Source organism: Pan paniscus, chromosome 9 (genome assembly GCF_029289425.2).
Source record: "Pan paniscus chromosome 9, NHGRI_mPanPan1-v2.0_pri, whole genome shotgun sequence".
Lineage (NCBI taxonomy): Eukaryota > Metazoa > Chordata > Mammalia > Primates > Hominidae > Pan > Pan paniscus.
In genome coordinates this window covers 108,863,921-109,407,886 of record NC_073258.2, presented here as the reverse complement: position 1 = coordinate 109,407,886, position 543,966 = coordinate 108,863,921, and the positions used below count along the sequence as shown (strand labels likewise).

Below are 543,966 nucleotides of genomic sequence, written 5' to 3'. Positions count from 1 at the left end.
TGTGTGTAAACACATACAATCTGTGAATGAAAATTGTGACCCTCGTTTTGCACTTTTCGGGCCAACGAGCCAAAAGATTTGCCCAGAAGTAAACAGCTAGTTAATGACTTCTGATTTCCATCCATGGTGGTTGTACTTCCTCAGGAATAAAAATGAATATTCTGTATTCTTCTTATGCCCCTCTGGGTTTTCCTTTTCCTCTGGGCCCCTCAGACTCTAGCTGCAACAGCAAGGAAACTGGAACGGAATCAAATTGAATTTGCCTTAAAATGCTTTTATGGAGACAAAACGATAACTAAACGTAAGGAGGTAGGTAATAGAGGCCGGGCACGGTGGCTCACGCCTGTAATTCCAGCAATTTGGGAGGTCGAGGTGGGTGGATCACCTGAGGTCAGGAGGTCGAGACCAGCCTGGCCAATATGGTGAAGCCCTGTCTCTGCTAAAAATACAAAAATTATCCAGGCGTGGTGGTGCACACCTATAATCCTAGCTACTTGGGAGGCTGAGGCAGGAGAATCGCCTGAACCCCGGGGGCGGAGGTTACAGTAAGCCAAGATCGCCCCACTTCACCACAGCCTGGGTGAAAGAGTGAAACTCCGTCAAAAAAAAAAAAAAAAAAAAGGAGGTAATAGAAAAGTTATTGCAAGTTGGACATTTAAGTGAACTGGCTTTCAATGAATTGAATTTTTTGACACATTTACCTACAGCCTCCAGGAAAACACCGGATGTGGGTGGCAGAGCTTAGCTGTAGCAAAGGAGATTGGAAAATTGAGTTCAAAGTTCACAGGCAGAATTTTGGGCCCTCAAATTTCCTTTCCAACCCCACATATCCAGATCACTACTCTCAACTCTATGCCCATCCTCCAAACAAGACATGGCTTATTGGAAGGGAGTGAGGACAGGAGGTGAACAAGAGAATTTCCACACTCAGGGACACTGGATGTGGTAGACAGTAAAGCTCAATAAGGAGTGATTACATAAAAGTGTATATACATCCTCAAAAAATTAAAAATAGAACTCCACGTGAGCCAGTAATTTCACTTCTGGGTATGTATAGCCAAAATAATCGAAAGCAGGGTCTCAGATATTTGCATACCGTGTTCACCACAGCACTATAGCTAAAATGTGGAAGCAACCCAGGTGTCTATCAACTGATGAATGAGTAAACAAAACATAATATGTACCTAAAATGGAATATTATTCAGCCTTCATAAAGAAGGAATTTCTGACACATGCCACAACGTGGATAAACTTTAAGAATATTAAGCTAAGTGAAATAAGCCAGTCACAAAAGGACAAATACTATATATGGTTCTATTTATATGAGAAACTTAGAGTTGTCAAAATGATAGAGAAAGTAGACTTGTGGTTGCCAGGGACTCAGGCAACCAGGGGGTTACTGTTTAATCAGTGCAGAGTTCCAGTTTGGCAAGATGAAAAGAGTTCTGCAGATTGGTTGCACAACAATGAGAATGTATTTAATGCAACTGAATTGTATACTTACAAATGGCTAAAATGGTAAATTTTATGTGATGTGTATTTTACTACATATGTATACCACATATGCATACCTACAGAACGATAAGGCCCTCAGCTATAACTCACTTTTTTCCTAAAACTGTAGGAGTCAGGCATGTATGCACCGCAGGCAAGAAACTGGAAGGTTCAACTCTAGGAAAACTGAATGTCCAAGAGAAAGACCTCAATAACATCTAGGGGCCAGGCACGGTGGCTCACAGCTATAATCCCAGCACTTTCCGAGGCCAAGGTGGGAGGATTGCTTGAACCCGGAAGTTCGAGACCAGCCTGGGCAACATAGTGAGACCTTGTCTGTACCAAAATTCAAAAAAATTAGCCGAGCTTGGTTGCACACACCTGTAGTCCCAGAAACTAGGGGGCCAAGGCAGGGAGTTCACTTGAGCCTACAGAAGTCAAGGCTGCAGTAAGCCCTGATACTGCCACTGCACTCCAGGCTGGGTGACAGAGCCAGACTCTGTCTCAAAAAAAAAAAAAAAAAAAAAAAAAAAAACAAAAAGAGAGAGAAAGAAAAAAGACATTTTGGCAGCAGCCAAATAAATGACAACTCACTAACCACCCCCTTGCTCTTTAGTGAAACTTATCAGTTAATAAGCCCTCCATTCACTCATTTCTAATCAGCCTTATTCTTAAATATGGGCAAATAACCAAAGACCAACAAATGTTTTAGGAAATCCTTTAACTTAAAAGTTTTAAGCCAAAATTAGTAAACTAATGCAGAGAGCAAAATAGGCCTTCAAAAAAAAATCACTATCAATATTCTTAGGAAAATAAGGCCTCATATCCAAGAAATAAAAACAGGGACTACTCAGAGTACAAAACAAAACTCTTCATAGAAGTCATTTTGTTTGTTAAATAAACCAAATTGTTAACATACAATAGTGGAAAATTCAAATTTTAGTCACAAGAACTCAATATCACATTCCAAAGTCATTAGGATTTAATAATTTGTGATGAAAATAGTTCATATATTGATCACTTAAAGTGACAGCTTTATGATGGTTTCTATGCTTAGTTGCTCCAATACCTTCTTTTCTGTAGAAATGACCCCTAGATAGGCTTCCAATTGTGATATTGAGGACATTAAATATGTTTTAACACATTTTAAGACTATATTCTCCACTGCCAACCAATATTCACAAAGATCCTAAAGAACTAAAAAAAAAAAAAAAATTTGGAAATGCGCCTGGTAACTACGGCTATTGATACAAATAGAGGCAATACTCCACAGGGGAGGGAGCGTCCATACTAAAATTTAAGGAGAAAATGTAATATTTGGCCGGGCATGGTGGGTCATACCTGTAATCCCAGCACTTTGGGAGGCAGAGGCAAGTGGATCACCTGAGGTTAGGAGTTCGAGACCAGCCTGGCCAACATGGTGAAACCCTGTCTCTACTAAAAATACAAAAATTAGCCAGGCGTGCTGGCGTGTGCCTGTAATCCCAACTACTCAGGAGGCTGAGCCAGGAGAATCACTTGAACCCGGGAGGCGGAGGTTGCAGTGAGCCAAGATCGCACCATTGCACTCCAGCCTGGGTGACAAGAGAGAGACTCTGTCTCAAAAAAAAAAAAAAAAAAGTAATACTTGTAGTTCATCATACATTGATACCCCATCTAATATTATCCATCGCTTAGTTTCTATTTGTAAGTTTTCAACAGTTTATCATCATAATTATTCAAACTGCATGTCTCAAAAACTCTGAAAAGATCATTATGTTCTTTCAATGCTTTAAAGCTTTTTTAAAAGATTATCTGGTTGAGCAAGATAATAATGGTAGTGATGAGCACAACCATTGCCCGGATGTCAGTTTGTAAAACCATTTTTTCCAATCAAATGATCCAGAGCTCTTTGAAGAAATAGCTAATTCCAGGGCTGACACAAAGAAAGTACAAGAAAGCTGGAATATCTCGAAGTGCCAGAAAATAGGAAGTGCTCAAAGAATTATGGGAATGAAAAGCACAGTTCTATTTCTTGACCTAGGTGATAGGTATGAGGATATTTGCCTAATAATAGTTCAATAGACTCTACACTTGTTCTACATAGCTTTCTATAGTGGAAAAAAAAACAGAATATGTAACCCCAAAATATGCCTCTTTGATAAAAAATTATTTTTTAGCTAAAGACAATTAAGAAGCAGCAAACACAGGAAGAGCTCTTCCTATCCTCCCACTTTTTTGCTTAAACAGAGGATATAAATTGCCCTTTACTGGAAACAATTCTAGTTGTCATAGCAGCCCAGAGACAGCACCAGAGGAATCTGCAAACTAATCTTACTCCATTAGTTTCTTCACATACATTTACCTTCCACGGTTTCCCATATTTGGAAGCCCAAAACTGTTTTCCTTTTTCCTGTCATTTCTCTACAAGTGTATTGTCCTTTGTTGAAGATGCTATACAAGCCAGAATTCTCAGCCACTGCTTTGAGTTACTTTCCACTGAAGTTACTCTCATGTGACGTACACTGCACACATTACTAAACTCCTTCATTTTACTCTTGTTAATCTGTCTTTTGTAACTGGGCTCTGTTCTAACTACAATTTTATGAGGTTAGAGGAAAAATTATATTCCCCCCCCCCAACAATAGGAAAATAAGGCCTCATATCCAAGAAATAAGAATAGGGAATACTCAGAGAACAAAACAAAATTCTTCATAGAAGTCATTTTTGTTTGTGATATAAATCAAATCCTTAACATAAAATAGTGGAAAATTCAAATTTTAGTCATAAGAACTCAATATCACATTCCAAAGTCATTAGGTGTATTATGTTTTTTAATAAAAATGATTTAAAATATAAAATGTTCACAACAAAAAGTCATGCCAAATTGGTACTGAGCAAATACATTTAAATATAGATATTTTCAAAAATATAACTTTGACTAGCATTTTACACGTTATCTAGACAATTTATCTGTTAAAATATCAATAATTTATGAAAGAACATTGTTTACTGCCTCTAATTGAGTATTAGTAGCAGGATAGCCTCAACTGGACTTCTACGTCATGTATTTTACAAGGGTTTCAAAATTAACCTCAGTAAATGTTAGTTTCAGTGTTTCAACAATGTTCCAACAGCTAAAAGGTAATTGTATAATTCTTGGATTATACAAAATTTTCAATAGTTTAAAAACTGTCAGGTGATGGCTCACACCTGTAATCCCAACACTTCGGGAGGCTAAGGCAGAAAGCTTGCTTCAGGCCAGGAGTTCAAGAGCTCCCTGAGCAACATAGCAAGACCCCATCTCTACAAAAAAATTAAAAAATTAGGCCAGGCATGGTGGCTAACGCCTGTAATCCCAGCACTTTGGGAGGTTGAGGCGGGTGGCTCACCTGAGGTCGGGAGTTCGAGACCAGCCTGACCAACATGGAGAAACACCATCTCTACTAAAAATACAAAATTAGCTGGGCATGGTGGCGCATGTCTGTAATCCCAGCTACTTGTGAGGCTGAGGCAGGAGAATAGCTTGAACTCAGGAGATGGAGGTTGCGGTGAACCAAGATTGCGCCATTGTACTCCAGGTTGGGCAACAGGAGCGAAACTCCATCTCAAAAAAAAAAAAAAAAAATTGCCAAGTGTGGTGATGCGCACCTGTAGTCTTAGCTACTCAGGAGGCTAAGGTGGAAGGATCACTTGAGCTGAGAAGTTCAAGGTTATGGTGAGCTATGACAGCAGTACTGCACTCCAGCCTGGGTGACAGAGGGAGACGCTGTTTCAAAAAAAAAGTTTAAAAAAAGAGTTTAACCTTTTTTTTTTTTTTTTTTTTTTACCATCAAGTTTAAAGAATGCACAACGACTATGGAGTGCTCTGTAATACTTGTTGGAAATCTTCCTGTCGAAATCAATTATGTTCTTTATGTACATAAATTGTGTTACTGTCATATCTCTGACCTTCACATTTTTAATAGTAATTATATTATCATTATTACCAGAACCAGATTTCAGTTTCCCAGATAACGATGAACAAGAAGGGACTTTATTTTTTTAAGGGAAGATTATTTTCAGTTTGCCATAACATCCTTTACCTCAAAACTGTAGCATTTCAAACTTCAGTCAGGTTATTTCTTTTCACTGTCACAATTTTTACACTGCTGTAAGAAACTTTTTTGGCATTTACTCTGAATTCAGACTTCAGTTAATCTCTTACTGCTCTTACTTTTGTGGAGAAGTAACTGAACCAAGATGGTGGTGACATGCTTTCAAGATGTTACAAGAACAGAACTACATGGTCCCAGATCAAAAGATCTCCTTCCCCTCACATTATTTTGGTTTCTAGTCTGTGTTTATAAGTAGTCTATTAAATATGTAGATCAGATGATTCCACAGTTATGTCATCTGCTAGCAAAATCTATATTCACATATAGAAATACAGGATTTTAGAAATCTATAAATCTAACAAAATTGTTATTTGTTCTATCTGGGATCTATACATGTTGTAACTAAAGCAATTGGACAATATTTTGAATTCTTGCCTTATTCGAATAATCAAATGATTTTATTCAATATGATAGTGTTAACTATTTGGTTTTATATTTTATCCTCTAAATATAAACTATTTCATAGCACCAATAACTACACATATTATACTTTTCAAATCAGGTTTTATCTTTGAATACTTAACACTTTGCTGATGTGCTTTTTCATTTTCTTTATGGTTTCTAAGAAGAGGTAATATATGCCAGCCTTTTCATCCATTTGCATAATGTCGTTGATTTTTTTCATCTCCAGACAGTTTTTAATAAAGGCAGACTCCTTCAAGGTACAATCAAGTAACCAGAATCTAGTAACTTTTTACTGTTTGAAAAACTTTGTGTTTAAAAAAAAAAAACAAGCTTACAAAAACTTCCACCTGTGCCCTTTTTTTAAAAGATTTTCTTTTTTCTTTTCTTTTCTTTTTGGCTTGTGATAGTTTCCAACAAGAATGACCCATGTTTTAATATTCAAGTTACCTGGCCATGTACCTGAACTGAGAAAATGTTGTACAAACGTATATCCAATTTATTTCCCTTCTAATTTTTATTTAAATTCATCTCTTATGACTGACATGAAGGTAAAAAGTAAATTCCCATCCTGCTCTCAATTCTATGTTCTAATGAAACTAGTATCTTTCTCTTTTTTTCTCAGTATTTTCTACATTTGTGTTAAAAAATATATTCAATTATCTCAAGAATATTATTTTGTTCCTCTATAATGGCTTTCTTTTTCTGTTTTCTGATTCTGTTAATTTTTAAATTTTTTACATGACCAGGTAATTGTTATGGGTGATACATTTGGTCTCAGTTCTGTCATAGTAATTTATATAAAATTTTGTATAATATATATGATGTGTTATTTTCCTATATTATCTGTTTTCTTTGGTCATCTTCATATTTTTTATTTTTGTTTTTAGAACACTGTGTGTAGTAGTCGCCTATATAATAAGTCCTTTATATGATGCTCTTACACTCCTTTTTCCTTGAGTCAGTGATACCCCTTGATTTCCATTTATTATCACTATGGAAATCCATGAGTTTATTTTCTCTTTCATTTGCATTGTCAGAGCATATTGCATTTATGCTTTATTCTTCCATGCTTACTCCACTTTGTTTAGACTTAGATCTAAAATTACATTTAATGCTCATTCTTCAACTGCCAAAGTTTTCCACATCACCTCTTGGTTCCAAGGAACTTACGGGTGCAATATTCGCTGAGGTCGTGCATGCTTTAAATTGTTTTTCAATAGCCTCAAGTTGTAAAGTTTTTAGTTTTTACTTTTTTCCCTTGAGTTTCTTTTAAAGGGTTGTTCCACTGTTGTCTTGTTTAGTGTGTTGATGCCAAGCTGTCTGATGCCAATCTAATTTTCTTTCTTTCATAATGACCTTAATTGTTTTGAATGGAAAATCAGATTATTTTTTCTCCCTTTTTTAGTAAATCAAATCATTTTACTAAATTATGTTTTAGAGTTAATTGTTTATGGGTCAATTCTCCCAGGCACACAGTGGACCTCTTCAGTAATAGTTTTTTGCTTTTGTTTTTTTGTTTTTGAGATTGACTCTTGCTCTGTCGCCCAGGCTGGAGTGAAGTGGTGCGATCTCAGCTCACTGCAACCTCCGCCTCCCAGGTGCAAGCGATTCTCCTGTCTCAGCCTCCCAAGTAGCTGGGACTACAGGCGCCCAACACCAGGCCCAGCTAATTTTTCTATTTTTAGTAGAGAAAGATTTCACCATGTTGGCCAAGCTGGCCTCGATCTACTGACCTCACATGATCTGCCCACCTCAGCCTCCCAAAGTGTTGGGATTACAGGTGTGAGCCACCGCACCCAGCCAGTTCTTTGTTTAAGTCTTTCTGCTCTCTGCATTGTAACTGCCTTTCTACATTGCCAATAAAGTTAAATACTGTTTAATTTTAAGAGAGTCCCACAAGATCAGAATAACTTGGCCTAAAGATGCTAAAAGGTGAACCCATCCATGTCCTCTTGTTACGTAAAAATGGCAAATAACTATTTGTAAATCAATTCAACTGTATATTTGACTTTTTTTAAGTTGGAAAAGAAATTAATACAACAAGATATATGTTTATTCAAATAGTGAAATTACCTTTGTTTCCTTATACCTTATTAATATAATCAGTCTGAAGTCATTGTTAGGATACAACACCTCTATACAGTTTTTGAAGTTACAGCTTTGGTTGGTTCCATCTCCTTTCACTCATATCCTCTAAAACTTGGCGGGGCCAGCATGCAGCCACCTTGATTCCAGAGTGCATCCTGTCAAACCTTTAAACAACAAAAATATATTTACCTAATTGGCTAGTACACATCAACTAAAAGGCCAGGAGGTTTAAGCTTGCCACAACTGTTGTGTTGCTAACTACCCAGGAGTCATGAATCAATTAGTTTGTCTATGCGTGTGTTTGTTCATTCATTTATGTATAACTTTTTTCCTTTATTTATCTAATTGTCTTGTACTAGACATTCTTAAGCCTCAAGAATACAAAAATGAAGAAAAAAACTGTCCTTGCCTCAAGAAATTTATAATCAAGCATGATGGCCTCCAAAGTTAGCTGCACGAGAATCACATAGAAAGCTTTTAAAAAATAGTACTTCCTGAGCTTTAGCCAAAAATATTCCGATTCTATAAGTATGAAACAGAAACCAGGCAATTCTGTTTCATAGGGACCTCTGGTCTAGTAAATTACAATTAATCATAATAATTGAAGCTGATTATAATTAATTATATAATTTGAATCAGTTCAAGTTGAATACCACCAAAATTAAACCATAATAAAACTATGAAAATTAACATACAAAGGGAAAATAGTAATAAATAAAGTTTCCATATGCTGTTGATTTTTTGTTGTTGTTGTTGTTGTAGTTTGAGATAGGGCCTCGCCCAGGCTGGAGTGCAGTGACACAATCAGGGCTCACTGCAGCCTTGAACTCCTGGGCTCAAGCCATCCTCCTGCCTCAGTCCCCTGAGTAACTGGGACCACAGGCACATGCCACCACGCCTGGCTACTTTTTTTATATTTTTAGTTGAGACAGAGTTTTGCCATGTTGCCCAGGCTGGTCTCGAACTCCTGGACTCAGGCGATCTGCCTGCCTCAGCCTCCCAAAGTTCTGGGATTACAGGTGTGAGCCACTGCACCCTGCCTGCCCTTGATTCATATTTGAACCACAGATATTAATAAGACACTTAATAAAATCAGCTCTACTCATCAATGTTATCAATACAACTTACAGTGGCACTCACACATAAGGATTACTGAGATGCTTAACAAAACCATCTCTACTCATCAATGTTATCAATAAAAATTACTGTGGCTATCACACATAAGGATTCTCATACTGTGGTTCACTAGTAAAAATACTTGAAGACTCATGCCCTAATCACTTGTCTGAGATAAACTTAATTTCTACCACTATTTTCACTTAGTGAGAAATTGGAACTTCCAGATAGTTATTTTTGGTCTATCACGGGCCAGCAGGTGGCAGGGTAGGATTAAGTGCTAGTTTTCCCTTGGGAGTGGACTGAATTTGGCCTGGGTTTTTATAGTCACGCAGCAATTTGGTGTACTGGTAAGTTTGTCTGTCTTACTAAAACATTGAGTTTTTAGGACATGCTTTATTTACAATTAGTACTCCCAAAATTCTATTTTTAATTCATTCTTCCAACGCTTCTTTTTAATTAACAGGAAGTAATTGCTAACATTTATTGAGCACCTAATAAGTGCTATTTCTAACTTCATTACATACTTTCTTTCTAAACCTCACACAACTCATTTTCCGGATGAGAAAACTGAAGGCAAGAAAGATTAAATGATACGCCCAGGGTCATATGTGACCTAATACTTGATATCATTGGTATTCTCTCCCAGTTTGTGGCACCACAAAACATAATTTTGATTTATTTCATCATGGAAAGACTTCCAACTCTCTTGTTCTAAAAAGAATTAGGATCTTCATAAATAGCAGTTTGTCATGTACTGGGGCCAACCTTAATGAGTTCAGTTATTCGAGTTAAACTTGAATCTAATTGTTCACTACCTATGTACAATTTCCATATATTTCTATGTTTTACATAGTGTTAAAGCAAACTAACTATGGCCTGAGAAGGACTCTGTATTTCTATATTTGAGTCCTTATGGACAAACTGTAACCTAGTTTAATAGGCAGACAAGATCGAAAATCTAATTTAGGAGTATGCACCTGTAACAATAGCTGAGTCTTGGCCAATCCCAGTGGCCATACTTCAACCACTCATAGACTCCTAAGTGTTCAAACTGTGTTCAAATAAGGCAAACGCCAACCTATAACCAATTCAGCTGTTTCTGTGCCTCACTTCTGATTTCTGTATGTCACTTCCCTTTTTTTAATCTATAAATTTTTTCTGACCACGAGGCATCCCTGGAGTCTCTCTGAATCTGCTGTGATTCTAGGGGCTGCCCAACTTGCGTATATATACCACATTTTCTTTATCTGTTCATCTATTGATGGACACTTAAGTTGATTCCATATCTTGGTTATTTTGAATAGTGTTGCAAATAAACACAGAAGTGTAGATATCTCTTTGATATACTGATTTCCTTTCTTTTAGATACACACACAGCAGTGAGATTGCTGGATCATATGGTAGCTCCATTTTTGTTTTTTGAGGAACCTCCTGCTGTTCTCCACAGTGCCTGTACTACATTCCCACCAATAGTGTTTAAGTGTTCCCCTTTCTCCACATCTTTGCCAGCATTCATTATTGCCTGTCTTTTGGATAAAAGCCATCTTAACTGGGTGAGGTGATATCACATTGTGGTTTTAAATTTGCATTTCTCTGATGATCGATGACGTTGAGCGTTTTTCATACACCCATATATCTGTTGGCCATTCATATGTCTTCTTTAGAGAAATGTCTGTTCAGATCTTTTGCCCATTTTCCAATCAGATTATTTGATTATTTACTGTCGAGTTATTTGAGCTCCTTAGATATTCTGATTATTAATCTCTTGTCAAATGGGTAATTTGCAAATATTTTTTCAATTCCATGGGTTGTCTCTTCATTTTGTTGATTGTTTTCTTTGCTGTACAGAAGCTTTTTAGCTTGATGTGATCTCATCTGTCCATTTTTGCTTTGGTTGCCTGTGGTCTTTGAGGTATTTTGGTCTTTGAGGTCTTACTCAAAAAATCTTTGCCCAGACCAATATCCTGAAGTGTTTACCCAATATTTTCTTCTAGTAGCTTCATAGTTTCAGGTCTTACAATTAAGTTTTGAATCCACTTTGATTTGCTTTTGTATATGGCAAGAGATCAGGGTCTAGTTTCATTTTTCTGCTTGTGGATATCCAGTTTTCCCAGAACCATTTATTAAAGAGACTGTCCCTTCTCCGATGCATGTTCTTGGCATCTTTGTCAGAAATGAGTTCACGAATTTATTTCAGGGTTCTCTATTCTGTCCCATTGATCTATGTGTCTGTTTTGATGCCAGTACTATGCTGTTTTGGTTACTATAGCTTTGTAGTATAATCTGAAGTCAGGTAATGTGATGTCTCCAGTTTTGTTCATTTTGCTCAGGATTGCTTTGACCATTCTGAGTCTTTTATGGTTCCATATGAGTTTTAGGATTATTTTTTCTATTTCTGTGAAGAATGTCATTAATATTTTTATAGGGATTGCATTGAATGTCTAGATTTCTTTGGGTAGTATGGATATTTTAACAATATTAATTCTTCCGATCCATGAACATGGATATCTTTTCATTTTTTTGAGTCCTCTGTATTTCATCATTTTGTTTTCTTTTGTTTTTGTGGGGTTTTTTTGTTTTGTTTTGAGACAGAGTCTCGCTCTGTTACCCAGGCTGGAGTGCAATGGCATGATCTCAGCTCACTGCAACCTCCACCTCCCAGGTGCAAGCAATTCTCCTGCCTCAGACTCCCAAGTAGCTGGGAATACATGCACCCGCCACCACTAATTTTTTGTATTTTTAGTAGAGATGGGGCTTCAACGTGTTGACCAGGCTGGTCTCGAACTCCTGACCTTAGGTGATCCACCTGCCTCAGCCTTCCAAAGTGCTGGGATTACAAGCATGAGCCACCACACCGGGCCTCATCAATGTTTTATAGTTTCATTGTAGACAGCTTTCATTTCCTTGGTTAAGTTATTTCCTAGGTATTGTATATTCTTTGTAGGTGTTGTAAATGGGATTACTTTCTTGGTTTCTTTTTCATATTGTTCACTGTTGACATACAGAAATACTACTGATTTTTCCATGTTGATCTTTTATCCTGCAACCTTACTGAATTTATCAGTTCTAATAGTTTTTTGGTAGAGTCTTTAGATTTTTCTAAATATAAGATAATATAACTTGCAAACAAGTATAATTTGGCTTCTTCCTTTCCAATTTCGATGCCCTTTATTCCTTTCAGCCTAATTGCTCCAGCTAGGACTTCCAGTGCTAGGCTGAATAACAGTGGTCAACATGGGCATCCTTGTTTCGTTCCAGATCTTAGAGGAAAGTCTTGCTGTTTTTTCCCCATTCAGTATGATACTAACTATGGTTATGTCATACATGGTTTTCATCATGTTGAGATATGTTCCTTCTAGGCCTGGTTTTTTGAGTTTTTATCACAAAAGAATGTTGAATTTTATTGAATGCTTTTTCAGCACCAATTGAAATGACCATATGTTTTTGTCCTTCATTCTATTGCTATAATGTATCAAGTTTATGGATTTGCCTAGATTGACCCATTTTTGCATTCCTACAATGATTCCCACTTGATTATGATTAATTATCTTTTTATTTTTTATTTTTTTGAGACAGAGTCTCACTCTGTCACCCAGGCTGGAGTGCAGTGGCATGATCTCAGCATACTGCAGCTTCAACTTGTCAGGCTCAAGCTATCCTCACACCTCAGCCTCCCGAGTAGCTGGAACTACAAGTGCATACCATCACGCCTGGCTAATTTTTGTAGTTTTAGTAGAGAATGGGTCTCATTAAGTTGCCCAGGCTAGTCTTGAAATCCTGGGCTTGAGCAGTATGCCCACCTTGGCCCCCCAGAGTGCTGGGATTACAGGCGTGACCCACTGCGCCCAGCCCGAATTATCTTTTTAATGTGTTGTTGAATTTGGTTTGCCAGTTTCTTTGTTGAGGGCTTTTGCATCTATGTTTATCAGAGATGTTGGCCTGTAGTTTTATTTAATTTTTTTTTTAGAGTTGGGGTCTCACTCTGTTACAAGCTAGAGTGCAGTAATGCAATCATAGCTCACTGCATCCTTGAACTCCTGGGCTCAAGTGATCGATCTGATTTTTATTGTTTATTTTCTTCCACTAATGTTGGGTTTGGTTTGCTCTTACTCTTCTAGTTTTTTAAGATGCATCATTGGTTGTTTATTTGAAGTTTTTCTACTTTTCTGATATAGAAATGTATTGCTATAAACTTCCCTCTTAGTACTACAATACTTTTGCATATCCCATAGGTTTTGGTATATTATGTTTCTGTTTTTATTTGTTTCAAGAATTTTTTAAACTTCTTTCTTAATTTCTTCATTGATTCAATGGTCACTCAGGAGCATATTGTTTAATTCCCATGTGTTTGGATAGTTTCCAAAGTTCCTCTTGTTATTAATTCCTAGTTCTATTCCATTGTGATCAGAAAAGATACTCGATATGATTTCAATGTTTTTGAATTTTTATATTATTTAATGTTTTTAAATTTTGTGGCCTAATATATGTTCTATACCTGAGAATGTTCCACGTGTTGAAGAGAATGTGTATTCTTTAGCTGTTGGACGAAATGTCCTGTAAATATCTATCAGCTCCATTTGGTCTGTACTGCAGACTAAGTTCAATGTTTCTTTGTGGATTTTCTGTCTAAAAGACCTGTCCAATGCTGAAAGTGTGATGTGGAGGCCTCCAACTACTATTGTATTGGGTTCTGTCTCTCTCTTTAGCTCTAATAATATTTGCATTATATATCTAGGTGCTTCAGTGTCGGATGTAGGTATATTTACCACTGTTATAGTCTCTTGCAGAATCGACCCCTTTATCATAATATAATGAACTTCTTTGTCGCTTTTTACAGTTTTTATCTTGAAATCCATTTTATCTGATATAAGCATAGCTACTCCTGCCTCCTGCTCCTTTTTTTTTTTTTTTTTTAATTGGAAACAGGGTCTCACTCTGTTACCCAGGCTGGAGTGCAATGGTGTGATCATAGCTCACTGTAATCTCAAACTCCTGAACTCAAGTGATCATCTTACCTCAGCCTCCCAAGTAGGTAGGACTACAGGTGCATGCCACCACACTCAGCTAATTTTTAAATTTTGTGTAGAGATGAGGGTCTTGCTATGTTGCCCAACTGGTCTTGAACTCCTGGCCTCCAGCAATTCTCCCACCTCAGCTCCCAAAGTGCTAGGATTACAGGTGTGAGTCACCATGCCTGGCTCTTGCTCTTTTTTTGTTTTCATTTGCATTGAATATCTTTTTCCATTTCTTTATTTTCAGCCTATGTGTGTCTTTATAGGTGACATATGTTTCTTGTAGGCAACATAAACTTAGGTCTTTTTTTTTTTTAATCCATTTAGCTACTATGTCTTTCAACTGGAGAATTTGGTCCAATTACATTAAATGTTATTACTCACAGATAAGATTTACTACTGCCATTTTCTTATTTGTTTGCTGGTTATTTTGTTGGTCCTCTCTTTCTTTCTTCCTTCCTTCCCATTTTCCTATGTGTAAAAGTGATTTTCTCTGTAGTATATTTTAATTTCTTTTGGAAAAATTTTTGGGTATCTGTTGTAGATTTTTGATCTGTGGTTACCATAAAGCTTGCAAATAACATCTTATAATCAATTATTTTAAACTGATGACAACTCTAATTACAAAAAAACAAAAATCTAAAAATCTCTACCTTTTAACTCCATTCTTTTCATCCTTTTTGACTTTTTGTTTTTTCTATTTGTATATTTTAATACTATGTATCTATCAAAAAGTTGTTGTAGTCATTATTTTTGATAGGTCTTTTAGTCTTCCTACTCACGATATGAGTGGTTTACACACCACAATTACAGTGTTAGAGCACTCTGTATCTGTCTGTGTACTTACTACTACTAGTGAGTTTTACACCTTTAGCTGGTTTCTTATTATTCATTAATGTCCTTTTCTTTCAGATTAAGAAACTCTCTTTAGCATTTCTTGTAGGACAGGTCTGGTGTTGACCAAATTCCCCAGCTTTTGTTTGTCTGGAAAAGTCTTTATTTCTTCTTCATGTTTGAAGGACATTTTTCCTGGATATAATAGTCTAGAATGGAAATATTTTTCCTTCAGTATTTTGAATATGTCATTTCACTTTCTCCTGGCCTAAAAACTTTCCACTGAGAAATATGCTGTCAGACATATTGGAGTTCCTATATAAGTTATTTGTTCTTTTTCTCGTGCTGCTTTTTAGAATCCTTTTTTTATCCTTTACCTTTGAGAGTTTACAAAGTGCCTTGAGATAGTCTTATTTGGATTGAATCTTCTTTGTGTTCTATGACCTTCTTGTACCTGGATATTGATACTTCTCTAGGTTTAAAAAGTTTTCTGTTATTATTTGTTTGAATAAACTTTCTACCTCAGTATCTCTCTTTACTTCCACTTTAAGGCCAATAACTCTTAGATTTGCCTTTTTGAGGCTATGTTCTAGATCTTGAAGGTGTGCTTCATTCTTTTTATTTTTTTCTCCTCTATGTATTTTCATATAACCTGTTTCAAGCTCACCAATTCTTCTTGATCAATTCTGCTGTTGAGAGACTCATGCATTTTTCAGTTTGTCAATTGAATTTTTCAGCTCCTGAATTTCTGCTTGATTTTTTAAATTATTTCATTCTCTTTGTTAAATTTGTTCAATGGAATTCTGAATTCCTTATGTGTATAAATTATCTTGAAGTTCACCGAGCTTCGTCAAGACAGCTATTTTGAATTCTGTTTGAAAGATCCCATACCTCCATCATTCCAATATTGGTGACTGGTGTCTTATTTAGTTCATTTGGTGAAGTCATGTTTTCCTGGATGTTCTTAATGCTTGTAAATGTTCATTAATGTCTGGCCATTGAAGAGTTAGGTATTTATTCCAATCTTAGCAGCCTGGGCTTGTCTGTGCCTGTTCTTGGGAAGGCTGTACTGAAAAGGAATTTAGTATTGTGATCTAAGCCTGTGGTCACTGCAGCCATATCAGCACTAGGAGGCGCCTTAAGCCCAGTAACGCTGCAACTGCTGCAGACTCCTAGAAGCACTGCCTTGATGGGCTTGGGTAAAATAAAGTATAATCCCTAGTTTACCAGGCAAAGACTCTTGCTTTCTTTCCTCTTTTTCCCCCATCAGGAGTCTCTCTTTGCGCTGCGCCACCTGGATTTGGGGAAAGGTGACACACGCATTCCCATGGCCACCACAGTTGGCACTGTATTGGGTCACATCTGAAGCCAGTACAGTGCTGGGTCTCACCCAGGGCCCTTAGGACTACTGCCTGGCAACTGCTGATGTTTGTTTATTCAAGGTCCTAGGGCTCTTTAGTCAGCAGGTGGTGGATTCTGCCAGGTTCTTCCTTTTCTGGCCCAGGCTGGGTCTGGAAATGCCATCATGTGATGGTAGCTAAGGCTTCAAACTAGGGGCCTCAGGAATCTGCATGACGCTTCATTTTACTGTGGCTGAGCTGGCACCCAAGTTGCAAGACAAAGTCCTCTATGTTCTTTCCTCTCCTTTCTCCAAGTAGAGGAATCTCTCCCCAAGCTGCACTATCTGGATTAAGGGGAGGGATAAGGCAGGCACTACCTTGGCCACCACAACTGGTGTCTCACTGGGTCACATGCATCCCAAGTCTACTGGCTCTGAGCCTAGCCCAGCACTGTGGTTTGCCCAAGGGCTACAGTCCTTGTGACCTGACTGCCTCCCAAATTTATTCTGGGCCTCAGCCACCGGTGGTGGAGCTGGACGGGAACTCAGGATACTACCGCTGGGGCAGAGGATTCCCCTTTGGTCTAGATAATCTCTCTGTGGGTGCCAGCAGAATTCTTCTCTGTGTTGTTTTCCACTGTGACAGGCAGCAAAGTCCCACACTCACTTTGCTCTCCCTCCCACAAGAGCACAGGTTCTCTCTCCACGCTCAGTGTAGTACTGCTAAGGGATTGAGGAGGGTGGTATAGGCAATGCGAGGCTGTCTTTCCTATCCTCTTCAATTCCTCTTTCCTTAATATAATGTTAAACAGGTACTGCCTTATGAATGTGCTTTCTTACATGAATAATTGTTCATTTGCTGGAGGGTCCTATCTGACCACCTTGCTCTGCCTCCTCCCCCCATATTCACCTTTATAAATAATTGACTTTTAAACAAACTTTTGGAACAAGTATTTTGGTAAGGAAAGCATCTTTAATAAATTGATAGTGTAATACATTCAGTGTCACCATGGAACTTCCTGGAGTATGTTACTGATTAAAAACACAGCTGAATTATAACCAGGTATAGTGATTGAATGAAATCAAAATGATAATGGTTTTATATTTCCATATATCAAGTGAAAAAGATGAATGTCCAGTCATACCTTCATTAATTGTTAAAATATTTGGAGTAATGTATATTTAGAAAAACAAATGAAGAGAAAGCTAGGTAATTCCCACTAGGTTATTTAGGCAGATACATTATTCTTCAAAAATATAGCAAGTAAATTGAAAGCATTTCTTGCTTGGTTATCTATATATATGCGTAGTGCTTCTGCCAGACCATTTAGCTGGCAAAGCCTTGTTCAGCACAAACACAAATCATTCATGCTAAAAACAAGCCAATTTGTTTGTGTGCAGAAACCACTATCTCCCATGCTGATCTGGAAACAGAAAATGGCTTCAAAAATCTATCAGCAAGAACAATCTAGTGTGTAATAACAAATATTCAGTACATAGCAGAAGATACAGTTAATTGCTATCACATTTTTGTTTGTGTTGGTTGGTTGGTTGGCTGGTTGGTTGGTTGGTTTTAGAGACAGGGTCTCACTCTGTCATCCAGGCTAGAGAACAATGGCATGATCATAGCTTACTGTAGCCTTGAACTCCTGGGCTCAAGCAATCCTCCCATCTCAGCCTCCCAAGTAGCTGGGACTATAGGCGCATGCCACTACAGCCAGCTCATTTTTAAATTTATTTTTGTAGAGTCAGGGTCTTGCTATGTTGCTCAGGCTGGTCTCAAACTCCTGGCTTCAAGCAGTCTTCCCACCTCGGCCTCCCAAAGTACTGGGATTATAGGCATGAGCTACCGTGCCCAGCTGTTAATGCTATATTTGAAATTCTACCTGTACTTCTTATTATGTTCAAATTATATCTTGAATTTAATAATTTAAAGTAACTAGAAGCCTTGTAGTCATCAAGGAAAGCAAGGCAGTAACAGAGGAGAAAATGATTTCTGAAAGCAGGTGGTTTTCTAAATATGCAGATATTTATCACTGCAGGCCATAACACAGCTATGCATATTTTATTATTAACGAAGTATGCAGTGTATGCCTATAAATATTCGCCTGGGATTTTCCAAGCATCTTGTTCATGATACCATTTGGGTGATTATGGTCGTCTTTAACATGTAGACACAAGCATCAACATATCCCTTAGGTATTTATATGACAGGTTATAATTTAACAGATTTTTCCATTTTCTGCCTACTTGATTCTGTACTAGGTTCTGCCCTCATATTCTTCTATCTAAATCTGAGCCATCACCTAAAACACACTGCAAGTGTTTCCTCCATCGAGCTCATAGCAATTCTTTCTGCATAGAGTTCTCATGCTGTTTGACATTGTTATGGAATTCTTCCCGTGCTTTTTCTTTCTAGAGAGATCATCCCTCCCCTCTGTGGAACATAAGGAGTTGAGGGAAAGCCAAGTCCCCTGGCACTCTTCAGTTTAATAATTACAGCTTTGGCCATCCATGAGTGTAACTACCTCCCTCCAAGAAATAAGTCAGACTCTATCGGGACAGCCTTGGGTCCAACTGCAAGAAGTCACTGTTGAAGACATTATGCTATGTGAAAAAAAAGCCAGTCATAAAAGACCACAAAGTGTATGATTCCATTCATATGAAATAACCAGAATATTCAAATGTATAGAAACAGAAGGTGGATGAGTGGTTGCCTAGGGCAGTGGGAGAGGGTAGGGAGGCAGTGGGGAAAATGGAGAATGACTACTAATGGGCATGACGTTTCTTTTGAGGATGAAAATGTCCTAAAACCATGGTGATGGTTCCATAGCTTTCTTTCTTTTTTAATATTTTATTATTATTATTTTGCATAGCTTTTAAAATATACTAAAAACCATTGAATTGTACTGGTTTTTGTTTGTTTGTTTTTGTTTTTTTTTTTTTTTTTTTGAGATAGGTTTCACTTTGTTGCCCAGGCTGGAGTGCAGTGGCATGAACTTGGCTCACTGCAGCCTCGACCGCCTGGGCTCAAGTGATCCTCCTGCCTCAGCCTCCCAAGTTCCTAGGACTATAAGTGTGTGCCACCATGCCTAGATAATTTATAAATTTTCTCTAGAGGCTGGGTTTTGCCATATTGCCCAGGCTGGTCTCGAACTCTTGAGCTCAAGACACCTGCCCACCTCAGCCTCGCAAAGTGTTGTGATTACAGGTGTGAGCCACAGTGCCTGGCCAAACTGTACATTTTAAATGTGTAAATTGTTTGGTGTGTGAATTATATCTCAATAAAGCTGTTAAAAAAGAAACCATTGTCCCTACATCAGCCACTACCCTCAGAGTCACCCTATGTGTATGTGTACTACAAATCTCCATAATTATCAAGCTGTCCTCACAGGGTTAACAAGAATTCTGGACAGAAATATAGTTATAATTAAGCAGCTATAGTTAATCAGGCTGTGCTTTGCCCTCTTCCTTGTAACTGAAAGTAACATTAGATACTGACCATTTGCATTCCCACTGTTCCTACACTTAGGATCTATGATGTTAGAATCATACAGCTTTTGCTTATGAATTGCTTAAGGTGTTTTTTAGATCCCAAATCCCAGGGAAACAGCTGATGCCAACCAGTTTAAAGACCCCCACAAAGGAACCAAATCAGCATGAGAAAAGTTTCCTTATCTCCCTGTCCCGTGACTTCACTCTGCACTTTTCAACTGATCAACAACCTCCATGCTTTGGCCCACTCCAAAACCCTTAAAAACTCTATCCCCAAACTCCTCAGGGAGACAGATTTGAGGTTTCTCCCATCTCCTCTTCAAAGGCCCTATGATTATACCTCTTTCTCTGCTGCAACCTGGTATCTTGGTGCCAGTAGGTAAAGGACCCTGTAGGTAAAGGACCTACAGTTATAATCAGATACAATGACATCTTGTCCTTTGAATTTTCTCGTGGGACCTCTGGTGGGCTATTCATCTTATGCTTTGAAAAAACCTCTGAAATGGGTCATGGCCATACTATGTCTTAGGCAAAATATTGCTCCCTGACCTTTTTCCTACCACCTCAGCTAGAGTTTGGACTTTGGCATTTATAAAACAAACTGGCACACTTTTGAGAGTGGAAGGGAGAGCTATCAATAATTACTCTGACACATAAACCATAAACTAGGACTGTCCTGAGAAAAATATTAGCACATATAGTCCTTAACTAGAGCTCAACAACAATAGGTATACAATGAGCCTAGTAGCATGATTCCAAATAAGAAAAAGTCAACAATATTTAAAAACCTAAAATTGCAACAATACAAATTCCCTTTCATTATCAAATTCCCAGTGTGACATTTAAATACAAATAATGGCTGGGGGTACAGTGGCTCACACCGTAATCCCAGCACTTTGGGAGGCTAAGGCAGGCAAATCACTTGAGGACATGGGTTCAGGACAAGCCTGGCCAATGTGGCAAAACCCCATCTCTACTAAAAATAGAAAAATTAGCTGGTCATGGTGGTGCATGCCTGTAATCCCAGCTACTCGAGAGGCTGAGGCACAAGAATTACTTGAAACCAGGAGGCAGAGGTTGCAGTGATCTGAGATCGTGCCACTACACTCCCACTTGGGTGACAGAGCAAGACTCTGTCTCCAGAAAATACAAACAATGAATCTCCTTCATCCTTTTAGCTAATGTACAAGATAGTAAAGCCCCACATTCTTAAAATTAAATCAAAATCCCAAAGACCACTCTTTTCCAATTTTGTTTTACACAGGTTCCTTTGGATGAATTGAACACAATTCTATCCTAGGACAGCCCTAAAATGAATGCATCAGATGCCATCCCCTCTAGGCTACTCAAGGATCTCAATGCAGCCCAGCAATTGTGCACTTTCTCTCCTCGTCTCAATTTTATTTTATTATTTTCTTTTATTTTTTGAGACAAGGTCTTGCTCTATCATCCAGGCTGGAGTACAGTGGCACCATCTCGACTCACCGCAATCTCCACCTCTTAGGCTCAAGCAATCCACCCACCTCAGCCTCCCAAGTAGCTAGGACCACAGGCGTGCATCACTACACCTGTCAAATTTTTGTATTTTCAGAAGAGGCGAGGTTTGCCGTGTTATCCTGGCTGGTCTCAAACTCCTGGGCTCAAGTAATCCACCCACCTGGGCCTCCCAAAGTGCTAGGATTACAGGTGTAAGCCGGCATGCCCAGCACTTTTTTTTAATAGAAAAAAAAAAACCAGAAACAAAAACTTCTCTTGATGAGCTATTATGCCATCTCTCTCCTCTCTGTCAACATGAAGAGTCAAACTCTGAAATATTTGATAGGATTTATTCTGAGCCAAATATGAGTGACCAATGGCCTGTGACACAGCTCCAGGAGATCCTGAGAACATGTGCCCAGGGGTAGTATGGCTACAGCTTGATTTTATATATTTTAGGGAGAGATAAGACATCAATCAATACATGTAAGATGTACATTGGTTTAGTCCAGAAAGGCAGGACAACTTGAAGGGGGTAGGGGTTCCTGGTCATTCATAGGTGGATTTAAAGATTTTCTGATTGCCAATTGGTTAAAGGAGTTATTATCTAAAGACCTGGAATCAATAGAAAAGAACTTCTGGGTTAAGATAAAGGATTTTGGAGACCAAGGTTTTATCATGCAGATGAGGCCTCTAGGTAGCAGGCTTCAGAGCTCTTATCAGATCTAAAAAGGTGCCAGACCCTTAGTTCTCTCCTGGATCAGGGAAAAGACCTGGAAAGGAATGGAGTTTCTCTATAGAGTGTAGAGTTTTTCATTTTGGGGTAAAGTGCTTCAATTTTTTTTAAATATTTTTATTTATTTAAATTTTTTTTCTTTTTTCTTTCTTTCTTTCTGTTTTTTTTTTTTTTTATATATATATACAGAGTCTCACTCTGTCACCCAGGCTGGAGTGCAGTGGCACCATCTCTGCTCATTGCAACCTCTGCCTCTGGGGTTCAAGCGATTCTCATGCCTCAGCCTCCCAAGTAGCTGGGATTACAGGCATGCACCACTGCACCTGGCTAATTTTTGTATTTTTGGGTAGAGGCAGGGTTTCACCATCTTGCCCAGGCTGGTCTTGAACTCCTGACCTCAAATGGTCTGCCTGCCTCAGCCTCCCAAAGTGCTGGGATTACAGGCATGAGCCACCGTGCCAGGCCAATGATTCTATTTCTTCAGGGCCTGCTGTCTGTCACATGATGCTATACTAGAGTCAGGCTGGAATTTGGTGCCTTATTTCTACAAAAAGTCTATTTTGTCATTCTTAAGAGCTCTGTTATAATGTTAATGCTGGTCACCTGTGCCTGAATTTCAAAGGGAGGAGGGTATAATGAGGCATGTCCGACCCCCACTTCCCATCGTGGCCTGAACTAGCTTTTTAGGTTAACTTTGGAATGCCCTTGACTGAGAGGAGGGGTCCATTTGTTTGGTTGGGGAGGCTTAGAATTTTATTTTTGGTTTACATCTCTACAGAAAACATCCTTGAAAGTTCAGTCTGTACTTGGTGTCTTTAATATCTCTTCCTGTTAGCTTTGAATCCACTCTAATCAGGTTTTTGCTTCACCAATCCACCTACGTTGTTCTAACAAGGTTGCTTTAATGCCAAATCCAGGTGTCAATCCCAGCAGCACTATTTGACACAGTTGCTTTCTCTCTTCTCCTCCACTCTTTTCATTTGGCTCCAGGACACCACAGTTGTTGGATTTCTTTTCTTTTTTTTTTTTTTAATCTGTCTTGCCACTCCTGAGTTTCCTTTTCTGGTTCCCTCTCAGGTCTGACCCCTAAATTTTGGAGTGATCCAAGTTTTTAGATCTTTCTTTCTTTTGTAGGGGCCAAGGAACACTTTCATTTTGCCCTCCAAAGTTTCACTGAAAATTCCTGACATAAGGCAGAATAATAGAAAAAGAAGCATACAAATTTATTTAATGTGTATGCATAAGAGCTTTCAGAATGAAGACCCAACCTCCCTGTCAGGTGCAGAAGCTTATACACTGAGGAAAGAAAAGAACTTTCATAAGAATGAATGTGAGCTCTTTCAAATTATTAGGCCCAGAGAAGCATTAAATGAGACAGAAATCACACCCTACTCCCCCATATGAGCTCTCTGTATTCATCTCTTGAAACTGCTTGCTATTGCCACAAATAGCTATAAATTAACCTAACAATGCCACACCAGGCGCTATAATATAACCCACAACCTACAGCTTAACCATGTATAGCCAATCACTAATCAATATTATTTCTGAAAACCAGTGAGAATTCCTGACAAACAACTTTGCACCAGCTCACTCCCTGTCCCCATTTTTTGCCTTTAAAAATCGCCTTGTAACTGTTATATAAATTATATACTGCTAGAGTGTATATTCAGGGCAACTGGAATCTATGATCCTGGTTGCAATCTTCAACCTTGGCCCAAATAAACTCTCTACTTATATTAATTTTGCTTCGGCTTCTTCCTTTTACATCGACAATACCATCTTGAGGTTGCAGAAAGAATCAGGGCTTGGATCCTGGTAAAACAGGTTATGGGGTGGGGGAAGAAGAGAAATTCTGTTGAGGAGCAATAAATTATTACTAGGGAGAATGAATGGATGTGAAACAGAGATTAGCTGGTAAATAATGTCTCTTTGGAATTTGAATGAGTCTGAGAAACAGACATTATCTTGTGAAAGGGTCTGTTTAGGTGTGGTTACATTCTTGGTCTTCTTTTCTGTGATAGATAATGAGAGATATGAGGGAGGGGAAGAAAAAATAATCATTCTTCTTGTTGATTCTGGATGTTAGGCAGATAAAGGAATTTCAACTTCTTTGAGAGAGGCCTTGAGTCTTCTTCAGTTCTGTATGTCAGAATGCCATATTTGGGGTATCAGTTTTTGAGCCCCAACTCACTTCCTAGATGAAGTCTCTTGGTTGCATGGCTTTAAATACCATCTCGAAAGTGAGGAAACCCAAATTTATATCTCTAGCACAAACCTCTTTTCTAGCTTCTAGCCCTGTGTATCCAACTACCTGTTTGACAACTCCACTTGGATGGCTAAAACTTCAAGCTTAACATGTCCAGCTTAGACTTAAGCCCTGATAAGTTCACTCCTTCAAACCATTCCTCTCAATCTGCTCCAGCTCAGCTTATTACAATTCAATCCTTTGAGTTTCTCAGGTTAAAACTTAGTGTCACTCTTAAATGGACATCCTCACTCCGTTTATAAATTGTGTTAGCTCAACCTTCAAAATATCTTCAGAATTCAGTTTTTTTTAAACAACCGGGCCATTGTTGAGATATCTTCAGAGTTCAGTAACTTTTTATTACTGCCACTACCACTACCCTGGTCCCACCCACCTTTCTCTTCCTTCTCTCACATCATTGCATTAGCCTCTTACTGTTCTCCTAATTTCTATCATTGTTACCTCCTGTCTCTTCACACAGCAGGTAGAGTGATCCTGTTAAAATCTGAGTCTAATCATGTCACTCCCCTGCTCAAAACTCTCCATGGCTTACAGTCCCATTCAGAGTAAAAAGTGAGGTCCTTATTATGACCTGTAAGAACCCCATGATCTGACTTCCTGTGTTCTCTTTGACCTCATTTTTTACTACTCTCCCCCTACTCTCTGAGCTCTGGTTATACCAGCCTCCTTGCTCTTCCTTGAACACACCAGGCATGTTTTCAACATTAGGGTCTTTACATCTACTATTCCTTCTGAAGCTGGCTTCCTTACTTCCTTTAAGTCTTTTATCAAAAATCCCCTTTTCTTAGCCAGAGCAACATAGTGAGACCCCATCTCCACAAAAAATAAAAAATTAGCTAGGTGTGGTGGTGCATGCCTGTAGTCCCAGCTCCTCAGGAGGCTGAGTCAGAAGGATTGCTTGAGCCCAGGAAGTTGAGGCTGCAGTGAGCTATGACTGCATTGTTGCACTCCAGCCGGGCAACAGAGCAAGACCCCATCTCAAAAAAAGACAAAATTATCTTTCCACAAAGGCCTTTTACCATGTATATTTCCTCTTATTTTTGTCCATTGCACTAGAATATTGGACATATGAGGGCAGGGAATTTTTTTCTGTTTTGCTCCCTGCTGTATACCCGTACCTAGAACAGCACCTGGCACACAGCAAGTGCTCCATAAATATTTGTTGAGTAAAAACTACACAAGTATCATTCCTAAGTAGAGTTGGGAGTTCCCACAGCAACTCTGATTTTCAATTAATGCAATCCAAAGTTTCTCACATGCCTCACTTTGGTTCTGAGTGCCCAGCTGTCAGTGCAGCCTAGACCCAGAGTTCTGCTGCCAGGCAAAGACCAGAGCAGAGACTCAGAAGTATCTGAGAGAAGAAGCATTCACAAAGTCTGTGTTTCAAGTTTTACTAGGATGCCAAAGCCCTATGGGGTTAAATTCAGTTGGAAATCTCTTTCGACCTTTCATTCTGCTCCTATATTGGCACGTTTGTGATTTCCATCTCTGCCCTCAGAGCACAGCAATTGAGATACTCCTGTCTTTTTGATAAGTTTAGACATTTGTGGTGTTATTCCAGGTTTTCCTTGACTGTATCTTCCTTTTCCATTTCCAAAAAGTGCTCTGTCTTCCTGTCACCTTAATGCTGAGATGAGGGAGAACTTTGTCCAATGATTTAGCCTCAAATTCTTTTGAGCAGACACTTTTATTCTGAGCCTCGGAAGCTGCAGAATTACTCAGAACTTTTTAGTAGGCTGATAAAGTTCATTGTGAATCTCCAAGAAAGAAATATGACTATTTCTCAAATTTATGTGACCATTAATAGCATCTTTATTGTAGAACAAAAATAATGTCCCTTGGAAAATAGATTGGAAAATTACTTGACAATTAATCATGCATTTTACAAATGCAAGATTTTTCTCCCCTAATTTTCTCACATACTTTACTGTGAACTCAAATGATGACTTCTCTATTAAACTTCTCTTGGTCAACCCAGGAAGAAAGTTTCAGGATTTCTATAGGGTTTATCACAATCCTTTTTTGGGCCACAGCTTTATTGAGATTCAACCATTTAAAAGTGTGAAATTTAATAGCTTTTAGTATATTCACAGAGTTGTGCACCCAACACCACAATCAATTTTAGAACATTTTCATCGCATCAAAAAGAAGCATTATACCCTTTAGCTACCACCCTCTCCAATCTCTCTATTCCCACCAGCTCTAAGCAAATTTTAGTCTGCTTTCTGTTTATATATATATTTGCCTATTCTGCACATTTCACGTAAATGGAATTATACAATATGTAGCCTTTTGTGACTGGCTTCTTTCTCTTAATGTTCTCAGGTCCATCTACGTTGTAGCATGTATCAGTACTTTATTTCTTTTTATGGACAACCAATATGCCATTGTATGGATAAACCATGTTTTGTTTATGCATTCATCATAAACATTCTGGTATAATGCTGTTTTGTTTATGCATTCATCATAAACATGCTGGTATAATGCTGGTATAAACATTCATGTGCAAGTTTTTATGGGGGCATATGTTTTCATTTCTCTTGCATACACTCTTAGCATCACAGTTTTTCGGAAACAAATGGAATAAGGACATTCTCCTGCTTGAAATCTCCAGCTGGCTTCCTATTGCACTTATAAGAGTCCAAACTCTTTACCAAACCTTTCCAGATCTTCGTATTCTGGTCCTAGCTACATCTCCCATCTGATCTCCTAAGTCTCCCTGCTCACAATACTTCACCACACTCTGATTTCTCCAAACACGCCAAGCTTGTTCTTGCCAGTGCAGTTTTGAACTTGCCTTCTCCCCCGATCTTCACGTGGCTGACTTGTTCTGATCAGACAGACCTCAGCCCAAAGATCACCACCTCCTTACTGTGGCCTTCTCTGACCTATGCATCTAACATTGTCTGGTTACTCTTTGCAGTTAGAACACCTATAATTATCTCAAAGTAACTTTAGTACAGATTTTCTGCTTGTTTATTTTATACCTTCTTGACTAAAATGTAGGATCTATAAGATGAGAATTCTAGTTTTTCACCACTCTGTTCCCAATACCTGTCTCAGTGTCTACCAAATCACTATGTATAAGTGGATAAATTACCTTGGCATTCATTTGATATTCTGTCAAGGTTATATAATGTCCATTATCTTCTTTTATATTCTTCTTTGTTTCAAATCATTATTCTAAACTTCTTGAGCCAGTCCTTCTTTTGTACTTCTTAATAATCCTCATTACCAAGCAGAAGAGGCACTCAATAAATTTGCTCACTGAAGATTTCTTATGATTTCAGCACATAGAATTTGTTTATTCAATGTAACGAAGGAGTTATTAGAAGCTTGTGGAGTTTAAGTGAAATTGTATTGGTTTCATGCCTGTATTTGTATAACCAATGCTAATATTCAAAATTAGGGAAACTATTCTGGTTTCCTTGAAGCAATGTAAAGATTGATAGATGAAGTGGAGAATCTTTTGACTTAACCTAGTTTTTATCATTATACTTACAAATACACATTGACTTATTTGAGGCTCATTTACTCAGTGAATGGTCCCACCATTTACTGAGCAAATGAGAAAGTCCTACCTCACTTTCTGTGATATTGTTCAAATATCTAAGCAGTCATACTTGGAATGCTCATGAAATGCAGTACTCTGGCTGACAATTGGAGGTAGGTGTAATGTACAAGCATTTCCAATAGCATCAAGATATCTGCTTTCATCTTAATCATCGTTAATTTATTATTTTTTTTCTTTTTATTTCTCATAGAGACAGAGTCTTTCTCTGTCACCCAGACTGGAATGCAGTGTGCAATCATAGCTCACTGTAACCTTGAGCTCCTGGGCTCAAGCAGTCCTCCCACCTTAGCCTCTCGAATAGCTAGCATTACAGATGCATGCTAGCCACGACAACCAGCTAATTTGTTTTTCTTGTTCTAAAGATGAGCGTTTCCCTACCTTGCCCAGGCTGTTCTCAAATTCCCAGCCTCAAGTCATCCTCCACCTTGGTCTCCCAAAGTGTTGGGGTTACAGGCATGAGAGATTGCTCCCAGCCCATCATTAGTTTCATTATGATAAAAACATTCACTAAAAATAACATTGTCCCAAGTAATTTTGTTATAGTTCTTCCTTTATTGTCAATATTAAATTAAATATATCTTGGATATTACTATTAATATACAAAATACCACAAAGTGTTTTCCTTTCAGTGAGTGAAAAATGAAAGGGAACATTGAAATAGGCTAGTCTTTGCCCAATCTTAGGGGTATCGTATTTGGTTATTAGAGTTGCCTCAGTGACATTGGGAGGATTGCTGGGAGCAGAGATGGCCCTACTCAAAGGCATATTGATTAGACTACAATAAATGCCATTTCGGCCTAATATAAGCATATGGAACACTTGATTGTTGTGGATAATACAGCTCCTTTCATGTACAACTTCTACAGTGTGTATTTTCAGTCATATTTTTGGAGAAAGCATTGCGTTTTTGTCACTTTCAGCTTCAGATTCTATTAAATTGGACATTGTCAGGTATTTATTTAGGACAATAAAAACTCTCATTTACTACGTACAGTATAATATATATACACCTTAATTGAATGCCATAAACCTTTGTTGCCATTTGCATTCTTGTTAACATTTATCCCTGACCAGAGTAAGTGAATGTAATGAACCAAATGCAGCAATACTCGTTTCTGTTTCTGAGACATAAACAACGCGATTTATTTACACTGGCTATCCTGACTAGCAACTAAATTCTGGTAGGTGAATATGGCCTTTTCATAAAAGATCAATTGAAAAAAAATGAGATACCAGTGGTTAGATCTCCCAGGGCCACTGTGGTCAAGAATCCTCATTTCCAACTCTGTTCTCCAGGTGGACAAGGAAGTAGGAGGGAGTGGAAACCAGTCTATCCATCAAGGCAAGTTGAATTAAGCACACTCATCCCTATGTTTGGCAAAACTCTGAGCAACACCAATAGAATGTGCTTGAGAACTATGAGATGGTTTAATTTAGGAGAGGTATCCAAGAAACAAACTATTGACTGGTTTCTTCAAGAAATATCAGTGGATCTTGAAATGCTGCTTGTCAGCATTCCATTCACATGCCTTCTTCTGGCATGAAAGTGTAGAAACAGAATTAGAGCTGCTAATCATTTCTGACTGGAGATGGAGGAAAGGAGTACAGGAGAAATCACTTATAATAAAAAGTCCATGATGCGCTAGAACTTGACAACTTACGTAGTTCAGAATAGGCATGAACCAAGTTCCCATGGACATATGAGCATTAAAAAAAAAAAAACACAGATAATGAGCAATGGTGGTTTTTTGAAGTATATTGTTTCTTCCATGTGCAATTTCAATACTGGATTTGAATTACTGAAGCTTAACTTTGATAGGGTGTTATGAGTAAGGCTAGGAAAAAGGAAGCTTGTTAAAATATCTGCAAAAAAGATGGAACAAGCTTCTTGGACAAAACAATAGAAATGAGAGGCTCTAAAACAGGTCTAATGGGTGAAAGGAAGACAGAACAGAAAGCAATACCAGAGAGGAGAATAGCTAAAGTAAAGCCTGGGTCAACTCACCAATAAGATCAAGTCAACGGGAAAATGTCAGCACTTTGATTGGCTGGGATGTAAGTTTGGAGGGAGACTTACAATAGCATCCATTTTTGTGAGCTGTGTTGTGAAGAAAGTTGAAGTATCAATAACCTAGTTAAATGACTAACAAGTTAATGATAAAATATGTGGATTTAAACCAAGATTCCTAAAATATGGATTAGCCACATGGCATCACCCTCTCCAGGCAATCCTGTGAGGCTTTCCTGGGGGCTGGAACACATTGGCAGAAAACTATAACAGGAGAAGAGAGAGCTATTAGTACAGGGACAACAGCCTATCCAAAGATCTGGTGGCTCTGGAAGGTGTGGCTCTGGGAGAGTGGACTTCCTAGTTTTCAATGGAAAGGACCATTCAAGCCATATGAAAAAGATTTGTCCTCTTTATCATGCATACAATTGGGTCTATTCTTAGAACTAGAAGCATAAAGCATACTTCTTGATTATTTACTCTCATTAAATCCTTCCCAAGTCCAACAGCCATACAGAAAATTATTGCATTTTGAATTTCACTTTTTTTTTTTTTGAAACAGGTTCTCACTCTGTCACCCAGGCTGGAGTGCAGTGGCATGATCATAGCTCACTGCAGCCTTGGCCTCCCGGGCTCAAGCAATCCTCCCACCTCAGCCTCCTGAGTAGCCCAGTCCCTGAGTAGCTGGGACTACAGGTGCATGCCACCACACCTGGCTAATTTTTGTGTTTTTTGTGGAGATGGGGTTTTGCCATGTTGCCCAGGCTGATCTTAAACTCCTGAGCTCAAGCAATCCACCCTCCTCAGCCTCCCAAAGTGCTGGGATTACAGGCCTGGGCCACCACACCTGGCCTGAATTTCAATTTTTTTTTTTTTTGAGGCGGAGTCTCGCGCTGTCACCCAGGTTGGAGTGCAGTGACGCGATCTCAGCTTACTGCAAGCTCCGCCTCCTGGGTTCATGTGATTCTCCTGCCTCAGCCTCCCAAGTAGCTGGGACTACAGGCGCCTGCCACCACGCCTGGCTAATTTTTTTTTTGTATTTTCAGTAGAGACGGGGTTTCACCATGTTAGCCAGGATGGTCTCGATCTCCTGACCTCGTGATCCGCCTGCCTTGGCTTCCCAAAGTGCTGGGATTGCAGGCTTGAGCCACCGCTGAATTTCAATTTTAACTTTGTATTTATTGAGCAACTACTACATGCCAGATTTGTCCTACACACTGGGAATATAAAACTATAAAACAAAATCTCTGTCCACAAGGAGTTTGGTCTATAGGTTGAAAACTGCATTAAATAATTTTAAAACTATGTATTAAGGAATAAGCACAAGGGAAAATAGAGGAGGCAAATCTAAATTAGACTTGGAGGTTGATTATCAGAGTAGGTCATGATAGAGCAGAATCTTAAAGTAGTAGTTATCCTCCAAAATAAGTAACGAAAAGAAGAAAAGACTAAGGAAACAGCATGTTCAAAACCATGGTAACAAGAAAGAAGGTGGTGGAGGAATTCTACTTCTTGCTATAATGAAGTAGCCTGAACATACCAACCACTTCAACTTGAAAACAACCAGGAAAGTTGGGAGAGGGAGGATGAATATAGATAGATATAAATATAGGACAGCCTCCAAAATAGTGAGATCTATTTGAGGGGCTAAGATACAAGCGAGAAGAGCAGCTCATTGATGTGAGCTCATTATTATAGGTGCCATTATTTCCCTTGGGGCATCTGCTGATTTCAGCTTTTCAGGAGAGAGACTGAGAAGCTGGGCGGAAGGCTGCTACTAAGAGACAGAGAAACTAGCAGAGCTTCAGCAATTTCATAAGGCTGAAGAGATAAAAACTGGAGTTCAGGCTTGCCAAAGCAGTCAGGACTTTAAGGGACCAACATCTCAGAGAAAAGGAAGAAGTGTGAAGAAGTGATCTTGACACTCAGCAGGAGGATCCCTTAAGGATACTGGTGACTACCTTGCAATACACCAAGAAACTAAGCAAAAAAAACAAAAACAAAAACAAAAAACAACAACAACAACAACAACAACAACAAACAGCTAAAAAGCTTCCAGCTGCCTGGGGGTAACTCTGAAGATTTCTGAAAGGGCCAGCATGCTGAGTTTGAATGCTAAACAGCCAGTAACCATACAGATGGGGACAAAAGTAGCAAAGGAAAATGGCCAACCGTAACACAGAACTATTCTAATGGAAAAATACTGCCACCAATGCCTGGCATTTTGACACTCATGATACAAAGACCACATGCCAGAAAATACCCCACAGCTGTTACCAGAAGAACCAGATGTTTTTGACATTGTTTCAATAAGAACCAAACTCCTTGCCCACAGTCACCTACCTCCTATTTCGTGGGGGTGCATCTGAGAAAGGGAATGCACCCACATGTGGGTATGTGGGTGGATATGATATCATATGTGGATGTCTTGCTTCAGGGAAATCTGAGAAATATTATATTAGCTTTCTAACCCTGTAATATCCAAATGCAAACCAGAAGGGGATTGGCATGGATGCTGAGTAAGCTAAATTCCAGTACATTTCCAAAGCTCCAAACCATTAGAGGGCATAAAAGGAGTTCAAGAAAAATCCAATCGAAAAAATAGAATGCAGGAAATAAGGGAGGAAAGGCTTATAATAAGAAAGGTAGTTTTCATTTTTCAGCATCATGGTCAAATACATGCCTAGAATAACCCTCCCACTGAAAACCAATAAAAAATAAGATATACAAAATTTTTTTTTCAAAATGTATCTCGAAACAAAATGAGGGAAATCTCCAAAAGCCAAAAATAGATCGAAAGCAGGTATCCAGAAAGATAAGTTAGTACTGATTTTTTTTAAAAAAAAGAACACACTGAGAGCATCTATACATACCTGATAACCATCAACTTGCATTTTTATGACAATTTCAGTGGCTAACTCATTTTAAAAAGTGATAATTACAAACTTTTAGTACTTAGCTCCATAGTCTCAAAATATATGAAGCAAAAAATGGTAAGGAAAATTTAATGAATCCATGAGCAAAATGGGAAATTTTTTTAACACAACACTCTTTCTAATTTATGTATCAAATAGGAAAAAGAATAACAAGTAAGTACAAGATTTGAACAACACAATCACGTACCTAAGACATAAATATATAGCATATTCCATATAACAATTGGACAATACTCATTATTTTCAAGCATAGAGTGAACACATATAGATACTAAATATATATCAAGCAAAAAAGTGAATTACAATAAATTCCAAATGATTTAGCATCATATATAACCTCTCCACAATGCAACTGAATGAGAAATCAATGACAAACTAGAAAAGCTCCACAAGATTGAAAATTTTTCATGCACACTTTTAAAATAATCATGTGCCAAAAAGAAACCAAAATGGAAACTTAAAAATTACTTAAAAGATGATAATAAAGAAAACACTTGTATGACTCAAGTATAGAAATATTTAGAGAGACATTTATAGCCTTAAAATTCCTGTATTTTAAACAGATAAAGGTAGGAAAATTCATGACCAAAACATCCAACTTAAGTTAAAAAAAAAGACAAGCTAGAAAATGAACAAAATAATAAATCCAAAGAAGGTGAAAAGAAGCAAGTAAGATGAAATTCAATTAAACATAAATCAATGTATATTATATAGAAGGTCGAAATAAAAGCCAAAAGTTGGTTAAGCCTTGTATCACAATGTAATATTCCGTATTTCTGAGAATGATTTTTGCTTTTGTTGTTGTTGTTGTTGTTGTTATTTGTTTAGGGTTTATTTTCCATCCTATAACTTCTAAACTTTCTGTGCCCTTATATTTTTGGTGTGTTTATTAGAAACTACATATAGCTAGAATTTGTTTATCAGTGTGACAATCTCTGTCTTATAACTGGAGAGTTTGGTTCATTTATGTTTACTTAATTATTAATTCACTTATTCCTTGTCTTCTTTTGGATTTTTATTTTCTTTTGGCCATGTTATTTTTCCCTTTAATAGTTTATGGGCTATACTTTCTATAATTATTCTCTTTCTAGTTAATGCCATCCTTACCCTCCTTTTTAAAAATATAAGGATCTTAAAATACCCTAGCCCTAATCATTCCCCCTGAACTTATATGCTATTATTGCCCAGGATGTTCATTTATATATAAGGTTATACATACATGATTATATATATAACATTTTATATATAATTATATATGTAAAGTTATATATATATAACTAATTCGACGTTAAGTTTTTGGGTGATTAATGTTGGTTTACATTTCTTCATATATTTATCATTATCTCTATTCGCCATTTCTTCTTACTTCTCAGGCTTCTTTCTGGCATCATTTTCTTTGATTTAAAAACATCTTTTAGAATTTCTTCTGATTTCTAAACTCTGAGTGGTAAGCTCTCTATTTTGTTTGCCTGAAATATTTTAACTTGTTCTTGAAAAATACTTTGGTGGATATAGAATTCTAGGTTGAAGGTAATTTTCTCTTATGACATTAAGGATATTGTGCCATTGTTTTCTAGCTTTTATTGTTGCTGACATTTTAACAGTCTTCTTTTGTTAAGTCATCTAGCTTTTTTCCAGCTGCTTTTAGGATTTTCTAATTTTTTTTCTGTTATTTCACTATTGGGCGTATAGTTGTGGGGATTTTTGGTATGCCCTGCTTTGGGTTAGCCAGGTTTCCTGGATCTGAGGTTTAGTATCTTTAAATAATTCTGGAAAATTGGCTGGGCACAGTGGCTCATAACTGTAGTCCCACCACTTTGGGAAGCAGAATGATTGCACAAGCCCAGGAGTTCGAGACCAGTCTGGGCAATGTGGAGAGACCCCACTTCTACAAAAAACATTTTAAAATAGCTGGGTGTGGTTGTGATGGTAGGATCGGCCTATCTGGAGCGTATGCTGTGAAGATGCCAGCTGCAGCGTGGGGTTGGGAGGCCTGGCTGAGGCTGCAGTCTCCATGGAGCCAGTGGGAACCCTGCCCCCTTCCAGTTGGTTGGGTGGGAACCCCACCCTTCCAGTGCAGTTGCAGCCTCCCAGCCACAGCTGCCCACCTGGGCATCCCTGCTCTCTCAGGGGCCCAGGAAGCCTCCCCTGTCCCCACAGGCTTGAAAGTGCCTGCTCCAGCTGCCTGGCCTCTCCCTGCTGCCACCACCCAGTCCAATTTCAGAGCAAAGTTGAGGCCAAGCCCAGGTGCTGTCAAGACCCAGCTGGGCATGCACATGCTCTGGGAGTGCTGACATGCCAGCCCCCTGCTGCCTCAGCCCTCTCCAGACTTTGGGCACTGAGGAGCATGGGAGGGAGCCCTAGGCAGTGCTGAGGGAGGCTTGGCGTGACCCTGCAGGCACCCCTCCACAAAAACAGCCTGGGTGCCATGGAAGACATGATTGATGGTGGCAGGAGGCAGGCAGGCTCCTGGGCAGAAAGGGGTGGGTCCTAGTGAAGCCCCACCTTCAAGCCAGGGACAGCCTGAGGCATGGGGGCCTGGCTGTCAGTTCCTCCCTTCTGAAGCCCATTAAAAACCCTACTCAGCCAGACTCACAGAGATGTTGGGCGGACCAGCTGTGGGAAGGAGCTACCCAATTTGGGTCTCCTTGACTGGTCTGGGACAACCTGCCTGCAGAAAGAAGCTACCCATTCTGGGTCTCCTTCCCACTGAGAGCTGGACACTGGTCAGGACAGCTTTCCAGAGCTGTTGTGTTGCTCAGTGAAGCTCCTCTCTGCCTTGCTCACCCTCTAGTTGTCCACCCACCTCATTCTTCTTGGACACAGGACAAGAACTTGGGATGTGCCAAATGGCAGGATGGAAAGAACTGTATGTAACACAAACAGGACTGAAATATGCCCCTGCAACTCACCACTTTGTGGGTGATGAGAAGGAGAGAAGAGCTGTGGTCCTTCAGGGAGGCCAGACCTAGGGGCTACCCAAGCCAGGGCTGTGACACCCTCTTTGGGGCTCTGTGCTTCCTGGTGTCTCCAAGCTTCCATGTACCACCACGTTCCCCTCATCCGAATGCAGGTTGCCGTAGTGGAAGCTATGTGCGGTACATCTGGTCCAACCGCAGCCTTGCACGGAGCCAGCATCTGTGCCAGCTCCTGAATGTGCCTGCCCCACCGCAGCAGCCTGTGTGCCTGGTGGTGCACAGTAGCTGGACCCAATGCTTGCTAGCCCTGGGCAGGTGTGAGACCTGGACCAGTAGCATGAGCCAAACACAACCGGCCAGACCAAGTGGGCACTACGAGCCCAGAAGGCGTGAGCAATACTCAGGCAGAAGGTGCCACCTACCACAGAGGTTTCTGGCTGGCTAAGTGAAACCCCAAGGGTTCCATGGCAGTGGTGTGCACCTATGGTCCCAGTTACTCAGGAGATTGAGGCAGGAGGATCACTTGAGCCTGGGAGATCAAGGCTGCAGTGAGCTGTGTTTGTATCACCGCACTCCAGCCTGGGCCACAGAGTAAGACTCTGTCTCAAAAAACATAATGATAACAATTCTAGAAAAGTATCAGCCATTATCTTGGAATATGCCTGTTTTTTATTTATTATTATATCTTTCAAGAACTCTGGTTACATGTATGCTAGACCTGGCTATTCTAAAATGTCTTCATCACAATCTCACACTTCTTTGGTTATCTGGCTACGCACAGAATTCTACGCTGAAAATCACTTTCCTCAGAGATTTGAACGTATTGCTCAAATACATTCAACTCCATAGTATTTTACCTTCCAGTGTTGCTCTTAAGAAATATGATGTCATTCCATTCCCAATCCATTGTATATGATGTATTTCTCTTTATCTCTACTTATTTACTTACTTATTTTCTCCTAATCACCAAATTGGAAACATTCACATTAATGTGCCTTAATATGGATCTTCTTCATCACTTGTGGTCACCCCCTTTAGTCAAGAAACTGTTGTCTTTCACTTGCAGAAAATTTTCTTATATTGTTTCTTTGATAATTTCTTCACCTTCATTTTATCTGTTCTCTTGATCTAGAATTTTATTGTTGAGTTTTGGATTGCAACATATCCTATGTATTTTTTTAATCTCTCCAGTTTTCCATCTGTTTGCCCTTTTGTTCTAGTTTATGAACAATTACTTCAACTTGATCTTTCAACCCCCGCCCCCCGACCAACCCTTTTTATGAGTCTGGGTTTCACTCAGTCACCCAGGCTGGAGTGCAGTGGTGTGATCACAGCTTGCTTCCACCTCAAACTCCTGGGCTCAAGCAGATCCTCCTGCTTCAGTCTTTCAAGTAGCTAGGACTACAGACATGTACCACCAAACTCAGCTAATATACTTTTTTAAATTTTTGTAGAGATGGGGGTCTTGCATATTGCCCGGGCTGTTCTCCAACTCCTAGTCTCAAGCAATCCTTCTGTCTCAGCCTCTCTAGTCTCGGGGATTATAGGAATGAGTCACCACACCTGGCTTCAACACTTTATTGAATTTATTTTACATATCATTTTCCTAGGATTCTGTTTCTTCTGTTCTATACATATTCCTTTTTATAGCCTCTTATTCCTGCTTCTTGAATGTACTTTAAAGATTTTTAAAGAGGATTTAATGTATATATATGCATATGTATATTTACATATATAAAACACAACATGTATATTTTATCCTTCTTCATTACATTTCCCTTTTTTGTCTAAGATTGTTAAGATTTCTGTCTTTCTGGGCTGGACGTGGTGGCTCATGCCTGTAATCCCAGCACTTTGGGAGGCTGAGGTGGGCAGATCACTTGAGGTCAGGAGTTTGAGACCAGCCTGGTCCCAACATGGTGAAACCCCATCTCTACTAAAAATACAGAAATTAGCACCTGTAACCCAAGCTACTGGAAAGGCTGAGGCAGGAGAAATTGCTTGAACCCGGGAGACAGAGGTTGCAGTGAGCTGAGATCACGCCACTGCACTCCAGTCTGAGTGACAGAGCAAGACTCTGTCTCAAAAAAAAAAAAAAAAAAGATTTGGCTGGGCACGGTAGCTCACGCCTGTAATTCAGCACTTCGGGAGGCCAAGGCGGGTGGATCACGAGGTCAGGAGATCGAGACCATTCTGGCTAACACGGTGAAACCCCTTCTCTACTAAAAATACAAAAAATTAGCCGGGCGTGGTGGCAGGCGCCTGTAGTACCAGCCACTCAGGAGGCTGAGGCAGGAGAATGGGGAGAACCCGGGAGGCGGAGCTTGCAGTGAGCCGAGATGGCGCCACTGCCCTCCAGCCTGGGCGACAGAGCGACAGTCTGTCTCAAAAAAAAAAAAAGATTTGGTTACAAGATTTTCTCAGATTCAGAGTGTTTAGTGTTCTTTGGCTGTTTCTTCATTTTTAAGAATAAGGCATCGAAAAGTTGATTTGATCCTGTGAGTCGTGGCTGTGCTTTTCAACTGGTGGACTTTGCTGTAGAGCAGAGTTGCTCAATAGCGGCGCTATTGATAGTATGAACTAGATAATTCTTTGTTGTGGGAGGCTGTCCAGTGCACTATAAGATGATTAGCAGCATCCCTGACCACCGCCCCTTAGATGATAATAGCATCTCTCCTTCATTGTAACTAAAAAATGTCACTAGGCATTGTCAGATGCCTAGTGGGAGGGAAGACCAAGTCGTCCCAATTGAGAACCACCACTCTAGTGTGAGCTGGCTAAGATTTTGTTGGGGCTCCAAACAAGCATTTCAAATTCATCTTTTTTTCTCATGGGGTAGTCAATTTTCACTGCGAAAAATTATCCACTCTCCTGCCTGGAGGTTATCATCTGACTACCAGTATTCCCAGAGCAAGCTGGGAGTCTCACCATTAGGTGTGCGGCTTTACACTTAGTTCTTCCATCACCTTGCTCATTTTCTTTTTGTTCTTCTTTTTTGTTTTGAGAGACAGGGTCTTGCTCTGTCACCCATGCTGGAGTGGAATGGCATGATCATAACTCACTGCAGCCTGGAACTCCTGGACTCAAGCAATCCTCCTGCCTTGGTCTCCCAAAGTGCTGGGATTACTGGGATGAGCCACTGCATGCGGTCTCCTTGCTCATTTTCATTGCAGGTCCTAACCCCACCCTCAGTCGTGCCCAGTGCCATTCAGCCCAAAGCCTAGTTCTACTCCTGGAGAGCAACACAATTCCAGTCTTACGTCAGGATGAAAAAACCATCTGATTCTATCTCTGAAGAGTCAGAGAGTTGACCCAGTGATTTAATTGCTTCTTACATAGGCTTTCAACTAACCTTGTATTAACCTTATCTACATCATGATCTTACTGATGCCCAGCACCTCCAATTCCAGGCTTTCTGAGCTCTGTAGTGTGAAGCAACTTGCTTCTTGCCTTCCACTACTTCCTAGGTTTTACTTTTTTCTGGGTTCTGCTAAGTTCATCTACGCTAGCCCATTTGCTTTCCGGCTTCCAAAGGTTTTTTCCCCTATATTTTTTTCTGTTTAATTTGTCCTTGTGGATTTTTGCCATGTTAAAGTCCTTACTGTAATCTTAGTGGTGCTTTAGAAGACAGTAAAGGTAAAAGCATGTATTCAACCCACTCTTCAATAAGAACTCCGTTGCTGCATGTTTTAATAAGTCCACTGTTTTAATAATACCCTTTGTAAGTTACTTTCTCTTGACTTTACCCCATTTACCACCTAAGCAGGGCCATTGGAGAAGAAACTGTGGGTCTGGGGTCTTTCTGATTACCTATAATACAGATGATGACTTATCCTCTCAATGCTATTGCTGCCCCTAATTTCTCCGTACCTACTTGTCTTCCTTTTTGTAAGAGAGAAACCATGACATTTATCTCACCGAATGTGTTTTATCAGATCAAGCCAGGAAGTCTATGCTACGTCATGAAAAGTGGCTTTTTAGGAAAAAAGCCCCTATAGAAACACTAAAGTATGCTCAATTGGGTAACCTACCTTTGAAAGCTTATCTAGATTCGCAGTGTTTCCATTACTCACTGTGAGTTAAGGTGAATTGCCAATTCCCCACCCAGTGTATCAAAACAAAAGTGACTTAAGAGAAGACAAGGAAAGGACAGAGAATAGACTAAAACCACAGAATCTTACATGTAATTTAAATCTAAGTCTGTGTCCTTTCCTGTTTAATGGAGGCAGAGATATGGAAGTTGAGGTCCTTCCTTCCCAAACTGTTCAAATGAATCTAAAAGAATCAATTATTGAAGAGTGAGAGTTTCTGTTTAGCCAGGCAATAACTTCACTACTGCTTAAGCACTGGTGTTTACAACATGATTGAACAGGGAGGACCTGGCAAATGAGCTCTCTGTGGGTGTGCATGCCAATATCAATGCTGCACCCAGAGAGCATGCTAGACGGAGTTATGTTGATCCTTGGAGAAGTTTGCCTTTAACAATAATGCCAATTGCACCACAGACACATCTTCAACACACAAGCCCCACCTCAAATGAAAAACTTTTTTACAAAACAATGAACACATGTTGGCCTGTTTGATTGGGAAAAGCCTTTAACCATGATAAAAAATGAGCCTGGTGCTAAGAAAAAATTAAAACAACCGTGAGAGAAGAGGCCAAATGTTATTGAGCAGGTCTTTCAAATTGGTGGCCTTGAACCATTGGACATAGGACTTTAAAATTTCATATTTTCATTCCAGTGATAATCTAATGATATTAATATAATCATTACATCAAAAATATTTTGAAAATATTCTTTGGGCTATTTCTTATTCCCCTCATTTATTATGTTTCACAGTACCCTACTATAATTCATACTGAGCCCGATGGTGCCCAGGGAAGAAGATACTAACCAGAAGGAAGTTCCACAGAATGAAGAAGAGATGATAGAGGGCAAGTAACCATAAGAATAGAAAGGGACAGGCCAGGTGCAGTGGCTCGTGCCTGTCATCTCAGCACTTTGGGAGGTGGGAGGATTGCTTGAGCCCAGGAGTTTGAGACCAGCCTGGGCAACATCGTAAGATCCTGTTTCTACAAAAAAAAATTAAAAATAGAAAAAAATAAGAATAGAAAGGAACATAGAAGCCCTTCTGGAATGGGGAAGAAATGAGGCAAGAAGTCAAAACCAGTATCTTCCTTCTCCTTGATCACTCAACCCCTCTTTGCCTTCATCCTTCCCTTTTTGTTCAAATTGTTTCTGCCTAAAGTAAATCCTGCTTTAGCTCTTTTAGCAAGGAATGTGAGTGGTAAATCTTCTCTGTTTTGTCTTAAAATATTTTTATTTTGCCTTATTTTATTTTGACAATTGAATGATAGTTTAGTTGGAGATAGAATTCTAAGTTGACAGTTTTGCAACTTTTATTCCATTGACTCTGAATTTGATAATTTCTGTTGAAAAGTCTATTGTCATTTTAACTAATGTTCTCTTTTAGTTTAAGTTTTAAAAATCTTTGGGTGTCTTAATATTTTCTTTTCATTTGAGGTGTTCCATCATTAGTTATCCTGAAGATTCATGTCTTTCATTAATTTAAGAAAATTCTCAGACATTATCATTTGAAATACTGCCTCTCCCACTCCTCATTCTCTCCTTTGGAAATTCCTATTAGATAGGCACTGGACATTTTTCTTCTTTCTTCCATATCTCTTAAACTATCTTTCATATTTTCCATTTCTCAAGCTTTTGAGAGTCACATTTGTATATATTTCCTTAGATCTAAATTTCAGGTCATGAATTGTCTATTTAAGAATTAGTGTAGCTATATTTTTTTATTTTAATTTTTAGAAATTTTATTTTTTAAATGTAGGACTTTGATCTTCTTTTCCTGTAATTCCTATTCTTTCTTATCTCTTGTTTTAAACATACTTATTTTATAGTGCTATAAGCTGAAGTGCTTGGGAGGGAGTATATAACTGCTGTTTGTTGAATCTGATAACTTTCACACATGGTGGATTATTTCCTCCTGTATTTTGTCATTTCACTGGGGATCATTTTTTCTTTGTAGCCTTGGGTTTGGAAGTACCCTGTAAAGTAGCTTATTTGTTTGTTTATTTATTTATTTATATGGTTTGTCTGTGTCCCCACCGCAATCTCATCTTGAATTGCAATCCCCATTATCCCCACATGTCGTGGGAGGGACCCAGTGGGAAGTGATTGGATCATGGAGGCAGTTTCCCCCTTGCTGTTCTCATGATAGTGAGTTCTCACAAGATCTGATGGTTTTGTAAGTGCCTGGCATTTCCCCTGCTAGCACTTCTCCCTCTTGCTGCCCTGCGAAGAAGATTCTTTCCTTCCCCTTTGCCTTCAGTCATGATTGTAAGTTTCCTGAGGCCTCCCAGGCAATGCAGAACTGGAAGTCAATTAAACCTCTTTCCTTTATAAATTACCTGGTCTTGGGCAGTTCTTTATAGCAGCGTGAAAACAGAGTAATACATTTATTTTTTAATTTTTTACTTATTTATTGAGACAGAGTCTTACTCTGTCACTCAGGCTGGAGTGCAGTGGTGCAATCTCGGCTCACTGCAACCTCCACCTCCCAGGTTCAAGCGATTCTCATGCCTCAGCCTCCTGAGTATCTGGGACTACAGACACGCACCACCATGCCTGGCTAATTTTTTTTTATTTTAGTGCAGACAGGGTTTTGCCATGTTGGCCAGGTTGGTCTCTAACTCTTGGCTTCAAGCAATACATCCGCCTTAGCCTCCCAAAGTGCTGGGATTACAGGCATGAGCCACCATGCCCAGCTTATTTGTTTATTTAATTTTTGCTTCTGGCAGACTGTCAAGTTGAGGTTTACATTAACTTTGTGACTTGGGGAGTTTCTGGACAATACAGGAAATTCCACATCTGTCCATGGAGTACCTGGGGTTTTAATTTCTTGAAAGAGCTTATGTTGTTTTCTGCCCAAAAACCTAGGCATTGACATATTTCCTTTGAGTCTCCCTGAGACTATGGGGAGAGTTCTTCTAGTCATTCTTTCACGCAGGCACATCTCTCTCAGTGTTCCTGCACAGGCTTAAGACCTATGGTCTTAAATAGCATTGTTAATTTCTAAGTCTAAAATTGCAGAGTCAGTCTGTGTGCTTACCACAAGGCTTTCACATCTTTTTTCCATTTCTGGTATGGGGAGTTTCCTTTCTCTATGTAGTTACATATAATTATATTGTACCTCTAAATAGCTACATTGCATCCAGCATTTTGAGGTTTACAAGAGAAGATTCTGTGTTATCTTAGTCCTCTTTGTTGTTAGAACTACATGTTTAGCATTGAATTTTTAATTTCTTGGCAAGCATCTGTGGTTGCTTTTATGTCTTGATTTTAAAATGACAGTTAACTGTGTTCAAAGTAGTACTGATGTTTCATTCTTTTACCAAAGTCAAACTTATTTCATTGAAGTGAAAATTCAAAATTAAAGGCAATTTCATAGAAAAAAACTTTAGTTTTATAGAAAAGTTAATCCATTGAGACTTCCATTTGCTTGTATGAAAATGATATGATACAGTGGAGTCATGAACTACTTTGATTGTTATAAACCAATGAGAAAAAAACACAAGAAGCAAATATAATTAATATATGAATGATGGGTTCAATCCAAGTGGAGGCATGAAGTGAGTGAAAGTTTTACAAGTAGTCAAATAGAGATAACTGGTAGAAGAATTGAGTCATCACACAGCAAATACTATAAAAGGCATATTGTCATAAATGAGTAGATAGGTTACATAAATTTCACTTCTGTACACAGAAGTTCAACAGTTCATGACTACCATGTATAGTAGTAAGTATGCAGTTAAAAAAATTCTGAAAACAGTGTGTTTTATTCATTAGCGTTGCATCGGGAGGATACAGTATTAAACTGAATATTTCATTAAAGTAACCGATGGCTGATTTTTTTAAAAACCTAGTTCATGGTTTTCTTTCAGCAACACTATACCCTCTATTTCATGACATACATATTGGTAAATAGATTTTTCAGTTATTTAGTTTTCTTTTTTTAATTTTTAAGTTTTAAAAAATTATTGCCCATATAGTTTAATAAAGCTACATGAATCAGAAGTTTGTACCTAATTTTTTGTTTGTACATATTAAGTAACATTTAAATTAAAACAATTCAAGTCATCATTAAAGATCCAAGTAAGAAACAGTGGTATGTAAGTGTTAAAAGGAAACTTGAGACAAGTCAAATTTGATGGAGTTTAATTGAGCAAAAAAAAAAAAAAAAAAGGAAACAATTTGTGAATAGGGTAGCCTTCAGAATTACAGCAGAGTCAGAGAGACTCCAGAGGTATATCATGGTCAGAACAAATTTATAGATTAAAAAAAGTAAAGTGACATACAGGGATCGGAAGTGAGGTACGGAAACAGCGAGATTGGTTACAGCTCAGTGTTTGCCATATTTGAACACAGTTTGAACACTCAGCAGTCTATGAGTGGTTGAAGTATGGCTGCTGGGATTGACCAACACTCAGCTATTGTTACAGGTGCATACTCCTAAGTTTAGTTTTCAGTTTTGTCTGCCTATTAAGCTAGGTTATGGTTCTCCACAAGGACTCAAATATAGAAGTACAGAGTCCTTCTCAGGCCATATTTAGTTCACTTCAACATAAGATAAGACTCTAAGGTGGGAGATAGAATCCATGCACTGCAGCCCTGGATTTTCTATTAGGTTGAATGATATGAGCTTGTCATATAACCTTTTTCAATTTTACCTACAAAAATTGCAATAATACATAATAGCTATGTACACTTGAGTAAGAAATTTAACTTCTTTGAGTCTACCCTTTCTCATCTGTAAAATAGAGAAAAATAGTTCTGACCTATTAGAATATGGCTGTTTATATATTAGAACAGGATTTATTTTACTTATCTAATAGATAGAGTTATTTTTTTCTCCACAAGGATATGTTCCAAGGAATCTGGTCTTTTATAATAAAAATAAATTGCTCCATTACCCCTTGGGGAGAAGAGGTGTCCTGCTTCCCCCAACCACTGGCAAGAGGGGAGAGGAGAACTAGCTGAAAGAATTTTCCCAAGAAGAGTAGAAACTCCACCTCCTTATCCTACCAGAAATCTCAAAGATGGCCTTGCCATGTCTGGGAGTTTCCATGCCTATTCTTGACCCAATGTTAGACTAAGAGCTTCCACCACGGCCAAAAACGACACTCTAGTAAAAGCCAGATGGTATCATGTTACAAGGTACATGAAGAGCAAAACATATTTCTACACAGAAAGGCTATAAAGATCCAGGACACTTTTGTCAAAATCCACATACAGTTTCCCCTTCAACAACCGGGGTTTGAACTGCGCTGACCCATTTATATGAGATTCTTTTCAACCAAGAACAGACTGAAAACACAGTATTCCTGGGATGGGAAATCCTGATATACGCAGGGTAAACTTTTCATCTATGGGGGTTCTACAGGGTGGATTGCTGAACTTGAGTATGTGGGGATTGGGGATTTGCAGGGGTCCTGGGGCCAGTCCTCTGAGTATACAGACAGATGGCAGTACTATTTTGGGTTGGAGAGAGTGACGCTTATGATTGCAGTCACTGTCAACAAGATACTGAAAATTAATTTTCAATAACAATGACTGTTAAACAACTCATCTATTTGTAGGATATTAATTTGGTGGACAAAAGGAAGACAACCAGTCTATACTCAATAAAAAACAAATATGTATAGATAAACAATAAGCCATCAGATTTGATTCCTAAAGAATGGATATAAAATTCAAGAATTTGAGGCAAAAAAATCATAGATCTACATAGATATGTAGACACAAAAGATCTATACATAAATACATGGACATATATATAAAATGTATATAGCCTTTGACTTAGCAGACAGGGACAGAGAAAACGTTCGCAGACACACAATGATAGGAACAGTAAGGATTATCTTACAGATCATGAAAGCCATGTGAGGTTGACCAGCCATTTTTGGACAGCATCAGTACACATTTATATTAGTGGCCAGAGTGGTATCGGATTTAATCTAACATTCCATGTATAAGGATAATCATGTCTCAACCACCAGCCTCAGGCAGCCATGAGAATTAGATAGTATGAAATGACATTTCACAAGGGGCTGCTATAGACATGAATCATATTTACCAAAAGAATAACTACTGTTTGTGATGTTACCAATTTTATTTACATGGAGGGAGGGGGAAGGGAATAGAGGAAATAACACAATATAGTTAATTTTTTAAATTCATATTTCTTTATAAGGTTTGTGTATTGGATTCTGGGTAAAACTTGAGTTGTAGAAGTGAGATTTTCGGCTTTCCCAGAAACCCCAGTGAAAACTGGATATGATTATTTTTCAGGCAGGGGACTACGCAATGTGAATCTTTTCTGTTCAGGATTTGTGTATTTCAAGTGCTAAGTGGAAGCAGACTGAAATATTCTCAGAATACTGTCCTAAGAACGCTCTAGGAAAACAAATGTGTCTGGCAGAAATATTTCTTAATGGTTACCAGGACTGTTCCTCCTTAAAAATGCATCACAAATTCCACAAATGAGTATGTGGGGGCATACACACCCCCATCCACCTACCTCTAATCCCTAAACAAATGCCTTTCTTTTGTCTATTCAAATGTATCTGAATTTTTAAAAAATGTTCTCTTTTAATTTCTTATTTTATTAGTAACTCCAACAAATATATACACTAAAATAAACATGAAGTCTCATTATGCCACAAAAACTTACAAGAGGTAAGGAAAGGGATAGAGTGGTATATAGCTTGTAATGATTCTCTAACAGGTTAGACTGTCCTTAAGCATCCTGCGTAAGTGGCTTAGGAAGCTTATGCTGCAGCTGACTTTCTTTTTTAATTCACTCAGAATTTTGCCATAAATTCATTAACTCTTTACTAATCAGATATAATCCCAAGCCCCTTTTAACCTGCCTAGAACATCTCTGGTGTGCATCTGGTGTTAACAGAAAATACAGTAAGGACATAGGGAAAAAAAAGTCTTGCCTCATGTGTACCTTTGCAAGACGACAAGCTTTTCCTGCCCACAAACAGCATCTGCATCTAGTAGGCTAGCAAGGCAGTAGCCAACAGGTAAATCTTCTACCTCTTTCTGAACCACTGAAGTACCTTTAGTCATCCTCCTTGCCTTCTCCTTCCTTCCCTCTTCCCTTCGCCTCCCCTTGTACCCAAACATGATGTTCCATTAACAAATAATGCTCTTAGAGCGTTGAGGGGAACACACTGGAGAAGGAGAACAAGACTTTGCCTTCTTTCTCATTCACAGTTTTAGTGGAATCTATTTGGAATCTAAGCCTTGCTTACAAAGGAAAACATTGGGCATCATGAAAAATTTGAGGGATGTAGACTGGATCTTGGGTCTCAACTCTGTCGCCCAGGCTGGAGTGCAGGGGCCCCCAATCATAGCTCACTGCAGCCTCGAACTCCCTGGCTCAAACAATTCCATCCTCCCTCCTTATCCTCTCACTCCCCACAACACACACCATTAGCTGAGACTACAGGCCCTGGCAGCCACCACGCCTGGCTAATTACGCCAGATCTTATAATTCAGAAACTCTTAAGTAGCTCTTAGTGATAGCCTCAAGCCCTGGGAACTGTCTTAGGATTTCCTATCCCAAAAAGGGAGAATAATTGTGTTTAGGTCAGTCCTCATCTCAATTTAAGAGGGGCTTGATTAACACTGAAAGTTTGAAGATTAAACCTTTTATCCTGGCCCATTTTTTCAGCTGTTACCTTACATTTTCTACTCCTCTGCCAGGTTGCAAAGTTTTAAAAGACCATGGAGTACTATACTGAGCATTACACTGAGTAGCTGCTCACCTAATATTTAAGGAATAGGATGGAATTATGCTATCCCTAATTCAGGCTCCTGGCTTAGTACACCATCCACTGCTCTGGAATGTGATCACCCTATTGCAGTGTCATGGTGATGTTGACCACAACAAAAAGAAAGCAATCTCTCAGGAGAAACCAGGAGGTTCTTTCTAGTTAGTCAACGCACGGAAGACAAGGTGATTCACACAATTCCAATGAGGTAATCATAAGACAATAGGATTTGAAATCCAGCAGGAATTATGAGTCATAACAGTCACATTTTCAGTTGGAATATCCAGTTTGTTTTGCTTCTCAGGTTAAATAATAGGCAGCATACCTACACATAGACAAAAGCAAAGGGCCTGAATTATTTGCTTTTTGTTTGTTTGTTTTGAGACAGAGTCTCACTCTGTCGCTCGGCCTGGAGTGCAATGGCTAGATCTCAGCTCACTGCAACCTCTGCCACCCTGGTTCAAGGGATTCTCCTGCCTCAGCCTCCCGAGTAGCTGGGATTACAGGCTCCTGCCACCGTGCTCGGCTAATTTTTGTACTTTTAGTAGAGACGGGGTTTCTCCATCTCGGCCAGGCTAGTCTCGAACTCCTGACCTCGGGTTATCTACCCACCTCGGCCTCCCAAAGTGTTGGGATTACAGGCGTGAGCCACTGCGCCCGGCCTGTTTGTTTGTTTTTTGGGTTTTGTTTGGTTTTTTGAGACAGGGTCTCTCTCTGTCACCCAGGCTGGAGTGCAGCAGCGTGATCGTGGCTCAGTCTGCCTCCCAGGTTCCAGCTATTCTCCCACCTTATCCTCCCAAGTAGCTGGGACCACAGGTGTGCACCACCACGCCCTGTTAATTTTTGCATTTTTAGTAGAGACGGGGTTTCGCCATGTTGCCCAGACTGGTCTTCAACTCCTGGGCTCAAGCGAACCGCCTGTCTTGGCCTCCAAAAGTGCTGGGATTACCGGTGTGAGCCGCCGTGCCCAGCTATTTGCTTTTTAAAATTTATATAATCTTGGGCCGGGCACCGGCGGCTCACGCCTGTAATCCCAGCACTTTGGGAGGCCAAAGCAGGCGGATCACAAGGTCAGGAAATCGAGACCATCCTGGCTAACACGGTGAAACCCCATCCCCACTAAAAATACAAAAAATTAGCCAGGTGTGGTGGCGGGCGCCTGTAGTCCCAGCTACTCCGGAGGCTGAGGCAGGAGAATAGCGTGAACCCGGGAGGCGGAGCTTGCAGTGAGCGGAGATCGCGCCACTGCACTCCAGCCTGGGCGAAAGAGTGAGACTCCGTCTCAAAAAAAAAAAAAAAAATTAATAAATACTCTTTATGTACAAATATATTTTAGTTTTATGACCATGGAAGAAATGTCATAAGTATTTTCTCTCACTTCATAAATCTTTTGTATGCATTATTAGGAGTTATATTTATTCCCAAATTAAATATTCACTCAAATAACATGCCCTAAATTATTGTGAATAGCTATTGGAAGTGAGGATGACAGAAAAAAGTTTTCCCTTGGAAAAGCCTCTCCTAACACAATCAGCATGACAGTTGCTCTTGAGATAGCATGAATTCTGTTATCTCGTAAGCAATATAATTGACTAGATAGTAGCAACAAGGAAAAAACCGTTTAAATTTAAAAAAAAAGATAAAAAGAAAAAAAGAGCTTCAAATCACAGAAAAAAACAAAAACTTTAGTTTTGTTTTGTTTCGTTTTGTTTTGGAGACAAAGTCTCACTCTGTCACCCAGGCTGGAGTGCAGTGGCGTGATCTTGGCTCACTGCAACCTCCGCCTCCTGGGTTCAAGCAATTCTCTGCGTCAGCCTCCCAAGTAGCAGGCATTACAGATGCCCGCCACCACGCCTGGCTGATTTTTTGTATTTTTAGTAGAGACGGGGTTTCACCATCTTGGCCAGGCTGGTCTTCGACTCCTGACCTCGTGATCCACCCACCTCAGCCTCCCAAAGTGCTGGGATTACAGGTGTGAGCCACCACACCCAGCCTTAGTTTTTTTTTTTTTTTTTTTAAAGCTTAAAACCTTATTAATATGGCACTGTGTTGATAAGCAAAGCATTTTGCCTGGACTTTGGTAAGAAAGAAATAGGCCACTTGTCTTTTTCAGTCCTTTTCAACATTTTTGTGTAGACAGCAGCACAACTAAGTTTTCTCAACTAGCTAATAATCTTCAGCAATTTTGGCTTCCCACAAGGTGTCTTCCACACAGTGGATGTCCAGGATATAGTTGATGCATGAATAAGTGAATGAATTAATGCACTTCTCAACTTTGACACGCTGGGCTAATGGTAGGCCCTTCACATAAGCTTCTTGAACTGACTTGACACTATCCTTAATACTTCTTTCAGAAGCAGCTTCTTCTCATGCCACCTGTTGACCTGGAGAGTTACTAAATAACCAATACTTGTATATATATCCCTATAAGTGTGGCCCAGACTAGACTATTGGGTAATGATCTGGGTAGAGTAAGAATAGAGCATAAAACATAATTTCTTCCCCCATTATCAATGGCTATAAGGTCTTTTACCAATTTTAATTTAGTCATCACATAGTGACTGATTGATACGCATTATAAGCGGAAACTTAAAAATCATGACTCATCAGCACAAGTAGGCTATACATGTTCTGCCTGTTCAGTACAATAATAATTCATTTGGCATGTCTTACTGAGCATTAACACAATAATGAAATCTGAGTGTATAACAGCTTCTTAAATTTTACTAGTTATATAAGTAAACTGTGTATGATCATCTTAATCTTGTTATTTGTGCACTTTTTTTTAAAGTTTCTTGTGTTTTGTTTTGAGACAGGGTCTCGCTGTGTCACCTACCCTTGACCTCCCAGACTTAAGGGATCCTCCTGCCACAGCCTCATGAGTAGCTGGGAGTAGCTGGGACTACAGGCACACACCATCACATCCAGCTAATTTTTAAAAATTTCTTGTAGAGACAGGGTCTCCCTGTGTTGCCCAGGCTGTTCTTAAACTCTCAGGCTCAACAAATCCTCCTGCCTCAGACTTCCAAAGGGTTGGGATTACAGGCGTGAGCCACCATGCCCAACCTAAAAGTACTTTTCATTCTAGAAGTATAAAGGTTTTTGAAGTTTAATCTGATAATAACTTATATAAGAATGAATAGCTTGACTTCTCTGAAATAGAAACTCAGAAACACTTCTGACTTCAATAAAATATGAACTCACCTGCTGCTGTGTGGCCCCCAGGTTGGGAACCCCTGCTTTAAAGGCTCATTGGACATCTCCAGTGCTTCTAATCAGAGCACAGCGTGAAATTGCTCCTTTGTCAATGGAAGCAGGGATGTTGAGAAACCTAATGCAGCATTAATATCCACATAAGGCCAGGCACAGTGGCTCATGCCTGTAATCCTAGCACTCTGGGAGGCTGAAGTGGGCAGATTGCCTGAGCCCAGTAGTTCGACACCAGCCTGGGCAACATGGCAAAACCCCGTCTCTACTAAAAATACAAAAAATTAGCCAAGCGTCGTGGCATGCACCTGTAATCCCAGCTACTCGGGAGGCTGAGGCACTAGAATCGACTGCACCTGGGAGGCGGAGGTTGCAGTGAGCCGAGATCACTCTACTGCACTCCAGCCTGGGTGACAGAGTGAGACTGTCTTCAAAAAATAAAAATTAAAAAAAAAAAAAAAACTCACATGAGTATCACCGAGGAGTTAGAACAGGATAGTTTTATGTCTGGCTGTGGTTGCCTAAGAACCAGCCATGCTATTTAACACCAAACACTACAATATAAAAGAAGTATATGTAAAGGAAAAAAGTTTGCATTAAATTCTTCCTTGCCAGACACATGTAACTTTGGTTCAGCAGCATTTAATAATGATAAGTTAATACATTTTATTGATTTTGCATATTGGGGAGGTAAATCCACACTCACAGTCAAAAGAACTGTGTCCCAGCTTTGCCACTTACTGGCAGTTGTCCTTAGATGAATTATCTAAATACTGTGACTCTGTTTCCTCCTCATCTGTAAAGTGGGGCTAATAATACCTATCTTGAAAACACAGTGCCCTGTGTAGCTGAAACTTTTTTTTTTTTTTTTTTTTGAGACAGAGTCTTGCTCTGTCACCCAGGCTGGAGTGCAATGGTACCATCTCAGCTCACTGTGACCTCCGCCTCCCGGGTTCAAGAGATTCTCCTGCCTCAGCCTCCCTAGTAGCTGGGATTACAGGCACACACCACCATGCCCAGCTAATTTTTGCATTTTTAATAGAGATGGGGTTTCGCCATGTTGGCCAGGCTGGTCTCGAACTCCTGACCTCAAGTGATCCATCAGCCTCAGCCTCCCAAAGTGCTGAGATCCCAGGCATGAGCCACCATGCCTGGCCTAACTGAAGCTTAGTAAATGTTGATTCCTTCTTTTAAATTACAAAATGCTTGGACAAGCTCCAGTAAAATAGAAACAAAGGGTTAAATTTTGCTTCCACAAAGTCAAAAGTCTTATTAATAAATTTATTGAGTTCATGTATCACATTGTAAAAGAACTTAGGAAGATTTTAAAAAACATTAGCTAGTTCTCATTTTAGATCCACAAAATGTTAGTGAAAATAAACAGAGTAGTCTGTGATTTTTTAATAAAAATTCAGTAGCGGCTCAATACAATGCAATGGAAAATAAGCACAGGTTGTGGAGTTCGGGAGACCTAGGGTCACCTCCTAGTTCTGCCACTTAATAGTTTTGTGACCTTGCAAAAGATAATATCGTTGAGGCTCACTTTCTTTATGGACAGGAAGGGGATAATACCATATTTCAATGAATCTAATAATCCATATATTGTAAGACTCATTGTTCTTTCATGTACAAGTAAAAATAAAACACTGCCATTAAGACACAATGCTTTCTTGTAATGTAGAATTTTTATTTCATACTTACTGAAAGAGCTCTTTCAATACATTTAGACAGGTTTTAATCATATGTCGCCGTAATGCACAGATAAAAATAAAAGTCTTAGCAAAATAAATTACTTAATGTATTCCTCAAATACAACATAGTAAGACTCTTCTTTTATTTCATTTTAAGACGGAATCTCACTCTGTTGCCCAAGCTGGAGTGCAATGGCGCCGTCTCAGTTCACTGCAACCTCTGCCTCCCAGAGTCAAGCGATTCTCCTGCCTCAGCCTTCCCAAGTAGCTGGGACTACAGGCACACGCCACCACACACGGCTAATTTTTGTATTTTTCATAGAGATGGGGTTTCACCATGTTGGCCAGGCTGGTCTCGAACTCCTGACCTCAGGTGATCTGCCCAGTAAGACTTTTCTGAATTGCTTTTGACTCACAGTCACTGATGTCCCTACTTTTCTATATAATATTGGCGTGTATGCCATCAAGAGCATTGATGATGCTTAGCTCTTACAAGACAACCCTACAATTGCCTCCAAGATTTTCCTCCAAGCCATACTTCGATGCTGCTACTTTCATGCCACAAAAAGTGACAACCAAATTTGCTGATGAGCAGGCAGTGACAATCAGTGTGTAGCTGCTGTCTTGCGGACAGTGACTATGGGACACTATATGATCCGTCCTGGTTTCAGAGACATTTGGTGGTGGGAAAATGTGCTTCTTAGAACTGTGAAATTTGGGTAATAATCTTCATAGAATTACTGCAAAGATTAATAAGAAAATATATTAAAAGGATTAATAATATAACCTGTAGTCCCAGCTACTCGGGAGGCTGAGGCAGGAGAATGGCGTGAACCCGGGAGGCGGAGCTTGCAGTGAGCTGAGATCGTGCCACTGCACTCCAGTCTGGGTGACAGAGCGAGACTCCGTCTCAAAAAAAAAAAAAAGGATTAATAATATAATAACAAATAAATTGTAGCTATTATATTACAGGAAAGTGGGAGAATGCAGCACTTTTGATCTGTGACTCCTCACCATGTTCCTGGGATGGACATAAATACTGAATTAAATTATTCAAAATCCTGGGTAGTCTACTGTCCTATTTGAGGCTTGACATTTTGCACATGATGGATTTTTCAAGTCTGAAGCAAACATTGTCAAATAGAATATTCATTTTAGTTTCTTATCCCCTCCCTCCAAAGAAAAAAAAATGAAACAAAATTTTGTGGCTATTGTGGTAATCCATGTCTTATAAAAGCATGGCATGATCACCAGAGTATGACACTCTTTTCCTTTCTTGCCCTCCAATTCTGCACTCTCCTGGGTACTTCCTGTCTACCACCACCATAGGGTCTGCAGATCCATTCCAAATAGCTTCATTTAGAAAGCCAAGTCAGGCAAATGTTTGGCAGAGAAGTATATCGATAAAAATATCAAAATCACTTTCAAAGGTAAATAAAAAATAGCTCTAAGAATTACTTGGAATTTTGTTATTTTACTCAGTTCTTCAATAAGAGGTCTGAAAATCAGCTTATCTAAAAAAGGGGCCATGGTGGCTCATCTCTCTAATCCTAGCACTTTGTGAGGCCAAGGACGGATTGCTTGAGTCCACGAGTTCAAGACCAGCCTAGACAACATGGCATAGCACTCTCTCTACAAAAAAAAAAAAAAAAAAAAAAATACAAAAATACAAAAATTAGCTGGGCATGGTGGCGCATGCCTGCCTGTAGTTCCAGGGGGGCCGAGGTGGGAGAATTGCTTGAGCCCAGGAGATTGAGGCTGCAGCGAGCCTTGATTGTGCCACTGCACTCCAGCCTGGGTGACAGAGCAAGACCCTGTCTCAAAAATCAATTAATTAATTAATTTAAAAAATTAAAAAGGAAGAAAATGGAGAGAAATAACATCCGAGCTTTTCTGCAGGGGAGCAACAGTGCAAGGCTGAGCCTCTTTTATAGCCTAGCTGCTCATGAGCCCACATACAATAGGCCCCCTTTATCTAAGACTGCACTTTTTGCAATTGCGGTCCGAAAATATTAAATGGAAACTTCGAGAAATAAACAATTCATAAGTGTTAAATTGCACACTTTTCTGAGTAGTGTGATGAAATCTCACACCATCCTGCTCCATCCCACACAGGATATGGATCCTCCCTTTGTCCAGTGTATCCATGCTGTCTACATTCCCTGCACCTTAGTCACTTAGCAGCTGTCTTGATTATCAGATTGACGGTTGAGGTCTCACAGTGCTCGTGTTCAAGTCACCCTTGTTTTATTTCATAAGGGCCCCAAAGCACAACAGTAGTGATGCTGGAAATTCAGACATGCCAAAGAGAAGTGGTAAAGTGCTTCCTTTAAGTGAAAGGGTGAGAGTTCTCAACTTAATAAGGAAAGAAAAAAATTCATACAATGAGGGGGTTTGCTAAGATCAACTATATAAACAAATCTTCTATCAGTGAAATTTTGAAGGAGAAAAAAGAAATGTGTGCTAGTCTTGCTTTTACACCTCAGACTGCAAAAGTTATGGCCACGGCGCATAATAAATGCTGAATTAAGATGGAAAAGGCATTACATTTGTGGGTGGAAGACATAAACAGAAACATGTTCCAGTTGATAGCAAAGGGAGTGGGATGGGAGGTAGGGAATGACCAGGGTCACACATCAGGCTGATCAGGCAGAACAATATCAAATAGAAGAAAGCTGCTCAACCTTGCAGTATTGACCTTTTGGACTGAATGATTCCTTATCTTCAGGGGCCATCCTGAGCATTGAAGGAGGTTTAGTAGGATCTCTGTTTTCTAAGAACTAGATGCCAGTAGCTACCCACCCCCTCTACCGCCAATCCCTCCCCAACCCATCCCTGGAGCTGTGACAATCAAAAATGTCTAGGGAATGGCCAATTGTCCCCACTGGGGTGGGTGTGAAGAGAAATTGCCCCTGCTTAAGAATCACATACATAGGATAATATCAGCAAAGATCGTGTATCACCGTGAGACACCAAGATCCCAAAAGGAGTTTGAGTATAGAGGACTAATTCAGGCAGGAATAATTCTCAAGGACAGTGGTTGCTGGAATCAGCCTTCAGCCCTGGACTTGCTCCCTCTCCTTTCTTTCTCTTCTCTTTCCTCTCCTCTTTCCTCTCTTCCTCCTCCCTCTACTTTTCCTCCTTTTCTCCTCCCCCTTCTCTGTTCCCCTCCCCCTCTCTCTCACACAGAGAATTTGACTTTGTCTTTTGTTTTGTTTTGTTTTGTTGAGACAGGATCTTTCTCTGTCACCCAGGCATGATCATGGCTCACTGTAACCTCCAGTTCCTGGCCTCATGCGATCCTCCTGCCTCAGCCTCCCAGGTAGCTGGGTTTACAGGTGTGAGCCACTGCACCAGGCCAGAGGATGTGACTTTGGCTTGCAGAGAGCAGCTCTCTAAGACAGAAGTCTTTGCAATCTCTGCTTGAGCAATTTTCTATACCACCAAATAGGTATTAGCCCAATTCTCTTAGCTTCTGGGAAGGAGCTGCAGAGAAGCATGGAAAACTTCCTTTCTCCTATACTCAGCAAATACACATTCAACAACACATAAGAGGAACATTTAGGGAAAGCTAAGTTTAATAGCTGTGGGCTGGGCGTGGTGGCTCATGCCCGTAATCCCAGCACTTTGGAAGGCCGAGGCAGGCAGATTGCTTGAGCCCGGGAGTTCAAGACCAGCCTGGGTAACGTGGTGAAATCCCATCTCTACTAAAAATACAAAAATTAGCCCGGTGTGGTGGCACATGCCTGTAATCCCAGCTACTGGGGAGGCTGAGGCAGGAGAATTGCTTGAACCGGGGAGGCAGAGGTTGCAGTGAGCTGAGATCACACCACTGCACTCCAGCCTGGGTGACAGAGCGAGGCTCCATCTAAAAAAATTTTTTTTAAAAATCAGTTGTGTATTTAAAGCGTCTTCTATTTCCAGAATATTAGCTTGTCCTGAATGTTCATTTTGAGAATTTGGTAATCATAAAAACACCTTTATTTTGTACTATACTGTTGTGAGGTAATGGGCCTCAAATCTTTAGGAAAGTAAAATTTGAAAACCAAAAAACTTGTGGCTGCAAACCTTCTCATGCATATGCATTGTCAGACAGTACTTGTTGAAAACGCAGATTCCTGATACGACTAGTGAGTCTGATTCAGTAGGTCTGGGTGGACCCAGGAATTTACATTTTTAACAAGCAACCCAGGTGATTCTGATCCTCAGATAATCTTTTGAGAAATACTAGTGTTTAAAGGAGATAAAATGTAAGGATATACTGAGACTAGTTAGAAATGTATAATTTAGTCTAAAAGAAGGCATTTGGCAGGTACTTGGGCCCTTGTTTGATGCAACTCTGGGTGGAGGTTTGAAAGATTAGTGAAGGGGAGGGATTCCTGCATGTATAAATCAGTGTGTGAGGAAAGTGGGTAATTGCTTGGCATTAGGCAATTATACACGCAAATTAGAAGAGCACATATATATAAGCCAAACAAAACAAAGACAATGGTTAGTACATCGTAGAGCCACCATGCCAGTCACATCATCATTTCCAATTGCCCAGATGTAAGTACCAGCAATGACATGGTTTCCAATTGTTTGATGCTCTGATAGTTATGTATTGATGCAAGAATATTTTGTTTGGAGGATATTTTTACATTGAATGAGTAAAAATTATGATGAATTCTTTTCTAGTTGACTCCATATTCACCCCACACTAAAAATAATAAGACATTTAATAAACATAGGCCTAAGTCAGTTTGAAAAATAATTCTTATTCTTGATGTTAATATTGTGTACTCCCAGTATTGTACTCTAGAATTCTTTTTGTCTTTCGGTTATTTCAGCTTTTCAAGGCATGTGAGTGAAAAGCTGAAAGAGAAACAAAGCTCTTGTCTCTTTTTCTAACATATGTTAGCTAGTGATATTTTCATTAGTGATTTTTATGTTTATGTTGTATCAGTCTATTGCCTGGAACAGCTGATGTACTTCTGTTTGTTCTCGGATTCCTATTTCAAAGAACTTCCTGAGACAGAGATTTTTAGACCTCCTATTTGTCTTGAGTCTTGGTTTGATGACTCTTAGCGGTCACAATGAAAAGTCCATCATTTAAGATCTTTGTAGTCTGAAAAGGTAAATAGAAATGTTCTCAATGGTTTACAAATTTTAAAAAATCTCTAAGTGGTATGACAAAATTGAACCTGGACCAGAGTGTAATTAAGATATGGTTCCTGCTTTAGAGTTTTTGCTTAGCTAGTGGGAAAAGGTATATAAACAAAAAGTGATATAAAGAGTTCTAGGTGCTCTGAAAAAAACCTGTATGAGGAGAGGAGGCTTGAGGGAGGGTGTCATCAGGCAGGGGTGAATCATAAGGGGAAGGGTTGGGAAAAGCTTCTTGCACAAAGTGAGCCTTGAGCCGAGTCCTTGGTATGAACCTGTCTTTAAAGGGCTTATTATAAAACCAAGGAGTTTGCAAGCTCATTAGAGAGCCCAAATTTAAAATCCATTTTTTTAAAAAAAGGTGAGTAAGTTGATATTAAATTGTGTGGGGCTGGTTACTAGGTGGAAAACTTTTGGAAAAGTAAGGCAGGTGGGTTGGAGCAGGTACAGAGGGCTTTGTAAGGGAAGTAAAGCTGAGCCAAGACTTAGGATGGGTAAGAAAGAGATAAGTGGAGTGGAGATTGGGGAGCAGAAGGTGGGGAAAGAGTCTGAGCAAAGACAGGGCCCACGAGGAGGAAACCAGCTGTCTGGGCAGGCATGCCTGACAGGGACTGGTGTGGGGGATTTAACAGGGTCACACCATGACTGGCTTTAGAGCTAGGCAGTTTGGGGATTTGGTGTAGAAGGTGATGGTGAGGCTGGGTGCAGTGGCTCACACCTGCAGTTCCAGTGCTTTGGGAGGCCGAGGAGGGAGGATCGCTTGAAACCAGGAGTTCGAGGTAACAGTGAGCTATGATCGTGCCACTGCACTCCAGCCTGAGCAACAGAGTGAGAACCTGTCTCTATTTTTTAAAAAAGAAGAAGGTGATGGTGAGATCTCACAAATTCCTGATTAGGGAAGTCATATAGCTGAACATATGCTGAAAGAAATATTTCTGAAAAACAAGTCTGCTTTCCATTTCAAACAATGGACTAAAAAGGGCTGAGGATGGAGGCTGGAGGCCAGCGCAGAGGCTGCTGCAATCCTGCCTCACAATTGGTGGGGAGGTTCTGCAGTCCTGCCTCTGCTGCTGAATTATTACATTTGTATTTCTCGTCATCCTTTTCAGAATGATTCATCATACATGTCCACTATACAGTAGGCATGGCAAGCACGTGAAGCATCAGAGAAACTGAGTAGCTTTTCAAAGGACGCAGAGTTAGCAATTAGCAGAGTGTATCCCACAACCTAGGTTCTCTGAATCCAAATTGCTCTAACGCAAAGTTTCTTGGCCTCAGCACTTTGACATTTTGGACCACATAATTCTTTGCTGGGCGTAGGAGGGGGGCTGTCCTGTATAATGTAGGATATTTAGCCGCATCTCTGCCCTCTACCCTGTAGATGCTGGTACCACTTCTCCTCCCACAGGTGACAGTGAAAAATGTCTCCAGACATTGGCAAATGACCCCAAGGGACAAAATCAGCTTCAGTTGAGAACAACTGTTCTAATATGTCACACAGTATAATTTTTATAAGAATCACATCTCCTATGTTGGACCTAGGCAGCTATTTTCCATGACTTTCACTTGTGACCCCAAGCCAGCACTGCTCAGACACTAAGTCTTTGGAGGATGAGAAGAGCCCCAGCAGAAGGGTCACTGCTTTTGTGATCAACTCTTTATGGAAATGATGGCTAAAACCCATTAGCAGGGAAAGGGTCTCCACCTTGAGGCACCCTTTCAAGGTGCTGCACCATCACAAACCGTTTCCACCTGGAACTTTGGGGATCATTGGTTTGATACTCTTGTCCCAGAATTTTTTTTCTGTTGGCTAAGAACCCATCCCAATCCCAGTGATCTTGTTCTTAGGGAATCTCCCTCCTGTCCACTCACCTCTTACTTCTGTTACTCTCAATCCCTTCTAAGTCAGTCCCATCCAATTCATCTCCACCCAACCAAGCCTATTTCTCTAATTTACCTATTTTATGGCCACTGAAACCCTTATTAATTTTACTAAAATTTCCTGTACACTTACAGACCTTTATGTGAGTGTTCCTTTCCCCTTTAACCTAAAACTGATTTCATCCTAATAACCTGAATTTCCTTCTTGACCACAGGTAGTAGCCACTTCTTGTGTTGTCTTCTTCCCTTTGACCCTGGGGTCTCAGGACCCTCAGGCATTGGCATTCTCCTTGGCCTTAACACCTACTTCCAGACCACTTTTCTGACTGTCTTAGAGTCATATTCTTTAAAAGTCATCTCCACATTCCCATTGACTTCCCATCCTGTCATCTATAAACCAGGACACTTACTTATAGAAAAGGGGTAAGGCTCACACCTCCTAACTACGAAAATCTTCTGAGTTCTAATTTGCAATAATAATACACACAAAACAAATACAGAAATTACCAAGAGGCTGAGTAGGGTAATGAGGGTAGGATGAAATAAAAGGAAATAAAGTTTTCTTTAATTGGCAAAAATATCCAGCCCTCTCCCACCCCCGCACCTTTCTTTTGAGACAGGATCTTGCTCTGTTACCCAGGCTGGAATGCAGTGGCACAATCTTGGCTCACTGCAGCCTTAACTGCCTGGGTTCCAATGATCCTCCCACCTCAGCCACCTAAGTAGCTGGGACTACAGGCACACACCACCATGCCCAGCTAATTTTTTTTTTTTTTTTTTTTTTTGGTAGAGATGGGGTTTCACCATGTTGGCCAGGCTAGTCTCAAACTCCTGGGCTCAAGCAATCCTCCCACCTGAGCCTCTCAAAGATTATAGGCATGAGCCTCTGCACCTGGCCTATTCAGCCCTTTCTTCAACTAAATGTAGAAAAACCAACTGCCTACCCTTAAAAAAATTGAAACAGGTCTACTACCATCAGATCTTCTTTTCTGACCTGACCACTAGATCCATTTCTAACAAATATCAACTCGTGAATAACAGCCTGTTATATTTCCTTATCATTCCAGAATCCCAGCCATCTTTTCCTAAAGATCTCTGAAGTCTGTGTTCGCTTCTCCTGGAAACAGCCTTTCTCTCCTCCAGGTCAATCCATAAGGAAGCCTTGCACCTTATCATTGTTAGGTAGTTATTAGGAACTGCTCTCTGCCCACAGGTGGAGGTCATATTTGTTCCAGCATTCAGTCATGTGGAGCAAATGGCCTATCCATCAGAACAGAGTGGTTGTATCTTGCCAGTGTTTACAGCCTCTTTGGCTTAATGCTGTCCTACTAAACTTAAACTTCACATTTTGAGAAGCTTGAGTTAATAATGGCATTATGCTTAATGTACTGAGCTTGTATGTGGACTATTCCCAGCTTACTGCAGTGAGGATGGGGAGGTTCACAATGTTATCAACATGGACAAAAATAGTGAAATATGATTTTTCTTAAAACAATTTTTTAAGAAACAGATTCTCACTATGTTGCCCAGGCTGGTCTCCAACTCCTGGCCTCAAGCAATCCTCCTCCTGAGTAGCTAGGATTACAGATACAAGCCACCATGACTGGTGTGAAATATGATTTAAAAATTATTTGTATTAAGGTGAAGTTTACATAACATAAAATTAATCATTTTAAAATGAACAATCCAATGGCATTTAGTACATTTACAGTGTTGTACAACTAGCACCTCTATCTAGTTCCAAAATATGTTCAGCAATCCAAAAGGCAACCCTATTGTATTAGTCTGTTCTCACACCGCTATAAAGAACTACCTGAGACTGGGTAATTTATAAAGGAAAGAGGTTTAATTGACTCACAGTTCCACATGGCTGGGAAGGCCTCAGGAAACTCACAATCGTGGCGGAAGACAAAGGGAAAAGAGAGGTCTTTTTCACATGGTGGCAGCAGAGAGAAGTGCAAGCAGGGGAAATGTCAGATGCTTATAAAACCATCAGATCTCACGAGAATTCACTCACTATCACGAGAACAGAATGGAGGGAATCGCTCCCATGATCCAATCACCTCCCACCAGGTCCTGCCCTCAACACATGGGGATTATGGGGATTACGATTTGAGACGAGATTTGGGTTGGGACACAGAGCCACACTGTATCACCTGTATCTATTTAAATATGATTTTTAAACCAACCTGAGAAATTATATGTGATTTGCATAGTATTTGCAGTAAGTATTGGGTTTCTATTTTCCTTTCTTATCCTACTAACCCCTTATAATCTGCTTTATGTTAAAGACAGTTTTAGATGGGTGAGATGATGGCTCACGCCAGTAGTCCCAGCTACTTGGGGGACTAACATGGTAGACTCGCTTGAGCCCCTGGAGTCAAGGCTGCAGTGAGCTGTGATCTGGCCACTGTACTCCAGCCTGGAAAACAGAATGAGGCCTCATCTCCAAAAAAAAAAAAAAGGCAGTTTTAGTGGAAGTCCCAGGTGGACAGTGAGTTACATGGGAGAAACCCCTCTGGCCCAGGTTATTTGCCTTTCTGGAAAATCGGTGGATAACATAAATCTACATTGGATACACCCCTCAAAAAGAGAGGTGTAGGAGATGGGGGCAAATAACCATTGAAAACTAACAAGGAAGGAATTTGGAGGAAATTAAACTGAAAAGAGAAATTCAAATAGAGAGGTAAAGAACAGCTGTAAAACAGTGCCTGGCACACAGCAGGTGCCTAATAAATATCTGTTGAATGATGGAATGAACAAAAATAACCCTAAATGAATTAGTGAAAATAACCCAGAATAAATGAATGGATGGCTGCATTAGAAATGGATGCAGGATACAGTAGTGTTTCAAGGGAGCAATTGATAAGCCATGAGGGGAAGCACATTAAATGGTTCCCATGTCATCACAGTTGGACCAGCCTTAAAAGCAAATAGGAAAGGGATGTAGAGTCTATCATTTCAGGGCAGGCACAGTGGCTCTTGCCTGTTATCACAGTATTTTGGGAGGCTGAGGTGGGCGGATTGCTTCATTCCAGGAGTTCGAGACCAGCCTGGCCAACATGGTGAAACCCATTCTCTACAAAAAATATGAAAATTATCCAAGCCTGGTGGCTCACACCTGTAGACCCAGCTACGCGGGAGGCTGCGGTGGGAGGATGGCTTGAGCCCAAGAAGTGGAGGTTGCAGTGAGCTGAAATTGCACCACTGCACTACAGCCTAGATGACAGAGTCAGACCCTGTAGAAAAATAAAAATAAAAAAGAAAGAAAAGAAAAGAAAGAAAGAAAGAAAAGAAAGGAAAGAGAGGGAGGGAGGGAGAGAAAAGAAAGAAAGAGAGTTTCCATCATTTCATATTCAAATATTTACAATATAGGGGAAATGATCAAAGTTTTCATAGATTTTACTATTTGTTATATTTAAATACTCAACTTTGAAATTACACCTTGAAGGGAAAAACATTGATTGGATTCCAGTACTTAAGGTTTTAACAAATAGGCCAGAAGTAGAAGGGCATCTGTTATTATATAAATTGTTGTTTACAAGCTTGGATTGTACCTAGTATGGTTGTAAATTTATGTGACCATTTCTTAGTCAGTCTTGGAAATACTATTTTTATTTGTATTTCTTTATATGTTAAGTGCATTTTCTCTCCTATGACTATTAACTGAAGTATGCTATTAATTTGAAAGTTTGTCTATCTAGTCAGCAACTTAACCAGAAGAATGTCTAATATGGTACGTACCATCATGTGACTACGGGTATTAAAACATACAGTTAATTAAAGCACTGGCATATTTTGATCTGCACAATAATTAGTTTAATAGGTTTTAGCAAGACCCAGATGTTACTCTATTCCAAGAGGGTTGACATTTTCTGCTCAATTAGTACTCAAGTTAGACATTCTAACTCAGGACCACAAGCATATATGACAAATTTCACTCCGGTAGGAATATTCTATTACCTGCAGGAAGCCCCTGTATGGTGAACAGTTCTTGCCGATCCATGGGCTCTGCTGCAGGACTTAGCATGCTTCTTAAGGCATGGCAACAACTTCTTTGTGTTCTTTCAACAGCTTGTATTTAGAAACTTATGTGTCATTATCCTGTTTGAAGGCACTGAATAACATTGTACTTGTCATTGAACTTGTCACTAGACAATAAACACCTGACCATGTGAAACAACAAAGATAACCAGGAAAACAATTGTGTGTGGTGGAAAAAGGGATGGCTAGAATCCTAAAATGTGTATGGTTAATGTATTATTTGAAGTGCGCCCCATATATGAGAACAAATGACTAGTACAGGAAGTGAAGAACCAAAAACTACTTAAAATACACCAAAATTAATTTATGGAGGTTAAGTTCTGAAGGCCTTCATTGGTGAGTTAACTCAGTAGCTCTGCTTAAAGTCTTCCACCCAGACACTAGTAGGTCCTGATAATGAATTTAAAAACAAGAAATGAAATTATCAAATTCTATTTAGTGGAAATTTGCCTTCTTAAGTCACAAGTTTTGAAGAACTATCATCTGCATACTGTGCCAGTCACATTAAACAGTTAACAATTTTTTTTCTAGTTTAAAACCCAAGTACTCGAATCAAAATGAGAAAAAAAATCCAAATACATTAATAAACTCTTTAAAATGCACAGAGATAAAAAGAAACTTCAGGTTTAGTTGGAGCCACCATTTGATTAGATGTGAGTGGTATATTAATTAATTGCAATGATCCATCTAATAAAAGGTTGCAAAGAGACTGCAGCATACCAGTATTTAGGCTGTTGATGGAGAAAGGACAACTTAACTTTCAATCTCACTCCTTTCATTCTGAGTGGACATTTCTTTGAAGTTTAGAAGATGCTGAGTTCAGTCTCCCATATTTGAATTTTCTTCCACTCTCTGTACGCTTTTCCCCCATCTCCATACAATATAGAAGGGAAAGCATAGGAAAGGGCCCTCTCTTCTCACCTTCCTTGTAGATTCCAAGTTACCCAGATTGCAATCTCCTGGACTCAAAGAGTAAAATCAAGTTCAAGGGATTAGTATTATGGAAGCAAACAAATGTAGGTCTTTGCTTATGAAGAAGTGAGTTACTGAAAACTTTCCAAAATCTATTGAGAGCAGGCATGGCATTCCTTCTCTCAGGTCGACAGTAGTTATTAAAGTCTGCATCCCATCAGCATTGTCAGTGCTCTCACTTACCCTGCTTTCTTTACTGATGAGAAGGCTGCCCAGCAACAAACAAAAAGGTTTCTTTTCCAGGTGTTACTTGATGTCTGCACAAGGATTGTTATTGAAAGGGCACTTCTTCTAAACAGAAAGGCAACCACATGGAAGTAGGTAGAATTGCTATAAGGAAGAATGTTCAAAGAGTGAATACTATAAAATGCCAGAACTGGTTATTGAAGTAACATAAAAACTACCAACAATCTTATTTCTGTAAAGCAGTTTAAAGTTCTCAAAGAACTTTCAGAACTGAAGTTTCTTTTTTTAAATCCAGTTAGGTTGTGACATCTACAGAGGTCTTTCATGGTAATATTAAAAGCCTTTATCAAAATATGCACACTGTGATTACAACTGTGTTATGAGTATGCATTTGTATATATGTATATACACAATTGTGATTAGAACTATAGCTTTATACACACGCATACATGAGAAAGAACTTTAGAATGATATTAAAATATGGAAACAGTCCTTGAATTAGGATGGTAGGATTACAAATATCTTTTTTTTTTCTTTTACCACTTTGGTGTCATTATGCTACATTTTCAATTTAAAACAATTTAATCCTTATGTCATATACGATGTGAGGTGAGTTCTGCCCAGAGGAAAGAGTTCCTCTAGCTTGGAGGCAGGGAGAGAAGAGGTAACATCTGGAAATTCATTTTATTATCCCAGAAGCCAGCCAGGTGTGAGGAGGAAACTGGGCAGAATCCCATTGACCACCTAGCTGGGAAGATCTCTCTCTCTCTCTCTCTCTCTCCATCTCTCTTTTTCCGGAGGGCTTACCATATGCTACACACTTCCCAGACATTAGCACATTTAATTGCACAATCTTATGAGGTGGAAGGAGGTGAGATGGCTACCCAAGGTCACACAGCTAATAAATAGTGTAGCCAGAGCTTAAACCAAAGATACTGACTCCAAGCCCACGTCCTTAGGATGGAATCTAAACTCCCTTGCTTGGCCTAGCTCCCTTATGTTATCAGACCCACACTTACTTCTCCAACCTCCTTTTTTATGTCCCTCTTCTGGATATTTACCACGGTCCAGAGACATCAGCCCAGAGCCTGCCAATCTCTCTCCTGCCTCAGCATCTTGGCACTTGCCTCTGCTTGGAAAGCGCTTCTCCTGTGTCTTAGCAAAGCTGGATCCTTGACACCCCTCAGGTCACCACTTATGTGTCACCTCAGAGTACCCTTCCCAACTACCCCATGTAAGATTATCCCCTCCTCTTCAGACTTACTCCCCACCATATCACTCTGTTAATTTTCTTCATAGCGTTTATCATACGTGGTAAATCTTTTTATTTATTTACTAATGTATTATCTGTCTCTTTCCAAGGAAGTGCAAACTCCCTGAAGACAGAGACCTGTTTACCTTGGTGCCTCTGCGTTTCCAGCACCTGGCACAGAGCCTGACATACAGCAGGTTAAACAAATACTACATGCCCATAACAACTAAGCCCATTATCTGGGCAAGGAATTCTGTGGAGTATTTCTTAGATGAAGATGAAGGTTCAAAAAGAACTTATAAATAGCACATACATCTACTTTCCACCCACATTTTATTCAACCAATTTGAGGACATTTGTACACGTAAGTTCTTCACATGTCTGGCTTCTTATCCTTCAGGTTTTAGCTCATATGACATCTCATCATGCGGGTCAGTCTCCAGCCTGACCACTCTGGCTGGAGCCCTCCCTGCATCCCTCCCATCCTCCACCCTGTTTACTCGGTTCACAACACTTATCACACTCTAAATTGATGTTGATTTGTTTATTTCTTTATTTTTTAACCTCTCTGCATTAGAAGCTAACGTTTTGAGCACAGGAACATCTTGTCTACACAGTTCCTAGAACATTTCCCAACAGATATTAGACATTCCATAAATATTTTTTGAATGAAGCCACACATGGCCACTAATTCATACTCCTTCTTTAGTTCTAATAGTTTTTTTTTTTTTTAACAAATTTCTTTGGTCTTTTTCCTAAGTAGATAATTATCATCTATGATCAATTTTCTCTTTTCTAAGAGTTACACCACATTGTTTTTTTCCTTCCCTATTGTATCAACTAGAACTACCAGAACAATGTTAGACAAGACAGGGAATAGCAGGTGCCTTTGATTTGTTGTTACTTCACAGACTCACCATTAATTATAATACTGGTGTTGTCTGGGACAGACATTCCTCGCCACATCAAGGAAAAATCCTTTCTAAAGGATTACCAAGTATTTTTAAATTTAACTCAATTTAGTTTAGTCCTAACAAAAAGCAATCTTGAATTTTATCAGAGAACTTTTGATAATAATGTGTTATTACTTTGATCTAATGATAAAGCAAACTATGTTAATATGTAAATCACCTGAGGTCAGGAATTCAAGATCAGCCATCCAACATAGTGAAACTCCTTCTTTAATAAAAATACAAAAATTAGCTGGGTGTGGTGGCGTGCGCCTGTAATCCCAGCTAATTGGGAGGCTAAGGAAGGAGAATCATTTGAACCCCGGAGGCGGAGGTTGCAGTGAGCTGAGATTGAGCCACTGCACTCCAGCCTGGCCAACAGAGTGAGACTCCATCTCAAGAAAAATAAAAATAAAAATAAAAAAATCAGATATTCAAGCAAGTGATGTGATCAGCATGTCTCTTGGCTTGGTGATTGTCAAGGATGGAAAAAACTAAGCCCTCTGGTGGGGATTGGGCCAACAGACTAGGGAGTGTAGGGGACTATGGGAGATTTCTAAAGATTATTGCTTTCTATCCAGCTGTGACTATTAAATACTAAAGCTGATGAGTATCTCTTTAGCTGAGAGCCTGGGCAAAAGGTTGCCAGGATTACCAGATACTAAGATTGAAAATGGCTGCTTGCCTCTGGCTAAATAAGCCCATAAAACAAACCTTTGGAGAATTATTTTAATTTTAAGAGCATTGTGTTTAAAACTCCACAAAAGCAGTTCTGTATGGGTTCCAGGGCAGTCCCCAATGCCTTGTAAATTTCTCAATATAAAAATTTCTCAATAGTATGCCCCATTGTGCCACAACCCAGGGCTGAAGCATGCCTCGGTGCTGAAGTCTGATGAGGCTGGACATTCAAAGTTCTCAACTCAGCTTCTGCTCCTCATCCTCCCTTTGCTATCTTAGGGTTTTGGCAACCATTTTTAAGCAGACAACTTCCCAGTCTACCTCTCCATCCCTGTTTCAAGAACTTGAGTCCCACATTTCTCATTTTAAATTGCCATGTGGATGAATTGCAGGTACCTCAAACTGCTTGTGCCAAAAACTGAACACCTGATTTCTTGACGAACCTTGTTTCTCATACTATCAAATAGACTGGTCTCCTTTTAGACATCTCTCTTGAGATCTTGCATCATCTTTGCGTCTCTGTCTTTCTTAATCCTCCTTTTTAATGAGTTATCAAATCCAGCCAATATCTTTGGAATTCCACCCTCTTTTTCTACTCTCACTTACATTGCCTTTGGTTGGGTCCTCTTTCCCTTTCTCCTGCATCAGCATTCCAACACAATGGTTTCCTTGATGCCACCTTCACTCTACTCCTCTTGTCTACTGGTATCAGAGTAATCTACCCAAAGTTCAATTTTTTTTTTTTTTTGACAGAGTCTCGCTCTGTTGCCCAGGCTGGAGTGCAGTGGCGCGATCTCGGCTCACTGCAACCTCCGCCCCCTGGGTTCAAGCGATTCTCCTGCCTCAGCCTCCCGAGTAGCTGGGACTACAGGTGCACATGCTGGGCTAATTTTTTGTATTTTTAGTAGAGGCGGGGTTTCACTGTGTTAGCCAGGATGGTCTCAATCTCCTGACCTCGTGATCTGCCCGCCTCCACCTCCCAAAGTGCTGGGACTACAGGCGTGAGCCACTGTGCCCGGCCTTAAGTTCAACTTTAACTGTATCATTATCACCCTCAAAACCTGTATTAGCTCCTCAGTGCTTACACAATGAAGTCTAGATTTCATCACATGGCATTCATAGTCAGAGCTCAGCCTACCTTTCAGCTCACTGTGCTCTGAGCACTAGCCCAGTGTTTCTAAACCTCTTTCTCACTACTGTCCCCACAATGCACCTTTTTAGAACTTTTTTCACAATCACCTCCCTTGTGCAATGTTAATACTTCAGATATACTGTGTATCTGTGTATCATGTGTAGATTTGTGCTTTCTACATAAAAAGAGGAAGATTTTACCCCTGTGGAGACTACATGCTCTGCCAAAACAGATCACTTAACAATCCCTGAACATGCTCCAGTATTTTCTAGCTTCCAGGCTTTTGTTCAGTCTGGCCATTAAAGAGGTTGAGGGAATATGAGAAGATTCCTAGACTGTACTTCTGCTATTCAGCACGCTGATCCCCTTGCCTAGAATAGACTCACACATCTCCTCCCACCACCCCCTATTTCTTCCTCTTGAAATCTGACTCTTCATGCAGCAACCTAAATACCGTATCCTCTCTCCATCCACTCAGTTGGCACTAACTTTTCTGTGTGCTCATGGAATTTTCTTTATTCCTCTATTATGTTCTTTGTTACATAGTCATCTTTCTATTTGTGTATCTCTCCCACTGGATTACAAACTTTCTAAAGACAAGGACTGTGTTGTTCACAGTGTATGATGCCTTCATGTAATAGGCACCAGGATATGTTGGTTGAAATCTGTTCACTGATATACTGGAAACAGTGTAAAATCCCATCAGTGACCATATTGAAAAGTCCCATGTGTATGCTGAATAAATGAACACACTAGAAAAACTGGACACCATATACAAGACATACTCCCAAAACAGGATCATGAATACAGACACTATTTATAAAGGAGTTCTGTATTGTGTACACCATGGGTGAACAAAATTGGTTCCTGGTTCACACAAATAACAGACACCCACAGAAAGTTATCTGAATGGCTAGCTGCCTAGGCATGTTTTAAATAATGATGATCAAGTGGGGTAGCCCAGAGACCAAAACACAAGTGGCAATTTTTGATATCATGTTCTGGTACAGATACAAAATTTTAATTGGGTTTATGTGCCATGAAAAGAAATGATATATGTAGAAGTACATTTTATATGTTAGTAATCATCACCACCATCTTCAAAATGACTAAATTAAGGCTATGGGGCAGGAAAGTCAATCTGACAGAGTTATTTTTGTGTAGGAAGTGAAGCCAAGATAAAAACATGTTTTCTGTAAAAGCCTTGATAATTAAAAAAAAATGTATATATGTGAATATCTTTATAAGTTTCTATTATTCTTCATTGCATTGTGGAACAATTGACTTTCTAGGAAAGCTATTTCTGTGGCTTCATAGGATTACCATTTGCTTTCACCAGAGGATTAGGTATTTTTAAATGGCATGTGTATTACTTCTCTGAGTTTATTAAGATGATAATAAAATCTTACAGAAAACTTCTAACAGGTGTTTTCTACAGTCCTTTGCTTCTGGGCTGTCTTCTCCTAAAATACCATAAACGGTTTTGTTTGTTTGTTTGTTTCTAAAGTCTAAGAATGACTTTTGTGGGACAGTGGAGGTGGGGGTGTCTGTGGGATGAGAGGCTTGGCAAATAATTCGTTTCCAAGGATACACTAATTTCCGCCCTTCAGCCAGGTTCATCCACAGTCAGTAGTGTAATTGAGTTTAGTTCTTCCTGGTCTTTCAGATAAGTAACCCTTTTGCCAGTTACAAACCCTACTTGCAATTCTATTTTCTATGGGCTCTTAATTATTGAAAGGGAGAATTAGTCATGAATCTCCTTTTTCACTCCTTTACTAATCAAGCTCAAGTTCTGCGAGCAAACAGCAACAGCAAAAGCAAATACTTTGGCGCCAACACTTAGCCTTGCCTCACTTAAGAGGCAGAATTATGTAGGCTTGTTTGCTTAACAACTCAGATAGGGGGCGGGGAGGGTGACCGGAGGGGACGAGGGAGGGGACGAGGGACGGGACGAGACGAGGGAGGGGACGAGGGAGGGGACAAGGGAGGGCCCGCCCCCTTGGAACGGGATTGGTTCCCTCTCTCCCTTTAGCCGTTCACTTTGCATCTCGGTTGGACAGGTTGAGAGAAACATGTCATTAAGGTGTTGTCAATATGAGCCCTTCAGGTGTGGGCGTTCCCTAGGTTTGTGGTTTTAGACTTTCAAAAGGGCGGACTTATTATTGGCTGTGGGATCAAGTTCGTGAAACTGGTCTTGTATAGGTTGAAAAATGCCTTCCTAACAGGAGGCGCCAAGGAGCTTAAGTGTAACTCACACACAGTAAAGAAAATGACGAAAGTTCCTCCGGCGTTTGATTTCAGTTTCTTAAATGACGAAGAGGCCAGGAAGATCCTTCAGGTGCTGGAAAGGAATGAGGAGTTACAGAGGGCCGAGAAGGACAGGATCAGGTACAGAGCAAATTCATTTCTTTTGTCCTGGGCCTGGGTCCCGCAGGGGCCGGGGATCCGCGGGGAAGGCGCTGAGCTCGCGCGGGGCACCTGCCCGGGGGTGCTCCGAGCGGCTGCTGCGGAGGCTGCGGGTCGGGAAGAGAAAACTGCGCGGAGTTGCTCTCTAAAGGACTTTGGGATGCTTAGTTGGTACCCTCTCCATCCACCACATACCAGACGGGCTCGGCTGCGGGTCTGGGGTCGGGCAGGGTGGGGGGTCCGTGCGCTGCGGGGGCCGCGCAGTGACGCTGTGCTGTGCCGGGTGTCTGCTGGGCCATCGCGGGGCGTGGGCCGTTTCAGGCAATGAAATGCGGCGGGGGCGCGATCTGGAGAGGAATCCTGGCTGCTGCTCACTCCGCGGCCCGCGCGCACCCACGTGCTCGCACGGGTCCGACAGAGCTTCCACCCTCGCCTAACGCAGTTTTCCCTCGGCACCAGAGGCGAATCTCCCCACCCAATGCGGGCAGTCAGCGAAGCACGGGAGAGCCGGCACCTCACGGGAGGCGAAAGGTCCTCACCCCAAGGGTAGGAGCTCGAGGAATTTGTCAAATAGAGGCTTATGTGGGCGAATGGGATTTGGACACACGGGGTTGGCTGGAATGGGTGGGTCTTCTTGTGCGTGGTGCTGTGGGGAGCGAGTTTCTGAGAAATTTCATCCTTGACCTTACTATACACTGTTGTAGGTGAGGGATTAGTTACTAAAGAATGAAATCCAGAGACACAGATAATTACCCAGGATGTACATTAACCAGTTTTTCTGCTGGGAAAGTGTGGGATAAGTGCTGGAATGAATTAAAGGGACTCTCTCGCCAATATTGGAACATACCCATCTAAGTCCTTCTCTAGATAACTGTGGAAGGGAATTCAGGACATCACTCTCAGACCACACTGTGTGCCATTGATTGGAATTTAGCAAGTCATTTTGTTTGATGATCAACTGCTTGCTAATGCGAGTTCCAGGTTCCCAATTCTTTCTAGAATTGCCTGTCCCCCACCGCCGACAAAAGAAACCCTCCAGGGACCCTCTTCAAATTGGAAAATCTAGTTGGTCTTTGTAGAAAGAATTAGAATACACTAAGCCCAATGCCCTGACTTCACCCTTCTCCCCTAAACATGACTCTTTGAGGGATGAAGGAATATTTGAGGTTGGGGAATGTGGATTTCATACCATCTGCCTTGAGAAAAAGTGGCTTTATCATTCCCCTCCCCTGAACAGTGTAGAAAGTGTGCCTTCAGGAGAACAGTATGCCACACCCACACACACCCACGTGCATAATGTACCTACACATATGCACATGCACCGCACACAGGCACACCCAACTTTCAGAAGAATTTCAGAACTGCACGGAATTTCAGTGCATATTCCAAAGGCACTAAGAAACTGCGGTTATTCTCAGTGTGTGTTAGTGGAAGTGTTTCTTGTCTCTGAAGAGGATGGGGCTTCTTAAGTGATCCATTGTATATTTGGGGAAATTGAGGGGAGAGTTAGAAAATAACAAGGAGAGAAGCTTTCATTTAAGGTGTTATCTTGACTTTTTATTTTTGACCTGATGCTTGCTTGCCTTGTTGTGTTTTCTCTATTGCAACTCATGATGCCCACTGCAGTTGACTTTAGAGGGAACTGGATCTCCACATAGATCTACACAAAGCACATGTATCTACACAAAGCCATTGGGCTGGGCATTAGAAGGAAGGTCAAAACACATTTTCTAATTTCATGGCACTCACATTCTAATGGAAGCATCAACAGAAAAAACCATAATGCTAAGACAAAATCGATACTGTATTATACTAATTATTAAAAATATTTAATTGCCCAAACAATTTGAAAAATATCACCATTAAAATACAAAAATCATTTAAGGAAAGTAGATGTGTGGACCAAATACCCAAGGCAATGATTTCTAGTACTGTCTTTTCCTTTGATTAATTCCCCACTTCCACTATCAAATGCCCACGTCTGGCTTGCAGGCTCCATGGGATTGTTCTGCTTACCCACTTCAGGCTCACATGTATTAATTTCAGTATCAGATATTGGCATGCAGAAAGGGCCTGAGACAACATGTCAACTTGGCTGCCTCTTCTGCTCATTTTCTTGATATGTGTGATCATATTTTCCAAATCAAAAATCAGGACACATGACTTATAACTCAAGAGTATAATTTCATTCTGTTCTGGCTTGGCATATGTGAACAACAACAAAAAAGAGATGCTTCAACAGGCCTGTCTGAGAGACTCAGGGAAGCCTTTTTACTGCATTGAGAAAGAGCTTCAAGACCTCTTGACTAGAACAATAAGGGTCCAAATGGGGAAGTTTAGAAATTTAGCAGGTTGGGGAATGGCTAATGAGTTCATTTATATCTATGATAGGCTTGAGGTATCTGCAAGACAACTAAGAAGAAATACAGGCACCCTATAGTTGGGGCTGGGCCCGGCGGCTCACGCCTGTAATCCCAGTGCTTTGGGAGACTGAGGCAAAAGGATCGCTTGAGGCCAAGAGTTTGAGACCAGCCTGACCAACACAGAGAGACCCTGTCTCTACAATAAAAATTAAAAATAAATTTAGCCTGATATTGTGGCACATACTTGCAGTACTAGCTACTCAGGAGGCTCAGGAGGATCCCTTGAGCTCAAGAGTTCAAGACTGCAGTGAACTATGATTGTTCCACTCCAACCAGAGTGACACAGTAGAGACCCTGTCTTTAAAAATAAAATAAATAAAATCTTTTTTTTTTTTAAAAAAAGAACTGCAGCGTCATGCAGGGCCAGAGATGTTCTGAGACAGATGTGAGGGTAGTTGAGTTCATCATGCAGAAGGCAGCAGCCCCACCCACAGAAAAGTTCCTGAACACATAGAACTTTCTCCTGATCTCCCCTCATCTGTACAAGACCTCTCTGGCTCCAACTTACCAGGAAAGTATTTGCATTAAATATAATAGTTAATGTTTCTAATATATAGTTTATTCAGATTTTTAAGAAAAACACCAAGATTCAAACTGATAAATAGGCAAAAGATAGAAATAAATCATTCACACCAGAAGATATCCAAACAGTAAACATAACAGATGGGAAAATGTCTACCCTCACAGTAATAAATGAAAATTGAAGTAACCTTGAGATACCATGCTGCCCCTTTAAAAATGACAGAAAAAAAAATGTTGGTGAGGGTTGGAATGAAATGGATAGATTTTGCACATTGTTAGTGACATTGTAAGTTGATTACAAGCTTTTTGGTGAGCATTATGGCAATATCTATCAAGATACGCCTTACGCTTGACCCAATTGTCCAATTCTTGGATATTTCTCAGTAGGAGATTAAGGTGGAGGAGATGGCCACACCAACATATATTAAGTGCTGCCTTTTTATGTAATAATAGTAATTATTGTGGTAATAACGACAGCTAACATTTATTAGGCCCTTACTATATACTAGGCACTGTACTAAACATGTTATACAGATTTAATTAATCCTCCCAATAACCTCATTAGGTATACACTTTAATTCTCATTTCACAGAGAAGGAAACAATTTTAAAAGGTCGAGTATTTTGTCCAATTTAAGCAGCAGAGCCAGAATTTATAATCCAGATCTATTTCAAAACTACTTTACCCATCAAGATTGAATAATCCTCACAACCATTTCTTGGGGTATTATTAATGGCTTTTTACAGAAGGAAAACTGAAATTTAGCAACGTTAAGGAACTTGCCTAAGGTCACACAGCTCATAAACGTCAGAGATAGAATTTGAACCTAAATCTATCTGGCATCAGAACCAGATGTTATGGTGCCTGGAGTAATCACGTTTTTAAATGGCATGTCTAGATTTAGACCATTTTTTGCTCCATGGCAAGATTGCAGCCCAGGAGGGTTTTCCAGAATTTAGTTTTTTCTGATTGATTTACACTAATATCCTTGAGGTGTGGCACAGGTCTGAACAGGACTGTATATGTCAAAGTCATAAAGTGGTCTATAGCTGGTGGCAGCTGCCACATCCGGCAGAGGTTAAAAGCCAGATACACAAGCCTCCTGCCTCCCCTACACATTCTGCCTGCCCTCTCCTCTCCCAGCCTGTGAAATCTGCCTCTGGCTAAGGGGCAGAGTTTCTAGAGACATTGGATGTCTACTGATTGGGCTTTTTACTGTGTGCCAGACACTGGATTGGCCCTGAGAATACAGTGGAAAATAAAACACAGATTCTGTCCCAAATGGCTTCAGTCTATGAAAGGTTTTCATTGGTGATAGAATGTGTAAGATGAACTGTAACTCGCCCTTATGCAGTCCTGTGTGGCCTGGAAAAGGGACAACAAGAACAATGCCTGGAAGTCTTGAGCACAAGTGTGCTCAAGAGGCTTGAGCAAGTTCTGAAACATAACAAGGTATCAAATTAACACACCACGGATCTCTGAGCTGTCTGCACTTTCCAATGGCATCCAATTTAGTTAATTCCTTTAAACTGAGGGAGAACTTCCTCTCAGATACATTTTCCTGTCTAGCTACTCCTGTGGATTTGTCCCCACAGGCAATACACACAGAACTACTATAATAATATCGTTCCATATCCCAATGCCAAGCAGCAGTGTTCTTTTTAAGCTTAGTGATTTTATAACTCTTTTAGCTTATAAAGTCTTTCTTTTTTTAATCCTCATCCTCAACCTGATAAAGCATATACTATTATCTTCTTTTCCAAAAGCTAATAAAACAACTGTAATAATAGCTAACATTTGTTGAGTATTGACCCATGCTAAGCTCTTTGTGTGCACTATCTCATTTAATTCTTACAACAACCTGATGAGTTAAGGGATATCTTTATCTCCATTCAACAAAGGAAGCTTAGAAAGGGTAAGTGACATGCTTGAGATAATACTGCTAGGGAGTGTCCGATTCGGGAACTCCATCTGTACATAATCACTGTGCTGTGCTGCCTCCTACAGTACCAAAAAGTTGAAGTGACTTTCCTCACCTGGCCCATCTAGCTCATAACAGAACCAGGACTGGGATCTATCCACTTTAAAACTCTTGCTATTTTATCTCCATTCACCATAAAAATAAAAAACACACAATTCTATGTAGTCAAATGCTCAGCTAAAAGTTGGAGATGTTATTACTAAGGAAAATGGCATAATGGGTATGGGAAGATAACTGATACCATCTGCCTATATAGAAAAAATTGCTGGCAACCATTTATGTTAAAAATGCATATATGCATTCTGTAAGGACAGACTTTATACTGTTAAAATGATTATCTTTGGGGAATCACATTTAAAGGGACTTTAACCCTTTTACTACTGTTTTATTTTTTAGTTATCATATGTTATTAAAAATAGGCCAGGTGCTGTGGCTCACACCTGTAATCCCAGCACTTTGGGAGGCTGAAGTGGGTGGATTGCCTGAGGTCAGGAGTTTGAGACCAGCCTGGCCAACACGGTGAAACCCCATCTCTACTAAAAATACAAAAATTAGCCAGGCTTGGTGGCTGGCACCTATAAGCCCAGCTACCTGGGAAGCTGAGACAGAAGAATCGCTTGAACCCAGGAGGTGGAGGTTGCAGTGAGCCGAGACCGTGCCATTGCACTCCAGCTTGGGTAACAAGAGCAAAACTCTGTCTCAAAATAAATACATAAATAAATAAATAAAACTGTTTCTTTGGATAATAAATATGGAATGTTTGACTATTTTTTACTTTCATAAATGTCCGTTATGAAGGTAAAATACTTTTTAAAAAGTCTTTTAAAAAATAAATAACTTGTAAAGGTAAATTTCTTTTTAAAAATGTCTAAATGTTTTTCTGCCCTTGTCCTTTTCTTTACAATGTTAATGTGTGCACAGGTAAGTTGGTACATGGTAAGTTGTACATCAACCTTGATTCCTTGTGGTCAAGGATTATTTCAGGGATGGAGAGCCTCACACACTTCGGTACTCAATACCTAGTCAAATGGAACTTAACTTACTGCTATAGGGAATACAAACTAAGGGAAAGAAAGATCTGAGGAAACCAGGTGAAGGGCGAAAGAAGGTCAGGTGAAGGTTAGTCAGAAAATACTTTCGTTCCTCATTAGCACAGATGGTCTTAAACCTGAGAACCACATGAAGGTCAAAAGGAGGTCAGGTTAAGTTTAGTAAGGAGATATACCTAATGCTAAATGACGAGTTAATGGGTGCAGCACACCAGCATGGCACATGTATACATATGTAACTAACCTGCACATTGTGCACATGTACCCTAAAACTTAAAGTATAGTAATAATAAAAGAAAAGAAAAGAAAAGAAAATGCTTTCCTTCCCGGTTAGCACAGCAGGGTCTTAAAATTGAGAAGAAGGTGGCTAAGAACTAAGAAGTGCTAGCTAAGGCATGGTCTTTCGTAAACGTGGGTGGATTCTCTCCTTCACCTTCATTCAGGTCGGTTTTTCTGTAGTGAGTTATTCCCCAAGCTGTGAGATTTGAGAGCTATAGGCTCATCGCCCTCTCCTTCTCAGGATGTTTCCTTATTGACGTTGCCAATGGCCCTATTAAAAGGCCATAATTCAAATATTAACAGATCACAGGAGCCAGCTTCCTCATTCCATGGTGTGTTAGGCTTTCTAGATGAAAGAGGAAATGGGAGATGACAGTGACCAAATTCCCTGCACCCCAACAAAAAGTTGTGGTTTTTTATATTGATAAAGCTTACTTTGGTTTTCACTTTGAAACGATGCATTTAACAGCAGTTAAGGGAGGAAAGGGGATCGGGGAGGGAGGAAAAAGGATGGGGGAGGGAGGAAAGGGGATGGGGGAGGGAGGAAAGAGGATGGGGGAGGGAGGAAAGGGGATGGGGGAGGGAGGAAAGAGGATGGGGGAGGGAGGAAAGAGGATGGGGGAGGGAGGAAAGGGGATCAGGAAGGGAGTAACTTATCCTGGCAACCACTATTTTGTTCTTCAACACTACCGTTTTATTTGTTAAAGAATGTTATATAAATGGAAGCACAGAATACATAACCTTTTGAGAATGACTCAGTAAAATGAGGGTCACACAGGTTGTCGTATGTATAAATAATTCATTCTGGCCAGGCAAGGTGGCTCACACCTGTAATCCCAACACTTCGGGAGGCCGAGGTAGGAGAATCACTTGAGGTTTCGCCATGTTGGCCAGGTCGAGAGCAGCCTGGCCAACATGGCAAAACTCTGTCTCTACTAAAAATACAAAAATTAGCCTGGCGTGGTGGCACGCGTCTGTGGTCCCAGCTACTCAGGAAGCTGAAGCAGGAGAATCACTTCAACCTGGGAGGTGGAGGTTGCAGTAAACTGAGATGGTGCCACTGCACTCCAGTCTGGGCGACAGAGCAAGACTTCATCTCAAAATAAATAAATGAACAAATAAATAAACAATTCATTCCTTTATATTGCTGAGTAGTATTTAGTATTTCATTATATGGATTACTACAGTTCGTTTATCCTTTCACCCACTGAAGAACACTTGTTTTGTTTACACATTTTGATGATATTAAATAATGCTGCTATCAACATCCATGAGCAGGCTTTTGTGTGAACATGATTTTTATTAGTAGTGGAATTGCTGGATCATATTCTTGAATTTGCAAGAAACTGCCAAACTGTTTTTCCCACAGCTGTACCATTCTGCATTCCTACCGACAGTATATAAGAGTTCCAATCTCTGTCTTTGTCATTCAGGCTACTACAACAAAATACCTTAGACTGGGTAATTTATAAACAGCAGAAATCTATTGCTTATAGTTCTAGACCCTGGGAAGTCCAAGATCAAGGCACTGGTAGATTCTGTGTTTGGTGAAGTCCCCCTCCTCATAGAGGGTGCCTTTTCTGTGTCCTCACATGGTAGAAGGGGCAAAAAGGCTTCCTCTCAGGCCTCATGTAAAAGGGCACTGATCCATTCATGAGGGAGAAGCCCTCTCGACCTAATCACCTGCCAAAGGCCCCATCCCTTACCATCACCTTGAGGGGTAGGGCTCAACATATGAATTCTGGAGGGACACATACTTTCAGACAAGAGCATAGTAGTTCTTTAGTCTTGCCAGCATTTGGTATTTTGAATATTTTTTTATTTTAACCATTCTAATAGGTTTGTAGAGGTATCTCCTCATGTTTCAATTTGCATTTCCCTAGTGACTAATGATGGTAAACATCTTTTTATGTGCTTACTTGCCTTCCATATATTCTCTTTGGGGAAGTATCTGCTAAAATCTTTTGAACAGTTTTTAGTTGGGTTATTTGTTTTCTGATTGATGAATTTTGAGAATTCTTTATATATTCCAGATACAAGTCTCCTGTTGAACACCAGGTTTGCAAACATTTTCTTCCCATCTGTAGCTTGTCTTAACTTTCCTACTGTGTCTTTGTGGAGTAAAAGTTACCCAGTTTGATGAAATCCAACATATCAAACTTTTTTCTTTTATGAATCATGCTTTTAGTAGCGTTCTAAGAATACTCTGCCTCAGCCCAGATTACAAACATTTTCTCCTATGATTTCTTTTTAAAGTTTTATAGTTTTATGTCTTACACTGATGCATTTTGAAATAAGATTTACGTACAGTGTGAGGTTTAGACTGAGGTTCATTTTATTTTTGCATATTAATGCCCAATTATCCCAACACCATTGTTGAAAGACTGTCCTTCATTAAATTGCCTTTGCCCCTTTGTAAAAAATTTGCTATATTTTTGGAGTCCATTTTTGGACTCTGCTCTTTTCCATAGACCTCTATGTCTTTTCCTTCACAAATACTATGGTATCCTGATTACTGTGGCTTTATAGTAGGTCTTAACATCAAGTAGTATGCTTCCTCCCTTTTTTTTTTTTTTTGAGACAGGGTCTCTCTTTGTCGCCTAAGCTGGAGTGCGGTGGCACAATCTTGGCTCAATGCAACCTCCACCTCCTGGGTTCAAACTATTCTCAAGCCTCAACCTCCTGAGTAGTTGGGATTACAGCTGTGTGACGCCACACCTAGCTAATTATTTTTATTTTTAGTAGAGACAAGTTTTCGCCATGTTGGCCAAGCTGGTGTCAAACTCCTGACCTCAGGTGATCTGCCCATCTTGGCCTCCCAAAGTGCTGGGATTATAAGTGTGAGCCACTGTGCCCAGCCAGAATGAATTATTTATACATACAACAACCTGTGTGACTCTCAAAGGTGTTTTACTGAGTTAAATAAGCCATCTGATTTTATTCTTTGTTTTTAAAACTATTTTGTCTATATCATTCCTTTGCTTTTCCATATAAATTTTTACATTTAAGTTTAAAATTGTTCATTGCTATTATAGAGAAATACAATTGATTTTTGATATTGATCTTGTACCCTACCACTTAGCTAAACTTACTTATTGGCTCTAGGATGTTCTTTTTTGGGGGGGGCAGATTTTTCTGGGTGATTTTCTACATGGCCAATCATGTCTCCTGTAAGTGGTGATGGTTTTATTTCTTCCTTTCCAATATGTATGCCTTTTATTTCTTTTTCTTGCCTAATATTGACTAGGACTTCAAGCATGATGTTGAATAGGAGTATTGACATTGTACTTCCTTGCTTTGTTGCTGAGCACTGTCTTTCACTATGAACTACGATGTTAGCTATGATTTTTTTGTAGATGACTTTTTTATTATTTTTTTGTTGTTAATTTTTTTTTAATAGAGATGGGGTTTTGCTATGTTGGCCAGACTGGTCTCCAACTCCTGGGCTCAAGTGATCCGCCCACCTCGGCCTCCCAAAGTGTTGGGATTACAGGCATAAGCCACCATGCCCGGCCTGTAGATGACTTTTATCTGGTTCTGTTTCTTGCTTGCTGAGAGCTTTTATTTGAACATATCTTGAATTTTATTAAATGCTTTTTCTGCATCAACTTCTATGACCATGTGGCTTTTTCTTCTATAGACTATTGATATACTTATTTATTTTTATTTTATTTTTATTTATTTATTTATTTTTTTTTTTTTGAGACAGAATCTCACTCTGTCACCCAGGCTGGAGTGCAGTTGTGCGATCTCAGCTCACTGCACTCGGGTTCACGCCATTCTCCTGCCTCAGCCTCCCGAATACTTGGGACTACAGGCGCCCGCCACCACTCCTGGCTAATTTTTTGTATTTTTAGTAGAGACAGGGTTTCACCTTGTAGCTAGGATGGTCTCAATCTCCTGACCTCGTGATCTGCTCACCTTGGCCTCCCAAAGTGCTGGGATTACAGGCATGAGCCACTGCGCCTGGCGATATACTTATTAACAGTAATTGATTTTAGAATATCAAACCAGCCTTACTGTTGTGGGTTGAACTGTCCTCCAAAAAATAAAAAAGCTATGTTAGAGTCCTAATTGCCAATACCTCAGAATGTGACCTTACTTAGAAATAGGGTCTTTACAGAGAAAATCAAGTTAAAATGAGGTGATTAGGATGGGCCCTATTCTAATATTAATGATGTCCTTATACAAAGTGGAAAATTTGGACACAAAGACAAACAAGCAGGCAGGGAGAATGCTTTGTGCAGACAGGAGTAACGCTGCCACAAGGCAAGGAACTACTTCAGAAGCTAGGAGAGAGGCCTGGAACAGACTCTTCCTTAGTGCCCCCAGAGGGAGCATGGCCCTGCCAGCACCTTGACCTCTAGCCTCCAAAACTGTGAAACGTGTCTGTTGTTCAAGTCGCTCAATGTGCAGTACTTTATTGGGGTAGCCTGAGAAAACTAATCTACTTATATTCTCAAGAAAATCCCACTTGATCATCATGTACTATTCTTTTTATATGATTTCACTACATTTGCTAATATTGAGGGTTTTTTTAAAAATCTGGGTTCATGAGAGGTACTGATATATAGTTTTCTGGTTTTCTATCCTTTTTTTTTTCTTTGAGACAGGGTCTCATTCTGTCACCCAGGCTGGAGTGCAGTGGCGTGATCTCAGCCCACTGCAACCTCCGCCTTCCAGGCCTGAGTAATCCTCCCACCCCAGCCTCCCTAAGTAGCTGGGACTACAGGCGTGTGCCACCATGCCCAGCTAACTTTTTTGTATTTTTAGTGGAGACAGGGTTTCACCATATTGCCCAGGCTGATCTTGAACTCTTGGGTTCAAGTGATACCCTGCCTCAGCCTCCCAAAGTGCTGGGATTACAGCCATGAGCCACCACGCCCAGCCTGTATACTATTTTTGTGTGGTTTTGGTGTCAGTAATTCTAGCCTTGTAAAATGACTTAGGAAGTGTTTTCTTCTATTTTCTAGAAGAGATTATATAGCCTTGGCATTGCTTCTTCCTTAAACGATTGGTAAAATGAAACAATGAAACCATCTGGAATGGGAAGTTTCTTTTTTGAAAGGTTTTAAACTATGAGTTCAATTTCTTTGATAGATATAGAACTTTTTCGGCTATTTCATCATGAGTGAGTTTGACAGTGCGTGTTTTTTGAGAAATGGATCTATTCTAAGTTGTCAGGTTTATATGCATAAAGTTATTTATAATATTCATTTATTATCCTTTTAATGTCTGAATATTATGTAGGAATAGCCCCTCTTTCATTCCTGGTATTGATCATTTGTATCCTTTCCCTATTTTTCCTTTTTAGTCGTGATAAAGGTTTATTAAATTTATTGATGTTTTCAAAGGACCTGCTTTTTGTCTTACTTTGATTTTTCTTTATTGCTTTTGTTTCAATTTAATTGATTTCTGCTCTGATATTTACCATTGCCTGCTTTATGTTTATTTTGCTATTTTTTCTCATTTCTTAAGGTGAAAACTTAGATTATTGATTGAAGACCTTTCTTCTTTTCCAGTATAAGCATTTTTTGGTTTTTACATTATTTTAATTTTAATTAACAAATAATAATTGTACATATTCATGAAGTATATGGTGATCTTTTGATATGTATAATACATGGTGATTTGATCTGGATAATTAGCATATTCATAATCTCAAACATTTATCATTTCCTTGTGTTGGGGGCATTCAATATCCTCTCTTCTAGCTATTTGAAACTATATATATGCATACATATATATATATTTTTTTCTTTTCTCTGAAATAGTGTCTTGCTCTGTTGCCCAGGCTGGAGTGCAATGGTGCAATCTGGGCTCACTGCAACCTCCACCTCCTGGCCTCAAGCAGTCCTTCCACCTCAGCCTCCCTAGTAGCTGGGACTACAGGTACTCACCACCACGCCTGGCTAATTTTTCTATTTTTTGTAAAGACAGGGTTTCGCCATGTTGCCTGGGCTTTCAAACTCCTGAGCTCAAGTGATCTACCTGCCTCAGCCTCCCAAAGTGCTGGGATGAGAGGCATGAGCCACCATGCCCAGCCATATTAATGTTATTAAATACCTGTAGTCATCCCACAGTGCTGTAGAACAGTAAAACTTATTCCTCCTCTCTAGCTGGAATTTTATATCCTTTAACAAGTCTCTCCTTCTCCTTCTTTTCCCCATTCCCAGCCTCTAATATCTTCTATTCTACTTTTTACTTCTATGACGTCAGCTTTTTTAAGCCTCCACTTATGAGTGAGAACGTGTGGTGTTTAGCTTTGTGTTCTTGGTTTATTTCACTTAACATAATGTCATCCAGTTTCATCCATGTTGCCACAAATGACAAGATCTCATTCTTTTTATGGCTGAATAGTATTCTACAGTATATATATGCCACATTTTCTTTATCCATTCATCTGTTGGATACCTAGGTTGATTCTATATCTAGGCTATTGTGAATAGTGCTGCAATAAATATAGAAGTATAGCTATCTCTTTAATATACTGATATCCTTTCTTTTGGGTATACCCAGCAGTGGAATTGCTGGATCATATGGTATTCTATATGTAGTGTCTTGAAGGACCTTCCATACTGTTCTCCATAGTGGCTATACTAGTTTGCATTCCCCACCAACAGTGCATAAGAGTTCCCTTTTCTCCACATCCTCACCAGCATTTGTTATTTTTTTTTTCCTTTTTGATAATAGCTATTCTAACCATGCTGAGATGATGCCTCATTATAGTTTTGATTTGCATTTCCCTGATGATTAGTGATGTTGAGCATTTTTTTCATGTATTTCTCACCCATTTGTATGTCTTCTTTTGAGAAGTGTCTATTCAGATCATTTGCCCATTTTTAAATTGGATTGTCAGCTTTTTTGCTGTTGAGGTGTTTCAATTTATTGTGTATTCTGGATATTAATTCCCTTTTGGATGAGTAGTTTGCAAATATTTTCTCCCACTCTGCAGGTTATCTTTTCACTCTGTTGATTGTTTCTTTTGATGTGAAGAAGCTTTTGAGTTTTATATAATCCCATTTGTTTATTTTTACTTTTGTTGCCTATGTTTTTGAGGTCTTATTCATAAAATATTTCCCCAGACCAATGTCCTGAAGTATTTCCTCTATATTTTCTCCTAGCTCCTCTAATTCGAAGGGAAGATTCCGTTCCCTGAGAGTTTTAGTGTGTATGCGCCCCAGCTACCACTGCTGTTGCTGCCAGAAAACCCTTTTCCTACTCCTCAAACCTGAACTAGGGGGCTTTTCCTGGAACTCTCTCCATTTTCACCAATGCTCACTTCTGGGTTTTGCACTACTCTGAGTCCAAATCAGGGTATAGTGGAGGAGAGGGAAAAAAGTAAATTCACAGCAGGTTCAGTGGTATTTTACATTCTTTCACAATTTGCCTACTACAATTTACTTATCAGATATCTGTTCTGTGCCTTGTGACCAGGCTCTATGGCTACATTTCCTAGGAGAGACAGGGTGAAAGCACTTACTCTATCTTATCTGGAAGCAGAACTCCCCATATTTACTTTTTTTTTTTTTTACTTCCAAACTAATTGTATAAGGCCAACATTACCCTCATACCAAAACCAGACAAAGACACAGTGAGGAAAGAAAACTATAAGCCAATAACTAATAAACATCAATGCAAAAATAACAAAATACTAGCAAACTGAATTCAACAACACTTTAAAATGGTCATTCATTATAATCAGGCGGGATGCATCCCTGGGATGCAAAGATGGTTCAACATATGCAAGTTAATAAACATGATGTATCACATTGGTAGAATCAAGGGCATAAACCATATGATCATTTTAATAGATGTCAAAAAAGCATTCATTAAAATTCAACATCCCTTCATGATAAAAAAAAAAAAAACTCTCAACAAACTGCATATAGAAGGAGCATACCTCAAAACAATCAAAGCAATATAGGACAAACCCACAGCTAGCATCATACTGAGTGGGGGGAAACTGAAAGCCTTTCCTCTAAGATCTGGAACAAGACAAGGATACCCCTTTCACTACTTTTAGTTCAACAGAATACTGGAAGTCCTAGCTAGAGCAATTAGGCAAGAGAAAGAAATAAAGAGCATCCAAATTGGAAAGAAAGAAATCATTGTTCTTGTTTTCAGACAATATGATCTTACATTTAAAACAAAAATCCCAAAGACTCTGCAAAAAAGCTGTTAGAACTGATAAAAGAATTCAGTCAAGTTACAGGATACAAAATCACCATACAAAAATCATTTCTATATGCCAACATTGAACAATCTAAAAAACAATCTCATTTACAATAACTACAAATAAAGAATAAACTTAACCAAAGAACTGAAAGATCTCTACAATGAAAACTATAAAACGCTGATGATAGAAAGTGAAGAGGACATAAACAAATGGAAAGGTTGCCCATGCTCATGGATTGGAAGAATTAGTGTTGTTTAAATACCCATACTACACAAAGTGATCTATAGAATCAATGCAATCCCTATTATAATATCAATGAAATTCTTCACAGAAATAGAAAAACAACCTAAAATGAAGGTGGAACCACAAAAGACCCAGAATAGCCAAATGAATCCTGAGCAAAAAAGAGCAAAGCTGAAGTCATCACATCACCTGACTTCAAAATATACTACAAAGCAGCAGTAACTAAAATAACATGGTACTGGCATGAAAACAGACACATAGACCAATGGAACAGGATAGAAAACTCAGAAATAAATCCACATTTACAGCTAGCTCATTTTCAACAAATGTACCAAGAATATACAATGGGGAAAGGATCCCTCTTCAATGGATGGTGCTGGGGAAACTGAATATCCATATGCAGAAGAATGAAAGTAGACCCCTATCTCTTACCATATACAAAAATCAAATCAAAGTGGATTAAAGACTTAAATCTAAGACTTCAAACTATGAAACTACTAGAAGAAAATGTAGGAGAAATGCTCCAGGACATTGGTCTGGGCAAATATTTGAGTAAGACGTCAAAAGGACAGGCAACCAAAGCAAAAATTGACAAATGTGATTGTATCAAGCTAAAAAGCTTCTCCACAGCAAAGAAACAATCAACATCATGAAGAGACAACCTACAGAATGAGAGAAAATATTTGCAAGCTATTCATCCAACAGGGATTAATAACCAGAATATGTAAGGAACTCAAGCAACTCAATAGCAAAAGAAAAATCAAATTTTAAAATGGACGAAAGATCTGAATAGACACTTCTCAAAAAAATACATGCAAGTGGCCAATAGGCATATGAAAAAATGCTAAACATCACTAATTATCAGGGAAATACAAATCAAAACTACAATGAAATATCATTTCACCCCAGTTAAAATGGCTATTATCTGGCCGGGCGCAGTGGCTCACGCCTGTAATCCCAGCACTTTGGGAGGCCGAGGCGGGCAGATTACCTGAGGTCAGGAGTTCGAGATCAGCCTGGGCAACACGGCGAAACCCTGTCTCTACTAAAAATACAATATTAGCCGGGCGTGGTGACACATGCCTGTAATTCCAGCTACTCGGGAGGCTGAGGCAGGAGAATCACTTGAACCTGGGAGGCAGAGGATGCAGTGAGCCGAGATCACGCCATTGCACTCCAGCCTGGGCAACAAGAGTAAATCTCTGTCTCACCAAAAAAAAACAAAAAATAAATAAATAAAATAAAATAAAATGGCTATTATCAAAAAGACAGAAAATAACAGATGGTGATGAGAATGTAAATTAGTACAGCCACTATGGATAACAGTTTGGAGGTTCCTCAAAAAACTACAAATAGAACTACCATATGATCCAGCAATCCCATTGCTAGGTACATATTCAAAAGACAGGAAATCAGTGTATCAAAAAGATCTCTGCACTTCCATGTTTATTGCAGCACTATTCACAATAGCCAAGATACAGATCAACCTACATGTTCATGAATGGATGAATGAATAAGGAAAATGTAGTGTATATACATTAGTGTACATAATGGGATATTATTCAGCCATAGAAAAGGAACTAAATCCTATGATTTGCAACAATATAGATGGAACTGGAAGATATTATATTAAGTGAAATAAGCCTAGTACAGAAATACAAATATCACATATTCTCACTCATATATGGGAGCTAAAAGAGTTAGTCATATGGAGGTATTGAATAGAAGGATGATTACAAGAGGCTGGGAAAGGTAGTGGGGAAGGGAGAATGAAGAGGACTTGGCTAGAAGTCACAAAAATACAGTTAGATAGAAGGAATAATATCTAGTGTTTGATAGCACAATAAGGAAACGAGTTTATAATTTATTGTACACTTCAAAATAGCTAGAAGTAAAGATCTGGAATGTTTCCAACACAAAGAAATGATAAATGCTTGAGGCAATGGATATCTTACTTACTCATATTTGATCATTACACATTGTATTCTTATATTAAATATCACATGTATCCCATAAATATGTGCAACTACTATATATCCATAAAAATTAGAAGCAAATTCAAAAAAGAATGAAAAATAAAATTTTATTGAAGTTAAATTAATATAACATAAAACTATCCACTTTAAAGCTAACAATTCATTGGCATTTTGTACATTAACAATGTTGTACAATCACCCCCTCTATCTAGTACCAAAACATTTTCATCAACCCAAAATAGAACCCATTAAACAGTTACTCTTCATTCCCACCTCCCCTCAACTACTAGCAACCATGGATTTACCTATACTGGATATTTCATGTAAATGGAATTATATAATTTTTGTCTGTCTTCTTTTACTTGGTGTAATGTTTTTGAGGTTCATCCACCTTATAACATGTATTAATACTTTATTCCTTTTCTTGACTGAATAATAATCTATTGTATGCATATGCCACAATTTATTTATCTATTCATCCATTGATAGACATTTGAGTTGTTTCCATATTTTGGCTATTGTGAATAATGCTGCTATGAACAGTTGTCTCACAAGTATTTGTTTCAGTACCTGTTCTCAGTTCTCCAGAGTATATAGGTAGGAATGGAATTACTGGAACATATGGTAATTCTATGTTTAACTTTTTGAGGAATTGTCAAACTGTTACCCCCACGTCATTTTATTTTATTTTATTTTATTTTATTTATTTATTTTGATACGGAGTCTCATTCTGTCGCCCAGGCTGGAGTGCAGTGGTGTGATCTCGGCTCACTGCAACCTCTGCCTCCCATGTTCAAACAATATTCCTGTCTCAACCACCCGAGTAGCTGGAACTACAGGCATGTGCCACCACACCCGGCTAATTTTTGTATTTTTAGTAGAGATGGGTTTTTGCCATGTTGGTCAGGCTGTTCTTGAACTCCTGACCTCAACTGATCTGCCCGCCTCGGCCTCCCAAAGTGCTGGGATTACAGGCATGAGCCACCGCACCCAGCCTTCCCCCACATTACTTTTAACACAGTTGTGGTCTTAGGTATTTTTGTTATTTATGAACATCATAACATAAAAATAACCCCTTCATATTGAAGACTCAGAGTCAACATAACTTTTGTGGTTGTATACTATTCTACTGCATATATTCTATAATTTAGTTAACCATTCCAATATTTTAGTCACTTTAGTGTTTTCTTATTCTATTTGTTTCTTATTGCTACATTAAGTAACACTGGCAAGCCTTTATGCTTACATTCTTAATTCAGTTTAAATTATCTCAAGGGTAAATTCCAAAAAGTAGAATCACTCATGTAAATAATATAGATGTTTTCTAAGTTCTCATTACATGTTACCAAACTGCTTTCCAAGTGTTCTACCAAATTGCACCTTCACTGGCAGTGCGGGAAGGCCTTTGTTTTAACGAATCCTTTCTATCCCTGGATGGTGGTATTACTTTTTAAAAATCTTTGCCAATTTTGTGGAAAAAAAATTATGCTTCATTTAATTTCTAATGCTGTGATTATAATGAACTTAAACTATTTTCATATGTTTACTATTCACATTTCTTGATTTGTGAATTGTCTATTCACATAGCTACCCATTTATATATGAGGATCTGTATCCAGAAAGCTTCTGGTCACAAATAACAGAAAATCTAACCATGACTTTAACAAATCGGGGGTACATTTTTCTGACATAAGAATACATCTGGAAGTAGGTAGCTGCCAGCTGGTTTAGTGGTTTAAGTATGTTAGAATGGTGTCTTTGTAACGCAAAATGGCTGCAGCTGCTCCAGACATCACATTCACATTCAAGGCAGAAAGAAAAAGGAAATAGTGGTGACAACTGCTCCTTTTGGGTATATATCCAAGAAGAGTCCTTTTTATCATGGAAGTAAAGGCCTTCTGTGATGCCTTCGAGCAGATTTCTACTTTATATTTCCTTGACCAGAACCATGTCATATGGTCATCCTTAGCTGCAAGGGAATTAGAAAAGCAAGAAATGGGATTGAAATATCAGACTTTGACCAAACACGATCCATCCCCTGAGATTGAACACTCTGATGTTGACAACAAAATCAGAAAGGAGGGGAGTTGAGGGAAATGCATTCTAGAAGGCAGTCAACACTGTTTAATATGGCTTGGTGTGGTTTGTGTCTTATTGATTTATATATTTCACTACACATTAAAGAAATTGACTTTTGTCCTCTGTATTTCCCAGGTTTCAGTTTGCACACTTCTCTTTATCTGAAAATAGATTTTTTCTCAGTTTTATGTAGCCAAATGTACCTCTTTTTAAATTTCCTTTTTTTTTTTTTTTTTTTTTTGAGATGTTCTTGTTCTGTTACCCAGGCTGCAGTGCAGTGGTGCAATGACAGTTCATTGTAACCTCTAACTCCTAGACTCAAGTGATCTCCCGCCTCAGCCTCCTGAGTAGCTAGGACTATGAACACGCACCACCACACCCAGCTAATTTTTTAAAAATCTTTTTGTAGGCTGGGCGCGGTGGCTCACGCCTGTAATCTCTGCACTTTGGGAGGCTAAGGCGAGTGAATCACGAGGTCAGGAGATCGAGACCATCCTGGCTAACATGGTGAAACCCCGTCTCTACTAAAAAAAAAACACACACACACACACAAAATTAGCCGGGCGTGGTGGCGAACGCCTGTAGTCTCAGCTACTCCGGAGGCTGAGGCAGGAGAATGGTGTGAACCCGGGAGGCGGAGCTTGCAGTGAGCTGAGATCGTGCCACTACACTCCAGCCTGGGCAACAGAGTGAGACTCCGTCTCAAAAATAAATAAATAAATAAATAAAATAAAATCTTTTTGTAAAGACAAGGTCTCACTATGTTGCCTACATTGGTCTCAAACCCCTGGCCTCAAGTGATCCTCCTGCCTCACCTTTTGTTTTTGAGATGAGAATACTCTTCTCATCTAGAGATTAGAGTAATATTCACTTCTAGTCTTAATTTTAATGTAACTTTTTAATTCATCTGACATATATTTTGTCTATAAGTTAGGATTATATAAATTTATTTTTTTCAAATAGTTGGCAAATTGTCATAGTACCATTGATTTCCATCTCCTTCTGAGGCCCTTGATAATTCCCTTTAGGGAAAAGACTGTAGCAACCAAATAACCACAAAGAGTTGATGAGGTGAAATGCTATAGCACCAGTTTGTATAAAATCTCAGAAGGAAATCACAGGGGAAAACACAGCTTTCGTACAGAGAAGTGTGATTGTTGTTATACCTATACCACATACATAGTTCATTAATTGTATTTCAGTTTTTTTCCTCTTCCCATTTTCTACGTCAGGTGGCAAACCCAACCAAGGGTAGACCATTCATCATGAGGTCTCCATCAAGTGGACTGATTGTCATTTAGATCTGGTTGTTTTGCCTGTCAAATCAGTACCCTGGTAGGGTGGTAGACTCCTTTTCTTTCTCCCTCACTTGCTTGCTTGCTTGCTTTTTCTTTCTTTCCTTTTCTTTCTTTCTTTCCTTCTTTCCTTCCTTCTTTTCTTTTTCTTTCTCTCCTTCCTTCCTTTCTCTCTCTCTCTTTCTATTTTTTTCAAAATTTTTTTGAGATAAGTTCTCTCTATATTGTTCAGACTGGTCTCAAACTCCTGGGCTCAAGCAATCCTCCTGCCTCATCCTCCCAGACTACTAGGGTTACAGACACGAGCAGCCCGTTTTTTAACTTATATCAAAATTAATTTACTTCAAAAATTACTTAATCGCAGAGGTAAATGACTAACAATTACTAGACATGGGCCTGGGTGCAGTGGCTCATGCCTGTCATCCCAGCACTTTGGGAGGCCGAGACGAGTGGATCACCTAAGGTCAGGAGTTCAAGACCAGCCTGGCCAACATGGTGAAACGCCATCTCTACTAAAAATACAAAAATTAGCTGGGCATGGTGGCAGGTGCCTGTAACCCCAGCTATTCGGGAGGCTGAGGCAGGAGAATCGCTTGAACCTGGGAGGTAAATGTTGCAGTGAGCTGAGATCACGCCATTGCACTGCAGCCTGGGCAACAAGAGCAAAACTCTGTCTCAAAATAAGTAAATCAATAACTAAAACTAAAAATAAAAATTGCTAGACAAGAAAGCAAACAAAATAAGAACCTCACATTGTGTGAATTTAATGTTTCCACTCACGGGTGGGCTGGTAAGGATCCTTAGGAGATCATTGTCTGCACATCAGTCAGGGTCCAACTAGGAAAACAGAAAGTAATGCAGTAAATTGGTTCCACAGAGATAAAAAGCAGCAGAGAAACCAATCAGGGGACAGTGAGTAAAGGTGTGGAGTACTTTGCTGCTTTAAAACTGCTTGGCAGGATCAAAGGGTTCTTCTGCCCCTGGAGCTATTTAGTCAGGCAACTGTAAAGAATCACTTTTTACTTTTGGTTGTTTTGGTTTTGTTTCACTGCGCACTTGGTGTAGGTTATGCATAAACACAAATGCTGTCGTGCCCACAAGCTGGTTAGATCCTGGCCTTGTGAACTGGCTTCTTTGAACTCCACTGTAGTTGCTCACATTGGCTCAAACTGAGCAGTTATGTTCAATGCCTTTTTTTTTTTTGGAGACAGAGTCTCGCTCTGTCACCCAGGCTACAGTGCAGTGGTGCTATCTCGGCTAACTGCAAGCTCCGCCTCCCGGGTTCACGCCTTTTTTCCTGCCTCAGCCTCTCCGAGTAGCTGGGACTACAGGCGCCCGCCACCACGCCTGGCTAATTTTTTGTATTTTTAGTAGAAACAGGGTTTCACTGTGGTCTCAATCTCCTGACCTCATGATCCGCCCGCCTTGGCCTCCCAAAGTGCTGGGATTACAAGCGTGAGCCACCGCCCCAGCCTGTTCAATGACTATTTTAAACATTGCTGTCATGTATTTTATGTGTGGTTCCCTTCTTCAGATGTCAAAAAGGTGTCTGAAAATGACTTTTGGGATTGTACATATTTGAGGGGAGGTCTCAGTTGCTGGCTGAATTACTACATTTGCACTCGAGCTTGCCCTTGGGAGCTCCCCTTCAGCATTACCAGGGGCCAAGTGAGAGCTCTGTTTGCCCAAAGTCGTCCTCTAAGTGGTGGTATTAAGGGCTTCACGCCTCAGAGTAAAAAAAGCTCTTCACTCCTCAGAGTAGAAAAAGCAGGCGGAATTCTGACAATGGCCTTCTCCATGGGGAGTGCATCAAGGAGAGTCTGTCCACCTCTCTGCACTCTGGTCTGTTTCCCAGTGCCTCTTCCTACTTAAGGACATCAGTTTCTCCCCTATTCTCAGCAACACCCCTCCTCACTCCACCAAAATTCATTCTTAGTTGTGGGTTATGGTATAGCACTGGCTCCACAGTAGGTAACTGGAAAGGCCAATAAATTAGGTCATGTCTATCCACGGTTGTGTAATTGCTTTGCCTTTACCATCCAGGCAAGTCTTTAAAAGGTTTATGAGTAACACACTCCCTCCAGGGTAGCTGTCTCCACCTTCAAAGCCACACCAGGCCTCACCCTCAGACAGCTCTACCCAGCTCTTTGTATTCCCAGTTCCACCGAGCTGAGGCTCCAGCTTCTTCCTTAGACTTCCTTTCATTTCCCCCATGTGTCAGCTTATAACACCTTGTCCTGGGCCTTCCAGAGCCTTAAGGAGAGTTCACAGTCACAAAACAATACATAAATGTAAATCTTTTCTTAAAAACAACTTGCACGTGTCTAAAACCCACCTCACAAATATTGTAAATGCCACAATTTCCAAACAGTTCTCCAAAACAATGACAGTTTTATTATTAAAGTGATAATACTTTTTAGTGGCTCATGCCAGTAATCCCAACACTTTGGGAGGTCAAGGTAGGAGGATCACTTGAAGCCAGGAGTTCAAGACCAGCCCGAACAACGTAGCGAGACCCCCATCTCTGCAGAATAATTTAAAAATTAGCCGGACATGGTGGCACATGCCTGTAGTTCCAGCTGTTTGAGAGGCTGAGGTGGCAGAATCGCTCGAGCACAGGAGTTTGAAATTGCAGTGAGATGACCACGCCACTGCACTGCAGCCCGAGCAACAGAGTGAGATCTTATCTCTTAAAAATAAGCTAGGCGCAGTGGCTCACACCTGTAATCCCAGCACTTTAGGAGGCTGAGGCAGGAAAATCACTTAAGGTCAGGAGTTTGAGACCAGCCTGGCCAACATAATGAAACCCCATCTCTACTAAAAATACAAAACTTAGCTGGGCATGGTGGCATGTGCCTGTGATCCCAGCTACTCAGGAGGCTAAGGCAGGAGAATTGCTTGAACCCAGGAGGCGGAGGTTGCAGTGAGCCAAGATTGTACCACTGCACTCCAGCCTGGGAGACAGAATGAGAATCCATCTCAAAAAAATAAAAAATAATTTTTTTTTATTTTTTTAAATAATAGAAAAATAATAAAAATTAAAAATGCTATTCTGTTCTCAGCTTACCTGAACTTCATCTCTGAGGTGCTGCAGACACTCACAGGTGGCAGTCTCCTAAAGCTGGAAGATTCCATACCTCCAGGGGCCTGGGCCATTTCAGGAGGCAGGCCAGGCCCTGGTTACTCTCTTGGCTCAGATCTGCTTTCCTTTCTGGAAGGTAGACAGTCATTTGGAGTTTTTGATTGCAGGTCAACCATCAACATTAAGCATTGGGAGTAGCACTGCAATTTTACCTTTTTCTTGGAGCTGCCGGGTATGATAAGCTCCTCCATTTGCAGCATTGAGGCAGTTGTCTTTGGAAACTGTCACTGTCCCAAGACCCTCCTACCAGTGCCTCACAGCATCAGGAGTCAGAGGTCTAGGCACCTCCGTGTTCCTCTGTAAAGTGAGAGCCCCATAGATTTTTTTTTTCCATATCATGATTCAATAACATTTCTGTTCAACAGCACTCACTTATTTAGCAGACATATTTGAGATCCTACTGTGAACCTGGTACCGGAGATATACAAATGTTCTTTGTAAGCTTTCAATGCCGTGAAGGAGGTGGGTTTAAAAACAGTACATTCAGGCCAGGAGCAGTGGCTCACGCCTATAATCCCAGCATTTTTGGAGGCTGAAGAGGGCGGATCACGAGGTGAGGAGTTCGAGACCAGCCTGGCCAACATGGTGAAACCCCTGTCTCTACTCAAAATACAAAAATTAGCCAGGCATGGTGGCGTGTGCCTGCAATCTCAGCTACTCGGGAGGCTGAAGCAGAAGAATCGCTTGAACCCAGGAGGCGGAGGTTGCAGTGAGCTGAGATCACACCATTGCACTCCAGCTTGCGTGACAGAGAGAGGCTCTGTCTCCAAAAAATAAGAAAATAATAATAAATAAATAGAAATAGTACATTCACTATAACGTGACGAATGATAAGATAGTCACACAGAGGGCCGCAGAGGTAATTTAACTTCATGGGAAGTCTCAAAGAAGACTTGCTGGAGGTGGTGGTGCCTGAACTGAGTCTTGAAGGAGGTAACAGGTGAATAAAGGTGAAGTGAACAGCAAGTGGAGTGAACAACATTAGGCAAGCCATAAAGATGTGAAAGACTACAGGGAGATGCAGACACCATCGTAGTGAATGTCACCAGAGTGCAACGTGAGAGGAAGCCACAAGCAAAAGAGTGAGCTGGGGTGGCAGGGTGGGACGTGGACCTGTGTGCCGAGCCGAGGCCCCTGAGCTTGACAAAACTGGAGGGGAGGAGGAGCCACTGAAATGTTTAGAGTCACTGAATGACCAGGTCAAATTAGGTGGATGGCTATGGGTGGTGAGTGAAGCCTGGATTAGGGAAGAATTGTGTTTAGGGGCCTCGATTAGGGACGAAGAGAAGGCAAGTGATTTAATAAATATTTGGAAAGTCGAATTAGCAGGGCTTGGTGGCTGACTGGCTGCAGGAGGAAGGAGAAAGGAGAGTTCATATGAACTCAGGTTTCTGGCTTTGATGAGTTTATGGCATTTGACCTACTGCTGAAACGAGTGGGTCCAAGTGGACTCTATACTTTGTGATTCCAGGGTAAGGTAATATATCTGAATACTAAAGGACATCAATTCTTCCATCAACTTTGAAATATTTAAAGGCAGATCTCTTGTTGTACATTATTTCTCAGCGATTGAGGTCAAATTTTAGGCCTGTGACCAAGACTGGGGGTTGGGGGGAGGTGTGGACAGATTTCAAAGCAGAATTCTGGCCAAGAGAACTTGGAACTTGTTCCTCGGCTCCAGATGGCCTGGTGAAGGACTTCTGGGAGAGAAGCTGAGAGCAGCCACCTGACAGTAGAGGGGGGAACCGATTGGTTCTCAGGAACCACCACGCCGGCCAGCCATGGTGAGCAGCCTGCCAGGCAGCAGGTGCCCAGTGAGCCAGAGGAACCCGCGTGCCTGGTCATTTCCTCCCCTGCAGCTTTGGACTTCAGTCAGGAGCTTTATCTCTCCTATTCTAAGCAAAAATAATTAAGGCCAACTGATTATTGAGACACCCTCCCCCCCTCCCAAAAAAAGTAAGACACTTTATTTCAGTAACTGCTTCTCCTCCCTGAAGCAGTAACAAGCTGGCTTTCACCGGCACCCTCCCCTTTGGTACGGGGTCAGCAGAAGGGTGTTTTGTCTTCAGCGAGTCGGAAACCCCCTGTCTTCAGTGTATTCTGCCCACCAGGATAGGGCACTGTGGATTTTGGTTTTGAAGCTTGTCCAGAGTCACTCAAGAGAGACAAAGCGGCCATTCTACTGTGTGCTACCCAACACCCACCAGGTAAGCTGCTGTGTGCCAGGATGAAGCCCCTGGAAGACTGCTTGGCTTTGGTATTCCAGAATTTGCTTAAATATGTTGAACACACACCCCTGAGTTTAAAACAGCGAGGCTGAGAATAAGATCTTCAGCAGGCACAAGGGTAAAGGAAAGAGATACCTGTTTCCAGTATATCATGATGTTAGTTTGCTTAACTAAGTCCCATTTAACATTTAGGGGATCAAGATTTGGAATGTTTTCATTTTTATTGAAGAAATACTTGACAAATATTTTGAAGGCCTAATGTTTGTATGGGCTATGAAATCTGCTATGGTAAATGCAAAGTATGGGACCCAAGAAATGTATAATCTGTTTGGGAGGACAGGACATGAGAATTCAAACAAGAATATAAGGCTGCACATGACTAAGTACTTAAGGGGTGGCATGGACAGCAGTGAGGTAGGATTTTGGAGAAGAGAAAGATGGATTGGAGCTAAAATTATTAGGCAAAACTTCATAGAGGCTGGCATTGAAGTGGCAGGTGGATAAGTGGGAGGTAGGTAAAGGAGAATGACTCCCGATTATGGCTTAATGCTTCCATTAAACCAAATCTACATAACACATTTATTGTGCTATAATCAGGAGTTGGAATACGTAAATCTTCAATTCAGAAAGACTGTTCATATCAAGATTGGAAACTAAAGTCCTGAAGAAGGCTGGTGTTTGTTTATTGTGGGTAACCTCTGGCTTGTCAGATTTCATCCCACTTGACTTCCTTGTCTTCCCCTCCTTAGCAGTCTGTTCACCATCAGTAACTTCTACTAAATGTTCACTAATTTTTAACAACCTTGCACATAGAGAGTGAGATTTAAGTTAACTGTTTTTGTTTTAGAATTCTGTAAATGTTAAATAGAAGAGAGGCATGAAATCATTTCTGATAAAAATAGAAGTTAAATCTGTGTTAAAGGGTTTTGTGGCCCCTTTCTCCCTAGCTCTGGCTCTCAGCTGAATAGGTTGCGTCAGGGAGTGACAACGCAGTGGTGTATTGGTGCTATCTGTGTTGAGTGACCGGCAAAAGACCACAAAAGGAAATCTTTAGATTCCCCTCCAAGTCTTGTTCTTTACATGAGAGCATAGGAAGCCTCCAGAAGACTTGCATGATCCTAGTATTGAATCCTCTTCTATGCATCTATCAAGGAAAATGACAGAATTTCGGAGGGGCTGGGATTATTTATTTATTTATTTATTTTAGAGATAGGGTTTTGCCATGTTGCCCAGGCCATTCTTGAACTCCTGGACTCAGGCAATCCTCCCACCTCGGCCTACCAAAGTGCTAGAATTATAGGCATGAGCCACCATGCTCGGCCTGGAATTCTTATTTATAACCCAGTGACACGAGACTGTAATAAAACTATTAATAGATAATAATCAACCTCATCATTTGGTCAGTTTCTCTTGATGCAAGGCCAGCAAATAAAAACTTTGTAACCAATTAAAACAAACAAAACAAAAACAAAGCTTCCTTCACTCAGAAGGAAAGTCTGCCGATGAAAGCCTTCACCCATTTATTCCCCCCCCCACCCCCCTCCATGCACACCTTACCTACTTTCCATATTATCCACTCATACACTGGGGAATGAGTATCACTCATGATGAACAATAATGGATTCAGACCCAGCCTTAGTGGAGTTTATTCCCCAGCAAGTCTATTTCCGATTGTCTTTTAAGGCCTGTCTTCATGAATTCTTTCCTAGCCTTTAGCTAGAATTAATCTTACCCTTTTTCATAATGCTAAAGCAAGAATCTTGATTTTCTATTAATATTATATTATCAACCATGTCCTGTGTTATATCACAGCTACTTTGTACATATCTTTTTCCACCAATAGATCCTGAATTTCCTAGTGTCTTCATATCATCCTTACACATTTATGTGCTCATTATGGTTGAAATGGATTTTTTTTCCTCACTTGAAAAGGCGTTTTTCAACCCTTTAGCTAAGTGCCAGTACAAGTTAGATCGTGTGACAAAGAATATGTAGAAAGGGCATTGTAAACAAAAGAGAAACTTGGAAAATTGCCTAGAGAGCATGGCAAAGTGCTTGGAATGGTTGGCACCCTGGGTTTAAATGACGGAGTCATGGGAAACAAGTCCAGATAGGTAAGCATGGGGCTGGTGATAAAGAACTGAGCTTTACAGATGAGGAAGATGAGACACATAGATGTTATTTGATCAGCCAAAATAATAAAGGAATTAGAACCCCTCACCTGATTATCCACACCATCCAGGCCCAGCACCCTCACATAAGCTCGGACAGTGATTTTATGCTACCATGCCAGCCCAGGGCAATTGGCTGGGAAAAGATGAAGAGAGTGACAGAGAGTGTCTGTGACACTAATGTCTGTGTGGTTCGGCCACATTATTCCTCTCTTTGTAGTGATCATGCAACTTGAAGAAAAGCAAGAGCAATAGGAAGCAAACAACCAAGAAGCTTAGGTGTATTGAAGACAACATTCTGCACTGATCTGTGGCATTCTGTGGCATGCTGTAGTGGCCAATCTGAGTCCCCAGTTAGTGTGAAATAGACTGGCCTGTGAATTACACTGTGAAGCAAATGCCAAGAGTTGCCAATTTTGCCATTTGCTTGGCTCTTTACCTTGAATTTCATAGAACCAATATTTTAAATGGTACCTGGGCTAAAATAATCAGCAAAGGTGTTGAGCAGATAAGTTATCAAAAACTACAGGCCAGGCATGGTGGCTCATACTTGTAATCCCGGCACTTTGGGAGGTGGAGGCAGGCGGATCACCTGAGGTCAGGAGTTTGACACCAGCCTGGCCAACATGGTGAAACCCCATCTCTACTAAAAATACAAAAATTAGCCAGGCATGGTGGTGGGTGCCTGTGATCCCAGCTACTCGGGAGGCCGAGGCAGGAGAATAGCTTCAACCCGGGAGGCGGAGGTTGCAGTGAGCCGAGATCTCACCACTGCACTCCAGCCTGGGTGAGACAGAGTGAGACTCCATCTAAAAAAAAAAAAAAAAAAAAAGCTACACATATCCAATAAACATAATAAATAATGTTCAACCTCTCTAGTAATCAAAGAAATACAAAGAAAGGAAAAAAAAGAAAACTTTTTTTGGCTTATCAGATTAGCAAAGATCAAAAAGAATAGACATAACTAACATTGGCAAGCACATGGGGAAATGGACCGTCATACAAGGGAAAATTTGATACAACCTTTTTCCAGGGTAATTTGGTGTGATATAGTTCATAAGTCATTAAAACATGTTCATCCTTTGGCCTGGCAATTCCACATCAAGGAAATTGATTCTAAGGAATTAATCAGAGATGGGCACAATGCTAGTTTTGAACTGGGTTTATTTCAACTTTATGACTCTAAAAAATTAGAAATAACTCCAATGAGAGGGGAGTAGGATCATATGTTACAGTACAGAGATGCAGTGGTGGAATACTGACATAGCATAGCATTCTTAATGTAATGCTAAGTGGGAAACATAGACTACACAACAGCATGCATAGGGTAAGAGCATTTTTTGAAAATGCAGGCATACATAACTGACATGTGGAGCAAGTAGGAATCATGGAATATAACAAGAAAACATCCTTAGGTTTGTCTCTTACTATCCCTTTATTTCTTTTTCATTTTTTTAGACCGTCTTGTTCTGTCACCCAGGCTGGAGTGTAGTGGTGCGATCTCAGCTCACTGCAACCTCTGCCTCCTGGGTTCAAGCGATTCTCCTGCCTCAGCCTCCTGAATAACTGGGGTTACAGATGCCCACCACCATGCCCAGCTAATTTTTTTTTTTTTTTTGTATTTTTAGTAGAGACAGGGTTTCACCATGTTGGCCAGGCTGACCTCGAACTCCTGACCTCAAGTGATCCGTCGGCCTCAGCCTCCCAAAGTTCTAGGATTACAGGCATGAGCCACCGTGTGCAGCCGTCTCCTACTATCCCTTTAAATGCCACTGGATACAAACAAAGGCAGTCCCTTGACTTTTCTGGTCACTTTAAGACACAAACACAGTCTCAATTCAGTGATAATTAGAACATATGGTCCTAGATTAATCCCAGCTTTATTCAGAGGAGCAGCCCCTCACACAGCCACCGCTTGCTGCAGAGCAACGCCTAGGACAGTGAAGAGGATTTGATCCTTTTCCCTTTCCCCATCAACCTCTGCCTCTCCACCCCTTCAATGGTGGTTTTTTACTGTTCCAGGGTTGAACCAGACGGTGGCTGGGAGGCAGGTTTAAGTTTGGATGGAAGGCACATGCAGAAAAGCTGTTGCTTGACTAGAATGGTTGTGAGGTGGCATCACTCTCTCTGGGTAGGGCAGATGTTTAAATCTGCCTCTTCTCTTGTGTGCTCGTCTGGGGTTTGCTGACATGGCCCGTGGCCCGGCACTGTTCCCCAGCAGCTCTTTCCATGCAGATAATGTGCTCTCCCCTGCTCTGTGCTAGGAATCCAGGGGTTCACCCACAACCTCTTTCTACTCAGGTTTCTTCACCCCTGGAGCTGACTCTAGCAGGCATGAACTAAGAGAACCCCATGCCTCCTCAGCCTCTCCTGGGGCCCACATCTTCTCCATGGGACACAGTCATACTGTGGTTGCCTGAGAAACCCTGGAAATGAGGACTGATTGACAGCTGAGCTATGCACTTCATTCTGCAGTCAAAGCAACTGGCAGGCCCCAGTTTCTCCAGCTCAGACTTCTCAGGCAGGAGGCAGATACCAGTCTACCTTTCCTCCAAACCACAAGGGACAAAATTAAGCTCTTCCAGTCGTACCAGTTAAGCTCCCTGGCTCTAGAGAAAGCCTCCTCACAGATCCTCCCTCTGTCTTCACTCTTCCAAGTCAATACATGTAAGGGGACTTAAGACCCTAACTAGAGAGACTTGGCTTTTGTTTGTTTTTAAAAATCCCACAAAGCAAGTTCTCCTGATTGGTCTTCTCACAACTCCCTTAGATGTCTTGAATCTCTTGCTTTCATGCTTTAGCTAAAACTGAGACAGAGTCCTAGTCCTGTTACTACTGCTTTAAAACACATGAATGAACATATGTACACACACAGCAGTATCTCTGACAGTGGGAGTTATGAGTGATTTCTTTTATTCAAGTTTTTGTTTGTTTGTTCGTTTTAAATGGAGACAGGATCTCACCATGTTGCCCAGGCTGGCCTTGAACTCCTGGGCTCACTTGATCCTCCTGCCTCGGCCTCCCAAAGTGTTGGGATTACAGGTGTGAGCCACCATGCCCGGCCCCTTCAAGTTTTTTCTTTAATTTCCAAGTCTTTTGCATTGAATGTAATTTTACTTTCTTTCTTTCTTTTTTTGAAACAGCATCTTGCTCTGCTGCCAAGTCTGGAGTGCAGTGGTGCGATCTCAGCTCACTGCAACCTCTCCCTCCCAGATTCAAGCAATTCTTCCACCTCAGCCTCTCTAGTAGCTGGGACTACAGGTATGCACCAGCATACCCAGCTAATTTTTGTTTTTTTTGTTTTTTTTTTAGTAGAGAACGGGTTTCTCCATGTTGGCTAGGCTGGTCTCAAACTCCTGACCTCAAGTGATCCACCACCTCGACCTCCCAAAGTGCTGCGATTATAGGCGTGAGCCACCCAGTCTGGCCTGATGTAATTTTACTTTCACAATTACAAAAAAAAAAAAAAAAAAATCAACACAGAAAAAATTGTATAATGGCAAAGCAAAGTCAGTTTTATTGACATTTGAAATTTCCTGTCCCAATCAATGCTGGAGAATTCCTCTGTGAACAAATTCCTACATGCTGCTTATGGCTGGATGTTTTCATTATGTTCTTTCAGGTGACAAGGAACATAGAGCAGTTTCCTCAAGGGATGGCTGGCACTTTATTGTCAGGATCTAATGGAGAAGTAAGGAAACACAGGAAACGGCCCCAGCCTTGCACGGCCAGTCCTCAGGAACCGGAATGTTGATCAGAATACTGCAGCATTCTGGTGCCAATCAATCAACCAGGCTAGTAACCACAGGCTTGTGGTCCAGCTTCTCTGTTCTGCTTCTCCCTACTCACTTCCATTGCCAGGGCTGATTTTCTTCTTGCAAGTTTCCTCTCTGCCCCATAGCTTCCTCCTGTTCAAGACTCTAGTGCCTGATGGCTTCTCTTCATGGTACTACTCAATACCTTCTCACTATGTGTCTCTCAGCCATGTCACTTTAGTTTGTCTTACTTGTCATTATGATTTTAAGACATGCCAAGAGGAAAGACGTTATTAAGTTGTTAATCACTCTCCAAAACAGAACAAATAGAATTCGCTGGGCAGCATTCTTGCTCATGTTTAGCTTTTGGGTGATTAGGGCAGGAATGCAAAAAATGTTGGATCCCATGAAGCAAAGCACAGGAACTACCCATGACCACTTTACTATGAGTAGGACAGACTCCCAACACTTCATGGGATAACTGTTTGCTAGAAAAGTGGTCCGCATCTTTCAGACAGATCTACCACCATGCTTAATTCATTACTTCTGTGGCTTGATAGAGTGCTATTTTTGGGTGTTGGCAAAGAGAATAGAGATGCCAGAATGATTTAAAACAAAACAAAACAAAACAAGATGGAGGGAATCAGATATCCAGATTTCTTTTTCTATGCCAATAATGTCAAAGGGATTCAAAGCTAAATAGTTGATGTCTTTTAAAATCTAAGATCATTATTAATAAATAATAGGCTACAACCATAAACATATACCAAATAAACAGTTCTTTCCTTCTATAAAGCACACCTGGCACTACTGCTTCTTTGCATTGACATGTCTTTTCATTTTTGGGAAATAGGCTGATTGTTTACAGACTGAGTTCAATTATTTTGTACCTATCCTTGATGCACTGAGACACATTTATTTAAAGTGCATAATATCCTGCAATGTTAGTTATATTATCATTTATATCATGTAACAAAGCTTCTTTTAGGCCTTTTCTCCAAAAACTCATTGAGATTTCATGATAAATTATTTAATACATGATAGGGAATGATCACAAACTTTATTATTGAGATTGAGAAAGAGGAATTTAGATACTAGAATCTGAAAGTTAAAATGATAGTGAATAATAAGAACATATAACAATGACATTACCAGAAAAATATCTTTTACACAAAATCAAACTTCCATAAATAAGTTACATAATTTGGAGTAGACACTTGCGTTTGTACTGCTGGCAGTATTTCATTTTACCCCCAAGTACAGATTTTGTTCTATAATTATTCCAGGAGTGGTTCTCAGGAGTATGTTTTGGTAAATAAATGTGACTACATCTGCAGACAAAACTTAACAAGGTCTTCTGGATGAGATAATACCATATGAAAACAATATGTGTGTTTTGAATCACCGAGGCAGAATAATCATTCCAATGATAACCTTTAGTGCAAGGATTCAAGAGGAATGCTCAAAGTTAAAGCCCTTTGGCTGTGATTCTGCAATAATTTCTGATGAGGTGGAGTGGTTTGTCAGGTCAGCTGGTTTATCAGTAGATGGATAAAAAGGGTTTCAGTGCCACACTCATCTTTGTAAGGCGGGTTTGTTTGCCAGAGGGGAATTGGAAAAGGCAGCAATCATGTGGAAAAGGGTTATTTCAAAAGTTAACTCTTTGAAAATAAGTAAACTGTAATCCAAACCAATGAGCTTTAACTGATGTCAACAACAAGCTTCCTTTGACCCAGTGAGTGAATCCTGAAGCAGATGTGGTTTGAGAGTCATGGACTCTCTGAACCTCCACTATCCCTGATGGGAACCAAGAGCAGTAGATTCATGGTGCTGACATTTAGAAAACCTTCAGGCATTTCCTCAGCTTTCTGCATCCTAACACAAAGATTGAATAGCTATTTGAGATCTATCGTTCTTTCGTCTGGCTTGCATATTTGACCAGTGTGTGTGGGTAGGGTGGGAAGGAGGATGGTGAGAGTCTCATATTGCAACATTAAATTCCTTAAAGTTAAAGCAAAGTCCAGAATGTTGGATTTGAGTTGGTTTCCCAACACCCTTAAAACTGCATGATACAAAGGGTGAATTAAGTTGAATGCAATAATAGTGGATTTTAATTACAGTATGAGAAGTGAAAGTAATGTCATCTTGTCACCTTTTTGCTTAGACACAGAAGGAATCTATAGGAGCATCACTTTCCTTTAACTTTATGAAATAGCGTAGGCTGCTCTTTCTGTCTTCTTTTCCTTACAAGACAGATTCCAAGAATAAGAATTAAATTGCCTGAATATGAGGGGAAAAAAAAGATGTTCTGCATTCTTATTAATGAAAATGAAGGGAGATGCATATTCATGTATACCATTCTATCTTGTTACCTAACTCTACATAACTAGCAGTGCAGAGGATGTGGTCAGAATTAAGGATGTAGTTGTCTTTGGAAAGAAGCCATGAACAATATAATGAACAAATTCAAGACGTTGAGATCATACACTCTGTCTATGGATGAAAACCTTCATGGTTCTAACCTGCCTTGCAGCTGTGCTAGTATACCAGACTTGCAAGAGGCATTTATGTCCCCATTCTGCAGCTCCGAGCAGCTTTCTTGCACTTTTAGAATCCTGACACTCAACTTGCCATTAACCCTTGTCCTACAAGTTTCAGTGGAAGATGTCTGAGCATCTGTATAAAGGGGAATAAGAGGGACGCAAAAGCTAAAATCTAGTTTTTCATTCTCTCATATTCATTTTTTCGGTTATTCAACAAATATTTCTTCCCTGCTTGCTGTGTGTTCAGGAAATCGACACTTGACTTGGGGAGCTGATAATCCAGTGATGAGACAACCAGCATGCAAAAAAAGTACAGAGACTCAAGAGAGGAGGTTTATTCTAGACATGGGTTGAATAAATCAGGCTCCTGGAAATAATCTGGAAACAACTGTTCTTACTCAACGATTATCATCATGCTGGTGGGGTGAGGGGGGTCTGAGCTAGGTACAAGCTTAATTCTTTCACTCACCACTTTACAACCTCTGGCAAGTGTTTTCACCTTTCGTGATTTCAGCTCCTTTTACTGTAAAATGAGTACAATACCTACTTCACTGGATTCCTGTAGTGATTAAATGAAATAATCTAGGTGGAAGCGCCCAGCATCATAGCTGTCACATGAAGTGTGTTTACCAGTGTAAATTTTCCGCCTCCGGAAACAATATATGTTTACAGTGTGCAGGTTCCCATCACCTTCAGCAGCAGCATGAAGGTACTAGAAATGATACCAAATATTGCCTTCATTTTCTATAAAGTTATTGTCAGTTGGAATCTGGAATCATGTGTCCTTTTCTGTTCGTTTCATTTTAATCGTGTAATGGATCCAGACAGGAGCAACAGAAAGTTCAAAGAAAGTGAAAGAAAGGACAGCAGACACAAGAGGACAATATACCAGACTGGGACTTCCCAGGCTGAAATACAGAGGCCCAAGGGAGACAGAGTTAGAAACCATGAGATCTGAGCTAAACATGGACTTGTTGACCACATTCTTAAATAGTGGGGCATACCCTTTGCAACCTTAGCAAAAGTGTACTTAGAATCACAAAAAGTGGGAAGTCTGATGCGATGGCATGTGCCTGTAGTCCCAGCTACTTGGGAGGCAAAGGCAGGAGGATAGCTTGAGCTTGGAGGTTCAAGGCTAGCCAGGGCAACATAGTGAGACCCTGTCTGTAATAAAATAAAATAAAGTTTAAAAAGTGGGAGCTGGGCGCAGTGGCTGACACCTGTAATCCAAGCACTCTGAGAGTCTGAGGCAAGGGGATCACTTGAGGTCAGGAGTTCAAGACCAGCCTGGACAACATGGTGAAACCCCATCTCTATTAAAAATACAAAAATTAGCTGGATATGGTGGTGGGCACCTGTATTCCCAGCTACTCAGAAGGCCGAAGCAGGAGAATTGCTTGAGCCTGGGAGGCAGAGGTTGCAGTGAGCTGAGATTATGCCACTGCACCCCAGCCTGGGTGACAGAGTGAGACTCCATCTCAAAAAAAATAAAAAATAAAAAGTGGGAAAGCATCCTTGATAGCCTCTAGTTCAACCCCCTAATTTTGTGGGTGAAGAAATGCAGGTCCAGAGAAAAGAGAATTTCCCAAACTCATATTCATTAACTTGTTCACCAAGAGCTAACTGAGTCCATACCCTAAGTCAGACATCTTTCCAGAAAACAACACAGGCAACGTCCTCATGCTTGTAGTTTATGTTTTAATGGGCTACAAGAGATATAATCAATAAGAAAGTAAATAAGTGAAGAGGATAATTTCAAAAGAAGATTAACAGGATTAAGAAAAGTAAACGAGGGCCAGGCGCAGTGGCTCGTGCCTGTAATCCCAGCACTTCGGGAGGCTGAGGAGAACGAATCACTTGAGGTCAGGAGTTCAAGACCAGCCTGGCCAACATGCCAAAACCCCGTCTCCACTAAAATTACAAAATAATTAGCCAGATGTGGTGGCAGGCGCCTGGAATCCCAGCTATGCTAGGGAGGCTGAGACACGAGAATTCCCTGAACCCAGGAGGCGGAGGTTGCAATCAGCCGAGATCATGGTTTACTTTTCTTTTCTTAATCTTGTTAATCTTCTTTTGAAATTTCTTCACTTATTTACTTTCTTATTGATTATATCTCTTGTACCCCATTAAAATATAATCTACAAACATGAGGACATTGTCTGTCTTGTTTTCTGGAAACACTCCAGCCTGGGTGACAGAACAAGACTCCATCTCAAAACAAGCAAACAAACAAACAAAAAAAGAAAAGTAAACCAAGTAACTTGATAGAAAGCAACTGAATATGGGAGAAGGAGTAATCTATTTTGGAGGGCCGGAGGGCCTCTCTAAAGATGTGACATTTTAGCTAAGGCCTAAATGGCACAAAGGCATAGCCATGTGACAAAATAGGGAAGAGCATTTCAGATGGAGGGAACAAGTCTGAAGCCCAGTGGGAGCCAGCTTGGCCTGTTAAGAGGGAAAAAAGAAGCCAAATGCTGAGTGGAGAGGAAAGAGGAGTGATTAAAAGTGGTAGAAAAGGCAGAAGGTCAGACACTATGCAGCCTTGAAGACCACAGAGTTTAACATTGTATTCTAAGCATGACGAGAAGCTGCTGGAGGGATTTAAGCAGGGGATGGCATGATATATCTTACATTTACAAAAAATCACGTTCAATAAAATTGATGGGGCCCAGGCCTGATGACTCAGCCTGTAACCCCAGCACTTTGGGAGGCCAAGGCAGGCAGATCACTTGAGGCCAGGAGTTCGAGACCAGCCTGGCCGACATGGCAAAACCCCATCTCTACTAAAAATACAAAATTAGCTGGGCGTGGTTGTGCATGCCTACTGTAATCCCAGCTACTCGGGAGGCTGAGGCAGGAGAATCGCTTGAACCTAGGAGGCAGAGGTTGCGGTGAGCCAAGATTGTGCCACTGCACTCCAGTCTAGGTGACAGAGCAAGACTCCATCTCAAAACAAACAAAAACAAAACAAAAGAAAACAAAAAATAAAATTGATGGGATGCCACTGTTTTGTACTGACCTTCTCCTGTAGTAGGTCCCAATAGATCACACCAAAATGGAAACACTCTTAAGTGCCACATGATCAAACTGAAACTTAAAAGACAAAAACAGGCAAATCCCCAAACAGTCCAGCTTTTCCAAAAAAAAAAGACAGCAGATTCACAACTAATCGCAAAGGGCCCAGCCAACACCCGCGTGATAAGGAAGGTTCCCCTGCTTTAACCCTTACAAGGAAAGTATCCTGAGGTAGCCTGATGTTAATCAGTCCACTTTTTTGTATTATGCTGCTTTATTGTTCCTGCTCAAGCTATCTTGTAAAAACCCATTGTTCTGCCAGGCAAGATGCTACTCAATTCATGAATCACTAATAAATGCCAATTAGATCTTTAAAACTCATTTTGTTGGAATTTTGTTCTTTGGCCATCGCTCTTGCTCCTGTATGGAGCCTGGATGGAAGGGGAGCCAGAGTGAAGCAGGGAGACAGATAGGGGCTTGTATACGTCCGTTCTCACGCTGCTATGAAAGCATACCTGAGACTGGGTAATTTATAAAGGAAAGCGATTTGATTGACTCACAGTTACGCATGGCTGGGGAGGCCTCAGGAAACTTACAAATATAATGGGAAGGGAAAGCAAACACATCCTTTTTCACATGGCGGCAGGAGAGAGAAGTGCCGAGTGAAGTGAGGTAAACCCCTTATAAAACCATAAGATCTCCTGAGAACTCATTCACTATCATGAGAACAGCATAGGGAAACCGCCCCCATGATCTTATCACCTCCCACGAGGTCCCATCCCCAACACGTGGGGATTACAATTCAGAATACAATTCAAGATGAGATTTTGGGTGGGGACACAACCAAACCATGTCAGGGCTCCTGCAGACATCCAGGTGAAAGATGGTGGTGACTTGGGCCAGGGAGGTGGCTATGGAGATACTTGCTAGACTGCAATCTCCAGAAAGGTGAGAATCTTTGTCTCTTTTGTACACTAATGTATTCCAAGCTGCTAGAACAGTGTATGATATATAGTAAATGCTCAATAAATGTTAGTTGAATCAATAAATGGTTATTTTCTGAAATTAGACTAGAATCCAGGTTTAAGATAAATAAAAGTATAAGCTATTCATGTATGCTGGAATAGTATGCCTTATTCAGATTTGGAATAGTATGTGTTTTTAGACATTTTAATAAAGTACATGCAATATTCTTGCAATTATGTGGCCTAAACCATGGCATCAGCCAGTGCATTCAGTGCATTGTGAGAGCTAGCCGGGTGATGACAGGGGGAGCCTTGCCCAGTGCACTCCTCTTGTCTTGAGCTTGCCATCTAAGCTGTGTTTGTGAACATCTGCCCTGCAGTTTGTTTTCTCATGATCATGCTGTGATTTAAGTACAACATAGAAATCTGGGAGTGGATCTGTTGGGCGTTTGCCAAATAGCTGATGCTTTTGAGTTTCTTAAGGAAATCTGAGGATGATTCCCTCTCTTTTTTGGAGGCCGGGGGGAGACAGGGTCTCACTCTGTCACCCAAGGCTGGAGTGCAGTGGCACGATCTTGGCTCACTGCAACCTCTGCCTGTTAGCTTCAAGTGATTCTCCTGCCTCAGCCAGCCAAGTACCTGGGACTACAGGAGCGCGCCACCACGCCCGGCTAATTTTTTTGTATCTTTAGTAGATAGGGGGTTTCACCATGTTGGCCAAGCTGGTCTCAAACTCCTGACATCAAGTGATTCACCTACCTTGGCCTCCCTAAGTGCTGGGATTACAGGCCCGAGCCACTGTGCCTGGCCATGATTCTCTTTACTACCATAGATCTCTTTTGTGTTGGGAGTGGTTATACATAATTCCCACCCCCCAACCCCATTATCCCTCCACCACCTTTACCACCCATCCTGCACATTTCACAGGTCACAATGACAGTGTTTCATTTGTTCCAGGAACATGCATTACATGCATTAACTCCAGTAGTCCTCACAAAAGCTCCAGGAGATATTATTACTCTTATCCCCACTTTACAAATGTGCAAACTAAGGCACAGAGAGGTTAAAATCACACCCAGTTAATAAAGTTCAGGGCGGCTGGGCATGGTGGCTCACATCTGTAATCCCAGCACTTTGGGAGGCTGAGGCAGGAGGATCACTTGAGGCCAGGAGTTCAAGACCAGCCTGGCCAACATGGCGAAACACCATCTCTACAAAAATTAGCCAGGCGTGGTGGCACATGCCTGTAATCAATCCCAGCTACTCAGGAGGCTGAGGCAGGAGAATCACTTGAACCCAGGAGGCAGAGGTTGCAGTGAGCTGAGATCACACCACTGCACTCCAGCCTGTGCAACAGAGCAAGAACCTGTCACCAAAAAAAAAAAAAAAAAAAAAAAAAAGGTCAGGGGCCACATTCATCCCAGGAAGTCTGATTTCAATTTAGCCTCTCAGTATTTTAATTTCTTCATTGGTAAAATAGGGATAATATTATCTACCTTCATAAGGGTTCTTGTGAAGATTAAATTAGTTAATACGTGTAACGTGCCTGGCCCAGGGCAAGCACTCTGTAACTGTTAGCTATGATTAGCTTTCCAGTATTATTCCTATGGAAAAATTACTTTTTACACACATGATTTTAATTTGTGTACAGGATCACATCTTGCACTTATGTCAAATAGCAACTGAACTGCTTCACAATGATGGCAGAATAAGTTGGTAGAACTCATTTATTATCCCCTAGATTGAGCAAATATATGTTGATCGACCATGAGTCTGGGACCGTGCTAGGCCGTGGGGATACCAAAACAAATGAGACACAGCACCTGTCCTCAAGGAGCTGACAGCCTGGTGACACAACCAAATAGGCACATGACAAGTTATTCAGTGTAATTTGGTAAATACAGAAGTTACAGTGGGTGATTTCCAAGCTGGCTCAGGTAAAAGGTATACATTCAAAAAGGGATCATGTAAACCTATGAAAACAGAAGAGCTCTGATGAGCTACAAGAGGGACTGACACTTAAACCCTAAGTCTGACCTCAGGGTGGACAGCAAGTCTTTTCTACAGCACCTTCTTGAGAGTGACTATTGGTAAAGGGTGACTATTGGTGAGAGACCAAGGGCACTGTGATCTGAACCAGATGGGAATTACACATCCTTATTGTTACTTAGATAACTTACCTTTTCCTTCTGTTGTGAGTTTGTGTTTTGTAAAAGAAACATCCAGAAGGGTTGCAATGGTCAATTTATTTTATTTTATTTTTTTTAGATAGAGTCTCACTCTGTCGCCCAAGCTGGAGTGCAGTGGCACGACCTCGGCTCACTGCAACCTCTGCCTCCCCAGTTCAAGTGATTCTCCTGCCTCAGCCTCCCCAGGTAGCTGGGATTACAGGCACCTGCCATTACACATGGCTAATTTTTTTGTATTTTTTGTAGAGACAGGCTTTCACTATGTTGGCCAGGCTGGTTTCAAACTCCTGTCCTCAAGTAATCCACCCACCTCGGTCTCCCAAAGTGCTGGGATTACAGGCATGAGCCACAGCACCCGGCCTTTTTTCTTCTTTTCTTTCACCCAGGCTGGAGTGCAGTGGCAGGATCTCAGCTCACTGCAGCCTTGACCTCCTGAGCTCAGATTCTCCCACCTCAGCCTCTTGAATAGTTGGGATTACAGGCACACACTAGCACGCCCAGCTAGTTTTGTTTGTTTGGGGTTTTTTGTAGAGACGGAGTCTCAGTACGTTGCTGGTCTCAAAATCCTGGGCTCAAGTAATCCTTCCGCCTTGGCCTCCCAAAGGCTCTGGGATTACAGACATGAGCTACCATACAATGGTCAATTTTTTAAATACAGAAAATATTGCTTTTTATCGTAGAGTAGGCAGTCTCTATCACAGCCATTCACGGAGTTGAAGTGGGCTTTATTATCCAACTTGGCTTAAAAACTGGTGCCATTATTTTGTTGCCTCTCTTTGAGTCCTAAAGGGCTGTTGCTGTTACTGTTGTTGTTGCTTGCTTACTTTATAAAGTTTACCACTTTTCCTTATCTGAGCTTCCCTTCCTTCAGACTTCCGTGTATGATTTAACTTTACCCTTATGAAAAGAACACATTTTTCAATATACTTGCTTGCTTTTTCTAATCCTTGCCCCTCCCTGAGTCTTGGCCGTGGGCTGAACCAAAGAGCAGACTCTGATGTCAGGGACAAAGGCTCTCAAATAACAATCTTTTCAGAAGATCAACAGGGAGAGAGACCAGGCCCCGGATGATAAAGCTACTGGTGCAGCCACTGAACCACAGGGCTTTCTCTTCCTTCACTCTGCCTCTTTCTGATTGGGAACACACAACAGTTGTTTTAAAGCTTTCCCTGGAGGGTGAGTGATAAGAAACCTATTACCTGGAAGTATCGCCTTTCTAAAGTAGGAGAACAAAAGGCCACACTTTCCCCAGATGGTGAGTCTCTTGGGGCTTCAGGGTTTGGAAAAGGCTCTTGCTTGGACATCCTGATCCGTCTTGCATTATGACACTGGCCCGACGTTTAAGCTCTGACTCGGGATACAGTTCCTGCCCCATCCTCTCCATTTGTGCTTTTCCTTGTGTTGTGGTTGCTGGGCAATATGACAAAATTATGTTTGGATTCCTGCGTGGGAGGAAAACTTTAATACTGCTTTGATCTGCAAATCAAGGGACAAAGTCACTTTCACAGGATTCGATGTAATTGGAAACTTCATTCTGGGGTTGGCTGATGGCTGAACTTGTAGGAGATCAAGGGACTATTTGGCAAGATGTCCTTAAAGGCTGGAGTGGAGGGTTGATAGAGATTGGGGTGCTTAGCTGCCTGGAAGGAGAACGAGGTGTAAGAAGACGGTCAGGTCCGCGAAGATCAGCTGTAAAAGAAAAAAAACAATGTGTATACAGAAGCAAGGGAGTCAGAAAAGTGAAGGAGAAATGTCAGAGATGTCGGAGAGGAGATAAACAGAGAAGTGAGAACATCAAAAAGAGGAATGGATGCCTTTGGCAAGAGGAGCTGATAAAGGGAACTATTCTGAGAAACGTTTGAGATTTTTCTGACAAGAAAATGGAAGCTATTCCTGGCTTAGGGAATTGTTTGTTTTCAAACTTGCATAACTGCTCTCTCTTCAATCACATTTGAATCCTCATTACTGCCTGTTTAATTGGCAAAAGTCACTGTAAGTTTGTATCAATTGCATTGTTTCTTAGTGGGGTTAATAATACCCACAGACAATGAGATATACGGTTAGGAGAACATTAGACTCAGAGGCGTGTGGGTTCGCGTCTCAGTTCGGCAGCTCCAGCAGAACTTCCATGTCCTCTCTGTAAATGAGGACGATGCTGGAGCAGTGTTAGGGTGAGGATTGGCAATAAGAACTGCGAAATCCGGCAGATGGCAAGAGCTCAATTCATATCATCGGTTATTATTTTTTATTGGTATGATTTCACCCGAAGACAGGGTATTTGGCCAGATTATATCTGGAGACCTCTTTCGGCTTTATAAGATCTCCCAATGATTTGGATGTGATGTAGGAATGTTGAGGCTTTTCTGACCATAGATTTTAGACTGGAAGATGTCTTCAAGATAACCTCATCTGTATCCATGTTTTTTTCAATTTGTACATAACGAACCACCCCAAATTTTATTTTTATTATTTATTTATTTATTTATTTTTTTTTTTTTTTTTTGAGACGAAGTCTCACTCTGTTGCCCAGGCTGGAGTGCAGTGGCATAATCTTGGCTCACTGCAACCTCTGCCTCCCAGGTTCAAGCAATTCTCCTGCCTCAGCCTCCCGAGTAGCTGGGATTACAAGCGTGCACCACCATGCCCAGCTAATTTTTATATTTTTAGTAGAGACAGCATTTCTCCATGTTAGCTAGGCTGGTCTCAAACTCCTGGCCTCAAATGATCCGCCTGCCTCGGTCTCCCAAAGTGATGGGATTTTAGGTGTGAGCCACTGCTCCCAGTCTCACCCCAAAATTTAAAGGCTTAAAACTACTTCTGTTTATTAGCTTACCATTCCGTGGGCTAGCCATTTGGTCTGGGCTCAGCTGGGTGGGTTGCCGGGGATCACTCATTGGGCACCACTATGACAGCTTGGCTGGGTCTGGATGGTCTAAGATGCCTTCACCCACATGTTGGGTAGTTGGCAATGGCTCTCTGCCAGGCCTCTTTCTGTGTATGGTCTCATCCTCAAGGAGACTAACCCAAGCTTCCTTATACAGAAGTCTCAAGATCCCAAGAGGAAGAGAGCAGAAGCTATAAGATCCATTGAGGCCTGGACTCAGAAGTCTCAGTTTCACTTCCACCATATTCTATTGGTCTTAGCAAGTGCAAGTCTGGCCCAGATTCCAGGAGGTGAAAGGAGGTGCCTCTTAACAGTAGTTGTCCTGGCTCAGTCTTACTTCAAAGGCCAGAACTATTTCTGTTTTGCTTCCTTGGTAATAGTAAACACAATGCCATCACTGACTACCCGAACCTTGAATTTTCCAGCTGTTGACTGTACCTGTTCATCCACTTTCCTGACAACCACTAGGAAAGAGGTAAAAGAGACCCCACCTCCTAAGAGTGGCAAAAAGTCACATTGCCAAGGAGTGTACCTCCAGGAATGATAGGAATTGTGGAGGAATTCTTTGCAAACAATCTACACATCATTTATTCCTCTTTGACAAGTGGGGAAAGAAAAACCAAGAAAGTTAAATATTTGGCCAAGATCACCCAGCTAGAACCTGACACTACTCCTGGGCTCTGTCTCCTACCTGATAGTAACTCAAGAATGGGCCAGGGAGGGTATCATTAACAAGGAGCAGATAAGTGGGGCCAAAGAATTACTTACACACAATGACCAGGAGATAAATGGACAGCTATCATTTACTGAGCACGTTCTAAATGGTTAGTACATAATTAATTTGTCCTGGAGAAAAGATGGGCACAAAGCCTTGCTCAGAATAAAGTCAAACAAAAGTGACAAGCAAAGATCAGCAAGGACTAAGTTGGGAAAGACAAAGAAGAGGAGGGGGAGGTGGGTGTCATAACTCAAGGCTGGAAATAAAGGAAAAATAAGTTTAACTCAGGAATAGCAACATAAGAGGAGTGGTGTGTTCCAGAGGTGCTAGGATGAAATCCAAGGCAGCATTTCGCAGACGGATTCACGTGAATGAAAAAAGGACATTTTGACTTGGAGCAGAGGGCTGGGCCTCTGGCCTAGCAAGAAAAGACCTGATTTAGTTTAATCAAGTTGATCAGCCTCAGGGTAAAACAAATTAGAAGTGTAGACAACAGTCCCTTGTGATATGTTGAGTCAAGCTGGACTAATTAAGCAAGCAAGCTGTGTATTAGTAATTTCCCTGTATGTATGTCATTCTCAACCCTGAGGTTCTCATTGGCATAAAGTGGATGGTACATCCCAGTTGGTGCTGAACATATAACAAGCCCACATGGAAGAGGAAGAGCGTTGTGCAGGCTGGTTATGAAGTTGGTTGAATTCTGCTTACAAACAAATGTTATCTTTGTCAAACTGAGGCTAGTGGAAATAGAAAGTACTGTCCTCAAGTTTTGTCACCACACTTCCACTTTATGTTTAGAATTTTTTTTTACTTGCTAATGTTGAGTGTATTTGATAGTTTTTTTAAGTAAATGAATGAATCTAGACCACTGATTTTATAATTGTTTTGCTCCTTTTAGTACCAGAAGCTCAGTTAACCATTGTCAATGTACAAACTATACTTCATAGGGCTCTTGGGTGTGTAGGGTTAAGAAGATGAATTACAGGTACCCAGAGAGTTTGAATTTAGACTTTTATGTCATCGTTTCCCTTCCTGGGTCACCCTTACATCAAAGGTCAAAACTATTTCTGTGTTGCTTCTTTGGTAATAGTAAACATAATGCCATTATCGACTACCTGAACCTTGAATATTCTGGCTGATGACTGTACCTGTTCATCACTTTCCTGACAGCCATCTCCAGAGTTATCCTTAAAATATTTCTGCTTAAAAAGTATTTGAATTTCTTCAAAATCTTGCCCCCTTCATGTATCTGCGTGACACTACTGTCTGAATTTCATTTCTCACTATCTTCAGGAAACAAATACTAACATAAACATATCCACGGATTATTTATGTTTTACTACCAACAGCCTTAGCCAGAGTCAGGTTTGTACAGCTCAGCATTCAAAATTTAATCAAAATGAAAGTCAATCTCATCACAATAAGATGACAAAAAAAAAGAAAAAAAAAGTCAAAAACTTTCTTATTTAAAACACATAAGAAAAATGAGCTGGTTTTTAAATTAAACATTTCTTATTCCAGTAAAGAACTCTGAGACACTGATTTTTTTTTTTTTTTTTTTTTAAAGATGAAGTGTCACTCTGTCGCCCAGGCTGGAGTGCAGTGGTGCAATCTCGGCTCACTGCAACCTCCGCCTCCTAGGTTTAAGTGATTCTTCTGCCTCAACCTCCTCAGTAGCTGGGATTACAGGCACCCGCCACCAAGCCCGGCTAATTTTGTATTTTTAGTAGAGATGGTGTTTCGCCATGTTGGCCAGGCTGGTCTTGAACTACTGACCTCAGGTGATCCACCTGCCTTGGCCTCCCAAAGTGCTGGGATTACAGGCATGAGCTACTGTGCCCAGCCAAGACACTGATTTAAAAATTGACGAAACGCTCAATTGCCAAGTCACAAAGTATAATTACTAAACAAACATAAGGGAAGGGTTCAAACCTTCCTCTTATCAAAGAAATGTAACATATTTTATTAAACAAAGAAAATAAAGATTCTTAAAAATAATTACTAACAATTATAAATAGTACCACCAAAATATTAGAAAAATAAAAATACTTGAAATAATAATACCTTGTCTTCCAAGGATGCCTAGTGGCAGACTTGTACATTGCTGGCATAAGTGATATTGGTACAGTTATTTTGGTAGTATGTATAAAGAACGACAAAAAGGGCTGTGCTCCGTGGTTCATGCCTGTAATCCCAGCACTTTGGGAGGCCAAGGTGGGAGGATCACTTGAGGCCAAGAGTGAGAGACCAGCCTGGGCAACAGAGTGAGACCTCTCTACTTTTGTAGAGACCTCCATCTCTACAAAAAATAAAAATATTAGCTGGGCATAGTAGCGTGCAACTGTAGTCCTAGCTACTCAGGAGGCTGAGGCAGGAGGATCATTTGAACCCAGGAGTTTGAGGCTACAGTGAGCTATGATAGCACCACTGCACTCCAGCCCAGAAAACAGAGTGAGACCCTGTCTCTAGAAAAAATAAAATTTAACTTTAAAAAAAATCACAAAAATGTTTTGACTCTTTGACCCAATCATTCTACTTTAGTGTCTGGCAGAGGCACTGTAAAAATAGAAAATGCATGGCCAGGTGCAGTGGCTCACACCTATAATCCCAGCATTTTGGGAGGCCGAGGCAGGTGGATCACGAGGTCAGGAGTTCAAGACCAGCCTGGCCAATATGGTGAAACCCCGTCTCTACTAAAAATACAAAAATTAGCTGGGCGTGGTGGCACGTGCCTGTAGTCCCAGCTACTCAGGAGGCTGAGGCAGGAGAATCACTTGAACCCGGGAGACGGAGGTTGCAGTGAGCCGAGATTGTGCCACTGTACTCCAGCCTGGGTGACAGAGTGAGACGCCGTCTCAAAAAAAAAAAAAAAAGAAAATGCACAATGATATTTATTACAGCAGTATTTATAAAGAAAAATCTCAATGTCCTGGATTAGGAGAGTAATAAATAAAGGAAGAAAAACATACTAGCTTGAATATTATGCAAATACTTAATGATTGCTCTGAAGATGAGTGATGTTAAAGGTGTTATTAAAGTTTTGGTAATGTTAAGTTTTTGCAGTGCTAACTTTTGGGTTTTTGAAGATTATGTATGCATGATATCTGTGAGTGGCATCTTCTAGGCACTTATGTAAATCAGAAGTCTTGGAATCTTCTTTGATGTGTCTCTACCCCTACTCCCCAAAACACATCACCTGGGGGTCACTTTTCACCTTAAGTCACCCTGAACACTTTCCACTTTTCTCCAGCTTCCCCACTACCATCCTGGTCCAGCAAACACCTCTTTCTTTAGACCCTACAAGTGTCCTGACTGGTCTCCTGCCCCGCACTGGAATCTACTCTCCACCTGCAGCTAGGATGATCTTCTAAAATGCAAATCCAACGGGTCTTATCCCTGCTGAGCCATCAATCATTGCTCCATGACCAAACACCAAATTGCAGAACCTTACCCCTAATGCTACATTATCTAACAGTGGCCTCTCTGCTTGTCTTGGGCTTTCTCTCCATCTCCACACTCCAGCTACACAGGCCTTATTTCAGTTCCTTGCTTCTTCCCTTGGGGCACTTGTTGCTCTACAGAGGCTACCCCTCTGCCTGGAAAGCTCTCTCTCAGACCCTTCTGCCACGACCCTTTGGCCTCATCCTTCATCCTTCATTCTTCCAGCCCTATGTCATCTCAGAGAAATCTTCACTGGTGGTGCCTCAGCCCAGGTCCCCTTGTTATATGCTCTCTTAGCAGCTATTTACTGTTTTTTTTAAGACAAAATCTCACTCTGTTGCCCAGGCTGGAGTGCAGTGGTATGATCCTAGGTCACTGTAGCCTCCAACTCCTGGGCTCAAGGGATCCTCCTGCCTCAGCCTCCTGAACAGTTGGGACTAAAGGAGCACACCACTACACCTGGCTAATTTTAAAATTTTTTGTAGAAGTGGGTTTTCGCTATGTTGGCCAGGCTGGTCTCTCACTCCTGGCCTCAATTGATCCTCCCACCTTGCTTCCCAAAGCACTGGGATTACAGACAAGAGCAACCACACTCAGCCTTATTTACTTTTTTATTGTTTCCCCCCACACACACTCCCACCCCAGCAGAATTTAAATCCCATGAAGGCAGGGACTTGTTCACTGCTCTTTGCCCAGGGTTCAAATGTGTGCTGAGTGAATAAGTCATGTTTATCACTATTTGTTACCTTATATCAATATTGTTATTGGATTCATATCTGTCTCTCCCACTAAACTGTAATCTCTCTAGGGTGGGAGCCCTATCTGCTTTGCTTACCATTGTATGCCAGCATTTGCACCATAGGCGGCCTTCCACAAACGTATATTGAATACTACATATATACCTCAGCATCCCACGTAGCTGGGACCACAGGTGCAAGCAACCACGCCTGGCTAACTTTTAAATTTTTTGTAGAGACAGGGTCTCACCATGTTGCCCAGGTTGGTCTCAAATTCCTGGACTCAAGCAATCATCCTGCCTCGGCCTCCCAAAGTGCTGGGATTACTGGTGTGAGCCACCATGCCCAGCCTGGATATATTTTATCACAATTGTGTGAGAAATGCAGCAGAAAAATCACACTGAAAGAGTAATATTGACTGTGTTCAGATTATGATAATATTACTGATTTCTGTCTCCAAAAAAAAAATAATGGAAAAGTGACAACACAAATAAAAATTCACAAACAAAAAGAAGAGATAGCTCCATATATTGTGCATAATAAAAAAGCTAAAATGAAGTGAAAAATAATAAAATAAGCTAAAAATAGAAATGATACCTATAATTATTCTACTCTAAAACATCAGGTGTTTTCCATTTTTTGTGTGTGTGTGCCCAAAAGGGGGATCATTTTTACATAGCTATAATCATAGATAAATGTTGTATTTTCATTTTCCTGCTTCATGTTTTGTCATATGCATTTTCCCAGGATTCTATGTTGTCTACATAATTATTGTTAGCAACTACATGATGCTCAGTTAAATTAATGTTCTTGGGGTGGGGTTATTGCTGTAAGATAAATTTCCTGGAGTGGAATTCAAAGTGTTTGAGTGCTTTCAGGGAAATACAGATTTCTGGCTTCATTGGCCAGAAGACAGAAAAGAAGCAGGCAGTGGTGGATATGTACACAACCGTGGAAGGAAAGCTTGAGGTACGATTAAGTGAACTGTGATTATTTTTAAAGGAGAGTCAGGGCTCGGCATTGTGGCTCACGCTTGTAATCTCAACAATTTGAGGGGCTGAAGCGGGAGGACCGCTTGAGGCCAGGAGTTTAAGGCAAGCCTGGGCAACAGAGTGAGATTCTGTCTTTACAAAAATTAGTCAGGGATGGTGGTCCCAGCTACTGGGGAGGCTGAGGCCAGAGGATCACTTGAGCCTAGGAGGTCAAGGCTTCAGTGAGCTATAATTGAACCACTGCACTCCAGTCTGGGCAACAGAGTGAGACGTTGTCTCTAGAAATAAATGCAGAAATAAATAAAAATTGTAAAAAGAGAGTTAATATTACATCAAGCCTGTACGGGGGAAAATGTTGTTTATATAGAACACTTCTAAGTCAAGTAGCTTGACTGTCTCCTGAAATGAGACCGATATTTTCAGAAACAGAAAAGGGTGGTGCCTGCTTTTGGGGAACTGACAATTAGCGAGGGCTCCAAGGAAGTGGAGGTCGTGTACAAATGTGGGGCATTAGTAAGTGAGGCATTCATAAGTTAGAGGCAGCCAATATTGGTTAGAAGCAGATACTTAGGATCTCTTAGTCTGCTCTGTTAATAAATGAAGTAGCAACAAAGACAGGAGTACCACGCATCGGAGGGTGGAAATGGCAAAAAAGGAGGCACCAATGCAAATTCTGTAAGTTGAACATGTTGATTGCTGTCTAGTGCTTTGCAAAATGCAAGTCTGGGCAGGGTGACCTCTGGCTTCTTTCTCGAATATTTTATAAAATAGCAGTATCATAGCCCCAAGCAAGAGCCTGAGTTGCAGCCATCTCAGTTCATTGCCTTTTAACTCCAAATCTGCCATTTCACAGATATCTTGCTCATCACCTCCTTAGCAATACAAAGACCCTAACACTTGTGCTTTACGGCAGACCCTGAATAAAGGATAACAGCTGCTGAGCCACACGGAATACTTTTCCAAGCTGCAGAATCTCCCAAGGTTGGAACCCAACAACATGCCTAACTTTTTCATCAGTATCTAAAAACAACCACTCTGTAAGCCTTGTCATCATTCTTCAAACTCCACTTTCTGTTCATTTTGCCTCCATCCAGGAACATCTCCCTCTGGATTAGGCACCTCTCATTTCCAAACAGTTCTAGGGTCTTCCTTAAATAGAGCAAAATGATCTACTTTGAAAAAAGTATTAATAAATCACAACAACCAGTGATTTAATTAAGAACTTAAAGCAGCATTTTCATTTGAAAGAGAATTGGGCAGGAAAGGGGAGGAGAGAAGAAAAAAAAAGTAATAGGATTTCAGGCCACATGTTCTGACATTATGGGGCAGACACATTTGTGCGCTGCATGGCTTTTCTGTCCGTCTCAAATTACCCCATCCGTTACTACCTTTGCATTAGACCTGGGCTCACTCATGGGCTTTTGTGTTTTTGTGTGTAAAGAAGTTCATTATCTAAGGCCATTATATTCTGCAGGGTGCGGTGGCTCATGCCTGTAATCTCAGCACTTTGGGAGGTCAAGGCAGGGGGATCACTAGAGGTCAGGAGTTCAAGACCAGCCTGGTCAATATGGCAAAACCCCGTCTCTACTAAAAATACAGAAACTAGCCAGGTGTGGTGGCGGGCTCCTGTAATCCCAGCTACTCAGGAGGCTGAGGCAGGAGAATCACTTGAACTCGGGAGGCGGAGGTTGCAGTGAGCCAAGATTACACCACTGCGCTCCAGCCTGGGTGACAGAGAGAGACTCTGTCTCAAAAAAATATTAATAAGATTGTTACATTCAATAATTTCTTTTCTGCATGTTAGCTTTTATCTTTGACCACTGGATGGACAAGCAAGTATCCTATTTGTTACATTCACTGTTGAATCCATTGCCTACCTGGGCCCTCATAAACACTAAATTGATTAACATTGTTCAACAAACATTTAATGAATTAACAAGTGAATGAATGAGTAATCAGAACGAGAATATTCTAGTTTCTGCGTGTCATTAGAACATCTATCATTCAATTGCATTATTAGGTCAGGTTTTAGCACATTGCTTAATCCAGGTTGTCCTCATCAGCCTGATGATTATTTTAACTACTGGCAAAAACTTTTAGTTTGCCATCATATTTACAAGAATACTAAAAAAGAAAAAAAAAAAGAATACACCTAAAATACATGCATTGTTGAAAGGGAAATTCTGATTAGAGCCATTTTTTTTCTAGACTTACAGATTATGCTGCTCCTCCATTAAGTCAAGTTTAGCCCATCACATGGATTGGCCTTAGATGTGAATGAATTTAAAGAGTGCATTGAGGCTGGGCCAGGTGGCTCACTCCTGTAATCCCAGCACTTTGGGAGGCTGAGGCATGCAGATCGCTTGAGCTCAGGAGTTCGAGACCAGCCTGGGCAACATGGTGAAACCCCATCTCTACTAAAAATAGAAGAAAATTTGCTGGGTGTGGTGGTATGCGTCTGTGGTCTCAGCTACTTGGGAAGCTGAGGTGGGAGGATCGCTTGAGCCCAGGAGGTGAAGGTTGCAGTGAGACGAGGTTGTGCCACTGCACTCCAGCCTGGTGACAGAATGAGACCCCCATCTCAAAAAAAAAGTACATTGATTTAAGGATGAGCTTGATATTAAGAAAATAAATAAAGACCACATTGATGTTTTATTTTATTTCAGCAAACTTCAGAAGACAAAGAGGGATATCAGATGGCTTCAGGGAGTGACTGGTGAATGGTTTGAAGAAATTCAAAGAAAAAAGTTTTGCAATGAAACAGATGTTAGCCAAATGTTAAAACAACCACTTACATACAGGCTAAGGAAGGAGACGGCAAAAAATGGTAAGAAAAAGATTTTAGATTTAAAGTTGATTTCTTTGTTTCTGTGGCATAGTATTGTAGATAATGGCCCAGTGGATCTCCAATGTAACCAATCCATGTTTAGAACTATTTTAAAGTTATAAGCCACAAAAGTTTATAATACAATATACACTAAAAAAAAAAGTGAACTGAAATTTTACTGTAATAATGTCTTGGGTTTTTTTTTGTTTTTTGGGTTTTTTTGAATCAGGCAAGATAGCATAGTGGGTAGGAATATAGACACTGATGTCAACAGAGGCCTGGATTCAAATCTCTACTCTGTCTCTATTCATGCGAGTCTGTCCAAGTCATTTATTCTCTGTAAACCTCAGTTGCTTCATCTTTAAATGAATGCAATGATACCTACACCTCATAAGGTGGTTACGAGAATTAAGTAAAATTATGTTTATAATGTATTAAGCTGGGCAGGGGGTCGGGGGTGGCTCACACTTGCAATCCCAGCACTTTGGGAGGCAGAGGCAGGAGGATCACTTGAGCTCAGGAGTTTGAGATGAGCCTGGGCAACATGGCGAAACCTCATCTCTGCAGAAAAATACAAAGATTAGCTGGACATAGTGGTGCCCACCTGTAGCCCCAGCTACTCTGGAGGCTGAGGCAGGAGGATCATTTGAGCCTGGGAGGCAGAGGTTGCAGTGAGCTGAGATCATGCCACTGCACTCCAGCCTGGGCGACAGCGTAAGACTGCACCTCAAATAAAAAAAAAATAATAGAATATTAAGCTGGAACAGGGTAAGCACTTAAATAAATGGGATGACTATGATGCAGGGGGAGGAAGAAAAAGGGGAGGGGTGGAGGAAGGGAGAATCAGAGATCAGAGGAGAAGGGAGGGAAGGTGGTGGAGGAGCTGCCACACTTCTGGAACTTTGGTAAACTCCATGAATGACTTCTAATAAATGCCTTCTATATAGATTAAAAGGATACTAAAACTTGCTTTCACAGGACTATTGCAAAGATAACCAAAGTGCACTAGAAACTATAAAATACTAAAATAAAATATCTTTTTACTGACGCAGAGTCACATTGACTGCATTTTTGCATGTTACTAACATTAGTAACATCATGAAACATGTAAAAATACTTCTAAACTTTTATGTTGATAATATTTGCAACTCTCATAATAAACATATCTATGTAAAAAGACTCACAGTTCAGATTTTTTAGATCACCCCCATACATACCCTGATGACTTTTCCCTTGTCCTAAATTCCCCTAATATTTATAAAGTCAGCATGTCCAAAATCATTATAATATTATGGATTTTGTTTAATTTTATTTATTTATTTATTTTGAGATGGAGTCTCACTCTGTCACACAGGCTGGAGTGTAGTGGCATGATCTCAGGTCATTGCAACCTCTACCTCCTGGGTTCAAGCGATTCTCCTGCCTCAGCCTCCTGAGTAGCTGGGATTACAGGCATGCGCCACCACACCTGGCTAATTTTTTTGTATTTTTAGTAGAGACGGGGTTTCTCCATGTTGGCCAGGCTGGTCTCGAACTCTTGATCTCAGGTGATGCACCGCCCACCTCAGCCTCCCAAAGTACTGGGATTACAGGCGTGAGCCACCGTGCCTGGCCAATATTATGGATTTTGTATATGTTGATGTTGCCTTTGAATTTTTAATACCCATATATTATCTATACATATATATTATACATAAACAGGTTGAATATCCGTTATCTGACATGTTTGGGACTAGAAGCATTTCCAATTTCAGATCTTTTTAGATCCTGAAATATTTGCATTATATAAGCTGAAAAGTTGAGCATCCCAAATCCAAAAATCCCAAATCTGAAAGGCTTCAATGAGCATTTTCTTTAAGCACCATGTTGGTGCTCAAATTTTTTTGGATTTTGGGGAAATTTTGGATTTCAAGTTTTTCGGGTTTAGGATGCTCACCCTGTATATGTTACATGCAAACACATATATAAACCATGTATGTAGCAAATACATATCCACAGAGATAGATTTTGGAAAGGAATGAAGAAAAATCTAAATGGCTTAATTTCCTTTTCCTTTACTTTCTTCAGTATAAGAAGTTATGTAGTATGTATCTATCACCATGGTTTTAAGGTACTGAAATAAAAACTTCTGAAGGACAGCATGGTTAAGCAACATGAGAATTGAATGGGGTCCCTGATTTCCTAGCTTGGGTGAGAGGAGGAACACTCTACGGAGCTCTGATTCACAGTACACATGGAAAGATTCCCTACTAATTTGAGTTTTCTCTATGCAGCAGAACCATCAGAGGCGCAGGAGAGAGGTTGCTCTGACTGCCTTAATCCCTGAGGTCTTCATGTGAGGTTGCCTGCCCTGTTTCTAGTCTGCATAAGAGGGAGAAAGTGACACAAGAGCAAAGGCTTCATTCTTTCAAGTATATTTACTTGGAAGTAATTGATGCAAAATTTTTACAATTTTTTTTTTCTAGATCCGATAGAATTACCTACATCAAGATCTAAAAATGTAACTAATCAAAAAAAGCCGACACCTTTTTCTTCCCGGATGAGCTTCAGATCGTCATTTGCTTCCCTGTTCTCATTCAGGAAATCTGGAAAGGAGACTTCAAAGCTTCCATCACTGGGACAGAAAGGGTGAGTTAAACTCAGGTCATGTTACGGCCCATTTGTTATCCGATATCAGAGACCAGCAGCCTGTTTTGTGTTCAAAATGTTTAATGTTTGTTCTTAGAATTTCAATTCAATTGGTATTAAGAACAAAGGAAATGGGACTTAACTTGCATAGTGACAAAGTTCTTAGGAAATCATGAAATGTGGCTCACCTGAAATCCAACTTCTAACGAGCTGCAGAGTGCATTGGTGGTGCATTTGGTGAGTGATGGGTTAAATATTGGGAAATAATGATTGCCAGTTTTTCCACTGCTCCAAGAGTCTGGCCTATGCCCTGTCCAGGAAGATATATTTAAATAAAAACTACTCCTTCTTTGCAGAGTATGTGTCCTGGTCACGTCCTGGTCATTAGGAGAGTTGGGGTATAACGACTAGATGAGAGAAAATGTGAGATGAACAAAGAGACTAGAGAAAAATAGAATTCTAAAACAGAGGGAGGAAATGTAATTACTGTTACTAGAAATACTGAAGGCTGTTCCCATGTGTTTGCTCAGAATGTATAAGGTGAGGGAGGAGAAGCTTTAGGAGCAGTGGAAACTTAGTTCCAGATGGTTCCCAGTTTAGAACTGTGCAAATCAGTTCACTTGACTCATTACGTTGTTGGATTACTTTGTGAAAAACAAGCAAGGCTATGCTTAAGTGCAATTGAGCTGACTGCTAAATATTTTCGGCATGTCTTCCTGGTTTCAAAGCTTCCCACCCTCTTAAGGTGTTGGCTTGGCACGTGATATGTTCCGCGTGCCGTCAAACCACACGGTGTATTGCAGCACTAAATAAAAGCTGTTGGAGGTCACTGTCGCTGAGAAACAAGAGGCAGCAAGCAGCTGGTGGGTTGTGTGATGAGGCTGCTGGATTTAGCAGACCACTGTCCTCCCCTCTTGGGTGAATGGAGGGTTTTTCACTTCCAGCTTTCACCCGAGGCTGTTTTTGTCTGATGAAAGAAAGAGCAGACCACAATGTAGATTTATGTGACTGTAGCTACCAGAGTCACTAGCAAGGAAATACTCTTCAAATAGGTGAGTCGTTTTTCTTTGTAAAATTTTTTGAGACACTAGTGATTCTCACATTTGGGGGATTTAAAATTGAGAAGTGTTTCTTGCCCAGTAAATATTTATTTGAGGGAGAAAAAAATATTTCCACTGCATGGTATAGCTAGGATTTGTGATATCATTTGTAACTTAGGTGATTTTCTTTAAGGCAGAATGTTGTATAGCTGAACCATCTAATATCAGTAAACTGGGAAAAGTTGAGGAACCTGTTAATTCTATGGGCAAGTTATTTCCAAGCTCATATTGCAAATTATTGCAAAGGTGGATCAAAGAAGATATAGATCTATAATCTTCATTCTGGGTATCATGTTTTTCGGTTATAGACCAAACTGGAAAAAATTAAAACTCTTGCAACATTCTGTTTAGCAAATGTCCTTCTTAGATATCAAAATACTTGCAGCTCTCTTTTAACAGGAAGAATTGAAACATAGACACAACATGCAGAAATAAAATAAATTTCATCATTTAAATATATTTATGTGTGTTTAGCAGTTTTCAGAACTTGTCATTTTCAAATATGTTTTACTTTCAAAACATAAATGGGAATATTTAACATTTATCTTGTTATTATTGATATTGACAAGTATTTATTAATTCTGCTGGTGCAGAATATAATTAAAGGCACTGGGTTTTGCTCCTAAGAGGTTTCAGAAGATGAAATATAAAAGCATGTCATTTTTATTTTTAAATTTGAATGTGACCTAAATATTTGGATATGAATCCTATATGTGGGAAAAGAAGTGTTTATTAAAGGGGGCATTGTATTATGACAGGTGATATAAATCAGGTCATACATTCTGAAGGGCTCTATAATCTCAGGTAGAACCTAACTTTCTTTGGCAGTGTTGATCTGAAATAGAAAATCAATCTGCAAAATGGACTGTGATTCAGGACCTCCTCCTTACCTACGAGCACCCTGGGAGGGACTGACTAATGGCCCAGGGACACATAGTCATCCTCTGCAGGCAACAGTCAGGTTTCTACTTGCTGAAGCCATCAAGGGCTTGACTGTCACACTCAGTGTCCTGGAAAACAAATCAGTAAAGCAATTTAGAGGATCTTTTGCAAATCAGAGAAAAAGAATCAATACAAGGCGAAAGAATTCTGATCAGCACTTTAAAACGTGCTTATCAGAAACTTTTTTTCTCTCTTTTAAGCTTTGGTTCTAACTGAGAAATGCACTGGATAATAGGTAACCCTCCCCAGAAGAACATGGACTTCATCATTTCACCAGATTCACTTGTTCCCTTTAAGGCCCAGCCAATAAAAGTATATGGTATCTTCAAGCTCTGATTTCCTAATATCAGAGATAAAAAGCCATGGGAACGCAGCGACTTGATGAATTTGTAAAAATCCAAAAAGAAAGGCCAGTCATGACGGCTCACGCCTGTAATCCCGGCACTTTGGGAGGGCAAGGCAGAAGGATCACTTGAGCCCAGGAATTTTGAGGCCAGCTTGAGCAACATGGTGAAACCCCATCTCTACCAAAAAGATAAATTATCTGGGCATGGTGGTGCGAGCCTGTAGTCCCAGCAACTTGGGAGGGTGAGGTAGGAGGATCACTTGAGCCTGGGAGGTGGAGGGTACAGTGAGCCGCTGCACTCCAGCCTGGGTGACAGAGTGAAACCCTGTTTCAAAAAAAAAAAAAAAGCAAAAAGATTTACCACTTCTGCCTCAAATATGATTTGCTCCTCTTCTCAAACATATACACTTCCCAAACTGTCCCGTTATGATTTTAATCCTATTTGTAAATGATTGACTCCATCCCAACCCCAGGAAAAAAGAAAAATATTTTCCATTCATGTTTTAATGTATACATTCCTAGCCAATAAATCCAAGAAAAGTATACATATATACATGTAGCTTTCCCTCAACATCTTCCTGCAAGTCATGTTTGCACGGATCTTGTTCTAGGGTATCTAGTGCATGTAACATGTGCTCAGCCCCTAACATAGAATTTCAGTAACTTCGTCATCTCACAAATGCCTTCCACAGGGCATCCAATGGTGTACGTCATCAGCTTATACATGCAGTCTTCTCAGCTGCCAAGCAGAATCTATAGTTGTTCCTTTCTTGTTCCAGACCCCCAGTTATTCCAGTGATGCCCTCCCTACCATGAATAAGTGATGTGCATTGCCCTTCAGATGCAAAGAGCCTTGGTGGATCCACCTAGCTCCTCTCAGGCATGTCCAAATTTGCCTGACCCATAGGTCGTACACAGCTCAGACAGTCCAGCTGCAACCTCTAGATTACATAAGTAAAAAGGTCAAATTCTATTTTGGAAAATTAAAAGGGCAGATCATTTTTTTTTTCCTGTTCTCTCTGTCTCTTGATCTCTCTCTGTTACCCGCCTTCTCTCCACCTGCCTCCCTCCTCCTTCCAAATGCCCCACTGTGTACTCTCGCTCGTTGCTAGTTGAGTGCCTATGTCTGAGTTGGAAGACACGGGAATCTAAGACACCTAGACTTCAGGAGAAGTCAGAGAAAGCAAGCTCCTTCTTTGGAAATGCTCCTTCTGTGATTCCAGGTATGGTGTCCACAGATAAAAGGCAGCATTGTGGTGGCAAGAGGGAGAAACAAGACAAGGGGAGTGGTTTTAAGTTTTATCCTGGGTGGCTTATGGTTCCCAGCCGGTCTGATCGATCATTATTAGAATCTCATCAGCAATTGTTAAATGAAGACACATAATCAGGCTCCAACCTGGTGCTTTTGAAGTAAGGCACAGGGAGCTTTACTTATTTATTTTTAATTCTCCAGAATATTTGGGTGCTCATTCAAATTTGGGAACTGCTGCAGCTTAGCTTCCTCCCACTCTGGTAAGGGCTGTCAGAATTTTTGGCATGGGGGATAAAAGCCAGGTGATAGCTTTCCTTTCATTTATTTATCAAGCTTCTGTCCCACTCTGGATCAGACCCTATGTTAAGTGCTGGAAACAAAACAGTGAAATGAAAGCAAAGTCCCTGCCTGGAGGATTTTATATTCTGGTAGGGAACACCATATTGCTGCATAGGTCAGGCAGGCAGCATGCCACAGAACTTTAGGATGTGCCACTTGCATCATGACCATCATGGATTTGTACAAATCTTATGGCAATTTCCAGCAAATGACAGGAAGTGGTCTTGAGAAAGGAGTGCCCTTTAGAATTCACACAGGGATGCCATGTGGCCTAGCTGCATAGGTAACAGCTGGGTACAGTGACAATTACAGTAGAAGGTGGTGAGTACTATGGTGACACATGATGTTCCTGCCAGGAAAACATGTAGAACCACTTAACTCAGACTAGAGGATCAAGATCCCTTCCTGGAAGAGGAGAGCTAATTTTTGAAAAACAAATAAGACTAAGCCAGGCAATTAAGAATCCAGACGCTGCACTCAGCAAAAGAAATGACATAAACCAAGGTGCAGAGAGTGGAGAAGGCAGGAATTCATCTAGATCACTGAGGTTCAATGACCCGGTACAAGGTGAGGGCTGTTAAGGGATGGGGCAGGAGAGGTTGGCAGAGGCCACAACACAGGGGCCTTATATGAGCAATGCCATACTAAGGAGCTTGGACTCATTCCTGTAGACAGGGGGGAGCCATTAATACTTTTAAAATAATACCACTCTTCTCCTTGTTTTATACACATGACAGATAAAATCACCCAAAGCCAGTTCATCTGGACAAACACTACCTTTTGGCATATTTCCATGTGTGTACATGCATCCACTGATGATTTTTAAACAGAGAAGTGACATAATTGGGTCTTCATTTTAGAGAGATTACTGTACCTCAATGGTTTTCAACCAAGGGTGATTTTGTTACCCAAAGGACATTTGGCAACGTTTGAAAACATTTTTGGGTCAGATGTGGTGGCCGCCTGTAATCTCAACACTTTGGGAGGCTGAGGCGGGAGGCTCACTTGAGGCCAGGAGTTTGAAATTAGCCTGGTCAACATAGTCAGGCTGCACCTCTACAAAACATTAAAAAATTAGCCAGGCATGGTGGTACACACTTGTAGTACTAGCTACTTAGGAGGCTGAGGCAGGAGGATTGCTTGAGCCCAGAAGGTCAAGCTTCAGTGAGCTGTGATTGTGCCACTGCACTCCAGCCTGGGCAACAGAGCAAGACCCTATCTCAATAAAAAGAAAACATTTTTGGTTTCCACAACTGAAGAGGGGAGGGTGCAATTGGGACCCAGTGGGTAGAGGCCAGGGGTGCTGCTAAACATCCTACAATGCTCACAACAGATCACCACAACAAAGAAACGTCAACAGTGTAGAGACTGAGAAACTTTCCTCTAGCTGTACTGCAAAGAATAGATTTGAGGGGGCAAAATTAGGGTCAGGGAGACCAAGTAGAGATTGCTGAGATAATGGTGGCCTAAACTAAGGTAGAGGCAAGAAGGAAAACAAAAAAATGGGCAGATTTGTGCAAGATTTAGAATGTAGGCCGGGCGAGGTGGCTCACGCCTGTAATCCCAGCACTTTGGGAAGCCGAGGCAGGTGGATCACGAGGTCAGGAGTTCGAGACTAGTCTGGCCAACATGGTGAAACCCTGTCTCTACTAAAAATTAGAAAAATTAGCCAGGTGTGGTGGCAGGTGCCTGTAATCCCTGATACTTGGGAGGCTGAGGCAGGAGAATCACTCGAACCCGGGAGGCAGAGGTTGCAGTGAGCTGAGATCGCACCACTGCACTCCAGCCTGAACGACAGAGCAAGACTCCATCTCAAAAAAAAAAATAGAATGTAGACTCATGAGAACCTAACGAATGTGGTGGGTAAGGAAGAGAAAGAAGTAGAGATGAAATTTCCACTCTGACTGGGGAAACTAGGTAGATAGATGATCATGAAGAATCTGAGGAAGAGCAGATGTGGTACGGGTAAGAATGAATGCATTCATTAATTTATTCAGCAAAACTGCCTGAAGAATACCATGTGCAGCACTGCGGGACAAAACAGGCCTTGCATTCCCAGGCTGTACTCTTGTGAGGACAACAAGAAGGAAGTAGAGAAACACACAAGAACAATGCTAAGATGGGGAAACTCCATACGCTGCGGGAGCACATACAGGGGGTATGTCTCCTAGACAAAGTCCAGGTAGGGCTCCTGGAGAAAGTGACATTTCTAGTGATTCTTCAAGTATGAGATAGTCATCCAGGCAAAGAGATGGTAGAAAAGTGTTCTAGGCAAAACAACAAAATGTGCATAGGCTCAGAGGCCTATCTGATTTTCTATGGCAGGCTGGGCTTTCATCGGCAGAGAGGATGGTCTGAGTGAAGGAAGCTTTGCTTGTTTTTGTTTTTTGTTTCGTTTTGTTTAAATGGTCATACAAAGTTTTTATTGGCTAGCCTTGCTTCAAGAGAAACTGGCCAAATGATGAGGTTGATCATTATCTATTAATAGTTTCATTACAGTCCTGTGTCATTGGGTTACAAGTAAAAATCCCAGATCAAGCATGATGGCTCACGCCTGTAATCCCAACACTTTAGGAGGTCAAGGCAGGCAGATCACTTGAGCGCAGGAGTTCAAGACCAGCCTGGCCAACGTGGTGAAACCCCATCTCTACAAAAAAAAAAAAAAAACACACACACATATATATATATATATATCCATCCAGTGTGGTGGTGCACACCAGTAGTCCTAGCTACTCAGGAGGCTTAGGTAGGAGGATTGCTAGATCCCAGGAAGTAGAGGCTGCAGTGAGCCATGATCATGCCACTCTACTCCAGCCTGGGCAACTAGGCAAGACCCTGTCTCAAAAAAAAAAAAATTCTCTATGGCAGAAGGGATCTAGGAGTTATGAGGCTGGAAAGTATGTAGGAACTAGATCATACAGGGCTTTATGAATGCAGAAAAAAGTTTCAACTTTCACCCGAGAACAAATGGAAGACTGCAGGGAAGTGGCGTGATTCAGTTTATATTGATCACTCTGAATAAAGTATAAAGGATTGATTGGATTGGGACAAAAACTTGGACACAGAAGATAGTTAAGAGGCTATTACAGCAAAAAAGCCAAAAGATGATAAATGTCTTAACTAGGGTAAAGGCAGGGAGATGTAGAGATGTGGATGGGTTTGAGAGGGATTTCTGAGTTTGAATCAACAGGAGTTGTTGATTAGGTGGATAGGAAGGACTGCGAGGGAAGGAGGACATAGATTCCGTTTTGGACAAGTAGGATCTCAATGGCCTGTGGCCATCCAGGTGGAGATCCTCCTCAGTGGGTAAATTGTGCCCCACCAACACTTGGGGGGAAATCACCCAGGGTTCCAGTTAGAAAAGGATATTCTTGAGCCCCATCCTACTCTATTGAGTGAGAATTTCTGAATGGTATCTATAAAGGTATGGAAATGAGAGAATATTTAATGGAGGTGGAATTAATTTGACAAGTCTAGAGTACCTGTGGAAGAGTGGAATGTGAACAGATGAGACTTAAAGGGTTCTGGATTATCCAGGGAAGTTTGCCAGATTAAAGAAAAGCCTTATGTCATGTTAAGATTTTGATTTTTAAAAATTTTCTTAATTTTTTGTATTTTTAGTAGAGACAGAGTTTCACCATATTGGCCAGGCTGGTCTCAAACACCTGACCTCAAATGATCTGCCCACCTCAGCTGGGATTACAGGCGTGAGCCACTGTGCCTGGCCTCATGTTAAGATTTTGGATAATACCTTATTGTAAGATTTTTAGGCAGGAAGTTGATAAGATCAAATTTGCATTTTAGACATATCTTTCTATTGGTGATGTGAAGGATGGAGAGGAGTCCAGAAGCGAAATTGTGAAAGTTGACTGTCAGGCAGAATGACTGGAGATGGAGAAGTGGGGATATATGTGAAATCTCTCAGATACAGCATCAATAGAACTTGTGGGTAAATGCAAAAGATGAGGTAACTTAGTATCCCTTGAAATGACCAAGTCCAGGGGCCTTTTACCAGCATAGTTTTCATGATACCACTGTTGCTTTTATTCACTCTCTAAGTGGAAACTCTTCACATGAGAAACATAAATTAACTTGTGGGAAGGCCTGGGAGTGGGTGCAGAGACTCTGGGCCCCCAAAACTGCTGAGTCCTATACTCTTCTACCCAAGTCCACAGGAGCACACATAACCATGGCACCCTTAGGCAAGTATGTGTCCTTCCACTAGCGGCACGCCCTCACGCTTGGTGGTAGCATCCCAGCTGTGCTCCAGGCACCCTCTGGCCCTTTAGCTGCATCTCCCACACACCTGCCATTCTCAGAAACCTGCTCCTGCTGCCATCACTCCAAATCAGAAGGGGTGCCTGGTGAGCTGGTGAGTGTCGGACTGTGGGGATGCACCATGAGGGCTGTAGCCCAGCAGGATTCCGGAAAGAACCTTCACAGTCTGGCATGTAGTCCTGGCTCCAGGCATATTGGATTACTTGCCAGTCCCCAGCCTCCCTTGCTGTGCCCTCATCTCCAAGCTTTTGCTCAGGCTATTCTTTAGCCTCTTGTACCACTTCCACTGCCATCTTCCTATTGCCTTCCCTGTTTGTCCCAGGAAGTGCTTGCTGGCCCCTATGCATTTCCTATGCATTTTACTTATACCTCTTCATTGTCCTTATCAAGTCTTGACTTAGGTTTTGGCTCTCTACATATCTGCTGTTTCCTAAAAGCTGTCAGAGAACAGGGTCCCTATCAGAGTCATATTTGTTTCCTCCAAAGAGCTCAACATAGTATGTAGAGTGTAGGAGGAAAACAGGCTCAATAAATGTGTATGGAAAAGAAGAATAAAAATAAAAGCAATATTTAACTCCTAGATATTATTAGTAGATCCAGTATTTCAGAGTTATATGGAAAAATCCATAGTTTTCATTTCAATTTCTGCTAAAATCTGAGCTAAGCTATAAAATACATGTGGTTATCTTAAGGGTATAAAATTATTTGGTCTCCCAGGTTTTATGTTCAACTTTTATGAACCATGAAGCAGCTAGAAGTTTGAATGGACAACTGTGCCTTGCCACTTTTAATTGATCTGATCTAGAGACCCAGTTTCTTTAGCTCTTGATCCCCATTACTGTTCTGTCAGTGGAGGAAAGGGCCTGATTTCATACAGAGCGCTCAGTCATTATGGTCTATTAAATCTTTTTTTTTTTTTTGAGACAGAGTTTTGCCCTTTTCACCCAGGCTGGAGTGCAATGGTGTGATCTCAGCTCACTGCAACCTCCGCCTCCCAGGTTCAAGCAATTCTCCTGCCTCAGCCTCCTTTGTAGCTAGGATTACAGGCACCTGCCACTGCACCTGGCTAATTTTGTATTTTTAGTAGAGACAGGGTTTCACCATGTTGGTCAGGCTGGTCTGGAACTCCTGGCCTCAAGTGATCCACCCACCTTGGCCTCCCAAAGTGCTGGGATTATAGGCAGGAGCCACCACACCTGGACAGTCTATTAAATCATGAATTCAGACAGAGAACCCCTTGGCATGAGACTATAGATTTAAAAGATTATGCCAGACGCAGTGGCTCATGCCTGTAATCACAGCACTTTGAGAGGCTGAGGTAGGAGGATGACCTGAGCCCAGGAGGTCGAGGCCACAGTGTACTGAGATCACACCACTACACTCCAGCCTGGGTGTCAGAGTGAGATCCTGTCTCAAATAAATAAATAAAAGATTAAAATTTATCTCAATTCTGGGCCTAGGTCTTAAATTTGTCACCTTCTCATTGAATTTGAGAAAGCAACACAAATAGTAAAAGAATACTTGTTCACTTCCAAAATGGTTTCCTAGTAAGTCAGGCATCTTTATAGAAGTCAACATCCTAAAGCAATCTTTGTTGTTGTAGTGGTTTTTTTCTCTCTTTTTTTTTTTCTTTAAATTATGTACTGTTAAATCTGGTCGTTACTTAATTGCTCTTTAAAATAAAAATGCAAAGAAACAGAAAATTTGTTTCCTATTAGGAAAAAAAGTCAGCATGCTCTACTGGTTAAGAAAGAGGGCTCTGGCCAGGCACCATGGCTCACACCTGTAATCCCAGCACTTTAGGAGGCCGAGGCAGGCGGATCACCTGAGGTCAGGAGTTCGAGACCAGCCTGGCCAACATGATGAAAACACATCTCTACTAAAAATACAAAAATTAGCCAGGCGTGGTGGCAGGCGCCTGTAATCCCAGCCACTCGGGAGGCTGAGGCAGGAGAATTGCTTGAACCCAGGAGGCGGAGTTTGCAGTGAGCCGAGATTATGCCACTGCACTCCAGCCTGGGCGAGAAAGAGCAAAACTCCATCTCAAAAAAAGAAGAAAAAAAAAGAAAAGAAAGAGGGCTCTAGATCCAGACAGACTTTGCCCAACTCCTAGCTCAGCAACTACCTATGTATTCTGACTTCTCTGTACCTCCATCTTCTCATCTGTAAAATGGGAATAGCCATAATATCCATCTCAGGAGAATGATGTATCTAAATGAATTAACACGCACAAAGATCGGGCCTGACACAGAATAAACAGTGCAACAAACATAGCTATTATATTTTATGTGTCATGTTGTGCTCAAATGCAAATCCACTAATATGTAATTTTTTTCTTGGCTACCTGAGGGACAAAGATGTAAAGTATTGATTCTGAGTAATCATAGGAAACAGTTTCTAATTTTTTTCAATAATGCACTAACGAAGAAACATCTTTCTACAGTGAATTAGAAATAGATCTTCTCAAGGTGTCAAAATCTAATGGCAAATGTGCTGTTCATTTTTCCGCCTGGTAAAAGTTAGGCTCTTCTTCAAAGAAATCATTTCAAATTATTTCCACAGATGTGACGGCCACGCAGGACCTCCTATGCCTGTGAGGGGAGCTGCTGTGGTAAGTAACCAGATAACTACAAGTTACTCTAAGAAATTCAGAATTTATGTAATCCCAGGGTGGCTACCTATTTCAGTAGTCCCCTTGGCTCAGTTTTAAATTTATTTTAGAAGCTTGGATTTCTCCCTAAGAGTTCAAATTTTCCCAATTATATTTGGCTTCCAGTTGACTTTGGTACTGGAATTCTGTGCCAGGAAGGAGTGAGGCCATCATGTTTCCACTTATGCCATCAGTGGCATCTCTGATATTTTGCCACGTGTTGCTCCTGTACAGCCCTGAGGGGTTGGGCAGAGGAGGCGGCCAGAGGCAGCCACAGCCACGTTTGCCAGCCAGGATGGGTTTGCACCAGATCCTTTCTGAGTGTGGTTATCATTTGTACTCAAAGAGGAAGCCTCTCATAGGTGAGATGCAGGAAAAAGTTCGCATGAGGGTTGACCCAGCGAGATGCTTCCTCAGAGGCTAAAATTTAAATTTGTCACCATGTTCGGATGCTGACAAGATAAAGAAGCTTAAGTGTTCTGTTTCTGCTTTTTCATGGTCATAACTTTGATCTACACATTCCTGTGTCTTCCTGTGTAACTCGTATGGTTTGGAGATAAAAGAAACGGAGAGTTTTGGAAGGGACCTTTAGGAAGGTTTTGAAAGTGGGCAGGAGGAGAGCAAGTATATTTATCAGTGGATCGAAGCCTTAGTACCGGGTCCTCCCTCTTTCTTTCTCTCTCTCTCTCTCTCTCCCTCCCTCTCTCTTTGCAAAAAGCATGAGGTAAAATTCTGGTGAGGAGTGCATGTAAACAGAGGTTCTTTTTTTTTGAGACAGTTTCTCACTCTTGTCACCCAGGCTGGAGTACAGTGGTATGATCTTGGCTCACTGCAACCTCTGCCTCCAGAGTTCCAGCGATTCCCCTGCTTTAACCTCCCAATTAGCTGGGATTACGGGCCCGCACCACCACACCCAGCTAATTTTTATATTTTTAGTAGAGACAGGGTTTCACCATATTGGCCAGGCTGGTTTTGAACTCCTGGCCTCAAGAGATCCTCCCGCCTCAGCTTCCCAAAGTGCTGGGATTACAGGCGTGAGTCACCATGCCCGACTGGAAACAGAGGTTCTTTACACTACTTCTTTCTGGATGATAACACTGAGCCCTATTTTTCTCCTATATATGCCTCAGCCCCAACCATGACACCAGCACTAAAAATTGCTACACTCTAATGGAGAACTTACTGTCCTCCAGGCACTTGACACAGATCATTTCGTTTAATCCCCAGAGAAACTCTATAAAAGAGGTACTATTATTCTCCCCAACTTAAAGATGAAGAAAGTGAGGTTTAAAGAGTTAAAGATCATGCTCAAGGTCACCCTGGTAAATAGCAGACTCAGGATTAGAAAGCCTGGGTTTCTGGAACTCCACAGCATGAAGTCAGTAATGCCAGCAGCTCCTCAGCTCTGATGTGCTGTTTGCACATGGACCCCAGTTGCTCGCCACCTGCGGAGACTCTGCTTTAACTAAGCAGTGGACTGAAGTGGCATGACCTCCCCATCCAGCTTTGCCCTCTGAGAGGACAGAGCCCTGCTCCAGGATGCTTCTGTACTCTCAGTTTTCCTAGGGGAAGTATTCAGACTGACCATCCTCTGCCGTTTGAGAGCCACGGGGTCTGAGGCAGAAAAGGAATGTAAAAAGAAAGGCAAATGCCTGAAAGAAGTGGAGCTAATTTGAAGTTTTGGGGATTTGAAAATCCAGTCTAGGGATTAATAGACATCTTACTTTGACAGTCCTGATTCCCACTTGCACGAAACCATTTCACTGCTTGGAGCATGTCAGTCTAAAAGGCAAGAGCTGGGCAAATAAGGGAAATGGAACCCAGTGACTGTTGCTCCCCATGAATAGCTATTATGAAAAGTAAGAGAGAGGCTGGGAAGAGTGGTTCATGCCTATAATCTCAACACTTTGGGAGGCCAAGGTGGGAGGATTGATTGAGGCCAGGAGTTTGAGACCAGCTTGGGCAACATAGTGAGACCCTGTCTCTACAAAAAAAAAATCTTTTTTTTAATTAGACAGGTGTGGTGGCACACACTTGTAGTACCAGCTAATCAGGAAGCTGAGGTGGAAGGATCACTTGAGCCCAGGAGTTGGAGGCTGCAGTGAGCTACGATTGCATCACTGTACTACAGCCTGGGCAACAGAGAGATAGCCTGTCTCAAAAAAAAAAAAAAGAAAAGAAAAAGAAAAATTTAAAAAAGGAGAGAGAGAAAGAAAAAAATAATGAAAGCACTATCTCTAAATTTTTAAGTAATATCTAAAATAAGACTTCTGCATGACGTGTAGATTTCTCTTACTTATTCAAGGAAGTTCTATCCCCTCAACCCCACAGAGAGCTGGAAATTGACCATGGATGCCATAGCGATTCTCCCCAAAATTTGAGGTGATGAACTTCTCATCACTTGGTTGGCAGCCAGGCAGGAATGGTACAAGCAGATTCCACTATTTCATGGGAAGTTGTACTATATTATTAGATGATCTTCCACTTAAAAAAGAAGGAAGCTGCTACTTAAACATTTGCATAAGCTTAAAAGAAGCAAAAGAAACATAGAAATTTCAGAAAACATAGAAATTTTAGAGCTAGAGAAACACTTAGAGATCATCTAGCCCAGGGTTTCTCTCAATCTCAGCACCATTGACATTTTGGACTCCTGCGTATTGCAGGATGTTTAGGAGCATGCCTGGGCCACTTGACTACTCCTTATCTCTGAACAAACTCTGGCTACTATCCAGTGATACTGCCAGCTCTGTACCCTTAGGAACACACCTCCAATGTGGCACTTCTTACACTGGGCTTTTTGTCCAGATTGGTGTGGGCTCCTCAGGCAGGGCCTGTGTATTAGTTTGTTTTCATGCTGCTGATAAAGAGATACCCAAGACTGGGAAATTTAAAGAAAAAGGGGCTTAATGGACTCACAGTCCCATGTGGCTGGGGAGGCCTCACAATCATGGCGGAAGGTGAAATTCACATCTTACATGGTGGCAAGCAAGAGAGAATGAGAGCCAAGCTAAAGGGAAAACCTCTTATAAAACCATCAGATCTCATGAGACTTATTCACTACCACGAGAACAGTATGGGGGAAACTGCCCCCGTGATTCAGTCATCGCCCACTGGGTCCCTCCCACAACACGTGGGAATTATAGGAGCTACAGTTCAAGATGAGATTTGGTTGGGGACACAGCCAAACCATATCAGCCTGTGTATCCCCACTGCCTGGCACAAACTGAACACTCAGTAATTGAAAGAAGAAATGAATGAGTGGTTTTAAGTTGCAGCTACATTGGTGGATATGACCTGTGCAGGAGAACAGACACGAAACAAATTCAGGAACACCTTGAAAAATTAATTTGTTGATTTTACCAAGGCATTTGATAACATCAGTGAGTTTAGGCTTCAGCTCTGACAGCTGTTCTACAGGTTTGGCTGCCCTAGGAAGTTCTCAAGTACTCTAAGGCTACTCTATGACAGAGGTTTGTTTGTCTAGTCAGGTCAGAATCACAGACAGTATCAGTGGAGTGAATTGGAGTTGTGTAAAAGGCCTCATTTTCTTCAGCCTATTTTATGTACCATGTAACTGAGATCCTGAAAGCCAGCATTTTGCAACTGGCCTCTCATCCTGTGGGATACTTTTCTACCTCATTTGGCTGCCAGCATCAACAGGAGTCTTCCAGGAAATTCTCTATAACCACAAAAGAATAGTAGCAGCAACAATAAGGATTACTAAGTGCTAGACATCATTCTAAATGCATCACAACTATTAATATTAATTCACCTAATTCTTACAGCAACCCTAGGCAATGGGTATTGTTATTGTTGCTGTTATTTTCCTTTTACCAAGAAAGAAACTAAGGTACAAAGAGATTAGATAACTTGCCCAAAGTCATATAAATATTAATGGGCAGAGCCAGGATTGGAACCTATGTAGAGCTCATGTGCTTAACCACTACACTGTCCTGCCTCCAACATGCTTTTCTGAATCCTAATATTACAAATCTTCAGTGTCTCAATTTCTGTAATAATATATACTAGTAATCCCAAAGTCCTGTAAATATTAATGGGCAGAGCCAGGATTGGAACCTATGTAGAGCTCATGTGCTTAACCACTATACTGTCCTGCCTCCAAAGTGCTTTTCTGAATCCTAATATTACAAATCTTCAGTGTCTCAATGTCTGTAATAATATATACTAGTAATCTTATAAATTAGTTTTCTTTATTTTTTGAGATGGAGTCTCACTCTGTCACCCAGGCTGGAGTGCAGTGGCACAATCTTTGCTTGCTGCAACATCTGCCCCCAGGGCTTAAGCGATCCTCCCACCTCAGCCTCCCAAGTAGCTGAGACCACAGACATGTGCCATCAAGCCTGCTAAGTTTTTGTATTTTTGGTAGAGACAGGGCTTCACCATGTTGCCCAGGCTGGTCTTGAACTCTGGAGCTCAAGCAATCTGCCCGCCTTGGCCTCCCAAAATGCTGAGATTACAGACATGAGCCACCACACACAGCCTTATATAGTTAGTTTTCCACCTTGGTATATCATAAATCAATTCATAACTATGTGCAAAGTATCATGCCATATACAATGAAAGGCATGGAATGTCTAAGACAAGTTTCCTTTCTTCAGAGACTTTACCATCTAACTGAAGATATGTACATTAGTGAAATAACGGTAAAAAAAAATAATGGAAAGAAGAGGGTTTGGGATCAGATCATATGAGTATGAGTAGCCAGTGCCACCATATAGATTATTCATGTGACTTCAGTAAGGCACTTGCACGAGATACAGTTTCCTCATCTGAAAAAATGGGAATGATAATTCCTACTTAATTCACAAATTTGTTATAAGGATTCAGTAAGAGAGGATATTTTTAAGTATATTAAAAATAAATGAGTAATTTTGTTCAAATACAAGAAAGTTGGAGGCTGGGCGTGGTGGTTCATGCCTGTAATCCCAGCACTTTAGGATGCCAAGGTGAAAGGGTTGCTTGCACCCAGGAGTTTGAGACCAGCCTGGGCAACATAGCAACCCCATTTCTACAAAAAATTAAAAAATTAGGCATGGTGGCACACATCTATATCCCCAGTTACTCAAGAGGCTGAGGTGGGAGGATTGCTTGAGCCAGGAGTTCGGGGTTACAGTGAGCTGTGATTGCACCACTGCACTCCAGCCTGGGTGATGGAGCAAGTCCCTGTCTCTTAAAAAAAAAAAAAAATTGGAAAGGATTTTGACACAATTGTGCTGCAAAAAAGGTGTTTGAACCTCCTTATCCTCTAGGCCAGGGCTGGGAAATAGGCTTCACCTTTTATGGCAACTCCAAAGCACGGAGCATTATTCTGAGGGGCTTCTGAGTCCAAAACTGAGCCCTAATGAGGATCAGTCAGTGTCTGCTCTGGGTCCTGGAGAGATTTACTTCTCTTCTAGGTCACAAGAAACTTCAGGTGCTTCCCAGAAGCTCTATGACCTGTGTTTGGCTTCAGAGAATGCCTGCTACAAGGATTTAATGCACTAATAAGCCAAGAGCTGCAAAACTTGATCATGAGTAGAATGAGGTATTTCAGCATTGGCTCTGGAATCTGACAAACTGGAAATGAAACTCCTCCCTCCACCAGTGTGACCAAACGCAAATGACCTGACCTCTTGAAACCTCAGTTTTCTCAAAGTAGGGATAATAAGAGTACCAACTCCACAGGGTAGTTAAAACTAAATGAACTAAAGTAACCCACATAAAGCCCTTAACACATTGCCTAGAATAATCAATGTTTAGTTGCTGCTGCTAACAACAATAATAATAATATCTCACACATAGCTTAAATAAAAATTAGAAGTCTATAGGGTAGTGATAATTTTCAATCTTTAGGTCTGATACCTACTATTGACTAACAGTTCCTTTTTTTTTTTTTTTTAAATCACTAACATCACCCTTGCAGAGTTACAGTTGAGTGTAAATGAAACCTCGGTATTTTCTCTTGCGAGGTATATAATTTACATCTCTGTGTGTTGAAAGCATCCTGAACACGTTGAGTAGGATAGGTCTTGAAGTAGAGGGTCTGGGCAGAAATAAAACCAGAGGAAATTATACTCAGGGTCTCTAGAGGGTAGTGATTCTTCCCAATCTAGAGAGGGTCATCTCTTCACGTGACCCCTCTGTTCATGTACTTTTCATTTCACTGTATATTATCATTACAAAGGAATGTGATCCTGGGGGCCACAAGAAATGTACTGGTCTACATACATAGAGAAAAGATTGTTTGGTGTTAAATGGTCGAGAGAGAATTATGCCTACTGTTCTCTTAAGCAGATATATCTACTTTGCACCAACTACCAAAATTGCAGATTTGAGAAGAAAGGACTTATAAGATCTGTAACTAATTGTTATTATCACTAATACTAACAATTATTGATGTAGGGTAACCTCTGAGTTGGACAGACAAAAGGGAACACTTTGATGTAGGGTAAAAAGAATTAACTTTAACTGATCTGATTTCTCAAATGATTAGTTTGAGGTTTTATTACCTCTAATCAGTATCCCATTATAGTTGTGTTTTGCTTTTAACATTTGTTTACTTCCGAATTTTATATTAGTATGCTAAATCATATTCAGTCACCAATAAGTTATCATGGGAGCACTCCTTCCGTATTAATAAATCTCCTTTGTGAGTAGTCAATTGTGGCTTGCTCATAGAACTGAAAACCATAGGTCAATGAAATTTGGGCAGGTTTCTGTAGGAAATAACTGACCTAGACCTTGAGAAAGAAAACAAGCAGGAGTGAAAACACAAGGTCGTAAGGAATGTAGGGGTTAAGAGAACCAGCGCCGTGGAATCAGACAGACCTGTTATGGAGAAATTAAGAAGTTGGAGCTTTGGAAAGGATTGACATGTGGTCTTAGGCATGAAAGATGAGACGAAACGTAGTGGTGAAGGTCAAATAGAAAGGGAAATTTTGAGGTAGGGGAGAGGGATTCAAGAGGCAAGGACTGGGTAGCAGAGTGAGCTGAAAATAAAGACTGGAAAGGGAAGTGGATGAGTGCAGGATGAGCTAAAGTGGAGTCATGAGTGACAGAGCCAGTTTGACAGAGGAAACGCAAATGGAGTTTTGGCACAAGAAAGTGAAGGCGTGGGGTGGATAATGTTCGCAAGGTTATGAAGACAAAAGCTTGAAAGTAGGGCAGTGATTAGATTTTATGAAATCAAGATAAACATTTGTTAGTAAACAAAGATAATAATAATAGCTGGGCGAGGTGGCTCATGCCTGTAATCCCAGCACTTTGGGGGGCTGAGGCAGGAGGATTGCCTGAGGTCAGGAGTTCAAGACCTGTCTGGCCAATAGGGTGGAACCCCATCTCTACTAAAAATACAAAAAAATTAGCCAGGCATGGTGGCGTGCGCCTGTAATCCCAGCTACTCAGGAGGCTGAGGCAGGGGAATTGCTTGAGCCAGGGAGGTGGACGGTGCAGAGCCCAGATCGCGCCACTGCACTCCAGCCTGGGCCACAGAGGGAGACTCCGCCTCAAAATAAATAAATAAATAAATAAATAAATCAAACAATAATAAAGGAAAACAAATTTAGTTCTATATCATTCTCCTAAATCCTTTCATTGAAAAACTAGCAATAGGTTTTTTTTAAGCCATTTATTATTTATACAATCAAACTTTTGAGTGCCTTTTTTGCAGAACTACCAGATCAGCTCATTATGGGCATCTGAGGGGTTCTACCATTCTAGATCAGCAGTCCCCAACCTTTTTGGCACCAGGGACCCACTTCGTGGAAAAGAACTTTTCCACAGAAAGTGGTGGTGGATGGTTTGGGAATGAAACTGTTCCACCTCTGATCATCAGGCATTAGTTGGATTCTCATAAGGAGAGCACAACCTAGATCCCTCGCATGTGCAGTTCACAATAGGGTTCGCGCTCCTGTGAGAATCTAACGCCTAATCCCAGGGCTGGTCTGACTGGAGGCGGAGCTCAGGCGGTAATGCTCGCCCCTTACCCCACACTGTGCAGCCTGATTTCTAACATACCACAGGCCAGTACCGGTCTGTGGCCCAGGGGTCAGGGACCCCTATTCTAGATGACCTCTAATAGAAACACATTTTTCCCCCTAAATCCTCAGGTTCGCAATTTTTTTTTTTTTTTTTTTTTTTTTTTTTGAGACGGAGTCTCCCTCTGTCTCCCAGCCTGGAGTGCAGTGGCACGATCTTAGCTCACTACAACCTCCGCCTCCCGGGTTCAAGCGATTCTCCTGCCTCAGTCCTCCCAGGTAGCTGGGATTACAGACATCTGCCACCATGTCCAGCTAATTTTTGTATTTTTGGTTTTTTGTGGGTTTTTTTTCTTTTTTTCTTTTTTTCCGAGACGGAGTCTCACTCTGTCGCCCAGGCTGGTGTGCAGTGGCGTGATTTTAGCTCACTACAACTTCCGCCTTCCGAGTTCAAGCTATTCTCCTGGCCCAGCCTCCGGAGTAGCTGGGATTACAGGCACTCGCCACCACACCCAGCTAATTTTTGTATTTTTAGTAGAGACAGTGGTTTCACCATTTTGGCCAGGCTGGTTTCGAACTCCTGGCCTCAAGTGATCTGCCCACCTCAGCCTCTCAAAGTGCGGGGATTACAGGTGTGCGCCACTGCACGCGGCCAAGTTCACAAATCTTAAGGTCCACTACGAGTTCTAGCTAACAGGGTCTTGAAAAAATAGGTACAACGTTAGGAGATCCAAAATCCAAGCCATTGGAGCCATGGAGACAGCACTCCAAACTCAAGAGGGGTCGATTTCTTTCCTCTCTGCAAGGAACCCCCACTAAGATCTGTGTAATGCTGTTACCACACCCCACCACTTACCCAAAGTTAGCCTTTGGTTGGAAGGTTTCCTTAGTACTGGCCCTTCTGTGGTCGCCAGGAAGATATTACCGGAAAAGGGTCCGGATCCAGACCCCAAGAGAGGGTTCTTGGATCTCGCACAAGAAAGAATTCAGGGTGAGTCCGTAAAGTGAAAGCAAGTTTATTAAGAAAGTAAAGGAATAAAAGAATGGCTACTTCATAGAGCAGCCCCAAGGGTTGCTGGTTGCCCATTTTTATGATTATTTTTTGATGGTATTATGCTAAACAAGGGGTGGGTTATTCACGCCTCCCCTTTTTAGCCCATATAGAGTAACTTCCTGATGTTGCCATGCCATTTGAAACTGTCATGGCGCTGGCAGGAGTGTAGCAGTTAGGACGACCAGAGAGGTCAGTCTTGTTGCCATCTTGGTATTGGTGGGTTTTAGCCGGCTTCGGTAGTGCAACGTGTTTTATCAGCAAGATCTTTATGACCTGTACCTCGTGCCGACCTCCAGTCTCATCCTGTGACTTAGAATGCCTTAACCGGCTGGGAATGCAGCCCAGTAGGTCTCAGCCTTATTTTACCCAGCCCCTATTCGAGATGGAGTTGCCCTGATTCAAACGCCTCTGACAGTGCTGTGTAAGTTCGTAGGAAACTTGGCAGAGAGAGGCTCAGTACCTTGCCTGAAGGCTTATCACTGAAATAATTAATGTAGGTATAGAGAAGTTGCAGGTCAGTTACAAATGGCAAAAACAACACATTATAAATTGAGAAATAAATATTAGAAAAATGGATTTGCAGTCCTTAGACTAATACTTTTAAGCTTGGGACAGTTTGGTGGGAGCGTGTGAGTATTTTGACTGGTGAAGCCTCAGAAATAATATTGTGTTCTCTGCTTTAAAATTAGCAGGCAAAAATATACAATTCACCTCTGGAAAATCATCTAGTTGACAGTACATTTGTCCCAAAGCGAGCAGTCATGAGGGAGGAGAGTGGCATGCCTCCACCGTGGGATGCTTCACTGCTGGAGAATGAGTTTTTCCAAGGTAAGTTCATGCATTAAATTGCCTTTGCAACTACTGATAACTAAAGGAAGTAAACAATAACTAGTTTGTATCAAACTACTCAAAACATATGAAACACTGTACTTTATTTTTTACGTCCTCATGTTTAGCTTATTTGAAGAGGATGCTGATATGTTATTAACACAAGTATTAAGAATCTTATGATTAAATATAATCTAAGCAAATATTCTTGAATCAAGGACTGATAAATATATGGAGTAGTAATAATGTTTAATATTTAACCTTAGGGGTCAGGAGTTCGAGACCCCATCTCTACTGAAAATACAAAAATTAGCTAGGCATGGTGGCACGCACCTGTAATCTCAGCTACTTGGGAGGCTGAGGCAGGAGAAGTGCTTGAACCTGGGAGGCGGAGGTTGCAATGAGCCGAGATCATGCCACTGCACTCCAGCCTGGGTGACAGAGCAAGCAGAAAAAAAAAAATTAACCTCAGGTAAAAAGGAAATACATCTTTAGGAAATACATCTACAAAGTTTGCTGTTTAATAGACTTTTATTGTTCCAGATTAGGACCCAAATGCACTGTGATAAAATCTAATTGACATTAGACAATTAACCTTGTATGATGATAAAAACTGAGACAGGTTCCAAAAGCAGTGGCGTTCCAAATGCACATGTATCTTATCATTATATGATCATAGTTTACTTTTACAAAGGTTATTCTATATAAGCTCGGCCATTTGAAAAGTTAACTCTGAAGTCGCCACCAGCTTCACTTTGAGGAACTTCATTTAGTTTGCAAAGGCAATACCATCGCCTGGCCCCTATTGTGTGGGACAGCAGTCGGGTAGAGACAGTCAGCTGGACAGTCAACGTAGGGGCCTTCTTCAGTAAGATGCTTCCTGGCAGAGAACAGAGGAAAATCTTTGTTCCAAAATGAAGGTTTTGTTGAAAGAGGAGAGCTACTGTTTATGGAATGAAAAAATAATGAAAAAATAATAATAATGTGGCCTTTCTGAAACTAATGTAGAGAAGCAGAACAGGACTTTTTCTGATGTCAGGAGTGATGAGTAAACAGCATTGTTAATCTGGGATTCTAAGTGGCTTTAATTTAAAATCTTGTCATGGGGATGTTAAGAATGGTTACCTCTAGGTAGAATTCCTGGCGATTTTACTTATATTGTTATACTTTTCTGTATTTTCTGTTCTAAATACATTCTGCTCTTGCAGTCAACCAAGACTTTAAGGGGAAAGAAAAACATAAACAGCTTGAAAGGGAGAATGGGTATCAAAGAGATTTTCATTATAATTTGTTTTAAAGATAGATTTTTATTCATTATGCAGTTTTGTTTTGTTTTTTGCCCCACCTTATACTTCAGCATTGCTTGATTATTTTATTGTGGCTATAGGGAACAAATTACTTCAGGTCCTAGGGGTAAATAAATATTTTTCACTAAAACATTAACAGATAATTCCCTAAAGAATTCCTCAATTACATATCCTTAATGTTCAAGATCAGTTTTTCTTTTGGTTGTACAAACTTAATAACACCAACTTGCAAATAAAATAGGATAGGGAAAAATCCAGAACAGATTTTTTTAAATCCCTTTAGCATCTGCCCTAACTTAATTGGCATGTTGCATGTACATTTCACTTATGTGTGCTCAGACACTTACATTTCCTGTCATTATACAGTTGAAATAAAATTTGTAATTTATTCGTATTTATTGAACATGAATATAGTAAACTATATCTATTATAGAATGGGTCTTAGAGAGTCTACACACCTCAAAAGATTATGATTCTATTCAAAATCTAATGGGTTTTTATTGAGGAAAACATGTCAAGTACAATTAAATTGATACAATTCAAAGAAAAGCCAACTGTGTCACCAAAAGGATGCTGTGGCTTGTCTAAGATCACAGAGGCTGTGGTCCTAGAGAGCATGAGCCCTGGGTCTGGGCTTGGTCTAGGTCTTCAGTTATCATAAGGGGGCCCCTGGGCACTGACTTTGACACCACTCCCTGACTTTGCTACTGAGAGAAAAGTAATCATTATTTGACAACAGCAACTTCACATCTTTGTAAAACTATGAGCTCGTCTCACAGTAAAATCATCTGTATGGTTCATAAACAGCAAAATATGAAAAGTGAGGTTTTTTTTCTGGTTTTTTTTTTTTTTTTGAGACGGAGTCTCGCTCTTTCGCCCAGGCTGGAGTACAGTGGCGCCATCTCGGCTCACTGCAAGCTCTGCCTCCCGGGTTCACGCCATTCTCCTGCCTCAGCCTCCCGAGTAGCTGAGACTACAGGCGCCTGCCACCACGCCCGGCTAATTTTTTGTATTTTTAGTGGAGACGGGGTTTCACCGTGTTAGCCAGGATGGTCTCAATCTCCTGACCTCGTGATCCGCCCGCCTCGGCCACCCAAAGTGCTGGGATTACAGGCATGAGCCACCGTGCCCGGCCCAAAAGTGAGCTTTTATGGCACAGAGGTTGCATTGTACAGTGGTTGTATGCATGGATTCAGGAAACAGACTGTCTGGGTTCAAATCCCAGTGCTGTGTGATCTTAGGAATTTGCTTAATCTCTTCTTGCATCAGTTTCCTCATTATAGAATGAGAATAGTAATAGGACCAACCTTCTAAGGTTGTGTGACGACTTAGTGAATTAATATATTAAGCGTTTAGGACTCTGCCTGACACATAGAAAGTGCTGTTTTATAGGAGTGTTAATGGGTATTAATTTTTCCAGAAAAAAAAATCTACCATTGGCATATCATTTAATAATATTATATAGCACTTTTAATTACATATATTGCTCCAATCCATCCAACTAAGTATGTTCATAAATTAGGTGCTAAGCTTTTAGTGGTAATACTGTTTTCTTAACAGTACAACCTAGAAATCATATGCTACTTACAGAGGTTCATTTCTATTATGATCCCAGGAGGTATACACAGCTGGAAATATTGTAGCAACCTAGTGACATGAAAGAAACAGAAAGACAAGGCTTAATAATACTAACAATTGTCTAGTTATTCAATGTCTGCATTATTAATTCCGTTTTATTACTGGTCCATATCTTAGAAAAACTCAGTACACTTTAGATGCACTAAAAAAAAAACATGATTAAAATTCATTGTTAGAAGAATATAGTTCTATTTCCTTATGGCGTTAATGGAAGGTTTACTTTGAAAAAAAGTGATTTGAAAAAGTAGGAAAGAAATTTTCACTATAGTCTTATAAAAGTCAGGCTATCTTAAAAATATAATCAAAATTAATGTTATAACATGATAATATGATAAAAAAATAAAATTATAAATGATTATGTTTCTTGAAAAGGAGCCTTCAATAACTCAAATTATTATTAAACTGTAAAAACATACACAAAAAGGTTGATTCACATTCTCTTTTCAGTTTTAGATGACTTGGATAGCAAATTGGCTCAGGAACAGTCTGCAAGCTCAGTGAATACCAGAACACCCCTCAACTATGGATCAAGAACACAGTTCGGTCACTTTTATTCCAGTGGTAACAGACATGGTAATATCACAGAAAGGCACAAAAAACACTATAATGAAACTTCCAATAAGTCTATCTATGACATCCTAAGACCAGGAACTCCTAGGGAAGGTTTTAAAACCTTTTCTCCTAGGACAAGCACAATTTATGATATGTATAGGACAAGGGAGCCCAGAGTCTTTAAAGAAGATTATGTGCAAAAGAATACTTTTGGCAGTACTTCGCTGTGTTTTGACAGCAGGCAACGGTCGGCCTTACCAGCCACAGGGCATTTCACAGCAAGAAGCTTACATTTTCCAGCCACAACTCAGAGCAAGAGTGGGTTTATACCACCAAGGCACCAGCAGAGTCCAAAGAGAACTCCTTTATCATCCATCATATGGAACAGATCAGATTCCTCTAGAGACAGGGAGAACCAGGAAGAGTTCCTGAGGGCACCATCACCAATGGAAATTGATCCCGCTGACAAGTATGTGTATCCCAGGGGTTTTCAGGAGAATAAGAGATATGAATCGTACCATTCACAGAATGTTTACCAACGTGTTAGTTTAAATGCTCCCATGGAGAATGCAATGAGTCCCGACACTTTTGAGAACTCAGAGAACGTGCCATTCTACCATCAAAGCAACACATTTGCCAGATCTTTCTTCAGCAATACCTTTGGACGAAGCGGAGAACAGAGGAGATTTGGACAAGGTCCTTTTTGGGGCCAAGAGAAAGGACATTCTTTCTGGTCTGACTTTCATCGAAGCAGGAAATCATTCAGTTCTTCTGACAGAGACTTTGAAATGATTTCCATGGAAGCAAATAGTGTATCAGCCATTCATGGCCATAATGTTTCTTCTGAACACTGGGAATCATTTTCTTCTGGTTATGGAACAGATGTTTCCAGAGGCCAAGAAGAGCCACATCCCTGGCAGTTTGATTTTCAGAGATCCACACTGGATAGCATGGTGGTATCACATGGTAATGAGACCCAGTTGACTCCTCATTTTGGCACACCAAATGTTTGCTCCATGACTGGTTCAAGCTATCACGTCAAATCTAGTGAGTTGGTAAGTCAACAGGACAGTTCTCCTGTAGAAGTACATATAAACAAAGAAGCTTCCTCATTTGGAATTGCTCAGACTCTAGCATCCTCATTCAAAACTTCCTTTTCCCAGATTTCTGATGACAGAAGGAATCCTCAGAGTCCCAACTTGCAGAATCCCACAGTCACTTTGCAGAAAATTTTTCCAAATAAGCCTGCCTCTCATCCAATGAGAAGCCATACAGAAGTCACTGTGACCAACAGCAATTCAGTTGACTCTCTGCCTCTTTCCAAAAGCCAGCCTAATATCTTGGTCACAGAAGTGAATAATGAGAAAGACTTAAATGAATCTATTTCAGAAGAAGACAAACAGCTAAGCAAGATGGACCAGACAAACAAGGCAGGTGAAATACCCCAACCTGTTTCACAGACAGGGATCTCAAACTCTTTACCTGATTTTCAAAATCCCTTATCCCAGGACTCAGCCAAGAGCAACGGGTTTGGTTTTAATGCATCTACCATAATAAGTTCAAAAAAGTCACCCAGAGTCTTTTCCAGGAAAGATACCTCCAAAATGTATATACTGCACACAGATAAATCCAATGACATTAAACAAGATAAGAGGTTTACTGAAAACAGAAAACTTGGCTCAACAGCTTCCCTTCCTTTCATTCAGGAACACAGAACACCACCATCTTTCCCCAGGACAGACCAAGGTTGTCACCAGGAATTAACTGTAAATAATGAAGATATTTCAAGAATTATTACAAATAACCACTGGAGCTCTGCACCGACTGATACTCAAAATGCACAATACTCAAAATGCAAGTTGACTCCTGGCCACAAGACCTCCTGTGATTCTTTAGATCTGTCATCAGCTGCACTACCAGATTCCTCACCATCAAAGAATTCTTCCCTTGATGCTCCTGTGGTTCCATCTACTACAGTGTTCTCCAGGAGAAGTCCTTCAGACAAAGATCCATCGCTAGGAGAAAGAGAAGAAAAAGACAATGCTGGGAAGAACCAAAAGAATCAGTTTATTGTAAGCCACTCAGAAAACCAAGAGAGAAATGATAGTCCTGTGCCTACACATGATGAAGTGGTTGATGTCAAATGCCATTCACACTCTCCTTTTAGGAATGAAAGAGGAAAAGGAAAAATAAGGCATCATATATCCTGTATTGAAAAGTTAAGCAAAACAGAAAGTATATCAGTACCCACCAGTAATCACAGGAGCCTCATTGAAGCAAATCAAAGCAATTCCAAAGTTTCTGAACTTGACACAATTTATTGTACCTTGCCAAGAAAATCAAGCAGTTTTCTCATACATGGCAGGCAGTCAGGAAGTAAAATAATGGCTGCTTCATTGAGGAATGGGCCACCTCCCTTCCAAATCAAAAATAATGTGGAAGATGCAATGGGGAACTATACGTTAAACAAATTTAGTCCCAGTTCTCCTGAGTCAGCGAATGAATGTTCCAAAGTCCTTTCAGACTCAGCCCTGGAAGCACCTGAAGCCACAGAGAGAATGACAAATGTAAAAAGCAGTGGATCTACTTCTGTTAGAAAAGGACCACTTCCATTCCTCATCAACAGGGCTATGTCATGTCCCTCAGGGGAGCCACATGCCTCAACTGGAAGAGAAGGAAGAAAAAAGCCATTGACCTCAGGCACGGATGCTTCTGAGCTAACACCAAGGGCTTGGGAGAGAATCATTAGCCCTGTGGAAAGTGACTCATCTGTTAGAGATTGTTCTTTAACCAAAAGACAACACCAAAAGGAAAACTTCCAAGAATACACTGAGAAAGAGGGTAAAATGGCTGCCTCCAGGAGAAGTGTATTTGCTCTTTCAAATGAAGACCCTTTACCTTTTTGCTCAGACTTGTCAGGAAAAGAACGTGGGAAAACATTACATAAAGTTAAGACAACTAGTACGTTTTCTGTTTCTGGTGATGAAGATAATGTAAAATGTCTGGAGGTGGTCTCAATATATTACACTCTACCGAGGAAACCCAGCAAAAAATTCTGTAACCTCCTTCAACAGTATACACAAAATACTAATTTACTTATAGAATCACCTCAAGTGGAGACTGAAACATTTCCTAACGCTTTAGAAAAAGACAAACAGAATTATTCTACACGAGAGCAGTCAGGAACACCTTCATGTGAAAATCTAAAGATGTCCGTCAACTCTGATCAGATGCTCACCACTGAAAATATGACTGCCTTCCGATTATCAAATAGGGGGCCCCTAGCTCCTACATTACAGGAAATGGCTTCTGTTGAGGCAGCTGTTTCTCTTCCTGAAGAGGAATCTAAAGCTAGAGAGATTTTTTCAGATAATTTAGCTAAAACACCTCTAGGTGATTCAGAAAACAAGAAGGAAAGAGGCAAAAAGTTGCAAAGTGAAACCCTGCATACTTTATTGATGCTTCAGAGAAAAAATGTATCCGAAGAAAAATCTGAAAATTGTCAACAATCCATTAATTCAAGTAACAGTGGTCCCTCTAGTCTTCCAGCTCTTTCAGAAGTTAATATTGGAAATTCCCAAACTAGAAGAAGTTCTTGGGAGTGTACAGGGAGTGGTAGAGCCATTCCATTTACTGGAAGTGGCAAGTGTCCTCAGAAAGATCACACATCCACAGCTGTAGGTGATGGCTCCAGTGGATCACAGCCTAGGGAAGGCAGAGGGGACATTGGAACCAACTGCCAAAAAATGACTAATAAAACACTTTCTCACTCAGAGAGTCAAGTCTTTGCCCTTACTCCAGCATTGCATAAACTACAGCTTGGTGAGGAGTCTCAGTCAGATGAACCAAACTTAGAGAGTCTGCAGTCTGAACCAAGAGAATTACCTCAAAGAAGTCAGGAGGCAAATATGACAGAGAGCAGGAAGGCTGAAGATGAAATGCAGAAGTCAGCTTGGGATCAACCTTCACTTCCTGAAGGAAACAAAAATAAAACCAACTTGGATGACCTAGTAAAGGGGGAAAATAGATCTTCAGTTAAACACAGATTGGCAGCCATGTCTAAAGCCAGCAGAAAATTCCCAGCTAAAGATGTAAGCCCCAGAAGACATGTAGCTACTATCTTCCCCCAAAGTGGAAGCAGATCTGGCTTTGACCATTTATCTCTTGGCACAGTGGAGTGCAAACCACTGTTCCCTGAGCCTACTCCAAAATCTGCAGAGTCCATTGGCGAAAGCAGGTTGAGTGAGGATGGAAAGAATGTGAAGAAATCCGAGAACCTTCTCCCCATTACTGTACTACCCAACAGAGAACCTTCTACACACGTCAGCAACCAGAAGTCTAACAGCATTTCACAACGACATCAGAATGCGTTTAAAAACGTCTCAGAATCACCATCAAAGCATGAGAATTCTAAAGACGTCACAGCAGCTCAGAATTTAGTAAGAGAATCAGGAGCCCCATCACCCATCACATTCACCAGCCTCAGGGAAGCAGAATTCTCTGACAATCAGAGGAGGCTGAGCCCTCCTTTTCCACTGGAGCCTGCACAGAAATCTAGAGTAAGCATTCCACTGGCCAGTTTTCTGCAGCAACAAAGGAGTGCTTCATCTCTGGAGTGGGAACCTGAGCCACACCTCTATCGTTCAAAGAGTTTAAAAAGCATTAATGTTCATGGTGATCTACTACGAAAAAGCCATCCTCCAAAAATCAGGGAGCGCCATTTTTCTGAAAGCACTTCTATCGACAATGCCCTGAGTCGACTGACCCTTGGGAATGAATTCTCTGTCAACAATGGGTACAGTCGAAGATTCAGATCTTTTTCTGAACTCCCCTCCTGCGATGGAAATGAAAGTTGGGCTTATCGCAGCGGGACAAAAACAGGTCCCAGGTCTGCAATATCTATATACAGACCTATCGACTATGGGATCTTTGGGAAAGAACAACAGTTAGCTTTCTTAGAAAATGTAAAGAGGTCACTTACACAAGGAAGATTATGGAAACCAAGTTTTCTTAAGAACCCTGGCTTCCTAAAAGATGATTTGAGGAACCCTCCCAACCCCTCAGAGTCATTAAGCTCAAATTCTCCCAGTAGTCAGGTGCCAGAAGATGGCTTATCTCCAAGTGAACCGCTTAATATCTATGAGGATGACCCAGTGGACTCAGATTGTGACACAGACACAACCACAGATGATGAATACTACCTGGATGAAAATGACAAAGAGTCAGAACTGTGAGGCTTTTTCAATAAAATGCTTTACTTTTTTCACCAAAAGCTTATAATGGAACTAAAGTGTACGTGTGCATGTGCATGGAAGGATAAAAGATCTAGTCTGGGCAGTGTCTGCTCTGAAATGTCCCACATCTCCTTTTTTTTTCCTCCACACCCTATATAGACACTTCCTGAATGCTAGAACAATGAATTCTTGTTTTGAGAGAGTCTCTGCTATTTTCTATCTCTGTAAATGTTCTTAGCCTGCCTTTCCACCACTCCCACTTAATCCCTGATTCACTGTCTGATTTGGGCTTTCTGCTTTACTTCCCTCCTAACACTTTTCATCTTTAATTGTGATTTACAACCCTAATATCCCAGGCACATACAAAACTTATGAATTACCCAGCACAACTGTGAAACTCTGTATTGCTTCTTCCGGTCCACACCCTATACTCATGACATTAAATAAAAGGTAGGGATGATAACAGTGGGGTAAATATTATCATCCTGTTTGACTCATGAACATTTAGGAAGTTTAAGGTGGTGATCTCTTTCAAACAAAGATAAAGGAATTTATTTTTTAACCTGAGAAACTGATTGCAAAAAGGAAAAAAAAAAGATAAAGGAATTTTCTAAGTACTTCCTGTTATATCCGTAGTGGAGCCTGGGAGGCACATGGTCAAAGCACATGTTGAGGTTATAGATTAGGACCTGAATCCCTAGTAAGCCAATAGAAGGTTAGCAGTCCTAGAAATTCCTGTGAAACCGTGGGGGACTGGCTGGATTATTAAAGGCTTTTAGTCAAGCCAAGGGCTTAGGCCAGGCAACCTGACCATACAGAAAGTTGCCTGGTCACAGAATTTCTGCTTATGAAGAGAACATAGCTGAGGAGCAGAGGTAGGAAGTAGGTATCCCTTCATGGGACCGACTTACCTTTACTGCAGTTCTCTCAGCAACTGGCTTTTCCCATTTCCTCAGATCTATCCATTTTCACATTTTCTTTTTTTTGTTTTTGTTTTTTGTTTGGTTTTGTTTTGTTTTTGTTTTTTGGAGACGGAGTTTTGCTCTGTCACCCAGGCTAGAGTGCAGTGGCATGATCTGGGCTCACTGCAACGTCCGCCTCCCGGGTTCAAGCGATTCTCCTGCCTCAGCCTCCAGAGTAGCTGGGATCACAGGCGCACCCAGGCGCACGCTGCCACGCCCAGCTAATATTTTTGTATTTTAGTAGAGACGGGGTTTCACCGTGTTGCCCAGGCTGGTCTCGAACTCCTGAGCTCAGGCAATCTGCCCACTTCAGCCTCCCAGAGTGCTAGGATTACAGGCATGAGCCACCATGCCCGGTCTTTTTTTGTTTTGTTTTGTTTTGTTTTTGTTTTTGTTTTGAGGTGGAGTCTTGTTCTTGTTGCTCAGGCTAGAGTGCAATGGCATGATCTCAGCTTACTGCAACCTCCTCCTCCCAAGTTCAAGCAATTCTCCTGCCTCAGCCTCCCAAGTAGCTGGGACTACAGGCACCCACCACCACACCTGGCTAATTTTTTTTTTTTTTTTTTTTTGGTATTTTTAGTAGAGTTGGAGTTTCACCAGGTTGGCCAGGCTGGTCTCAAACTTCTGACCTCAGGTGATCTGCCCACCTCAGCCTCCCAAACTGCTGGGATTACAGGCATGAGCCACCGTGCCTGGCCCACATTTTCTTTAATTGCAAGGTAGAACACTTCTTTTCAGGTGGGGCATTTTAGTCCCAAATATCAAGTGGGAACCTTGGCCAAGTCCCTAAAATGCCATCAAGTCAGATCTGACACCCTGGAATTCATTCTTTGCTGCAGGATCATCTACGAAACCCTTGGGAAATTCTAAGGCAGAGCTCCTAGGGGCTTGTCACTATGATTCAGTGATTTATCTAGAGTAAATCACTTATGATACCCACTGATATTTTGGCTTTCCTAACTCTTTATTTGCCATGCAGAACCTCGGGGGATTTCTCTCCTAATTCAGGATAAAGACCAATAGATGGCAGTGAAGATAATCTGCTTTAACTACAGACAGCATGGATTCCTGGATCTCAATACTATGATAGTCAACATGAGTGGATTTTATCTTGCTTGGTTTATATTTGCTTCGTGACCTAACCTAATTTTCCATTTTTTATACCTAGTCTGTTTCATCATTATAAACTAAGAATAATGATAGATGTTGGTGAAGTGTATAGAGATCTGGAACTGATAGAGTTAAGAAAGAACTATGTTGTTATTATCCTTCTAATCATTCCCTTACATAGACGCAAAATGCGTGAGTTACTTTACATGGTTCCCATGCAACTCAAAGCTAATGAACATGCGGTAACTAACATGAAAGCTATTCCCTAAATCTGTCAACTATTTTAAACTTCAAGCTCTGACCAATCCTGAGCTCAGAAAGCTCAAAAATCAAATATTGTGAACTTTTCAATGCAAATTTGTATGGTAAAGAATAAATAACACTATTTCTTGGTTAATATATGTTTGTAAATTCTGCCTTTCCTCTTTTTCTATTTATCTGATTATTATTATTATTATTATTATTATTTTCTTTGAGACAGAGTCTCACTCTGTCGCCCAGGCTGGAGTGCAATGGCGCGATCTCGGCTCACTGCAACCTCCGCCTCCCAGGTTCAAGTGATTCTCCTGCCTCAGCTTCCCGAGTAGCTGGGATTACAGGTGCCCACCACCACGTCCAGCTAATTTTTGTATTTTTAGCAGAGACGGGGTTTCGCCATGTTGGCCAGGCTGGTTTCGAACTCCTGACCTCAGGTGATCCGCCTGCCTCAGCCTCCCAAACTGCTTGGATTATAGGCATGAGCCACCTCGCCAGCCCTATTTATCTGATTATTTAAGTAAAACTTTAATAAACCATGACCTACATTTTCTATGCAATTTTAAGATACTCAGAGTTAATATTTTAAATATTGAGGTTCTTGATTTTTTTAATGATCAGCTTTCAAATTATATTTCAGTATATACTCTGAGTCTACGTGTATGCTACAAAAGGTGAAATGAAGTTAGCTTATTTTTCAGTGAGTTTAGGCTATATTAAGAGTTAGGTAAGTTAGGTAAGGGTGAAACTGCTTTGGGGCCCAGACTGCGCTGGAATGAACTGTTTAAATTCAAAGGTAATTGATGGCCAGTGTTCAGTTGCTCTATTTGTAACGTTTGCATGTTGGTCTGGCTGAAGTATCAGGAAAACACAAAATTCATGAAAATAGCACCTTTTATAATTTTATACTTTTATAAAGCACTTGTTAAAGAAGTATAGCAAATTTCTATGTATTTTAACATATAAGTCGCTGCATTTTAATGTTCATTTTTGGTATAGCTATGGTAACTTATAATAGTCATTTTTATATTCATAACTTGTTTTCTGAAAGATATAGTCATTATTAAAATAAACATTCATGTAAATGGAGTAAATCATAGGGGAATCAATCGTAATAAATACCTTATAAATTATAAACTTGTTTAGATACTAGATTTCTATAACCATAAATTTTATACTGTAAAGTCTGTTTAAAATAGGGTTTAATGAAGTTATTTTAATTTTTAGAGACTCCCCTCTAAATAATTTACTCCTACATTGTAAATACATTGATGCCAACAAAATTCCAACTGCTACTAACAAAGGTTTGGTTGGTGATAAGCTAATAACAGCTACTTTGTGTAGGAGGTAAATATGTGTACTGGAGGGGGTAAAAATCCATTTAGGTTATGGCAAAGATGGGAATCAAACTGGAAAACTCATAGCCCCATAAAATTAATATTCTTTGTTAAGTGCCAGAGGGTTTAAGAGAACTTCTTGCTTAGAGTTTATTGATAATAATAATGCTTCAGAATATCCCATTTAAATGTACAGTGTAAATATGTAAAATATGTTACTTCCCAGGCAAGTTTGTGGCTGTATTGCCACTTAGTGGCTCTTTGTGACTGGCAGTTCTGTATATCTGAAACAAATAAGCTGTAAGCACTTTTGTTAAAACTTTGTCAAATAATCCTTTTATGTACTTGTTCTCAGACCTGTTCTCTGGTTATGAAATGTGTTAAAGACAAGGTGCAAATTTAAAACAATGCCTGTATTAAAATAAATGACTTAAACAGATGCACTATTTGATTTGGTTTTTATTCACATCCTCAAATGATTCCTCCCTCCCTCCCTTCCTTCCTTCCTTCCTTCCTTCCTTCCTTCCTTCCTTCCTTCCTTCCTTCCTTCCTTCCTTCCTTCCTTCCTTCCTTCCTTCCTTCCTTCCTTCCTTCCTTCCTTCCTTCCTTCCTTCCTTTCTTTCTTTCTTTCTTTCTTTCTTTCTTTCTTTCTTTCTTTCTTTCTTTCTTCTTTCTTTCTTTCTTTCTTTCTTTCTTTCTTTCTTTCTTTGAGATGGAGTCTTGCTCTGTCGCCCAGGCTGGAGTGTAGTGGCATGATCTCGGCTCACTGCAACCTCTGCCTCCCAGGTTCAAGCAATTCTCCTGCCTCAACATCCTGAGTAGCAGGGATTACAGGCATGCACCACCACTCACAGCTAATCTTTGTATTTTTAGTAGAGATGGGGTTTCACCATGTTGGTCAGTCTGGTCTCGAACTCCTGACCTCGTGATCCACCCACCTTGGCCCCCCAAAGTGCTGGGATTACAGGCGTGAGCCACCGTGCCCAGCCCAAATGATTATTTTTAAGTGTGAAAGTTTCAGGAAAAATATAAAATGTAGGGGGCTCAGGGGAGGCATAAGTTTTCAAACCAGTCTCTCTTATGGCTGTTGAATGAGATCTGCCATATAGGTGGTTTTTAAAAAAACAGTGGCTTGCTTCTTTCTTATTTGCACCCAAAAAGCAACGAACCAACATCAGGAAATCAATGTGCTTTGTTGCATAATAGGAGAGGAATGAAGAAGGTCTGACATTTCTTTCTGGAGATTCACACATTTATAAAGGAAGAGGGGCCAGGTGTTATGGCTGACACCTGTAATCCCAGCACTTTGGGAGGCCAAGGCGGGTAAATCACCTGAGCTCAGGAGTTCGAGACCAGCCTAGCCTGGCCAATATGGTGAAACCCCGCCTCTACTAAAATACAAAAATTAGCCGGGCATGGTGGCGTACACCTGTAATCCCAGTTACTTGGAGGCTGAAGCAGGAGAATCACTCGAACTCGGAAGGCAGAGGTTGCAGTGAGCCAAGATCGCACAGCTGCACTCCAGCCTAGGCAACAGAGTGAGACTCTGTCTCAGGAAGAGGGAGCTACGTGGAGCTGGGGCATCTACTGTCCAGTAGCACTGATGAAAGATAAGCAGGTCTCTCTAGTTGAATATGTCATGCAATGTTAATTTCCCCCAAGCAAATTAATTAATAGATTTGTACTAATCTTTTACCTTTTCTGGAAAAGAAACCCAAAGCCCTTTTTCTATCAAGGACAGGAGAATGTCAACAGCATTTTATTCAAAATATTTTTACTGTCCTTTATTAAAATTTAAAATACAGTGGATCAGCTAGGATTTTTAGTGATAGACAATAGAATCCTCTCTAGCTGGTTCAAATAGAAAAAGATCTGTTGGAGGCTGGGTGCAGTGGCTCATGCCTGTAATCCCAGCACTTTGGGAGGCCAAGGCAGGCAGATCACTTGAGGTCAGGAGTTCAAGACCAGACTGGCCAACATGGCAAAACCCCATCTCTACTAAAAATACAAAAATTAACCAGCTGTGGTAGTGGGTACCTGTAATCCCAGCTACTGGGGAAATTGAGGCAGGAGAATCGCTTGAAACCAGGAGGCAGAGGCTGCAGTGAGTGGAGATCATGCGACCGCACTTCAGCCTGGATGACAAAGTGAGACTCCATCTCAAAAAGAAAAAAAGAAAGAAGAAGGAGGAAAAAGAAAGAGAGAGAGAGAGAGAAAGGAAGGAAAGAAAGAAGGAAAAGATCCATTAAATTGTAAATTTTGCTCACAAACTCATTAATAGGGATAAGGAGATAGATTTTGAGCTGAAATTCCAGGACCAATTCTAAAAACCATGCCACAGAATTGGACCTGCCAAGGGGGCTGCTGTCTCTGTTATGACCAGGAAGATGCTGAATCAAGACATCAAGTGGGCCGATATCCTGAATCACTACCTTCATTTGGTCCAGAAATTGCTCCTATAGAAATAAAAACACTAGTATGTATAGACTTGCATGTAGGATTTTTATTGCTACAATGTTTGTTGTGGCAAAACCTGGAAACAAAGTTAATACCTGATTAAGAAATGACTGAATATATTATAGAACATTTACATATGTAATATTGAAAAGCCATTGAAAATTCCTCTTTTGCTTTAGAAATTGTCTAATTTTCAATGTCACTAAGTTGACTTAGAAGAATTTCCATGAGGTACTGTTGAGGGAGAAATGTAAAATTCCATTTTTGTAAAGCATTCACCAAGAAACCTGCATATGCATGTGTACACATGGAGGGACACATTGGTTATTAATGTTGGTTGTTTTGTAGACAGGTGTTGGGGGAGAGGATGTTCAAGAACAGGAGAAAAGAGAGAGAAGTTTCTTTCCTCCAAAGAAGAAACTGTAAATATACACACATATACATATATATAGAAAAATATAAATAAATGAGAATAGTTATTATTATTCATGTACTTAAGTGCAACTATTTATCGGGGGTGTACAGATTAAAAACTAAATATACGTTTTTAAAGGATTTCTGTACAGGAGAATATTTAATAAATTACTTTTCTTTCTTAAAAAATTGATGATTTGGCTGGGCGCAGTGGCTCACACCTGTAATCCCAGCACTTTGGGAGCCCAAGGCAGGTGGATCACTTGAGGTCAGGAGTTCAAGACCAGCCTAGCCAACATGGTGAAAACCTGTCTCTACTAAAAATAAAAAATTACCCGGCATCAGGGTGCACGCCTATAGTTCCAGCTACTTGGGAGGCTGAGGCAGGAGAATCTCTTGAACCCAGGAGGCAGAGGTTGCAGTGAGCTGAGATTATGCCACTGCACTCTAGTCTGGGTGACAGAGTGAGACTCTGTTTCAAAAAAAAAAAATTGATGATCATACTTGATTCTACAAAACTTTGTGTTTTAATAATATAAATGCCAGCACTAAGTTTCCCTCTAGGCCCATGTTCTTTTCCCCAATCATCCTTTCTAGATTATGTCATCTTTCCAGTCTGGAAACTACAATTCCATTCTAGAAATGTTTTGAAGAGATGTAGTAGGTACTGACATGATTGCACAGTAGACCCTTTTTCTTTGCTCTGGAAACTGACATCCCCTCCCTTCAGGTCATATGTTGACTGTGGAAGAATCAATGTTCTTACACAACCCTAAGAATCTGGGCACAATTGATTGTTTCAAGGTGGAATGTTTTGGAGGAAATTGGTTCTGGATGGAAGTTAATATTTAAACCAATAGTCTCACAATCTAAAATGTACCCTATAGACTGTAATACATGGAAGGGCAGGGACTGAGTTTATATACCCAATACCTTGCATAATGCATGCCATAAAGTCATGATATAAAGTGTGGGTTGAATAAATATTATTGAAATTATTAAAATAAAGTTTTGTGCATTTTATAGGATCTAACCTTGTCTAACCCTATGTACGTTTTTTTATTCATTGGTGACATGGAAAATTAGACAATTTCTGCAAAAATTAGCCAGGCGTGGTGGGGTGCACCTGCAGGCCCGGCAGGAGGCTGAGGCAGGAGAATCGCTTGAACCTGGGAGACAGAGGTTCAATGAGCCAAGATCTCGCCATTGTAGATATGGGTGACAGATCGAGAGTGGCTGGGTGCCACTCCAGCCTGGCTGACAGAGCGAGAGTCCATCAAAATAAAATAAAATAAATGAATAAATAAAAATTAAAGAAAGAAAATTACACAATTTCTAAAGTTAAAGAGGAATTTATTATAAGGATGCAAGGATGTCTCAGAAACCAGAGATAGAGACGCTGCTCAAGAACTGTACCAGACTCTAGTGCACTATACATAACCCAGGAAGTTTTCTGTATTTCTCTTCTATTTTCAGAATACAAGGGAAAAAAATAGCAAAGGTTATAATGCTGCTGTTGGAGAGCAGTCGGTACGTTAAAAATCTCCTAACCTTGATTTTAAACTCCCAGGGAAAGGGGATTAGTTCAGCATGAGTCAGTTTCCAAAATAGGAGCCAATGAACTGTAGCCATAGTTAAAGTTATGCTGTTACAAAGCCTCACTGTTAACCAGGCGGACTGTGGAGTAAAAAAAGAAGAGTTACCGAAAAGGTAGAAATGTTATGAACTGAGTCGACAATAATTAGCTGTGAATTTTATGTGACATTAATGTAAAGATTCCAGAGGCCACTGCAATTCACAGAAGTGTATTGAATCTAGACCTTCCAGAGTCATACACTGACTTTAATTATAGGTGTTTGAGATTGGAGTTCAATATGGAGATGAATGTGAAAGGGAATGAAAAACTTCTCAGTGTATCATTTACTTCAAAGTTTTATACATGATGTTCCTGCTATCCAGAATGCTCTCCTCCTTCTCTTTATGTGGCTGATTCCCGTTTGACCTTCAAGGTTCGGCATAGATGTCATCTCTTTCAGAAGCCTCTCTTGGTTCTCCCAAGACTAGATTAGCTGGCCTTCATATGTAGTGTATAAGTACACTGTACTATGTTGGAAAAGGCTCTCTGCCATGGCCCTTGAACTTCTCTGATCATTCTTGCTGTTCTGCCACTCCAATGTCCAGCTCTTTATCAGTCCATTTCTCTGGGCGGTGTTTGTAGCAAGCAACGTTTGAGGGATGAGATAACATCTCCCCACCTTCAAAGAGCAGGCTTAATTCTGTGTAGCCTAAAAGAGGCAAATTCCTTTAGCTCAGTGCTCCTCTCTTATAATGCAACCCACTTCAGGCATCCATCATAGTCTGTGTGCACTGTCCCCACAGGGCTTGGGAGGCTTAGGAACAAAAAGCAAACCAACATAAAGCTCTGGCTACTGCTTTTGCAGTGAATAATAAACTTCTTTGATACAGGAGTGTTGTATCTTTTGACAGCATCCATGAAACAGTAACAGGCCAACTTGTTAGTTTGTAAGTGGGATAAAATCCTAGACCATGCAGTTCTTGAGGCCCATATTTTAACACCTATACGCTATTTATATTGCCTCTTAGTCTTTCTTCTCCACTAAACTACAGGCACTTTGAAGTCAAAATACAATATCTAAAATATGGTGAGCATTTAATAAATATGTGTTGAATGAATGAAATTTGATTAATGATAAAGAGTCTGGTCAAAGCACTGGTTGCTCTGAAGAGATATACTCTTTGGAGACAGGTTAAGATGAGAAAGAAAACAGGTTGGTGCAGGCTTAGTATTGCTAAACGCTAGTGTGTTCAGGTACAATTATATGGCTTCCCTGACGTGTTCTCAAAAAAAAAAAAATACTGGGTGTTAACCCAAATGTTATGTAATTTATTAGGCCATGTTTTACTATAATCCAGTACCAACTAAACCTCAGATTATTTCTCTGGAAATTGTTTTAAGTCAGATTTTGAAAGAGTGTGAGCAAAATGTGTTCCATACAATTTTTTTAAGCGATAGTTGGAACAGAGCAAAGCTTTCTATTTAAAGCAAGGAGACATCCCCACAAAATAAAATTTATCAGTGAAAGTAATACCAAGTAATGTTACACTTTAGCCCTAAAATTTACCGGCAACTGACTACCAGTTCCTGAAAACCTTTCCAAAGTACAAAGAATACTGTCCATAACCACTGCTTAGCATTACTAAAATAGGTCAAGAGAAGTGTGAAAATGTGGGAAAGATTTTGCCCTGGTAAAACTTGGTCACAGCAAGAATGCTGAGTAGCACGGTTAAAGCCGTGAGGCGGACAAAGGCTTGTCCAGTGCCTGGCTCTGATGTTTTGGGCATTAAGTTCCCCCAAGAGGGTGCAGAAATCCTGTGTCCATTCTGGGGCGTGAGTTCCTTCTGGATCATTCAGCCAGAGGAGAATCTTTATTGGCTTTAAATAAATTCAGATCTATTAACAATCCATTAACAAATTTGTATCCATTAACAAATTGGATAAAATGATCAAAAAAGAGAGGCAGATAGTAGCCTTGACAATCTCTTCCTGGAGCCAGCGTTCATCTTCTGAGGCGTGGTGGAGGTGGCTGAGACCAACCACGCACCACCACCCCTTCTCCCACTTCGATTACAGAGGAACAGGAGGTTTCTGGCTTTGAGGTAAAGCTCGCACAAGGGCTCAAGGCAAGGCCTGGTCTTCTGCCACCCCAGTGCCCAGCTCCTCACTCTGGGCTTGGCCCAAACTCCGTGGATGTTCTGTAAACACCTGCTGGAAGAAGAGGAGTGCGGGAGGAAGGGGGGAAAGGGAGGTGTGGGGTAGGGGGATCACGGTTCTGTGAGGGAGGCTGCTAAGCAGAAAAGCAACAAAACAGGCCACAAGAGAACGGTGCTGCTGTGAACAGAGGGCTGTGAGGGAGGGCGGGGGGCGTGACCTTGGCTCTCATCTTGTAAACTCGGAGACATTCCTTGGGAAAAGGTATTTCCCTAAACTACATCGATCTTGGGGCGGGACCCTTTCATCGTCCCACAACAATCACCACCGGGTCTACGTCCTTTAAAAACACCTGAGCGGCGGACCCGGTGGCTCATGCCTGTAATCCCGGCACTTTGGGAAGCCGAGGCGGGCGGATTGCTTGAAACCAGGAGTTCAAGACCACCTTGGGCAACACAGGGAGACCCCGTCTCTACAAATAGTAATAGTAATAATAATAATAATAATAATAATAATAATAAAAAATTAAATTAGCCAGCGTGGTGTCGTGTGCCTATAGTCAGTCCCAGCTACTCGGGAGGCTGAGGCGGGAGGATCTCCTGAGCCCACGAGTTCCAGGCTGCAGAGAGCTGTGGTCGCGCCACTGCACTCCAGCCTAGGCGACAGAGCCAGCCCCCTTGTCTGTATAAAAACAGAGAAAGAAAAGAGAAGAAAGAAGGAAAGGAAGGAAGAAAAAGAAAGGGAAAGACCACTGGAAGTGGAGGCCAGGCGTGCCTGAGGCCTTGGCAATCAACAGCCAGCGCACACTCGCAGCCTCGGTCTCTGGGCGGGCCTCTCCACCCCTTTCCTCCACGGGGCCTATGGGGCTGCGGGGAGGAAGGGGCGCACCCATCGTCGACCCCTACAGGGCGCGCAGTGGGTGATTGCGGCACTGGCTCGCGTTCCCGCCCGAGGGAGACGAGGCGGGACAGCGGGCGGGAAAGGGAGCCTGCGCCGCAATCTTTCCCGCCCGAAAGACCCGCCCCGCGGTGGGCCCCAGTCCCCGCCCGGCCCGCCGCGCTGCCGGCCCCTCCTCGCCGCCGCGGAGCTGGACCGCAGTTGTGCCCCGCCGACCATGCGCCGCCTCCCGCGGGCCCTGCTGCTGCAGCTGCGCCTCGCCCTGCTGGTGGCCGCGGGGGCCCCGGAGGTGCTGGTCAGCGCGCCGCGGAGCCTGGTGTGGGGGCCCGGGCTGCAGGCGGCCGCCGTCCTTCCGGTCCGCTATTTCTACCTGCAGGCGGTCAACTCGGAGGGCCAGAACCTCACTCGCTCTCCCCCAGGTAGTGTCCAGCCGCCGGCCTCCCTCGTCCCGCGGCCGGGTCCCCGCGCGTCTCCGCCTCCCGGGAGTCCGCCCGCGGCCTGCGTGGCGTCCCTCCCCGGCGTGTGTCGCCCCTTTTTGGGTCTGGTCAGCTCCTCTTCCCTCCTCCCGCCCGTACTCAAAGCGGGCAAAAATCACCACGAAAGTTTGTGGAATGAATGAATGAATGAATGAAGGGCCCTTCCGCATTTAATGTGCAGGGACTGATGTTGCGAATGGACGGCGCCCGGGCGTTACAAGGAGTGTGCCGTGAGTCACACGTTGGCTTCCATCTCGGACTTACTTGTCTTAACTGTGAGGGATTGCAGGGAGCGCTTTCCAGTGGTGAGTCATCAAGCCGACGGATCGCGTCGGATTACATGGCTTAGGCCTGGTGGGTTTGGAGCAACGAACTCCTACGCAGAGGAAATGTCAGAGCCGTAGGAAGGAGGAGGGGTTTACGTGTTAGTTTTTTGTTTCCTTTTTAGTTCTGAGTTCTTGAAAGCAGATTACAGGAACTAGGGAAACTCAGTAGAAATCATTCGGTTTTCCCTCCACGGAGGGTGAGATGGATCTCGTCCTGAATCCCTTTCTGCCCGGTCCTCCTCCCACGTTGTCCTTCACGTCTTAACCTTTGCAACTTCTTAAAACTTGTCCTGCTGGTTTCACGCTGTTGTCAGTCAGGATTTGCTAATGTATAAGTTTAGGGCTCTGGCCAACTAGCACCTTGTTGTATCAGCGAAGAGACAATTAGAATAACCCAGTGCCTCTGCCCCTGCTAGTCCAGCTGGGAACATAGCTGCCAGAAGTGTGTCCCAACTTGGGAAAGGGGTAAGGGGGTCTTGACAGCTGGGCAAAGCAGAGAATTTAGGAACCAAACATAATTCACTTTTAGATTTAATGATTTTTAAAATTTCATTCATTCAAGAAATACTTCTTTGATGTCTACTTCTGTGTTTGGTAATTCTGCTGGGAATCTAAGGATGAAAAGACAATGCCTGACCATCAGGAACTTACAGTCTGTTGGTCAAAGACATGCAAATAACTGATCACTGTACAAGATAATTGAAGGTATGTACAGAGTGCAGTGGCAACATTGAAGCACTGCCAGAGACTGGAGAAATCCAGGAAGATTTCAGGAGCAGAGACTTGAAGGATGAGAAGGTTTGCTGGGCAGGCATATAGAAGGACGCCATGGCATGTGCAGAAGCACAGAGGCGTAGGAGACCGTGGTGTTCGGGAAAATAAGTACTGTAATTTAATGATACTGAGCGGAAAAGCCTGGTTGATTGTAGCCTCTGGTCTTCAAGCGCCTTGAATGCCAAGCAAATGACTTTATAACTAGATAAAAGAGAGCCACTGGAGAAATTTGAGCTGAGGCAAGAATCTGCCTCTCCCTTAACTACCTCAGTGGCTTGTGTTCTACATTTGATTCAGAACACCACTCCTGAAGTTGTCTTTGGGCATTGCTTTGATAACGTGTCTACCAGTTAGACCCTAAATACTCAGACAACTGGTTTCATATGCATGATATGCATTTAGGTAAAATAATTCCGACTCTATTGACAGAAACGCATGTGTGTATATCAGGGTTTCACAAACTTTTTCTTTAAAGGGCCAGATAGTAAATAATTTAGGCTTTGTAGGTGATATCATCGCTCACATTTATTCAGCTCTGCTTTGTAGCCATGGACATATAACAAACCTGTTTATGTTACAATAAAACTTTTTATGGCCACTGAAATTTCAATTTCATATAGTTTTCCTTAAGTTACAGAATATTATTATTTTGATTTTTCTCCAACCCCCCTCCTCCTTTTTTTTTTTTTTTAAGAGACAAGGTCTTTGTCACCCAGGATGCAGTGCAGTGGTACAGTCATAGCTACTGCAGCCTCAAATTCCTGGGCTCAAGGGATCCTCTTGCCTCAGTCTCCCCAAATGCTGGGATTACAGGCATAATCCACCATGCCCATCCCCATTTTAAAAATATAAGAATCATTGTTAGCTTACAGGATTTACAAAAACAGGCACTGAGCTGGATTAGCTAGTTTGTCAATCTCTAATGTATGTTAAAGACTCTCAGTTAAAATCCAAATGATACATGACTTAAAGTTGTGTATATGTTTTATATGTACATATATTATATATACATAAATATATTTAAACAAACGAAAAAGTTTACAGACAGTTTCTATTAAATATCTTAACAGAAGGAAAGTTACATTTATGATTCTGCATGGTTTACCCCTGTGATCTGTGACTTTTCTTTTTTTACCTTTTTTAGTCTTAGAAAGACTTCTCAGCCTGGGCAACATAGCAAGATTCCATCTCTACTTAAAATAAAAATTTTAAAAATTACCTACTTGGGAGGCTGAGGCAGAAGGATCAGTTGAGCCCAGGAGCTCAAGGTTGCAGTGCATTATGATTGTGCCACTGCACTCCAGCCCGGGCAACATAGCAAGACCCTTTCTCTAAATAAATAAATAAAATGGAACTTTTTGGACAACCTTACTTTCATTCCTTTGGATTCCCTTTGTTTCCTTTCAGGCCTCTTGATTTCTGGCTTCCAGTTAAAAAGGTGCCGTATAGTTCTGAAAACTCACCCAACTAGTTTCTTACATTTCTGCCACCAACATTCACTTCCAAGTCCTGAAGTCTTTCCCTCTTCAAGAACCAACTGAATAGCTGGTTATTCATGCCTTGTAATCTCAGCACTTTGGGAGGCCAAGGCTGGTAGACTGCCTGAACTCAGAAGTTTGAGACCAGTCTGGGCAACATGGCAAAACCCATCTACCAAAAAAATCCAAAATATCAGCCAGGCGTGGTAGTGCACAGCCGTGGTCCCAGCTACTGGGGAGGCTGAGGTGGGAGGATCTCTTGAGCCTGGGAAGCTGCGGTTGCATTGAGCTGAGATTGTGCCACTGCACACACACAAAAGAACTAATTGGAAAAGAGGAAAAATCTTCTCAAGCTGTAGCCTGTTGTACACAACTTAGAAAGTTTCCCTTATTATCACTCCCATTCGACAGTGTAGAATTTACCTGAATGCCACTATTATGCTACATATATCCAAGTACCCAGATAACAAAAATATTGTGAACTTCAGTGATCTAAAAAGTAGGACATCTCAAACTGGGGTTCACAGACAGAAATTATAGGGTCTTTGTCCTTGGGTAGGGGGAAGAACTGTATCTTTATTTTCAGTAAACTCTTGCTTGAATTGAACATTTCCTTCAATTATGAATGTAGGCAGTACCTGTTGATACTATTATATTCCCAGTCTCTAGCACAATGCTTGCTAGAGATGCTGAGTAACTATTGTAGATGAAAAGAAATAAGGGGTGGAGGGAGGGATGATTGAAATATGTCAAGATGGAAGGATATAAATACTTATTTTCTACTCAGTCTTCTACCTTCATCAGTAATAATATCTTCATAAAATAATCTTACCTCCTGGTTGTGTAGTACTTTAGTGTTTTATACTATGCCTTGCTTAATTTGTCCTCCAAAATAGTCTTGTAAGGTAGGAAGGATAGATATTACTGTCTTTACACATAAGAAACTGGGCTCAGTGAAGCTAAAATGCCTTGCCCAGTGGGCTCCACAGTGAATGTGTCAGAGCCAAGGCAGGAACAGCCCTTTGAACTTCTACTTCATTGCTCTTTCTGTTTTATCAAATCATCCTTAATATGATTGTCGTACGTCAGTTTACAATAAGATCTTGGAGGGTGTTCGTCGTTGGCAGCTAGCCAGATATTTTTGGAGGATTTCCATTTAGCCTCATGGTACAACACCTTGGCCTTCTGGGATTTTGTTTCCCTTGACCATGTGGGGTCAACACTTTTGCTGCAGCTGTAGAGGGCCTTAATGAGCTTCCTAAACAACAGAGGAGGAGATGACTCCATTGTATCCGAAGTGCCAGAAGTATTCCTCCAACTGTGACTGCTGCAAAGCTACATTCAAATATTGGCTCTGCTGCTCATTATGTATGTGACCTTGGGCAAGTTACTTTACTTCTTGGAGCATTGGTTTCTTGATCTATAAAATGGGAGTGACAGATACCTACCTCAAATTTCTTGTAGGAAATAAATGACATAGAAAATACATATGAAAGTCTCAAGCCCATAAAAAGTGCTAAGTGAATTTCTAAATATGCTTTTGATTTCTTACCAAATCAAACGTGTTCAAGATTTCTGATTCTAATGATGTAACACTTTGATGCTGCCAACCTCCTTTTGTCTACATAGTCACTGCATTCTCATCCAGTTAGCTATTTTTCTTAAGTTTGAATTTATTGAGTAGAAAACTCAAGCTGAGCCTCAATTCTTTTTTTTTTTTTTTTTTTTTTTTGAGACAGAGTCTAGCTTTGTTGCCCAGGCTTGAGTGCAGTGGCGCGATCTCGGCTCACTGCAACCTCCACCTCCTGGGTTCAAGTGAGTCTCCTGCCTCAGCCTCCTGAGTAGCTGGGATTACAGGTGCGCACCATCATGCCCGGCTAATTTTTGTATTTTTAGTAGAGAAGGGGTTTCACCATGTTGGTCAGGCTGGTCTCAAAATCCTGACCTTGTGATCCACCTGCCTTGGCCTACCAAAGTGCTCGGATTACAGGCGTGAGCCACCACGCCTGCCGTTGAGCCTCAATTCTATCCCACTATATTAGTACCCAGAGCTAATGAGAATTTTCATGCCTTCCATTTGAAGCAATTTGAAATTTCACTCTTCTCATTTTCTCTTTTATGAGGTTAGAATTCTTATTTCTATTTCAGTCCTGATCCATATTATCTTGCATTGATTCTAACATTAATTTCATGTCAACAATGACACAGGCATGACAGATTACTGTAAAAAATAACTGAACATTTAAAACATATATTTCCAATGGCTATATTATAGTTGTATACATACATTTTGAAATGTAACTTTTAAATGATATTTCAGCGACAAAAAATATTACAACTGGAAGCGACCATAATTCTTTAGTCTGATACTTAAAATTTACAAATAATTGACGCATTTTGAAGCTAGTTGTTTTTTTCTGTCTTTCCCAAAAGTCACATAGTCAATAATATTCTTGTCTTATATCTGTTTTGTTTATTTAAAATAATAATATATGGAGAATAAGACTATTTGATCAGGAAATAAGAAAACCTTTTTGTACATTTCCAGTTTGGGGAGGGAGCAATGAAAGTGGCTTTCCAATTCCCAGACTTTCCTCTTCAGATTTCGATCTGCTGTGCCATGTTGCCTTTCTGAAACCATGTGGGAAATAATGCAAAGCAATAATTTATGTGTTTCATTTGTGCAGTTCAGGTAACTGGCCAACATTTCTAATAATTTCCTATTAAATTATTACCACTTTATAGCATCTTCCATGTTTATTATACTTCATTTAGGTTAGCAGATTTATTTCGTAATTTTATCGTACTTGTTTCAAGGATCCTAAAATGTATATGTTTGGTACTCGATTATTAATATTTAATAGCGAGATGTCAGATACCACATTGTTATTACTAAATTGAAGAGACTGAGAAACATTTCTGCAGACTCACAAGAAAAAAAACCCTTAAAGATCAAAAGAAAGTAGATATTACACTCACTCGATTTAGAAACTAAGAATTTCACAAACGTGTTTAGTAATTTCAAAAGATATATTTTAAATATTCTAAATTTTATAATATGTGAAGTGAAAAACAACTTTGGTCACAATTTTCCGTTTGCTAGGACTGTGGATTTCAAAGGATTCATTACTTTTTTAGCATTTTCCTTTGATATGGTGATCTAAATGGTATATCCTCTGCACTCTCTGAAGGAAGAAGTTTCAAAGTTTATTCCTGGCCACAGTAACACTAATCACAACAGTATCATTTCAAAGCCTAAATGTCAGCTAATAGGAAAGGGAAAGTTTGTTGAATAGTTATTATTTACGTAGAACAGAAACCCCACAAAACTTTGAAGGTGGAATGGATTATTACAGTATAACTGTTTCATTTCAAGCTGAGGAAACAGACTCAGAAGTAATCTCTAGTATTTACAAAGATGTGTATGTGTGTGTTTGTGTGTGTGTGTGTGTGAGCTTGTACAAGAGTCTGGTAACTAGCTGTACTCTCTCTCTACGTAAGGAAATGGCCTTAGAAGTACCACTTGAAATTTGGGCTTAATAAACGGGGAAATTTTCACAGAAATGAAGGTTATTAGATACTGAAATGGTATACAAAGAAAGCTTGTGTGTATTTTATAAGGAGGAAGTTCGATTACTAGAGAGATCTGTCATGTTTAGAGTCCATGGATTTTTAACTATTTGGGCTTTAATCCTACCCAAAGGAGGAAAGACCAAATAAGCAAAAAGTTTATTTTTTATTTGCTTTTAAAAAATGATTTGCTTTTGTTCATGCAGTAAATCTTTATTGAATGACTAATGATTCAAATGTTGAGTCTGATCCGTGGTTTGAATACATGAACCAGACCAAGCTCTGTGGCTCAAGCCTGTAATCCCAACACTTTGGGAGGCTGAGGCAGTGGGGATCGCTTGAAGTCAGGAGTTTGAGATCAGCCTGGGCAACACAGCAAGACCCCCTCCAACCCATCCCGCCCCCCACCATCTCTACAAAAAATTTTAAAAATTAGCTGGGCATGGTGGCACACACCTATAGTCCCAGCTACTCATGGGGCTGATGCAGGTTGAGGCAGGAGGTTCATGAGCCCAGGAGGTTGGAGCTGTAATGAGCTAGGATTGTGCCTCTGCACTCCTAGCTGGATGACAGAGCAAGACCCTGTCTCAAAAAAGAAAAAAAAAAAAAAAGAATGCATGAACCAGACATGACAGTTCCTGGCCTCAAAGATCTTCCAAAGGAAATGATTTTTTTTAACCACCAATGCTGCAGGAAAAAGCAACATATTTAAGTTATCCAATAACACCTATCCAATAATTGTAAATCATTATCATGACATGGTAGAGTTGTTTATATTTCTTTTCCTTTTAGGTGAAACACCATTCAAAGTAGTAGTCAAATCTCTTTCACCTAAAGAGTTGGTCCGGATACATGTCCCTAAACCTTTGGACAGGAATGATGGAACATTTTTGATGAGATATAGGATGTATGAAACTGTCGATGAAGGCCTGAAGATAGAGGTCCTTTATGGTGATGAACATGTGGCTCAGTCTCCCTATATTTTGAAAGGTAAGTGATTATTATATACTCCAGAGTCAGCCTTGTGTGTAGGTCCCATGCCTTTTAGAATGGCCTAAACCTGATGACCTCAAAGTCATGTGCAGTAGAGTAAACATTGTATACATACTTCCTAGAGCTCAATTTAAATTTTAAGGGAAAGAAAATTAAGTAAAGAGATTTAAATGATAAGAAAAAAATCTTGTGTATTTACATCCATGTAGTTACTATTTGCGAAACTCTTCATTCCTTTGTGTAGATCCATATTTCCATCTAGTAACATCTGCCTTCTGCTTAAAGGATTTTTATTAATATTTATTTTACTGTGAGAATGCTGGTGATGAATTCTTCCAGCTTTTGAATGTCTGAAAAAACTTTGTTTTGCCTTTTGTTTTGCCTTTTGTTTGTTTGATTTGTTTTTTGTTTACTTTGAGACAGGGTCTTGCTCTATGGCCGAGGCTGGAGTACAGTGGCACAGTCAAAGCTCACTGCAGGCTGGGCGTGGTGGCTCACATCTGTAATCCCAACAATTTGGGAGGCTGAGGCAAGTGGATGGCTTGAGCTTAGGCGTTCAAGACCAGCCTGGGCAACATGGTGAAACCCCGTCTCTACTAAAAATACAAAAATTAGCCAGGCATGGTGGCGGCGCATGCCTGAAGTCCCAGCTACTTGGGAGGCTGAGGCTGGAGAATCGCTTGAACCTGGGAGGTGGAGGTTGCAGTGAGCCAAGATCACCTCACTGCACTCCAGCCTGGGTGACAGAGCGAGATTCCATCTCAAAAAAAAGCTCACGGCAACCTTAAACTGCTGGGCTAGGCCATGTGCAGTGGCTCACACCTATAATCCCAGCACTTTGGGAGGCCAAGGCCAGAGGATCACTTGAGCCCAGGAATTCAAGACCACGCTGAGCAACATGGCAAAAACCCATCTCTACAAAAAATTAGCTGGGTGTGGCGGCACATACCTGTAGTCCCAGCTACTCAGGGGGCTGAGGTAAGAGGATCACCTGAGCTCAGGGAGATCGAGGCTGCGGTAAGCTGTGATCGTGCCACTGCACTCTGGCCTGGGGGACAGAGTGAGACCCCCTGTCTCAAAACGAAATAAAACAGAAACAAAAACTGCTGGTTTAAAGCAAACCTCCCGCCTCAGCCTCTCAAGTAGCTAGGACTGCAGGCACATACCACCATGCCCAGCTAATTAAAAAAATATTTTTTTGTTTCTACAAAACATTTTTTTGTTTCTACAGGGTCTTGTTATGTTACCTAGGCTGATCTCAAACTCCTGCGCTCAAGTGATCTCCCTGCCTCGGCTCCCCAAAGTGCTGGGATTACAGGCATGAGCCACCATGCCCGGCCTAGTTTGCCTTTGTTTTTAAAAGACATTGTCTCTAGTTATAGTTATAGGTTGATGGGTTTTTTTTCTTTTGATACTTTAAAGATGTGGTTCCACTGTCTTCTCATTTGCATTGCTTCTAACAATAAATCTAGCATTTTCCTTATCTTTGTTCATCTGTGTTGCTTTTAAGGTTTTCTCTTTATCAGTTCTTTTGAGAAGTTTGATTATTATGTGCCTTGGTGCAGTTTCCTTAATGTTTCCTGTGTTTTGGATTTGTGGAACTTCTTGGAATTTAAATCATCCAAGTGATTTAAATTTCATCAAATTTAGAAAAATTATGGCCATTATTGCTTCAAATATGTTTTCTGTTCCATTCCACCTTACCTTCAAGGATACTAATTACCCATATATTGGGCTTGAAACTATCCTATGGTTCATCGATACCCTTTTCATTTTTTAAATTCTTTTTTCTCTTTGTTTCATTTTGTATAGTTTCTATTACTGTCTCTAAATTCTCTTTTCTTCTGCAATGTACAATCTGTTGTCAGTCCTATACAGTGTAGTTTTCACCTCTTGATGCTTTTTCATCTTCTTGAGCTCTTTTCTGGGGTGCAGTTAAATTACTAGGAAATAGTTTAATCCTTCCAAGTTTTGCTTTTACAGTTTGTTAGGTGGGACTAGAGCCATGTTTAGTCTAGGGCTAATTATTCCCCGCTACTGAGGTAATACCCTTCTGCATACTTTACCCAAGCCCTGTGAATTAGGAGGCTTTCCAATCTGGCTGGTACCCACCGATAAGTACTGTTCTCTCTGGTCATTTTGGATGGGTTCTTCCCCTGTCTTCCCCAAGAACATATGAACATTCAGGTGGCAAATATCTTAGATGTCCATTTCTCAGCCTGAAATCTGTTTTCATCCTTTGTCATTATCATTCTAAATATTTAAATGTTATACCTAAATAATTAAACTGTATTATTTTTAGAATCAATACAGGGGAAGAACTCATCCAAAATGCACTGATCATATGCTCTGCTCAATATGTGAAGAGGACCTTCTATAGATCTCTAACGTTCTCTCTGTGCAGTGCTTCCTTTTTAGATACTCTGTCCTACAAAGTCTAGAGCTGCCTTGGTCTCCCTGGACTGCCAGCTCTGTCTCCTCAACTCAGTGAGACTGCCTGGCTTTGCCTACAGTCCCCCTCCCTGTACTACAACCTCAAAGCTCCCTTAAGCAGTAGGCTGTAGGAATTGTAGGGCTTACCTTATTTGTTCCCCATCTCTCAGACTCACTGTCCTTCATTGCCTAATACCTAGTGCCTTAAAAACTATTGTTTAAGGCCAGGTGCGGTGACTCACGCCTGTAATCCCAGCACTTTGGGAGGCCGAAGCAGGTGGATCACTTGAGGTCAGGAGTTCGAGACCAACCTGGCCAATATGGCAAAACTCCGTCTCTACTAAAAATACAAAAAATTAGTTGGGCGTGGTGGTGAGTGCCTGTAATCCTAGCTATTCAGGAGGCTGAGGCAGGAGAATCACTTGAACCCAGGAGGCGGAGGTTGCAGTGAGCTGAGATCACACCACTGCACTCCAGCCTAGGCAACACAGTGAGACTCCATCTCAAAAAAACAACAACAAAAACAACAAAAAACTATTGTTTCATATGTTTTGTGGGAGTGTTTTCTGGTTGTTTCAGGTGGGGTGGTACATCAGTCCCTGTTACTTGTTGTCAATGAAAAGAGTCAAACTTATGGCCAGGCATGGTGGCTCACGCCTGTAATCCCAGCACTTTGGGAGGCCGAGGCAGGTGGATCACCTGAGGTCAGAAGTTTGAGACCAGCCTGGCCAACATGGTGAAACCCCGTCTCTACTAAAAATACAAAAATTAGCCGAACATGGTGGTGCGCACCTGTAATCCCAGTTACTCGGGAGGCTGAGGCAGGAGAATCACTTGAGCCTGGGAGGAGGAGGTTGCAGTGAGCCGAGATCACACCACTACACTCCAGCCTGGGTGACTCTGCCAGAGTCTCAGCCAGTGTGAGACTCTGTCCCCCTGCCACCAAAAAACAAAAAAAAAAGAAAGAAAGAAAAAAGAAGAGAGTCCAACTCTAAAATATTTGAAGAGCTTTATTCTGAGCCAAATATTCAATTCAGTGAGACTACCTGTTTTTGCCTACAGTCCCCCTCCCTGCACTACAGCCTCGAAGCTCCCTTAAGCAGTAAGCTGTAGGAATTGTAGGGCTTACCTTATTGTTCCCCCATCTCTCAGACTCAATGACCAATGGCCCATGACACAACCCTCAGGACATCCTGAGAACCTGTGCTCAAGGTGATCAGGCTACAACTTGGTTTTATACATTTTAGGAAGACATAAGACATTAATCAATACATGTAAGATGTACATTGGTTTGGTTTGGAAAGAAGGGACAACTGGAAGGGGTGGGGGTGGTTGGGAGGGGTTGGGGGTAGCTTCCAGGTCATAGGTAGATTCAGAGGTTTTCTGATTGGCAGTTGGTTGAAAGAATTAAGTTATTGTGTAAAGACTTAGAATCAATAGAAAGGAATGTCTGGGCTTATGATAAGGGTTTGTGGAAACCAAGATTTTATCATGCAGATGAGGCTTCCAGGTAGCAGGCGACAGAGAAGAGATTGCAAATGTTTCTTATCAGACTTAAAGAGTCAGTTCAACAAAGTTTGTGTTGATGTTAATGCTGGTCAGCTAGGCCTGAATTCCAAAAGGGAGGAGGGTATAATGAGGCATGCCTGGTTCCCCTTTCCCTTCATGGACGAACTAGTTTTTCAGATTAACTTTGGAATGCCCTTGGCCAAAAGGAGGGATCCATTTGGACGGTCTAGGAGGCTTAGAATTTTATTTTTGGTTTACATAATGTCTAAAAATTAATATGTTCTTTTTCTCCTTGCTAAAAGGTAAGTTGTTTTATGTTTGCCAGCCATTTATACCTTATTAGAGATGAATTTATCAGCTAAGTGACCGAGAGTAGGTTAGATTGGGAGAGGGCATATACTAAACTGTTTATCCAAGGTTGTGTGAAAAGGGAAGTAAAAGTGTAGGACTCTAACATAATCACTTACACCACTGATTTGACTAGGGCAGATTATCTCTGGATAATCTTAGAATTCACCAAGAAGCAGAGACAGAAGTGACTCCCTGTGTTGTGGTGCTTGCTAATGGAGTGCGGCCTTTTTCATGTTTTCCTTCCCTAGGACCAGTGTACCATGAGTACTGTGAGTGTCCGGAAGATCCTCAGGCCTGGCAGAAAACTCTTTCTTGTCCAACCAAGGAACCACAGATTGCAAAAGATTTTGCTTCCTTTCCCAGCATCAATCTCCAGCAAATGCTAAAAGAAGTCCCCAAAAGGTTTGGGGATGAGAGAGGTGCCATTGTTCATTACACGATTCTCAATAACCATGTTTACCGGAGATCTTTAGGGAAATACACAGACTTCAAGATGTTCTCTGATGAGATTTTGTTATCATTGACAAGAAAGGTAGGAGAATGAATGAATTGATAATACAGTTTAATTATTTAGGTATAACATTTAAATGTTTAGAATTATAATGACAAAGGATGAAACAGATTTCAGGCTGAGAAATGGGCATCTAAGATATTTGCAACCTGAGTGTTCATCATGTTCTCCATCTTTGTGGATCTTACTTTCCTGTAAGATTTAAAATTAAGTGGCTTGAGGCCGGGCATGGTGGCTCATACCTGCAATCACAGCACTTTGGGAGGCTGAGGCGGGTGGATCATCTGAGGTCAGCAGTTCAAGGCCAGCCTGGCCAACATGGCAAAACCCCATCTCTACTAAAAATACAAAAATTAGCTGGGTGTGGTGGTGGGCGCCTGTAATCACAGCTACTCAGGAGGCTGAGGTAGGAGAATCCCTTGAACCCAGGAGGTGGAGGCTGCAGTGGGCCAAGATTGCGCCACTGCACTCCAACCTGGGTGACAGAGTGAGACTCCATCTCAAATAAATAAATAAATAAATAAATAAATAAATAAAATAGAATAAAGTGGCTGAGCCCCCATCCCAGGTAGGTATGCCATACAGGACACTCCCAAGCTTTCTTTGAGCTTCCAGAGATTTATAACAAGGTTACTTCTTATTCTTTTTTTTTAAATAGTCTATATTTACAGTATCCAAACAGAACAGTCTCATTTATTTATTTATTTTTAAATAGGGATGGGGGCTTGCTGTGTTGAGCAGGCTGGTCTCAAATTCTTGGGCTCAAGCCATCCTCCTGCCTCAGCCTTGATCCTAGCTGGGACTATAGGCATGCACAACCATGTCAAGAGGCCGCTTTAAGTTCTCTGTTCCGCTGAATACTACTCCTGCTTAGATTTCACCTTCTGCAGCTGTTTTCTTCTCTTCACTTCAAAATGACTTGAACTTAGAACACATTTTCCTTGTTTTACCCTAAGCATACCTAGAAGATAGCGTGCATGGGACATTTTGTCAAAGCTTGGGCTACCAGAAACAGGTTGGTTTTTTTTCACCAATGCATACTAAAAAACAAACAAACAAAAACCCTGATATTTAAAAATAGACATCTCTGCACTAATCAGACTCTCAGTCATACTTGCCTCTGGGAATTTCTCAGGGCTGTCCTTGACCTTAAGTTCTTAGCCTCTCACTAATGTGGTTAGGCCCCCTGTTTTTCAGGCTCCCCACATCCCCCAATAGCGCCCCCTTATCTCACTATTCAGCCTCTCTTTCCACATTTGCAGAACTCTAAATTCCTCTTAAGCAGAGCAACTTAAACCACCTTTTGTTCTTGTTTCTGATCATACAGGGTGAAGGATGGAGGTGGGCAATATTTATCTTTCTTACTCAGAGAGACCATAAAGGGAGTTTGTTTGTTTGTTTGTTTGTTTGTTTGCTTTGAGATGGAGTCTCACTCTGCCACCCTGGCTGGAGTGCAGTGGCACGATCTTGGCTCACTGCAACCTCTGTCTCCTGGGTTCAAGCGATTCTCCTGCCTCAGCCTTCTGAGTAGCTGGGATTACAGGTGCACGCCACGCCTGGCTAATTTTTGTTTTTTTAGTAGAGAAGGGGTTTCACCATGTTGGTCAGGGTGGTCTCGAACTCCTGACCTCGTAATCTGCCCGCCTTGGCCTCCCAAAGTGCTGAGCATGAGCCACTGCGCCTGGCCAAGGGAGTTTTATAAACCAAAAAAAACACAGTTTTCCTGATATGTTATACAATTCCCCAAGTATGCTGACTGTGTGGCTGCAGTCAGTTCTTACTTTAAATAGCAGTCCCCAACCCCTCCACCACCAGCCCACAATGTGAGGATACAAGCATATGATGGGCATCTGCTCCTAAAGGTAGTGCTCTCTTCCCGGGCTACAACTAGTCAACTGTGCCCTGTATTCTTGCCTCTTTAATCCATGTTGCTGGCTTCATAGCAGTAGATTTCAACCAGGGATGATTTTGCCCCTCAGAGGACATTTGCCAATGTCTAGAGACATTTTTGGTTGTCACAAGTCAGGGGTTGCTATTATCATCTAGTGGGTAAGCATCCTACAGTGCAAAGGATAGCACCCCCCAACCCCATCGCAAAGAATCATCCAGCCCCAAATGTCAATAATATGAGCTTGAGAAACCCTACTCCACAGTGAGCACTTCCAATGTAGAGTTTATTAAAGAGTTTATAAATAATAGCAGGGAGGCTGGGCATGGTGGCTCACACCTGTCATCCTAGCACTCTGGGAGGCCGAGGCAGATGAATCATTTGAGGTCAGGAGTTTGAGACCAGCCTGGCCAACAAGGTGAAATCCCATCTCTACTAAAAATACAAAAATTAGCCAGGTGTGGTGGTGCGCGCCTGTAGTCTCAGCTACTTGGGAGGCTGAGGCACAAGAATCACTTGAACCTGAGAGGCAGAGGTTGTGGTGAGCCAAGATCACGTCACTGCACTCCAGCCTGGGTGGCAGAGTGAAACACTGTCTCAAAATAATAATAATAATAATAATGACAGGGAAGCAAGAGGGTGAATATTCACATCTCTTGCCCTTTCCTTTTGTTCTTTGCCCAGTGGCTGGGGAAGAAATAAATCTAAGATAAGTGAGACTCAGTCCTAGTCTCTGAGTAGCCCACTGTAGTGGGATTTGTTTTTGTTGTTTGGAAGTGCGGGTGGGATGTGAATACAAACAAATAATTATATCCCAATATGATGATAGGCCTCAAGAGAAGTAAGTACCTAGGGTTTAAGTGCCTGAGGAGGGTGAGTCATAGAAGAGGTGGTGTTAGATCTGGGCTTGAAGGATGAGAAAGGAGACTGCCAAGTTAAATAAGTAAAACATTCCAAGTGAATGGAATTACATGTTGAGGTGGATGGCATTTTCAGAGAGTAGCCTAAGGTTTCCTGGTAGGTGGGCAGATGAAAGATGAGGCTTATAGCCAAGCTGGGACAAGATCGTGAGGCCTTGAATGCCAGCCAGAGAGTTGAGATCTTGTGCCATAGGCTTAAGGTTCTGTTAAGCTTGGTAGTGACATTAACAAAGTTATTTTAGAAATGTTAGTTTTAGAATTAATTTTAGTTTTGGAAATCTGAGCAGCCTTGTGGAGAGCAGATTACAGTATGGAGAGCCCAGAATCAGAACACCTAGTAAGGAAGTTATTGCAACAATCTAGGCAAGAAATGATGAGAGTCTAAACTGAGACATTGACCGTGGAGATGGAAATGGACTGGCAGGTTCCAGAGGCAAGGGCACATGAGGTAAAGATGGGGACAGTGAAGGAAAACAAGGGTTTGGTTCTAACTTTGTAGATTCTCTTGCTTAGGCAGCTGGCAGAGGGTTATCGAAGCTACTCATTCTTACCTCTCTACACAATTTTCATTTCTCTAACACTACATTTTATTTTATTTTATTTCTTTTTCTATTTTTTTGGAGACAGAGTCTTGCTCTGTCGCCCAGGCTGGAGTGCAGTGGCGCGATCTTGGCTCACTGCAACCTCTGCCTCCCAGGTTCAAGCGATTCTCCTGCCTCAGCCTCCTGAGTATCTGGGATTACAGGTGCCTGCCACCAGCCCAGCTAATTTTTGTAAGTTTAGTAGAGACAGGGTTTCACCATGTTGGCCAGACTGGTCTTGAACTCCCGACGATCCACTCGCCTCGACCTCCCAAAGTGCTGGGATTACAGGTGTGAGCCACCACACCCAGCCTCAAACATTGAATTTTACATGCATCTCTGGACAGAGGTAGCTGACTCCTGGTTAAGTGAATTTGTCATGCAAGATCCTCACAGGTGACAAATTCACAGCCATCCTGTCAATGACAGGCATTCTTCTCTCTTCTCTGTTTTTGAATGGTTAGCCCTGTCAAAAATATGTAAGAAAACCAAAGAACTGTTGTACTTAGTACCAAAGACTGAGATCTTCCCAGCACTGATGTTTGTTTGTATGTTTATTTAGGTCCTTCTCCCAGATTTGGAATTTTATGTTAATCTTGGAGATTGGCCCTTGGAGCATCGAAAAGTCAATGGAACCCCCAGCCCCATACCTATCATTTCATGGTGTGGCTCTCTGGATTCAAGAGATGTTGTCCTTCCAACGTATGACATAACCCACTCCATGCTTGAAGCCATGCGGGGTGTTACAAATGATCTCCTCTCTATTCAGGGAAATACAGGTATTCAGGGAAATGCAAGGCTAATTAATGAAGAAAAAGCTTAGAGACAGAGTGGGTTATACATGTATGTTTGCATTCAGTAGCATATTAGAAAAAGTCTTGTACTGAAAATTCTGACCAACCTAGGGATTAAAGATTTGTGGATGTTCCTCAGTTATATAGTTTTTTCTGGTCACCCTTTGTAAGAACAAAGGGCTAGCTCACGTTTTACTGTGAAACACAGAAAATGGAAGAAGCTAATGCCTTGGTGAGTGGACTCAGTCACTGAATCTCCTTTTGCTTTGAACATGGTCCGACATTATTTCAGGTATTTCCTAGTATTATACAACAGAATACACCAATACTTGCGTGAGCTTTCACTAGCAGACAAATGGATGAAATTAGAGCATTCTTTTATATAATACAGCAAATAAAAAGACTTTTTTTTAAACTCTAAACTTGAAAGTACTTCTGGCAAATTGAGACTCAATCCCATATTTTCGTTGAAATAGCATCTACTTTAGAAGATGAGTTGATGATAAAAGAGCTTTAGCATCTTAAATGACAATGGTAGATTAAAGAGGATTATGCTTACCATATTAAAATGTCAAATTCATAATCCTAATTTTTTTATGGCTTCAAACTTGTAGGGCCTTCCTGGATCAATAAAACAGAGAGAGCTTTCTTCAGAGGTAGAGACAGCCGAGAGGAGAGGCTCCAGTTGGTACAGCTGTCCAAAGAAAATCCTCAGCTACTAGATGCAGGAATTACAGGATATTTCTTTTTCCAAGAGAAAGAAAAGGAGCTTGGAAAAGCCAAGTTGATGGGTTTCTTTGATTTCTTTAAGGTATGCATTTGAGTCTTCTTCTATGGATATGAAGTGATAAAATTGTATTAAAAGTCTACCAAAATAGGTGGGCTTCAGCAAATTTCTCCTGGCTTGTGAACTGACACACATGTTCACACTTTCTTATTAGATATCAGGAATTACAAAACCCATTGTGGTTTCCTTCTTTCATTGTTAAGTTTACCAAATAGCTCAGAACTATACTTAATTCTCAAAATATAGTACAAGGATTAACCTGGGATTTTGGTATATTTATGTCTCATTTTTCTTTCTTTTTTTTTTTGTATTTGCTTTCATAAACTGGGACTATAAATACCTTTTACATAAAGTGATCTCAAATGTCTTTTATAAATAGAAAAAGCATAAATTCCATATATGTAAAGTGGGAGTTGGGATTAGGGTTCAAGGCCTGCTTCTAATCCTGCCTCTGCCACCAACTATGGGACCTTCCTGTCTTGGTGCCTTGGTCTTTAAACCCGTGTGATGCCTGCCTACTCCTTCAGAGCATTATCACGAGGCCCAGAGGAGAGATGTGAACAATGTGACAAAACCTGATGGGCTCAAAAACTCCCTTGTACCAATTATTTAAGAAAAATTTATTTACCAAATCTGGGAGTGTGTCCTCTTCATCCCAGAGTGATACAATGAGTAGAACAGGGGATTTGGACTCAGAGAATGAGGTTTATACATTTCTCTGAATACCAGTTTTCTCATTTGTAAAAACAAAAAGAAGGGGTTAATAATACCTGCTTCAGATTATTCTAATTGAATGAGGTTTAATGCCTATGAAAACTACATTTGAAATGGAAAACAAAGTATATTAACCCAACAAATATGCAGACAGCTTACCTACTATGTTGCCAGCATTGCCCAAGTCCTTAAATGTCTCCAGGTTTCTATCTCCTCAGCTCTAAAACTGTAAAATAGAGACAATGCCTGCCTGTTTCATAGACTGTGTATAAGGAACAAATGAAATAATGAATAAATGAAAGTGTTCATTGTTATCAGTATTGAGCTTTAAGAATTTTGAAAATAGTTTTCCTGGCTGGGCATAGTGGTTCACGCCTGTAATCCCAGCACTTTGGGAGGCTGAGGCGGGCGGATCACCTGAGGTCAGGAGTTTGAGGCCAGCCTGGCCAACATGGGGAAACCCTGTCTCTACTAAAAATAGGAAAAAGTTAGCTGGCTGCAGTGGTGGGTGCCTGTAATCCCAGCTACTCAGGAGGCTGAGGCACCAGAATTGTATGAACCCAGGAGGTGGAGGTTGCAGTGAGCCAAGATCACGCCGCTACACTCCAGCCTGGGTGACAGAGCAATACACTGTCTCAAAAAAATAATAATAATAATTAATTAAAACTTAAAAAGAAAATAGTTTTCCTACCTGGTTACAGAAATCTGGATTCCATTATTACAGAGACATGATTGAAATAGGTCTTCACTCCTATTTCCAAAAATTTAGCACCTTACCTTTAAACAATGTATTTCTTAAAATTAATCTGAGAAAGGCTGCTTGTGATTTTTATACAAAGAGAAGATGTAAGTTATAAAATAAAACTTTTAAACACAAAAAAGTTGGAAAATGGAAAATAATTCCTCTGTAGTTGGTATTATAGTGTTGATGAGGAGCAGAAGTGAAGCAAATGACTACTGAAAGTTTGTTTATGTTTGTTTTTCATCTTCCAGTACAAGTATCAAGTAAATGTGGATGGGACCGTGGCTGCTTACAGATATCCATATCTCATGCTGGGCGACAGTCTGGTTTTAAAGCAGGACTCGCCATATTATGAACATTTCTACATGGCACTAGAACCTTGGAAGCATTATGTTCCAATTAAAAGAAATCTGAGTGATTTATTAGAGAAAGTTAAATGGGCTAAGGTATGCGTCCAGCAATTTTTATTTCTTTAAACAATAACAAATTCATCAGTGTTAGATGAGTTCCATCACAATACAATTTGATTTGACATAATGGAATGAAAAGAAATATTATTTTCTGAAATTGCTGTTCCCTTGAAATATCTAAAGAATCAGCATCAGAATCATTTTGCATATCCTCTATCAACATTTTTGAAGATTTTCAGAAGATTTGAAGTCCAGCCTTATATAAAATACAGATTTTCTAAATGCTATGTTTACACATACAAACAAGAACATACAAAATGCAAATTACTGACTGAAAGACCAGAGTTAAGGTGCTTTATGAACAAGAAAATATTTCAGGCAATTACAGTACTCTTTTCTTATCCCCAGTTAGAAAAAAGGCACAAATTCTTAATGAATGCGTGTTATACAACGCAAGAATCATGTTTCCTATAAAATAGGAATTCCTTTTTTAAAAGGAAAAGTATTAAAAAGCTGTTGCGTTTTATTATAAAGCTATAAAAATGTACCTTTCCATTATGAGACTTTATACTAAGATTCTAAGAAACAATATATGGTTATAGAAATAATTGGGCGCCTGAGGCAGAATCACTTTTGTGACCCTTCATAAGAGCCTCAGTTGCTTGCAAATGGCTTACCTGTGGGCAGCGTTGTAGAAGATTAACTGTTTTCCAAAAGTATAATTAGGAACGCTGACTATTTCTGGTACTGAATGAACAGCCTGTGGGTACTAATGACTGAATTTTTCGGTTACAAAAGCAATACAGTCTTTTATAGCTACCATTTTATAACACAACTTTTTGACTCTGACTGCATATTTGCATGGAGCTTTTAAAAGATGTTATAACGTGAAAACGGATTCATTCTCCTGTCATGCAGAGAGGAAATAGGCTGGTGGGACAGATGAGGCAGCTGAAGAGTACTTCCTGGGTGGCCAGGAAGGTACCAAGATGGTCACAATAGGGGCTGCATGTGGGTTGTTGCACTGTGGGGAGAAGGAGTGGTTTCCTAGTACTGTGGAAGAGGGGCCAAACATGTGATCGTTTCTCTTTAACGGAGATGTCTAGGAAAATACTCTGTCTCTTCCTGTAGCCTCATTCTTTCATTTATTTATTTATTAGTTTATTTATTTATTTATTTATTTATTTTTGAGACAGAGTTTCACTCTGTCGCCCAGGCTGGAATGCAGTGGCACGATCTCCACTCACTGCAACCTCTGCCTCCCGGGTTCAAGGAATTTCGTGCCTCAGCCTCCTGAGTAGCTGGGATTACAGGTACCCGCCACCACACCCAGCTAATTTTTGTATTTTTAGTAGACATGGGGTTTCACCATGTTGGCCAGACTGATCTCGAACTCTTGACCTTAAGTGATCTTCTAGCTTTGGGCCCCCAAAGTACTGGGATTACAGGTGTGAGCCACCATGTCCGGCCCCTGTAGCCTCATTCTTAAGTTATAATTCCATTATGTTCTGTCTTTCCCATGCTGTTCACTTTCAACCCCACATCTGTCCCACCTCACACTTAACCCTCTCTTTGTGGGTCGCAGTAGTAATTTTCATTCATTTTTATTTTTTTTAACCTTTCAGGAAAATGATGAAGAAGCCAAGAAGATTGCAAAAGAAGGACAGTTGATGGCTAGGGACCTACTACAGCCACACAGGCTTTACTGCTACTATTACCAAGTACTGCAGGTCAGTTCAGAGTGTCTGTCCACACTGCTGGGTCGGGTGTCCTCAGACTACCTGCTTGGCCTGTACACTTCCTGCCTGGCTTCCTGAAGGGCTCACAGTCAGCCTATGGACCACTGGCTAAGCCAAGGCACTTGCCTAGGGAAAGATAGTGCTAAGTCTTCATTTGGTGGCCCCCTTTTTTTTGTTTTTTGTTTGTTTATTTGTTTTGAGATGAAGTCTCTGTCGTGCAGGCTGGAGTGCAGTGTCTCAATCTCAGCTCACTGCAGCCTCTGCCTTCCAGGTTCAAGCAATTCTGCCTCAGACTCCCAAGTAGCTGGGATTACAGGTACACGCCACCATGCCCAGCTAATTTTTGTATTTTTAGTAGAAACGGAGTTTCGCCATGTTGGCCAGGCTGGTCTTGAACTCCTGGCCTCAGGTGATCTGCCTTGCCTTGGCCTCCTGAAGTGCTGGGATACAGGTGTGAGCCACCACGCCCAGCCGTGGCCTCCATATTTTCATCTTTATTCCATATTATGTAAAACGACGCTGGGAGCCCTCACAAATATAGATTAGCAACTCCTCCCATCTTCTCAGTGCTCTCTTTTATTAAATGCTTTATTGAATTCCTAGTGTAGGTGTTCTGGAACCTCAGAGAAAAACATTTTTCCTTATCTGGAAAACAAGATGGTTGGACTGGAGATCATTAACATCCCTTTTTACTCAAAATGTCGCCTCCTTATTCTCCTTGATACTTAAGATTCATGCCTTTTATAGTACAAGGCAGAATGCAAATATTTAGCTTGCTGTAGCAAACAAACTAATGAGAAATATGTATAACAGTTCTAACACCTTAGGGCTGAATCCTGAAGTATAGTGTTTATTGGGAATCCGAGGATTGGTCTTTTGAGTAACTACCTTGAGTTTTACTCAGAAAAATCTAGACAGGAAGAATAAAAAAAGGAAATTATGTTCTTGTTTTTAACCTAAATTTATTTTTCTGTAGGCATAGTAAAAGTAAATTTCCCTAGAAGCTTGTGGATACTACCCTCTCATATTTTCATTTTCATAGAAAAATAAAAATGATAAGTTACACTATTTACTAGAAGCAGCCCTTCCTTCCCTTAAATTGGTCTGTCCCCTCTGTTGGTCTAGCTTTAATTGTTAAACAGTTTTTTAAACAATTTCTTGGCCGGGTGCAGTGGCTCACACCTGTAATCCCAGCACTTTGGGAGGTCGAGGAGGGTGGATCACCTGAGGTCAGGAGTTCAAGACCAGCCTGGCCATCATGGTGAAACCCCGTCTCTACTAAAAATACAGAATTAGCCAGGTGTGGTGGCACATGCCTGTAATCTCAACTACTCAGGAGGCTGAGGCAGGAGAATCGCTTGAACCTGGGAGGCGGAGGTTGCAGTGAGCCTAGATTGCACCACTGCACTCCAGCCTGGGCAACAAGAGCAAAATGCATCTAAAAAATATATATATATGTATATATATATATATTTCTTACTCGGTCACCTAGGCTGGAGTGCAGTGGCATGATCACAGCTTACTGCAGCCTCAACCTCCTAGGATCAAGCGATTCTTCCCCCCTCTCACCTCAGCCTCCCACTAGTAGCTGGGACTACACCACCACACTCAGCTAATTTATTTATTTTTTTTAGAAACAAGCTCTTGCCGTGTTTCCCTGGTTCCTCAAGTGATTCTCCAGCCTCAGCCTCCCAAATAGTTTCAATTTTAATGTTAGGAATTTCTCTCTCTAAAATATTAATTAGGCTTATCTACTGTGTCAACATTTTGTTGCATTTGGTCCAGTACCAGGAATATACAGCAAAAGGGACATGGAATCATTGAATTGAAATATCCAATTTATGTCTGGGCAGGGTGGCTCATGCCTGTAGTCCCAGCACTTTGGGAGGCTGAGGTAGGCAGATTGCTTGAGTCCAGGAGTTGAATACCAGGCTGTGCAACATGGTGAAACGCCATCTCTACAAAAAATGAAAAAAATTAGCTGGGCATGGTGGTACGCGCCTGTAGTCCCAGCTACTTAGGAGACTGAGGTGTAAGGATCACTTGAGCCTAGGATGTTGGAGGCTGCAGTGAGCCAAGATCACGCCACTGCACTCCAGCCTCGGTGACAGAGTAAGACCGTGTCTCAAAAAAAAAAAAAAAAACTCCATTTATAGAAATATTTCACTCAGGGCCACAGTGGAGGAACATTACACAGACCTGTTGCCATTCAAAAATGCGTGTGACTATAGGCCTAAAGGAAAGAATGTGTGAGACTGCCAACTTTTCAGATGGTTATCTTGTTTGTTTGCTGGCTTGAGTATTCAACAAAGTTAATTATTCAATAACAAGTGGAAAATAAATGCTGAGAGCTGCTGTTTGTTTCAGGTAGGGACGTCTGGCTTGGCATCCCTTTTGTAGAGGCTTCCAACCAACACATAAAATTGTGGATTGGGGTTTCTTGCTAGATTATGAATTATAACTAGTGCCTGTGATAGCTAAAGTTAAAATGTAACTTTAGGACTGGAATAAATCAGACCTTTGGTTTTAGTCTGCAGACACACAGCAACTAGAAAAGATGGCGTGACTGCGGATGGGAGTGGGTGGGGGAGTCAACAGAATGCAGTGTGAACTAACCTTTCAGTTCCCTTTAAACCCACATTTCAGAAATATGCCGAGCGCCAGTCCAGCAAACCCGAAGTACGTGATGGAATGGAACTTGTTCCTCAGCCAGAAGATAGCACAGCCATCTGCCAGTGCCACAGGAAAAAGCCTTCAAGAGAAGAACTTTGAGTCAGCCCAGAATCACACTCCTGTGTATCCCGGCTACATCTTTAAGGAAAGATTGAATCTAAGCTGTGAAGGACAGTATAGAAGACTGCACCAAGTGGACTAGTTCTCCCGGTGGCTTTATATATGTAGATGGATATAGCAGTACTGGTTGAGTATCCCTTATCTGAAATGCTTAGGACCAGGAGTGTTTCAGGCTTCAGATTTTTTAAGATTTGGGAATATTTGCATGTACATAATGAGATATCTTGGGGATGAGATCCAAGTCTAAACACAAAATTCATTTATATTTTATATATACCTTGTTCACATACCCTGAAGGTAATTTTATATAATATTTTTAATAATTTGTGCATGAAACAAAGTTTGTATACATTGAACTGTCAGAAAGCAAAGGTGTCACTATCTTAGCGACCCAAGTGGTGGTGTCAGCACTCAAAAAGTTTTGGATTTTGGGGTATTTCAGATTTTAGATTTTTGTATGAGGAATGTTCAACCTGTATTTGAACAAGCATTACCAAATATCATTGAATATTGATATCTTTTGCGTAAAAACTGCTATTATCAGCATCATAGTTTCTCTAAAAAGAAAACTTGGGGATCATAGCCGATAGAGAGACTTGCTAAAATATAAATCAGCCTCTGCAAAACTGTTTACATATTTATTGGTTTACATATGTTATTGGTTTATTTCTATCCCCTGTTCACTTTTTCTCTTCCACTTCCAATTATGAAGAGAAAATATTTGTTCAGGGTTTTCCCCCCGCCCCCCGTCACTGCATAATTTCTCCTCTTACAAGCTGCTTTTGGCTTTCATTAACAACAGCTTCCTTTTAGAAGGTCTGATAAGGATATTTAAGGAAGAAGAGAATGACTCTGTTATTAAAGGTGGCATGGAGACTGTGGAGGGAATATTTTTTAAAGCACTACTCATATCCTTTAAACTAAATTTTGCTAAAGCCCGAGACAACATTAAGGAGAAATTGTACCTTAAGTTAGTAATTCCAAATCTATCTGAGTTGTATACCCATCAAAGACAATACAGTTATTAACATAGATGAAGGTATGCTATAGGCATCATTCATTATCTCTATATTGAATAGGTGAAAGATAACTGTAGTCAGGTGAAAGGCGTTCATTATTTTTAAGCTGAAAAGGGGATCCTTGAAAACACTGAAAACCTCTACAACAATCTTCAGGAAGCCTGCTATCTTGGGATTCACTAATAATAGGCCAAGAACAAAGGCAAGCATGCATTCTTCACTCCACCACTTTTCTATTTCAGTGGGTGTCGTTGCTAAGATGAAGACTTTGGAAATTTCCTCTCTCTTTTAGGACAGGGTCAGGATTTAGGACTCATAGCCTGAAAGCTCATTACATACTCCTTGTAACCATCAGTCCAAGGTTCAGTTCACTAAAGTGCATGTTCTAAAACAAGAGCTATCCTCATTCCAAATTTTAAAATATGTACTCTGGCCGGTTGCAGTGGCTCACGCCTGTAATCCCAGCAATTTGGCAGGCCGAGGTGGGCGGATCTTTTGAGGTCAGGAGTTTGAGACCAGCCTGGCCAACATGGTGAAACCCCGTCTCTACTAAAAATACAAAAATTAGCCGGGCATGGTGGCATTTGCCTGTAATCCCAGCTACTCGGGAGGCTGAGGCAGGAGAATCACTTGAACCTGGGAGGCAGAGGTTGCAGTGAGCTGAGATTACACCACTGCACTCCAGCCTGGGCGACAGAGTGAGACTCCAGCTCAAAAACTGAAAATAAAAATAAAAATATGTATTCTCCTAACTGAAATATTTACTTAATCTGGAAAACAATGTAACTATTTTTAAAGTGGTTACATCTATTCTTGCTGAAGAACAATAAACAGAATTTTTTGACTAAGCATAACCAAATTTCAGAACAGTCTAATCAATGCCAAGTATCCAAGGCAAACTCTAATACCCATCCATTGTGCAAAACCACAAGCACACAAGTATTAAATAAGAGCAAGCTGTCCTGAGCCCATACCTAATGAATTTGTGTCTTAAATATTGTACATAGTGTTTGAGGCTTCTCAAAACTGGGATTATGGCAAGAAAGGTTGCCTGCCTCATACCTTTCTGCCTCAAATTCCAGGTGCTAAAGGCTAATGGCATTTTAAACGTCTTACATTTTTAAAAATTTATATTGCCTCTGCCAAACAGGCCTAATAGTTAAAAGCAAGTTGAGACAAACCAGGCAGATTCAGTGTGTGGAACAGGAAGGATGTGCTTTAAAAAAAGGTGGAATCCCTCAAAAAATTCTATAGGGAGACAGCAGCCTTAATCTACATAATTCTTCATCTCGCCAATTCAGCCGCAGCCTTTAAAGAGTTAGTGTTAATGGCTTTCTGATTTGAAAACAAAAATGCATCTATGTGGTTGAAAGTTTGGGAGGAGATTCACCAATATCTGAGGAGAAGATGGAGTGAAGGGAATTTTTACTTTTTGCTTTATACCTTTCTATAATATTTAGATTTTTTTTTACTGTAAGTATGGATCAAATTGCAAAATAAAGAAAAATGCCAACCTTAGAAAAGACAATAAATGCACAAAAGATATAAATAGGAACAGGAAATATTTATATTTTTTCCATTTTGCTCTTTTTAAATCTATGTTTAGAACTTTATATCTTGGGACTTATGTATATACATACTTTTTAAATAAAATAAATTTTCTAAATAAAAAGTTGAAAAAGATACCTTTTGTTTTTTAAGAAAGAGGTTGTAACCACTTATAGCCCTGGTATTTCTGTAACTGCATTGGTCTAATTTTGATTCTATTATGTCTTCATGAATAAATGAACCAAAATCACCACTCAGTCCCTAAAGGGCAGAAATCTATAATAACACTAGAAGAAAGAAAAGGCCAGTCACGGTGGCTCACACCTCAGCACTTTGGGAGGCCGAGGCAGGAGGATCACTTGAGCCCAGGAGTTTAAGACTAGCCCTGGCAACATAGTGAGACCCTCAACTTTACAAAAGAAAAAATTTAAAAATTAGCTGGCCATGGTGGTGAACACCTGTAGTCCCAACTACTTGGGAGACTGGGGTGGGATGACTGCTTGACCCCAGGAGTTTGAGATTACAGTGAGCTATGATCATGCCACTGCACTCCAGCCTGGACAACAGAGCAAGATCCTGTCTTGAAACCACCTCTGCAAAAATTATAAATGAGAAAATCATTACAGTGAAAGAGATCTGACCTAACCAACTCCATCTTGATTCTAACCTCCAAGCTCTCCTTGTTTATTCCTGGGCATAGGCCAAACTAACCTTGGGAGGAACTTAGTTTATAGTTTAACTTTGAAACAAAGATGGTAACAGCTCTTTCCCAAAAGAAGCCCCCTTCATGCCTGAGGATTAGACTGCCTTTGCAGGACTAACAAATTAGCTACAACATAGAAATTATGATTTAGGAGTCATGCATCTGAAGGCTGCCAGATTTTGAACCTCCTCAAATTGCTCCTGGGGATAACATCACTATTGTAAACCTAAAATCAGTGCTTGAGATATTTTGCAGACCCTGCACTTGATGATTCCACTAGCATCACTCAGATCAATAAACTGGCTCATCTGGTCTTGTGGCCCCGACCCAGGAACTGACTTAGCATAGGAGGACAGCTTCGACTCCCTTTGATTTCATCTCTGACCCAACTAATCAGCAACTCCCCACTTTCTGATCCCCCTACCCACCAAATTGTCCTTAAAAACCACAATCCCTGACATTTCAGGGAGACTGATTCAAGAAATAAAACTGCAGTCTCCCATACTGCCAACTCTGCAAGAATTAAACTCTATTGCAATTCCCCTGTCTTGATAAATTGGCTCTGTCTAGGCAGCAGGCAAGGAGAACTCATTGTGTGGTTACAGTCTCAAAAAAAAAAAAAAAGAAAAGAAAAGAAAAAATATTTAAGCTTGGCACCATTATTTTTGTTGATGGTGAAAATACAACAAGGGGCCAGGCATGGTAGCTCATGCCTGTAATCCCAGCACTTTGGGAGGCCGAGGCGGGTGGATCACAAGGTCAGGAGATCGAGACCATCCTGGCTAACACAGTAAAACCCCATCTCTACTAAAAATACAAAAAATTAGCCAGGTATCATGGAGGGCGCCTGTAGTCCCAGCTACTTGGGAGGCTGAGGCAGGAGAATGGCGTGAACCCGGGAGGCAGAGCTTGCAGTGAGCTGAGATCCTGCCACTGCACTTCAGCCCGGGCAACAGAGCGAGACTCCATCTCAAAAAAAAAAAAAAGAAAAAAGAAAAAGAAAATACAACAAGGGTACACAGAAGACAAACAGTCCCCTGGCATAACAAGAGTCACTGTAGTGAAGAGGACAGATTTCTCAGCCAAGAATTAGCTAAAGGTGCCAACTCCCTTCCTCTAGCCTCTTCAAACTGCTAAGCCTCAACAAGAGGATTGATGCCTGGTTGGAGGTCCCTCTGGCCTCCTTTAGGACCACTGCAGGACCTGTGCCTTTGACCCACACCCACTCCTCATGTGTGACATTGTGGTTTTCTACTACATGACATATTTTCCACAATTATAAAAGATTCCATGCTCACATCCGGGGGACAGCCTTGGAGTCCCCTATTGTTGGAGTTTGCTCCAGTGCCAAAGCAGAGAGGAAAGAAATGGCATATAATCGTGACTCTTCTCCCTAGGCAAAATGGCATGTAATTGTGACTCTTCTCCCTCGGCACTACAGATATTTCCCCTTTCCTCATGCCAATTCATTTTTGTTTCCTTATCTCTTGTCTTCACATGGTTTATAAAGAAAAATATTTGCCTCGTAAGTGGAAAGCAAGAATAGTAATTTCATAAATATAATATGATATATTGTATAATAGTAGTAAGACAAAGAAGAGAGAAAAAGAAGAGGAAGAGAATAAGTGGAGAGGGGAAGAGAGAAGGAAGGAAGGAACGATTTCTGTGAAACCACCCAGAAGTTCTTCTGAGTTCTGCGTCTTAGTAAACTGTTCCTAGATTTAAGCAGGTACATATAAATGAATAAACCTAACACTTGACAGTTTCTAGTCTTAATGATCCCTTGTGGCTACTTTAAAGAAAGATACTTTTAAAGAACTGAACAATTTTTACATGTATTAGAGCAATAAGAAAATGTTCTAGCCTGTTATGTAGAAATTGCTGAATTCTTGTGGATCAGGTTAGAGGTAACATAAGTACTCAACAGTAACTATTGTAAATACTTTTTAAAATAATTCAGATAAGCACTACATTAAAAATATGCAGAGTTTATTAGGTTGATGCAAAAGTAATCGCGGTTTTTGCCATTATGTTTAATTATGTGTGTTTAATGGCAAAAACCGCAATTACTTTTGCACCAACCTAATAAAAATAATATCTAAACAGCAGTATACCTTAAATTTATTTTTATATTTCATCCAGTACATTTAGGAATTTTTGTTCTGAATTATTTACTGGCTTAGTTTTGCAGTTTTTTAATTTAAAAATTTTAAATTGTGGTAAAATATACATAAATTTATCCTTCTAACTAGTTTCAATTGTACAATTCAGTGGACTTAAGTACATTCACATTGTTGTGTAACTTTGAATTTAATTTTTTTTTTTTTTAGAGGGAATCTTGCTGTGTTGCCAGGCTGAAGTGCAATGGCGCTATCTCGGCTCACTGCAACCAACCTCTGCCTCCCGGGTTCTATCAATTCTCCTGCCTCAGCTTCCTGAGTAGCTGGGACTACAGGCAGCACGCCACCAGGAGATCGAGACCATCCTGGCTAACACAGTAAAACCCCGTCTCTACTAAAAATACAAAAAATTAGCTGGGTATCATGGAGGGCGCCTGTAGTCCCAGCTACTTGGGAGGCTGGGCTAATTTTTGTATTTTTAGTAGAGAGGGGGTTTCACCATGTTGTCCAGGCTGGTCTTGAACTCCTGACCTCAAGTGATCCGCCCACCTCAGCCTCCCAAAGTGCTGGGATTACAGGTGTGAGCCACCACACCTGGCCTGAATTTAAATTTTTTAACCCAGTTTCTATTACACTGAAAATTAAGATATACATAATGTTTCCATGACTATATTTTTACAGTTTATTGTTCATAACTACTGTGTATTAATGCATCAAGGCAACTGCATAAAGAGGAACTGAAGCTCACCCCTTGCTTATGATTGTGATGATTTTAAAGAACTCTGGAAGTTCAGTGAGTCACTGAATTAACCTACCAAGAATTTTTTCTGTACAAATGTTTTCATTATACAGGGAAATTTCTCTTCAGGTGTTTCTTTTCCCTCCTTAAAAGTTTATCTTCCTTACAAACAAATTATATTCCATGCATGAACATAGGACGAACATAGCAAAACTGGGCAGTTCTGAACAAGATTTTTTCACATTGCAATAATCTGTGACCAACTAAAGCACTGCCAAAGTGTCAGACTCAGAATTCAAGCAAGTCAGACTCGCTTTAGATAAGCAGTGCTTGCATTATTTAAGGTCATTTGAAAACTCATTCAAGAGGTCGTCTGTTTTCACTTAAAAGCAGTTTAGCTTAACCAGCTGAAGAGCTTACATTTAGAAATAACATTGGACTGCAAGTCACGTATTCTTTGACCTTGAGCAAGACCTGTCAAATTGCTAGAAGGATCAGTTGTCTCATTTTCAAATGAATAAATTAAACTAATTAAATAGGCCGGGCGCGGTGGTTCACGCCTGTAATCCTAGCACTTTGGGAGGCCAAGGCGGAAGGTGGGGTAGGGGCGGATCGCTGGAGCCCAGGAGTTCAAGACCAGCCTGGACAACATGGAGAAACCCTGTCGCCACTATTAATAAAAATAGAAAAATGAGCCTGACGTGGTGGTGCACTCCTATGGTCCCAGCTACTCGGGAGGCTGACGTGGGAGAATCACCTGAGCCAGGGGAGTTCCAGGCTGCAGTGAGCCGAGATCGCGCCACTGCACTCCAGCCTCGGCCACAGATTGAGACCCTATCTCAAGAAAAATTTTACAAAAATTAACTAAATAGAAAATATTTCATTATATTTCTCAACATCTTTAAGGTTCTTGGTTGAAATGACTGGGCTTTATTATATACTAAGCCCAACTTCGTAGACAATCACTTTGCTTTCCCTTCCAAAATCCTTCGCCTCAAAGCCACTGACAATCGAAAGCGGGCTTCTAACAGAACCAGCAGTCTTCACAAGCGGTTGGTCTATATCCCCAGCACTTTGTCAGAGCGCGAATAGAGGAAAGGCGGGGCCTAGAAGGCGGGGCTAGGAGGGCAATGGGGCGGGACAGAACGGATTGAGTTACGTCATTTCCGCCTGCGACGTTACCTAGGAGTCCAGCGGCGCCCGGGCCAGCAGCGATTGGTAGGTGAAGGGAATAGTGTCCCTTCTCTCAGCGCGTACTACTGTTCCGGTAGCCTTCGTGCCCACTGGTTTGAGCCTTCGTTGTTTCAAGGCCCTAAAGAACCCATACCCTTGATACCATTCCCCATCCGCCCCTCTTAAGGACGTTTCATTCCTCTAAAGCCCTCCCAGCGAGGCCTCCAGCTGGTTTACCGTCCTGCCCGGGAGTAACCCCTGCCTCAGAGCTCCTTTCCTCGCCCTCGGTGAAGTTGCGTCGGGCTGGTTGACAAGTCCTTACTGCTCATACTGCGCCTTCACAGATCCCCACACCCCAATCCTCCGCAAAGATATTACTCCGTCCACCTTCCCGCTGACCGGGAAGTACACATTAATCTTCCTTAGATTTTTCCTCATTTCTTTCCTTTGCCCCCTCCCATTTGTTTTACGTCTTTTCAGTTTTTTTAGAGATGGAAAAGGGAAACGCGTTTTTAAAGAATAGGTTAGTTGTTTTTCTTCTCCTGCCCCTAGCATCAAGGACCACAGGTAAAAAGGAAAAGCGAAGTTACGAAACTTATAAAGGCCACGAGAATCATTTGTTTATTCAATAAATTTAGTAGAGGAAACAAAATAGGACGTATACAGGTTCCAATTCAAGCAAAGTAACGATTGTTTGCTGCTTTAAAAGTGAAACCAAGAATCCAAACACGTCTTGTGGGCTTTTTTCCACGAAGCATAAAAATAAATAAGTGAAAACATCATCTATTATGATAAAAAATTTTATTGATTAGGGATATAATAAGCTTGGAAAATACTTATCTGTGAATCTACAAGTGGCACATGGGTGTAGTAAAATACTTCATTGCCTGAGCAGTTGTTTGATAGTACATTTTATTTGGTTAGTTTTTTGTTGTTGTTTTTGAGAAGGCATCTCGCTGTGTTGCCCAGGCTGAGTGCAGTGGCGTGATCTCAGTTCACTGCAACCTCTGCCTCCCGGGTTCAAGCTATTCTCCTGCCTCAGCCTTCCGAGTAGCTGTGACTGCAAGTGCGCGCCACCACACCCAGTTTATTTTTGTATTTTTAGTAGAGACAGGGTTTCACCATATTGGCCAGGCTGGTCTCAAACCCCTGACTTAAGGTGATCTGCCCACCTTGGCCTCCCAAAATGTTAGGATTACAGGCGTGAGCCACCAGACCCGGCCTGGTAGTACATTTTAGTATCTTAAAACTTACGAAGGGTTTTCACAATGGTTAATTTATCTGGAGCATCATAATAACCATATAAAGTCGATCTTATTTCTTATCTAAAGCCAGCAACGGTCCCACCCTCCTTTCTGCTCCAGATGGTGTCCTCTTACACCTACTCAAAGGTTTTACCCTTTAACTTATCCCTTTTTTTTTTGCCCCTTTAAGTTCTCCGTCACTTTAATTTCTCCCTCACTACTGGATGGTACATTTTAACATGCTTTAGAATCTGTCGGTTTTTGTTGTTGTTGTTGTTTTTTTAGACCGAGTTTCACTCTTGTTGCCCAGGCTGGAGTAGTGGCATGATCTCGACTCACCGCAACCTCCGCCTGCCGGGTTCAAGCAGTTCTCCTGCCTCAGCCTTCCTGAGTAGCTGGGATTACAGGCATGCGCCACCACACCCAGCTAATTTTGTATTTTTAGTACAGACGGGATTTCTCCATTTTGGTCAGGCTGGTCTCAAACTCCTGACCTCAGATGATCCGCCCACCTTGGCCTCCCAAAGTGCTGGGATTACAGGCGTGAGCCACCGCGCCCGGCCTTTTTTTTTAAAAAAAACTTTTAATCCATTCTCACTCTCTAGCTACACCCCATTTTTCTGCTCCCTTACAGCACTCCAAAGAATTACTACTGTACTTACTGTCTCAACTTTCCCACTTCCTCAACCCAACCCAAACTTCCTTCCCTGCTTACTCCACTGAAGCAGTGCCTGTACGGTCACTAGTGACTTTATCTGGCCAAATCTCCCTTTTTTTCCTCTGTATTTACTTGCCCTTGCAACAATATTTGACACAATTGAATATGTTCTTTCTTGAAATTGTGGAACTTCATTGTTTATTTCTGAATCAGATAATTTTGAATGCTGGAATATATTTCCTCTATATTTTGTGTATTCATAAACATATAATGGTGGCATTTATGACATACTTTTTTGGCAGCTTCTAAACACCCTTTAGCCTATGTCACTAGAGAAGCAGGAAGCAGGTGTATGCAGAAAGCCCGTGTAAAATTATTTAGATCAAAGTATTCAATAAACTGGTTCAGGATTTTCAAGGGATTTTTAAGATCCAGTGTTAAATTTCCACCTACAAAATTGGGAATGTATTTGGGAAAATGATGAAATTGTGATGAATTAATGCTAATGCTGTCATGTTAAATAACACACACACTACATTGATAACAGGTAAAAAATCACACAGTTTAGTTCTTGGAAAGAATATTAAAAGACCCATTTTAATCCTAATATCTAATTTACGTTTAGTTTTTTACTTTTCTAAAATTTAGAGTCAAGCATTCCCATAGAATGTTTATGGGCATAAATTAGACACCATTTTTGAGGACAGTTTGGCAGTGTTAGGTTTTAATATGCACGCTGTATTTTTAATGAAGTTATATTGTATATATCTGAACTAAATGCACATTGTGGAAAAAAACCAACAGCATAAAAGAGTATACTGGAACAAAAACATCTCTTCCCTTTCCGAACCCAGGCTCCTCAGTCCACAGGTCCCTTCCTAGAGACAATCATTCTTAGTAATTTCTCATATCCCTTTCCAGAGAGAGTCAATTCAAATATATATGTGCGCCAGGCGCAGTGGCTCATGCCTGTAATCCCAGCGCTTTGGGAGGCTGAGGTGGGTGGATCACGAGGTCAAGAGATGGAGACCATTCTGGCCAACATGGTGAAACCCCATCTCTACTTAAAATACAAAAATTAACTGGGCACGGTGGCGCACACCTGTAGTGCCAGCTACTTGAGGCTGAGGCAGGAGAATCGCTTGAACCCGGGAGGCATAGGTTGCAGTGAGTGGAAATCGCGGGGAGGCTAAGGCAGGAGAATCGCTTGAACCCAGGAGGCGGAGGTTGCAGTGCACCGAAATCGCTCCACTGCATTCCAGCCTGGCGACAGAGCGAGACTCTGTCTCAGAAAACAAACAAAAAACAGAAATATATATGTGCATACCTTTTGTCATAGCAATTCCACTTGTAAGAACTATCCTACAAAAATTGTTGCTGCTGAGCGCAATGGCTTATGCCTGTAATGCTAGCACTTTGTGAGGCCAAGGCGGGTGGATTTCTTGAGGCCAGCAGTTCGAGCCCACCCTGGCCAACAGGGTGAAACTCTGTCTCTACTAAAAATACAAAGATTAGCCGGGCATGGTGGCACACACCTGTAATCCCAGCTACTCAGGAGGCTGAGACATGAGAATCACTTGAACCCGGGAGGTGGAGGTTGCAGTGAGCTGAGATGATGTCTCTGCCCTCCAGCCTGGGTGACAGAGCAAAATTCTGTCTCAAAAAAAAAAAAAATTAACAAATCTTTTAGGCCTGAAATATCATTCCTTAATCTCATTTGTGCTAACAGTTATTTGTAAATTAAGAGAATAATTGTACTTAAAATGTTATCTCAGTTTCCTAACTGGAATAATGCACATGAATAGTTTTTATTTTGGAAAATAGTTTGTATTATAATAATATGATTTATTGAGTGGCTATGGTGGGTCAGAAACTATACTAAATGCTTTACCTGTGTTATCTGACTTAATCCTAACAATTCTATGAGTTAGGTACAATGAGTCCCCATATTTTACAGATGAGTAACTTGAAGTTTGAGTGAGTTAAGTAACTTCGGCAAAATCACGCAGCTAAGAATGAGGTAGAATTTGTTGAGATTTAAACCCTGGTCTATCTTGCCTCAGAGTCCAAAGACTTAACCTGTCTTCCCATGCCTCCTATATTAATAAGGCTATTTGTAGGGAAAGCAAAAAAGACATAAGTTTTTTTCAGAGCGAACCTTCTCCCAACTCTTAAAAATGTGAATTTAAAAAACAACAATTTACCAAATTAGGAAGAAAACACCTTTAGTTTTAAGCATCTGAATAACTTTCAACGTCAAAAGGGAAAAATGGCAAGTTGAGAAATATATAAATACATTTTTCTTATGAATGGCGTATCCTTTTTGAAAGTTTTCTGTTTAGCCTCTGTCTTTCTAAACATATTAGTAGATGTATGTTATATGTTTAAATAGGTCAGGGCTTTGGGATTTGTAAATCCTTACACGTTTTGCATTTTACATGCACCAATTCAGAGTTTAAATTTTTATTATTTTTAGAGACATGGTCTCATTTTGTGGCCCGGGCTGGAGTGCAGTGGTGCAATCATAGCTCACTGCAGTTTTGAACTCCTGGGCTCAAGCCATCCTCCTGTTTCAGCCTCCCAAGTAGCTAGGACTACAGTATGTGCCAACCTGCCCAGCTTTTTGTTGTTGTTGCTGTTGTTGTAGAGATGGGGGTCTCGCTATATTGCCCAGGCTGGTGTTGAACTCCTGGCCTCAAGCAATCCTCCTGCCTTGGCCTCCCAAAACCATGGGATTACAGGCATGAGTCACTATATTCAGCCCAGAATTTTAAGCTTTTAAGCAACATTTATTCACTTTGGATTATGATAAAGCATGTCAGAACCATATTGCTACTGTAAATGTAATGAGTGACATTATTCTGTGAAGTATTAATAACTCTTAAGACTAAGTAAAAATCCATGTTTCTCCCTGTATTCAGTGCATGACCTTTTTTTCCTTTTATATTTGACCACATAAGGTCTAATTTTAGGTTAGGGACCTGCGCAATTTTGTGGATGCAACTCTGTCTCTATGCACGTTAAGAAAGGTTTATTTGAAGTCATACAACAGGGTATGTAAAAGTCATGGACTTTCAAGATAAACTTGAATTCAATAACTGGTTTAGTTACTCACTATTTGACCTTAGGCCTTAAAGCCTAGGCTCCTCATCTCTAACACAAGCATATTAGCAAAATCTGTTATGCAGGGTTGTTGCTGGAACTAGAAAAAAATATACAAATTAGAACATATTAAATCACCAATAATTGCTGACTACTTTTGGCGCAGTGGCTCATGCCTGTAATCCAAGCACTTTCAGAGGCAGAGGTGGGAGGATCGCTTGAGTACAAGAATTCAAGACCAGCCTGGGAAACATAGCAAGAACCTGTCTCTACAAAAAATTTTAAAAATTAGCTAGGCATCGTAGCATGTGCCTGTAGTCCCAGCTACTCAGGAGGGTGAGGCAGGAGGAGCAATCGAGCCTAAGAGTTCAAGGCTGCAGTGACCTATGATCCTGCCATGGCATTCTAGCCAAGGCAACAGAGAAAGACTCTGTCTCTTAAAAAATAAGAAGGTGACTATTTTTATTTTTATTATTTTGATACAACATCTTATTTTAATTGTTTTATTTATACAACTCTATTTAATTTTCACTGAGTTCTAGTGGTAGTTTTATAATAGAGCATATAAAATAATTTTAGGCTGGGCGCAGTGGCTCACGCTTACAATCCCAGCACTTTGGGAGGCCAAGCCAGAAGGTGTTTGACACCAGCCTGGGCAACATAGCAAGACCCTATCTCTACAAAAAAATAATAATGAAAAAAAGAAAGCCAGGTGTGGTGGTGCACGCCTACAATCCCAGCTACTTAGGAGGTTAAGGCAAGAGGATCACTTGAGCCCAGCAGTTTGAGGCTACAGTGAGCTATCATCGCACCACTGCACTCCAGCTTGGGTGACAGAGCAAGAATGTGTCTCTAAAAAAAAAAATAAATAAAAATGAAAGTAAATTAAAATTATTTTAAATGTACCCTTTTTGCTCATTTTCTTTTAGGAATTTCAAATGCCTTGGAAAGAGGAATCAGAATTTACAAAGCAGGATAAGGCTGCCAGAGTCATTCAGCAGGCCTGGAAAAGTTTCCTTGTGAGTTTATTTAGAAGTTTTATTGAAATATAATTTTTATGTCATAAAATTTAAAGTGTACAGTTCAATTTTTTTTTTTTTAAGACAGAATCTCTCTCTGTTGCCTAGGCTGGAGTGCAGTGGCATGATATTGGCTCACTGCAGCCTCTGCCTCCCAGATTCAAGCAATTCTCCCACCTCAGCCTCCCCAGTAGCTGGGATTACAGGTGCACCACCATGCTTGGCTAATTTTTGTATTTTTAGTAGAGACGGGGTTTCACCATGTTGGCCAGGCTGGTCCCGAACTCCTGACTTCAGGTGATCCACCCTCCTTGGCCTCCCAAAGTTCTGGGATTACAGGCGTGAAAATTGCCTGGGGTTTTCCCACTCCTGAGTGAGAACACTGGGTAGACAGAATACTAACAAAAGATACTCGTACTAGCGCCTAGAAAAACTGACACAGACTTTCATTCTTAAGTATTAATGGACAACCAAGGTTCACTTTTTTTTTTTCCCACATAATTGTGAGATTTATTGAGTGAGATACCACTTTCCATTTACCAGAAAGGCTGAGATCAAAGTTTGTGGTTCTGGGGACAGGACTGGGATGGCTGCGACGGGAATGTGGAGACCTCTCACTGCATGCCCTTCCCTACTTTTTTAAATTTTGTGCCATCTGCAAACATTACCTAGTCAAAAAATTAATAAAATACTTAAAAATATGAGTTGGTTAGGACATGGGGAAATAGGCATTCTTGTTCTGACAGGAGGTGGTGTGACAGAAACTTCTGTGTGTTGGACAATAGTGATATTTATCCAAATGTTAAACAGGCACACCTTTTACCCAATGATATCTGGTCTAGTCTAGGAACTTCACCCACACCTGGGGGAAACGACACCCAAGTCTGTTCACCACTGCATGATTTGTACTGATCCTGAGAGGCTGGCCTGAGCATCTAACCCTCTTTGAAGACCATGCTGACTCTGAACAAAGACCAGAAGCTAGACTTCCTGTCTGGCGATCTTCTCCAACCACCTCTTTTTTTTTTTTTTTTTTTTTTTTTTGAGACAGAGTCTTGCTCTGTCTCCCAGGCTGGAATGCAGTGGTGTAATTTTGGCTCACTGCAACCTGCGCCTCCCAGTTCAAGTGATTCTCGTGCCTCAGCCTCCTGAGTAGGTGGGATACCAGCACGTGCCACCACACCCAAGGTTCACTTTTAGGAAAAACCAATAATGTCAAAACAAAAAGAAAAAGAAAGAAAAAAACGGTAGAACCTGAAGAAAACAAAAATAGTAATAAATTTAAATTAGATCAGGATATTGAGTGTCTCTAAGAGGGTTATATATGGGAGGAAAATGGTACCCCATGCAATAGAAAGTATGACAGAGGCTGGATTTAGAAAAAAGAGGTTAGAAACTCTGAAAAAGAGCTAACTGTGAAAGTCATGGTTCAGATATGACAGATTAAAATTGTTCTAAGATGTGAAGAGAATACATTTGCTCTTGATTCCAGACACAGCATCTTGATTCTAGATACAGTCAAGTGGGTGACTTCTAAAAAAAGGATGCATAGTTTTAGCACATTGCTTGGCTGTAGAAGTGAATTATTTGCATAGTTATAGTAATGTAAATGTAGGGATTTTAAAAAGTTAAATATTTTAATCAAAGTGACATGCGTACTTCTTTAATAAGTAATCTAGAATAATTTATTATGAAAAATAAATATTTTACCCCATCCTACTTTCTTTCACCCTCATACACTAAAAGCAACCATTTTTAACTTTCTTTTTTTGAGATGGAGTCTTGCTCTGTTGCCCAGGCTGGAATGCAGTGGTGTAATCTCGGCTCACTGCAACCTTCGCCTCCCAGGTTCAATCAGTTCTCTGCCTCAGCCTCCCGAGTACCTGGGATTACAGGCATCCACTACCACACCCAGCTGATTTTTTTGTATTTTTAGTAGAGATGAGGTTTCACCATCTTGGCCAGGCTGATCTTGAACTCCTGACCTAGTGATCCACCCACCTCTGCCTCCCTAAGTGCTGGGATTACAGGCGTGAGCCACCGCGCCTGGCCCATTTTTAACTATTTTTATTGTAGATCTTCTAGTAGTTACTTCCATGCTTCTAAATAATGTGCGTGTACAATTATCTTTTATTAACTTTAGAAGTAATCTGTTGGCTTTCTGCAAAGATAATTGAGAACGTAGGTTACTTACCCTCCACAGCCCTGCTTATCTCCCCTCCCAGTATCATCATGTTATTTTTTTAGTTCCTCTATTTTATTACCTTATTGGTTTAAAGAATATTTAAGTCTTAGTTTCTTGTTCCATCAGGCTGACATAGAATCACTTGACTTCCCATTATATATGATGAGAACATAAGTATCCCTACCCTTTTCTTTACCTCTCCTCTCCATCTTCAAACCGCCAAGATCTATTACCTGTACTATTACGTTATAAATATTCTCTGGAGGAGTTCATACATCCTGAATGCAAGTCCTTTGTTAAATACTATATGTGTTGAATATCTTCTCCCAGGCTTGCCTCATTCCTCTAAGATGTTCTTAATGAAAAGAAGTCTTTAATTTTAATAAAGTCCAATTTGTGACTTTTTCTCTTTCTTTCCTTCTTTCCTTTCTTTCTTTTTTTTTTCTTTCTTTGACAGGGTTTCACTCTTTTGCCCATGCTAGAGTGCAGTCGCATGATCACAGTTCACTGTAACCTTGAACTCCTGGGCTCAAGCAATCCTCCCGCCTCATCCTCCTGTTTGGACAACAGGTGTGCACTACCATGCCTGGCTAATTTTTTAATTTTTTGTAGAGACAGGGTCTTGGTATGTTGCCAAGGCTGGTGTTGAACTCCTGGCCTCAAGCAGTCCTCCCACCTTGGCCTCTGAAAGTGCTGAGATTACAGATGTGAGCCACCATGCCCAGCCACCACTTTTTCTTCATGGTTAGTGCTTTCTGGGTCCTGTTTAAGAAATTTTGTCTAACCTAGTCAGAAGATATTTTCCTTATGTTTGTTCTAGAGGCTTAATTGCTTTAGTTTCAGATTGATATCTAGTATCCATCTCAAATTAATTGTTGTGTATACTTAGAGGTACAAAGTTCATTTTTTTCTTATGGATATCCAACTGATCAAATACCTTTGAAAATACCATCCTTTTCACAATGAATTGCTGTGGTGCCATTGTTTAAATCATGTAATCATATATGTAAAGTGTTTCTGTAGTGTCTATTCTGTTGCATTGGTCTATTTGTGTATATTTATTTGTTTATTTAAGACAGAGTCTCACCCTGTTGCCTAGGCTGGAGTGCAGTGGCACAATCTCAGCTCACTGAAATCTCCACCTCCCAGGTTCAAGTAATTCTCCTGCCTCAGCCTCCCAAATAGCTGGGACTACAGGCATGGGTCACCACGCCTGGATACTTTCTGTACTTTTTGTAGATGGGGTGTCTTGCCATGTTGCCCGTGCTAGTCTCTAACTCCTGAGCTCAAGTGATCTACCCGCCTTGGCCTCCCAAAGTTCTGGGATTACAGGCATGAACCACCACAGCTGGCCCATGTCTTTGGATCTTAAATTTCTCTCCATGTTTTTTTTTTTTTTTTTTTTGAGGTGGAGTCTTGCACTGTCACCCAGGCTGGAGTGCAGTGATGTGATCTCAGCTCACTGCAACCACCGCTTCCCGGGTTCAAGTGATTCTCCTGCCTCAGCCTCCCGAGTAGCTAGGATTACAGGCATGTGCCACCACACCTGACTAATTTTTGTATTTTTGGTAGAGATGGGGTTTCACTATGTTGGTCAGTCTGGTCTCGAACTCCTGACCTCGTGATCTGCCCGCCTCGACCTCCCAAAGTGCTGGGATTACAGGCATGAGCCACTGTGCCTGGCCTCTAATTGCTTTTTTATAAATTCCTTTGGATTTTCTTAGTCATGTTATCTTTGAATGATGACAGTTTTACTTTTCCTTTGTGAACGTTGTATCTTTGGTTTATAGAAACACCATTGATTTTTGTATGTTGAGTTTGTAACTTTACTAAATTTGCTTATTATTTTTAACAGTTTTTTGATAAGAGTATTTAAGGTCTTCTGTATATAAGATCATGTCATCTGGAAACAGAGACAATTTAACATCTTCCTTTTCAATTTGTATGTCTTATTTCTTTCTCTTGCCTAATTTCTCTGGCTGAGACTTCCAGTGCCATGTTGAATACAAGTAGTAAGCAGGGGCATCCATGTTCCTGATCTTAGAGAAGAAACTTTTAACTTTTCACCATTGAGTATGATGTTAGCTGTGGGCTTGTCATATGTGACCTTTAAAGGTAAATTAAGGAATATATTGAGACAAACAAAATGGAGACACAACATACCAAAACGTATGGGATGCAGCAAAGGCAATTCTAAAGGGGAATTTCATAGCAATAAATGCCTACATCACAAAATAAGAAAGATCTGAAACAACCTAATGTTACACTTCAAGGAACTAGAAACAGAAGAACAAACTAAGACCAAAGTTATCAGAAGGAAGGAAATAAAGGTTAGAGCAGAAATGATTGAAATAAAAACTGGAAAAACAATAGAAAAGATCAACAAAACCAAGAGTTGGGTTTTTGAAAAGATAAACAAAATTGGCAAATCTTTAACTAGACTAACTAATAAAAACAAGAAAATCAGGTGTGGTGGCACACGTCTGTAGTCTCAGCTACTTGGGAGACTGAGGCAGAAAGATCACTTTAGCCCAAGAGTTTGAGTCCAGCCTTGGCAGCATAGTGAGACTACATCTCTAAAAGTAAATAAATAAATAAATAAATAAATAAATAAAAATGTAAAAGTAGGCCTGGTGCAGTGGCTCACGCCTGTAATCCCAGCACTTTGGGAGGCCAAGGTGGGCGGATCACCTGAGGTCGGGAGTTCAAGACCAGACTGACCAACATGGAGAAACCTCGTCTCTACTAAAAATACAAAATTAGCCAGGTGTGGTGGCACATGCCTGTAATCCCAACTACTCGGAAGGCTGAGGCAGGAGAATCACTTGAACCCAGGGGGCAGAGGTTGCGGTGAGCTGAGATCATGCCATTGCACCCCAGCCTGGGCAACAAGAGTGAAACTGTCTCAAAAAAAAAAAAGAAGACTCAAATAAATAAAATCAGAAATGAAAGATGAGACATTACAACTGATACTACAGAAATACAAAGGATAATAAGAAACTACTATGAACAATTATAAGCCAATAAATAGGATAACTTAGAAGAGATGGGCAAATTCTTAGATACATATAACCTTCCAAGACTGCATCATGAAGACATAGAAAATATGAATAGACCAATAATGAGTAAGAAGATTGGATCAGTAATAAAAAACCTCCCGTCAAAGAAAAGCCCAGGATGGCTTCACTGTTGAATTCACTGATGACCTTGCTGTTGAATTCTACTAAATATTTAAAGAAGAAATAATAATCTGCCCTTTTCAAACTCTTTCAAAAAATTAAAGAGGAGAGCATACTTCTAACCTCATTTACAAAGCCAACATGAGTTGGATACCAAAGCCAGACGAGGATGCTATAATAAAATTACAAGCTAATGCCCCTGATGAACATAGATGAATAGGATCTTCAACCAAATACTAGCAAACTGAATTTAACAGCACATTAAAATAATGATCAAGTGAGATTTATCCTTTGTGTGCAAGGTGGTTCAACATATACAAATCAATAAATGCGATGACCACATTAACAGAATAAAGGACAAAAAGCATGTGATCACTTCAATAGATATTTCGTATATTTTACAGTACTTCTTGTCTGAAAGAACATTTTATTTTATATTGATATAGCTACCCTAGTGTTCCTTTGGTGAGTACCTACATGACATCTTTTCCTATTCTTTTACTTTTCATCTTTTTGTGCCCTTATATTTAAATTGTGTCTCTTGTAAACAAAATACAGTTGGATTTAATTTTGCATAATTCTAAATAATCTTTGTCTTTTAATTAGCATGTTTAGACCATTTATATTTATTGTAATTACTGTATTCATTGGGCTTAAGGCTACCATCTTGCTGTTTGTTTTCTACTTATCTGATCTGTTCTTCCTGTATTTTCCCCTCCCTTTTCCCTTTCTTGGTGGTAATTAAATATTGTTAGTTTGTCATTATTTTCTTCTCTATTAACTTTTTAGTTATTTTGATTGATTAAAGATGCCATAAGTTGTTTTCTATTTCTCCTGTTGACAGGAGGTGGCAATATTTTCCCTTCCTTTTTTTTTTCTTTTTTCTTTTTATTTTTTAATTATACTTTAAGTTCTAGGGTACATGTGCACAACGTGCAGGTTTGTTACAAATGTATACATGTGCCATGTTGGTGTGCTGCACGCATTAACTCATCATTTACATTAGGTATATCTCCTAATGCTATCCCTCCCCCCTCCCCCCACCCCATGACAGGCCCTGGTGTGTGATGTTCCCCACCCTGTGTCCAAGTGTTCTCATTGTTCAATTCCCACCTATGAGGGAGCACATGCGGTGTTTGGTTTTCTGTCCTTGCGATAGTTTGCTCAGAATGATGGTTTCCAGTTTCATCCATGTCCCTACAAAGGACATGAACTCATCCTTTTTTATGGCTGCATAGTATTCCATGGTGTGTATGTACCACATTTTCTTAATCCAGTCTATCATTGATGGACATTTGGGTTGGTTCCACGTCTTTGTTATTGTGAATAGTGCTGTAGTAAACATACCTGTGCATGTGTCTTTATAGCAGCATGATTTATAATCCTTTGGATATACACCCAGTAATGGGATGGCTGGCTCAAATGGTATTTCTGGTTCTAGATCCTTGAGGAATTGCCACACTGTCTTCTACAATGGTTGAACTAGTTTACAGTCCCACCAACAGTGTAAAAGTGTTCCTATTTCTCCACATCCTCTCCAGCACCTGTTGTTTCCTGACTTTTTAGTGATTCCCATTCTTACTGGTGTGAGATGGTATCTCACTGTGATTTTGATTTGCATTTCTCTGATGGCCAGTGATGATGAGCATTTTTTCATGTGTCTGTTGGCTGCATAAATGTCTTCTTTTGAGAAGTGTCTGTTCATATCCTTCGCCCACTTTTTGATGGGGTGGTTTGATTTTTTTCTTGTAAATTTGTTTAAGTTCTTTGTAGATTCTGGATATTAGCCCTTTGTCATATGGGTAGATTGGAAAAATTTTCTCCCATTCTGTAGGTTGCCTGTTCACTCTGATGGTAGTTTCTTTTCCTGTGCAGAAGCTCTTTAGTTTAATTAGATCCCATTTGTCAATTTTGGCTTTTGTTGCCATTGCTTTTGGTGTTTTAGTCATGAAGTCCTTGCCCATGCCTATGTCCTGAATGGTATTGCCTAGGTTTTCTTCTACGGTTTTTATGGTTTTAGATCTAACATTGAAGTCTTTAATCCATCTTGAATTAATTTTTTATAAGGTGTAAGGAAGGGATCCAGTTTCAGCTTTCTACCTATGGCTAACCGGTTTTCCCAGCACCATTTATTAAATAGGGAATCCTTTCCCCATTGCTTGTTTTTCTCATGTTTGTCAAAGATCAGATGGTTGTAGATGTGTGGTATTATTTCTGAGGACTTGTTCTGTTCCGTTGATCTATATCTCTGTTTTGGTACCAGTACCATGCTATTTTGGTTACTGTAGCCTTGTAGTAGAGTTTGAAGTCAGGTAGCGTGATGCCTCCAGCTTTGTTCTTTTGGCTTAGGATTGTCTTGGCAATGCAGGCTCTTTTTTGGTTCCATGTGAACTTTAAAGTAGTCTTTTCCAATTCTGTGAAGAAAGTCATTGGTAGCTTGATGGGGATGGCATTGAATCTATAAATTACCTTGGGCAGTATGGCCATTTTCACAATATTGATTCTTCCTACCCATGAGCATGGAATGTTCTTCCATTTGTTTGTGTCCTCTTTTATTTTGTTGAGCAGTGGTTTGTAGTTCTCCTTGAAGAGGTCCTTCACATCCCTTGTAAGTTGGATTCCTAGATATTTTATTCTCTGTAGCAATTGTGAATGGGAGTTCACTCATGATTTGGCTCTCTGTTTGTCTGTTATTGGTGTATAGGAATGCTTGTGATTTTTGCACATTGATTTTGTATCCTGAGACTTTACTGAAGTTGCTTATCAGCTTAAGGAGATTTTGGGCTGAGATGATGGGGTTTTCTAAATATACAATCATGTCGCCTGCAAACAGAGACAATTTGACTTCCTCTCTTCCTAATTGAATACCCTTTATTTCTTTCTCCTGCCTAATTGCCCTGCCAGAACTTCCAACACTATGTTGAATAGGAGTGGTGAGAGAGGGCATCCCTGTCTTGCGCCAGTTTTCAAAGGGAATGCTTCCAGTTTTTGCCCATTCAGTATGATATTGGCTGTGGGTTTGTCATAAATAGCTGCTATTATTTTGAAATACGTCCCATCAGTACCTAGTTTATTGAGAGTTTTTAGCATGAAGAGCTGTTGAATTTTATTGAAGGCCGTTTCTGCATCTATTGAGATAATCATGTGGTTTTTGTAATTGGTTCTGTTTATATGCTGGATTACATTTATTGATTTGTGTATGTTGAACCAGCCTTGCATCCCAGGGATGAAGCCAACTTGATCATGGTGGATAAGCCTTTTTTTAAAAATTTTATTATTATTATACTTTAAGTTTTAGGGTACATGTGCACAATGTGCAGGTTTCTTACATATGTATACATGTGCCATGTTGGTGTACTGCACCCATTAACTCATCATTTAGCATTAGGTATATCTCCTAATGCTATCCCTCCCCCCTCCCCCCACCCCACAACAGTCCCTGGAGTGTGATGTTCCCCCTCCTGTGCCTATGTGTTCTCATTGTTCAATTCCCACCTATGAGTGACAACATGTGGTGTTTGGTTTTTTGTCCTTGCGATAGTGTGCTAAGAATGACGGTTTCCAGTTTTATCCATGTTCCTACAAAGGTCATGAACTCATCATTTTTTATGGCTGCATAGTATTCCATGGTGTATATGTGCCACATTTTCTTAATCCAGTCTATCGTTGTTAGGCATTTGGGTTAGTTCCAAGTCTTTGCTATTGTGAATAGTGCTGCAGTAAACATACGTGTGCATGTGTCTTTATATTTATAATCCTTTGGGTATATACCCAGTAATGGGATGGCTGGGTCAAATGGTATTTCTAGTTCTAGATCCCTGAGGAATTGCCACACTGACTTCCACAATGGTTGAACTAGTTTACAGTCCCACCAACAGTGTAAAAGTGTTCCTGTTTCTCCACATCCTCTCCAGCACCTGTTGTTTCCTGACTTTTTAATGATCACCATTCTAACTGGTATGAGATGGTATCTCATTGTGGTTTTGATTTGCATTTCTCTGACAGCCAGTGATGATGAGCATTTTTTCATGTGTTTTTTGGCTGCATAAATGTCTTCTTTTGAGAAGTGTCTGTTCATATCCTTGGCCCACTTTTTGATGGGTTTTTTTTTCCTTGTAAATTGGTTTGAGTTCATTGTAGATTCTTGGTATTAGCCCTTTGTCAGATGAGTAGGTTGCAAAAATATTCTCCCATTTTGTAGTTCGCCTGTTCACTCTGATGGTAGTTTCTTTTGATGTGCAGAAGCTCTTTAGTTTAATTAGATCCCATTTGTCAATTTTGGCTTTTGTTGCCATTGCTTTTGGTGTTTCAGACATGAAGTCCTTGCCTATGCCTATGTCCTGAATGGTATTGCCTAGGTTTTCTTCCAGGGTTTTTATAGTTTTAGGTCTAACATGTAAGTCTTTAATCCATCTTGAGTTAATTTTTGTATAAGGTGTAAGGAAGGGATCCAGTTTCAGCTTTCTACCTATGGCTAGCCAGTTTTCCCAGCACCGTTTATTAAATAGGGAATCCTTTCCCCATTGCTTGTTTTTCTCAGGTTTGTCAAAGATCAGATGGTTGTAGATATGCGGCATTATTTCTGAGGACTCTGTTCTGTTCCATTGATCTATATCTCTGTTTTGGTACCAGTACCATGCTGTTTTGGTTACTGTAGCCTTGTAGTATAGTTTGAAGTCAGGTAGCGTGATGCCTCCAGCTTTGTTCTTTTGGCTTAGGATTGACTTGGCTATGTGGGCTCTTTTTTTGGTTCCATATGAACTTTAAAGTAGTTTTTTCCAATTCTGTGAAGAAAGTCATTGGTAGCTTGATGGGGATGGCATTGAATCTATAAATTACCTTGGGCAGTATGGCCATTTTCACGATATAGATTCTTCCTACCCATGAGCATGGAATATTCTTCCATTTGTTTGTATCCTCTTTTATATCATTGAGTAGTGGTTTGTAGTTCTCCTTGAAGAGGTCCTTCACATCCCTTGTAAGTTGGATTCCTAGGTATTTTATTCTCTTTGAAGCAATTGTGAATGGGAGTTCACTCATGATTTGTCTCTCTGTTTGTCTGTTATTGGTGTATAAGAATGCTTGTGATTTTGGTACATTGATTTTGTATCCTGAGACTTTACTGAAGTTGCTTATCAGCTTAAGGAGATTTTGGGCTGAGATGATGGGGTTTTCTAGATATACAATCATGTCGTCTGCAAACAGGGACAATTTGACTTCCTCTTTTCCTAATTGAATACCCTTTATTTCCTTCTGCCTAATTGCCCTGGCCAGAACTTCCAACACTATGTTGAATAGGAGTGGTGAGAGAGGGCATCCTGTCTTGTGCCCGTTTTCAAAGGGAATGCTTCCAGTTTTTGCCCATTCAGTATGATATTCGCTGTGGGATTGTCATAGATAGCTCTTATTATTTTGAGATACATCCCATCAATACCTAATTTATTGAGAGTTTTTAGCATGAAGGGTTGTTGAATTTTGTCAAAGGCCTTTTCTGCATCTATTGAGATAATCATGTGGTTTTTGTCTTTGGTTCTGTTTGTATGTTGGATTACATTTATTGATTTGCGTATGTTGAAGCAGCCTTGCATCCCAGGGATGAAGCCCACTTGCTCATGGTGGGTAAGCTTTTTGATGTGCTGCTGGATTTGGTTTGCCATTATTTTATTGAGGACTTTTGCATCAATGTTCATCAAGGATATTGGCCTAAAATTCTCTTTTTTTGTTGTGTCTCTGCCTGGCTTTGGTATCAGGATGATGCTGGCCTCATAAAATATGTTAGGGAGGATTCCCTCTTTTTCTATTGATTGGAATGGTTTCAGAAGGAATGGTAGCAGCTCCTCCTTGTACCTCTGGTAGAATTCGGCTGTGAATCCATCTGGTCCTGGACTTTTTTTGGTTGGTAAGCTATTGATTATTGCCACAGTTTCAGATCCTGTTATTGGTCTTTTCAGAGATTGAACTTCTTCCTGGTTTAGTCTTGGGAGGGTGTATGTGTCAAGGAATTTGTCCATTTCTTCTAGATTTTCTAGTTTATTTGCATAGAGGTGTTTGTAGTATTCTCTGATGGTAGTTTGTATTTCTGTGGGATTGGTGGTGATATCCCCTTTATCATTTTTTATTGCATCTATTTGATTCTTCTCTCTTTTCTTCTTTATCAGTCTTGCTAGCAGTCTATCAATTTTGTTGAACTTTTCAAAAAACCAGCTCCTGGATTCATTAATTTTTTGAAGTGTTTTTTTGTGTCTCTATTTCCTTCTGTTCTGCTCTGATTTTAGTTATTTCTTGCCTTCTGCTAGGTTTTGAATGTGTTTGCTCTTGCTTTTCTAGTTCTTTTAATTGTGATGTTAGGGTGTCAATTGTAGATCTTTCCTGCTTTCTCTTGTGGGCATTTAGTGCTATAAATTTCCCTCTACACACTGCTTTGAATGTGTCCCAGAGATTCTGGTATGTTGTGCCTTTGTTCTCGTTGGTTTCAAAGAACATCTTTATTTCTGCCTTCATTTTGTTATGTACCCAGTAGTCATTCAGGAGCAGGTTGTTCAGTTTCCATGTAGTTGAGCGGTTTTGAGTGAGCTTCTTAATCCTGAGTTCTAGTTTGATGGCACTGTGGTCTGAGAGACAGTTTGTTATAATTTCTGTTCTTTTACATTTGCTGAGGAGTGCTTTACTTCCAACTATGTGGTCAATTTTGGAATAGGTGTGGTGTGGTGCTAAAAAAATGTATATTCTGTTGATTTGGGGTGGAGAGTTCTGTAGATGTCTATTAGGTCTGTTTGGTGCAGAGCGGAGTTCAATTTCTGGATATCCTTGTTAACTTTCTGTCTCGTTGATCTGTCTAATGTTGACAGTGGGGTGTTAAAGTCTCCCATTATTGTTGTGTGGGAGTCTAAGTCTCTTTGTAGGTCACTCAGGACTTGCTTTATGAATCTGGGTGCTCCTGTATTGGGTGCATATATATTTAGGATTGTTAGCTCTTCTTGTTGAATTGATCCCTTTATCATTACGTAAGGGCCTTCTTTGTCTCTTTTGATCTTTGTTGGTTTAAAGTCTGTTTTATCTGAGACTAGGATTGCAACCCCTGCCTTTTTTTGTTTTCCATTTGCTTGTTAGATCTTCCTCCATCCCTTTATTTTGAGCCTGTGTGTGTCTCTGCACGTGAGATGGGTGTCCTGAATACAGCACACTGATGGGTCTTGACTCTTTATCCAATTTGCCAGTCTGTGTCTTTTAATTGGAGCATTTAGCCCATTTACATTTAAAGTTAATACTGTTATGTGCAAATTTGGTCCTGTCATTATGATGTTAGCTGGTTATTTTGCTCGTTAATTGATGCAGTTTCTTCCTAGCCTTGATGGTCTTTACATTTTGGCATGATTTTGCAGTGGCTGGTACCGGTTGTTCCTTTCCATGTTTAGTGCTTCCTTCAGGAGCTCTTTTAGGGCAGGCCTGGTGGTGACAAAATCTCTCAGCATTTGCTTGTCTGTAAAGTATTTTATTTCTCCTTCACTGATGAAGCTTAGTTTGGCTGGATATGAAATTCTGGGTTGAAAATTCTTTTCTTTAAGAATGTTGAATATTGGCCCCCACTCTCTTCTGGCTTGTAGAGTTTCTGCCGAGAGATCCGCTGTTAGTCTGATGGGCTTCCCTTTGTGGGTAACCCGACCTTTCTCTCTGGCTGCACTTAACATTTTTTCCTTCATTTCAACTTTGGTGAATCTGACAATTATGTGTCTTGGAGTTGCTCTTCTCGAGGAGTATCTTTGTGGCGTTCTCTGTATTTCCTGAATCTGAATGTTGGCCTGCCTTGCTAGATTGGGGAAGTTCTCCTGGATAATATCCTGCAGAGTGTTTTCCATCTTGGTTCCATTCTCCCCGTCACTTTCAGGTACACCAATCAGACGTAGATTTGGTCTTTTCACATAGTCCCATATTTCTTGGAGGCTTTGTTCGTTTCTTTTTATTCTTTTTTCTCTAAACTTCCCTTCTCGCTTCATTTCATTCATTTCATCTTCCATCACTGATACCCTTTCTTCCAGTTGATCGCATCGACTCCTGAGGCTTCTGCATTCTTTACGTAGTTCTCGAGCCTCGGCTTTCAGCTCCATCAGCTCCTTTAAGGACTTCTCTGCATTGGTTATTCTAGTTATCCATTTGTCTAATTTTTTTTTCAAAGTTTTGAACTTCTTTGCCTTTGGTTTGAATGTCCTCCTGTAGCTCGGAGTCGTTTGATCATCTGAAGCCTTATTATCTCAACTTGTTAAAGTCATTCTCCATCCAGCTTTGTTCCGTTGCTGGTGAGGAGCTGCGTTCCTTTGGAGGAGGAGAGGTGCTCTGCTTTTTAGAGTTTCCAGTTTTTCTGCTCTGTTTTTTCCCCATCTTTGTGGTTTTATCTACTTTTGGTCTTTGATTATGGTGACATACAGATGGGGTTTTGGTGTGGATGTCCTTTCTGTTTGTTAGTTTTCCTTCTGACAGACAGGACCCTCAGCTACAGGTCCGTTGGAGTTTGCTAGAGGTCCACTCCAGACCCTGTTTGCCTGGGTATCAGCAGTGGTGGCTGCAGAACAGCGGTGGCTATAGAACAGTGGATATTGGTGACCCGCAAATGCTGCTGCCTGATCGTTCCTCTGGAAGTTTTGTCTCAGAGGAGTACCCTGCTGCATGAGTTGTCAGTCTGCCCTTACTGGGGGGTGCCTCCCAGTTAGGCTGCTTGGGGGTCAGGGACCCACTTGAGGAGGCAGTCTGCCCATTCTCAGATCTCCAGCTGCGTGTTGGGAGAACCACTACTCTCTTCAAAGCTGTCAGACAGGGACATGTAAGTCTGCAGAGGTTACTGCTGTCTTTTTGTTTGTCTGTGCCCTTCCCCCAGAGGTGGAGCCTACAGAGGCAGGCAGGCCTCCTTGAGCTGTGGTGGGCTCCATCCAGTTGGAGCTTCCTGGCTGCTTTGTTTACCTAATCAAGCCTGGTCAATGGCAGGCACCCCTCCTCCAGCCTTGCTGCTGCCTTGCAGTTTGATCTCAGACTGCTGTGCTGGCAATCAGCGAGACTCCGTGGGCGTAGGACCCTCCAAGCCATGTGTGGGATATAATCTCCTGGTGTGCCGTTTTTTAAGCCCGTTGCAAAAGTGCAGTATTAGGATGGGAAGTGACCGGATTTTCCAGGTGCCGTCTGTCACCCCTTTCTTTGACTAGGAAAGGGAACTCCCTGACCCCTTGCGCTGCCGGAGTGAGGCAATGCCTTGCCCTGCTTCAGCTCGCGCACGGTGCGCTGTACCCAGTGTCCTGCACCCACTGCCTGGCACTCCCTAGTGAGATGAACCTGGTACCTCAGATGGAAATGTAGAAATCACCTGTCTTCTGCGTCGCTCATGCTGGGAGCTGTAGACCGGAGCTGTTCCTATTCGGCCATCTTGGCTCCACCCTGTGGATAAGCTTTTTGATGTGCTGCTGGATGTGGTTTGCCAGTATTTTATGGAGGGTTTTTGCTTCGATGTTCATCAGGGATATTGGTCTAAAATTCTCTTTTTTTGTTGTGTCTCTGCCAGGCTTTGGTATCAGGATGATATTGGCCTCATAAAATGAGTTAGGGAGGATTCCTTCTTTTTCTATTGACTGGAATAGTTTCAGAAGGAATGGTACCAGCTCCTCTTTGTACCTCTGGTAGAATTCGGCTGTGAATCTGTCTGGTCCTGGACTTTTTTTTGGTTGGTAGGCTATTAATTATTGCCTCAATTTCAGGGCCTGTTATTGGTCTATTCAGGGATTCATCTTCATGGTTGAGTCTTGGGAGGGTGTATGTATCCAGGAATTTATCCATTTCTTCTAGATTTTCTAGTTTATTTGCGTAGAGGTGTTTATAGTATTCTCTGATGGTAGTTTCTATTTCTGTGGGATTGGTGGTGATATCCCCTTTATCATTTTTTATTGCGTCTATTTGATTCTTTTCTCTTTTCTTCTTAATTAGTCTTGCTAGTGGTCTATCAATTTTGTTGATCTTTTTAAAAACCCAGCTCCTGGATTCATTAATTTTTTGAAGGTTTTTTTGTGTCTCTATTTCCTTCAGTTCCACTCTGATCTTAGTTATTTCTTGCCTTCTGCTAGCTTTTGAATGTTTTTGCTCTTGCTTCTCTAGTACTTTTAATTGTGATGTTAGGGTGTCAATTGTAGATCTTTCCTGCTTTCTCGTGTGGTAATTTAGTGCTATAAATTTCTGTCTACACACTGCTTTAAATGTGTCCCAGAGATTCTGGTATGTTGTGTCTTTGTTCTCATTGGTTTCAAAGAACATCTTTATTTCTGCCTTCATTTTGTTATGTACCCAGTAGTCATTCAGGAGCAGGTTGTTCAGTTTCCATGTAGTTGAGTGGTTTTGAGTGAGTTTCTTAATCCTGAGTTCTAGTTTGATTGCACTATGGTCTGAGAGACAGTTTGTTATAATTTCTGTTCTTTTACATTTGCTGAGGAGTGCTTCCAACTATGTGGTCAATTTTGGAATAAGTGTGATATGGTGCTGAGAAAAATGTATATTCTGTTGATTTGGGGTGGAGAGTTCTGTAGATGTCTGTTAGGTCTGCTTGGTGCAGAGCTGAGTTCAATTCCTGGATATCCTTTTTAACCTTCTGTTTCATTGATCTGTCTCATGTTGACAGTGGGGTGTTAAAGTCTCCCATTATTGTTGTGTGGGAGTCTAAGTCTCTTTGTAGGTCACTCAGGACTTGCTTTATGAATCTGGGTGCTCCTGTATTGGGTGCATATATATTTAGGATTGTTAGCTCTTCTTGTTGAATTGATCCCTTTATCATTACGTAATGGCCTTCTTTGTCTCTTTTGATCTTTGTTGGTTTAAAGTCTGTTTTATCTGAGACTAGGATTGCAACCCCTGCCTTTTTTTGTTTTCCATTTGCTTGTTAGATCTTCCTCCATCCCTTTATTTTGAGCCTGTGTGTGTCTCTGCACATGAGATGGGTGTCCTGAATACAGCACACTGATGGGTCTTGACTCTTTATCCAATTTGCCAGTCTGTGTCTTTTAATTGGAGCATTTAGCCCATTTACATTTAAAGTTAATACTGTTATGTGCAAATTTGGTCCTGTCATTATGATGTTAGCTGGTTATTTTGCTCGTTAATTGATGCAGTTTCTTCCTAGCCTTGATGGTCTTTACATTTTGGCATGATTTTGCAGTGGCTGGTACCGGTTGTTCCTTTCCATGTTTAGTGCTTCCTTCAGGAGCTCTTTTAGGGCAGGCCTGGTGGTGACAAAATCTCTCAGCATTTGCTTGTCTGTAAAGGATTTTATTTCTCCTTCACTGATGAAGCTTAGTTTGGCTGGATATGAAATTCTGGGTTGAAAATTCTTTTCTTTAAGAATGTTGAATATTGGCCCCCACTCTCTTCTGGCTTGTAGAGTTTCTGCCGAGAGATCCGCTGTTAGTCTGATGGGCTTCCCTTTGTGGGTAACCCGACCTTTCTCTCTGGCTGCACTTAACATTTTTTCCTTCATTTCAACTTTGGTGAATCTGACAATTAGGTGTCTTGGAGTTGCTCTTCTCGAGGAGTATCTTTGTGGCGTTCTCTGTATTTCCTGAATCTGAATGTTGGCCTGCCTTGCTAGACTGGGGAAGTTCTCCTGGATAATATCCTGCAGAGTGTTTTCCATCTTGGTTCCATTCTCCCCGTCACTTTCAGGTACACCAATCAGACGTAGATTTGGTCTTTTCACATAGTCCCATATTTCTTGGAGGCTTTGTTCGTTTCTTTTTATTCTTTTTTCTCTAAACTTCCCTTCTCGCTTCATTTCATTCATTTCATCTTCCATCACTGATACCCTTTCTTCCAGTTGATCGCATCGGCTCCTGAGGCTTCTGCATTCTTCACGTAGTTCTCGAGCCTCGGCTTTCAGCTCCATCAGCTCCTTTAAGGACTTCTCTGCATTGGTTATTCTAGTTATCCATTCGTCTAATTTTTTTTCAAGGTTTTTAGCTTCTTTGTGATAGGTTTGAACATCCTCCTTTAGCTTGGAGAAGTTTGTTATTACTGATCATCTGAAGCCTTCTTCTCTCAACCCATCAAAGTCACTTTCTATCCAGCTTTGTTCTGTTGCTGGCGAGGAGCTGCATTCCTTTGGAGGAGAAGAGGCATTCTGATATTTAGAATTTTCAGCTTTTCTGCTCTGGTTTCTCCCCGTCTTTGTGGTTTTCTCTACCTTTGGTCTTTGATGATGGTGACGTACAGATGGGATTTTGGTGTGGGTGTCCTTTCTGTTTGTTAGTTTTCCTTCTAATAGGACCCACAGCTACAGGTCTGTTGGACTTTGCTGGAAGTCCACTCCAGACCTTGTTTGCCTGGGTATCACCAGCGGAGACTGCAGAACAGCAAATATTGCAGAATGGCAAATGTTGCTGCCTAATCCTTCCTCCGGAAGCTTTGTCTCAGAGGGGCACCTGGCCGTATGAGGTGTCAGTCTGCCGCTACTGGGGGGTGCGTCCCAGGTAGGCTACTTGGGGGTCAGGGACCCACTTGAGGAGGCAGTCTGCCCATTCTCTCATCTCAAACTCCATGCTGGGATAACAACTACTCTTTTCAATGCTGTCAGACAGGGATGTTTAAGTCTGCAGAACTTTCTGCTGCCTTTTGTTCAGCTATGCGCTGCCCCCAGAGGTGGAGTCTACAGAGGCAGGCAGGCCTCCTTGAGCTGTTGGTGGGCTCCACCCAATTCAAGCTTCCCAGCTGCTTTGTTTACCTACTCAAGCCTCAGCAATGGCAGACGCCCCTCCTCCAGCCTCGCTGCCGCCTTGCAGTTCAATCTCAGACTGCTGTGTTAGTAGTGAGCAAGGTTCCATGGGTGTGGGACCCTCTGAGCCAGGCGCAGGATATAATCTCCTGGTGTGCTGTTTGCTAAGACTGTTGGAAAAGCGCAGTATTAGGGTGGGAGTGTCCTAATTTTCCAGGTACCATCTGTCACGGCTTCCCTTGGCTAGGAAAGGGAATTCCCCAACCCCTTGCACTTCCTGGGTGAGGAAGTGCGTTGCCCTGCTTTGGGTCATGCTCCTTGGGCTGCACCCACTGTCTGACAAGCCCCAGTGAGATGAACCCGGTACCTCACTTGGAAATGCCGAAATCACCTGTCTTCTGCATTGCTCACGCTGGGAGCTGTAGACTGGAGCTGTTCCTATTCAGCCGTCTTGGAACCTCCTCTTCCTATCGGTCAATATTTTCCCTTTCATCTAGGCTATTTTAGTAACTTGCTTTACCATTAAAACCACTAAAATAGGACATGACATTCTGGAACCTCTTAGTCTAGGTCATAAAAAGCATTGCAGTGTCCAAGTCTGTGTCCTGAAATGTTCATTCTGAGTGAGAACAGCCACCATGTAGGAAGGATAACTGCCCTGAAACTGCCATGCTGAAGTGAATCCCAGGCTAGCCTCATGGAGAGGTTGCCTCCAGAGATTGATGATTGACTATCCTGTTTTAACAGATATTACAGCCCACTTAAGCAGATACGTAAGTGAAAAGGCCATTTTTTATATTCCATGCCCAATAAATGTAATAAGGAAAAGAACCAAGGGACCTAGCTGACAGCTAGAATTGAGGTCCCTGACATTGGGCCCCACTTGAGCCATCCCAGCCATTTCTACTGTTCAAGTCATCCCCGCTGAAGCCTCAGTCATTGTGGAGATGAGACAAGACTTCCCTACTATTCCCTACCAGAATTCATAACCCATAATTATGAGCATAATAAAATGGTGGTTGTTTTTACACTACTAAGTTTTGAGGTACTTTACTACACAGTAATAGATGATTAGAACAGCTATATATTCTTTTAGAGGGTTAAGCTAGAAAGGGCAAAGTTACAATATTTGCCCTTGATTAGTTAGTCTCTACCTTAAATTAGTACTTTTACCCTTTTCAGAACAATGTAAGAATCTCATAACATGTTAACTCACTTTAGCCTCTTCACCTTTGTCCTGTTATTTCCAGATATTTCACTTACACTTTTGTTTTAAGTACCAGGAGACATTATTATTCTTGTTTTAAACAGCCAGTGTTCACTTTTTTATTGTAGTAAAATGTTCATAACATAAAATTTACCAGTTTAACCGTTTTTAGGTGTATAACTCAATTACATTAAGTGTATTCATAATGTTGTGCACCCATCACCAATATCCATTTCCACAGCTTTTTCATCATCCCAAACAAAACCTCATGTACCCATTAAACAAAAACCTCCTAACCACCAGACCCCAGTTATCTCTATTCTACTTTGTGTCTCTGTGAATTCTCCTATTTTAGGTACCTCATTTAAGTGGATTTGTCTTTTTGTATCTGGCTTATTTTACTCAACATAACATTTTCAATGTTCATCCAATTTATAGCATGTATCAGAATTTCATTCCTTTCTAAGGATGGATAATATTCCATTATATATCTATATGCTACATTGTATTTATCCATTCATCTGTTAATGGACATTTGGGCTATTTCCACTTTTTGGTTACTATGAATAATGCTGCTAAGAAATTGATGTAAAAGTATCTGTTTGAGCCATTGGTTTCTTTTTGGTATATGTCTAGAAGTGGAATTGCTGGATTATGTAATTCTATGTTTGACTTTGTGAGGAACTGCCAAACTTTACCACAGTGGCTGTACCATTTTACATTCCCACCAGCAATGCACAAGGTTTCCAGTTGCTCTATATCCTTGCCAATACTTGCTATTTTCAAGTTTTTTGGTAATAGCCATTCTAATGGATGTTAAGTGGTATCTCATTGCAGTTTTGATTTACATTTCCCTTATGACTAGTGATATTGATCATCTTTTCTGTCCTTATTGACCACTTGTAAGTCTTCTTTGGAGAAATATATATTCAAGATCTTTGCCCATTTTTACATTGAGTTGTTTTGCATTTGTTGTTGAGATGTAGCAGTTCTTTATCTTTCGAAGATCTGCTTTGCAAATATTTTCTCCCATTTTGTGGATTGCCCTTTTACTCTCTTGATAGTGTCCTTTGATGCACAAAACGTTTTAATTTTTTTTTTTTTAGATGGAGTCTCGCTCTGTCACCCAGGCTGGAGTGCAGTGGCACAGTCTCGGTTCACTGCAACCTCTGCCTCCTGGGTTCAAATGATTCTTCTGCCTCAGCCTCCTGAGTAGCTGGGACTACAGGCAACCACCACCATGCCTGGCTAATTTTTGTATTTTTAGTAGAAATGGGGTTTCACTGTGTTGGCCAGACTGGTCTCAAACTCCTGACCTCAAGTGATCTGCCCGCCTTGGCCTCCCAAAGTGCTAGGATTACAAGCGTGAGCCACTGCACCCAGTCTGATTTTTATGTAGTCCAGTTTATCTTTTTGTTCATTTTGTTTCTTGTGCTTTTGGTGTTATATCCAAGAAATCATTACCAAATCCAATGTCATGAAGCTTTTCCCCCATATTTTCTTCTAGGAGTTTTATGGCTTTAACTCTTATATTTGGATCTTTGATTTTTTTTTTTTTTCCCAGACGAAGTCTTGCTTTGTTGCCCAAGCTGGAGTGCAATGGCTCAATCTCAGCTCAGTGCCAACTCCGCCTCCCAGGTTTGAGGGATTCTTTTGCCTCAGCCTACCGAGTAGCTGGGACTACAGGAGTGCGCCACATGCCCAGCTAATTTTTGTATTTTTAGTGGAGACAGGGTTTCACCACGTTGGCCAGGCTGGTCTCAAACTCCTGACCTCAAGTGATCTGCCCGTCTCGGCCTCCCAAATTGCTGAAATTATAGGCGTGAGCCACTGCATGCCACCTAAATCTTTGATCCATTTTGAGTTAATGTTGCATATGGTGTAAATTAAGGACCCAATTTCATTATTTTTCATGTGGGTATATAATTGTCACAGATACATTTGTTGAAAATACTGTCCTCTTCATTGAATGGTTTTGAAACCCTTGTCAAAAATGAGTTGACGACATATATATGAGTCTATTTGGAGGCTCTCTATGCTATTCCATTGGCCTATATATCTGTCCTTAGGCCAGTACCAAACTGTTTTGATTATTGTAGCTTTAGTAAGTTTTGAAATCCGGAAGTATGGCTCTTCCAACTCACACTTTTTCACTTATTTTATTCTTTTTCAAGACTGTTTGGCTATTCAGGGTCCCTTGTGTTCCACATAGATTTTAGGATGGGCTTTTCTATTTTTTCAAAAAGTGCCATTGGGATTTTGGATAGTGATTACATTGAATCTGTACATTGCTTTGGGTAATACTGTCATCTTAACAATACTAAGGCTTCCAATCCGTGAATGTGGGGTGTTTTTCCATTTATTTATGTTTTGTTTAATTTCCTTATCCTTTTTTTTTTTTTTTTTTTTTTTTTAAGACTGAGTCTCACCTGTCACCAGGCTGGAGTGCAGTGGCGCTATCTCAGCTCACTGCAAGCTCTGCCTCTGCCTCCCGGATTCAAGCGATTCTCCTGCCTCAGCCTCCCGAGTAGCTGGGACTACAGACATGCGCCACCATGCCCAGCTAATTTTTGTATGTTTAGTAGAGACGGGGTTTCACCATGTTGGCCAGGATGGTTTCGATCTCTTGACCTCATGATCTGCCCGCCTCAGCCTCCCAAAGTGCTGGGATTATAGGCGTGAGCCACTGCGCCCAGCCTTCAGTATCTATTTTTATCTATCCAGATACAAACCATTTCCAGAGCCCTTCATTTCTTCCTGCAGCCTTATTTGCTTCCTTATGGTATTAATTTTCTGCCAACTCAAGAATTCTCTGTAGTTTGATTTTGTTTTTGAGAGGCAGGTTCTTGCTCTGTCACCCAGGCTGGAGTGCAGTGGTGCAATCATAGCTCACTGTAGCCTCGAATTCCTGAGCTTGAGCTCAAGTGATCCTCCTACCTCAAGCTACTGAGTAGCTAGGACTTCAGGTGTGCATCACCACACCTAGATAATTTTAAAAATTTTGTCCACACCCCCCCTTTTTTTTTTTTTTTTTTTGTCGTAACGGGTTCTTACTATGTTGACCTGGTGGGTCTCAAACTCCTAGCCTCAAGTGATCTTCCCATGTCAGCCTCCCAAAGTTCTGGAACTATAGATGTGTCTGTAGTATTTCTTATAAGATTTCTTAGATGCCAGACCTCCTGTGAAAAATCCCTTCAGCTTTTGTTTGTCTAAAAGCTTATTTATTTCCTTTTTATTTTCAAAGAATATTATCACATTTCATAGAAATCTAGACTGGCATGTTATTGGGATTTTCCCCCCCTCAGCACTCAGATGGCATTCCATTGTATTCTGTCTCCCATAGTTTCTATTAAAAAGTCAATAAATAGTGTTACCGTTTCTACTCTGAAAGTATTGTGGTATTTATTTTCTGGCTGCTTTTAAATTGCGTCTTTGTCTTTGATTTTTAGCAGTTTGATTATGATGTGTCTATATGTCATTTTCTTTATATTTGTCCTTGTTTGGTCAAGTTGACAATAGAATAACCCAGCAGAGTCTACCCCTTGTCACCTTGGCATCCATACAAATCCCTTTTAACCATATTTAACTTCCAAATAGAATCAAAACCATGCTTCCACCTAACATTCCTCATACAGGCCAAAGCATATTCACAACCTTCCCAAAAGTACCTTTATCCCTTTTTGGATCATTTTTATTCCTCTTTTTGCTGAACCATACTCTACCTGTGATATCTTATACTTTAAATACCAGGTGGAAGGTTAAGTACTTGTATTAATTTCCTAATGCTACTGTAAAAATTGCCACAAAGTTAGTGCTTTAAACCACAAAAATGTATTATCTTACAGTTCTGGAGGTCAGAAGTCTGAAATGGGCTTCACTGGGCTAAAATCAAGCATCAGCAGAGCTTGTGTTCTCTCTGGAGGCTCTAGGGAAGAATTTCCTGCCTTTTCCTCCTTCTAGAAGTTGCCCGCATCTTTGGCTCATTACGCCCTTCTATTTTCTTTCTTTCTTTTTTTTTTTCCTCCTAAAATCCTTTCCTGGAGCAACCCCTGTCTATTTTCAAAACCAGCAATGACCTGTCAAGTCTTTCCCTCATCACACCACTCTTGCTGACTCTTCTATGTCCTTTATATGGACCCTTGCAATTACCTTGGGCCAATGAGGATAATTTCCCTGTGTCAAAGTCAGCTGATTAGCAACCTTAGTTCCAAATGCAATCCTAATTCACCCTCTCCATGTAACAGCATATTTACACATTACAGATTACAGGGATTAGGTGTGAACATCTTTTGTTAGGGAGCGTTATGCTGCCTACCACACTATGATTAACACACTTTACATTTGTTTTAGGGGAATGGGAGCAGGAGAAAACAAAAGAAAAAAATGGCTAATATTTATATGCAGATATATAGAAGAAATACTCATAGATACTACCTGTTTCTGCAGCTAATTATGGGAATCATAGCTGGTATTTTTAACTTTTTTCTTCCACTAGCTATTTCATATTCTCTCTTCTTTTCAGCAAGCACTTCAGCTGGTTGTGGTTCCTTGCTCAGGGGTGGAGGAAGGGAATGACCCAAAACTTCATTCCTAAAGGGGCTAGACCTTTAACAATTCTGCCTGTTTGGGGTTGTTATAATTTTCCATTAACTTTTCTTACAGAATATGGTATTACTAAAAAACACCCCAAAAGTTCTCCTGAATTCTAGACATCTTCCTTAATTTCTACTGGTAGTAATAGCTCATTTTCTCCTAAGAATCAGGATTAATTACCCCAGCCAGTATGGTAATTGTCTTTTTTTTTTTCATGTTGGTTTATTGGTATGAGGAGAACAAGATGGTCAGGTGGCAGTATCAGTTTCCATTTTAATATTGGTATGTACTTCGGTGGAAAAGTTCTTCCTGTGGAAACTAAGACCATTATATCTGCAGAGCACAAAGGTACAAAGGACAGGAAGCAAAATTTTCACTAGTGGATCATTAAAGATAATATTGAGAGGGAGCCACTTCCATTTCTACCGCTTAATTCCCAAATTCATGAATGCTGGCTGTGTGAGAAATAGCACCATATTCATTCAGAGCATCTACTACAACATAGAGGATGTCGTCCTAGTCTGAAAAGTGTTATCACTGAACTCTAAATTGCAACTGAGTCTTTAACATGCCATTCCACTATTCTATCAGGCCAGTTGCTTCAGAGTGATTGGGAACAAGGTAAGATTTATGAATTTCATAAGCATGGGCCCATTGGTGTGCTACACTTGTTGTGAACCAAGTTCTCTAATCAGGAGCAATGCTATGTGGAATACCATGACAGAGAATAAAGCATTTTCAAAGTACACAGAAGGTTTTTGTGGAAGCACTGTGCACATGGAAGGATCAGATGTCAATTCCAGTGAGAAAAGAAGTGTTGCCCTTTCCATAATGGAAGTGTTCCAAATAATCAATTTTTGTCTCAAGGAAGCTAGGTAGTTCCCCCAAGGAATTATGCCATATCAGGGGCTCAGTGTTAGTCTCTGTGTTGGCAAGTTGGACTCTCTCAGTGGTGGCAGTAGCCAGATCTAGTGGGTAGAAATTCATGTTGCTGAGCCTATGAATAACCTCCATTCCTGTTTTTTTTTTTTGAGACAGAGTCTCCCTCTGTCGCCCAGGCTGGAGTGCAGTGGCACCATTTCGGCTCACTGCAACCTCCGCTTGCCAGATTCAGGCGATTCTCCTGCCTCAGCTTCCTGAGTAGCTGGGATTACAGGCACACACCACCATGCCCAGCTAATTTTTGTATTTTTAGTAGAGATGTGGTTTCACCATGTTGGCCAGGCTGATCTCGAACCCCTGACCTCAAGTGATCCACCTGCCTTAGCCTCCCAAAGTGCTGGGATTACAGCTATGAGCCACCACACCCGGACATAACCTCCATTCCTACTGCTATGACCACTTTGTTCATGAGCACATAGTGCAAGGATAGCAGTGGCTAGGGGGAAAGGCTGACTGATTCCAAGGAATAAGTCATCTTGCTCACCTGATTATTAAGATTCTTCTCTGTTGAGATTGTTCTTTGGTGAGCATTCACATAAGACACAAGCATCTTCTCACTTGGTGCCCATCTGGAGAAGTCTGCACATACCTCTTCCCCAGACCACTTGTCACCAATTTTCTAACCATGTTCTTTCCAAATCCCTGACCATCCAGTCAAACCATCCATCAATCACCATCCATCTATAGATCTATACTTCTGGCCATCTTTTCTTCCAGGCACAATATACAACCAGGTATGCCACTTGAGGTTCTGTCCCAGTAGAAGGATTTCCCTTCCCCTCTGTACTGCAAGTGAAGCTGTAATGTATATGGAACTTCCTGTGAGTCCCACCTTTTACTTGACCCCCTTAGGGGCCAAGCCTAACAAGCCCTGTTAGGACTTGAGTTTGACCAATGGAATGCAGAATAAATGTTGCTGTGACTTACAAGATAAGGCCCTAAAAAACCTTGTAACTTCCACTTGCTGTCTTTGGTACTTTTTTTGTTTTGTTTTGTTTTGTTTTGAGACGGAGTCTTACTCTGTCACCCAGGCTGGAGTGCAGTGGCGTGATCTCTGCTCACTGCAAGTTCCGCCTCCTGGGTTCACACCATCCTCCTGCCTCAGCCTCCCGAGTAGCTGGGACTGCAGGCGCCTGCCACCACACCTAACTAATTTTTTTTGTATTTTTAGTAGAGACAGGGTTTCACCGTGTTAGCCAGGATGGTCTCGATCTCCTGACCTCGTGATCCCACCCACCTTGGCCTCCCAAAGTGCTGGGATTATAGGCATGAGCCACTGAGCCCGGCATATATATATATATATATATATATATATGTATATATGTATATATATATTTTTTTTAATGCCTCGACACTCCAAAGTGCTGGGATTACAGGCGTGAGCCACTGCACCCAATCTCTCTTTGGTACTTTAAAACCTCCATACTATGAAGAAGCTCAAACTGAAGGTCTGTTTGGAAAGAGAGGCCCAGCTATCCTAGATATTCCAAAAATTTCAGCTGAAGACCCTGATATGTGGGAGAGGCCATATTAAATCACTTAACTCCAGCTGATCTGGCAGCTGACTAAGGCCACATGTATGAGTCCAACCAAGACCAGCAGAACTCCCCTGTCAACCCACAGGAAGAGAGAAATAATAAATGGTTGTTGCTCTAAGCCACTAAGTTTTAGGGTGGTTTGTTATGTATTAGTAGACAACTGATATAGTAACCACCTATTTAGAAGATACTATTCGGATTTTAAACCATAATAAGTATTTCTTGATACTCAATTTGGAGTTTTATTTGGGGAAAATTATATCTTCCTTTCAGAAAGAATACTATTAGTATAGACATGGGCTGTACCATCTTCCATAGGCAATTGTAGTGGGGCTTTAGATTGTTATATTGGTACTATGGGTTACTTAAATTTGAATTTATTTTATTTGCTTTAACATAAGCAAACGGGGAGTGGGGTGTTTACCAAGAGTTATTAAAGCATTTTTAGGGAGATGGGGCTTGAGGGGAGAGTTACCAAAGAAATAATTTTCCAAGATGGACTAATTGGTAGGGATTGTTTAGCTAAATTTGCACTAATGTGAAAAATAGATGAACACTCAATAAATATTAGTTGTTGTTACCATTACAGAATCCTGTAATACATCAGTGGAATTACTATAGGAATAAGGAGGATTCTGCAATGGTAACAATGGCTAATATTTATTGAATGTTTTCTTGTGTCAGAAAGCTTTACATGCTCTACAAATATTAATTCATGTATTTCTCACCAAAGCTGTATGAGATGGCTACTATCATTCCCACTTTATAGTTGAAGAAACTGAGTGCAAAGAGGTTAAGCAACTTGTCGACAGTCACAGCTGCTAAATACTAACAGCTGAACCCAGACAAGAGTATCCCATACTCAGTGGTTCTTAATCAGTAGTCTGTATTTTGGTTTTTTTCTAGATTACTCTGGAGAGTACACTGAGATGACTTTACCAAAGTTTGGGATATTACATTTATACTTGGTAGTGATGCAATTACAAATTTAAGAATAAATCTCTTTGTGAGAATTATACTAATACTACTAGGGTTATCAAAGCAAACCCTGAGTGCATAATATTTCTAAAATCTAGTGTGGATACATAAAATCTATTTTATGGTACTTTATTCGTTTTTGCCCTGATTAGACAAAAAGCTAAGTAGAAATAGAAAATCCAGTTTTGATCATGAAATCTTGTGTTTGAACCTTTAGAATGTCGCTATATTTCAACACTTTAAAAGTCTGATTGATTTAAGAAGACAGGGAGAACCACGTCAGATAGTGAAATATATTAATCCCAAAGAGGTAAGGACATTACTTATTGATATAGCATCCTATATTTTTCCTTAAAATGTAATTACTTTATCAATTCATTGTGCTCATCATATTTGTTTCTTTTTAAAACTGTTTTTATTAAAGTATTACACATATGTTGAAAGTTCATAAAACATATATAGCTCAATGAATCATCACAAAGCAAACACCTATGTAACCGTCACCCAGATCAATGTTTTCATACTCCAAATCACTCCCTTCGGGTACCCTGCAAATCATTGCCAACTCCCTTCTTCCAAAAGGTAACCACTATTTTATATTCTAACATAATACTTTAATTTCCTGTTTTTGAACTGTATATAAATAGAATCCTATAGTATGCTTTGGGTTATATATTTGTTCATCCAACAATACATTTATGTAGCTGAAATTCATTCATTTTTAATTAATAGCCATTATTCTCTTTTATGAATATATTGCTATTTATTCATTCTACAGTTGATTGACCTTTGTATTTTTTCTAGTTTGGGGCTATTTTAATAACTGTTTCTGGGAATTTTCATGTCTCCTCATGGATAAGTGTACACATTTTTTTTTTGTTTATACTACACCTAGAAATGGAATTGCTGAGCAACAAATTATCCTTATCACAACTCTGGGAGATAATGCCAGATTATTTCCCAAAGCTATTGTACTAATTTATATTTGCACTAGCAATCTTTGGTATTCTTAGTGCTTTACATTTTCACCAATACATAATATTGTCAGTTTGTAATTTGTATTTCCCTGATACTTTTGTGATGTGGAAAGTGCTTATTCAAGTCTCCTCTGTGTGTGTGTGTGTGTGTGTGTGTGTGTGTGTGTGTGTGTGTGTTCCCTATCCTTATGGGTTTTGGGGGTTTTTTTTGTTTTATTTATTTATTTTTTTAAGACAGGGTCTCACTCTGTCACCCAGGTTAGAGTGCAGTGGCACGATCAGGGCTCACTGCAGCGTCAACCTCCTGGACTCAAGCAATCCTCCTGCTTCAGCCCCATGAATAACTGGGACTATAGGCGCATGCCACCGCGTCCAGCTAATTTTTTGTATTTTCAGTAGAGACAGGGTTTTGCCATGTTGCTCAAGCTGGTCTTGAACTCCTGGACTCAAGTGATCTGCCCACCTTGGCCTCCCAAAGTGCTGGGATTACAGGTGTAAACCACCGTACCCCTTATTGGTCTTTTAAAAATCAGTTCTTTGTATTTTTTTAAAACTACTTTTTTCTCAATTTACTTTTTGTGGTAAAGTACACATAATATAAAATTTACCATCTTAACGATTTTTAAGAATACAGTTCAGGCTGGGCACAGTGGCTCACGCCTGTAATTCCAGCACTTTGGGAGGCAGAGGCAGGCGGATCATGAGGTTAGGAGATTGAGACCACCCTGGCTAACATGGCGAAACCCCATCTCTACTAAAAATACAAAAAAAAAAAAAAAAAATTAGCCAGGCGTGGTGGCAGGCACCTGTAGTCCCAGCTACTTGGGAGGCTGAGGCAGGAGAATGGCATGAACATGGGAGGCAGAGCTTTCAGTGAGCAGAGATCACGCCACTGCACTCCAGCCTGGGCAACAGAGCAAGACTCTGTCTCAAAAAAAAAAAAAAAGAATACAGTTTAGTAGTACTAAACACATTTATAATGTGTGTAACCATCACCATCACCACCACCCATCTCCATAAATCTTTTCATCTTACAAAACCAAAACTCTATCCTCATTAAACAGTAACTCCTTATTTTCCCTTCCACCTATCTCCCAGCAACTATCATTCTACCTCCTGTCCCTATGAATTTGACTAATTACCTCATAGGAGTGGAATTATACAGTACTTGTCTTTTTGTGATTGGCTTATGTCACTTAGCACAGTGTCCTCAAGATTCACCCATGTAATAGTTTATTGCAGGATTTCTTTCCTTTCTTAAGGCTGAATAATATTCCATTGTGTGTATATACTACATTGTACTTGTTCACTCATCCACCAATGGACACTTGGGTTGCTTCCATGTTTTAGCTATTATGAATAATGCTTCTATAAATGGTTATACAAATATCTCTTTGAGACCCTTCTTTTAATTCTTTTGGGTATATATCCAGAAGTGGAATTGTTGGATCATATGGTAATTCCATTTTTAAGTTTTTTAGGAACAACCATACTGTTTTCCACAGTGGCTGTACCATTTTGTACTCTCACCAATAATGCACAAGGGTTATATATTCTTCATAGAAGCCCTTTGTCAGTTATCTGTTACATGCATCTTTTTTTCACTCTATGGCTTGTCACTCTCTTAATGGAGTCTTTCCTTTGATTTTTTATTACAAAACATGTCAAATATATGCAAAAGGAGAAAGAGTAAAGTCATAAGCCACCATGTACCCATCATCTAGCTTCAACAGTTAGCAATTCATAACCAATCTTATTTCATCTATACCTCTACCCACTTTCTACAACCTCTAGGTTATTTTGAAGCAGTGGTGTCTTTTGATGAACAAAGTTCTTAATTTTAATGTAGTTCAATTTATCAATATTTTCCTATGTGGTTGGTGCCTTTTTAATTTGTTTTTTTCTTTTTTCTTTTTCTTTTTTTGAGACAGGGTCTCGTTCTGTCTCCCAGGCTGGAGCATAGTGGTGTGATCACAGTTCACTGCAGCCTCAACCTCCTGGGCCCAAGCGATCCTCCCACCTCAGCCTCACAAGTAGCTGGAGCAACAGGCACATGCCGCCATGCCCAGCTATTTTTTTTCATTTTTTGTAGAGATGGGATCTCCCTAGGTTACGCAGGCTCATCTCAAACTCCTGGGCTCAAGCAATCCTTATGCCTTGGCCTCCCAATGTGCTGGGATAACAGGCATGAGCCACTACACCAAGCTGGTGTTTTTTGTTTTGTTTTGTTTTTTGGTATTTTTGTTTGTTTGTTTGTTTTTTAATACTTTAAGTTCTGGGATACATGTGCAGAACATGCAGGTTTGTTACATAGGTATACATGTACCATGGTGATTTGCTGCACCCATCAACCCGTCATCTACATTAGGTATTTCTCCTAACGCTATCCCTCCTCTAGCCCCCCCACCCCTCTACAGACCCCAGTATGTGATGTTCCCCTCCCTGTGTCCATGTGTTCTCATTGTTCCACTCCCACTTATGAGTGAGAATGTGCGGTGTCTGGTTTTCTGTTCCTGTGTTAGTTTGCTGAGAATGATGGTTTCCAGCTTCATCCATGTCCCTGCAAAGGACATGAACACATCCTTTTTTATGGCTGCATGGTATTCCATGGTGTATATGTGGCACATTTTCTTTATCCAGTCTGTTATTAATGGGCATTTGGATTGGTTCCAAGTCTTTGCTATTGTGAACACTGCTCCAATAAACATACGTGTGCATGTGTCTTTATAGTAGAATGATTTATAATCCTTTTGGTATATACCCAGTAATGGGGTTGCTGGGTCAAATGGTACTTCTGGTTCTAGATCCTTGAGGAATTGTCACACTGTCTTCCACAATTGGTAGAACTAATTTATACTCCCACCAACAGTGTAAAAGCATTCCTGTTTCTCCACATCCTCTCCAGCATCTATTCTTTCCTGACTGTTTAATGATTGCCATTCTAACTGGCATGAGATGGTATCTCATTTTGGTTTTGATTTGCATTTCTCTAATGACCAGTGATGATGAGCTTTTTAAAATATGTTTGTTGACCACATAATTGTCTTCTTTTGAGAAGCATCTGTTCATATCCTTCACCCCCTTTTTGGTGGGGTTTTTTTTTTCTTGTAAATTTGTTTAAGTTCCTTATAGATTCTGGATATTAGCCCTTTGTCAGATGGATAGATTGCAAAAATTTTCTCCCATTCTATAGGTTGCCTGTTCATTCTGATGATAGTTTCTTTTGCTGTGCAGAAGCTCTTTAGTTTAATTAGATCCCATTTGTCACTTTTGGCTTTTATTGCCATTGCTTTTGGTGTTTTAATCATGAAGTCTTTGCCCATGCCTAGGTCCTGAATGGTATTGCCTAGGTTTTCTTCTAGGATTTTTATGATTTTAGGTCTTACGTTTAAGTCTTTAATCTATCTAGAGTTAATTTTTGTATAAGGTGTAAGGAAGGGGGGTCCAGTTTTAGTTTTCTGCATATGGCTAGCCATTTTTCCCAGCACTATTTATTAAATAGGAAATATTTTCCCCATTGCTTGTTTTTGTCAGGTTTGTGAAAAATGAGATAGTGTCAAAGATGTGTTTGTTTTTGTCAGGTTTGTCAAGGATGAGATGTGTGGTGGTATTTCTGGGGCCTCTGTTCTGTTCCATTGGTTTATATATCTGTTTTGGTATCAGTACCATGCTGTTTTGGTTACTGTGGCCTTGTAGTATAGTTTGAAGTCAGGTAGCATGATGCCTCCAACTTTGTTCTTTTTGCTTAGGATTGTCTTGGCTATACGGGTTTTTTTTTGGTTCCATATGAAATTTAAAGTAGTTTTTTCTAATTCAATGAGGAAAGTCAATGGTAGCTTGATGGGGATAGCATAGAATCTATAAATTACTTTGGGCAGTATGGCCATTTTCACAGTATTGATTCTTCCTATTCATGAGCATGGAATGTTTTTCCATTTGTTTGTGTCCTCTCTTATTTCCTTGAGCAGTGGTGTGTAGTTCTCCTTGAAGAGGTCCTTCATATCCCTTGTGAGTTGTATTCCTAGGTATTTTATTCTCTTTGTAGCAATTGTGAGTGAGAGCTCACTCATTGTTTGGGTCTCTGATTTTCTATTATTGGTGTATAGGAATGCTTGTGATTTTTGCAGATTGATTGTGTGTCCTGAGACTTTGTGGAAGTTGCTTATCAGCTTAAGAAGATTTGGGGCTGAGACAATGGGGCTTTCTAAATATACAATCATGTCATCTGCAAATAGAGACAATTTGACTTCCTCTCTTTCTATTTGAATACTCTTTATTTTTTTCTCTTGCCTGATTGCCCTGGCCAGAACTTCCAATACTATGTTGAAAAGGAGCGGTAAGAGAGGGCATCCTTGTCTTATACCGGTTTTCAAAGGGAATACATCCAGCTTTTGCCCGTTCAGTATGGTATTGGCTGTGGGTTTGTCATAAATAGCTCTTATTATTTTGAGATACGTTCCATGAATACCTAGTTTATTGAAAGTTTTTAGCACGAAGCGGTGTTGAATTTTATCAAAGGCCTTTTCTGCATCGATTGAGATAATCACATGGTTTTTGTAATTGGTTCTGTTTATGTGATGGATTACATTTATTGATTTGTGTATGTTGAACTAGCCTTTCATCCCAGGGATGAAGCCGACTTGATCGTGGTGGATACGCTTTTTGATGTGCTGCTAGATTCGGTTTGCCGGTATTTTATGGAGGATTTTCACATTGATGTTCATCAGGTATATTGGCCTGAAATTTTCTTCTTTTGTTGTGTCTCTGCCAGGGTTTGGTATCAGGATGATGCTGGCCTCATAAAATGAGTTAGGGAGTAGCCCCTCTTTTTCTATTGTTTGGAATAGTTTCAGAAGGAATGGTACCAGCTCCTCTTTGTATCTCTGGTAGAATTCAGCTGTGAATCCATCTGGTCCTGGGATTTTTTTGGTTGGTAGCCTATTAATTACTGCCTCAATTTCAGAACTTGTTATTGGTCTATCAGGGATTTGACTTCTTCCTGGTTTAGTCTTGGGAGGGTGTATGTGTCCAGGAATTTATCCATTTCTTGTAGATTTTCTAGTTTATTTGCATAGAGGTGTGTATAGTATTCTCTGATGATAGTTTTTATTTCTCTGGGATCAGTGGTGATATCATCTTTATCATTTTTTATTGTATCTATTTGATTCTTCTCTCTTCTTTGTTAGTCTGGCTAGTGGTCTATTTTGTTAATCTTTTCAAAAAAACAGCTCCTGGATTCACTGATTTTTTGCAGGTTTTTTTGTGTCTCTTATCTCCTTCAGTTCTGCTCTGATCGTAGATATTTCTTGTCTTCTGCTAGATTTTGAATGTGTTTGCTCTTGCTTCTCTAGTTCTTTTAATTGTGATATTAGGGTGTCAATTTTAGATCTTTCCCGCTTTCTCCTATGGCCATTTAGTGCTATAAATTTCCCTCTAAACACTGCTTTAGCTGTTTCCCGGGAATTCTGGTACATTGTGTCTTTGTTCTCATTGGTTTCAAATAACTTATTTATTTCTGCCTTCGTTTCATTATTTATCCAGTAGTCATTCAGGAGCAGGTGTTAAGGTTCCATGTAGTTGTGCAGTTTTGAGTGAGTTTTAAAATCCTGAGTTCTAATTTGATTGCACTGTGGTCTGAGAGACTGGTAGGATTTCCATTCTTTTGCATTTGCTGAGGAGTGTTTACTTCCAGTTATGTGGTCAATTTAGAATAAGTGCGATGTGATGTTGAGAAGAATGTATCTTTTGTTGCTTTGGGGTGGAGAGTTCTGTAGATGTCTATTAGGTCTGCTTGGTCTAGAGCTGAGTTCAAGTCCTGAATATCCTTGTTAATTTTCTGTCTCGTTGATCTGTCTAATGTTGACAGGGGGTGTTAAAGTCTCCCATAATTATTGTGTGGGAGTCTAAGTCTCCTTGCAGGTCTCTAAGAACTTGCTTTATGACTCTGAGTGTTCCTGTATTGGGAGAGTGTTTTCCAACTTGGTTCCATTCTCCCCATCACTTTCAGGTATATCAATCAAATGTAGGTTTGGTCTTTTCACATAGTCCCATATTTCTTGGAGGCTTTGTTCACTCCTTTTCATTCTTTTTTCTCTAATCTTGTCTTCATGCTTTATTTCATTAAGTTGATCTTCAATCTCTGATGTCCTTTCTTCCGCTTGATCGATTCGGCTATTGATACTTGTGTATGCTTCACAAAGTTCTTGTGCTGTGTTTTTCAGCTCCATCAGGTCATTTATTTCTTCTCTAAACTGGTTATTCTAGATAGCAATTCCTCTAACCTCTTTTTCAGGTTCTTAGCTTCCTTGCATGGGCTAGAACATGCTCCTTTAGCTCGGAGGAGTTTGTTATCCACCTTCTAAAGCCTACTTCTGTCAATTCATCTAACTCATTCTCTGTCCAGTTTAGTTCCCTTGCTGGCAAGGAGTTGTGATACTTTGAAGGAGAAGAGGTATTCTGGTTTTTGGAATTTTCTGCCTTTTAGTGCCTGTTTTTCCTCATCTTTGTGGTTTTCTCTACCTTTGGTCTTTGATGTTGGTGACCATCGAATGGGGTTTCTGTGTGGATGTTCTTTTTGTTGATGTTGATGCTATTCCTTTCTGTTTGTTAGTTTTCCTTCTAACAGGCCCCTCTGCTGCAGGTCTGCTGGAGTCTGCTGGAGTTCCACTCCAGACCCTATTTGCCTGGGTATCACCAGTGGAGGCTGCAGAACAGCAAAGATTGCTGCCTGTTCCTTCCTCTGGAAGCTTTGTCCCAGAGGGGCACCCGCCAGATGCCAGCCAGAGCTCTCCTGTATGAGGTGTCTGTCAACCCCTGCTGGGAGATGTCTCCCAGTCAGGAGGCATGGGGGTCAGGGATCCACTTGAGGAGGCAGTCTGTCCCTTAGCAGAGCTCGAGCGCTGTGCTGGGAGATCTGCTGCTCTCTTCAGAGCTGGCAGGCAGGAACGTTTAAGTCTGCTGAAGCTACACCCACAGCCACCCCTTCCCCCAGGTGCTCTGTGAGGGGAAAACAGCCTACTCTAGCCTCAGTAATTGCAGATGTCCCTCCCCCCACCAAACTCCAGCGTCCCAGGTCAATTTCAGACTGTTGTGCTGGCAGCAAAAATTTCAAGCCAGTGGATCTTAGCTTGCTGGGCTCCATGGTGGTGGGATCCGCTGAGCTAGACCACTTGGCTCCCTGGCTTCAGCCCCCTTTCTAGGGGAGTGAATGGGTCTGTCTCGCTGGCATTCCAGGTGCCACTGGGGTATGAAAAAAAACTGCAGCTAGCTTGGTGTCTGCCCAAAGGGCTGCTCAATTTTGTGCTTGAAACCCAGGGCCCTGTTGGCATAGGCAACCTAGGGAATCTCCTGGTGTGCAGGTTGGGAAGATGGTGCGAAAAGCATAGTATCTGGCCAGAATGCACAGCTGGTGCTTTTTATAACCTTTTCCAACTCCAAGGTTATAAAAATATTCTCTTATATTATACAAGATTTATTGATTTGCATTTTATACTTAGATCTGCAGTCCACCTGGGACTGACCTCTGTGTATGGTGTGAGGTACAGGCCAGCTTTTTTTTTGTTTTTGAGACAGAGTCTTGCTCTGTCGCCCAGGCTGGAGTCCCGTGGTGCAATCTTGGCTCACTGCAACCTCTGCCTCCCAGGTTCAAGTGATGCTCCTGCCTCAGCCTCTTGAGTAGCTGGGACTACAGGTGCCTGCCACCATGCCCTGCTAATTTTTGTATTTTTAGTAGAAACGGGGTTTCACCATGTTAGCCAGGATGGTCTCCATCTCCTGACCTCGTGATCCGCCCACCTTGGCCTCCCAAAGTGCTGGGATTACAGGTGTGAGCCACCATGCCCAGCCCAGGTCAACATTCTCATTCTTCCATACAGATATCCAAGTGATTAAATGCTATTTATTGAAAATACTATCCTGTCCCTGATGCTCTGCGGTGCCACCTTTAAAATAATTAAATCAGGTGGCCATTTATGTATTGGTCTGTTCCATTGGTCTGTTTTTCTACTGTTATCGTAACTATTACAGCTTTATAACAATCCTATTAAATGGTAGAGAAGACCTCCAATCTTACAATTCTTTTTCAAGAAAACACTCCAGGCTATTCTTGAATGCTTTTTATTTCCACATAAATGTTTGAATTAGCTTTTCAATTTCCACAGCAAAATAAATCTGTTGGGGAAGTGAAAATTGTAGAGTAAGGAGTTCTAAGAATAAGTGTCGGCCGGGCGCGGTGGCTCACGCCTGTAATCCCAGCACTTTGGGAGGCTGAGTCGGGCAGATCATGAGGTCAGGAGTTCGAGACCAGCCTGGCCAACATAGTGAAACCCCATCTCTACTAAAAATACAAAAATTAGCCAGGCGTGGTGGCATGCGCCTGTAGTCCCAGCTACTCGGGAGGTTGACAGGAGAATCGCTTGGACCAGGGAGGCAGAGGTTGCAGCAAGCCAAGATTGCGCCACTGCACACCAACCCGGGTGACAGTATGAGACTTCGTCTCAAAAAAAAAGAATAACCATCAGAATCAACTTTATTGGAACTCTGGAATCTAATTAAAAACTTAGAGCAACCAGGGGAATGCTTTTAATGGAGAAAAAGGCTACTAAACTTTAAGAAAGCAGGGTGGTGTTTTTGCCTACCTATCAAACATGCCTTGTTCTCCAGCTTGGCAGCAGCTGTGGAAACAAAGGCCCCTATTCCTGGTGTGGCTTTTTGGGGCCAGAGTGTAAAATATAGAACTTGTTCTCAAAAATTGTGGTTATGTTTGTGTTTGTGTGTTTGTTTTTGTTTTTGAGATGGAGTCTTGCTCTGTCACCCAGACTGGAGTGCAGTGGCACGATCTCGGCTCACTGCAACCTTCGCCTCCCAGATTCAAGTGATTCTCCTGCTTCAGCCTCCCAAGTAGTTGGGATTACAGGTGCCACCACCAAGCCCAGCTAATTTTTTTTGTATTTTTAGTAGAGACAGGGTTTCACCATGTTGGTCAGGCTGGTCTCGAACTCCTGACCTCAAGTGATCTGCTCGCCTCGGCCTCCCAAAGTTCTGGGATTATAGGCGTGAGCTATCGCACCTGGCCTGGTTGTGTATTTTGATCTGTCTGGCAGTTCCCCGAGGAACCTGCACAGAGTTTCCCTTTATTTCACACCTCTCCATGCCATCACAGGGATGGGCCAGCTTATAGGATTTAAAATCATATACAACCTGCAGCCACCTCAGGCAATAGACGGCAGACAAGGCAGGAACAGGCAAACCTAAAAATCTAGGTAGAATGAAGCTGAGGAGAAAGATACATGGACATGTCTGAACAAATAGAGATTATCAAAAAAGAGAAAGACGACTAGTGCTTGCCAGGTGTTGGGGGCTAGGGTGAAGGAAGTGACTGCTTGATAGATATGGGGTTTCCTTTTGGAGTGATGAAAATATTGTGGAAGTAGTGGCTGTACAATATGAAAATACTAAATGTCACTAATGGTTAATTTATGTTGTGTGGATTTTTACCAAAATAAAACATATTTTTAAAGTCTATTGGAATTTTGGCCGGGTGCGGTAGCTCACACCTGTAATCCCAGCACTTTGGGAGGCTGAGGCAGGAGGATCACTTGAGCTCAGGAGCTTGACACCAGCCAGGGAAACATAGTGAGACCCCATCTCTACAAAATAAAAATAAAAAATTAAATTAAAAGTCTATTGGAATGTTGATCGAGATTGTATTGAATATTTGGCTCAATTTGAGGAAAACTGGTATCATGACAATACTGAGAGCTCTAAATCATGAACATTTGTGGGAAATAAGGGATATGCTGTTTAGATCCCTCTTTAAGAAGGATTTACTACCCAATCTCAGGGACTGCAGTCCACAGACAGCCTCCAGCTGTGAGGATCTTCAGTTTCTACCCTAATTGCAAAGAACTGCCTGATGCTAGGTCAACCCTTTCCAGTGATGCTAGGTCAACCCATGTCCAGTGACTGAGCAGAATGTGGTGGGTGAGGAGATGGATCTAGAAGCCATTGTGATGTGCATCAACTCTTTTGGCAGTATTCACTTTAGAGGTCCCAGCAGAATTGGCCCAGGCTTTGTGTGGCTTACATTGCAGTTCCAACTCTTCTTCTGCCCAGTTCTTCTTCCCTCCCCTTTCTTCCATAGGTATTGAGCCCTAATAAACCTGTGGCCCTCAAACTTCATATAAGCATCTTCTTTTGGAAAACCTAATTTGAAATGTTATTTAGTTCTTCTAAATTTTCTCTCAACAAATGCTTTATAGTTTTCTATAGAGAGGTCTTGCATATCTTTTGCTAGATTTATAACTTGCTTTTTAATGCTCCTATAAATGGTAATTACAAAATTTTTATTTTCTTATTTTTGATGCTATTATGTAGAAAGACAATCAATTTTTGCACATTAGCTTTGTTCCCAACAACTTTGCAATCCTCATTTATTAATTCTAATAATGTGTACATTGATTATTTTGGATTTTCAATATAAACAATCATGTCATCCTCAATGAGTTTTGTTTTTGCCTTTTCAAACATGATACATTTTATTTCTTTTTCTTGCCATTATACACTGGCTAGAGCCTTCAGTAATGGTGAATAGAAGTGATAACCACTGTCTTATTCTGGATTTCAGAGGGAAAGGATCAATATTTCATCATTAAGTATGAGGTATGCTATTTTTGTTTGTTTGTTTGTTTGTTATAGAGTCCTTTTATCTGATTAAGGAAGTTTCCTTCTATTCCTGTTGAACTAAAAGAGTTTTTTTATTTTATTTTTAGCAGCCAGGTCTCACTCTGTTACCCAGGCTGGAGTGCATTGGTGCCATCATAGCTCACTACAGCCTCAACCTCCTGGGCTCAAGTGATCCTTCCACCTCAGCCTCCCAAGTAGCTGGGACCACAGGTGTGGGCCACCATGCCCAGCTAATTTTTTAAAACTTTTTTTGTAGAGACAGAGTCTTCCTATGTTGCCCAGACTGGTCTCAAACTCTTGTCCTCAAGCAATCCTCCTGCCTTGGCCTTTGAAAGTGCCAGGATTACAGACATGAGCCACTGTGCCCAGACAAGAGTTTTTTAGAAATCCAAGAACAGATGCTAAATTTTATGAGACCTTTTTTGCTTTAATTGAGATACTATTTTTCTTTTGTTCTTATTTTTTGTTTGAATGTTAAATCGTCTTAGCATTCCTAGAATAGGTACATTTTGGTTATGATTATCTTATCCCTTTAAAATATCACTGAATTTAGTTTGCTAATATTTGGTATAAATATTTGCACCTGTGTTCCTGCAGAACGTCTAATTTACTGTCTCTGTCAGATTTTGGTATCACATTTAGCTGGCCTCCTAAAACAAATTGGGAAATGTTTCTACTCTGTTTATTTTCTGAATTTCTTTTTCACATTGAGTGTTATTTCATCCTTAAATGTACTTTGTAAGGATTTACTAATGAAACCATCTGTGCCAGAAGTTTTTTCCATGAAAAGATTTTAAATTACATTCAATTTAGAATTATAGTTCTATTTCTATTTTGTATTTCTTCTTGTGCTAGCTTTGATAAGTTGTATTTTTCTAGGAAGTTTTCATCTAAATTTTCAAATTTATTAGCTTAAAATTATTCATAATACTTTTTATGATCTTTCTAATGCCTTAGAATCTATAATAGTTATCTTTATTTTATTCCTGGTATTGGTTATTTGCGTCTCCTCTTTTTTTTCTTGAGCAGTCTCTTTGGAGTTTATTACTTTTATTGGTCTTTTCCAAAAACAATTTTTAGCTTTGTTGTTTCTTTGTGTTGTTCATTTGTGTCCTACCTCATCATTTTCTGCTGTTTATTATTTCCTTCTTTATATTTTCTTTGAATCCTGTTTGCTGTTATTTTTCTAACTTTTTGAAATGGATGCTGAATTTATTGAATTTTAGCCTTTTCTGGTATATGTATTTAAGGACATAAATTTTTATCTAAGAATGGTCTTAGCTGCAGCTTGCAAGTTTTGATATGTCATATTTTCATATCAAATTCAGTTCAAAATATTTTAAAATTTCTACTTTATTTCAATTATTTAGAATTGTACTTTTAAATTCCTGGACATTTGGAAATTAGCCAGTTATCTTTTTGTTCTCAGCCCTTATCTTGATTGTGCTGTACTTTCAATCCTCTGTTGTCTGTTTTTTATAAATTTTTATCTGTACTTGAAAAGAATATATATTTTTTAGTTATTGAGCATAGTATTGCATAGATGTCAATTAGGTCAAATTTTTCAGTTATGTTGATCAAATCTTCTATAGCCTTACTGAATATTTTTGTCTAGTTATACTATCAGTTACTGAGAGATATGTATTAAAAGCTTCCACTATGACTGAAGATTTGTCTATTTTTCTGGTGGTTTGTATATATTTGAGACCATGTTATTAAGTGAATACTTAAGGTTATTGTATCTTTCTTGAATTGAACCTTTTATCATTATAAAATGTGTCCCTTAAGATCTCAAATTTCTGGTATTAATACAACCACACCAACTGTCTCTTTTTTTTTTTTTAACAAATCAGAAAGTTTTACTGTCAGTAATATTGTGTTTCCTTTTTTTATTATCATACTTTAAGTTTTGAGATACTTGTGCAGAATGTGCAGGTTTGTTACATAGGTATACACTTGCCATGGTGGTTTGCTGCACTCATCAACCCATCATCTACATTAGGTATTTCTCCTAATGCTGTCCCTCCCCTAGCCCCCCACCTGCTGACAGGCCCCGGAGTGTGATGTTCCCCTCCCTGTGTCCATGTGTTCCTTCTCATTGTTCAACTCCCATTATGAGTGAGAACATGCGCACACCAACTGTCTCTTATTTGCATGGTACATCTTTCCTGTTATTTTACTTCCAACATTCTGAATCTTTACATTTTTGCTGTGTCTTTTTGTAGGCAGCAGGGTTTTTTTGTTTTGTTTTGTTTTGTTTTTGAGACAGAGTCTCGTTCTGTTGCCCAGGCTGGAGTGAAGTGGCACTATCTATCTCAGCTCACTGCAACCTCCACCTCCCGGGGTCAAGCATTCTTGTGCCCCAGCCTCCCCAGTAGTTGGAATTACAGGCATGTGCCACCACGCCCGGCTAATTTTTTGTATTTTTAGTAGAGATGGTATTTTGCCATGTTGCCCAGGCTGGTTTCAAACTCCTGAACTCAGGCAATCCTCCTGCCTCGGCCTCCCAAAGTGCTGGGATTACAGGTGTGAGCTGCCGCACCTGACCTGGCAGCAGGTTGTTAGCTAACATTTTTTATCCAGTAGGATACTCTTTGTCTTTTGTCAGAACATTTACTTCATTCACATGTAATGTAATTACTGATGTTTGGGGATTTAAATCTACCCTGTTACTATTTACTCTCTGTATGTCTCAGACGTTCTACGTTCTTTTTCAACATGTTATGGCCTTCTATGGGAATGAGTTTTTTATATTTTTCTCTATATATTATCATTCTTTTAAACTTATTCAAGAGATTGCAACATGCATATTTGACTTATGAAATCATATATAGATTTGCATTTTTATCTTCTTCCAGACAATGCACTTATTTCTCATTATCCCCTTTGACTTATACTCTTGCTGTTGTTCTTTTAAATTCTCTATTGATGGATCTTATGGTAAGAGTACATTTAGTTCAATAAGAAACTGCCAAACTTTTTCCAAAGTGGCTGTGCCATTTTGCATTCCCATGAGCAAAGAATTACCACTCCACATCCTTGCTAGCATCTAGTGTTGTCAGTATTTGAATTTGGTCATTCTAATAGGTGTATAGAGGTATCTCATTGTTTTTGTTTTGTTGTTGTTGTTGTTTTGACACGGAGTCTCTGTCGCCCAGGCTGGAGTGCAGTGTCACAATCTCAGCTCATTGCAACCTCTGCCTCCCAGGTTCAAGTGATTCGCCTGCCTCAGTGTCCCGAGTAGCTGGAATTCACACCCCATCATGCCCGTCTAATTTTTGTATTTTTAGTAGAGACGGCGTTTCACCATGTTAGCCATGGCTGGTCTCGAACTCCTGACCTCAAGTGATCCACCTGCCTCAGCCTCCCAAAGTGTTGTGATTGCAGGCTTGAGCCACCATGCCCGGGCCCTCATTGTTGTTTTAATTTGTAATTCCTTAATGACATACAACGTTGACCATCTTTTCATATGCTTATGTATCGTCTGTATATCTTCTTTAGTGAAGATAGCTTTACAGGTCCTTTGCCCATTTTTAATTCAGGTTGTTTGTTTTCTTATAGTGAAGGTTAAAGAGTTCTTTGTATATTTTAAATACCAGCCCTTTATCAGATATGTGTTTTGCAAGTATTTTCTTCCCAGTTTATGACCTGTCTTTTCATTATCTTAATGTCTTTCATTGAGTACAACTTTTTAATGAAGTCCGTCGTATCTATTATGCTTTTGGTGTTATATCTAAAAAGTCATCACCAAACCCAAGCTCACCTAGATTTCCTCCTGTGTTATCTTCTAAGAGTTATATAGTTTTGCATTTTACATTTAAGTTATGATCCATTTTTAGTTACTGTTGTGTGAAAGGTGTAAGATCTTTGTCTAGATTTTTTTTTCTTGAACGTGGATTCCCGCAATGTCCAAATGGTGTTCCAGCACCATTTGTTGAAGACTATTCTTTTGTCACTAAATTGCCTTTGCTCCTTTGTCAGAGAATAGTTAACTGTGTTTGTGTGGGTCTATTTCTGGGCTCTGTCTTCTGTTCCATTGATTTATTTGTGTATTCTTTCACCAGTACCACAGTGTCTTGATTATTGTAGTTTCATGGTAAGTCTTGAAGTTGGGTGGTGTCAATTCTCCAACTTTGTTGTTCACCTTAAATATTATAGTGGCTATTCTGGGTCTTTTGCCTTTCCACTTAAAATTTATAGTCAGTTTGTCCTTATACACAAAATAAGTTCCTGGGATTTTGATTGAGATTGCATTGAATCTATAGATCAAGAAAGATGGGAAGAACAGACATCTTGACAATATTGAGTCTTCCTATTCAGGTGTATGGAATATCTCTCCATTCATTTAAATCTTCTTTGATTTCCTTCATCACGGTCTTGTAGTTTCCCTCATATCGATTTTTATATATTTTGTTAGATTTATACCTAAGTATTTTACTTTTTTGCGTGCTGATATAAATGACATTGTGTTTTAAAATTTCAAATTCTGGTTGCTTATTGCTGGTATATAATAAAGCAGTTGATCAGTATATTAACCTTGTGATTCATTGGGATTTTTTAACATAGACGATCATGTCATCTGTGAACAAAGACAGTTCTTTTTCCCCCTTCTCAATCTGTATACTTTTCATTTCCTTTTCTTGTCTTATTGCATTAGCTAGGACTTCCAGTGTGATGTTGAATAGAAAAGGTGAGGGGACATCTTTGTAGGAAAACATTTAGTTTCTCACCATTAAGTATGATATTAGGTGTATGTTTCTTGTAGATATTATTAATTAGAGGAAGTTCCCCTCTAGTCCTAGTTTGCTAAAGTTGTTATCATGAATGGGTGTTGGATTTTGTCAAATGCTTTTTCTACATCTGCTAATATGATCATATGACTTTTCTTCTTTAGCCTGTTGATACAATATAATAGTGGCCTTGCATAATAAATCCCACTCGATCATGGTGTATAATTATTTTTATACATTGTTGGATTTGACTTGCTAAATTTTTGAGGATTTTTAAGTCTATGCTCATGAGAGATATTGGTCTATAATTTTCCTTTCATGTAATGTCTCTGTGTGGTTTTTGTATTAGGGTTATGCTGGCCTCATCAAATGTGTTAGGAAGTATTCCCTTTGATTTTATTTTCTGGAAGAGACTGTAAATAGTAAAATAAATTTCTTTTTTAAATGTCTGGTAGAATTTACCAGTGAATCCATCTGGGCCTTGTGCTTTTTTTCTGTTTTGAAAAGTTTTAATTATTGATTCTATTTCTTTAATAGAGATAGGCCTATTAAAATTATCTACTACTTCTATGATTTTTGGTAGATTATGTCTTTAGGGAATTGGTCTCTTTCATCTAGGTTATAAAATTTGAGGGCATAGAGTTATTTGTGCTCATAAAATTTGTTTATTATCCTTTTTAGTGTCCATGCAATCAGTAATGATGACCTCTATTTTGTTTCTTTTTTTTTCCTTCGCCATTTTCATTCTTTACAAATTTTATTCCAAAAAAAGGGGATGTGTGTGGAAGATTAAGATGTCCATGAAGAGTAACCATCATCATGACAATAAAGTATTCAATTAGACAGAAATGACAAGGACCATTTCTGATATTAGTAATGTGTAATATCTGTCTTTTTTTCTTAGTTACCCTAGCCAGAAGCTTATCAATTTTATTGATCTTTTCAAACCAGCTTTTTGTTTCTTTTATTTTCTCTGTAGATTTCTTGTTATCAATTTCATTGATTTCTGCTCTAATCTTTATTATTTATTTTCGTCTGCTTGCTTTGAATTTAATTTGCTTTGTTTTTCTAGTTCCTCAAGGCAGAACATTAGATTATTTCTTTCAGATATTTTTTGTTTTCTAATACACACATTCAGTACTATAAATTTTCCTGTAAGCTCTGTTTTTGCTGAATCCCTCAAATTTTAGTAAGTTGTATTTTCGTTTTCATTTATTTCAAAGTATTTTTAACTTCTCTTGAGACTCTTTATTTGACCTACTTGTTATTTCGAAGTGTGTTATTTAATTTTCAAGTTTTGGGGTTTTCCAGTTATCTCTCTGTTACTGATTTCTAGTTTAATACTATTGAGGTGTGAGAGTATACTTTGTATGATTTCTATTCCTTTTAAATTTGTTAAGATAGGCCCATATATGACAAATCCACAGCTAATATTGTATGGAATGGGGAAAAGTTGAAAGCGCTTCCTCTAAGAATTGGAAAAAGACAAGGATGCTCATTATTACCACTCAAGTTCAGGACAGTACTGAAGTCCTAGCCAGCACAATCAGGCAAGAGAAAGAAATAAAAGGCATTCAAATGGGAAAATAAGAAGTCAGATTATCTTTTTTTTACTGGTGACATGATCTTATATATATATATCAAATGTTCTCACATAGAAGTGGATGCTAAAAATGTATACACATGAACGTAGAGAGTGGAGTGATAGACAGTGGAGAGTTGGAAGGATGAGCTGGTTGGAGGGAAGTGGACGATGGGAAATTAGTTAATGGATACAATGTACATTAATTGGGTGATGGATACTCTAAAAGCCCTGACTTGACCACTCTGCATTCTATGCATGTAACAAAATTGCACATATACTGCACAAATTTGTACAAATAAAAAAGTGTATTAAGGTGTGTTTTATGGCCCAGAACGTGGTCTGTCTTGCCAAATATTTTGTCTGTGCTGGAGAAGAATATATATTCTGTTGTTCGAAGAAGTGTTTTATAAATGTCAATTGGATCCAGTTAATTAATGCTGCTTTTCAGTTCAATTATGGCCTTACTGGTTTTCTGACTTGCTGAATCTGTCAATTACTGATAGAGGGGTACTGAAATCTCCAATTATGATAGTAAATTACTATATTTTTTCTTGCAGTTTTATCAGTTTTTGCTTCATGTATTTTGTTGCTTTGTTGTTAAGTACATACATTATCATCATGTAATGCTCCATTTAGTCCTGACAGTTTTCCTTGATCTTAATTTGGCCTTGTCTGAAATTAATATAGCAGCTCAGCTTTCATTCTATTAGTGTTAGTATCATATATCTTTCTTCTTCTTCTTCTTTCTTCTTTCTTCTTTCTTCTTTCTTACTCTTCAATAAAGCCTCACTCTGTTGTCCAGATTGGAGTGCAGTGGTGTCATAATGGGTCACTGCCGCCCTTGACCTGCCAGGCTCGAGTGATCCTCCCGCCCCAGCCTCTGAAGTAGCTGGGACTACTGGTGCATGCCACCACACCCAGCTAATTTTAAAATTTTTTGCGTGGAGTCAGAGTCTAACTATATTGCCCAGGTTCGTCTTTGTTCTTTTCTTTGTTATTAATCTGTGTCTTTATATTTAAAGTGGGTTGCTTGTGGATAACATATAGTTGGGTCTTGATTTTTTACCCGCTCTGACAGTCTCTGATCTGCCCTTTGTAATTGGTATATGTAGATCATTGACATTTAAAGTTATTGATATAGTTCAATCGATATTTATTGTATTTGTAATTGTTTCCTGTTTGTTGCCATTGTTTTTTTTTCTCTGTATTCCTTTACTTTACTGCCTTCTCTGGTTTTAATTGAGCATTTTGTATGATTTCATGTGTATGTTTTACATGTAAATAGACTAAAGAACCCAAATGAAAGCAAAGGTTGTCAGACTGACAAAAACCCCATCTATTTATTATTTTTGAGGCATACTTTAAACAATAAGAATATAAAACAATAAGACAATGGAAAAATATACATCATGCAAACTTTAATTAAAAGAAAGTCAGACCAGGCATGGTGCTCACACCTGTAATCCCAACACTTTGGGAGGCCGAGGTGGGTGGATAACTTGAGGTCAGGCATTCGAGACCAGCTTGGCCAACGTGGTGAAACCCCGTCTCTACTAAAAATACAAAATTTAGTCAGGCAAAAGTTAATCCCAGTTACTTGGGAAGCTGAGGCAGGAGAACCACTTGAACCTGGAAGGTGGAGGTTGCGTGAGCTGAGATCACACCACTGCACTCCAGCCTGGATGACAGAGCGAGACTCCATCTCAAAAAAAAAAAAAGAAAAAAGAAAAAGAAAATCAGTGTCATTATGTTAGTATTGGACAAATTAAGCTTTAAGGGATAAAGTTTTGTGAGATATAAAGAGAGCAGTTTCATAATGATAGAGTCAGTTCAATAGAAAAATATAAAAATTCTGTACATATAAGACAAAAACTTACATAATTACCAGAAGAAATATAGTAATCATCAAGCATAGTCGAAGATTTTAACACAACTCTCTTGGTAACTGATAGAAGCAAGCACACAAAAAAATTTAGTACAGATATTGTAGATTTTAAATTCTTTACCTAATTGATATATAGAGAGAACACTGTCACTACTTTTGCAACACTGCAAAATGTCTACAGTTCTGCAAAAGTAATGTTATTTTTAAGTGCACAGAAAATGTTTCCCGCAATAGATCACATGCTTGGATTTAATGAAAGTCTCAACAAATTTCCAAGTTTTGAAATCACAGAGAATGTTTTCTAGTCCCAGTGGAATTAAACTAAAAATTAATGAGAATACAGAAGTAGAAAACCACCAAATTTTTGCAAATTAAGCACATGAAATTAAATAATCTATGGATTAAAAGAGAAAATTAGAATATATTTTATACTAAGTCATAATGAAAATATGACATCAAAACATGTGGAATGTATTTAAAGTAGAGCTCAGACAGAAATTTATACCTCTAAATGCAAATATTAGAAAAGAAGAAAAATTAAAAATCAATTTACAAAGTTTACACTTCAAGCTAGAAAAAGATAACCAAATTAATGCCAAAGAAAGTAAAAGGAAGGGGGCCGGGCATGGTGGCTCATGCCTGTAATCCCAGCAGTTTGGGAGGCCAAGGCAGGGGGATCATGAGGTCAGGAGTTCGAGACCAGCCTGACCAACATGGTGAAACCCCATCTCTACTAAAAATATGAAAAAATTAGCCAGTCGTGGTTGCGTGTGCCTGTAATCCCACCTACTCAGGAGGCTGAGGCAGGAGAATCGCTTGAACTCAGGAGGCAGAGGTTTCAGTGAGCCAAGATCAGGCCACTGCACCCCAGACTGAGCGACAGAGCAAGACTCTTGTCTCAAAAAAAAAAAAAAAAAAAAAGTAAAAGGAAGGAAATAGTGAAGATAAAATCAGAAATCAATGAATAGAAAGTAGAAGTGGCTGGCAGGGTGGTTCGCATCTGTAATCCCAGCACTTTGGGAAGCCAAGGTGCACAGATCACTTGAGCCCGGGAGTTTGAGACCAGCCTGGGCAACATGGAGAAATCCCTTACCTACAAAAAATTTAAAAAATTAGCCTGTCACGATGGTGCGTACCTTTAGTCCCAGCTACTTGGAATGGTTAGGTAGAAGGATCAGTTGAGTCAGGGAGGTTGAGGCTGCATTGAACCATGATGGTGCCACTATGCAAATAAAAGCCAGTTGGTTCATTGAATATGTTAATAAAATTGATAAACTACTAGCATGACTGATAGATCCATATGGCCAATAAGCATATGCAAGGTGCTCAGCATGGTTAGTCATAAGAAAATACAATTAAAAACAACAATGAGCTACCATTATAACCCCACCAGAATGGCTAAAATTAGAAGGATTGACAGTACCAAATGTTGATAAGGAGATGGAGCAACCAGAACTCATATATTGCTGGTGGGGGGATTGTTACAAAAATTTGGAAAACTCTTTGGTAGTCACTAGTACAGCAAATTACAGATGCTCCTTGGCTTATGGCAGGGTTATGTTAAGATAAACTCATTGTAAGGTGAAAATATCATAAGTAAAAACTGCACTTAATATACCTAACCTGCCAAACATAACTTACCAATTTAACTTAGTCTATACTGTAGAGCAGCAGTCCTAACTTTTTGGTGCCAGGGACCGGTTTAGTGGAAGATAATTTTACCACAGACTTGGGATGTGGAGGATGGTTTTGGGATGAAACTGTTCCACCGCAGATCATCAAGGCATTAGATTCTCATAAGGCGTATGCAACCTAGATCCTGTGCGTGTGCAGTTCACAAGAGGGTTTGTGCACCTATGAGAATCTAATGCTGCTGCTGATCTGACAGGATGGGGAGCTCAGGCAGTAATGCTCCTGCCGCTCTCCTCCTGCTGTGTGGCCCAGTCTTAACAGGCCATGGACTGGTACCAGTTCATGGGGGTTGGGGACCCCTGCTGTAGAGTATCAGTTGTTTACCCTCATGATCATGTGGCTGACTGGAAGCTGTGGCTTGCTGCCACTGCCCAGCATCATGACAAGAGCATCATACCACATATTGCTAGCCTGGGAAAAGATCAAAATTCAAAATATGAAGTATGATTTCTACTGAATGCATATCACTTTCACCCCATTGTAGTCAAAATTGTAAGTTGAACCACTTTAAGTTGGGGCCATCTGTATACTTACATACCATATATACCTCATGACCTCTCATATTTCATTCCTGGGTATGTAACAAAGAGAAATGATTGTTATAACCCACAGAAGACATGAAAATGAATGTTCACAGAATGAGTAGTTTTATTCATTTTAACCCAAAACTAGAGACATATCAAATGTCCCACAATAATATAAATTGTCATATATTCTATTATATGATGGAATGGTAGGTAGCAGTGAAAAAGAACTAACTGCTGCTATCTACAACTACATACACGAATCTTAGAGATTTATCACAGATTCATGTTGAGCAAAATAAGCCAAGTACAAGAGAGTACAATACATATGTAAAAATTCATGGAGCTGTACACTTAAGATCTGTCCACCTTAGTGAAAAAAATGTGTATATATTATTATGGCTCAAATATAGAAAATATGTTTTATAACAGGATCTCACACTTCATATTTGAATTCATAAAAGTTTTAGTCAAGAGAAGATTATTCTGCAAAATTAATGTTGTCTTTAAGACTCTATAGGTTGAATAACATCTATTTTCTGATCTAACCTAATATGATCAGGAGACAAGATTGAACTGTCTTCCGATAAAGGACCAAGAATTTTTTTCTCTACTTTCCATTTGGTGCTGCATACCAAACTAAAATCTAGAAAACCTATTATATACAATTCTTACATTATTTTATTTTATTTTATTTTATTTTATTTTATTTTATTTTATTTATTTATTGAGACAGAGTCTCTGTTGCCCAGACTGGAGTGCAGTGGTGCAATCTCTGCTCACTGCAGCCTCCACCTCCCCGGTTCAAGCGATTCTCCTGCCTCAGCCTCCAGAGTAGCTGGAATTACAGGCATCCGACACCACACCCAGCTAATTTTTGTATTTTTAGTAGAGACAGCGTTTCACCATGTTGGCCAGGCTGGCTTCGGAACTCCTGACCTCAAACAATCCACCCTCCTCGGCTTCCCAAAGTGTTGGGATTACAGGTGTGAGCCACCACGCCCGGCCCAGAATTTTAAACATGGATTTTTAAATTTAACAATAGCTAATTAGGAAAGGTCATCTACTGTTGAATTTAGGTTGATCAGTCATAATTTTTTCTTTGAATTTACCTGCAAGATAATATTTTATATGTAATATTTGAGGAGTTATTTAAAAGTTAGGTTTTATGACTAAAAAATTACTTGGCTTTTATGTTTATATATTGCATAAAGAGGAAACAGTTTGGTATCATTTTTTCATTTACCATAGATGTCCATAAGAAATTAAGTCCTTTTAGTGGGTGCAGCGCACCAGCATGGCACATGTATACATATGCAACTAACCTGCACATTGTGCACATGTACCCTAAAACTTAAAGTATAATAATAATAATAATAATAATAAAAAGAAATTAAGTCCTTAGCTCATAAAATATTTTCTTTTCTTTTCTTTTTTTTTTTTTTTTTTTGAGACAGAGTCTTGCTCTGTCGCCCAGGCTGGAGTGCAGTGGGGCGATCTTGGCTCACTACAAACTCTGCCTCCTGGGTTCGTGCCATTCTTCTGCCTCAGCCTCCTGAGTAGCTGAGACTACAGGTGCCTGCCACCATGCCTAGCTAATTTTTTGTATTTTTAGTAGAGACGGGGTTTCACCGTGGTCTCGATCTCCTGACCTCATGATCTGCCCACCTCGGCCTCCCAAAGTTCTGGGATTACAGGCGTGAGCCACCATGCCCGGCCTCATAAGATATTTTCTAATTACAAAAAAAATATTTTTTTTAATGGCTGAGCACAGTGGCTCATGCCTGTAATCTTAGCACTTTGGGAGGCCAAGACAGGAGTATCACTTGAGGCCAAGAATTCGAGACCAGCTTGGCAACATAGGAAGACTCTTGTCTCTACAAAAAAAAAAATACAAAATTAGCCAGGCATGGTGGTGCACACCTGTAGTCTCAGCTATCTGGGAGGCTGAGATGGGAGCATTGCTTGAGCCCAGGAGGTTAAGGCTGCAGTGAGCTGAGATCGTGCCACCGCACTCCAGCCTGGGCAACAGAGTGAAATCACATCTCAAAAAAAATTTTTAAACAATTTTTCTAATTTAAAATTGATTATTTGAGGTTGGTTCACCTGACCGATTTCCTAAATAGTCAATATTTAGCAATTATTTAAAATAATAGAGTGAGAAATAGTGAATTGATACATACAGAATCCTGAAGAATAATATATAAGAATAATATATTTTCTTATAGGCAGAGCTTCTAGATGCTGCTGCTGGCATTCATGTGCGATTCAGATTAGGTGGAGTAAGTATGGATGAATGCTTATTTAGTAGTTATAAAGCACATTTTTATGAAATTGAAACAATGTAATTTTTCAAAATGTAAAACATTTTTGTAGTTACATTACAATGGCTCTTTGAACTTTTCCTTCTACAGGTTAAATTTCCACCTGATATATACTATAAGATTTTTACTCACAGACCTATTGAAGATCTGTGTGCTAACAGCCCTAGAAATTATGCAAAACTTCCAGCAAAGCATACATCTCATAATAAAAATGATCATCTTCAGGAAGAGGATCATAGTGGCTGGTATCATCGTATAGAAAACAATGGCTGGAGGCCAGTTTCTGATACAGTAAGAAAAGAGAAATGTTAATTTTTAACCTTACGTATTTAGAAACCCATTTGTCTTTTCAAAAATTAATTTTAAAATTATTTTTTAAAATAATAAATCCTAGTAATTTAATTGATAAATTTTGCTTAAGTTAGCTACTCAGGGGTTGCTAATAATACTTCAAGGCACAGCAATTTATCTTTTTCTTACTACATTTATTTCTACTTTTAATTATCAGCTTTGAATCTAGACCATCTTTAGATACTCTCTGGTACTCAGCAGATTATATACCCAGTATACAGGTTGTAGAATTTGGTATGTTGAATATATTAACACTAAGTATGACCAGGCTCTGTGGCTCATGCCTGTAATCCCAGCACTTTGAGCTGAGATGGCACCACTGCACTTCAGCCTGGGCGACAGAGTGAGACTCTGTCTCAAAAAACAAACTAACAACAACAACAAAAACAAACACAAAAGAATATACCAAGTATGAAAAGTGAAAATGATCAAGGTATGAATTCATTCATTTGTTTAATAATAAACTGTTGCATATCAACCATATACCAGACATTGTTCTGGATGCAGGGGATAGACTTAAGTAGTTTGCCTTTCAATTAGGGAGACAGTCAAGTAAACAGGATATTTCAGTACAGTTTGGTAAACATGTTAAGTGGTTTAATAAGGGCAAATATATAGTGTTTGGAAGGATTAACAAACTTTCCTTATTATCTAGGGTATGTGTGATAGAGCAGGGGGAATGATTTGGAAGGGGGAAAACAGACAACCAGTTAGGAGAAAATGTCATAACGGGGAAACCACAAAGTCTTAGGACATGGTACAGGGACTTCTGCATTCCTGAAGGGTGGCTGTACTCCTTAAGGATTAGAGTCATCAAAAGCCATCAGCACTAAGAGTAGGTCAGGTCTATTCATGTGAGAAGATGAGACACTCTTAGAATATATCTGTTTATTTATCCGTTCAACACTTATTAAGCACCTCAGTACACTAGTACTTTGTTGATCTATCTGTAGCATGTGCTTCTGAAGCCTGAGTGTACTACTCACCCATCACTTAATTAGAAATACCTTGAAAGTATCTATCCTCTCCTCTATTTCTATCTTGGCATATTCCTACTGAACACATAGAAGTTCTTGTCTATTGCCAGATAACCTCACAATCGATATTTCAACATTTTGTATGTTCATTTTTGTTTCTCAATAGTTTTGGCTATCTACTGATGGTATGGTGGTGGAAGACAAAAAGGAAAGTGAATTCCATTTCTCTAAACTGAAGAGAAGGCAAGATTTGGAAAAGAAAAGAAAACTTAGAAAAATAGAGTGGATGAGGCAAATGTAAGTTGATGAAACACTTACTAAGGAAATACGTAGTATTTTGGGAAAAAAACAAATTTGAAATGAGGTATTGCTCCTCACAAGAGGGCATTAGCTGCAGGGGGTCTGCCCGCAGACCCTGACCCAAACGACGGATGAATAAAACGCACACTGACACACAGATATTCTGTTTTGCCAGTCCTGCTGAGTGTCCAACCGCCTACACACCAAGAGAGGCTTGTCACTGCAGCTGGCCCCAATCAGCTAGGGAGACTCATATTTATTCATTAAGATTAGTTAACAAAAGCTTGAGTGAACGCCATTAGAGGCTAACTGACATTGTGGACTTCCCGAGTAAAAAGCACACATCAAAGCCTTGTCTTAAGACCGCATGAGTAAACAAGCTAACTAGGTAAAACTTCGCCACATCCCGTTGTTTACTACTTTAATCTTTTTAACTAAAGGTAATGGGACCAGGCCGCCTTTGGCCCGGTCTGTTACCGAGGTCATGTGAAAACCCTCAGGCCTTCCAAAAAGGTTTTGTGGCCATCATAACTAATATTTTTCCCAGCAGCCTGACCGAATCCCAACATTGGAGAACTATACTACCTGATTTCAAGACTTATAAAGCTACTGTAATCGTGACATTGTGGTATTGGCATATAGACAGAAATATAGGTCAATGGAACAGAATATGGAATTGTGAAATAAACCCCCATGTGGCCAGTCGCGGTGGCTCATGCCTGTAATCCCAGCACTTTGGGAGGCTGAGGCAGGCAGATCACGAGATCAGGAGATCGAGACCATCCTGGCTAACATGGTGAAACCCCGTCTCTAGTTAAAAATCCAAAAAAAAAAAAAAAAAAAAGAAAAGAAAAAATTAGCCGGGCGTGGTGGCAGGCGCCTGTAGTCCCAGCTACTCGGGAGGCTGAGGCAGGAGAATGGCGTGAACCCAGGAGGCGGAGCTTGCAGTGAGCAGAGATCGCACCACTGCACTCCAGCCTGGGCAACAGAGTGAGACTCCGTCTCGAAACAAACACACAAAAAAGTATCAAAGACAGAAAGTGGAAGTTACAAGGCTTTTTAAGGCCTGATCTTGGAAGTCACAGCAACATTTATTTTGCATTCCATTGGTCAAACTCAAGTCCTAACAGGCCTAAGGGGGTCAAGTAAAAGGTGGGACTCACAGGAAGTTCCATATACATTACAGCTTCACTTGCAGTACAGAGGGGAAGGGAAATCCTTCTACTGGGACAGAACCTCAAGTAGCATACCTGGTTGTATATTGTGCCTGGAAGAAAAGATGGCCAGAAGTATAGATCTATAGATGGATGGTGATTGATGGATGGTTTGACTGGATGGTCAGGGATTTGGAAAGAACATGGTTAGAAAATTGGTGACAAGTGGTCTGGGGAAGAGGTATGTGCAGACTTCTCCAGATGGGCACCAAGTGAGAAGATGCTTGTGTCCTATGTGAATGCTCACCAAAGAACAATCTCAACAGAGAAGAATCTTAATAATCAGGTGAGCAAGATGACTCATTCCTTGGAATCAGTCAGCCTTTCCCCCCAGCCACTGCTATCCTCGCACTATCCAGCCTGGGTGACAGAGCGAGACTCCGTCTCAAAAAAATAAATAAATAAACCCCCATGTATATTGTTAATTAATTTTCAACAGAGGTGCCAAGGGAACTTAATTGGGAAAAAATAGTCTTTTCAACAAATTGGATTTTCAAATGCAGAAAAATGAAACTTGAGTGTTATCTTACAGCATGTGTAAAATTAACTGAAAAGAGATTATAGATCTAAATATAAGAGCAAAAACCATAAAGCATCTAAAAGTAATTGAAGGAGAAAATCTTAGTGCCTTTTGTTCTGGCCAAGATTTTTTAAAGAGGACGTAGAAGTCAGGAACTATAAAAGAAACAATTTTAAATTTTACTTTATCAAAATTAAAAGCCATAGACCGGGATAAAACATTTGCAAAGTATATATCTGACAAAGTTCTTGAATCAAGAATATGTAAAAAGAAAAAAAAAACCTCTCAAACAATCACATTTTAAAGTGGGCAAAAAATTTGAATAAACACTCCATCAGTGAAGATACATACATAGCAAATTAGCATAACTCAACCAGTGACTATGATTAATCATTAGAGAAGTGCTAACTAAAATGATAATGAGATACCCCTACACACCCACTAGAATGACTGAAATAGTCTGTCATGCCAATTGTTGGCAAGGATATGGAGCAAATGCAAATTAGAATGTGTACTTCAGAAAACGGTTTGACAAGTTTTTTTTTTAAACAAGTAAACACACCAAATATTCTACCTAGTCATTCCACCCCTACATGCTTACCCAAGAGAAATAAAAACATGTCCACAGAAAGATTGTATGTGAATGTTCATAGCTGGTTTATTTGTCATTGTAATAGCGAAAAACCAGAAACAGCACAAATGTGCATCAGCAGGTGAATGGATAAGCAAGTGGTAGGATATCTACACAAAGGAATACTACGCAGCAGTACAACAGAATGAACTACTGATACACAGAATGACATGGACGAACCTCAAAATAATGCCGAGTGAAATAAATCTGTCAAAAAAGAATACATACTGTATGATTCCATTCACATACAATTCTAGAAGACACAAATCTGAAGTGACACAAAGCAGATCTGTAGTTGTCTGGAGATAGGAAAGAGGAAAAAGAGAGGGATTCCAAAGGAGTACAAGGAAACGTCAGAGAGTGATGGATAGATTTATTTTTTATTGTAGTGATGGATTTACAAGTATATAGACATGTCAAAACTGTACATTGTACAATTTAAATGTGTGTAGTTTATTGTACATCAACCATACCTCAATAAAATAGTAAAAAAAAAAAAAAATTAAAAACCTGTGCAGAAAATCAGAAGACCTCCCTGGCAGCTCTGAAGTGGTCCTTTATCTCATAGTCACAGCATGGGTTGAGGGCAACCCTGGGTTCCATTGCAAGGGTCACAGGGTTACAATGCCTACAGTACTACCAAATGCTTAACTCTGCCAGGTCTTTTGCACTAAGATAAGGGCACTAGTGGGGAAGAAGTAGAACTCTGAGGCCTGGGATTAGGACATTTGGGCAAACATACACAAGGCTAAGAATCTTGAACTTCCAAAGTGCCTTGTTGGTGTAGGGAACCCTTGCTCTCCCTTTTGAGGGAAGCAGCCCTTTTCTGCATAAAAGCCTTTCAGTGACTGCACTGGCATAGTTGCCACACACACTTAAGCTGATTCTCCTCAGGATTCCCCCTCTACTATTTCTCATTGCCTTTAGCTCACAATGAGATTTGTATTTCAGGACAGCCCAGACAGAGGTACAAGGTCCACTCCAAGAGGAGATAGTTTATAAACCAGAAGAGTTACCAGAAGATTGCCAGGAATCTCAGAAGCATTGTGTGAGGGTGGATTCTAAGGTTGTTAGATCGAGAGTTGGCTGGGCCGAACTTACTGATATGGCCATACTCACCTGGGATTGTGGATTTAATGCTTTGGCCAGAAATTATGTTAATGGTCTGTTAAGTTAGCTAATCAAAGCCTGATTTAGGTAGAGCCAACCAAAGTTCTACCTTTGCAAAATGCTGGAACTTCTCTGGTATACTGTAGTGTAGCAGGATTGATAAGGAATCAGAGAGACCGATGGGGTTGAGGAGGATATTTGTTATTTTAGGTGTACTGGCCCAGTCGGATTAACATCCAAAGGACTGAGCCCTGAACAAAGAGTTAAGTTACCTTTTAAGCATTTCATGGGGTTGGGGGAGATCTGTGCAGGGGGAAGCATATTACAGAAGCAAGAAGCAAAGATAGTTATTCAATTAATTGAGACGTGCATTACATCGTTTCTTACTTTTCAAGGAAAACATGTTTTATGACTTGAGTTTATCTGTCTAGTGACCTTGCAGCTGCACAGCTAGAGAAACAGGGTCTTCACAATGCCTGGGAAAGAAGCAGAGATAAGGCTCACTAGCCACAGAAAAACAGGCAGTTAATTTTTAAAGGACTCCAGCTCTTTCTCCTTCTTAGGGGGAGTTGGGGTTTCTTACGTACAGCTGAGTTTCTGTTTACACATTCTTTTTTTTTTTTTTTTAATTCCTATTCCATTAGAAAAAGGATTTCTAAAAGTTCAGGGAATTGTGTGTTTGTTTCTGTTATGTGCAATCTACTAAACCACCGTCTAGCCATCACCCCAGGAAGTCCCAGGAGATACCTTTTTCATCAAGCTATGAAGTAATAGCTTGGTGAGGGGAACGAGGGGAGCAGCATATTTCTTTCTCTTTTTTTTTTTTCTTTGAGACGGAGTCTCACTCTGTCACCCAGGCTGGAGTGCAGTGGCGCAATCTCGGCTCACTGCAACCTCTGCCTCCCAGGTTCAAGCAATTCTCCTGTCTCAGCCTGCCGAGTAGCTGGGATAACAGGCATGTGCCACCATGCCTGGCTAATTTTTTTTTGTATTTTTAGTAGAGGCAGGGTTTCAACATATTGGCCAGGCTGGTCTTGAACTCCTGACCTTGTGATCTGCCTGCCTCGGCCTCCCAAAGTGCTGGGATTACAGGCGTGAGCCGCCACGTCTGGCCCAGGAGCAGCATATTTCTTGATGAACTCTGTGGTGGCTGTCCTTTACAAGGCTGGAGATGACAGTGGGGAAAGCTGTGATGGAAATGGTTCCTTTAGTTCACTGGGACTAATGGAACTTTGAAGTGGTAGAGGTCAGCTGATGGCACAATTGCAGCGAGGCTTCCAGATGTGGCTTCTTCAACAGAGCAAATCAACACAGCCCCTGGCACCTGGTATGCTGCAACTGACCTGGCAAATGTGTTCTTTCCCATCCCAATCACTAAGCAACAGGAGAAGCAGTCTGTATTTTCATGGAAAGAACAGTGTGTTTTTACATGTTGTTCCCGAAGATACATCACCCTTCTTGCTCTTGTCCCCAGGGGCTTGTGCATCTGTTTCCATAGAACATTATGCCTGTCCATTACATTGATGACCTTACCTTGATTGGATGTGGTGAGCAGAAAATAACAGCTCCTTGGTGGCTTAGTAGGACAAATGCACACTAAAAGGAGGCAGATAAACTTCGCAAAAAGTTAAGGATCTGGCATATAATTGAAGCTTAAAGACATTTGAGATATCCTTTCAAAAATGAGAGACAAGTTACTGTACCTTGTACCATCCATCCTGAAGAAGCACAACACTTAGAGGCCCTCTCTCGATTTGAGAGCTAATGTATGACATATTTTGGGCATGCTGCTCCAACCCCTTTACTAGGTGATCTAATAAACAAGCTGGCTTCAATGGGACATGGAGCAAGAAAGAGTTGTGTAGCAGATCCACAATGTGGTCAAGCTGCCTTACAACTTGGGCTTTATGGCCCAGCAGTCCCAACAGCATTAGAAATGTCCATGGTAGTGAAAAACTGTAGAGTCTCTAAAGAGACCTAATGGGAGAATCGCAGCACAGACCTCTAGGGTTTAGGAAGAAGGCAGTGAATTCCTTCCTCTGCCAGAAGCTATATTCCATTTGAAAATCTGTTCCAGATTTGCAATTGGTCCTGGTAGAGACTGGTTGCTTGACAATAAGATACCAAGTGCTATGATCATGGACTGACCTGGGATTTATCTAATCAATTAAACCATAAAATTGAGAGTACGTAGCACTGTTTTAGTGTAAAATAAATGTGGTCTGTATGGGAATGAATCTGAGAAGGTCCAGAAGGCCCAAGTAAGCTGCATGAGCAGGTGGCTCATACTCCTGCAACCACTACTTACGCTGCATTGCCTCCACATCATCTCCATACCTTTGGCTTCATAGGGAGTCCCCATGACAAGTTAACAGGGGGGAATATGTTGGAGGAATAAGTTGGATCTATACAGGATGCTGCATCATCTAAAAATGGACAGTTAATGATTTCAATTCCTCGGTTGGCCCAGAAAATGATCAAAAGATATCCTTCCAGTGGGCACAACTTGTGGTATGTTTGGTTTTCCACTTCATTTGAAGGGGAAAAAGCCTGAGGTAGGGATCTCATTGACTGTGCTGACCAACATTTATAGTTTCCCAGCTGATCAACATTTGCAAAGAATAAAATTGGAAAATTGGTGAGTATAGGTCAGGGTAGAGGTATACTCAGAATGGATACAAAATATATTTTTGTCCCATGTGAATGCCCTCCAAAGGGCTTATATGAGGCAGACAGCTCTTGGTAATCAGATGGACAAGATGATCCATCCTGTGAATGTCATTTTTTCCCCCGGCACCTCAGTGGTTGCACCATGGAGTCTTGTCCAAAGTGGCTAGGATTACAGGGATGGAGGCCCTATATAGACTCAACAACTTGGTCTTCCCCTCACCAAAGTTGTTCTGGCTACAGTCACAGCTGACTGTATAGCAAAGGCCATTGCTTTGCCCCCGGTAATGAGATATGCTGGCTAGTTGGTGACAGGCTGATTAAAATAGACCATTCCCATAATAGAGGAGGCATCCATTTGTCCTCACAGTGATAGACAAATATTCTGGATATTAATTTTATTTCTCTGCCTGCATTACTTCTGGCAACAACACCTCTCATAACAGAATGCGTTATCCATCGTCATCATTTTATTTCATACAACATTGCCTCTAATAGGGGACCTATTAACAGCAAAGGAAGTGTGGTTACAGGCTGAGAACAACAAAATTCACCTACCATATGTGCCATCACCTAGAAACAGCTGGCTTTGACAGAATGGTGGCGTGACTTGCTGAAGCACCGTCACATTACTAGCTGGGAAACAGCATCTGGTGATAAGCCAATGCACATGAAGAATAATATGCATTTTACTTCTTCTTTCCTGTGTTTATTTACCCTCAACACAATCGTCATCCATAACTGAGCTCTGTATTTCTAATTATGTGGGCATTTCTATATCAAACTCAACAGTTCCAAAACTGAATTTCTAATCTTCCGCATCACAAAAGTTGTTTCTTCTCAGTATTTCTTCTGGTCTGAGCTTATGACACTGCATTTAGCCAGTCATCCAAGCCAGAAACAGAGGGCTTATCCTAGATTTATCACTCTTTTATTGCCTACATGTAATCTGTCATCAAGTCCTATTAATTCCACTTCCAAAATATCTCCCAAATCTGATCTTTTCTTTCATTCTCCACTGTAATGTCTCATCATTTTTCATCTACCTTCTAATTAGTTTCCTGGTCTCTAGTCCCTTCGTCTTCTCTGTATAAACACTAAACTGATGTTTCTAAGACAGAAATAATTTCTTTACTTAAAATATGTTAAGGGCTCCCCGTTACCTACACCTCCCATGATATTTCCTCTCCCTAGGGTGCTCAGCTGCATGGCAACAACATCTTCATCTTTTGATACTTGGCCCAAATAGCTCCTTCTGAAACCTTCCCTTACATACCTAGACACAATTAGGTACTTCCTTTTGATGTGCCCCATGGATCTTTTATATACTCAGTGGTCACATTTTTGCAATTGACTGTGTATTTGTCTGCCACCTCCACTAAACTTTGAGTCCCTACAGAGCAGAGACTCTGTTCTATTTATTAGCACAGGATCTCAGACTTAGTTCATGTTTAATGAATATATGTTGCTTATAGAATAAATAAATGAATGAATGCTTTCTTATGACTGGGTGTTACATTTCCTTTTCATAGAGTTGCAGGGGGTGAATGAGAAATTTTACTTCATGTGCTTTGTTCATTTATGGCATTTAAACACTCTTCATTCTGACTGTTGCTGAGAATCAATAATGAACAAAATCAACAAAATTTTTATTTTTTACCCCTATCTTACTAAAAGAATTCTGGCTTTTAAATCTAGTCCCTTCCTGTGTCCTATAGATCTTAGCTTTCCTCAACCTCCTTTGCAACTTAAGCTTTGATTCTTCCTAGGTCTTTGTTGTTTTAACTTCTCTCTCTGTTGTGACATTTAGACAAACATTTCTTATAATATTCTTTCCCTCTAAATTTCCTAGTTTAGAAAGAATATAAGATCATGTTAAGGTGAATACAACTAAAAATATATTGCAAAATTACCTACGAAGACAAATTTTATGTCTTTTTTTTTTTTTTTTTTTTGAGAAAGAGTCTTGCTTTGCTGCCCAGGCTGGAGTACACTGGCACCATGTCAGCTCACTGCAACCTCTGCCTCCGGGTTCAAGCATTCTCCTGCCTTAGCCTCCTGAGTGCCTGGAACTATAGCTACACGCCACCATGCCCAGCTAATTTTTGTATTTTTAGTAGGGCCTGGGTTTCACCATGTTGGCCAGGCCAGCCTCAAACTCCTGACCTCACGTGACCTGCCCACCTTTGCCTCTCAAAGTTCTGGGATTACAGGCGTGAGCCACCACCCTAGCCAATTTTAGGTCTTTTTAAAAGATCATTAGTTTGTTTATAAAACAAATTATGTTTATAAAGTGATCTTTTATTTCTGATCACTATATTTGAAACACTTTCTACTTGCAAACCTGTTATTTTATCAATATTTATACCATTTAATTATAATAGTAACTAATTTATTTTATTTCATTTATTTTATTTATTTATTTATTTATTTATTTATTTATTTATTTTGAGACGGAGTCTTGCTCTGTTGCCCAGGCTGGAGTGCAGTGGCGCCATCTCAGCTCACTGCAAGCTCCGCCTCCCAGGTTCACGCCATTCTCCCGCCTCAGCCTCCCTAGTAGCTGGGACTACAGGCACCCGCCACCATGCCCAGCTAATTTTTTTTGTATTTTTAGTAGAGACGGAATTTCACTGTGTTAGCCAGGATGGTCTCAATCTCCTGACCTCGTGATCCGCCCGCCTTGGCCTCCCAAAGTGCTGGGATTACAGGCATAAGCCACTGCAACCGGCCAATAGTAACATTTTAAAAGAGTTCAAAACCTGAGAATTAAATTATGTGAACAATTACTATGACTCTCTTGAAAACAAAGTGCATTTTATACTTCCTTAATAAGAGAAAAAAGATATCTGAATTATATATCACTGTTGAAAAATAAGAGGTCAGGCACAGTGGCTCATACCTGTAATCCCAGCACTTTGGGAGGTGCAGGTGGGCAGATCACTTGAGGTCAGGAGTTTGAGACCAGCCTGGCCAACATGGTGAAACCCCATCTCTACTAAAAATACAAAAATTAGCTAAGCCTGGTGGTGTGCTCCTGTGATCCCAGCTAGTTGAAAGGCTGAGGCAGGAGAACTGCTTGAACCCAGGAGGCAGAGGTTACAGTGAGCCAAGATCGTGCCACTGCACTCCAGCCTGGGCAACAGAGCATTTGCTCTCATGGATCATTATCCGTTTAAAATCTGATGAAGTCAGAATTTCATGAGGGCAAGGATGTATCTTCTCACTGTTATAGCCCTGCCACCCGATAACAGTGTCAGCCTATGAATGCTTACTGTGTACCAGTCATTGTTCTAAATGCTTTACATAGATTTACACTTCTTTTTTTATTATTATTATTTTAAAAAATTTCGGCTGGGCGCGGTGGCTCACGCCTGTAATCCCAGCACTTTGTGAGGCCGAGGCAGGCAGATCACGAGGTCTGGAGATCGAGACCATCCTGGCTCGCACAGTGAAATCCCGTCTCTACTAAAAAATACAAAAAATTAGCCGGGCGTGGTGGCAGGCGCCTGTAGTCCCAGCTACTCGGGAGGCTGAGACAGGAGACTGGCGTGAACCCGGGAGGCGGAGCTTGCAGTGAGCCGAGATGGCGCCACTGCACTCCAGCTTGGGCAATAGAGCGAGATTCCATCTCAAAAAAAAAAAAAAAAATTTGGGCTGGGCGCAGTGGCTCACGCCTGTAATCACACCACTTTGGGAGGCTGAGGCGGGCAGATCACGAGGTCAGGAGTTCAAGACCAGCCTGGCCAATATGGTGAAACCTCATCTCTACTAAAAATACAAAAATTAGCTGGGCGTGGTGGGCTGTAGTCCCAGCTACTTGGGAGGCTGAGGCAGGAGAATTGCTTGAACCCGGGAGGCGGAGGTTGCAGTGAGCCGAGATCACATCACTGCACTCCAGCCTGGGAGACAGAGCAACTCTGTCTCAAAAAAAAAAAAAATTGTAGAGACAGGTTGTCCCTATTTTACCCAGGCTGGTCTTGAACTCCTGGATTCAAGGGAGTCTCCCGCCTCAGTCTCCCGAAGTGCTGGGATTGCAGGCATGAGCCACCATCCATGCCCATCCCACATGGATTTATGCTTCTAAACCTCTCAAGAATGCTAGGAGGAAGTAGTGTTATGATCTTTTTTTTTTTTTTTTTTTAAGAGATAAGGTCTCACTCTGTTACCCAGGCTGGAGTGCAGTAGTGCTATCATAGCTGACCACAGCCTTGAACTTCTGGGCTCAAACAATTCTCCCACCTCCGCCTCCCCAGTAGCTGGGACTACAGGCATGTGCCACTGTGCTTGGCTATGTTTTTTATTGTTTGTAGAGATGGGGTCTCACTGTGTTGTCCAGTATGTTCTTAAACTTCTGGCTTCAAGTGATCCTCCTGCCTTACCCTCCCAAAGTGCTGGGATTATAGGCATGAGCTACCACACCTGGCCCTGATTACCATTTTAAGGAAGAGGTCAGTGAGGCCCAGAAAGGCTAGGTTATTTAGCAGATTATGTAACACAGAACCAAGATTCACATCCAGATAATTCGATACCAAAGTCTTGCTCCATATCACCACTATGCTGTTTCCTAATCAATGAGTGTTGAACTAATAAATGAATACAACTTCATAATAGGTGACCCTTTAAAATGGCTACCAATGTAGATCTTAAAATAAATACCAAAAAAAGGTTTGATGATCTTGGTAAGGACTACTAACTTCTCTCTAGTTACTCAGCTCATTATCAGTGAATGTATTATTTTATGTGCTCAGATTAAGACAGGCAGTGCTGCAGAAGGAGGCAGAATTTAAGACTAAGGGTCTGAATACTGGCTCTCGTAAGTATTTACTGCTACATGATCTTGAACAATTTCTTTAAACATTTTTAAAATTATTAATTGAGATGAGGATCTCTCTGTTGCCCAGGCTGGTCTCAAACTCCTGGCCTCAAATGATCCTCCTGCCTCAGTCTCCAAAAGTGTTGGGATTACAGGCTTGAGCCACTGTGCCCAGCTTTGAATGACATTTTAACTTCTCCAGGTCTCAGTTTCTTTATCTCTAAAAGGGGAATAAAAATAGCTGCCACAAATGGCTGTGTCTTTTTTTTTTTTTTTTTTTGAGATGGAGTCTTGCTCTGTCGCCCAGGCTGGAGTGCAGTTTCATGATCTCGGCTCGCTGCAACCTCCACCTCCCAGGTTCTAGCGATTCTCCTGCCTCAGCCTCCCAAGTAGCTGGGATTACAGGGGCCCGCCACCATGCCCAGCTAATTTTTGTATTTTTAGTAGAGACGGGGTTTCACCATGTTGGCCAGACTGGTCTCGAACTCCTGACTTCGTGATCCACCCATGTTGGCCTCCCAAGTTCTGTGATTATAGGCATGAGCCTCTGTGCTGGGCCTGACTGTGTCTTTTTAAAAAGAATTAAATAAGACTGTATGAAAAGTACCTGGCACAAAGAAAAGGTATCTGTTTTCCCTTTACCTCTTCCTCTCTTTCCTTTTTTCACTTTCCTTCCCTCTTTATCTGCTATTAGCCTCTTGATTTTGTAAAATTTACTTAACTCCTCAAAGATTTATTTCCTCACCTATAAAAATGAGTAGGTTAGTTATTTGGTTTCTAAGACCCTTTCCACTCTATAATTCTAAGATTCAACAATTTAATAACTTAGTTTTTCTTCGTATCATAAAAATGCAACTTATTGAGGGGTGATTTTAAGTTAGTGTGGTTAAGTTGCTTTTTCCCCCAGAAGATTCCATCACATAGATCTTGGTTTAGATGCATCTGAGTTATATAGGAATGAAAACTTTATTCAATATGCAGATAGTTTTAATATGTAAATAGCAACAATATATATTGCCTGTATCTACTTGTAATCTCCTATTTCAAAAGATTTACTTCTCTTTCCCTTTCGCCTATTTAGGTACTACTCAGGAAGTCTGGAGGCTAAGTCAACACATCATGAAACTCTAGGACTAATTCACACTGCAACAAAGGGGCTGATTAGAGCTTTTGAAGATGGGGGGATAGATTCTGTGATGGAATGGGAAGTGGATGAAGTGCTGAACTGGACAAATACACTGAACTTTGATGAGTAAGTACATGTTGCTATTCTTGGGGAACAAGGGCAGTCATCATAGTTTTTTTCTAACATTTCCTATTTCCTTGTTGAATCTTGGGGCCACAAACAATCTTCAAAGAAAAAAAAACCCCGAGTATCTATTATTTGTCTAGAAAGAACAGAAGAAGACATGAGGGGTAAGAAAATGAATGATCCAAAAATAGTAAACAGAAAATTAGACTTAGGGCTCTTTATTCTTAGACTTTATTCTTATGCTTTAGTCTGCTTTGCTTCTTACTTTGGGATTTAGAAAAAAGGCTAAGAGCATGAAATTAATAATACAAAGGTTTTCTTTCATCTATATTCCCTAACCTTTCTGTATGAGACACTAAAACGTTATAAGTTTTCAGTGATGTACTATGGCCCTTAGAAAACATTTTTAAGATTTCTTGTGTGGGGGAAATTTTAGAATATTTAATGTAGCCCCATTAAGGAAATGCAATCAAAACCATAATGAGATACCACTTCACACCTACTAGGATAGCTATAATTAAGAAGACAGATAATAACAAGTGTTTGCAAGAATGTGGAGAAATTGGAACTCATACACTGCTAGCGGGAATGTGCAATGGTGCAGCCACTTTGGAAAAGAATCTGGCAGTTCCTCAAGTGGTTAAACATAGAGCTGACATGTGATCCAGCAGCTCCACTCCTAGATATATACCCAAGAGAAGGGGAAATACATGTCCACACAAAAACCTGTTCATGAATGTTCATAGCAGCATTATCATAATAGCAAAAAAGCAGAAACACCCCAAATGTCCATGAGCTGACGAATGGCTAAATGAAATATGGTAGATCTATCCAATAGAATATTATTCCACAATAAAAATTAGTGGGCTGGGCATGGTGGCTCATGCCTGTAATCCCAGCACTTTGGGAGACCAAGCAGATTGCTTGAGCCCAGGATTTTGAGACTAGTCTGGGCAACATAGCGAGACCCCATCTCTACAAAAAATCAATAATTATCCCAGGCCTGCTGGTGCATAACTGTAGTCCCAGCTACTCAGGAGGCTGAGGTAAGAGGTTCTCTTGAGCCAGGACGTAGATGCTGTAGTGAGCCATGATCACACCACTGTACTCCAGTCTGGGTGACAGAGCGAGACACACACACACACACACACACACACACAAAGCCAAGTGTAGTGGCTCACGTCTGTAATCCCAGCATTTTTGGAGGCCGAGATGGGAGGATTGCTTGAGCCCAGGAATTTGAGACCAGCCTGGGAAACATAGTGAGACAGCGCCTCTATTTAAAAAAAAAGAAAGAAATTAAGTTCTGATTTATGCCATAATATTGATGAATCTGCTAAGTGAAAGAAGCCAATCACAAAGGATCATGTGTTATTTTATTTATAGGAAATACCCAGAATAGGCAAACCTATAGAGACAGAAAATAGATTAGTGGTTTCCTGGGGGTGGAGAATTAACTGGGGGGAGGGGGTGGTGGTGGCTATGGGGTGCAGGGTCTCTTTTTGAGGCAATGAAAATGATTGAAAATTCATTGTGGGCCAGGCACGGTGGCTCATGCCTGTAATCCCAGCTCTTTGGGAGGTCAAGGCGGGTGGACTGTTTGAGGTCAGGAGTTCAAGACCAGCCTGATCAACATGGTGAAACCCTGTCTCTACTAAAAATACAAAAATTAGTCAGGCATGGTGGCGGGCACCTGTAATCCCAGGTATCAGGAGGCTGAGGCAGGAGAATCACTTGAATCTGGGAAGTGGAGGTTGCAGTGAGCTGAGATCGTGCCATTGCACTCCAGCCTGGGCAACGAGTGAAACTCTGTCTCAAAAAAAAAGAAAAGAAAATTCATTGTGGTGGTGGATCCACAACTCTGCTAATATTATACTAAAAGCCACTGGATACTATACTTTAAATGGGGGAATTGTATGGCATATGAATTATATACCTCAATAAAGCTGCTTAAAATGTTCAATATTTACTCAACTACAATAAAGAATGTGGATACCGTATGAAGAGGCAGAAAAATTTAAATGAAGATAGTGTAAGTAAAGAAATGTAAGAAAACAGAAGAAATCAGTAAAAGTGAGATAAGAAAATGGGGTAGGAAAAATCAAGTTAATGGTCATTGAACAATAGAACATGAAAAAAAGAAGCCAGAGGAAGCAGGGGAGAGAATAATGATGCAAGGAAAGATAAATGAAGAAAAAGGGAGAAGAATGATCAAGACAAATGAAAATCAAAACAAGAATAAAAGAAAGAAGATACTGATGAGAAGGATAGATCAGAAAATAATAAGGAAAAGATAAAAAATAAAGGACTAAGTGTCCGTAGTAGATGCTTTAAAATATTTTTAAATAAGAAGAAATTGCTATGATTCAATAACCCCAATATTTTGTGCAGACCTGAGTCCTGAGATTCCCTATAGACAGCATGTCTGTAGTTTCTGGGACACTGAACAAATGCAGATGGTAATAATGATGCAAGAAATGACAGCCAAACAAAGGAGCTGCAATGCCTTGCTTTTACTTTTCTTCCTAAGAGTAAAAATTGCTGAGTGGAAAAGAGAGGAAAGAAAGGGAAAGAGAGGTAGGAGAGGTCCATTTTTAATGAGTTTCCCAGGACTGGATAGAGAATTTTCTCAGGTGAGCTTTTGAAATCCTGCTCTGCCTTTCCCTTGTACCATTGGCTGATTCAAGCTAAGGGCTGGCAAACAAGTACAAAAAATTGATACCAGATATTCTATATTCTGTCATTACTGGAATATAAAAAGAATAAAACTATTGAGTTCAAAGGGAAGAAAAAAATAGGCATCTCGGTCCACATAAGACTTTCCCCGCCATCATCCGCTAAGTGATAGTAGGTGAAGTCTTAATGGCTTCCCTTTAAAAAACAAAAAACAGGCTGGGTGCGGTGGCTCACGCCTGTAATCCCAGCACTTTGGGAGGCTGAGGCGGGTGGATCATGAGGTCGGGAGATCGAGACTATCCTGGCTAACACGGTGAAACCCCGTCTCCACTAAAAATACAAAAATTAACCCACCAAAAATTGGCAGGCACCTGTAGTCCCAGCTACTAGGGAGGCTGAGACAGGAGAATGGCGTGAACCCAGGAGGTGGAGGTTGCAGTGAGCCGAGATCGCGCCACTGCACTCCAGCCTGGGCAACAGAGCGAGACTCCATCTCAAAAAAAAATAAAAATAAATAAAAAATAAAATAAATAAAAAAAAAAACAGCCAGGCGAGGTGGCTCATGCCTGTAATCCCAGCGCTTTGGGAGGCCGAGGAGGGCGGATCTTGAGGTCAGGAGATCGAGACCATCCTGCTTAACACAGTGAAACCCTGTCTCTACTAAAAATATAAAAAATTAGCCAGGCATGGTGGTGGGCGCCTGTAGTCCTAGCTACTTGGGAGGCCGAGGCAGGAGAATGGTGTGAACCCACGATTCACGCCATTGGGAGGCAAAGCTTGCAGTGAGCTGAGATCGCGCCACTGCACTCAAGCCTGGGTGACAGAGCGAGGCTCTGTCTCAGAACAAAACAGAGCAAAACAAAAAAACCCAGGATAAACCAGTAAGACTTGAAGCAATTTCTTCATAGCATATAGGAGTGGGATGGATATACCTAGCTTTCAGATGATAAGAGCAACTGAAAATTTCCATTAAAAAATGCAAATACCTTGCTTCCAAGTTATGTATAATTTCTATCAGTTTATCTTCTGAGTTGAGGATACTCATAATTTTGTACCAACATGGACTCTTAGCAAGGTTTTACATTGAGCCTTGAACAACAAAAATTTCAGATGAAATTTCAAGTGTGATTATCTGGGTATATTTCAGTAGCACTACTTGGCCACAAGCGCTGATTATCTCAGTAAGACCAAACTTTGCAAAGGCCTTCCCCTAGCTAACTGCAGACATTAGGCATAAGCCCCTTCTTTCCAGCACATTTATGGTCTCCACAGTCTACTTCCCCGTTTGACCTTTGTAGACCTCTAGATATTTGTAACTGGCTTGGTGCCACCTTGTTTGATGAAAATTTAAAAGTCTGACATTTGTCCCCTCTAGAGAATTGGTCACCCCTAATTCCTTGGAAAGTATCCTTCAACGTCTATGGACATTTTTCTACAGTTGGACAGTTAGAATGGCATAAATGCCTTGTATCCTTCAACGTCTATGGACATTTTTCTACAGTTGGACAGTTAGAATGGCATAAATGCCTTGAACACTGATATTTAGTGATAACAACCAGTTTCTCCCCAAAGGCTTTTGTGCTAGTCCGTTATGACAGACCGATGCTCTCCTGAGATGAAACCATGTCCATCTTCAGATGCGTACTGCAACTATTAACTGAACATTGTTATTATCATTTGGAAGAATGGATAGAGCCAGTTTCACTAGTGGACTCAAACACACTAATGAGTACTGTTGCAAATTCCTGTATCCAGAGCTATGTTGCTGCAGATGTTTAGAACCCAGAACAATCCCCACATCACCATCACGGAGTTATGCACAATGCCACAGGACAGCTACCGTGGCTTTTGCTGGCATTCATCCTAATGGATATTCAGATGTTCCTCTTCCAGGATCATCATGTTTTTCAAACAGCAAGTGAATTTTGACATACCTATTAAGCAATCACCAGCTAGAAAATATTAAATAATTTCCTGATATTCTGTTGGGGAGAGCTCTGTGCTTATGTCTGTTACGGATAGTTTCTATATCTGAAGCTGCTCCTTTGATTTCTAAGATATGTAGTTTTGTGACCTCTCTGGCTAGGGACTTTTTCTGAGCTCTTAAAGTGTTAAATTTGTAATTTAACAAATGGATTCATTGTAGACTGCACACAGACTTGATAACTATTATCTAAAAATTTCTACAAATTTCTTCGTGAGAAAGATGAGCTCTGTGATATAAACAGCATGGTAATGCTTTCATCAGACTTGCTTCTATGTCTGTAAAACTTAGATTTTTGTAAAACTTAGATTTCTTATCAATTACTGCTGGTATGTTCTTTATGAGAAGTTCTTTTTAAAATAATGGAATAAAAGTCATGTGCTAATCTTGGATAAAGCAGGGACAGTGATGGGGCCTAGCTATGGTAAGTGTTTGTGCCCCAGATTGTCAGGGCTCAGCACACTATCGATCAAGGTCTTTTATCTTGGTTTCTTGAAGGTGGAATGAAAGTCTTTTCTGTGTATAAATCCAAGCAAGCAGGATGAGTCTTTATAGTGCTCCTGAGCAACCACTGAAAGCACAAAGTCTGCTAAAATTTAAGGTCAAACCAAACTGAATTGCCTACTGAGAGATTGTGGAAGGAGTTTACACCACCTGCTCTTGTCCTGCATCCTTTCATTTAAGTCACCCAGCAGTATCCTATTGAAGGCCATTGAAGAAAGTTCGCAGAGCACCAAGGGGTAGCAGTAGTGAGAAGGAGCCAAATTCAGACACAACGTCTGATTGTAATTAAATACTGTTGGATAGGCCAAGTGCAGTGGCTCACGCCTATAATCCCAGCACTTTGGGAAGCCAAGGTAGGTGGATCACTTGAGCCCAAGAGTTCAAGACCAGCCTGGGCAAAATACCGAGACCCCATCTCTACAAAAAATTAAAAAGTTAGCCAGGTGTGGTGGCATGCACCTGTGGTCCCATCTATTCAGGAGGCTGAGGCAGGAGGATCACTTGAGCCCATTAGTTTGAGGCTGCAGTGACCCGTGATGGCACCAGTGCACTGCAGCCTGGGAGACAGAGCGAGACCTTGTCTCTATAAAAATAAGTATTAAATACTGTTGGAAGTATATACCCTCCTACTGCAAAAAACTTCAGGAGCACAGGGTTGACAGAAGTAAAAATAATTCAAATGGAACAAATAATTAGAAAATCACAATGTCACTTTGGGAGGCCGAGGTGGGTGGATCACCTGAGGTCAGGAGTTCGAGACCAGCCTGGCCAACATGGTGAAACCCTGTCTGTACTAAAAATACAAAAATTATCCGGGCGTGGTGGCAGGCACCTGTAATCCCAGCTACTTGGGAGGCTGAGGCAGGAGAATCTCTTGAACCCAGGAGGCCAAGGTTGCAGTGAGCCGAGATCGCGCCATCACACTCCAGCCTAGGGGACAAGAGCGAGATTTTGTCTCAAAAAAAAAAAAAAAGAAAGAAAGAAAAGAAAAGAAAATCACAGTGTTTTCTGAATTACATGATAATTCTTTTTTTTTTCTTTTTTGAGATCTCGCTCTGTCGCCCAAGCTGGAGTTCAGTGGCACCATCTCAGTTCACTGCAAGCTCCACCTCCCAGGTTTTAGGCCATTCTCCTGCCTCAGCCTCCCGAGTAGCTGAAACTACAGGCGTGCATCACCACACCTGGCTAATTTTTTGTATTTTTAGTAGAGATGGGGTTTCACCGTGTTAGCCAGGGTCGTCTCGATCTCCTGACCTTGTGATCCGCCCACCTCGGCCTTCCAGAGTGCTGGTATTACATGTGTGAGCCACTGCGCCCAGCCAATTACATGACAGTTCTAATTCTCCACCTCTCTGTGCTAGCTCCCTTTCAGCACCTACTGTAACCAAATCCTGACCTGATTTTTTGATTAAAGTGGGTGCAGTTGTAAAGGCACCTTAGGAAAGTGGGATATGGAGCCTAAGGTGAAATAAATCTTAGGAAACCTGCCTCTTGGTGCTTTTCCATCATCCTCACAGAAGGTTGTACCTTGTCCTTCCCTATTCTACCTCTTCTCAGGCAACCCTCGTCTCTCTATTTCAGTCTCTGTTCAGGAGCTGAGGTGACAGCTGCATTTGCCCTACCTAAATGTATCTCTTAACGTGTTCTGGACACTGCAAAGACAGCGCTGCTGCTCTAATGAGCTCAGAAACTGGATGCTTTAAATTTCCCTTCACGTATCAGAGACAGTGAATCTGGTAATCCAGAACAAAAGAGAAAGTTTTTGTTGTCTCCAGGAGAGTTTTCTGCCCATGCTTTAAATTTAGATGTTATTAACTAACTTCTTAGTAAACACTCAGCTGAGGACATGATCTTTCTGGAATTAACAGGATAAAATGAGGGGGCATGCTAGAGGGAGGTGAAAGGACACTAAGTATGGCAGATGGTGGGCACCATTTTTATACCTCCTTCAACTCCTTGTCCTGAAGGTTCTTAGCTGGATGTGAGATACTAGAAGGTGAGAAAGTCATGAGAGTTACACATGGAGGCTAGTGAACATGCCATCATTAATCTAAGATTTCTGAAAAGTGGAATTTTAGAAGTAGTCTAAGTATGTACTAATGAATCGATTAAATTTAATGAATCCTCATATAATGTGCTTAGGTACATTGCCAGCTGGAAGGAAATTGCTACAAGCAACTCTTCGGCTAACTTCAAAGGTAGGTGATTTTTAGCAGTACTTTATAGGAAATTCTCATGAACAAAAAATACATTCCACACACGTATTTCTAGGCATTTAACATTTCAGTAATCTGCATAGTATATAAATTTAGATTCATTTGTCAAGTCATTTTTACCTTTGTATGTAAGATTGTTATTTGGGAATAGAAGGAAATGTCCTATATTATTTAAGTTTGAATAAAATGATTTTAAAAATATGAATCTCTTTTTTTTTTGAGACGGAGTCTCGCTCTGTCGCCCAGGCTGGAGTGCAGTGGCGCGATGTTGGCTCACTGCAAGCTCCGCCTCCCAGGTTCACACCGTTTTCCTGCCTGAGCCTCCCAAGTAGCTGGAACTACAGGCGCCCGCCACCACACCCTGCTAATTTTTTGTATTTTTAGTAGAGATGGGGTTTCACTGTGTTAGCCGGGATGGTCTTGATCTGCTGACCTTGTGATCCAACTACCTCGGCCTCCCAAAGTGCTGGGATTACAGGCGAGAGCCACCACGCCTAGCCAAAATATGAATCCTTTTTTAAAAGTTACTGGTCAGGCACAGTGGCACACACCTGTAATCCCAGCACGTTGGGAGGCTGAGGCAGATGGATCACCTGAGGTCAGGAGTTCGAGACCAGCCTGGCCAACATGGTGAAACCCTGACTCTACTAAAATACAAAAATTAGCTGTGCATGGTGGCAGATGTCTGTAATCTCAGATACTTGGAGGCTGTGGCAAGAAAATCGTTTGAACAGGGAGGCGGAGGTTGCAGTGAGCCAAGATTGCACCACTAAACTCCAGCCTGGGTGACAGAGTGAAAAAAAAAAAGTTACTTATAGTTTTAGTAACGATTTTTCATGAGCAGACTTCACTTGGCAAAATAAATGCCTCAAAATGTTGAAAATAGTTTTTAGGTTCTAGGCCACTATTGTTCTGCCAGTAGTTAGCAGTACTGAAATGCTGAAAGTAAAAGCCAGCATGTTGAAGAAGAGTGTCATCAGACACCAGAAACGCCAATAATTTTAACATAGCCAAAGCCTAATGATGGTATATGAGTTCTGTCCTACTAGCAGATAGGAGAAGCAGTAAAGCAAAGAGGTTAGGATTGTGGAGTTTTTTGTTTGTTTGTTTTTGTTTTTGTTTTGAGACAGGGTCTCACTCTGTTGCCCAGGCTGGAGTGCAGTGGCCTGGATCTCAGTTCCCTGCAGCCTCTGCCTCCCAGGCTCAAGCAATTCTCCCACTTCAGCCTCCTGGGTAGCTGGGACCATAGGCACACACCACCATGCCCAGCTAATTTTTGTATTTTTGTCAAGATGGGATTTCGCCATGTTGCCCAGGCTGGACTCATGTGATCTGCCCATCTTGGCTTCCCAAAGGATTGTGGACTCTTGATTCAGAGTGCCTGGGTTTGATTTTTGGCTCCACTCTTTACTGGCTATATGATCTTGGGCAAGTTACTAGCTCAGTTTCTTCACTAGTAAAAGAAGAATAACGGTAGTACCTAGCACATAGGTTGTGAGATAATGAGATAATCATGCACAGAGCTTAGAATAGTGCCTATCTCATAATGCATACTCCATTAATATGAGCCATCCTTAGCATTAACCAATCCACCTATTTCCAGCTCACTGCCACCCACTCAGCCCAAGTTGCCGTCACCCCTCTACAGGCTTCTGCAATAGCCTCCAAACCAATGCTTCTCCATTCCCTTCTCTGCTCAATAGATAGTCATCTTTTACAAATTTAAATCAGCACAGAGACCCAGCACAGTGGCTCATGCCTGTAATCCCAGCACTTTGGGAGGCCAAGTTTGGAGGATCACTTGAGGCAAAGAGTTCAAGACTAGCCTGGGCAACATAAAAAGACTCTCACTCTACAAAAAATAAAATGTCAGCGGGGCATGGTGGCATGCACCTGTAGTCCTTGCTACTTGGGAAGCTGAGGCGGGAGAATTGTTTGAGCCCAGGAGGTGGAGGCTGTGCGGTTGCGCCACTGCACTCTAGCCTGGGCAACAGAGTAAGACCCTGTCTCAAAAAAAAAAAAAAAAAGGAAACAATATAAATTACTGAGTTAAAAGAGATTACTGTGAAAAGAAGAAAGATATAGGATGGTAGTTGGAAGGAGCATAAAAGCAAGTGAAAATTAAGTAGTGGAGATTTGCATAACTGAAGCCAGTGAAGGTGATATATTGAAGATGTTGGCATTGGAGAAGAGGAGAATGTGTGTCACTTCTTCAAGAAGCAAGAAAAGATAAATCCAGAGCAGATTTAGAAACATGAGCTCTTGAGAGGAAAAGGGCATTTCTCCCTTTGTGAATGAAGAAGTTAGCTAATAGTTACAGAGCACCAACTAAATACCAGATGCTCTAAGTTCTTTACATGCACTGTCACATTTAATTCTTGCAGGAATATGATGAGGTAGGTACGGTTATTATCCCCATTTTACAGATGAGAACACTAAGACTTAGGTTAAATAATTTGTCCCAAATTACACAGCTAGTTATTAGTAGATCAGACCTAAAACCCAGGTCCTGCAGAGCCTTTTGTAGGGATGGACAGTGATATGTGGGAGTGAAAGTGGGATGAACTCAGAAATTTGGGGTGTTTCTGGTTTCAGATGAAGATATTTGCTTTAAGAATGGTGAAAAGGAATGTGGAACAGACAGCAACACAGTAGCATTTTGAGTGAGCGTCTTATTATATCTGGTATCTTTCTAATCATTTGTCACTTCTCTTTAGGATTCAGGTTTAATCAAGCACAGAAAAACATATATAACTATGGAGGAGACATATCAAAGATGCAAATGGGAATACCAGATGATACTTACTATGAAAATGTTTATCAAGAACCAAATGTAACTAGATTAACCCCTGATTCTACTTACGGACTATAAAGTACTTTATTTCTATTCTGAGTTATAGCCCCTTTGAGCCTTCCATCCATCAGTTATAGCCAAGAGATAGTGTATTCTGACTGGAATAACTTGTGTATATATTTTGGGCACAGAATCTAGCTCAGTTAAGTAAGGAAGATTGAGCAGAAATAGAACACTGGACTGAATACAATGATCATGGCAAATATAGAAATTATTCCTAGTATTCTGAGAAACTGTAGTATTCTAACAGTCACACTTAAGTAAAGAGACTACATTTAGGTGCAAGAAGCTTCAGACTGATTATTTTGCATGTTTACTTGAGGCATTTAGTGCATTCAGGGAAGGCAGAGCTCTCGGTCCCTTTATCCCATATCCTAGTGTGCCTTGCTTCTTTAAATCCCCTCTCCCACGTTTATCCTCTCATTACTCCATTTTTTTCTTCACTGAACCTTTTTTCTTTCTTCCTCTTGATTCTCTGTCTGCTTACTCATTCTAGTTTGTCTTTGCAATTCTCAGTTTCTCTCACACTTAGTTACTGCCTATTTTATGTCATAGTTCTTTCCTTTCTTTTATAATGTTATCTTTCCTTGTTTACATTTTTCTCTTTACTTGCTTTCATCAATGTTGCCCTTTCCTTTTTTCATTTTCCTTCCTAGATCATTCCCCTAATCTCAGTTTTTTTGGGGCCTACGATTTGCCTTCACTACTCTGCATGCAATACAACTCTTTGGATTCCCATTCCCTTTCTTCCAGGTTAGAGCAGTGAATTAGTTTTCTATCACTGCATAATAAATTACCCCAAGACATAGCAGCTTAAAGCAACAAACAGTTATTATCTCATTCAGTTTCTGAGGGTTAGGAAACTGGGAGTGGTTTAATTGGGTGGCTCTGGCTTGAAGTCTCGCAGGAGGTTGCAGTAAAGATTTTGGCCAGGGCTGCAGTCATCTGAAAGCTTGACTGGGTTGGAGAATCTGCCTCCAAGATGGCACACTTGAACAGTTGTTGGCAGGAGGCCTCAATTCTTTGATACTTAGACCTCCCCATAGGATAGCTTGAGTGGCCTCATAACATGGCTGAGCAAGCAACCTGAGAGAGAGAGAGAGAGAGCAAGGAGGAAGCCGCAATGCCTTTTAAGAACTAGTCTGAGAGGCCACACACCATCACTTCTGCCCTATTCTATTAATTAGAAATGCATCAAGTCCAGCCTATACTTATGGAGAGGGGAATTAAGCTCTATCTCTTAAAAGGAAGATTGTCAAAGAATTTGTGAATACATTTAAAATCAACACAAAGAGAAAAGGAACAATCTTAGTGATTCCTTTCAAAGGAAACCATAAGACATTGGTACAGATAGTTTATTTAGGAGATGATCCCAGAAAGCACAAATTAGAAATTAGAGAATTAGAAATTAGAGAAATGAGAAATTAGAGAAAGTGACACAGGGAAAGGAGAAAAGCAAAAAAACTTTTGTGTTAAGAATGGGTTATTGCTGTGGGTATCCAGGCCTCAGTTTGCTAGGAATGCTCTGAGGAACCATACAGAATGTACTTCAGAATTTTCCTACTAGTGGACAGAGAAACCAGATATTTATCTACCAGCATGAGGAGCCAAACATGACCAGGTAGCAATCATAGTTCTAGGTTCAGTGGAATCCTTATTGTGACCTCCAGGGGAACCATTCCCTCACTGGATACAGGGAGGATACATGCATCCAGTGGCTACATGGACTCAGTTCTGCTGAGTCTCAACTTGTAGGAACAAGAAGCACAAATTCCCAAGGGATCACTGAGAGTAGTGGTGAGAGGGGCCAACCTAATTTCCATCCCTTGGTTCTTGGACCCATATGTCATAACACTATTTAAGTTATTTAGACAGAGCACCATATAATGGCCCTTGGTTCAATGTATATATCACATCCTGGAGGAAAATGCTCCAACCTAGCTGCATGTCATACTTAAGCTAGAACCTTAGGTTACTCCTTAACAGGCCAATTTAACATTCTAATAGTTTCTGGATTGTGTGGCATATGATAGGACTAGTGTTTTCCATTGTCATATACTCTACTCATTTTTAAAATTCATTTACTGTAAAATTGGTCCCTTGGTCAGAAAGCCCATAATAGTAAATCATGCATTTTATAGTTCCTTAGATAGTGGTTCTGATAAGAGTCACCATGGTCAAGAAAGGCAAATCCATACCTGGACCAAGTAGTAATCCCTGTTAAGAATGAATTGCTGCAATGTCCAAACAAGAATGGGTCTGATATAATCATGTTGCCATCAAAGAACTGCTTGGTCTTTTCAAATGATGGTGTCATATCAAGGCCAAGTGTCATTCAGCAGTGGAAGCAGCTAGATTAGTTTTTCTGAGAAAAGGCCCATGATTCTGGGCCCTTGGCTTCCATCCATGCCATCAGGACTCTTCTGTAGATGAGCTAATTGCACAAGCAATAGGGTGGCCAAGAGCATGTTGGCTGGCCCTCAGTGCCAAAGTCACCTTATACATCTGGTTGTTTAATGTCTCTTCTGTAGTGGATGCTCTCTGGTAAGCATAAAAGTGATATGTGAAGATCCACACCTTATAAGTCAATTGTTATGACATTTCCCAGATTTCCTTGTCTCTGATCTAATTTTGCCCTTTCCAAGTTAAGTACCTGACCAATGAGTCAATTTGCCACTGCCCGAGAATCCATGTATATCTCTACTTAAGGCTACTTCTCTCTCAATAAGAAGTGAATGACCAAGTATAGTGCTCAAAGCTTTGCCCACTAGGATTTTCCCTTACCACTGTTCTTTAGGGCTATACCTAAGTGGAGCTGTAGTAAGGCATCAATGCAGTTTTAGCTTGAGCCGACTCATTCATGAGCAAGGCCCAAGTTCGTAGGGAACATCTCTACCTTGAGCGATGTACCATAGGTATACCATAGTCAGTATCATCAGTGTGGCCTGAGAGAGAAGCATTTGGGCAACTGAATTAGGTGACGTGGAGATGAGGGCTCTTGCTGTGTAACTTACTTGTGCTTTTCAAATCTGCTGGAGATAATTCCCAAATGTCTCATGTAATGGGTATCTACTGTGCCTGCTAGATCTGACAATTCACAGCAAATAACCTTCCCCCATGAAATCTGTCAAATATTACCCCTTTTTGAGAAATTATATCCATGACTATTTACTCTCCAAGACATTCCATATAACATTTATCACCAAGTCCTGCTTGAGGAGTAAGAAAGTAAAGCAGCTGGCCTGTGCTCCCTTCACCTTGTCAAGGGAACTTCTAGGTACAGTCTAATGTTATTTGTCCTTGTGTAGAAGTCCCTTAGTAGGCTAACCCTGAGTAAGGGTTACTTAAATAAACCCAGGAGCTATGGATTTTTCTTTTTTTTTTTAATTTTATTTTATTATTATTATACTTTAAGTTTTAGGGTACATGTGCACAATGTGCCAGTTAGTTACATATGTATACATGTGCCATGCTGGTGTGCTGCACCCATTAACTCGTCATGTAGCATTAGGTATATCTCCTAATGCTATCCCTCCCCTCTCCCCCCACCCCACAACAGTCCCCAGAGTGTGATGTTCCCCTTCCTGTGTCCATGTGTTCTCATTGTTCAATTCCCACCTATGAGTGAGAACATGCGGTGTTTGGTTTTTTGTCCTTGCAATAGTTTACTGAGAATGATGATTTCCAGTTTCATCCATGTCCCTGCAAAGGACATGAACTCATCATTTTTTATGGCTGCATAGTATTCCATGGTATATATGTGCCACATTTTCTTAATCCAGTCTATCATTATTGGACATTTGGGTTGGTTCCAAGTCTTTGCTATTGTGAATAGTGCCGCAATAAACATACGTGTGCATGTGTCTTTATAGCAGCATGATTTATAGTCCTTTGGGTATATACCCAGTAATGGGATGGCTGGGTCAAACGGTATTTCTAGTTCTAGATCCCCAAGGAATCGCCACACTGACTTCCACAATGGTTGAACTAGTTTACAGTCCCACCAACAGTGTAAAAGTGTTCCTATTTCTCCACATCCTCTCCAGCACCTGTTGTTTCCTGACTTTTTAATGGTCGCCATTCTAACTGGTGTGAGATGGTATCTCATTGTGGTTTTGATTTGCATTTCTCTGATGGCCAGTGATGATGAGCATTTTTTCCTGTGTTTTTTGGCTGCATAAATGTCTTCTTTTGAGAAGTGTCTGTTCATGTCCTTCGCCCACTTTTTGATGGGGTTGTTTTTTTCTTGTAAATTTGTTTGAGTTCATTGTAGATTCTGGATATTAGCCCTTTGTCAGATGAGTAGGTTGCGAAAATTTTCTCCCATGTCGTAGGTTGCCTGTTCACTCTGATGGTAGTTTCTTTTGCTGTGCAGAAGCTCTTTAGTTTAATTAGATCCCATTTGTCAATTTTGGCTTTTGTTGCCATTGCTTTTGGTGTTTTAGTCATGAAGTCCTTGCCCATGCCTATGTCCTGAATGGTAATGCCTAGGTTTTCTTCTAGGGTTTTTATGGTTTTAGGTCTAATGTTTAAGTCTTTAATCCATCTTGAATTGATTTTTGTATAAGGTGTAAGGAAGGGATCCAGTTTCAGCTTTCTACATATGGCTAGCCAGTTTTCCCAGCACCATTTATTAAATAGGGAATCCTTTCCCAATTGCTTGTTTTTCTCAGGTTTGTCAAAGATCAGATAGTTGTAGATACGCAGCATTATTTCTGAGGGCTCTGTTCTGTACCATTGATCTATATCTCTGTTTTGGTACCAGTACCATGCTGTTTTGGTTACTGTAGCCTTGTAGTATAGTTTGAAGTCAGGTAGCATGATGCCTCCAGCTTTGTTCTTTTGGCTTAGGATTGACTTGCCGATGCGGGCCCTTTTTGGTTCCATATGAACTTTAAAGTAGTTTTTTCCAATTCTGTGAAGAAAGTCATTGGTAGCTTGATGAGGATGGCATTGAATCTATAAATTACCTTGGGCAGTATGGCCATTTTCATGATATTGATTCTTCCTACCCATGAGCATGGAGTGTTCTTCCATTTCTTTGTATCCTCTTTTATTTCATTGAGCAGTGGTTTGTAGTTCTCCTTGAAGAGGTCCTTCACATCCCTTGTAAGTTGGATTCCTAGGTATTTTATTCTCTTTGAAGCAATTGTGAATGGGAGTTCACTCATGATTTGGCTCTCTGTTTGTCTGTTATTGGTGTATAAGAATGCTTGTGATTTTGGTACATTGATTTTGTATCCTGAGACTTTGCTGAAGTTGCTTATCAGCTTAAGGAGATTTTGGGCTGAGACAATGGGGTTTTCTAGATATACAATCATGTCATCTGCAAACAGGGACAATTTGACTTCCTCTTTTCCTAATTGAATACCCTTTATTTCCTTCTCCTGCCTGATTGCCCTGGCCAGAACTTCCAACACTATGTTGAATAGGAGTGGTGAGAGAGGGCATCCCTGTCTTGTGCCAGTTTTCAAAGGGAATGCTTCCAGTTTTTGCCCATTCAGTATGATATTGGCTGTGGGACTGTCATAGACAGCTCTTATTATTTTGAGATACGTCCCATCAATACCTAATTTATTGAGAGTTTTTAGCATGAAGGGTTGTTGAATTTTGTCCAAGGCCTTTTCTGCATCTATTGAGATAATCATGTGGTTTTTGTCTTTGGCTGTGTTTATATGCTGGATTACATTTATTGATTTGCGTATATTGAACCAGCCTTGCATCCCAGGGATGAAGCCCGCTTGATCATGGTGGATAGGCTTTTTGATGTGCTGCTGGATTCAGTTTGCCAGTATTTTATTGAGGATTTTTGCATCAATGTTCATCAAGGATATTGGTCTAACATTCTCTTTTTTGGTTGTGTCTCTGCCTGGCTTTGGTATCAGGATGATGCTGGCCTCATAAAATGAGTTAGGGAGGATTCCCTCTTTTTCTATTGATTGGAATAGTTTCAGAAGGAATGGTACCAGTTCCTCCTTGTACCTCTGGTAGAATTCGGCTGTGAATCCATCTGGTCCTGGACTCTTTTTTGTTGGTAAGCTATTGATTATTGCCACAATTTCAGCTCCTGTTATTGGTCTATTCAGAGATTCAACTTCTTCCTGGTTTAGTCTTGGGAGAGTGTATGTGTCGAGGAATTTATCCATTTCTTCTAGATTTTCTAGTTTATTTGCATAGAGGTGTTTGTAGTATTCTCTGATGGTAGTTTGTATTTCTGTGGGATTGGTGGTGATATCCCCTTTATCATTTTTGATTGTGTCTATTTGATTCTTCTCTCTTTTTTTCTTTATTAGTCTTGCTAGTGGTCTATCAATTTTGTTGAACCTTTCAAAAAACCAGCTCCTGGATTCATTAATTTTTTGAAGGGTTTTTTGTGTCTCTATTTCCTTCAGTTCTGCTCTGATTTTAGTTATTTCTTGCCTTCTGCTAGCTTTTGAATGTGTTTGCTCTTGCTTTTCTAGTTCTTTTAATTGTGGTGTTAGGGTGTCAGTTTTGGATCTTTCCTGCTGCTTTCTCTTGTGGGCATTTAGTGCTATAAATTTCCCTCTACACACTGCTTTGAATGTGTCCCAGACATTCTGGTATGTTGTGTCTTTGTTCTCGTTGGTTTCAAAGAACATCTTTATTTCTGCCTTCATTTTGTTATGTACCCAGTAGTCATTCAGGAGCAGGTTGTTCGGTTTCCATGTAGTTGAGCGGTTTTGAGTGAGTTTCTTAATCCTGAGTTCTAGTTTGATTGCACTGTGGTCTGAGAGACAGTTTGTTATAATTTCTGTTCTTTTACATTTGCTGAGGAGTGCTTTACTTCCAACTATGGGGTCAATTTTGGAATAGGTGTGGTGTGGTGCTGAAAAAAATGTATATTCTGTTGATTTGGGGTGGAGAGTTCTGTAGATGTCTATTAGGTCCGCTTGATGCAGAGCTGAGTTCAATTCCTGGGTATCCTTGTTGACTTTCTGTCTCGTTGATCTGTCTAATGTTGACAGTGGGGTGTTAAAGTCTCCCATTATTATTGTGTGGGAGTCTAAGTCTCTTTGTAGGTCACTCAGGACTTGCTTTATGAATCTTGGTGCTCCTGTATTGGGTGCATATATATTTAGGATAGTTAGCTCTTCTTGTTGAATTGATCCCTTTACCATTATGTAATGGCCTTCTTTGTCTCTTTTGATCTTTGTTGGTTTAAAGTCTGTTTTATCAGAGACTAGGATTGCAACCCCTGCCTTTTTTTGTTTTCCATTTGCTTGGTAGATCTTCCTCCATCCTTTTATTTTGAGCCTATGTGTGTCTCTGCACGTGAGATGGGTTTCCTGAATACAGCACACTGATAGGTCTTGACTCTTTATCCAATTTGCCAGTCTGTGTCTTTTAATTGGAGCATTTAGTCCATTTACATTTAAATTTAATATTGTTATGTGTGAATTTGATCCTGTCATTATGATGTTAGCTGGTTATTTTGCTCGTTAGTTGATGCAGTTTCTTCCTAGTCTCGATGGTCTTTACATTTTGGCACGATTTTGCAGAGGCTGGTACCGGTTGTTCCTTTCCATGTTTAGTGCTTCCTTCAGGAGCTCTTTTAGGGCAGGCCTGGTGGTGACAAAATCTCTCAGCATTTGCTTGTCTGTAAAGTATTTTATTTCTCCTTCACTGATGAAGCTTAGTGTGGCTGGATATGAAATTCTGAGTTGAAAATTCTTTTCTTTAAGAATGTTGAATATTGGCCCCCACTCTCTTCTGGCTTGTAGGGTTTCTGCCGAGAGATCCGCTGTTAGTCTGATGGGCTTCCCTTTGTGGGTAACCCGACCTTTCTCTCTGGCTGCCCTTAACATTTTTTCCTTCATTTCAACTTTGGTGAATCTGACAATTAGGTGTCTTGGAGTTGCTCTTCTCGAGGAGTATCTTTGTGGCGTTCTCTGTATTTCCTGAATCTGAATGTTGGCCTGCCTTGCTAGATTGGGGAAGTTCTCCTGGATAATATCCTGCAGAGTGTTTTCCATCTTGGTTCCATTCTCCCCGTCACTTTCAGGTACACCAATCAGACGTAGATTTGGTCTTTTCACATAGTCCCATATTTCTTGGAGGCTTTGTTCGTTTCTTTTTATTCTTTTTTCTCTAAACTTCACTTCTCGCTTCATTTCATTCATTTCATCTTCCATCACTGATATCCTTTCTTCCAGTTGATCGCATCGACTCCTGAGGCTTCTGCATTCTTCACGTAGTTTTCGAGCCTTGGCTTTCAGCTCCATCAGCTCCTTTAAGCACTTCTCTGTATTGGTTATTCTAGTTATACATTTGTCTAAATTTTTTTCAAAGTTTTGAACTTCTTTGCCTTTGGTTTGAATTTCCTCCTGTAGCTCGGAGTAGTTTGATCGTCTGAAGCCTTCTTCTCTCAGCTCGTCAAAGTCATTCTCCATCCAGCTTTGTTCCGTTGCTGGTGAGGAACTGCGTTCCTTTGGAGGAGGAGAGGTGCTCTGCTTTTTAGAGTTTCCAGTTTTTCTGCTCTGTTTTTTCCCCATCTTTGTGGTTTTATCTACTTTTGGTCTTTGATGATGGTGATGTACAGATGGGTTTTTGGTGTGGATGTCCTTTCTGTTTGTTAGTTTTCCTTCTAACAGACAGGACCCTCAGCTGCAGGTCTGTTGGAGTTTGCTAGAGGTCCACTCCAGATCCTGTTTGCCTGGGTATCAGCAGCGGTGTCTGCAGAACCACGGATTTTCATGAACTGCGAATGCTGCTATCTGATCGTTCCTCTGGAAGTTTTGTCTCAGAGGAGTACCCGGCCATGTGAGGTATCAGTCTGCCTCACTGGGGGGTGCCTCCCGGTTAGGCTGCTCAGGGGTCAGGGGTCAGGGACCTACTTGAGGAGGCAGTCTGCCTGTTCTCAGATCTCAAACTGCGTGCTGGGAGAACCACTGCTCTCCTCAAAGCTGTCAGACAGGGACATTTAAGTCTGCAGAGGTTTCTGAGCCTACAGAGGCAGGCAGGCCTCCTTGAGCTGTGGTGGGCTCCACCCAGTTGGAGCTTCCTGGCTGCTTTGTTTACCTAAGCGAGCCTGGGCAATGGCGGGTGCCCCTCCGCCAGCCTCGCTGCCGCCTTGCAGTTTGATCTCAGACTGCTGTGCTAGCAATCAGCAAGACTCCGTGGGCGTAGGACCCTCCGAGCCAGGTGTGGGATATAATCTCCTGGTGCACCATTTCCTAAGCCCGTCGGAAAAGCGCAGTATTCGGGTGGGTGTGGCCTGATTTTCCAGGTGCTGTCTGTCACCCCTTTCCTTGACCAGGAAAGGGAACTCCCGGACCACTTGCACTTCCCGAGTGATGCAATGCCACGCTCTGCTTCGGCTGGCGCACAGTGCGCTGCACCCACTGTCCTGCGCCTACTGTCTGGCACTCCCTAGTGAGATGATCCCAGTATCTCAGATGGAAATGCAGAAATCACCTGTCTTCTGCATCGCTCACACTGGGAGCTGTAGACTGGAGCTGTTCCTATTTGGCCATCTTGGCTCCTCCCACTTCTTCCTTTTCAAACGGTATGTCTTTTATTGCTTTCTATTTACATTACTGCATGGCTAGGAACTCCAGTGCAATGTGGGATAGAAGTGGTAAGAGTGGCATCCTTGCCTTGTTCCTGATCTTTGGAGATAACCAAGGTTTTCATCATTAAATATGACGTGAGCTGTAAGTTTTTCACAGATGTCCTTTGTCAGATATCTTTTATTCCTAGTTTGATGAGTTTTATCATGAATGAGTACTGAATTTTCTCACAAGCTTTTTCTGCACTATTGGCATGATCATATGGTTTATTTAGTTACATTGATTGAGTCAATCTGGAATAATGCCATTTGGTCATGATTTACCTCTTTCTTATATTGATAGAATTGATTTGCTAATATTTTGTGAGGATTTTTACATCAATGTTCATGGAGGATATTGGTCTTTAGTTTTCTTTCTTTTAATTTTTTTTTTTTTGAGACAGTCTCACTCTGTCACCGAGGCTGGAGTGCAGTGGTACGTCTCGGCCCACTGCAACCTCTGCCTCTTGGGTTCAAGTGTTTCTTGTGCCTCAGCCACCTGAGTAGCTGGGATTACAAGCATGTGCCACCACACCCAGCTAATTTTTTTTTTTTAATCTTTGGTAGAGATGGGGTTTCACCATATTGGCCAGGGTCTCAAACTCCTGACTTAAAAGTGATTTGCCACCTTGGCCTCCCAAAGTGCTGGGATTACAGATGTGTGCCTGGCATCTTTCTTGTAATTCTGTGTCTGGTTTTGAGTATGCTGGCTTCATAAAATGGGTTATTCTAATATTATGAAGAGTTTTTGTAGAATTGGTATTATTTCATAGATGGCACAGACTTACCACAATTATTTTCTGTGTTTTTGTCCTTTTCATCTTTGAAATGCCTGTGAAGTCCACTTGTCCATGATGCTTTACACTGCAATGATTTAAAATAAATCTGGCAAACAGCTAATTTCCTTTTTCTCTCTTAAAACCTTTGCAACTCTCATCATCATGGAAATCTAAAAACACTGTTTAAGAAATAAGAATTATTGGCCAGGCACAGTGCCTCACGCCTGTAATCCCAGCACTTTGGGGTGCTGAGGCGGGCAGATCACTGAGGTCAGGAGTTTGAGACCAGCCTGGCCAACATGGTGAAACCCTGTCTCTATGAAAAATACAAAAATTAGCTGGACATGGTGGTGGGCACCTGTAGTCCCAGCTACTTGGGAGGCTGAGGCAGGGGAATCGCTTGAACCTGGGAGGCAGAGGTTGCAGTGAGCCGAGATTGTGCTGCTGCACTCCAGCTGGGTGACAGAGCAGGACTCCATCTCAGAATGAATGAATGAATGAATGAATGAATAAAATTTAGTGTTACAAAGAGTTAGAAGTTTATATTAAATATTCAAACACTACAGTAGGGAACATTTTGGGTAGTTTTCAAGTAACCTAACGTTACGATCTCCTAACAAGGTTAACAACAATACACAGAATCAGGTTTTGAAACCGTCAATTGAAGGACATTTTTTGTTTCTAAAACTTAGAATACCATTTATAGGATTTGTGTAAAATATACAATGCTTCTACTTGTAAGAGTCACCCACACCCATTATGTCTGCTACTCAAACATAAAAACAGAAAATAAGTGTTGATAAGGATGTTGAGAAATTGCAACCCTTGTGCACTGATGGTGGAGTTGTAAAATGTTTCAGCCACTGTGGAAAAGCAGTATGGTGGTTCCTTAAAAAGTTAAAAATAGAATGACTATATGATCCAACAATTCCATTTCTGGGTATAAAGAAAAAAGAGTTCTGAAGACATATTTGTATACCCATGTAAATAGTGACAATATTCACAATAGTCAAAGGGTAGAGACAACTCTAGTATCCACTGATGGATGAATGGATAAATAAAATATATACAGTATATACACATACACAATGGAATATTATTCAGCCTTAAAAAGGAAGGAAATTCTGCAATATATTACAACATAGACGAACCTTGAGGACATTATGCTAAGTGAAATAAGCTAGTCACAAAGAGACAAATATTGCATGATTCTACTTATAAAAGGTACAGTACCTTGAATGTCAAATGCAGAGAGACAAAAGGTAGAACAGTAGTTCCCAGGGGCTGGTTGAATAGAGGAGTGGGGAGTTGTTTAATGGGTATAGAATTTTAGTTTTGTAAGGTTAAAGAAGTGCTGGAGGTTGGTTGCACACCACTGGAAATGTATTTTATCGCTGCTGAACTGTATACTTAAAAACGAGATGGCAAATTTTGTTGTGTGTGTGTGGGTGTTTTTAAGTGACTCACCATTAGTAGTATACCAGCTATGAACACACACTTATATCATGGCAAGAACTAATAAGCAAGATCATGACCACTTCTCTCCTATGTTTCTGTCCCAGTATGGTAATACTGACCTTAACCTTTAATACTATGTCTCAGTGTTCAGTGCTGTTTGTGTTGCTGGATTCCTTCAAATCAGCAATGTGTCTATGTTGATTGCTAAGCTTTAATTCTCACCGGAGAATTATAATATCTTTCCTATTTTCCTGATTTTGTTACTGATTTTTCTTGGGATTCAAAATTTGGGAAAACAAAAAGTTTCTCAAGAAATGCTGGAAAGGAAATCCCACTTGGAAACACTAACCAAAATGTTTGCAAGCAAAATAAAGCAATAGATAAAATGGATCAGTTGAGGTTATACTAGGAGTATAAGATGATTTAACCTTAGAAAATCAAACAGTGTAGTTCACTACATTAACAGATTCAAGGAAAATAATAATCATCAATAAATGCAGATAAACTGCTAAAATTCACCATCTGTAATAAAACCTCACAGCAGCCTAGGGACAGAAAGGAACTTCTTTAATCTGATAAGGGAAATACACACATTAAAAAAAAAAAAAAAACCCTGCAGCAAACAGTAAATTTAAAGGTAAACACTAACACTTTTATCTTTGAGATGAGGCACAGGACTGGAATGTCCCAATATTCTACTGATGATTGTGCTAAAGAGAGGTCCTAGCCAGTAAAATGAGGCAAGGAAAAAAAAAAAAAGCAAACAGTATAGATTGGAATATGATCTAACAATTCCATTTCTGACATTATTCATAGATGATATGATTATATACATAGAAAATCCAAACATTACTCATAGATGATATGACTATATACATAGAAAATCCAAAAGAATCCAGGTATATTTCTAGAAAGAATTAAAAGAGCTTACTGTGGTTACTGGATAGAAAAATCAATATGTAAAAACTAATTTTAATTCTAACAGTAATAATTAGGAAAAACTTATGAAAAAAATGTCCTTTATAAGAACATTTAAAAAAATAAAGTGCTTAGGAATAAACATAGTAAAACTATACAAGATCTCTGCAAGGAAAACTAAAACTTAACTGAGTGACATTAGGAACAAGGGAAAATCCCTACCTGAAAGATTTAACCTTAATGAAAACACTAATAAAATGTCTGTCAACCAAAAAAACTCCATTAAGAGAATGAAGAGACAAGCTACAGAATTGGAAAAGATATTAGCTAAGATGTTACGTAACCAACAAAGGATCAGTAGAAATATCAGCAAAGAATACGTACAGGCAGTTCATCAGAGAAAATCATACTGACTAACAAGTGTATACTAAAACGTTTAATCTCCCTAGTAATTAGTGAGGTACAAATTAAAATGAGACATACCATTTTGTTCCCATCAAAATAACAATAACTTTATTTTGAAAATATCAAGTGAGGCAGCAAAATCACCCCTGGTTAAGAACCACTGCTTTTGGATCATACACAATGAAAGTATATATTTCTACATACTGTTGTACATAAAACTGTGTATGCTGTACTTTTAATGGCAAAGGGATTTTTCAGAGGATAATGTCTATTATGAGATCTCCTTACTTACCAAATTCTGAGTCATTATAATCTTTGTGGAAACTTTGACTCCACTATATTTATGCAAAATGCATTTTGTTAAAATCTAGGCAAAAGAGCCTAAAACTCCAGAGGACTGAATTTATTTTAAAAATATGATAAACAGGTAAAAAACTTTGCATTTAGGATACCAGGATCTTTGCACTTGTCATATTCTAGTACAGATCTTTTAGGCTAGAAATGTCAACTAGATCACTTTCTAGGCCCAAAGAAAGAACATTCATATTTGCCTTTTTGTCAGGAGGCGACTAAGAAACACTACTAGGATATTTAGACTGAGATGCAGCATTATCAGACTGGTTGTGCAATAGGCTCCCCGGTTCACACTGCGTGGTCAGTTGCCTATCCTCCTCAGATTGGGAGCTTTATATAGGCAGACTATGCCTGCCTTGCTCACTGCTTTCTCCTTAGAATGAGTCCCATGCCTGGCACACAGAACACACAAATATTTGAATAAAGTGAATGAGTCTTAGTATATGCTTTTAGAATTATTTATTCAAAAACACTTTATAATAAATTCAGGTAACAGTAAAGTAATACATTCAATAGTACCAAAATCTATAGAAAATAGATAATTTCATTAAGGTGCAATTAAAATACTTGAAATTGGGACACATCTCTATATTTCAAACCAATATACTGGCTTTCTTTTTAAAAGACTATTCTAGTCTTTAAGATGTCCAAAGTTTTTCCTCTTTGCTTTTATTTGCTTTAGACCATATTTAAATTTTTAGCATTCCTAAGTGCATACATTTTAGGCATATACTATAATGACCAAGAGTTTGTGAACCTACTGATTAGGTAAACACTTTGGGGAGGTATGACCTGCACAAAGTAGGGTGGGAGAGCTATTATCTCCCTTAATCTGGACACAACTGTTCAAGCAGTCTATAATTTATTAGCTTCTCTGATAGCTTCACTATTTGGTTTTCATTGACATTTTGAGCAACTGACTGGCAAACCCCAGATTCTTTTCGCCTGAAATCTTTTCAAGTTAGATATTGTCCACATTACACTTGTACTTATAATTTACTATCTTCTTGCCTTGGACAACGTATTTCTCCAAATTCTGATTTCTCCAGCAGTGTATTGGGATAGTATCACTAATCTTGCAAAGTAAAGATCAGAAATGCTGTACATAATATGGGTCAGTGACTTAGCATACAACAAATATTCTATGATTAATATTTTCAAAATCTAACTACTCCTCATTTGTCCTTGGCAGTTTTCTATCTTAGTCATTTGCAGAAAGAGTTCCAGCTTGCCAAAACCTTTTTTTTTGAGGCAGAGTCTTGCTCTGTCGCCAAGGCTGGAATACAATGGCAACCCTGTCTCTACTAAAATTACCAAAAAAAATCTTTTATAATCTTAATTCTGTCATCTGTGAATTAGTTATTTCTCCTAGGCTTGTGATCTGTACGTAAATTTGATAAACTTTTCAAAGCCATTGATTAGAATACTTGAACAGAACAGGAGCCTCATAGCATACCATGCAAGGCTAAAGAGTGGATTAATGATGTTATTCAAAGCTCTCTGGATGCAACAACTAGCAAGAATTAGCTACAAATTCATTTATCTATACTATTATCTAGTTGATAATTTCTAATTTCACCCATGAAGATTTCAGGGCTTTCTTAAAGACATTTTAAGTTTACTGCATTTCCTTGATTTACTATAGTAATAAAACTACCAATATATACCAAATATTCATTTAGGCAGCTTGTAAGAAAAAGATACACCAAGGTAAGTTTGTAATTTGAAATGCAAAGTAATATTCTGAACAGTTCTCCAGAAGTCAAACCAAGAAATTTATAGTCCAAAAAGTTCTGGAGATTGGTTTTAGGGGAGGGGAAGGTGAGGAGATCAAATATGAATGAGTGCCTGCCATTGGCAATAAAAAGAAATGCCAACTCTTCATAAGAAAAAAATTTATATAACCTTCAAGGTCCAAATACGAGGAGAAAGCTCAATCACCCATTTGTTAATCTCCGCAGCTGGGATGAACATTTTCCTAAGGATGGAGAAGAGATTATACTCACTAATACACGAGTCAGTAGTTTTACTTTCAGGTGGCTTTTTATCTGATGTTTATCTTATATGATGACAGTTGGGGGACAGAGAAATGTTCCACTTCTAGCTATGTATCAAACTAGATACCTAAGCCCTTCCCTTCCAACAGAACACAGAGAAATGCTGGATAAAATGTAGAAAACATTCTTTTAAATACATAGCAGAACTTACAAGAAAGGGGAAATCCTTACGGTCAAAAATGAGGGGAATGAGGCCGGGCGCGGTGGCTCACACCTGTAATCCCAGCACTTTGGGAGGCTGAGGAGGATGGATCATGAGGTCAAGCGATCAAGACCATCCTGGCTAACACGGTGAAACTCTGTCTCTACTAAAAATACAAAAAATTAGCCGGGCGTGTTGGCACACGCCTGTAGTCCCAGCTACTCGGGAGGCTGAGGCAGGAGAATTGCTTGAACCCGGGAGGCAGAGGTTGCGGTGAGCTGAGATCATGCCACTGCACTCCAGCCTGGGTGACAGAGCAAGACTCTGTCTCAGAAAAAAATGAAGGGAATGAAAAACCAGAAAGGTAAATATGTGAGCTGATGCTGTAGCTGTCCTGGAACAATTTGCCAGTCTCATTAACCCATGGCTTTTAGCTTAGACATCTATATGGGGACCAAAGAACCCAGGGCTTGCCAAAGGCAGGCAGTGGGAATTAAATGTACCTCCTTCCACCCCTGCCATAAAGGTGGGACACATGGAAGCTTATACTCTCAGTGAAAAAGGCATCAATCAAATATTCTGCCCACTAGCACAGGGAGATGAGGAGGAAATGTGTTTGCATTGGCCTGGGAAATCTCCTATCAGTAATTTATGCTACACTTCAGGTATGAAAACCCTAAAGCCAAGAAATTAAAATAAGAATGGGCTTGTGTCAGCAACAGCCCTGGGAATATGACATAAACAGACACTCAAGATTCCCATAGATAAAGCCTTGCTGAAAATAAACTCACTTTTCAAAAAGACAAAACTGGATGAACAGCCTATCAAATACAAAAATCAACAGATATAAACAGCAGGAACTAAATTTAATAGAACTATTACAGTGTCTATCAAGTACAGACATTTAAAATAATTAGTGACATAAAAAACATTAAAAATGACATCAAGAAACAGAGATCTGAAAAATGATGCATAATTAGAAATGAAAAACAATTTCTGAAAGAAGAAGCCCAATGGATAGGGTAAAAGAGATTATATACAGCTGACAAGAGAATTCATGAACTAGAAGGCAATCTATGAAGGTATCACAGAAAGATAACATACATGGACAGTACAGAAGGGCTTAAAAGATAAAGAGAATAGAATGAGAAGTTTTAATACACACTTAAAAAAATAGTAACTACACTAACTGTGTCTTTGATATTTGTTCTCCATAACAACTTCATTATTTAGTAACACTGAGTGATCTTACTAGGAAAAATCCAAATACATTTCTGTTTTTTTTTTTTTTTTTTGAGATGGAGTTTCGCTCTTGTCACCCAGGCTGGAGTGCAATGGCATGATTTTGGCCCACAGCAACCTTCACCTCCCAGGTTCAAGAGATTCTCCTGCCTCAGCCTCTCGAGTAGCTGGGATTACAGGTGCCCGCCACCATGCTCGGCTAATTTTTGTATTTTTAGTAGAGACGGGGTTTCACCATACTGGCCAGGCTGGTCTCGAACTCCTGACCTTGTGATCCGCCCACCTCGGCCTCCCAAAGTGCTGGGATTACAGGCGTGAGCCGCTGCGCCCAGCCCGAATGACCATTATTTATAAAGAGTGAGAGCAGAGATGTTCCTTAAGACCATCAAAACATTTTTGAGTGGTGATTAAATCAAGTATTAAAACCAACATTCAAAAAAACCCACAATAGTTCACTTAAATATTAATCCCTACTTAAAGTATGTTGGCAGGTTAAAACTAAAGGCTAAAATATAATTTCTAAAGGCTGAATGCAAGGGTAATTCATATACTGAAGATCACACCCAAGCTTTCCATCCTGGGAAAAGTCGGCTGAGATTTTTGGGGTCTATGGCCTGCTGTATGAGCAAATTCACTTGTCCACCAACACTGAGCACAGTGCCTTCTTCCACTCCTTTCAGTTTCTCTTGTAGTCTCATTAAGACGCGTTCAGCTACTTTGTTGAAACTCTGGTCAATATCACTAAGGACAAAAACACAAAGGTTTCAGTGAGGTGAACAGTTTAAAGGCCTTGGGAATAAGAAAATCTGAACAACTGACAACAGGACCTTCTTAAAATACTGCTCACCTGAGATTTCGTTTGCATTCTTGGTCATCTGCATTCAGAGTAGGGTGAAGCTCAGTTTCATCTTCCGGCCTCTGCTGTAAATACAAAGCTTTCAAAGGATTCATGGTCCAGTCAAAGAGTGGATCATATAGAAGGACCTAAACAGAGAGAACATATGTATTAAAAGAACAATGTACATTTTAATCACATACTTAGAAACAGTAGAACCAGTATCATACAAATAACAAGCCGGTCACGTGGTAGTTGATGGGGGAGGGGAACAAACATCATGCACACTTCATGTTTCCTTGAGGAAACTATCCTAGCATAATGCTCCAAGCTTCTCATTTCATTCTGAATTCATTCTTCCTCCATGGTTAGGGGTGACATCCCTTGACCCGTGTTTCCTGACTGGATGAAACTAATCTATTAAAAGGAGATAAGCATTAGTCACTTTCTTTCCTTCTCTCTCTACTCTTAACCCTGGGTTAGTGTATTTGCTTTGTAGGGCCCAATTCTTCCTCAGCCAGGCTGTCTCAAGGTATAGATTGGGATGTGGGAACTGGAGAGCACGAGCAAGCCTATTTGGACCTCACTCCTAAGCCGTCTTCTCCAATAGTTTTATCAGTAACAAATCTGAAATTCTGATCTCCACCCTATTCCTATGGCTCTTTTTCTCTCAGTTCTAAATCTGGGTGGATCCAGAAAGGTATAATTTGTTGAAACCTCCTCAAAACCCAAGGTTTGGTGCTGCGTTTGGAATCTTGAGATATATATTAGGTGTAGAATTAGGATACCAAAACAACTGACATGGCTAGAGCAAGTGGCTTTAGGTCTTAAATTTTAGAAAATGAGGTCATGAGGAATTTCTGATATTGGCAGTTCAGAACAGCTAACTGCTCTGGTATTTATAAACACAGAACTTTTAAAAAAAAATAGGCTTTAGCAAATGCTTACAAATCTTAGTAATAAGTGGAGACAATACAAAGAATGATTCTACAGGGCATTCCAGTATTACAAGGTTGGAACACTTTTTTGCTGCTATCTGTATACAGTTTCTCAGTAAATCTGCAGGTTGGGACTATAAAATGCCTTTAGCAGATTTAGTTTCAGGACATGTACTAGATTAGCAGAACCAAAATCTCTCTATTTTTTAATGCTGTTTTGAGTGTCCTCCAGGACCATTAAATACTGTGGAGAAACTGAGCTTGATTACATGTAGCTTGTCCGTTAAGTTCAAGGTTTCCTATGTGACTTCAAGTTGGGCACTGACATGGCTTTAGATTTCAGAGATCCAAGCCAGTTTCACCCACAAAAGGAAAATATTAATATATTTTATTAATGAACTAATGAAAAGGAATGAAGGCCTCTAATACAGACTAGATGGTTTTCTTGGGTTGAAGTAGAAGAAAAATCCAAATTACTTCAAAACCAAGGGCTTGTGTCAGGAATCATACTTGCAAATATTAGAATTAAGGAGGAACTGGAATAAGTAAAAAATTATGTTTCAGTCTGACAAGACAGAAGTGGTTGGAAACAGTAAAGGAATGCAGACTGATTAAGCTAGAGCAGGGTTCCTCAGTCTCAGCACTATTGTCATTCTGGATGGGGTATTTCTTTGCTGTGGGGGCTAATTTGTACATTCTGGGGTGTTCAGCAGCATCCCTGGCCTCTACCCAGTAGATGCCAATACCATCCTCATCTCCCATCCCCAATTGTGACAACCAAAAATGCCTCCAGACATTGCCAACTGTCCTCTAGGGGACAAAACTGCTCTTGGCTAAGCATCACTGAGCTAGAGGGAGAGATATATTTCCTTAGCAGAACACGTAAAATCTTAGAGGAGAGAATGGTCCATTAGGAAGAAAATAAAATCTTGAAGGCCAGGAGAGACAAATACACTGAAAAGAAAAGGGAAATATACCCAGGTTAAAGTGCTCTGAAGGAGGGGCTTAGGAAGCGGGGAGATCAGTTCAGAAATAGTGACTGTGCCTCAATGAAATCTAAGAGAAGAAAAGAAATGAATCCAAGAGAGGAAAGAAATGATGTCCCAGAGGACTGGGAACCAGGATGCTATTGAGAAGCACCCTCCTAAAGCTGAAGGCAGAAAGGGTCTTACTGTGGTAAGATCACTGGGGAAATTATTCTTGAAGATTGGGACAATCACACCAAATGATTTTGGGAAATTCGGACAGATTTACGGAGGGAAGATTAGGTAGATGAGTGTAAAATACACAAAGCATTGGAGGGTGTGTTTTTTGTTTTTGTGTTTTTTGTTGTTGGCTTTTTTTTTTAAATTATACTTTATGTTTTAGGGTACATGTGCACATTGTGCAGGTTAGTTACATATGTATACATGTGCCATGCTGTGCCATGCTGGTGCGCTGCACCAACTAACTCGTCATCTAGCATTAGGTATATCTCCCAATGCTATCCCTCCCCGCTCCCCCCACCCCACCACAGTCCCTAGAGTGTGATATTCCCCTTCCTGTGTCCATGTGATCTCATTGTTCAATTCCCACCTATGAGTGAGAATATGCGGTGTTTGGTTTTTTATTCTTGCGACAGTTTACTGAGAATGATGATTTCCAATTTCATCCATGTCCCTACAAAGGACATGAACTCATCATTTTTTATGGCTGCATAGTATTCCATGGTGTATATGTGCCACTTTTTCTTAATCCAGTCTATCATTGTTGGACATTTGGGGTGGTTCCAAGTCTTTGCTATTGTGAATAATGCTGCAATAAACATACGTGTGCATGTGTCTTTATAGCAGCATGATTTATAGTCCTTTGCGTATATACCCAGTAATGGGATGGCTGGGTCAAATGGTATTTCCAGTTCTAGATCCCTGAGGAATCGCCACACTGACTTCCACAATGGTTGAACTAGTTTACAGTCCCACCAACAGTGTAAAAGTGTTCCTGTTTCTCCACATCCTCTCCAGCACCTGTTGTTTCCCGACTTTTTAATGATTGCCATTCTAACTGGTGTGAGATGGTATCTCATTGTGGTTTTGATTTGCATTTCTCTGATGGCCAGTGATGATGAGCATTTTTTCCTGTGTTTTTTGGCTGCATAAATGTCTTCTTTTGAGAAGTGTCTGTTCATGTCCTTCGCCCACTTTTTGATGGGGTTGTTTGTTTTTTTCTTGTAAATTTGTTTGAGTTCATTGTAGATTCTGGATATTAGCCCTTTGTCAGATGAGTAGGTTGTGAAAATTTTCTCCCATTTTGTAGGTTGCCTGTTCACTCTGATGGTAGTTTCTTTTGCTGTGCAGAAGCTCTTTAGTTTAATTAGATCCCATTTGTCAATTTTGGCTTTTGTTGCCATTGCTTTTGGTGTTTTAGACATGAAGTCCTTGCCCATGCCTATGTCCTGAATGGTAATGCCTAGGTTTTCTTCTAGGGTTTTTATGGTTTTAGGTCTAACGTTTAAGTCTTTAATCCATCTTGAATTGATTTTTGTATAAGGTGTAAGGAAGGGATCCAGTTTCAGCTTTCTACATATGGCTAGCCAGTTTTCCCAGCACCATTTATTAAATAGGGAATCCTTTCCCCATTGCTTGTTTTTCTCAGGTTTGTCAAAGATCAGATAGTTGTAGATATGCGGAGTTATTTCTAAGAGCTCTGTTCTGTTCCATTGATCTATATCTCTGTTTTGGTACCAGTACCATGCTGTTTTGGTTACTGTAGCCTTGTAGTATAGTTTGAAGTCAGGTAGCGTGATGCCTCCAGCTTTGTTCTTTTGGCTTAGGATTGACTTGCCGATGCGGGCTCTTTTTTGGTTCCATATGAACTTTAAAGTAGTTTTTTCCAATTCTGTGAAGAAAGTCATTGGTAGCTTGATGGGGATGGCATTGAATCTGTAAATTACCTTGGGCAGTATGGCCATTTTCACGATATTGATTCTTCCTACCCATGAGCATGGAATGTTCTTCCATTTGTTTGTATCCTCTTTTATTTCATTGAGCAGTGGTTTGTAGTTCTCCTTGAAGAGGTCCTTCACATCCCTTGTAAGTTGGATTCCTAGGTATTTTATTCTCTTTGAAGCAATTGTGAATGGGAGTTCACTCATGATTTGGCTCTCTGTTTGTCTGTTGTTGGTGTATAAGAATGCTTGTGATTTTGGTACATTGATTTTGTATCCTGAGACTTTGCTGAAGTTGCTTATCAGCTTAAGGAGATTTTGGGCTGAGACAATGGGGTTTTCTAGATATACAATCATGTCATCTGCAAACAGGGACAATTTGACTTCCTCTTTTCCTAATTGAATACCCTTTATTTCCTTCTCCTGCCTAATTGCCCTGGCCAGAACTCCCAACACTATGTTGAATAGGAGTGGTGAGAGAGGGCATCCCTGTCTTGTGCCAGTTTTCAAAGGGAATGCTTCCAGTTTTTGCCAATTCAGTATGATATTGGCTGTGGGTTTGTCATAGATAGCTCTTATTATTTTGAAATACGTCCCATCAATACCTAATTTATTGAGAGTTTTCAGCATGAAGGGTTGTTGAATTTTGTCAAAGGCTTTTTCTGCATCTATTGAGATAATCATGTGGTTTTTGTCTTTGGCTGTGTTTATATGCTGGATTACATTTATTGATTTGCATATATTGAACCAGCCTTGCATCCCAGGGATGAAGCCCACTTGATCATGGTGGATAAGCTTTTTGATGTGCTGCTGGATTCGGTTTGCCAGTATTTTATTGAGGATTTTTGCATCAATGTTCATCAAGGATATTGGTCTAAAATTCTCTTTTTTGGTTGTGTCTCTGCCTGGCTTTGGTATCAGAATGATGCTGGCCTCATAAAATGAGTTAGGGAGGATTCCCTCTTTTTCTATTGATTGGAATAGTTTCAGAAGGAATGGTACCAGTTCCTCCTTGTACCTCTGGTAGAATTCGGCTGTGAATCCATCTGGTCCTGGACTCTTTTTTGTTGGTAAGCTATTGATTATTGCCACAATTTCAGCTCCTGTTATTGGTCTATTCAGAGATTCAACTTCTTCCTGGTTTAGTCTTGGGAGAGTGTATGTGTCGAGGAATTTATCCATTTCTTCTAGATTTTCTAGTTTATTTGCATAGAGGTATTTGTAGTATTCTCTGATGGTAGTTTGTATTTCTGTGGGATCGGTGGTGATATCCCCTTTATCATTTTTTATTGTGTCTATTTGATTCTTCTCTCTTTTTTTATTAGTCTTGCTAGCGGTCTATCAATTTTGTTGATCCTTTCAAAAAACCAGCTCCTGGATTCATTAATTTTTTGAACGGTTTTTTGTGTCTCTATTTCCTTCAGTTCTGCTCTGATTTTAGTTATTTCTTGCCTTCTGCTAGCTTTTGAATGTGTTTGCTCTTGCTTTTCTAGTTCTTTTAATTGTGGTGTTAGGGTGTCAATTTTGGATCTTTCCTGCTGCTTTCTCTTGTGGGCATTTAGTGCTATAAATTTCCCTCTACACACTGCTTTGAATGCGTCCCAGAGATTCTGGTATGTTGTGTCTTTGTTCTCGTTGGTTTCAAAGAACATCTTTATTTCTGCCTTCATTTTGTTATGTATCCAGTAGTCATTCAGGAGCAGGTTGTTCGGTTTCCATGTAGTTGAGTGGTTTTGAGTGAGATTCTTAATCCTGAGTTCTAGTTTGATTGCACTGTGGTCTGAGAGACAGTTTGTTATAATTTCTGTTCTTTTACATTTGCTGAGGAGTGCTTTACTTCCAACTATGGGGTCAATTTTGGAATAGGTGTGGTGTGGTGCTGAAAAAAATGTATATTCTGTTGATTTGGGGTGGAGAGTTCTGTAGATGTCTATTAGGTCCGCTTGGTGCAGAGCTGAGTTCAATTCCTGGGTATCCTTGTTGACTTTCTGTCTCGTTGATCTGTCTAATGTTGACAGTGGGGTGTTAAAGTCTCCCATTATTAATGTGTGGGAGTCTAAGTCTCTTTGTAGGTCACTCAGGACTTGCTTTATGAATCTGGGTGCTCCTGTATTGGGTGCATATATATTTAGGATAGTTAGCTCTTCTTGTTGAATTGATCCCTTTACCATTATGTAATGGCCTTCTTTGTCTCTTTTGATCTTTGTTGGTTTAAAGTCTGTTTTATCAGAGACTAGGATTGCAACCCCTGCCTTTTTTTGTTTTCCATTTGCTTGGTAGATCTTCCTCCATCCTTTTATTTTGAGCCTATGTGTGTCTCTGCACATGAGATGGGTTTCCTGAATACAGCACACTAATGGCTCTTGACTCTTTATCCAATTTGCCAGTCTGTGTCTTTTAATTGGAGCATTTAGTCCATTTACATTTAAAGTTAATATTGTTATGTGTGAATTTGATCCTGTCATTATGATGTTAGCTGGTGATTTCGCTCGTTAGTTGATGCAGTTTCTTCCTAGTCTCGATGGTCTATACATTTCAGCATGATTTTGCAGCGGCTGGTACCGGTTGTTCCTTTCCATGTTTAGCGCTTCCTTCAGGAGCTCTTGTAGGGCAGGCCTGGTGTGACAAAATCTCTCAGCATTTGCTTGTCTGTAAAGTATTTTATTTCTCCTTCACTGATGAAGCTTAGTTTGGCTGGATATGAAATTCCGGGTTGAAAATTCTTTTCTTTAAGAATGTTGAATATTGGCCCCCACTCTCTTCTGGCTTGTAGGGTTTCTGCCGAGAGATCCGCTGTTAGTCTGATGGGCTTCCCTTTGAGGGTAACCCGACCTTTCTCTCTGGCTGCCCTTAACATTTTTTCCTTCATTTCAACTTTGGTGAATCTGACAATTAGGTGTCTTGGAGTTGCTCTTCTCGAGGAGTATCTTTGTGGCGTTCTCTGTATTTCCTGAATCTGAACGTTGGCCTGCCTCGCTAGATTGGGGAAGTTCTCCTGGATAATATCCTGCAGAGTGTTTTCCAACTTGGTTCCATTCTCCCCATCACTTTCAGGTACACCAATCAGACGTAGATTTGGTCTTTTCACATAGTCCCATATTTCTTGGAGGCTTTGCTCATTTCTTTTTATTCTTTTTTCTCTAAACTTCCCTTCTCGCTTCATTTCATTCAGTTCATCTTCCATTGCTGATACCCTTTCTTCCAGTTGATCGCATCGACTCCTGAGGCTTCTGCATTCTTCACGTAGTTCTCGAGCCTTGGTTTTCAGCTCCATCAGCTCCTTTAAGCACTTCTCTGTATTGGTTATTCTAGTTATTCATTCTTCTACATTTTTTTCAAAGTTTTGAACTTCTTTGCCTTTGGTTTGAATGTCCTCCCTTAGCTCAGACTAATTTGATCGTCTGAAGCCTTCTTCTCTCAGCTCGTCAAAGTCATTCTCCATCCAGCTTTGTTCCGTTGCTGGTGAGGAACTGCGTTCCTTTGGAGGAGGAGAGGCGCTCTGCATTTCAGAGTTTCCAGTTTTTCTGCTCTGTTTTTTCCCCATCTTTGTGGTTTTATCTACTTTTGGTCTTTGATGATGGTGATGTACAGATGGATTTTTGGTGTGGATGTCCTTTCTGATTGTTAGTTTTCCTTCTAACAGACAGGACCCTCGGCTGCAGGTCTGTTGGAATACCCTGCTGTGTGAGGTGTCAGTGTGCCCCTGCTGGGGGTTGCCTCCCAGTTAGGCTGCTCGGGGGTCAGGGGTCAGGGACCCACTTGAGGAGGCAGTCTGCCTGTTCTCAGATCTCCAGCTGCATGCTGGGAGAACCACTGCTCTCTTCAAAGCTGTCAGACAGGGACATTTAAGTCTGCAGAGGTTACTGCTGTCTTTTTGTTTGTCTGTGCCCTGCCCCCAGAGGTGGAGCCTACAGAGGCAGGCAGGCCTCCTTGAGCTGTGGTGGGTTCCACCCAGTTCGAGCTTCCCAGCTGCTTTGTTTACCTAATCAAGCCTGGGCCATGGTGGACGCCCCTCCCGCAGCCTCGCTGCTGCCTTGCAGTTTGATCTCAGACTGCTGTGCTAGCAATCAGCGAGACTCCGTGGGCGTAGGACCCTCCGAGCCAGGTGCGGGATATAATCTCCTGGTGCGCCGTTTTTTAAGCTGGTCCGAAAAGCGCAATATTCGGATGGGAGTGACCTGATTTTCCAGGTGCCGTCTGTCACCCCTTTCTTTGACTCCGAAAGGGAACTCCCTGACCCTTGCGTTTCCCAAGTGAGGCAATGCCTCGCCCTGCTTCAGCTCACGCACGGTGCGCGCACCCACTGACCTGCGCCCACTGTCTGGCACTCCCTAGTGAGATGAACCTGGTACCTCAGATGGAAATGCAGAAATCACCCGTCTTCTGCATCGCTCACGCTGGGAGCTGTATACCAGAGCTGTTCCTATTCGGCCATCTTGGCTCCTCCTCCCGGAGGGTGTGTTTAAAGGTGACAGTTATTGTAGGTGGAGATGCAAATCACTTTTCAGACTCAAAACCCTCACTCAAAGGAAATCCAAAGTCCTTACAATGGCAAAGGATCTGGCCACTGTCACTTCTCTAATTTGATCTCCTACCACTCTAAAAAGTGAAGTCCATAAGCAGTTTGGCATTAAACTAGTAAGATTTCTGAGGCCCTAAAAGAACTGCCTTCTTCTGGTGAGTGTTGGGTAGGATACAAGTACTGGAAGAAACTCCCAAATCCACCTTAGCATAAAAATCCCTTCTGACTGAAACTAGGTAGAGTAAAATACTAAAGAATATGTTAAGCTGCTTTGACTCTTTAATTTGAAAAGTTTGGGTTTGTTTTTTTTTTTTTTTTTTTAAAGACAGAGTCTTGCTCTTGTCGCCCAGGCTGGGGGGCAATGGTGCAATTTCAGCTCACTACAACCTCCGCCTCCTGGGTTCAAGCGATTTTCCTGCCTCAGCCTCCTGAGTAGCTGGGATTACAGGTGCCCGCCATCACGCCCAGCTAATTTTTGTATTTTTATTAGAGATGGGGTTTCACCATGTTGGCCAAACTGGTCTTGAACTCCTGACCTCAGGTGATCCACCTGTCTCAGCCTCTCAAAGTGCTGGGATTACAGGCATGAGCCACCGCGCCTGGCCCTCTTTTTCTTACATGAAAAAGTGCAAGATAGTATAACTTTAGAGTTTAATTTCGACATTATTGAGGCATCCATGTTACCATGTATTATTTTTTTAAAATGTTACACATCATGCTTATTTTCTTATCATTTATTCTTACTGCAGAACCAATGGCAAACTGTAACAAATGACAACATGTATGAAAAGAATTTGAAATGGGTAAAAGAAAAAAGAATGTATTTTTAACCTTGGGAATGGCACAGCCTTGGATTTAATTTTACCAACGTATTATTGAGACCTATTTCAGCAAACTCCTTGTAGCAAAATCTGTATTACCATCTGCAGTCCAAAGGAGATCTATAAAGATGCCTCGGTTCATAAAGGTGCACACAGGACCACCCTGATGGACTGTTACTCATCTTCCAAGGGATAAAGCCCCACCCTTATTGACCACAGGCTTAATGGTTAATGCCAATGAATTAAGACAGTTCTCATATCCTAGCTGAACAGTAGGAGAGATTTTTAAAAATGCACATATTCCTGCCCCATCTCTAGAAACCTGGTTTGAATTTGATCAGCATCAATGTTTTTTAAATGCAGTACAAGTAATACTAACATGCAGCCTGTCCAACATAAATCAGGTTAAAGGAAGAAAAGCTGAGTAGTGGAAAAGTGGCAAGCCCATACTGCACTCTACCTGCCATGCTTCCCTGGGGAGGCCACACTCCTGATTTCTTGTCTCACATACCCTTACCAGATTGGTGAATGACTGGCATAGGTACTAACAGCACAGACACTGAAATTTGTTTGACTTCCTTTTTTCTGCCCTGGATCAAGACAAGGCAGTGATCCTGATTACATGTGTTTGCTCTGCAGGCCCAAACCCTATTCAGGTGAGCTGTCCCAAAGTTAAGACAGCAGAGAGGTACTGAGGTAGCACCAGCAGTAAACTAGTCTGGCCCTCATTCCTAAGCCACGTTCCTCTAGTAATGATGCTGACAATTTGATCTCCATTTGTCTGACTAATTAGTTCTGAACCTGAGCAGGGAAAAAGGAGATATAAATTTCTGATTTTTCTTAAACCCTAATGGAAACCATTCTGAAAATAATAATACCATATGGAATATCTAAATGTCAAAGAATTGATTTATGAATTGAAAACTAGAGACTACTTACAATGCTCTAACATTACAAGAAACTCGAGGGGGCTGAAGGCATTTCTAAACCAGTATTGTTGGATGTGTGAAAAGGCTAAGTGCGCAATCTCCTCCTTTCTGCTGCCCAGCCACATCCCCCTATGTTAAAATGAAGCAGTGCTCTTCACATCAGTGACTTCCTGACGAGATACACAGTCTACCTGGTAAGAAAAAAAAGTCTTCCTTATAAAATACTTTACCTCTACAATGGTTAACAGAGTTTCCTGAGAGTTTCTCATCACTTCCATGGTTTTCTCACAGCATCTAGAGTCAAACACATTATAAATACGGATTTTGTTACACACCAATGTTTTCAACATATCTTTATCTGTATACTCTCATATGTAGTATGCTGAGCCTATGCTTAATAATCTACACATCTGTATCTCAAAATAGCATAATACTTGGCAGAGTGGGCTTTCATTAGACGTTTGAAATGAATACAAATATGTATTTGACTATTTCACAAGCTTGGCATTTACAAGAATAACACAACACTATTACAAAAGATTTATTTCAGTCTTTGATTTTCTTTTCTTTTCTTTTTTTTTTTTTGGCAATGGGGTCTTGCTGCATTGCCCAGGCTGGTCTCAAACTCCTGGGGCCAAGTCATCCTCCTGCCTCAGCCTCCCAAGTAGCTGGGATTACAGACATGTACCACTGGGCTCAGCTCTCAGTCTTTGATTATTGTGGCAATTATTAGTTTACACTGACTGCAATCTGCCCCAATCCAAGTTGAGTACACAGACCTATGCTGGGAAAACTACAAGGAACTGCAAAGCTTTTTTAGTAGCACAATGTTATACTAGAACACAAACTCCTATAAATAAAAATGTAGTCTCTTCTATATGCACAGTGATGAGCACCCAATAGTAGTTTGGATCATTAAGAAGGAGTCAGCCAGGACAGAGGTGTTAAAAGTAAAGGTGTGATGCTTCCAGAGGAGGTTTGGAGTAACAGTATGTATGTTACATGGGCTTAGGTCCCAGGTGGGTGGAAGGAAGAGGAACTATTATTGCTTTTACCCAGGGTCTTTTCCTTAGTATTGATAAGGCACTGGAATACGTTTCTAGCACTAAATTCTATAATCTATACAAATCTCTAACCCGTGTGTGTGTGTGTGTGTGTGTGTGTGTGTGTGTGTGTGTGTGTGTATTTTTTTAGATACAGGGTCTTGCTGTATTGCCTAGGCTGGACTCAAACTCCTGGGCTCAAACAATCCTCCCACTTCAGCCTCCTGAGTAGCTGGGATTACAGGTGCAAAGAACCATGCCCAGCCCATGTAATTTTGACATCAAAAATTATTTCCCTCCTTTACTTCGTATCACTTACCTTCTGAAGACACCTTCAACACCCGTAATGCCCATGCCATCCACAATATCTCTGGTGAGTCTAAAAGGAACTGTCTCAGGAGTAGGAAGGATTTTGCCCTGTTCAAAAGCAACACCTAAAGTAAAGAATACAGTGAAGTTAGGAGGTTTGACAGCTAATTTACTTTCTTTCCAGTTAGAATGTGAACTTTACAAAGGCAAGAAACCACATGTTACCTACGTTCTGTGAACACTAGTATGTACAGTAGTTTACTTCTGCTCTGGCTGCCTTCCTCATCTTTGTCACTGTCTGTGAGATCCACCTCAAATCCAAATAACCTAACTACTTCTTAACCCAACTAGAGAAATCTAGGTTAAAGGGTGATTTTTAAAAATGAAGTAACTACTGGTATAATTTAAAATGGAGATGATATATTTATATTTAAAAAATTTTTAGGTTGGGTGTGGTGGCTCCCGCCTGTAATCCCAGCACCTTGAGGCTGAGGAGGCCTGACACCTGAGGTCAGGAGTTAAGAGACCAGCCTGGCCAACATGGTGAAACCTTGTCTCCACTAAAAATACAAAAATTAGCTGGGTGTGGTAGCAGGTGCCTATAATCCCAGTTACTCGGGAGGCTGAGACAGGAGAATCACTTGAACCTGGGAGGTGAAGGATACATGGAGCTGAGATCGTGCCATTGCACTCCAGCCTGGGCGACAAGAGTGAAACTCCATCTCAAAAAAAAAAAAAATTAATGACACTTTATGAGATAATTATATGTTCACTTCGAGTTGTAAGAAATCATACAGAAAAGATCATCCCTTATGCCTTTTCCCCATTTCACCCCAACTGTAATGTCCTGCAAAACTATACTACTACTGACATCGATGCAGTCAAGATATATAATATTCCTATCATAAGGATTCTTCATACTGCCCTTTACGGCCGCACCTATTTCCCTCCCATAGCCTATCACCCAGCCCTCTGACCCCCTATTTTTCTAGCAGCCACTAATCTGTTCTCCATTTTTATAATTTTGTCATTTCAAGTATGTTATATAAATGGAAGTGGAATAATCATACAGTACGTAACCTTTTGGGAATAGCTTTTTACACTCAGCCTAATTCTCTGGAGATTGATCCAAATTGTTATGTATATCAATAGTTCTGTTTCTTTTCATTGCTGAGTAGCATTTCAGGGCATGGATGTAACACAGTTTGTTTAAGCATTTGCCCACTGTAGGACATCTGGATTTTTCCGGTTCTTGGCTATTATGAATAAAGCTGCTATACACATTTGTAGTACATGGCCATTTTATAAGTAGATTTTGTTGTTAAGTTTTGAGAGTTCTTAAAGATTGTTCTTTTGGTATCAAGTCTAAGAACTCTGTTTAGCCCTAGATGCTGAAGGTTTCCTCTTAATTTTCTTCCTCTGTTGCTCAGCTTGGGTAATTTCTACGGCTCTGTCTTCTATTCACTGATAATTTCTTCTGTCTCCTCATTCTGCAGTTGAAATTTTTTATTTTATTTACTATATTTTTCTGTTCTAAAATTTCCATCTGGTTCTCCTTTATATCTACTTCCATACTGAGACTACTTATTTCTGTGCTGAGACTTACTATATTTTCATTTGTTTCAAGCATGTTTGTAATTGTTCCTTCAGTGTTTTTATGATGGCTGCTTTAAAATCTTAGATAATTCCAACATCATTGTCATCTCAGTGTTGGCACCTACAGGTGGCCATTTTTCATTAAAGTTGAGATTTTCCTGGTTCCAGGTATGCCTAATGATTTTCAGTTGACACCTACACCTTTTAGTTATTACGAGACTCAGGATCTTCCTTAAACTTCTGCGTTTGATGCCTTTGGGAGTCACCACCTTGTTACTGCTAGGTAAGGGCAGAAGACTAGATTCCCCAATTGGCCTCCACTGACACTCAATAGGGAAAGGGCTTGCTATAGCTGAGTAGGGCTGAAAGTCCAGGTTCCCCGGATATGTCCACTGACACCAAGGAGTCAGAAAAAAGGAAAAAAAGGTTAGAAAATATAGACTAGCAGGTAACAGTATAAATGATACATTGCAAAGGCCTAACATAGGGTTACTGGAGTCCCAGAAACAGGGAAGAACCAGGATGGACCCTATGACATGACTATGTGATGACAGAATGTGATGGAAGTGATAGTGTGCAAGTTGCAGGCCTAGCCCTTAACTTCCACTTCCTTCCCCTTGGAGCCCCGAGATGCTGACTAGGTCCAGGACACTATTGTGGACAGAGAGGCCACATGGGAGTGCTGAAGCATCAGACATGTAAGCGAAGAAGCAATCATGAACTCTGGCCCAGCTGAGTCTTAAGATAACTCCAGCCCCAGATGCTAACTGCAGCTGCATGAGAGATCCTAAGTGAAAACTGCCCAGCTGAGCCCAGTCAACAGACTATGAGAGATAATAATAAATAAATTGTGATTTTAAGCTACTAAATTTTGGGGTGGTTTGTTATGCAGCAACAGGTAACCAAACAGACATACACAGAATAGTATACAAATCACCCAAGTGTGACTCACTGAGATTTCTGCAAAGTGAACAAATCCACGTTAACAGAACTCTACCAGCATTCCAGAGGCCCCCTTTCAGTCCCTCCTACCAGTCACTAATCACCTCTTTCAAAGGGTCACCACTATCCTGATTTCTAACACTATACATTAATTTTATCAGCTTTTGAATTTTATGTAAATGGAATTGTACATATGTACTCTTTTATGTTGGAATCTTTCACTTAACATTATATTTGTGAGAGTCTTCTATATTGTGTGTTATTATTCATTCAATCTCATTATATACAAAGAGAATATAAATATACGACAATTTGTTCATCCATTCTACCTATGATGGATATCTGGATTGTTTCCAGTTAGGGGCTATTATGAATAATGCTACTATAAACATTTTTATACATATGTATGCATTTCTGTTGGAGTGGAATTGATGGGTCACAGGATATACATAAAGTCAGCTTTAGTGGATAATGCCAAACAATATTCCAAAGGGGTTGTACCAATTTACCCTTCTCATTTATAGATGCTTTTAGCACGACCTGAATGGACACAGGTTGGCATACTCCTACCTCTAATTTGCGTCTTCCAGACCACTGCCCTTTCATTCTCAGATAAAGTCTGGCTCCTCTGTTGAGATCCCCACCTTGTAGCTCTAACAAATCCCTTCCATCTTCACGTTTACTATGTAAACCTGTAAGGTTTTCTCTCACATTCACTGAATGTTGGCATGGACCTAGCTCACAATCTTCCCCTCTGTCCCAACTCTAGAATTCATTCTGGGGAAAACCATATAATATCCGTGACTGTCTCTGTTCTAATGGAATTCAATTTCATTCTATCTTAATGAACCACTCATATGGGTTGTACTCCAGAAATGAGTCTGCTAAAACTGCTTCTTAGACATTGTAAATTATACATTCTAATCAAAACCTCTTCTCCTTCTACCCCTTATTCTTACTAAACAGTCTTCAAATTTGACTGAGATTTCTAGTTTATTAGCCCTCTTCTTTCCCTAACTCAGCCCAGGGGTAGAGACAGTAAGTTTGATTACTCTCATCAGTGCTTCAAATCTCCTTGTCCCCTTTTCCCTCCACCACATCTCCCATTTTAAACTACAACTTAAGCTCCAAGGATGTTGAGGACTGCTGGAAAATCATACAACAACCCTATTGGCTCCACTACAAATTTAGGATTGAAAGTGCCCCTTAAACTGCTTGGCATGTCTTATTTATTTATCCCTTTCTAGTCAGGTCTTGGTCTCATTTCCATGGTAAATTTTAGAATTTTATTTGTTCTTTTAAGGCCAGTTACCATCCCTCCAATTCTTAGCAAATGAGCATGCTTTCTATTTCTCAGCAAAAACAGAATAGCAAATATAATTCCCTCATACTCCTTCCTCTCCAGCTTAAGACCTTCCTATTGGCATCACTTTTCCTTCTCTCTCAGCAGAAAAGCTAACATGCCTCCAGTCTAAAGCCAATGCTATCAGACTCACGTACTTTATGATTTCCCTTGCTATTTCAATTATCTTTTGTTTTTCTCCTGTATCTTCAATATCTAACAGGTTTAAACCTCTCCTATCTTAAAAAAGCAAAGACCAAATGTGTGTCTCATTCCTGCAGCAAATTTCTCTGCCATCCTTGCTATTTCAATTATCTTTTGTTTTTCTCCTGTATCTTCAATATCTAACAGGTTTAAACCTCTCCTATCTTAAAAAAGCAAGGACCAAATGTGTCTCTCATTCCTGCAGCAAATTTCTCTGCCATCCTTCCCTTCCCTTCTAAACTTCTTGTAGGAAGATTCCACATTCTTTTTTTTTTGAGACAGTCTTGCTCTGTCACCCAGGCTGAAGTGCAGTGGCACGATCTTAGCTCACTGCAACCTCTGCTTCCTGGGTTCAAGTGATTCTCCTGCCTCAGCCTCCCAAGTAGCTGGGACTACAGGTGCCCACCACCTCGCCCAGCTAATTTTTTGTATTTTAGTAGAGATGGGGTTTCACCATGTTGGCCAGGATGGTCTCGATCTCCTGACCTCGTGATCCACCTGCCTTGGCCTCCCAAAGTGTTGGGATTACAGGTGTGATCCACCGCGCCTGGCAGATTCCACATTCTTAATCTACACATCCTTAACTTCCATTCAGTCCTTGCCTTTTTACAGTATGGTTTCCTCCATTCTATCCAAAGGGGACTTCCAAGGCCTCTAAGATTGATTATTTGTTAAATTCAAAGGTCTATTTTCAGCATTCATCCTCTCTGACCTTTCTGTATCAGATACTATTGAGCACTACTTCTTTCATAAAAGATTTTCCCCTCTTGCCTTCCAAGATCCTGACTTCCTTTGAGTACTCCTCAGTTTTTTTCTGGCTCAGCCTTTCCAAGGCTCACTTCCCTTATGATTTCATCTTTAGGTCTATTTATCAAGGATGATGTGTGAGATCAGAACCTCCTCCAGCCCAGTGACTTCAACTGAAATCTATTTGCTGAAGATTCTGGATCTCCATCATTACATTCACACTTCTTTTTCTACATTCTGAGTTGCAGGGGGATGATAGTGATGATGTGGTTAGTAACCAAACCAGCTTCATTATTAAATCATATGTTTCATATTCATCCTGATTCTTAGCGTCTACCTTTTTATAACTTATGCAGAAGAGAATTCTCCTACTTCAATAAATAATAAAAAGACAGGGTTTTCTTCTTTGTTTTATAGTGAATATGGCATATTTTCTCTCCTCTCAATATATTATTTTCTGAGAATTTCTTTGGAAAATAATGAAACCTGTGATAACTTATTTCCTTTAATTATTTTTGTTCTTTTGCATATAACCTCTAAAAATTATCACCTAGTGATTAATACTGTTTAATAGAATTTTGTCATTACATTCACACTTCTTTACATTACATTCACACTTCTTTCTTTCCATCATTACATTCACACTTCTTTCTTATATATTAAACTGTCTATTCCACCTAGAAATCCCATTAATACTTCAAAATAATGAGCAAAACTAAATTCATTACTTTCTTATTATTTACAAAACTTGATATATTCCTTAGCTATATATATTCTCTTTCTTATATATTAAACTGTCTATATATATACATAGAAGCTATATATTCTTTCTTTCTTATATATTAAACTGTCTATTCCACCTAGAAATTCCATTAATACTTCAAAATAATGAGCAAAACTAAATTAATCACTTTCTTATTATTTACAAAACTTGATATATTCCTTAGTTAGAAGCTTCAGTTATCTGGGGGCCCCACTCCCCCACTATTTCCTCATCTAATATCACTGGTACAGTTTACTACAAAAATGTCCCTCAAAGCCAATATTCTGGTTTCTACAACTTTAGTATAAATCTTCATCATTTCTCATCTAAACTATTACAATATCCCTTAGTTTTTCTTCCTGCTGCCCATACCACTCCCGAAAGTGCTCCTGAAATTATATTTCTGAAAATAAAATATTATCATGTCCTTCATTTATTTCCTATAGTTTAATGCAATGAAGTTGAAACTCCTTAGCCTGGCTTTTTACAGTCTAGTACCAATCTCTCTCTCAAGCGACTCAACTACAGGCTTACTTCACTCCAGAGACATTTAATGTCTCACCACTCCCACAACATGCTACATCTTAAAATTACTCCTTGTTTTGGTGGAATAGCCCTGATTCCTTCTTTTTAATCTGCTCTATCTTCTGTCTGAATTATGCTTTCTTTCTTTCTTGAAGACCAGGCTCAAAAGACACCTCATCTATTAAGTTTCACTCAGTACCCCAGGCAGAGTTAACTGTTTCTTCTAGGACAACTGTTTATGCTGAAAACAAAAAAACCCAATATTTACTGCTTCGATTTATCTGTCTCTCTTATATTTGTAATATCTTGGTAGGCAAACAACATTCCATGATGACCAAATATTTACTAAAAAGAATAGATACATAGATTTTATTACTTACCTAGATCTATATGTACAAGTTCTGCTGACTGCTCATTTATCAAGATATTCTGTACATGTCTATCACCAAGTCCAAGTATGTAACCAACTGGAGAAAAAAGAAACGAACAATCTGAAATCACTGGTTCCATCTCTTTCTAATATATAGCCATAATTTCAATTAAGACCACTGACTTGGTATAATCTTTAAGTAGTTTAGGATTTTTAGCCTACTTAAATGATGTGCATAACTGGCCATATTGAGTTTAACTCAAATCTTGCCAGCTATTTTAATGCATATTGCATTTTACAAATCCTAGATGATTTGCTAAAAAAATTTTCTCTTTACTAATAGGCACACATTTTAAAATATTAGTACTTAAAAAATTATTGTGGCTAAAGTTGAGACCCATTATTTACATGGGCCAAAGCTGTGCATTATATGTACTCAAATTTTTATTGAACATACTTATAAAAGGAGAAGTCTATGGATAAACTCTTCACTCTTCAGTGAAACTTTCTTCTCCTTGATGAATTATATTTAACACAAATTAATCATTAATTCATTTCACCAGGTATGTATCCCCCCAAAAAACTGCATTTCTGTATTTAAGACAGATGATGACATGCACTAATGGGAGAAATCACATGGCATTACAAAAAAACACACTGGGTAGGGAATCAGAATGACTGGGTGTCTGGCTTGCTCTGTCATTAACTAGGCCTACTTTCTTGTTTATAAACTAGTTGTATCAGATTAGTGATTCTCTATGTAGAAGAGAGTTTCACAATTACCTGGGAACTCTTTCAAAACATACATGCCCTGCCTTCCTGGGGTATAGTATGTAAGTGATGGAGGGAGTTGTCTTTAGTTAAAAAAAAAACAACAACAAATAGATTAGATGATCTCTATTGTTTACATTAGTTCTCATACTCTAGGATTTTGTTAACCATACTATCTACCTATTCTAATTTCTTAGGAAAAAAAGTCAAAATATATATTGTACACAAAATATTTAAATATATCTCATGGTTTCTATTCTGAAAACAAAATTCTATTAAACAGTATTAATCAATAGGTGATGATATTTAGAGGTTATATGCAAAAGAACAAAAATAATTAAAGGAAATAAGTTATCACAGGTTTCATTATTTTCCAAAGAAAGTCTCAGAAAATAATATATTGAGAGGAGAGAAAATATGCCATATTCACTATAAAACAAAGAAGAAAACCCTGTCTTTTTATTATTTATTGAAGTAGGAGAATTCTCTTCTGCATAAGTTATAAAAAGGTAGACACTAAGAATCAGGATGAACAAGAAACATATGATTTAATAATGGAAGATGGTTTGGTTACTAACCACATCATCACTATCATCCCCCTGCAACTCAGAATGTAGAAAAAGTGCTGAATCAAACAAAAATAAAACCTGCCAAACAACAAAGTGCTCAATCTACTATATGTACAAGAAGATTACCAATAGAAGAAGTAGCTACACTGCGCGTATAAGCCAATCGCTTCTCAAACCAAATAGCTGGATCCAAGAATTTTTCCATGCAGAAGTAACGGAAAACTGGTTGAAAATTTTGGCAAACATCCATGAAGACTTCATATTTCTCTTCAAAAGACTTTTTTTGCACCTCCTTTAAATAAAGCATATATATAATTATTTTTCAATATTGTGTTCAATTAAACTAATATACACATTTTTATATAAAAATATGACAGATATAGGGGCAATAAAGATGAACAGGATACATTACCTACAAGAAGCTAACAGTCTGGACAGGGAAGCAATTAATTACAATTGATAATCCCTTTAGGATTTCCATATTAATTGTTGGGGGAGGAAGCACACCTACAGTGACTGTTACTTGTTTTGATTAAATTCTAATTTGAATAATCCTGTAATCTTAAGCAGAAATAAACACAGAAATGCCTAAGTAGTTCCAGATAACTTCAGGTGGCATCACAGCATTGGGTTGCAATAGAAAACAGGAAAAGAGAAAGAACAGAAGAATCCCTCATAGATGGCAGCTGATATGACTCAGATCTCTATCCTCCAACATCTTCTTGCCATAAAATACTACCTGAAGCAAAGCTTACCGACTTCAACTCTCTCCCATCTATGTGCTGATGATTTCTAAATCTGTTTGGCCCAGATATCTTTATTAAGCTTTAGCTTAATGTGCTTCTCAAGCTGCCCATTCAGCATCTTCACTTGGATCACTTCCAAATTCAAATACTTCTTCATCTCTGGCAAACTTTAGTCACCTCTTCTATTCTTCAATGCAGTAAAGAGCTTCACCATCTACCCAGCTGCCCCAAACAGAAAACTGGGAGGCACTGGCTACTCCTTTTCTCCAACATTTTTTTTTTTGGAGACGGGGTGACAGGGTCTCTGTCACCTGGACTGGAGTGCAGGGGTGTGATCACAGCTCACTGCAATTTTGGCCCCTGGGCTCAAGCAATCCTCTCACCTCAGCCTCTTGAGTAGCTGGGATTACAGGCATGTGCCACCATTACCTGGCTGACTTTTTATTTTTTGTAGAGATGTGGTCTCACTATGTTTCCCAGGCTGGTCTTAAACTCCTGGGCTCAAGCAATCCTCCCGCCTTGGTATCCTTAAGTGCTGGGATTATAGGCATGTGCTACCACACCCGCCCCCCAACCTTATTTTTAATCAGCAATCAAATCCTATGAATTCTGCCTCCTTCATATTTCTCATCTCTACCCACGATTCTCCCTTCCTACTGCTGTTCATCTCAGTTCAGACCATCTCATGCCTCCAGTTTGCATTCTCAAAAATAGAACCCACAGTGCCGTCGGAATTTCTTTCTAAAATGCAAGTCTGATATTACTATCCTTTAGGGTCTTATGAGGCCTATAGCATAAAGTGCAAACTCCTTTGCATTTCATAAAGCAACACTCCATCTTTTGACCAACAATTACTGCTCCAATCTCATCTTTTCTTCCTCAAACACTAAGCCTATGCTTATGTTGTCTTTTCCTGCTCATGCCTCCTCTCCTTTGCTTATATGCTCCTTCTGCCTGGAAAAACAACTCATTTACAAAACTCGGCTCACACACCTTTTCCTCTGTGAAGCATTTCTTGGATCCACTTCTCTCTATTCTCCCCACCCCAGGTAGAACTAAGCACTTCCTCCTCCATACCTACACTGTACCGTGTGTGCCCTGTACAGACTTCCATCACAACACCTATAGCACTTATCACACATTTTAAAAAACATGTCACAGAAAGCACAATAAAATGAACAATAAATGGATTTTGGATTTAGACAAGGCTCAAATCCTTGCTCTGTTTATTAGCTCACTGGCCTTGGGCAAGTTCTCTGAACTTCTCATTTTAAAATGAGGATAAGGATCATGATGATTAGTCGTAATATTTGTGAAGTCTTAAGTCAGCACAGTACCTGGTAGACAGAAAGCATACAATAAATGTTGCTGATTCAGTGAATGAATATCAGACTAGATGGCCAATGTGACATTGTAAATGTCTCAGAAGGTTTTCTGTATCAGTTTCATAAAAAATTACTTCATAATCTTGTTGTTGTTGTTGTTTAGTGTGTTTGTTTTTTAGAGATGGGGTCTTGCTCTGTTGCCCAGGCTGGCCTCAAAATCCTGGGTTCAAGTGATCCCCCAGACTCAGCCTCTCAAGTAGCTGGGATTACAGGTGCATGCCATCGTGCCTAGCATTTTAGTGTTTTGTTTGCTAAGAATTAGTTTATCCCAAATTGAAAACAAATCAGCACACATTGAATAACCTTTACATTTCTTATCTGACAAGGGTTGACATATTATGTAGTTTAAAATCCTTCCTTTTTCACTCACACACTTTCATTCTGATGAGTTTTTCTTTTACTTAGTATCTTTGACAATTACCTGATGAAATTAAAGTTTTTTTGTATTCTACAATATCTGACAGCTGTCAGCTTTAATAAGCCATTAAATAATCTTACAATAACCTTTAATTTTGGGTGTCACTCACCATCATTTTCTTTTGGCACTGAAAGGCACTGAAATCATTTGGCCTGTATCTTTTATGAGCACCATCTTCATTGTTAACAAGAAATTCACCAATGGGGACAGTTCCTGTGCACCATTCAAGAACACCACTTCGCTGAGAGAGGGGAACCACCTGGAGTTACAGATTAAATACCTTTTAATTTTAAAAGGCCATTAAAGAGCATTTGATGATCATTCAGCTATCAGAGTCAGTGCAAAGCATTTTTTTTTCAAGTTGTATTAATATTTCTCTGTCCATAGAAGACAAAGCTCCTTGGAGGAAACCAATCGGAAATAAACTTAAGCTCAAAGAATATAATTTTCCAGCCTGCTGCCTAGATGTTTGAGAGCCTGCCCATCACTCAATCCCCACGATTCTCTGAGAGGTCACTCCTGTTAATTATACTCACCGTCATCTGTCATTAATCCATACTTAGTTTGTCCAGTTAGGAGAGGAATTAACTGCTTTCCTTAAAATTTTAGTATCAATTAAATTTGGGGAGTTTCACTTGGAAATTATTACCCATGAATGTGGTCTCAATTTTAGTGTAACTTCATTATTGAAATTACATGTACTCTTGCTTTAGTCTTATTATCTTCACAGAGAGAAAATGTACTCCTAAATATAAAATAAGCAACTTTACTAGGAAAGTTTTTTAAAATTACATTATAAACATACATAAAGTATAGAAAATGATATTAACAGATACCCTTTTATCCATTAAACAGCTTTATCAAATATAGGATTTTCTCACATTTGCTGGGGAAGAGATGAAGCTCCCCCTTGTGTGCTTCACTGACCCCAAGTCCCTCCCACCATCAAGATGACTGTTAGCTGGTTTATCATGTTCTTGTATTTTTTGGTATATTTTTATTTCAAAGCTATATGTACACAAATAGTTGTAAGTATTAAGTAAAAAAATTAGGATACTATATGTATATTTCTGTAATTTGTTTTTTTATTCAATACTATTTTATCCTAACTATGTGAGCATATTTAACTCTACATCATTCATTTTAACAGCTATATACTACATAAATACAACAGTTATCCAATCTGCATATTAACATTTACATTGTTTCCACATTTCCATGAAATACTGCTGCAATGAAATAAACTACTCGTGAACATATTTCAGTTTCTCTAGGCAGGGGTGTCCAATCTTTTGGATTCCCTGGGCCACACTGGAAGAATTGCCCTGGGCCACACATAAAATACACTAACACTAATGATTGCTGATGAGCTAAAAAAGAAAAAAAAAAACTGCAAAAAAAATCTCATAATGTTAAGAAAGTTTACAAATTTGTGTTGGGCTGCACTCAAAGCCATCCTGTAGGCTGCATGTGGCCTGCAGGCTGTGGGTTGGACAAGTCTGCTCTAGGGTATATACCCAGGAATTTAACAGCTGAGCCAGAGATACATCTTCACCTTGGTTAACCAGATATTGCCAAATAACTATTCAAAGTGATTGTACCAATTTATATACCCACCAGTAGAGTTATTCCATAACTTTCGCAATACTTAATATTGTCAGGCTTTTTGTATTTTGCTAATCTGAGGGTAATAGTATTTCACTGTGGTTTTAATTTGTATTTTCCAGATTACTAGAAAAGTTGAATATCATTGTATTCTTCATATAAATCCCTTGTTCTTTATATTAAAATGATCCTTTTTGTTCTAATTAACATTATTATATTCGTTTTCTCAGCTGGTCACTCGTCTTTATGGTGTCTTTAGTTCTATACATTTTTAAATTTTAATTTTCTCACATATGTTGAACTGTTTTGTGTCTTAAGGAAGCATTTGATTAATTTATTAACATTTATTTGTTGGGGGCGTATTACATGTTACACACAGGGCTAGGGCACTGAGAACAGAGTGGGAAAAAGGCAGATGAAGACTATGCCCTCATAAAGTTTCATTCTGGTGAGGAACATATATCCTAATAAACATTTCATAATATTAGATAATAAGTATAAGAGAACAAAACGTAAGTTTAAAAAAGAGAGAAAGTGGGTAATGGCAACATGGTCGGAGGCCTTTCTGAGGGTAACACTGCAGCAGAAGCCTGAATGAAGTAAGGGAGTGACTGGTGTGAAGATCTGAGGGAAAAGCATTGCAGGCAGAAGCAGAAAAGCCCTGAGGCAGAAACAAATTGGTGTGTCTAAGCAATTGCAAAAGACCAGGTAAGTCAGGTGGAGATGACTCATCTATGCAAGCAGAAAGTGAGAGGAGTGTGAAGAGAGTGGTAGATAAGGCTGGAGGGAGAACAGCAGAGGCAGATCACTTAACTTAGTGAGTTGTCATTCAGGGATAATGTGAACTCATGTGGGGTTCTGAACAGGAAAATGGAATACAGCTGGCCCTCTGCATCTGCAGATTCAACCAACTGTGGATCAAAAATATTCACCAAAAAAACCTCAATAAAAACAATACAATAAAAAATAAAAATTTTAAACCAATACAGTACAACTATTTACATAGCATTTACACTATATAAGGTATTTTAAGTAACCCAGAGATGATTTACAGTACATGGGAGGAGGTTCATAGGTTACAGGCAAATGCTACATACACCACTGTATATAAGGGACTTGATTTTAGTATCCACAGGGGGCTCTGGAAACAATCCCCCACAGATACCGAATAAGAGTACTCTGTCTTAGACACTTTCAAAAGGATCACTCTAACAGTTATTAATAAAACTAGCTTTTGAAAACCAAGAGCAGAAGTAAACTGTTGGTTTAAACTCTAGTATCTACAGAGATGTGACTGCAGAAGTAGGGTGGTAATAGCAGGGGTGGTAAAGTGACCTGCCTGGAAGTTGACCAATAGGACTTGCTGATGGAATAGACAAGACTTGAGAAGAGAGAAACAAGAGTTTAAAATGACTCCCATTACTTGGTGACATTTAGGAATTTTTGTGAATTGTTTTAGGAGTGATGACAGTATTGTGAGAATGGTTTTTTAAAACAGACATTATCTTACAGATCTACACACTGAAATGTTTACAGATGAAATGATATGACATCTTGCTTTAAAATAATATTGGAAGGAAGTTGGTGGAAAGAGAAATGGAACAAAATTGTCCATGAGTTGGTAACTGCTGAAACTGAGTGACAAGTACAAGGGGGTTCATGATGTTATTGTCTCCTTTTGTATGTTTGAAATTTTCCATAATAATAAAAGTAAAAAGAAAATAAAGCCTCTAGGTTTCAGTCTGAGCAACCAAGTGAAGGTGGTGCCATCTCTAACAATACACTTTGCATTATAATTATGTTTATTATGTTTATTTTCCCTATTAGAATGTGAACACCTTAAGGACCAGGGCAATGTTTTACTACTTCTATAGACCTAGCACTCAGTAGAGTATCTAACCCAACATAGGTATATAAATTCACATTTATTGAATAAACAAATGAATGATCTCATGGCCTTTCTGATTTCCCTTCCTGCCTAATAAGTATTCTACATGCCCTCTCCCCTGCTGTGTTTGAGTTAGCTGTGACCCCTGATGCTTGATCACATTAACATTCTTGCAGTGTAGTGTACTCTGTCTAAAGTCTCTTTTACATTGATTACTCTCTATCAATATCTAGCTCTGGGGCGGGGAGGGGGAATCAAACCCTTATTTTTTGTTGAGAGATTGATACAGAAAGGAATGGGTTAGCTTTTTTCTACCTCAGCTTAGAGTCTCAACTGTGATGTTGGTTGTTGGAGAAAGAGCTGAATTTGAATTTCAAAAAGCAAATGACAGTGTTTTCTCTGGTACTAAAGACTCTCTGGAAGATTTCAACTGGGTATCTGGGTATTTTGTGTGAATACCACAAAAAAGGACTGATGACTATTTTCTCAGTTCTCTGAAAGTACAAAGCTGATATCATCCTAGATACACAGAAATGAAGTTAATTCATTATATTCAGTGAATGTCTTAAGATATTATGGCTTCTCTCCCCAGAACCATGACTGAGATAGATGCTCTGAAATATGCATGACAAGGAATAAAAATTATTTATTGGCACAAGGCAGGATGATCAGGTTAAGTGCAAAGCTCCTTTCAGCACTTAAATATTATTAGAGACTTGCCTTTTAGAAAACAAATCCTCTGACACCTAAGATTTTAGACTTGTTCAGTATACTTTGTAACAATGCATAGTTTTGGTGGAGAAAAATGGGGCCAGCCACCCTAATTCTGGTTCATGTTAAGGGCTATGTCTGAGTTATCAACATACACAATAAGAACTGTCTTCATTTCCATCTGATTCTCTCTGACAAGAGATATCTGGCATGCCTCAATATACAAGTCTCTCCTTTTGAGGTTGCACAATGACACAAGGTTTGTATACCAAGATCTAGTTCCAGGTAGTCAATGTATGCTCTTGTTGACACAATGACCACAGAAGACCTGAATCTCAGGATTGGGAATGACTCTACAGATGACTGGACTGGGTAGACTACTTCGCTGTAGTCTAGGGAACCTTAACTAAAGGCAAGAACAGTTAGTTTAACATAATGATGACACAACTTTCACATTCTTGGAGTAATCTCAAAATAACATTACTGGCTTATTGTAATTCTAAGAAATAGTCAAACCTAAACTGTTGTGTTTAGAGGTTTTACTTTAATATTGAGATGTATAACATTAAATACTCAATTAATTATCTGGGTTACCCCCCAACCCCGCCTTTTTTTTTTTTAAGACAAGGTCTTGCTCTGTTGCCCAGACTGGACTGCAGTGGCATGATCACAGCTCATGCACAGCCCCAAACTCCTGATTTCAAGCAATCCTCACGCTTTAGCTTCTTGAGTAGCTGGGACTATAGGTGCATGCCATCATGCCTGGCTAAATTTTTAATTTTTTGTAGAGATGACGTCTTGCTATGTTGCCCAGGTTGGTTTCAAACTCCTGGCCTCAAGTGATCCTCCTGCCTTGGCCTCTCAAAGTGCTGAGATTACAGGCATGAGCCACTGCATCTGGCCTCTAGACATTTTTCCTTTTTTGAGACGAAGTCTCGGTCTGTCACCCAGGCTGGAGCGCAGTGGTGTGATCTCGGCTCACTGCAACCTCTGCCATCCGGGTTTAAGTGATTCTCTCACCTCAGCCTCCCAAGTAGCTGAGACTAGAGGCATGTGCCACCATGCCTGGCTAATTTTTTTGTATTTTTAGTAGAGATGGGGTTTAGCCATGTTGGCCAGGCTGGTCTCAAACTCCTGGCCTCAAGTGATCCGCCCACCTCGGCCTCCTGAAGTACTGGGATTACAGGCGTGGGCCACCATGCCCGGCTAGAAATCTTAATGGAATAACTTATATGGTAAAATAGTTTTGTGTGAAAACTAGCTGTTGAAAAAGTCATAAGGTAGAGATGAAAGTTTAGTAATTTCTGCTTTCAAGATATTCTAGGTCAGGCATTTGCTTTTTTGTGCTTTACAGCAATGAACTTTGGAGGTTCAATTGTGTATCTGCTTGGAAATCTTAGCTACTTTCTGAGAGTTCAGGAGGTGCTCCTATAGCCCATACTTTTGTAACCCAATTCTTCAGCTATTATCTTTGTCATCTAAAAGTCTGGTATTTAGAGCATAAACAATTTCCTTTCATTCACATTACAGAATATCTAGTCTCTAAAAACTTCTTAGCAATCTCTACATTATCTGTCAGATAGGAGATAGCTAATAGATCATCAACTTTGTTCTAAAATGAAGTCAGGTCAATAGATGGTAGAACAAGTAGACTGGTGGGTCTCAAAGTGTTGTCCCTGGACCAGTGCAGCATCAACATAACTGGTATCTTGCTAGAAACGCATATTCACAGGTTCTACCCTAATCTTGCTGAATTAGAAATTCTAAGAATGGGGCTCAGAAATCTGTGTTTTAACAAACTCTCTAAGTGACTATGATGTCTGCTAAAGCTTCAGTACCAATGATCTTAACCACATCAAAGAAATCCCTCTACAGAGTAGCCTTTATGGAGCAACTTTTGCTTTTTGCATTCATCGAGGATTAATTAGCTTTTTAAACTGCTAATGGAAAGCATCTATTATGTTAGTTATTATTGCAGAAGGTTCCATGTCACAAATTTCTCACAAACTTGAAGGCTAAGGAAAAAATTGTGCTTTCCTTAATGAACAGTATGCCCCTCTCCCAACCAATAAGTTTTATATTTAGTCTCTGAAAGCAGTTAAGAAGCTCAAAACCAAGTTCTGCTTTTTATTACAATAGCCTAACTCAAGCAGCATTTTGGAGGGTAGATCTAATTTATTCTTCTTCACTCCCCTATTTAGGGCTTTTAATTTAGCCATTATTTTAAAAATAAAACACGTTCATAGTGGAAAACTAGAAATATACAAAAAAGCACATGTCGCCCATAGTCCCTGTTACAACATTTATAGAAGGAGAAAGTTTATAAATGAGGTACAGGAATGAAATCACAAAAGACAAACCTATGGAAAATAGGCCCTTCAAAATAAGGATTTATTGTTATTTCTAAACTGGTTAAATGAATAATTAATATAAGAGTCAAAGATGATCAGCTCATAGAATGTGACTGAGGATTGTCTTCTCAGGCAAATAGCTAGAGGAAATGTAAGTGGGTACACTCCCATTGAGAGTAATTTGGCAATATGTACCAGATTACAGATGCATGTATCCTCTAACCCAGCAATCCAACTTTTGGAAATCCATGCTACAGATTTGCCTGCGCATGTATGAAATTTGTATGTTCAAGGTTATTCACTACAATACAGCATTGTTTGTAGCAGCAAAAGACTGAAAACAACCCAAATGCCCATCGGTAAGGACTTGTATAAAAAACTACATACATACACACAATGCAGCTGTTAAAAAATGAGAAAGATTTCTGTGACATATTGTTGAGTAGAAAAAAAAGGAAAAAGTACTTCAGTTGACTATAAGAAACACCTAACTATAATTAACATTAATAAATACTTTTTACAAAGAAAATAAATCTTTATTATTTGGTCCTTCACAGAAAACATTTGTAGACTCCTGGTCCAAATAATGGCATCTTCTTCTTCTTCTTCTTTTTTAAACGGGATCTTGCTGTGTTGCTCAGGCTGGACTGGGGCTCACTGCAGAGTTTGAGCTCACTGCAGCCTCAAACTCCTGGACTCAAGTGATCCTCCCACCTCAGCCTCCCATGTAGCTAAGGGACTACAAGCACATGCCATCATCCCTGGCTTTTTTTTTTTTTTTAACTTTTTGTCAAGATGGGGTCTCACTATGTTGCTGAGGCTGGTCTCGAACTCCTGGCCTCAAGCAATCCTCCCACCTTGGCCTCCCAAAGCATTACGAATATGGGCATGAGCCACTTCACCCAACCAAATGGCATCTTTTATATGTTTTTGGTGAACTAACAGAAGTACAAATAGTTACCTTATAAGTACAGATAGTTAATTTCCTCTTCCTAGTTTCCGTGTTTCTCTGCAGTAATGTATTACACATCTGGAAGACCTGTTGCATGACAGCATCTTGTCTCAGGTCATCACGGCCCTTCAGAATAATTAAGCATGAATAAACAAGTACAGTTTATTTTATTATAAAAACACAGAGTCATCTGAGAATAGCAAAGGGCACTCAAACCAATCTGAGCATCTGTGCACCTCTTGACAGTCTCCCAAATAATTGAATACCTACTGCCATTCTTTCATTTAGAATAAGCTACAACATTTACACTGATTTACAAAGTTTCCCCTCGCTACTTCTGTAATTAGATTAACTGGAAGTCCCCTCTAGGAAGGCATACTGCAAACACCTGAGTAAAACAGCACTGTGTCTTTCCACCACTCCCCAGTAGGACCCAAAGAGCTCGTCAGCAAATGGTAAGGGAAGAATGCTCTCCCTTTTTGGTACATTAAATAGCACTTGGCACACTATGAGACCCGGTATACTGATGCAAAGGACGTCAACTTGCACTATTCAAGGAAATAAGAGACAGACACCAAAGTATTTTTTTTCACAAGAAGCAAGCTCACTGTACATGTCTGTACATGTTAATGGTATTCTTTTACTTGAATCAACCATATAATAATGATTGTCTTTCAGAGACACAAAAAAAATGGAGAAAAGCCTGGTTCTAGAAAATAATGCATTTCTACTCTACAAATCTTCCTCATTTGTAAGTATTCAAAATAAAGACAAAATCCCAAATAAAGCAGAAAGAAAATATGAACTAAAAATTTTCATCACTAAAACTCTAAGGGCTAAGCCAGAGAAGGGAAGGCTCACCTTAACAAGCTGTCTCCTCTCCTTGCCATCGGAACCTACACAATCTATTATTTTTGGTAAATTTACACCTCCTGCTAAGCGAAATTCTGCTTTAAATGACTGTATAGTCACCAGATTTCCATATTCTCCTGTGTGGTCCACCTAATAAAAGTATAAACATGATTGATAATAGGTCAGATATACTATTTTCACTTAAAGAAAAATACATTATAAATGGCAATTTTAATATTAAACAGAAACAAATGACGATGTGATAGTGGTTAAGAACTACAACTTTAGGCCGGGTGTGGTGGCTCACGCTCGTAACTTTAACTACTGTTTCATCAAAGATTCACTAATATACGTAAAGTCATCTGAGAAATAACTCCTCACAAAAACATAAAGTAAATTTTGGAAAACAGTAGAAGGAGTTTTCTGGGTTGTAACTGCTAAATCTGGTATTTTAAGGAAATATTCAGCGAAATCACTTAGCTGATATAGCTAGAAAAATAGCAGTTAATCCACATGATACAGCTACATTTCAAATCAAGTAACTAGATACTAAGCACTAAACTGCAAAATGAAAAGAAAGACAATGTATTTAAGATGATCATTTTCTAAACTTATAACCCTTATTAGATATATCCCTGCCCACATGAAATTACTTCCATTATTTCTTGCAATAAAAGAATATTAGAACAGAGCTAAGTGTATCATGCATATGAAGTCAGCTTAATATTTTAATAATATATACTATATTACTTAATACTGTGATATATCACAGCCAATACATTTTACTGCACATAGAATTTTTAAAAACAATATATGACAATTGGAACCTTCCTTGCCAAGTCAAAAATTAATCTTGGCATAAGCACACGGAAACTCTCCTTCTGGCCAATGAAAGTAACAGTCTATAGACCTTCATAAGAAAGATGGGAGGTGTAGAACAGAAGGCAATGGAAAAGAAAGCAGGAGAAGCTTTTGAGTATTTTAGGGCTTGGGCAAAGGAAATATAATACTGAGAAATTATAGGTTGAAACATATGAAATTTGCCAATATTTAACCAATTTTGACCTACATAAAAATACTATTTCAAATGGTTCAATCTAATAAAAAAAATTTAGTTAAAAAAAAATCAAGAGTTAATTGCAAATTACCTTAATTTCCATAGTAGGGACAACAACATCTTCTAAATTCTTAAGTTTAGTAATTGGCTGGTCTGCTGGAATATTTATGCCTTCTGTATTTAAAAATGAAGAGATTTTAGTGACAAACTGAGGAACAGCATTGAAGGTCAAGCAGGAATAGTCAGCAGATACCACTGGCCCCAACTTGTTGCTAATCTGTGGTTCAGGCTCTGATTGAGAAATGAAGACTCTGGGCTTTGGCCACTATGCAGCTCAGAGTCAAAGCTCAACAGTGGTTAATGTAGCTTCAAGTAAATTTGCAGGTTACCTGACAAGGGTAACTAGACCAGATTCCACCTGAGGAACCAGACTAAACATCTTAAAATAATTACGTAATAGTTTGCATAGTACGTAGATAACATACTCCTGTCACATTACCATTAAATGCAACTAAAAGACATGTCAATGCTTTTTGTTTGCTTAGAGAAACAATATGTGAAGTCCCATTCGTTTTCAAGTAATAAGAATTTAAACTTGAAGATATGATTCTGAATAGAAAAAAATACAATTATTAAAGTATGGGGAGATACTTAGAAGCATACTTAGAGACTAGTCACAAAACCAAAGATTATATAGCAGCTTGTAATTATTTGAACTGACACAGCAAGAATAATAATTAAATAATGGCATTTTAGCACCTATGGAAGAAATGGTAAAGCCTTTTTTTGTTTTTAAGTCCCAGGGCAGTTTTAGTAACCACATCGTTTAAAAAAACTTTTGAGGCTAGAAATGTTCAGTTATTCAATTATTTTAATAGACTTGCCTCTATGCAATTCTCTGTAATAAGTATGTATGCCAGAAGATTATCAGAAGAAATCAAATAATTAATTTAGTGTAGTCACCTATTATCAGTTCTATTAAGAGATATTAAGTGAAAAAGTAACCAGGGAATGTTGAAGCTATCAGATATAAATTAAGCTTTTGGATTACGTTTGTGATTTTAAGCAGATTTACTTATTAGGCTCTATAACTAATATATCTCTACAGAGAGTAACACAGCAAGAAAGTAACGTTTCTTCTTTGAAACACATACTTCTCTGAGTCTTCCACTGAGTGGCATCTAAGTTTGCTAATATAATATAAGCATCACAAAGTGCCTCAACACTTCTGACCATCTGAGGTCTCCTACTTCTGATAGTACATATTATTCTATTTGCAGCCTCTGTTCGATCCTATTAATAAAAAACAAATAAAAAACATTACATAAGGAACTACCCAACATTTAAACTTCTCAGAGTTAGAAAAACAAAGAGAAAAACAGAATTTATGCACAAATCTAGACAATGGAATGATTATAATTCCTCAGATACAAACAAAACAGTCATAAATGAAATACATCAAAGATACATACTCTCGTCAATGACTTAGGTGCCTTTCAAAATCTATTGTTTCACTTTGCCAACTGCTTTGAGGAAAAAAGTAAACTACTACTGGTATCTCCTATGCTTTGACAAATATTAAGGAATTTTGAACCAATTTTAATTAATTAATTAATTAATTAATTTGAGACAGAGTTTCGCTCTTGTTGCCCAGGCTGGAGTGCAATGGTGCAACCTTGGCTCACTGCAACCTCCGCCTCCCGAGTTCAAGTGATTCTCCTGCCTCAGCCTCCCGAGTAGCTGGGACTACAGATGCCCACCACCATGCCCAGCTATTTTTTGTATTTTTAGTAGAGACAGGGTTTCGCTGTGTCGGTCAGCCAGGATGGTCTCGAACTTCTGACCTCTGACCTCAAGTAATCCACCCACCTCAGCCTCCCAAAGTGCTGGGATTACAGGCGTGAGCCACCGTGCCAGCCTTGAACCGATTTTAGATGGCATCTTAATAACACAAGATTTTAAAAAGAAATATTCTAGGAAAGACTGAATATCACACTTCTAAAAGGTACGTATGTTTAATCCAAATACCTCATCAAGCTGAGAGCTTTGTTTAGGCACATTTTTAGTTATTCTGCTTCTTCTGGCTACCTCTGGTTTAGTCAGAAATTCATCTCTGTTTGCATTTGCTAAGGCCAGTATAATAAACAAAGTATGATGGGGGTGATCCATTGAAATTCTAGAGATTAGCTGTAAGAAAATTAAGAACTATTAGATTTATGCAAATAAACAAAAAAATATAATCCATATTTTTCATTTTGCTTAACATTAAAATGTGTATTACTGTCTAGATACTGCAGTGGGTAGAGCATGTATGCCTGCATGTGTGAGAAAAAGGCAGAGGCCTATGAGGAATTAGAGAGAGAAAATGAGTAACTTATGTGATGTGAGAAGACAAAAAATACAAAATTTTGTATTTCCATTTCTTAGAGGGAATGGTATATATACTTTATATAATATATAGTAAAAATAGAATAAAAATAATTATTGTGGTTTGATTTTCAGGTTTACTTACATTATTGAGGACTTCATGAAATCCTAGGCCTCCCATCATCTTGGTCCCCATTCTAGCAGCCAATTGGTACATAAGAGGCAAAAATTTATATGTTGGAATCTTCATTCCGTCTCTCTACCATTAAAAAAAAGACACAAAATTAAGAAACAAGGTATTTCAAATATTCTCACATCTAAGCAAGTAAGTTATTTTAAGACAGTGCTCCTCTATTAGCACAAGTGGTTAACAAAACTTCACTAACTATATTGTTTTCCTTCATTTCTTTTCTTATCTGAAGGTCTTTCTAATGGGTACTCTAGATTAATGCATTGGTAAATCAAAATATTTGGTCCTAAATTAAACTGGATTCAGAACTAGAATACTTGGTACTGTTTATATTCCAAAAAATCTAAGGAAGACAAATGTGATCTGAGTGTGACTGTGATCTTGATTCCTGAGAAGTCAGTGTACAATAAAATGAAGTAATTGCTTTTCCCCATAGGCCAAAAGTAATATTTAGTGTATACTACAGCAGAGATTGACTGTATCTATTATGAGTCTTATTATTTTCCTGCAGGAGAAACATTTTATCTCTAACCTTCAAATTGACTAACAATATATAGCTTGTCAACTTAAATTTAATATTAGGTGTCATCACTATAATCTAAGGTTTTCAAAGAAAAACTTATACAATACTGCTGTCTTGACATTTTCTGAAAAATATATTTTCTCTACTTACAAAAGTAATTTATTGTAAAAATCCCAGATTTCTGCAGCAGGGGGAAAACCCACCTGTGATCACATCATCTTTAACTGCTTTCTAAATCCTCCAATCTAATGCCCCATTCTAGACACTCTCCTATGGTAACTGCAAAGACATAGGACCAAGCTAAATTCTCTCACCTCCACACAAACTTGCATCATTTACAGCTTGTCAGCTTATATAATACAAAGGAACTTTTGTAGAAACAAGACTAGAACTTGTAAATAATCCTAAATATGGATCAAAGTTTAGAAAACTACAAAATGCTACTCATGTGTAGAGCACTGGACCAAGTGCTACGAATACAAAGAGGTATACACGATTCCTGACATCAAGGGGCTTATGTCTAAGTTTTTCAAGCACAGGGTAGAATATTGGGCTGAGTAACACTTGCCTTCATCATGCCATTGACTTCAGAAACTCCAGAATTTTCAAGCCACAGGGAACAAAGTCGGAATACCCACATATCATGTTCTTCTCCACTTAATAAGCAGTTGATATAATTTTCAACTGCTTTACATAAGAAGCGTTTACGATCCTCTTTCAGTGCACGCAGGGCTAATTCATCCAACTCCAGCTCTCGCTGAACCTTTACTGTGTATCTTGCATAGAATAATTAAGGTAAAACACAAAAGCCATGAACTTTAACAGAACTACAAAATCACACATGATATACAACATAAATGAAAAAAGTTGGGTTTTTATCCCAGGGAAAAAAGCAAACTTCTAAGGATTATAAAGGGAATAAACTTACTTTTGTCTTAACTGTGCAATTCACACACCTTCCTAAGCATCGAAGGACAAAGGGGACTCTCCCCAAGCTATTTAGCTAACTTACACCTCTGCTTACACTAAAATATACAGATTCAAGACAGGCTTAAATAAAGGGATTTAATTACATCAAAATAGGTAACTTTTGTAATTAATTTCAATATCTATCTCCTTTTCCACTACGATACCAACAAACAAACCAAAAAAGCAAAACAGAAAGCTAATATCTATATTCTCCACAATGAACTTAGAAGCAGAGCATGAATTATTCACAAAAGAACACATGTCAATATCTTACATACTAATTTGTGATTAACTACAGTAGGACCAAGACAGACAGGGCACAGTGCCTCACACCTGTAATCCCAGCACTTTGGGCGGCCAAGGTGGGCAGATCGTTTGAGCCCATGAGTTTGAGACCAACCTGGGCAACATGGCAAAACCCCATCTCTACAAAAAATACAAAAATTAGCCAGGTATGGCGTGCACCTGTAGCCCCAGCTATTTCGGGGGCTGAGGGGGAGAATCAATTGAGTCCAGGAGGTCGAGGTTGCAGTGAGCTGGAGTACAGTGATCACGCCACTGTACTCCAGCCTGGGTGACAGAGTGAGACCTTGTCTCAAAAAACAAAAAACAAAAAACAAAAACCGAAAAGAACCCAAAAGACCAAGATAATCTATATATAGTTAAGCCGACCTTTAGAGCTCAAAACTATATCAGATAAAAAGACCAAGTCACTCTTTCTATGCAAAAACACTCACTCAGTTAACTGGTGAACATAAAATTGTCACTTGTAGAAACCTAGTTACCTGTTTGTCTGAATTTTATGTTCCCTAAGGAGACCTACTTCCTCTTTGGCTCTTTTCAGGAGAGCTTGCTTGTTTTCAAATTCCGATGATTTCATGTAGTTTTCAATTCTTTGGTATTGAGTATCTGAAAACCGGGCTAATGAGAGAAATGCCTTCATTTTTCCATTTCTTAGCTCATCACTACTTTCTCCATCATAATTTCCAGCAACTTCTACTGCCTTCAAGAAAACACAACCAATTTAAATTATATTTACAAATACTAAATACATCTAAAGAATCACTCAAATTAAGGTAATACACTAAAGTTTAACTTATATACATATAAAAGCTAGCTAAATTATATGAACTATTGCAATGGCCCATGGGCCGCATGTGGCCCAGGACGGCTTTGAATGTGGCCCAACACAAATTCGTACATTTTCTTAAAACATTATGAGATTTCTTTTGTGATTTTTTTTTAAGCTCATTAGCTATCATTAATGTTAGTATATTTTATGTGTGGCCCAAGGCAATTCTTCTTGCAGTGTGGCCCAGGGAAGCCAAAAGATTGGACAGCCCTGAACTATGGTATTTTCTTGACTTTTCAAAACAACTTTGACAGTTTAGAAATAACCCAGACAGCTAATACTTGTAAAGAACTCTGCAAAAACAGAGAACTTTATAAAATTTAAAGACAATCAGGCTGAGTGTGGTGGCTCACGCCTGTAATGCCAGCACTTTGGGAGGCCGAGGCAGGTGGATCACTTGAGGTCAGGAGTTCGAGACCAGACTGGCCAATGTGGCGAAACCCTGTCTCTACTAAAAATAAAAAATATTAGCCGGGTGTGGTGGCACACTCCTGTAGTCCCAGCTACTTGGGAAGCTGAGGCAGGAGAATCGCTTGAACCCAGGAGGCAGAGGTTGCAGTGAGCCGAGATTGCGCCACTGCACTCCAGCCTGGGCGACAGAGTGAAACTTCATCTCAAAGAAAAAAGAAAAGAAAAGAAAGACAATTGCATCATGTGTTTCATGCTACACTTATTTAGTGAGGTAACTATTTCCAAAATTAGTGAATCTAAAGGAATAAGAGGGAGAAACAGGAAAGTCAAAGGGGCTAGTATATTGAAGCCTTTACTTGTGGGTGGCTGGGCTAATGAAGAGCAAGGGCTGACTTGCCTATTCTTAATCAGTTGTTTTTGTAGATGCATAAATGAAGAAATGATCAGAAACAACCTGCTGAAAGGGTAGCTGGTAGTGGAGGTAGGAAGGAGGAAGAAGAGATACTATACTTGGGCTTACTTTCAAAATTGGCTGCTTCGTTTTGTAACAATGTTTCACTCCACCCTAGAGACTATACAGAGCTACAACAGTAATAATATATAGAAAAATAAAACCATACTTTTATTTGCTTTTGAAATATATTCATCTTGATGAAAAGATGAAGCATATTCATGCTAAGTAACTATCTTAAGGGTTGCTCCAAAAATCTTACCTTTTCTAGATAGGTCTGCATGATGACCGCAGGATTTTCTAAGCACGTTTCTGCTAACCAGTTGCCACAAACCCTCAGACATTCTGTGTATGTAAGTTTTAGGCTGGGATTGTTCTGTATAAGAAAGGCAAAATCTTAAAATACAATGCATTACCATGACTGTACCCAACTGCCCTTCATGTACGGGGAAAAAAGCAGGTTAAAAATGTTTTTCCTTGGTGGGTGGGGAAAAAAAAGTTTTTCCTCATCTGCTTTTGCCATACAACTATTTTAATAATCCCATGTAGGAAACGATCATCCTCTGTTTATTATTATTATTGCCATTATTGGAACAAGTCACATTTACTGAGTACTTATATATGTCAGACACTTTGTAAAGGCTTTATATATATTAACTCATTTAATTCTCACAAGAATCCTATTAAATAAGTACTATTATTACCCCAATTTGCAGATTAGAAAACTGAGGTACAAGGAAGTTGGGTAACTCCAGACAGCACATACTTCAGGGCTAATACTATTAAGCAATATTTACACATATCATATTGGCACTCAGTGCTTTGGTATAATGATTTCTCTAATAACAGAAGATGCTATACAATGAGTGCCCAACATCAAAAAGTACAGTAAAGGCCGGGCGTGGTGGCTCACGCCTGTAATCCCAGCACTTTCAGAGGACAGGGCGGGTAGATTGCCTGAGCTCAGGAGTTCGAGACCAGTCTTGCCAACATGGTGAAACCCCATCTCTACTAAAAATACAAAAAAATTAGCTGGGCATGGTGGCATGTGCCTGTAATCCCAGCTACAAGGGAGGCTGAGGCAGGGGAATTGCTTGAACCAGGGAGGTGGAGGTTGCGGTGAGCCGATGTCGTACCACTGCACTCCAGCCTGGGTGACAGAGCAAGACTCCGTCTCAAAAAATAAATAAATAAATAAATAATAAAGCACAGTGAGCTGATATTCACTAAGCAGGTACATGTCTGTGGGACACCACTGTAGACAAACCTTGGGGACACCAATGCCTCTACTTTATCCAGTGTGTATGCTGGGTTTATAGCTGAAGTAGCAACATAAGTTTGCAAAAACCAACAGGTAATGTTAGATAAAATATTAGATGTGATATTTTCAAAGCATTTGGATTGACAACCTAATTGTCCCAACTTGCTTTTATTTTCTAATTTAGTTCTCTCATTCACTTCCTCTTCCCTTTTTTCACTTGTCACTTCAAATTTAGAGTAGCTATTTCATTCATTTCCCACATACCTTTCTTGAATTCTATAGGAAGTTAAAGGCTTAATACTGGGATATATTAAATGAATCGACCACATGACAGACTGATAGAATTGTTATATATAGGAAAAAGTTTCTAAACTTCATTTACAAATTAATTTTCAAGACTAGTTTTACAATATCTTGTTAATAAATTAGTAATTTCAAGGCTCTAATAAAATTGTTATTAAAAATATTTTAAAGTACATTTGTGTTTTTTTAAATAACAGTAAAACACTAATCCAGCCAATAAAAAAAACAAACCGCTGCACAGCTGGCATCCAACTTCTTGATCATTTGCTTGAGAATACTCAGGGCAAGACTCTGCTCCTTTTTTGCCCAGAATACTTGTGCTTCTTCCAGCTGCCACTCAGAGACTCCACAGCTAACTGAATTGTACTGTTTAATTTGAAATATTGCCCTTTCAGGGAGCTGAAATGAAAATGACATATGGGAATAAATACTTTTACTGCTGATACTACTACCATGAATAATAATAATAATGAAAGCAGCAACTACCATTCATTGAGGACTTAACTACTTGTCAGGGACTATCTTAAGGACCTCTCTGTCTGCATGACATCTCCCCACCCCACGTCTGCCTATCTGTCTGTCTGTCTGTCTCTCTCTATATGTATGTATGTGTATCTGTGTGTACATACACACAGTATATAAAATCACTGAATTGTTATCAATATAGTAAGTTAGGTGTCTTCTCATTTTATAACCAGGAAATTGAGGTTGAGAAAAGATTAAGTACCTTGCCCAAGGCTTAAAGTCAGATCTAATTCCAAAATGGGAACTCTTAAACAACTATTTTTACTATATATTAATAGAGATCTCTATCTCTTAATGACATTTCTTTTTCCCTCAGGCTTTCTGTTTTTTAAATAATAAAAGGAAGGTCAAGAGGTAAGATGACATAGTTTTAAAATGTATTTACCTGAGTGTTCTTGAAAGTTCTGGCCAGTATAGAGAGTTCTACAAGGTGTTTGGTGAGAATGTCCTTAATACATTCTCTTTGTGAGTTGTCCATTTCCTTTTCCATCAGGATCTCCAAAATGACTGTGCGTAGAGCCATGATAGGCTCCTGAAAACTAAAATCACTGTCCTTGAGAAGCTGGGAGTGTTTCTGCCACTTAATATATACTTCAGAGAGTTGTCTATGTGTGACTGATCTGAATGCCATGACATAGAGTTCATGTAAGCAAGAGAAATGAAAAAAAAAAAAAACTATGTAAGTTCTGGAACTTACGATATAATTTAATAATAATACAAAGGAACTTTTGTAGTGACAAGACTAGAACTTGTAAATAATCCTATATATGGATCAAAATTTAGAAAACTACAAAATGCTATGCGGTCAGAGCTCTTAAGAGTTATTAGCAGAGAGGTCACAGATGACAAACATCAAAAAAATTTTTTAATACTCTGACATTACAAAAAGCAGCCCTTCTAAATACTCTTCTGAAACAAGAACATATTCATCAGACCTATCATAAAGAATGCCTCCATCTTTAGTCCTGCTTCAATACTGCCTGTAGTAATGAGGACATGTCAGCAAGGAAATGAGGGACCCCCTACTGGGGATGACTTGATGCATAATTACAGCTGTCAAAAAAATCACAATCCAGTGAAGGAAAAGCTGGCATCTGGCAAAGGTTTCATTTACCAACTTTATTAAAGGAACAGAAAAGGCATATTGCACAATTAGGTTATATGAATAGTATCCTTCCCAAATAACTGAACTATGAAATACTACCCAATCCTTCAGGGACATTTATTGAAAGAAATAAGAAAGAGGAAGCAGGGAGAGTAAGACGACAAAGTGATGACTAAGAAATGAAAGCTCTTTTAGTTGCTTGATAGGGAAGGAACAGTAACAAAAATGCTAGGAACCAAAACTTCAATTCCTCTCTAAATGGCCCTACCACAGCAGGTCTCAAACTTTTTGCAGAACTCCTTTACAATCAAACAAATTATTGAAGACCCCAAAGAACTTTCGATTGTTGGGCCATATCTACTGATATTAGATATGATATCATATTAGAAAGACTGAGAAAAATCTAAAATGTATTAATTTATTCAAAAATAATAAATCTACTATATATCATAAATAACAATTTTTAGGAAAAATAACTACAGTAGTTTCTCTGTATCTGCAGAAAATTGGTTCCAAGACACCTTGATAATGCTGATGTTCAAAGTCCCTTATTTAAAATGGCAGGGCATTTTCCTATTACACGTAACCTCTAGATTGTGCTTTTATTAAACATTTCCAAAAAGTATTACACATAACCTCTAGATTACGTGTAATAGGAGAATGTGCATAGGTTATACATAAATCTCTAATTACATATTATACCTACTATAATGTAAATGCTATGTAAATAAGTGTTATACCCTATTCTTTAAATTTTTTTTTCAAATATTTTTGATCTGCGGTTGGTTGAATCTATAGATGGAAACCTGTAGATAAAGAATTTCAACTGTATACTTCCCAAAACAAAACAAAACTTAGTGAGCATGGCACTGTTTTGCATTTTTGCAAATCTCTTTAATGTCTGGATTAACAGAACGAGATGAATTCTTATCTCTGCTTCTGCATTTAGTTTGTTATTATTTAATGTTTTGGTTGACGTATATGAATGAAATGTAATCTGAGAGCATAAGCATTTGTTCACCAGTTCATCCAACCTTCCCTCTGCTTCTCTTCTTCCTATCTCTCTACCAAAGAAATAGCCAGATTATTCTTTAGGTGTTTCTTCTTTTTAAAATTTATTTTTAATTTTTATGGATACATAATAGTTGTACATATTTATGAGGTACATGTGATATTTTGATACAAGCATACAATGTGTAGTGATCAAATTTGGGTAATTGAGATATCCATGATCTCAAACATTTATCATTTGTGTTGGAAACATTCCAAATCTTCTTTTGTAGCTATTTAAAAATATACAGTAAATTGCTGTTAACTACAGTTGCCCTATTGTGCTATCAAACACTAGATCTTATTTCTTCTATTTACCTGTGTTTTTTCACCCATTAACCAGCCCCTCTTCATCCTCTCCCTCCACAACACCCTTCCCTGCCTCTGGTTACTACCATTCTATTCACTGTTTCTTAAAGAATTTTATACTCTTTTTAGCAGGATAATCTTTCATTCAGAGGAAAAATTTCTTGATTTCTGGCAGTAAGTACTGCCAATGTACTTATGAATGAAAGCAGAAAAGACTTTTGTTCCTTTATTTTCCTCCTAAGCCACATTAATATGTATGTCTTCTGCTATGTCATTTTGAAAAAACTATTATTATTTTCTTCTGACTCTAAAATTTCCTTCTCTTTTCTACTTCCAAAACATATTCCAAATTTTATTTTTGCATAAAGGTAGAGTGACCTTAGTCATTTATATCCTCTTTCTTCCCTCGTATAATAATAATAGTAATTCAAAATAGCAGGGCTAAAAGGGGCTTTAGAGACCATCGAATACAAATCCCTGACTTTAGAAATGAGGAAACTGAGGACCCAAAACACTTTACTTTGTCATCCTGCCAGACTCAAGGCTGCCCTTACACAACTCTTCCACTTCTTTTATCTAGTAGCAAGGCAGAGATAAAATGACAGTAATGCAATGTAGTGCTAAAACCGAATGGAGTGTAACATGCTGTGCAAAAACATGAGGAAACAATTTTATCTGGGTGGGCCAGGGAAAAAGTTATAAAGAGAAAAGCACATTTAAGCTGAATTTTTTTAACTTGAATTTTTACAGTGACTATTTTGGAAAATGTTTAATAAAAGCACAATTCTCTAGGGCTAATCAACTTATATCTTGATAAAAGGAAAGAATTTAGATCTACAGCATCCTGAGTAACTATACTATTTCATCTTCCAAAATCCCTGGATCATTTCCCTCTCACCATTATAAGAAGCAATTCCTTCTGAACACCTTTTACAAATTAACTGACATCCACTATCCACTGAATGTTTACTAAACATAATATCAGTCACCAGAAGAGAAAACATTGGGGGCCGGGCATGGTGGCTCACGCCTGCAATCCCAGCACTTTGGGAGGCTGAAGCGGGTGGATCACCTGAGGTCAGGAGTTCGAGGCCAGGCTGACCAACAAGGCGAAACCCCGTCTCTATTAAAAGTAGAAAAATTAGCCAGGCATTGTCGGGGCACCTATAATCCCAGCTACTCAGGAGGCTGAGGCAGGAGAATCGCTTGAACCTGGGAGGTGGAGACTGCAGTGAGCTGAGATTATACCATGACACTCCAGCCTGGGCAACAGAGCGAGACTTGGTCTCAAAAAAACATAAAAAAAAGAAAAAAAAATAAAACAAAACAAAAACACTAGGTATACAACAATAAACAAGAGAATGGTTCCCACTTTTAAGGGAGCTTCTAGTTTAGCAAGGCAGAGATAAAATGACAGTAATACAATGTAGTGCTAAAACTGAATGGAGTGTTATCATGCTATGCAAAAACATGAGGAAACAATTTTATCTTGGTAGGCCAGGGAAAAAGTTATAAAGAGAAAAGCACACTTAAGCTGAATTTTTAAAACTTAAATTTTTACAATGACTATTTTGGAAAATGTTAATAAAAGCACAATTCACTAGGGCTAATCAACTTATATCTTGATAAAAGGAAAGAAACACACACATTTGGTCTCTACATAGTTTTTTTTTTTTGAGACAGAGTCTCGCTCTGTTGCCCAGGCTGGAATCCATGGCGCAATCTCAGCTCACCACAACCTCTGCCTGTTGTGCTGGGTTCAAGCAATTTTCCTGCCTCAGCCTCCTGAATAGCTGAGATTACAGGCGCCCACCACCATACCTGGCTAATTTTTGTATTTTTAGTAGAGATAGGGTTTCACCATGTTGGCCAGGCTGGTCTTGAACTCCTGACCTCAAGTGATCCACCCACTTCAGCCTTCTAAAGTGCTAGGATTACAGGCATGAGCCACCGTGCCCGGCCTATAGTTTTTATTTTTTAAAGTCACTATTGGTAACAGAAAAGCTGCACTTTAGGATAACAAAGTCATATGAATTACATACCTTGAGAAAAGCTCCCCAATGCTTTCCAGCTCTCCAATGGCCTGCAACCTGCTAAGTGTGGGATAGAGCGAATACACAGACTCAAGGCTGCGCTTACACAACTCTTCCACTTCTTTTACTCTAGTAGCAAAAAAGAAAAGACACTCTGAAAATAAAGAAAAGGTTTTCAGGGAAATAAATGTTCAAATTTGTTGTTAAAGAGTTCTCATCATAGGCTTTGCTACTGATCTAATAATACTAACAAGCAACAGTGAATACAAAATAGCAGTGGAAACAAAATACAACTGACCCTTGAACAACACAAATTTAAATGCATGGTCCACTTACACTCAGAGTTTCTCCCACCTTGCCACCCCTGAGATAGCAAGACCAACCCTTCCTCCTTATCCTACTCAACATGAAGGTGGCAAGGATGAAGACCTTTATGACGACCCACTTCCACTTAATAGTAAATATATGTTCTCTTCCTTATAATTTTCAATAACATTTTCTTTTCTCTAGCTTACTTTATTGTAAGAATATGGTATTATAATACTTATACAAAATATGTGTTAATCTACTGCTTATGTTATTGGTAAGGCTTCTGGTTAACAGTAAGCTATTAGTAGTTAAGCTTTTGAGGAGTCAAAGTAATACTCACATTTTCAAATGTGTGAGGAGGAGGGGCTCAGCACTCCTAACCTCCAAGTGGTTCAAGGATCAACTGTAAACCTTGGAATCACACAGACCTAGATCTAAATTGCAGTTCTGTCACTTATAGCTGTGTAACTTTGGGCACGTTACTGGACTTCTCTAAGCCTTTTTTCACATCCATAGTTATTGTCATGATTAGAGAATACATATGAAAAGAGTCTAACAGTGGCTAGCATATCATAGGCACTTAAATGATAGTAAATTTTATTTCTGTGATAAACATAGGATTTATTAAGTCACTACGGCTTTAAAAATGCTGCATTTGTTTACCCCATTATAATTATTTCCTCATGCCTCATCACATTTGTGCCTCAAAACAAGTTTGTAAGTATTAACCATGAGTTACAATTTTATAAATTAGAACACTAAATGCCATACAATTACCAAAAGAGACAAGATATAATTCTCAGGATACTTGTATAGGAAGAGAACAAAGAGGGAATCACCAAAACTTTCTTGAAGGGTCAGGGTAAAGAATGAACCTGGAATCCCAGAAACAATTTGTTTTGAAGGAGGGCAGAGAATTACAAGGAAACATCTGATCACAGCCACCAAGTCTTTATCTCTTCATCAATGCAAATCCTTGCATTAAAATTGTTTCTCAAGTTTTCAGAAAAGAAGCCATGACATTAAATGTTAAAATACAGTAACTTTGTCTTTTCATAATACCTGGCATATTTGAGACTTTCATAAAATGTAGAGAATTCTCTGTCTCTTAGAGATTGTAGAGCATTGTACAATGATTCATGGTAACTGGTTCCTTCTACTTCTTTGCTGTGAGATAAGTCAAAGAAAAAAATATACTTAAAAACAGAACCCTAAGATATACATGTATAAATAGCTTCACCAAAGGACAAAATTTTTAAATTAACATTTCTCCATTATAAAAAATGCATTTCTAGAATTTTTGGTAAGAAATACAAATTTTATGAGTCATTTAAATTCTTTAAGCAGAAAAAAAGGAAATTACTCAGATACTCTGCCTGGTTCTAAATATGCTCTACTTTCATTTATTTATTCAATAAATACCTATTATGTGCCAGGCACTAGGCACAAGGGGAATTTACAAGTGGACAAGTCAGATCAGGTCTCTACTCTCATGGAATTTATGTGCTGGTTTGGAGGAACAGACAATAAATAAGTATTGGAAAGTAACAAGGGACATGCAGAGAATTAAAACAGGGTAACAAAACAAAATGGCTAGATGGCTATTATAGAATGGGTAATCAAGAAAGGCCTCTCTGAAGAAACAATATTATTTAACTAGGGTCCGAATGAAAAGAAGCCACCCGCATGGTAACTGGGGGAAAAGGAGAAGATACATCTAAGGCCCTTGGATAGAAACAGCTTGGCCTGACAAGAAAACACAGAGAGGTCTGTGTAGCTGAAATACAAGAGGAAGGAAAGAATAGTATATATTGATTTACAGAGGCAAGCAAGAATCAACTCACACAGGAAAAGGTTTTTAAAATATGAGGGTATATCTCTAATTTTATAGCAGTCTTACAGTCTGAAATATTTGAAAGGCATTCCAATAATTATTATTTTTTGAGACAGAGTCTCACTCTGTTGCCTAGGATGGAGTGCAGTGGCATGATCTTGGCTCACTGCAACCTCCACCTCCTGGGCTCAAGGGATCCCCTCACCTCAGCCTCCCAAGCAGCTGGGACTACAGATGCATGCTACCTTGCCCAGCTAACTTTTGTATTTTTTTGTAGAGATGGGGTTTTACCATGTCGCCCAAGCTTGTCTTGAATTCCTAACCTCAAGTGATCCACCCTCCTCAGCCTTCCAAAGTGCTGGGATTATAGGCATGAGCCACCGCGCTCGGCCAATAATTTTTTTTTTCTACAAAGGCAACAAAACATACTTAAACATAATTAATTTTTTAGGGTTTATATTATCAAAAAACTTTACATAAATATGAAATCCTTTATTAGATTAGGTGCTTGGCTTTTCATTCAGAAAACATGGTGACCTTATATACAGATTATAAATGTTATCTTCCTGGGTAACTGAGTGTTTTTTTTGTTTTTTTGTTTTTTTTTTGAGACAGAGTCTCACTCTGTCGCCCAGGCTGGGGTGCAGTGGTGCAATCTTGGCTCACTGCAACCTCTGCTTCCCAAGTTCAAGCATTCTCCTGCCTCAGCCTCCCGAGTAGCTTGGATTACAGGCATGCACCAGCACACCCAGCTAATTTTTGCATTTTTAGTAGAGATGGAGTTTCACCATGTTGGCCCGGCTGGTCTCAAACTCCTGATCTCAAGTGATCCATCTGCCTCAGCTCTCCAAGTGCTGGGATTACAGGTGTGAGCCACCACACTGTGCCCAGCCCTGAGTAGGCATATTATTATTATTATTTTTTTTTATTTTTTTAGAGACAGAGTCTCACTCTGTCGTCCAGGCTGGAGTGCAGTGGTGCTATCTCAGCTCACTGCAACCTCCGCCTCCCGTGTTCTAGCAATTCTCCTGCCTCAGGCTCCCAAGTAGCTGGGACTACAGGCGCATGCTGCCACGCCTGGCTAATTTTTTGTATTTTAGTAGAGACAGGGTTTCACCGTGTTTCCCAGGCTGGTCTCAAACTCCTGAGCTCAGGCGATCCACCCGCCTTGGCCTCCCAAAGTGCTAGGATTATAGGCATGAGCCACCGTGCCTGGCCGTATTATTTTTTAATAAAAGAAAATATTTCATAAATAAAGATAAGCAGTCCTTTGTGGATCCTCCAGCCAATATAAGTGCTATCTTACTGATTAAAATGTTTGTAGCAGGAAGTAGAAAGAGGAATGCCTATACTTTTCTTGGCATGCCTCAGTCCAACAAACTATGCGAGATGATACTCATTTCGAAAACCCTTTTCATATTTCTGTTTTTAGAAATATTTAGGGGTGGGGTGAAGTTGTCCTAATGGAATAAGAGAGTAAAATTCAAGCCTAGGTGCATTAACTGCTTATTGCTATCTTACTGAAGGATTTAGGGCTATCTATAGCTTGCAACATCTACTATATATTTTTTTATATATATATACACATATATATACACATACACACTATATATATGCTATGTATATATATATATATAGTGTGTGTGTGTATATATATATATATATAAAACAAGTCTTGTTATATTCATAGAAGAGAAAAACAGTTGTTGTTTAGAATGAGGAGAGAGGCAAAAAAAAAAAAAAAATCAAGTCAAATTTCTTACCTGACGGAAGTGCAATGGTCCCACTGCATATTCCTCCATGCTGCTTGGTAATGAAGTTCTTCTAGTTCAGGACACCAGTCTTTATTTTCATAATCCAATCCTTTTAAATAGACGGCAAGAATATGGCAGAGTCCCAAATTCTGCAAGGCCTAAACAGGAGTTATTTTGTTTTTAAGTTAAGTAATCAAAGATATCAACAGAAAACCAGAGAAAAAAACAGCAAACATACAAATTAACTTAGACAAATTTTAGTTTACAATATCATTTAAAATCCCAAAATATCAGCTGGGTGTGGTGGCTCATGCCTGTAATCTCAGCACTTTGGGAGGCTGAGGCAGGAGGATCACTTGAGCCCAGGAGTTTGAGACCAGCCTGGACAACAAACCAAGACCTGTCTCTACAATTTTTTTTTTTTTTAAATAGCTGGGTATGGTAGTGTGTACCTGTAGCCCCAGCTACTTGGGTGGCTGAAGTGAGAGGTGCCCTTGAGCCAGGGAGGTCAAGGCTGCAGTGAACTATGATCACGCTAATGCACTCCAGCATCAGTAACAGGGTGACACCTTATCTCTAAAATTTATTTATTTATTTATTTATTTTTGAGATGGAGTCTCGCTCTATTGCCCAGGCTGGAGTGCAGTGGCGCGATCTCAGCTCACTGCAACCTCTGCCTCCCAGGTTCACGCCATTCTCCTGCCTCAGCCTCCCAAGTAGCTGGGCCTACAGGCACCCGCCACCACACCCGGCTAATTTTTTTTTTTTTTTTTTTTTTGTATTTTTAGTAGAGACGGGGTTTCACCGTGTTAGCCAGGATGGTCTGGACCTCCTGACCTCGTGATCTGCTCGCCTCGGCCTCCCAAAGTGCTGGGATTATAGGCGCAAGCCACCACGCCTGGCCAAAAAAATTTTTTTAATCCCAAAATATCGTTTAATGTTTCCCAAAAAACACAAAAATAGAGCTCAAAGGGCTCTAATATTTCATGGAAGAATGGCTAAGGAGTATTAGCCAGTAATAGAAACAACAGGTTCTGGGACCAACTCTGTTGCAAACTATGAGAAATAGTTTACATGAGATTTTCCATGTGAAGCAGTAAGTACACTACCTGGCACATTGTATATGCTCAAGCAATGTCTTCTATTGTTATCCAACAACACTATGATCAAGAAATCTACACTATCTTTTAGGTCAATGACCTGTCTGACTTTCCTGTGTCTCCCTGAATTTTTTCTCTTTTTTTTGCATCCCTCAGCTTCAGGAGTATCCCTGAATGTTTAGCCTAATCCTCTGAAAAACAGATAACTTCTAGTCTTATCTCTAGAGTTTATCTGGCTGTGTAAATATCCACCAACATACTGAAATAACCTCAGCACTACACTAGTGATGGCTTTACCAAATCTGGGAAACAATGTACCTGAATGATTCCTGCCTGGCGTGTTGATGAGGGGATTGCTGTTTCGAGGTCATATGTTACTAGGGCTTTGCCCCACATTGCTTCGTGTTCATATGTTCGTAGTCTATAAGAAAAGATTGTAAAAATAGCTTTGGGTTTTACACACACATAACTCCTTCATAAACAGAATTACTATACCGTTGTTTAGAAAAATGCAATTTACCTAGTAATGGGTTGTAACATCTTCCCTCCACCACAGCCATACAAACTATCTGGCTCCCCTATACTTCTGTAGATTTCTAAGAGAAGATCCTGAAAACATGGAAACAACAAAAATTGAAGAAGGAAAAAAAATCAGTCTATAAATTTAGCAAATTTTAAATTGTATCATTACCAATACGTAACTCCCAACTCTAAATGTTATGTTATAGAAATAAAATGTAATGATTCTGAAATACAGCTCTGAAATACAGTTCAAACAACACGAGTTTGAACTGTGCAGGACAACTTATATGTGGATTTTTTTTCAATAAATATATTGAAAACTCTTTGGAGGTTTGCCACAATTTGAAAAAATTCACAAACCACACAGTTTAGAACTATTGAAAAAATTTTTAAAAGTTATGTCATGAATGCATAAAATAAATGTACAACTAGTCTATACATTCTATCATTTGTATACATTTGATATGATACATTTCATCATTTACTACCATAAAACATACACAAATCTATTACAAAAAGTTAAAATTTATCAAAACTTACACACACACACTGTACACAGCATTATTTGTGGTTAAGACAAATATAAACAAATGTAAAGATGCAGTATTAAATCATAATTGCATAAGATTAACTATCGTACATATTGTACTATTGTAATAATTTTGCAGCTACCTCAGTTGCTACTGCGGTAACATTATTGTGTTGTGAGTATCCGCTTAAAATGCCGTGTGACACTAATAATTTCCACATGAGCAGTTCATTTCTCTAGTAAATTGTATCTAGCAATGAAAAGTAATCTCTCCAGGTTCTCATGTATTTTTTCACTGTGTTTACTGCAATACTATAAGCCTTGATTAACACCACAGTGGCTGGAGGTGCTTCCAAGATGCAGAGAAAAGTCATGCCATTACAAGAAAAAGGTGAATTGTTTGATACATTCTGTAGATTGAGGCCTAAAGTACATATCAACCAGCAGTGGTTGCCTACAATTTCAGACAGATGATTCTTTGTAAACAGATGATATAAACTTACGGTATTGACAAACACAGTACAGTTCTGTAAATGCATTTTCTCTTCCTTATCATTTTCTCAATAACATTTTCTTTTCTCAAGCTACTTTATTTAAGAATACAGTATATAATACATATACAAAATTGTGTTGTTTGTATCATCGGTAGGGCTTCTGGTCAACAGTAGACTATTAGTAGTTAACTTTTGACTACTAATTTAGTTTTACCCTGATTTTTAATAGCACAGGGGGTTAGCACCTCTAACCCTTACACTGTTCAAGGGTCACTGTATATACTAATGATTTGGATCAGCAACACAGTAGACTGGTCCTAGACAACAGGAGGACTGTAGTCTACCTGAGAAGAATTGCCTACAATTTCATGAATTAGATAAGAAATAAGTACCGACCTACCAGGCTTATATCACATAAAAAAAAAATCACACAAACAAAACCAATCTTGTCAACACCTAAAACTGTACATGGGCTGGGTGCAGTGGCTCACATCTTTAATCCCAGTACTTTGGGTAGCCAAGGCAGGCAGACTGCTTGAGCTCAGGAATTCAAGATCGGCCTGGGCAACATGGCTAAACCCATCTCTACAAAAATTAGCTGGAGATGGTGGGGCATGCCTGTAGTCCCAGCTACTTGTGAGGCTGAGGTTGGAGGACGGCTTGAGCCTGGGAGGCAGAGCTTGCAGTGTGTTATGACTGCACCACTGCACTCCAGCCTGGGCAACAGAGCCAGACCCTGTCTGGAAAAAAAAAACAAAAAAACTGTACATTAGAAAATACAGTCATACAAAGTCTGACTCTTGAAAACTCAATTTGGTAAGAATAAAGGTCATGGATTTTTCTTTGAAAAATAGCACAAAACTGTATTGGAATTGGTAAAATTTGATATGGATAAAGTAGTTTGGTTACTGAAATCTTTGTTGTAAAATTTACACAGAAAAGATATATTCTGTTTAAAACAATCTCAGTTAAATAAAAATGAAAACATAAAAAAACATAAAATAGAAAAAATTAGGAACTATACTGCATAGAAAATTGATCAAGCAATTGAACTGCCTATATGGTGCTTGCTCTGTGAAATATTTTCTACACACAAATTCATTTATATTGGCATAATTCTATAGTTCCAACTCAAATGTTTCTATTCATAACGTGAAATCAAGTCCTCAGAGTAGAAAAGTTCAGTACCCATGCTTAGCAGTGCTTAGTACACACACGATATTCCAAAAACTCAGTAGAGAGGAGGAGCCTATGAAGAAGGCAAAAGTTAAAGGAGAAAAATCAGGAGAGTGGATCAAAAAGGTAAACAGAACACGGTTCAAGCAAGGCATGGTTGATGATGTGAAGTATTAATAAAACATTAAGGAAAAGGAAGAATGAAAGGTGACCACCAGACTTAGCAACATGAAGTTTATGAGAGACATTAGCAAGTGCTATTTTACTGGAATAAATGGAAGGGGGGGAAATGCAGACAGCAAATATGGACAACTCTTTCAGAAAGTTTGTCTGTGAGAGGAAGGAAGAGAGAGGGTGATACCTAAAAGAGAACATAGGGAAGAGGGAAATTATTTTGTCTTTGTGAGAAAGGGAATTTTTAAACAGGAGAGGTTTTAAAATGTTCAGAACATAGTTCAGAGGGAGAACAGCATATTAAAAAATAAAGCACCTGAGAAAGAGCAGATAAAAAAACAAAGCACAGGAAGAATTAGTCTCAAATAGAAGGATAAACTGTTTCTGTAACATGACGGAAGATTATTAAAGGAGGAGATGCCAGGAGATTTCAATGTTTGAGAGTGGGATGTGGCGAGATTTCCTCTCTATGCCTTCTATTTTCTCCAAGTAGGAGGCAGGCTGAAAGCAGCAGCATAGAAGAGAAGATGAGAGGTTTAAGCAGAATGGAGAAGCTGAAATTGTCATTGTGGAGGAATGAGTTGACCAAAGAAATTCGGCAAGCATCCCAGACAGTAACATGAGCCAATTTAAGAATGGATATCAAGAAATTTATAGAAGAGGCAATCTGCTTCTTCTGTGACATACAATAAACAAGCAAACAAATAAATATGTAATTATAAACCCTAAGTGCTATAAAGGAAATGAACAGGGTGCTATGGCAGAAAATGCATGATATAAACTCTGAGACAGGTGGTTTTACTTTCGTCTTTCAGATAAGGAACTCAAGAAGTGGCAGAGTCAGTATTAGAACTCAAGTCTGTCTACTCTAAGGCTTAAGCTTCAGACCATAATTTTATATATATGATGCTTAGTCCAGTAAGTAAATTCAGTTTAAAAATCACATGGCATCTGTACAGTGTCTATAACAAAATAACCCAAAGTATGAGATAAATACTGTCATAAATAATAGAGCCTCTAATATTTACCTGTAAACTTATTCCAGTTTCTTCTCTACTTTTTTCACTCAAGCTAGAAATAGTTGTACTCTGGCTTCCTTCTTCAAATGCAAGACTTCTGTTTGTCACAAGAACACCTCTTTTAATGAGAACATACATTTGGAAGCTCCTGAATACATATACTATAGACTTTGACAGAAAAAAACTAATGAAGGTGGCAAACAAAACAGAATAAATCACTTATATTTTAAAACATAATACCATTTATACCTAGGATGGAAAGGAATTTGTGAATGAAAATTATATTTTAAGAATAATCTTCTACATATGGGAAGCCTATATGCAAAAATATGATTATTTATAAAGAGATAGGATTGTTTAAAAATAGAGCAGATGCTATCCAATTCAGGTACTATATACTGTCAGTGGTTTCACCTGAAATTCAACCCAATCAGTAATTACAGACACACAAATAAAGACCACAAGACAGAATTTAATACTTAATAGATATAAATTTAAGACATCTGATATTAACTATTGAAAAGGAAGTAGATCAGTAGGATCCACTTAAACCAAGACTATAAAACTAGAAAGTGACAGGATTAGAACTCAGATTTGCCTACTTCAAGGCCTTAACTTTATGCATTTTATACATATAACATTCAGTTCTGTAAGTAACTTCAATTCTAAAACCATGACAGCTGTGGTGTCTATAACAGTAATAATCTAATACATAAAATAAATACTATCATAAGTGATACTGCCTCTAATATTTACCTATATACATATTCCAGTTTCTTCTTTAATTTTTTTTTTTTTTTTTTTTGAGATAGGGTCTCGCTCTGTCGCCTAGGCTGGAGTGCAGTGGCACAATCATGGCTCACTGCAGCCTCTCCCTCCTGGGCTCAAGCGATCCTCCTCCCTCAGCCTCCTGAGTTGCTGGGACTACATGTGCAAGCCACTATGCCCAGCTGATTTATTTTTATTTTTAGTAGAGCTGAGGTCTTACTATGTTGCCCAAGCTGGTCTCAGTCTCCTGGTCACAAGTAATCCTCTCACTTTGGCCTCCCAAAGTGCTGGGATTACATGCGTGAGCCACTGTGCCCAATCTTCTTTACTTTTTTAACTAAACTAGGAACAGTTATACTTTGGCTCCCTTCTTCAAATATAAGGCTTCCTACTGATCCACTTCCTTATCAACTAAATTTCTGTACACAAATGGGTATAACCGCTTTAAAAAACAATTTGGGACCAGGTGCAGCGGCTCATGCTTGTAATCCCAGCACTTTGAAAGGCTGAGGTGGGAGGACTGCTTGAACGCAGAAGCTTGGGACCAGCCTGAGCAACATAGCAAGATCTTGTCTCTATTAAAAATAAAAATTAAAAAAAATGAGTTGGATGCAGTGGTGTGTGCCTATAGTCCCAGCTACTTGGAGGCTGAGGCAGGAGGATCACTTGAGCCTGGAAGATCAAGGCTACAGTGAGCTATGATCGCACCACTGCACCACAGCCTGGGCGAAATAATGAGACCCAGGCCATTTCAAACGAACAAACATGTGAAAAGAGCAGTTGGGATAATAAAGTGTTTTACTTTATTTTTTACTCTTACTTTCTTATTTTTTGTTCTTCCCCATGATCTAGGAGTATATTTATTAGATTCTTACGACAGTTCTAACTCAGTCAGAGGAAAGCGAATTAAATTCACTAGAAATATAGGTAGATAAAGAAATGAAAATTAGTCACAGAAATAAATCAGTCACATTATAGCCATTTTGGATTATAATTTTGGATATTTTATATCCAAAATGAATCTTGAATAGTTTAGAAATTAGTGGTAAATCTAATCTGACTGAAGTTAGGAAATAATTTAATCATTTGAAAAATATTTATCACCCTTAAATTAAGTTCTCAATGCTAGGGCTATTATGGGGAATATACAGAAAATTAAGTATGGACTCTTTCCTATAGGAATTTGCTATCTGTTAAACTTTTATAATACCTAAGTAATAAACATTCCTATTATTTCAGAGCAGGAATTACATATTCCTTTTTAAAAATTTATTATAATTTCACTTTAAAACAAAATTTCTATCTAAAATATCTTTTAAATGGGGAACAGGAGGCAAAATAAATCTTTACTATATACCCTTATTGAGACAATGCCAACATTAATTTTAAAAACCAAAAATTCTAAATTCCATCACCTTTTCTCTTGATCATCCATGCTTTTCTTATCTGCATAGATTTCTGCATAGAGTAAAGCTGTAAAGTGAGCAGCACAAGACTGAGCTACCTTGGCAACTTCTAGATAATTTAAATCCAGCCAGAAAGCATCATTAAAAATTGTTCCTGAAGAAGGTCTAAAGAAAAATGAGATATAATGTCATTCACTTTTTTAAACTTCAATATCAAAATAAAAGCATGTTGATATAGAATACAATGGTAGTAACTGCTTAACAGAAAATTACAAATTCCCAAAAACCACATTTCCCCAATATATACCTATAAACATTATAAGATAACATGGCTGAAGAGTCCTATTTAATTAATCTTTTTGGTTTTTCTTTTTTCCCTCAAACCTATCAGAGAATCTGATAAAACCTGTAGACTATCACCTGATACAAAATTGGGGTTCATATCTGCTCTCTACCAAGAAATCCATGTACCACAGACTAAGAATAGGATACACAGAATAGCTAATACAAATGCACACAAGCACCCCCCAACACACACTTTAAAACAGTCAATTTAATAAAAATATTGTTTCATCTAAGACACAAATACATGTCTTTCCTATTGTGACTTATTTTCTCCTTAATGTATTGCCTAGGTTGAGTTACTTAATAAAAATCTTCCACTGTGTTAATAGGTAGGTCAAGATTGAAAGGGACCATAGATAGTATCTTTTTCAAAACTAGCATTGTAGAGATGGGACATGGTAGTGCTTAAGAGCACTGGTGTTGAAGTACAATACAGGTAGGTTCAAATCTAGCTATATTGCCTACTACCAGCTGTGTGATCTTCAGCAACTTAACTTCTTAAACCTCAGTTTCCTAGTTTCCTTACTTGCAAATGCTGGAACAACATGGACCCTGGAGAATGGGTGCAACAATTAAATAATGCCTGCAAAGCTGATGAATAAGGCACACCCTACTACACAGCAAGCACTCAACTAAAGTTAATTTTCTGATGAATGTTAAGTTTAGAGAAGTGAAATAATTTCCCCATGGAAAGGAAGACACTGCAAACATTATTCTGATTTTGAAAGATGATAAGACTGAGGTTCAAAGACAGCAAGCAATTTTTTTGTTGTTGTTGTTTTATTGTTGTTCTTTGTTTTTGCCCAACATACCGTACAGGATAACAAGTAATTTTTACACAGCACAAGCTTGGACTTGAATGCATGTCTTTACCCATTTTTCTATATCCCATTCATACTTTCTCCAGGAATATTCTTCAGGATCTTATTCAGCATTAAAATGGAATATGAAGAATTTTTATCTTCTCCAACTCCTGCTAATGTCAACACCATTCTACCCCAATGGTAAGTCTGAAATGAATGACTCAAAGGTAAAACTGCCTCCCAACACCAAGAAAACAAATGCTCTCCACTACATTAAAGCTTCTGATAGGCCTCCTCAGAAGATAATCTGGTATAAAACTCTAAGGTAAAATAACCAGAAGCAAAGACACTGAAAAGCATAAAACTTCTTTTTCTACTAGAGAAGAAGAATGGTTTAAGACTACATAGGAATTAATTTTTTAAGATATTAATGCATTTAGGCTTAAAAACATTTCATTTTTCACTCACCTCTCCCTCTCATTCTTTACCAACCACCCCTACCACCACCATACACACTTATGAGACATCGATTCCTACCTATTCAAATTATAGGCTTACTCTACACTATTTCTTCAGAGTTCTGGTCAACTCTCAAGCAGTATTGATCAGTCAGACCATCCATTCTAGCAATTTCTATATGCACTGTTAAAAATCTCATGAGAAATAACAGGAACAAAAATACTATACTATAAAACAATTTACCAGAAACAAGAAAATAAACATTGTCACAGCACAGTATTGCCACAGATTTTGAGACCACTGCACACAGTAAAGAAACTTACATCTTAAAATAAAGATACATAAAGAAGACATTTACACAACTCTATTTACTTCTTAGAACTAAAGCAAAGAGAAAAGTAAAAAGAGGGGTAATACAGCTAAATGTAACTTGGAAAAACACTTGCTCCTATCCCTAACATAGATGAAATAAATTGGAGCCAAGAAGGCTGCATAATTTAACAAAGGTAACATGGTTACTGGTACAGCTGGTACTAGAATTGAGAGTTATTGACACTGATTTAACCAAACTGCTATCCTGAATATGGATTACTGCAAGGAGATATAAATATCACACAAATTAAATATAACACTTTGCAACAGCTTCACCTAAAATAATCATGTTAAAATTCAGCCGATAGTTAACAAGTTACACTCTAGATCCTAAACATAAGAAGCAACACTCATTACATTACCTCTTTTGTCTTCTCATGTAGTCCACAACAGCAAGCATTGTTCTTTGTGATTTTTTATCCAAACAGCATCGGAAAAAGTGCTCTGACTCTGACAAACAAAAATATCTCCCCTCAGTCCCAGGCATTCTTGCTTACACACCTTCTTCCTTCTTGTTTATGTGTCTGTCTCCCACTATGCTATAAGGTTCTGGTGGGCAGTACCTAACACAAAATTGGTTCTGAAGGAATTTAATAGGATTTCTTTTGCTTTTAAAAGAAACTGTTATCTTAATAAAAGTGAGAACTTACATTGTAATTTATATTTTATTTCAAAGGAGGACTAATTAATTGATTCAATAAGATCTTTAATGTGCTAGGTCCTCAGTATATAAGCATGAACAAGACAGATCATGTCAGACCACACAGAACTCACTGACTAGCCTGGGACATTAAAACACAATATGATAAGTGTTATAATAGGAAAGTTTAAAATGCTACAGAAGCTTAGCAGAGGGAACCTCACCTAGACAAGAAAAGTTTCATAGAAAAAGTGATACTGACTCAAGTGCAATGGCTCATGCCTGTAATCCCAGCACTTTGGGAGGCCGATGCGGACGGATCACTTGAGGCCAAGTTTGAGACCAGCCTGGCCAACATGGTGAAACCCTATCTCTATTAAAAATACAAAAATTAGCAGGGCATGCTGGCACACATCTGTAATCCCAGCTATTCAGGAGGCTGAGGCATGGGAATTGCTTGAACCTGAGGGGCAGAGGTTGCAGTGAGCCGAGATTGCACCACTGCACTCCAGCCTAGGTGACACAGCGAGACTCTGTCTCAAGAGAGAAAAAGAAAAAAAAAAAGAAAAAAGAAAAAGTGATATCTGAAAGAAGAGTAATAGTCATCAGAGCAGGAAAGGATAGTGCTACAGGCAATAATAATAATATCTGAGATGGCTGGAAGCAAGAAATAACTTGGAAAATTTAATGAAAGAATTTCAACTGTGCTAAATCATGGAGCTAGAAAGCAGTAAGGATGCTAAGGGCAGAGAGAAACAAATGGACTAAGTTATTCATAATATGGAATTGGCAAGATTTGGTAATCAGATGAAATACGTGAGAGAGGTTTCTAGAGTAAGCAACTGAGTGCCATTTGTCAAAGAGGTACACATTTAAAAAAGTAGGCTGGGGGAAGAGATGAAGAAGATGACACGTTTGCTTTTGGACAGCTGAGTTTGAGATGCACATGGGACGTTTAGTGAAGGCAATGAGGCTTATAGCCATCAGAAAAGATACACCATTTAAATTTTACAAAAATATGTATTTCCTTTTCAATAACAGAATTTTATATGTGAAGTTTAAATTTTCACTTAAGGTAATAAAAATATTGGCACTGTATACAGATAAAATAAAACAATTACTTTACCTTCCAATGGTTGTGACATAAATACATAAGTGATAAACATGAAAAAAGTCTTGGCCATGTTCATGATAACAAATTACCAGATTATCATAAACAATGATTACCTTAAACTATGTAATAAAAATTGTTTTTAATAGTACTGTAAATTACATATTAAAGTTTTAAATGCTTAAATCACTTATACCTGTATTTTCCCAATTAAAGATAAGAGATACATTTTAGATAGTTTACAAAGCCTCTATGAGAATTTTTATTTTAGGATTTTCATTTCAGTGGCCTAAGGAAAATTCATATAAGCACATTCTAGATCATTTAGAGAACAGCCTATAATCTAGTAGGATCACAGGATGGGCATCTATGTCTATGTTTATAATTTATATTTTTCCAAATAGTAGATTTGTAATTGCTGTTAGCCAACAGAAAATAAAATACATAAAATATAAAGCATAGCAAACTGAAGTCTAAATGACATTAGAGTCATGTCAGATGAAGGTTGTAGCAGTAAAACTAAAAGAAACAATTGGAAGAACTGAGTAATCACAACCTTTGCTGAAGTGACTGGAAGGATTGGGAGGAGATTAGTTGTGGCAAAATACCACATTAAATCAACATTTGTATTAGAATTGATTGGTCTTTAAGTACAACAAGTGAATTTGTACCTAGCTTTATGTTTGCATATAAAACACATTAATAATATATAATAAAGACAGTTAACAATAAAGATCTGTGAATTTTGTATCCTTTTATAAAATTTAGGTTTAAAAAACTGACCCATAATGAGCCTTCAAGCATGCATATATGTATTATACATACCCAACCCTTGGTGGAATTTCCTTTGCTATTATGCTCTTGGCATGAGAAATACCCATTATATGTCATAGAAGGAAAGTAGGTTACAAGAGTAAATAAAGTACAGTTCAATTTTTGTTTTAAACAATTAGAAGGATATACACTAAATGTTAATTATAGTTATACAAAGGGTTTTTTTTTCTTTTTTTAGACAGTCTCGCTGTGTCGTTCAGTCTGGAATGCAGTGGTGTAATCTTGGCTAGTGAGCCTCAGGACCCTCTACCTCCCGAGTTCAAGTGATTCTCCTGCCTCAGCCTCCCAAGTAGCTGCAATTATAGGCGCCTGCCACCATGCCCGGCTAATTTTTGTATTTTTAGTAGGGACGGGGTTTCACCACGTTGGCCAGGCTGGTCTTGAACTCCTGACCTGAAGTGATCCACCAACCTTGGCATCCCAAAGTGCTGGCATTACAGGCGTGAGCCACTGTGCCCGGCCAAACGCTGCTTTTTAAATTGAGTTGGCCAGAGCTCTGAAAATATGAAAATTCTATCGTATCTGCACCACAGTACCTAAAATATCTGATTGTGTTTGTTTTTTCCATTGCTAGAATGTGGGTGTTTCTTTTTCACATTAATATTGCCAGTGCAAGCACAGTGCCTGACACATATTGAAAGCTCAATTAGTTGACCCATTATCAATAGCCAAAACGTACTGAGGGAATACTATACATCAAGTATTATCCTAGGCACTTTACACACATTATTTCATTGAAAACTTGTTGCAACTGTTGGCAACTTTTATCTCCATTCCATAGATGAAGAAACAAATTTAGAGGTTATAGATTTAATCCTGTAAAGTGCTTTTAGTGGGATTCCATCTTAAATCCATCTTTCTCTAGAACTGAGAAGTTTACAGTATTAATGTTAAAAATTTAATAGAATACCTGAATCCAAGTTTGCAGGGGTTGTGGATCGGCTCGTTTGCGAGAAGTGTCGAAGACAGCTGGTGAAAAATCCCTGAACATGTGTAGAAAGCAGATTTCTCCATGATTCATTTGTATCTTGGAGTAAAATATCATGAATCAAGTATGGAAGTACAGTCTGACAAAAGTCAGTTTTCACCTAGAATATACAAACAAATCCACCCAATAGTTTGAGTAAAAATGAGTAAAATTAATACATTTTACTTAAAATTTTCATGCCCCGTTGACATATTAAATTTCTAAAAGATGATAGATTAATCTGCCATAAACTCAACATACTGCTAAAAAAACAAACAAAAAACATGTATTAGGTGGTGTTTAAAAAACCACACTAGGCTAGTATATCAATATCAAATATATATGTTAGTGACACTGTAACTGTTTATTTCCAGTCTAGGCCATTACCATAATGAAACAGAATATTGCTTACAAATGAAATTATATCACCACTTTAAATACAATTTCAGAGTTGAAAAGCGTTAGTAACAGAAGGAGTTTTCTGATTTGATAGAAGAGGGAAAAAGGTATCAAAAGTTTAAGACAGGCCGGGCGCGGTGGCTCACGCCTGTAATCCCAGCACTTTGGGAGGCCGAGGCGGGCGGATCACGAGGTCAGGAGATCGAGACCATCCTGGCTAACACAATGAAACCCCGTCTCTAATAAAAATACAAAAAATTAGCCGGGCGTGGTAGCGGGCGCCTGTAGTCCCAGCTACTCGGGAGGCTGAGGCAGGAGAATGGCGTGAACCCGGGAGGCGGAGCTTGCAGTGAGCCGAGATCGCGCCACTGTACTCCAGCCTGGGCGACAGAGCGAGACTCCGTCTCAAAAAAAAAAAAAAAAAAAAAAAGTTTAAGACAAAAGTTGGAAATCTTATTTTTATGCATTTTCTAACCTCAGTGAAGAATTACAACAGTCATGTTAAAAATGTTTATTTTTTAATAAGCCCAACTTCTGGGCATAAAATTTGGGTAATTATTTGTGGTATATTCCAAAGAGCAGAAAAGTGCTCCAATACATCTGGCACATTAAAACAGTATTCAGCTTTACTTTTGCTATTCACCGCACTCCATATTTAACATATGAATGAATCATTACACTCCATATCCATCATATTCATCATACTTCACACACATAAGACAGGTTATAGATTACTAATTGCACCCTTTTTCTTTTTCAAACCAAAGACAAGGCAAAACACCAGTTTTAGAGCTAGAGAATTTAAAGTACCAGAAATGGGGTGTGTACATATGTATATTTGGAACATTTTGTTTTCTGGCTCAAAGGTAAAACTTTATAAAAATCTTAGCTTTGTTCACTAATGAGAAATAAGCTGTATGTGTGTTCAGGGTACCACTCTGCTGAATTGGTATGAGTGTGGTGTAGTATTGCAGAGAAGGTGATGTTTTATTCACTGTCACTACTTTTTCTGTAGAAAATAAGAACTGCTTCTTACATTGCTTTCAATGTGAGTACATTAGGAAAATACTTCTCTATCAGTTATCTGTAATCAGCAGATGTTTGACCTCATCAGATGTTGTATTTTCACATTTCTGTTGAATCACATTTGACAGTGCTATAAATTAACTCTGTAAATCTTAGAGCATCATAGTATGCTGTTTTAGATTACACATTTGATGAAGAGTACAAACTTTGTTTCATTTGGTATGTACCTTTACTCTTTGTTGAGATAAATTGTACTATATCCTCAAAAATAAAAAAGCTATGCTGATTGCTGCCCCACTCCTTTTTCTTATTCAAGAAAGCATATCAGGGAAAATAAAGGTACTCTTATCAGAAGACGTAAACAAAGTTAGAACAGGCTCTTGGTTAATGCAAATAATTTATAATCAGCAGTATTTTAACTATCATTAGTAACAAATTATTCAAGGCACCCCTTAGAACTCCTCTAGTATGTTGCTATCCCGAAGCTGAAACCTAATGCGTAAAGTTATGACTAAATATGGACGCTCATTTTAATAAATTTACAACAGTTTGAGTGGGGGTGATATTATGTGAAGATGATGTGCAGTATCACAGCACTCTTTAGATAAACAGGTCATAAACAAGGAATTACATCAGGCTAATTAATCTTCTTACTTCACACATTGGCTTTAATAATTGAAGAATTTCACATTTTGTGCCTCCACTGTCCAAAAAAGCACAAGTCAGTGTCTTTATCCAAATGTCATGATTTTCACTTAGAGGAATCCACAGATTTATATCATCCAGGCCTTCAAAAGGGTTTTCTTTGTCAAATCTGGGTACTTCTAAAAACTAGAAAGAAAGGGATTAGAAAATGTAAATAAGAGAAGTGGAAATCATTGTACCTTTCCTACACAAAATGAGTATAACAAATCTGTTTCTGAATAAAGCTAAATACAGTTAAAACTAAATCTGGAGGCAATGTTTACCTTTTAAGATGAAAACATTTATGTTTATACAAGAGGCAGAGTGGTATGGCAAAAACTGCTGCTTTAGGCAGCAGAAAAATTAGGTTCTACTCTCAGCTCTGTCACTCATTAGTAGCATATTACACAAATCACAAACTCTGACTCATCTGTCTCTTGAACAAAACTAGACCACATCTACCACAGAGACTTGATTTCAAAATGAAATGAGATTTTAAAATGTTAGAATTATAATGCCTTCCAGGTTATATTATTAGTTTCATTAACAGTTTATATTACCAGTAATTTTACTAACACCAAAATTATATTTATGATGCACTGAAAGTACTGCTTCAATGTTGGGTTTCTGCCCTGAAATTAAAGTGGTGAAAACTAAACTGTGTATTTCTCAGTCACTTTATGAAAAGAAGATAGTAAAGAGGAATGCTTAGACTAAGGAAGGAACAAGTGTTCTTAAACTTGCTTCACAGAATACTTACAGTGGAACCTTATTACAATATCAACATGGAAAAAGGGAGAAATCTATGGGTCATCCTATATTTCACCAGGGGATTGTGATACGTTAACTTGACATGGAAATAAACACTTGTGGATCACAATAACTATAAACCATACCCAGAGCTAACAGCTTTCATGGGAGCAAAGTAGGGCTTTCTATTTCTAAAAAAATAAGGTCTGTCTTTAAGAATTTCCCCTCCCCCAAAAATCAACTACTATTTCCTCAGGTTACCTATCTCAGCTTTTCCACACTGCCATAATAAATTAAAAATAACACATTCCCAGGATTTATGAAATATGGCTTAAATTACTTATAGGAAAGGTTAATAGTTAGTACAATACTATTTCAAGCAATTTAACAGTCATGACCCACAGCAAAGAGAACTGTTTTAGATATGCTGGGTATTCAATAAACATTTATTACTTAAGAGACCTTTTTTCTTGATGTTCTAAAAGGCTGTAGATAGGCCAGCATTGGATCTGTTGTCATCTTATAAATCTCCCAGAAACTATGTCCAGTCTTTGTGGCTAAAATGTTTTTCAAACAGGTAACAGCTGCTGATCGAACTTTGACACTGAAAAAAACAATTCAAATGCCTATCAAGTACACCAGTTATTAATCTTGATGAATGTTAACCTCCACTGAAAAAATTTCAAAACTAAAATTTAAAATTTGTATTAGGAAACTTTATATTTACAAAATTCTCCAATATCAAACAAAAGTATCAAAGGACTTTCACTAGTCATTCAGTAAACTTGAATTACTAATCACTGCAACTGCAATTCCCTTCATTCAATACAGTTTAATTGTGACTACTATAAATTAAAAAGACTCAAGAAATACTTGAAAATAATATGTTCTAATACATATAAGTAATAAAAATTCTGGGAATCCTTTTGTCCACATCTTCATATGCTAAAGTCCCTTGAAGATCTAAAGTTTTTCCCTGTTAAAGAAAAATACAAAAAACTTGTACCTGCTTCCTAGTATTCTTAAGTTTAAGTCACACTAATATTTCTGTGCATCTGTTTCAGAAAAACCAATTTCGAATTACTATGAAATGAATGAAACATTCAATGCTCGCAAATTTTCTGTGGCACTCTCTTCAAAAACTGTGCTTGATATACCTTGATATACATTTAAAAAATGAGATGAACTGGCTGAGTGTGGTGTGGCTCAAGCACATAAACTTTGCACATTAGGAGGCTGAGGCAGGAGGATTGCTTGAGCCCAAGAATTTGGGGTTACAGTCAGCTATGATCTATGATGTATTATCATGCCACTGCGCTCCAGCCTGGGTGATAGAGCGAGACCCTGTCTCAAAAAAAAAAAAAAAAAAAGAGAGAGATGAATTAATACATGTTAACACAAGGATAGACGGATGGCTAGAAGTGATTAAGCAAGGACAGCATAAAATATAGATACTATATGATAAGCATATGGGTGTTTACTATAAAATTATTTCCATTGTGCTGTATGTTTAAAACTTTTTATAATAAAATGTTTGGAAAGAAACCATACAAATTTGTTTAATGAAACAAAAACAACAACAAAAGAAAGAAATATACAGGTACGTTAAATCAATAACGGAAACATGGCAGTTAGACATTATTGCCAATCATTTATTCCTCAAGAGAAGGAGGAAGGGAAGTACAGAAAAAAATCAAAACACGTATTTATCTTAGAAAGGTGCCTGGTTGTGAGGAAAACCCTTTGAGCCTACCATCAAATATGGTGGTGATGGAGTACTCAAAGATACCAATCAATCAATCAACAAATAAATAAGAGAGAGAAAGAGCATGCACGCAAAAGTAATCTCAACCAACCAGTTGAAATTTTGATATGTGGTGCAATTCTGCTTTGCACAGAGAATAAATAAGCAGTAGAAGACCCTGTCTGATTAGCTTAAGACTTTTAGGATTATAAAACAACCTCTCTGCTTTACGACTTATTTTAAAAGGATCAAAATAAGGCCTCGCTTAGAGGAGAGTGGCACCTCTGATACTGACAAGAGCCTAAAACATCTCCCTTTATATTCCCCTATCTTAATTTTCTGTGTAGAACCATGTGGCATTTTTCTTATTTATCGTTTATTTGTCTAGTCCCACTAAAATTTTAACAGGGACCTTGTCTGGAATGTTCACCATTATATCAAGTGTCTGGCACATAGTAGGGTAAATAATTAGGTGAATTAATAAAAATACAAGAATTTTCATAAAGACACTGAGATTTAAAAAAGGACAAAGCTTTAGTTACTGAGAATATCTATTTGTGTGAAGTATCATTCTCCATGAATATCATATTGAGATTACATATAAGGTATCAATAAATACTCACCAATCTTCTACCAGTGTGTTATTCAGGTAGGTCAGCATTATGAAGGTCCACTGAAGTTCTTTATCTTCAAATAACTTAAGGGCCTTGGTATAAGATGCATCTTTACTATGTTGTATAGCTATGGTAGAGAAATCTATAGGACCCACTTCTCCCAAGCAGCTTCCAACAGCCTCTACATACAGAAATTCTATTTCAGTAGAGTCATAGGTAAGAGATCATACATAAAACTGAAATTTTCTAATTTCAAAACTATAATGCTGTTTTTCTGTACTTCAAGAATTGACCTTAAGGCCGAGTGCAGTGGCTCACGACTGTAATCCCAGCACTTTGGGAGACAGAGGCGGGCGGATCACCTGAGGTCAGGAGTTCGAGACCAGCCTGGCCAACATGGTAAAGCCCTATCTTTACTAAAAATACAAAATTAGCCAGGCGTGGTGGCGCAGGCCCGTAATCCCAGCTACTCAGGAGGCTGAGGCAAGAGAATCACTTGAACCCAGGAGGCGGAGGCTGCAGTGAGTCAAGATGGCACCACTGCACTCTAGCCTGGGTGACAAAAGAAAAAAAAAAAAAAAGAGAGAGAATCAACCTTAAAACTGTTAAAATTTTTGTTGAGGTATCACACAAATTCCATAATCTTAAACACACAGTTCAATGAAAATTTATACATACAAATACACATTTTTTCTGCCTGTGTTCTCCCTAACCAGATGAAGATAGGACATTTTCAGCAACCCAGAGGGCTCTTCGTGCTCTTTCCATCATGATGGTATTTACTAAAATATGTTCACAAATTTTTTGAGAGCCCTTCTTTCAAAGGGTAGAGCCTAACCCTCCCGTTGAGTGTGGGCTGTACTTAGTGACTCACGTCTAACAAACAGAATGTATATAAGTTTTTCACCTCTTTGATTAAATTTATTCCTGGGTATTTATTTCTTTTAGATGCTATCGTAAATGGAATTGCTTTTCTAATTCTTTTTGGATTGTGCACTGCTAGTATATACAAACACCACTACTTATGTGTTGATCTTGTACCCTGCAACTTTGCTAAATTCATTTATTAGCACTACAGTAGCTTTCTTGTGGATTCTCTGGGATTTTCTATACATAAGATCATGTCGTCTGTAAATACAGATAGTTTTACTTCCTTTCTAATTGGCATGCTTTTAATTTCTTTTTCTTGTTTAATTGCTCTGGCTAGAACTTCTAGTACACTGTTGAACAGCAGTAGTGAAAGTGGACAGCCTTGTCTCATTCCTGATCTTAGGGGTAAAGCTGTGAGAACAAACCACATTAATTTTATACTACACAGGAAAGCCACTTAGGGCTTCTGTTGTAAATCAGGTCTGTGCCTAAAAGCAGTGCCACTATGGACAAGGAGGTAAATATGTTGGTTAAAGAAAACTTCTACAGTTCTGGTAAGATTCTGTTTTTTAGTCTGGGTGCTACATGTACAAGCGTACTCTGCAAACATTCTTCAAGTTAGATATTTTTGATCTGTATACTTTTCTATATGTAGGATATATCTCAATTTTTTAAAATCTACAAAAAAGGAAGTACTGTAGATATTAGGCTCCTACTGAGAAGTTAAGGCTGTTGAAGAAAGATAGTAGAATCTGTGAAACACTACTTATTCCTATTTTTCTAATTAGAAACAAAAACCATCACGAGAGCTTCAAGCTGACTTTAACCAGGTGATTTCTCCATCCCGTGGTCACTAAATCTAAACACCTAAACTAGAGATGATGTTGGCTTCTTATTTTACATTAGGTTTCCCCTCAAATGGCTGTAGGAAAGGACTTGAATGGTTTTTAATTATTTAAGTTTAATCTAGCCCTCCAAGTCTTCATTCTTATGTCTGCTACATAACAAAAGACACTGAGTACCTGTCAGTTATAATGTATTTATAAAATATATCGGCAGTCAATTTATTTGCAACTTAACTCTAAAAACAAGTATTTCTGACTTTCCTAAATATTTACAAGGCATTTTCAAATTAAGTTATACACATATGTAAATCTCTAACTTTTCATTTTATATGAATATTTAAGGAAGAAAAGTACAAAAGGGGCCTTTTTAGGGACATTTTAATTAAATAGGCATGTAACTTAGCTAGCATCTCATATTTCCCCAATATCCCAAATGACAAACCCTCACTTATTTTGAAGATATAATAAAGATAACCACTCATATAATAAAGATGACCACCACATAACTCACATTCATTCCGCCAATACAATCATGCTTTGCTTAATGACACAGATATGTTCTGAGAAATGTGTCATTGGGCAATTCTGTCATTGCGTGAACATCACAGAATATACTTACACAAACCTAGATGGTATAGCCTACTACACACCTAGGCTACAAACCTGTATAGCATGTTACTATACTGAATACTACAGGCAACAGAAAACATACAGTAAAAATACAGTATTATAATCTGTCCTATATGTGATCCGCAGTTGACTGAAATGTCACGCAGCGCATGACTGTAGTTTACCTAGAACTTCTTTTTCACCAGTGTGGTTTATTGCCATCTTGGATAACTGCAACAAATTAACAACTAGTTTCACCATAATCCCATCTTGTGGATTATCTAGAAATAATTTTTAAAAAATTAGTTTAAACTAGCATGAAGACAACACTTTTGTTTATAATTACATATATATTAAATTATCTGACTAGAAAACTTCTATAAAGTTTAAAAAAGGTTTTAAGTCATGAGTAGCTCAAAAAATATGTAGGGAGTGAATCTGAACTTCCTTAATACAACAGATTCTTTTGAAAGTGATTAGCAATATGTGACAACAGAGAAAATAAAATGTCTTAAACAAATTGTGCAGATAAGTCAACAGCTTAGCAAAATCACAAACAGAAGCACAAGAATCATTCAACACTAAAGCTAGAAGGGACTTTGGGAGCCTGCTTGGCTTTTTAACATCTAACATTTAGAGTTTAGACCAGCACTGTCCCACAGAACTTTCTGCAATGATGGAAATGTCTATAATCTACACTGTCCAATGATCACTACTGACCAAATGTACTACTGAGAACTTGATATGTGTTCAGTACCAATGAAAAAAGTGAACTTCAAATTTCATTTAATTTTACTTCATTTAAATAGCCAAATGGCTAGTGGCTGTAATGCACAAGGCAGATCTCTAGCCCATAAAATACTCAAGAACACAAGTACAAGAAATAATGGTGTTTCTATTTACATACATTTTATATATCTCAAATGTATTAGAAACTCTATGCTCAGATAGTCAAAACTAAAATTCATTTTAAAAAGTACTGAGAGTAAAAACAACACAAGAGAAATATGAAATTAGGCCAGGCGTGGTGGCTCACGCCTGTAATCCCAGCACTTTGGGAGGCCGAGGCAGATGGATCACTTGAGGTCAGGAGTTCAAGACCAGCCTGGACAACATGGTGAAACCCCATCTCTACTAAAGATACAAAAAATTAGCTGGGCATGGTGGCACACACCTGTAATCCCTGCTACTTGGGAGGCTGGGGCAGGAGAATCACTTGAACCCAGGAGGTGGAGGTTGCAGTGAGCTGAGATTGTGCCACTGCACTCCAACCTGGGTGACAGAGTGAGACTTCGTTTAAAACAAAAAAAAGAAATATGAAATTAATTGGTATAGGAAGATGAAAATCAAAACACAAAGTAGAAAGTTTCCCAAATACTGTAATAATGTACATTTCAAATCAAATTAACAAGCAAGCTAGAAAAACTTACAAATACATACTTACATATATATACACACACATAACACATATGACTAAAGTATTAAAATGAGACATATTTCTTTCATTCAGGTAAACTGGACTAGAAGACAAGACTAACTTGTATGTCTGGCTCTAAGGAATTAAAATTTTCTTTTACATGGTTGGAAGGTGTTAAAAATGTTTAAGCATGGGCCAGGCGTGGTGGCTCATGCCTGTAATCCCAGCACTTTGGGAGGCTGAGGTGGGCGGATCGCCTGAGCTCAGGAGTTTGAGACCACCCTGGCCAACATGGTGAAACCCCGTCTCTACTAAAAAAAATACAAAAAATTAGCCAGACATGGTGGCAGGTGCCTGTAATCCTAGCTACTAGGAAGGCTGAGGCACGAGAATCTGAGCTCGGGAGGTGGAGGTTGCCGTGAGCTAAGATATCACCACTGCATTCCAGCCTGGGCAACAAGAGCGAAACTCCATCTTAAAAAAAAAAAAAAAGAAATGAAAAATGTTTAAGCATGGCTAGACGCCGTGGCTCACGCCTATAATCCCAATGCTTTGTGAGGCTAAGGCAGGAGGATCGCTTGAGGCCAAGAATTCGAGACCAACCTAGGCAACATAGTGGGACCCCTGTCCCTACAAAAAATAAAAAAAATAAATAAAGTAGCTAGGTGTAGTGGTGTGTGCCTGTTGTTCCAGCTATTCAGAAGGCTGAGACAGGAGAATTCCTTGTACCCAGGAATTCAAGGTCATAGTAAGTTATGATGGCGCCACTATACTCCAGCCTGGGTGACAGAGTGAGACTCTTAAAAAAAAAAAACTCTGTCTCTTAAAAAAAAAATTTAGGCAGTAGAAAAACATGATCATATTTGGGTTTAGAGAAATCATCTGGCAGAGGATGAATAAAATAGGAAGAGTTCAGGGTGAGAAGACCAGTTAGGAGCAGTTTTACAGTTAGATGAGAAATGAGGGTCTGAACTAAATGATGAGAGTCTGAACTAAGTCTGTGACAATGAAACCAAGAGCAAGACTTTGCAAAATATTCTTTCAAAAAGAAACAGGTAGAAATAACCCATGTCATTAAAATTAGCACCCTGAGAAGCTCTCATAATGTCCACCATCTGATCTTTATGTAGTTCCAGTTGTCTTCGAAGATCCTTTAGTCCTTCAAGTCTTGTCAATGGAAGTGCATCATAAACACTTACTGAGAGAAAATGGTTAATTTCCTAAAAGAGAAAATGTAACTTGTTTTTAACATGTATTGGTTAAGCCTGTGAAATAAAACTTAATAAAAGAAAAAAATTAGTTAAGTGCCATTTATAGACACTGACTCATGTCTCTATTACTACCAAACAAGGAAGAAATAAATGATTTCTTCCACTGCAAACCCTACAATGTTTTAATACTCTTTTTTAGACAGAGTCTCGCTCTGTCACCAAGGCTAGAGTGCAGTGGTGCTATCAAGGCTCACTGCTACCTCCGCCTCCCAGGTTCAAGTGATTCTAATGTCTCAGCCTCCCGAAAAGGTGGCATTTACAGGAATGTGCCACCACGCCCAGCTAATTTTGTATTTTTAATAGAGATGGGGTTTTGCCATGTTGGCCAGGCTGGTCTCGAACTCCTGACCTCAGATGATCTGCCCGCCTTAGCCTTCCAAAGCGCTGGGATTACAGGCATGAGCCACTGCACCCAGCCTAATCCTTTAAATTCTAATAGACTCTCTCATGGTAACACAGATTTCAAGATTGTTATAGCATACTCAGCTGGAAGGAAATGCTTAAATTTCTCTTTAGTAGTATAACTTTACATCTTAACATATTTAAATATGTTTTTATATTTACATAGAGTCAAATACAGACTATCATTTAAAAATTATAATTAAGATATGTATGGAAGAATATACCTAAACATAATTTCAAGGTTTATAAAGATTAAAACTTAAAATATGCTTTCAAAAGTTAAACGTTATCTCTAACACAAACATTAAATTGACATTGAAAAGATCCATTGGTAGTTTTGAGCTATCAGTGGACCTTAGGATCTTATGTGTTAAAATCAAAACTATTTTATGTCACATTCCTTGAAAACTTAAATTTGGATCTTTACCAGGAAGTTTTGTTATTTATACTTTGGCTTCAATGCAAAGAGATACATTAAGATTCATTTTTTTATTTCTTAAGTAGGTAGATCTCACATTACACACAAACAAGTATGTGTGTATATACACACACACACACAGACATACATATATATATATATATATATTTTTTTTTTTTTTTTTTTTTTGAGACAGGGTCTCACTCTGTCATCCAGGCTGGAATGCAGTGGAGCAATCTTGGCTTATTGCAGCCTTGACCTCCAGGGCTCAGGTGATCCCTCCATCTCAGCTACCTGAGTAGCTGATTCTACAAGCACATATCACCATGCCCGACTAATTTTTTGTAGAGACGGGGTTTTGCCATGTTGCCCAGGCTGGTCTTGGAACTCCTGGGCTCAGGCAATCCTCCTGCCTCAGCCTCCCAAAGTGCTGAGATTATAGGCATGAACCAATGTGCCTGGCCTACGTATATATTTTTAATCACAATTAAAGAAAAGATTCCATTTTTTACTGCTAGAGCATTACAGATTTTTGAAAAGTACTACTATGTTCTCTAATAAAAAATAGTAGATGATGAAATTTTTATTACCTCCAAGAGTGAAAAGGGTCCTCTACTGTATTTGATTTTTTGCTGAGTAATACGCAAATCCTTAAAAACAACATGGTCAGGAAAAGGATCTAAAAGCTTAATCGTGAGATAGAGGTTTTCATTATCCTTGTTATCTATCACTAAGTATTTCAACAAGTCCAATACCTAAATATAATTTAAAAAGAAAAAATTATAAGGAGAGAAATAATTTTAAAGTAAGCCAACAAAACTTACTGTAATAAATGATAAAATCTATTAACCTAGATCAGATTAAATGTTCTAATTACGTCTAAGATACCCAGCTTTTAGTTTCTGTGTTTTCAAATAATTCAATAACTATATAAGGTACTACTACAAGATGGGTACTGAGGTTAAAAAAAATGCCAATATTAATGAAACAGTTTATGTAAGTAGTAACTCAAATACCACCATAATGTTGCGAACTGCTATCCCTAGTTTTGACTACCTCTCTACTTCAGCATAGTAGATAAAACTATTAAAAGTACCAAGTGCTCTGTAATTGATTACAAAGGTTAATTCATTAAGAATATTTTTCCAATCATTTTACAAAAAATATTCTCAATAAAATCACCAATTATACCAAGTAAACATAAAACACTCAAATCCTTCTAACAATACTTTATATATTTTAAATACCATTTTGAAGATGAGTCAGAAAATTACCTGTTTCTGAACCTCCACCTGCTCATACACAAGGGGTATAAGTGTACCAACAATAACATGAAGATGGTTTTCTAGAGCATCCTTACAGTAAGTCACGGCTGTCTGGCAAACCTGACTTAATAAGTCACAACAAAGGGAGAAGCTACGTAATGACACATCCATGATACAAGAAGGTCTAATATAGGGAGAAAAAAAAAAAAAAACAACCAGTAAGTTCTGGAAAATTACTCTGAAATAAATTCATTCAGAAGTCCTTTTGTTCAGCATCTCTAATTCTTATATGCCTTGACATAAATATTTTAATGGCTTATAAGCCAAAAAGAGAAGTCACATCAGCAAAATGCAGAATAGGCAGCTCTAAGCTTCCATCCTTTAACGGAAACATTGAAAAACAGGCAAAATTGTCAGAACTAATTTCGTTAGAATTCTGTAAAATAGTCAAAGGTTTACAGTAATCAGGAAAATATTGAATCAAGAAAAATGCAACTGAAAAACAGCAGGAAAGCTTTGTGGTAACTTTACTTGTCCTTGCCCACCCCCACCCCAGCGTGGCAACAATCACAAAAGCAGTGGCCTATATCCTCGGTGTGAGACACTGGCTCATGGTAGTTCATGGAGCTAAGTAGATTAGTTGCAAACTATTGTATATGTCTATTCTAACCTGTCTGGAACCAAGGACTGATGTAAAGCGCGTAGCTCTGTTTTGTTTAACTTCATACCAGCTACAAAAGATATGGGTGTTGCCTGAAACTTTGTAAGGCGGACCAACAACCTGCAGGTGCATACGGCAAAAGATTACTGTTGAGACATACAAGAGGCTGCCTAAAGCCTAGGATTAGGTGGGGAGAGTATTTTTTTGGGAAATTAGTATATTCAAAAGCACCCACAAATTAGGGGGAATTCAGAAAGCCACACACATGCTCAAGATAAGACTCTTGCTCAGAAAAGACCAGAGAAGACCCTAAGCTTGTATTTGGGGCTGATCCCAAGCAATGCAAGCATGGCTAAGTGTTGAAGAAGAATCCTAGCATAAAGCCAATCTGCAAACACTAGGAAAAGTTTTCTCCTCTCATGCTTCCTCATCCCAACACTCTTGGTATCCAAGGAAATCTCTATCAAACACTATCTAAACACAAGCTAAGGTACAAAGTTTTCAGTGACCACACAAGGCAAGACACAAAAGGACACATATTGTACAACTCTAGATTAAAATATCTACAATAGGCAAATTCATTGAGACAGAAAATAGATTAGTTTCTCAATGGCCAGTGGGGAGGGGGAATGTGGAGTTATTGTGGAATGAGTAGAGAGGTTCAGTTTGAGATAATGAAAGTTTGGACATAGACAGTGGTGATGGTTGCACAACAATGGAAATGTAACTGATGCCACTGAACTGGCCATTTAATGGTGAAAATAAAAAATTTTATGTTACATAGTTTACCACAATAAAAAAAGACCTTAAAAAATAGAAATCTCATTAAAATCAATGGAAAAGATCAGAGATGCTAAATTGAACAACCCCAATTATTGTTTTTTGTTTTTTCTTTATTTTCTTGAGACGGAGTCTTGCTCTGTCGCCCAGTGGTGCGAATTAGACTCACTGCAAGCTCTGCCTACCTGGTTCTGGCCATTTTCCTGCCTCAGCCTCCTGAGTAGCTGGGACTACAGGCACCTGCCACCACACCCGGCTAATTTTTTTGTATTTTTAGTAGACACGGGGTTTCACTGTGTTAGCCAGGATGGTCTCGATCTCCTGACCTTGTGATCCACCCGCCTCAGCCTCCCAAAGTGCTGGGATTACAGGCGTGAGCCACTACGCCCGGCCGAACAACCCCAATTCTATAGTAACATTTATTTGAGGCCATCAATAGCTAGAATATTAGTATTAAAATGTTGAAGATCCTTCTTAAGATTTCTAGAATTGGAGAAGTAGTGTTTTTTTTTTTTTTTAATTGAGTGAAAGTCTCACTCTGTTGCCCACGCATGAATGCAGTGGTGCAATCAAGGCTCACTGGCAGCCTCAAACTCTTGAGCTCAAGCCATCCTCCTACCTCAGCCTCCTAAGTAGCTTGAACTACAGGCGCATATCATCATACCTGGATAATTTTCTTTTTTTTTTTTTTTTTTTGAGACAAGAGTCTCGCTCTGTCTCCCCGGCTGGAGTGTAGTGGCACAATCTTTGCTCACTGTAACCTGCAACCTCTGCCTCCTGAGCGCAAGCGATCCTCCCACCTCAGCCTCCGGAGTAGGTGAGACTACAGGTGCATGCCACAATCCCTGGCTAATTTTTTAAAAAATTTTTGTAGAGATGGGGTTTCACATCATGTTGCCCAGGCTGGTCTCCAACTCCTGGGCTCAAGCAGTCTACCTACCTCAACCTCCCAAAGTGCTGGGATTATAGGTGTGAGCTACCACACCTTGCCCTAATTTTCTTTTTTAAAAAATTTTTAGTAGAAACAAGGTCTGCTATGTTTCCCAGGCAAGTAGTGCAATTTTTAAAAACTAATAGGTAAATATAATAGACATCTTAAAAAGCAAAATTCAGAAAGCAACATTCTGGTATCTACCTCTTAGAAGCATATAAACTTTCAATTAAAAGAACAGGATAGGTTGGGCATAGTAGCTCATGCCTGTAATCCCAGCACACTGGGAGGCTAAGGCTGACAGTTCGCTTGAGCCCAGGAGTTTGAGACCACCCTGGGCAATATGGTGAAACCCCACCTCTACAAAAAACACAAAAAATTAGTCAGGCGTGGTGGTATGCTCCTGTAGTCCCAGCTACCCAGCAGGGTGAGGAGGAAGGATAATCTGAACCCAGGAGGTTGAGGATGCAGTGAGCCGTGACTGCACCCAGCCTGGGCAGACAGAGTGAGTCTTTGTCTCAAAACAAAACAAAACAAAACAAAGCAAACAAACAGGAAGAACAGGATAGAAAGACTGCTTATATATTGGTCTAAATATGTTATTTACCTTTGGTTGATATAGTGAATCAAAGTATAAATAACGTCTCGAAGAACAAAGGCCCAAGCTCCTCCTAAGCCACTTTTTATATCTTTCAGTAATAAACTAACAAACAGGTGATATATTTTAAGAATTCTGTGCTTCTTATAAACATTATTTGTTTCAGCTGCTTGCTCACATATGGCAAGAAGAATTTTCTGATAGGAATCCTAGAAAATAAACAGATTTAGTAAAAACTTGTTTAATTAGATACTCGGCTACAATAAATACACTTTATATTTTTTCTTCAAATATTTGAATACCTACACATTTTATATTTAAAATAATTAAATAACATAATTTAGATTTGGGTTTGATATCAAGTACAAAATGTTACATTAAGAAAATTACTATCTTGAACTATTGCCAATTTATTTAATTTTCAGAAAGTAAACTACAATTAAATAGTATATTCCTATGAAAAAGTAGATATATTCCCTGAGCTAATATATCACTAAAGTGTCACAAGATTCTGTTCTCATATGTAACATATTTCAATTAATGCTGACAAGCAAAATACCATTTAAACTTGTAAATGAATGTTTTCCTTTTTAATTATGAGATAAATTTTTCATTTGTTTACTTTTCCTCTTTAAGATGTATTTACAAAGTTTTTTTAGCTAAAAAAGAAGGAATGTTCTATTATTAAACTCAACATGTATACTTACAGGGCTTTTGGAAAGAATTTCTAAAATGCTTTTTAACTTGGTTTTATGACAATTGCTGATATAGGCAAATGTTGCTTTAATCACATGCGATGGAAAATGAGGTGGATTAGGAGCAGGATCCAAATCCCTAACAGAGTTAAGGGAAAAAATACAGTCATCGTTTTAAAAAGTTTTGTTCATAGACCAGTGAACTTCCAAAATGAAAATTTAGATCTTAATAACCCCCAAATTCAAAAACCATTTTTCTACTGAAAAACTATACTTTCAATAAAATCACAAATGACATATCACAGTCCAGATATATAAATCAGATTATCTAAATACCTTTCACCCTCAGTAACTTAAATAATCTTAAATGATCTTATAATGATTTTCTTAAAAAATCTTATAAAGTTAAAAGGCAGTTCCATAAATGAGCCTCAGTATTACTTCAGATCAGAATCAAAGCTCTATGCCAGTACTGTAAAAGCAGTATTTTAAGACATGGCAATCAACACTTATTTAGACAGCATGAAATTACATATGTGAAAGTACTTTCTCAGATATTATTACTATTTTATATGCCCAGCCCAGTAGGGCACATTAAAAAAAAAAAAAAAAAAAAAAAGTAAAGCATATTTTCAAGTAGCTTACAATCAAGCCAGGGAAACAACTCTAATGTTCATATACAACTCAGAGACATTCACATCCAAATTAAATTGTACAGATAATAAGCACAATAAAGAAAAGGTGAGGCTGGGTATGGCGGCTCATGCCTGTAGACCCAGCACTTTGGTTGGCCAACACGGGGGAATCACTTGAGGCCAGAAGTTCAAGACCAGCCTGGGCAACACAGTGAAACCCCGTCTCTACCAAAAATATAAAAAATTAGCCAGGCGCAGTGATGTGCGTCTGTCGTCCCAGCTACTCGAGAGGCTGAGGTGGAAGGAAGGATAGCTTGAGCCTGGAAGACGGAGGTTGCAGTGAGCCGAGATTATGCCACTGCACTCCAGCCAGGGTAACAGAGTGAGACTCCATCTCAAAAAAAAAAAAGAAAAGGTGATCTAGAAAGGCAAGACCTAGATAAAGAGAAGAGAACTAGGAATAATGTGTATGAAGAAAAAAATTTCAAGGGCCAACAGATGGCACAATGTTCAAATATTACAGAAAGACTAAGAAAAGGTTATTGGGTTGGCCAACCAAGTGGTCAATTTAGAAAGAGTAATTACTGTGGGGAGACTATGGTAAAAGAGGATAGGTAATTACCTCAATTCAAAGGTGGCTATTTTTAAAGAAAATTTTTTAAAAAGAGTGATGTCTATAAATTGAAATAGACATTGAAGGTGTCAACCAATAAACTTCTTTAAGAACTTGTGAAGTTACAGCTAGTTCTCTAAGTTTAAAATGTACATACCCTGAAAAGTCATAGAGGTAAGTGCTCTGACTGGCACTAGAATTTGCTGGCTCATGTAACGTCATCAATAACTCCACCACAATCTCTGGTAAATTACTAATGAATAAGTGATCAATCTGCAAGGGCACAAAATTAAAATATATTTAATATTTTATATCTTTGAACGTCAAGACAGCTCAAAAGGCATATATTAACTTATTTCCAAAAGTATTCGATGACTGTAAAAGAAAATAGATGACTCAAAGTCCAAGATTTACAAGATTATAAATAACTCTACCTTTTTCTTCTATGCAGCCAACCTGTAGACTAAGAGGAAAAAGTATGAAAATCAGCCAAACAAGGCCCCCTTAATCCAATTCTTCAATTTTAGAGAATCATTTTAAATAAGACTTCACGTCTATCATTAAGTTATATGACCTGGTAATTTTTCTGCCAACCAAATTTCCCACTGATGTATAACTGCTCCTCTATCTGAATTTTACTCTTGACTTTATTTGGGAATTCTGTCTCAATTACAGAACTTTACTGTTAAGAATTCCCAGGGACTGCGAACAATGTCATCTTTGTTCCCTGCGTAACTTCTTCCCAGACTTCTACTTGAGTGCCATCCCAAATTCTAAGGCTAGCTGCTGCGATCCACATCCCCTTTCATCAATAGTAGAATAAAACCCTCCCCAACAGATTTGGACTTTTCATTAATCTACTTCCCACTATAGACAGGTAGCTTCACAAAAGACACAAATTCTCTAAATATAAAGAATAAGTCTGCTATGTTGCACTTTAGTTAAATGAATGAGAATTGTGAAGTCTTAAGGGTGAATATAACAACTTTCCAAATAAGGAATTACAGTGATAAATGGCTAATTTACTTAATGCATAAGGAAGTTCAAAAACATACTTCCTAATAACAAAAAATATTTTAGAAGGTGACAAGAAAGAAACCTAACGTAAATGAGGCAGGGCAATAAGGTCTGGAGGCAGGGAACCTAAGGCCAATCCGTGCTGACCTCCTAGAATGAAATCAAAAGGAAAACCCCAACTTTCCATGCTCAAGCAACAAAAGGACAAGAGGCTACTCCCTTTGAAACCCCCTCCCTTTTACTGTGGCAGATAAGAAATTGAAAGTACCTCTGATTGGTCCCCTCCTATAACCAATCAGACTGATTACAGACCACTACTTCATTTACATAGGGTGTATACCAAGTAACCAATGGAAAACCTCTGAAGGGTATTTAAACCCCAGAAAATTCTGTAACCAGGCCCTTGAGCCACTTGCTCAGGGCCCACTCCCACTCTGTGGAGTATAATTTCATTTTCAATAAATCTCTGGCTTTGTTGCTTCATTCTTTCCTTGCTTTGTGTGTTTTATACAATTCTTCTTTTTTTTTTTTTTTTTTTTTTTTTTTGAGACGAAGTCTTGCTCTGTTGCCCAGGCTGGAGTGCAGTGGTACAATCTTGGCTCACTGCAACCTCCACCTCCCGGGTTCAAGTGATTCTCCTGACTCAGCTTCCCAAACAGCTGGGATTACAGGCACACACCACCACACCCAGTAGAGACAGGGTTTCACCATGTTGGCCAGGTTGGTCTCGAACTCCTGATCTCAGGTGATCCACCCGCCTTGGCCTCCCAAAGTGCTGGGATTACAGGCGTTAGCCACCGCACCCAGCCAAGAATTTAACTTACATCTTTAACCAAAAAGCTAAGAAACTGTGATTTAATTTTTGCTGTTCTTCATTCTTGAGGCAAGAGTTTCAATCGAGGTTGAACGTAATTACTTTTCCCTCCAAAACCTATTCAGGCTCTAAAAATTGCTGTCTTTTGGTTTGAATACATTAAGAAAAGAATAGTAAGATTAAGAATGCTCAGAAGACTAAGCTGGGAGATTGAATGGGAGTGGCTAGAGGCTGAGTATCTCTCTCAAATTCCATAACCTCTGGAGTGCCTATTTCTGTTCCAGCTGTCTTTGGGAAAGGAGTCCTCTGCTCACCATTTCCCTTCAGACTGCAGACTTACAACCAGTTCTGAATAGGTCCACCTAAGCAACTAAGGAACTTGCTGTTCCATTTCTTGGTTCAATATAGATAACTAGGAAACTAAAAAAAAAGGTCTCTTGAAGTTTATCTAATATTGACCAAGTTTGGTTACTTATCCCTTACTTATATCCAAAATAAATAAATACATACATAAATGTGGGGTGACCACAGCTTTTTTATCTTAAAAAATTTGTATGTATGTTTTAATATAAGTTGCTTCAAAAAATTTTGGAAATGTATATAAATGATTATAAAACAAACGAAGCTTGTTAAATCCTTCCTTACTTGACTCCTTCTTTTGACAAACATTTAATGACTACTCAAAATATATTAGAGATACATCAGCCAAAAAAAAAAAAAGAGAGAAAAATGTATACTGGAGAAGACTGGTAAATAATTAACATAATTCAAAAGTAAATTATGGTCTGGCAAGGTGGCTTACATCTGTAATCCCAGCACTTTGGGAGGCTGAGGTGAGAAGATCACCTGAGGTCAAGAGTTAAAGACCAGCCTGGCCAACATGGTGAAACCCCGTCTCTACTAAAAATATGAAAATTAGCTGGGTGTGGTGGTGCGCAGCTGTAGTCCCAGCTACTTGGGTGGCTGAGGCAGGAGAATTGCTTGAACCCAGGAGACAGAGGCTTCAGTGAACTGAGATCATGCCACTGCACTCCAGTCTGGGCAAAAGAGTAAGACTCTGTCTCAAAAACAAAAGCAAAGACAGAAAAAAAAAGGTAAATTGTATCATACGTTAGAAGGTAATAAGTGTCATAAAAAAACAAACAGCAGGGTATGAGAACTATAGGAATGAGGGACGGTTGTTTTTCTTGAAAAGTGGAAAGCTTGGTGAGATTGAAGAGGGAGTGAAGGTTTTCTGTACACTGTTTAGTATTCCTTGACTTTAACAACCAGTTTACATTCGTGTATTACAACAGTTAAAATAAATTTTTAAATGGCAGAAGAAAATTATTCAAATGGTTTTTTGGGTCATTTCTAATTTAAAACATTTCTACTTAGTTAAAAGCCAATCAGGGGGAGACAACACGACATAACCAAAAAAATTCATGGGTTGGCTATGCTAGATAATGATTACCACAAGCTAAGTTTCAATATATAAATACGAATAAATCAAATAAATAGCCTTAAAACTTAAAGGTTATATCTCATATCATTCAGGGAATGAAAAGTACATAAAAATTGAAGCCATACCTGTTTTCCCAGTAAGTTTTCACTTTTAAGCATATCATAGACCTTGGTAGCAGTCTCTCTTTGCTGTGCCATCCCACTGTCTCCTGTACCCTCATAGGCAAAATAAGGAAGAATATTTACAAGAATCTTTGGAAAGCAGTCTGTTAGAAGACTTTTCCAGTCCTCTTGAATCTGATTAGCAATGGACTTCACCTCATCAAAATGATTTCTAATCACCAGATGTGGAATCAAAACCTTATAACAAGATCTAAAAATAGAAAAATTTAAAATACAGGTTATATATAACTTTTCCAAGTAAAATTTTATAAAATAGTTCTTAAAAACTGTTTTAATACCATCAGCATTAAAGTATCATACTTTATCCAGATTATTAAACATTCTTTAATTTTATAAATGGAAAAATTAAGTAAATTCTAAATAGTCACATTAAAAAAATTAGAAAGCTTAGAACATACCACCACCATAATTATGGGATTTAAAAATGGGACCTTGTTCAGTAGCACCCTTAGCAAAAAGAAAAGACAAAACAATAAACAAATAAAAATGGAGACTTGAATTTATATTTATCTCTTCTGCATAATCAACTAACGTAAATGCAGTTGACCCTTGAAAAGCATGGGTTTGAACTTATACTTGCATATTTTTCAACCAAATGCAGACAGAAAAACAGTATTCACGGGATGTGAAAGTCTGTATATACAGAGGACTGACTTTTCATATATGTGGGTTCTGCAGGGCCGACTTGGTGACTTGAGTACGCGTAAATTTAGGCATACCTGGGGGATCCTGGAATGAATCCCTCGCATACACAGAGATATAACTATATTGTTCTTGCCAAAATGAATGAACTATAAGGACCCTAAATTTACTTTTGTAGGAATATCCTTCTTAAAGGAAACTACCTACATACAACTCATAATCTATTAGAAAACTCTATTAGGATGAGTCTGAAACTCAGATCTGTGATATACTACATGTAAAATGCATAGCAAAGTCCATAACACAGAGCATGTTCAACAAATATGAGATGCCTTCCCATCATCCTGATACCTAAACATTACTTTTTAGTTGTTTCAAACCTCTCCATTTTCAAATTTTTCTTCTACAGAGTTAAAGTTAGCAAAATAAAGTTTTACATTAAGTTTCTAAATCTAATAGAAGTAATGACTAAAAGGCCTATAGTCAAGCAACAGAAAAGAAAAACAAGGCAGAAATAACCAGCTACCAGTAATTTATCTTCAATTTTTTCCAAAGGAAAGATGATCAAATATTAAAGCTGAAAAGGACCTGAAAGATCTCCTTGTGTAACTTCCTTACTTTACATATTAAAAAACCAAGGCATAGAGGGTCTTTATGTGGTTTGACCAAAGTCAGATAGCTGGTTGTTGGCACAGCTAGGACCAGATCTGAAGTCCAGTGACTCCCTTCAATACATTCTTATTAAAAGAAGCTGTCCTGCTTCTCATACGATGTAGGCTCCCACACACACGTGTATGGGTATGGTATGTGTGGTGCTGGTGAGGGGACTTGCTAAGTATTGTTAACTAATTTTAAATTAAACAAATTTCACATATGTCATGTATAAACTTACCTATAGAAATCCTCAATATTTGTGTAGTTTAATAAAATAAAAGGAAAAGAAGATAAGTTGTATTCAGTATCTTGAAGATTTAGCCATTCCAAAACCAGATAATCTAAATGAGATGCCATAAAGTCTTCTAAACGTCTATATCCAAAAGTTTCAGAAACTTTCTCTAAAACCTGCACGAACCAAAAAGTCAATGTGTTAAGAAAAATGAAAAAAATAAATCATTTAAATGCTTGTTAATATTATTTAGAGTAGGACCTAGAAACAACATTCATTCAACTTTTCTTGATTTCCTCATCTATGAGATGGGAATAATAATTAAGAAAATGTACTCAACTGGCACAGTATCTGACACATAGCAAACCCTTAATAAATGTTAAGTAAATAAAAATATAAAAATATGCTAAGAGTTTCCAACATTTGGTTATATTTAAAGGAAGATTTAATGTAAAATTACTGGCCAGTGGTCGTTCACACCTGTAATCCCAACGCTTTGGGAGTCTGAGGAGGGAGGGTTGCTTAAGCCCAAGAGTTCAAGACCAGCTTGGGCAACAGAGCAAGAGCCCGTCTGTATAAAAAATTAGCCAGGTGTGTGGATGTGACGGCGGGCGCCTGTAGTCCCAGCTACTCGGGAGGCTGAGGCAGGAGAATGGCATGAACCCAGGAGGCGGAGCTTGCAGTGAGCCGAGATCGTGCCACTGCACTCCAGTCTGGGCGACAGAGCAAGATTCCGTCTCAAAAAAAAAAAAAAAAAAAAAAATTAGCCAGGTGTGGTGGCACATGCCTGTAGTCCCAGCTACTCAGGAGGCTTGGGAGGATCGCTTGAGCCCAGGAGGTCAAGACTGCAGTGAGCCATGATCACATCACCGCACTCCAGCTTGGGTGACAGAGTGAGACCCTGTCTTTCAAAATAAATAAATAAATATAAAGTAAAATTATTTCTCTTAGGCTTAAATCCAAATAAGAAAAATCCAAACAATACATAACACTTATGATTATTAGGTAATGTATTTGTATACTTTTAAGAAACACCGAACAAGTCTTATACTGAGAGGTAAAAGGCTAACTGATTATAGGCTGGCTTACTCCAAAGCACCATGGAAACTATGCTGGTAGAATGTTAACTGGCATAATATCAGTCCACTGACCTACCACTGATTTATCACATAAAAATTTGCAATGGAAAGGCCTGGAACTTCCTAAACCATAAATGCTGAGGTGATGGAAAAGAGATAGGGCCAACATTCTTTAATACTGTGCTGATGTAGTAATTATAAGGCTTGGACCCTAGTCCTTCTCCCCTGATAATTGAACTTAAAAGCCTGATAGCTCTAAAATTTGACTTCTGGCCCTGCTGGATCCCAATGTGCTGCCCCAGAATCTACCGGGCAAAACACCTATACTGCTCTTGTCTCCATGTGTTTCCCTCAATAAATACTATTTCCAAAAGCCTGGTCAGTCTGGTGGACAAGTCATTCACTCTTGTTAGTACAATGAAAGCCTTGTGAAATGCTCTTAAATGGAATGTAAGAAACAGTGCATACCATAAATATACCATTTGAATAGTTTTTATATAACTGCTTTCCAATATTCCCAACCTAAAAAATAAAATTGTTTCCTAGTCTTAAATAAGTGCCACTCAGAAAATCTAGCTTTAACTTTTTAAATTATTTCACAGTGACCTAAGGAAGCTTCTAATAAAATACTCATCCATATATACCTTTTTCACAAGGTGAGGTTCTAATCCATTCTCTTTCACAGATTTACACAGGGCAAACAAAGCCTGTTTTTCGCAGATAGGGCTACAGGATAAAACCACAGCTATCAACGTCAGTAAAACAGATTTTCTATTATAAATTTCATCCAAAGGTTCAGGGTTCTCAGCACTATGGGACTTAAAAAGAAATTTAAAAAAAAAATGTAATGTAAAATGTAAATGTTTAACAATCAATTATAAAATCCCAACTGAACTCCAGATTTTTTGACTAGCTATACACATTTCAGAAACCTCCTACTCACTAATCCTAGTTCTGTCTTTTGGTACAAGAAAGAGTAAGGACCAATACCTTTGCTAAATCACAAGTACTGACATGTTTAAAAACAAATGTGAGCTTTCCACTAAGTCAATTCCTTCATCCATTTTTTATAAGACACAGATCTATAACACTCTGGCTAAAAATCTTTTACTTTACTCAGAACCAAACCAAACATTATAGTTATCCTCTAAAAAATACAGAAACATTTAATAACTAAAACAGTGTAATTGGATTGCTTGTAACACAAAGGATATTTGTTTGGGGGATGGATACCCCATTCTCCATGATGTGATTATTTCACATTGTATACCTGTATCAAACATCTCATGTACCCCCCAAATATATATATATATACACACACACACACACACACACACACCCCTACTATGTACCCATAAAAATTAAAAAATCTAAAAATAAAGCAAAAAGTATAAAAGATCCAAGTTCTTGTATTAACTTTGTTCACGACAATATGCTTCTATTAATGCAGTGTAAGACAGAGTTAGCCTTTTTGGTAACTATAATACAATGTTGATTCATACTATAATCACAAGATACAAAACTTCCTACGTCTTTTTCTAAATGAATTGCTGTCAGATCAGTATTTTCCCTTTTTGCAGATGACAGGCTGATTTAAAATGTATAATATACATTATCTCATTAGATTTTATGTTATTTACACTTATCTTTCTAATCTATTGAAATTCTTTTCTAAACTCATATTCTTTCAATTGTTCCTTTCAATTTCCTGCTATCACAGACTTGACAGTTATTTAACTACCTTAAATACTTGTAAGAAACAAACCAGGGCATAAATAAATGAAAAAATTTGAACTCTAAGATAATCATTACCATAAAAAATATATTATTCTACAGAAATGTGAAATATCACAAGTTTCACTGTAAACACCATAATGATTTGATTTTGTGTGAGATTCTTCTCCTTAATCCATTTCTTCCCATTGTCACCTGTTCCCTTAATTAGCTTTTAATCAGATCACATACAAAAGGATTTTTAAAATAAAAAAGGGAGCCATTTATACTCCATAAAAACTCAGTTAAATTTTGGGTTTCTCCATAAAAATGCTAAACCAAAAGAAATTGCTATGATTTGACCCATTGTGACCCAGAAAGAATGCAGTTTCATTCAATTCATACAGTTGTTTTAGAGCAGCTTTATACTGTAAACTACTGGATTATAAACTCTCTTATGCCAAACTTGGTGAAGTAATTTATGGGATATTCATAGCAAGCATATGATAACAGCAAATACATGTTACTTAAAATTACCATTTCTCTCATTCCTTCCTGAGCTTTCAAGTATGCATTTTCAAAAGCTGTTTGCTGAAGCTTCAAAGGAAGTGCTTTCAGTAACCTGGAAGAATCTCCCTTCGTGTCCTGGAACAATCTTAAAACAAGCAAGCAAACAAACAAACAAAAAGTGAAATAATTTTTAAATTTCAAACCCTACTTTCCAAAGCATATTCCAGAACAAAAATAAATCACTCTGTGAGACATAATAACATACTAGCTCTTTCTTAAAGACTAACAAAACCGAGTTTATTTAAAGAGGTTCAGACCAGCAGCTTAGTATTAAGGTCTTGAATACAAAATCTATTTTCTCCTAGAACTGAAGAGGGTCTCAAAATATATTTTAACTATTGCCCAAATTTGAACAGCACTGAACTCAAACTAGCCAGAAAAGATAAACTGTTCTCTGGCCGAACACCAATTAGTTGAGTCCACAGATTCCAATGTCAACCTGCTCTAACATTTAATCACTCTGAAAGCGGGTAAGTTAATGTTTTTATGTACCATTTAAATTTTGTTTTATGTGATGGAAAAAAGTTGATCAGTACACCTTTTGCGTAACACCCACATATTTAAGGATAACTCTTTAATCAACTTTGTCTTTTATCCTTTTTTAGTAATCGAAGCTTTTATAATTATGTTCCTCTGATTCTTCTAGTTTCACTCACTGCTCTTAAAATAGCTGAACATTAGATATCTGCTATTGTCTGAATGTTTAACCCCTCCAAATGTCATGTTGAAATCTGAACCCCATTAGGTTATGCCTAATGGGAGGTGTCGGAGTCATGGGGGCAGATCCCTCACGAATAGATTAAGGCCTGAGGGTAAGGAATGAGTGAGTTCTCGCTATTCAGTTCCCTCCCACAAGGGCTGGTTATTTAAAAAAAGAGCCTGGCAGGGCCTTCCCCGCCTCCACCCTTGCTTCCTCTCTCACCATGTGATCTCTGCACACACTGATTCCTCTTTGCCTTCTGCCATGAGTCTGAGGCCCTTACCAGATGTAGACGCCATATGCCAAATAAACCTCTTTTCTTTGTAAATATCCAGCCTCAGGTATTCCTTTATAGCAACACAAAGGGACTAAGACAAAATCTAACAAGTGTAAAATAAAAAAAAAGAATGCTACTTGCATGTTATTCTTGAATTTATACTTTTTGAATCTTCAGTTTTTTTAATGCCACTACTACACTGCCGCCTTATTACATTCAATTCAGTCTTATATTACCTCAGTCCTTAAAGTTCAGCATACATTTGCTTTTATCTGTGAAATTTAATAAGGACTTGAACTACTAAACATATTCATTAGAAATCCTTGCAATGCATTATGGTCTTACTAAAAACAGTTCCAAACCTGAGGAGTTAGACACAAAATCTAGTTTATGAAAACATTACTGTCGGCATATTCAAATACTGAAATATTAGTTTTAATACTTTATGTGACTGCTGAACAATATAGTGATCTTTTATTATTGATCGCTTACATTTTAAAGTTACTCAAATGATTTTCAGCTTTGATGTTTTTGAAGCATCATGTAATTTTTTTCCAAGCACATTCATTTATTTTAAAACAGTTATTGGATACCTATCACATGCCAAGTATTGTTTTAGGTGCTAAAAATACAACAATGAACAGAACAGACAAAAACCAGTGCCTTTAGGAACATATATACTAGTGGAATAGGGAGAAGTAAATATATTAAAATATGTTTCACGTTATCATAAATGCTAGAGAAAAATAAAACAAGGGAATAGCAAGATGGCAACATAGGAACAGTTCTGGTCTGCAGCTCCCAGTGAGATCAACGCAGAAGGTGGTGATTTCTGCATTTCCAACTGAGGTAGATGGCTCATCTCATTGGGACTGGTTAGACAGTGGGTGCAGCCCACGGAGGGAGAGTCGAAGCAGGGTGGGGTGTAGCCTCACCCGGGAAGCGCAAGGGGTTGGGGAACTCCCTCTCCTAGCCAAGGGAAGCCGTGAGGGGCTATGCTGTGAGGGGCTATGCTGTGAGGAATGGTGGATTCCTGCCCAGATACTACGCTTTTCCCGCGGTCTTTGCAACCCGCAGACCAAGAGATTCCCTTGGGTGCCTACACCACCAGGGCCCTGGGTTTAAAGCACAAAGCTGGGCGGCCATTTGGGCAGACACTGAGCTGGCTGCAAGAGTTTTTTTTCATACCCCAGTGGCACCTGGAACGCCAGCGAGACGGACCCATTCACTCCCCTAGAAAGGGGGCTGAAGCCAGGGAGCCAAGTGGTCTAGCTCAGCGGATGCCACCCCCATGGAGACCAGCAAGTTAAGATCCACTGGCTTGAAATTCTCGCTGCCAGCAGAACAGTCTGAAGTCGACCTGGGACACTGAAGCTTGGTGGGGGGAGGGGCGTCTGCAATTACTGAGGCTTCAGTAGGATGTTTTCCCTTCACAGTATAAACACAGCCAGTAGGAAGTTCGAACTGGGCGGAGCCCACCATAGTGCCACAAAGCCACTGTAGCCAGACTGCCTCTCTAGATTCCTCCTCTCTGGGCAGGGTATCTCTGAAAGACAGGCAGCAGCCCCTGTCAGGAGCTTATAGATAAAATTCCCATCTCCCTGACACAGAGCACCTGGGGAAAGGGGTGGTTGTGGGCACAGCTTCAGCAGACTTAAACGTTCCTGCCTGCCAGCTCTGAAGAGAATAGCGGATCTCCCAGCACAGTGCTCGAGCTCTGCTAAGGGACAGACTGCCTCCTCAAGTGGGTCCCTGACCCCCGTGCCTCCTGACTGGAAGACACCTCCCAGCAGGGGTCGACAGACACCTCATACAGAAGAGCTCCCGCTGCCATCTGGCGGGTGCCGCTCTGGGACGAACCTTCCCAGAGGAAGGAACAGGCAGCAATCTTTGCTGTTCTGCAGCCTCCACGGATGATACCCAGGCAAACAGGGTCTGGAGTGGACCTCCAGCAAACTCCAGCAGATCTGCAGCAGAGGGGCCTGACTGTAAAAAGGAAAACTAACAAACAGAAAGGAATAGCGTCAACATCAACAAAAAGGATGTCCACACAGAAACCCCATACAAAGGTCACCAACATCAAAGACCAAAGGTAGATAAATCCACGAAGATGAGGAAAAACCAGCGCAAAAGGGCTGAAAATTCCAAAAACCAGAATGCCTCTTCTGCTGCAAAGGATCACAATTCTTCACCAGCAAGGGAACAAAACTGGACAGAGAATGAGTTTGACGAATTGACAGAAGTAGGCTTCGGAAGATGGGTAATAACAAACTCCTCTGAGCTAAAGGAGCATGTTCTAACCCAATGCAAGGAAGCTAAGAACCTTGAAAAAAGGTTAGAGGAACTGCTAACTAGAATAATCAGTGTAGAGAAGAACATAAATGACCTGATGGAGCTGAAAAATGCAGGACGAGAACGTCGTGAAGCATATGCAAGTATCAACAGCCGAATTGATTACGCAGAAGAAAGGATATCAGAGATTGAAGATCAACTTAATGAAATAAACCATGAAGACACGATTAGAGAAAAAAGAATGAAAAGGAACAAACAAAGCCTCCAAGAAATATGGGACTATATGAAAAGACCAAATCTACGTTTGTCTGGTGTACCTGAAAGTGATGGGGAGAATGGAACCAAGTTGGAAACACTCTTCAGGATATTATCAGAACTTCCCCAATCTAGCGAGACAGGCCAACATTCAAATTCAGGAAATACAGAGACCACCACAAAGATACTCCTCGAGAAGAGCAACCCCAAGACACATAATCATCAGATTCACCAAGGTTGAAATGAATGAAAAAATGTTAAGGGCAGCCAGAGAGAAAGGTCGCGTTACCCACAAAGGGAAGCCCATCAGACTTAACAGCAGATCTCTCGGCAGAAACCTTACAAGCCAGAAGAGAGTGGGGGCCAATATTCATCACTCTTAAAGAAAAGAATTTTCAACCCAGAATTTCATATCCAGCCAAACTAAGCTTCATAACCGAAGGAGAAATAAAATCCTTTATAGACAAGCAAATGCTGAGAGATTTTGTCACCACCAGGCCTGCCTTACAAGAGCTCCTGAAGGTAGCACTAAATATGGAAAGGCAAAGCTGGTACCAGCCACTGCAAAAACATACCAAATTGTAAAGACCATTGACACTATGAAGAAACTGCATCAACCAATGGGCAAAATAACCAGTTAGCATCATAATGACAGGATCAAATTCACACATAACAATATTAACCTTAAATGTAAATGGGCTAAAATGTCCCAGTTAAAAGACAGAGACTGGCAAATTGGATAAAGAGTCAAGACCCATCAGTGTGCTGTATTCAGGGGACCCATCTCACATGCAAAGACACACATAGGCTCAAAATAAAGGGATGGAGGAATATTTACCAAGCAAATAGAAAGAAAAAAAGCAAGGGTTGCAATCCTAGTCTCTGATAAAACAAACATCCAACAAAGATCAAGAACAACAAAGAAGGGCATTACATGATGGTATAGGGATCAATGCAACAAGAAGTGCTAACTATCCTAAATATATATGCACCCAATACAGGAGCACCCAGATTCATAAAGCAAGTTCTTATAAAGACCTACGAAGAGACTTAGACTTCCACACAATAATAGCGGGAGACTTTAACACCCCACTGTCAATATTAGACAGATCAATGAGACAGAAAATTAACAAGGATATTCAGGACTTGAACCGAACTCTGGACCAAGCAGACCTAACAGACATCTACAGAACTCTCCACCCCAAATCAACAGAGTAATATACATTCTTCTCAGCACCACATCACACTTATTCTAAAACTGACCACATAATTGAAAGTAAAACACTCCTCAGCAAATGCAAAAGAATGGAAATCATAACAGTCTCTCAGATCACAGCGCAATCAAATTAGAACTGAGGATTAAGAAACTCACTCAAAACCGCACAACTACATGGAAACTGAACAACCTGCTCCTGAATGACTACTAGGTAAATAACGAAATGAAGGCAGAAATAAGTAAGTTCTTTGAAACCAATAAGAACAAAGACACAATGTACCAGAATCTCTGGGACACAGCTAAAGCAGTGTTTAGAGGGAAATTTATAGCACTAAATGCCCACAGGACAAAGTGGGAAAGATCTAAAATCGACACCCTAACATCACAATTAAAAGAACTAGAGAAGCAAGAGCAAACAAGTTCAAAAGCTAGCAGAAGACAAGAAATAACTAAGATCAGAGCTGAGTGAAGGAGATAGAGACACACACAAAAAAAACCTTTCAAAAAAATCAATTAATCCAGGAGCTGATTTTTTGAAAAGATTAACAAAATAGACCACTAGCAAGACTAATAGAGAGAAGAATCAAATAGACTCAATAAAAAATGTTAAAGAAGATAATACCACTGATCCCACAGAAATACAAACTACCATCAGAGAATACTATAAATACCTCTATGCAAATAAACTAGAAAATCTAGACGAAAGTGATAAATTCCTAGACACATACAACCTCCCAACTAAAGCAGGAAGAAGTCGAATCCCTGAATAGACCAATAACAAGTTCTGAAATTGAGGCAGTAATTAATAGCCTACCAACCAAAAAAAGCCCAGGACCAGAGGGATTCACAGCCGAATTCTAACAGGGGTACAAAGAGGAGCTGGTACCATTCCTTCTGAAACTATTCCAAACAATAGAAAAAGAGGGACTCTTCCCTAACTCATTTTATGATGCCAGCATCATCCTGATACCAAAACCTGGCAGAGACACAAGAAAAAAAGAAAATTTCAGGCCATTATCTGTGATGAACATCGATGTGAAAATCCTCGATAAAATACTGGCAAACTGAATCCAGCACATCAAAACGCTTATCCACCACTATCAAGTCAGCTTCATCCCTGGGACACAAGGCTGATTCAGCATACACAAATCAATAAACATAATCCATCACATAAACAGAACGAATGACAAAAACTACATGATTAAAGGCTCACGCCTGTAATCTCAGCACTTTGGGGGGACAAGGCGGGTGGATCACCTGAGGTCAGGCGTTCAAGACCAGCCTGGCCAACATGGTGAAACTCCATCTCTACAAAAAATAAAAAAATTAGCTGGGCATGGTGGCAGGCGCCTGTAATCCCAGCTACTCAGGAGGATGAGGCAGGAGAATTGCTTGAACCGAGGAGGTGGAGGCTGCAGTGAACCGAGATCACACCATTGCACTCCAGCCTGGGAGACATGAGTGAAACTCCATCTCAAAAAAAAAAAAAAAAAAAAAAAATGAAATTAATATATGTTTATTCCAGTACTCAAATATAAAAGATCCTCATGATAGAATCCTTCCAGTGCTTCACTGGATGTTCACTCAAGTAAATATAATGGTAATTAGCACAATGTAAAATGTGCTAATTATCATTTTATAAACTCACATAAAATCACAGTAATTTCCAAACAGTCCATATCTCCTGTACATGATAGTAGACACACCTCACTCAAGTCAACCACTTGTTAGCTCTGTGGCATAAGCAAGTTACTTTACCTCACTAAGTCACAGTTTTCATTTATAAATTGAAGGAAATAATAGAATCTAAGTGACAGAAGTATAAGAATTAAGAATAAACATAAATGCCAGGCACACCGTATATACTCAACAAGTGTTAGCTATTTTTAATATTGCAACTGTGAGCTGTTACTATGTAAGACATTCTACTGCCGTCTGCAGCATTCCAAATACTTCATGAATATTTGACCCATTACCTATTGATTGACTCTGCAGCCAACATGCGAACTTGGTGATGATTGTCAGCAAGAAATTGTGTAAATACTTCATTTACAGGAAAGTCTTTTCCCATTACATTAAGAATGGCCCATTTTGAATAAGGATCAGCCTATGGGAAAAGAACTGTGGTTAAATATGAAATAGAGAAAAATTACTCATTAACAAACAAAGACTGCTTTAAAATTTTCAGTGGAGATCTTACTAAAAAAATGCAAAAACTCACCTCAAGCAAAGTTTTAAGGCAATTTACTAGGGCCATTCTTACAGAGAATATATATTTCCTCTCCTTTGTTAGATGCCTGAAATCAAGTAAGTTTTCCAAAGTTAAATAATCATTCTGATAAAAGCACTCAGAAAACTCACTGAATATTAAGGTTATTATAAGTTACTTCCAATATGTCTTTCTGTGCTAAACTTATTTGTCATTATGTGGAATATGCCAACATACTCACCTTGCCAAAAATTCAAGCTAAAAGAAATTAGTGTGAAAGAATTCATTTTAGCGTATATTATTTGTTTTATACCATTATGTCCTTTTTTGGGGGCTACCATAGAATGGCTAACTACATTATAGTAAACTTACTTTAGAAAGAAATTTCTTTGTTAAAGTTTTTTTTGGTATATTGAAGATTTCAAAACCACATTCAGGCCGGGTGCACTGGCTCACACCTGTAATCCCAACACTTTGGGAGGCCAAGGTGGGCAGATCACTTGAGGTCAGGAGTTTGGGACCAGCCTGGCCAACGTGTTGAAACCCCATCTCTACTAAAAATACAAAAAAATTAGCCAGGCGTTGTGGCGGGAGCCTGTAATCATAGCTGCTCGGGAGGCTGAGGCAGGACAATTGCTTGAACCTACTAGGCGGAGGTTGCAGTGAGCAGATATAGCACCACTGCACTCCAGCCTGCAGCCTGGGTGATGGAGTGAGACTCCATCTCAAAAAAACACAAAAACAAAAAACAGTCTATTGATTTAGAATTACTTAGCAATCAAATAGTACAAGGGTTCTAAATTATATGTATGTGCTCCTCTGTTAAGTATCAGGGTGTTATCTTGGAATGTGACAATATGCATAAAATAACCAGATAAGGACAAGGCCAATTTGTTCACTTTGGGAACATGAACAATTCAACTGATTTTGGCTTGTTGTCCTTTCTTTATTCACTATACATGTCAAATTATTAAGCGATTCAAAATTTGCAGAGAAATGAGTTAAACAGTTTAGAAAGCCAAGCCTTAAACAAAAAGCAATGCAGTTCTTCAAGCAACTGAGGGAAACACAAATTACATTCTGCTATTCTTAAAAGATGTATTAGCTATGTAGGAAGATCAGAAGAAATCACTGATGTGGATACAAAACTTGCATTCGTATCCACAGATAGCAAAAGAAAAATAGGACCACAAAATAGACTGTACCTACCAAAATGCTCCAATTACTGTAAGAAACTGTCCTTGAGCATCCCTTGTGTTCTCAGAGTCCATATTGCTTTGACCTAGGTTTTTCACTACATGAAGGACATGGTTTAAAATAGTTTTACAAACATCTTGGTCACGACGATACAAAGAACACACATTGCTGTGGTAAAAAAAAAAAAAAAAGTTTAACTTTATAAGCTTAACAGAACACATCAGTTATTTTATAAATTTAAAGTGAACATAACATAAGGTTTTAATTTCTTACGATAGTGGTTTCAGAAGTTCAAGAACATCTTCCATTGGCAAGGGGTACTCTTCTCCAGGAAGCTCCTTTAAAAGCATTAGATACTAAGATGGTAGGAGGGAAAAAAATCAGGTTTATCCACAAATCATTTACTTTAAAAAGTATATAAACATAGGCTAGATGCAGTGGCTCACACCTGTAATCCCAGCACTTTGGGAGGCTGAAGCAGGCAGATCACAAGGTCAGGAGTTTGAGAACAGCCTGGCCAATATGGTGAAACTCCATCTCTACTAAAAACACAAAAATTAGCCAGGGGTGGTGGCAGGCGCCTGTTATCCCAGCTACTCAGGAGGCTGAGGCAGGAGAATCGCTTGAACCTGGGAGGCGGAGGTTGCAGTGAGCCGAGATCGCGCCACTGCACTCCAGCCCGGGCAACAGAGCGAGATTCCGTCTCAAAAAAAAATTTTTTTAAAGTATATAAACATAAATTCATACATGCACACACGTACACACACACACAGCTGTAAATATTTAAGAGGTGTATAGTAAAAACAAAAGGCTTTGAAGTCAAACAGAAAATTCAAATCCCAGTACCACAGCCTTAACTTTTCTGGTAAAAAACTTGCCTTATGTCATCTAGGGCCTTCGTACCCTCATCTGTAGAGTGAAGATATATCACTTACCTGGGCAGATAACTGTGAGGATTAGAGAAAATAAATGTAAAAGTCTAGCTTCTATGGTGGAATTCAATAAATGATCATTATTACCACTGTTGCAGTTAAGAGCTTGAGCAAGATTCTGAAACTGTAAGTCTCCACTCTCCCAAAATAATGCTTGGGGATAATAGACCAGTGGTTGAAAACTATTAATGAATTTTGGAAAGCAGAGATAATCATGGGCAGGGAAGACGTCAAAAACCCTGACCTATCTTCCCATAAGGCAATCTTGTAAGGCTCTTTATGGTACTATGCACAGAAACGGCTGCTGCAACGACCAGTTATAATGGTAGTTATTATCTGGGCAGCCAGTTTCCGAGAACTACCAAATAATTTTCTGGCTATACTGAAATAATAAGGGATTTTTTTTCCTATTTACATACAGAATAATATATTTCTTAATCCTTTTCAGATATTAACAAAGGAAATTAAATGATCCTTTTCATTATTTGACATGACAGTCATGTACATGAGGTTACTGAATGTTCTGAAGTGACTTGAAACATCAATACTTCAAGAAAAGCATGTAACTTCCTCTTGGTCAGGGATAGAGACTTGAGTATCTGCCAGGACCTAAACCAGGGGCCCAAACAGGGCACAACCAAACTTGTCTTCTCACTCTAAGGGATTGACGTGCATTTTCACCAAGGGTGGGAAACATGACCAGGGATTCCACCAATGACTCAGCCTACAATTTACTGTGATCAGAGGTTCTAATTAGGGACTCACCAGGCATGTGTGACAATTTGCTGGAACTGGGGACATGACCTAGGACCCAACTTGCTACTCGCTAGACCAGGGGCTCTACCTCCACATACACTGGGGCTAGGGCTAAGAAAATGGCCCACATGGTTAGATTAGTTATATATAAGGTTGTTGAGCAAATAAGTAAATGTATTCAGGTTGAGTGGATAGTCAGGTTTTGGGGTGTTTTTTTTAACTGCTAGTAAAGCAATTTATAAATTTGGACAGAAAAAAAGATAAACTGTGTGATGTTGGCTTGGATTTGAAGATATCTATCAACAGACAGATAAATGGACAGGGTGAAGGCAGAAGAGGAATTACTTTTGCAACATTCTCGTCAAAGTATACATTTAATCATAAGGAAACATCAGACAAACTCAGAGCAATGGACCTGTACTATTCAAATATATGAAGGTCATGATAAACAAAAAAAAGAACTGTTCCAGATTGAAGGAGACTAAACAGACTACACACCTAAATGCAATGACAAAATGTTAACTTCCTGATTTTGATGATTATACTGTGGCTAAACAGAAGTGTATCCTTGTTTTTAGGAAATATACACTGAAGTATAAGGAGCATCATGTGTGCGATTTCATCTCAAAATGGTTCAGAGAAAATGATGTGTGTATCTGCGTATGAGTGTGTGTGTGGAGAGAGGGAATGATTAAGCAAATATGGTAAAATGTTAACTGTAGTATTCTTGTAACTTCACTATCATTTTGAAATCAAATGCAAAAAACTGAAAACATATAAACTAAGGTCAAAGGCAAGGTTCCAACTTCAAACACAATGTTATGTAATATTTTTACATTCAGGGTCTATGTTTCTTAGCCTAATTAAAATAATTTATAACAATTAAACCTAAAGAGAATAAATCTATCCAAAACCTAAGTTTTAATATTTCAGCATCCACTTAAATTTGCTCACAGCACATTCAAAGTGTTATTTTCCAACTAGTCTCAGGTTCATTTCTCAAGAAAACAACTTCAATTCTTCAAAGACACCATGTGATTCTTACATGTCAACTCATTACATTTAGTCAGCAACATCAGATAAAATCCAAGAGCTTCTTCATTTAACGTAACTCACCATATGCAGGTGGAGGGATTTGGTAGGGTCTAGCGTGCTAGAATCAATTAACATTAACAATTTCCTCCGAATATCAGCTGCCCTAAAGGACACAGTATTGGTCTGAGCAGTAGTTACACATAAACACAAGAACTTGAGCATGTCTAAGAAAAGTAGATCTTGCTTTGACAGATATTCTTCAGCTAAAGGATTAATGGCACCTAAAAATAAAAAGCACTCATTAACACTAAGAGAAGGGCACAACAGCCATATATACTTATATTAACTCAAATTTCCTCCTCTTCACGAAAAAAAAAGTATATGAAAAGCAAAATTATAGTGAAATTAATTATATACTGAAAACTTCAAGTCTTTTTGAAAAATTATCCAGGATTCTGTTGTCAAGAAATAATTTAAAATATGAGAAAAAAAAACCCCTTAGACAAATGATCATTGCAATAATGTTTATTGTAGGAAAATAGAAAAGAATCTAAATTTCTGACAATAAAAAATGTCAAGTAAATTATGGTATTTATGACAGAAAAACAGTGAAGCCATTAAAAAATATGACTATCAAGAAAAGCAACTACCTGGAAAAATACTTATAATTAAACAGGCATTCATAACATGTGAATGTTGATGTTGACTACAATTTTGAATGTTTCTACAGAGAAATAATAGAAAAAGGTTAAAAGCAGTGGCATTACAGGTGTGTTTTCATTTCCTGCTTTCTATTGAGGAAATAACCTATCATATGATTTTATTTCTTTTTTTGAGACAGAGTCTCGCTCTGTCGCCCAGGCTGGAATGCAGTGGCATGATCTTGGCTCACTGCAACCTCCACCTCCCCAGGTTCATGCCATTCTCCTGCTTCAGCCTCCCGAGTAGCTGGGACTACAGGCGCCCGCCACCACGCCCGGCTAATTTTTGTGTTTTTAGTAGAGACGGGGTTTCACCACGTTAGCCAGGATGGTCTTGATCTCCTGACCTCATGATCTGCCCGCCTTGGCCTCCCAAAATGCTGAGATTACAAGCGTGAGCCACCATGCCTGGCCTGGTTTTATTTCTTTAATAGTTATCTTAAGTTCCTTCTATGAAGAACAAAATATGAAACTAATAAATTCAAATAAAAATCAGAAAAATATAAAGTATATAAGAAAGGAACAATCCTAAAAGGCTATACTAAGAGAAAATGAAATAAGCACAAAATTGATATCAATGAGGCCTCTTATACTGCCAAATCAATATAAAGAGGTAAAAGAAATCCCAAGTAGTAAATATGTATTTACCTATGGTACTTTGGCTCTCTCCAGGTTCGTTTGCATCACTAACACTACTATCAGGGTAATCGTTAAATAGATTCATGGATGACTGATCCTCCACCTCCATTAGATTTCCATTAGTGTCATCTTCCATCGATTCTACTTCTCCACGGTCAAATGGCTTTTTGATTAAGGATGCCTTCAAGGAAGAGAAACAAAGATGTTCAAGATGGCTTCTTGCAGGAGCATGCTGTAGTCAAAATTTACCTAATCAGGCTGGGCACAGTGGCTCACATCTGTAATCCCAGCAATTTGGGAGGCTGAGGCAGGTGGATCACCTGAGGTCAGGAGTTTGAAACCAGCCTGGCCAACATGGTGAAACCTTGTCTCTATTTAAACTACAAAAATTAGCTGGGTGTGGTGGTGGGCACCTGTAATCCCAGCTACTCAGGAAGCTGAGGCAGGAGAATCACTTGAACTCAGGAGGCAGAGATTGCAGTGAGCCGAGATCATGCCACTGCACTCCAGCCTGGGTTTGACGAAGCGAGACTCTGTCTCAAAAAAAAAAAAAAAAAAAAAAAATTTTACCTAATCAAACAATTCAAGGTTCATATGTAAGTATGAACACTACAGTACTTTTTCTACTAAATGTCAAACAATAGTAAAATGGATACATAACCTGTAATATGTCTACATAACAAAATAATATGCAAACTTTAAAAATTATTTTTTTTATTATTATACTTTAAGTTTTAGGGTACATGTGCACATTGTGCAGGTTAGTTACATATGTATACATGTGCCATGCTGGTGCGCTGCACCCACTAACTCGTCATCTAGCATTAGGTATATCTCCCAATGCTATCCCTCCCCGCTCCCCCCACCCCACCACAGTCCCTAGAGTGTGATATTCCCCTTCCTGTGTCCATGTGATCTCATTGTTCAATTCCCACCTATGAGTGAGAATATGCGGTGTTTGGTTTATTGTTCTTGCGATAGTTTACTGAGAATGATGATTTCCAATTTCATCCATGTCCCTAACAAAGGACAAGAACTCATCATTTCTTATGGCTGCATAGTATTCCATGGTGTATATGTGCCACATTTTCTTAATCCAGTCTATCATTGTTGGACATTTGGGGTGGTTCCAAGTCTTTGCTATTGTGAATAGCGCCGCAATAAACATACTTGTGCATGTGTCTTTATAGCAGCATGATTTATAGTCCTTTGGGTATATACCCAGTAATGGGATGGCTGGGTCAAATGGTATTTCCAGTTCTAGATCCCTGAGGAATCGCCACACTGACTTCCACAATGGTTGAACTAGTTTACAGTCCCACCAACAGTGTAAAAGTGTTCCTATTTCTCCACATCCTCTCCAGCACCTATTGTTTCCTGACTTTTTAATGATTGCCATTCTAACTGGTGTGAGATGGTATCTCATCATGGTTTTGATTGGCATTTCTCTGATGGCCAGTGATGATGAGCATTTTTTCCTGTGTTTTTTGGCTGCATAAATGTCTTCTTTTGAGAAGTGTCTGTTCATGTCCTTCGCCCACTTTTTGATGGGGTTGTTTGTTTTTTTCTTGTAAATTTGTTTGAGTTCATTGTAGATTCTGGATATTAGCCCTTTGTCAGATGAGTAGGTTGTGAAAATTTTCTCCCATTTTGTAGGTTGCCTGTTCACTCTGATGGTAATTTCTTTTGCTGTGCAGAAGCTCTTTAGTTTAATTAGATCCCATTTATCAATTTTGTCTTTTGTTGCCATTGCTTCTGGTGTTTTAGACATGAAGTCCTTGCCCATGCCTATGTCCTGAATGGTAATGCCTAGGTTTTCTTCTAGGGTTTTTATGGTTTTAGGTCTAACGTTTAAGTCTTTAATCCATCTTGAGTTAATTTTTGTATAAGGTGTAAGGAAGGGATCCAGTTTCAGCTTTCCACATATGGCTAGCCAGTTTTCCCAGCACCATTTATTAAATAGGGAATTCTTTCCCCATTGCTTGTTTTTCTCAGGTTTGTCAAAGATCAGATAGTTGTAGATATGCGGCGTTATTTCTAAGGGCTCTGTTCTGTTCCATTGATCTATGTCTCTGTTTTGGTACCAGTACCATGCTGTTTTGGTTACTGTAGCCTTGTAGTATAGTTTGAAGTCAGGTAGCGTGATGCCTCCAGCTTTGTTCTTTTGGCTTAGGATTGACTTGCCGATGCGGGCTCTTTTTTGGTTCCATATGAACTTTAAAGTAGTTTTTTCCAATTCTGTGAAGAAAGTCATTGGTAGCTTGATGGGGATGGCATTGAATCTGTAAATTACCTTGGGCAGTATGGCCATTTTCACGATATTGATTCTTCCTACCCATGAGCATGGAATGTTCTTCCATTTGTTTGTATCCTCTTTTATTTCATTGAGCAGTGGTTTGTAGTTCTCCTTGAAGAGGTCCTTCACATCCCTTGTAAGTTGGATTCCTAGGTATTTTATTCTCTTTGAAGCAATTGTGAATGGGAGTTCACTCATGATTTGGCTCTCTGTTTGTCTGTTGTTGGTGTATAAGAATGCTTGTGATTTTGGTACATTGATTTTGTATCCTGAGACTTTGCTGAAGTTGCTTATCAGCTTAAGGAGATTTTGGGCTGAGACAATGGGGTTTTCTAGGTATACAATCATGTCGTCTGCAAACAGGGACAATTTGACTTCCTCTTTTCCTAATTGAATACCCTTTATTTCCTTCTCCTGCCTAATTGCCCTGGCCAGAACTCCCAACACTATGTTGAATAGGAGTGGTGAGAGAGGGCATCCCTGTCTTGTGCCAGTTTTCAAAGGGAATGCTTCCAGTTTTTGCCCATTCAGTATGATATTGGCTGTGGGTTTGTCATAGATAGCTCTTATTATTTTGAAATACGTCCTATCAATACCTAATTTATTGAGAGTTTTTAGCATGAAGGGTTGTTGAATTTTGTCAAAGGCTTTTTCTGCATCTATTGAGATAATCATGTGGTTTTTGTCTTTGGCTGTGTTTATATGCTGGATTACATCTATTGATTTGCGTATATTGAACCAGCCTTGCATCCCAGGGATGAAGCCCACTTGATCATGGTGGATAAGCTTTTTGATGTGCTGCTGGATTCGTTTTGCCAGTATTTTATTGAGGATTTTTGCATCAATGTTCATCAAGGATATTGGTCTAAAATTCTCTTTTTTGGTTGTGTCTCTGCCTGGCTTTGGTATCAGAATGATGCTGGCCTCATAAAATGAGTTAGGGAGGATTCCCTCTTTTTCTATTGATTGGAATAGTTTCAGAAGGAATGGTACCACTTCCTCCTTGTACCTCTGGTAGAATTCGGCTATGAATCCATCTGGTCTTGGACTCTTTTTGGTTGGTAAGCTATTGATTATTGCCACAATTTCAGCTCCTGTTATTGGTCTATTCAGAGATTCAACTTCTTCCTGGTTTAGTCTTGGGAGAGTGTATGTGTCCAGGAATTTATCCATTTCTTCTAGATTTTCTAGTTTATTTGCGTAGAGGTGTTTGTAGTATTCTCTGATGGTAGTTTGTATTTCTGTGGGATCGGTGGTGATATCCCCTTTATCATTTTTTATTGCTTCTATTTGATTCTTCTCTCTTTTTTCTTTATTAGTCTTGCTAGTGGTCTATCAATTTTGTTGATCCTTTCAAAAAACCAGCTCCTGGATTCATTAATTTTTTGAACGGTTTTTTGTGTCTCTATTTCCTTCAGTTCTGCTCTGATTTTAGTTATTTCTTGCCTTCTGCTAGCTTTTGAATGTGTTTGCTCTTGCTTTTCTAGTTCTTTTAATTGTGATGTTAGGGTGTCAATTTTGGATCTTTCCTGCTTTCTCTTGTGGGCATTTAGTGCTATAAATTTCCCTCTACACACTGCTTTGAATGCGTCCCAGAGATTCTGGTATGTTGTGCCTTTGTTCTCGTTGGTTTCAAAGAACATCTTTATTTCTGCCTTCATTTCGTTATGTACCCAGTAGTCATTCAGGAGCAGGTTGTTCAGTTTCCATGTAGTTGAGTGGTTTTGAGTGAGATACTTAATCCTGAGTTCTAGTTTGATTGCACTGTGGTCTGAGAGATAGTTTGTTATAATTTCTGTTCTTTTACATTTGCTGAGGAGAGCTTTACTTCCAACTATGGGGTCAATTTTGGAATAGGTGTGGTGTGGTGTTGAAAAAAATGTATATTCTGTTGATTTGGGGTGGAGAGTTCTGTAGATGTCTATTAGGTCCACTTGGTGCAGAGCTGAGTTCAATTCCTGGGTATCCTTGTTGACTTTCTGTCTCGTTGATCTGTCTAATGTTGACAGTGGGGTTTTAAAGTCTCCCATTATTAATGTGTGGGAGTCTAAGTCTCTTTGTAGGTCACTCAGGACTTGCTTTATGAATCTTGGTGCTCCTGTATTGGGTGCATATATATTTAGGATAGTTAGCTCTTCTTGCTGAATTGATCCCTTTACCATTATGTAATGGCCTTGTCTCTTTTGATCTTTGTTGGTTTAAAGTCTGTTTTATTAGAGACTAGGATTGCAACCCCTGCCTTTTTTTGTTTTCCATTTGCTTGGTAGATCTTCCTCCATCCTTTTATTTTGAGCCTATGTGTGTCTCTGCACATGAGATGGGTTTCCTGAATACAGCACACTAATGGCTCTTGACTCTTTATCCAATTTGCCAGTCTGTGTCTTTTAATTGGAGCATTTAGTCCATTTACATTTAAAGTTAATATTGTTATGTGTGAATTTGATCCTGTCATTATGATGTTAGCTGGTGATTTCGCTCGTTAGTTGATGCAGTTTCTTCCTAGTCTCGATGGTCTTTACATTTCGGCATGATTTTGCAGCGGCTGGTACCGGTTGTTCCTTTCCATGTTTAGCGCTTCCTTCAGGAGCTCTTGTAGGGCAGGCCTGGTGTGACACAATCTCTCAGCATTTGCTTGTCTGTAAAGTATTTTATTTCTCCTTCACTGATGAAGCTTAGTTTGGCTGGATATGAAATTCCGGGTTGAAAATTCTTTTCTTTAAGAATGTTGAATATTGGCCCCCACTCTCTTCTGGCTTGTAGGGTTTCTGCCGAGAGATCCGCTGTTAGTCTGATGGGCTTCCCTTTGAGGGTAACCCGACCTTTCTCTCTGGCTGCCCTTAACATTTTTTCCTTCATTTCAACTTTGGTGAATCTGACAATTAGGTGTCTTGGAGTTGCTCTTCTCGAGGAGTATCTTTGTGGCGTTCTCTGTATTTCCTGAATCTGAACGTTGGCCTGCCTTGCTAGATTGGGGAAGTTCTCCTGGATAATATCCTGCAGAGTGTTTTCCAACTTGGTTCCATTCTCCCCATCACTTTCAGGTACACCAATCAGACGTAGATTTGGTCTTTTCACATAGTCCCATATTTCTTGGAGGCTTTGCTCATTTCTTTTTATTCTTTTTTCTCTAAACTTCCCTTCTCGCTTCATTTCATTCAGTTCATCTTCCATTGCTGATACCCTTTCTTCCAGTTGATCGCATCGACTCCTGAGGCTTCTGCATTCTTCACGTAGTTCTCGAGCCTTGGTTTTCAGCTCCATCAGCTCCTTTAAGCACTTCTCTGTATTGGTTATTCTAGTTATTCATTCTTCTACATTTTTTTCAAAGTTTTGAACTTCTTTGCCTTTGGTTTGAATGTCCTCCCTTAGCTCAGACTAATTTGATCGTCTGAAGCCTTCTTCTCTCAGCTCGTCAAAGTCATTCTCCATCCAGCTTTGTTCCGTTGCTGGTGAGGAACTGCGTTCCTTTGGAGGAGGAGAGGCGCTCTGCATTTCAGAGTTTCCAGTTTTTCTGCTCTGTTTTTTCCCCATCTTTGTGGTTTTATCTACTTTTGGTCTTTGATGATGGTGATGTACAGATGGATTTTTGGTGTGGATGTCCTTTCTGTTTGTTAGTTTTCCTTCTAACAGACAGGACCCTCAGCTGCAGGTCTGTTGGAATACCCTGCTGTGTGAGGTGTCAGTGTGCCCCTGCTGGGGGTTGCCTCCCAGTTAGGCTGCTCGGGGGTCAGGGGTCAGGGACCCACTTGAGGAGGCAGTCTGCCTGTTCTCAGATCTCCAGCTGCATGCTGGGAGAACCACTGCTCTCTTCAAAGCTGTCAGACAGGGACATTTAAGTCTGCAGAGGTTACTGCTGTCTTTTTGTTTGTCTGTGCCCTGCCCCCAGAGGTGGAGCCTACAGAGGCAGGCAGGCCTCCTTGAGCTGTGGTGGGTTCCACCCAGTTTGAACTTCCCGGCTGCTTTGTTTACCTAATCAAGTCTGGGCAATGGCGGGCGCCCCTCCCCCAGCCTCGCTGCCACCTTGCAGTTTGATCTCAGACTGCTATGCTAGCAATCAGCGAGACTCCGTGGGCGTAGGACCCTCTGAGCCAGGTGCGGGATATAATCTCGTGGTGCGCCGTTTTTTAAGCCCGTCGGAAAAGTGCAGTATTCGGGTGGGAGTGACCCGATTTTCCAGGTGCCATCCGTCACCCCTTTCTTTGACTCAGAAAGGGAACTCCCTGACCCCTTGCGCTTCCCAAGTGAGGCAATGCCTCGCCCTGCTTCGGCTCGTGCACGGTGCGCACACCCACTGACCTGCGCCCACTGTGTGGCACTCCCTGGTGAGATGAACCCGGTACCTCAGATGGAAATGCAGAAATCATCCATCTTCTGCATCGCTCACGCTGGGAGCTGTAGACCGGAGCTGTTCCTATTCGGCCATCTTGGCTCCTCCCTCAAAATTATTTCTTATATTAAGAAGTTTGTAATACCTAAAGTGTTACCCAAAGAGGGTGTAGGAAAATGCCTAAATTGGTATGACTATTTTGGAGGACAATGACAATATCCATCAAAAAGTAAAATTCGCATTCCTTTTGAACAAGCAAGTCTACTGCTAGAAATTATCCTACATCCATCATACACACAAATACAAATAGACAAAATAAAAGTACAATAATCTGTACCACAGAAGTCTTTGTAACCCAAAAAACTAGAAACCACTTAAAATGTTAATTAAGAGCAGATGGGCTTTTTGGCTCAGTGTGGTGGCTCACACCTGTAATCCAAGCACTTTGGGAGGCCAAGGTGGACAGATCATTTGAGGTCAGGAATTCTAGACCAGCCTGGCCAACATGGTGAAACCTGGTCTCTACTAAAAATACAAAAATTAGCCAGTTGTGGTGGCACACATCTGTAATCCCAGCTTCTTGGGAGGCTGAGGCAGGAGAATCTCTTGAACCTGGGAGGTGGGGGCTGCAGTGAGCCGAGATTGTGCCACTGAACTCCAGCCCGGGCAACAGAGCAAGACTTCGTCTCAAAAAAAAAAGGAGCAGATAAGCTTTCATATACATATATACTATTCACTATTACCACACAATAGAATACCATGCACTGCTAAATAAATAAAGTATAACAGCAGATAGCTTATAAAATAAGTGCAGTGACATGGAAAATGATTAAGATGTGTCATAAAATGGAAATAAGTTACAGAATATGTTTTCACTCAATAGATATTTCAATAACTACTTTGTATGCCCGGCAGTGTTTCAGAAAAAAGAATGTATGTGGCATAAGCCCATTTGTATGGAAGAAAAATAAATACTACAATAAGAATATGTTGCTTGCCTGGCAAGATTTTTGGTCACTTTTAAAGAACAAATAATTATTTTAAATTTTGGTACAATGTTGCACAGAAATAGCTGTGAGCCTGGATGATACGTTCCCAATTTTTAAATGTATTATTTATTGAGAAACTAAAGGCAGGCACTACTATGCTAGGTATTGATATTAAGAAGCAATCAGGTATATTTCCCCACAAGGCAAATTATTTAATTTCCACATTTTATTTAATTTTTAAAATTTTTTTATTTTTGAGATGGAGTCTCGCTCTGTCACCTAGGCTGGAGTGCAGTGGCATGATCTTCGCTCACTGCAACCTCCACCTCCCAGGTTCAAGCAATTCTGCCTCAGCCTCCCGAGTAGCTGGGACTACAGGCGCATGTCACCACACCTGGCTAATTTTTAGTATTTTTAGTAGAGACGGGGTTTCACCGTGTTAGCCAGGATGGTCTCAATCTCCTGACCTTGTGATCCACCCACCTCGGCCTCCCAAAGTGCTGGGGTTACAGGCGTGAGCCACCGCACCCGGCCTTAATTTCCACATTTGTAAAAATTTTAAGGCTATATGTTGTGAGATGCATCCTTATTTACAAAGATATTTCAACAAAAAAATTATGCCTATTAGAATCAAAATATGATAGCAAAACAGGAAGCATACTTACTAAACTTTTACAAATATCTGCAATGTCATTCATTAGCTTTGATGTTAACAATCGCAGGAAAAAGCCAGATGCAATCTTATTTGGACTCTTCTGAAATTAAGACAAAGAACCAAGCAACAAAGAAATAAAAACAATTATTCTTGGCAGACAGTGTTTTCTCTATCGTAGATAAATAGTTTACTATTAGGGCCAAGATATATGCTGCTTCAAAAACACATCTTTTCTTAGAGTTATAATAACTATACTGTACATCCTTCATTGTGCTTTAACAACATTAAAGTAACAGCTATTGACCGTAAAGATAAGTAAGCTATAATTATAGGTTAGAGTTTATTCTACTTTTCTCCTTCCCCACTTACACCAAGAGGGAGGAAAAACACATTACAAAACCAAGAAATATGTTGATAATATTGCTATATGGCCATGTACCTAATACTAGGTTTGAAATATATTTCCAATTATTATCAATACTCTGGGGCCTGGCTTGGCTATCCCACAGGCTGCTGCAGATAAAAACAAAGATTACACACAGTAGCACTCTTTCTACCAAATGTTATGTAAGGTGATCTGAGCAAAAGAAAGTAAAGTATGTGCTGGAGTTATTGTTGTGTTGCTCACTAGCCCCGCTACGCATACCACATAGTTTGGGTCAAAAAATTTTTATTAAATGAATGAAAATGTCCTAGGAATAAAAGAGTCATCTATATGGTTGTATATAAAAGTCGAAAGGCAATCTCAGAAAGCTTCCTGAAATTATAAAATTAGTTTCATGAGAAACTCAGATTCCTATTGCTTATTTGTCTGGATATTACCTTTATGTACCATTCAACTGAATTTTAAATCAATTTGTATAACTTATGAATGTGAACAGATATGGTAGCTCACACCTATAATCACAGCACTTTGAGATGTAAGCATCACTTGAGCCCAGGGTTTGAGACTAGCCTGGGCAATGTGTAAAACCCCATCAATACAAAAAAATACAAAAATACAAAAATCAGCCAGGCATGGTGGTGTACACTTGTAGTCCCAGCTACCAAGGAGGCTGAGGTGGGAGAATCACTTGAGCCCAGGAGGTCGAGGCTGCTGTGAGCCCAGGAAGTCGAGGCTGCTGGATCACAGTGATGTGATCACTCACTCTGGGTGAAAGAGTGAGAGACTGTCTCAAAAAAAAGAAAAACAAAAGTAAAAAATAAACTTACGAGTGGACACCAAAACAGTAACACCAACCAGTGATCAATTCCCTGCATAGGCTACACTTTCAAGTAAAAAGAAAATTTTAGCTAGGTGGTACATGACTGTAGTCCCAGTTACTCGGGAGGCTGAGGCAGGAGAGTTGCTGGAAACCAGGAGGTCAAGGCTACAATGAGTTGTGACAATCCCACTGCACTCCAGCCTGGGTGACAGAGAAAGATCCTATCTCAAAAAACAAAACAAGAAGAAGAAAATCTTACCTTGGTACAGTTGCTCAAGCAACGTGTACATAGCTGCATCATATTTCTCAAGGAACCAATTCTGAATTCCTCATTTGTCTTATTTTTAAACAGAGTGATACTTTCTCCTGCACATTGCATTAGAGACTATTACGAATAGAAGGAAAAATGCAAATTCCAGTTAAAATTATAGTTTAGTATTGCTTTTTACAGTGTACTTCGATCTTGGACATACTATAAAATAAAAAATAAAGTGCACTTAAGAGAAAAAATGAAATGTTTTTAGAAGTTCCACGTAGTCATACAGTATAAGCAAAACTCATTAACAATTTTTTAAAATGGCAAATCTTATACTCTGTTCTTGCAAATCATACCAGTGACAGAGTACTACCAAGAGATAAGAAAGAGTTTCATGCTTACAGCCTATCATTAAAAAGTCAGGAAACAACAGATGCTGGACAGGATGTGGAGAAACAGGAATGCTTTTACACTGTTGGTGGGAGTGTAAATTAGTTCAATCATTGTGGAAGACAGTGTGGCAATTCCTCAAGGATCTAGAACCAGAAATACCATTTGACCCAGCAATCCCATTACTGGGTATATACACAAAGGATTATAAATCATTTTACTATAAAGACACATGCACACGTATGTTTATTGCAGCACTGTTCACAACAGCAAAAACTTGGAAGCAACCCAAATGCCCGTCAACGATAGACGGGATAAAGATAATGTGGCACATATACACCATGATATACTATGCAGCCATAAAAAAGGATGAGTTCATGTCCTTTGCAGGGACATGGATGAAGCTGGAAACCATCATTCCCAGCAAACTAACACAAGAACAGAAAAACAAACACCGTATGTTCTCACTCATAAGTGGCAGCTGAACAATGAAAACACATGGACACAGGGAGGGGAACATTATACACCAGGGCCTGACAGGGGGTGGGGGGCTAGGGGAGGGATAGCGTTAGGAGAAGTACCTAATGCAGATGACGGGTTGATGGGTGCAGCAAACCACCATGGCACTGTATATCTATGTAACAAACCTGCATGCTCTGCATCATGTACCCCAGAACTTGAAGTATAATAATAATTAAAAATTAAAAAATTAAAACAATTTAAAAAATACATAGTATAATTTCTTCTCACATTACATAAATAAAAGAGAAAGGGTTAACCTGCATAAAATTTAATGTCTTCCAAACAAATGTAATAATTTTCTCAGGAATACATTTCATTCAAATTTATCCGAAACTTTATTAGTATAAATTCTCCTACCTTGGCTTTCTGGAATAATTCTGACTTATATGCTTCCTCTTCAGCTATTACACCCATATAACAGTAGCAGCCAAGGACACCCACCAAAAGACGTGAACACCGGACAAGAGTTTCTGAATTTGTAATCTTAAAGTAAACCACAAATAAAAATATATATATTTCATAAATAATTTAGCATACTCTATCTTTTGTAAGAACAAATTCTACATACATATTAAAAAAACAAAGGTTCAGTTAACTGAGTTAAAGGTGGCATATCCTGGATAGCTCTAAAAACAACTAGGAGATCACTGTAGAATTATAACCAGGATTCTCAAGAAAAATAGCCTAAGTATCTCCTGATGGCCAAGCAGGATATATCATCTTAGGGTGGAGCATGTACTGTACACATAGGCCCTTAAATATTTGAGGTAGGGATGAAAGAAAAGAAGCTTCACAGGCAAATAAATGACTGTAAGTCTTAGAACACAAGTAGAAATTACAGTCATATAAAGAGACATTAAAATGACATTTTAAGCTTCTGAAGAACAGGAACCTTGACTTATTCAGCTTTTTAGACTCCACAGAATAGCATAAAACATTTTTTCTAGTAGATAAAAGTTTTGACAGCTGGCCGGGCATGGTGGCTCACGCCTACAACCCCAACACTTTGGGAGGCCGAGGCGGGCAGATCACCAGAGGTCAGGAGTTCGAGACCAACCTGGCTAACGTGGTGAAACCTTGTCTCTACTAAAAATACAAAAATTAGCAGGGCGTGATGGCAGGCACCTATAATCCCAGCTACTCAGGAGGCTGAGGCAGGAAAATTGCTTGAACCCAGGAGGCGAAGGTTGCAATGAGCCGAGATCATGCCACTGCACTCCATACTGGGCAACAGAGCAAGACTCCATCTCAAAAAAAAAAAAAAAGTTTAGACAATTTTATAGAATTACTAAGAATCTGCTAAGTTACACACAAAATGTTCAGATTTTTTTTTGTTCCTACAGGGTAGGAAATGGCATTTTAGGAGAAAATATACAAAACTAAATTACTTTGTAATGAAAGTGGTTACAATTGTGGTGCAGAAGAATGTCAGTAAAGATCATAAAGAGGCACACTGTCCCCTCTCATGTCCTCAAGTCATTTTCCCTGGCTACCGAATTCACTCCTTTGAACGGATTGTAGGCTTTATTTAATCATTTACCATGTAATAAGGCACTGTGGAGGATATAAAGATTAATAAAAATATGTATGCCCTTTTAAGAGTTTATGTTTAAGAGTTATAGTTCAAGAGATATTTGTATACAAACCATATGTAAATATCCATGGTATAAAGAAGATGCTAACTGCCATTAAAAATGTGAAACATTAAGTACTATGAAATTAAAAGATGAAAAATTATTAGGCCAGGCACCGTGGCTCACGCCTGTAATCCTAGCACTTCGGGATGCTGAGGCAGGTCCATCACCTGAGGTCAGGAGTTTAAGACCAGCCTGGCCAACATAGCAAAACCCCATCTCTACTAAAAATACAAAAATTACCTGGGCGTGGTAGCACTCGCCTGTCCCAGCCACTCGGAAGACTGAGGCAGGAGAATTGCTTGAACTGGAAGACGGAGGTTGCAGTGAGCCAAGATCACGTCACTGCACTCCAGCCTGGGCAACAGAGCGAGGCTCCGTCTCAAAAATAAAAATTCTTAGAATCTTACTTTCTGAGATTCTAAGAAAGGCGTTAGCAAGGATTTTCACATGTGGATGATCTGAATACACAGAAATAGGTAGAAAGACATTTCACATTTTAAAAAATGCAAGTTTTGGCAAGAGAATAGTATACATGAAGAGAACTCGTGATTTTATGAGGCTAAAGGAAATTCCTAGATGACGTCTACAATAATTGCTAGTCCATTTATTGTCTTTACTAATCATTCATCTCTCTTCAAATGCCACCAAAATCTATTAGATTTGTTTAAATCGTGTTCTTTTCTATTACTGTAACATTTCCCTCCTTTGTATTTAGAGGTTTTTTTTCATCATATAAACCCTATGCTCAAACTCTTACTATTCCTCACTAACCTACACAAGGAATTATTTTATGTCTACCATAATTTCCAGTACAAAGGAAGTACTCAAATTATTATTCTTGAGTTTTCCTTTAATTATGCTAAGTTGTCCAATTTGTAGCCCTTTACTGCCACTTTGCTTTTAAAATCAAGCCTCCCACCATCCTTGCTGTTTTTCCTGCCCCTATTTCTCCTTCCTAACAGTTTACCAAAGTTGAATCATATATAAGCTTAGTTCTTTTTTTAAAAAATCTCACCTCAGATGAGTAATTATTCAGAAGCTGTTCTGATAATCCCAGAAGACAGCGATCCAGTGATTCCTTGAGATTCTGGTGGACAGAGAAGCCAATACTGGACTGGTGCTTTTCTATACCACATTCTCTCACAATGGTTAAAAAGTCCATCTTGTCAAAAGTTGTCTGAAGAAATAGTTCTTCTACTTCTGAGAATGAAAGTTCTTCTTTATCTTTTTGGTGGTGTTCACTTCAAGAAAGTAAGATCTTTAATATATAAACCAAGTACCTAATGCTTTGCCTTATATGTATTAGCAATATATTACAAAGGAAAACATTAACCTAGTATCTACATCATTCAAAGACTACTTATATAATTAATAGATTATTCTTTTAAATGCTTCTCTTCTTTGGACTTTGATACCTACTTGTATCAAATTTCATTATTCAGTAGCAAATTTTACTAATAGATAGAGAAAAAATACAAGTTACAATCTCAAAGGCAAATTCAGAAAGTATTTTTAAAAACACCAGATATAAATGTTAAGCATAACATCGTCTGCAAACATATCCCTTTTTTCACCAAGCAGAGGAAGTAAAGAGCATAGGTTTAAAAACCTTTAACATCTGGTATAGGTAAGCAGTTACACATCCTTTGGGTTAGAAAAGTAATGATCTTGCAACCAAAGTTTCATTATTGTTGTTGGTATTTATTTGTTTTTCACTATCAATTTCTCCAAAAAGTAGGAATTTTTTCATCTTTTGCCCTCTTGAGGGAGATAAGGAATGTTTGTACCAGTGAGTCATTTTCAGTCACAGCAATACAATCTAAGTCTCTTGAGTCAATCAACTAAACTCAGGTTTAGATTTATTTTTGTTTTCAATTATCATTAGTTTTTAAAGGTAACAAATAATAAAATCATAGTTGATGTACAGAAATGGGTAACATCTTTAAGAACTTATTTCATATAAATTTTATATTCTTAATTTCCCAGCATAACCATTCAATTTTTCTCATTGGCACTTGTCACATATTATACTATACAGCATTAAAAAATAGTAAGCTTGGTCTAATGTTATATAACATAGATTACAATCACTGAATTAAAACAACCTCTTCCCTGGCTAACAGTTGCAATTTTTTTGGACCAATTTAGTTTACAATTATTAAGATGCAGCTACTACCCAGCTAAAATTATCATCTTTGTAATTAAAGCTATAGCTTAAAATGACAAAAGCATTATTAGATAACATACCATTCTGGCACACTTTGGAAAAAATTCATTGCAGCTTTACAGTTTTTCATAGTGAGACTCACAAGAATTTTCTCCAGTACAAGGTGAGGAAAATTACTACAAAGAAAAACAAAAAGCTTCACTTAGACCAAAAGCCATGTAAAGAATACTTTAAACTTTAACATCCATGTTTAGCTATAAATCTTGACTTCTAAAATTTGGATCCTAGATTAAAACTGCTTTCATCTATACTGAATTTCTTAATATCTAAAAGGACAATTTAAGGAGGACAACCATTGTTACTATCATTTCCAATACTGTTTAGAAACAGCATGTCTGATTAACATTATTTCTGAAATAAATAAAAGGTCGTAAAATTAAAGCAAAAGTACTTTAATTGGATCCATTCGGAGGTCTGCTCTCCAATCATTTGGTTCCAATTACCAATCTGTGGAAAGGTTAAGTGGACGAGTGACTTCATTCCTTTATCCTAGTGCTTACATCCTGTTTTGTCTTCCTCGTTTCCTCACCTCATTCATAAAACATATTTTACCCAAAAGACACTCCCATTATGAGAAAGGATCCAGGATCTACATGACTCAAATATATGGACTTATTTATTTAAAAAATCAGAAAGGAACACATAAATGCTCAAAGAATTATATGTGCATTCTTCATGCACATCCCCCATATTCTCACAGTGAGACAACCCTTTATTTCAGAAGCAATCAGGCATAAAGACACAGATAACTGTAAAAACAAACATAATATTTAATAATTAAGGTTAGATCTGGGAAATTCTGCATTATTATTATAAAATAAAGCCATCTGGCATCAAATAAGTGGAGAGAGCCTGATAAAACAAACAAAAAAACCAGCAGCATGCTAATGAACTTAAATTACCTGTGAAGAATTGGAGGCACTTCTGTGCTATTTTCTAAGTCACCCTCTAACTGATAGAATAAGAGCCATTTCATTATTGATTCCTTTAAAGAAAAGCTTCTATTTACTTCACACATATTTTGCTCTATTCCCATTTTTACCGTTCCTGGAACTATACTGGTGGTCAGTGCCAAAGTCAAACAGCATACTGCAGGACTATAACAAAACAAAGGACAATTGTGAAAAGCAAGCTATTGGAGGGGCAAAGACTTTATCTATCAGGACAGTGCCTGGCATATACATTTAGTTAAGGTGACTAAATGAACATAAAAACTGTTCAAAGTCTGATTACATTTGGGAAGATTCTTGATTAAAAAATAGCTCGTTTATTAACAGTGCATAGTACTACAATTTAAACATGGCTATTTAATAAATAATGATAAATTGCACATAAAAGAAATTTAAACTCTTCATAATTCTTTAAAGAAAGTCTTTTGGATACACGTATACAATTAGAAGGAATAAGACCTGGTGTCCAATACATCAGTAGGGTGACTACAGTTAACATTAATCTAGAGTACATTTCAAAACAGCAAGAAGAGAATAATTCAAACGTTCCCAGCATGAAGAAAAGATATGTAGGGTGCTGATATCCCATCACCCTACATGAGTGTGTCATATGAGTGTGTCAAATTATCACATGTACCTTGATAATATATAACTCTATTATAGATCAATTAAAAATTTTTTAACTAAAAAAGAAATTCCTTAACATTAGGCTTTAATAATTTGTCAACATTTGAAACTAAATTCACTTATGCATTTATTAAGTCTTCTCGGCCAAACAAGAAAAGCATCTGAAATAGAATTTGACATCTTTAACTGAAGTAACAAAACTATGAAAATGATCAGGGATATGTGAGTGTGTGTGTGTCTGTGTGTGTTTATCTGTAAGTCAGACATAATGCATGCTGAACTTACCATGAAGGTCTGCAGGCTGACCCAGTAAATAACTTCCAGAATTCTCTGTCAACCTCAACTAAACTACCCTGAATTATGGCTCCAAGTAAGCCAAAGTTTTCAGCTTGTATTTGCTCAGAACTTATACCACGAAAGGTAATACACCAAATTTTATTCCAGAGTTTTAATAAATCTGACTTTTGTGAGCTTTCTAGGTTTGACCTCTTGTCTTGACACAATGCAACTTCCGTAAGGCATCGTAACACATATGGTGTACGTTCCCCATGTCGCTGTTGGGGTAGAAGCTGAGATAGTATCATCAGTAATGGAGACAGCTCACAGTTAGGTAAACTTGCAGGATACTTTGATATTAACTGGGTTGCAATCTGTAGCCTAAAAAAAAAAAAAAAAAGGATAATTTGAAAACTATTCAATCACATTAACAAACTAAAAGGAAATATATAGACATGGTACTCTTACAATATCCTAATTAGAGAATCACCATCATCATTTCCATAGTACTCTAAAAATAAACTGGCTGTTAATAGTTACTATGTCCTACTTCCTAAATTGGCAGGAAAATTGTCAACGTTTTGGCTAGCTGGGTAAGCTGTTAAGTTTCCCTTAAACAAATATTTTAAAGGATATTAAATTAGCAATATTTGGGCCAGGTGGTTTCCCAGCACTTTGGGAGGCCGAGGCAGGCGGATCACCTGAGGTCAGGAGTTCAAGATCAGCCTGGCCAACATGGTGAAACCCAGTCTCTACTAAAAATACAAAAATTAGCCGGGCATGGTGGCACATGCCTGGAATCCCAGCTACTCAGGACGCTGAGGCAGGATAACTGCTTGAACCTGGGAGGTGGAGGTTGCAGTGAGCCAAGATTGTGCCACTGCACTCCGGCCTGGGCGACAGAGTGAGCCTCCGTCTCAGAAAAAATATATATATATATTTAGCAATATTTTATTTCTGAGTTATCTTGTAAATCCTTGCTCTTTAGTCACCAAACGATTCCTCTAAAACAGGAAAACAAAGAAACCCAAAAAACTGTTTTTCCTTTACATTAATTCAGTTAATCCAATAAACATTTGCTGTGTATTCTCTAGAACCTGTGATACTTAAGAATAGGAATCTTATGTTATTCATCTCTGTATATCTAACGCTTAGCCCATAACAGGTGTTCAATAAATTACTCTTGACTAAAAGGACAAATTAAGAATCTTAAATAGCTACTCTTAACTATATAAAAATGAGCTTAAGCAATAGGTATCTAAATCAATATGCTTTTCCCCAGAAGTCACTTACACTTAAATATTCCATCAACATGGTAATCAAAAGAGCACTGATCACGAGTTTGACTATAATCTATAAATCTCTGTCCTTACAGAAGTTGCTTAACCTCTCTGGGTTTCAGTTTCTTTTCAGTAAAGCAAACAGGCTGAACTAGGTAAATTCTAAACATCCTTACCAGATCTAATATTTTGGGATTCCAAAGTATCCATAATTTACTTGATTACTTAGATATATGTGAACGTTACATGAGAATAAAGAAGATAGAAAATAAGAGAAAATAACTTTTTATCATGGCATAAGGTCAAAATTATTCTGTGATTTCTTAAGATTATCTTTAACTTCTTCCTAATTCTATTAGAAAGTGCTACATATGCTAAAATCTATTGTTGAAGTGTACAATTCAGTGAATTCCATGAGGTGCACACTTCTAATTGCCTATCAGAGAGCCAGTCCTCCTTCTTAACTTGCTATGACAATATGATTAAAATAGGTGGCCCTGCCCTTGGCCCAAGCAAATGAGCCATTAATGATTAATCTAATTTGTCATGGCAATCACATATCCCTTTGCTAGTAATAGGTTTGGGGGTAGACAAATGACTTAGTTCTGGTTGAGATGAAAGGATTCCACTGAAAGTTTTCTGAAAAATAACATACAAGAGATTAAAATGACACTGAATGAGAAAATGATAACATTTTACCAAGGCACAAGATCAAAATCATTCTGTGACTTCTGAAGGTGATCTTTTATTACTTCCCAGCCTAGTTCTATTTTCTTCCTTTTGCAAGGTACACTGTAATCACTAGATTCTCTTTGTGTAGTAGTATAAGATTGAGAAATCTCCAAGGATCTGGTATCTTCATTAAAAACCTGTAAAATAAAAATAAATCCACTTTTTTCTTTTTTTCTTTTTTTTTTTGAGCCAGAGTTTCGCTGTTGTTGCCCAGGTTGGAGTGGAACAGCACGATCTCGTATCACCACAACCTCTACCTCCCAGGTTCAAGTGATTCTCCTGCCTCAGCCTCCCGAGTAGCTGGGATTACAGGCATGCACCACCACGCCCAGCTAACTTTGTATTTTTAGTAGGGACAGAGTTTCTCCATGTTGGTCAGACTGGTCTTGAACTCCCAACCTCAGGTGATCTGCCTGCCTCGGCCTCCCAAAGTGCCGGAATTACAGGTGTGAGCCACCACGCCTGGCCAAATTCACTTTTTTCATTGCTATTGTCTTCTAATATTTCATTAGGGGGAAAAAAAATTCTTTCTGAAATGAAGATACAGGGAACTCATAAAGCAAGAGTAATACATTACAGAAACATATAAATCTGATAACATAGTAAGAAACAAACATTTTGCATGACAGTAATGGCACTTTAGAAAGCAGGTATTACTAAGTAATGCATTAGTTTTATTTCCTGGGAACATTTACTAAAAGCACTAAGAAATCTAAAAGTAAAGCAAAAACCTTTACTTTCAAAGGGATTCAATTTTTTAAATTTAAGAAATTTAAGAAATTTTAAGAAATATTAAGAAAATATTTGACAGAGTGAAATTACTACTCAGGATGTTAACCAAATCTCTGGGGAACAGAGTTTTATTTAAGAAACATTAGGCCATCAGATGATGGATGGGTAAGTAAAATGGAGTATATCCATACAACTGAATATTATTCAGCAATAAAAATGAATGAAGTACTGATTCATGGTAAAACATGAACTTTGAAAACACTATGCTAAGTGAAAGAAACCAGACACAAAAGACTCACATATTGTATGATTCCATTTAAACGAACTGTCCCAAACAGGAAAATCCACAAAAACCAAGATTGATTAGTGACTGGTTGCCAGGATCTAGGAGATGCAGGGAATTGGGACTGAATGCTAAGAAGGGATGAGGTTTCTTTTGGGATGATAAAAAAAGTTCTGGGCTGGGCACGGTGGCTCATGCCTATAATCCCAGCACTATGGGAGGCTGATGCAGGAGGATCACAAGGTCAGGAGTCTGAGACCAGGCTGGCCAATATGGTGAAACCCAGTCTCTACTAAAAATACAAAAATTAGCTGGGCGTGGTGGCAGGCACCTGTGGTCCCAGCTACTCGGGAGGCTGATGCAGGAGAATCACTTGAACCCGGGAAAGGGAGGTTGCAGTGAGCGGAGATTGTGCCACTGCACTCCAGCCTGGGTGACAGAGCAAGACTCCATCTCAAAAAAATAAAAATAAAATAAAATAAGTTTCCGGAATTAGTGATGATGGTTGTACAACATAGTAAAAATACTAAAAACCACTGCAATGTACAACTCAAAATCGTGAATTTTATGCTATGTGAACTCTAGCTTAATTGCAAAAAAGAAACAGACTGGGCTTGGTGGCTCATGCCTGTAATCCCAGCACTTTGTAGAATAAAGTCGAGTTGAATCGAATCATTAGGGTTAGGGTCACCTTATTTCCTAGAGACAATCATTTAAGAATGAAAAAGTTCATTGTTAGTTTCCAAATATCTGCAAAAGCATTAACTTTTAAGTTAAAAGGGTAATTCCAAATATTTCTGATATTTTGAAAGGAATAGTTGCATGTACAGAGTCATTTTATAGGCTTTTTGTGAGAACACAGGTTTTAAAAGCCCAAAATGCCCAGTTAAAAAAAAAAATTAACAGGAAATTTCTAAATGTGACATGACCTACTTACTGTACCTGGTGACAGATATCTGCCATCAATTCAATCAAATTTTCTTTGACGGCAATATTACGAAATCCTGAAGAATACTTTCCTCTACTTCCTATATGACTTATCTCATTCACTAGCAGATCATATAAGTTGTATAAAATACTTCTCCATTTTGTTGATTCATAAGCACCTGTAATCCAAAAAATTAAAATGTAATTTTTATGTATGTACTCTGTTTACACTGCTAGCTCCCACAAAATTATTCAGCTGTCAAGCTGCATCAGCGTTAGAAGACACCTGGTCCAACCTTCCATTCAGTACTAATGCCTCTTCTGACAAGATCCTTGACAAACTCTATTTCATAACTGTCCATTTTACATTTAGATAACTGTATTTCTTATAAATTTCTTCCATATTCTGACCTAAAATCTGTCTTTCTCCAATTTATTCTCCCACCTGAGGCAAATACAATTAATATGTTCCCTCTTTCATATGAGGACCAAGTTCTCCGTATGCCTTTTTCTGGCCTAAGAGAAAAATATTACGAGTTCCTTCAACTAGTGTAAAAATGACATGTTATTCAGACTTCTCACCATTTCAGTCATCTTTCCCAAGACACATTCCAGTCAACTTAAAATGCTGACTATACAAAATCTGGTGAACATGATAATCCAACTGTGGCCTGACTAGTATGTGAAACAAAAGGTCTATTATTTCCCACAAACAAGGTACTACAAAATCTATTAATGTAGTCTGAAACTACATTAGCTTTTCTGGCATCCTCATCATCCTGCCAATTTTAAATTCACCCTAAATATGCAGTTAACTAAATCCCTAAACATATCATATCACCTCCTAATAAGGCTGATCTTCATCCTGGAGATAAGAGGTGAGTAAAAGATGAAAAACTATTAAAAGTCACTATTCTTTCACTTATAGTAGTTTCATGGGCTACATATTATCTAGATATACTTATTAGAAGAGCCCATAAAACAAATACACAGCTACTTTTGATAAAAAGTGCTACACGGCCGGGCATAGTGGCTCATGCCTGTAATCTCAGCACTTTGGGAGGCTGAGGCAGGTGGATGGTTTGAGGTCAGGAGCTCAAGGCCAGCTTGGCCAACATGGTGAGACCCCATCCCTATTAAAATACAAAAATTAGCTGGGCGGGCATCTGTAATCCCAGCTAATCAGAAGGCTGAGGCAGGAGAATTGCTTGAACCCAGGAGGCGGAGGTTGCAGTGAGCTAACATTGCGTCACTGCACTTCAGCCTGGGCAACAGAGTGAGACTCTGTCTCAAAAAAAAAAAAAAAAAAGTGGCTACAAGACATTTCCTCCATTATAGCTGCTATTACTCAATGTGGTATGCTGTTTTAAGAAAGTCACTATACTAGCCATGATGAGTTGGTCCAAAGGCTAGTATAAGCCCAAAGGCAATCATAGACAGAGCAAGAGGAAACTCCAGTTCCAGCCAATAAAGTTCCTAACTACAGAAAAGCACTATACCTTCTGGGCAATACTCTCTTGGTATAGGACATATATGAAGGAATTAAGGAGAATAAGTGATTCTCCTTAACAAGTGATACTCTAGGGCAAACAGGGCCCCAGAATAACTATGAGGCTTAAGGCAGCAATTTCCCTGTTTCTGCCTCAAATTCCTATTAAAGTAATATGTATGTATCTTCCTCAGGAGCTGAATAATCTGACTGGTTTTAGTCCAATTTACGTATTTTATCTTCTAATAAAAGTAATAGGTGGATAAACAAGATCCTGCTTTCTTTAAATTCTTTTGCCCTACAGTCTGTGTCAGACCCCTTAGTACCTAAGTATTGATGCATAAGTAGCTCCTAGAGGGAACAATGTCTCAGATTTTTTTGTATTTCCCATAATACCTAATATTGTATTGAACAAATAGAAAGGCATAACAGAATCTGCTACCACTGCTTCAAATTCTAAAAACTCTATGAAAAACATTCTCATGGCTAATTAACATTATCAACCAGAGAAATCCAGAGGAAAGTCATATCCTCCTAAAGAACACTAATTTTATACTTAGACTTCTATGTTTGAATGAAGAAGCAAATTCAAAACAGTAAACATTTCCTTTATACCTTTTTCTTGGGTTTTGGCTCCTTTCGGATGATGGATATAAATTTGCAGTTGAAATAATTCAATAATGACTTCTTTTAAAGAATCATTAAGCCTATGTTGAGTCCAAATATAAAGCAAAGTGGGAAGAATTTCATCTCCTAATTCACACACTCGAATTCGAAAGTTGACAGCCAAAGTCTTGAGGAAGATAGTAAGAGCTGCTAAGATATGATTTAGACCTGAAGAGCTCTTTTCTTGTCTGTGAGGAAACAAACAAACTCAACTGGGTATAACAGAGGGAACAAACTGTACAAACTGAACAGTTATGAAGTGGTATGCTGAAAGAAAAAAAAACAAAACCCTAATTTTCAAACAATAGTCTTAATTTCAAAACTATTCATTAAAAAAAAAAATCAGAGCATTACTTCACACTGACAAAAAATTAGTTCTTATTTGGTGTTAAGAGACCACTTCTGTTAGCTCTCCCTCCTGCTAAAACATTGTATAAAAATAAACAAAACTGATTTGTAACACCATTTATAAAATGTTTCACATTATACATTGAGTACTGCCATACTAATGTACAACAGTAATACTTCCAAAATATTTTCCTATTTTATTTTATTCTCGGTATATTAAAACCATCCTCAAAATGGGGGAAATGCAATGACTTAGAGGATATTTAATTTTCCTGGTCAACAGAACATCAGCAAGACACATCTCCCCCTTGAAAACTTCATGTAGTGTTCTGCATATTGGATATTCAGAAAGTGTTGGACTTGGTTGTCTCTTTAGGAATCCACTAGTTCTGTTATGATGGATCAATGTTTTATTTTAAGGTAGAATTTTTAGTTACTGAGTCTAAAACATGGTCTTGCAAGATCAAAGGTATTTCAATACAAAACAAAAGAAAAAGAGATTAGATTACCTCGCACACTGAATAGCCTTGGAAAAAAAGTCCAAAAATTTGGAATTTAATCCGTCAGTCTGAGAACAGCATCCTTTGGTAACAGCATGAATTATTCTAGCCACTAAAACTCTATGAACATCTTGTGAAGGTTTCAGATAGAGCCTGAAGTACACAGAGAACAATTCTTAAAAAAAAAAAAAAAAATTATTAGTCATGATTTTTTAAAAATCAAAATGTATTAAATGTTACAATTTAACTTAAATATTCCATAATCCCATACAGAAAAAGGATTTTAAAACTGCACTAACTTATTTTTAACATAGTAAAAGTACTCCATCAGTATTTAATTTTATCTTATATAAGATGCCTTTAAGACAGGAACAACTATAAACTGCTGTGAGAGCACCAGTTTAAGAGCCAGGTCGCAGAAACATTACTTAACTTCTCTAAGCCTCTGTTCCATCATCTAGGCCTAAGAAAGCACTTACAGTACATGCTCCATGGGTTTTTCTTTCTTCTGTTTTTTGAGACAGAATCTTGCTCTGTCGTCCAGGCTGGAGTGCAATGGTCCAATCTTGGCTCACTGCAACCTCTGCCTCCTGGGTTCAAGTGATTCTCATGCCTCAGTCTCCCAAGTAGCTGGGACCACAGGCGCACAAAACCATGCCTGGCTAATTTTTGTATTGTTAGTAAAGATGGGGTTTCACCGTGTTGGTCAGGCTGGTCTCAAACTCCTGGCCTCAAGTGATCTACCCACCTTGGTCTCCCAAAGTGCTGGGATTATGGGCATGAGCCACTGGGCCTGGCCTCCACAGTTTTTTAAAATAATAATAGTGTTTGATTAATAATATGCAAAAAATGTGTTGAGACCTATGAAGGGTATGAAATTTTACTCTGCTTGGTTTGTTTCTTATTTATTTGAGGTAGAGTCTTACTCTGTCACCCAAACTGGCGTGTGGTGGTAAGATCACGGCTCACTGTAGCTTCAATCTCAGCAGACTCAGGTAATCCTCCCACCTTAGCCTCCCAAGTAGCTGGGTCTAGAGGCCCACACCACCACACCCAACTGATAGGTATTTTAGGTAGAGACAGGATTTCACCATGTTGCCCAGGCTGGTCTTGAACTCCTGGGCTCAAGTGATCCACCTGCTTTGGCCTCCCAAAGTGCTAGGATTACACGCATAAGCCACTGTGCCTGGCTGAGATTTTATCTACTTGTAACCTAACAAATTAGCATGACAGTTTCCTGGGTGCTAGCAGGAGACCTGAGATTCCTGATAAGAGAAAAAGAACAGTTTATTTCTCCCAGTAATGATGGTAGCCAGACTACCTTCATTTCTGCATCAGTTCCCCAGTACCAAAGGCAAGGTGAAATGGGACACTTGACACTGCGAAAACAGTGGACTGAGTTATAACAGAGAAACCTCAAGCTTTTTATAATCAATAGGCTAAAGTAAATCTGTCCTGTTTTAGAGGAAGCCATCATCTGACCTTAGATGATCCACCTGCCTCAGCCTCCGAAAGTGCTGAGATTACAGGTGTAAGCCACTGTGCCCAGTCCCCAAATAACATTATTCACAATGTTATACTTGTGTATATTGGGACTTTATATATAGACAATCATGTCATCTACAAAGGGGAGTGTTATTTCTTCCTTTCCAATCTATATGCCTTTTATTTTTCTTGTCTAACTACCCTGGCTAGAACCTCCAATATAATGTTGAAAAGGAGTGGTGAGAGTGCACATCCTTATCTTGTTCCCAATTTGTCTTATGAAAGGCTTTAAATTATGGATTCAATTTATTCTCCTAATAGTTATGGGACTAGTCAAATTATCTATTTTATATTGGATGACTTTTGATAATGTATGGTTTTGAGGAACTGGCCCATTTAAATTAAGAGATGTTCATAGTGTTTCCTTATTACCCTTTTAATATCTATAGGATCTGCAATTAGATCTCATTTCATTTCTAATATCAGTAACTTTGGTCCTCTTTTTTTTGTTTTTTGTTTTTTTAAGAGACGGAAGTCTCACTACACTGCCCAGGCTGGATTTGGACTCCTGGGCTCAAGTGATCCTCCCACTTCAGCCTATCAAGCCATAAAAAGACATCGAGGAGCTGAGAACGGTGGTTCACACCTGTAATCCCAACACTTTGGGAGGCTGAGTTCAAGCTGCTGGCATGAGCAACATAATAAGACCTTATCTCTACTAAAAATGAAAAATTAGCAGGGTGTGATGGCTTGTGTCTGTGGTCACAGCTACTTGGAAGGGGGTGGGAGGATCATTTGAGCTCAGGAGGTCGAAGCTGCAGAGCCATGATCTCACCACCACACTCCAGCCTGGGTGACAGAGTGAGGCCCTATCTCAAAAAAAAAAAAAGAAAGAAAGACAGAAAGAAAGAAAGAGAAAGACATGGAGGAACCTTAAATGCATATTACTAAATGAAAGAAGGCAATCTGAAAATGATACATACTGTTATGATTCCAACCACAGTCACATACTACATAACAACATTCTATTCAATGACAAATGGCAATATGAAAAGGTGGTACCGTAAGATTGTATCAGAACTGAAAAATTCCTATTTAAATACTTAGTGATGTCATAGCACAAGAAATTACTCACAAGCATTTGTGGTGATACTTGTGTAAAAAAACCCCACTGCACTGCCAGTCATATAAAAGTATAATACACACAATCATGTATAGTACATAAACCTTGATAATAATAATAAATGACTAAGTTACCGGTAAAATGTTAGGTTTATGTACTTACTCTACTATGCTTTTTATCACCATTTTATACTATATTCCTCCTTCTTCTTCTTAAAAAACAAAACAAAACAAAACAGTAAAACAGTCTCAGGTAGGTCCTTTAGGAGGTATTTCAGAATAAAGCACCATTATCATAGGAGATGAAAGCTCTGTGCATGTCCCTGAAGATCTCCCAGGGGGACAAGATGCAGGGACAGAAGACAGTGATACTGATGATCCTGACCTTATGTAGGCCTAAGCTCATGTGTGTGTTTGTGTCTTTGTTTTCAACAAAAAAGTTTAAAGGAAAAAATAGAGTAATAATAATTTCATTTAAAAAGCTTATAGAACAAAAGAAAAAACATCTATAAGTATATAAGGAAAAAATATTTTTGTACAGCTGTACAATGCATTTGTATTTTAAGCTAAGTGTTATTACAAAAGAGTCAAAAAGTTTAAAAATTTTTGAAGTTTATAAAGTAAAAAAGTTATAGTAGCTAATGTTACTTTAGTATTGAAGAAAGAAAAACATAAATTTTTTAATTTGGTACAGAATAAGAGTTTACAAATTCTACAGTAGTATATAGTATCCCAGGCCTTTACATTACCACACATTTACATACCCAGAGCAACTTCCAGTCCTGCAAGCTCCATTCATGGTAAGTGCCCTAGACAGGTGTACCATGTTTTATCCTTTATACCATACTTTTACCGTACCTTCTTTATGTTTATATATGTTTAGAGACACAAATACTTGCCATTGTGTTACAGCTGCCTACAGTATTCAGTATAGTAACATGCTGCACAGGTTTGTAGTGCAGGAGCAGTAATACCATATAGCTTAGGTGCGTAGTGTTATACCATCTAAGTTTGTATAAATACACCCTATGATGTTCACGCAACAAAGAAATTGCCTAATGATGTATTTCTCAGAACATATCCACATTGTTAAGAGACGCACAACTGTATATGACATGCTGGAAAAGGCTAAACCATGGAGATAGCAAAAAGATCCATGGTTCCCACAGTTTACAAGAAGGAAGAGATGAAAAGGTGAAGCACAGAGGATTTTTCTGACAGTGAAAGTATTCTGTATGATTCTGTAATAGTGAAAAATTGTTACCATTCTCTCCCAGAGGAAAAAAAAATATGACCATCTCATTAGATACAGAAAAAGATCTTCAAAAATGTCAAAACACTTGTCAAAATCCATAGCATATGTACCACCAAAAGTGAACCTTGGACTCTGGATAATAATGATGTGTCCCAGCACAGGTTTACTGATGGTAACAAATGTACCACTGGTGCAAGATGTTGACAGTAGGGCATGCTGTGTGTGTCCAGTGGACTTTCCACTCCGTTTTGCTGTAAATTTAAAATTCCTCTAAAAGATAAAAGTCAATTTAAAAAAATGGAAACCACTAGGTTTGAGAAACTGAATAATTGACAGTGTAGCTTGAGCACAGAAATTAGAAGCGCTTTAGTTAAGTTAGACAGGTAGGAAGAAGCAAAATTATGCAGCACTTTCAAGGCCTAGAAGAGGAATCCTCATTTTCTATTAGTTGTGCTAGTGAGAATGTAGAGAAACTGCAACCCTTGTGGGCTGCTGGTGAGAATGTAAAATGGCGTAGCTCCTGTGTAAAACAGGATGTTGGTTCCTTAAAAAATTAAATATAGAATTACCACATGATCTAGCAATTCTACTTCTGGGTATATCATCAAAAGACTGAAAGCAGGAAACTCAGGAGATGTATACTCATGTTCATGGCAGCATTATTCACAATAATCAGAAGGTAGAAACAACCCAGGTCCACCAATGGACGAATGAATGAACAAAATGTGGCATATACACAGAACAGAATAGTGTTCAGTTTTTAATAAGAGCGAAATTCTGACAAAAGCTGTAACACTGATGAGCCTCAAAGACATTTTGGTAAGTGTAATAAGCAGGTTGCAAAAGGACAAATACTTATAGGAGTCCTCTACTTCAGGCTGCTATAACAAAGTGTTATAGGTTAGGTGGCTTAGAAATCACAGAAATTTATTTCTCTCAATTTTGGAGGCTGAAAGCAGATCAGGTGCCAGCATTGTGGGTTTCTGGTGAGGGCCCTCTTTGGGGCTGCAGACTACTGACTTTGAACTGTATCTTCACATGGTAGAAAGACAGCAAGTTAGCTCTCTGGCCTCTTTTCATAAGGGCATTAATCCCATCCATGAAGGCTGGACCCACAGGACCTAATTACCTCCTAAATCCCACACCTCCAAATACCATCCCTTTGGGAATTAGATTTCAACATAATTGGTGGGACACAACATTCAATCCATAAAAATGAAGTACCCCAAATAGCCAAATTCATAGAGAGAGAAAGTAGAATGGTAGCTGCCAGGGGATAGGGGAGGGGAAAATGGTAAATCATTGTTTACTGAGTATAGAAAAAAAAGTTCTGGAGATGGATGGTGGAGATGATTACACAACAATATGAATGCACTTAATACTACACAACTGTACACTTAAAAAAGTTAAAATTATAAATGTTATATATATTTTACCACAATAAATCACACTGGAGGTCCTAGCCAATGTAATAAAGCACAAAAATAAAATAAAAGCCACATGGCTCAGAAAGAAAGAAAAAAAAATTACTGCTTACAGAAGATATGTTTGTCTACAAAGAAAATCCAAAAGAACATTCAAAGAAAGCTACTAGATTTAGTAAGTGATTTTAGCAAGGTCCCAAAATACAAGGTCACTATACAAAAATTAACTGGACTGCTGTATAATTTTTGTGCATTGAACAATTTGAAAATCAAAATGTTAAAAACAATGCAATTACAAACTACTGCAGTATAAATCTAACAAAACATATACAAAATCTTTATGTTTATACAATTATAAATAAATGTCAATTTGCAGCTGGGCATGTTGGCTCATGCCTATAATCCCAACACTTTGGGAGGTCAAGGGAAGGGTATCACTTGAGCCCAGGAGTTTGAGACCAGCCTAGGCAACACAGTGAGATCCTGTCTCTATTTTTTTTAATATATAAAATTAAAGAAAAAAAATTGTCAATTTACAACAAAAAATCTATATGCTGACAATTATAAAACACTAATGAAAGAAATCAAAAAAGACAAGTGGCCAGACGCGGTGGCTCAAGTCTATAAACCCAGCACTTTGGGAGGCTGAGGCAGGTGGATCACCTGAGGTCAGGAATTCGAGACCAGCCTGGCCAACATGAGGAAACCCTGTCTCTACTAAAAATACAAAAATTAGCTGGGTGTGGTGGCACATGCCTGTAATCCCAGCTACTCAGGAGGCTGAGGCAGGAGAATCGCTTGAACCTAGGAGGTGGAGGTTGCAGTGAGGTGAGATCGTGCCACTGCACTCCAGCCTGGGCAACAGAGGGAGATTCTGTCTCAAAAAAACAAACAAACAAGCAAAAAAAAAAAAAAAAAAAAAAAAAAACCTAAGTAAATGGAGAGATATACAGTGTTCATGGATTGGAAAACTCCACATTGTTAAGATTTCTATTCTTCTCAAATTGTGCAACAGATTCAATGCAATTAGTATCAAAATCCCAGCAAGATCTTTTGTAGAAATCAGTAAGCTGATTCCAAAATTTATATGGAAATGCTGACTCAATCTTAGGCCATTCTTCTCATCTCACACTAAACTCTATATACAAATCTCATCCATAGTCATGGCTTCAGTCACCACCTGTACCAAATATATATTTTGAGCACAGACTTCGCTTCTTCCACAGAGTCCTCATCTAAGCAAGTTTTAAAAGGAAGCTAAGTAAAAAAATACTTTGACAAAAAAGCTAATTATAAGAAGTAACATCCGGGAAGAAGTGGCAAAGGTTAGCTTAAATAAAAAGAAAAAAGAAAAAAAAAGAAGTAAGAGTAGTTAGTTTAAAAATAAAAAGGGGGTTTCAGAGAACAAACTAGATGACAGAATATAGTAAGGAGACTAGGGGAAAGACTGCCTTTGTTTCAGTGACAGCCATGGTTGTAAGTGATCATGTAAAATGACCTAAATATGACCAGCCATACTGGGGAAAGATCTGGCTAGGTAACCTAGATATCACCAGCCTATTCCGAAAGGCTGTCTCTAGGCTTGTTGAGGGCCCTGTTACAGACACAGCCTATCTTGTGTTCAGAGTAACGTAAAGGCTACAAATGACTCCTAAGAAATTAGCTGAGAAGGCATTTATTCTCAGGGGAACCGTAGAGGGTAATGCAGGAGTGAGGGTACTGATTAGGTAGTAGTTTTGTGGTTCACATGTATCTCATTTTGAAATAATAGAATGGCAATAAAGAATATGGACAAATGTCTTTTAATTTAGCTAGCAAAATTTAGCTTAAATACGTTCCATGAAAAAAAAAAGCTTCTAAACTTTTAGAGTTCGTGTATTAGAAGACTTTGACATGACTTAAAATCATCTTGTTAATGTCAAATCCTACTTTCACTTATTCTCAAACCCAGAAATGCTCCACCTTTGAAACCAACAAACTGAAGTATTTCAATCTCTGACCATAACTTCCTTCCTTTGTGGTCTCTCAGTACCTCCCAGCTATAAACAGGAAACACCACCAGATTCCTCCCTAGCACACACTCTACACATCTAGTGAATCACTGGGTTCTGTACATTGTCTTCTAATGCATTCTATTCTAATATATTTGATTTCCATTACCTTAGAAGTAGCGTGCTAACTGCCTCATCCAATGGATACTTTTGTGTCTTATCCTTTCTACAACACTTAAAATGTTGGCCACGCCCCTTTGAACTTTAAACTCTCTTGCTTTCACTTTTTTTTTTTTTTTTTTAAATGGAAACAGGGTCTCACTCTGTCATGGAGGCCGGAGTGCAGTGTGATCACAGCTCACTGCAGCCTTAACCTCCAGGGCTCAGGTGATCCTCCTGCCTCAGCCTCCCAAGTAACTGGGACTACAAGCAAGAGCCATTACCTCTGCTATTTTTTTAAAGACAGAGTTTCACCATGTTGCCCAGGCTGGTCTTGAACTCCTGAGCTCAAGCAATCCACCGGCCTTGGCCTCCCAAAGTGCTAGGATTACAGGCGTAAGCCACTGCACCCTGCCTGCTTTCACTTTTATGGTACTTCCCTCTCTTGGTTTTCTCCCTTTCTACTTAAATCATGGTTGAGTTTAGGTGTCATTGTTTTGTATACCTACTGAACCCAAATATGTCTGTATCACAGCACATTATGAACTCTGGTTTACTTGGGTTTTCTTCTGCCACTGTCAACTCCTTGACGATGGAGATGGTATTTTTCAACTGTAATTCCAGCTCTGATATCAGGCACCTGATATATTATTCATGACTTTATTCAGAAGCTACATAATAAATAAAAATTAAGGGTCAGTTCGATAACCATATAATTGTACGAAAGTACTGTTAAACTGTCAGGTCACTTGGGGGATATAGACAGATATAGACAGAGTGCTTTCTTTGGTGAAGTTTCATTTCATGAGGAAAAATTCACAAACAACAACCTTCAAAACATACCTAACCACTGTTGCTGAGATATTTCACACCAGTATTTTCTCACAGAAAGAATGTCTTTGAGTAGTATGTTGCTACAATCAGCTCCGTAAATAGCACCACTAGATGAATCTTTCACTGTATCCATGATATAATTTAAGAGTTCTTGACATTTTAGCCTAGGTGCTCCTATTTCAAAATAAACAAATAAAGAAAAACATAAATTTGAACAAAAATAAGACACTTGGAATGGCAACTATTTAAATAATTCCATTTGGGAAATTACTATTAACTAAACTTCTTTTGTAGAGAAGAAATTGGCAAATTATGGCCCCAAGCAAAATTCATTTTTTTTTTTTTTGCAAATAACATTTTATTGGAACATAGTCACAACCATTCATTTACTTATTGTCTATGGCTGCTTTTGTAATTAAGACAGAGGTGACTACATGGCCTATAAAGTCAAGAACATTTACTATCTGGCCTCTTTACACAGTAAGTTTGCCAACGCCTGTTTTATAGGAATATATAGCAAAAACAATCATTCTATTTTTTTTTTTTTTTTTTTTTTTGAGATGGAATCTTGGTCTGTCACCCAGGCTGGAGTGCAGTGGCACAAACTCAGCACACTGCAGCCTCCACCTCCTGGGTTCAAGTAATTCTCCCACCTCAGCCTCCAAGTAGCTGAGACTAGAGGCGTGCACCACCACACCCCGCTAATTTTTCTACTTTTAGTAGAGACAGGGTTTCACCATGTTGACCAGGCTGGTCTTGAACTCCTGACCTCAAGTGATCTGCTCATCTCGAAAAGCAATCATTCTTAAACAATTATAACCTTAATAATTCACAATTTCTGGTGTTAGACCAAAAATGATCCCAAGTTTTTTGGCACTCTTTATGAAGAATGAATTTATTAGAATAACATAAGATTACAAGGAGAATATTTACCTTAGAAAGCAAAATTAGTTCTAAGTCCTATAATAGCATTTATGGCATACAAACACCTCAGGTTGTAATTTTTTTTTTTAAGACAGGGTCTCGCTCTATCACCCAGGCTGGTGTGCAGTGGCATGATCACACCCAACAGCAGACTCAACCTCTCAGGCTCAAGGGATCCTCCCACCTTAGCCTCCTGAGTAACTGGGACTATAGATGTTGTGCCACCATGCCCAGCTAATTTTTTAAATTTTTCATAGAGACAGAATCTCTCACAATGTTCCCCAGGCTGGTCTTGAACTCCTGAGCTCAAGGGATTCTCCTGTCTTGGCCTCCCAAAGTGCTGAGACTATAGGTATGAGCCACTGTGCTTGACCCCTGTACCTGTGTCATTTTTAACAGCATGTTATTTACTTACTAGAGATTCTGAAAACTTGGCATGACTACACACATATTCTTGAAGGTAACAAAATTACATTTAAAAATAATTTAATTATCATTTTCAGTAAATTATATTTACGTCACAGCAGAAATGCCATTTTTCAATACTGACAATCTTAAAATTGCCATAACTATGAGCAGAACACAACTCATGTAAATATGAATATATTCTGGATTAGGGTTTTCCTATGATGAAACTAGTTATATTCACAGGCTATGGTAAATAAATATACACTGATACAACTGCAAAATCATCTTCACTTATGGCTCATTTCATAATTGTAGGCATTGTCCAGTTATGAAATGCACAACCATGTGATCCTTTTTTCTAGTACCCTGTGCATTTCTCTTATAGTCCTTGTAACATTTTTCTAATCTAAAACATCCATTGTATGATTAGATCCTTAAGGAAAGGAATTAATCTCTATATTCTGACGTAAAAGCCCAGTGACTGCCCTAATAGCAAACGCTCAATAAAAATTAATTTGTGTTGAATAACTACAGAAATTAATATTATAATAAAATCCTATCTTCCTATGTCCTTTATCCCAATATATTTCCCTCCTCTACCAAATATGAGAAGTATTTCAAGAAATGTTGACTTTTTTTTCATAGTTTTGCTTGTTTTTGAGACAGAATATCTCGCTCTGTCACCCAAGCTGGAGTGCAGTGGCCCCATCATGACTCACTGCAGCCTTGACCTCCTGGACTTAAGGGATCTACCCATGTCAGCCTCCCAGGTAGCTAGGACTACAGGCAAGCACCACTACACTCAGCTAATTTTTTTAGTTTTTGTAAAGATGGGGTCTCCCTATGTTGCCCAGGTTGGTCTCAAACTTCTGGGATCAAATCTTTCTTAAAAGTACAACTAAGTTGCCTGCAGAGACTTTTTTTTTTTTTTTTTTTTTGGACACAGGATCTCACTCTGTCACCCAGACTGGAGTGCAATAGCATGATCGTGGCTCACTGCAACCACTGCCCCCTGGGCTCAAGCAATCTTCCTCCCTAAGCCTCCTAAGTAGCTGGGACTACAGGTGGTCACCACCACACCTGGCTAATTTTTGTGTTTTTGTAGAGATGAGGTCTCACCATGTTACCCAGGCTGGTCTCAAAATCCTGTGCTCAAGCAATCTGCCTGACTTGGCCTCACAAAGTACTAGGATTAGAGAGGCATGAGCCACTGTGCCCAGCCTACTTACACAGACTTTCAGGAATCTTATGGAACTTAACATTTTTCGCAGCTGAGTTTTGCACTATCTAGACTCTATTTAAGCTTTGTACAAAAGCAGACAAATGCTAACATAAAGAAATGAACAGGGTGGGCACAGTGGCTCACGCCTATAAACCCAGCAGTTTGGGATGACAAGGCAGGTGGATCACTTGAGGTCAGGAGTTCGAGACAAGCCTGACCAATGTGGTGAAACCCCGTCTCTACTAAAAATACAAAATTAGCTGGGCATGGTGGGGCATGCCTGTAATCCCAGTTACTTGGGAAGCTGAGGCGGGAGAATCGCTTGAGCCCGGGAGGCGGAGGTTGCAGTGAGCCAAGATGGCGCCATTGCACTCTAGCCTGAGCAACAAGAGCAAAACTCTGTCTCAAAAAAAAAAAAAGAAAAGAAATGAACAGTAGGCTGGGTGTGTGAGTGTGGTGGCTCACACCTATAATCCCAGCATATTGGAAGGCAGAGGCAGGCAGATCACTTGAGGCCAGGAGTTTGAGACCAGCCTGGCCAACATGGCAAAACCCTCGTCTCTACTAAAAATACAAAAATTATCCGGGCCTGGCGGCGTGTGCCTATAGTCCCAGCTACTCTAGAGGCTGACATGGGAGAATCGCTTGCGCCCAGGAGGAAGAGGCTGCAGTGAGACAAGACTGCACCACTGCACTCCAGCCTAGGCAACAAAGCAAGACTCTGTCTCAAAAAAAAAAAAAAAAAGGAGAGAAATCAACGATATTTGCTTACTTGTTTCTTCTCAGCTGCCTTTTACTTCTTTTTTTCTAATCTCTATTTCTTTCATCATACCTTGGATACCAATGCTAAGCAAGAATGGCAAAGTTTAGACATATGTTAAATTTCCATCAACCCTCCAATCTTTTCGTAAAAACAAACAAACAAACAAAAAAAACAGCTGAAGTGGGGTGAGGGAACAGTAACTCCCTGGTTTTGCCCCAATATTAAAAAGGTTTAAGTAACAAAGTCAAATTTGAAAGAAAAGGAAGCCGTAAATAAAAAAACAAATTTTCAACTACTTACATGACCAGCATTGATAATTTCACCAACTCTTTCTTATAAACCAACAGGCTGATGCATTTTCAAATGTAATCTCCATTGTTAATGTTGCAATTAAAAGGTTTGTTCACTGCAAGGCAAAACTACTGTACACATTGCAAACTTTTCTGGTGGGCTACAAAATTGACATGTTATCTTTCTCTCATTCACTCTTTCAGTAAGTACCTACTATATCCCAGCATTATTAGCAAATAAAATATTTTACTGGATACAAAGCTACTACACAGAGCAAAAGTGAGTGCAGAATATTTTGGTGTAGTTTTCCTTTGTCTCTGCTGGAGTCTCTGACAAGGGGTTGAAGCTATCCACACAAACTGGCATCTCAGAGGAGGTAGAAAATTGACTAAACCATTATTCTTTGGACTCAAGTCTCATACCACCAATCTGAAATATTCACTAATAATCTGCATACTTCTACTAAATATTTACCAATTTGGGGGCTTTCCTGATTCTTTTTTTTTTTTTTTTTTGAGACAGAGTTTCACTCTTGTTGCCCAGGCTGGAGTGCAATGGCACAATCTCAGCTCACTGCAACCTCCACCTTCCAGGTTCAAGCAATTCTCCTGCCTCAGCTTCTCGAGAAGCTGGGATTACAGGCACCCGCCACCACACCCAGCTATTTTTTGTACTTTTAGTAGAGATGGGGTTTCGCTATATTGGCCAGGCTGGTCTCGAACTCCTGACCTCAGGTGATCTGCCCGCCTCAGCTTCCCAAAGTGCTGGGATTACAGGTGTGAGCAACCGCGCCTCACACTCCTGATTCTTAAATTAAGAGTTGGTATCCAAAGCAACATCCTTATCTGTGAAGAGCCCAGGAGTCCCTGAACACGCACTTCTGCCTCTAGCTTTTCAGTATGTGTAAAGCCCATTTCCTTACAAAAGCTTGCCAGGATCCTGCATTTTGGTTCCGAAAAATCAACTCTTCACAATATTAATTGTACAAGTTAAAGATGGGAACTATTTGGCTCATCAGGAGAAAAAAATATTTTTGGGGGTTGTTTTTTTCCTCAAATCATAGCAAGTAAAATGTCAGTTAAGTGTTGGTTCTGACAGCCAAGGAAGCTCACATGATCTTAGAATTAATCAGTAAGAGTACAGAATGAAACATAAGCAAGAATTGCTTCACTCTGTACTAATCAGAATATACCTAAAAGATTGAGTCCTGGCCAGGTGCAGTGGCTCACGCTTGTAATCCCAGCATTTCAGGAGGCCAAGGCGGGAAAATCACTTGAGGTCAGGAGTTTGAGACTAGCCTGGCCAACACAGTGAAACCCTGTCTCTATTAAAAATACAAAAATTAGCCAGACATGGTGGCCCATGCCTATAGTCCCAGCTACTTGGGAGGCTGAGGCAGGAGGATCACCTGAGCCTGGGAGGCGGAGGCTGCAGTGAGCCAAGATCGCACCACTGCATGCACTCCAGCCTGGGCTACAGAGCAAGAGCCTGTATTAAAAAAAATGAGTCCCACACTTTTTTGTTTGTTTTTCTGGCCTCTTCCCTGTAAGTAGAGGCCCACACTTTAAGACAGACAATTAAAGTGAAGAATATTCAGAGGAGAGTGGCATAAAACCTAGGTCACGTGAGCTGAAGAAAGTGAGATTATGAACTTTAGAGATGAGGACTTAGGAAATATTGTGGCTACTTTCAAACAGCTCTAAGGATGTCACACTAAAAACATAAATAGGAGTTTTTGATATACTCTCAGAAGGGAGAAGCAGTAACAAAAGACAGGTTTTTAATACTTTTCTTTCTTTGACAGTCTCGCTCTGTCGCCCAGGATGGAGTGTAGTGGCGTAATCTCAGCTCACCACAACCTCTGCCTCCCGGGTTCAAGCAATTCTAGTGCCTCAGCCTCCCAAGTAGCTGGAATTACAAGCGTGCGCCACAATGCCCAATTAATTTTTGTATTTTTAGTAGAGACGGGGTTTTGCCATGTTGGTCAGGCTGGTCTCGATCTCCTGACCTCAGGTGATCTGCCTGCCTTGGCCTCCCAAAGTGCTGGGATTACAGGAATGAGCCACTGCACCTGGCCAGTTTTTAATACTGTTAATGCTATTCAAAGATGGAAAAGAAAGCCTTGAAAGTATATTCAATCATGAAGACTGCACTTCTACCTAAAGGCTAGGGATGTAGAGAGGGCATCCAAGACTGGGTAGTTAAAACAGTAATTTTTAATTCCTTCACTGGGCATGGTGGCTCACATCTGTAATACCAATAACTAGGGAGGCTGAGCAGGGGGAGGACTGCTTGAGGCCAGGAGTTCAAGATCAGCCTGGGCAGAACAGTGAAATAACACCTCTTAAAAAAAAAAAAAAAAAAAAAATCAGCCTGGCATGGTGATGCACTTCTGTAGTCCTAGCTACTAGGAAGCCAAGACAGGAGGATCACTTAGGAACAGAGAAGCTTCAGCCTGCAGTGAGCTATCATCACACCATTGCACTCCAGCCTGGGTGACAGAGTGACACCCTATCTCTTAAATAAATAAATCCCTTCAATCCTCAGATTTCTGTCATTCTATGCTTGCATAAATTTCCCCAAATATTTGAACTTGTAATATTAAAAATCAGGCTGGCCTGAGTGCAGTGGTGTTTACAACGAATTGATCACAACCAGTTACAGATTTCTTTGTTCCTTCTCCACTCCCACTGCTTCACTTGACTAGCCCTAAAAAAAAACCTTTTAATAAAAATAAAAATCATTATATGTACTTACACTCAACTTTTATCTTATTATATTTAGAACAAACTTATGCAACAGTTAAGTCCTTAAAATGATCTGAAAAAAAAAAAACTCATGCAATAGTAATCTGTTAAGCCATTTATTTATAATTTATAACATCACTTACTTCTGTTTGCACATTTGATGAAGTATTTGACCAAACTACTGATTTCCTGCATCTTTTTCTGCCTGGAGGCTTGTGTTGAGGCTGATACATTTGGTTTTGCTATTCTCAGACATTCTGTTTCTTTCTGAATATATTTCTGTAAAAATCTTCAAGAAAACAAAATGCAATTTCAGAAACTCGTTGAATACTTAAATTATAATAATTTCAAAAGCTGTTCATGCCATCACAAAGAGCAACTTTTAAACCACCTTGCTTAGATTACTACATCAGCTGAAAAAAACAAATAAAACAATTAAATCTCTCTTTCAAGGCCTAACTCCTACAAGACCAATTTAATGTCTGGTCTGCAAAGCTCTTAATCTTCTATGACTTTCTATTGCTTTACTGCCTGTTTTCTAAATTTGTCATTAAAAGCTTACAATGCTAGTAAGGACCCTCTCAATCCTCTCTCAACTCCTTCTGTTATTCTGTAGAGGATCTACCTCTTTCTTAGGCAGTTGGTAATGTTGCCAGCCATTAAATTAAGCCTGCCTAGAAGATATTCATAACTAGCCAGGAGTGCTGGGTGCATATTTGACCTACCAGATCAGCATATACAAAATAGTATTCATCTTCAGGTTATAATTATATTTGTGGTATTTAAAATAAACTAGAAAATCAGAGGAAAAACAGCATGCATGTTTCATTTTATATGCTTTCAAATCTGTAACAGTCAATCTAATACCAAACAGGAGCTAAAAATAAAACAGAATCTGTCATAAACACTGAAGGACAACTAAATACACACTTCCTCTTGACTACAAATGTTATTTCTAGTTTATTTAATACTCTCAGTATTTAAAATACTTTATTCATCTTTCCTAATCCTTACAATCTGTTTCTAGTTATAAATGGATTTCACGGTTGAAAATGATGTCTCAATGTAAAAATGCATCAACCCTGTTTGCCACTCCTGTCCAGCAATCAGTTGTGTTTTTTCATTGTTCGAGGTATTTTTTGTTTTTAACCAAATTCATACACAAGTATTCCAATCTTCCTTTTACTTGTTTTATTACAATTTAACACACAGCATTTACTTATAATCAGAGTAATATTTAAAGGTGTGAAAGTAATATCCAAACATTTATTATAATTTTTTCCTCTAATCTGAAGTCTTATGAACTAACTAAAATGAAAGAAATTCTCTCTCAATTTTGAGTGAGATATGTCTAAAACATTTTATTGAAGAAATAATTTATAATTTTTAAGTTTCTATATGAACAACCTTTAAAAATTATGTTTTGGATAAATATTAAATGCCAAATTCATACGCAAGGCATAATGATATATAGGAAGCAAAGATAAATGTTAAGACTTACACACAAAAATAATATCACAACAGAAATAAATATGAAAGAGAAAAATAAAGACAGTAAAATAAATTTGAATAGAATACCTAAAAACAGCATCCCAATTCAAATATTTTCCTTGTTTGGAATCTGAATGCCGATCTAGATGTTTAATTGTTTCAGGATCTCGAATCAGGCGCTTAAATTTCTCAACTTCTTTCTGAAAATAAAAAGGAAATAATAATGGGTTACTAATCACACTTATTTCAAGGAAAAATTGAATTTAAGTAATTTACTACCTTTCGTTCTGTAGCTCTATCATGTTCTAGTTGACGGCAGCAGATAAGCAGATCATTAAGTACTAGACTCATGGTTCACAATTTCAGAACACACATCACTGTCTGTAAAAAAAATACATATAGGTATATATATGTATATGTATATATGCATATATAGAGAGAAAGAGGTGTGAAAAAATGTGTATATAATTATTTTATACTGCAGTATTTATAGTTAGATTTAACTGTACAATTAGAGGCACATTCTGGTCAAAGGCACAATAATTTTTCTTAACATTTCCGTATTTAAAATGAGATTTTCTTAAAATCTATACAAGTAATGCTGTAACACAAAAATGTTTGCCTTGCTTGCAGTAGTAGCAGGATTAAAATAAAAGTATAATTTACACTGGACGCAGTGGCTCACGCCTGTAATCCCAGCACTTTGGGAGGCCAAGATGGGAGGATCACAAGGTCAGGAGTTCGACCAGCCTGGCCACCATGGTGAAACCCTGTCTCTACTAAAAATACAAAAATTAGCCGGGCTTGGTGGCGCGCGCCTGTAATCCCAGCTACTCAGGAGGCTGAGGCAGGAGAATCGCTTGAATCTGGGAGGCAGAGCTTTCAGTGAGCCAAGATCGAGCCACTGTACTCTAGCCTGGGCAACACAGGAAGGCTCTGTCAGGGCGGGAGATGGGGGAAGTATATTTACTTTTTATTACTCTGAGACCAAAGAAACATGACATTTAAATTGAGACATGAAAGATGAATAGAAAACAGCCAGGTAAATAAGGAAATGAGCACTCAAGGATTTAACATTGACAATGAACTATTTAAAAGCACTCTTGGCCAGGCGTGGTAGTGTGCGCTTGTAGTCCCAGCTATTCAGGAGGCTGAGGCAGGAGAATCGCTTGAACCCAGGAGGCAGAGGTTGCAGTGAGCGGAGATCGCGCCACTGCACTCCAGCCTGGTGACGGAGCAAGACTCCGTCTCAAAGAAAAAAAAAAAAAAAAGCACTCTTGCTTATATGGAGAGACATGTCATTTTGCTGAGCCAAAGGCTTAAAACATGCTTTGGAGCTGATAAGTAGGAGGTTATCAGAGCTAGTAAGCTTTGACTACCACTTCCATCTCAACTGGTATTAAGGTTCTTATTTAACACATAACAATAGGAGTAAAATGACATTTCTGTTTTAAAAGGAAATGAAGCAAATTCTATGCTATGGTGGTATCCTTTGCAAATATCAAGGATCAACTATATTTTACTATGCCTTGATTCCACTGAGTAGCTCTCTTCTTTTGGGGGCTTCTGATATAATCAAACTCTCTTTTGATGTCCTTCAAAAAAATGTAGTAAGAACAGCATTTCAACATGGACACAAAGATGGGAAGAACAGAGACTGGGGACTGTTTGAGGGACGGAAAGAAAGGGAGGTATGGTTTGAAGGGCTACCTATCAGGTACTATGCTCACTACCTGGGTGACAGGATCATTCGTACACCAAGCCTCAGCAACATGCAATTTACCCATGTAACAAACCCGCACATCTACCCCCAGAACCTAAAGTAAAATAGAAAAGAAAAAAAAAGAAACAGCATCTGTTTCACTAGTTCTGATCTAAACCTTTATATAATACAAAGAAGTTTTTTATTAAACTATGAATGTCTGTAAACAGAGAAAAAATACATATATTTATGTATATTATACCCACACATACCTATATCTCAAGAAGTAAAAAGGTAGGGAAAGTCCTTCTCCTATCCATCCATCTAAATTCTACTTAATCTTTCAAGATCAAGTATGTTTCTCTGCCCCGATTCAATCTCACAGAATCTCAAAATTGGGAGGAACTAAAAGACCAGGTCCAATCTTCCTATGAAGGAAGGAATGTCTCCTACAAAATGAATGCCCTGTCTTTGAATATTCTCAGTAAGAGCTGACTACCGGGGCTAGGCGTGGTGGCTCATGCCTGTAATCCCAGCACTCTGGGAGGCCGAGGTGGGTGTTCCACGAGGTCAGGAGTTCGAGACCAGCCAGCCTGGCCAACATCGTGAAACCCCGTCTCTACTAAAAATACAAAAATTAACCAGGTGTGGTAGCATGTGCCTGTAATCCTAGCTACTGGGGAGACTGAGGTAGGAGACTCACTTGAACCCAGGAGGCGGAAAGTGCAGTTAGCTGAGATCACGCAATTGCACTCCAGCATGAGCGACAGAGTGAGACTGTCTCAAAACAAAACAAGACAAAAAAAACAAAAAGAGCTGACTACCCATTTTATTAGCAGATGGCTCTGATTCTCTTCTCCTTTTGTATTCACTGGTGGTTCTTCTGACTTCCCCCATCCCCCAACACTGTTACAACTTCCGCTTTACTCTGCTATAGATTACAGATTGTTATTTGAGTTCTTTTCATTTGATTATATACTTCCTGTGGACAAGTATTATCATTTTTGTTTTTCCATTCCTTATGGTTTTATCTAGGAATCTTCTTACTTCTTCAATCTCAGTTTAAAGCCCTCTTGAGTCAATAAGGAAAATGAAACTGGTAATCTAACCAATGAAAATACCTTAGCAATATCCAAAGAACCATAAGGTTTGGCACCTTTATTCCTAAATATACTAAAGATTTGACACTTCCCGGAAGAGGCAGCCCTAAACTTGACTTTTTTTTCCCCATGGTGTGACTTCCTTGAACTTGTTTTTCTTACCTTCAGCTTCTTAATGATTACTTTGAAGAAAACAAAACAGTTCAGTATTATCTACATAAACAGAAGATGTTCATTCACTGATAGATGCAAACAATATTTACTACTTATAGCTAAACAAATAATGAACTAAACAGATACAAATCCTACCCTCATGAAGTCATATCTGGGCAGCAGGGTGACAATAAACAAGTAAATTGATAAACCAATGCATAATTCCAAATTGTGATGTATGCCTCTGAGGAAACAAAAACACAGTAATAGAAAATAACTGTAGAGAGAATCATTTTAGATAAACTGTCAGGGAACATATATCTCAGAGGAGTTTATAATAAAGCCAAGATCTGAACTAACTGGTGCCAATCAAAAAAAGGGCTAGAGGACCAACACTTCAGGGAAGGAGACTAGCTTATAGCCAAAGGGTTCTACAATGTTAAAGAACACAGTATGTTGGCGGAACTGAAAGAAGGCAGAGGAACTATTAGGTAGTCAACTAGAGTATGAGTGTCACCATATAAAGATGAACTTCATTTATACATTAATCCAGAATATCTGGGTTCCACTCAAGGTTCAAACGAAAAGATAAGGATTTCCTACTTCCTACGAGCCTCTGAATTGACGAATTCAGTGTTCCTTTTTAGATCTCAACCAAGTTGACCCCTTTGCACAACTTGACAATGACGCTTATATCCCATCTTCCTAGAAATAACTCTGCCCTTGGCATGCCATTCTTTTCTAGTGCTAAGGAGTGTGGCCTCTGTAGTCAGATTGTATTAGTTCAAATCCTGGTTCAGCCACTTACAAACTGTATAATCTAGAGCAAGTTCACTAATCTCTTCAAACCTCAGTTTCTCAATGATAAAAGGAAAAACAATACTAGTACCTACCTCTATGAGTCCCTGTAAGGACCCATATACATGCTTACAGTGCCTGAAACACAGCAAATGTTAGCAATGATCATATTAACTTCCGTTATGACTGTTTCGAAAGTCTCCTGATACCTCTTCTTCCGCTCATACCTCAAAAACAGCTTTGTTTTCTTGGTCTCATCCATTCCTATGACTTCAGCAGCTGAAAACCCACAAAATATATTTCATTCAATGCCAGGCCTCACTCTGGAACTTCAGGGTCCTTCTACACTTTGTGCCTTTACACGCATTTTTCCTTCCATCTGGAAGGCTTCTACCATCTGCCAAGGTAACACTGAGAGGTCTCACCACAAACTGAATTGATAGTCTCAGGCTGAGTTTGCAGAGAACCAAAGTCACTCCTCTACCATCAGAGTACTCCCCTATCACCACATACATTATCATCCACTGTAGTTGTCTTATCTGTACCTGGTAAATACAGCAGCTAACGCTCACGAGTGCTCACCACAGGTCAAGATTATCTCACTTATCTTCACAAGACAGTAGAGAGCGGCCACACGACTGACAGAATTCCAATTCCAGCCGTATGATTCCAGAGCCCAAGCTCTTAACCGCGAGGTTGAAGTTGAAATATCAATACATGCTCGCTGACTAAAAGTACTAAATACGAGAGATCAAAAGATGACTAGTCAAGTCGCGTAGTTAAATCTGAACCCTAAGGTGACACGAAAAGAGGATGCGCAGGAGGCAGGGTTCAATTCAGGGCGTTTAAAAGGAGGAGGTTACTGGCCAAGTCCGCTAAGAACCCGGAGAGAGGCCAGGAAAGATGGAGTGAGGAGAGGGAGGAGTCAAGGGCCACTCTGGAGGGGTGCATGAGATTGGCGGTCTGGGGAGAGGACAGACTGGGTCGCACACGACTGAATTTTCCAGCGCAGAAGCCGCTGCGTTGCCTCCGCGCCCCTACCGCTGCACTCGGAAGGTCAAAGTAGTATCAACCGCGGCGGTGGCAGCAGCGCAGATCCCGACTCCTCTCGCCTCCTCCCGCGGCCACGGCTTCTTTTCTCCGTTAGCCACGCAGGGACCTACTCCCGCTTCCGGTTCAAACCCTGCGTGACTGCCCAGCGCCCACTTCTGGAGGAAGAAGCAACGCCAAGCAGCCGCAGAGCACGGTATGCCCATGCGCATCCAGTATCACGCGGTCTCCGCGCTCAAAACACTCCCCCAAAACATTCGGCCCGTCGGAGCAAACGCGCCTGCGCCATGTCCACCAATGGCCAGCGACCTAGCGTTTGCGGCTCGCCCTTCGGCTCGGGCTCCGGGGCTCTCACCCACCCTCCTCGCCCTCGTCGTCCTCCCCGCCTTCCTCATCCCCGCCCCTCCAAGTCTGAGGACGGAAGTGACGACAGTTCCGAAGGCGAACGGAGGCGGGTTTCATTTCGGCGCCTTTCTTTCTCTGGCGGAAGCGATTGGCTGGCGTGAAGCGAAAGAGGCGGGACAAATTGCCGCGAGTTCAGTGCCGCCACTGGAACCGGGAGATGCGGCGCAGGAGCTGTCGCTGTGTTTGCTTTAACCTGAGTCTTGTTCCTTATTGTGGTTCCTGCTGTGGTTTTGATCATGTTGTTACCCTCGGACGTAGCCCGGCTTGTATTGGGTAAGCGCGGACCCGGAAAGGAGGGTTATTGGACCCGGCTATGCCGGACAGAAGGACCTTTGAGGCCAAAGGTTTTCCCTGGGTAGGGAAGCTTTGGGGTTTTGCCTCCCCGCTTACGAGTTGAGACTGGCGGTGATTCTTCGTCATTCGGAGGTTCTGGGCAGTTTAAGCCTCTTTGTATGTAGATGCTCCTCTCTTCAGAGGCTGCGTGGCGAGGGGAAGGCCGAGGGGAAGCTCGGGGTGGAACACCTGGGGCGGATTCGGAAGGAAAGTCAGGCCTCCACACTTAATTAGGACCCCTGAAAGAGCATTTGTCTGCATGACGGACGGATTGCGTGTGCTTCAACCTTGGGCGCACTTTCCTTGGTTCAGTGTTGGGACCAAGATAGGGCAAATAGGGAGTTCCCCGGCCCCCCATCTTTGTAGAGAGACCTTCCTGGCGCCCTTCTAATAACCCGCCCTTATAACTACGAATTTGGGAGTAGGGGTGATCTTCCTTCTCCATCCTCCACGCAATACGTCGTCCAGTGTAGAGGTGTGAAATGCCAGTTGCATATTTTAAAACAGCAATTCCTGTTCCTTTGATCAGCGAAAAATTTCAGAGGGTTAATTGCCTTAAATTAGTTGAACGCTTTCTAGCCCTAGTTTTACCTTCATTTGAGGAGGGATGGTTTGTGGGTCACTTGTCTGTCAGGGTGTATTGTCTGTGTGAGAGACGGGTTTTGTTGTTGTTTGTCCCCTGAAAGAATAAAGAGGATTGTACTACAGGGGACGAGAGCCAGGTAAAGCTCAAAACCCGAGCCAGTAATTTACGGACGTCGTATGCGACGTCCCTAAAAGTAAATAGCAAGCATCTGTGATGAAACCTCCCATAGTATTCACAGCCATTACTACCATTATTTTATTGTTCGGAAAACCCATTTGTCTTGTGCCTCTTTTAAATGCCCAGCGCTGTCCACAAAAATGTTATTTGCGCAGGGCTCTTGATAAGCACATTTTGCAGGAAACGTTAAACGGAAATGGTTCCACCATCCATTTTTGAAGAAACATAATGACAAGTTTAATGTTTTGTTAATGTCTGATTAATCTTTTGCTTAAGAATCCTGAGTTTTGGCAGTTTGGTAATCTAGTTGAGTTTCGGTAACTATAGTCTTAAACATAGTTTCTCAGCCTCAGTACTGTTAACATTTTGGGCCTCATAATTCTTTATTGTGGGGAGCTATCCTGTGCTCAAATATTGTAGGATGTTTAGCAGCATTCCTGGCTTCTATTCACTAGATTACAGTAGGACACCCGTTCCCCACCCTACCCTTACCCAGTTGTGATCAGCGAAAATGTCTCTAGATATTGCTAGTATGTCCCCTGGAGGGCAGAATCACCCCTAGTTAAGAAAGTCCTAAGAAAGCAGTATCATTTTCTAATTGAAATAATTCACATCAATTTGTGAGTATTCTTTCTCCACAAACCAGCTACTCTGCTGACTTCCTGCTTTTCATTTAATGGACAAAAAACGCCAGCCATGGTTTTCTTATCTTAAAAATCTTTGTCATTCACATTCCATTTTCACTGCCACCAATCCCGCAATGTGCCTGCCATTACTTCTCTTTTGGACTTCTGTCATGGCTTCCCAGACAGTTGTCCTCGCAATTCATTTTATTTACTGTTGTTACAAATCTCCCTGAAGCTTTCACACTATACCTTTTATTCTGAAAGTTGAGATAATTCTATTCTTACTAAAAATTTCAAATGGGCAGGAGTATACAATACAAAAAAGCCTCCCCATGCCTAATGCTCTTACTTTTGTCGTTTATCGTTTTACATCTTAAATAGATATATATCGTGTATATCTTTCTCATATCAGGTTTATTATTTACTCATGATTCTTTTCCTATCAGTACCCCCTCGCCATCTTCAGCTCCTCTTGTTATTGGTCCCTTCATAATGTTTTTTTCTAGCAAATCTTTGGGTGCCTAATATGTTCCAAACACTGTGCCAATTGCTGAACATAGAGAAGTTAAGTTTTCTCCCCTTAGTGTTCAGATAATTAGGTTTTTTTAAACTCTTAAACATACACACAGAAAAACACTTTTCTGGACCCCACTAGACGTTAGACACCCATTAAACAGAACATTCTGTGTTATGTTCTGTGTCACCCTTTCACAAGTCAAATTTATTCAAAGAACAATGAATTCCACTTAGTTGCTGTTCTTCACCTACCTTTTATCCTTCAGGATACTGCACTCTGACTATTGCATCTCACTACTCCACTTAAGTAGCCCTTATTGCCTTGCTGGGATTTTACAAAATGTTGTGTGGGCCAGAATACATCAAAGTGTTTGTTGCCTCTGGGCCATCAGTTCAGTTTTTATCCATTTATTCAAGGTGCTCTGTGGAACTGATCCTACCTGCCTCTCCAACTTGATCTCAACTTCCTAACATCTGTTTTATGCTGCAGACATGCCAAACGAATTGAAGTTTCTTTGAATATTCTTGTATGTATTCTACTTCTCTTTGTCTTCCTAGTACACTTGTATTCAAGGTTCAGGTCATGCCTGATCTCTGAAACTTCATTCAGCAAGTACAGTCAGTACTTCTTAAATGTTGCCATAGCATTGTACTTCTGTTACAACCTTATCATGTCTCATTGTAGATGTGTGTTTACTTTTTTTGATAAAATATACTAACAAAATTCACCACTTAAAAATGTATAGTTCTTAAAGCCCAAAACAATGAGTTTGTTGTTGTTGTTGTTTTTGTTTGTTTTTAATGTACAGATCAGTAGTGTTAACTATATTGACATTTTTCTGCAACCATCACTACCATCAGTTTCTGGAACTTTTTCATCTTCCCAATTTGAAACTTACTTGGTTTTTTGTTTTATTAGTAGTCTTAGTCATGGATGAATGGACAAGCTTCAAGAGTTCTGGGAGTCCCCAAAACTATCATCTGTGAAGGTTTTCTTGAATAGATTTGTTACCTCCTGTATGAGACAGCATGCATTAAAAAAAGTAGAAACCATTCTGAGTATTTAACATGGAAAGATTTAATGAGAGAATTCGTTTACACTGGTGAGAGAAAAGCTAAGACGCCCAGCAGCTTACAGCTAAGGCATCTCAGTGGTTAGCAACAGTAGGAAGCCACTATGCTAATGAGAAGGATAAGGAGAGAGGAAGCAACCAAGAGGCTGGTTTGACTGCGGAACGTGGAAGACTTGTCTGATGAGGGAGTGGTAGTCTTAGAGGAGACTACTGAGGCAGAAAGGGAATGGGGGAAAAATATGGCTGCTTCCTCCTGCCCTCCAGCCTCCCACCAGTGCTTCCTATTTACTGAGCCCAGCCAGTAGCAGGCCGACAGAAGAGCTTGGGGAACATTGCCTATATAGAGTCAAGCTTTATGTCATACAGTAGAGAGCGACAGAAGGGTCAAGAACGTGTTTGAGGTCAAACAGGACCAGAACTGACACACCCCTAACAGGTCAAGAGCTGCTGGTTCTATTCACCTTTATATCACCAAAACATAGATATTTAATAAAACATTTGCAAAAGTATGGCTCTGATTATGACACTCCCCTTTGTTTATTTAATAACATATGTACTCATTGCTGTCTAAAACTTTTCATGATCCTTACCCATTTTGTCTTTTCTGTTGTATCTCCAACTGTTACCCTTCATAAACCTTGTGCTGCATCCAAACTGGACATGTTCCCAAAATATGCTTGCATATATACTTTGTGTCAGCTTCTTTGGGATTCCCAACCATCCTTCAGAACTCATCTGCACCTTCAAACATCACATAATTTCCAAGCTTAGTAGTGGTTTCTCCAGCCCCTCCCTTCCCATGAAGTAAGTCAGCTCTATTTTCTTACCATTTTTGCTTTGCATTACAGTTATTTGTGTATATATCTTCTATCTCCAAGTAAATTGTAACTTTATAGACAGAAACCTTGTCCCTGTTATTTGTGGATCTAGTAATATAAGACAACATAAGGTAAGGCTTCCTAAGAATTATTTGCATGCTTAAAGAACATTAAATTACTAATCTTTCTAGGGAAATAATAAAATATGTGAAGGAGATGTTTTCACATAGCGTGCTTTACTATCTCTTGCTTGCTTTAAACCTCTCTTTTTATCTTTCCCTCTCTACAAGTAGGAAGAAAAAACACCCTTCATATAGTTAGGATCTTATCCTTTCTTCTCTTTTTCGGTTGTTTCCCCTTCAATTCATTTAGTTGCTCATTACCACCTCCACTTATAATAAAAGTAGGCTGAAGATAGTATTATGTTAAGAAGGAAACTCAGGCATACTTTCTTAACTATTCAGGGACCTTTGTCAGTAAGTTTACACAAAAAAATACTCTTCTTTTATTCTTAAGTTGTTTTTAGGAATAAAAGGAAAAAACAGTAATAACTAATATTAGTTGTAGAATAACGATTTGTATTATACTGATAAGAGATGATTAGTGCCCAGTTTGTATTTTCTATTTTATTTATTTATTTCTTGAGACAGAATTTCACTCTTGTCATCCAGGCTGGAGTGCAGCAGCGAGATCTTGGCTTACTGCAACCTCTGCCTCCCAGGTTCAAGTGATTCTCCTGCCTCAGCCTCCCAAGTAGCTGGGATTACAGGCGCTCACCACCACGCCCGGCTAATTTTTGTATTTTTAGTAGAGACTGGGTTTCACCATGTTGGCCAGGCTGGTCTGGAACTCCTGACCTCAAGTGATCCACGCGCCTCGGCCTCCCAAAGTGCTAGGATTATAGCCATGAGCCACTGTGCCCAGCCAGTATTTTCATCATATTTGGATTTTCATTCATCTAACACCAGAGATTTAGAACTAATTTGTGCCTAAAATTTCCTGTTACCTGACTGAGAATTGGTTATAGTCAGATACTTAATGATGATAAATAAACATTTCGTAGGCAGATACTAATCATATATATATAGTAAGGCCTAATTTAATAGATTCAATAGGTTCTTGAAAACTGCAACTTTAAGCAAAATGATATATAATCAAACTAATTTTACCATAGGCTAACTGATATATACAAGAATTTCTTCAGCATATTTTTGGTCACAAAAATATCACCACACTTGTAAATAAAGTCCAAAACACTTCTAATATTAAACATTGAAATACATGTAAGCTATATATACATTTAAGATGGATTAATAAAAACAAGATAATTACTTACCCAGTTAGTCCATTTCAAGGTTGCAGGTAGCTAGAGCCTATCCCAGCAGCTTAGGGTGCAAGGCAGGAACTAACCCTGGGCAGGATGTCATTCTGTTGAAGGGAGCACTCACACACCCACGTACACTCATGCTCACACTGTAATAATTTAGACACACCAGTTAACAACATGCACATCTTTGGAGTTTGGGAAGAAACGTGTACCTGGAGAAAACCCATGCAGGCATGGGGAAAATGTGTAAACTCCACATATACAGTGTCCTCAGCCGGAAATTGATTTTTTTCCCTCATCAGCAGTAAAACAAAAACATTGAACAAAATGATGGTATTCGAGGACTTGCTATATAATGATCAGTGAACATGAGAGTAGTCAACTATTTACTACATTATTTTGGAACTCTTGGGACAAAAGTAAACCAGAATACATCAAATCTAATCTAAAATGAGAACTCAAGATTGCCAAAGTTGGGGCATGTTGTTAAGAGCAGAAGATAATGTATCCTAGATATTACTATTTTGAGATGCATTATAACTTAAACACTTATTATAGAGGTAATCTAGCTTTTAACAGCCCCATCTTATGTGTGTGCTATACAGAGGTATAATGTTTTATGAAATGCCATGAATTATCTGTGATGATTCCTTTCCAGGTTATGCTAGCACAAATGACAATATTTTTCTGAAAAAGGTTTACTGTGTATCACTGTATTCTGTCTGGGGCATTGTTTCTCAACCTTCATTTCATTACACAACTTTAAGGAATCTTCTTAGGCTTTTTTTTTTCCCCTGACCCTCCTCCCCACACGAAAGTTTAATGTTTTAGTGTCATGAATGTATTGTATATGTTTATATATCATGTGTATCTGTGATTTATGCATAAAAAGAGGGAGATTTTCTTCATTCCTCCCTGCCCCAGAACCAATTTTCACCCTCTTAGGGCAGTATGACTCCTTTTGAGAATGCATGGTCTAGGGGAAAGCAAATCTACTTTAAGATAGATAAAAATCTACTGCAAATCTATAGTAGATGTTAATACCACCATCTATCAGAAGTCCCCAAGTGACTGAAGGCATCTAGGGTGATAAGTACTTGAAACTCCACCATGAAAAGGAAGTATATTTGAGGTGTTCAATCTAAATCTTGAAGCATATGAGGAAAAAGCTCCAACCGTCCTAATTTTAAGGTGATTCTAATAGTCTGTAGATGTTTTAAATTTTTGTGTTTACAAAAAGCTAGTAACAGCTAACTCACCTATTCCAAATATTATAACTGTCAGAAAGCCAGCCATCATAAAAATTACTTTTCAGCCAGCTAGTTTTCACAAAAAGGGAAGAAAACATTGCAGTGTATCTTTGATCTAATTAATTTCACATCTGTGGTTTGATGTTCAATGATAGGAAGATTGAAGTCATGTAATCTGAGATAAAGCTTTTTTCAGATATCCAAATGCTTTCTCCAAAACACAATGCCTTTGGTTTTTGATTTGTATATTTGTTTGTTTCTTCTTATTAGTTAGGAAGAGGTTGGAAAACAGATTCATCAACTACAAGTAGAGAGTGGTGAGTTGATTCCCAAATCACAGCTAGGGCATTGCCTGTAAGGAGATGACCATATCCTTGCCTTTCCTTTTTAAAACCTTAGTGTATAATGACTTTGTAGGCCACCTTATTAGGTTTTTCACCTGTTGGACCTGGTTAAAGATACAGTTCCAGGTGAAGAGAGTAGAACCTTATAAAGTTGGAAGAGACGTTAGACATAATTTCTTTTTTTTATCTTTTAAATTCAGGGGTACATGTGCAGGTTTGTTATATAGGTAAACTTGTGTCATAGGGGTTTGTTGTACATATTATTTCATCACCCAGGTGTTAAGCCTAGAACCCATTAGTTATTTTTCCTGATCCTCTACCTCCTCCCACCCTTCACCCTCCAATAGGCCCCAGTGTGTGTTGTTCCCTCTATGTGCCCGTGTGTTCTCATCCTTTAGCTCCCACTTATAATTTCAGTAGCTAACAAATACTTACTATTATGCCAGCACTGAGATAAGTGTACTTCAAAGGAAAGTATAAGGGAATACTTATAAGTATTAAGTAATACCTATAAGGGAATATTTAATAGTAGGGAATAGGGAGTAATTATACTAAACTGTGAAGAATGAGTTGAAGATAGCTAGGTTAAGAAAAGATTAGCTGCCCAAGCAAAGGAAATAGAATAAACAATGGCCTTGAAATATAATCAATGTGTATCTGTGGGACTGAAAGACCAGTTTGGCTGGAAGCGATAGAATGGCAAAACATAGGCTGAAGAGGAAATTAGGGTACAAAGCAAGTAGAACCTCATACGACACATTAAAAATTTGAAATCATAGGCCGGGTGCAGTGGCTCACGCTTGTAATCCCAGCACTTTTGGGAGGCCGAGGCGGGCAAATCACCTGAGGTCAGGAGTTCCAGACCAGCCTGGCCAACATGGCAAAACCCCGTCTCTACTAAAAATATAAAAATTAGCCAGGCATGGTGGCAGGCGTCTGTAATCCCAGCTACTTGGGAGGCTGAGGCAGGAGAATCGCTTGAACCTGGGAGGCAGAGGTTGCAGTGAGCCAAGATTGCACCATTGCATTCCAGCACAGGTGACAAGAGCGGGACTCCATCTCAAAAAAAAAAAAAAATTGGAATCATATTTTTTTATTGAGATATGATGCACATACTACAAAATGTAAACTTCGTTGTTTTTCAGGGTGTGAAAATCCAGGATATTTATGGATTCATAATGTGCAGATATCACCAGTAATTTCAATATTTCCATCACTCCAAACAGAATCCTTATACTATTAAGTCACTTCCAATTCCCCCTTGCCCCGTCCTCTGCCAACCACAAATCTACTTTCTGTATCTATACATTTGCCTTGCCTGGACATTGCACATAAATGAAATAGAATATTTGGCTTTTTGTGTCTGACTTTCACATAGCATAATGTTTTCAGCATTATTCCATGTTGTAGCAGGTATTAGTACTTCATTCCTTTTTATAGCTGAATATTTCATTATATGAATATGCCATATTTTGTTTGTCCATTCATTAATGGACACTGTTATGAAAAATGCAGGCCAGCTGTAATGGCTCACCCTGTAATCCCAACACTTTGGGAGGCCAAGGCAGGAAGATTGCTTGAAGCCAGGGGAGCGAGACCAGCCTGGGCAGCATATTGAGACACCCCATCTGTACCAATAAGTAAGTAATTAGCTGGGCATTTATTTGGTGGTACATGCCTCTAGTCCTAGCTACTGGGGTGGCTGAAGTGGGAGGATCACTTCAGCCCAGGAGTTCAAGGTTATAGTGAGCTATGATTGAGCCACTGTACTTCAGCCTGGGTGACAGAGCAAGACTCTGTCTCTGAAAAAAAATAAACTGACCATAAATGTCTGGATTCCATGCTTCAGAGTTGACTAGATAAATAAGAAAGGTCTGGATTTTTTATTTTGTTCCACTAATTTGTGCGTCTAACCTCATGCCAGTACATCGTCTGGATTACTGTAGCTTTACAGTAAGTTTTGAAATTGGTAAGTGTAAGTGCTTCAACTTTTTCTTCATTTTCAAGATTATTTTGGCTATTCCAGCCCCCTTGTATTACCTTACGAGTTTTAGGATGTTTGTCAATTTCTGCACAAAAGGCAGTTGAGATTATGATAGGAATTGTGTTGAATGTATCGGTGAATTTTGGGAGTATTGAGTTTTTAACAATATTGAACCTTTCAGTCCATGAACACAGTATGTCTTTGTGTGGATTTAGGTCTTTAATTTCCTCCAGTGATGTTTTCCAGTTTTTAGTATGCAAGTCCTTTACTTTTGTTAAACTTATTCCTAAGTATTTTATTTCTTTTGATGCTATTGTAACTAGCATTGCATTCTTAATTTTTGGTAGTTCATTGAGATTTATTGACTTTTATATATTCACTGTGTATCCTGCAACCTTGTCGAAGTCATTTATTAGCTCTAATAGTTTTTGTTTTGTTTTGTTTTGTTTTTGGGACAGAGTTTCGCTCTTGTTGCCCAGGCTGGAGTGCAATGGCGCAATCTTGGCTCACCACAACCTCTGCCTCCCGGGTTCAAGCGATTCTCCTGCCTCAGCCTCCGGAATAGCTGGGATTACAGGCATGCATCACCTTGTGCAGCTAACTTTGTATTTTTAGTAGCACCAGGGTTTCTCCATGTTGGTCAGGCTGGTCTCGAACTCCCGACCTCAGGTGATTTGCTGGCCTCGGCCTCCCAAAGTGCTGGATTACAGGCATGAGCCACCATGCCCCACCCAGGGAGGTTTCTTAACTCCTTTTTTTTTTTTTTGAGACAGAGTCTCGCTCTGTTGCCCAGGCTGGAGTGCAGTGGCACCATCTCGGCTCATTGCAACCTCCACCTCCCTGGTTCAAGTGATTCCCCTGCCTCAGCCTCCCTAGTAGCTGGGATTAAGGTGGACACCACCATGCCTGGCTCATTTTTTTGTATTTTTAGTAGAGACAGGGTTTCACCATGTTGGCCAGACTGGTCTCGAACTCCTGACCTCAGGCAGTCTGCCTGCCTTGGCCTCCCAGAGTGCTGGGATTATAGGTATGAGCCATGGTGCCTGGCCTCTAATAGTTTTTTTTTTTTTTTTTTTTTATGGCTTCCTTAGGATTTTCTATATAAGACATGTCATCTGCAAATAGGGGTAATCTTGACTTTTTCCTTTCCAATCTGGATGCTTTTTTTTTTTTCTTTTGAGACGGAGTCTTGCTCTGTTGCCCAGGCTAGAGTGGAGTGGCACTATCTCAGCTCACTGCAACCTCCGCCTCCCGGATTCAAGCAATTCTCCTGCCTCTGCCTCCTGAGTAGTTGGCATTACAGGCAGGCACCACCACGCCTGGCTAATTTTTGTATTTTTAGTAGAGACGGGGTTTCACCATGTTGAGCAGGCTGGTCTGGAACTCCTGACCTCAAATGATCCGCCCAGCTCGGCCTCCCAAAGTGCTGGGATTACAGGTGAGAGCCACCGCACCCGGCCTGGATGCTTTTTATTTCAAGTTTTTTCCTAATTGCCCGGGCTAGAGGATACATGCAATGTTGAATAGAAATGACAAGAACAGACCTTCTTACCTTTTCCCTGATCTTATGGGGAAAGCTTTAAATTTTAAACCATTGAAGATGATGTTACTTGGCTTTTTTTTTTTTAATAGATAGCTCTATCAGGTTGAGGAAATTTCTTTTTATTTCTAGTGTTTTTATCATGAAAGGGTGTTGGATTTTGTTTTTTTTGGTTTCTTTGGTAGTGTTTTGTTGTGTTTTGTTTTGCTTTGCTTTTGAAACAGGTTCTTACTCTGTCATCCAGGCTGGACTGCAGTAGCATGATTATGGCCCACTGCAGCCTCAGCCTCCCAGACTAAAACTATCCTTCTACCTCACCCTCCCAAGTAACTGGAACTATAGGCACATGCCACCATACCCAGCTAAATTTTTAATTTTTTGCAGAGATGGGGGTCTCACTATATTGCCCAGATTGGTTGGATTTTGTTCAGTTGTTCTTTTTCCATGATAATGTGACTTTCGTCTTTTACGTTAGGAATATAGTATATTACACTGATTTATTTTTATTCAACCAACCTTGCATTACTGCATTAAATCCCACTTGGTCATGGTGCATCACTGTTTTTATATGTTGCTGGACTTGATTTGCTAGTATTTTGTTAAGGATTTTTTTTTTTTTTTTCCTGAAGACTGGGTCTCACTCTGTCACCTATTCTGGAGTGCAGTGGCCCAATCATGCCTCACTGCAGCCTTGACTTCCCAGGCTCAAGTGATCCTCTCATTTCAGCCTCCCAAGTAGCTGGGACCACAGGTGCACACCACCATGTCCAGCTAACTTTTGTATTTTTTGTAGAGATGGCATTTTGCCATTATGCCCAGGCTGGTCTGGAACTCCTGAGCTCAAGCAATCCTCCTGCCTTGGCCTCCCACAGTGCTGGGATTACAGGCGTGAGCCACTGTGCCCACCCTGTTGAGGACTTTTATGTTCACTTTGTTTCTTTTTTTTTTTTTTACACGGTGTCTCTGTTGCCAAGCTGGAATGCAGTGGCGCGATCTCGGCTCACTGCAACCTCTGACTCCCTGGTTCAAGCGATTCTCCTGTCCCAGCCTCCCGAGTAGCTGGGATTACAGGCACACACCACCAGGCGCAGCTAATTTTTGTATTTGTAGTAAAGATGGGTTTTCACCATGTTGGCCAGGATGGTCTCAATCTCCTGACCTCATGATCCGCCCGCCTCGGCCTCCCAAAATGCTGGGATTATAGGCATGAGCCATTGACCCCAGCTCCCATGTCCAGTTTCATGAGGATTATTGGCGTGTAGTTTTGTGATGTCTTTCTCTTGTTTTGGTATCAGGGCAATATTGGTCTAAAAGAATGGGTTGAGAAGTCCTCTCCTACTATTTCAAAAAGAGTTTGTAAAGGATTGGTGTTTCATTCAATGTTTTGTAGAATTCACCAGTGAGGGCATTTGATCCCAGTTGGGCTTTTCCTCGTGAGAAGTTTCTTTATTACAAATTCCATTTCTTGTTATAGGTCTGTTCAGATTTTCTGTTTCTTCTTGAGTCAGTTCTCGTAGTTTGGGTCTATTAGTCTGTTCTTGTGTTTCTATGAAGAAACACCTGAGAGTGGGTAACTTATAAAGAAAAGAGGTTTTAATTGGCTCACAGTTCTTTAGGTTTTGCAGGAAGCATGGTGCTGGCATCTGCTTGCCTTCTGGAGGCCTTGGGAAGCTTAACAATCATGGTGGAAGGTGAAGGGGGAAGCTGGACTCTCACATGGCAGGAGTGAGAGCAAGAGAGAAAGAGGTGTCACACACTTTTAAATGACCAGGTCTTGTGAGAACTGACTATCTCAAGGATAGCACCAGGGCATGAGGAATCTGCCCCTGTGGCCAAAACACCTCCCACCAGGCCCCATCTCCAACATTGGGGATTACAATTCAAAGTGAGATTTAGCAGGAGCAACATCTAAGCTACATGAGGGTCTTTCGAAGAATTACTCATTTCATCTAGATTCTCTAAATTGTTGAGATAACAACTGTTCATACTGTTCCTTTACATTCCCATTTATTTCTATAATATTGATAGTAATATCCCCTCTTACTTTTCTGATCTAGTATAATTTGAGTATTCTGTTTTTTTTTTCGGTTGGTCTAGCTACAGAATTGTCAACATTGTTGACGTTTTCAGAGAACTAGCTTTTGTTTTTATTCATTTTTCTCTATTTTTGTTTCATTTATGTATACTCTGCTTATTTCCTTCTGCTTTGCTCTTTTTCTAGTTTCTTAAGGTAGATGATGAGGTTATTGAATTTTTTTTTTTTTTTTTTTTTTGAGATGAAGTCTCACTCTGTTCCCCAGGCTGGAGTGCAGCGGCGTGACCTCCGCTCACTGCAAGCTCTGCCTCCCAGGTTCATGCCATTCTCCTGCCTCAGCCTCCCGAGGAGCTGGGACTACAGGCGACTGCCACCACACCCAGCTAATTTTTTGTATTTTTAGTAGAAAGGAGGTTTCACCGTGTTAGCCAGGATGGTCTCGATCTCCTGACCTTGTGATCTGCCTGCCTTGGCCTCCCAAAGTGCTGGGATTACAGGTGTGAGCCACCGTGCCTGGCCCAATGTGGTAATTGATTTTAAATTTTAAGGTTTTTGTTTACTTGTTTGTTTGTTTGTTTTGAGACAAGATCTCAGTCTGTTGCCCATGCTAGAGTGCAGTGGCGCGATCATAGTTCACTACAGCCTTGAACTCCTGAACTACTGGGACTACAGGCACATGCCAGCACACCTACCTAATTTAAAGAGATGTTTTTAGACACAGGCTCTTGAATTCCTCACCTCATGGTACTCTCCTGCCTCAGCCTGCCAAATAGGTGGGATTATAGGCGTATGCCACCATGCTTGGCTTATCTTTTTATTTATTTATTTATTTTATTTAGTTATTTATTTTTGACATGGAGTCTTGCCCTGTCACCCAGGCTGGAGTGCAGTGGCATGGTCTTGGCTCACTGCAGCCTCCGCCTCTCAGGATCATGCAATTCTCCTGCCTCAGCCTCCTGAGTATCTGGGATTACAGGCGCCTGCCACCATACCCAGTTAATTTTTTATATTGTTAGTAGAGACGGAGTTTACCATGTTGGCCAGGCTGGCCTCGAACTCTTGACCTCAGGTGATCTGCCTGCCTCAGCCTCCCAACGTGCTGGGATTACAGGCGTGAGCCACCATGCCTGACATCTCTTTTTTAAATACAGGTGTTTATAGCTGTAAATTTTCCACTGTGCACTGCTTTAGTTGCATCTCATAAATTTATTGACACTTATTTCATGTCCTAATATACGGTCGGCCCTGGAAAATGTTCCATGTACACTTGAGAAAAATGTGTATTATGCTGTTTTTGACTGGAATGTTCTATAGCTATCTGGTAGGTCTAGTTGCTTTACAGTTTAAATTTTCTGTTTGTTTATTGATCTTCTGCCTAGTTGTTCTATGTATTACTGAAAGTGTGGTATAGAAGCCTTCAACCTTTATTGTTGAATTATCTGTTTCTCCTTTCCCTTCTGTGAGTTTGCTTTATACTTTAGGCTCAGTTAGGTGTATTTATGTTTATAAGTGTTATGTCTCTCTCTCTCTCTCTTTTTTTTTTGTTAAAGACAGGGTCTCACCCTGTTGCCCAGGCTCGAATGCAGTGGTGCAGTCATGGTTCACTGCAGCCTCGACCTCCTGGGCTCAAGCTATCCTCCCACCTCCACCTCCAGAGCAGCTGGAACTACAGGTGCACACCACCAAGCCCAGCTAATTTCTAAAAACCATAGAGGTGGGTTCTCACTAGGTTTCCCGGGATGGTCTTGAACTCCTAGGCTCAAGCGATTCTACCACCTCAGCCTCCCCAAAGTGAGCTACTGCACCCAGCCATGTTATCTTTTTGTGGATTGACCTTTTTTGTCATTATCTTTGTCTCTAGTAACAATGTTTGTGTTAATACCTACTTTGAGACAGGTTGAGTATCCCTAATGCAAAAATTCAGAATGCTCCAAAACCGTCATTATCTTTGTCTCTAGTAACAATGTTTGTGTTAATACCTACTTTGAGACAGGTTGAGTATCCCTAATGCAAAAATTCAGAATGCTCCAAAACCAAAACTGTTTGTATACCAACATGATCCTCAAAGGAAATGTTCACTGGAGCATTTCAGATTTTCAGATTAGCGATGCTCAACCAGTAAGTATAATGCAAATGTTCCAAAATCTGAAAGGGAGAACAATCTGAAACACTTCTGGTCCCAAGCATTTCAGATAAGGGATACTCAACCTGTATTAACATAACAACTTTAAGTCTTACTTGATTACTGGATGGTGTAATCCAGTAATCTTTCCTATCCTTTTACTTTCACCCTGTTGGTGTCTTTGAATCAGTCCAGCACCTGGTGCCAAGACGCCAGCTGCAGCATGGGAGGTGTGGCCAGGGCTGTGTGCTCCACAGGGCAGCAAGAGCTGGGAACAGATGGGTGCCCTGTCCCCTTCCAAGTTGGATGGGCAGGAGCCCTGCCCTCCCAGGTGCAGCTGCAGCTGTGGAGCAGGCATCCCTGCACTCTCGGGGGCCCGGGAAGCCCCCCTTTCCGTGCAGGCTTGGAAGCGCCTACTCCCGCTGCCTGGCCTCTCCCTGCTCCCGGTGCCCACTCCGATTTCAGAGTAAAGTTGAGGCTGAGCCTGCTGCTGTCGGGACCTGGCTGGGTGTGTGCACACTAGGGGCAGCGCCAACACACCAGCCTCATGCTGCCTCGGTCCCCCTCTGGACTTTGAGCTCTGATGAGCACATGAGGGAGGCCAAGGGTGAGGCTGAGGGCAACTCGGCATGGGCCTGCCCCTTGGCATGAACAGCCTAAGCACCGTGGGTACCTTGGATGTCAGGTTGATGGTGGCAGGAGGCAGATGATCTCCTAGGTGGAAAGGGGCAGGCCCCTGGTGAAGCCACGCCTTCAAGCCAGAGACAGCTAAAGCCTGGGGGCCAGACTGCAGATCCATGGCCCAGAGTGAGAATTTATGGTGCTTTTTCTGTGCCCACCCATGGCTGTCCATGGACCCATCAGCACATACTTACTACCATTTGAGGTCCATAAAAACCCCAGACTCAGCCAGACTCACAGAGATGTTGGGACTACCAGCTGTGAGAAGGAGCTACTCACTGTGGGTCTCATCTCCACTGAGAACTGGTCACTTGTTGGGACAACCTGCCTGCGGAAAGGAGCTACCCACTGCAGCTCTATTCTCCACTGAGAGTTGGACACTCGTCAGGATGACTTGCCTGCAGAAAGGAGCTACCCACTGTGGGTCTCCTCTCTGTTGAGAGCTGGACACTCATCAGGATGACCTGCCTGCACAGAAAGGCACTGCAGAAAGGAGCTTCCCACTGTGGGTATCCTCTCCACTGAGAGCTGGATACTCGTGGGGACGACCTGCCTACGGAAAGGAGCTACCCACTGCAGGTCTCCTGAGGGCTGTTCTGTCACTCAGTGAAGCTCCTCTCCGCCTTGCGCACCTTCCAGTTGACCATGAACCTTATTCTTCCTGGACGCAGGATAATAACATGGGACCCACTGAAAGGCAGGACTGAAAGATCTGTAAAACAGGGCTGAAACATGCCCCCTTGCTCACCACGTTGCAGACAATGAGAAGGAAAGAAGAGCTGAGGCCCTTTGGGGAGCCCAGACCTAAGAGCTCCCCAAACCAGGGTTGTGACACCCTCTTTGGGGCTCTGGGATTCTTGATGTCTCCAAGCTTCAGGGTGCCACTACGTTCCCCAGTACCCACAGTGGAAGCCGCTGTGGTATGTCTGATCCAGATGCAACCTCACAGGGAGCCAGTGCCTGGATATGCCCGCCCCACTGCATCCAACATGCCTGACTATGCTCAGTGGCTGAGCTCACTCATACACCCCTCACTGCTTCATGCCTGGCTCACCACCAGCAGGCATGGGATTAGGCCCAGTAGCATGAGCCAAACACAGCCTGCTTGGCCAAGTGGGCGGAACAAGCCCAGCAGGCCCTAGCAAAACTCAGGCAAAGGCACCACCAGCCACAGAGGTTTCAAACTGGAAAAGCGACACCCTAAGGATCCTGTGACAACAGCATATAGTTGGATCATGTTTTTAAGGTCATATAAATTACACCTTCATACATTATATGCCCATATTGTTGTGTACAGTTATCTTTTTAAGCAGAGTTGGGGAAGACAGTTTATATACAACAAACACTTATACTGTTTTATTTTTATTTATTTATTTATGTATTTTTGAGACAGGGTCTCGCTCTGTCGCCCAGGCTGGAATGCCTTGGCATGATCTCGCCTCACTGCAGCCTCTGCCTCCCCAGTTCAAGAGATTCTCATGTCTCAGCTTCCCAAGTAGCTGAGATTACAGGCGAGTCCCACCACACCTAGCTAATTTTTTTGTATTTTTAGTAGAGATGGGGTTTCACTGTGTTGGCCAGTTTGGTCTCAAACTCCTGGCCTCAAGTGATCCACCCGTCTAAACCTCTCAAAGTGCTGGGATTACAGGCATGAGCCACTGCACCTAGCCTATACTGCTTTATATTATGTTGTTATCAAGTTACTCTCCAGTATCATCTCATTTTAGCCTGAAGGAGTCCCCCTTTAGTATTTCTTACAGGGAAAATCTGCTAGCAACTAATTCTTTTAGTTGTTTATTTGATAACATACAATTTTTAAAGTTTTAGTTTGGAGTCTTGCTAGATATAGAATTCTTCCTTGAGGGTGGGTGTGGTGGCTTACTCCTGTAATCCCAGCACTTTGTGGGGGCCAAGGTGGGAGGATCGCTTGAGGCTAGGAGTTCAAGACCTACCTAGGCAACATATAGTGAGACACCATCTCTATTAAAAATTTTTTCTTTTAATTAGCCAGGCATAGTTGTGAGTTCCTGTCATCCCAGCTACCTGGGAGACTGAGGTGGGAGGATCGATTGAGCCCCAGCATTCAAAGCTACAGTGAGCTATAATGGTGCCTCTGCTCTTCAGCCTGGGCAACAGAGTGAAACCCTGTCTCAAAAAGAAAAGAAAATTCTTGGTTGACCTTTTTTTGCTATCAGTTTTTTATCTTTTTTCTTCAACAATCAAAGTAAACATCAAGTCTTTGAATATCATCTCACTACTTCTGGTTTCTGGTGAGAAATCAGCTGTCAGTCTTACTGAGAAACCGTTGTATGTGATGAGTTGTTTCTCACTGCTTTCACGATTTTGTTTGTCTTTGTATTTTCAGTTTGATTATGGTCTGTCTAGGTATGGATCTCTTTTAGTTTATCCTACTTAGAGACTGTTGAGCTACTTCATGTGTAGATTAAGTTTTTTCTCAAATTTGCACGTTTTTAGACATTATTTCTTCAAATATTCTTGCTGGCATTTCTGTCGTTCTAGGATTTCCATTATGCTTATGTTGGTAAAATTGATGGCATCCCTTAGGTCTCTGAGACTCTGTTCACTTTTCATCATTCTGGATTTGTTTCCATTCCTCAGATCAAAGGACTGTTACAACTCTGTCTCCTTCGTGCCATCCACAAGGCAGCGAATGATAGGGGGATGTGTTTCAGCTCATTTGTGTTACAGCTCATTCAGGCCCACTGCCCCACTCTGGCTTGCGGCTCTTGGGCCTGCTTGGCCCTGCCACTGCTTCCTGTCATGTGGGGCGGCTGTCCGCTCCTGGCAGAAGGCAGGAGGGCTACAATGTTATAGCCCCTTTCCCACCGGCAGGTTCTGCAGGTTCGGCAGGTTCCAGGGTCTTGTCCCGCATCTGAGAAGAATGAGGTTACATGGACATGAGAGACTGAGCAAGGTGGAAAAGGATTTTTATTGAGCAACAGAACAGCTCTCAACATGAGAGGGGACCCAAAGTGGATAACCCTCTGTGTGATAGGGGTCCCAAAGGTAGGTAACCCCCATGTGTTGCTGAGTCCAGGGTTTTTATGGGCTCAGAATGTGGGAGTGCATGTTGAGTGGTCTGTGGGCAGGCCTGGAAAAAGCATCATTGGATTGGCCTTAGGCATCGAGGAAGTTTTCATTCTAGTTGTGGACTCTGTCTGGAACTGGCATGCAGTTTTCAGGCTTCAGGCTGTCTTTGACTTGAATGTTGGGTTTCACCATGGACCCACCCCTGTCTGCCTGGGAATTTGTCTCTTGCTGCTATCAATCCTCCCTCTGAAGAAGTACATCTAACTGCCATTAGGATAAGGACAATGACCACAATTGCTGCTTTCTGCTGACGGGGTGCTATTTTGCAAAAACAGCAGTCTGATCTCTCTCAGAGGCCTAAGAGTTCCCAGTAAAAGGGAGCCATCGTCTGAGGCTCCATTTGCATGACCTATGGAGTTTAATGATCTCTAATTGAGAAGAAACAAATTTTACAAGGAGGTTAAATATACATGGACCAAATATGTGTATTATACAAAGAGGAGCTAGAAGGGAAAAATGTAGTCCCAAAGATAACAGAAATAAGGAGCAAAATAGACTAAACATGCTGAAACAATGTTATGGCTAGAGCTGTTTCACCCTAGTGAAAGAAATTAAATCTTGTATGGGGACAGTTAAACTTTAGAAGAAAAATAACTGTTTAGGGGAGTATATAATCCCTTGGGGGGTCCTTGGCAAAGATGCCTTGTGAGGAACAGAACAAGGGTGAGAAGAGCAAGCCTAGGAGAGACTATAAAGAGGATGTCCGTGGTAGGTTAATGACACTTAACCTTTTGTCATTTAGCTTGAGGTCTCTGATTTTTTCACACTGGTACTTTGGGTACTGTTCCAGGTCAACAGATAATTCCGTCAGTTTTCCCAGGCCTTTACTCGAGTATAATGAATCTAAGAATATTTTCCAGTGACATTTACTGCCATAGGAGTAGGAAGAAGTATGGTATAAGGTCACTCCCAGTGCCGACCTAGAGAGGGAGAGAGGGTAGGATGTGCCTTTACCCAGTACTATGTCCCCTGGGTTGAATAGAGATGGCCCTAGTTCACAGAATTGGGCCTCTGACAGTAGTTTCAGTTCCTATTGGAAATGGGCCAAAGATGTTATACATGTAATCTAATCAGAGGTTTCTTGGTCTAGCAAGAAATCATTGGTGAGAAAAGGTCGTCTGTACATCATTTCAAAGGGAATTAAACCCAGCTTTGAAGGGGTGTTTCTGACATGTAGTAGGGCTATGGGAAGAAAAGTAATCCAGGGCAGATGAGTCTCTCAAGACAGTTTTCTGCGGTACCTTTTGATAATATCATCTGTCTTTTCTCCCTTTCCTGAAGATTGTGGTCTCCTAGCACAGTGAAGATAGTATTGTATGCCTACTGCCTTTGAGACCCCCGGGTGACAGCCTCCTCGAAGGAAGGGCCATTATCACTCTGGAGGTGTTTAGGAAGTGCAAAACGAGTAATTACATCATTAATTAGTACTTTTATCACCTCAGAGGCTTTCTGTGTCCAACATGGAAATGCTTCTACCCAGTTAGTGAAGATATCTACCCACACTAGGAGGTATTGGATGCCTCTCGTCTTCTGCATAGGGGTGAAATCTATCTGCCAGTCTTCCCCTGGGTAACCTCCCATTATTTGGGTTCCAGAAGGGAGAAGATGTTGCTTGAGGGGATTATTTCTAAGGCAAGTCTCACAAGCATTAGTGACCTTTTTGACCATTTTTAGCAGATTTTTACCTGAAAACCACATTTGGGCCAATTGTAGGTTTTATGCTTACCTAGGTGGAGGGCTTGCTGAAGGATTTTAAGAACTTTTAAGAACTACCTGGCTGGTAGCTGGTAGATAAAGTTTGCTGTCCTCTGATTGTAGCCATCCCGAGGGCTGAAAGGTGTGTCCCTGAGAGGTGGCCCATTCTATTTCCACAGGAGAATATTGAGGTTTTATTTCTCTTGGAGCCCTCCCAGATCAGAGGGGTCTCAAGTGGATCAGAAATCTGGGGCCCTCTTGCTGCCGATTTAGCTGCTTGGTCTGCCACCTTAGTTCCCTCAGCTATTTCATCTGTTCACTTTTGGTGGCCTTTACAATGTAATATTGCGACTTCCCATGGAAGGAAAACTGAGGCTAATGATCTCTTAATTTCCTGGTGGTATGAGACACCTATTAGCTGTAAGGAAGTCCCTTTCTTTCCAGATAGTGGCATGGGCAGGGAGGACTAGGAAAGTATACTTAGAATCAGTATAAATGCTAACTGCTTTCCCTTTGCTTAATTCAAGCACCCTTGTGAGGGCAGTTACCTCAGCCAGTTGATCACTTGTGCCTGAGGAGAGAGGCATGCTATCAATAATATCATTTAGGGTGACTATTGCATACCCTGCTTTATGGATCCCTTATTCCACAAAAGAACTTCCATCTGTAAAGAGAGTCCAGTCTGGGTTCTCTAAGGAGGTTTCTTCGAGGTCCTCTCTGGCCGCATAGGTTTGCACTACTATCTGTTCATAGTCATGTTCAAGCTCCCCAGCTTTCTCTGGGAGGAAAGTTGCTGGGTTTAGGGAGGGACAGATTTTTAACTGCAGATCTCTCTAATAGCACAGCTTAATATTTGAGGAGACGGTCATCCACTACCCAGAGCCTCCCCTTAGAAGACAGCAGTCCTGCCACATCATGTGGAGTATAAATGGTTACGTTATACCCCATGGTCACCTTAGTGGCCTCTGGTACTGACAAGGTTACTGCTGTGACTGCCCGGAGGCAGGCTGGCCATCCTTTAGCTACCAAATTAAGCTCCTTGCTTAGGTAACCTACAGGTTTCTGGGCTGGACCTTGGGCCTGAGTTGGAACTCCCTGGGCCATTCCTTTCCTTTCTGATACATAAAGATTGAATGTCTTCCCTATGGGAAGACTAAGGGCTGGTGCCTCAAGCAAGGCTTGTTTCAGTTGGTCAAAGGTCCTTTTAGCCTCTGGTTCCCAAATTAGGGAGTGAGTCTTAGTTGCCTGAGTCTCCTTTATTATGTGATATAAGGGACAAACTATTTTACCATACCCAGGTATCCATAGTCCTGTAATCCCCAAGAATCCTCTCAGTTGCTTGAGGGTTTTGGGGAGAGGAAAAGAGGAGATGGACTTAATCCTTTCTTCACCTAGTTCCCTGGTCCCCTCTGACAAGACTAGGCCTAGGTACTTCACTGAAGTCTGACAGAGCTGAGCCTTAGATTTTGAGACCTTATATCCTCTGTTAGCCAGAAAATTAAGACAAGCCTTACTGTCCTCCTGAGACTTCCTCAATTGGAACGCAAAGGAGAATGTCATCTACATATTGTAAAACTTTCACCTGAGGATAAAGGAACTGCCCAAACAGCTGGGGGCTGTCTTAGAATCCCTGGGGTAACACCATCCAGGTTAGCTTTGTGGTCTGGTTGGATGGATCTTTGAATGCAAATAAATACTGGCAGTTGGGGTGTAATGGTATGCAGAAAAAGATGTCTTTTAGGTTCAGGACTGTGAACCATTTAGTTCCCGTAAGTATTTGAGTTAGTAGGGTATAGGGATTGGGAACCACAGCCTCATTAATGAGGCAGAGGTCTTGGACCAGTCTCCTTCCTTTGTTAGGTTTTTTTACATCCAATATCAGAGTATTACAAGGGCTGTTGCAGGGTTTAAGGAAGCCCTGCATCCTTGAGTTATCAGTGATGGCTTCTAGCCCTTTCCTAACTTCTGGTTTTAGGGGATATGGTCACTGGTTAGAGAAGGAGGTGGGATCCTTAAGGTGGACCTAGACCAGTATGGCAGTTGTGGCTGCACCAGTTTTCCTTTCAGTTGCCCAGACTTCTGGGTTAATTAATATTGGTCTGCACTAGGGTGAGACAAAGAGTCTGTCCTGGAGCCATAAGGATGATGGGTCCCGTACCAGCTAAAATAGCCCTGCCTAGCAGAGGAGTTGGGCTTTCAGGCATGATTTAAAAGGCATGAGTAAACAAAAGGTCACCTCAACTATAACTAAGGGGTTGGGAAAAATATCAGTTTAAAGGCTTTCCTGACACATCCCTCACAGTCACACTAAGAAAGGAAGGGGAGGCCTGGCCTAATAAGTTGCCTCCCAAGAGGGAAAAAAATCAGTCTCTTATGTAGCAAAGCTCCCTGTAGTCATAGGACTATGCTGACTCCTGACATGATTGTGGGGGCGGAAACAACTTAAACGCAGGTAGGGGAAGTTGCCTGAGGGAAATAGCCTCTTGCCCAATGCAAATGGATTCCTTCAACAGGGGAAAGAAAACTCTCAGTCATTGCATCCTTCTTGCTTCTAAGAACACACAAAAACCAAGTTGTTCTGAATTACACTGCTGATGACTAAGCAAAATGCCCATTCCACTCAATAATATTATCACTGTGGTTTGCAGCAACACCCTTAATGTTGTGTATGAAGAAGAGATAGGAGCCAGGAAGAGAGAAAGAAAATGCTATAGGAAAGACTGGAGGTCTTGACTGACACCCTAACGGGCTGTTGGGGATTGGGGCCAGTCCAGGAGCCTTTCAGGTAACACTGAGGTGTAGCCTCAGCCAGATGCCTTCAGTTGCCCGAGGACCTTATTCCGATCCTATGCATTGGCTAGACCTCTGTGAAGGGAGACTGGATTGAAACAAAGCCAACATTCCCAGTACCCAAGGGTGATGGCAGAGGCTAGACAAAATCTTCCCCAGCAAGCCTGTCCTTTGCAGCTGTGCCATTCGCTCTTAACTGGCTGACAGAGGCCCAGTGCTTCATCCGTTTTCGGAAAAAAAAATGTGAAGGCAAGAAGCCTCAGAAATGAAAGTGTAAGAGGTCCACTCTTACCCTTGCACAGATCCCAGACAAGCCTCCAGAAATGACACAGGATCCATTCAGTGCCGCTATGCTGTCCAGCATCTCTGTGGCCTGTGGCGCGCCTGCCTGGGCCTCGCTCGCCTCTAGGCTCATTGCTGGGCCCTCTCTGCCCACTTGACCCAGCAGACTGCTTCTGGCCCAGATTCCATGCCCACTGCAGCTCAGCATTCAGCCCCGCAGCTGGTCCAGTTGTGCCATGATTGTCTTCCACCTTGGGAGCCGGCGTCTGGGTGAGGGTGACACAGCAGCGCCCAAAAACTTGGAGATACCAGCAACCACAGAGCCCCAGCTGTTGCCCAGGGAGTTCTGAGGTCTGAGCCCCCAAGGACCGTTACAACTCTGTCTCCTTCCCACCGCCCACAGCATGGCAAACGGAGGTGGCAGGGGAGCGCATGTTTCAGCTCGTTTGTGTTACAGCTCATTCCGTCCCTCTACCCTGCTTCAGTCTGCTTCAGTCCTGGGCTGGCCCAGCCCCACTGCTGCTTCCTGTTGGGTAGCTGCCCAGTGCCAGCGGAGGGCTGAAGGGCTATAATGTTAAGAGTTCCTTTCACACCCACCATTCAGCAGGTTCTGAGATCTTGTCCTGCGTTTAAGAAGAATGAGGTTATGTGGACACTGGGGAGTGAGCAAGGTGGAAGAGGGTTTTCTTGAGCAACAAAACAGCTCTCGACACGAGAGGGGACCCAACATGAGTAGAGCTCCATGTGAGAGGGGATTCCAAAGGCAGGTAGTCCCCATGTGTGGTTGAGTCTGAGGTTTTCATGGGCTCAGAGTGGAGGTTTTTATGGGCTCAGAGTGCAGGCTGATTGGTCCGTGGGTGAACCTGGAAAAAGCACCATTTGATTGGCTAAAAGACATCTAGGAAGTTCTCACTCTGGTCATGGGCTCTACACAGAACTGGCAGTCCAGTTTTCAGGCTTCAGACTGTCTTTGGCTTGAAGGTTGTCGGGTTTCACCGGGTACCCTACCCCTGTCTGCTTGGGAGTTTGTCTCCTGCTCTTATCAACTGTATTTCTTTATTCATATTTTCTATGTTGTGAGAGATTATTCTCATAATTTTCTAGACATGGATTCCTTTAGTTTTTCCAACTTATTTAAAAATAGCTTATTTAAAGTCTCAAGTCTAATGTCTGGATTTCCCTGGGCAGATTTTTGGGTTTTTGACTCTGTATGATCCATACTTCCTTATTTCTCTGCATATCTCATAATATTTTGTGAAAAATTGGATGTTTTAAATAATATAATGTGACAACTCTTGGGATTAGATTTTTCTTCTTCCATGTTTGTTGTCTTAGCTGTTGCTGTTTGTCTAGTGAGTTTGCTGAACTAATTTTATGCAGTCTATATTCTGTGAAGAGTTGATACTCTATGATTGGATGATGATTTCCTTAACTACTGGGAGCAAATAAATATCCCATTGTTTGCCAAGGGGGACTGTGTGTGCATTGGGGCATGCTTTAGTTCAGCCAGGCAGTTGACTCACTCTGCCTTAGCCTTCCTTCACTAGTTAAGGTTAATGTTCTTGTTGGAATTGATAATGCTTTGATTCCCAAAGGGCATAAATTAAGAATTAAGGGAGTTCCTGTCTCAACTTTCATGCAGAGTAGGTCTTCTGTTCATTCTTTTTATAAATTGTTTGGCAAATAAATGAAGTATACAAATACATAGCAGTGTTGTGAGAACATAGTTTTCTGATAACGCAGTAAGTGAATTTATACCATCAACTGACTTGGTCTTTATGGAAGTTAGGCAGTAGAGGGACATAGTTATTTATCATTAATTTATTGGTTCTCCTGTAAGTACTGTGAAGTAATTATACTTTGTTAAACACTTTATTTTACTAGTTTAGCTAGAATTGTTTCTTGTGAAAGGGCCACCTGTTCTATGAATTGTACTTTGTATTGCAGCACAACCTGGTGTTTCTGTTCGAGGCTGCCAAACACTAGAGCATTCTACCTAAGGTTTCAGTTGTGATATCAGTACATGCTACAGCATTTTCAATAGCAGTTTTAACCAAAAGTACAGAATTTAGTATAAGTACCTAAACTTTTATTTTTTATTTAGGTTACTTACAGCAAGAAAACCTCATTTCTACCTGCCAGACTTTTATTTTGGAAAGTTCAGATTTAAAAGAATATGCAGAACATTGTACAGATGAAGGGTTTATTCCAGCCTGCTTACTGGTGAGTTATTTGTTCCTTAAGGGAAATATTTCATCAACACAAGAGACTAAAAACATAGTCATAAAATCAGCTTATCAGAAAAAAAAAATTGAAATTGGCAGAAATTTGGTGGTTTATATTCATGCATGACTGGTAAGACCCAAAGAAGACCAGCTTTTCTTTTTACAAATTTATGCCAAAACTATTAAATGAATTACAACTTTGACTCTGAGAATTAGTTTCAAAATGACACCCTCATTTCTGATTAGTTTCGCTGCTGCTGTCTCCAAGCCTTTTTTTTTCTTCCTGACCTATATCTGGCTGCTCCTTTTAGACAAATATAAAACAGATATTTTGATATATTATCGTCATCTCTTTCGTTAAATATCACTAGACCAACAAACCGTCATTTGGTACATAGTGGATACCTTCCAGAACTACATCATTTCACATGGTGTTTGCCATTTTATTTTAATCATGGCTCCTTAAAGATTATCACAGATAACATGAATGTCTGCTTAGGAAACTGAAAATGATGCAAAACTAAAGTTAAGCGGGGTCATAGAATACAGAGTATACACAAATCCATTGTATTCCGTATGCCTGCAATGAACAGTTGGATTTTGAAAATACCCGTTTATAATAGCAACAAACAAACAAAATGCTTAGAGATAATCTAACAAAATATGTGTGAAATCCAAATGCTCAAAATTGCCTGAGATCTAAGGCCTGAATAAAAGGAGAATTGTATTGTGTGCACAGATTGAGAGACTCAATATTGTTAAGGTGTTAGTTCCTCCCTATTTAATTATAGATTTTTCACAGTCAAAATGCCTGCAAGCATTTTTGTGGATAACACGAAGCTGAATTCTAAGTTTTAAATGGAAAAGAAACTAGAATAGCCTAAACAGTTTCTGAAAAAGAACAACTTGGAGGACTCACATTACCAGACTTCAAGACTTACTAAAAAACTATGATAATCAAGATGAAGGGGCATTTTTGATAGTTTAGGCATGTGGAACCACATACAAAGTCCATATAGAGACCCACACATCTGATTTTGACAAAGGATTAAAGACAATTCATTGCAGAAAGGATGGTCTTATCAACAAATGTTGCTGGAACACTCAGACATCCATATGTAGAAAAAGAACCTCTACAAATACCTCATACCTTATGCAAAAATTAACCAAAATGGATCAGAATGTAAAACACAGGACCGTAAGACTTCTAAATGAAAACATAAGAAAAAAATTGTGCGAAGTTGGATTTGACGGTGAGTTTTATATGTGACACCAAAAGCATGGGCTATAAAGGCAAAAATTAGGCAAATTCAACTTTATAAAAAATTAAAAACTTGCTCTACAAGAGGCATGTTAAAAGAAATAGGCTGGGCCAGACGCAGTGGCTCATGCCTATAATCCCAGCACTTTGGGAGGCCCAGGCAAGAGGATTGCTTGAACTCAGGAGTTCTGTACCAGCCTGGGCAACATAGTGAGACCTCATCTCTAGAAAACAATTTTTAAAAATTAGCCAGGTGTAGTGGTGCACTTAGTCCCAGCTGCTTGGGAGGATGAGGCTGGAGGATTGCATGAGCCCAGGAGGTCAGGGCTGCTGTGAGCCACAACTGCACGGCTGCACTTCAGCCTGGGTGACAGAGTAAAACCCTGTCCCAGAAAAAAAAGGCTGGGTGTGAAAATATTTATATCTTACATGTCTGATAAAGGGTTTATACCTAGAACATATGTATAGAATTCTTAAAACTTAACAACAAAAACCAAACAATTTTTTAAGTGGATAAGAGATCTGAAGATACTTTACCAAAGAAAATATACAGATGGCAATAAGCATATGAAAAGATCTTCCATATCATTAGTCATTAGGAAAATGCAAATTAATACCCCAGTGAGATACTAATACCTGTTAGAATGGCTAAAATAAGAAAACAGGTCTAAAAACTGGCAAGTCCTTGACCACAAATATGCAGAGCAGCAGGAACTCTTGTTTCTTACTGGTAAGAATTAAAAGTCATACAGTTGCTTTTGAAAACAGTTTGACATTTGCTTATATGATTATGCATATACTCCTCATGTGAACCAACACTCACATTACCCAAATCAATTGGAAAACTTGTGCTCACAGAAAAACCTAGACACTGGTGTTTGCTTATAGTGGCTAAAAACTGAAAACAGGCTGAGTGTGGTGGCTCACACCTGTAATCCCAGCACTTTGGGAGGCCAAGGCGAGCGGATAGCGAGGTCAAGAGTTCAAGACCATCCTGGCCAACACAGTGAATCCCCATCTCTACTAAAAATACAAAAATTAGCTGGGCATGATGGCATGTGCCTGTAGTCCCAGCTACTCGGGAGGCTGAGACAGGAGAATCGCTTGAACCCAGGAGACGAAGGTTTTGGTGAGCCGAGATTGTGCCACTGCACTCCAGCCTGGGCAACAGAGCAAGACTCCATCTCAAAAAAAAAAAAAAAATACTGAAAACAGGCCAGGCGTGATGGCTCACACCTTTAATCCCAGCACTGTGGGAGGCTGAGGTAGGAACATGGCTTGAAGCCAGGAGTTCGAGGCTATAGTAAGCTGTGAGCAGCCACTGTACTCCAGCCTGTGTGACAGAGCAAGACCCTGTCTCTAAAAAATAAAAATAAAAAATTTTAAAAACTGGTGACAACCAAGATGTCTTTCAAAAATTGACAAACTCTGATGTGTTCATAACAAAGCAATACTATACTACTCAGCAATAAAAAGCAACATGCTATTGATTCACACAATAACATGGATGAATATTAAATAAATCCTTCTGATTTCTTCTAAATTAACAATTCTGAACAAATAACAAATTGTAGATAGTGCGAGCCAGATTTCTCACTGTGTGAGGAAGAAGATACAAATAAACATCATAATGAAACCAGTGGTGTTGGGTTATAGTCTGAGATATTAGTATGACACTAGTTATTTTTATATATATATATATATATGTATATATACAGCTAGATGATACAAATGCTTGTATATATGCATTTGTACATGTATGTATAGCTGTCTGCTGAGAGGGTCTGGAAGCAGTGACACCCAAGTAGCTATAATGTCCTAGTCAAACAGGCAAGATTCTTTGGAAGCTTGGGTGCAAACTCTAATTTCAGTGGCTATTTTCATTTTCGTTTACCTGCTTCTTTACCCTTTCCTCATTGCTACTCTGCAGTCAGATCTTTTATTAAGTTGAATGGTAGAATCTTTTCTTGTGAGAAATTATTGGTAGTATTATACAATTTTGGTAATATTTGATCTTTTTCTTTTCAGTCCTTATTTGGAAAAAACTTGACAACAATTTTAAATGAGTATGTAGCTATGAAAACAAAAGGTAAGAGTTCTGATTTGGAGTTTTTTTGCTGATGTATACAGTATTTATCTACTTGATTTAGTTAAAAATGATTTCTAAAGGTTATTAATGTCTCATAAAAGCCTTGAGAAAACTTGTCCCTGTTGTAATGAGATAAATTTTTCTGGGACACATCTAATTTGTTTGTGGGTTTTGTTTTTTGTTTGTTTTGTTTTGTTTTTTTGGTTGTTGTTTTTTGTTTTTTTGTTTTTTTTTTGAGACGGAGTTTCACTCTTGTTGCCCAGGCTGGAGTGCAGTGGCGTAATCTCAGCTCACTGCAACCTCCAGCTCCTGGATTCAAGCGATTCTCCTCAGTCAGCCTCCCAAGTAGCTGAGAATACAGGCATGCGCCACCATGCCCGGCTAATTTTGTATTTTTAGTAGAGGCAGGGTTTCTCCATGTTGGTTAGGCTGGTCTCGAACTCCCAACCTCAGGTGATCCACCCCCCTCGGCCTCCCAAAGTGCTGGGATTACAAGTGTGAGCCACTGCCCCCGGCCATTTGTTTGTGTTTACATTGAGTGGTACATAAATTGCAACAATCTTTATGTTAGCGAAAAAACCCAAAAACTACCTTTAAAAAATATGTAAAATAAAACTCTTACCTCTGTGTTATCTACACTGATAAACAGACATCACTATGTGTTAAAAAGTTTTAAACTGACATTTTAATTTTAATTCTATGTAGTCTAAGTCTGAACACAGAAGCCAGTCATACACTGGCTTATAGTTACCAGAATATAAAATTCTACTTGCCTAAATTAAGGATGTTTTAGAAGGAAAGTTTTGACTGCTTATTCTCTAATATTGATTATTTTCAATAGCTTACAACATTAACAAAACAATTAGCATTAAAGAATTCGCAAGATGATAACAAAGGAAAAGAAGCTTGACATTTTTTGACATTGTCTGTGTATAAGCATTGTGCTACATGCTTTCATATGGTTTTTTTCTCATTTAGTCTTTTTTTTTTGTTTTTTTTGAGACGGGAGTCTCGCTCTGTTGCCCAGGCTGGAGTGCAATGGCACGATCTCGGCTCACCGCAACCTCCGTCTCCCGGGTTCAAGCAGTTCTCCTGTCTCAGTCTCCCGAGTAGCTGGGACTATAGGCGCACGCCACCATGCCCAGCTAATTTTTGTGTTTTTAGTAGAGACAGGGTTTCACTATGTTGGCCAGATTGGTCTCAAACTCCTGACCTCATGATCTGCCCACCTCAGCCTCCCAAAGTGCTCGGATTACAGGCATGAGCCACCATGCCCGGCCTCTCATTTAGTCTTTAGAATAACCCAGTGAGAGATATTGTTTAAAGCCATTTTTAAATATGAGAAAATTGAGGATTAAATTTCCACACTTATAAGGAATTTGCATAACCTTTATGATAATTATTATAAGACAAATTACTTTAATTCACTTTCATATGTCACATGATATCAGATAGAACAAAGATCAAAAAATTGTTTCTCCTTTTTTTAATAAAACGAAGTTGTAAAATTATTGGCCAAAAAATGCTTCAGAGATTTTACAGATGTCCATTTCTACTCATATTGTATCTGATACTCCGTGGCTTTAGAAGAGAAAGCAACCGCATTATAGCTTTGCAAGCTATTTTACAACATAGGTTTATTTCTCATTTTCCAACATACTGTCAATAATTGAGAGACAAGGTTTTTTGTGTGTCTTTGTTCAGAATGAATGATGAAATTTCTTCAGCTGGGTTTATTAAGAACCTTTTCCTCCTATGATTTAGAAACATCAAATAATGTCCCAGCAATAATGTCATCTCTATGGAAGAAATTGGACCATACACTTTCTCAGATCAGGTAAGCTATTAGAATGTGCCTAATGATTTTGGAATGCAAATACACTTTGGGTTTAAATCTTCTTAAGACCTACACAGTGTACTTACATAACACTCATCCAGTTTTGAAATTACTCTAGAGGTTGCTGGTACTGTGGAGGTTACTGACTGACATAATTTGAAATAAATAGCATACTTTTAATAAAATATTTAGAAAACTAAGATATGTAGTAGTTTAATGACATTTCCAAGTTTCCATAGCAATTTAAAGGCAGATATATTGTTAGAATACAAATCACCTAATCCCAGGCCACTGTGAATTCCCTTAGGCAACTGTCTCTTTATCACATATTCACAGAATTGATGCGTTGAACCCATGCCCACTTGGTTTCTTAACTTGTAAAGAAATAAGCTTGAAGAATAATGCTAATTCTGAAATCTTCTGGTATCAATTTTATGAAAATCTCATATTTGACTATAGAATTTGTTATGAAAACCATAGTCTCTTAACCTTTCTTTCAGAGCTATAAGTGACTACCCCACCTAACTTTAGCATGGGTTTCATTTTCTTCCTCTGCTTAACCTGCTAAAATGGCTCCAAATGCTTTCTTCTTAACTCTGGACCACATCTTACTTGGTAGTCTTATCTTTATATTTCTCTTTCCTGACTCAAGTTTTGTGGATCTTGTTGGAGACTTACTTGACATATTTTTTATGATAATGGCACAGTGTCTGTGACTTTATCGAATAAAGGGGTGGGCCACTCTAATTCATACTAAAAGAATTAACTTGTACTGTGAATTTTTCCATGTTTGTTGGCATCTTCTTTAGAGGTACAATAAAATAATTTCATAGTCATAAATTTTATAAAAGCTGGATGTCCTCTGACATCAACTTGGGGATTCTGAAGTATTTATATATGGAGTCATGTGAAATCAGAATTTCTCTGTGGGAAGGCATCTCTATAATTGTGAAAGATAATAAAAAATGTATACTTTGTATATTCTTACTTAAAAATGTTAATATGTAGAGTTTCTAAAGTTAAATTATATTCTTTTCATTTTTTCAAGAGGTAGAGTCTCACTCTGTTACCCAAGCTGGAATGCAGTGGTGTAATCATAGCTCTTGTAGCCTTGAACGCCTGAGCTCAAAAGTTTCTCCCACCTCAGCCTCCCAAGTACCTAGGACTACTGGCACATGCCATCTGGCTAATTTTTATTTCACTTTATAGAGACAGAGTCTTGCTATGTTGCTTAGGCTGGTCATGAACTCTCGGCCTCAAGTGATCCTCTCACCTCAGCCCCCCAGGGTGCTGGGATTGCAGGCATGAACCACCATACCCAGCCCAGATTGCATTCTTAACGTAATGTCAAGGCACTCTAATGCATTATTACATTGGATAGAAACTTCTTAATTAAAATTATGTGTGTTGTGAGTGTGTCTACATGCCACTATTTTTCTCCTAAAGCAAATCACAGTTGCTTACCCAAAAAATGTGTTTGTTTGTCTTTTTTGTCTGAGAGAGATTTTTTGCCTTTTACCTCATAACTAACTTGAGGTCTGACTGTAACTAAATCATAGTGGATGTCAGCAACAAACATTTTTTGATGGATAACTACTTTGTTTTCTTTGTTAGGAGCATGCAAAGTTCCCCAAGGTTTGCTGGCAGTCAGAGAGGTTGGTATCCAACTTTAAACAATGTTCATAATTACTTCAAACTTAAACTATCAGATGAACATTTTAATTCATTGTACACATGTGCTAAGTATATATTTTGCTTAAACTACTGTTTTTCTGTTTTTCTTTTTTTTTTTTTTTTTTTTTTTTTTTTTTGAGACAGTGTCTCGCTCTGTCGCCCAGGCTGAAGTGCAGTGGCACGATCTCAGCTCACTGCAACCTCCACCTCCCGGGTTCAAGCGATTCTCCTGCCTCAGACTCCCAAGTAGCTGGGACTACAGGCGTTTGCCACCACACCCAGCTAATTTTTTTTGTATTTTTAGTAGAGATGGGGTTTTGCCATGTTAGCCAGGATGGTCTCAATCTCCTGACCCCATGGTCCGCCTGCCTCAGCCTCCCAAAGTGCTGGGATTACAGGCGTGAGCCACCGCACCTGGCCAAACTACCGTTTTTCTAAGTACAGTTATGTTAATTAATATTTTCATTTATCATTAAAATATTTTGTAAATACTCCCTACATTTCACATTGACTCATGTAGAGTGTTTTAATTCTCATAAGTTTAGGTTTCTTAATTCATGGTATTATGAATATGAATTATTGCAGAACAAATATAATCTTGGATTTATAAAGCTTGATTGTATTCATTTTAGTTTCTTCTGAAAGTCGCATAAATTTAGTTGATATATTTAGGGGTCATTCTTCAATCTGTTGATGTAACACGTTGTTATATAATAGGATGCATCATATTGACTTCTTACAATTCCCAAACTACCCTGACGTTGAATTTGTTTTTTAAATGCTTATATGTTTCAGCCCGAACGAGAACTGGAATTGCAGAAATCAAACGGCAGAGAAAGCTTGCATCTCAAACAGCTCCAGCCAGTGCAGAGTTGCTCACTTTACCTTACCTTTCAGGACAGTTTACCACTCCTCCTTCCACAGGTACACAGGTTACTCGACCAAGTGGCCAAATTTCAGATCCATCGAGGTCATATTTTGTAGTGGTCAACCATTCACAGTCACAAGATACTGTAACCAGTAAGTTTACATTTTGTTCTCTTAAATTTTGTTGTTAATCAAATCGTATGAATGAGATAATATACTAATGTCTTTATACTCATAGTGTAAAATTATGGCCCCCCCAAAAAAAGATGAGAGAGACTAAAAGTGGAACAGACTTCTAGATTGGCTATAAGCATATAAAATCTTTAAGGCATTTTAATCTAGGGTTCTTCCTATTTCTACGCTAATTGAAGTCTACCTTCAACTCTCTAATTCTCAATTTTTGGCATTAAGAGAAAACGACGCTGTTGTATTTGATTTTAAATGGAATGTACATTATATTTTCTACTTCCTTGCCTTTGTTGAAGTCAGTCTGTCCTCCTGGAATCAGGAATGCCTTTCTACTTCTCTATCTTTACATGTTAGAAATCCTACATATGCCTGGCTGAACCTTAGAGTTAGGAATATCCTTAGAGAGTATGTGGTATATCTTATTTGTTGCATACTTGAAACTTTTGAAAACACATGGTAGTTAAGGGATAAGAAGCTAGTTAATAACAGAGTTGGGATTAGAATTAAGGAGTTAGCACTCTCAGTTCACAAACCAATTATCTTTCTGTGCAGCTAAAATTTGTTGCCATCAAGATCTCCCTCATTTTCACCTTTTCCAAATCCTTTTCTACACCCAGAACGCTTAGTTTATACTTCTTAGACTTTTTCCATTCTACTGTATTATTTTTTGTTGAGACTATATTGTACTTTGGATTTTATTGTAAAACCTTAAGGCATAAAGACTGTATTTTATTAATCTTAGTGTCTTTTACCATGCTTTACACATGGTAGGCACTCAGTACATGTTAATTGAATTTAATATAAAATAATAATCACTAATGCTTTTTATCCCATTACAAGTTTAGAAAACTATTCAGTTTCTTTGGCTTACTCTTATGTTTTCTTGAAATACAGCTGGAGAAGCTTTAAATGTCATTCCTGGTGCTCAGGAAAAGAAAGCACATGCCAGTTTAATGTCTCCCGGTAGACGCAAAAGGTAAATGCTTTTTAAAAGAGACAAGTTACCCGTATCCATTAAAAAAAAAAAAAAGAATTACATCAGGATACTTACATTGTGAATAAACTAATAAGACCAGATTATGTTCTGATCTATATTAGAACTATTCCAAAATACATTGTCTTTCTTCACATTCTAACCTGCCTGAAATTGGGTTGCATCTCTCAATTAATGGCATATCACTGTTTCATGGGAAATATGTTTATTCTGTAATGGTATATAAAATAATGGTATATCTTACAAATGATGTTATCTGAGATTTTTTGAAATCCATGTTTTTTAACTGAATGTAAATAATACCGTTATGTTCTATGCTCCACACACATTTAAAGTCCTAAGATCAATTGATGGAATTTTTCCAGGCACAATCTTTGAGAAAAGTGTTTTTCTCAAAACATTTTTGAGAAAAGTGTGTCTTTGTTTGAAGGATATTTTTTGAAAGAGATAATAGTTTTAAAATGTTTATTCTAGTTTCTTAGCTACCAAGCCCTGGGTATTTTTGTTAGAGTTTTTACTTTTGGTTGTCTTTCATTCAAGACTGACCTTAGCCTCCTTTATTGGAGCCTTTCTCACTTCACCATATAAAATAACAAACAGCAATATCCATTTTTTTTATTTTTAGAGATAGGGCCTTGCTGTCTTGCCCAGGCTGGAGTATAGTGGTGCAATCATAACTCACTGCAGCCTCGAACTTGTGGGCTCAGAAGATCCTCCCACCTTAGCCTCCCCAGTAGCCAGCACCACAGGCACATGCCACCACACCCAGCTAATTTTTTTATTTTTTGTAGAGATGGGGGTCTCACTTTGTTGCCCAGGCTGGTCTGAAACTCCTGGCTTCAAGTGATCTTCCCACCTTGGCCTCCAAAATTGCTGGGATTACAGATGTGAGCCACCATGCCCAGCCATAAAAGAGCAATATTAATATTTAACATTTATAGGAACCTTGACTTAATAAAGTCTTTATATATACTTTATTTCATTCCATTCTTTAGTAAACCCAATAATGCAGTTGGTCATTATAAAGTAGGTTAGAGAGTCAGAGCTTGCTGTGCTTCAGACAGACCATAGGTAGTAAGTGGTAAAGCTAGACTTCAAACTCATTTTTTTGAATTCAAGACTACTAATACTTTTTGTACTTCCCTTTGTTCCTAACACAAATAGAGAAAATATAGTTGACCTTGAATAACATGGGTTTCAACTGCATGGGTTCATTTATACTCAAGTTTTTTTCAACCGAACACAGATTAAAAATTTAGTAGTAAAACCTGCCTATATGTAGTGTGCTGACTTTTTGAATACATGGGCTTCCTAGTGCAGACTGTAGGACTTGAGTACATGTGGATTTTGATATCCTTGGGGGTCCTGAAACCAGCCCCCTGCAGATACAGGGACAACTGTATCTGTTCTGTTATGGTGATCTTAAAATTTATGTCTGTATATGTATTTATCTTTAAATCTGTTAAACATAGTGGTTAAAAGAAAAGCTTTTAAAATGTGTTTCAGTGACTCTCAGAGAAAAAGTACCACTTTGTCTGGCCCTCATTCAACAATACGGAATTTCCAAGATCCAAACGCTTTTGCAGTAGAAAAAGTAAGTGACTCTGCCCAACTTTGCAACTTAAAATATTCCTGAGTTTAAAAATACAGATATATACACAAATGTATGTATGTGTGTATGTATCAAATAAAGAAACAGGAGTAAGTTTATAGATATCTGTAAATACATTGTTGTTGTTGGATCATTTAATAAAATACTGGCCAGGTGCTATGGCAAACACCTGTAATCCCAGCACTTTGGGAAGCTGAGGTGGGCAGATTGCTTGAGCTCAGGAATTCAAGACCAACCTGGGCAACAAGGTAAAACCCCCTCTCTACAAAAAATACAAATATTAGCTAGGTGTGGTAGCACGTGCCTGTAGTCCTAGCTGCTTGGGAGGCTGAGATGGGAGGATTGCTTGAGCCTGGGAGGTCAAGGCTGCAGTGAGCCATGATCATACCACTACACTCAAGCCTGGGTGACAGAGTGAGACCCTGTCTCAAAAAAAAAACTGGCCGGTGAGTAGCGGCTTCTACCTGTAATCCCAGCACTTTGAGAGGCCAAAGGCAGCAGATCTCTTGAGGCTAGGAATTCAAGACCAGCCTGGCCAACTGTCTCTGCTAAAAATACAAAAATTAGCTGGGTGTGATGGCGCACGCCTGTAATCCCAGCTACTATTCAGGAGGCTAAGGCACAAGAATTGCTTGAACTGCGAGGTGGAGGTTGCAGTGAACTGAGATTGTGCCACTGCACTCCAGGCTGGGCTATAGAGCGACACTCTGTAAAAATAGGGCATTTACTGGGGTTTGATGATGAGTGTGGAACTGTATAAGAAAGAGTTGGTGAAAGATCTGTGAAAACATTTGCAAATTATGAAGTGTTGTATTCAGGTATTAATATGGAGGGAGCCATCACAACTTCTGAGTTTCCATTTAGGTTTATTAAAACGATCCAGCTCTTATCGGTTTGTTCTTTTCTAATAAATATTAAATAGCAGAATACTCTTTATTGTCCTTTTGCTAACAGTGGCTTTCTTTTCCAGCAAATGGTTATTGAAAATGCACGAGAAAAAATACTAAGCAACAAATCTCTTCAAGAAAAGCTAGCAGAAAACATAAATAAATTTTTAACTAGGTAAGCTATATATGTTTAAAATGCCTAATTGTTTTTGCCTAATTGCATAACTATAATAAAGATTTTTCTTTCTTTATTAACAGTGATAACAATATTGCCCAAGTACCTAAGCAAACAGATAACAACCCTACGGAGCCAGAGACTTCAATTGATGAATTCCTAGGACTTCCGGTATGGGTGGTTGGGGTGTGCATGTGTGCGTGTGTGTTACTTATACTTAAGATTGATGGTATTTTGGTTTCATTTCAAAACCATTTGCCAACATAAGGTGTTATGATTTGCCATCTAATTAGATAAAATGATTTACAATAGTAAGATAAAACTTTTCTTCATTCATTGAATGCAGTCTGTTCCTGAAAAACACATTGGATGATGACTTAAAATAGAATCTATATTGCATCCACAGTCATGGATTCCTAAGTATTCAATACTTAAAAATTTATTAGTGGGTATATTTGTGTGTAATAAACAGTAATACAGTGTTTATATAAATTACATTTCTTCTACACTGCTACAAATTGTATAATAATTTAGAGAAACAGTGAAATGATACAATAAAGATATGTAATGGAGCCAGGCATGGTGGCTTAATGCCTGTAATCCCAGCACTTTGGCAGGCCAAGGAGGGCAGATCACTTAAGGCCAGGAATTCGAGACCAGCTTGGCCAACATGGTGAAATCCCATCTCTACCAAAAATACAAAAATTATACGGGCATCATTACACGTGCTTGTTATCCCAGCAGCTCGGGTGGCTGAAGCAGGAGAATCCTTGAATCTGGGAGGCGGAGGTTGCAGTGAGCGGGGATCGCACCACTGCTCTCCAGCCTGGGTGACAGAGCAAGAGACCCTGTCTCAAAAAAATAAGAAAAAAAGATACATAATGAATCCAAGTAATAGTTAACAAAATAAAATGAACAAGACTTTTTTTTTTTTTTTTTTTGAGATGGAGTCTCACTCTGTCACCCAGGCTGGAGTGCAGTGGCACAATGTCAGGTCACTGCAAGCTCTGCCTCCCAGGTTCATGCCATTCTTCTGCCTCAGCCTCCTGAGCAGCTGGGACTACAGGCGCCCACCACCATGCCCAGCTAATTTTTTTGTATTTTTAGTAGAGACGGGGTTTCACCGTGTTAGCCAGGATGGTCACCCTCTCCTGACCTCGTGATCTGCCCGCCTCAGCTTCCCAAAGTGCTCGATTACAGGCGTGAGCCACCGTGCCCGGCCAATAAAATGAGCAAGACCTTTTTAAAAAGAAAGATTGCTAACCAAATGACAATTTGCCTGTGAGGCTTAATACTAAGAGAAGAAAGATGGGGACAGTGGTCACTGTTGCTATTGGTAGTAAATACAAAAGAGAGTGAGCTAGTAAGGGAGGAATATAACAGTCTGTGTTTTAAGATTTGTTCATGTGCAACTATCCTTTAATATACCTTTTTTTTTTTTTGAGACAGGGTCTCACTTTGTTGCCCAGGCTTGAGTGCAGTGGCTCAATCACGGCTCACAGCAGCCTTGATCTCCCCCAGCTCAAGTGATACTCCCACCTCAGCCTTCTGAGTAGCTGGGACTACAGGCACATGCCACCATGCTCAACTAGTTTTTGGTTTTTGTTTGGTTTCGTTTTTTGAGATGATGTCTCGCTGTGTCGCCCAGGCTGGAGTGCAGTGGCACGATCTTGGCTCACTGCAACTCCTGAGTTCAAACGATTCTCCTGCCTCAGCTTCCCAAGTAGCTGGGATTATAGGCATGCACCTCCACGCCTGGCTAATTTTTGTATTTTTAGTAGAGACTAGGTTTCACCATGTTGGCCAGGATGGTCTTGAACTCCTGGCCTCAAGTGATCTGCCTAACTCGGCCTCCCAAAGTGCTGGGATTACAGGCATGAGCTATCTCACCTGACCCAAGTACCCTTTTTGAAGAGCAGCTGCAATTGTGATTTTAGGACATCTTTTTACTTGGACCATTGAACAATAGAAATATTTTTATTGGCATGCCCATGTGAGTGTATTAGCAGGTTTTCTTTCAATTGAATTCTGAGTAAAGCCATTGAGCCCTTGAATTGTATTTCTCTATGTCAGTTCTACCAGTACTTCTTTCAAAAACCTCTCTTATCTTATCACTTAATAAATATGGGCCAGGCACAGTGGCTCATACCTTTAATCCCAGCACTTTGAGAGGCCAAGGCAGGAGGACTGCTTGAGCCCAGAGGTTCAAGACCAGCCTGGACAACATAATGAGACCTCATCTATACAAAAAAAAATTTTTTTTTAATTAGCCAGGTGTTATTGCATGTAGCTGTTGTCCCAACTACTCGGGAGGCTGAAATGGGAGGATCACTTGAGCCTGGGTGCTCAAGGCTGCTGTGAGCTGTGATTTCACCACTATACTCCAGCCTGGGCAACAGAGCAAGATACTGTTTCAAAACCAAAAAACAAGTATGTATGCTCTGTTCTAAGTTTTTGTGTTCTCCAGCTTTTTGCTTATTGTTGCTTTATAAATACATCAGGTGCTTACCATAATCAGGGTACTCTGTTAAATACTGTGAAGGATTGTAAGAAAGTAAAGACACAACCTACTGTTCTTGGTTGTTCATAATACTGTATTCGTAGAAAGTTAAGAATTAAGATTTAGCTGGGTGTGGTGGCTCACGCCTATAATCCCAGCAGTTTGGGAGGCTGAGGCAGGTGGATCACCTGAGTTCAGGGGTTGGAGACCAGCCTTGCCCACATGGCGAAACCCCATCTCTACCAAAAATTAGGTAGGTGTGGTGGCATGCACCTATAATCCCAGCTACACAGAAGGCTGAGGCAAGAGAACCGCTTGAACCTGGGAGGCGGAGGTTGCAGTGAGGCGAGATCGCGCCACTGCACTCCAGCGTAGGTGACAGAGTGAGACTCCGTTTCAGAACTAAAAAGAAAAGATTTAAATAACAGTTTTTAAGACAGTATAGGGAATTTTGTAACACAGAAATCCCAAAAGGCTCGAGAAGTAGCACCAGGACGTCTGAAAGTCCCTCTGAAAGCTGAGGCTACGAACAGGATAATAAGGTGCAAAATTCCAGGGGTCATGATGCTTCAGCCTACCCAGGGTGTGCAGGGAGAGAGCTCTCACTCTTCTTTGACACTTAGAAGTCCTGTGTCAATAGTACCAATTCTATGAGTGGGGCTGTCACATATGCAGACTCCTTTCTGACCCCCATACCAAGGAAGATGCCAAGGTGACAAGGGGAACAAGCACACTGGCCTGGTAGTGCTGCCCTTTAAGAATCTGGCTCAGCCTCAGCCTGGTGACCCTAAACAGCAATGGCAGGGTCTGGGTCAGCAAGACACAGCTCGCTCTATGCAGTGCTGGAATGAGTGTCTCCAGTCTCTTATTGCTGATGGGAACCTTGTAAAAGGACCTGCATATCCTGGACAAACTGAGACACAGGTGGCAGCACAGGCCCCACCCCTTGAAAAGCCATCACACTACTTGACTGACCATGACAGCACTATGGATAAACTTCAAGCTTTTTAGGTTAACTTCTGTCTGCCACAGATTCCCAGGAAAAGATATCGTCTTTCTAAGCAGATGACAGTCCATGACCTGAATAACCTCTTAGTGAAGATTTTCAGATTTTACTTCACATGCTGGGAAGCTCACCAAGGCTTTAGATTTAGGAGGAGGATTTTTTTTTTTTATTATGACCTCGATCCAGGCCTCCTTTCCTTGGATGCAAAATTAGTGTGATATAAAGGAAAATGAACAACAAGCACATTGTGGTACTGGTGAAAGAAGTGCCTACCATTTTGAAGCCCAAAGGGGAGTGTTTATTTTTTAATTTTTAATTGTAAAAACAAAATATATAATTTACGATCTTGACAATTACTAAGTGTACAGTTTGGTAATGTTAATTATATTCACATTGTTGTGCAATAGATAGCTGTAAGTTTTGTTGTTGTTGTTGTTGTTGTTTTTTGAGACAGAGTCTCGCTCTGTCACCCTGGCTGGAGTGCAGTGGTGTGATCTCAGCTTGCTGCAATCTCTGCCTCCCGGGTTCAAGCGATTCTTCTGCTTCAGCCTCCCAAGTGGCTGGGACAACAGGCATGTGCCACCACGCCTCACTGATTTTTTGTGTTTTTAGTAGAGACAGGGTTTTGCCATGTCGGCCAGGCTGGTCTCGAACTCCTGACCTCGGGTGATCTGCCCGCCTCAGCCGTGAGCCACCACACCCAGCCAGTTATAGGCTCATTTAATCATAGTTACTTCTTTAAAGGTCTTATCTGCAAATACAATCCTGTTGAGGTTGGGACTTCAACACGTGAATTTGGGAGGGACACAATTTGATCTGTAAAGCTCTTATTTACAACTCCTGATTTCCCCTTCTCCTATCCCCTGCCAACTACCATTCTACTTTCTGTTTTGATGAGTTTGATTGCTTTACATACCTCACATAAGTAGAATCATACAGCATTTACTTTATGTAACTGGCTTATTTCACTTGGTATAATATCCTCAAGGTTCTACATGGCCTGTGATGGGATTTCCTTTGTTAAAGGCTGAATAATATTCCATTTAATGTATATGCCACATTTTGTTTATCCATTTATGTATCAATGGACATTTAGGTTGCTTCTCTTGGCTATCATGAATAATGCTGCAATGAACATGGGTGTACAAATATGTCTTTGAGATCCTACTTCTATTTCTATTGGCATATACCCAGAAGTGGGATTGCTGGACCTGGTAATTCTACTTTTCATTGTTTGAGGAAGCTTTCTAATGTTTCTCATAGCAGCTGTACCATTTTACATTCCCACCAACAGTGTACAAGAATTCTCACTTATCTACCTCCTCATCAACACGTGTCATTTTTTGTTGCTTTGATAGTGGCCATCCTCATGGGTGTCAGGTGATATCTCACTGTGCTTTTGATTTGCAATTCTCTAATGATTAGTGATGTTAAGCATCGTTTCACATGTATGCCTTTTTTGGATAAATGTCTATTTAAGTTATTTGTTCATTGTTCAATCAAGTTTTTTGTTGTTGAGTTATAGGAATTCTTATATATTATGTGACTTACATTATTTTTTGAGACAGGGTCTCACTCCATGCCCAGGCTGGAGTGATGTGGTGCAATCTTGGCTCACTGCAGCCTCAACCTCTTTGAGCTCAGGTGACCCTCCCACCTCAGCTTCCCAAGTAGCAGGGACTACAGGTGTGTGTCACCATGCCTGGCTAATTTTTGTATTTTTCACAGAGACAGGGTTTTGTCATGTTGGCCAGGCTGATCTAGAACTCCTGGGCTCAAGGTATCTCCCCACTTCGGCCTCTCAAAGTGCTGGGACTATAGGTGTGAGCCACGGTGCCCAGTTGGAATTCTTTATATATTCTTGATATTAACCCCTTATCAGATAGAATTTGCAAACATTTTCTCCCATCCCATAGCTTGCCTTTCACTTTGTGTTCTTTGATCCACGTAGGTTTTAACATTGGATATAGTCCTATTTGTCTATTTTTGCTTTTGTTGCCTGAGCTTTTAGTGTCAATCCAAGAAATCATGGACTGTTTAACCTCATGAAGCTTTTCCCTTATGATTTCTTTTTATTTTATTTTATTTATTTATTTTTATTTATAGAGGTGAGGTCTCCCTATGTTGCCCAGGCTGGTCTTGAACTCCTGGACTCAAGCCATCCTCCTGCCTTGGCCTCCCAAAATGTTGGGATTATTGGTGTGAACCACCATGCCTGGCCTCCCTTATGATTTCTTTTTTCCCCTTTTCAAACGAGGATAAGCCACCCTTCCTTACGATTATATACTTTTAGGTCTAACTCATAATGAATGGAAGATTTAAATGTAAGGCTTCAAAGTATAATATGAGTCCGGGCGTGGTGGCTCACGCCTGTAATCTCAGCACTTTGGGAGGCTGAAGCGGGAGGGTCACTTGAGGTCAGGGGTTCGAGACTAGCCAGTTTGAGACCAAAATTAGCTGGGTGTGGTGTCATATGTCTTTAATCCCAGCTACTTGGGAGGCTGAGGCAGGAGATTCACGTGAACCTGGGAAGTGGAGGTTGTGGTGAGATGAGATTGCGCCATTGCACTCTAGCCTGGGCAACAAGAGGAACACTCCATCAAAAAAAAAGTATAATATGAAATTTATAAGATGAAAATTAGCTCAAAATGAATGGAATATTTAAATGTAAATTTTCATATATGGTGTAAGGTAAGGATCCAACTTCATTATTTCGCATGTAAGTATTCAGTTTTCCCAACTCTATATCTTGAAGACACTGTCCTTTCTGCATTGTATGATCTTGGTCCTCTTGTTGAAGACCATTCGACTACATTTTCCTGAGTTTATTTCTGATCTCTGTATTCTGTTTTATTGGTCTATATGTTTGCCTTTATGCCAGTACCATACTGTGTTGGTTACTATCAATTTATAATTAGTTTTGAAATCAGAAACTGTGAGATCTCCAAATTTGTTCTTCTGTTTCAAGATTGTTTTGGCTATTTTGCTTTTCTCTGAGATTCCATAGGAATTTTGTTTTTGTTTTTTTGAGATAGTCTCACTCAACTCACAGTTTCCCAGGCTGGAGTGCACTGGCACCATCTTGGTTCATTGCAACCTTAGCCTCCCAGGTTCAAGTGATTCCCCTGCCTTAGCCTCCCAAGTAGCTGGGATTACAGGCATGCGCCACCACACCCAGCTAATTTTTGTATTTTTAGTAGAGGTGGGGTTTCACCATGTTGGCCAGGCAGGTCTCGAACTCCTGACCTCAAGTGATCCACCTGCCTTGGCCTCCCAAAGTGCCGGGATTACAGGTGTGAGCCACTGCACTGGGCCCAGATTCCATAGGAATTTTAAGGTAGTTTTTCCTGTTTCTATAAAATGCTATTGAAATTTTGATAGGGATTGCATTTAATCTATAGGTTTTAAATAGTATGAGAATCTTAGCAATATTAAATCTTGAAATTCATGAACACACACACACACAAAAAAAAATAATAATAAGGTGCAAAATTAAGGAAGGAGTTAAACTGTATCTACTCCCTATTTCTCATACTCCCCCAGAAACACTGTTGTCAGTCATGAGCCCTCCCAGCAAGAAATCTAACTCAAAAGAACTAAAAATACAAACGGTTCTACAACATAATTCCATAGCTTAGCTTGTAGTTGACAAGCTCACCTCCACCATTGGTACAGGGCTTTTGAGGTAGGTTTTGGCATGTTACTTTTAAAGCTGAATAGATAAGGATTGGCAGCATTTAAAGAAAGCATTTTACATGAAGAACCCAGAGCAGACAGATAAAAGGGATAAAATAGATTTATATTGAAGGACCTATACAGCAGTCTACAATAGAGTAATGTAAAGAAAGTAGATTATAGAACTTTATAGTATGGGCCGGGCACAGTAACTCATGCCTGTAGTCCCAGCAGTTTAGGAGGCCGAGGTGGGCGGATCGCATGAGCCCAGGAGTTCAAGACCAGCCTGGGCAACATGGCAAAACCCCATCTCTACTAAAAATATAAAAACTAGCTGGATGTGGTGGCACACATGTGTAGTTTCAGCTACTCAGAAGGCTGAGGTGAGAGGATCACCTGAGCTCGGGAGGTCAAGGCTGCAGTGAACTGTGATTGCGCCACTGCATTCCACTCCAGCTTGGGTGACAGAGTGACACCCTGTCTCAAAACAAAAAAAAAAGGGAACTTTATAGTATGATTTTATTTCCATTTATATACATATATTCATTTTATATCATTTTAATGTTTAGGAATACATTCACCAAAGTTCTTACCTCTAAGAAGTAGGATTAGGAAACACCTTCTATCTAGTTTTGTTTTAATTTGTTTTAAATGAGCATGTCATTGGAAATTTTCTTGGAGTGGGGGAATGCTACTACATAAAAAGTCAGAAATAGTCGAGTGTCTGCTAATTATTTTGCTGGTATTAAATCATATTATTCACGCTGAGTACAATGGCCCACATGTATAATCCCAGTGCTCTGGGAGGCTGAGGCAAGAAGATCACTTGAGCCCAAGAGTTCTGGACTACCCTGGGCAAGGTAGCAACCCCATCTCTATCAAAAATAATAATAATAATAATAATAATAATAATAATAATAAAATAAGCTGGGCATAGTGGTGCACTTGTAGTCCCAGCTACTCAAGAGGCTGAGGCAGGAGCATCAGTTGAGCCCAGGAATTTCAGGTTATAGTGAGCTACAGTGACTATACCACTGTACCACTACACTCCAGCCTGGGCAAAAGAGTGAGACCCTGTCTTACATATATATATAATATGTAAATATATATAAATTCAGTTAGAATCATGCCTTCACGCCACTCCTTTCTTGCAGAGTGAAATTCACATGTCTGAAGAAGCTATACAGGACATATTGGAACAGACAGAATCAGACCCAGCATTTCAGGCACTCTTTGATCTCTTTGACTATGGTAAGGAGACTATTTATTTCAAGACAGAAAAAAAAGGCTTCTACAGTTTCTTTGGTAACTTAACCAGAGTGAATCAACATTCCCCAGAGTATCTAAAAAAGTTCTTGTTTTCATTTCATCAAACATTATATGGATATGTTAAAGGAGTGTTTGTTGTTTTGTTTTTACCTGAGAAACTTTAGCTATTAAAGTGGAGAGTAGTTTTGTTTTTTATTTTTGTGGCATTTTTGCCAGTCATCAGGGAATGTGTTGATGTCTACCACTATACAAATGTATTAAACACAATTGAATCGTACAAAGGGAATACAAAAAACTGGCCATTGTCCTCAATCTTATGATTTAGTGCAGTAGTTCTCAAAGTATAGTCCCCCAAACCAACAATCTCAGCATTATCTGAGAACTCATTAGAAAATGCAAATTACTGGGCTAAAGTTTAAGAAACACCTGTCTAGTGGGAAAATCTTTGTACTTGTAAATGATATTAAAAGCAACATTTTTTAAACATCCATAAAACCCTAAATCGAAGTTTAACATTTGCCTAATCACCCACAAGCTGTATTCATTGATGTTTATTTTTTGTTTTGGTCATTTAATTATTTCCATATTCCCTTTTTAACAGGTAAAACAAAGAATAATAAAAATATATCACAAAGTATTTCCAGTCAACCTATGGAATCCAATCCCAGTATAGTCTTAGCAGATGAAACTAATCTAGCAGTTAAAGGTTCTTTTGAAACAGAAGAATCTGGTAAGAATTTGATTTTGTTAATATCATCAATCCAAATCTTAATATTAGTCTCAAAATTCAAAGGCAGAAAATATTAATTTGGAAGTAGAAGTTGTTCAGATTGTTACAGGTCATTTTTGTATTTTTCTCTCTGTTAAAAACAATTATAAATCTTTGGTAGTTTGATTAAAAAGAAAATTTAGAGTATTAATTCTTTTACTATAAGCTTTTTTTGTTGGTGTGTGTTTTTTGAGACAAGGTCTCCCTCTTGTCATCCAGGCTGGAGTGCAGTGGCACAATCATAGCTCACTGCATGCAGCCTCAAACAATGCTCCCAACACTTTGGGAAGCAGAGGTAGCATTACAGGTGTGAGCCACCACACTCAACCTCATTCCTTTATAATTCAGTCAATTCTTGACATGTGCAATTTAGTATTAATGTTGTTCAGTTGCTCAAAAGTCTGTAACATTTATTTTTATTAAGGCACATGTTTTTTGTGCACCTGTTTTTAAATGTTATCACCTGCTCCCAGCAGTAAAAAATCTGATGGCTTCCAATGTTCATTCACATCCTGTCCTTGGAGAATCTCAGACTGTGTGCCTCCTTTAATTCCTCTGCCAACAATCAAGTCCAATTCTCCATTTCTTCTTAGGCTGAATTATAGTGGGTTGTGTTTTTTGCAGTATATATTATGTCTAGAAGATTGTGTTTCACTTAAGTTCTTCCCTGTACAAAGTGAAACTTGAAATTCTGTTTTCTGAGAAAGTCTTCCTACTTCACTGAGGAACTACTTATCCTGAATTTATGTGGCCTCTATACAATTTCCACTATTTTCCCCACAATAAGGATTCAGATGTGCTCTGTACTCAGCAGCAAGTGTCACATTTAACAGAATTAGAGTAGTCCCCCCTTATCTATGGGGGATATATTCCAAGCCCCCCAGTGGGTGCCTGAAATTGGGTGGTACCAAAGCCTATATAGTATTTACTGTTTTTTCCTTTTCAGGCATACCTATGGTAAAGTTTAATTTAAAGTTAGGCACAGTAAGAAATTAACAATAGCTAATAATAAAATGGGACAGTTATAACAATATACTGTAATAAAAGTTATGTGAATGTAGTCTTCCTCAAAATATCTTATTGTACTGTACTCACCTATTTTTAGGCTGGTTGACTGTAGGTAACTGAAACCACAGAAAGCAAAACTACAGATAATGGGAAACTGCTGTATATGCTAGTTGACATAAATGTTCTGGTTTTTTAAAAATATTTTTCATACTGATTCAAGTTAATGTTTTCTGTCCTAAATTGTGAATGCTGTATTGTTGTTTTCTGAAACACTTTTTCCAGGCTGGGCACGGTGGCTTATGCCTGTAATCCCAGCAATTTGGGAGGCCAGGGAGGGCAGATTACTTGAGGTCAGGAGTTCAGGACCAGCCTAGCCAACATGGTGAAACTCCATCTCTACTAAAAATACAAAAGTTAGCCAGGTGTGGTGGCGCACACCTGTGATCCCAGATACTCAAGAGGCTGAGGCAGGAGAATCACATGAACCCGGGAGGCAGAGGCTGCAGTGAGCTGAGAATCGCACCACTGCACTTAAGCCTGGGTGACAGAGCAAGACTCTGTCTCAAAAAAAAAAAAAAAAAGGAAATACTCTTTCCTTACTCATATCATACTCTTTTTTTTTTTTTTTTTAAGATCTTCTCATACAGTGCCTCCTTTATAATTTTTTCTCATGGTACCTTTTGTTCCTATGCTGTTACAGTTTTTACCATGCTTTCTTATGACTTTCTGTTCTATAGTTGGTTCCTTGACTAACCTCTCCAAGATTAGAGATTGGATCATTCATCTTTGTATCCCAGTAACCAAGCATGGTTGGTCTTCAGTAAATATCTGTTTAATGTTAAACAGTACACAATGAGATCAAGTGTCAATCATGCAAAATGTACTTGGCCCCATCTCACCTTTAAGAATATGTCAGATAAGTTGGGTGTGGTGGCTCACGCCTGTGATCCCAGCACTTTGGGAGGCCGAGGCAGTAGATAAATTAAAGTCAGAAGAAATGTTAGAAGTTGAAAAGTTAGTGTTTCAAAATAAACTTCATTTTTGGAGCCAGTATGTTTTTTACCTATTGAAATATTAAACCTCTTTACTTTTTCCTTCTTTGTATCATCTGTCTTCCAAGCTTGGAAAACAAATTGACACTTGTGTAAAAAGTCATCAGTAACTAGAAAGTACCTGTAAATTTTTTGATACTCAGTAAATGGGAAACACAGCGTATCAGACTTCCACTTACTGGTATGCAAAGATGAGTTATTTTCTTGGCAAAATAAGTTTTATGGCAAAAATGACTACCTCAGAAGCTGAACATATTTACCATGTCTGTCTACCTGCCTGATACTTTGCAGATGGTCAGTCTGGTCAGCCCGCATTTTGTACATCCTATCAGAATGATGACCCATTAAATGCTTTGAAGAATAGCAACAACCATGATGTGCTTAGACAAGAAGACCAGGAAAATTTTTCCCAAATAAGTACCAGCATACAGAAAAAGGCCTTTAAAACAGCTGTACCCACTGAACAGAAATGTGACATTGACATTACCTTTGAGTCCGTGCCTAATTTGAATGACTTTAACCAAAGAGGGAATTCTAATGCTGAATGTAATCCACATTGTGCTGAATTATACACCAATCAGATGTCCACTGAAACTGAAATGGCTATAGGGATTGAAAAGAACTCTTTGTCTTCAAATGTACCGAGTGAATCTCAATTACAGCCTGATCAGCCTGATATACCAATAACTTCATTTGTTTCACTTGGTTGTGAAGCTAACAATGAAAACTTAATTCTCTCTGGGAAAAGTTCTCAACTTTTATCCCAAGATACTTCATTAACTGGAAAGCCATCTAAAAAAAGTCAATTTTGTGAAAATTCTAATGATGCAGTAAAACTTAAAATTAATTTTCATGGTTCCAAGTCATCAGATTCTAGTGAAATTCACAAGAGTAAAATAGAAATTAATGTGTTAGAACCAGTTATGTCACAGCTATCAAATTGCCAAGATAATTCTTGTCTTCAAAGTGAAATACTACCTGTGTCTGTTGAAAGTTCACATTTAAATGTATCTGGACAAGTAGAAATTCATCTTGGAGATTCGCTGTCTTCTACTAAACAACCATCTAATGATTCAGCATCTGTTGAGTTAAATCATACAGAAAATGAAGCTCAGCCATCCAAGTCTGAGAATTCACAGGAGCCTTCATCTTCTGTAAAAGAAGAGAATACTATTTTTCTCTCTTTAGGTGGAAATGCTAACTGTGAGAAAGTTGCACTGACGCCTCCAGAAGGCACTCCTGTAGAAAACAGTCACTCTCTTCCTCCAGAATCTGTGTGTTCTTCAGTGGGAGATTCTCACCCTGAGTCCCAAAATACTGATGATAAACCTTCTAGCAACAACTCAGCAGAGATAGATGCATCAAATATCGTCTCTCTCAAAGTTATCATTAGTGATGATCCATTTGTTTCCTCAGATACTGAACTTACCAGTGCTGTTTCTAGTATTCATGGAGAAAACCTGCCAACTATAATCTTGTCTTCTCCTACTAAATCACCTACTAAAAATGCAGAACTAGTTAAATGCCTATCTTCAGAAGAAACTGTAGGTGCTGTTGTATATGCCGAAGTAGGGGATTCAGCCTCAATGGAACAGAGTCTTTTAGCATTCAAATCTGAAGACTCTGCAGTAAACAATACTCAGAATGAAGATGGCATTGCTTTTTCAGCTAATGTTACACCATGTGTTTCCAAGGATGGAGGATATATACAGTTGATGCCAGCCACAAGCACAGCTTTTGGCAATTCAAATAACATTCTGATAGCTACCTGTGTGACTGATCCAACAGCGTTAGGAACATCTGTAAGTCAGTCTAATGTAGTGGTGTTGCCTGGAAATTCTGCACCTATGACTGCTCAACCTCTACCACCTCAGTTACAGACACCACCAAGGTCAAACAGTGTATTTGCTGTCAACCAAGCTGTGTCACCAAACTTTTCACAAGGTAACTTTAATAACATACTTGAAATTTGTTTCTCTGGGTTGGGATCTAATTTCTTTTGTATGTGATGTTATTGACTGGGAAGTAATAACTAATGAGTAGATGGTATGAGAAAAGATTCTGAAATTTGTGATTATGCTGCTTCTTTATGCTAGCTAATTCAAACCTTTTTTTTTTTCTTTATCTGCTAGTAAGCTATGGGCTTTAGTGGTTTTTCTTTTTTCTTTTCACAAATACTTCTCAATCTATGTGCTAGTAAGTTACAATAAACAGAAAAGACAGACTAATTCGTCACATAGTTGTATAAAACCCAATGTTGTGGGAGAGTTTTTAAGAATAGCTCTTATAGTCACGGTCTTCAGGGAATTCATCATCTTTTTGGAGAAATTTTTAAGAAAAACTTGAATTTCAGCCAGTTATGGTGGCTCACGCCTGTAATCCCAGCACTTTGGGAGGCCGAGGTGGGCCGATCACCTGAGGTCAGGAGTTTGAGACCAGCCTCGCCAACATGGTGAAACCTCATTTCTACTAAAAATACAAAAAAATGAGCCAGGCATGGTGGCAGGCGCCTGTAATTCCAGCTACTTGGGAGGCTGAGGCAGGAGAATGTCGTGAACCCAGGAGACAGAGGTTTCAGTGAGCCAAGATCATGCCATTGCACTTCAGCCTGGGCAACAAGAGCAAGACTCCATCTCAAAAAAAAGAAAAAAAAAAAAAACTTGAATTTCTTACTTTATAAAATCCTTTCTAATTGATCTCTGTCTTTAAAATCCTTTGTTTATGGCTGGGCTCAATGGCTCATGCCTGTAATCCCAGGACTTTGGGAGGCCAAGGCGGGCAGATCACCCGAGGTCAGGAGTTCGAGACCAGCCTGGCCAACATGGTGAAACCCCATCTCTACTAAAAATACAAAAATTGGCATGGTGGTGGGCACCTGTAATCCCAGCTACTTGGGAGGCTGAGACAGAAGAATGGCTTGCAGCTGGGAGGCAGAGGTTGCAGTGAGCCAAGATCGCACCACTGCACTTCAGCCTGGGTGACAGAGTAAGACTCTGTCTCCAAAAATAAAAATAAAAATAATAAATCCTTTTTTCACAGGGGCTCTTGTGGCATTTATTGCGTGCTGTGTTATATGTAGTTAGTGATTGATATGCCTATCATATTGATAATTTTTTATTGTATGTTCCTCAGAGATAGTGCTCATGGCACATTTATTTACATTTCCTTATGTGTTGGTTCCCAAGCTTCCCTCCTTTCCCTTTTTGTTACATTATAGACATATAATAAAATTTCATTAAATATCAACAATTAGTATTAAACCTAATGGGTCTGTTTTACGTGCTGTTACAAATTACATAAAGGAGAGGTCAGAATTAGTAGAGAATGTGGGGCTTGAGCTAAAGCTTAAAGAATGAAGGTAGGATTTGGAGTTAAAGCAAGGAAGTTTTTATAACTTATAAAATCTGTAAGTTATAAAGAGAAGCAGCACCAGCATAGACAGAGAGACCGTAGTAGGTTGCATGAAAACGAGGGGATCAACCTGACAGTAGTGTATTAGGCAAAAGTTTGTTTATGGACAGGACTAAATTACAGTAGCCACAAACAATGTTGTTGACTTCTAAGGACCATGTAGACATTGTAATTTTCCCTCCATAGTTTTGACCAGTTACGTGCTTACCTTACCCCGTTTTGATCAATACCATTGAGATATGTAATAGGTTGGGGTTACAAGTGTAGTCCTGGCTATAAATATTCAGTTGGGGTTCTAATTTTCTGGTGTAAGGTTCAGACTTGAAACATTCACCACTCATTTTCTAACTAGTTTCATTATTTCTAGAGGAATCCAGATATGATTGTAATATGATGTCTTGGCTGTAGTCTTATGCTTGATCAGCATGGTTCACTGACTGAATAACATTAAGACCACCTTAATATTTGGATTGACTTTTTCTTAATTTGTTAGCCTTGCTATTTTTCCTAAAACTGTTTCAGTTTCGTTTTTTTTGTTTTGTTTTGTTTTGTTTTTGGAGAGTGGATCGTAAGGAAGAGAGATTGTTCATAGAATTTATTTCAAAGCAATAATTAATTTGTGCCAAACATTTGTTTGTTTTGTGCCAAAACATTTCAGAGAAAATTTTATTTTAACAAGAATTGTTTTTTTAGGATCTGCCATAATAATTGCCTCTCCAGTCCAGCCTGTACTCCAAGGAATGGTAGGGATGATCCCAGTATCTGTGGTTGGACAGAATGGAAATAACTTTTCTACTCCTCCTCGGCAGGTAAGATTTATGAACTGAAAATGGTGCGGTGATGCTTTTCAAGCTTAGTGTAATTAATGGCTTTTTCTCTTCCAGGTTCTTCATATGCCTTTGACAGCACCTGTATGCAATAGAAGTATCCCTCAATTCCCCGTCCCTCCAAAATCTCAGAAGGCTCAGGGACTAAGAAACAAGCCTTGTATAGGTACCATTTTTAAGTTCATTAATGTTAACTTTATGTTTGTATGTTCATTTGTTTGCAGCAACACCTAAATGTTTTCTTTCTGAATACCTAAACCATTTTAAAACAAGTGATCACCCTACGTTTGCTAGTAACAGATGTCATAATGCAGCCAGCTGTTACTGAACAGCTTTGGTTCTGAGAAAATTGTCTCCTTTGTTGAATCTGTTAGCTTTTGCCCAGTAGTCCTTGGTTTGTTCTTTGCAGCTTCCCTAAATTAAGTATAGTCCCTGTTTTTCCCAACAGCTTTCAAGTGTTTAATGAATGCCTCGTATAATTGTATGAGACTTTAGAGCAGTTCTTCTTGTAGTTTAGTGTGTATATGAACTACTTGGGGATTTTGTTAAATGCAGGTACTGAATTGATAGGTCTGGTACAGCACCTGAAATTCCTCATTTCTAACAGCTTCTAAGCAATGCCAGTGCTGCTGGTACTGGACCACACTTGAAGCAAGGCTTTAAAGTTTGCAAATTACCTTCCTGTGTTCCCTATTTTAGCCATTGTCCCAACCATCTGTTTACTCATGTGAAAAACCTGGTAGTCACTCTTAAAACACATTTTCCTCTCCTTCTTAGTTCAAGTATTTGTCATTTTTCATCTAAGTTGTATCAATAGTGTCATGTAGTCTCCCTTCTTTTAGTCTCTGTTGTTTCAGTTCACCTCATATCTGCTGGCTGAGTGACTTTTTTTCCCTAAAATACAAATCTGACTATGTTGCTTTCCTGCCTAAAAACTTTCAGCAACTCCCCTTTGCCCAAAGGATAAAATTGAAATTTCTCAGGGTGACATATATGCATACATTTGTCATCTAGTTACTCTCGACCTCTCCATCTCATCTCTTACCACTTCCCAGCACGGACCCTTTGTATAAACTATAGTTGCTGCTCACCTTATACTTGGTGATCTTTTTTGTCCCTGTACCTTTTACCAATGCTATCTCTTCTACCTAGAATTCCCCCTTCTTACCCAACTCTTACCCTCAATCTGGTTCTTATTTATCCTTCGAAATTAACTTAAATGTTCCTAGGAAGCATTTTTAACCAGCGGTGGCTAAGGTGGGTATTCTGGTTTTATTTTTTTCTTTAATTCTTAGTGATACCTATGCTACAGCACTTAACACATTACATTGTATTTCTTCTCAGTAGTCTGAGTATCTTAAATGCACTCATTATACAGAGAACTCAACTAACTGCTATCAAATCAGCCTTTCCTTAAACTAAACAGTATACATCTATTGATGTAGGCTTAAGTTGCATTTTGACTTATTGAGGCACCGTCTTAGACTTATGTCCTGTTATAGCTACTCTATATTATTTTTATGTTCTTTCTTATAACTAGTTCATTCCTTTTAATGGCCATTTGATATCTATCACTTGCATAAATGTATTTTATATATCTCCTATCAGTGGACTTTTCAGATGTTTTCGATGTGACATGCAATGATATGAGGAACATCTTTGTAAATGCCTCTGTGTGAACCCATATGAGAGCTTCTTTGGGGGCTTATTCCCAGAAATCTTTGGGTATACTGGGTATAATAGAGAAGAAGTATATCTTCTCTATGACCCAGAATTTCTGAGTCATAGAGAAGAAAATTTATACTTCTACCATTATTTTCCCTGCTTCCCTCACAACACTACCAATATTTGATACCATGTGATATTTTAACTTTTGCCACTATGATGGATGTAAAGTGGTAGTATCTCATATCATTCTTTTACTTTATTCTGATTACTAATAAAGTTTGGAATCTTCTCTTATAACTATAAATAATATTTTCCCTTCTGTGAATTGCTTATTCATATCCTTTTCCTACTTCTCTATTAAATTTCCTGTCTGTTGAGGTGTTATAATTTTATTAGTAACATATCACAGATGTCTTCACAGTCTGACACTTGTTTTTATCCCTTACAAAGTTGATACCAGAAAAAAACATTGGTGAGGTTTATCCATTTATGATAAAAGCTCTTAAAGGCTACCTATAGTAAACATCATGGGTTCCCTTTAAAGCTGTGAATAACACAAAGATACTCATTCCTACCCTGTATGTAATAAGCCAGTGTTTCCAACACCAGTAAATTAATTATTAAGTAATCAGTTTTTTGCCCCACTGACATCTGATTATACTTCCACCATTAACAAGGTCCCATACATCCATACATATGTGGTTCCAGACAATACAGTAAGAAAATGGAGCTGGGCGTGGTGGCTCATCCCCATAATCCCAGTACCTTGGGAGGCTGAGGCAGGAGGATTGCTTGAGTCTAGGAGTTTGAGACCAGCCTGGGCAATATAGTGAGACCACATCTCTAGAAAAATAAATTTTTTAAAAGTAGCCGGCTGTGGTGGCAGATAGTAGTCCCAGCTATTCGGGAGGGTGAGGCAGAAGGATTGCTTAAGTCCAGGAGGTTGAGGCTGTAAGTAAGCCATGATCATGCCACTGCATTCCAGTCTGGGCAACAGTGAGACCCTGTCTCAGAAAAGAAAAGAGATAGGTGTAAAGATTTGAAGAGAGGGAATTAAACTGTTATGGAAAATGATGTGATTTTTACACAATAAAGCCACAGGGAGTTAATAGAAAAATTAATAGAACTAATAATTCAGTAAGGTTGCCAGGTATGGTTAATTAAAATTGTGTTTTAGGTGCCAACAATAAACACCTATTAAGTGTTATAGAAAATAAGATACTGTTTATAATGACCACAAAAATGATAAAGTATAAAGGAAGTAACCCAACCAAAAATGTTAGAAATGGAGAATATTTGAAATCTTTCATAAAGGATGTATAAATAGAAGAGAACCATGTTCCTAGATTTGAAAATTTAACAGTGTAAAGATTGCAATTCTTCCAAGTTGAATCAAAAATTCAATGTAATTTTCCTTAAAAATCCCAGTAGAATATTTTGGGAGATGGGAAAAACTATAAAATCTATGAGAAAGAATAAAAGTCCATGACTAGCCAAGATAGAAGAGCAGAGGACAGACTCATTCTACCAAATGGTAAAATATTGCAAAGCCACAGTAATTAAAACAAAAAGACAAATGGAACAAGATAGTTTAGAAAGAGACCTTGTACATGGTAATGTTAACATCAGAAGTCAGAGCAAGATGGATGGTATAATATATGTAATGTATTGATCATTAAATATACAATATATAGAGAAGAAAGTAGATCCCTTCCTCATACAAAGATGAAGTCCAAGATGATTAAAGACCTAAAAGTAAAAAGTCAAACAATTAAATGATAGAAGAATGTATAAGAGAATATTTTTATGACATTAGGATAAAGGATTTTTTTTTTTAATTTTTTTTTAGATGGGAGTCTTGCTCTGTCACTCAGACTGGAATGCAGTGGCATGATCTCAGCTCACTGCTACCTTCGCCTCCCGAGTTCAAGCGATTCTTCTGTCTCAGCCTCCCTTGTAGCTGGGATTACAGGTGCATGCCACAACACCCAGCTAATTTTTGTATTTTTAGTAGAGACAGGGTTTCACTATCTTGGCCAAGCTGGTTTTGAACTCCTGACCTCTTAATCCCCCCACCTCGGCCTCCCAAAGTGCTGGGATTACAGGTGTGAGCCACCACACCCGGCCAAGGATTTCTTTTTTTTTTTTTTTGAGATTGAGATGGAGTCTCTCTCTTCTCGCCCAGGCTGGAGTGCAGTGGCGCCATCTGAGCTCACTGCAAGCTCCACCTCCCGGGTTCACGCCATTCTCCTGCCTCAGCCTCCCAAGTATCTGGGACTACAGGCGCCCGCCACCACGCCCGGCTAATTTTTTTTGTATTTTTAATAGAGACGGGGTTTCACCGTGTCAGCCAGGATGGTCTCGATCTCCTGACCTCGTGATCCGTCTACCTTGGCCTCCCAAAGTGCTGGGATTACAGGCGTGAGCCACCGCGCCTGGCCTGAGATTTCTTTTTTTAAAATGAGAAGACTTTGGGCACAATGGCTCCACTCCTATAATTCCAGCACTTTGGGAGGCCAAGACAGGTGGATCACTTGAGCCCAGGAGTTTGAGATCAGCCTATGCAACATAATGAGACTCTGTCTTTACAGAAATTTTTTTTTTAAAATTAGCCAGGTGTGGGCTGGGCATGGTGGCTCACGCCTGTAATCCCAGCACTTTGGGAGGCCGAGGCAGGCGGATCACAAGGTCAGGAGATCGGGACCATCCTGGCTGATACGGTGAAACCCCGTCTCTACTAAAAATACAAAAAATTAGCCGGGCGTGGTGGTGGGTGCCTGTAGTCCCAGCTATTCGGGAGACTAAGGCAGGAGGAGAGTGGTGTGAACCTGGGAGGCGGAGCTTGCAGTGAGACAAGATCATGCCACTGCACTCCAGCCTGGGCGACAGAGTGAGACTCCGTCTCAAAAAAAAAAAAAGCCAGGTGTGGTGATGTGCATCTGTAGTCTCAGCTACTTGAGATGCTGAGGTGGGAGGATCACTTGAGCCCAGGAGGTTGAGAGTGCAGTGGGCTGTCCTCATGCCACTACACTCCAGCCTGGGCAATAGAGCAAGACCCTATTACAAAAAAAAAATATATATATATATAAATACATATGTGTGTGTATATATTAATAGAAGAAAATAAAAGAAACTGGGTGCAGTGGCATGTACCTGCAATCCTAGCGACTTGGGAGGCTGAGGCAGGAGGAATGCAAGCCCAGGAGTTTGAGACCAGCCTGGGCGACATAGACCTGTCTCAAAATAAATAAAATTTAAAAATGAGAAATACATAACTTATAAATGGAAAAAATTGATAGAGTGAACTACTCTAGAATTTAAAGTTTCTGTTCAACAAAAGACACCATACACAAAATAACACCAGATTTTTACTCAGAACCTTGATGACTGTGTTACCTGGTTCTCAGACTTCTCTCCCTACACTTTTTCATCATTGTGAATGACAAAATGCCCATGTTGTAAATCTACCCACCACCCTAACCCTCAGAGTTTATCCTTTCCACTCCTTATTTATTTATTTATTTTATTTTTGAGACAGAGTCTTGCTCTTGTCGCCCAAGCTGGAATGCAGTGGCAGTCTCAGCTCTCTGCAACCTCCACCTCCTGGGTTCAAGCAATTCTTCTGCCTCAGCCTCCCGAGTAGCTGGGGCTACAGGCACGCATCACCATGCCCAGCTATTTTTTGTATTTTTAGTAGAGACTGGGTTCTCCATGTTGGCCAGGCTGGTCTCGAACTCCTGACCTCAGGTGATCTGCCTGCCTCGGCCTCCCAAAGTGCTGGGATTACAGGCATGAGCCACTGCGCCCGGCCTAGATCCTTTCCACTACTAAGACTTATTTTTACTTCAGCCAACCTCTCCTATAGCCACACCTTGAATTTTTCACCTTTTTATTAGACTTAAAAGATTTTTAAAGGCCAGTCATGTGTCTCAAAACACACTTGTTTCCATATACCCATTGAATTCCTCTTCAACCAGTGATAGCTTTTCTTACTTGAATCCTCACCTTTCACCTGAACTTGTGTCTTCTTTCCGGATTCACTTCCTTTACTAAACAGCCTAGAGCCCACAAGCCACCACATCAGCCACTTTTGCCAGTTCTCTTAATAACCTACATATCCACATTCTTCTACATAGCCACTAGCTACTCTATAGCCCTTGATCTGTCCAGCCAGCCATCTCAACTTTTACACCTGGGCTTCTTAGCATTGCCTTAGAAGTGCTACCATTCCCTACCACTTAAAAAATGTATTTCTCACCCACCTTCCACTTGGCAATCATTTTAAATATCTGCGTGTCTGCTTTCTCTTCTGTTCCTCCTTCAAACTATTCCAGTCTTGCACAACACGTCTCAAATCTAGTCCTGCTCCTCCTCACTCTTAGCTAGTGGTTTTATTTTCCATCTTACCAGTATTAAACTTCACTTTCTGATCATCACTTTCATTCAGTACATACCTATTCTGCTTCCAAAATCATCCTTCTTTCTTAAAGAAATAACTGTCCTTCATTCTTTCTAAGGTTAATGCGGTCTACATGTGCTCCAGATTCTTATCTTCTATATATGTTTCAACTTTTCCTGTTTGGCTTCTCTCCCTGGCTATAAACATAGGTTTGTCCCACCTGCTGACTTTTTATGTTAATCTCTTAACCTCTCTTAATCTTCCATTTCTTCATTCAAATTACTGTCTTTTCTCATGTATCTACTGAAACTGTCTACACTAGGGTCACCAGTGGCCTCCTAATATTGCATTATGCATTGAAACTTTTCCATTCTTACCTTACTTTGCTTTCTCTATAACTGTGGATACTATGGTGGCTTCTGGAGCCATAACTAAACTATTCTCCACCCTTGCTAATTTTGTGTAACTCAAGGCCTTCAAACTACATATTTCTCACCTCTCTTCCTCAAAGACTTCTTCTGCCTAGTGTTTTTCCCCTTGGTTAATGTCACAATTTATTTTTTTCCTTTACTTTTGGAAATGTACATGCCCATTATTGTCTCTCAGACCCTCATCATCTCTTACCTGGAATATAGCCATCTACATAGAGTTTCTACTTCCAGTTTTCTGTCTTCTCAGTTCCATCTTCCACATTATTGCCAGATTGATCTTCCAAAAACATAAACCTATTCATGCATCTTCCCTATTTAACACCCTTAAAGGGGCCAGGCATGGTGGCTCACTCCTGTAATCCCAGCACTTTGGGAAGCCGAGGAGGGTAGATCACCTGAGGTCAAGAGTTTTGAGACTGGCCTGGCCGACGTAGTGAAACCCCTTCTCTACTAAAAATACAAAAATTAGCCAGGCGTGGCAGCGTGCACCTGTAATCCCAGCTACTCGGGAGGCTGAGGCACTAGAATTGCTTGAACCCAGGAGGTGGAGGTTGCAGTGAGCCAAGATCATGCCATTGCACTCCAGCCTGGGCAATAGAGCGAGACTCCGTCTCAAAAATAAATAAATAAATAAATAAATCTCTTAAAGGATTGCCTCTGAAACCTTTTGCATAATATGTAAGTTTCTTCATAATCTCATCTTTGCTCTTCTTTCTAGTTTTGATATCTTGCTGCTCTCCCACATAAATGCTGAAGCTTGTGGAAATTAAAATATGGCTATTAGAACTCCAGAGCATGTGCTCTGAGTGACATAGGCTTGTAAACATGATAGGTACCTGGACAGAATTTTAAAATAGATATAATCTGTTGTTTTCTTTAAGTGACTACCTGGATGTAAGTAGTACATTATGTGCTATATTGAGCATTGTAATTTGTAGATCCAAAGACTGAATTTATAATATTTGCCTGAACCGGGCGCGGTGGTTCACGCCTATAATCCAGCCTTTTGGGAGGCCCAGGTGGGCAGATCACTTGAGGCCAGGAGTTTGAAACTAGCCTGGCCAACATGGCGAAACCCCATCTCTACTAAAAATACAAAAAATTAGCTGAGCATGGTTGCGGGCGCCTGTAATCCCAGCTACTCGGGAGGCTGAGGCAGGAGAATTGCTTGAACCTGGGAGGCAGAGGTTGCAGTGAGCCGAGATCATGCCACTGCACTCCAGCCTGGGTGATAGAGCATGACTCTGTCTCAGAAAAACAGACAAACATAATATTTGCCTGAAGTTGATGCATGTCATTTGTTCCATATCTGGATTTCCTCTGTAGCAGTGGGGAAATAGACATCTTGTACTTATTTCAAAGCTGCTTTTTAAAAGCTGCTTTGTCAACGTGTTCTATTTGTATGTACATTAGCTACCATTTAAAATTTTTTCTCATGATATGTGATAATTGTCATCTGTTCTATCCTCTTTCAGAGGAGTATATTCTTTTTCTCAGGAATGTTCATTTATAATTTCAGGAAAACAAGTAAATAATTTGGTGGATTCGTCAGGTCATTCAGTTGGATGTCATGCACAAAAGTGAGTATAAAGTAGTTTCTATCACAGATTGTTTGAATGCTCAGATTTAAAACATAAAGGATTTCTTTATGCTGCTAGAAATAGTTTTGTTTTGTTTTGTTTTAGAACTGAAGTTTCTGACAAAAGTATTGCCACAGATCTTGGGAAAAAATCAGAAGAAACCACAGTTCCCTTCCCAGAAGAGAGTATAGTTCCAGCTGCTAAACCATGCCACAGACGTGTACTCTGTTTCGACAGCACTACTGCTCCTGTGGCAAATACGCAGGGGCCAAACCATAAGATGGTGTCCCAAAACAAAGAAAGGAATGCAGTCTCTTTTCCTAATCTTGACTCACCCAATGTGTCCTCCACCTTAAAACCCCCTTCTAATAATGCTATCAAAAGAGAGAAAGAGAAGCCTCCTCTGCCTAAGATTTTATCTAAATCGGAAAGTGCCATTAGCCGGCATACCACCGTAAGAGAAACTCAATCAGAAAAGAAAGTTTCACCAACAGAAATTGTGCTTGAATCTTTCCATAAAGCAACGGCTAATAAGGAGAATGAATTATGCAGCGATGTAGAAAGGCAGAAAAATCCAGAAAATTCAAAACTATCTATTGGGCAGCAAAATGGGGGTTTGCGAAGTGAGAAATCTATAGCTTCACTGCAAGAAATGACCAAAAAACAAGGCACATCTTCAAACAATAAAAATGTCCTTTCAGTAGGTACAGCTGTGAAGGATCTAAAACAAGAGCAAACTAAATCCGCCAGTTCTTTGATTACCACAGAAATGTTACAGGATATACAGAGGCACAGCTCAGTAAGTAGGCTTGCTGATAGTAGTGATTTACCTGTGCCCCGGACACCTGGCTCAGGGGCAGGGGAAAAACATAAAGAAGAACCTATAGATATTATCAAGGCCCCCTCTAGTAGGCGTTTCAGTGAAGACAGTAGTACATCAAAAGTAATGGTCCCTCCTGTCACCCCAGACTTGCCTGCCTGCAGCCCTGCCAGTGAAACAGGCAGTGAAAACAGTGTAAATATGGCTGCCCACACATTAATGATTCTCTCCAGGGCAGCCATTTCTAGGACTACTTCAGCAACTCCTCTGAAAGATAACACACAACAGTTTAGAGCATCTTCAAGGAGCACCACAAAAAAGCGGAAAATTGAGGAATTAGATGAACGTGAGCGAAACTCTCGTCCTTCTAGTAAAAATCTTACAAATTCATCAATACCAATGAAAAAGAAGAAAATTAAGGCAAGTTTGAAAGTTTTAATTTCAAAACCATACCTTTTTTTCCCGCTTTAGTGATTAGCGAATTCAGCAGTTCTTGCCACAACAACTTGACTGAACGTTATGGCTAAGACAGCTTTTAGTTTTCATTGACAAAATACATAACCATGATCATAGGACCAATAAGCAGTAGATGCAGGATTCAAACTCAGACTTGTAGGGCAACAAAGCAGTCCAGCAGTGTTAGTGTAGTACGCACAAGGTGTCTAGGTGAAACAGCATTTTCAGAAAAACTGCTGAGGCATTTGTTTATAAACATCTTTCCAGGGGAAAAAAAAAAAAGTTTTTCTTTCTTTCTTGGTAGAACTCAAGTTTTTTCATGAGCATGACATAGTCATGAAAGATTGGGAAACAATATTAAACACTATTGTGTAGAACTACCAAGTAATAAATGACTTTGTTCTTAGATCTTCAGTTTTTTTTTCCCCCACGTCTTGTAACCTCTTCCATAGGCCCTTAAAAATGTTAGCATATTAGAGCAGTGGAAAAATCAAATTTACGTATGTTTTTCCGTTTTTTTGAGAGAGGGTTTCACTCTCGTTGCCCAGGTTGGAGTGCAATGGTACGATCTTGGCTCACTGCAGCCTCCGCCTTCCAGGCTGAAGTGATTCTCCTACCTCAGCTTCCCAAGTAGCTGGGACTACAGGCATGCGCCACTGCATCTGGCTAATATTTTTTCCTTCTTTTTTTTTTTTTTTTTTTTTTGAGACAGAGTATTGCGCTGTTACCCACTAGAGTACGGTGGCGTGATCTCGCCTCACTGCAACTTCTGCCTCCTGAGTTCAAGCAATTCCCTGCCTCAGCCCCCCGAGTAGCTGGGATTACAGGTGTCTGCTACCACACCCGGCTGATTTTTGTATTTTTAGTAGAGATGGGGTTTCACCATGTTGGCCAGGCTAGTCTTGAACTCCTGACCTTGTGATCCACCCACCTCGGACTCCCAGAATGCTGGGATTACAGGCATGAGCCACCACGCCTGGTCATTTTTTCTGTTTTTTTTTTTTTTTTATAGAGACAGTCTTTTGCCATGTTGCCCAGGCTGGTCTTGAAGTCCTGAGCTCAAGTGATCTGCGTGCCTTGGCCTCCCAAAGTGCTGGGATTACAGGCATGAGCCACTGCGCCTGGCCTTATGTTTTTTATTTAAGCATGGTTGTCTCTAGGAAGGCAGTGCAGGGATAGCATTGATAAATGAAATCCATTTATTTTCGATTTGGTTAGCTATTTAGTAAGTGGATTGAATAGAAAGAAAGTGCTTAAAATATCATAGAGGAAGTATGGTATCAGGGAAATAATTTAGGCTTTGTTGCCCTACAAGTCTGGGCATCCTGCATCTACTGCTTATTGGTCCTGTGATCATGGTTAAGTCTGTAGGCTCTCTGAGTCTCAGCCTCATCACTTGACATGATATTACCAGGTATCTTAGGTTGTGAAGTCTAAATGTAGTATACATAAAGTATCTAGTGTATATTAAGTTTTGGAACTGATAAGTACCTGTAACCCTAAACATCTGTTAGTAAAGCTTTCTAAGCAGTAATAACCACCTAACATAGAAAGCATGTTCTATCTTGTCTCATTCAACATTCAGACACTCTGGATTTGTATCATGTCTTTTGCCATAAACTAACATTCAGGTGCCATTGAAGTATATTTAATTAACTTTGGGTTTATAAAACTTGTCTCTACTTCTCTATAAAAGTAAAATTCTAATAGACTAAAAAAGTTTGACAATTTTAGTAGTATGTGAAAGAACCCAATATACTGTTTTAGGTGACTTACTAAGAAAGCATTTGGGCCTTGTTTTGAGTTTTTCTTTCTCTTTTTCAACAGAAAAAGAAGCTTCCCAGTTCATTTCCAGCAGGAATGGATGTAGACAAATTTTTGTTATCATTGCATTATGATGAGTAAACATTCTGGACACATAAGAACAGTAGGTGTTAAAAACTCATATCCCTTAAACTGAGTGTAGGGAATGGGATATTGACAGAATCTGAAAGCATGACCTGCACTTTCATTGTACTGAAACTTCACTTTATATCTAAATCATGCTGTTTCTGAAACAGCTTCCTAGTTTGTAAATAGACTTACTTGGTATATTTTTATTTTGGGAAAAACGTTTGCAGAAATGTAAGTAAAGCCAATCTGCAAAACTGTATAGCTTTGACAATTCCATATTGTAAATACTGTGTAAATCTTGTTGAAATAGAGGTTAAATCAACCTAATGTTCTTACACTGTGTTTTTTGACTTCTTATGATCCCTAATTCTGAGACTTACTCATCTGGAATAGTTTCTCACTTGTTTTGGAGGAAAATGATGCTTATTCTTATAAATTACCTTCAGTAACTATTCAATAAGACATTTAAATACACAATCACTAAGTACTACAAAATAATAACCACCTCAACTGATAGCAAAATATCTAATTAGAAATCAACAGTTTGATGAGTTTTTTTCCTAGAGTGAATACTACCCCTTTCTTATAATTGCTGTAAGTATTATATTTCTGGAATTTCACACTTTACCTACTCTGATCACTCTGTTCTCTTTGTTTTAAAGAGAGAATTTTGTAAACCATTTATTGAATGTTCTGATCTTTCATTTATAACTTAAGATTTTTTACAGAACTTTAAGTGGTTAGACTATTGAGCCATAAAATTTTGGTTTGTAGTAGAGATTTCTCAGTATGTACTTTTCCCCTAAATGCTGGGGATTTAAAGAATTGCACTAATTTCATAGAACTCTTTACATTGTAGTGACCAATGCACATATAATTTAAATCTTGTGTTCTATGTGAGAGTTTATGTGGAGGATTATCTTCTGGTGTTGTGTCCATCATAAGATGTAAAAAGAGAAATCATAGTTTTATATTTTAGTTTCTCCTACAATGGGTATGTTAAATAACTATATCTATACTTAGATATAGTGCCTTGTCTGTGTCCCTTAAAGTGTTACAAAGAGTTTCTCTCAAAAGGTCCTTAAGGAGAGTGAGAGATGAGAGAGGTGCCTTCTCTGTATTAGACTCACACACATCAGTCAAGTTGAAGAATTGGTTTAAACTTTTAAATGAGAACAGAAATTATAATTAGTACCTGACCAATTGTGCCTAGATATTAAAGTATGTTCTCTTTAGTACTTTCTGTTCAATTAAATATCAGTATATTAGGGATTTTTTTCTACAGGTGTATATTTTGTTGAAGAGTCACTTTCCTCAACCATTTTTTTGTACTGGGCCTTTAAAAAAATAAATCCATCCAACTTTAACACAACATTTCTCAGTGTAGAAATCATGTCTTCTTAATTGCTGAACCTTACTGCAAAAACTTGTGATGTAAGAAATTTGTATGGTGTGGCAGTGGTCTTTTCCTAAGGAACTAAATATCATATAGTTAATGTTTATTTAACTCAGCTTGAGACTGTACTACAGTTAGGTTTGAATAAATATTTTCATTAACTTCAAAAGTTTGAATTACTTTACATTGGCAGTCTTGTTTAGAAACTGATTAAATTCCTTTGCAAGTCAGTTCTTACTTTTTGGGAGTTTGTACAATGCTGAAAATCACAGTTTTCTTATTCAATTCATACTTGTATGTACTAAGCACTGAAAATTCATATACAAATAAAATAAGTTTACTTTCTTCAAGATTCATAGTTAACTAACCAGGAACTGCTAAGTAAAGTTGAAAGATAACTTGTACTTGGAGCTTTTATGTTCAAGGGCAAAATCATATCCCCATTTTACCTTAAAAGTCCACAGGTCCTGAACTTAATTATACTATTGTACCTGGTAACCTATTTGAATACTTAAATGCCCAGTGACTGCATTTCAGGGTTGATGTATACTACAACAATCCATGGCTGTTTTTATAATTACATATGAGGATCCAGTCTGTTGTTTGGATATTACTTAGAGGTTAATGCAGTCAGTGTATGCCAAATCTGAGAAGTGTTGTTAAGTAAAATCTTGTTACAGATTTAGCCCTGGATATATTAGAACTATAGTGTGTTGAAATTGCGCATAAGAAAAGCATCCATCAGCATTCATGCAAAGGCTACATGTCATGACTATTAGGAGTAATTTCAAAAGCATATTACTATATATTCTGCATTCATCCTTTCTCTGGTCATCTTTTAGGCTCAGGCCCAGCTTTCTGAAATTACATAAGTTTTGACTTTATTATTAGTCATTTTGCTGCTTCCTTTAAGCAATGGACTCATTGTGTACTTTTTTCTTTTTATAAATGTTATCATTTTGTCATACTTTTGTCTTTTTTTCGTAAATTTGTATCTACATTGTTGAACTCATGGTACATATAGCTTCCTAATGCTTTTTGTTTGTTTTTTTTTGAGAGAGGGTCTCACTCTGTTGCAGGCTGAAGTACAGTGGCACAATCATGGCCCACTGCAGCCTCGATCTCCCAGGCTCAAGTGATCCTCTTACCTCAGCCTCCCGAGTAGCTGGGACCACAGACATATCCCATCGCACCCAGTTTTTTGGGGTTTTTTTGTTTTTTTGTTTTTTGTTTTTTGTTTTTGTCTTTCAGAGAGATGGGGTCTCACTATGTTGCCCAGGATGATCTCAAACTCTTGGACTCAAGCAGTCCTCCTGCCTCGGCCTCCCAGGTGTTGGGATTACAGGCATGTGAGCCACCTCATCCAGCTGCTGCTTTTACTTCCAATAATATAAAGCTTTTTCCTTTTTTTAGCTATTACAAACAAAAACAGCAGTGAGCATTTTTATAAACATTTGTTTATGTTAACTATTTCCTTAGAAATTTTAGAGAGTAGAATTACCAAATCAAGAAGTTAGTGTACCTTTTTTTAAGGATCTCAGTACATTTTGCCATATGCTGCTATTAAACTTGCATCAATTTACATTTCTACCAGCAAATTGTCATTTTTTTGCATAGCATATGCTTATCCATTTCCAGAGGCATATTCACCTATATCATCACCTGTTTCTAGGTTTGTGTTTCCTGATTTGATAAAATTAGGAGTTAGCTCCTAATCCATTTGTTACTTGTTTTGGTACCTGATATGAAAAAAGGATCAATGTACATTTTTTCCCTAAATAGTTAACTGCTTGACAATTTGTTCACTTGACAATTTAACCACTGCACAGTTTGTTCAGATAAGCTTTCCTTTCCCCTGCTCATTTATTTAAGATGTCTGTCTTATCCCACACTGATTAACAATCTCTTATTCACAATTCTAAAACCCAAAAGGTTCCGGCAACCAATTTTTTTCCCCTAGATTTAATATCAGAACTCATTCTGTGGCAAACCTGACCTGAAATGACACGAGGCTACTTAACAGTCTTTATCTCATTTATAGTAATGTTGATTAGTCTGCTGTTCCAGACTCAACTGGGGGGCATATGGTGCATACATTTGAGTTATTTTTTAGAAATCCAAAATATTCTGATTTATGAACCCCAGCTAACCCCAAAGGTGTATGATCAAAGATTTTGGACTTGTATTAAATGTACACACATATATACACACTATATGGTATGTGTATTGTCTATTCTGTGCCACTGATTAAATCATTACAACTTTTGTGTCCACTGTTAACTGTTTTTGTTTTTTCAAGTATTCACCCTTTTATGCTTCCTGGTGAACTTTAGAATCACTTGAATTATTTCAGGTTAAATTTCTACTGGAATATTTGAACTACATTAATGTCATAAGCTAATTCATAAAGAAGCAAAGGGTAACGATCATATGGTATGTATCAAAGTGTTATAGTTATCCCTATCAGAAATTTCTTGCTAAACTGGATGTTTTTGTTTGTTACTATTTTTAGAAAGCTCTTCATTTCATAGTTTTAACTGGTTATTGCTGTTATGTAGGGATGGTCTTGCTTTATTAATATAAAATTTTTATGGAGACACATAAAGAGAAAAGTGTGCCACTATAAATTCATGCCATTCAGTGAATTTTCTTTAAGTAAATACATCCACATAATCACTTTGAACATTACCAGTACCCTAGAGTAGTCATTATTGTGACTTCTGGCACCAGAGATTTAGCTTTGTTTTCCTTAACGATATCAGTGGATACATGGAGTATATAATCTGTGAGAAACACTCGTTTTGTATAATTCAGCTCAGTCATGCTCAATGCTGTGTATATATTCATTGTATTATATTACAGTTAATCCATTTTATAGATGGTAAAAGTTGCTTATTGTGAACAGACTGTGCTGTGAACATTCTTGCACATTTTTTTGTGAATGCATTACACTTCTCAGTTGGATAAATACTTAGGAATAGGGTTGCTGGAACACAGTTGCATATATTCAGACATTCAGATTTTTTCATTTTCCAGAATGATTGTAACAACTTATGCTACACTCAACAGTATAATAAGTTCTTGATACACTGTGTTATTTCTGATGTTAGATATTTTCATTTAGCCATTTTAGTGGTGTGTATTGGTATATGTTTTGGTTTTAATTTGGTGTTGGTTTTTTGGGTTTGTTTTTTTTTTTTTTTTTTTTAATGAAGTTGAACACCTTTTCAAATACTATTTGGGTTATCTTTTGTGGACAGTCCAAGGTTTTTGCCCATTTTAGTATTGGGTATCTGCCTTTTTCTTACTGATTTTTACGTGTTCTTTCTGTATTCTGGATACAGGTCCTTTTTCGGATGGATGTTAGGTGTCTGAGTATTCTCCCTTGTTATTCTTCTGAAAGCTTTATGGTTCAACCTATTTCATTTTGATTTGACCATCTATCTGGAATTGATTTTCCACATTGATATACAATTAACCCACACTATTTATTACCAAAGATTATCCTTTCCCAACTACATTGCACAGTTACTTTTCTCATAAGCTGGTAAATGTGTAGGTTTGTTTCTGGACTCTATGCTGTTCCATTGGTCTGCTTTCTTTAAGATGTGCTAATAACACACTGTCTTAATTAATGTTGGAAATCTTTTTTTTTTTTTTTTTTTTGAGATAGTCTCACTCTATCGCCCAGGCCAGAGGGCATTGGTGTGATCTCTGGTGACTGTAACCTCCGCCTCCCAGGTTCAAGCAATTCTCCTTCCTGAGCCTCCTGAGTAGCTGGGATTACAGTTGTGCGCCACCACACCCAGTTAATTTTTGTATTTTTAGTAGAGACAGGGTTTCACCATATTGTCCAGGCTGGTCTTGAACTCCTGACCTCAGGTGATTCACCCACCTCAGCCTCCCGAGGTGCTGGGATTACAGGCGTGAGCCACTGTGCCAGTCCCAAAATCTTTTATATTTTAGTTGCTATTTATTTTCTATACTGAGTGAAGTCTGTTAGTACTAATGGATTTACCAGTGCTACTTTTTAATTTGCGAAGTATTATCTGTAAATAATTATTTTCCAATTTTATTTATTTTTACTACACTGATATTAGCACTTCCAGTGCAACTAATAATGATCAAAGTCTGCTTCATTGTCTTGTTCCCCATTTTAATGGCAATGTTAGGTATAATGTTTGCTTTTATTAAGTATAATATTTGCTTTTGTTTGTAGAGTTTTACGATTTTACATCAGAAGTACCTGTTCAACTTAATTGCCACGTTTAAGCATCAATTAAAATATTTTCATTGAACTCATGAATTTCTTTTTATATTAGTGATTATTTTAAGTAAATTTGCTTTGTGAATATTTTATTTAAATGTTTTTGGTTTTTGTTTTTGAGACAAGGTCTTGCTATATTGCCCAGGCTAGAGTGCAGTGGCTGTTCATGGGCACAGTCATAGCCCACTATAGCCTTGAACTACTGGGCTCAAAGGATCCTCCTGCCTCAACTTCATGAGTAGCTGGGACTACAAGTGCACACCAACACACCCAGTGAAAAGTTTACTTTTAATGAGATTGGTTTCAAACTTATGCCAGTTTTTAAAATGAATTTTAAACCTTTCCTTCTTTTTCTAGTTTATTTGAATATTGGGGATAATAAATAGTACCAGTGCTAAAGTGTGAAGTTTAAATTGTACAATATATGTAAAAGCACTTAGATTAATGCCTGGAACATAATAAGCACTTTAAGAACTAGTTGCTATTATAGCTGATGCTGTTTTTTATTTCTTTTTTCTGCAACAGTTTACTTAGAATGGGAAATAACTGTTCCTTGAGACTAAATCACTACTAAATTATCTAGGCCTGGAGCCTTTTGCTTAAGCAGTTTTCCATTTTTTTTTCTCCTAAATTTCTTCCTGGCTGATTATCTATTCAGGCTTTGACCTTTTTTTTCTGAGTCAAATATCACATTTTTTTAAATTTTGGCTTTTGTTCTCTAAGATGCAATTAATTTTTTTCTGTCAAAAACACTTCTTAGATTCAACAGTTGTATAGGAGCCTATTCTTTGTGCTTCCTACTTTCTCAGGGTCCTTTTTGCATGTTTATTTAACTTAAATTAATAAACAGTTATCTGATTTTTTTTCCCCTTCTTAAACCATGTAAGCATTTAAGGCTGTGAATTTGCTTCTGATTTCAACTTTCAGCAAAATTTGGGTAAGTACTTTAATATTCATACATAACTATTTACAATAAATGATACCAGGCTCTTTTTTGCCTAAAATTTTTATTATTGTGGTCAGGATAAGTTGCAGGTTTTATAAATGTTGCACGGGGGCTTAGAAATAGGTATTGTTGGCTGGGCATGGTGGCTCACACCTGTAATCCCAGCACTTTGGGAGGCCAAGGCAGGCAGATCACTTGAGCCCAGGAGTTCGAGACCAACCTGGGCAACATGATGAAACCCCCATCTCTACCAAAAATTAGCCAGGCATGGTAGTATGCACCTGTGGTCCTAGCTACCAGGGAGGCTGAGGTGGGTGTATCACTTGAGCCCAGGAAGTCAAGGCTGCAGTGAGATGAGACCATGCCACTGCACTACAACCTGGGCAACAGAGCAAGACCCTATCTCAAAAAAAAAGTTAAAAAAGAAATAGGTATTGTTTAGAAAGGTAAAGTTTGATACGTATTCAGTCTTATACTGTTTGAATCCTGTCTTTGCTTTAATACTTTTTTCACAAGTGTTTGTTTAATCCATGAAACATTATTATCTTGGTCATAGCTTTGGCTTTTTTTCTGCCAAAAAAAAAAAAGTACAAAGTAGACCATCATAAAAAGTAGTTCTTTCCCCATTTTAACAGTTTCTGCCTTCTCATAATTTATGATACATGCAGCCCTTTTTACTTTTTTTTTTTTTTTTTTTTTGAGACAGAGTTTCGCTCTTGTTGCCCAGGCTGGAGTGCAGTGGCATGATCTCAGCTCACCACAACCTCTACCTCCCTGGCCCAAACGATTCTCCTGCCTCAGCCTCCCACGTAGCTGGGATTACAGGTATGCACCACCACGCCCGGCTAATTTTGTACTTTTAGTAGAGACGGGTTTTCTCCATGTTGGCCAAGCTGGTCTTCGAACTCCTGACCTCAGATGATCCACCCGCCTCGGCCTCCAAAAATGCTGGGATTACAGGCGTGAGCCACCTCGCCCAGCCTCTTTTTACTTTATAATTGGATTTTAAAGCTTTTGTCTTATAGTAACTTAAGATATGGAACTGTAACCATAACAGGTCCATTGCCCATTGTGCATGACAAGTCAGTATGTAAGACCCTGGGCTGCAGCAAAGAAAGATGTTTAATTGCAGGGCCACCGAATGAGGAGACTGGAGGAAACTTCAAATCTCTCCCCGAGGGTTTAGGAAGTGGGCCAAGGTGCAGCCTGTTTAGTGCCTAGTTATAACTATATTTCTGTCCAGGACCCAGCATGCAATTCTTGTAAGTCCCGTGAGGGCAGTCTCAGAACTTGTCCTACTGGCGTTTACCTTTATTTAGCAGATAAAGATAACATGTTACCGATATTTCACCATGTAAAGGCCAAGGGAAACCAGGAGGTAGGTGTAAAATACAAGAAAAAAAAGGAAAATACAAGGAAAAAAGGAAACTCAACATATTTTAGAATACTTCACTGAAGGTAAGTAGTGCATCCAAAGGTTGGTGATCTGGAAAACATTTGAAAAGTGCTCTGAAAATTCTGGGGAAAAAATGGAAAGGAAGAGAAAAAATAGAGAACCAGAAAGTAAATGGTATTTCTTTTCTTTGTTTAAGAGACAAGGTCTCCCTCTGTCCCCCAGTACAGTGGCAGGATCATTTCACTGTAACCTTGAAGTTCCCCTTGGCCCTCTGAAGGTTTGCTGGAAAATAAAGCTGTTTGCAAAAGGCAGATTAATTGGAGAAAAGGAATATACATTTATTTAATGTTGTATACATGGGGGCCTTCAGACAAAGACCTGACCCCGCCCCCAGTGGGGTGTAGAAACTTTTTTTTTTTTTTTTTTTTTTTTGAGACAGAGTCTCACTCTGTTGCCCAGGCTGGAGTGCAATGGTGTGATCTTGGCTCACTGCAACCTCTGCCTCCTGGGTTGAAGCGATTCTTCCACCTCAGCCTCCTGAGTTGCGGGGACTACAGGCATGCGCCACCACGACCGGCTAATTTTTGTATTTATAGTAGAGACAGGGTTTCACCATGTTGGCCAGACTGCTGTCGAACTTCTTACCTCAGGTGAGCTGCCCATCTGGGCCTCTCAAAAGTGCCAGGATTACAGACATGAGCCCCTGTGTCTGGCCAGGTGTAGGAACTTTATACCATCTTCAGGTTACAGAAGTAATGTGAGCTCCCAGCATGGCCAAAAACATGTTATTTTGGTAAATCAGGTTTTAGTGGCAACACAGGTTACGGGTGGGGAAAGGAGACCTGGCTAGGAAAGGTGGTCTTGTTAGAAGCTTTCTGAGAGAATGGATGTTAAATGTTTAAGACCTTTAAAGGTGTCAGACAGGCTCTCATTTACCTTTTCTAGATTCCAGACAAGGGAAGTCCTGGCTGCATTAATGGAGATTCTCCATAGACGCAGATTTCTTTCAAAAAAGACAGCTTTGCAGCACCACTTCTGTTTGCTGGCCCTCTGATAGCCATCTCAAAATATGTCAAATAAATATAATTTGAGGTAAAACATTTTTATTTCCTTCAACCACTACCTTTCCTTCTTCCCCAGCCAGTCCTTAAGCAGTCATTTAAAAAATTAGAAACTTTCACCTAACTGAATTCTTAATTCTTCATTCCATGGGCTTGCCTAAACCTTTGTCATTTTTGGAGGAAACATCAGAATACTTTATTTTCTAAACTCTTCTGTGTTTGAGACACACCTTTTAGTATCTTATTTTGTTTCATTAAAAACAGATGTTCTGTCACTTGTTTTCTTGGATTGAATGTAATAGAAATAAGAACTATGGCTACCTATTTTTCTAACTAGATGTTAGAGGAATTTAATACATTTTCTCCAGAATGTCTTAGTATGATTTTCTGCTAATTAATTTTGCCAATAAAATACGCTCTTTAGGGCCGGGCGTGGTGGCTCATGCCTATAATCCCAGCACTTCGGGAGGCCGAGGCAGAAGGATCACCTGAAGTCAGGAGTTCGAGACCAGCCAGGCCTACGTGGCAAAACTCTTTTCTCTACTGAAAATAAAAAAAATTAGCTAGGTTTGGTGGCGCATGCCTGTATACTCAGGAGGCTGAGGCACGAGAATCGCTTGAACCCAGGGAGCGGAGGTTGCAGTGAGCCAAGATCGTGCCACTGCATTCCAGCCTGAGCTACGAAGCAAAACTCTGTCTCAAAAAAGAAAAAAAAAATGCTCTTTAAAATCTTCCCCCTTAGGACTTAAAAATCTGAGTTTTTCTATTATCTTTATGTTTTCTGTTATATTAAATTATTGCTTCAGAGTATCTTTTTTTTTTAGGAAACACCATTTAAGCTGTGCATGGTAGCATGTGCCTATAGTCCTAACTACTCAGGAGGCTGAGGGAGGCAGATCACTTGAGAACCCAGGAGTTCAAGGTTACAGTGAGCTATGGTCATGCCACTGCACTCCAGCCTAGGCGACAGAGCAATACCTTATCTCTTTAAAACAAACAAAAAAACCTACTTACTTGATTCTCTGTTTCTTCTCTCTTTTCCATTTTTTCCCAGAATTGTCAGAGCACTTCTCAGATGTTTTCCAGATCAATGACCTTTGGATGCAATGTTAGTTTCTGCTTATCTTCAATGAAGTATTCTCATGTTTTGGGTTTCCTTTTCTCCTCTATCTTATCCAGCTCCTGGTTCAGTTATAAGTTTTTGTAAGTCGGGGCAGATAATTATTGAAAGGCATTTAACTAAAGCATAGGAAGTTAAGAACGTGGGCTCTGGAGCTTGACTAACTAACTTGGAGTTGAATCCTAGCCAACTTTTTGCCCTTGGAATTTATTTAGCTACTCTATGCCTCAATTTCCTTATTTATAAAGGAGGGATAATAATGGTACCCACTCTTAGAAGTTTTTGTGACAATTAAATGAGTTTACACATATAAAGCACATAACAAACAAGCCTCAAAAGCTGGTGATGATTACAGATGTTTTTGAAAATACTCTACTCTTCCTCTGAATCTGAAGAGCAATCTAATCTGTTTCTCCCATATATTGTCATTTTGCTCCTTCAAAAGATCTACAATACATTATTTGCCAACAGATAATGTGTACACAATGACCTTTACTGCCCCCTCCTCTTCCTGAGGGGGAGTTTTCCCTCTTCAGAGCTGCAGTTGAGGGTAGTGTGCATAGCCCCTGCCTGTAGCGTTTTAATTAATTAATTTTTTCCCAGATAAAATGCAATGCGAGATACTTCTGCTACAGTCTGTCCTGCTTAAGAACAGGCATTGTGTATTGGAAGTGGTGATCTGTTCCCTTTTTTATATATCCATTCAGCATATCAGTTTCTACCTCCCTTCCCACTCTCTATGCTGCTATAGTAATTCAGAGCCCAAACTCCAGGGTTTTCTGCTTGACCTCCCCCAACCCTGAATGTTGAGGTTATAAGAAATTGCCCCCACTCTAGACCCTGAGGACACCTGAGGACATGGGCTTCTGTCTTGTTTCTAGTACTGCTGCACACACTGTGATTTGAGTGATTATATGAAGCACTGCTAGTTTGTCCAGAATAGCCAACTCTTACTGTAAAGAGAAGTAATTTAATTTACTGTAATTTACTAAATGTAAATTACCTATAGAGAGCATTCACTTGACCTTTAACAATCCTCAAAAATATAAATGTGTTCTCACAAATGGAAACTTCTAGCTACTTATGTAAGTCACTAATATTACACATTGGTATTTCTACTATATTTCGATAAGTATAGACTCAGAATGCAAAAATGTATCAAACTGTTCAAGGTTACCAAGAAAAAAGCAGAAGAAATTTATTTTTAATTTCAAAATGTTTTGGGATTTCATCATTTTGATTTTTAAAAGTTAACATAGAAAATAATAAAAAATGAAACAGCTTATCTGAATATAAGCTGACCCACAGTAGTCACACTGATTACAGCAGGCCTTCTGGTCACATAGGGTTGTCTCCTTAAATAGCAGAGGTTGTCTACAGCTTCTGAATTAGCATGGCAGAAGCACCTCCTCCTCCATTGCAAATACTGGCAAGACCGTATTCTCCTTGCTTCAAGGCATGAGTCAAATGACCAACAATCCTGGCTCCAGACATCCTAAAATTAAGAAAGCATTTACTTCTTTAATGAAGTACAGAATTTATGACTAACCAAAATGTTTCTATTCCAATTTAACTTCTTGAAAACCTTACTAGCCACTACTACTTGCTGAATTAACTACTACTATTCTAAAACTAAAACTTGGAGGACTTGTTTCAGGAAGGGTCACAGATCTTAGATCTTTTTTTGAGATGGAGTCTCGCTCTGTCGCCAGGCTGGAGTGCAATGGCGGAATCTCAGCTCACTGCAACATCCACCTCCTGGGTTCAAGCGATTCTCCTGCCTCAGCCTCCCAAGTAGCTGGGACTACAGGCGTGCACCACCACACCCAGCTAATTTTCGTATTTTTAGTAGAGACAGGGTTTCGCCATGTTGGCCAGGATGGCCTCGATCTCTTGACCTCGTGATCTGTTCACCTCAGCCTCCCAAAGTGCTAGGATTACAGGCGTGAGCCACCGTGCCTGGCCAGGTCACAGATCTTTTAAAAGTACAGAACAGTATAATGGATAGAAGAGTAGAGTATAATGGAAGAGGGATGTGGGATAAACTACATATTGGGTGACTGACAGGTGCACTGAAATCAGCCCCCACCACTATAAATTCATCCATGTAACCAAAACCCACAGTACCCTAAAGCTAATGAAATAAATAGGAAGGAGAAAAAGGGGGTAAAAAGTCTAAATGTACACTTTTTCTTCTTCAGCATAAAACATTATTAGGTTTCAAATAACAGATGTGACAGGTCTCTGTTCAGTATTGGATACCATCTATCAGAAATGGTTTTTGCCTTATGAAAGATGGGTAGGAAGGAAAACTTAAGAGCAATAGGAATTATGAAGCAGTTTTAAGTTTAGCTAGAAACACAAAGGCAGCTCTTAACCTAGATATAGTTATTATTTTTACCTACCCAATTGGATGTCCCAGAGAAACAGCTCCTCCATTGATATTCACTTTTTGGGGATCAATCTCCAACATTTTAATGTTTGCTAGTACAACCAGACTAAAGGCTTCATTTACTTCCCACATTGCAATATCTTCTTTTTTCAATCCCACATCTTTAAGAACCTTAAATTTTTTAAAAGACAGATGATGTTCAAATAATTAGCAATCACAACTTACTGTCATCATTTCCTTGAAATACTACAGTTTGACATAAGTTATTTAAATATGGAAGTTCTTGGTTTCAGATGGAAGGATCTCTATTTTCAGATTTTTTTTTTTTTTCCAACAGTCTTGCTCTGTCTCCCAGGCTGGAGTGTAATGGCGCCATCTTGGCTCACTATAACCTCTGCCTCCCAGGTTCAAGCAGTTCTCCTGTCTCAGCCTCCTGAGTAGCTGGGATTACAGATGCCCACTACCATGCCCAGCTAATTTTTTTGTATTTTTAGTAGAGACAGGGTTTCACCATGTTTGGCCAGGCTGGTCTCAAACTCCTGACCTCAGGTGATCTGCTCACTTCAGCCTCCCGAAGTGCTGGGATTACAGGCGTGAGCCACCGCACCCGGCCCATTTTGAGATTTTTAGTTGCTCATCCTATTCCATTATATCAAAGAATTTTGTTTGCATTATGTCTGTTTTGACATAGGGGACAGAAAATTTGATTTTCTTTCCACAGATATTTGAAAAGGTACATTTTCTATTTAGGGGCACATAATGCTTTATATATTCTTAAGCTCTGTTTTACTGATTGTGTGTTGCTTGGTTCTGTATTCTTTTTTGTTGTTGATTTGTTTTGAGACAGGGTCTTGCTCTGTCACCCAGGCTGAAGTGGAATGGCACAGTCATGGCCCACTGCAGCCTTGACCTCCCAGGCTCAAGCGATCTGCCTGCCTCGGCCTCCCAAAGCACTGGGATTACAGGCGAGTGCCACTACACCCAGCCATTTCTATGTTCTTGACTGTTAATGAAAGAGGTATATTAGTTTCTAATATTAGTGATATTAATGCATCCCCTGCAGTTTCTGCTTTATAAATGTTACTGTAGGGTTATCTGGGCCACAGATATTTACATCTGTTGCAGTTTCATTGTAAGTCATTTATTTAAAATCTTACACTATATGATCTGTTTTGTTTTGGTAGTTCCTCAGCTATGCAGGAAGGTGTATTTGTGCCAGTGATTATCCCTATGCTAATACTTTTTAAAACATTACTAGTGAGTGCCCTAAAACATTACTAGTGAGTGCCCTTTTTCTTTACAGAAGAAATTTGATTGTTGTGAGCGATAATAAAATTAACATGGAACTCTTCCTCCATCTTCCTCTCTTCTACTAGTGGACTAAGGGTAGCTTTCTAGCCTATACAGCTCAAACAGCTTCCACTGTTCCAACAACACAAAACAAAATATGGTACCCATATATAGCTATGTCTGTAGCTCTCAGAAGTTATTCTACCTTCAGAATCCAGAATCGTTTATTACCCTTGCTTTCCAACGTGATGTTACTCACTTTCAGAAGCTGCGTGTTCCTTTCATTTTCTGAGATCTGCTAGCTCTGAGCAGATCATCACTCCACTGGCCCCTTGTTTCTGATCTTCTCTATTCTTGTTTCCTACTGATTCTGCAGTTTTTTTTCATTGCGGGGGTTGGGGGCAGTGGGGAGAATCTGATTTTACTAAAATTCTGCAATTTTTTTAATCTGGGTGCTTACAGAAGTTTACTGTCAGGGTGAGGCCCTCTGAAAAGGAAATATTTACTTAAGATTTCTAAGAACCCTGAACCCCTAAAACTTTCTTTTCCTGTGACTGCTTAGCAATTTCCCACTGAGACTTGGATAGCCCTTACTGACAATTTGGAATATGTAGGTTTTCTGTCTCTAGTTTTACTATTTACTCTGAAGACCTGCTGCCAGCTGTTCCCTTTCAGAATGGAGTCCTCTCCTGGGGAGTGACTAGTTGCTTTCCATTCTAGATCTGGAACCATCAAGCAGCATTCCCTCCCCTTTGTGGTTACCACACCAGGTTTGTGAGTTCTGTATGATACTTACAAGTAATTCAGATGTGTAGTTTTACCTGTTCTACTGAAGATGTAGTTTGTGAGCTGTTCTTTATTTTTTTTGTTTGTTTGTTTGTTATCCTTGTTGCTCTTACTCTTTTCAGGAGAAGACATGGGAAGATGTGAAACCAAGCTATCTCTCTGCTTTGGCAGATAACATTTAAAATCTTAAAAACTGCAACCTTGGTATAAGCAAACCAGAAGCTAGCATAATGGAGTATCGTCCCTCACTTTGTTCTCACCATAGATGCAGCATATACAGGAGCAATTGGAAAATCAATAGGTTCTACAGCAGCGTCAGCAAATGCTGTTTAAAAAAAGGGGGGGGGGTGTTAAAATCTTTTTTTTTTTACTGTATAGAATATGCACAAGCCAAGTTTAGCCCATTAAATGCACATTTCCTAACCCCTTTAATATATGTAAATATATGTCTTCCTTTTCTAGGATTCTACACTTTATAAAATTACTCCAGTAATCTAAGACACTGATTTTCATTGGGAGGGAGTTTGGGGGTATTTGCCTCTAGGAACATTGGCACCACCTAGAGATGTTTTTGGTTGTCAGAATAGTTCAGATGCCACTGGGTAAAGACTAAGGATTCTGCTAAACATTTAAAATGCATAGAACAGTCCCTACAACAAAGAATTACTTAGTGCAAAAGTCAATAGTGCTGAGGTTAAGAAACCATGATCTAAGCTAAGAAAAAAAATGAAGTTATAAGGCTTTTTATAAAGTAACAAAATAGCATCTGTTAAGTCCTTAGGAAGAAGGCAAGACAGATTTCTGCAGCTAAAAATCGGCTTAAGGACATTGAGAACTTGCCCAAGGCCACAGAGTTAATAAATACTAAAACACCACACATGTAAATTTTGTATTTCTGGACTCCTAATCCCATATTCTTTTTTTCCTACATAGCTGCCTCTGTAGGAAAATGCATGTACTTTATTTTCTGCTATTTATCATACAGGACAGGAAGTTTTTTAAAGCTTAATTTAAAAAAAAAAAAAAAAGAAAAAGAGACAAGATCTTGCTCTGTTGCCTAGGCTGGAGTGCAGTGGTGCTGCAGCTTTGACATCTTGGGCTCAAATGATCGTCAGCCTTAGCCTCCTACGTAACTGGGACTACAGGCATGCTACCACACCTGGCTAATTTTTTTCTTTCAGAGGTGGGGTCTCACTGTGTTGCCCAGGCTGGTCTCAAACTCCAGGCCTCAAGCAATCCTGCCTTATCCTCCCAAAATGCTGGGGTTACAGGCGTGAACCACTGTGCCCAGCCCTTAAAGCTTAATCTTATATAAAGTATAATGAAAATATTAAAGGAGCTTCTATCTCAATTGAAATATGTATCAATTAAATTCTGCCACAAGTACAACCTATAGATAGTAATACTTAATATTGGAGTTGGCTTTATCTAACAAGTAAACTCAATTTCATGAAGAGCTTATAGATGTTTAGAAACCTTATTTTTTTTTAAGACAGGGTCTCGCTCTGTCACCCAGGCTGGAGTGCAGTGGTACAATCTCAGTTCACTGCAACCTCAAACTCCTGGGCTCAAGGCATCCTCCCACCTCAGCTTCCCGAGTAGATGGTAGTACAGGCACATGCCACCATGCTCAGCTAATTTTTTAACTTTTTGTAGAGACGAAGTCTCACTATATTGCCCAGGCTGATTTCGAACTCCGGGGCTCAAGCAATCCTCCCACCTCAACCTCCGAAAGTGCTGGGATTACAGGTGTGAGCCACCTCGCCTGGCCTTACCTACTATTCTTGCCAGTGGTGTAACATTGAGCCTCTTTGCTGCATCTGCCGTCATGAGAACCAGAGCAGCTGCTCCATCATTCAGTGTACTGGCATTGGCAGCTGTTACTGTGCCTGAAAGCAAAAATGAGGTTGAAGTCAAAACATTCCTTCACAATAAATGTATTTGGTTCAATTTAACAAATACCTATTGCCTGGGCTGCTAAATGTTTAAAGAAATTACAAATATGGGTGGAGACAATTCCTGCCCTCAGGAAACATGTACACAGCTAACTGCAAGACAATGTAAGAATGCCTTTTTGTGTACATAAAACAGTTTTCTCAAAGATCAGAAACATGCATGATGGCACTGGATAAATGCTCGTCTACAACTCTTGAAAGACAGGGACCAGTTAATATTTTTGTCTCCAGGGTCTAACTTTCCTTATTCAATATATAGCAGGTACTCACTACATACTTTTCAAATCAGATATTTATTCTTATCTAGAATCACCTGGAGTTAAATATAAATGAATGTTAAAAACTACCAAACCACTTTAAATAGGAGAATGTTATTATGGTATATAAATTATATCAATAAATCTGTTTTTTTCAATGCCAGTGAAGACCCTATCATAGACTGCTACATATGAAAAACTGAATTCTATAGTCATGTTATACATATCTTCCCTGGGATTTATATATTGAAGGTATAAACTACCAAAACAATTTTACATGAGCCTGATATACTGAAAATGTTAAATAACATCTAGATGTTTTCTAGAATTACTTTTTTAAAATCCTTAGGCAATTCTAAGAATTAGATATGGTATACTGGCTCAATTTTTTCTTATGCTTCATTTCTTAACACTAACCATTTTCTTTCTGGAAAACTGTCTTCAGCTTTGGAACTTTGCTAAAATCAACACGTTTATATTCTTCATCTTCTTTCACCACTACATCTGGTTGACCTAAAATAAAAATATTTTAAGTAAAATCGCTCAAAACAAGTAGTCATTCCGCAAGCAACTGTTGTACAAGATGCCTAGTAGTCTGTGCCTCCCTTTGTATCCCTGCTTCACTTAAACCATCCCAAGTAAACACTCATCTAGAATCTGTTAACTATAACCTCTATTATGTTACCATCTTAAAAAGAGAAACTTACAAAGTAGCTTCACAATTTTTTTTTTTTTTTTTTTTTTTTGAGGCAGGGTTTCCCTCTCTTGCTTAGGCTGGCATGATCACAGTTTACCTCATCCTCTCCAGGCCCATGTGATCCTCCCACCTCAGCCTCCCAAGTAGCTGGGACTACAGGTGTGAGCCACCACAGCCAGCTAATTTTGTTTGTTTGAAATGGTCTTGCACAGTCTCCCAATAGAGTGCAATGCTACAAACCTAGCTCACTGCAGCCTCGGACTCCTGGGCTCAATTGATCCTCCTGCCTTGGATTCCCTAGTAGCTGGGACTACAGGCGTGTGCTGCTATACCCAGCTAATTTTTAATTTTTTTGTGTGGAGGCCAAGTCTCACTTCGTTGCCCAGGCTGGTCTCAAACTCCTGGGCTCAAGCAATCCTCCCACCTCGGCCTCCCAAAGTGTTGGGATTACAGGTGTGAGCCACTGCACCCAGCCACAAAATTTAAATCTTCTACACCTCCACATCCCCTTTTCTTCCTCAACTCCCTTCTATGATCACAGACCCCACTCTCCTGACCCCAGATGCAGCTATCTGACCTACACTAGATAAGCTCTAGTATTCTGTCATCTAGAGCACAGTAATCACTCCTGGAATAGAATTGTAACCTAAAGCAAGTTAATGAGTCTTCATTGTGGATTTATTCTGCTGGAACTGGTGAGAAAGTCTCTCCTTTTTGAGAACCCTATATATGTGACCCTAGAGGTAGAGGCAGCAACTTTAGAAAGGCTGAGAGAATAAAGCACAAAAGCCTGCAGGTGTGAGAAGCCAAGAGAGCATGTCTTAGTAGTAGTGAACACCCAGTTCCAATCCCCGAAGTTCCCAGAGCTGAATGGTTGCTACTGTTCATCCTTCAGTTCTTGGAGGCACTCCCGGTAACCTTCTAGTAAATCCCTTTTCAATTTAAAATACCGTATTGACTGTCACTTACAGGAAAAAGTTCTAATAAATTTCTCAAATTTAAAGTAATACTCAGGGATCTTATAAATGCATTGAAATCTGACATTAAGTTGGGTAGATTTATGTTCTCTCTGAACTGGCAACTCTTCACTTTTTATTAACCATAAGCAATTGAAATGAACCAAGATAATGTCCTAATTTAAAACTTAAGCATAAAACATTCAGCAACATGAAAAGTCTATTCATCCTTTTTGGAACATTATCTCTACCTTTTACTGTAACTGTGACAGGAATAACTTCATTTCCAAATTTCCCAGCTTCCCATGCTGCTTTACTTCTGGTATAAGAATTAATAGCATAAGCGTCCTGTTCATTTCGTGCAATATTCAGCTTCTTTGCTGTATTCTCAGCACAGCTGCCCTGATAAAAAGTTGAAATATTTTAAAGTTAACTTTGCATAATTTAGAAAATATCTATTAACTTTGCCTAACTTATAGTGTTTAGTAGTTAACGTTTCTTAAAATACATTTCTTAGGCCGGAGGTGGTGGCTCATGCCTGTAATCCCAGCACTTTGGGGGGCCAAGGCAGGCAGATCATGAGGTCAGGAGATCAAGACCATCCTGGCCAACATGGTGAAACCCCGTCTCTACTAAAAATTAGCCGGGCATGGGGGCACGTGCCTGTAGTCCCAGCTACTCGGGAGCCTGAGGCAGGAGAATTGCTTGAGCCCAGGAGGCGGAGGCTGCAGTGAGCTAAGACTGTGCCACTGCACTCCAGCCTGGGCAACAGAGCGAGACACCATTTCAAAAAAATAATAATAACATACATATATATATACACACACATATATGTTTCTTTCTATACCAGGTCACTTTTCACTCATGTCTTTTTTTGAGATGGAGTTTGACTCTTGTCACCCAGGCTGGAGTGCAGTGGTGCAATCTTGGCTCAATGCAACCTCCACCTCCCGGGTTCAAGCAATTCTCCTGCCTCAGCCTCCTGAGTAGCTGGGATTACAGACACCACCACCACGCCTGGCTAATTTTTTTGTATTTTTAATAGAGACAGGGTCTCACCACATTGGCCAAGCTGGTCTCAAACTCCTGACCCCAGGTGATCCACCTGCCTCGGCCTCCCAAAGTGCTGGGATTACAGGCCAGAGCCACCGCACCCGGCCACTCATGTCTTATCTTCACATACTTGAATTAGCCAAGCAGTTGCCAGCTAAGCGTCAGAAATTACCCTATTTAAATGTGGGAAAATTTCTTTAATGACTGAGCCATGCCGATGCAATAGGCATACAAAAATATTCTCCAAAAGTACATGGCTAAAATCAACATTTATAGAGCCCATCTTTCAGTTCAGTTTGTAAAGTACATAGAGTAAGAAAAATCAAACAGTATTGGACATTAGATAGCATTTATCCACTAAAAATCACATTTACCATATGAATTTTATTGTAGACATCAGTTAGCCCGTCTTTTACAATCAAATCTTCAAGCTTTACCCCACCATATGGTGTTGATCCTCTGTTCATTACATATGGAACATTGGACATGCTCTCCATCCCACCTGCCACCATCACATCCTGCGCAGAAACACCAGGAAAACCCAATGTTAATTCAAATATTTTGCAAACCCATGACACCCTTTATACAGCTACCACCAGACAAGTATTCTACATGCATTTATTAAACATTTGTTACACAGTGAATATAGGAAGTACCCTCGTTACCACTTCACCCTGATGAAAAGAAATGGTGTTAAATAATATAATGAGAAGTAAGTTGGCTGGGTGCAGTGGCTCACACCTGTAATCCCAGCACTTTAGGAGGCTGAGGCAGGTGGATCACTTGAGGTCAGGAGTTCTGGATCCGCCTGGCCAACATGGTGAAACCCCGTCTCTACTAAAAATACAAAAATTAGCTGGGTGTGGTGGTGGACACTTGTAATCCCAGCTACTCGGGAGGCCAAGGCAGGAGGATTGCTTGAACCTGGGAGGCGGAGGTTGCTGTGAGCTGAGATTGTGCCACTGCACTTCAGCCTGGGGGACAGAGCAAGACTCCTCAAAAGAAAAAAAAAAAAGTAGAGGCGAAGATTGCAGTGAGCTGAGATCGTGCCACTGCACTCCAGCCTGGGCGACAGAGCAAGACTCTGTCTCAAAAGAAGTTCACAACCAGACATTAATAAGAATACCAGAAGTCTGGCTGGGCACGGTGGCTCACCCCTGTAATCCCAGCACTCTGGGAGGCCAAAGCGGGCTGATCACGAGGTCAGGAAATCGAGACCATCCTGGCTAACAGTGAAACCCCATCTCTACTAAAAATACAAAAAATTAGCCGGGTTTGGTGGCACACGCCTGTAGTCCCAGCTACTCGGGAGGCTGAGGCAAGAGAATGGCGTGAACCTGGGAGGCAGAGCTTGCAGTGAGCCAAGATCGCGCCACTGCACTCCAGCCTGGGTGACAAAGCAAGACTCTGTCTTAAAAAAAAAAATACCAGAAATCTTTCATGTAAAACCATCTTCTGAAATTCTTAAATTTTCTTTTAGACAGGGTCTCGCTGTTGCCCGGGCTGGAGTGCAGTGGCATGATCTCAGCTCACTGCAATCTCTGCCTTTTGGGCTCAAGTGATCCTCCCACCTCAGCCTCCCAAGTAGCTGGTACTACAGGCATGCACCGTCACACCCAGCTAATTTTTACATAAGATTTTTAGTAGAGATGGGGTTTCGCTATATCACCCAGGCCGGTCTCAAACTCCCAGACTCAAGCGATCCGCCCACCTCAGCCTCCCAAAGTGCTCGGATTACAGGTGTGAGCCACCATGACTGGCCTGAAATTCTTACCTTCTAACCCTTCATTTCATTCATGCTGCTAAAAATTTAATGTGCTCTAGAAGATTAGAAGTAATCTCAGTTCATGAAAATAATCATACTTCCTTGACTGAGATCCTCATCATCTCTTCCTGGACAGCTGAAATAATTTTCCACTTGATCTTCTGACATGCAGCCTTTCCACCAAAGCATCATCAACACTCATCTGACTCATTTTGGCTAGAATGTAAGTCTGATCGTTTCACACCTTAGATAACTCAGCATAATATATAAAGCCTTTACAGTATCCCTTCTCTCCCCTTTTTCAGTCTCAGCCTAACCTATACCTCAGGTCACATGGAACTAGTTAAAGCTCTCCAGAGACACCATGCACATTTCACACACATACCTCTGCACTTTCCCCATCCACCAACATGTAAAACACCTACATTTCTCTTAAAACTAATCAGAACACTACTTCATGTCTGCCTTGACCATTTATTTCTATCCTTTCTTGAAACAGTTTCTCCTACTTTGTGTTCCCCAATTACTATGCAATGCTTTTAATATTATTATATGTTTATATGTCAAGTCTTCCCACTAGACTATGCTCCTTTGAGGCCAGACACCCTGTCATATTTTTACATCCTTGGCAACTGGCATATAGAAGTTTAATAAATATTAATCAACTTGTTATTACTTTACAAATCAACAAAAAAAATCACTTGCATTATAAGGGCTAGTTAAAAACAGTTTAACATAAAACATTAATGTAAACATAAAGCCAATAATATCTTCTTACAGTCTTTAATCAGGCATACAGACAAGCAAGCTCTATACCAAAGAAACATAAATATTTTGCCTATTCCGAAACAGAGAAATTCTTAACCAGTTCTCATCTAAGTTTTATTCACTTGTACTTTTTACTGGGGGTGATGGCAATAATAAGTGACAGAAAATAAGGTATCAATTCTTCATTATAAAGTAAAACTGACTGTTTTCCAAGGTCATAAATATTCAAAACAAAGCACTTCCAAGAATGCCTGTAAGTCACTGTATATATCCACAAATGAATAAAATAATATTAAATGAAAGTATTTCAATATAGTACAAATGGCATTTGCTAGAGAACCACAACACATCAATTAAGACAAAACTTTCCATGACAAACAGTTCTGAAACTAAATCTAGTGACCGTTTTTCACCCACGAGTTTGACAAGGGTTTGGTACCACCCAGTGGTGGTGCAGATCCAGACAAGTCACACAATTTTTGGAAAGTATAACTGGTACAACTTTTATGGAAAGCATTTGCAAATACCAAAATGTTCAAATCCTGACTCAGCATTTCTTTTAGGCATTTTCCAACAGAGACCTGCACCTGTACAGATTTTTTTAAATGTTTTGTTCACCACTCTATTTCCAATGACTGTCACATGGCAGATGCTCAGCCCTGTAACTCTGTGGCTGTCTCAGACACACTGAAAAAAATCTTCATCTGAAAAATGAAGGGCTCAGATCTGAGAGAATCTTGGTTCTTCTGTGTGTCCAGGTCTCACCTCCTGACATGACAGCATATTTTTGCTAAGGAGCCTGTCTCTTGCTTGATCTCAAGTAAAGACAAGATATAGATCAGCAAGGCTAATTAGAAAGCCTGTAGAACTTAACTGAGTCCAGGCATTGTAGAAACTACAAATTAGTCATCAAGCCTGGGCTCAAGCAATGATTTGATTCCCAGGGTTAAGCACCGTGTTCTCCTTTATAATGAAAACCTGTCTTATTCTGGCAAATACAGTATTTATGAATTTTTAGTCACCCAGCCTCAGAGAAAGACCCAAATGCCTTGACTAAAAACAATTTTTTTATTTTTTTGAGAGTCTTGCTCTGTCTCCCAGGTTGGAGTGCAGTGGTACAATCTCAGCTCACTGCAACCTCTGCCTCCCAGATGCAAGTGACTCTTGTGCCTCAGCTTCCTGAGTAGCTGGAATTACAGGCACCTGCCACCACGCCCAGCTAATTTTTGTATTTTTAGTAGAGACGGGGTTTCACCATGTGATCTGCCCCCAGCCTCAGCCTCCCAAAGTGCTGGGATTATAGGAGTGAGCCACTGTGCCTGGCCCTAAAAACAACTTTGTAACACAAGACACTTAGGGTTTTTTTTTTTTTCCAAAGAGCAGAGTCTCGCTTGCTATGTTGCCTACGCTGGTCTCAAACTCCTGGGATCCTCCTGCCTCGACCTTCCAAAGTGCTTACAGACATGATACCCAGCCTACGCTATCATTTTGACCGTACTTCAAATGGACTTAGCAATCCAGACACTCTTGAGCATGTGAGAAAACACACTAACTTATGAGAAAGAATCTCATTTCTAAAATATGAATATGCCTAGATTTTTGTCTTTTAGCCCTAGGTATTATTCTGATTAATAAATGGAAAGGACGGTGTTTCTTACCTGATGTCCACACATAAGACTTTGAGAGGCCATCATGATGGCTTTCATTCCTGAAGCACAAACTTTGTTTATGGTGGTGCATGGAGTAGAAATAGGTAAGCCTAAAACCAATATAAGTCACTTTTGAAAAACAGATACTCAAACACAACTGCAGAACTTAATAGAGCATGTTACTATAAACTGCAACATTTCTTCTGCCAATATAACTACAAATTATATCATGCATTTAATATTTCATTTAAGCTTAAATAACCTTCATTTTGCCATTTTATACTTTTTTTTTTTTTTTTTTTTTTTGAGACGGAGTCTCACTCTGTCCCCCAAGCTGGAGTGCAGTGGCGCGATCTCAGCTCACTGCAAGCTCCACCTCCTGGGTTCACGCCATTCTCCTGCCTCAGCCTCCGGAGTAGCTGGGACTACAGGTGCTCGCCACCACGCCCAACTAATTTTTTGTATTTTTAGTAGAGACAGGGTTTCACTGTGTTAGCCAGGATGGTCTCAATCTCCTGGCCTCGTGATCCACCTGCGTCGGCCTCCCAAAGTGCTGGGATTACAGGCGTGAGCTACCACGCCCAGCCTTTTTTTTTTTTTTCTTTCAGACAGAATCTCACTCTGTCGCCCAGGTTGGAGTGCAATGGTGCAATCTTGGCTCACTGCAACCTCCACCTCCTGGGTTCAAGCGATTCTCCTGCCTCAGCCTCCCAAGTAGCTGGGATTAGTGCACCACCACACCTGGCTAATTTTTGTATTTTTAGTAGAGACGGGGTTTCACCATGTTGGCCAGGATGGTCTCCATCTCTTGACCTCGTGATCCGCCTGCCTCGGCCTCCCAAAGTGCTGGGATTACAGGCATGAGCCACCACACCCGGCCCCTTTTACACATTTTAAGTATAAAAGCAAAAAAGTCTTCCAGGTACCTGCACCCAATACTGCCTGCCTTGTAGGAGCTTGTCCTTCACCTCCTTGTAGAACATTACCCATGTATGCTTCTTTCACTTCTTCTTTTGGAATCCCTTTATTAAAAAAAAAAAGTCAAAAAGGCATTTAATTCAATTTAATAATCAGTGATTACCTAATAAGGTAGGTGACATTACACAATAGGAATGGTTTCTTTTTTTTTGTCAGTTTTGAGTTTCAATCTAAACTGTATAGTACAAAGACTTCTTTACAAGGGAAAGCAGAAATGTAGGCATTAAGTTATTTCTAAGTGTTACATACATAGTTAATGCAAAATAAATATCTTTTCCATGGAATCTTTTTGCTCCCTTAACACAAAAAGCCAAGTAACTACTGACCTGCCTTTTCAATGGCTCCCTGAATTGCAATGGAACCAAGCTTAGTGGCTGGCAGCAAGGAAAGGCTGCCTAAAAAAGATCCAATGGGTGTTCTTGTAGCACTTACTATGACCACTTCCTGGCAAGACACAAGATGGTAAAAATTATAGGTATTTTACCCAAATCGTATTTCATTAAATAAACATAAATATATTATCAAAAAAAAAACACTTCTATGAATGAGTCATCAAAAATTAATCTCAATAGTTGAACAGCTGTCAAGATAATCAGTTCAATGCTAGTGCTTTATGATTTAAGACCTTATAGAAACCAACTCTAAAACAGATGTAGATCCTTCCCAGTTCTCTACAGGAGGTTTGAGGACAGAAGCTTAAGTTTCCTTTCTATTCCTCAGTCAAAATTCAAGAAATGGTCACTGTACCTTGTTTTTTTGTTTGTTTTTGTATTTTTGTTTTTGAGACAGGGTCTTGCTCAGCTGCCCAGGCTGGAATGCAGTGGCACAATCATAGCTCATTGCAGCTCAAACTCCTCAGCTCAAGCAATCCTTCTGCCTCAGCCTACCAAAGTGCTAGGATTAAGGGTACGAGCCACCACACTCAGCCACTTTACTCTTGTTAACTGCATAATAAACAACTCTAAGAGGGTCCCTTACTGAAAGGAACTCTGGCTAGGAATCAAGACCTGTATCCTAGGTGGGGCAATACCACTTAACTAGGACAGAGCCAGAGCCAGAATTTCTTTTTTTATATGTAATTTGAGATGGAGTCTCACTGTGTCACCCAGGCTGGAGTGCAGTGGTGTGATCTTGGCTGACTGCAACCTCTGCCTCCCGGGTTCAAGTGATTCTCCTGCCTCAGCCTCCTGAGTAGTTGGGATTACAGGCATCTGCAACCACACCCGGCTAATTTTTGTATTTTTAATAGAGATGGGGTTTTGCCATGTTGGCCAGGCTGGTCTTGAACTCCTAACCTCAAGTGATCCACGCACTTTGGCCTCCCAAAGTGCTGGGATCATAGGCATGAACCACTGTGCCCAGCCAGAGCCATAATTTCTTTTTTCTTTTTTTTTTTTTTTTTTGAGATGGAGTTTTGCTCTGTTGCCCAGGCTAGAGTGCAGGCACGTGATCTCAACTCACTGCAAGCTCCGCCTCCTGGATTCAAGCCATTCTCCTGCCTCAGCCTCCCGAGTAGATGGGACTACAGGTGCCCGCCACCATGCCCACCTAATTTTTTGTATTTTTAGTGGAGATGGGGTTTCAGCGTGTTAGCCAGGATGGTCTCGATCTCCTGACCTCGTGATCCACCTGCCTCGGCCTCCCAAAGTGCTGGGATTACAGGCGTGAGCCACCGCACCCGGCCCAGAGCCGTAATTTCTTAAACAGTAAGACAATAATATGAACATTAAGCAAAAGAAGATAAAAGCTCTCTTGAATACTATAAAACAGCACTGTGACAGTTCTCTCCTTACACTTGTCTTCCACAATCTCCTATTAAGTTTAGAGATAAATAACAGAATAGTTGCTTAGATTTTGATAGAAGATCTTAACTAAGTCACTTTAGTGACCCTTACAAAACAAAGAGAGACTCCTCAGAAGGTCCTAGGAGATGCTGTAATGGCCCTCCTTGTCTAATTCCCAACTGGTCCACTCCCTCTCTTCTAGGATCTTCTATACAGTCTCTGCTTGTACCACACACAGTACAATGGGAGTCCCTGTGAGTAAAAGAAGAACACTGCCCAGTTCTAGAGGGAATGTTGTTTTGTAGCAGACTATAAGGAAGCAACAAACATTGGCAGAGACTAACTGACAAGTTTTTCTATTATAGTCATCTACTTTAACTGAATATTTGAATAGTTAGCTATTCCTGTTACATAATCCTGCTTTGACTTTCACATGTACCCAAATCATAAGTATATGCATTTTTATTGACATTTCCTTTAAATTCTGGAAATTTTAAAGCACAATTGAAATTACTTACCTTCAAAGTGGGTTTTGATACATAACTCCGTTCCACATATCTTATTTCCTGTAATATAAATATTTATAATGTTATAATGTAAAAAATATTAAACTATATCATTTTATGTTTCTCAGTGATAAGGTTATAGTGGTTTCTTCCTGCATCCTTATGCTTTTATTTCCAAGTTTTTTGTGGTCAGAATATATCACTTTTAACAATTAGAAAAAAATGACTGCTTTATAATAAACTTTTCTGATTAACTATTCATTGGAAATGTATGTTTTAACTCCTAAGTTTACTATCTTAAAATTTCTAAGTCTTGGCCAGGCGTGGTGGCTCATGCCTGTAATCCTAGCATTTTGGGAGGCCAAGGCGGACGGATCACCTGAGGTCAGGAGTTCAAGACCAGCCTGGACAACATGGTGAGACCCAGTTTCTACTAAAAATACAAAAGTTAGCCCAGCATTGTGGCACATGCCTGTAATCCCAGCTACTTCAGAGGCTGAGGCAGGAGAATAGCTTGAACCCAGGAGGCGGAGGTTGCAGTGAGCCAAGATTCTGGGACTACACTCCAGCCTTGGCAACAAAGCAAGACTGTCTCAAAAAAAAAAAAAAAAAAAATTCCAAGTCTTTCTTAAATATAGCTTTCTAAAATGTAGTTTTGAGTTAAAGCTAGGTTCTAAATTATTTAGTCTTAGAATCTAACAAGATATTTTCATTTTTTAAGATTGTTTTCAAGTAAAACTTGCTGTTTCTCCCTATCCACTTCCAACAATTGTCTTTGATTTATATGAGGCAAACACATCTCATATAAATATGACCTATAATAGCAGATAAATTATTTCTTAGGAAAGAGTAAACATCTTGCCCCTACTACTTCTCAGTTCTTTCCACACTTCTTAGGAACAAATGTCAACAGTAGGCCGGGCAAGTGGCTCACGCCTATAATCCCAACACTTTGGAAGGCTGCGGTGGGCACATCACTTGAGGTCAGGAGTTAGAGATCAGCCTGGCCAACTTGGCGAAAAAACCCCGTCTCTACTAAAAATACAAAAATTAGCCAGGCGTGGTAGCGGGCGCCTGTAATCCCAGCCACTCAGGAGGCTGAGGCAGAAGAATTGCTTGAACCCAGGAGGCGGAGGTTGCAGTGAGCCAAGATCACACCACTGCACTCCAGCCTGGGAGACAAGAGTGAAACTCCATAATAAATAGATTAATTAATTAATTCTGACAACGCAGGACACAATTCAGAGACCTACTGATCTGAAATTAGACTATCAGTAGCTGGGCGAAGTGGCTCATGCCTGTAATCCCAGCACTTTGGAGGCCGAGGCGGGTGGATGATGAGGACAGGAGTTCAAGACCAGCCTGACCAACATGGTCAAACCCCGTCTCTACTAGAAATATAAAAGTTAGCTGGGTGTGGTGGTCCATGCATGTAAGCCCAGCTACTCGGGAGTCTGAGGCAGGAGAATCACTTGAACCTGGGAGGTAGAGCTTGCAGTGAGCCAAGATCACGCCACTGTACTCCAGCCTGGGCGACAGAGCGAGTCTCAAAAAATGATAATAAATTTAAAAAATAATAATTTAAAAACTTACAAAAAAAAAAAGTTCCTACTTGTAGTAAACATGCCGGTCACTGCCTCTCCAAACACATGTCTTTCTCAAAGGGCAACTCTAAGTACTTACAAGGTCACTCCCCTGCCTCTGGCCAGAGCTGATGGGATCAAGAATGGAATGGACTCACCCAAGCTAGGACCCGGAGAGACTGGGTCAGTTGGATGACAGTGGGGACTGGGACTGAAAAGTCAAAAGGGGCTGGAGCTGACCAGCCAATGCCACAGAAAAGCAGCGGTTAGAACAAAGAGAAAAGCCATGAATACGCTGAGAAGCAAAACAATGCAACATATATACTCAGAGACAGGAGAAATAGACCATGGCACACCACAAGAGGCAAAAGATGGCTTTGGTTAGTGATTTTCTAGCTTGGGTTCTGGCAGGGTCAGTTGCACTTTATTTTGTTTAAAAATTTTCATATATAAAAATAAAAAATAAACCAGAACTCCTGGACTCAAGCAATCCTCCTGCCTCAGCCTCCCAAGTATCTGCGACTACAGGCACACATCCCTGTACCCAGCCAGCTGCACTTTATGTCCTATCCTTGGATGTCCTAGTGCTTGCCCATTGTATCTCTTCAAAAAGTCCCCTTTCTGAAGACTCCTTAAAGAACTAAAACTAGAACTACCATTTGATCCAGCAATTCCACTACTGGGTATCTACCCAGAGGAAAAGAAGTCATTATACGAAGGCCATGCACAGTGGCTTATGCCTTTAATCCCAGCACTTTAGGAGGCTGAGGTGGGCGGATAATGAGGTCGGGAGTTCAAGACCAGCCTGGCCAACATGGTGAAACCCCAACTCTACTAAAAATACAAAAATTAGCTGGACTTGGTGGCACATGTCTGTAATCCCAGCTACTCGGGAAGCTGAAGCAGGAGAATCGCTTGAACCCAGGAGGCAGAGGTTGCAGTGAGCCAAGATCACGCCATTGCATTCCAGCCTGGACGACAGAGCAAGACTCCATCTCAAAAAAAAAAAAAGTCATTACACGAAAAAGACACTTGCACACGCATGTTCATAGCAGCACAATTTGCAATTGCAAAAATATGGAACCAGCCCAAATGCCCATCAATCAACAAGTGGATAAAGCAAATGTGGTATATATACCATGGAATACTACTCAGCCATAACAAGGAATGAAATAATGGCACTCACTGCAACCTGGATGGAATTGGAGACTATTATTCTAAGTGAAGTAACTCAGGAATGGAAACACCAAACAGCATATGTTCTCACTCATAAGTGGGAGCTGCGCTATGAGGACACAAAGGCATAAGAATGATACAGTGGACTTTGGGGACTCAGGGGAAAGGCGGGGGGTGGGGGTGAGGAATAAAAGACTACACATTGGTTTACAGTGTATACTGCTCGGGTGATGGGTGCACCAAAATATCAGATATCACCACTAAAGAACTTATTCATATAATCCAACACCACCTGTTCCCAAAAGCCTATTGAAATAAAAATTAAATTTTAAAAGTCCCCTTTCTACTTAGCTAGTTTGTTCCTTGTTTACTAAGCCACTTCTCTTCTTTCAAGCTTCTGGTCCAGTTTAATGGAATCTTCCCTGGTTCTCTCCACTTTACTCTGGATCCCATTTCCAGTTGCCTTTTCAAAGATGGCACAGTTATCCCTTCCTTCTCCTCTACATCATTCACCCCTTTTACTTCTGGATAATTCCATAAGCATACAAACAGGCTCTGATTCCCCCCACCTAAAAAACAAAGTAAAAACAAATAAATGTCTCTTGACCCACATTCCCGAGCTTTCACCTCATTTCTTTTTGAAAAAAGGCTGGAGTGCAGTGGTGCGATCTGAGCTCACTGCAACCTCTGCCTCCCAGGTTCCAGCAATTCTCCTGCCTCAGCCTCCCCAGTACCTGGGACTACAGGCATGCGCCACCACGCCCGGCTAATTTTTGTATTTTTAGTAGAGACAGGGTTTCACCACGTTGGCCAGGCTGATCTTGAACTCCTGACCTCAGGTGATCCACCTGCCTCGGCCTCCCAAAGTGCTGGGATTACAGGCATGAGCCACTGCACATGGCCTCACCTTACTTTAGTTCTCTTTGGCAAGAAAGGTTCTCCAGGTTACCTACAATGTCTATTTGCTTGTCCTCACCTCCTCTTTACAGTTCAACCCACTCAGGTCAGGATTTTATTTCTGCCAGTTTACCACTGTTGGTTCTGAGCAACATCAGCAATGTCTGTGTAGCAAAATCCAACTCGCTATAATTGTCTCACTTAACCTTTTAACACATCAGCAAGACTGGGCTCACCTTTCTTTGAGAAATATGCTGAGCAGTTAAGAGCCTGGGCTTACCAGCTCAGTATTCTTTGTTTGTTTGTTTTGTAGAGACAGAGTCTCACTATCTTACCAAGCTGGTCTCAAACTCCTGGGCTCAAGCGATCCTCCTGCGTTGGCCTTCCAAAGTGCTGGGATTACAGGCGTGAGCCACTGTGCCCTGCAAGCTGAGTATTTTTGAGCAAGTTACTTAGACACACTTACCTTGGTTTTCTTAAATACCCTCCACAGGCTGTTATGAGAATAAAATGAGGTAATATGTATAATCCACTGCAGAAACCCTTCCTTGTCTTGGCTTCCATTACAAACGTGGACTCCTTCCTACCTCATTAGTCATATTTACCTCAGTCTCCTTTACTATCTCATCTTCCCCTTCCAACCTCCAAGTGCTGAATGTCCCAGGGCTATGTTCCAGGGCTCTTTTAATTTAACTTCACTATATCCTTAGTTATATCCAGTCCCATGGCTTTAAAAAGCATTTATGAGGCCGGGCACAGTGGCTCACACATGTAATCCCAGCACTTTGGGAGGCCAAGGCAGGCGGATCACGAGGTCGGGAGATAGAGACCATCCTGGCTAACACGGTGAAACCCCATATCTACTAAAAATACAAAAACAAAATTAGCCAGGCGTGGTGGCGGGCACCTGTAGTCCTAGCTATTTGGGAGGCTGAGGTGGGAGAATGGTGTGAACCCGGGAAGTGGAGCTTGCAGTAAGCCAAGATCACGCCACTGCACTCCAGCCTGGGTGACAGAATGAGACTCTGTCTCAAAAAAAAAAAAAAAAAAAAAAAGGCTTCTATGTGCTGATGATTTTCCAAATTTCTATCTCCAACCCTGACCTTTCAATTGACCACCAGACTCACACCCAAGCACCAACCTGACAGCTGCAGGTGAATGTCCAAATCATAGCTCTCAATTTCCAACCCTAGAAAACCTGTTTGTGGCCAGGTGCAGTGCCTCACCCCTGTAATCCCAGCAGTTTGGGAGGCCGAGGGGGGCGGATCACGAGGTCAGAAGTTCCAGACCAGCCTGGCCAACATGCCAAAACCCCGTCTCTACCAAAAATACAAAAAAATAAAAATAAAATAAAATAAAAAAATAACAGGGCATGGTGGCATGCGCCTGTAATCCCAGCTACTCCAGAGGCTAAGACAAGAGAACTGCTTAAACCCGGGAGGTGGAGGTTGCAGTGAGCTGAGATTGCGCCATTGCACTCCAGCCTGGGTGACAGAGCAAGACTCCATCTCAAAAAAAAAAAAAAAAAGAAAAGAAAACCTGTTTGTTGCTGGTATTCTCAGGTGCTCAAGCCAAAATCACCCTTCATCCTTCCCTTTATTGCAATCCCTAAAATCCAGATACTGTGAACAGCGTCCAAAACATAACTAAATTCGTCCACTCTGCCTCATGTCTACTGCTGCCACCTAGTCCAAGCCACCATCTCTTGTTCCTATTAATGGCCTTCTACCTAGTTCCCTGCCTCCCCTGACACCTCTCTACAGTCTCTCCAGCTTTGAAAAATGTAAATCAGATCATATCACTCTACTGCTTAAAATAATTTAACGGCTTTTCATTGCTCTTGGAATTATATACAAATTCCTTACCTCATCCTCCAAGGCCCTGCATGATCTGGCTCTAGGTTTTCTCTCCAAATTTACATCACTCTTGCTCTGTGCCAGCCACTGGCATCTCTTTGTTCTAAACCCTATCCCGATACCTCAAGGTCTCTGCAGTGTGCCTCTGCCAGTAATAGTCTCCTCAGGCCGGGCCTAGTGGCTCACGCCTATAATCCCAGCCCTTTGGGAGGCCGAGGCAGGTGGATCACTTGAGATTAGAAGTTTGAGACCAGCCTGGCCAACATGGTGAAACCCCGTGTCTACTAAAAATACAAAAATTAGCCAGGTGTGGGGGTGGGCACCTGTAGTCCCAGCTACTTGGGAGGTTGAGGTGGGAGAATCGCTTGAATCCAGGAGGCAGAAGTTTCAGTGAGCCGAGATCGCGCCGCTGCCCTCTAGCCTGTGCAACAGAGTGTGATCCTGTCTCCAAAAAAATCAAAAACAAAACAAAACAAAAAGTCTTCCCAGCTCTCCATGGCTGGCTCATTTTTATTCTTCATGTCTTTTCTTTTCTTTTTTTTTTAGACGGAGTCTCGCTTTGTCACCCAGGCTGGAGTGCAGTGGCGCGATCTCGGCTCACTGCAAGCTCCGCCTCCCGGGTTCACGCCATTCTCCTGCCTCAGCCTCCCAGGTAGCTGGGACTACAAGCGCCCGCCACCACGCCTGGCTAATTTTCTGCATTTTTATAGAGACAGGGTTTCACCTTGTTAGCCAGGATAGTCTCGATCTCCTGACCTGGTGATCTGCCCGCCTCAGCCTCCCAAAGTGCTGGGATTACAGGCGTGAGCCACCACACCCAGCCTATTCTTCATGTCTTTTCTAATGACACATTCCCAGAGTGGTCCACCCTAACTACTCTATTTAAAGTTACCCTCTACTTTTTCCTCTCTTTTATATGAATATCTTTATTTCCTTCAAAGCACCTCTTACACTGTAAGTATGTGGTTCACATCTTTGTTTTATTATCCACCCCTCCAACATAATACAGGCTTCCTGATGGCGGGATGGTGTCTCTTGCTCACTGTTACATCCCTATGACTTAGCACAGTGCCTAGCGCTCCTTAAATATCAGAAACGAATGACAAAATTATAGTATGGTCAGGACACTGAACCATATAGTGTATAATAATACATGCTGAATGAACACAACCCATTAAGTTTTACCTACATAACACAATTATCTTTCAGGGAGGGCTCAGCCATGCCAGGCAGAGGTCAGCACTCCTATCTCAGCTTCCACAACGCCCGTGCACATTCTAATTGTTCCAGAATATATAATTTTGTAACCCTCAGGTGGCTTTTCTCCTCACTAGACTGTGAATTCCAAGAAGAGACTGATTTTATTTATTTCCTATCCCAGTGATGGCAGCAGACACAAAACAAATATTTGAAGACAGTCTGAAAGTTACCAATAACTCAGAGAAACAAAATTTCAGCTACAGTAAATGTTATGAAACCAGCAAAATTGATCATGAACTAGAGAGTAACTGACGGCCTACTTTACATGGGAGAGTCAAAAAAGGCCTTCTAGCAATGTTAATGGAGCTGAGAAATGAATGTTAAAGAGTCATCCTTGGAAAGATCCAGGAAAAGAACATTTGAGGCATCAGGAACACGTAGGACTAAGGCCACGAATTAGGAACAAAATTGGCACACATACTAAGTATAGAAAGAAGGGTCCTGTGGCAAAAGCAGAGTGAGCACGGCAGCAGCTGAGGCCACAGAACTAAGTAGGGCCCAGCAGATCATAAGGGTCTAGATTCTGGCCTATGGGCAATGACAAGCCACTGAAAGCTTTTATGTTATAAAAAGACCACTCTGGCTGCGGGGTAGAGAACTGAGTGTACTAGGGTAAGATTAGAAAAAGGGAAGGGGGCCGGGTGTGGTGGCTCACACCTGTAATCACTTTAGGAGGCTGTGGTGGGCAGATCATCAGAGGTGGATCACCTGGTGAGCTGGTCAGGAGTTCGAGCCCATCCTGACCAACATGGTGAAAGCCCGTCTCTACTAAAAATACAAAAAGTAGCGGGTGTGGTGGCACATGCCTGTAATCCCAGCTACTCAGGAGGCTGAGGCAGGAGAACTGCTTGAACCCGGGAGGCCAAGGTTGCAGTGAGCCAAGATCGTGCCACTGCACTCCAGCCTGGGCAACAAGAGCGAAACTTGATCTCAAAAAATAAAAAAGAAAGAAATTAGCAACAGGAAGGAAGTAGCATACAGGCTGTTAGGTCAAAGGGAAGAAGCAAGGTTACCAAAGCCAAGGGGTCAGGATCCCAGCAGAAGCGGGAACCACAAGAGAGACAGACACTGCCAGATACAGACAGACAGACAAATTATTCTGGCTTCTCCCTTCCTCCTATCTTCCAATCTTCCACCGGTGCCTTCCAGTGGCTACACCCAGCCAGAAGCCAGCTGATATTGGTCAGCCTACAGTAATGCAGACAGAATAGGGGAGGGAAGATAAATGAATCTGGGAGCAAATAGGCCCAAGACTGGCACAATACAGGAATTTTTTTTTAAGTCTGAGTATTAAAAGAAGCTGAATAAAACTGGATCAAAACACAAAACAGTTTCAAGGAGGGAGTGGTCAATAGTGTCAAATATAGGATAAAGGTCAAGAAGAAAAAACTTGGGCTGAGCACAATGGCTCACACCTGTAATCCCAGCACTTTGGGAGGACAGGAGTTCAAGACCAGCCTGGCCAACAGAACCAGACCCCGTGTCTACAAAAACCAAAATTAAAATAGATTTAAAAAAATAATTAAAAAACAAAGAAAAAGGAAATCACTGTATTTTTCAGCTTCAGTGGCAAAGAAATTTAACTGCAGAGAGTTAAGGAGAAATGGATGCAGAATACATGGGAGGTAATGAGTAAAGACCACTCCTTTGACCAGAGAGAGAAAAGTGATTAGAGCTAGAAAGGCAATGCGCTCCAATAAAGTCCATAAAGATTTCTTGACCATAAAAGAGACCTGGTAAGCAAAGGGAAAAGAGCCAATGTAATGAGAGGTCAAATTCCATTCTACAAAATAGCACAGAAAACTGGAAATCCTGTTTATGGTTCAGTAAATGACCATTTAATTCAAGTGTCCAATACAACTGCTTCCTAGAGTTCAGTAATATGAATGTCACATATCATACATTACAGCATGTACAGGCTTATTTTTTTCATGAGGAGTATTTGTGTTTCATTGTAAGATCTTTTTTTTTAAGACGGAGTCTCACTCTGTTGCCCAGGCTGGAGTGCAGTGGCATGATCTCAGCTCACTGCAACCTTCCCCTCCTCCCGGGTTCAAGCGATTCTCCTGCCTCAGCCTCCCAAGTAGCTGGGATTACAGGCGCCTGCCACCACACCCAGCTAATTTTTTTTTTTTTTTTTTTGTATTTTTAATAGAGGTGGGGCTTCACCACGTTGGCCAGGCTGGTCTTGAACTCTTGACCTCAAATGATCTACCCACCCCGGCCTCCCAAAGTGCTGGGATTACTGGCATAAGCCACCTCAACCAGCCTGATTGTAAGATCTTAATTAAACCATAAATTAAGAAGGTTCTGAACTTTTTTTTTTTACATCTCTAGAGTACCTAGTTCACCTATGTCACCTAGTCAATACTGACTGAAACCCAAGATAACCTAATTACTTTCTTGTGATTTCTCCACTCATCCCATGAGACTAACAAATAGGCTAAAAACTCATCTTCCCTGAAAACCTACGCCTTTTGACTTTTCTATTATCTCAGTCACCCAGGATCAATTTTAGACTCTTTCTTTTCCCTTGGCTTCGCACCCTCACTCCCTAATTGTCAAGTCCTAGACTGGTTCTTTCACAATCTCTTGCAGAGCTCCTACCGCCAGCACCCTTGTGCAAGTAATGTTATTCTACGCCCAGACGTAAGAACTAGAGTGACCTACCATTGCAACAAAAACAAACATATCACCAATCCCTACTTAACTAGGGTCAAGTCCATACTCTCACAACATAACTGGATCTCCAAGCTTATTGCCCCCATCGACCTAGAAAACTCAAGCTTCACCAACCACACCCTGAAGGTCTCTACCTATTCCTGAGGCTTTGCCTGACAATCTGTGGTGCGTACTCCCTTGCTTACGCATGTGGAGAATAAATTCTTTGAGACTCTGCCCCTGCTGTGTTCCCTAAACACAACGGTCAGAAGAGCGACAGCCCTTGGAACGCCCTCAGTATGTGAGCTTTGCTCATATGTCAAGTATAATTTATTGTATTATCTGAGTAGTCATTTGTTTTCCCTGATAAATTTCAGGCTGCTCCAAAAAACATCTGCTATGATCACATGGTGCCCTCTCCCCTTGTATGCCCAATGATTATCTATTGTATTAAAAAAGAAAAGGAACCTCTCCTGACAATAACGCACACAAATATGTTTTAAAGAAAATCTCGGGAGCAGCTGCACAGGCCTGCAAAGAGACTCTCCCCGATCCCACCGCTCAGGCCGGGCCAGCGCCAATCCTAGCGGTCCTGCCCGCCCAGACACGTGCCCTTGTTTGACACACCAGTAACGCTCATTAAGATGATTACGCCGAGACCTTGGAAGTAGAAACGCGCTGTAAAAATACGCGAGTCCCTGGGTGTTATCGGAGCACTTAGGCGGTTTTTGGACCAGACCCCGTCGCGTGACTGTCCTGGGGCCTAAGCCGCGCGCCCGAGCCGCGGGAGCCACAACGGCCGCGGGCTGGAAGCTTCCGAGTCGGGGACTCCTCGCATCCCGGGTCTGAGTGCTGTGGGGACGAACCCCGCTCACCTGCACCAGCCTCCGGAGCAGGGGGCTGCGGCTGCGGGCGCCGCTGCGCAGAAGTGCCGCCAGCACAGCCATGGTCGCAGAGGGCTGACTATCGGCTCCACAGGCGTAGACTAGAGGCCTCCTCCCCAACCCCGCACCCCTAGCGGCCCGGCGCGGGCACCGCCCATCCCGCCTCCTCCAATAGTCGCCTCTCAGTCGGCGGCGATTGGCCGGCAGCCAAGGGCGGGGCGGAGCCTGGCGCTGGGACACCGCAGCCTGGGCGAGGAAAGGTTGACGAGTGAAGGACGTGGATGGAGACGCTGGCGCTGGGGTCAACGAGCACCTGACACGCCGCTGGTTCCCGTGTCCACCAAGTCTAACTTGCCGGGGCCGGTGGTTTATGTGTAATCCGAGCTTTTTCGATTTACTGAGCATGTTTCCCTTAGGCCTACCCAGCACAAACTCATGAAAATATTTTAGGATTTTTTTTTTTTTTTGACAGGGTCTCACTCTGTCACCCAGGCTGGAGTGCAGTGACGTGACCACAGCTCACTGTAATCTCGACCATCAGGGCTCAAGCGATCCTCCCTCCCCAGCCACCCCAGTAGCTGAGACTACAGGCGCAAGCCTCCACAACCAGATAATTTTTGTATTTTTTGTGGAGACGGGGTTTCACCATGTTGGCCAGACTGGTCTTGAACTCCTGGACTCAAGTGAGCCTCCCTCCTCGGCCTCCCAAAGTGCTGGGATTACAGGCGCAGGCGACCACCCCCAGAAAATTGTTGTATTTTTTTTTTTTTTCATAGAGACTAGGTCTCCCTATGTTGCCTAGGCTGGTTGCTGACTCCTGGGCTCAAGCAGTCGGCCAGACTCAGCCTCTCAAAGTGCTGGGATTACAGGCGTGAGCCATCACACCCAGCCGTGAAATTATTTTGAAGCAATCAAATTCCAGGCTCAGTCCAGACACAAATATGGGTAAAAAGGCCTCAGGTGATTCCAGTTCCCAACCTTCAACCACTCCAGCTGAGACCCCAGACATCATGGAGCAGAGACAAGCCATACCCACCATGCTGTCTGAATTCATGGTCCACAGAAACGAGAGAAAACAAATGGTTGTTATTTTAGGCCATTATGTTTTGGAGTTTTTTTTTTTTTTTTAAGATAGGATCTCACTCTTGTCACCCAGTCTGGAGTACAGTGGTGCAATCATATCTCACTGCAGCCTCAAACTCCTGGTCTCAGGGGATCCTCCTGTCTCTGCCTCCCGAGTAGCTAGGGGATCCTCCTGTCTCTGCTTCCCAAGTAGCTAAGTAGCTAGGACTACAGGCATGCTCCACCATGCTAATTTTTTTAATTTTTATTTTATATAGAGAAGGGGTCTTGCTATGTTGCCCAGGCTGGTCTCAAACTCCTGGCCCTAAGAGATCTTCTGGCCTTGGCCTCCCAAAGCACAGATATTGTAGGCATAAGCCACCTAAACAGGCCTGTTTGGGGGTAATTTTTTTTTTTTTGAGACAGTCTCGCACTTGTCACCCAGGCGCGATCTTGACTCACTGCAACCTCTGCCTCCTGAGTTCGCCTCAGCCTCACGAGTAGCTGGGATTACAGGCGCACGCTGCCAAGACTGGCTAATCTTTTGTATTTTAGTAGAGATGGGTTTTCACCATGTTGCCCAGAGGCTGGTCTCAAACTCCTGAGCTCACGCAACCCGCCCCCACTCGGCCTCCCAAAGTACTGGGATTACAGGCGTGAGCCACTGCACGCGGCCGGGGTAATTTTTTAATATAGCACCCTGTCTTTAATTTCCCCGTCATTCCAGGTTTGTCCCTTAAAGTCCCCTGTGATTCCTGCACCGACAAGAACCTCTCTATTCAACAGCTCACCAAGGCCTACCTCCTTCCTTGGAATGTCACACTCACACCTTTCCCTTCTACCAGAGGCCAAAGACAAATATTTTTCATACTGGACTGCTTTGAGAATTACTGAAAGGAAGTCATTACATTGTATGTCACTGTTTAAACTTTGTGTGTGTGTGTGTGAGAGAGAGAGAGAGAGAGAAACAGATATTTCTAACTGAAAAAGTTGAATTGTTAAAGAAATGACTCAGAAAACTAAAGGTCTGGCCTCATAGAGATTACCAGTTGTGAGAGGCCAAAGCTGATGACTAGGGTATCACACAGTAAAAGATGACTGGTTAGGCTGGGCGTGGTCGCTCACGCCTGTAATCACAGCACTTTGGGAGGCCCAGGTGAGTGGATCATTTGAAGTCAGGAGTTAAAAGCAGCCTGGCCAACATAGCGAAACCCCATCTCTACTAAAAATACAAAAATTAGCTGGGCATGGTAGTGGGCACCTGTGATCCCAGCTACTCAGGAGGCTGAGGCAGGAGAATTGCTTAAACCTGGGAGGTGGAGGTTGCAGTGAACTGAGATCACACCACTGCACTCCAGCCTGGGCAACAGAATGAGACTGTGTCTCAAAAAAAGAAGAAGAAGAAAAAAAGACTGGTTACATAGCTATGTACATAGTTCTTAATATGAACCAGTTCTTTTACAGTTTAATTTTAATTCTCCCAAAAATCCACTGAATTAGGGAGTAGCATTATCCACATTTTCCAGAAGTTTGTCCAAGGGCACAAAGCTAGTAGTTAGTGACACAGTTGCAATTGGAATCTAGGCAGTCTGGTTGCTAGGTCTAGGCTTCTAGGCACTCACTACACTAGTTGTGTCTTAGGAGACACCTGCCCTAGGAGAAACCTAACTAGGAACATAGAAGTCAGCTGTAATTGGACAATTCTGCCATCGGAGGCACTACCAGGAAAAAGTGCCACTATGTTCATCAGGACAGCTTCTAGAGAAGTTCGGAGACATTTAGGAGCATTGAGGGGAGAAGAACAGTACATTTATGTCTGGAGCTACAGCAGGCAAGCTGCTCTTTAAAACTAAACTTCAAAAAAATAAGAGTAGCTTTATCACCAATATGAGCACCAG

General features: G+C 39.8%; 6 protein-coding genes across 25 annotated transcripts; 4 read left to right on the top strand and 2 right to left on the bottom strand.

Annotated features, from left to right (window-relative positions):
• Positions 1 to 70,787: 70,787 nt before the first annotated feature.
• Positions 70,788 to 159,112, top strand: EXPH5 (exophilin 5). 2 transcript variants are annotated; one of them, XM_003828338.7, is made up of 6 exons: positions 70,788 to 71,222; positions 122,713 to 122,873; positions 125,339 to 125,501; positions 136,321 to 136,369; positions 146,128 to 146,266; positions 149,659 to 159,112. In XM_003828338.7, the coding sequence occupies exons 1-6, from the start codon at positions 71,104 to 71,106 to the stop codon at positions 154,995 to 154,997; spliced, it is 5,970 nt and encodes a 1,989-aa protein (XP_003828386.4). In that variant the 5' UTR covers positions 70,788 to 71,103; the 3' UTR covers positions 154,998 to 159,112. The 2 variants fall into 2 exon arrangements, with proteins under 2 accessions (XP_003828386.4, XP_008951976.4); XM_008953728.5 differs by lacking the exon at positions 70,788 to 71,222 and adding an exon at positions 96,412 to 96,615.
• A 6,376-nt stretch (positions 159,113 to 165,488) lies between these two features.
• On the top strand, positions 165,489 to 192,648 carry POGLUT3 (protein O-glucosyltransferase 3). 2 transcript variants are annotated; one of them, XM_034933630.3, is made up of 9 exons: positions 166,203 to 166,578; positions 166,817 to 166,940; positions 173,576 to 173,773; positions 178,318 to 178,601; positions 182,532 to 182,748; positions 183,378 to 183,574; positions 185,258 to 185,452; positions 187,042 to 187,146; positions 189,802 to 192,648. In XM_034933630.3, exons 2-9 carry the CDS (start codon positions 166,823 to 166,825, stop codon positions 189,925 to 189,927), a joined length of 1,440 nt encoding a protein of 479 aa, XP_034789521.2. In that variant the 5' UTR covers positions 166,203 to 166,578; positions 166,817 to 166,822; the 3' UTR covers positions 189,928 to 192,648. The 2 variants fall into 2 exon arrangements, with proteins under 2 accessions (XP_003828387.2, XP_034789521.2); XM_003828339.6 differs by lacking the exon at positions 166,817 to 166,940 and having other exon boundaries at positions 165,489 to 166,578.
• Positions 192,649 to 197,236: 4,588 nt separating this feature from the next.
• Positions 197,237 to 354,167, top strand: C9H11orf65 (chromosome 9 C11orf65 homolog). Of its 13 annotated transcripts, none has more exons than XM_063608257.1 (10): positions 197,255 to 197,295; positions 203,184 to 203,273; positions 230,843 to 230,935; positions 254,930 to 254,983; positions 255,116 to 255,316; positions 256,520 to 256,650; positions 268,693 to 268,863; positions 276,170 to 276,225; positions 278,961 to 279,076; positions 326,907 to 327,073. In XM_063608257.1, exons 2-10 carry the CDS (start codon positions 203,193 to 203,195, stop codon positions 326,946 to 326,948), a joined length of 945 nt encoding a protein of 314 aa, XP_063464327.1. In that variant the 5' UTR covers positions 197,255 to 197,295; positions 203,184 to 203,192; the 3' UTR covers positions 326,949 to 327,073. The 13 variants fall into 13 exon arrangements, with proteins under 13 accessions (XP_003828392.1, XP_063464329.1, XP_057155220.1 ...); XM_055094798.2 differs by lacking the exon at positions 326,907 to 327,073 and adding an exon at positions 305,991 to 310,101; XM_003828344.6 differs by lacking the exon at positions 326,907 to 327,073 and having other exon boundaries at positions 197,237 to 197,295; positions 278,961 to 283,543.
• On the bottom strand, positions 293,022 to 439,805 carry ATM (ATM serine/threonine kinase). 2 transcript variants are annotated; one of them, XM_055094794.2, is made up of 64 exons: positions 438,894 to 439,525; positions 437,707 to 437,794; positions 434,875 to 434,976; positions 434,683 to 434,795; positions 433,248 to 433,393; positions 426,759 to 426,923; positions 418,489 to 418,654; positions 417,581 to 417,819; positions 415,492 to 415,655; positions 413,502 to 413,671; positions 411,532 to 411,903; positions 410,572 to 410,766; positions 409,690 to 409,785; positions 408,458 to 408,683; positions 406,163 to 406,288; positions 404,897 to 405,022; positions 403,443 to 403,532; positions 395,175 to 395,346; positions 393,907 to 394,106; positions 391,376 to 391,458; positions 391,115 to 391,270; positions 389,918 to 389,993; positions 389,673 to 389,803; positions 382,924 to 383,041; positions 381,318 to 381,491; positions 379,601 to 379,770; positions 378,010 to 378,256; positions 374,767 to 374,882; positions 373,374 to 373,500; positions 372,676 to 372,875; positions 369,706 to 369,880; positions 369,022 to 369,186; positions 367,428 to 367,560; positions 365,109 to 365,204; positions 362,609 to 362,780; positions 360,704 to 360,845; positions 359,462 to 359,638; positions 357,326 to 357,503; positions 354,193 to 354,280; positions 351,861 to 352,016; positions 349,687 to 349,774; positions 346,284 to 346,372; positions 346,082 to 346,184; positions 344,673 to 344,821; positions 342,138 to 342,242; positions 340,776 to 340,895; positions 336,655 to 336,889; positions 335,976 to 336,143; positions 334,443 to 334,556; positions 332,972 to 333,189; positions 331,786 to 331,993; positions 330,650 to 330,763; positions 330,166 to 330,324; positions 329,292 to 329,430; positions 328,229 to 328,311; positions 327,090 to 327,230; positions 326,238 to 326,354; positions 318,831 to 318,980; positions 316,299 to 316,464; positions 314,843 to 314,929; positions 308,354 to 308,468; positions 307,222 to 307,285; positions 296,868 to 297,004; positions 293,022 to 296,761 (listed from the first exon to the last, which is right to left on the bottom strand). In XM_055094794.2, exons 3-64 carry the CDS (start codon positions 434,944 to 434,946, stop codon positions 296,578 to 296,580), a joined length of 9,171 nt encoding a protein of 3,056 aa, XP_054950769.1. In that variant the 5' UTR covers positions 434,947 to 434,976; positions 437,707 to 437,794; positions 438,894 to 439,525; the 3' UTR covers positions 293,022 to 296,577. The 2 variants fall into 2 exon arrangements, with proteins under 2 accessions (XP_054950769.1, XP_057155216.1); XM_057299233.2 differs by lacking the exon at positions 437,707 to 437,794 and having other exon boundaries at positions 439,390 to 439,805.
• Positions 439,806 to 439,817: 12 nt separating this feature from the next.
• On the top strand, positions 439,818 to 505,413 carry LOC100983381 (protein NPAT). 4 transcript variants are annotated; one of them, XM_055094795.2, is made up of 19 exons: positions 439,856 to 440,076; positions 453,963 to 454,126; positions 465,198 to 465,316; positions 468,608 to 468,668; positions 470,433 to 470,505; positions 472,120 to 472,160; positions 472,975 to 473,199; positions 474,130 to 474,211; positions 475,736 to 475,823; positions 476,812 to 476,903; positions 476,987 to 477,074; positions 485,239 to 485,335; positions 485,955 to 486,083; positions 488,474 to 490,126; positions 492,287 to 492,402; positions 492,478 to 492,586; positions 500,438 to 500,498; positions 500,604 to 501,738; positions 503,602 to 505,413. In XM_055094795.2, the coding sequence occupies exons 1-19, from the start codon at positions 439,961 to 439,963 to the stop codon at positions 503,677 to 503,679; spliced, it is 4,527 nt and encodes a 1,508-aa protein (XP_054950770.2). In that variant the 5' UTR covers positions 439,856 to 439,960; the 3' UTR covers positions 503,680 to 505,413. The 4 variants fall into 4 exon arrangements, with proteins under 4 accessions (XP_008951987.3, XP_003828391.3, XP_054950770.2 ...); XM_008953739.6 differs by lacking the exon at positions 453,963 to 454,126 and having other exon boundaries at positions 439,818 to 440,076; positions 500,583 to 501,738; XM_003828343.6 differs by lacking the exon at positions 453,963 to 454,126 and having other exon boundaries at positions 439,830 to 440,076.
• A 9,606-nt stretch (positions 505,414 to 515,019) lies between these two features.
• Positions 515,020 to 541,506, bottom strand: ACAT1 (acetyl-CoA acetyltransferase 1). Of its 2 annotated transcripts, XM_055094797.2 has the most exons (13): positions 540,998 to 541,129; positions 534,681 to 534,774; positions 530,702 to 530,749; positions 528,726 to 528,843; positions 528,348 to 528,443; positions 527,431 to 527,531; positions 523,614 to 523,757; positions 522,438 to 522,588; positions 520,951 to 521,046; positions 520,097 to 520,210; positions 518,582 to 518,646; positions 516,259 to 516,416; positions 515,020 to 515,348 (listed from the first exon to the last, which is right to left on the bottom strand). In XM_055094797.2, the coding sequence occupies exons 5-13, from the start codon at positions 528,409 to 528,411 to the stop codon at positions 515,228 to 515,230; spliced, it is 1,014 nt and encodes a 337-aa protein (XP_054950772.2). In that variant the 5' UTR covers positions 528,412 to 528,443; positions 528,726 to 528,843; positions 530,702 to 530,749; positions 534,681 to 534,774; positions 540,998 to 541,129; the 3' UTR covers positions 515,020 to 515,227. The 2 variants fall into 2 exon arrangements, with proteins under 2 accessions (XP_054950772.2, XP_003828394.3); XM_003828346.5 differs by lacking the exon at positions 534,681 to 534,774 and having other exon boundaries at positions 540,998 to 541,506.
• Between the last annotated feature and the right edge of the window lie 2,460 nt (positions 541,507 to 543,966).

Bases quoted from the DNA above. Each gene is read 5' to 3' on its own strand.
- EXPH5 (XM_003828338.7), top strand. From the start codon at position 71,104: ATGACGAAAGTTCCTCCGGCGTTTGATTTCAGTTTCTTAAATGACGAA. The intron at 71,223-122,712 runs GTACAGAGCAAA...ATTTTATTTCAG, and splicing joins GCCGAGAAGGACAGGATCAG to CAAACTTCAGAAGACAAAGA. The intron at 125,502-136,320 runs GTGAGTTAAACT...TTATTTCCACAG, and splicing joins CCATCACTGGGACAGAAAGG to ATGTGACGGCCACGCAGGAC.
- POGLUT3 (XM_003828339.6), top strand. From the start codon at position 166,377: ATGCGCCGCCTCCCGCGGGCCCTGCTGCTGCAGCTGCGCCTCGCCCTG. The intron at 182,749-183,377 runs GTATTCAGGGAA...TCAAACTTGTAG, and splicing joins CTCTATTCAGGGAAATACAG to GGCCTTCCTGGATCAATAAA. The intron at 183,575-185,257 runs GTATGCATTTGA...TTCATCTTCCAG, and splicing joins GTTTCTTTGATTTCTTTAAG to TACAAGTATCAAGTAAATGT.
- C9H11orf65 (XM_055094798.2), top strand. From the start codon at position 203,193: ATGCCTTGGAAAGAGGAATCAGAATTTACAAAGCAGGATAAGGCTGCC. The intron at 255,317-256,519 runs GTAAGAAAAGAG...GTTTCTCAATAG, and splicing joins GGAGGCCAGTTTCTGATACA to TTTTGGCTATCTACTGATGG. The intron at 256,651-268,692 runs GTAAGTTGATGA...TCGCCTATTTAG, and splicing joins ATAGAGTGGATGAGGCAAAT to GTACTACTCAGGAAGTCTGG.
- ATM (XM_057299233.2), bottom strand. From the start codon at position 434,946: ATGAGTCTAGTACTTAATGATCTGCTTATCTGCTGCCGTCAACTAGAA. The intron at 367,561-369,021 runs GTAATAAAAATT...TTTCTCTTTTAG, and splicing joins GACCCTTTTCACTCTTGGAG to GAAATTAACCATTTTCTCTC. The intron at 354,281-357,325 runs GTATTCTATTAA...TTTGTTTGTCAG, and splicing joins CCCTGCAAACTTGGATTCAG to AGTCAGAGCACTTTTTCCGA.
- LOC100983381 (XM_055094795.2), top strand. From the start codon at position 439,961: ATGCGGCGCAGGAGCTGTCGCTGTGTTTGCTTTAACCTGAGTCTTGTT. The intron at 454,127-465,197 runs GTGGGTTCTCAC...TTTTTTATTTAG, and splicing joins AATTTCTAAAAACCATAGAG to GTTACTTACAGCAAGAAAAC. The intron at 472,161-472,974 runs GTTGGTATCCAA...TATATGTTTCAG, and splicing joins GTTTGCTGGCAGTCAGAGAG to CCCGAACGAGAACTGGAATT.
- ACAT1 (XM_003828346.5), bottom strand. From the start codon at position 541,411: ATGCTCAGTAAATCGAAAAAGCTCGGATTACACATAAACCACCGGCCC. The intron at 528,444-528,725 runs GTCAGTAGTTAC...TTTTTAATAAAG, and splicing joins GGGAGCCATTGAAAAGGCAG to GGATTCCAAAAGAAGAAGTG. The intron at 527,532-528,347 runs GTACCTGGAAGA...TATTGGTTTTAG, and splicing joins GCAGGCAGTATTGGGTGCAG to GCTTACCTATTTCTACTCCA.